Below are 576,716 nucleotides of genomic sequence, written 5' to 3' on the forward strand. Positions count from 1 at the left end.
TGAGCCCTGGGAAGAGGTGAACCACACAATTATGGACTCTGCAGCTGCTTGAGTCACAACCTAGGCGCTCGGGAGTAACTCACAGAAACGACTAAATGGGTGGATAGTGCACAAAACGCCTCTAGGAAACTCTCCATGAAAATGACTTCCATACCTCTCCCCAGCTCAGGAATCTCCAACAGTCTCTCTCTTCTGCAGAGTAAAGTGGACGTTCAATGGCCTGGGATGCAAGGCCCTTCTGAGAAGCAGTCTCCTCCAGCATGGTTTTCTCATGGGTGTGTTCGGGCCATCGGAACAGAACACTGAACACACTGAGTAGCTTACACAGCAAATTTACTTCCCACCGTTCTGGAGGCTGGAAGTCCAAGATCAAGGTGTCAGGAGGGCTGGTTTCTCCTGAGGCCTCTCTCCTTGGCTTGTAGATAGCTGTCTTCTCTCTGCATCTTCACATGGCCTTGGCTCTGTGTGAACGCCACCCCCCCACCCTGCCCACCCCCCACCTCCCCGTGTCTCTCTGTGCATTCCAATCTCCTTCTCATATAAAGACACCAGTCAGATTGGATCAGGACCTAAACTAACCGCTTCGTTTTAACTTAATAATCGCATTAAAACACTATGTCTAAATATACAATCACCTTCTAACATACTTGGGGTTAAGGCTTCAACAAATGAATCTGGGGAATGGGGGGGGGCACAATTCAATTCACTTGTAACTGTCAGGAATCTGGTTTTGGAATCTAACAAAACTGGGTCATGAAAATCACTATTCACGACTGTGCCATGGAGGACACTGTATCTGTCCGTACCTCAGTTTCCTCATCTGAGAAATGGTGGTAGTACGATCTTTCTTGTGAGGTGCTAAGAGTAAAATTCTCATGGATGTGGAGCACTTAGCTGGGCTGAGGACATAATAGACACTCAATTAATTATAGTCACTGTCACTATCCCTTCCTCACAATTTACCTGCCATTTCCCCCAGCTCCAATCCCTCCCTTCAGGTCCCCAACACAGGGGAGCCTTGCCTCCCCACACCTTTTTTGCATACAGACCCTATTGCCTCCTATTCAAAACCTAGTCTTACTTCAGGGCTCCCATCACATGCCTCTTCTGCCTGTAGCCAGATGTCAGCCCCCAGAGCCTCCTCTCCAAGCTGTGTCAGCTTTACCATCTCTCCTACACCATCATCCCAGCAATTAGCACCTATGAAGTAAAAGCCCAAGTTGTTAATTTGTCTGCTAACTTTTCCCCGCACATAGGCTGACCTTCCCAATTAAATTGATAGGCACTGTAGATCAAAACTGCCATTATACTTCTCTGTTTTTCTCATAGTACATATCAAAGTCTCAAACGTAGTAGGCTTTCATCAAACAAAAGAGTTTGTGAGAGCAAAAATCCTGATATAGGGTTAATATTCACTGATTGAATGGGTGTGCGTCTGTGTGTGTGTGTGTGTGTGTGTGTGTGTGTGTGTGTGTAGTACTAGCATAAAGAAATTGGGAGGAAAAAAAACACCAGACTCAGGCTATTGATAGTCTCTTGAGGAAAAGGGACCTAATACGGGATGATTTCACAAATGAGGTTAACGTTGTGTTTTGTTTTTTCAACTGTGTGGCATCTTCAAGGTTATCTATTATACTACTCTCATACTTTTTTCAACTCTTAAATATGGCAAGTTAATATTCATTAATTGACACATCTCTGTTGTTGATAGGTTGACTTATTAACATACGCAAATAATGTATAAGGAATCCTCCTGACATGAGAAAAAAGACTTCAAATATTTGTCTTAGAAGAGTTTTCGTTAGGACTTCAGAGTATAACTCATCAAACTCTTTTAATTAATATTTTATCTGGCAGGAAATATTTATGAGACATTACCAGTCTCATAAATGCAAATGGAATTTCTATAAATAGGAAAAAAAATAATTTCCTGTGTGTCACATTCAAAAAAGAAAACTTCTATTGTGATTCATCTCTCCCTCAGGTAAGAGAATCGAGGGAGCTGGACAGGGGCAGTGGCTCTGGACTCTAATTCAGTGATGACACCCCCAAATTCTCAGCGCTTTCAAGCATCCCCTCATCAACTTGCAGACACTGAAAGATGCCCCCAGAATCTGCCCATCCCCTTGAGCGGTCCTTGAGTTGTGTCTCTGTTCCTCAAATGTTGTCTGTGCTCTCTGGAAGACTTAGGTGTATGGAAAGGTTAAGGTTCACCCCAATTTGCAAAATCCAGTCAAGTTGAAAATGCCCATATTTCTCATTTTTCAGATCTGGGTTGAGAACCGGACCCAGGTTTTCTGTCTCCTGGTCCAAGTTCCCATTACTGTGAAATATTTACAAAATATTTCCCAGACCACTGTACATTTTGCTTCAAAGTCAGCCACCTCCCCAGTTTGGCAGAAGAAATCCCAGGGTTTTTATATGGAAACCCAAAGCAATGGCTGCCCCAGGACAAAGCACCTCATAGGCTCAGAAAATTCATATAATGGATGTCATTCAGACCACAGAGCTACACAGTGGAGGCTTCTCCCAAGAGCTTGGAAATTAAGGAATTAAGAACTTTCTTCTCAGAATGTTAAACCATTAGATCAACATGTAATGGATGAGCAGGGAGACAAGCTAAATCTCATAAGGGGACTTAGAGATTTCCTACTTAGTCAAGACTGATTGCAGCCACACTGAAGGACTTGACCCCTCTATGGAGGAAGAGGAGGGGGACCCTCTGTGCTCTAACCCTGGGTAGTGGGCTGTGTGCATGCTGTGCTGTGTGGCAACAGGAGCCCTGGGGTGGCCATCAGGAGACCAAGCTTCTGGGACACCGCCATGTTGCTGTGCTCACTGAAAGGCTAGGCTGGGGCACCCTAGTCCCAGGGACAACACTTTGTCTTCTTGTGATTTAGTAAACCAGTCTTCCTGCTGCTGACAATGTTCACTTGATAAGTATTCATCAAGCACTTGTGCTAGGTGCTGGGGACACAGCGGAGAACAAGAGAGTCACAGTCACTGTCTTGGCAGAGTCTATGGTATCACGCACATCGACCTCAAACATTGATGGGGTGGGCCTGCGGGGAGAGAGGAGGCCCTCAGGACCTAGAGCAAGGGTCCGCTGAGAAGCTTGCAGGCCCCTTCCCAGGCAGCAGGCTTTTCTCTGCAGGGGGAGCCCCATCTGCAGCTGCCTTTCCAGCAACTTCCACAAACTAAGGAATAAATGATGCAATCATCTCTCCTCCAGGCAGGGAGGGAAGCACCCAAAAGGGAAGGCAGATGCTCTACTCTACTCAGCCTAGGTAGGCACTGGGGCAGTGGCTCTCCTTCCCTGGGAGACTTCTTTGAGCAGTGGGGGGGGGGGGGGGCATTTCCTGCTCTTCCTACCCAGCCAAGGGTCACGTGCCCCTGGAGAGGACATTTAAGGAGTGAGTGGAGAGCCCTGGGAGCTTCAGACCAGGTCTGTCTCCGACCAGACCCCAGGGACCCCGAGACCCGGGGTGGGGGTGGGGGCAGGGCACGGCAGAGTGACTGAGCAGCCCGTCCAAATTTCTGCCTTCCAGTTTCTTCCTTCTTTCTATCTACTCCACCGCACCCACGAAACACGGGGGCGCTCACGCGGACACAGGTGCACGCTCACACGCGCACACGTACCCTGGCACACATCTCTGTCCTTGGCCTCTGCAAGGCCAAAAACACCCCCAGTACCACCAGCCCAGGCAGGTGTAGCACGGACCGGGCGCGAGGCGGGCGGAGGGCCTCCTGCCCCTCTCCTCAGGTCCTCTCTCCCCCCGCCCGCCGGGACCCTATTCATTCAGAACCTGCGGAGTCCGGGACCGCCCGCCTCCCCTCCCCCGCCCCGCCCCTGCCCCTCCCGCCTCTACCCTGGGCCCTTTAAGTGGGTTATTACACATTATTACAGGGAGAGTCCTTTGTACTGGGGCCGGAGGGGAAGACAGCCGGGAGAGAGAAGCGGGCGGAGGGGAGGAGGGGGAGAGCGAGGGAGAGAGAGGGAGAGCGAGGGAGAGTGAGAGCGTGAGCAGAGCCTCCCGCTGCCGGAGGAAGGGAGTGACTGAGGGGCTGGCTAGGGAAGGGACAGGATGCCTTAGGAGCCTCCCGCTGCAGGACCCCACGACAGGGAGGAGCTCCAGGCAGAGTCCGAGGCTGTGGTAATGGTTGGGGTGGGGGAGTCCCCTCAAGGGCCCTGAGCGCCCCCGCACTGCCTCTAAGGGAGCTCCAGAAGTTAGCATCAGTGGGACTCGGAAGCTCTGATCTCAACAAGTAAGTTGTCTTCTTTTCCTTCTTCCTTTTCTCTCCAGCTCACTGTTTTGGAAGGCAGGGTGTGCACTCCCAAAGTGCCCCTTGCTCCTGGCGGTTAGCTTTGCCAAGCACGGGTCACTTTGGGAGCCCATGGGGACAGCGAAGGGCTTAGGGCGGGTTAATTTTATTATTTATTTATTTATTTACTTACTTACTTACTTATTTATCTAATTTAAGACCACTGTAGCAGGTTTAAAGTCCAACCATCCAGCCGGGAAATCCGAGCTCCCCAGAGCCCACAGGTGTCCTGGGCACTGGGAGTTCAGCCTTCAGAGGGCTAAAAACATGCTGTGCTGGTACCAGAGCTGGGGTGCACCCCCCCCCCCAGGAGATCTTGAATGCCCCCTGCCTGCTCTGAGAGGCCAAGGCAGTAGGGAGTGGGAGGCACCTTTCCCCCAGGTAGCAGCTCTGCTTTCAGATGGGGGATGCAGAGGGCTGGGGAGCTCCCTCCGAGCCTCTGACCCTCAGCTTACTCTTGCTTTCTTTTAAGTCTGGCCAAATTGGAAACATGGCCTTTGCTATTTCTGCCCTCCTCGCTGCCTGGTCACTTCCTGCATGCCTCCCTATCTCTTTTTAAACATCTTTCCAACTGTTCAGAAAGGCCAGGAGTCCTGGCTGCAAAGGCAGGGACGGGGATAGGGAAGGCCATCGTTATTTCCCTTCTCCCAAACCCCTGTGTCTCCCTGGAGAACCATCTCCGCTTTCCATCAAACAGTGCTGTCCCTCCTTCTCCCAGGACTGGGGAGAAGCCTCATGGCAATGGGACCGGGGTCTGGCCCCCCAAATTTCCAGGGTCTGGCCTAAACATCAGGTCAGGTAAGGTGAGCCCAGCACTATTCCCAGAGCCCCTTTCCACCACCAGAAGATCAACAGGCACATGTCAGAATGTGCCAAGTGCTTTGCTCTCTCTTGATCCTTTTAATGAAACAGATTTTGCATCCTTTTCCTACAGCTGAGCAACAGCCCCTTGGTGAGGCTGTGTAACTTTTGGGAGGTACACAGCTTACAAGAGAAATTCTCACCTGGGTCTGACTCCAAAACTTACTTTCCCCCCCCCCTCGGGCTCTCTGGTCCCCAAAACACTTTTCCATGTGGGAGAGAAGCAGTGAAAAACAGCTAATATTTATGGAACCAAGAACTGAGCCAGACACGGTCGTATGAGTTCATCTGGACACCAGTCCTGTGGGGTGGAGGTCATTCACCGGCTTTACAGATGAGACCGCAGCTAGAGTTGAGAGCAGGAGCCGCGGCAGAGCGCCATCCTCTAAACCCTTGTCCTCTGACTTCAAAGCCAGACTTTTTTCCCTATTAAACACTAACCCTGAAAGGCACTGACCTTCCCAAATCTGTGTCTTTTCCTCCAAGCCGGGTGTAAATCCCATCAGCTGGCTGGATGAGATCCTGGGGCACCCTAGAATCTGGTGGAAGGACCAAGCAGGGTGGATGGCGTGGGAAGTAGAGGGAGAGGCCCTTGGTTGGGCTCTGACGCGAAAAGCTTGGTCGTACTGCCTGGGATTTTAAACTATTGATCTGCCTCGAGATGGCCTCACTCTGCTTTTTGGCAATAATACAAAGAAATGGTCATTTATTGAATGCTGACTGTGTGATCGTAGGCGTTCGGGGTGTGTGATGGGTTTGCTGCTTCTTCCATCCACTGCTTTCCCGCCTTCCTCCCAGCGTCCTCTTCATCTCATCCCACCCCCTATACTACCGTGGACCCAAACAATCTGAAACTAAGTTCAGAGAGGAGAGACTTACAGCCTAAGGATAGAAAAAGACAACCTTCTTTTACCCTGGAAGGAATGTGTTGGAGCGTTTATTAAGTGTTCATTACTAGTTGGGTTCCGTTTACTAATTATGAGGTTGATAATAAATTATTACAACAGCCTAAATGATCCAGACAGCACCAGGGCTGCCACCGAAAGGGGCAACGCCATGTAGGGAGCTCGTCTGCACATTCCAGGGAAAGACAGTGCTCCCTAGGTCCCTCCAGTCATGTTCCAGATAGCCTCTCTAGCTCGGTGACTGACAGGGGACCACTCACACAGACTTCTCCCGTCCTCTCCAAAAGCCACTGTCACCTTCTGGTCCATGTCACAGGCAGCATCCGCCTGAAGAAACTCCTCAAAGGAGCTCACCCACAGTACAGAGAGAATGAGTGAGCCCCAACTAGCAAGCCGTGCCCCTGGAAGAGAGGACAGGCAGACCTGTGAGCAGAGAGAAGGGGCCGGCCCCTCAAGCTGGCTGGGGCTGTCCCGAAACGGCTCTCTTCCCTGAGGATGAAGTCAAAGCTTACTGGGATTCCCCAGGGAGAAGTCTCTCATGGGTACCCCCGCCCTGAGTCTGCGGGCACATCGTGAGCAGAGCCAAGCTCTTCCACTGGGGGTCCAGCAGAAACATCAGTGTGGCTCTGTCACAGATGTTCTCTCTGCCCTACTGTCCCCGGCAAGCAAGATCCCCGTGGGGCTGTCTGTCAGTGCCTGCCTGAGGTTCTCAGCCAGGGACACGGAGACTCTCGCACTGCTGGAATCACCTGTGCGGAAGTTAACCCCACAGCAGGGAAGGGACAACTCAAGCACCGCCCCCCCCTCCCCACTTCCCACCTGCCCTGCGAAGGACCGTGCTCCCACTGCCTTCTGTGGGCCAAGCCACACATGGGTGTAGGCGACACTCACATTCTTGGAAATGATATCTACTTCTGCTTCTTGTTTTTAAATCAGTTTCACGGCCCTTGATTTGATCGCTTAGCATGTGGCAGGAGTACATAATTTTGGAAAACCTTGGAATGGGATCATTTGGGCAGAGTAATGCTTTTCCACTCAGGAGCGTGAGCGCCAAAGCTTACGTTTTCTGCGCAATTCTGCTCAAACTTTAAGGCTGGGGCGGCCGGCGGGGGTGTTGGGGATATACCATGGAGAGAAAGGAGGAGTTCACAAGGTGGTTCAAAGGAGCCATTTTCAGATTCAACTTTTCACTGCGTCTGAGCTACAGACTGGCCACGGGGAACTGGCAGCCTTTCCAAGAGAGGGTCCATCATGAGATGTGCTTTGTGGAGACAGTTGTCAGCCCATGGAGGAATTTTTCTGTTTTTCCTCAAGACGAGAAGCATGTGCAGTGTGGCATTTGAAAAAAAATATCTGAATGTATTTCTCTAGGAGACTTGAGGGTGGCTTTCTCTGGGATTATTTTAAACCCGATGGGACAGCAGGCCCTTCCTGAGACCCTGGCTGCCTGGCTGCCGAGGGCCGGAGTCATGGCCCCGGCCAGTGCCCCAGGCTTATCTAGTTCCTCCTACCTTGACATTCTGATAAGTGAGCTATTCTAGTCCGCAGAGCCCCGGATGGCAGCAGCCCTTGCCAACAACTGTGTTAAGTTAAATGTCAGAGCCAAACCTTTAACACATGACCCTGGAGCTCCTGGCTGGTGTGTAAATGCTAAGTTCCATTTTAATTCCAGCCCAGAGAGGACTGAGGGGCAAAGGTCAGGAATCCCCGGGACCAGTCTGTCAGGTGGCCACAGCACTTCCTCGTCAACCCATTTGGTGGCCAGCGGGGCTAGGGGCCAGAGGAGGGGGTCAAAAGGGAAATACATGAAGGGGGAAGGGGAGGAGAGATCATGACAAGCTTTCAGAATCTCCTTCCTCTCTCCTGTGAGTCGATTGGTGGAGGCCCACGTGTGCACCCATCGCAAATGTCCTCTTCTCACATTTTAGGCCCCTTACCTGAATGTCACGGAGGCCCTAATGCCATCGTCCTGCCTTCTCTCTTGCTGCTCATAAAGGAAAAGGAGTGTGGGGAACGACAGCAGAGAAATGCTATTGGGGGACCCTGTGTCCTGTGCGTTTTACTCTCAGAGTCTGTCCCTTCCAAGATGGCGGGTTTGAGGGCTTGATGTTCAAGAGTCTGGCCAGGAGGAGAGGCAAAGGAGCCACAGGGACGAAGGTATTGCCTCTGCTCCAGGAAGGCGGCCGTCCAGTGGGGATACCAGATCCTGCCGGTGCCTGGGTCCAAGAGACCCTGACAGACAAATGTTATGCCCAGCCAGCGACCCTGGGCTATCCCAGACAGCAAGGTATGCAGGCCTCACAGCCCTAGTCAGGGTGCCCGAGTCAATTCAGAAAGTGCCCTTCCTTGGACTCAAAATCACTCACATATTCCTTGAAAGATGGGAATGGAGCTCCTACTACAGACCAGACCATGTGTTCAAACCTGTGTTACGGGATTGGGTCCTTTACACACCTTGCCTGCCTGACCTTGGAGCTCTCTCCGGGGACTGACTGAGGAAAGCAGATGTGCCCACGGATAAGTTATAGAATCAGAGAGAAGAGCCATTGCAGAGAGGCAGAGGGGCCAAAGGGAGGCCGGGGAGAACCAGGGAAGGCTTCCCAAGGGGGTTCAAAAAAGCAGCGAGGCACCAAGAGAGAAGGGAGCCCACGGAGGGAGCCCCAGGAGGCCCTGAGACTGGCCTCTGCTTGCTCTGGTCCTTCCCTCCATCTGTGTGCATATACTGATTCTTTCCCTTAAACGTTCATGCAGTAAAACATTTCCATCACAGCAAGGATCTCTCGTGTTGCCCTGTTTTTAGAGCCAAATCTATTTCCCTCCTGCCCGACCTCTCCCTTAGCCCCCAGCAGCCATGAATCTGCCCTCCTTTTTTACAGTTTGTCAGCTCTAGAATGTGATATAAATAGAATCATAGGTATATAACCTTTGGGTTTTTCAATCAGTATAATTCTCTGGGGATTCATCCAAGGGTGTGTGTGTGTGTGTGTGTGTGTGTGTGTGTGTGTGATATTTCGGTGTGGTTGTTGAATTTGTTCAACCTTTACCCCTTGAAGGACATGCTTGTTGTATCCAGTTTGAGGTTTCTATGATTTAAACTGCTCTAAATACGTGTATAGGGGGTTTTCCATGAACTTAAGTTTCCATTTCTTTGGGATAAGTGTCCAGAAGTGCAATCGATGGTTCACACGGTAACTATGTTTAGTTCTTTAAGAAACTGAAACATTGTTTTACCTTCCTATCAGCAATGCAGGAGTGATTCTTTTTCACTACATCCTTGCCAATATGTGGTATTGTCACTATCTTTCATTGTGAAAGATAAGTATGCAATATATCTCATCCTGGTTTTGCATTTCTCTAATGGCTGATGATATTAACTCTCTCTCCACGTGCTCGTATGCTCTCCATTTGCTCTCCGTATGCTGTCATTGCCTAAATATCTTTTCATTTCTTACACCCATTTTCTAATTAGATTGTTTGTTTTGCTGTTGGATTTTAAGCATTCCTTAAAGATGTGAGGTACCAATCCTTGTCATATACGTGGTTTGCAAACATTGTCTCCTACTCCGAAGCTTGTCTTTCCATCTTAAGAGGGTCTTTTTTCAGCATACACTTTGAGTTTTGATGGGGTCCAATTTACAACTGTCCCCTTTTATGGATGAGGTTTTTGGTGTCAAGTCTAAGAATTCTTTGCCTGCCATAGATCTTGAAGATCTTGAAGGTTCCCTCACGTTTCCCCCTCATAAATGTTGTATAGCTGTATCATTTACATTTAAGTGCATGATTCATTTTGAGTTAATTTTTATATAAGGCTTGAGACTTAGTCAAATTCATTTTTTTGGTCTATGGATATTGAATTGCTTTGGTGCCATTTGTTAAAAAGACGATCTTTCTCCCATTGAATCCCTTTTGCACTTTTGTCAAAGACTCCTTGGGTGTATTTGTGAAGGTCTTTTTCTGGGTTCTGCTCCATTGGTCTATGTCTATCTCTCCTCCATTACCACATAGACTTAGCTATATAAGTTTTAAAATTTAGTAGACTGATTTCTTCTACTTCTTTCTTTTTCAAAATTGTTTCACCTATTCTAATTTCTTTCCTTTTCAATAGAAATTTTAGAACAATCTTCTCTATATATATAAAAAAAATTCTTGTGGGATTTTGATAGGAATCGCGTTAACCCTGAATATTCAGTTTGGGGAGAATTGGCATCTTCACTGTATTGAATCTTTCAGTCTACGAACATAGTATATTTCTTCACTTGTTTAGCTACTCTTTAATTTCTTGCATCGACATTTTGTCATTAACACCAATTCTTTCTGATCTGCCATGAACTAACTGTGTGACCTTGGACATAGCACTTAGTTTCTCAGACCTTCAGTTTACCATCTGTGAAATGGGTATAAGAACATCTACCTTGAGCAGGCGTGGAGAAGATTATTTAAGACAGCAAAGGAGAGGAGTCTGTAGTACACCCAATGTAGTACGCCCAGTGACATACTCCCTTTGATAGATCCCATTCTCTGTTCTTTCTTTTCTTCTTCCCGACACTCATTTCTGATGCCCCACGGACTTTCACTTTGTCTCCTTTCCAACCTTTGTTTCTTGACCTGCTTTCACTCTCAATTCTTTGACTTTATTTTTTTCTTACTCTCACTAGCTTTTCCTGTTAATTCATTCTCCCACAAGATTTGTCTCATTCCTCTTTATTGGAGCATTTGGGACATTTTCTTTTTTTTGTTCTTAGACTTGGAGAGTGACTCTAGAGCCAGTTCACCTGGGTTTTAATCCATGCAAACACCAGCTTTGGGACAGTGGGCTCACCCTCCCTTGTGCCTCAGTTTCTTCATCTGTAGAATGGGGGAAACAGTACCCATCTCATGCCTTTTCTGAAATGACTAAATGAGTTAATATAGGTTAAAGCATTTAGAATGCAATCTGGTGTAGGGTGAGCCCCCAATAGGTTTCAACTCCAATTATTGGCATTTTACCTGCTGTGCCTGTTTCCCTGGTCTTTTCTCTGCATTCACTCACCTTCTATCACCATCCCGTCTTTGTCATTTGTACATAAGTACATTCATAGTCACATTAGCCTGCTTTCTCGTTGCCATCTTCTCTGTACCTCTCCGACCTCCTAGGCTCTAATCATCATTGATAAATTGGCACCAGACCAGGAAATCTGTCCCTTGGGCTGTAGGCAGGAAACAAGTGGTTTTTCACTTTGATTTAATTATTAATCTCCTTTATTATTTAATGCAGAATACATACTCACAGTGCAGGGTTACAATGAAGAGAATGTATCATAACTATGCAGCTCGCTTTCAAAGAGATAGTGGGCTTGAAAAGGAAAAGTACTGGATAGACAGATACAAATGTGGGGAAAATGGAAAATGAATTAATTTTATTTTCATGCCCTTTTACTCACGATTTTTCATACATCATCCGCAAGGGGCTGGGTGGGTGAATTGGGACTGTGGCCAGTAAGCCATGGCTGAGTATTAGGAAGAACAGACATCAGGAGCCCTTGGGTGGCCCACAGCAGCCTGCCAAGGAGGGCCATGAAATATTCCATCTTACGCAAATGAGAGCCACACAGGTTGGGAACCTCAGTCACAAGCTTTCAGGCCTGCTCCATAGAGGTCCAGCTCAATCATTAGGCACCATATGAAATGTTAAGTTGCTGGAAATGTACTCACAACATGAGTAAGACTTACAAATCTGTATTCCATAACCTGAATTAGGCCTAATTTTGCCCTTTTAAATTTTTCTGGATATATTTGGTCTCCCTTAAATATATTCAAATAAATCTTTTAAGTACCATCAGAATGATTTTTTTGTCTCCAAAATGATCTTTTCTCCAAAGAACTGAACTCCACCAGCAAATGCCAGATCTGTTGGCTCCTGTTTTCAGACAAGAACTCGGTATTCCAAAAAAAAAAAAAGCTCTTGAGTGAAACACGATTTAATCCTTCTCTCTTTGCTTTTTATCTTTATTGTGAAGTGTCAGTATTTTTGTTTCTTTCATGACAAAGCAAGCATGGGATGAGTCCACAGCCCTTCTGATAGAGCATGTGTTTCTCTGCAGATACCATAAAATAATGCATGAGGTTTTATTACTTCCTTAGAATTGTGGTGCCAAACCCTCCATGGACACAGTCTGAGTGAGCAGCTAGTTACCTTCCCTTGTCTGGGCTGCCCAAGGCTCTGAACGCCCCAGACTCATCTTCTGGGGCCCCTGCTGACATTGACTGGTGCCCTTCAGGGCAGAGCCAGAAAAGTCAAGGTCACCCATTTGGCCCATTGTTGCATTTGTCTGTGTTTATACTACATAAATCTTCACATTCAGTATTATTACATCTACCGCGTCATCACCTTGGCAGTGAGTAAAGCAGCATTTATGTGTCCTGGGTAAGCCACAGCTCTCCCACTAGAAAGTGGGATTCATATTATAGGATTCTCATGAGCCCATCCAATTCTGAAAGAGCCCGAACAGGGATGCCAATTTCCATTACTCTTCCATCACAATTCCATATAATAATAACACTGCTTTGTTGCATACCTTCTAGCCTGGAATAAGACAGGTTAGGGAACCAGGTACCTCATGCCATTATTTTCCTGAAACAACGGGAACTATTTCCTTCACATTAGGATTCCCTTGGATATTTCCATTTCTTACATAGGAAGGACACCCAGGGTCAGGACTGCAGCAGCAGTGTGTAATTCAGGGCAAGCTAAGTGGGCAGGAAGGTCAGGATTATACTTCAGAACTAAGATCACACTGTCTGGTGCCCTGGACTTGGATGGATGTCAGGTGGGACAGTGGAAGAGTGCGGGCTCTGCGGGTCAGCACCAGGCAGCACAAAGCAGGATGGGCTGTTCTGGGGTCACGTGATTTCACCCCACCCCCACTCCACACACCCCCCACCCCGCCTTCCCTGACTCTCCACCTCCTTACCTGTGGGACAGACACGTTGATCTTACTCTATGATGTTGTTGAGATGATGGAGTTAACATAAACAAGGCGCCTCTTCTGATCACACGCACACACAGATTTCTCTTCCAGGGCTACTCGGCAAAGAAAAACAAGAAGTCAGCATAACGAGCTACAGCCAACAAACTGAACTCGTGCTTAGAACAATAGCAGAATGAGTAAAGGGCATCAGAAAAGCTGCACAGGTGGGCTAGATGTTCCCGAAAGGGCTTGCTCCTGAGAGGGTGTCTCTGACTCAAAACTGGGGACAGCTGAGGGACTCTGGGGAACAGTTCTGGTCCGTACCTCCACCCTGACTTGGCTTTAAATACCAATCGTATTTAAAGTACCAAATACCCACTCATGCGGAGGGGCCAGAATCAAGGGCGCCCCTCAGAGGGACCAAGACCACCCTGGGGTGGAGGCCGGGATGCCTGGGCTGGGGAGATGCATGCAACTGCGAGCGCTCCCCAGGAAGGGGCAGTGTGATCTGGGCCATGTAGGGGTCCCTCAGCAGCCTCCTCGTCCACCTGACACAGCAGCTCCCTTGCAGTGGCCTTCCCAGCTAAGCCTTCAGGGACATGGTGTGCCAGGACACCCGCGGTGATGAAGTGTCCTATCTGACAAAGTCCATTCTTCCAACAACCCTGTCCCTGGCTCCACGTTCCAATGAAAGCCCTTCACCCTGCTCCTGGCACTCGCACCACCACCTCACCCCTCCCCGCTGTCACATAGCCACGGGAGATCCTTGCATTCCAGACAGAGGGGTGCCAAATTTCACTTTGGCTGTAGCCGATCTCGCCAGAGTCCCCTTCACTGGGCATTCAGCTTGGAGCTGAGCTATGAGTATGCATCCCCAAGCCCTTGTGGGCCCCTGAGACTGAGGAACATGTTGGGCATAAGACCAGCACCCATGGTCTGACCCTACTCATGTCAGAGCCTCACTGTCCTGTTATCCCAAGATTTCCTAATCCCTGGGGGTCAGCAGTCATTACATCTGAGCCAGAAATGAGCTTGGGAGGTGACCGGACCCATGCTCCTGTTCTTATAGCCCTCTTCTGGGGAGAGAGCTCCTTCCACATTTTTTGATGCATTTAAAGTCAGAAATTTCTCCCCGCTGAGAACCACTTCCACCATGATGGAAAGGGAGGCCTGTGATGCTTGTCTGGATTCTACCGGTGACAGCATGCTTGCAAAGTGTGCGGCTGGAGAGGACAAGGCTGCTAGCAGAAGATGCACTGTAGGAAAGCAAGGGGGTCATGACAGCTGTCTGCCCAATGGAGGCGACTGCAGAGAACAAGGCTGTGGGCGAGGAGACAGGGCTTGTTAGGACCATGAGAACCAGACTGGTGGGCACCAGGAGAGAAGCCCACACAACCCTGTCTTTGCTACAGTATGAGTCCTGGGATGGCCTTCCGGCGTCCTTTGTGCTCGGGTTGACAGGTTGTGTTCATTGAAGACCGATTAGCGTGGAGAATTTTTGGGTGCTACCACAGCTCTTCACACCATGCTCAGCATAACTCCAAGTCCAGTGTCCAACTTGTCCATGTGAGGAAAAAGCCTATCTCTGACCCAGGAACCCTGAAGTATACATTGGCAGCCGACACACTGACTCGGACTCACAGACATATTTTCTTTGATAAACTCACTGGTTGAATTAATGGTCAGTGTTGAAAAAAAAAATTTCAGGTTTAAAAGTCTTTCCTTCTAGCTTTTCTGCAAAAAGAGAGAGGAAGGTCTTACCACAGCAGCTCCACATTCTTGCGTGGCAGCCCTGAGCTCTGGCCGGACAGTAACGACCTTGATCAGGAGGCGCGTGTGCTCGGCTCACCTCACCTCTGTCCCCATCACTCCCCGTTGTGTTCCCAAAAACCAGAGCAAGTTCTGGTTATAATTATGTGTTCATATAATTGCTTTACCCAGAATAAAGAGAATTTTATCTCTCAAAATCTTTTTCTCTATCACAAATCTGAAAATGAAGGTCTAAGAAGAGCTTATATTGGAATCAAAAAACAGGTAAAGGAGAATTGCTCTCAGCGGAATCCGCGGCTGCTGGGTACTTGTCTCTTCCTTGTAAGGGGCCATATTGTCCAAACACAAACATTTCTATTTTTCTTTTTTGTTCTTCCCTTTTTAAAAAGATTTAAACTTAATTAACATATAATGTATTATTAGTTTCAGAGGTAGAGATCAGTTCATGAGTCTTTTTTTTTTTTTAAGATTTTATTTATTTATTTGGCAGACAGAGATCACAAGTAGGCAGAGAGGCAGGCAGAGAGAGAGGCAGAAGCAGGGGGAGACCCACGGAGCAGAGAGTCTGATGCGGTGCTCGATCCCAGGACCTTGGGATCATGACCTGAGCCGAAGGCAGAGGCTTTAACCCACTGAGCCACCCAGGCGCCCTCAGTTCATGAGTCTTATATCATACCCAGAGTTCATTACATCATGTGCCTCCTTATGTCCATCACCCAGTTGCCACATCTATCCAGCCCCATCCAGCAACCCTCAATTTGTTATCTATAATTAAGTGTCTCCTATGGTTTTCTCCCTCTCTGATTTCGTCTTATTTTACTTTTCCCTCCCTTCCCCTATGCTCCTCTGTTTTGTTTCTTAAATTCCACATATGAGTAATATCAATTGCTGATTGACTTATTTCGCTTAGCATAATACCCTCCAGTTCCATCCACAACATTGCAAATGGCAGAATTTCTTTTTTATGGCTGTGTAATAGTCCATTGTATCTACACGTCACATCTTCTTTATTCATTCATCAACACAGACATTTCTGGGAGTGGAAGGGGCGTTCGGGGATTACACCTGAACAGGTCTTAGCCAGGACATATGGACATTCTCTCCTTGGAGTAATTCAGTGCCTCTGAGGGGCAAATGTTGCCATTATTAGAAAAATCAAGGACCCGCTGTAAGCCACAGCAGGAAGCACTCTGAAGGCAAGTACTCTGGAAGGTACAGCCCCTGCAGGAGGAAAAGGGAAAGGGCTCCAGGCAGCCTGGGCATGTCAGGCAACATGGCAGCAAATCATGAACTGAATCATGGTACTGATCAGGTGTGTGTCCCTCTGGCAGTTTCCTGGATCAGGCATTACAGGGCCTGACCCCCACTAAGGCTCAGATCCTCTGACAGCCCCAGGGACCAATAACCTCAGAGGCAGACTTATTTAAGCCTTCAGTGGGACATTGCATAAAAATAACCTAGCACAGAGATGGCACGTAACAGGTGTTTGGTACATGAGCTTCTCACGGCAAGAGGGTCCCCTCACTGCACTCAGCATGTACCTTCTCCACCAAGTCTTTCCTGACCCTACCTCACTCGCCCTGGTGAAGCCAAAGTAAGAACTTAGTCTTGGTCTTTCCATCACTCTCTACTGCACTGACCCTGCACACTGACTGTGTGTCCCCACAAGACCGGGACATCCCCACAGCAGAAAATACAGCCATGGTACACAATATCAGTTGTTATGAGAATCCCCTGGGCCGGGGTCTCCTGGTATGGGGCGTAGGCATCAGCATGGGGTCCAGCTCCCAGCTGATTGCAATGTGCATCCACAGTGGAGAAGCCCTGCTACTCAGAGGACCAGCAGCCTTGACACGGCTGGGAGCTCTTTGATAAAATGCAGACTCAGAGCACTCCCGACCAACCTAATCAGAATCTGCATTTTCACAAGATCTCTGTGACTAGAAAGCACAAGAGAGCCATCGAAGTGCTGCTATACCTCCTCCTGCCCCCAGGGCCCAGCAGAGTAGAACTTGCAGTGACTGGAGAAATGGGGGGGCGGGAGCGGAGGGGGGATCACGGCAGGTGTTCACTGATTGGAGGAAGGAAAGAAGGAGGGAAGGAAGTAAGGAATCTGTGGTGCGGTTTTCAATGGCCTTGCACACCTAATATACCATGTGCTATCATCCAGAGAGTTTCTGAACTTGGGTTCAAAAAATAAAACCACAAAACATCCAGGAATTAAAGACTAAGTTCCCACCCAAGTTGATAACAACAAATAGCAGCTGCAAAATGACTGGGCTTTAAAAGAAAATAGCCGATGGTTTTTTAAAGATTTATTACTCTTGAGTTCTTCAGCCATTAGACCTCAAAATGCACTAAGGTTGTTTTTGGGGGGGGGGGTGTTTTTGTTTGTCTTGTTTTTTAAAGGATGGTAATTTCAAAAGCCAGGAAATTAGGACTGACCCCCTGGCCAGAGCCAGCCCATTAGCGTGGTTTAGACACAGGTTCGGGAGGCTGGGGCCATCAGACGACCCTTCCTTGGCAAAACGGGGCTCGGACATGAGCTTCTGGGCCAGGAGCCTGTGTGGTCTTGCTCTCCCCTGGCCCCTCCGAGCCTCTCCAGCTGCTGGTTCCACCATCAGAAAGGGCAGCTGCGGCAGCCAGCAGGAAACTATAAGGCAGAGGTCAGAATTGCAGTTTCCAACATTTTGTCCTCCAGCAGGCTGCTGAGAAAAGGGGGGATGCTGGGGTTCCCCCACTGGTTGTGCTGGACTCCCGGGGAAACCCCAACCCCACGCCCCAGGCACCCCTACCCTGAGTCTAGGGACTCACAAATCCCTGCTGCACCGGGGCTCCCCTGTCATGGTCACTTCCCCTCCTCCTCTTCATTGGGCTCCCGCCTCCGGGCTCAGGGAAGCGGCTCATCCTGACCCAGGAGAGGAGCAGAGGATCTAGCCTCACCAGAATCTTAGCACCGGAACAGTCTCTGCCTCTGTGTAGGACCACAGGTGAGACAGTTCTTAGAAAGTTCTTCAGGCACAGCTGGGAACTCCTCTCCCAGCAGCAGTTCTGTCCATTGCAACCACTGCAGGTTCGAGAGAGCATCTCTGCAGCCCCTGTGTGACTGTGGGCAAGTTATCTAAGCTCTCCCCCAGTTTCCCTCTTCGTGGAATAAGACGGTGCCTCCCCGTGGAGTAAATGAGGCTGTGGAAGCAGGATGCTGACCCACAGTAGGAGCCCCTGAACTGCTTGAACCTCATTGCCCCACCCCCACAACTCCAGCCCTGGGTGGAAAGTGAACACTGGCTTCGGCCAGCACTGTGCATGCGCCTTCCTTCAGTCTTTGTGGTACCCTCCTTGGCTGGCACCGTCATGATCCCCATTTTGCAGGAAAAATAACTGAGGCTTTGAGCAATAACTTCTCTGGAAATTCCCTCATCTCAAGGTGAAATCAGAAGATGGGCGCTCATGTGAGAGTCAGCCTTCCAATTTACTACCTGGTTAGCCCCTTCTATTCTGTTAGACTTATATTTGTGCCTTGGCAAAGGACCACAGACTAAATGGTGTAGAACAACACCCAGTTTTCGGCTCAGGATTCTGAAATAAGAAGCCCAGGCATGAGATGACTGTGTTCTCTGCTCAGGGCCTAACAAGGCTAAACTCCGGGTGTCAGCAAGCTACACACTCCTGGGGTTGTGGCAGAATTTAGGTCTTGGAGATCAGAGGAGGAAGTCCCTGTTTCTTGGCTGGCTGTTAAGGTGGGGGGTGCTGCTGTCAGCTCCTAGAGGTCCCCAAGTTCCTTGCCACGTGTCCCTCTCCCTCTCCAGAGCTAGCGAAGAGCCTCTCCCTCTCATTTCATTCCTCTCATAAAGCCAATCTACTGCTTCAGGGGAAAACCCAGTCCCCTTCAGGGCTTATCTGATTAGGTCTGGCTCACCCCAGACAGTCTCCCTTTCTTCAAGCCAGCTGTGCCATGCCGTAGGAGCATCATGGGTGTGGTATCCTATCCCCAGTTCCGGGGGCAGGAATCATGAGAGCATCTTTGAGTTCTGCCATCCTGCATGTGCCTTTCCTGATACGTATTTCCTTGATAATACCTTTGGTACTTCCTGCTCATCTTGAAGGTCCTTGAGGGCACTGGGGTGACCACCTTAGAGTGTGTTCATAGTTTAACAACCAGTACAGCCATCTAGATTCCTATAGAACAGCATACAAATACCTAGTCTGAGATAGGAGTATATACTCCTCCATTACCCTTATCCCATACCCCAGCCTTATCCCATATCCCAGTCTCATCCTATATCCCAAAACTCTGGGAAGCAGATATTGACCCAGAAATATAAGACAGAAAGGAAGAAATCATTAAGGATGTCTGCCATCCTCATTTCAGCAGTAAGGAAATTGTGTCTGAAACAAGAGTCCCAGGGGTGCCTGGGTGGTTCTGTTGGTGAAGTGTCCAACTCTTTTTTTTTTTTTTTTTAAAGATTTTATTTATTTGAGAGAGAGAGAGAGAGATCATAAGTAGGCAGAGAAGCAGGCAGAGAGGAAACAGGCTCCCTGCAGAGCAGAGAGCCCGATGCGGGGCTCGATCCCAGGATCCCGGGATCACGACCTGAGCCGAAGGCAGAGGCTTTAACCTACTGAGCCACCCAGGCGCCCCGCGTCCAACTCTTGATTTCAGTTCAGATCATGATCTCTGGGGAGTGGGATCCAACCCCCACATCTGGCTCCATTCTGGGCATTGAGCATGAAGCCTGCTTCAGATTCTTTTTCCCTTTCCTTCTGCCCCTCCTCTCCCACACCCTTGCAGAGTCCCTTTCTCTCTCTCAATCTTTAAAAAAAAAAGACTCCCAGCCCAGTGCTCCCTTCAAGAAATCCTGCTGGACCTCCAAATGCAGTTTCTATCAAGATGCTGTGTCCACGGGCTCCTACTTTCTAGAAAAATCACCCCCATGACACAGGGCTTTCTTTACTGTGTGTGTGGTGGGGTGTTTGGGAAGTCTTGATATAGAGGTCCACGTAAAAGTTTGTCAGAGTCACTCATGCATCACCTAAAATACAACCTCCTTTGATTTTGCCTCTTTTGATTCTTTCTCCGTTTGTGTTTCTACATCAAAGAGTTTAAACCACTTTGCTGGACTTCAGGCTCCGTCTTCCCAAGAGTTTTAATCATTTCAGGGCCCAGCTTCCTATTAGCAGACGCAGGAGATGATCTGGCGGAACCGCCTCAGCCAGGCTTGATGAGCTTTAATGGGATTTGCTGCCATTGGTGCCTTTCCCAGGTCCAGCAGGGAGCACCTCTCACATTGGCTTGCCTCCTCCAGCCCAAAGCCCTTCCCCCTGCCTCTCTCTCCATAAGTGGTTCTGCTCAGAGCCCTGGGCTCAAAGGGGAGCGGTGCTAGCCTATAGGCTACACGAAGTCTGGGTCTGCATTCCTCTTATTTCCTGCTTAATCTCCAGCTCTTATCACAGAAGCTGGACGATCGCAATCCCTCAACTAATGCTGAATGGGCACGTGAATGGAATAGATCAGATCTGGAAAATCAGATTCAAAAGTTCATCTCCATTGCCCTTGGAAAATTATTTTTATATCATGGGCCCACAGCACCGGAGGCCAATATTTCTAGAGGGGGCATTTCATTTACTCTTAGGAAGAAATCTGGGGCAGAGAGGGTCTATACCTGTCAGCTTGCTGACCTTGCAAGTGGCCCACTGGTGTTTTAGGTACTTGACTTAGATGCTCTAGGTCTCTCTCTTCATCCTCAAAATAGGAGTTAATGGGATATTGAACTAAATTCCACTTCAAGGAGAGTTTATGAGTATATATTCACATTTATACTTATATCTATGTTTGCATTCATATAGTCTTTCCCTCGATCCTCATAATAGCCCCCAGAGCTGGGATGGCAGAAAATATCATCTGGGGTTTACAACAGAGTAAACTGAGGCAAAGAAAATGAACAGTGTTTTTGCTTGGGTCACAGAACACGTTCCTTGGAAGCTGAGCTAGAACCCATATCTCAGCCTGGGCTGAGCGAGGAAACACTTGTGCCAAGAATTCTAGCACACTTGGAGGATGGGTACCAATTTCAAATCTGAAGTGAAACCTTTCCCTGTCTACTGGACACAAAAAAAATTCTCAGATCTTGACTGAGGTGTCCTAGAAAACCTTTCTCTGTTTCTAGTACAGTGCAAGGCTTTCTCCTACGAGAACCTATGAAAGTATTTTTAAAAATAAAAAAGGAAACAGTGCAGAAAATCGGCAGGAAAGCTATTTTTCTGGAAGAGCTCAAGGCAGGAGAATGTGCTTTGCCAGTTGCCCTAACCAGTGACTCATTCTGGCCAGCACTTTGCCCGCCCTGCCCAACACCAGTGTTTCAGGGAGTCCACGGACAGCCCTCCCATTGGACCCCTAGATCCCCCAGGGATCCGAAGATCCCCCACGGCATTGGAAGTAGCAGTATTTCTCACCCTTTTTGGGCATCCCTGAGTCCTCAGTAAACAATGTCAGACCCAGGGGCAGAGCAAAATCATGTTTATGATTCTGCAAAGCAGCACCAAGCCTCCTGCTCCTTGTTTCATTTATCTTTGTAGCTGCCACGTGAGGGAGCGGGGAGCAGGTGGCCCCATGCAGAATGGGAAATTCTGAGACGTCTGAGACAAACAGCCCTTCGGATGACCCTTCAATACGGTATTTTAAAGGTTACCTTGAAATTGCCACAACCACCAAGGCAGCAAAGAGAAAGGTCTGCAGGGAACATCTGACTTTCCACGATGGGTGAGATCTTCCTCTTGGCTCATAGAACATTCAACCGGGTAGTTCTACCAGGTTCCCTGTTTCCCGGGAGTGGGGCTGCCTGTGAAATGAAGACAAGCCTGCTTGTGAAGATGAAGAGCTGAGTAAGAGCATCCCCTGAGGTGGATTCCTCCCGGATCAGAAGCTCATAGAACTTTCTGGAGTGAGCACCTCTTCAGTCTAAGCAGGAGCCACAGAACTTCGATGTCTGCAAGCCATCATATGGTGGGGACCTTGAGACCCCAGGCTGGAGCAGATAACCTAGATTCAAACCCTAACTCGGCCACGTAACTACTTGAGCTTTGTCTTTGCCTGAAGATTGGAGGGAGCGTGGCATTTCTGCTCTAATACCTTTGTTGTGAGCTCATATAAATGAGCTAATGCATATACATTTCTTAGCACAGGGCCTGCTTGTGAATGCTCAGAAATGCAAGCTGTGGAGCTTATAAGCTTATTAGCTGTGGAGATTCTCATGGTCTTTCCTGGCTGCATCAGAGTCTTAAAGTATTTTCAACGGAGTGTGCAGAATATCAGAAAAACAGCAGACTGTTCCAGATGTGTGGGTGTTTCTTTAAAGGGTGGCATAAACTCCAAAACATGGTACAGTCTGTTTTCAAAGTTATTTTTTATTGAGATATTTTGTTGAGATAACTGACGTGAAACGTTCTAGTAGTTTAAGGTGTATAACATAATGACTCTGATATATGTGTATTTTGCAAAATGATTGCCACAATTAATTTAGTTAACATTGGCACTGCATATAATTACAATTTTCTTCTTGTGATGAAGACTTTGAAGGTCTACTCTTGGTATTTTTCAGATAGACAGCATGGTACTGTTAACTCTAACTGCCATGCCGTACATCACATCCCCAGGACCTAGTTTACAACCAGAAGTTTGTACCTGGCGACCACCTTCCCCACCTTGCTTGCCTGGTATACCCTCTCCCTAGCAACGACCGATCTGTTCTCTGAGTTTGGCTTTCATTTGTTTGCGTTTGATTCTACATAGAAGTTTACAGCCCTTTTGAAAACCTTAGGAATGTTAATATCTTGTCCATTTCATTTTTTTAGAGGACAGGGAATTACTGTGTCAAGATTTTTAATGGTGGGTCTACACAGCGATCTGTCATATTAGTAAGGGCTCAGACAGCCACAGACTCCCCCCTCAGACAGAAGGAGTGACCACATGGTGAATCAGACACTCGCTGCCTTTTTCTTTCTGTCTGCTGCTAAGAACTGAGACATAAAGGAAGGAGACAGGGAGATATAAAGAGAAAAAAGCACAGGCTCTGGGCCCCGTGAGCAAGAATCCAGCTATCTGCTCTGCCATGTGAGTGTCTGATGGCCCAGGTTATGGCTTAACCACTTACCTCTTTCGGACTCTCATTTATTTTCTTATTTATTCATTCATTTATTCAACAAGTGCTTTTTGAGTATACAGATGTCCTGGGGTGCCCTCTGGGTATTTGGAATAATGTATGAGGGAACAAAACAGACACCACTGTGCCCCATGGAGCCTACATTCTGACAGAGGAGGAGAGACTCCTAGAAATAAAGATGATGCATAAGCCCTCAGTGTTTACCTACTGGAGATCAAGCTCCAGCTCCAGCCGGGTGCTGTGATAACAAGTGACAGTCTGTGTGTATTGCATGGACTAGAGCAGGCAATTAATAAATTGCTGTGGTTATCATCTTTTTGAATTGCTCCCAGATTTCTTAAATCCTTTCAATGCCATGTGTATTTTGCACCTGCATACTTATTCATTCAACTACTACTATTGAGCCGCTATTGTATGCTAGAATCTGTAGTAAGTGCCAGGGAAACAAGCAAATAATATTTTTTTTAAATGGTGCCTGCCCTTGAAGACTCTGCTGTCGGGTCCACTGTGCATTAGATGAGGGCCTTGTAGAGCACAGAGGCAGGTGTGATCTTGAAGTCTTGTGTTTCAGTGAATCCACACAGTCCCCATCACTGATGATGTCTTTTTTAACTCAACGCATCCCAGCTATGGCTGGCGATTCTAGGAATGCTATGAACCAGGACATGGAGATTGGAGTCACTCCCAGGGACCCGAAGAAGATTCCCAAACAGGCCCGCGATTACATCCCCATCGCCACCGACCGCACTCGCCTGCTAGCGGAAGGCAAGAAGCCCCGCCAGCGCTACATGGAAAAGAGTGGCAAGTGCAACGTTCACCATGGCAACGTCCAAGAAACCTACCGATACCTGAGCGACCTCTTCACCACCCTGGTGGACCTCAAATGGCGCTTCAACCTGCTGGTCTTCACCATGGTCTACACCGTTACTTGGCTGTTCTTTGGTTTCATTTGGTGGCTGATTGCTTACATCCGGGGTGATCTGGACCATGTTGGTGACCAAGAGTGGATTCCTTGTGTTGAAAACCTCAGTGGCTTTGTGTCTGCCTTCCTGTTCTCCATTGAGACTGAAACCACCATCGGGTATGGCTTTCGGGTGATCACAGAGAAGTGTCCAGAGGGAATCATACTTCTCTTGGTCCAGGCCATCCTCGGCTCCATCGTCAATGCCTTCATGGTGGGGTGCATGTTTGTCAAGATCAGTCAGCCAAAGAAGAGAGCAGAGACCCTCATGTTCTCCAACAACGCGGTTATCTCCATGCGGGACGAGAAGCTCTGTCTCATGTTCCGGGTGGGGGACCTTCGCAACTCCCACATTGTGGAGGCCTCGATCCGCGCCAAGCTCATCAAGTCCCGGCAGACCAAAGAAGGGGAGTTCATCCCCCTGAACCAGACGGACATCAACGTGGGCTTCGACACTGGGGATGACCGTCTCTTCCTGGTGTCTCCACTCATCATCTCCCATGAGATCAATGAGAAGAGCCCTTTCTGGGAGATGTCTCGGGCCCAGCTGGATCAGGAGGAATTTGAAGTTGTGGTCATTCTAGAAGGGATGGTGGAGGCAACAGGTAAGACACTTTATTCTCCTTGGCCACAGAACCCTCCCACATCCTGGGAGTTTAGGCCACTAGGTCTGGAAGATTCAAGTTGGTGCCTAAGAATCCTGGGATTTTCAACCAGCCCAATCTCTAACTGTGATCTGAGGGGTATCATTACTCAATTAACATAGAGTAATAACAAGAGTTAATGTATACTGAACCCTCTAGTTCCTGTGCATAGTTCTAAACTTTAAACATAGAGAGTCACACTTTAACCCACTGAGCCACCAAGGCGTCCCTAGAGAGTCACACTTAATGCCTTTCCACTCTCGGTGAGATGACGTTCCTTAGGTTACAGATAAAGAAACAGAGGCACAGACCAGCAAGTTATAGGTCTACTTTTGTCCAAGAACAAGTCGTAGAGCTAGGATACCAGTGAAGGAAGGGGGCCCCAACCTGGCCCTTGCTTTCAACAGGCTACTCTGTCACACCCCATCCTGGGGCATGTGTCTACCCAAAAAGAGGTCCATGATCAGATAGCTTTGAGAAAAACAGTGAACTAGGGTGCACAGGCTTCCTCACAGTAGAACTTGGTGGTGTCCAGCTCATCTGGCTGCCTCCACTCTGGAGAAGGCTGTCCCTGGGTTTCCCTGTGGAAGGCTGGCCAAAACCAGGACACCGGCATTCACATGTGCCCAAGCCAATGCCCTCTAAGTAGCCAGCCCCACACCTCCCTGCTCAGCTGCCAACTCTCATGGGCGATTGGTAGCCAGGAATTTCCACCATTCCTCAAGGCCAAGGTCTTGGTGCGGGGCCCCCGGAAGTTCGAGGACCCATTCCAGCAGAACCCTGAACCCTCCTTCTTATTCCTTCTCTTTCTTTTGCCCTCTCTCCTGGTCACCCAGTAGACTGAGCACTTGTAGACCTCGCTCAGGCTTGGAGTGATACCTATTTTTCTGGTTCCTGCAACGACACTGCAGGACCCCACCAACCCCATTTAACAGACACGGACGCTGCATCACCCAGCTTCGTGGAGACAGTGTTGGAGTCATGTCTTTCACTTATGAGTCTAGAGTGTTCTCTACCACACCACACTGCTCCCTGAAATTTCAGGGCCCAATCACAGAGATGACCAAATAAGCCTTCCTCGCTTTTCGGGATGGTAGTTGCTGCGTGGGAAACTCAGATGGGGCCTCCACAAACCTTCTCATTCGGCCGGAGCCTGAGGGACATGGCTGGGGGTACGAACAGGCTCTGGGGACTGGCACGGATGGGGGCTGCTTGGCCATCTGCTGGGAGCTGGAGCCTGGCCAGGCAGCATATGGTGGCAGCTGAGGGAGCCCCTGGGGCCAAGGACAGTCAGGAGGCAGGAAGCCTGTGGCAGAGCTGGGGGCTCGCAGGTCACGCTGCCCTTGGTCCTGGGCTCGGGATCAGAACACTGGCTGAGTGTCTGGGGGAAGAGCACCACTCTGAGGCCACAAAACAAGGGTCATGGCAGAGATGTGGTCACAAACAGGAGAATTGTGCCTTGCACGCCCCCCATGACTTCACTGCCACCTACCGTAGAGGGATCAGGTGGTGACCCAGCAGAACTGGGCCCTTTCCTAAGTATCCTTCAAGGTCAATGACCCACAAGTCACCTGCCCTGTCTCAATGACCTTCTCTCCTCCCATGAGTGCAGGGGGGCGCCCTGGGATAAGGAAAGGAGACCCCCCACCACATCTGTTATCTCCCTGACTCCTGTGGCTTGGTGGTGACGTTACAGAGCCGACCATGCACTGCTGATTCAGGCCGAGTTTGGGAAAACGCAGTTCTCCCACAGCCTGCTGGTGTATGTCTGGGCAAGTTGCTTAACTATCAGCAAATCTCCTGGGGTCGCTGGGGGAGTTAGAGGATTCGATGGAGAATCATACGTAAAGCACGGTGCCTGGAACCCCCAGGGGCTTCTTTCCTTCCCAAATGCATGCGAAGATGATTGCCAGGGACACAGGTGGGGTCTCTTGCTGTGGGGAGCCCACTGCCCCATCCCAAGGGGTGAACAGAACAGGAAGGCCTCCAGGACATATGGCCCATGGGTTCCCATGCAGGTCCCATTCCGGTGTCTTTCCTGAGGCCCCTGAGCCTGCAGATACCCGGTCTGGGTCTAGGCTGATCAGTGCCCTGCTTGGGGCCCCTACATCGCTGCTGGGCAGTGAAGAGGGAGCACTGCATGGGAAGGCCCAGCCCAGGCCACACCCTGGGAGCAGGGGCAGGTTGCAAGCCCATGGTGTGGGGGGCACCTTCGGGGTACCCAGCACCAGAGCACAAATGGGTGGGAAGCAGCCTTGCCCTTGGGTGTGGTGTGCACAAGGCCCCTGCCAGAGATTGCCCACCCTGGAAAGTGGGAGCCGGCCTCTCCTTCATTCCCGAGAGCACATGCCAGTACCTTCCTTGGCCAGACTATATATCAGCAAGCTGCTTTCCTGTGACCCCAAGCACAGAGGCTTCCTCATCCATAAACAAAGCTGCTCTCCTCCCTGGAGAGAAAGCAACACCTAAAAATAACATAGGCCAGTGACGGCTGGGGGGACAGGGAACGGAGGCATTGGAGCATGCTGAAATCAAGGAGCCAAGGTGTGTGTGTGTGTGTGTGTGTGTGTGTGTGTGAGAGAGAGAGAGAGAGCGCACGCGCGAGCGGCTTCTGCCCATACGCGTCTAACCAAAACAATCCCTGTGTGTCCTACAAGACTGTCAGCTTCTCTACATTCGCACCACCTGAATTTATCTTTGTTCAAACCCTTGAAGAGGCAGGAGCCTCTTCTGTGTCTCAATCTTCTAGTCCTTAATATTGTTCTCAGGAAACATGTCCCTGGCTCTAGCTATTCCAGAATTATCCACTCTGATCTCTAGGAAGCTACCCCAGAATCTTGCACGTTGGTTTCTAATTTTCTGCCTCTGACACACTCCAGAGCTCCTCCAGGGTGAGGACTAGCTTACCCAGCTTTCACCCTCCGCAGAGCTTAGCCCAAGTAGAGGTACAACAAAGGCTGGCTGGCTGGCTGGTGGATGGATGGACGGACGGACAGACGATGGACAGCTGGTGGTGGCTACTCATAATCTCCATGCCCTCTGTCCCCACAGGCATGACCTGCCAAGCACGGAGCTCCTACATGGATACCGAGGTGCTCTGGGGCCACCGATTTACGCCGGTCCTCACACTGGAAAAGGGTTTCTATGAGGTGGACTACAACACCTTCCACGACACGTATGAGACCAACACGCCCAGCTGCTGTGCCAAGGAGCTGGCGGAGATGAAGCGGGAAGGCCGGCTCCTCCAGTACCTCCCGAGCCCTCCCCTGCCGGGGGGCTGTGCTGAAACAGAGCTCGATACAGAGGCTGAGCAGGAGGGAGAGGATGAGCCTGAGGGTCTGAGTGGGTCCCGGGAGAACAGGGGCTCTGTGTGAGGATGGTACTTGCCCTAGGACCTCCCCTCCCTGGCTTCTGAGCACAGCCCCTGCTGCAGAGCCAGTGGAGGAGGGGGTGAAGGAGCTGAGTTTGGGCCGGGGGGGGGGGGGGTGTCACCAGGAGCCATAGACTCTGTGGGGAGGAACAGTATATGCCATCCTGGAATGTCTCAGCTCATGCCTCCCTGAACAGGTGGCCCCTGGCCTGGGCCCCTGAGACCGTGCTGCCTCTTCCCTCCCAGCTTCCATCAGCGTGGCTCAGGGCCAGGCCGAGATGGGGTTCCTCACAGGGTGGCCTCTGTCTCCACACACACGTCCCTCTGCCCATGGGCTGGGATCCCCTCCCTCCTTGGGTCTCACAGACTGATCTGCAGCTCTCCTTCCAGGGCTGATTCATGGAGAGGGCTGTCCCCCTCTGCCCCTCACTCCCACCACCCCGAGGATTACTGTGGGCTCCGCGGGGAGAAATTCTGCCTGCCCAGAAATGCCACCCCCTGGTCCCAGGATGAGCTCACAGACCTCACGGTCAAGGAAGGTCCACGCAAGTCAGGCAGGCAATGCCTCTCAGCTCCCACACCCACGTCCCTTTCCTGAGAGCCACAGAGGACAAGGCCCAGAAGGAATGATCTGTTCTCATCCATGAAGCTTGTGCATCTCCTATGCTGTGTCCCTCGTGTCACGTGTAGCCTACCAGAGAGCCGATCTCCTTTGAGTGACCCTCAGACAGTGGCTTGGGTCACAACACACCTCCGAGCACATGTGGCATTGTCGTTGGCTGCATCCTGGCCATGCCTGACTGCACGGGGGCCCACGGCTCCCAGCTGTCGGACAGCCCAGCAGCCCATTCCTTTCTGGTACTTTCGGCCCCAGAATCTCAAAGTACTCGTAGCCTTCACCATAGCCCTCTTCTACCGCCTCAGCCAGGGGTGTGGTCCAGGAACAAAGCTGGGGTTCCAAAGGCAAGATGAGCCGGCCAGAACTGAAACCAGGAGCAGGGAGAACAGAGGGGTGAGGAATTAAATGTTTGAAATAAGCATCTGCACCAGTCACTGCAGAGACATTCTGACTTCAGGCTCCATGCTCCTGTCTGGGGAGAGGCACAGCGAGGGGGGCCCGGGGTGACCTGGCCTCCAGACCCAGCTGAGAAACCCCTGGGCCTCCTGCCTGCCGGCTGGGCCAGGAGAACCCGGGTAAGGTCTCAGGAGAAGGAGGAAGGGAAGGAAACGGGTGAGGGCAATCCGTGGGAGAATTGGGAAGCCCGGGACCCTCGAGAGAAAAGAGAAAAGAGCAGAGGAGGACCTTGAGAAGGACAACTTGCAGATGGCTTTTCTTTTCCAGTCTGGAGGCCCAGGAAGTGGACAGGCGGACAGGCAGACTCATGCCAATGAGGCGTGTCTGTTATGTCTTACGGCAACAGGCTCCTGATTAGCCGACCTAGACCCGGACAGAGCTCTCAAATGTTTCCTGGCCACAGAATTATGGAGCCACAGAACTAGGATTTTCATAGCTCTCAGCTTGGCCTTTGGTAATGGAAGCATTCTCCTGCTTGCTACAAAGCGCCTTCCCTGGGAGTGAGAGCTGCACCGGAGGGAGACAGAAAGTTAAGGCCGAGAGAAGTGGACAGCTTTGGGATCTTGGGCCCACATTCCCTGAGGCTGGGTGTTCTAGGTCGTGCGGTGGGGAACTGCCCCTCATGGGGCTGCCATAGGCAGAGGAAGGGGATCCTTGTGCTTGGGCACCTGGCCGGGACCTCGAGAGGAGGCACAGGGACACAGGGAGGAAAGCGAAGCTGCTCCTGCCCAGAACCTGGGGCTGAATCCTGATTCCAGGCATTTTCCTTTGAGAAACAGGGCCAGAGGGAATGGAGAATGTACTGGAATCCTGCCCTCATGGAAAGGGGAAGCAGGCAGCCTCGAGCCCCAAAGCAGGGAACTGCACGCTATCAGGCATCTACGGAGGGAGGTCCATTATGAAGATGGGATGACTTGGGGGTGGGAGGAGCTACATCAGGGGTGGGAGGAGCTACAGCTGGGGTGGGAGGAGCTAGAGCTGAGGAGGGAGGAGCTAGAACCGGAACTCTGGGGGACTATTTCTTCGCACGCCACCCCTACTCCCAGCCAGACCTAAAACCGGCCTTAGTCAAAGTCCGTTAGTGCCTGCGGGTTAGAGCCTTCAGTCAGGCAGCTAAGCAGGGATGGGGACACCCCTGGTGAAGTACGCTTGCAGCTGACAGGAGCCTAGGGCCTGCTTCACACCTGCTTCTGAAACATCCCCCAGCTGGCCCAGTGAGCCACTCTCCAGTTCTCTAACTCCACGGCGGCCTCCATGAACCCACGCCCTATCGTGTCTCCGCCAGCTGCGGAAGCCGTAGAGGTTAGGGAAGCAGATGAGGTCTCCACTCCCTCCCTGAGAAGTCAGAGCCCCCATGACTAGGATTAATCATATTAGCTGCTTTCTGTCATGAAAATTCAAACACAGGAAGACTGCCCTTCATGTGCCAAGGAGATCCTTCTTCATATCGGGTTGATACCACGGAAGTTAGAAACATCCTTCAGGTAGTTTTCTGGAAGTTCTTGTGTAAACATGCACTTCCTATATGCCAAGTCTGGACCCGAGTTTCAGTGGGTCCCAGAGCTGCGTGTGGGTCATGGCCCTGAGCTACAGAGTGAGCTACAGAGTGAGCTGAGCCCACCTCTCACTTCTGATGAGTTACAGTACTGAGCTAAGCCAGTCTGTAAGGTGAGCCCACTGCTAAGTCCTACAGGCTTCAACATCTCCCAGATCCCAAAGAGAGATCTCACAACCCTGAGGGTGTTGGGAACTAACTGCCTGTCCTAGCGTCCAAGACCTCTCTCTCTGAAATCATCCCCCACAGGGAAGGAGACCCCGAGAACTCAGAAGAAGGTAGGTTGCCACTAATTCTCTTCTCCCCATGAGTGGGACACATGATAAGATTGACAGTGTCGCCCAGGACCCTGTTTCCAGGCCAGGTAGAGTGTGGTATTGCCCGTGACTCTCCCCTTTAGAGGCCATCCTTGTGTGACCAGAACCCATGTCCTGTCATTTCCTTCTGCTGCTATAAGATCCTGGCCTGAGTCATTGACCTTGCTGGAGGAGGAAAAAGCCCGTGTCTGTCTGGGGAGAAGCCCCACCCCCACTCTGCTCACCATCTGTAACAACTGGGCACCTTCTTTCACAGTCCTTAACCCTGGGGCCTCACTTTCCAGCCTGCCTCCTCCACGTGTTCCATATGAGAACAACAGCAACTGGAAATTTCTGTACTGAAATTGCCAAAAATGAAAATGCACATTACACAAAGCTGCCTGTGGTCTAAGATGCCCCGAACCTCTCTCTGCATGTGTGCCCTTTCCAGGGCACCTGCTGTGTGCCCAGCTGTGGGTTAGGCACACCATCTGGGTGATTGCCCTTAGTTCTCAAATGCTATAGAGAAGATCTTAGTGACCCCTTATTACCAATGAGATAAGCAAGGTGCAGAGAGCTTACTTAGTTTGTTTGCTCAAGACCACAGATGGTAATAGGCGGGACCTGCGGACCTGCGAGCCAAGCGCCTCCCAAGCAAATACAGAGAGGCCATTAGCGTGCCTAGCACCCACCTCCAGCTCATCTCCTGAGCTGGGGCAGGAGCAAGGAGAGCCCCGCCTCTTCAGATCACTAATTTCTCTGTTGTGCTCTGGACCTTCAGCTTCCATCCACCAGCAATGTTCTCCGGTGGCAGGATAATTGGAAAACACCTTTTTCTGATGCCTAGAGAATTAATGAGCTGTAAAAAGAGATTAAATGGGGAATTATTGCTTTCTAGAAGAAGTCACTTATTCTGCTTGGCTTGTTTTTTTTTGCTAACAACATCTCCTTAAACTGCTGTGTCAAATCTCTTTCTCCCTGTGTAGGATTTGTCAATCTTCTTATTAAAGAGAACTCCCTGGCACTGCTTAAAAGAAAAAAAAAAATCATCCAATAAAGTAGATTTGATCTTACAGAGCACTCTTTCCCATTTTAAATAGATGGCTACTGTTTTCTGGTTCAAAGTCACTGGCAAAGGACAAGCAAGCTTGTCCTTCTTGTTCTCATTCGTCTAAAAATGCAGCATCGGTATCTAGAGTAGCTTTTGGGGTAGAGTGTGGGCACAGGTGGGGAAGGGACTGGATTGAGGCGAGCCAGACCTGGGGTCAGCGTGGGTTCTCATATTAGATCATCCACTCCCTCTCCCCAAATCATTTTCACACATGCGCTAGTGTTAAATATTCAGAATCTCCATTGCCTCAGTAATGAATAACTTTTACAAGATCTTCTGTAAGGAGCCCCAAGACTGGCAGTCTGCATTCACGGCATTAATTGGCAAAACTTTAGCTCTTGCTGAACAATGGGGCCCGGGCAGAGGAAGCTGTGATATTTAACATTGGCGCAGGGCTTCAAGATTTTTCAAGCTAAGCCCAGAAGTTTCTGCTGAAAATGTCATTAGCCATAGAGGGTTTGCGACTGATCAGCTTCTCTTCCAGTTCAGTCAGTCCAGGGGGAATGGAACAGTTGAGATTTTCAACTGTTGAGGTTGACTGAAGCTTCCTCCCTCAACCATTCTGAAAGGGTAAAACAACTCGCCAGGGTTGTTCCCCATCTAATAATCCCCCATCTTTTTCATATAGGACAAGGAGCAATATTTTTACTTCTGGAGGGCCCAATGGCCCTGGCGTGCTTGGGAGCGTTTCCCACATCTGGTGGGGAGGCCAGCCCACGGCCCCCAGGTCTGTCTAGGGCCACTCAGGCTGCTGTAACAAAAATACTATGGGCTGGCTGACTTAAATAACACTCACACGTTCCTCACCATTCTGGAGCCAAAGAAGTCCAAGATTAAGGCTCTGGCAGATTAGGTGTCTGGTGAGGGCCCATTGGGTGTCTGGTGAGGGTTCACAGACGCCTAGTTCCCCTTCACCGGCCCACCTCCTGTTCGCATCACATTGGGGGTTAAGATTCCAACACGTGAATTTGGGGATCCACACAAGCATCCAGGCTACAGCAAGGCAGAAGCAGATTAGTCCCTGTGGCCTAGGCCAAAGGGGGTGCAGGGTCTCCAAATTAGCCCTGGGTCAAAGAGGGGAAGAGCCTTCCTGGTGTGGTGGTGGCAAATAGAAACCACACGCTGAGGTTAGGAAGCTCTGGGAACGGCTGGCTGTTTGCCTGTGCGAATGGCCTCTGGCTGGGGAACCACACTCCAGTACTGTTCAGTATCCGAAAGGAGAAGCGATGTCCAGTGCCAAGAAGTGGATCCCTCAAGGGGCGGTTTGTCAATCAAGCCTCGACACCAGTTTGGGGAAGGAGAATTAGACACACATCACTAGGAAAAGAGCAAAAACCTGAACATTACCCTCAGAAAACCCGCTCTGGCCCAGAAGGCCCAGTCTTTGCGCTGCAGAGGACCTACATGAGGCCTGTGGCCTGGCCATTCCGTTAGACTCTTCTAGATGCCAGCTGTAAGGCACGATGACTTCTTTATGGCAAATAAGTGTCCAGGGAGGAGTTTCGAAAACTGAAACGTTGCTTTTTCTCTAAGAGATTATTTACTTCTACTCAGAAGCTGATACTAAAATAACCTCAGCTTTCTCAGTGAAGGCAGAAATCCCAAATCACCGGGGAGGAATTAATGAGAATTTGGGTGCATTCGCATATGCTCTGGGCTTCCTTCTTTATAGAGTGGCAACAGTGTGGGTGGAAACATCTAGGGCTGAGCTGGGTGAGGCTGTTGGCAGTAGAAAGTAGGTGACAGGGACGTGCATTCAGGATCCCTCTGTGTGTACACACTGAATGTCATTGCCACGTTCCAGGTCGCCTCTGAAATGAACATGCTTGTGGGAGCCACTGCGGCCAGCCCTGCGGGATCCGAACGCCTGTGTGCTACCTGCTCTGTCTCCCAACCTGAAGAAGTGTTCAGCTATGGCCATTCAGGAATTCACCTCCCACCTCTTCCCCTTGCCAGGGGCTGCTGGGGCAGCTCCTGGAGGACAGACAGGAAGGAGGGGAAGGGTGTTGGTGGGACCCGACCGCTCCCTGATTGATAGAGGCGGGGGGGGGGGGGAGGGGGCGGTGTCCAATGCACTCCCAACCCTCCTTCCTCTTCAGTTCAAGCTCCAGACTAGAATTCTGCCCTGTGCACACACCTCATCTTCAGGGGCCCTCACTGTCTTTCCATAGGGAAGGAGAAAGTCCTGGAGAGGGGGGATCCATTCCGGTTTTATGTGTGTCCCAGCATCTCAACCCCAATGGCATGAGAACCTGCAACTTACTCCTAAACATAACTTCCCTCCAGGCTCTGAGGGAGTGTGGTTAGACATTTCAACAGCCAGCTCATGGCAGAACATGCCAGCTGACTCCACATGGTGTCCAGGGGCTCTCTCACTTTCCATTGCCTCAGTTTTCCTACACATTCCTTCATTCAACAGAAATTTATCGAGCACCTTCTACGTGCCAGACATAGGAGGCACAGGTACGGAGGGAGGAGTCAAGATGGCGGAGAAGTAGCAAGCTGAGACTGCTTCAGCTAGCCGGAGATCAGCTAGATAGCTTATCTAAAGATTGCAAACACCTGAAAATCCATCGGCAGATCGAAGAGAAGAAGAACAGCAATTCTGGAAACAGAAAATCAACCACTTTCTGAAAGGTAGGACCGGCGGAGAAGTGAATCCAAAGCGACGGGAAGATAGACCCCGGGGGGAGGGGCCGGCTCCCGGCAAGCGGCGGAGCAACCGCGCACAAAATCAGGACTTTTAAAAGTCTGTTCCGCTGAGGGACATCGCTCCAGAGGCTAAACTGGGGCGAAGCCCACGCGGGGTCAGCGTGGCCTCAGGTCCCACAGGGTCACAGAAGGATCGGGGGTGTCTGAGTGTCGCAGAGCTTGCGGGTATTGGAACGGGAAAGCCGGCTGCAGAGACAGAGCCGACAGTAAGCTCACAGCTCGGTGTTACCTTGAACCGGTCACAGGCTCGGTGAGCTCGGAGCGCGGCCGGAGGTCAGGCAGACGGGAGTAACTGGGCGCTGTTCTCTGAGGGCGCACTGAGGAGTGGGGCCCTGGGCTCTCGGCTCCTCCGGCCCGATACCAGGAGGCCGCCATTTGTATTCCCGTCCTCCGGAACTCTACGGAAAGCGCTCAGGGAAAGAAAGCTCCTGAAAGCAAACCCGATTACTCACCCCGGCCCCGCGTAAGGGCGGTGTAATTCCGCCTGGGGCAAAGACACTTGAGAATCACTACAACAGGCCCCTCCCCCAGAAGATCAACAAGAAATCCAGCCGAGACCAAGTTCACCTACCAAGGAGTGTGGTTTCAATACCAAGGAGAGCAGCAGAATTCCAGAGGAGGAGAAAGCCAAGCACGGAACTCACGGCTTTTTTCCTGTGATTTTTTTTTTAGTCTTGCAGTTAATTTAATTTTTTCTTTTTCATTTTTTTTTTTTTTCTTCTCGCCTTCGGGTAAAATTTTTTTTTTAACTGTTACCTTTTTCTTTTTTAACGATTTTTTACTAGTTTATCTAATATATATATTTTTCCTTTTTTACATTTTTCTTAGGTGTTTTCTTTTTTAAAAAAATTCTTTTCTTTTCTTTTCTTTTTTTTTTTCTTTTTCATTTTTCTTTTTTTTTTTCTTTCTTCCTTTTTGAACCTCTTTTTATCCCCTTTCTCCCCACTCACGATTTTGGATCTCTTCTAATTTGGTTAAAGCATATTTTCCTGGAGTTGTTGCCACCCTTTTAGTATTTTACTTGCCCCTTCATTTACTCTTATCTGGACAAAATGACAAGACATAAAAATTCAACACAAAAAAAAGAACAAGAGGCAGTACCGAAGGCTAGGGACCTAATCAATACAGACATCAGTAATATGTCAGATCTAGAGTTCAGAATGACAATTCTCAAGGTTCTAGCCGGGCTCGAAAAAGGCATGGAAGATATTAGAGAAACCCTCTCGAGAGATATAAAAGCCCTTCTGGAGAAATAAAAGAACTAAAATCTAACCAAGTTGAAATCAAAAAAGCTATTAATGAGGTGCAATCAAAAATGGAGGCTCTAACTGCTAGGATAAATGAGGCAGAAGAAAGAATTAGTGATATAGAAGACCAAATGACAGAGAATAAAGAAGCTGAGCAAAAGAGAGACAAACAGCTACTGGACCACGAGGGGAGAATTCGAGAGATAAGTGACACCATAAGATGAAACAACATTAGAATAATTGGAATTCCAGAAGAAGAAGAAAGAGAGAGGGGAGCAGAAGGTATACTGGAGAGAATTATTGGGGAGAATTTCCCCAATATGGCAAAGGGAATGAGCATCAAAATTCAGGAGGTTCAGAGAACGCCCCTCAAAATCAATAAGAATAGGCCCACACCCCGTCACCTAATAGTAAAATTTACAAGTCTCAGTGACAAAGAGAAAATCCTGAAAGCATCCCGGGAAAAGAGGTCTGTAACATACAATGGTAAAAATATTAGATTGGCAGCTGACTTATCCACAGAGACCTGGCAGGCCAGAAAGAGCTGGCATGATATTTTCAGAGCACTAAACGAGAAAAACATGCAGCCCAGAATACTATATCCAGCTAGGCTATCATTGAAAATAGAAGGAGAGATTAAAAGCTTCCAGGAGTCAATGTGATACAACACATCAATAAAAGAAAGAACAAGAACCATATGATACTCTCAATAGATGCTGAAAAAGCATTTGACAAAGTACAGCATCCCTTCCTGATCAAAACGCTTCAAAGTGTAGGGATAGAGGGCACATACCTCAATATCATCAAAGCCATCTATGAAAAACCCACCGCAAATATCATTCTCAATGGAGAAAAACTGAAAGCTTTTCCGCTAAGGTCAGGAACACGGCAGGGATGTCCATTATCACCACTGCTATTCAACATTGTACTAGAGGTCCTAGCCTCAGCAATCAGACAACAAAAGGAAATTAAAGGCATCCAAATCGGCAAAGAAGAAGTCAAATTATCACTCTTCGCAGATGATATGATACTCTATGTGGAAAACCCAAAAGACTCCACTCCCAAAACTGCTAGAACTTATACAGGAATTCAGTAAAGTGTCAGGATATAAAATCAATGCACAGAAATCAGTTGCATTTCTCTACACCAACAGCAAGACAGAAGAAAGAGAAATTAAGGAGTCAATCCCATTTACAATTGCATCCAAAACCATAAGATACCTAGGAATAAACCTAACCAAAGAGGCACAGAATCTATACTCAGAAAACTATAAAGTACTCATGAAAGAAATTGAGGAAGACACAAAAAAATGGAAAAATGTTCCATGCTCCTGGAGTGGAAGAATAAATATTGTGAAAATGTCTATGCTACCTAAAGCAATCTACACATTTAATGCAATTCCTATCAAAGTACCATCCATCTTTTTCAAAGAAATGGAACAAATAATGCTAAAATTTATATGGAACCAGAAAAGACCTCGAATAGCCAAAGGGATATTGAAAAAGAAAGCCAACGTTGGTGGCATCACAATTCTGGATTTCAAGCTCTATTACAAAGCTGTCATCATCAAGACAGCATGGTACTGGCACAAAAACAGACACATAGATCAATGGAACAGAATAGAGAGCCCAGAAATAGACCCTCAAATCTATGGTCAACTAATCTTCGACAAAGCAGGAAAGAATGTCCAATGGAAAAAAGACAGCCTCTTCAATAAATGGTGCTGGGAAAATTGGACAGCCACATGCAGAAAAATGAAATTGGACCATTTCCTTACACCACACACAAAAATAGACTCAAAATGGATGAAGGACCTCAATGTGCGAAAGGAATCCATCAAAATCCTTGAGGAGAACACGGGCAGCAACCTCTTCGACCTCTGCCGCAGCAACATCTTCCTAGGAACAACGCAAAAGGCAAGGGAAGCAAAGGAAAAAATGAACTATTGGGATTTCATCAAGATCAAAAGCTTTTGCACAGCAAAGGAAACAGTTAACAAAATCAAAAGACAACTGACAGAATGGGAGAAGATATTTGCAAATGACATATCAGATAAAGGACTAGTGTCCAGAATCTATAAAGAACTTAGCAAACTCAACACCCAAAGAATAAATAATCCAATCAAGAAATGGGCAGAGGACATGAACAGACATTTCTGCAAAGAAGACATCCAGATGGCCAACAGACACATGAAAAAGTGCTCCATATCCCTCGGCATCAGGGAAATACAAATCAAAACCACAATGAGATATCACCTCACACCAGTCAGAATGGCTAAAATCAACAAGTCAGGAAATGACAGATGCTGGCGAGGATGCGGAGAAAGGGGAACCCTCCTACACTGTTGGTGGGAATGCAAGCTGGTGCAACCTCTCTGGAAAACAGCATGGAGGTTCCTCAAAATGTTGAAAATAGAACTGCCCTATGACCCAGCAATTGCACTATTGGGTATTTACCCTAAAGATACAAATGTAGTGATCCAAAGGGGCACATGCACCCGAATGTTTATAGCAGCAATGTCTACAATAGCCAAACTATGGAAAGAACCTAGATGTCCATCAACAGATGAATGGATCAAGAAGATGTGGTATATATACACAATGGAATACTATGCAGCCATCAAAAGAAATGAAATCTTGCCATTTGCGACAACATGGATGGAACTAGAGCGTATCATGCTTAGTGAAATAAGTCAAGCAGAGAAAGACAACTATCATATGATCTCCCTGATATGAGGAAGTGGTGATGCAACATGGGGGCTTAAGTGGGTAGGAGAAGAATAAATGAAACAAGATGGGATAGGGAGGGAGACAAACCATAAGTGACTCTTAATCTCACAAAACAAACTGAGGGTTGCTGGGGGGAGGGGGTTAGGGAGAAGAGGGTGGGATTATGGACATTGGGGAGGGTATGTGCTTTGGTGAGTGCTGTGAAGTGTGTAAACCTGGTGATTCACAGACCTGTACCCCTGGGGATAAAAATATATGTTTATAAAAAATAAAAAATAAATAAATAAATAAAAAAGGAGGCACAGGTACTGCAGACTCGGCAGCAACCCAGCCGGACAGGTTGCTCTGCCCCCATGGACTCCGCTGTCCTGTGGGGAGCACAGAGAGAGACAGGAAAGGACACAAATGAGAGAATTAGTCTGGGCGGGCACACCTGAGGAAGGACGCTGGGAGCCTCCATTGAGGCTGGAGTTGAGACTTGTATGGGAGGGGGAATGAACTCATCAGGCAAAGTGGTGGGAGAGGGACAAGCAGGTGTGTGAGTCCCGAGGTGGCAGAAGCTCGGGACAAAGGCCAGGGTGGCTGCAGCGTGGGGTGGGGTGGTGGGGAGGGGAAGCAGAGCTCAGACCATGTCAGACTGGGAGACCTGGCTGTGCGTGTGGGCTTCCTTCCAAGTACAGTGGAAAGCAACAGGAAGGGTTTTGTCAGAGGGGCAGCCCGACGGGACACGGTTCTATTTCGAGATGGTACGGGCTCAGATGTGCGGTCCTGTCATTCCCCAGGGGGTCACAGTTTATCAGCCACCGTGGGATGCTTTCTGAGCTGCTCAGGCTGGCTGCACTCCAAAGCCACAGCTGACTCGACTCTATAAATATTTCCAAGTCGTAAACGCAGTACTACTCCGGAGCCGTTCTGAATAAATCCATTCCAGGTATCATGGCCCATCCCTTGGGCGTCGGACACTGATCCAATTGTGCGAGGATCCTTTAAGGGCCACACACCACACCCATGTCCACCTCCTGCCGTTTCCCCCGTGCCTGCCCAGCAGCGGTCACAGAGCCACCCACAGGGGCTGTCAAGCTGCCTTTCGGCTACTTAAGAATTTTTGCTGCTGTATAGCGCTGACCTTGACAGCTCATTCCACATTCATTTCAAGTACATAACAGGCTCTTTGCCTTGCAATGCTTCCCGGCAGCATGTGAAAGAGAAAACTGGTCTCTTCAAAGGTTTTAAAGTTTTCATTTTAAAAAGAAAATTTCATTCTGTAAGGCACTATCCATATGTGTGACACTGTGTATAACATCTTGAAAACTGGGATTGCTTTGTGTGGCACTCAAAGAAATCTAGCTCTCAGGGGTGCCTGGGTGGCTCGGTGGGTTAAGCCTCTGCCTTCGGCTCAGGTCATGATCTCAGGGTCCTGGGATCGAGTCCCACATCGGACTCTCTGCTCAGCTGGGAGGCTGCTTCCCCCTCTCTCTCTCTCTGCCTGCCTCTCTGCCTACTTGTGATCTCTGTCTGTCAAATAAATAAATAAAATCTCCAAAAACAAAAAAGAAAAAAAGAAAGAAAAGAAAAGAAATCAAGCTCTTAAGCCACTTTCCTCCATTTCCCCCTTCATAACCCCCCTTCCCAGGCTCGGTCATGGGATCGTGGGCCTCTGACTCTCTCCCTCCCTCCTACCTTCCACTGCTGGATGCTTCTTGTTGCTTTCTAAATGTCCCCTCTGTGGGCTCCTCCAAGGATATTAGCTCCCCCTAGCCAGGTTAAACCTACCATTTCCTTTCCCCTCCACATATGAAAACAAGGTTGTTTTAAAAACAAAACAAACAGAAACCTTTTCTGGTGGAAAGGTCCAGGAGAAGGGTTTTTACAGAGGAAATCGGTTGTCCTCAGAGGTCTTTCTAGGCCATCTTTCCAGGCCAGACTGAACTCACAACCGTTCACTCACTTATTCAGCACATTTCTATATGCACCTTCTGTACTCCGAGCATCCTGCCAGTTGGGGAAGCAGAACTGAGGAAAAAGTGGTCTCTGCCTGTGGAAGCCTGCAGCCACATTGGAGGAGAGTTTCAGATTGATGGATCTGACTTGCCTCACTGACCAACTGTCTTAATCTCTTTCATAGACACAGACAAATGCCCATGTTGTTGGTTACTAGAGGACCAGACAAAAATACATGGATATTTTCATGAAAAATTATTGAAAGAAAAGACTCAAAAGGCAGGTTTTGTCTGTAAATCAATGACCTGCTTCAGTTAATTAAGTGTCCAGCTCCTGACTTTGGCTGAGGTTGATCTCAGGGTTGGGAGATCGAGCCCCACGTCGGGCTCCAAGCCCTTCACAGATTCTGCTTGGGATTCTCTCTCTCTTTCTCTCCCTCTGCCCTTCCCCCTGCTCGTGTGCACACGATCTCTCGCTCTCTTTCTCTCAAATAAATAAATCTTTAAAAAATAAAAAAAGTAAAATAAAATCAATGATTTGCCATCCAATCAGTATTCACAATTTATGCACTTTAAATACGCCATTAAAACACAATGACAATTCCAGGCAAAACCTTCAGATCCTCTACTGTCAACTCATAATTCATGCTCCTCGGTTTAATCTATGGAGAACTGGTCGACCAGCAAAACCTTCCCCCGTGAACACTGAGCCATTTACCCTCTGTGATGTGTGGAATTCACAGCATGCAGAGAACAAGTCTGGGTATTGGGGAGATTTTTACTGAGTTTCTCCTGGCTAAAACATGGGTATGGGTTGCATCCCTTGTTCCAACTATGAACCCAGTTCCCAGGATGTTTTTCATGCTGTAAGTAAGAAAAAGCAAAATAAAACAAACAAAAAGGAATCACAGCCATTCACCATGAACCTGGGGAAAAGTTACCTGTCCTGATGCAGCTCCAGGGTCCTGCAGTTCCCCACAGCCCTCACTCGCCCGTATCACTGCACATGGCCAGAGGGAGGCAGCATTTCCCAGCTGGAAATTTAGTCTGCTGCAGGAAACCCTCCAGAAGCGGCAGTCTGGGCTTCCCATCCACCCATCTCTGAGCAACCCTCAGTGGGGCATCCTTGACAGAAGGTGAGAACATTGTGGACCCGGCACTGTGCTTGGGATGGCAGTCCAACAGTGGGCAAAAGAGACACATCTCTTATCTTGGAGGAGCTTACATTCCAGTGGGGAGACTAGCATTAATGGACTAAATTCACATATCCTGCAAACTTCAGCTTCGGCTAGTCCCATCCATGAGCGAGATATGGTGCAATGACAATTTTTAAAAGCATCTAACAGTGGAACTTACCAGACCTGGATAAGTGGCACTTGAGCTGAGGTCTGAAGCATGGGAAAAGCTTAATCACAAGGTGGAAGCGGGGGGAGTGAATAAAGCCCTCCCAGTGTGGGCACTGCTTTAAAAGTCAGATTGCTAGAGAAGGAGAATGATGTGGGGGAGGGCATAGAAGCAGGACAGAAGAGAAAGTGCTGGGGGCCAGGGCTGGAGGACAGCAGAGAACCAAGGCTGCTGAGGTGGTACAGATGTTCGATGTTAAGAGCAATGGAACACACCAAAAAGACTTGTATTTTTTAGAATACCTATCTGGTGAAGAATAGAGAATGGCTCAGAATGGGCCAGAGAATGCTTTAGGAGGCCAATTGGGTGAGAAATGTTGGTAACTTGGTCTAAGGAGGCAACAGTGGAGTTGAGGAGATGTAGATGGCTTTAGGAAAATGCAGGAGGAAATCATCAATAGAATGATGGGATTCTGGGGGTGTCCTTCAGGATGCCCGGGCCTCTGGCTGCAGAAGCAGATAAATGGTTGGGTCATCCCCAAAGCCTCGCTGCACTGGAGTGGAGGTGAGTTTGGGTGGTGACAGTGGAGAGAGCGAGGCTGGTATGGGTATGTTTGCAGACCAAATCTCTGCATTTGCCTGTTCAATTTGAGGTACATCTGAGGACACTCAAAAATCACCATTTGAATATATAAATCTGGAGTTCAGAGGCTGAGAACAGGAAGAGCTCTGAGTTTGAGAGTCATCAGCAGATAAGTGGGAAATGGAGCTGAGTCTGCAGATGAGATCGTCCTTGAAGAGAGAGCATGGAGAGAGAAGACTGATCCTGGAGGAACTCCTTCATTTAATAGGTGGGCTGGAGAGGAAGGTCTGCAAAAGAACTAGAGAAGGAATTCATGATGCCTCCCTGCCTTCCAGCACCCTGAGAGATGATAATTCAGACAGACCCTCCCAGAGACAAACACAACTCATGCTTCTAGAGCCTCTGAGGTACTGAGGAGATGCTGAACAATGAATTGGAGGAAGAGTCATGAGGTGAAAACAGCAACATCATGCAACATGAGAAAGCACTCAGTTAGCCACCCCGGGCAGAGTGCATCCTTCAAAGTCCCTCCTGCAGTGAGCTGCTCCCTCCCAGGCACCCCAGCCCCAGGATGGCTAGACAAGAGGACCTATCCTTGGACAAGAGGATTCTTGGGGATTCACTCTAATACCTTCTTCTCTTCCTTCTGAATATGGCCTACTTTCTTCCTGAATGCCACATGATCTAGATCGCTCTGAATTGCTCTCCTCATTAGTTCTTTTGGCTTTGTAGCTTTACAGTTTCTTTTGACTTCCATTGCCCATCTAAATGCCTTATTTCCACTTTTGAAGCATTCCTTTAAACTTGATGTCATCTTGCTGGTTTCTATTAGGATGTCTGACATGTAGCTAGCTTGAAAGAGTGAATTTCCATATTCTCTTTACAGATTTGCATTTTCAGATCAATTGGGGGAAAGACAGTTGACTCCTATGACATAGCTGGTGGGCAGAAAGGTATATGGAATGAAGCTACTGGCTTCTTATCAATATGAGATCCCAGGGAGGAAAACTTAAGGAATTACCCAGAGTTGGGAAAATTCATCAATAGTTAATAGAGTTGATTCTCGCATTACTGCCCCCCCCCCAATCACTTCATCCCAGTCTCATGTAATTGTGCCTACAACAGCATATTCTGGAAAACAATCCAGAAGCAGCTTCAGCTGCAATTCCAATGAACTGTTCCAGAGTTCCACTGCGTTTGTTTTGTTCACTTAAGGATGGTCTTCGTGTCTCATGACTTTCATTTCCAAAGTGTTCATCCAGCACGACTCCTCCATTCTCAAGAAGCTGTGCTTCAGGTGTCTGCAGCAAAATCCTTCAGCCAAGATTCACAAACTAGTCCAATATATGGTAATGTTTTCACTCACACGTTTACAACACCAATGCGCAAGACACACACACCCCTCTAGAATCCTCAGTGAGCATTAATTCATAATCTTGGTGTTCTCCTTCAAATACATCTTCCATCCCTTTCTCTCTCTCTTCTTCTGGGACACCTATAAAGAGACAAGGATTTTACCTGATGTCATGATATTCTTTTTTTCTTCCCTTTTTTCACCGACGTATAGTTAACAGCTGGTATTATGTAGTTTCAGGTACACACTAGAGTGATTCCACACTTCTATACATTACTCAGAGTTCATCATAAGTGTACTCTTTCTTAATCCCCTTCACCTATTTCAACACCACCACCCCCCACCCGCTCTCTGGAAACCACGTTTGTTCTCTGTATTTAAGAGTCCATTATTTTTTGTTTGTTTGTCTCTTTTTTTCTTGTTTTGTTCATTTGTTTTGTTTCTTAAATCCCACATATGAGTGAAATCATATGGTATTTGTTTTTCTCTGTCTGACTTATTTCACTTGGTGTAATACCCTCTAGGTCTATCCATGTTATCACAAATGGCAAGATTTCATTCTTTTTTATGGCCGAGTAATATTCCACCATCATAGATACATACCTATATGTGTCACATCTTGCACTCCCCTATGGATAGACACTTGGGCTTCCATATCTTGGTTATTGTAAATAATACTGCAATAAATACAGGGGTGCACGTCTCTTTTTGAGGTAGTGTTTTCTCTTTCTTCAGTGAATAAATACCCAGTGGTGGAATCATGGGATCCAACAGTAATTCCATTTTCATTTTTTGAGGAAACTCTATGCTGTTTTCTGCAGTGTCTATTTCCCAACTGACCTCTGAGTTGGTCATACTGACCACTGCATTTTACGTGGTACATATTTGAGACCAAATCCAGTCATGCTTCATGATCTCTTTGTGCAGGATAGCTGAGCAGCAGGCCCATCTTCGCCAGCATGGTGACTCCTGTGCACAGGAGAACAGATCAGAGGCAGGGAGTCGGGTGTCACATGTCAGAAGTCATCGAAAAGACAGGATTTCATCTTCTTGCCTGCTCAGCCACCACCACCTGTTGGGTTGAGGGACAGGGAACCTGCCCTAGCACACAGACAGGGAGGACTGCTCAGCTGGGCACAACATGAACCCAGGTCTGGCCCCAAAGGGGATGTGCTAGAGCCATGTGGCAGCCTGGCCCTGGGAATACAGTACTGTCTTCAAGGCAGGGGAGAGGGGGAAATGGTACATGGGGCTACTGCAGAACCACAGCCCAGATTCTTCTGAATTGACTGTGCCCACTGATGTGACCCTAGAAACTGGGAAAGACCACGTTGGGCTCACAATGCTCTGACATGGCCCCAGGGACAGATGGCCTTGGTTTGCCCATCTCAGGTTCACTGTGACAGTGACATCTCCTGCAGTTCTCATCAACCTTCCTAGTCAACCTGGCCTTTTCAGGCCATTAGTGTGCCTGAAAACTCAAGTAGACCCTAACTTCTGCCATTAACAAAAATCCAATCTCCTTCTGTTTGTTCATCATGCCCTCCAGTCAAGCCTTGGATCTGTAGCTTGCCCCCTGACCAAGTGCCAGTTGCTTAGTGTCCTTTGCAAAGGGAGATAATGATCTCCCAGCCTCTGGCTGCAGGTGTCTTCAGGCTCTGCCTTGGCCTTCAAAGTCCATTTATCTGTCACCCTCTGTAAGACTCTCCCATGTCTAACTATGTCTTAGCCTATTCTTCCTGGAAGACCCAACTGGCTCATAATTGACCCACCAATGGAAGCTGAGGATTTACCTACCAACTCTTTTCCTTCATCAGTTAAGTGTTGCCTTAGAGTTTTTAAATCCCCAAAATTTCAGGATTGGGCTGCCTTGAACAACGGGCTGAGCAAGGTCTCATTGCACTGAGAAAATGGCCTCAAATGCATGAGGTGAGAACTTGTCAGCACCAATGGGAACTATCCATGGCAGCTGTGGGAAAGCCAGAGGTAGACCAAAGGGGTGGGGTTAAGACCCAACCTCATCTTCTACGAAAAGCATCAAATTTGACCTTCTGAAACTTATAGGCTTCTATTCCTGGGAGCACATGGCAATCATGATGGCATATGGGGGCCCCACGGACATTATGAGATGGCTGCTTGGTGCATCCATTTTAGTGTGTGTGGATTTTGTGGGGAAACATAGTTTCTATTTTTTCCCAAATGGATATTATAGATTAGAATATAGACTTCACATGAATTTCTAAAGTGCACTGTGAAACTTTAGAAGAATATTGTGCCTAATGTGGGCTGTTCTGTGTAACGTCCTGGAACCCCTTCATCCAAGTGGAAAAGATTGACAGGTAGAGCTGTGGGTCATTGGAAGCCACCAAAGAGTTTTTAAGTATGAAAGTGCAGCAAACAGATTTGTGGTTTCGAGGGCAAAGCCAGCCAGCAGGAGAGAGGTCGGGGTGTTGTGGGGATTCCTGAGGTCCTAGTGGGCACAGCACCGCAGAGAAGCAGATGGACAGAAGCAGCCATTTGGGGAGTAGGGGAGGTATCTGAAAACGAATTCTATGATTAATGCTGAATTAGCATTTCGAGATCTGCTCGGAACAGAGTGCCCTGAGAGAACTTATAAGAAGGAAACAAGAACTAGGTAAAGGCTAAGAAAGTAAAGGTACTCAAACGTAGGGTGCAGCTTGTGAAAAACCCAGGAAGAGGGCAGGAGCCTGGGGTGTGGGAGCAAGTGACAGTGCCTGAGCACGAGGTGGGGGGTGGTGATAGAGAAGGCGATGTGGCTGGTGTGTGGTCGACCTCCCCAGAGCCAGCTCAGACGCCCTCCCGGCCGTGGGGAGGGTTTTGGTCTGCAGCAAAACGAGGTTACGGGCAGGTTTTAAATAGAGCAGCTGCCAAATGATGACATTTGCCATTTTCTAAAAGATCAATTTGGCTGTGGGGTGGAGAATCAGATAGAGGAAGGGCAGGAACGGATGTAGGGAAATTGGTTAGAAGTGAGTTATTAGTCCAGGGAAGAGATGTTGGTGGTTTGGACTAGGAGAATAGAAGTAAATCAGCAGAGATCTCTACCTATATCAGGGATCTCCAGATAAACAGAACCTATAAGATATATAGATATATGTGTGTGTAAATATATGCCTGTATATATTATATAAAATATGTTGGCCTATATATATATATATATATATATATATATATATATAATTATTTCATATTTTAAATTAAATCTATTAATATAATAACATATATTTATATATTACATATAATTATATTTAATTAAATATATATTTAAATGAATATATATTTATTTATTTTTATATATATATGTAAAGAAAGAGAGATTTATGACAGCAATTGGCTCAACCAGTTACAGAGACTGAAAAGTCCCACCCTGTGCCATCTGTGGACTAGAGGCCCAGGAAAGCCAGCGGTATAATTTAGTCTGAGCCCAAATGCTTACAAATAAGGGGAGCCAATCTGAAGGCAGGAGAAAACAAGATGAGATGTTCAGCTCAACAGTGAGGCAGGAAAAAAAAAAAAAAAAGAAAATTCCTGTTTCCTCTGCCTTTTTTCCCTTTCAGGCCAGCGATGGATTGGAGGAAGCCCTCCCCTGTTGGGGAAGGCAACCTGCTTTAAGTCCACTGATTCAAGCACTAATTCCAACTCCAGAAACAATGTTTCATCTGAGCACTCTGTGGCCAGTTAAGGTAACTTAATTCTTCAAACTAACACACAGAATTAACTGGAGATATTCAAAAGGTACAGTGAAGAGGACCCAGTAATAGGAATGAGAGGAGTGGACAGAGTAGGGTGAGAGAGAGAAAAGACTGACCCCTTTGTTTTGGGCTTGAGTAACTGGATGTTCAGGGAGCATCCTTCTGGGGACAAAGCTAGTGGAGAAGGATCAGGTTTGGAAAAAGAATGACATGCCCCTGGTACCATGTCCTAGTGAATGCATGTTGGGAAAGAAGCCTGGACGGGACAGTCAGAAAGGTAGGGAACAAACTAGTAGCACCTGCCTGGGGTCCCTGGGCACACAGGAGAGTGCCCTTCAAGGAGAAGCAAGTGGTGAATATTGCCGTATGCTGCCAAGAGCTAGACAGTGGTGAGGACTGACAAATGTCCCTGAGCAAGAGATGTCGCAGGGGACTGTGCGTGCAGAGGAAAAAGAGCCTCTAGGGACCGAGAGGCATGGGAGGTAGAAGTCAGAGGCTGACGGTATACACATCCTTCTGAAAGATCGGCTCTGAAGCCGACGGAAGAACCAGGGCAGTGGACGTCTGGAGAGAGATGGGCTGGGGGCTGAGTTTAGGGTTCTGACTGTGTGCTGTTGTTCGCAGGTGCTCGAAGCCGACCATGGTGAAATGCTCGTAGGAATGAGCTCCTAGAAAAGGGACAGTAGGGGATCATCTGCGAGAAAATGGGAGCACTGAGATGTGGACCATGAGGGCAACCCTTCAGTGGAGAACCCTCTTTGTGGGGCATCCCCGTCCCATTACTCCCTGTGGTCCCCACTGCCTTCCTTCTCCCCTCCCATTGCCTTTTTAAAGTCCTGTTTATTCTCCCCTGCCCAGGTGAAGTCAGCAACCCCTTTTTCCTCTTAACCAAACCAAGCTTCAGTGCTCCCCACCCCCTTGAATGCCTGCAGTCTCCATAGCACTCACTGCTCACACCACATAATGACCCATGTCCTCTAGACATGCAAACTAGCCTGTCAATCAAGGTGACACCTCCTTTCTTTTTCTCGTGCCTCCCTCACCCCCAGCTCTGGCCTGACATGAGAGAGAAATGGGTTTTCACTGCAAAGATAGTTCTACTGGGAGTCAGGATGAGGACAAAGACATTACAGCAGCCATATGCTCACAAGACTCCAGCCCTTGCGTGAACGCTCAGGGACAGACAGATGTCCCGCTAATGAAGTTCACGTTTCTCACGGGGATGGCAGGGCTGAGCTATGGACAATGAAGAAAAGGTGCAAAATGAGAGTGCAGGACGGTGGATGTGGATGAGCCCGGGGTATTGCTAGTGTCCCCCATTCCTGTACATGTCCTCTTCTCCTCATCAGATGCATCCAACAGAGAGGAAATAATCTCAGAAGCAATTAGAAGGTGCAAAGAACTGATGAGATGCAAATGCCATGGAGTGGGCGTGCCCACCCTGAGCTGGCATTAATCAGTTGTTCAGTAAAAATAGCAGGGAAGGAGCTTGGCAGGTGGGAGAGGGACTGCTAGCCCCAGGCAGCCCAGAGCCCTGGGGTGGGGGCAGCCCAGGCAATGGGGTTTGCAGGAATTTCACACCTTCAAATGACTTGTTTATCACATCTGTCTGCAGCATTCTAGGGGATGGTTAAGATCTTGAGCTCATTTTAAATGTTAATATATCTCAAGTGCTTAGAGGAGTGCCTGAAATATAGTAAGCCTAAGTCCTAAATATAATAAAACAACAGCAACCATAATTACTATTATCTTTGACAAGCAGGAGATAACCACAGATAAGGTTGGCTTTGGGTCACTGCATTGCCTGGTTGCCCAGAGCTATGTACTAATAAGTCATATAAACTCTGATTTTTGTTTCTTCATTGGAAAAATGAAGATATTGCTCTCTAACGTGCAGGGTTATTGGGGGGTAATAGAGGACACAATTGTAGAATTTAGTCCAGACCAGCAGGACTTTACAGCAGAGGGGCAGTGGTCTCCCCAAGGCAAGGACACAACAGCTTTATTCCAGACATCTTCTGGGCAAGTCACTGTGACAGCGAATTTTTGTGACAATTTAGTTAGGACAAGGTGTCCAGATAGTCTGCCAAACATTATTCTGGATGTTTCTGTGAGGGTATTTTGAATGAGATTAACATTTATGTCAGGAGACTGAGAAAAGCAGATTGCCCTCTGTAGCCTGGGTGGGCCTCACCCAATCAGTTGAAGGCCTGGCTAGATCAAAAGGTTGTCCTCCCCTGAGCATGAAAGAATTCTGCAGTAAATGGTCTTCAGACTTGAACTGCAACACTGGCTCCCCCATGGGTCTCCAGCCTGCTGTCTTACTCTGTAGGTTTGGGACGTGCCAGCCATATAATTTCACAATCTAATTACTTTTATATATGTAGTACATATCCTCTTGGTTCTGTTTCTCTGGAGAACTCTTAGCAATCCAAACACAAGACTCCTTCTGATTATCAGAATGATGCAAAATGAGTCAACATACCCACCCAACACTGAAAAGCCAGCTAAAACATCTGGCCTGATGGCTAAGGAGAAGGAAATGAGATGACCACATGTCTAGAATCAGCAGCTGCTTGTCTGCCTGATGGGGCTTCTATTCTGATCATCACTGAGCCCACACTGACGATCACACTGCCATACCTTTAAGCAATCTGACTCCAGGAGGGGAAGGTCTGGGGAGACAACTGGGAGGTCTAAGTCTCCAGAGAATGCGATTTTTCTAAAAGTACATCGAGTCCTCGTTATTTACCAGATATTGTGCTAGAGGCTGGAAATAATTACAACAACAATAATGAATTGAACTGAATCTAAAATACAACCTACTGTAACCCACACCATATGTTATCTACCAAGAAGATAGAAAAAAAAGTTATTCAGATTTCAGAGATGTCTCTTGGAATGAGTAAAACAGGATAATGATGGTAATAAGATTTCTAGAACTTACCCTGGGGAGGTACTATTCTGAGTACTTTTTGTGTATCCATCCACTTAATGCAGCAAGTCTATGAGATTAAGTCTGTTATCATTCCATTTTACAGATGAGGACACTGTGACTCGGACAGCTCCTAAGTGGCAGAGCTGTGATCTGAGCCAGAAACACGGCTCCAGAGTCTGTTTTCAACAGCTCTGTAAGAACTAATGTGAGGAGATGGCTCATTTCAACTCTGTCCCCTGTCCAAGGTCCTGTTGAGCACCCCACAGCCTATTGCAGAAAGTTCCATCGTTATCAATCAATCAGGCTGTAAGTGACCACTTGTCAATAGACCATTATCTTGTTTGAGAAGTTCAAATAAAATGCATCTAGTTCATGACTGCGTCATGAAGTCACTTCGTCAGGTGGCACATTTGGGGAGAGGCCAGAACTCAAAGAGCCCTATGTTGTTATCTGGATTTATTGAGAGGACATGGCATTACTTCATGTGCCCACAGTCCCCGCCCATGAATCCCTCAGGAAGCAATTATCACACACCAACCAGGCCCAGGCCAGTTGCTAAGGACCAAAGATCCAGACGGAATGAAAGAGAGCACCTAGTCCCCCACAGCCTCTGTGAGCACGGGGACACAAACTGAACCCCTAAAACCCTAGTGAGGTTTTAGGCAGAATATAAGCGAGGAGGCAGAATATAATAAAGTGGCCTGCGGGGTAATTTCTGAGATGGCTTATTGTTCTCTGCCAGCTTTTCTCCTAGGTGTTCGTGGCATCCTGGGGGCTGGCACCTCAGCAGAGAGATGACGCGGCCACTCCAGTTCCCATGGAAACTGAACTGGAACAGGAGGAACAAAAGGCTCTTCAAGGTCATCAGAGCAAAGGAGGGTGGAGAAAGAGATGGCAAATAATAGGGCTCTTCCTTTCTCATGGCCACAAGCCGTGGCCTCCATCAGCCTGACCAATCCAGCCCCTGGGCGAGTTCTGGGGAGAGGAACCCATGCCCTCCCCACTCCCAAGGAAGAGACAGCAGTGCACCTGTCTCCTCTGCCCACCACACCCAGCCCCAACCCTGCAGCTGGTGTCCCGGAGACGGAAGCTGCGTGTTGGGGGAATGAATGTGTATCCCCATGTACCCTCCCCCCGCCCCATCCTGGGAGCCACAAAGCTTCCCAGTGCGTCATCTCCATCATCCACTTTGGGAAAAGACCTCCTGGAGCCAAGGACTGCTGCTCTGAGCATCATCTGATCGACAGCCAAGTTGTGCCAGAGACTGGGCTCAGGGACAGATGCAGAGCCCTTCCGTCCCATGGCGGGCCCTCTCCTCAGTACTGCTCCCCCTCCAGGCATGGCTCTCTGCTGCAGAACTTCTCCCTTTAGCTCTTCCTCACTTCACACCCACGCATGAACTTCTTCCTTCCCAGAGCCTGGGCCACCCAAACCGGGAGGACCTGCCCCCGAGTCTCAGCAAGGCTGGGAGTCCAGGGGCAGACTTCAGGTCAGACCGACCTGCACAAGGACAGGGCCTCTCGTGGTAGCTGGCAGAGACAAGTTCACGCAGTCTCCTCCGGGGCAATTAGGACCCACACTGTGCTGGGCTTCTTGGCCAGCCCGCAGGGGGACCCGGGGCCCTGCTCCCTCTGAGGTCTCAGCCCAGGGCTCCGGGGGACCCCCAGCCCGAGCTCTGTCTTCTGCACCACACTGTCAGTAGCGCGAGCATCTCCGAGCTCACCGCCGGGGAGAGTCTCTCTGCAGAAAACAGGGGGGACTGGCTGTCCTCGTTTGTTATTAGGGCCCATGCTGAAGAGAACAAAGAAAAAAAAATTGGAAGCACCAGAATTCGGCGGATAATGATTATTTTTTACGCTGACATATATTTATCCCTGCATCACCAAAGGAGCTCTCTGTCCACCCCAAGTAAAGCCACGGGGCTGGGCGGTGATCACACAAAGACACAACTTAGAGACGTTTGCACAAACACAAACTGAAAGCCATTTGTAGGGGGCTGGGGCGCAGGACTGGGGTTGGTGAGGGGCACTAAGTGACCAGCCCTGTGCCTTTGGGGAAGACGACAAGCCCTCTGTTTCCACGGTTGTAGAGTGTGAGCAACCAAGATTCTCCAAGGATGCTTCTCGCTGTGAAGTCGGACGTTTCTCCAGGAAGGAATCGCATTATAACTACACTCCCTCAGTCATCAGGAAGGTATGCGATGTCTACCCAGAGACGCAGAGCCAGATGCCCCAGTGGAGGCCTGCTCCACCCCCCGCCCCCCTGGACATGCAGGCGAGCAGGGTGGAGCAGCAGAAATAGAGAAGCCATAGGTCAGGTTCACTGAGCCAGGTCTCACCGGGGCTGGGTATGCGCCCCCTCACACCACTCTCATAACGAACCACCCAGTACCCACCATGACTGTGCCCTCTCACACAAAGGGACAGTGAGTCACCGTGGGGGTCAAAGGGGGAACAATGATGTGGATGCCAACAGTCTGGCTTCAGGATCCAAACCCATAAGAGAGACTGGGCCCGAGAAGCCCCTGAGACTTCTGGAGAAGGCTCGCCCAGTGATTAGCCTTGGTCCCAGCTGGAAACAGAGGGGGGCCTGCCAACAGGGTAACTCGGGAATTTTAATGCCAGGCCTACTAGCCAAGGTGGGGCCCGTTGGAGGGGAAGCCACAGGGAGGGCGCTGTCTCTGGAACCAAAGATCCGAGGTGAGGGGAAGCTACTTGAACCCGGGCAGACAGCGGGATGGGGAAGTCCACCAGCCAGGCCCCCAGCAAGCAAATAGGAGGATCTCATTCGACTCCCACCTCTGCCCGCCGCAGCCTCCTTCCACTGACTAGACCTCATGGCTGCGGTGTGTGAGGTCATGTCCTGGGGTGCTGAGTGGAAGAAGGGGCCAGGAGATCTGGGACAAACAGAAGACATGACCTACCGCTAACACCCTTCCCCAGGGGGTCAGCACGGCCCCCTGTATAGGACACCCCCTTAGGGTCATCCATCAGGCAGTTTCCCCCAAAGCCCTCCTCCCAGGGGGAATCCAGGCCTGCAGCTGGCCCCCTGCACCAGCTCTGGGTGGAGGAGCAGGGGAGGGGCAGGGGGGGGTGCTCTCCTCCCGGGAACTTCAGGGAAGCCTGAGCCACGCTGAGAGGCGGCACAGGCAAAGTTAGGGGAGGCGCGGGGCAAGGAGGGGCTGTTGAAATCATTTCCCTTAAGAAAGGACTCCTAACGGTCCACTTGGACCTGACACCGTGGCTAAAAACACCCCTCGAAGTCAGCGGTCGCTGATCAGTAGGGCAGCGCCCGGCCCCAGCTCCTGTGCTGCACCAGGAGAAGGGCCATGATGTCTCCCATGACGGAGCTCTCAGACTCGGGGGCCGAGTTCCATCTCAGGTGAGAACCTCACCTCTGTCCTGGCCAGAGTGGGTAAAGATGAGGCACCGCGGCTGATGGCTCCCTCTGCCCAGGCCGCTGCCGCCGCTCGCCCATCCTCCTCGCGGTCCTTGCAAGCCAGGTCCAGGTCCAGGGCCTCCCAGTCCTCGGGTGCCCCGTCCTCCAGGCTCCTGAGGACCTTCCCCACTGTGGCGGCCTCCTGGTCGCCCTGTTCTCCCGCCCACAAGAGTCCCTGGTGGCCCGGGCTTCGTTTCAACTTTGGGGCCTCCGTCCTGACAACTTGTGCCTCAGTCCCCACAACCCCCAGAGGCCACTCAGGAGCGAGCAGGTCTCCACAGGCAGCTGAAAGAAGAGGCCATCAAAGGACCCCAGGGCTGGACAACAACAGCTTCCGGGGTAGAAACTGAAACTCACAGAATTATCTACCTAGGGTGCAAAAGAACATAGAGGTCATCACCTCCTACCCTCCCCGTTTCTGGTTAAATATGTCAATTCAGCCAATTTGCTGAACACTATGCTAAGTACTGGACATATATCATTTCTTTCTTTCTTTTTTTTTTTTTTTTTTTAAGATTTTATTTATTTGACACAGAGAGAGAGACAGAGAGAGAGAGGGAGCACAAACAGAGGAAGCCAGAGAGGGAGAAGCAGGCTTCCCACCGAGCAGGGAGCCGGTTGCAGGGCTCGATCCCAGGACCCTGGGATCATGACCTGAGCCAAAGCAGAGGCTTGACCTACTGAGCCACCCAGGCGCCCCTGAACATATATCATTTCTTAAAATCCTTCCCGCAGTATTTCGAAGTTCTTTCCTGGTGTTGTCAGGGAATAACCAAACTCAGAGGGAGCTCACCCAGAAAGTGAGAGACCTGGTGTTCAGTGGCAGGACTGAGCTCAAAGGTCATGTTCTTTCCATGAGGCTCCCTCCCCTCCCCCACTCCCACCCCTGGTTTGGAGGGAGGTACAGTCTCTACGCCCTCCATCTCTACCTTCTGACCGCTGAGAGCAAGAGTCTCCAGAGTTCATTTTGATTCGTCGGGCTCTCCTCCTGGGGTCTTGTCAGGTTTCGGCCAGCCCAGGGCATCTGGCCCGGGGACCCCCTACTGACAGGCTTCCCCCTGCATCAGGGACCCAGCGTGGAGGATTCATGTCCTGCCCTGAACCGTTCAGGTTCCCTACGGTTCCCTAAGAGGTCCTGCTACAACCCATCTTAATTCAAGAGGGACAATGAGTCAGCGACCCAGGTGGCCCTTTTGAACACGAGATGCATCAGCGCTGCGAAGAGACAGCTGCTGTTTTCAACGACTGGGCCACTCCTCCCTCGAGTGGGCTGCATGGGTGGTCGTTCCAATGTGTACTCCGCTCACGAATCATAACTTTTGTGTCAAAAGTTCTACTTCCTGTTTGAAAATCGCTCTAACCACTCAGAAGGCGGGGTCTGGGCTGTGCTGAGCTTGAGGCAAGTGGTCGATCCCTGGGGATTTGCAGGGCTGAGGTTTCCATTTGCGAATTTATCCGGGTATCCATCCCTCTCTGCTCCTGACCTGCCTAGAGGATCTTCAAACATCTGGAGGCTGCACATGACATGATACCCATGTGCCGTCCCTGGTCATTTGCCACAATGAACCTTGGAGCCTCCTGGAAGGGAACCCAGGCCTTACAGGGTGCAGGGGCTACATTCCGGTTGAGAACCTGAGCTGGCGTTGGAGGGAGAAGTGACCCTTCCCAAGCAAGCTGCTTGGGATCCAGGTCCCAGTTGCAGCCTTCAGCACCCATCTCCGGCAGAAGCAGCCTTGGACAGGATGTCAGGGGACACCAGCACCTGCTGGGGCAACAGAGGAAAGCCAGCAGCAAATAGGGTGAATTTCAAGGGTGGGGGTCACTGTAGGAAGGGGAGATGGAGGAGTGAGGTGACACAAGCAGCGGCTTCCTCCCACCCATTTTGGCCCAAGGAAGTGAAGTTCTCTGTTGAAATGGCACTTGCTCTGGGGAAGATGTAAAGCTCACTCTCCGCAGTTCTCTCTCCTCCTGAATGGCTCCTTGGGAAAGTTCAGGGTCTTCTCCCCCTTCCGATCCTTCATACAAACTATTTTTTCTGCCTCCTTCCTCCAACCAGTTTCCATGACAGAATAGAAAGTATTTCAAGGACGACCTCACTAACCATTTCCCAACCCGGGTGAATGCCCCTCTCAGGGCCACCATGCTTCTCAGTTCCCAAAGGTTCACTTACACTGGAGCCGAAGTAAGGGGATCCCCGTGGGTGCAGTTATCAATGGATAGTCCCTCGATGCACCTTACTTCTTGATAATGAGATTGGATTCTGTGAACATAGCTCCTTTGCCACCTGGCATGAGGTTAAGTTTGTGTGGAGGGCATGGAAGAGGCACTGCAGGAGAAAGGGCCTCTCTCCTTGGTCTGTGCTTTCGTTTCTTCTTCCCCATGGCTTCCAGGAGCCCATGAGCTGAATCCCCAAGAGCGCTCACCCTCCAGTATGTGTCATTGCCAATCCCAGCCTGGATTCCTGGCTGGCTCACACCCCAGGAGGGGCTGCTGGGTCTGGCCCTGGATTCCCTGTCCCCTGGCCTGGGCATTCTCGTGCCCCAGTGGGAAGCTGGATTTCCTTGCTCTCCAGCCAGAGTCTGCCACCTGTGCACCTGTCATGGCCCGTGGCAGCCCCGTCAAGCATCCTCCCCATCCAGGGGGCCCCCCTTGGAATAATTTACCTCAGCCTTAGAATGTTCTTTTTTTAAAAAAAATTAATTTATTTATTTGACACAGAGAGAGCGAGCACAAGCAGGTGGAATAGCAGGTAGAAGGAGAGGGAGAAGCAGACTCCCTCCCGAGCAGGGAGCCTGATGTGGGGCTCAATCCCAGCAGCCTGGGATCATAATCTGAGCTGAAGGCAGCTCAGTGTCCAGCCTTAAGATGTTCCTGAGAGGTTTGTTTGTTTGTTTTCCTCTCTGAGTGGTTAATCTCCTATAAATAGTTAATACTATTTTATATTAAATTTTCCCTGTAAAAATATGTGTAGTTTCTGCTTCTGATGGAACCCCAACTGATATTCCTTGAGTTGTTTTGCTCCACAAGTAGAGCTGAGAGGAGGAGAGGGACACCGATGTAATATGACGAGAAGCCGGTAACACAGAGGCCCTGCCCACCTCTTCCAGGCCTTCGGGATGCCCCCTTCCCTTCACCCACGTGCTTCCCACAGATCGCTAGCCATCTAGTGCCTGCGTCTCCACCAGACTGTGGGCACCCGTGTGTCTCACAGTGTGGGCCCTGGACCAGCAGCGGCGGCGGCGGCGGCCCCAGAGAGCAGGCTGGAAATGCTCCTTCTTGGGCCCCATCCCAGATCTATTAAATCAGCATTCCGAGTAGCCGCAAACCCTTCAGTGAGTCTTGTATATGCAAAGGTTTGAGAACCACTGAAGAAGGGTAATGTCACTTAACATCTCCAAGCTTCATCTGCAAATGGCCATAATTATGTCTTCCTCCCATAATCGTTGTGAGGATTTGATAAAACAGCACGAAGGAAGAGTACCATCATGGCGGATGGCAGTTGGTCTGTAGATATGGAAATATAGGTATAATATAAAGCCTCAGGACATCTCTGTTCCCTCTCTTCTGTCCTCTCCTTCCTAGAATTTGGGGGACCCATGGAGCTGGCCTCTTGCACACTGCCCTCCATGGGCTGGGGGTGTAGGTTTCACCAGAGACTTTCTAACTGTGCCAAGGCTGGGAGGTAGGTGACCAGGGCTCAGCCTCTCCAGAAGGGAGTTACAGGCTCTGGACCTGTTCCCGGAAATGCCTGTGGGCTCTTTGCCGAATGGCTGAGTTGAGGTCTGTTCTTGGGAAAATGGCAGTGCTGGAGACTGGCTCAGGCATGCTAGGCCCCCAGTCACGGTCAGAGCACCTGGGTGGGAGGAATGGCTGGCTGAGCAGAGACAAAGAGTGCTCTTCAGCAAGAGGTCTGAGCCCAGCCTGTAGCTGGTATAATGGAAATCTGGTTTCTCCAGAAACTTGATTTTAGCCTTCCTCACCTCTTCTTTCTTAGCTCAAGGGACAAGATGTGGCACAAAACCCCAAGCCTCACGAAGGTACATGAAGACCAGGAAAAGCAGACTTCCAAGCAGCCTCTGGAATTTGATTGAGCATGTGTACTTTGCCAATTGGATTTCCAAACGTTCCACGCTCTGCCCTACACTCTGGCCTTCCTCAGGAGCTGCCACTTGTCTCAGGCACTTGCTACAGACTCCATCTCTTCCCAACCACCAGGCCCAGCCAAGAGCTGCAACTCCCAACCTGGCTAAAACCACATCTGGAAAGAGGGCATGAGTAATGCTGAGAAGTGTTTTCTCTGAGAGCGGATGCCTTGTATGGGTCCTCAGTTTAGGTCAGTTACCAGTGAGAGAGTCCGGCTCCTACCTGGAAGGGAGCCATATCTGATGTTGGAGGAAGCATTATCCACTAACGACATTATCACAGGTAGAATATTAATTTTTATCCCTATTCCAGATTTCCAACTTTCAAATGTACAACCCTTCTTCCTACCTGCAAGTTCTTTGAAAGAATTTAGAGCTCTTTGTTCCCAGGGCTGAGTAATTTTTCCCTGGTTGCATTTTAATTTTGGAGAAAGGAAGCCTGATGTGATGAATGCTCACAGAATAGAAATTCTGGGGCTCTTAATTAAACCAGATAAGGCATCTCACCCTGGGAAACACTCTCATTGGCTTCTTAGAAACTCATTTGCATTCTCCAGGAGATGTAATTCATATTTCTTTATCTCATTCCTGAATCAAAAGTTACCATTTTGCAAAGAACAATCTTTGCCCAAATATATTTTCTTTCTAGTATTCCAAAGAGTCTCTAATGGCAAGGAGTGTGGAGCTCTGTCCTTGAGTGGCTCTGATTCCATCCTTCCTCCAGCAGCCAAGGAGCAACAGCATCTGCTCTCTTCCCAGGCTTCCAGCCCCTGCCCAATGATCTTCCTTCCAAGGCCCCTCCCTGAAAATAAGGGAAGAGAAATTAGCTGCCTTTTACGAGTGAGCAGTTACCGTGGCTTAAAGATTGCTAGCCATGCATGGTACTTCTCTTAATCTTTGTCCTCCCAGGCAATAAGTGCACTTTCGTAAGGCCTGTCTCCTTAGACAGACTCCACTGACCCTCGTTCTGTGCTCCCAGGTCTCCTGCCTGGATATAGACCAGCTACTGATCATCAGTTGGGCAAATGAACTCAGGCCCGGCTTCATAGAGGTGTCTTGTTTCCATCTCTTTATCCTCTGCTCAGCTATGTTTAACATTTTGGTTTTTACAAGGGAACCATGAAATCAAAAGAGTATTGAGCATAATCTGAGCTGTTAATAATATGGCATTTTTCTGACTTCTGTTCTAGTCTGGGGATAGACCTCTTTCCATGCGATCTTCAAAGGAAAATGAGTGAGTGGCAGGTCAGGATCCAGGCATTCCCAGGCTCCTGGTCCTTGGCCTGCATGCTGATTAAGACACGAATGGGGAAATAGATGTAGATGAGGTGGGAGAGGGAGTGCATGCAAGAAAATACTGAGTGTGCTTGCCAGACCCAGGGACTGACGTGTCCTACAGCGCGGTGCTTCTCAGAATGGGATCTAACCGCCCATATCGGGGGTTTGACGTGTTCATTAGATATTGCTTCTTGAGCCCTAGTCCCAGATCTACTGAATCAGATCCAGTAGATCCAAACCTGTGGTCCAGGACCCCACAGATTTTTAGATCCCCAGAGATCCAGTAGATCCAAATCTGTGGTCCAGGGCCCTACAGATTTGTAAGATGACTGGGTCATGCTTATGCACACTTTTCTATCAGTTGGAAAATACTGACACCATTGACTGAGAACCGAAGTAGAGATATGATGTAATCAGATTGGTCACTTGGGTTGCACCTTATGGAATGAATTTTAAAAACTGGAGACCAGGGGCACCTGGGTGGCTCAGTGGGTTAACGCCTCTGCCTTTGGCTCAGGTCATGATCTCAGGGTCCTGGGATCGAGCCCCGCATCAGGCTCTCTGCCCAGAGGGGAACCTACTTCCCCCTCTCTCTCTGCCTGCCTCTCTGCCTACTTGTGATCTCTCTCTCTGTCAAATAAGTAAATAAAATCTTTAAGAAAAAAAAAAAAAAAAAAAACCACTGCAGACCAGAGAAGTGCTTATTGCAATACTTCAGGTGGGAAATGATGAGGAACTGAGCTAAGCTACTAGCAGTGAGGCTGGAACAAGGGGAGGAGATCAACCCGAGAGTTTCTGGCTTGAGTTACTGAGTCAATAAAGGATAGTTAAAGAATTTTGAAGGCAGTGTAATTTGGGGAGGAAAATTTTTAGTTTCTTTAGACACATGGAGTTGAGGGGCTTGTGGGATACCCAAACGGGAGCTGTTCAGGAGGAAGTTGGATTGATGTCTGGAACTCAGGACAAAACCTGTGCAAAAGATACAAAGCAGGAGGGAAGGAAATCCTTGGCATGGAGGCGATTTCTAGGAAGAGTAGGAGAGGGAAGAACAAGCCCTAGGACAAAATCTTTAAGAATATTAACATTAAAGGGCTATGCAGAAACAAAATTGCCCAATGAATGGGGCTCATTATTAGCAAAAGTTTTTTTTTTTTTATTGTTTTAGGTCAATTTAAATTTTAACAAGACACAATGTTTTGGTGGGTGGTAACTGGTAAATACAGTGCAATTCATGTTCTATCCCAAGCTATTTAATAAATTGACTCAATAATCAAGATGATATTCATGCAATAGCCAAAGTCAAAAGTTCCAGTTAGAGGCAGGAGGAGAGAGGATCGAGTTGGGCAGGAGAGGAGAACAGCTATATTATCAGGTGACGAGGACAGGAGTGAACCCTTTTCACGGGGGCTCTGATCCCTGCACACTGAGAAAGTCAATATTCTTTCAGCAAAATCACCACTGGTAGGAAATGTCACTAGCCAATTCTTTCAGGTATGAGGATAAGAAAGTTCAGCAAGATATTTTGGAAGGGAAAGTTACACCATACATCTGAGTGGGGACTGGAAAGATATTTGTTTAAAGGTCTCTTGGCTGGAAACAAACAGATTTTCCCTTTTCCCCTCTTGATGTGGATGATGTTGCTAATAATTCACAAAGTATTTTCATTTTTATACTTCAATTCTCCCAAGTAAATGTTTAACCATGGTTACGCACGCCTTCAGAAAAAAGAAAAAAAAAAGAAGAAGAAGAAGAAGAATTTAATGGACTACTTTACCAAGCCCCAGAATATTCTAAGTGCAAAACTGATCTCAGCCCCTTTGTTCTGCACAAGCATGCTCCCACCCTTATTTCATGGAAGAGTAGGCAGAGGGATATGGAGGTCAAATGACACCATCAAGGTCACTGACCTAGTAAGAATTCATACCCAGACACCTATCTTTGCCTATACCCAGACCACATTATTTTATACTCCTTTTATATTTTATACTCCTTTTTAGTTCATAAGTCCTATTATTTTATACTCCTTTTTAATTCATAAGTCCTAGTGCTCATTAACAAATGAAGCCTTTTAGATTACCCAGGTAGTTTCAAATTTCTCAGAGGAAGCCAAAGGTTGTCAATGGCTCTGAACTGCCATGAGGGTTTATGATAAATCATCAGTGAAGCAGAATAACTCATCAATGCTTGTTCTAGATATTGGACTCCATAATATATGTACATTTCATTTTTAGGCCTTATGCATATTTATCACTTCAGATGGTTTTCACCTGTCTGATTTTAGCTAGATTATAAATTCTCTGAGGCTAAGGAGTGCATACTCCGAAGATTTGGAGCCCTAGCATAGGAAAACAGTGCAAGTCCAATGATGCATCTTTAATGAATGAGTCAGGTAATGAAGGGGGGAGCTCGGAAGAGCTTCTTTTAGTCACAAAAATACTTTCCAGTTATTTTCCAAATTGCCTGGGTTGTGAAATCTAAGTTGAAATATGTTTTAGGGCTTGGTATGTATTTGTCTTTTAGGAGAAGTTGAAATGTACTTTTTTAAGCTCAAGAGAAATGTATCTGTATAGACACAGTTCATTCTGATAGGACTTTATGGGATTTATAGCATTAAGAGTCTTTTATGATTATTACTATTAAACTAAAGAATGAAAATTCTTGCCCAGGCCAGTCTCAGAACCAAAGGGTTGTAACTGGAGGTTGACTGTGCTCCAACGTTAGCCTGAACTCCTCTTGTACCAGCATACTGAATCTCTCTCTCTCTCTCTCTCCATCAAAGGTATTCTCAAATACAACTCTTGCTACCGGACGATATCTGATACTATATGTGAAAGAATAAATGCTGGTGGTCAGAGTGTCTTTGCTGAAAAGAACTTCCTGCTCTTGTCATGGGAATCCATTAATTTAGGACAACCCTCCTGCTGAGAACAGATCTTAAAACTAGATAGAATCTTAAAAACTGCTCTCGAAGGCATCGTTAAATCTTGTTAGCGAGCTAATAAGATCACAAAGAATTAGTAAGGAAAGATCTAGATGCCCAGGTCCAGAGGCCCAGACCAGAGGTAAGCCCCGTAGCTGGGGCACTGCCCCTCAGCAAGTGTGTGTTGACTCTAGAGAATCCGGCTGAAAGGCCCAGTGGCGTATTTGTAGGGCCTGGTGTCCCAGGAAAGGAGCGCAGAGCTCCCCAGCATAGGGGTGAGCCAGTGTACAAGGATGGTCTGATGAACCCACTTCCTTTTGGGTTGGGGTTCACAAAACGGCTGCGCCCTAGGAGCAAATTGACAGCAGTAGATCACTCTCAAGGATACTGCAATTCAGCTCAAAGGTCTCTCAGTGTCTGAAACTGGCTTTGGTAACTCCAAGTGTTGGCCTTCCTACATGCACAATGGAGGGAAGTGAGCGTCCTTTCTGGAGCAAGGTGATATTATTCTAGTCCTCAAATTCTTTTAGCAAACCATTTCTCAAAACTAATGGTCAGCAGACAATGGGAAATAACAAACACACAAGAAGAAAAGGGAAACTAAGAGAAAAAGTAGACAATAGAAACAGACTTACAGGGATTATAGATACAAGTGTTACCAGACATGAACTTTAAAATATCTATGCACGTGTGTTTCAGATGATAAAAGCCACTGTGGAGAATTTTGGCAGAGGAGAACTATTTATTTTAAAAGAATATTCCAGAACTGAAAAACATAAAATTCTATTTTTAAAAAGAAGCTCAATGGATTTAATAATAGATTAAATTCATCTGAAAAGGTAATTACTGAATTTATGAACTGGTGGAAAGATGATGTCCAGAATCAAGCACGGAGAAACCAAACAATGGAAAGTAAGAGAGTAAGAAACAGAGACACTGTGGTGAGAGTCTAAAACACACATACACTTGGCATGTCAGGAGAGCCGACAGAAAACAAGGCAGAGACAATATTTAGAGATCTAACAACTGAGAATTTTACAATGCTGAAAAATATTAAGCCATAGATTTCAAAGGTTCTACACCCCTAAGCCAACTACATTAAAAATATATATGTCATACATATTTTGTATTTTTATATACATGTGTGTATATCTATCTATACACATCATCTTGCATGAGCACTCTCTCTAAAATAAATAAATAAAATCTTTAAAAAAATGGAGGTAAAATGAAAATATTTTCAAATAAATAAAAATGAAGAGAATTAATTAATAAGTTCATTAGTTTCAGATCATGAAAAGATATCATTGAGAAAGTGAAAAGACAAGCCACACGACATGGTTCTTGGCCCTAATCTAGCTGGGTTTGACCACTGTTGAGTATCCCAAGTCAGGGGGCTCCATCTCTACCCAAACTAGTATGAACAGTTAAGGAGACTGCAGATGTGTCCATTCTAAACTGTCCTTGCTCTTTCCTTCAGAGGTAGGGGAGACCTGAGGCAAATCTTGATGGGAAAATATTGGAAAAAGAAGTCAGATGTGTTCAGGATTCACTAGAAAGGCCCAAATTCCTGTTCAGTTGAATTTCCTTGGGGCTACTGAGAAGAGAGAAGAATTCTCCAGATGGACATAGCAGGCACCACGAATTGAGCTGAATTCCGGAGACTCCTTGTTCCTTCCACTACGGCGGGTCTCAGAAACATTTTCCTGGCTATTCTGACTGTCCCTGCTTCCTTAGCTGGAAAACTTTTGGATCTTTTATCCATTTTCTATGGCTGCTGTAACAAATTACCAAAAACCTGGTGACTTCAAAAACACCTATTTACTGTCTTGCAGTGTTCAAGTTAAGAACCTGCATGAGTCTCACCAGGCTGAAATCAAGCTGTCAACAGGGGTGTCTTCCTTTCTCGAGGCTTTAGGGGAGAATCCATTTTTTCACCTTTTCTGGCTTCTGGAGGCCTCCTGTATCCCTTGGCTCATGACGCCTCATGGCTCCATCATCAAAGCAGCAACGGTGAGTTGAGTCCTTCTCACATGGCATCACTCCAGCCTGGCTTCCACATCTCTTTCCCTGACTCTCTTCTGCCCATCTTCCACTCCGAGGATTCTTGTGATTATATTGAGAATCTACCTTGAGATCAGCTGATTTGCAACTTTTAATTCCCCTTTGCCATGTAACCTAACACTGTCACAAGTGCCAGGGGTTAGAGCCCAGCCATCTTTGGGGGCCATCATTCTGCCAATTGTGTTGCTGCCCTAGCCAGGTAGACTTGCCTCCTTGACACACCCTCCAGTCGGCGTGGGTGTGCACAGGCACATGCATACAACTCATTCAGATTTGAACTAGTAACCACCGATTGCCAGAGATATGAGGAAAGTTTCTAATATAAGGGACAAAACCAAAAATAAACAGATAAAGGAAAATTAAGGGGGAAAAGAAATGGAAAGGATAGAAGAAAATAATAAAAACTCATTTAATATTTTAGAGAGCTCGGTCCTGCCTGGATCCACTAATATGAACAAAAAGATATAAATGAGGAGAACACTCAACAAGAAAGAACTGTTGAGAATCAAAAATACAGAAGTATAAAAACTCTTTTGAAGGATTCATTTTTAAAATGAGTCGATGTCCCACAAAGTAAAATAAAAATGTCACAGATGGACAATAGAAGAGAAAAGATAAGAGAAATCAAAGGTCAGCTCAGAAGTTCCAACATCCGGGTGCCTGAGTGGCTCAGTGCGTTAAACCTCTGCCTTCAGCTCAGGTCATGGTCTCAGGGTCCTGGGATCAAGCCCCGCATCAGACTCTCTGCTCAGCAGGGAGTCTGCTCCCCCCTCCCCCGCACCCCACTTGCGGCCCCACCTGCCTCTCTGCCCACTTGTACTCTCTCTCTGTGAAATAAATAAATAAAATCTTTTTAAAAAGAGAGAGAGGGAGAAGTTCCAACATCCAAGTAATGAGTGTTGGGAAAATAACTGAGAAGAAAATTTAAAGGAAGTATTTTAGATCCCTAGAACCAAAGACCATATATTTCCTATTGGGTGAGCCTGGTGGTGGGTATTAAGGAGGGCACGTATTGCATGGAGCACTGGGTGTGGTGCATAAACAATAAATTCTGGAACAATGAAAAGAAATTTTAAAAATAAATAAAAATTTTTTTAAAAAAGAAAGGACCACTGAATGCCCAGCACAATTAGTTTACAAAGACCCCTACCAAAGGGAAAAGGAGATCATAAAAGTGTCCAAAGAGGAAAAGAGTTCACATATAAGGACCAATAAACAGAATGACATCTGACTTCTCAACAGCTAGATTTGCCACAGAAAAGAGAAAAAAAATTCAAAATATAAGGGGAATTGATTTTCAGTCTAGAATTCTATATTGATCCAAATCATCAAAAAGAGTAATGGTAGGAAGAAAGAATTTTTTTCAGAGATTCAAATTCACAAAAATTATTTCCCTTGCACCGTTTTCCATCACAAAGAGGAAATAAAATAAGACAAGAAGGTGCGATTCAGGAAATAAGGGATTCCCCGCAGGGAGAAGTCCAAGAGTAGCCCCACAGCAATCACAGCTGTGAAGCAGTTCCAGAGAACCACCATTCTAGATATATATTTTTAAATTAACATCTAATGCATTATTTGTTTTAGGGGTACAGGCCTGTGATTCATCAGTCTTACACAATTCACAGTGTTGACCATAGCACATACTCTCCCCAATGTCCATAACCCAGCCACCCCATTCCTCCCCACCAATGCCCCAGCAACCCTCGATTTGTTTCCTGAGATTAAGAGTCTCTTATGGTTTGTCTCCCTCCTAGCTCCCATCTTGTTTCATTTCACCATTCTATATTTGAGTGGGAAGAGGAAGGGTTTCAGGGGACACCCTTTCATCCCCACTCTCCAAAAAGAACAACACACAGAAACAGAGAGCATCTGATGTGTGGAACCATACTGAGAGGAAATTTATAGTTCCACAATAGGCACCGAGAATGAATTAGTAAGTACATACAAAATACTGGATACTGACTGAAGGGCTCTGTACTGTACCTAGAACTAAAAATGTAGATGGAGTGCAGATGCGTGTGTGTTGTTGGGGAAGTCACCAGACACAGCACCAGTCAAAGAAGCTCTCCCTCAGCCTCAGGGGAGGAAGTTAATACATGATGTTTAACATTGAAAAATCAAGAAGTAGCACATTGTTTTAGAAACTGGGTCGTAGGGGTACCTGGGTGGCTCAGTCAGTTAAGCGTCTGCCTTCGGTTCAGGTCATGATCCTGAGGTCCTGGGGTGGAGTCCTGCATTGGGCTCCCTGCTCAGCAGGGAGTCTGCTTCTCCCTCTTCCTCTGGCCCTGCTCTCTCCCTCTCGTGCACTCTCTGTCTCTAGTAAATAAAATATTTGGGGAAAAAAAAAAAACTGAATGGTAAATATCAGAAGAGACACCCAAACAAATTGAAAAGGTTGTCTTGAGAGGCAGTAGAAATTTGAAAGTGAATGGGAATTATGTTTCATTATAAAGACCTGTGACTATCTGATTTCTAAAACTAATCACGTGAATTAGTTCCATTACAACAAAGTTATTATAGTTGACAGCTATTATAATAAATGTTTATAAATGTACATTTATAAATCCTTTATAAATCCTTCAGCTCATGGCACCCAAGTGGCCTTCAGTTCAGGTTATGATCCCAGGGTCCTGGCATCGAGCCCCATGTTGGGCTCCCTGCTCAGCAGAGTCTGCTTCTCCCTGTCTCTTTCCCTCTGTGTGCTCTCTCTCTCTCTGCCTCTCAAATAAAAATAAATGAATAAATCTCTTTATTTTTAAAGATTTTATTTATTTATTTGACAGAGAGATCACAAGTAGGCAGAGCAGCAGGGGGTGGGTGAAGCAGGTTCCCTGCTGAGCAGAGAGCCCAATGCGGGGATAAATTCCAGGACCCTGAGATCATGACCTAAGCCGAAGGCAGAGGCTTAACCCACTGAGCCACCCAAGTACACCAATAAATAAATAAATCTTTTAAAAAAAATGGCGCCTGGGTGGCATTTAGCATCTGCCTTCAGCTCAGGTCATGATCCCAAGGTCCTGGCATCAAGCACTGCGTTGGGCTCCCTGCTCAGCAGGAGGCCTGCTTCTCCCTCTCCACTTCCCCTGCTTGTGTTCCCTCTCTCGCTGTGTCTTTGTATAAAATCTTAAAAAAAAAAAAAAAAAAAAAAGAAGAAGAAAGAAAGAAGGAATGAAAGAAAGAAAGAAAGAAAAGGAAGAAAGGAAGGGAGAAAGATAAAAAGAAAGAAAGAAAGAAAACCTTCAGCTCTAGAGAGGTTTTGGACTAATTCTCACATCCCGCTAGACACACACACCTCTCCTTCTCACTTCCGTGACACCACGCTCTGCTCCTGTATACCACTTCTTTGTCCCTCAACACTTCTGGAAGAGTCATGACTGCAAATACCAGCCCCTTGTTACAGATAAGGCAGCTGAGTCTTCAAGGGACGGAATAGCTTAGAAAAGTCACATGGCCGGTATCCTCAAATCTGGTACAGAGTCCGGTGGCCATAAATACATTAGGCGTGCAGTTATGAATAAAGAAGCAGTGGGTGCCTGTGGCTCAGGCGGTTGAGCCTCTGACTCTTTTTTTTTTTTTAAGATTTTATTTATTTATTTGACAGAGATCACAAGTAGGTAGAGAGACAGGCAGAGACGAGGGGGAAGCAGGCTCCCTGCTGAGCAGAAAGACCGATGTGGGGCTGGATCCCAGGACCCTGGGATCATGACCTGAGCTGAAGGCAGAGGCTTTAATCCACTGAGCCACCCAGGCGCCCCGAACCTCTGACTCTTGATCTCAGCTCAGATCATGATCTCGGGGTGGTGAGATTGATGGAGCCTGGTGTCCAGCTCCGCACCGAGCATGGAGCCTGCTTGAGACACTCTCTCTGTCCCTTCACCTTTGACCCCCACCCCCCGGAGGGCTCTCTCTCTCTCTCTCTCTAATAAGGATAATAATAAAGAAGCTGTGACCAAAACCAAAAATTCCTGACGTCTAGTCCAGATTACATTCCACTAGACAATGGTTCCTGTGTTCTGAAGAAATGTTCTGTGAATAAAATGTTTCTGTGATCCAACATTAATATTCTTCTCACAGAATTTAATGTACTATGGTGTTGTGTGGATCTAAGCAATTTTACAGCTAAAAAACCCCCCATAGGGGCGCCTGGGTGGCTCAGTTGGTTAAGCAACCACCGTCGGCTCCGGTCACGGTCCCGGGGTCCCGGGATCGAGTCCCGCATCGGGCTCCCAGCTCCATGGGGAGTCTGCTTCTCCCTCTGACCTTCCCGCCTCTCATGCTCTCTCTCACTGTCTCTCTCTCAAATAAAATAAATAAAAATCTTTAAAAAAAAATACCATAAATCTATTTGATCCATTTTTCTATAAACCTTGGGGTCACATGATCTTTGGGAGCTGGGGGCTCAGAGACTCCCGTTAACAATGAAGACCCTGAAACCATGCTTGGGTGACCCTGGCCTGGGGCCTGCTTAAGCCCAGACAAGGCAGGACTGACAGGGCCTAGAAGGGAAACCGGAGGAATGACACTGAATCTTCTGGAGAGTTCTTTGTAAAAATACAACTTCTCTGGCCATCAAAGAGGCACCTGATTTAGTGGCGTGTAGAAATCTGTATCTTAAAACAGCTCCACAGGGAGTTCCGGCGTGCATCCAGCTTTGGCAACAGAGAAGCCAGGCTCTACACAGTTTATGCCATTTCCTGAAAACAGGAAACCTTAAAATCATAAAATCATCCCTTGCAATTATGGAATCTCACAGTGAAAGCCAGCCCCTGTGAGAGATCTCCAGACATGACATTTTCATCCAAGTCCCGTGCGACGCCCTTCAAACCTTACCCTTCCTTTTTCAGGCTGATTCCAAGGAAGCAGCTCCTCCTGTCAGCTCCCAGCATTTGCTGCAGGCCACTGCCCTTTCAACTGCTCAGGTAAAAAAGTCAGGGCGGGGGAAGTTGAGGGAGGGGAGAGGGAGGAAAGGAAATACAGAAGAAAGCAGCAGCCTGTTGAATCAGGTCGGGAGGACGCTGCCTAGACACGGGAATCCTTGTGATTGAAAAGTGTGTCAACAGCACCATCTGGTGGCTGTTTTGATTTCTGGGCAGTTGGCCTGTGGAGGCCCAACAGCACAGGAAGAGACCCCTTGTGGTTACACAGGACAGTCTTCTCGTGGGGGGCTGAGCAGTAGGAAAGTAACGAAGTTCTCTGAAATTATTGTTTCCGTGATGTTTCTTAAACATCCTTCATTCGTCCGTCTGCTCCTTCAGCAAACCTACTGGAGTACAGACCGTGTGCAAAGTGCTGATGGAGCTTACCTACAAATCGGTGACGAGATAGACAATTGCTAGACAAACTAGTAATTACAAATAATTTTTGAGTGATAAGTGCTATTTAGAGTATTAAGAGGGTGACATGATCGAGCAGCTACCTCGAACTAGGACATTAAGGAAGGCCTCTCTGATGCAGGGAGATCTCAGGGAAGAGAAGTGACCTCCCTTTTGAAGAGCATTCCAGGCAGAGAGAAGAGTATATACAAGGAACCTGGGGCAGAAATTTTAAAAGAAGCCAGTGTCTAATTGTAATGAGAGAGAGAAATCAGGGCGAAGTCAGAAAGCCAGATCATATAGGCCAGAGGGAAGAGTTTGGATCAAAGTGCTGCTGGAAGTCTATGAGGGGGCAGATGCCACCCAGAGGGAGGGGAAGAAGAGCACTCCGGGTAGAGAGAGCAGGGTGCTCACTGGGCAGCAGAGCCGGCAGCTCCGAACGACCTCCAGGTGGCACTGGCCTCCAATCCTTGGGACTTCACAGATACCACACAGCCTCCAGGTTGGGGAGGACTTCAAAGGTTTGCTCAGATGACCCGCCTAATGTTTCCACCCCTCCTCCTACAACATCTTTGCTGGGTGATGATCCATTTCTGATTGCTTCCACCATGTAGGGTCAATGAGAACAAGTGTCAACTCCTTTCTTCTGGGAGGTGTGCAGACCTTGGGCTGACTCATACGCTGGCTGCCTCCCGGCACCCAGTCTCCCCTCTTTCTCTGTACTAGTGGGTTACAGTTTTGCTAAACATGTTGCTGAGGAGCTTGGGAAGAGCCAGGGCATGAGGTCCTAAGGACGTCTTTGAACAAACATCACGTTAGTGAAGATAGGGGGAAAAGGTGCCCATTTGTGTAAGGGGGAAACATCGCAGAGAGCCAAGATGACCTTGAAGTAGAACGGTAGAACGGTGATGCCGTCAGTACTCTATCCTGCAACAGTCACTTGTTATTCATGTAGCAAAGTATTTTCTGAGTCCAACATTGGGTGCTTTTGCCTAGCACCGAGGAAGCCCCTCCTCCGTGTCTTAGGTTTTGGTTTGTTTGTTTGTTTGTTTTTTTAAAGAAAAGGACCATAAAAATAAAAAAATCAAGATAGCCTTTGGCACCCTAATAATCATAAGCTCTGGTAGGAAGAGAACCATTTCCCACCATAATCAGTGTAAAAAAACTTGCCACGTGGCACGGAGAGGACCGCCAAGGGAAGGGGTAGCTTCTAGATCAGGAGGGTCCAGGCAACAGTGAAATCTAGAGCCTGTGGCCATTACTTTCGGAGAGTTCTTGAAGCTTCCAAGGCTCAAGACTTCCAATAACTTTATCCTGTATGGTTAGGAAACATCATGAAATGTTCTAGCAATTCCCTTCAAAACTCCTGTAGCTTGGAGAAGGCGACATTCAGAAACTAGCTCATTTATGTTTCCCCAGATTCTACTATCCCTTGGTACACAGGTTACTATAGAGGTTTGTGGAAAACTAGCCAAGGCTCAGTTTCCTCTTCTCTTCCAAATTTGCCATGACCTACATTCATAACATCTTCTTGGGCCCAAACCCTAAGATGCTTTGTAGGGCACATGAGAGTATGGGAAGAAAGCACTCCTGGACACTCAGAACATCTCCATTCTTCTCTTCCAGGCAACTCCCTTTCCCTACTTTCCAGTTTTCAAAGCCGACCTCCTTTGAAAAGATTTTCTGATTAGTTCTCATCCCAGTAGCTGAGATCATCTAAGCCTCCTTGCTTTCCTTTTGGGGCCGTCGAGCAACACTGCTAGTGCAAACGTGTTTGTAGCATATGGACATCAACCAGACAAGTGATGCTGGCTTCATTCTGCTGCTGAAGAAAGACAATCTGTTCTATACCAGTACCTGAACTGTTTCTGAGTACCTGCCCTCCACTGCCTTACTGTGGAAAATAGATCCATCAGTCCATCCGCTCAACAACCATCCATGCACATTGTGGCACTGTTTCAGCATTAGGACCCAATAGTGAACAAGACACAGTTCTTGTGCTCTTGGAGTTCACACTCTGGAGGAGGAATAGCTATCAGACAGGGAGCACGAGAAAGCAGAGTGAGTAGACGGAGAGAGTAACCGGGGTTGCTTTGCCTAGGGTGGTCAAGGGAAGCCTTTGCCAAGGAGGTGACATCTGGTCAAAGACATAGTGTGAGAGAGCAAATCACATGAAAATCTGGGACCTGGGCGTTGCTGGCGGAGGACTGTCATCTGAGATGGAAGCGGACTTGGTAGGTTTGTGGAAGGAGGAGAGGAGGTCGGTGAGGTCAGTGAGAGGGCAGAGGAAGGGTGATTGCATTTACCTCTCACAGGATTCACGGACCACGGTGGCTCCTTAGCGAGCCTTCCTCCATTTCTCTGGGACTGGAGCAAGACACGCCATCGCTTGGCTTATGGAAGCTTTTCTCTGATCTACGATCAGAAACCTGTGGGTGCAGGGCCAATGTCTTGCTACCATTTGGGAACCGCCAAAAGTGACACCTCACCAGGAGACCTGCCGACCCAACACTGCCCCTCGATTTCTTTTGTCCAAAGAACTGTTATTCCTTGACCCCGTCTCAGGGGCTTTTAAACGCAGCAGTATTTTCCCGAACTACGATGCAGTTGTCTGTAATTAACGGGACGGGAGAACCGAAGAGGAGAGCCTGGTGGTGCGGGCGACGCTGGTGCTGCTCACTGCTGCCCTGTTAGGCTCTGCTTCCAGACACATGGCAGACTGCCTCCAAGTGCCTCCTTCCCCGTGTTTGGGCAGGGCCTTGAAACGAGTTCTGGCTCATAAGCTCTGAGCAGGAACAACCTGAGTTAGTTCTGGGCCACATTTTAACCACTTTGTGCAAGACCCTGCTGTTCTCTCCTCGCCTGCCACAGCTTCCCAAGAATATGTATCAGACGATTTGGCTAAAGGATGGGGAAGCTGCCCTCATCCCAACGGGCTGTGGGGCCACACAGAGAACCGCCACCCAGAAGAGTCACCTGGACCTGAAGCCAAGTTTGCTTGAGCAGGAAATACACCTGTGTTGTGTTAAGGTACTGAGATTGTGGTGATGTTACTACAGCAGAGGGCCAGCCCAGCCTGATAGGAAGGAGTTGATTTCCTGCAAATCAGTAGCATGGTGTCTTCACCACTTGAGTAAGGGTGTTCACAATCTTTGAAGATCCACTTTGGGAAGGTAGCGTAGCATGCCAATAAAAATCACAGGCTCAGGGGTGCCTGGGGGCTCCGTTTGTTAAGCCTCTGACTCTTGATCTCAGCTTAGGTCATGATCTCAGGGTCGTGAGATTGAGCCCCACCTTGGGCTCATCAGGGAGTCTGCTTGAGATTCTCTCTCTCTCTGCCCACCCCCTCATCCTGGGCTCTCTCCCTAAAAAAGGCAAAGAAACAGAACAACTACAGAGATACGAACTCGGGCACATTGCTTTAATTTTCTGGGCCTCAGTTTCATTATCTGTAAAAGGGCAATAAAAATGATAGTGCTGGGGGGCCTGGGTGGCTCATTGGGTTAAGCCTCTGCCTTCAGCTCAGGTCATGATCCCGGAGTCCTGGGATCGAGCCCGGCATTGGGCTTGCTGCTCAGCAGGGAGCCTGCTTCCCCACCCCCCCCACCCCCATTTCTGCTTGCCTCTCTTCCTACTTGTGATCTGTCTGTCAAATACGTAAAAAAAAAAAAAAAATCTTTTTTTTTTTAAAGCAATAATGCTACTTCACATCATTGTTAGGAAGACTGAGCTATATTAATTTATGTAAAAATAGACTAGCCTGGTACCTAATATTGATCAATAAATTGTCAGATCTATTAGTTAGTATCCAATCACTGTCTTCTCTGGCTGGTCATTTTGTTTAACACATGTTGAATCAGGAAAAATGTCTATGTATTTAAGAACAAGGGGAAGGCCCTTTGTTATTTACCAAGTATTACCATTCAAAACTGGAGAGACAGTTAAAGCCACCTCTGTTTGGCAACTCTTGTAAAATGCTGCACCAGTTTCCCCCTACTGTTCTCATCAAAGCGGAGGGCTCATTCTGTTCCTGCCATGGTGCATAGTTCTGGGCTGGCGGATGCTCAGGGAGGTACAAGACAGTGAGGCTTGCAGAAAGTCACTGCCCTGGCAGAGAAGACGCAGCTCACGTGTCTTCCTAAGATCATTTCCTGAACCGCAGCTCTAAGAATTAATGGAATGACATGGAGAGAACGTAGCTCTAACACAGAAGGTAGGCATGATTCTGTAATCATCACTGTTATCTGCATAAAGGTTTCCCCTGAAAAACCGCAAAATATTTTCAAAAAATAAGGGCTTTCTTCATGCTCCAAACTTCACTGTGAAGTTTCATTTTAATCAACTTGTTATGTCTTGCGTATCAACTTACTGAGAATCTTCCTGAAAGAGATCTGCCAACTATGAGAAACCTTCCAGTTTTTGACTCAGTTGAGTTAGTTGTATCATTAAATAATAATAATAATTATTATTATTATTATTTTACTTGACAGAGACACAGTGAGAGAGGGAACACAAGCAGGGGGAGTAGGAGAGGGAGAAGCAGACTCTCCGTCAAGCAGGGAGCCTAATGCGGGGCTCAATCCTAGGACCCTGGGATCATGACCTTAGCCAAAGGCAGACACTTAACGACTGAGCCACCCAGACGCCCTGTATAAGTAAATTCTTAATGAAACAATTATATGCACATAATAGAGACCTCTTTCCTGTAGCTGGGGTAAGGTCTTGTCCCACTTCTGTTGGGTACCTGCTCTCCCCCTAAGCCCTCCTGAGACCTCTGTTGCATAATTAGCCCTCACAGAAACGGTAAGCTCTCTTCTCATTTCAGAGATAAGAAAGCCATGGCTTAGTAAGAGTTTCAGAAATAGTTTAGAAGGGTTTAGTAGCTCAGTGAGGGTTTTAGAATTAGTAAGTAGCAGTCAGGATTCAACTACCCAACTTCAAAGTCTGCTTTTATTAGAACATAAACTCACGTTGAGAGTGCCTGGGTTTGAATTTCAGCTCCAACACTCATGAGCTGTTTAACAGCAGGCAGAGTTCAACCTTGTGTCTTGGCTTCATCTATAAACCAACGGGCTAGGAGGAACAAAGGAGTCGATAGCTGTAAAATGCTTACAGCTGGGACAGGCACGAGAGTAGAGTAAGCATAGTGTTAACTGTCCTTAGCTGTTAAAAATAGCACTATATTGTTGTCCACAACTGATTAAAATATATAAGCTAATTATGTGCAGGTAATTTTTTTTAAAGGTTTTTGGTGAGAAAGGAGTGTGCATCACTTGGTTCTAAGAGTTGTTTCCATGAACACAGTGTTTGGAGCATTGACAGCATGCGCTAACTACATACACTTCCTAACCAGCCTAAATGTCCCCCACACAAAAGAACTACGTAAGCACATAATTGGAACCAGTGCTGCGGTAATCGGTTTTGATGTTACCTGTTTTAGAGAATGTTGAATTGCTTTCTATGTTGTCAGCTCAATTAGTCCTAATTTCTATGTGTCATTGTTATAAATAATTGAGTCTAGGCTCGATATTTAACCACTGGGGACAGGGAAATGAAAGATAAATTTGGGTTCTAGCGTACTAAGGTGATAGGGAACCAAGGTATGAATGAGGAAAAAGTGGTAAAGCTAAATGAAGTAGAAAATGGTTTCTCTTTTGGAAAAGGCTATTAAAGATGCTGTCTGGATCAGTACTGATCATCCCTCTGGACCAGAATCACATGTAATGGATGCTAAAACTGTGGATTCTGGAGTCCAAGCCAGACCTGATTAATTAGGCTATCTGGTGGTTGCCCAAGAAATCTAATGTTTCACTAACTTTCCGGTGTTTTTAACAACCACTTGTCCAGTTTAAAACATGAACAAGTGGCTAAGAAATCTCATGATGCTTTTCAAAATGTTTTTAGAAAATTAAAAGACACACACACACACACACTAACTGAATGACTCAGGGACAGTCAAAGCTGTCTGTGTGCCTAACACTCTTCTCTTCTTTCCCCCTGGTGTTCCCAGTGGATGCTAGAGGTCTCCTAGGGACTCGCACAGAGAAATACTTTGCAGTTATTAACAGAGAAAATGCTGGGATCTAATCATATATCTTTCTCACAGAATGTCACGTGCAGGGAGAACTCCCATACTCTTGGTTTCATTCTCCCTTCTAATACAGTAATATTGTACACATCTCAACTTATACAGTAATATCTCACTTCCTGAAACTTGGCTACTCAGGCACTTTGCTAAGAGAAATGATCAAGAGGTTCCAAGTAATGAAAAATAGGAGACACAAAGTCCTAATCTTTCTGGGCCCCAGTCCAAAGTTTCTTTTGCTCACTATTTTGACAAGCTTTTTTATTTTGAATGGTTAGAGGAAGAGGAAGGTTAGAGGTAGTTTGTAGACAACAGCAAGAAGTAAGAGCAGAAAGAAAAAGAAGATATAGAAAATTAAAAAAAAAAAAAAAAAAGCAAGACTAGGAGAGTGGTGTAGAGACCTTGGAACAGAAGCAAACACTCAACACTCCTTATATCTCAATATGTCCCCAAGGGTATCATTATACTACGGATATCTGTATGTATAAGTGATGAGTCTTTAGGTATAATGGCAGCAAAGTTTGTAGTTTAAAACATATTCTTGTCCAGTGTGTCATTTAAAGCCCTCATTTCCTTGTTGATCTTTTGCTTAGATGATCTGTCCATTTCAATGAGGAGGGTGTTAAAGTCCCCTACTATTATTGAATTATTTTTGATGCACTTCTTTGATGGTTATTAATTGGCTTATATAATTGGCTGCTCCCACATTAGGGGCATAAATGTTTACAATTGTTAGATCTTGTTGTACAGACCCTTTAAGTATGATACAGTGTCCTTTCCCATCTCTTCTTACAGTCTTCGGCTTAAAACCTAATTTGTCTGATATAAGGATTACCACCCCAACTTTCTTTTGATTCCATTAGCATGGTAAATTGTTTTCCACTGCCTCACTTTAAATCTGGAGTTGTCTTTGGGTCTAACAGGAGTTTCTTGCAGACAACACATGAATGGGTCTTGTTTTTTTTACCCAATCTGATACCCTATCATACAGCCCATTTACATTCAGGGTAACTATTGGAAGATACTAATTTAATGCCATTGCATTGCCTGTAAGGTGACTGTTACTATACATTGTCTCTGTTCTTGTCTGGTCTATGTTACTTTTAGGATCTCTCTTTGCTTAGAGGACCCCTTTCAACATTTCTTGTAGGGCTGGTTTGGTGGTCGCAAATTCTTTGTTTTTGTTTGTCCTGGAAGCTTTTTATCTCTCCTTCTATTTTCAGTGACAGCCTAGCTGGATAAGGTACTCTTGGCTGCAGATTCTTTTCACTTACTATGCTGATTATATCATGCCAGTCCTTTCTGGCCTGCCAGGTCTCTGTGGATAAGTTTGCTGCCAATCTAATGTTTCTACTGTTGTAGGTTACAAACCTCTTGGCCCATGTTGCTTTCAGGATTTTCTCTTTGTCTCTGAGATTTGTAAGTTTTACTATTAGATGTTAGGGTGTTGACCTATTTTTATTGATTTTGGGGGGCTCTCTGTACCTCCTGGATTTTGATGCCTATTTTCTTCCCCAAATTAGGGAAGTTCTCCAGTGTAACTTGTTCCAATATACCTTCTGCCCCCCTCTTTCTTCTTCCTCTGGGATCCCAATTATTCTAATATTGCTACATTTTATGGTATCACTTATCTTTTGAATTCTCCCCTCATGACCCAGTAGTTCTTTTTCTTAGCTTCTTTATTCTCCATCATTTGCTCTTCTGTATTATTAATTCTCTCTTCTGCCCTATTTGTCCTAGCAGTTAGAGACTCCATTTTTTATTTTACCTCATTAATAACCTTTTTGATTTCAACTTGGTTAGATTTTAGTTCTGTCACTTATCCAGAAAGGGATTCTCTAGTATCTTCTGTGCTTTTTTCAAGCCCAGCTAGTACCTTTATAATCGTCATTCTAAACTCTGGTTCCGACATCTTACTAAGGTCCACATTGATGAAGTCCCTGGCAGTCAGTATTGCCCTTGTTCTTTTTTCTGAGGTGAGTTTTTCCGTTTTGTCATTTTGTCCAGAGAAGAAGAGATGAATGAGAGAGCAAAATGCTAAAAGGGCAACAAAGACCCCAGAAAAATATACACTAAACAAATCAGAAGAGATCTGACTGAGACCCAGGGGAAAAGAAAAAAAATATATATATATAAGGAATATAATCAGATAGGTGAATAGATCAGAGCCACACACTAGATTTTGAGTGTATTTTTGGTCTATTAGAAGAACCTGTCTCCCAAAATTTTAGAGAAATATATATACACAAAAATAAGGGTAGATACAATGAAGGGATGGAATATGGCTGTAAAAAGTAAAAAGATTTTAAAGAAGGAATTGATAAGTTGGTTGAAAAAGGAAGAAGAAAAAAAAGGGAGAGAATGTGATCAGGCAGGTGAATAGAACAAAGTTATACACTAGATTTAGAGTATATTTTGGTCTGTTAGAAGAAAGGGAACACTCCTACACTGTTGGTAGGAATGCAAGCTGGTGCAGCCACTCTAGAAAACAGTATGGAGGTTTCTCAAAAAGCTGAAAATAGATCTAACCCAAGACCCAGCAATTGCACTACTGGGTATTTACCCCAAAGATACAAATGTAGTGATCCGAAGGGGCATGCGCACCTCAATGTTTATAGTAGCAACGTCCACAATAGCCAAACTATGGAAAGAGCCTCGATGTCCATCAGCAGATGAATGGATAAAGACGATATGGTATATATATATACAATGGAATACTATGGAGTCATCAAAAAAATGAAATCTTGCCATTTGCAACAACATGGATGGAACTAGAGCGAAATAAGTCAATCAGAGAAAGACAATTATCATATGATCTCACTGATACGAGGAATTTGAGAAACAAGACAGAGGATCATAGGGGAAGAGAGGAAAAAATGAAACAAGATGAAACCAGAGAGGGATACAAACCATAAGAGACTCTTAATCTCAGGAAACAGACTGAGGGTTGCTGAGGGGTGGAGGGTCAGAGGGATGGGGTGGCTGGGAAATGGACATTGGGGACGGTCTGTGCTATGGTGAGTGCTGTGAATTGTGTAAGACTGATGAATCACAGACCTGTGCCCCCGAAACAAATAATACATTATATGTTAGTAAAAAATTAAAAAAAAATATGCTGGCAATATTTTTATTAAAATACTTAAAATAAAAAATTAAGCCTCACAATCTTCAAGACATACAGTCTCAACTATTTGAGAAACATAACCAACTCGAATGTCTTAGTTTGGGTGTTTGTAGATGCCTGTGGTTTTGTTGCAATGGGGAATCAACAGTATTTTAAAATGTATGTGCCTTTTCCCATAGAATACCACATTTAAGTAAAATCTCAAATGCCATGAATGTATCTGCCACTGATTCTTCAAAGAAAAATACACATTTTTAAAAGTAAGTACCATACTTTCATCAGTATGAAGTAAATTTGGTGATGAAATTACTGGTAAAGAAGACCTGGTGGGAATGTCATACAGGTCTTTTCTTTAATCCCATCAGAATCACTTCCACGGGAACACATGTTCAAGTCTGGAACGTTCGCTGAGAGCAAAGTTTGCTCCTTTGCTTTTAGTCTGCAATGTGGTGTGCAGGTACGCAGAAAACACAGGCTCGCCAGGGTTGTCTGTACTAACCAGGCAACTTTTCCTGCTACAGGCAAAAAGGAAAGGCCCCCGTAATTCAGAACGCAGAATAATTTGTAATTTATGACTCCCAATAGAAAAACTAAGATTTCAGTAGCTGAATATCGAGGGGTCTTTTCCTCCTTCAAAAAACCGTGGCCAGGGGCACTTGTGTGGCTCAGTGGGTTAAAGCCTCTGCCTTTGGCTCAGGTCATGATCCCAGGGTCCTGGGATCGAGCCCCGCATCGGGCTCTCTGCTCAGTGGGGAACCTGCTTCTCTCTCTCTCTCTCTCTGCCTGCCTCTCTGCCTACTTGTGATCTCTGTCAAATAAATACTATTTTTTTTTTAAAAAGCGGCCAATGTGGACATACTTTTAAGAAGAACTTTTGCACAGCAATGTGCTCTAGACCCCTGGCCACGTGGCTAGATTATGTGCAGAACTTGTGTTGCCACAAACCAGCCTGCCACGGAGTGTAGGAGAGGACACTCTTTTCTGGTCTCTTCTCTGAAAAGTCAACAGAATGTCTGAGATGCTTCGAGGGAATCTTCAGAAATATGCTTGCTATTTAGAACTCCCCTGTGGAGAATCCTGAGCTCAGAAGCCAATCCAGTTTCCTGAAAACTGGCAGCTTGGGAGTCAGGACACAGCAGTCAGGTGTGAGTTCCTGTCTACAATTCCCAGCACGAAGCAACCTGTCTGACCTGGGGAAAACCTGGCCCAGCAGCACACTGTAGCAGATAGATAAAACAGGAGCCATTAAATCCCTTCCCTCAAATAATATATACCGTTCGGTATAATGATCTCTGTTACACACTTACCTTTTTTAATATCCCCGATTATCCCATTTTGTTATAGTCATATTATGGCAAAAAGGAAACACATACACAAAGAAGTCTGTTTTAACCTGAAATAATTTTGTTGATATTTGAATTGCTTTCAGTGGGACATTTGCTTTAAACCACAAGATATCTCCATCTGGATTATTGGAGTACAAAATCTCTTCTCTCCCCCCCTCCCCCAACCAAAACAAGAAACGAACAAAACCCAAGCCCACAACTCAGCTTCAAATAAGTTTTGAAGAAATGAGACTCTAAATATTTACATATGGGTCAGGAAATAAATCACAAAACTATTTACAAAAATACACAAGCTTATATGCATTAACAATTTACACCAGTTCACAAAAATATTAAAACATAAAAAAAAACACTATATAAATTAAAGTTAAGAGCTCAAAAGTATGATCTAAGACTTCCTAGGGTGCTTCTCTCATGCAGGTCATGGCTGGAAAATCAGGTTTTGCTACCTTAGAATCTAAACTGTAAAACAACCAGTTTTATTCTTTGAACACTAACAGTACTAATCAGGAAAGGAAAAAAGACCCTCTGTGCACACGGACATTAAAATATACCATTCCTGACGTTTCCGTAACACACAGTACTGAAAATCACATGCCTCTAACCATTTGGAAGTAAACTTTCTGACATACGTTTGCTTTCATTATTTCCTTACACACACTGCTCAGATGATACTTTGCCAACATAATGAAGGGTGACTGACGAACAGGGCTGGGAACAGATAAATGGACTTTGCAGGCTCCTAATTTTTAAACTCAAGGGGCAAATTTCCAATTTACATTGTATGCATCCATTGCTGCTTCAAATGTGGTTTCCTCCCGTTCTACATCTGCTCACACTGATGGATGGTCCCGCCTGTCGACAGAGTCAGTGCTAGACTTTTTCAACCTGACCCCGACTTTAAAAACAAAATGCTTTGCCATTATGAAAGTGTGCAGGCCCTATCCATGGGACCATCCTTAAAAGAAAACTGAATACAGTTAAGTCTCGGGTGAAATTAATAAGAAAATGGCACCTCGGGGGCTATTAGCAAAGTCTCTGGCCAGACATCTAGGGAATATTTGTTTCAATCAAACCAAACTGTGACATCAGAGTTTTGCAAAATAATGATGATGATAATAATAATAATAATAATAATAAAATAAAATTTGGAGACATGGTTATCAAAATACCAGTAGAATTAAATTATGGGTTTAATGCATTAGGCAGCTCCATTTCTTTGATCATAATTTGAATATTACTGTGAAGTCACACACAAGGTGAACAGTGCTGAGTTCACCTGGTTCAGTGACCTGCCATGCGATTTCTGGGGAAAGATACAGGCAAAGTCCCTCAAAAAACTGGATCCAAAGTTAAGGCCATTTCCACATACATTAAATGAAACAACTCTGGATTTTACCTAAAGTTGGTGTTTCACAATTATACCAGTAATTGGGGTCATTATTCTGTATTCCAAATATTCACCTGATATTTCTAAGCCCATAGGACATAAATAAAGCAATTGTTTTGAGGAATTCACCTCAGTATTCATGAAATAGACTTAGGTTCAGGAGTAAACAATGTGTGTGACCACAAATCCACAAATTTTAAAACTGGACAGGACTCTTCAGCGGCTTCCTTCTGGGCTCTCAGTTACTAACGCCATCTGTACCTCCTCGTCATACCGGCTCCTTCCTGTGCTCCATGCTGCTGGTGAGAACTTACGGGGTGTGTGTGATCTCAGAGGGGCCATGGGTTGCCTACCTGACACAAGATGGTTAAGGTTAAAACAGAAAAGAAAAAAAAGCGCTGCATATTCGCCAAGGATCCAACTCCTGTATGTAGCACCTGATGTGTTTCTGTGCTAAAAGGAAATATCCTATTAGGTTCCCTAACTGTGATTCTGCCGATTGGGTCTGCGTACTTGATGGAGAGACATGCCCACAGACCTTTCACAGGTCAGTGTGTCCAGACTGCTACCGTGATCTTTACTGAAGGAATTCCTCTCATCAACTCTGGGGAGACAAAACAAAACCTTATAGAGTATTTCCACATATAAATAAATGTGTTCTTAAAACTTTATTTTTTTCTAAATATAAACCCTTAATATGCAATCACATGATTTTCTTTTAAATTAAAAAAAAAAGAAAGAACTGGCATGAATCCTAATCTTTATACAACTTCACAGCAATAATAGCAGCATGAATTTAGCCTCTTAAAAAGATTTCTTCCTTTGCTCTAAAGAAAAGTTAATTCCAAGTTTTAAAAAGCCAGAGCAGCAATCATCCAGTAAATGGAATGATATTCTCCTAGTGTCTTCTACAAACTGAGCTTTTAAAACATGTGAATGTATAAAACTCAAGTATGATTGAGAGTTATGGAATGCAAGGACAATCTAAACTTGTTTGTTAATACAGGACGGCCTGGTCGGTCTGGTGTGGACATTGTTGGAGCAGGGGGAGGGGGTGGGAGATGGGAGTGGAGGCAGGCCAGACAGCTGTCCGACCAGAATGTGACTTTCAAAAGGAAGTCCAGGGTATTCCACACATGTAACATGCCCACGGGCTTGTAAGGACTAGACCTGAAATGCTGGTGTAAAAATGGCAATTACAGGAAGACTGTGAGCGCATGGCACACAGGTCCCTTAGGACGCACACGGTCACAGACCGGGATTCTGACTGCTGAGATGGGGCGGTGTGCGGAGTGAAACTGTTGCAGGGGCTTTCAGCTAACAAATAATTCATCGCCTCTTTAACAGTCCCCAAGAAACCTGTACTCTGGTTCAGAAACAAAAATCAACACGTAAATGTGTAATCATGATAAATTATATGTATTTATCCAGTCAAGTCATGCTGGGTTTTTTCCCCCACCCCAATTTGGGAAAAAGAAAAAAAAAAGTTGCTTTAGGAGAACAAATGACATGAAATGTTTTACCAGGATTACTATTTACCAAATATTATTGAGAAAAACAAAAACAAAAACTGAAGGCAGGCGACACGTTAGAAGCACTGACAGGGTTTTACAGTGCTAACGACGTTCACCGACTTCTGCCTAAGAAGTTTCTTTACTCCTGACTTTAGAATCCCTTCTGCAGCTGACGTCAGCCTGCCCACCCACTGCGAGGAACGACTCTGAGAAGTAAGAACGTAAAATAGGTGGTTCAGCCTGGATCTAAATGGCCTGACATTTTACAATGGGTCTTTATTAGATGCTTAAAGTCTTCATTCCTTTATTATTATTTTTCAAATTATAATGTGCTAATTGTCTGCCGGACTCATCTGAAGGATAAGGGAGAAGTTTTTCTCCACTGTAACTTAACGCACGAAACCCTTCAAAGTCAGGGAGAATAAAGGGACAAAAACCAAGTGGCGACCTGGGCAAGCTGCATGGCTACTGAGAAAGTTAGTAGAAATGCAACAAAAATGCAAAAGCCTACCAGGAACTAGACATAAACCGCTTTGCGCTGTGTAGCAAATATTAAGAAGGACAAGGTTAAATTCAAATTCAGTTAAAGGCAGTCCTCAGGCTCTGACACATTAGCCCCATACGGCAAGTAAGGTCTGTGACAACTTCTTCACTAGGTTTTCAACACAGTGCTTTACAATCATTCAGATCTCTTTTAATGACAAAAATCACAGCCTAGAGATGGAAGAGATGGTGATGAAGCAGGGAAGGGGAAAAAGATGGTGATTTTTCTTGGTTGTTGTTGTTGTTTTTAATGTGGTCGGGGAGTGGGGGGGGATTGTAGCTTTTTTTTTTTTTTTTTTTAAATCTTTTTGGTTACTGAAAAAAATAGAACAGTCCACTGTCCAGCAGAGGCTGCTTCAACTCTATTGCTCCAGGGCTCATTCTGCATGAATCTGTGTTTCAGGGTGCTGCAAAGACAACTCTGTGGGCAGGAAGGCCCCCTGGCCCAAAGCTGTAGCATATGTCCTGTTTTGCAGGTGGGGAAAGCCGGAGGGCACATAGGTTCCCACAGCTCCTCCTCCAAAGCCTCCTCGCTGGTGCTGGGGTGGGGAGTGGTAGCCCTCCAGGTTATCATACTGGGACACAACAGTCACACTGCTCTGGCGCTTGCCATGTGTTTGGTATTGGTACAGCACACCGGGGTCCCTCTCCACGTTCTGAGTATGATGGAGTTTCAGGCTATGACTCCTCTCCGGTTTCGGGGGTGGGACTACTGACGGGGGGAGGTGCTCCTCCTCCTTGTAGCAGTCTCTGGAGTGTTTCTCTGGGGCAGGAGGCTGCCTAGCCCGAGGCCTCTCGAGCTCTTTGGAGAGCCTCACCTCTTTGTGGTTCAGTCTGAGAGACTCCTGCTCCGATGTAATATATTTCCCTCCAGAGTTATGGTAGCTGACTGGCTCAGAAGTGTCTGGAATCCCTTTGGGCCCATAATCTAACTGGCCAGCTCCTTGTGGGTATGGCGGCCCATTTTTTGATTCACATAACTGCCTATGGCTTGCTTCCTGATGGGCCCTGTGCTCAGGGAGACTACAACCCATGTCGTGAAGCTTCCTGTTCCTGAGGCTACTTTGCTTCTGAGGGAGAGTGGGTTTCTCTGGCGGTCCATTGCCGTATCCTCCATGGTGGTGGGCTCTATCGAACTCTGGCTCTGGATGCTTTCTATAGAAGCGGTCCTCTCCCTCAGGACTGACGACCTTGGTTGGATGTCGCCCCTCCTTTCCCTCTGCCACCGAGAGAAGTCCAGTTTTCCCAGGATCTGATTTACTACGGAGGTGGATGACATAGATCCCACCCAAGTCATCTTGCATGGCTGGGGTCATGTTATCATACTGGGACATAACAGGCCCCTTCACCTTCTGCCGAGCACGGCTCTCTCTCCGGATGGATTGCATGCGGTATTTTTCCATGTCCTCAAGATCCCACGAGGTGTATGTGTGCTTTACATCAGCAGCTGGGGGCATGTTGACTACGCTGTGGTCATTACCAGAGAAATAGCCAGTCACGTTGGCCCGGGGACGTGGGAGCAAACCAGCGTAAGTGTGCAAGTGCTTTCCTTGCAACCTAGGATTGTAGAAGGCAAAATCGCGATTGGGTAGACGGTGGAGGGGCCTCAACTGTACCGTGCTGTAAGCATCCACGTCACACAGGGCTCCTTCTGGACTGTAATAGGAACTAGAAGAACTGGAGTAGGGGCTATACCGGTAGTGGACCCGACCATTCTCGAAGTAAGGCTGAAGCTGAGTGACATGATAATCTGAGCGGGCCTGCGAGGACTGATATGGCTTATACTGGTACAGGGGTCTTGGGCAGTAGGCTGGTTCGTCATCTGGGGGGACTTCTGTCCGTGAAATGGGAACAGAGCGAATCATGGAAGATGGAGGGGCATGGAGAGACTGTACCCTCCGGATGGTAGGGTACGGGGGAATATCTTCAGGGTAGCAACTACTCCTAATTGTGGGGCCTAAAGAAGATACATACTCCACTCGGCTGCATGGTTTGGAGTGGTGTCCAGATGCATTTCTTCCCGGGGCCACGTATGTGTTATAACGAGGTCCTATGGAGGCTGGTGGCTCTGATCTGGCACCGTACACTTGGTGTTGCTCCAATTTATTATGATGTGGAGGTACGCTCTGGGGACGGTACTGGCAGTTGGGATTCATACTGAAATGCACACAGTTTTCTGGCCCAAAGGGTTCAGGGGTGACATCAGGCCTGGCAAAGGTGGAGTAAGTTGTTTTCTGTGAAGCATGCTTAGGTTGTGGGATGGGAATTGGTAAAGGCAGACCGTCATCCATAGAAGCTGGGGACGCGGTGGCGAAGGGATGGTAACCGGAACTGCTGGGAGCATCTGCGCCACTGGAGTGGAGGGCAGCGGCGATCTTACTCTCCATCGTCCTGGTGGGAGGAACTGGCATGGGAAAGCCACAGGAGGAGTACACGGGGACAGAGTCGGCGCGCAGGTGCAATGGTGGGGCCCTGGCACCCTCCCGCACCTTTTCGGGAAGGCTCGGTTGGAGAGCAGGGGCAGAAACGGGACACTGAGCAGCTGCGCCGCCATCACCGACAAGGATGGGTGCAGGATCGTCCGTGACTCTGGGGTCAGGGGGTCTCTCTGGAGCTGGAATCACTTGAACCTATTGAAAGACAGTTATATCATGAGCTTGGAATCAATTACTATTCAATCTGTAACCCACAAGTTGAGGCTATCTGGATGGTAGCTTGAAACTCTCCAAGCCATGTGGTTGCGCTGGACATGACAGGAGGCTAATCTGCCCGCACGTCCAGGAAGCAGTCTGTGCTGCCACCTGGTACAAGAGCCATGGCTATCTTTGGGAAACTGTTCTAATTTGTGACAGGCTTTAAATGTGAGGTGAGGTTGCCTGTGGCAGCAACTTAGTGTCCAGATCAAAAGAGAGGTGTAAAGTATAGTCAAGCTTAAAGACATATACCTAGTCTACTGGTCTCAACACCAAGCACATTTTGTTAAACAAAGAGGGTTGATTCTAGCTGGAGAGATTTATGAAGTGACTCACAGCTGTACATAGTGACACTGGTCCGAGAGACATTCAGACCAATCGGTTACTGTCACTCCCCACCCTCTACTCCACCCTGGTCCACAGCAGCTGACGCCAAACATGACCCTCACAGCAAGGCTGCAAATGTGCTATCCCTGAGAAGCAGCTGCTAGAAATAGCATCCTCCACTCAAGTCTAGATAGCAAAGTCCTTTTAGTTCAAGATGACCACAAAGCACATGGGGCACTTTTTTAAAATCTGAGAAAGTTAGAAAGAAATTTTAGCTTTCTGCATCCAATATTCTCTCATCAAAACAGAAGCTTGATTATAAAACAACCTGCTGGCTTATGCTAAGGAAATAACAAAATGACCTAAAACACTGTCAGCTCTTACATTTCTAAAAAGTCTGCAAGGCAGAAAGCCTTCCAAATGTATTGAGAATAAAGCACATTCACCGTGCAGATGTGAATCACTGGCAGAGGGTGGGTTAAAAACGACTTGCCCAAAGTCACACTGCATTAGTGATGGAGTCGGGAGGGGGGTGCGGGGACCAACCCACAGCCCTGACACCTGAAGCCCAGTCTGACGTATTTGATCATGAGCTCCTTGTAGTTCTATGAAGAAACTACCCGGATGCTTTAGGAACAAAAGGCAGCAGGTATGCACTAGAATCACTGAATGACTGCTCCTTCCTCAGAGAAAAACTGGCATCAACGCAAAGGCAGGTCCAACCTCAGACAGGAAAGGTTTCATGGAAACTGCCACAGGACTTCAGATAAATGTCCTATCTGACTCAAAGGGAACAGCACACCCTGCTGAAAAGTGACATACCTTTGGAAAAAGTACATTTCATCTCCCCAACTCCCTCCCCTTCTTACCTTGTGGGAATTATTCAGTCCCACACTGGCGGCTGTTTGTACCTGCCCCACGACCGGCAGCTGCTCGCCTGATCTCTGGGAAGGAGGCGGTGGGAGGGGACGATTAGTCCTTGGAGGGCGCTGAAGGGTGGCAGTGGCGAAATCAGCTGCAGTGGCTTGTTCAGCCACATCCCAGCTGGCTTCCCTGGTGCTCATCTCGGCTGTTGCTGGAGCAGCGGTCATGTAAGCCATGGCGGCCGTGCTGGGATTCTCTTCAGGGGACCCAGAAGGAGGGTAGCTTTTGTCCCGAGGCAAATTAGAAGGTGTGGGCGATTTGTCTGCAAGTTCTGAAGGGTGATGATGGGGTTTATCCACACCTGCACCAAGATACGAAGGAGGCTGATCTCCACTGTAGAAATGAAGCTGACACTGGTCCTGTTCCATAAAAGAGACGGTTGGCATATTGGTCTTCCCAGACTGATCTTCAGGGAAACTCAGGGGATCATCCGACTTAGAGTCTGTTAAGGGAACTGAAGTGATTCTGGCCTTGTCTGGGTCCCCAGGTAAATAGGTTCGATGTGGATGATTCCCTGGGAAGTCGGCCTGGTGGAGCTGCTCCCCAGATTCCGTTGCACTGGCATAGGTAAGATTCCCAGTGGCGGCCAGATCTGGAATAGGCTGGTCACAGTTCCCAGATACATTGTTCTGGACGTGGAACTCCTCTGCTGGCCTATCAGTTTGGAAATAGGCTTTATCTAGAGTAACGCTAGAGTAGGAACTAGGCAGTTTCTCTTCTGCTGCAACCACTGCTATGTCTCCGTAATTTGTGTAAACAGCCTGGGAAGTCCCTGGTCTCCTCAGTGACTGGGTTGAGGCTTGCTGCGCAGACTCAGCTAACGCTAGCGCCAACAGGCGGGCAACGTTTTTCGGAGGCGGTGGTGGTGGGATAAGAGAGACTGAACTGACAGGAACGGAATCCTGAGGGGGGTCATGGGTAACTGCTCCTGGTGGGAAATTGGGAAAAAAAATGAGAGTGAAAAAGTAGCTTGAGTTATCCTATACGGAAAGCCAAACTCTCCCCATTTGATCACTAAAAAGTAGATGCCTTCCATTTTTCAAAACGGCAATCCATGATCTTCTGTCCCACATGCAAATGCTGGAGAAAACACATCTGGTTCAGAAGGAAAACTGAAACCAAGTGCTTAAAGATTGCAATTTCCTCTTGAATTGCTACAGAGATGGGGGGGGGAAAAGCAGGTCCCTCATCTGGCTCAGAAAAGACTGCTTAGAAAACAAGCTTCAAGTGCCTGCAGATTGTTATTAAAGATAGTTTTTACATCTGATGGTGTAGGCTGGCTGGTTAACTTGTAAGGCTATAATATCTTTTATTAGAAAATAAAATCAAGAGCTACGAAGTTGTGCAAAAGTTATCCAGGAATTCTGACTGTCCAAAGACAAAAGGGGACATTATGAAGGTCTGAAGCAGGGCCACTGGCCCTTTGGGGAATTTCTGTTTGATTGACTTTAACTTAGGGCTTTGAGCCATCAGCACCACCCAGAAAAACATTCTCTTTGATTAAAGGCTAGCTGTGGAGTAAATTTCTCTCTTAAAAGGCACAGATGGCACACAGGGCTGGAGATCCCTCTTAGCTTAAGGAAAGAATGGAGGAAAACAAATGGTACCTGTCTGAGTCTGTCCAGAAGGTACAGCCTTACTCTGACTGCTCGCGACGACCTGCTCCTCTTTCCCTGGCGACTCTACTTCTGCAGCAGCCCCCTGCTCTAGGGGCTGGACTTCACATTCACATGCTCCTTGGGCGTCTCTCTCACTGGTTTTCATCTTTACTACCTGGGTGGGGGATCTATTTATGGCCTCACTGTCTTCCACACTTTTGCTCCAGGTTGGAGAAGATGCACTTGGAGCTGCCGTATTTGACACGGTCCCGATGACTTCTGATACCCGGGCGGGAAGAGTCACTGAAATTGGCTCAGATATGTTTATAGAAGGTGATTTGCTTAATTTTCGTCCAATCTTTGGAGAAAAAGCGTAGACGACCTTTTCGGTGAATGAGGATGGCTTGGATGATTTCTCTTCCGTTGGGCTCAAGTCCAGGGTAAAGAATGGACTCAGTTTCTCCTGAAGAGGAGAGACGGCTTCAGAACTTGCAGTGCTTCCTGGTGTCTGAGACTGGCTACCGCCTGCTTCCGTATCCTTTTTGTTGGAGCTTATTTTCTCCTGGGAGTATCCTAATGAATCTAGAAAGGAAGCCCCGCTCTCCAGACATTCTGATTCGAGCTTAGGGGGGCTGCACTGAAATGACATTGGGTCGAAATCCAGGCTGGCCACGCCAATGTCCGGTGGGCTCAAGTCAACATCCTCAGCCGCATGAGGAGACATCAGAGCGGGAATGTGCAGCGGCCCTACCTCGTCCTCGCTCTCATTGTCATGGGGCAGGTTATCATAGGAATTACAGCGGTTCCCCAGCATTTCTCCGTTAAAAGAGGCACTCAGTGCATCACTGCTAGACCTGGGTCTTCTGGGTCGGAACAGCTTGGAATCACCTGGCAAAAACGGGTATCAGAGTATGAATGCCTAAGACACATAACACACAATACCATGAAAAGTCACCTACTTAGGACAGCAGGAGGGCACAACGATAGCGTAAGGAAATGTTACTTCTCATCTTCTTTCCAGAAACTGTCTCTTGGGGCAAACGGATGGGACTTCTGAGCCAAATGCTAAGTAACAAAGACATCTGATATCATCAGGGGGAGAATGCAGCCTTTGATGGTTTCAACAGAAAAAAAGACTCAGAACTCTTGGATTCTATTACTAGTCCAACACTGCGACTTTGGGCAAGATTTCTTTCTTTTTGTCTTATTTTATGACTAATCTCATGCATGATTTCTAGGATAGAACTAACCACTTTCAATAGTACTTTGGATATCCCACAGCAAAAGGGTTTTGTTTTTGTTTTTGGGGTGGGGAAAAATCCTCCCTACACTTCTGAAAAGTAAATATGTCAACTAAAAAATTCTCTACAATTCCATAAAACATTTACATATACTTGCTATAGGATTCTTTTCAGATACTTAGAACAATTTCTTTTTTTTTTCTCTAATAAGAATAGGCTTTAAGTCTCTCAGGCAGAACCTTCAATCACAATTTTATGATATTGCTATACATCTGCTGGCAACACAGGTCTTTGAGCTCAGCATTCTATTTCAACAGTTAGAATCACCATGGTGAAAATGTGCTCTACAGAGGCAGAAATTGCCTTAACACAAATACATTCACTAATGTGTTGACTACTTATACAATTAATCTCTACTAAAACGTTATTTTCTGCTTAATCCTGGCATCTATCCAGCCCACTTCATTGTATCTATGAACCAGTCTCTTAACTGTAGTAAAATGGAAAATCTCGGAAAACCCTTAAGATGTCAGACACCCAACTAAAGGGATGTGTGAGGATTTCTTGAAATAAGCAGAGCTGTCGGTCGTTGAGGATCTGGCAGTTAGAAGAGTTAATAAATGAAGATGAGAAAGTCGACCAGGATGATGACACCCCAGGGTACCTCAAAAGAAAAAATGATCCCAATATCAACAGATGAAGAAAAGGCCGTGGGAAATCAGTTTAGCTCTCGGGTTATTTTTGTAGAAAAGGCCCTTTTTACAATCCTGCTGTATAAGCCAACATAAAGTGAAGGATGTTGTATTTACTATTATGACAAGGTTTTGTCAAAAAAGCCAGATCTCCTTCCAATTGAAGTAATCCTTTGTTCATTCTAAAATTAGTACATAATTACAACTATACCCCAACTTTTGTTAATTAAGGGCTAAAAAAACCCTTATTTTCATAATTTTTAGTTTTGTCAAGTTGCAATCAAACCTTTTTATATCCTTTACTAAAATGTTGGTCCCCTTTTTAAGAGGATTCACGTCTAAGTTTTCTTCTCCTTGTACAGAGGATCCCATCTTCAGATAATGAGGGCTCCCTATAATCAATCTCGTCTATGAAATTTAATGTCAGGTTAAGTGATTTACAAGACAAAAGACTGATGTGAATATCAAAACTGTTTAATCTTATACTTTGTAAAATTTTGCTTTCATGAAATCTAAAAGAAATACTAACAGCATCATTTTCCACTGGGCTTTAATAAATGTAAGTGGTTACCTATTTTTAGGTACACTGATTAGCAATCATGTCAACAGTGAAGAGATTAGAGCCTGGTACCATAAGAAGACATCGATGGACAGTACGAAATAGATATGATTATTGTCTAGGAGTGGTAGTCTGTAGCCTATTTATATATGTATTTATCAAATATACTCAATTGTTGTGTTCTTTTATGAAATACGGAATAAAACAACTGATGTTTTTAGTCTTACCATCGACTGCATGGAGAGAAGTAAGGGATTCTTCACTTTTAGCTGAACGGAGTGTTCCTTCTGCCCTGCCACCTGAAGAATTAAACCAAACCGTGTGAGGTTTTATCCACTGCTACTGCTACATATGTAGAGAAAGGAACAGCGTTCTTCTCTACACATATTTAAATTTCCAAGGGTGATTATCTATACATATTCAATTTAAGCAGCATATTGAATAAGGCGCTGTATTGTTTTCACATGGTTTCCGGTGTGAAAAATCCCTTTTCTGAAGGATTATCAACTTGAGAATAGAGATGAATTTTAAAACATCTTCCTTTTTTATTTTCTAAAGACCAGCATGATGGCTTAGGATGGTATCACACTAGATTAACGGTGAGCCCTAAATCCACTCAGGGTGTCCTTTTCAGTAGAGAGGACCCAGAGAGATGGAGAAGCAGGCCAAGTAAAGATGGAAGCAGAAACTGGGGTGATGCCACCACAAGCCAAGGAATGCCAGGAGCCACCAGGAGCTGGAAGAGGCAAGGAAGGATTCTTTCCTGGACCCTTTGGAAGGAAAATGGCCTTGCTGACACCTTGATTTCAGACTTTTAGCCTACAGAACTGTGAGAAAATAAATTGGTTGTTTTAAGTTGTTTAAGCACCCAATTTGGAGCACTCTGTTCTGGAAGTCCTAGGAACCTAACACAGTGCCTTAATTACGTATGTCCAATCTTATTTGTTAGATATTCTCATTGGCCTCCCAGCACTACTCAACACTGGTGATGCTTTTCTCTTTAAGCTCCTCCTCCATTATTTCGGGGGACAGTGCTCATCTCTTTTGTTCTTTGCCTACCCTTTTAATCATTTCTTCTTACTTTCATGACTACTCTACCTTTTCTGGTCTTTCCAAAACCGCTTTTCTCCAGATCCAGTTTTTAACCTGCTCCTCTCACTCAACAGGCTCTCCCATAAACTATATCATTAGGGTTTGCTGACGACTTACAAATCTGTATTTCCCGTTATAGTAAACTCCTTTATTGAATTCCAGGCCCATACTACTGATCACCTCTTGGGCATGTCCAACCCACTATGTCCACAATAAACACATCACTTCTCTTCTCCTAACTGTCACTCCCTACATGAATAACGGCACTGCCACCTCCTTAATCATTTAATCAGAACCTGAAAATTATCTTTGCTCCTCTTTGTTTCTCATCCTTCACAATCATTTGGTCACACAACCTTGTAGATTCTACTTCCTAGTATCTCTCAAATCTATTTCCCACGTCTACTGCCACTGTGTACCCCAGACACTCACTGTTTCTTGGTTGTCCTCCTGTAACTATCTCTTGTCCACCTGTAACACCACCTGTAACTGGACAGTTACTGTCCAGTGTCCAGGATTATCTCTCCTCGTACATTCCCTGTACTGCTGCTGAAGTCCTCTCTCTATACCCTACACGGAACCATGTTACATATTAAAGCCACAGGATAACCCCCAAAGGAAGACAGGACAAAACCAAAACCAAAACTCTTTGGCAAGCACTGGAGGCCCCTGATGACCTCTCTCTGAACCATGATCTACCCAGCCACGTTCCCTGCTTCACACACTTAGCACACACTGTGCTCCCATTTCCTGAAATGCATTTCTCAGTTGGTGATCACGTGAATCCTTACTTATATTTCAAAACCCAAGTCACAGGGTAGATTTCTAACCACTAGCCTTCTTCCCCTTAGGAACTGACAAGTCCTACTGTAAAAGCCTCACACAAATACCTATTTCAATTGGTATGATTCTGCATGAAATTTATTTTCTTACGCAGTTTCCCAAGTAGGTCTCTGAAGGCAGCCTCTTCTATCTGAGAGGCTGCTATCTAAATATTTAGCACATGTTTAGTACATGATTGCAAACTGAATGATGAACTAAATGAATTAAACATTATATTTCTAACATTCAGGTACTATTGTCCTTCCTAGCTTCAGAAGCTGTTAATATAATAGTTTTTAAATTATTTTTTAAAAGTAGTATTTGCAACAACAGTAATAGATTTACTTGATCCAGTAAGATACTCTCACCAATGAGTTATCCCATAAAAAAGATCGATTCCTTGGTTATAAGAGTTAAAAACTTAAAAGGCATGTTAAAACATGGTTTTGTCACATTTCAAATATATAAAAATACAGATTAATAAAAATAAAACACCATAGCAGTCATTTTTTTATTAATAGCACACAACCATGTTATGAATTTCAATCACATCCACACTCTATATAATCTGCAATTTCCACAAGAAACCAGGCACTTCCACATATTCCCCGCATATTTATGTCTGCGTGTGGGGATGAAGAACTGGTAGAAGAAGACAACTAGTGGCCAGCACCATGGCTGTGGACACATTGTGCTGACGCACACCATCACGACATACTGGGCACCTGTGTGCAGCGTGACGACAGCCGGCCAAGAGGAGGGGTGTGGAGTGGCCACGCCAGCTGCTCTGACAGCGTGGCACAGAACGGCAGGGAGCACCAACCTTTCAGAGCCATGGCCTTCATCTCGGAAGGCTCACTCTCGTTCCGCTGCAGCTTCCGCTTAGAAACAGACGATGATTTCCCCAAGTTGAAAAAGGAACGCCAGCTGCCCACGGGAGATTTTTTCATTTTATTTTGAGGCCTCCTCCTAAGAGAGAGAAAGTAGTCTGTATTAAGATATCCAAGGGGCTGTCTTTATTTAGAGGAAATGAACAAATGATGGAAAGAACCCAACAGCCTAGAGAGGGCACAGCTGGAACAGTACCTGTGTATCACACAGCCACTTCATGTGTGCAAACATGTAGCACACATATCTCTTCTGTCATGTATGTAGCACACATCCACCGTGTCATGTACGTAGCACACATCCCCTTATGCCATGCATGTAGCACACAACCGCTGTGTCATGTATGTAGCACATGTCCACTGTGTCATGTATGTAGCATGCATATCGCTTTGTCATGTACATAGCATACATCCACTTGTGTCGTGTATATAGCACATACCTGCTGTGTCATGTATGTAGCATGCACAGCTGCTGCATATGTGCGTACATGTAGCATGTGTGTGTGTGTGTGTGTGTGTGTGTACAGCACAGTCTACACAGCACAGCTGAACTGTATAGCTAAAGCATGACAAGGTAATAAAATGTATAGATTTGAATATTAATAGCTAGTCACAAAGATAATTTTTATACAAATTTTTATATTTAGATCTAACCTTACAATCAGTGAAATAAGAATAAGAAATATTTAGAAGTAGGAATTATTAAAACTCCAAAATAAAAGAGTTAAAGAAAACAGTTTTGTGTGTGAGTGAACAGAATTAAACCAAAAAAGAAGAAAAGTATTACAAATAATAACTAACATAAATTGAATGCCAGGCACTGTGATGTCTTATGTAGTAGCTCATTTAAAATAAAAATAACTGACAAGCTAAGTACTATTATTCTTAGGTTATAGCCGAGGAAATTATGACACTAAGTCTAAGTAACTTCCTTAATGTTATAAAACTAGTAAATGATGGAGTCAGGGTTGGAGCCCAGTTATATACATATCCAAATACCTGCTCTCTTGACTGCTACACTATAAATTTTTGAAGAAATCATGGAAATGGTGGTAGGCATCAACTTTCTTGCCTTCCTTCAGCCAAGCTGCCCCAACACTGGCAGGAGCCAGTTCTGACACCATCTATCTACCTTGCTAGCACCATTTGCCCCATGCCAGGGTTCCCCTCAGACCAGCCCCACTCAGCCCACCTGTCCCTGCAAGCGCCCCTCCAAAGTGGTTCCTGCCACACTAGTAGGCAGCCTTGGTCAGGATGGAGCCCATTCAAGGCAACTCCTGCCCCAGGGAGGGAAGGTGGCAGCCCTGCCCAGCAGCACACCAGCACACCATGCAGTGAGGGCTGGCCCCACCCACCAGCAACCCTGCAGCAGCCAAAGCCAGGCCTCTCAGATGACTGCACTCAAGTCCAGCTATGCCCACCAGTGTGCCCAGAGTGGCCATGGCTGGTCACTGCAGGCAGCGGGACTGAGAGCCATACCCACCCACCAGCACACCCACAGCAGTCCAACCCAGTTATGACAGGAGAGCACACACAGCCCACACAGGGCACACCCCAGGAGCACCTGGTTCTGATAACCAGGAGGGACTGTACTACTGGGCCCCACAAAACCTTCCTCTAAAAAAGCCACCACTTTAAGACCAGGAGACATAGCTGACTACCTAATACACAGAAAGAAAAATGAAGAGATGGAGGAATATGTTCCAAATGAGGTAACAGAACAAAGCTTCATTAAACGAACTAAACAAAACAGAGATAGACAATTTGCCTGATAAGCAATTTGCATGTTCAAAGTAATGGTCAAAGACACTCACGGGACTTCAAAGGAGAACGGATGGACTCAGTGAGAGCTTCAACAAAGAGATAAAAAAATTTCAAAAGAATCAACAGAGCTGAAAAACAGTAACTGAAGTGAAAAATACACTAGAGGGAATCAACAGATCAGAATATGTGGAAGAATGGATAAGCAATCTGAAGGACAGGGGAGTAGAAAGCACCTAAGCCAAAAAGAAATAAAGAAAAAAAGAACGTTAAGAAATGATGGTTGGTAAAGGGCCCTCTGGGAAACATCGAGCATGCTAACATTTGCATTATGGGAGTCCCAAAAGGAAAAAAAGGGTAAGGGGCAGAAAACTTATTTGAAGAAATAATAGCTGAAAACTTCCCTAACCCAGGGAATAAAATAGATATTGAGGTGGTCCAGGAAGCATAAAAAGCCCCCCAAAAGATGAACCCAGGGTGGTCCACCCCAAGACAAATAATAATTAAAACATGAAAAATTAAAAATAGAGAATTTTAAAAGCAGCAAGAGAAAAACAAATAGTTACATACCAGGAAAACCCCAAAAGGCTATCACCTGTTTTTTAGCAGACACTTTGCAGGACATAAAGAAGTGAAATGATATATTCAAAGTGCTAAAAGGAAAAAAATCTATGGCCAAAAATATTCTACCTGGCAACGCTATCATTCAGAACCAAAGGAGAGATAAGGTTTCCCAGACAAACAAAAGTTCTAAGAATTCATCACTAAACTGGCCACACAAGAAATGATAAAGAGACTTTTTTGAGTAGAAAAGGCCATAACTAGAACAGAAATTATTAAAGGAAAAAATATCATGGGTAAAAGCAAACAAAGATAGTAGACCAATCATTTATAAAGCTAGGATGGGGTGTCTGGGTGGCTCAGTCAGTTAATCATTTACCTTTGGCTTAGGTCATGATCCCAGGATCCTGGGATGAAGTCCCCTATCAGGCTCCCTGCTCAGTGGAGAGTCTGTTTCTCCCTCCTGCTCTACCTCTCCCCTGCTTGTATGCTCTCCTTTCATGCTCTCAAATAAATAAATAAAATCTTAAAAAAAATAAAACTAGTATGAAGGTTAAAAGAAAAGAGTAAAATCAACTATATCTTAAAACTCACTAAAGGGACTCACAAATAAAAAGAAGTAAGATATGATGCCATATACATAAAACGGAGAGAACAGAGTAAAAACACTGTTTTTAGAATGTGTTTGAACTTAAGTGACCATCAACTCAAAATAAACTGCTATATACATAGAATATTATTTATGAACCTCAGTTATTACAATCCTGTAATAACTACACACACACAGAAGAGAAAAGAATCCAAGCATAACACTAAAGAGTCATTAAATCACAAGAAAAAAGAGCAAGAGAAGAACAAAGAAACAGAACTACAAAAATAACCAGGAAGCAGTAAATGGTAATAGTGCATACTTACCAATAACTGCTTTAAATGTAAATAGACTAAATGCTCCAATCAAAAGTCATAGGGTGATTGGATAAAACAACATGACCTACAAGACAGTCACTTCACATGTAAGACACACGCAGACTTAAAGTGAAAGAATGGAAAAAGATAGCCCATGCAAATGGAAGCCAAAAAAAAAAAAAAAAAGTTGGGGTAGCAACACCTACATCAGACAAAACAGACTTTAAAACAAAGACTGTAACAAGAGATAACAAGAGACAAGGCGGGTATTACATAATAAAAAAGAACCAATCCAACTACATGCTGTAACAACTATAAACAGCTATGCATCCAATAAAGGAGCACCTATAAGCAAATATTAACAAACACAAAGGGAGAAACTGACAGTAATATAACAGTAAGGGACTTTAACTCCATTTACATTAAAGAATATATCTTTGATCAAAAAAAATCAAGAAATACCTAATACCTATCCTTCTCAAACTATTCCAAAAAAATAAATAAGGAAGCAATGTTTCCAAATCTATTCTTCGAGGCCAGCATTATCTGGACGCTAAAACCAAACGAAGATACTATAAAACAAAGAAAACTACAGACCAATATTTCTGATGACCATGGAAGCAAAACCCTCAATAAAATATTAGCAAATTGAGTTCAACAACACATTAAAAGGATCATTTACCAAGATCAAGTGAGATTTATTTCAGGGACGGGAGGATGGTTCAATATTTACAAATCGATCAGCATGGTCCACCACATTAACAAAACGAAGAATAAAAGTCATAGGAACATCTCAACAGATGAGAAAAAGCACTTGACAAAATTCAATATCTGTTCACAATAAAAACTCTCAAGAAAGTGGGTTGAGAGGGAACATACCTCTTCATAATAAAGGCCATATACAGCAAACACACAGATAACATCACAGTCAATGGTAAAAGGGTGAAAGCTTGTCCTCTAAGATCAGAACAAGACAAGGATGCACTCTTGCCACCTTCTTTCAACATAGTACTGAAGTGCTAACTACAGCAATCAGACAAAAAAATAAAAAGAAAGAAAAAGAAAAGAAAAGAAAAAAGAAATAGTAGGCATCTGAATTGGCAAAGAAGAAGTAAAGCTGTCACTATTTGTAGATAACATGATACTATATATAGAAAATCCTAGATTCCACCAAAAAACTGGTAGAACTAAAGAATGAATATAGAGTTGCAGACACAAAATTAATATACAGAAATATTTTGCATTTTTTACTGTACTAACACAACTGGCAGAAAAACAAATTAAGAAAACAATCCCATTTACAACTGCATCAAAAAGAATAAAGTATCTAGGAATAAATTTACCAAGGACCTGAAACACCTGTATCCTGGAAACTGTAAGTCATTAGTGAAAGAAATTAAAGATGATACAAATAAAGGGAAAGGTACACCATGTTTATGATTGAAAGAATTAATACTGTTAAAATGTCCACACTACCTAGAGCAATCTACAGATTCAGTGCAATCCCTATCACAGTAGAACTAGAAAAAAAACCCTAAACTTTGTAAGGAACCAAAAAAGACCCTGAACAGCCACAGCAATCTTGAGAAAGAACAAAGATGGAGGTATGACACTCCCAGATGTCGAACCACGCTATAGATGAAACTGTATAGTACTGGCACCAAAAGAAACATGGTTTAATAGAACAAAAGACACCCCAGAAATAAACTTATGCTTCTATGGTCAATTCATCTATGACAAAGGTGGCAAAAACATGCAACAAGGAAAAGACAGTCTCTTGAACAAACGTGTTGGAGAAACTGGACAGCTACATGTAAAACACAGAAACTAGACCACTCTGTTATACCATGCACAAGATAAACTCAGAATAAAGACCTAAATGTAAGGACTGAAACCACAAAACTCCTAAAAGAAAATATATGAAGTAATTCTCAGACATAGGCCTTAGCAATGTTCTTCTGAATCTGTTTCCTCAGGCAAGGGCATGAAAAGCAAAAATAAGCAATTGTGCAAACAAAAACTTGCACAACAAAGCCATATATGAAACAAAATATAATCTACTGAATGGGATAAGATATTTGCAAAAGACATATCCAATAAAGGATTAATATCCAAAATATATAAAAACTCACACAATTCAACATCAAAAAGATGCTCTGATTGAAGCAGAGGACCTTAACAGACATTTTCCCAAAAAAGATATCCAGATGGCCAAAAGACACACGAAAAGACGCTCAGCATCAGTTATCATCATGGAAAAGCAAATTAAAACCACAATGAGATACCACCTCATAGCAGTCAGAATGGCTAAAATGAAAAAGAGAAGAAATAACAAGTGTTGGTAAGGCAGTGGAGAAAAGGAAACCCTCGTGTGCTGCTGGTGGGAATATAAATTGGTGCAGCCACTAGGGAAAATAGTGTGGAGGTTCCTCAAAAAATTAAAAAACAGAACTATGATATGATCCAATAGTTCCACTTCTTGGTATTTATCCAAACAAGGCAAAAACATTAATTTGAAAAGTATACGTTCACTGTAGCTTTATTTAAAATAGCCAAGCTACGGAAGCAACCTAAGTGTCCATCAAGAGAGGAATGCATAGGGGTGCCTGGGTGTCTCAGTGGGTTAAAGCCTCTGCCTTCGGCTCAGGTCATGATCCCACAGTCCTGGGATCGAGGCCTGCACTGGGCTCTCTGCTCAGCAGGGAGACTGCTTCCCCCTCTCTCTCTGCCTGCTTGTGATCTCAGTCAAGTAAATAAATAAAATCTTTAAAAAAAAAAAGAGAGAGATGAATGCATAAAGATGTGGTAGACACATACACACGGGAACAGTTTTCATTCATCTCTTGATGCTGGTTGGGAGATAGCACTATGAGAAGTATTGGTCTATTCTAAGCTTAATATGGAGCCAGTGTCAAATGAGTCATTATCCATTCTTTATTTCCTGAGTAAGTTATTCCAATCCATTTCTTTTTTCTTTGAATGAGAGAGAAAGAGAAAGTATGAGCAAGGGAGAGGTAGAGGGACAAGCAGACTCCCAGATGAGTGTGGAGCCTAACACAGGACTTGATCCCAGGACCCTGAGATTATGACCTGAATTGAAATCAGATGTTTAACCAAATGAGCCACCTAGATGCCCCCAGCTTATTTGTAAATAAATTTCTAGACAACATATGTCAGAGAGAAAAGCACATCCTATATGGTGGAAGTGTATTATTTTTCCCAACAATTTGCCCTTTATAATAAATTTCATCTTCTTTAAAAATGACATGCTGCAGGGCCCCTGGGTGGCTCAGTGGGTTAAGCCTCTGCTTTCAGCTCAGGTCATGATCCGGGGGTCCTGGGATTGAGCCCCGCATCGGGCTCTCCACTCAGCAAGGAGCCTGCTTCCTCCTCTCTCTCTGCCTACCTCTCTGCCTACTTGTGATCTCTGTCTGTCAAATAAATAAATAAAGTCTTTTTAAAAAATGACATGCTGCTATAATGCTTTTTTGAAAATCATTTGTATCATTCCCTATTAATTATCACCTATAATGAATGAGTTTTTCTGGGACTAGCCCAAAATCAATATAGTAATATTAGAACACAACCGTGTAAAAAAAAAAAAAAAAGAACAGAACACTGGACTATGAAAATCATATCACTGAAGAGGATTTAATGAATTTTACCTTTCAAGTGGGAACTCAATTATGGTATGAAACTTCCCCTGAAGTGCAGCAGGTCCTTCTCCGACTTCGATATATTTATTTTCAGTCACAATTGGAGAGTTGACCTGAGCTTGTGTTCGTGCCTGGGCTTCCTCCAATGTTAGCAGCTTGGTGGACGGAGAGGAAACCAGCAATGACTTGGGTCTTGAAAGAGAAGCTTTGGACAGAAAGAAAAGCGATGAAAAGAGTCAAAATTTTTGGCATAGGTAAAAAATGTGAGTGTGCGTACATCAATCTCCATCTGTCTACGTATCTCTGCTCTTTTATTTAAATGGCAAAAACAACAGGGGTTTATAATGGATGAGGAAAAGAAGGATACACACCAGGATGTTAACAATGACACATATATAAATATAAATTCCTTAGGTAATAACTATTTTCCTTTCTTAAAAGATACCAAGCAAGGGCCTGGTATCACTCAGATATCTCAGATTTGGAAAAAATTTTTTTCTTTCACTGTTCCATATTATATAACTTTATATGCATCAATAATAGGTGGCACGGGGTACTTTTTAATGTGTCATAACCTTAGATCATAATAAGGCTAATGCAGTATTCATTAGATACTGAACACCCACAAAGTAACTGTTACACCATGCATTTTGAGAAGTGGACATAAATTACCTGCTTTCTACCAAAGACAGATTTATTCAACTGAGATGAGAAATGCAGTTTTCCATGCCTTTGGAAGTTTATCCCTGTTCCTCATAAACAAAATCTGTGAGGGCCATACCTGCCCCGTCCTGAATGACGGCACTGATTTTCCCACTGAAGAGGACGTCTACATGATTCAGGATGAATTCAACCACTACAGACTGAATTCTCACTTCCATGAAAGCTGCTGTTCCACTGAAGCAGGCAGATTCTATCTGTTTTGATCTGTGGGAGAACCAACATAACCATCAGAGAATCCCAAAGACAGCAGCTTTAAAGGGCATTATTATTATTATTATTGTTAAATGTGTAAACCACAAACAGACCAGAGGAAGAAAGCATACTTTAATACTTTGGCTAAGCCCCACTTGCCTCTTTCAGGGAGATGCTCATAAAAACAGCAGATGAATTTTACTTTTAAAAACTGTCCTCAAGGAACACTGACAAATTAGACTTTGATTTAAGATGACTAGTTCTACTTAAGGTCGTAAGTCAAATGCAACTTACCTTAGCAGGTTTGGAGCCCAAACAATTGCTAGGTTTTTTGCATGCATATTTGTGATGGAACAATAATCAGCTAGAAGAGACAAGTGTCTCATCAGGAACTCCAGCGTTCTGGAAAATGCAATGTAACATATTAATGAAAATAAACAGTATGTAGCAGTATAGGGCATAAAAGCCCTACTAATTAATTTTTAAGATTTCAACAGAAAAATAGAAAAGGAAACCATACAAACTCCAACAGAATTTTTTGTTGCTTCTTAGGTCTGAATATGATTGCCACAGAAGTGTCAGGAGAATATTATGAATCCTATATTCTATACATAGTAATCACATCTCCAGAGTATAAGAAAAAAAAATCTAAGGTAGACACAGTAAGAAATTAACACTTCTGACAGGACTGGTTCCAAGAAAACGGCCTTAGTTTTTAAAAATCTTTAGAAATATTTGCTCCTGGCTGTCAGACATCTAGTTTCAAAATACCAGTGAAGTAAATCTTATAAAAACTAGTTCCTAAACAAATGATATCATGAAGTTATGTTATTCTACTTGTAGCAGCTACACTAATAGGAGAGGATTTAAACTTTTTTTTAATAAAAGGAAACAGTATTTCATAGGCCTAAAAGATTAAAAGAAAAATTGCAGTGGGCACCAAGGGGAGAGAAGAGTTGAGCAACTATATATACATATATACATATACACATGCATACATATTTACACATACACATACATATATACACATACACACATATTTATAGATACACATATATACATATACACATATACATACATATACACATATACACTTATATATGGGGGTGGATATTAAGTAACAGGGCAGAACATTTTTGGAAAGATGGCATGATCAGCTTAAACGCAAGTTAAATCAGATAAACACAAAGAGGTATTACCTAGCAGCTCCTGCTTCTCTCAAAATGTCCCCACCTACTTGTACAGGGATTGAAACTATTAAAGACAATGTATAGGGAACAGAAATTTGAGACAGTTATTTGCAACAGTTATGAAAGTTCAATTGCGGTCAGCATATGAGCCTCCAAGACCAAGATGAGTCCATGGTGAATCTGAGAAGAAAAAGCAGACAGCAGCTAGCAGCACTGCTCAAGAGGCTTTCTGCAGGAATCTCAGTCAATTCCCACAGCAGCCTGACCTGCCCAGTGCTACCACCTCCCAGACTATGGAGGAGAAAGGTGAGGCGTGCTCAGGTTCTGTCTCAAATCAAGGTCAGCTTGGCTTCCCAGTCTCTCATTCAGTATCCTCTACTGCAACTGCTCTGCAGTATAAACGGTACTTGTTGGTACCTCCTATACATATGCAGATACAAAAGACAGACAGACAGACAGAAATGAGGCTGGTCTGGAGACAATGTTAAGGTGGGAAGCTTGAGAAATGGGTTTAGGAAATGTAAAATTTTATTATTTTGAGTCGGGGGATAGATGAAGGAAGGGAAATATTTAAGTACTTCAGAAATATGTTTTAGAAGAAATGAGAATCAAAACAACCAAAGATAGCATTTTATTCACATTATCTGTTTGTAAAATGTTTTTTAAAAGCTCATGGGGAATTTTAGTCGGAGTCCCATGAAATGAGCATTTTAATAGTCAGCAGAGTACAAGCTGCAAAAATCTTCATAGAATACAATTTGGAAATTGCTGTATATTGGGGAAAAAATTTAGTACCTTTTGACTTCTAAGAATTGAATTTTCAGGTCTTCATTCAAAAAAAAAATCTAGATTTCCAAAAATATTCATGTAAATGGATGGTCTTCAGAGTAATGTTCAAAACGGAGAGAGGAAAATAACCCACCACAGAATACAAACTGGTGCAGCCACTGTGGATAAGAGTATGGACGTTCCTCAAAAAGTTAAAAATAGAGCTACCTACCTGACAGTCCAATAATGAAACTACTGGCTATTTGCCCCAAAATACAAAAGCACTAATTCAAAGGGATACCTGTACCCCTATGTTTATTACAGCATCATTTACCAGAGCCAAACTACGGAAGCAGCCCGAGTGTCCATCAGTGGATGAACAAAGAAGAGGTGGTGTACACATTCAATGGAATACTATTCATCTATAAAAAGAATGAAATCTTGCCATTTGCAACAATATGGATGGAGCTAAAGAGTAAAGTCTAGGTGAAATAAGTCAGAGAAAGACAAGTAATATATGATTTCGCTCATATGTGGGGTTTAAGAAACAAAACAAACAAGCAAATTAGGGAAAGGTTAAATAACATATAGCCCATTCACATAAGAGAACACTATTAAAAATCATGTTTTTTCAAGAATATCTGAGGAACTAGGAAATGTGAATATTAATATCTTAAAAGTTGGGATGGAAAGAGATATATTAAAGAAGATTAACACTCAAATTATGTAGAAGAAACTAGGATATAAAAACATAGAGCAGGAGATACATCAAAATGAATTTTATATAATACAGAGTAGGAGATACATTTATAGGATACAATATATATAAAACATGTGGGCATGTGCTGTAGGTAATATATATTAGGAATACGGAAGATAATATCAGCAAGCTATCAAGTGTATGATGCATAAGATATATAAAATGTATATGCAATATATATTATTGAACATTTACTATGTGCAAGGTTCTATTCTGAGAATATGGTAATGAACAAGAAAAAAATTCATGACCTCAAGGAGCTTGTGTTTTAGAGGGATTATACAGAAAGTAGGCAATACTATATATACCTACATAAATATATATAAAGAACATATAGTAGGATATACAATATATAATAAATAACAGGCAAAGGTGTATAATGTTCAAGATTAAATAGATAAGTAGTAAGGAAGCTACATACATAATTAGTAAAGGAAATATCTATATATTATTGAGAAATATCTATATTTATATAATAAGGGAGAATATATATGATGTAGGAAAAATATGAATGTAGTTAAAGAAGATAACTGTAATATAACAGAAAAGTTATATGTATCAATATATACTGAAGCTTTCTGAAAGCCAATGTTTATGCAAGGTTATTTTAATTCATAATGAAGTTAAATGCTATCAATACTGTATTTAGACATGATTAAAAAAATATTTTCTTGCTTCTATAGGAGATATATATGTATGTAAGTATATATACACACAGACATTTATACATTCACACTATAGATAAAACAAAAAAAGTAAAAGCATAGATATACATAACAATAGTAAAAGGGGTGATTAACTCATATGAAAAGCACTTACAGAACAGGCCTTGCTCTAAGAGCTATTCTTTTGATATTCATAATAATCCTAACAAAAAAGTACCAGTAGTCTCTATTTTAAAAACAATGAAACTGAGGCCAAGAGGCAAAGGGACTTGCCTAAGGTCACAAGGTCACATAGCTCATACAGATAATTTGGCTCCAAAGTTCCTACATTATAATACCTAACACACGGACACTATATATCAGGTAACATAAATGTACTACACAACAGGGGAAAAGAGATATAAGTAAAACATATGTTAGGAGATTTGTTTATATAAAATATAAAATATATAGGAGATGTATGTACTTTACCATATGAGAAACATATACATACAAGATATATACACATATATACTCTCTATTACATACACACACACACACACACATACACATGCACATGCATTTACACTCTCTCCATATATATCTCTTCTTACTGAAGTTCTCTTAATTCACTCACAATATTAACCAATAGTCTTGGTTCCCTCTGTAAAATGTCCTGATTGGTGTCTAAGGCACTATAAGTTGTTTTGCCTATAGGTTTCTCTCCTGAAACCATTTTGACTAAATATGATTTAAATTCTAAGCTTACCTAAAGCCAATTTTAAGTGTTAATCTGTGTATGCAAGATTATTTTAATTCACAATGAAGTTAAATGCTATTGCACTTATAAAATATGACTTTTAAAAAAAGAATTTTTATTTCTCGCTTCCATGAAATCTGTTGAATATTTTGCAGTCTTGATAAAGATGAGTCGCCAAATGAGGAAGGAACAAATTCTATGATAAGCAGAAAACAATTTAAAACAAAACCTACAATTACTAGTAATATTCTCATAGAGAGAACAGATCATATCCATGAGGTAAGAGAAGGATGCTATAAAGTAGGAGCATTCAGAAGAATAAGAATGGGTGTTCTTGGAAATCATTTTCTTTTAAATCAAGAAATGGCCTGGGGGCACCTGAGTGGCTAAGTGGGTTAAGCCTCTGCCTTTGGCTCAGGTCATGATCTCAGAGTCCTGGGATCAAGCCCCACATCAGGCTCTCTGCTCAGCAGGGAGCCTGCTTCCCCTCCTCTCTCTCTCTGCCTGCTTCTCTGTCTACTTGTGATTTCCCTGTCAAATAAATAAATAAAATGTACATGGACACTGACAAAGAGAAGGTAAGAAATGAAAGAACTGGTTCAAGAACTACAATAAATCTAGAAAGAGAATAGAGAAAAGGGTTGGGTTTAAGTTGCCATGAGAACTATTGAGGAAATAATAGCAAGAAAAATGTTTGGAAGTTCCCTGATGGAAAAGCCCCAACAAGTGCCCCCAGCAAAGAAAGAAAAAGAACCCACTCCAAAACAAGTCAATGTGAAAACTGAAAACTAGGTATGTTCTAAATGTAAAAGCATCCAGAAAGGATACAGACAAAACAAAATGTGTCATATTAAGAACTGGCAGACTAGAATCAGATATCACTGCAGCATATCTGCTTAGATGACAGTGGTGTGATACTACCAAAATCATGGGAAAAATTATTTACAGACTCAAATTCCATAGTTATCAATCAAATGCAAGAGTTGAATAAGAGCATTTCCCTATCAATGTCTCAAAACATTTACTTCCCTTATAGCTCTCCTCAGAAAGCTACTGAAGATGTCTACTACACAGCAGGGAGGACAGACAAGGGCACCCCAAAAAGAAGGATCCAACTCATGCAGGAGGCAATGAACAGAACTTTCAAAATGAGGGGGAAGAGTTGAAGGTGTTATAGTTTTTTTTTAAATATTTTATTTATTTATTTGACAGAGACCACAAGTAGGTAGAGAAGCAGGCAGAGAGAGGAAGAGGAGCAGGCTCCCCGCTGAGCAGAGAGCCGGATGTGGGGCTCCATCCCACGATCCTGGGATCATGACCTGAGCTGAAGGCAGAGGCTTTAACCCACTGAGCCACCCAGGCTCCCTGAAGGTGTTATAGTTCTAAAGAGCATTCATCCTGGACTAAGGGACTGAGTAGTGGGATAAAAGGCTCCAGGAGGGGTGTTTCCTTGGGACACACACACACACAAAAAAAGTTCTGGGAGAACATACATAGTCCTGTGAGAGAGTTTCAGGGATAAATTAGTGATGAACAGAAACTTAGTAAACCAAACATGGGCAAATGCTCCACAAACACACACAAAGCTAACCTGGAAAGCAAATAGAAGTCTAGTACATAAATAACAGTACATAAATAACAGTTAACAAAGTTATGACAACACAGTGAATACTGATTTAACTCCAAATGTTGACAAGACCAGACTATGAAGACAAGAGAAGGGGAAACGTGTGTCTGTGCAGTATTAGGGCGGGTGGTTAAAGAAATCTAAATTTCATTTACTTAAAAGGAAGGTAAAAATAACATCTAAAAATGAAAAATCAAGAAATAAAAACATAAGCATGTTATTCAGAAACAGCTAAGGAGACATCAGAAAGGGGAGCTGTGAGGCAGGAAACTGCTATTTTTCACTGGCAACAAAGCAGACCATTTGACTTTTTTAAAATTATGTACATATATGTTATATTGGTCTTTTTTTTTCTTAAGTTAGAGAAAAAAGACATATTTACATGGTACCTCCTATTAAAACCACCAAGTCAAGAAGTCTTGGCTTAATTCTAATAATGTCTTGCTATGCTTTGTATTAAAAACAAAATACTAAGGACCAGACTTATTCACACATTTTAACATAAAAAAAATCTTCTTACGAAGGTATTATTAGTATTCTTTTCACAGATACAGAGATTAGTGCTTGGAGAGGTCATGAAGGAAATGATGAAGTTGCAAATTCAAATTCAGATGTATCAAAGCTAATATTTGTTATATTGCAGTAGGTTTCTTTTTCTGGTAATTTAAAAAGTCCTTTTCCTCCTTAAAATATTGTTCAATCACTGTGTATTATTACATTTGTCTCCTCAAACCTTCTTTTTCAGGACTGAATACCTGAATACCTGAATTTCTTGAGCTTCCTTCACAAAAGCTCTTTTGTGTTGTATTTTTTTCACTCTTCAGTGGGTCCTTAAGAACTTCTTTAATTTCCTCACATTTCTCTTAAGACCTACATTAATGGCACAATGAGTCAATGCTAAGTTACCTTTTGGCTCTTGATCATCATGATTTACAGCTATAGTGTGGACTTAAAAAAAAAGAGATCTTTAATGTTGATTAAAACTTTAGGAGTATGTGGCTGGCTCAGTCAGAAGAGTGTATGACTCTTGATCTCAGGATTATGAGTTTGAGCCCCATGTTGGGTGTAGAGATTACTTAACTAAATTAAAAAAAAATTTAGTGTTGAATTAGTGCTGAGTTTAAAAAAAAAAAAAATATATATATATATATATATATATATATATATATATAGTCATTTTGAAAAAGAAAGCACCAAATTGTTTAATTTGTATATTACTAAAACATCTACTGCATTTAATTTTCTATCAGTAACTGAAATTTTAAAATTTTACCTTTGCCTTTTGCATATCATCATCTATGGTTTGTACTGTTTTCTTTCTCTCACTAAATGGCAGTCATCTTCAATTTTATTCTGGTCTTTTCAGATATGAGCAAAAATATTTCTGAGAGTCCAAACTAATATACAAATTAAACTAAGTCTTAAAAAGTAGCAACAACATGGGGTGCCTGGGTGGCTTAGTGGGTTAAAGTCTCTGCCTTTGGCTCAGGTCATGATATCAGGGTCCTGGGATTAAGCTCAGCGGGGAGCCTACTTCCCTCTCTCTCTCTGCCTGCCTCTGCCTACTTGTGATCTCTGTCAAATAAATAAATAAAATCTTAAAAAAAAAAAAAAAGGAGCAACAACAAAACCAATGAATAAGAACAAAACCTACAAAACACCCCCAAAACAGGTCTGTTATCATCTGAGAATCTCCTGAGGAAGAATTCTGAGACACCTATTAGAGGCTGTGGTTCTATGTAGTTTGGACATCTTTTGAAAAAGAAAAGAGGAATCCAGTAAACAGGAATTCAGTACTTTGTCTATATTTTGGACTCAAGCAATCACAAGTCAAATATTCACACATGTGATCACACACCCCAATATTTCTCAGTGACTCAAAAGACAAAGAAAACAACAAAACCAGGTTTAGTCAACTATCCATTTGTTCATTTATTATTTCATTAATTCAACATTTATTAAGTGCCTATCAGATGCCAAACACTGCTCCCTGGGATACAATGACAAATAAACATAATGTTTCAACAAATGGAAGTTTATATAGAACTCCACGGAAATTTAAATAGTTAAAAACCCAAAGGGAAAAAAAAACACTCTTCACATCAAATGACTTGTACTTTTGGGTGATACCTTAGAACAATGATTTACCTGTAGTGTGGAGGAGGGAGCTGCTGGATGACGTCATGAATTTTTATCAGTCTTTCTTCATCTGTTGCTGCTGAAACAGCATCCTGCAACAATCACAATGTGAAATAAACCAGTAGTCTTTGTTGGTAAAAATGAAAGTTCTTCACTTACAATTCAGTTCCACTCAACTCTTTGATGCTGAACAACAAGGAAACACAGAGTATCAAGAAAGTAAACTTTGTTTCCATACTATGTGGACATTGAAATCTATTGAAAGATAACTTTTTAAAAACTTTATGGTAACCAATGTCAACAGTGATAAGATTAGTGGATCAAAGTTAGAAACTAAAAGAAAGAAAATGTGAAAACATTGAAGACTATGGACTAGCTAGCAATAACTGCTTTTTTGTTTTCTTTAAAGGACATATTTTAGTCACAGAACTATTTCTTACTCATGTAAACAACGCTTATACACTTTGAATAAAATCATCAGAGCATTCGATTAAAAATGACTTTACTCACAGAAAATTTCTCATACAGCTGGTAGGTGAGCAGAGGGTTTGGAAGCTCTCGAAAATACAGCTTACAGAGGGAGCCCACAGAATGGATGTCCTGAACATACGGTTCTTTTGTCAGGTCGGGGACATGTTCAGAGTCAAATTCATGGCTAACAGATGAGAGACAAAACAAAATTATTTTATTGAAGAAAAAGCAAATATAGGGCTTAAAACAGAAACCAAAGTTAATGTTTCATTCAAGTGATTATATTTTACATAAACTCTATTTGGACTTCAGCAGTAACTGGATGTCTGGTCATAAGACACGTATTTTTCTAAGTACGAATTATGGGCACAGCTCTCAAATTAAAATGGACAACAATCTCTGAAATGCATACAGATGAGCAGCTCTTAACACAGATCTGAAAACTGAAAATACAATTCCTAATTTCTAACGGTTCGAATATACAAAATTCTAGCAATTCTGCAAACTAGGGCTGAATAGCAGCTGGTCCATGAGCAACTCTGTAAAGAAATCCCTCAGGTACAAGAAGTATAGTTCAGAAATACTTTACTGAAGAAAGGTAAAGGAGCCAGAAATAATATAAAGCAACTTCTAGCTAAAAGTTCTAGCAAAATTTACTAGCAACTTCTAGCAAAATTTACTAGCCAGCAAAATCTATAGTGTAAAGTGAGTGAAATGAAAGTTCTATTTGGAATACTAAGGCAGGTGAGGCTCATTCTCCAGGAGGTTAATTAACGTTCATCTATAGGCCTGGGTCTTCTTAACAACCTAGAGGATTAGTATATGTGGACAATGTGAATGAATATGAGATCTGCTGTATCTGAAACTTAAGGCTGACATTGTCTTTAGCACAAGAATCAACTTAAGTATTTTCCAAACCTGCATTCCTGAAAATAGAGATGACCTCTGTGGTCAATTAGAATACTAAAATCTGTGTGGAATAATGGCAATTACCATGCACCACAGTGAAAAATAAAGGATAATAACATATTGAGGATAGACTAGAACCTGGGAGACTAAGCAAAAATAAAATATCTATTGCTCATCTAAAGGAGACCACTATTTTTGTCTCTGAGAAAGGGAGAGGATGTAGCATACGTAAGACATACACACTTGAGCATACACTACAGCACTGGGGTCAAAGGAGATAAAAAGAAGTTTCACTGTAGAAATGCAAATAATTATGAGAATATTATGAAAAACTATATGCCAATAATTTGGACAACCTGGAAAAATGGATAAATTCCTAGAGGCATAAACTACCAAAACTGAAACAGGAAAAAACAGAAAACTTGACAGTCTGATAACTAGCAATGAAATTGATTCAGTAATCAAAAATCTCCCAACAAAGTCCATGACGAGATGGCTTCAAGGGTGAAATCTAAAAACATGTAAGGAAGAATTAATACTTATTCTTCTCAAACTATTCCAAAAAACAGAAAAGGAAAGAAAACTTCCAAACTCATTCTATGAGGCCAGCATTATTCTGATTCTAAAACCAGAGGAAAAAAATCCACTAAAATAGACAAGTATAGGCCAATATCCCTGATGAATACAGAAGTAAACAGTCTCAATAAAACATGAGTAAAATGAATCTGACAGGACATTAAAAGTCATTCACCCTGATCAAGTGAGATTTATTCATGGGTTACCAGGGTGGTTCAACAGAATGCTTCACTTGTTGATTTTAATTAAGAATTAAGGAATAACTTATTACAGGGTAAATTTTCATTTCTCATGGTCTTCATGGATTCAAACTTCAAAATTTAGTAAATCTTCAAATACTGCAATGAGGCAAAATACAAGTATTGAAGATGTTAAGGGGACATGGTTTTCAAATACAACAGATGAGAAACGGGATCCAGGAAAACATTTACAGAGAACACTATGGATATGATTTCCTACTTTACCTAAACTGTATTACTGAAAATTATGGTTATCAATGTGACTAATTTTTAAAAATCATTTCATTTTAATAAATTACAGTAGGAATGAAAAAGAAAATGCCAAATGAGGTTTTACCGTAGTCTCTGGATATTAGAGGCAACGCCAGAGAGACGATATATTCCATCCACAATGCCATATCTCTCGATGAATGCTGTGCAGCTCTGAAGAACCTGGGGCACTGAAGAGAATTTTTAAAGACATGGATTACACCAGGAGTATCCCATCTCAGCAAGTCACAAAAAAATTAGGATGTCTTAGTGTTCCCAAGCAAAACAAAATCTGCATATTAAAATTATAAGGGGCAGAGATTAACCTATTACAAAAAGTGATGAGGACATATTTACTTATCTTCACATCTAAACTAGACAACTGGTTCCTTAATATCAAGACGGGCTCTCTCCCATTACATTTAGATAAGTAAATGAATCTGTATGTTATTAGGATAATCTCTCGAAGGTCTTCAACAGTAGTCTTGCTTAGGTTATGTTACAGCACTAAGATGAACTGTTCTGTCCTAAACCATGCCAGACTTAAATATATATATATATATATCTTTTCAGCTGAATTTCATACATAGAAAATGGATATACAAAGTTAATGCTTATTCCAACACTATAATTGCCTAGAAGTGCTCCAATTTCTCACTTTGAAAAGTTTCTTCCATCTTTTCATAGCTACTGCTAATTTTAAATGTTATCCAATAAACCAAACACTGACATAAGGCAAAGGTCAAAGCAACTTCAAGTAGAAGGAATCTTTTGATTTCCTGCCTATCCTTATATTAAAACTGCTTTACATTAAATACTATGAGCTCATCAATAAGTAGAAAGAAAAGAAGGGTCCTCTCTCTGGTCACCTCACTGAGTACCTGACACAAATGGACAGCTGTTCCAGGCCTATAGTCTAGAAAAGACTGAGGTATAAAATTAAGAATTTTTTATAATCATTCAAAACTGTACAGTAGCTGAAATCTGAACTTTGTCTTATAATGCAGAATGATGAATTTACCAGATTTAATTACTATCTTCATTTGAGAGTGTTAGCTAAAATCCCTGGAAAGAAGCTTTGGAGAACATTATTTGGTCTACAGAAAACTACTACACAAGGGATAAAACATTCAGATTGGGAAATGAAGCAATTCAGATATTTTAGTAAGTTAATTTAACTAATGTATTTTAGTTATCACATATAATACCACTTTATTATTATAACAGACTTTTTCTTGGTTCTCCTGCCTTTTGCTGTTCTTCCGGCATTCTATCTTTTAAATTCTGTCAGATCCTACAATTTACATTTAAAATGTATACTCCCTAGCTTTGAAAAAGTTTTTAAATCAACTATATTACTGAGCATGTAATATGTGCCAAGCTAATTTTTTTACAATAGATGCTCCCATTTAATTCTCACAGAAATTCACAGGGAAAGAAAGCTCTATCATTATCCCCATCATATAGAGAGGAAACTGAATCTTAACGAAGTTTTACCTAAGGGCAAGAAGGAAACAATGGCAGAAATGAGATTCTAACTCAAGCAGTCCAAGGAGAAAGCTGATTTTTAACCATGGCAAAATACTGCCTAAAGTATAAGGTCTGTCACAGTTGCATTTACTTATTGTTACCATATTTCCATATTTCACAGCTCTAGGGCAACTGAAGTCTCATCTTTTGCCGTACAAACCAGTCGTTTTATAAGTCTGGTAGACTGGTCTTCTCTGGTAGACTCCTCTCCCTGGTCTCTCTTCCTACTATCACCTTCTTGTAAAAAACACCTGGCTGTTGTTGAAAACCTCAATGAACTGCACCTCTTAAGCAAGCCTTCTGTGAATATCTCCAAGGAGACGGAGCTGCACTACGTTCTAGGAGCCCAAAGAACTATGCTATTTTGAAATATTACTTGCTTGTTTATCCAACTATTACTCTTTATTTGTCATGCTTTTAAGGAGAAAAACCATGCTTCATCCATCTTTGTGTATTCAAAATCCAGGAGCATGTCTTGAAACAATGTACAAAATTAACAAATGAATTAATTTATAAGTGCCTTTGTGAACCCAACAAAGTTATAGGACCAAGTCAGCAGAGTAAATCTGAGTTTTCGTGAGAAACTGTACTCATTTTCAACTGTGTGCTTTCTACCTCTAAAGATGTCCAAGAGTTTTAGTAACAAGAAAGGCACTGAGTTTAGTTGGGGGAGATGAAGGGCAGGCAGAGTTGCCAAGTATGTTTTTTGGACTCATTTTGATATTATGAGCAATCTCTACATCAAACTGTTATGTAAAATATAAAATATCTTACATGAACTTGAGTCCTGCTTCTAATACTGTTCCATCAATGATAACCTCAGTGCCTTAGGTTTCTATCCTTACAAACTACAAGTAAAATAAAATGAATTGGAACCTGGAAAATTTCTATCACCTACTTCGAAGCAAATATATTTAGAGACTACTGGGGTAACTAACTTAATGACTCAAAGAAAGAAAGGCACACAGAGCTTTAATTTTTTTCTGAAAAGATACTTCTCATTCTGTATGCTCCAAATTAGCATGCTAACTCACCCTGCTACATAAAGCCCTTCAGAATACAGGGTTTTCTTTTTGTATTATCAGGCTCTCCTAGTATACATTACATAATCTTTACAAAAATAAGCTACCATCCATTAAAAAGTATAGATTATTCTCTTGGGGCTCTCACAAACATGTGAAATTAAATTCATACCTGCTTATAGTCTCCCAAACAGGTAGGCAAACTTAAAAAATGCAGGGAGTTGGAAGTCTTTCCCTGATAATATGGCTAAGGTTCTGCAAACATAATACTTCATTGAAAACACCTGAATTGTTTCTTTATAATTTATGTTCCCTGGGTAAAAAGACTGAATGTCCACTAATCACATAATGGGTCTTCATAAATAAAATTACCCAACTGAACAACGCTACTACTTAGAATTCTTAGAGAGACAAATAAGACAGTTATTTAAAATGGGTAGCAAAATGAAAGAGAAAAGCACAAACTTTCATTCTAAAGAAAAGAGTGTAGAATCTGACAAATAGTATCAGCAGATAAAAAGAAAAGATTTGGTTTCTCTTTTCACTAACATATAAGAAAGCAATATGGGAACCCAATACAATATTAGAAGATATCCTAGTTAGAAAGGCATCCTATTAACTATTGTTTCCTTCCAAACCATCTAACAAACCAGGCAAGTGAATAGTAAACAACGGCCCAGTCAAAACACAGCTTGAAACCTTCAAACTGGTTCTTCCGAAAGATGATAGGGCTTTAAGAATTATCCCCACACATCCTATAAGACGATCCACTTTTATATATTTATATCATCATGGCAACATAAGCACACGTCGAAGTTGAAACTGATGACCCTTAAGATTAGAATCATGGCTATGAGAAGTATGCTATTAAGTAGGACACAAACTGGTCTTTGTTTTTTCTTGACAGTTGCAGTTTCATTTCTGCCCTTTTCTCATCCATTCATCCACTCACTCACTCATTCATCAGTCATTTATTAATCCCTTCTATATGCCAGATATCATGCATGCATTCTGTGATACAGAGGATGAAAGAGTCGACTTCCAGTCAGGTTGGTGGCTTCTGGGCCAGGAGTACATTGGTACAGTATTATTAGCTGTTAGAATGTGCATTATGATTTTTGGTTAGGAAAATATGATTAGCTAAAGGATTAATTTCAGAGTTATTTGGGCCTTCCCCCCCTCACCCCCGTGTGCTCTGATTTCTGTATATTTACAGGCACCTGGGTAGCTCAGTCAGTTAAGAGTCTGCCTTCAGTTCAGGTCAGGATCCCAGGGGCCTGGGAAAGAGCCCAGTGTCAGGCTCCGTGCTCAGTGGGGAGTCTGCTTCCCCCCCCACCCCGCCCCCGCCTCTCCTCTTTCTTTGTGTTCTTCTCTAATAAATGAATAAAATCTTTAAAAAAAAAATTTCTGTACTTATAGTCGTTTTCTTAAAAAGCCACTTGCTCAAACACAGAAATATGTTCAGGCAACAGCGTTTCCTCACCTTGAGTTTTTAAATTTTTGTATTTTGAGCCAACTCTAAGGGTTTGTTTGTTTTTTTTTAGAGAACCAAGCTTTCTACAAAGTTCTCACTTTTTTACAATTTCATTTCAAATCTCATTTTAAGGAAATGTGATTTCAAATTGTGCAACAAATAAAACAAGTCCTATAAAAAAATAAATGATACCTGAAAACTCTTTGCTCCGCTAGAATAAAGGTATCATAGTTAGGGAATGCATCAATACTGTAGTTATTAAGTCTGTTATTTTTCATAAAGAAATGAGATACTGGCATCTGTCTTCTCCTATCATACTAACAATGGAAACACCCCCAAAACTTCTAAGTACAACTAAAACTTGCTGAGTTGATGTGTGAAAGCTAAAGAGCATGGCAGAACAAATGAGAAAACACTCCCTCATATTAATATCACATCCAAGCAAGGCTGAACAAAACTAGATACAAAAGAAATAAAAATGAAAAAGAGATACAAAAGAAAAAAGAAACTAAGATAACAAAAAACATTTAACTCTATAATTAAGGATGCCTAGGTAAATGACACATTATCTACAAAAAAGTACTATGTGACAAGATTTTTAAAAAAATCAGTTCTTTAGATAACTGTGATATAATCTTTAAACAACTCAATTATAAACATTATGGTTTGTGGTAGCTGAAATACTGTAAGATCATTCTGAGTAATCCTGGCATCAGAGATCACTTAAAGAATTTTTTTTTAAATGCCTTGTCAGGTTCCTACATGATTTCTTACAACACTTTGTGTGGAAGAAACAGGTCCGGCTTGTTACTTGCTCCGACAGGGTGGTGCTCAAAAGTTTATAAAGCGTTAACAGGATAATCCTCTATAAAGTTAATTATTCATTAGGAATACCATTCAAAGAATGAGTCACTTAGCAAAGCAGTACTCTGAAAGGAGCTTTCATCTTAGAAAAATCTGGTACAAAATCAATTTTATATAGAATATGGATACTATTTTAAAGTCCAAACTAAAACAGAATAAATATAAGAAAGAAGGATTATACACATTATATAATTATATCTAACTATCCATATTTATATCTCCTTTCTCTTCACAACTACGTATATACTATATAAATATAGCATTCTTGTGATTATTCTGTTTGCACTTAGACTTTAAAATATTATGTATTATATTTTAAATTTTTCCTTTCTTCCTATCCATTCATCCCCTCCATCCATTTAGCCAACCACTGAATTCTTGAATCAGAATTTAATTTATAGAGAAATTTAAATTTTTAGCAATAAAAATTGGGAGACTGGTCTTGGTATTTTATAGTCTCAAACTTTGACTTTTTTGCTGAAATAGAATTTAAACAATTTATAATAAAATATGAGAGGAAAACTGGCTGAGAAAGCTATCTGGACAGATACAAAAATAAGGAAGTCTAACCGTTCCTTTGCAGGAAAGTCTTACTCATCCTACAGACCACGAGCATCTCTGATGATAAAGTGCATTCTTAAACCTTCTTTATTCTGTTATCTCAGAACTCAAATGATAGGTGGAAAGTTCCATACCTTGCAGCTGAGCTTAAATGGAATAGATATTGCTTGTGTAATCTGCTTCAAAATGGATTCTAGAGAATTGATATGGAGAAATTGAAGCTTAAATTATGAGATTATAAATTTTATTTTTACCTTCAAAACCTGAATTCAGAAGGTGCTCCCCCAGGTCACAACCAAACACCCTCTCTTTCAAAATCCCCCGCTGCTTCAGCTTCTGTTTTGTTGGACGAGACTTCATGAATGTGCGTAAGAAAGTAATGAGCTTGCCGTGCTTTTTAGACACTAAAAAATAATAACAAAGAGGGAATACCTTAGTTGTGGCAAGAAGTTACATTTTTACCTACTGTGAAAAAACAACAGAGATCTCAACAGGCTGACTACGAAACAAACTATTACAAGAACACTTTATATTCTGCAGGAAAATTCTAGCAGAGGTTTAAGAACAGTTGCTCTATAAATAACATCAGAATTTTATGCCTTCTTCTCACCAACTTGAGATCCTACTTGATGAGACTGTCAGCAAATTTAAGTAATATCATCTGTGATCTATAAATCAAGATTGGTAAACCAGCCATCTTCCCAAGGCATACCCAAGGATGCTACAGGATTATGAATGGGACTTGAGTTTTACTCTACTATATTCCTTTGGAAATCTTTATAATAGGTAAGACCTAAAATGTGTAAATGTGGTTTACATTTTTAGTAAATTTCTAAAATATTTTACGTGGTGGTTAGAATTTTTAAAGTTTTTGTTAACCGGAAAAAAAACTGAAAAAAGAAACAAATCCCTCTTTCTTGTTTTATAAAGAGGATAATCCCATTAAGATATAGAACACACTTGTCAAACTAATAGCTATATAAAATACATATACAATATAAAAAAAATCAGATAGTCTATTAACATACTTCTATAACATATTAATATGTCACCTTAATTCCTCTTAGATATAGGCAAGAAATAAGTACATTTTTATGCAGTAAAATATACCCACTGACCCATATATTGAGAAAGACAACAGCCAAAAAATTGAAAACAATCAAATCCCTGGAAAAAATGACTTCTGAAAAGCGCAACCTAAAGGAAAAATTACTCTAAAAGTCAACATATAACAACTAGAGATTAGCTGTGAGAGAGAAGCCACAATGGCCTCAAAACTCCTACTCACTCTGCCAACAATTAGTGGGAGTCTTACTGAATCCTACCATGTAAAGATCCTTGAGTGACCCCCAAATCTTAAGTCCCCTGAACTCATGAAGCCTCTTGTAGGAACTCTGTGTATTGAAAGAACATGTGACCTGGGGAACTCCAAGATGGCCTTTGATGGGATTTATGGATCAGATCAGCCATTTGCCTTCTATATCTTTCCATTTTATGAGAAATAATATTTACAGATAGAAGCATCTTTTCTATGAACTGTATGAGGGTGATCAACCATTATGAGTTGCCCATTTTTCCTAGAACATGAGATTATCAGTGTTAAAACCAGGAAATCCTACGCAAACTGTAACAAGGTAGTCATCATAGACCCAACACAGATTAAATAAGGAATTTATTTTTCTACATTCATTATTTAAAATTTACTTAGAATTGTCAGAATAATTTTGATGCTGTATCTACTGACAAGCCCTGAAAATCTGGGTAAATTACAACCTCTTTTCTATCTAAGGTTCCTTGTTGTAAATGTAAACCATGCACTCTCCTGCTAGTGAGACATTTACAGCATACTTGGGTAACTTCAGAAGTATTTCACACATAATATTACTATATTAAAAGTCACTGGATTTGTAGGAGTATTGTACTCCCCTAGTTGATAGCAGATAATGTGTTAAGCATCTCTGTTAAAGAATGGCCATCAAACCATTTCTGTTCATTCTCAAACACTTTCTACATAAACTTTAAAATAATTTTGATAAGATTTATTAAAAAAGTATAAATGAGTTTGGTTTTTTTCAATAACTGAACTTTTTTATGTATCAACATTACAGTGATATAATTTGAAAGAATTTTAGTTTCTACAATATTCAATATTATCATCTGGAAACAGGGTGTGTCATCATTTTTCTAAACCTCTTACCTCTCAGTAAGTTTTCTATTTTTCCTTATGAAAAGATACATTCCACAAAAATGTCTGGTTAGGAATATTCCTAAGTAGTCTGCATTTGTTACTCCTCTTGTAGAATAGTACTTTTCTTCAACTATGGCTTTAACTGGTAATTATTGGTATACTGAAAAACAATTTCTTTATTTATAGTTCAAATCTGATCATTTACTAAACTCTCAACAATTTTAAAAGGATTTTTTATTGATCCTTTTGGATTTCATGGATATATAATTCCATCAAAGCAAATAATGGTAACTCTGTCCTTTTTTCTGATAGGAGTAAGTTTTTACTTCTGTTTCAGATTTTCATAATTGGCCAGAACTTCCAAGATACATGTTAATAGTAGGCATTCGTCCTTTGATGACAAATTTGATAAAAATCTGAGTTGAATTTGACAACCGCATATGATGTATATGAGAGAGCATTCTTTTGGTCTCCAATCTTCAAGAATGTCTCATAGGAAGAGGAATTGAACTTCAAGTATTATTCATTCAGCAACAAATATGAAAGTGCCTACTATTTCTTAGGAAATGTTCCAAGTCCTGAGATTACAGTGGGGAACAACTTAGGCAAGCTCTTTGCTGTCACATAGCTTACTGAAGGAAGAAAGACAATGAACAACTAAATAAAAATACCAACATAGCCAGCATTTATTTTATACTTAGGAAGTGCAACTTCCTACACATAGCAACTACACAAGTGTTTTTATTTACTGACCATTCCTTTCTCACAGAGCCCTGTAAGGAAACTACTATTATTATCCCCCTTTTCAGATGAGGAAACTAAGGCACAGGCACAGAGAGCTAAGTAATAGTCAAAGGCCATATAACTAGGATTCAAGATCAGGAGGTCTGGCTCAAAACCCAACTCTATGTGATATTGCCTAAATGAAGGCAACCAGGTAATTTCAGATTGCTTTTAACAGCTTGTAAGGAAACAGAGTGAAGGAATAATGGCAAGGGGAAAGAAACTATACTGGATGGGCTGGTCAGGGTAGGAAGGTAAGAAGAAGTCACATCGGATCTGTAAGGCACCGAGAACTGTGGGAGAGGAAGACAGTGGTATGAAATGAGGTTGAAGAGGTATGCAAAGGCCTTTGTATAGAGCCTGGATTGCCAGCAGTGAGAACACACTGAACAGTTTAAATATTTTAGAAAAGTTACTTTGAAAATAACCCAATTTGTGTTTTAGAAACTCAAATGTGCATTAACAGGGAACTGGATGAGTTAACTATGATTCTGGCTCCATTCAAGGACCCTGATAATCATGACCTGAGCTGAAAGCAGACGCTTAACTGACGGAGCCACCCAGCTGCCCTGTGTTTGGCTTTTTTTTTTTTTTAAAGGACGATCTCTACCTACTGATACAGAGTAATCCCCAGAACATATTAAGTCAAAAAGGAAGGTAGAGAACATTATACTTAGTAGAAGAATGGGGAATGCATATATCAAACACACATAAATTAACACAAACACATGTATGTGTGCACCTAAGAGTTTATTTTTGCAAAGAGAAACACTAGAAGGATAAAACAGAAATTAATAAAAATGGGTAAAGAAAATGGGTGAAGAAAGTAAAATTGCTCTGAATATATATACCTTTTTATATAGCTTCATTTTTAAATTATGTTAACATTCCTTTCACATGTTCAAAATAGAATTTAGAACATTAAAAAAGCAAATCCTAATTTTGAAAATAATCTGAAACAATGTATCTAAATACCAACTTGGTAACATTGTCAACAGAGAGCAACTACTTTAAATTACTTGGAAAGAGTAAATTGGCCATGCTTAGGGGAATATATTCTAAGACCAAAAAAAATTACAAAGTAATATTTAACTTCATTCAACTGTTTTACTATTGGTAATAATATTGGAAGAGTGATTCTGAAGTAATTTTATACATATTGTAGGACAAATGTATGAATGTTGTTAGGAACGAAGGTTTTCAGTGTGAGAGAAAGGTGATTCAATTAGAAAATCAAAGAAATCAAGGAAAAACCCCAGTAATGTTCTCTTGAATTGGAAATGTGAACATGAACTTCAAATTAAAATACATATTTCTTCTAAGCTCTTGTCAATGAAAAGGTTTAGAAACAATAACATTCCAGTTGCAATGAACACCTTTGATCTCAGGAGTGAGTTTGCTAAATATCATTCCTTAATGAAATAAAGCAAGACTCCTTGGAGAAATGGCTGTTTGCAAGTTGACAGCAAAAAGCACAAGGTGAGATGGGGAAATTCTGTTGTAACAGCAAGGGCAACACCCACACCCAGAAGAAGCCGTGCCAAGACGACAGGTGAAAAGATTCCCACTGGCCAGCTGTGGGACATAATGAAAATTCGAACATCATAACCAGTGATGACAACTTACTGTAAAACATCAAATAAATAAAAATTTATGTGTCCATAGTAACACTCCCCAAAAGAAAGGAAGAGAATGACAGTTTTTCAGTACAAACTGAGCTAGAACAGTTTTAAAAAGTTCATGAGTCGTTTGCCATACTGAACTGGGTACCCCGCTAGGAGAGAAAGGAATAGATTTCTTCACAGCAATTAGCAGTATCATATCTGGAATGAGTGGAATTAATTCTGTGCTAACCAGGAAATACACACATTCATAATTCAGTGATAACTGTATGGAAATAAATTATAATCATGATCTTCCAACCAAACTCTCATACACAATAAAATTACATTAGTCAGAGAGCAGCCTATGTAGAACTGCATTTTCCAGGACACAAGACAGCTCTGACTCCACTTTTGATATGCTAAGTTTGGCTCAAGAACAAGGAAACTTGGCCATCTTTTTCTGTTAGGGTCAAGACTGTTCATGCTAATTTTTCCTAAATACTGACATAAGACTCAATTAAGTAAGGGCGGGGACAAAATTAGAACCAATGGAGAGTGTCATCACCAACCCTGTGATCCCATTTGGCACCTGAGGCTCCTGGGAAATGTTGCCAACATATGTACAACCTGGCTTCTACTCTGTGTAGCTGGGTACCTTGCTTCTGCTACCTTTCAAAAAAAAACCCAAAACAACAACAAAAAACCCCATTAAAATAAAGTGGGAACTTTAAATCCAACTTGTAATGAGACTGGGATGGGTGTGTGTGTGATCTCTACCTACTAATCTATAATTCCAATCTGAGATACCAAAATAACCAATGTTGATAAATAATAACTGGACATACAGTCTTAAATGACTTCTAAGTCTTCAAAGTAAGATTAAACTATGTTCTACACAGTTATAGTGTTGTCATTATTGTTGTTCATCTAACTGTCCACTGTGGTAGAGACAGTTGTGGTAAAAGGCTCTGGCATCCCTAACTGAATAATGAGTTATCCATCTAGATGGATAAATTTCATTGTATTGGGAATTTAATAAAAATATTCAATTTAGTTATACTCAAATTTGAATATCTAACCATACTTCCAAATATAAATGTCTCTTTGTATTAATTTGTTCTTTATATTTCCTTCCCATTTCTTAGGTAGTAATATGGCCAGAAAAAGCTTACTGCGGACACGGACACTGTCCCCACCCACTGCTTTATAACAAACCAGAAAACTAAGTTAATGAATCTACCTTTTGAGGAAGAGAATTATGGAATACTGTCATTCACATCAGAAGACTTCTATTGAGGAAGGTAGAGTAGAGATTTGGCTTTAGACAGTTAAGTGCTTATAAACCCGTTTCAACAAAGGAAACTAGGACGCCACCATAAGGGTGTTAGGGTTAAGGTCCACCAAACATGCTGGATTACAGAAACGAAAATGGTGAACAGCATTTCAACAGATAAAACAGATCAAAGATCAAGAGTAAAACACAAACAATATTTACACAAAAGCAAATCATGCCAGTTTATATTCAAATTCCCTTTTCTGGAGTTGAAATGCAACATGGGCCACAATGCTAACTTCTTCCATGTTCCTCACACAGGATAGATTTTTACATCTGCGGTTTTTTTTTTTGTTTTGTTTTTTGTTTTTTTTTTTTTATCTTTACATTTTTATTTTTATTTATTTATTTTTTTTTGAAATTTTAATATAATTTTTTATTTTTTATAAACATATATTTTTATCCCCAGGGGTACACACACAGAAAAACCCAACTAGACCAGTCTTTCCAGTAGTTAAAAGCTTTAGCAGTATGACACACAACATAGTATCTCCAAGGTAGATCTTTATGATACCAATAACCAGCTTACAGGGTACACTAAAAGCATACAGTTCAGTAGGCCATAGTGAACCTTGACATGGAGATATGGGGCACCAGGTGTTGCTAATTACACAGCATAATTTTGCTCTAGCAAAACCAAAGATTCCTTACTTTCTCAGTATTTCACCGAAACCAGGCTTCTCTAAACTGGGTGGGTCTCAGAAATCTTCTAGACTGATTTGAATGCGGGGCTTACATTAATTTCTCAGGATATTAAATTACAAGATATTTGTGCCAGATAAGGATCGCAGCATTAGGTTTATTTGATCATAAGCACAGAGTTCTAAGATCAGTAATAAATTCATAAAGTCAAGCAGAGTAACGGTGGGATGTATAATACTTAAGGAGATTATTATTACTAAACCTAAGGTACAATAAAGTATGAAAATAATGTTTAGCGTGTCCAGTGGATTTTCACGATTGTGCACAATATCCTTTTTTGCTTGAAGTTTTTAAACACATATTCGATGCCATTTGGTGGAAATTTAACAGGGGAAGAGAACTGGAATTCTGACAGGTAACAGGACTACATGATATTTAAGGATCTTATAACCTCCCAAGCTTTGTCTCTGTTGCAAACTTTGAAACATTTTGTTAAACAAATATGAAAATATTTGAGTTTAAAAACAAAATTCCATAAACTTGCTTTTAGTTAAGGCTAAATAATATATCTAGTCATACCAATAAGCATGAAGAAAGGATTTTCCTCTAAGAAACATCAAAATGACTTTCTCACTTTGTTCTTATATACACGGACTAGTAAGTTCTAAAGTTCTGCTCTTCAAAGGAGTATCCTAAAAATGAATTTTAAGAAAAAAAATATAAAACTTTTTTTTTAAAATATTTTTTTTAAAAAGACTTTATTTATTTATTTGACACACACACACACACAGAGAGAGCACAGGCAGGGGGAGCAGCAGGCTGAGAGAGAAGCAGACTCCCCACTGAGCAGGTAGCCCGATGCAGGGCTCAATCCTAGAACCCTGGGAACATGACCTGAGCCAAAGGCAATGCTTAACTGACTGAGCCACCCAGGCTCCAGCAGAAAAAAACTGTTGGGGGGCGGGGGAAGTCTATTGTAGTACATGCTTAGTTTTAACCTCACTACTATTTAAAAGCCTACTGGCCTAAAACTTGCTTAGACTGTTTTCAGGCCAAACTGATGGGAAAACGTGACCAGAAAACTAGGCCTGGGTTAGGAGGTCCTGGGTAATCAAAAATTAAGGACTCTGAAAAACAATCTGAGGGTTTTGAAGGGGCGGGGGGTGGGAGGTCGGGGTACCAGGTGGTGGGTATTATAGAGGGCACGGATTGCATGGAGCACTGGGTGTGGTGCAAAAATAATGAATACTGTTATGCTGAAAATAAAAAATAAATTAAAATAATCAAAATATCAGAAGAAAAAAAAATAAAACAAGCAACTGTTAGTAGTAGTAGAGCCCTGTATAGGTATGCTTACTTTAAAAAATATTTTTGATTATATAGAAAAGTTTAAGAGAATTATATGACAATATCGATGTGCATATCATCTAGCTTTTCAGTCTTAACATTTAGCCATATATTTCCTCAGATTCATTTTTCCTTTTTTTAAATTAAAAAAAAAAAACTAAGCACTACAAATATAGAGCACGGTTATCTTCTCCAATCCCATACTCATATAGAGAGAACCTTTATCAGGAATTCAGTATTATTACCACATATACTTTTTTGTGTTTGTTTTTTAAAAAATTTTAGAGAGCTTCATTGAGGTACAGTTGACATACGATAAACTAAGTTTAAAATATATAATTCAATATGTCTTGACATGCACATATACCTTTGAAACCACCACCACAATCCAAATAATGAACAGACCCATCTTAGTATAGGTTTCTATAATTGCTTTCTATTTGTCTGTTTTTCTAGCTTGCCATTCAGGGGAGCACTATAAAATTGCCCTTTTTTATTACTATGTATTGGCTAATTGATGACATAAGTTTTTATACTTTACACATGTATGTAATCATAAAGAATATATCCTATCATTTAAATGTTTTTAAAATAGGCAGAAATGGAATCATACTATATTAAACCTTCTCCCAAATTATATATTTTCAAAATATGTAATTGTGATTCAGTATATGCATTTTAACTACATTACAGGATTCCCTCATAAGTATATACCACCACTCAGACTTCTCTTCTCCTACTGACTGTCATTGAGGGAGTTCCCAAGTTTTTGTTATTACCACCGATATTGCATTGAGCAACTCTTAAGTGTTTTCCCTGGACAGCACTCAAGTTCAGATGTGGGTTGTAGAGGATATTATTTTTCAACCATATTTCAACTTTGCTAAAATACTCTCTAAAATGATTTATCAAAATGTATACTCTCAAAGGATGAATTTTTGGGTTCCCAGTCTTCATTTCATTATCTGATACCAAACTGATTAGTATGAAATTTTCTCCCACTTTAATATGCGTTTCTATACTTGACAATCAGGTTAAGCAATATTTCATCCATTTATTGGCCATTCCCTTTTGCTCTTCAGTGAAATAAATGTTCATACCCTTTGCCCACTTTACTGTTTGATGTCGTCTTCTTCTTACTGATGAACAAGAATTCTTTATATAATCTAGAAATGAATCCTTTGTTAATTATTCACATTACAAATATCTTCTCCCAGTCTGTGACTTATCTTTTATTGCACAGATTTTAAAATGACTTTAAGTATGGTTTCCATAGCTTTCAAGTAAGGAAATGAGTAAGGTCAAAAACATGTCCTATTTCCTCTATTTCCCTTTTTTTTTTTTTTTGGAACTTCTGTATGATTAGAATGGGGTTGAGATATAATCATATTATTTTTTTCCCTTCTTCATAACCAGTAATTTCATCACCTTCTACTGAATATTCACTTTTGACCCCTAATCTTTAAGATTATTGATTCTTAAGTGAAAGATGTGTGGCGCCTGGGTGGCTCAATCGTTAAGTGTCTACCTTTGGCAAAGGTCACGATCCCCCAGAGTCCTGGGATCCAGCCCCACATTGCATAGGGCTCCCTGCTCAGCAGGAAGCCTGCTTCTCTCTCTCCCACTCCCCCTGCTTGTGTTTCCTCTCTTGCTGTGTCTCTCTCTGCCAAATGAACAAATAATTTTTTTTTAAAAGACAAAAAAAAAGAAAGATGTGTACAGTGTGTTAGGGGTCTGTTTCTGAGTTCTCTCAATTCTGTCAGTCTCTCTCCCTCCATTTGTACCTCAATTTCTTAAGTTCTTACACTTTCTAAGTCTTAATATCTAGAGCAAGAGGCCCCTCTACTTACTCTTTAAAATAGCCTTTATATCTTTGGCCTTTTACTTTTTTCATATGAATTTTAGAATCAGCCTGCCAAGTTAAAGAAGGAAAAAAAATGGGGGAGAATCTGATTAAAGCTGCATTGAATTATAGATTATTCTGGATGAAAACTGGCTTATAACATTGAACCTTCCTGTCCATAAACACAGTAAATCTCTTCACTTATTTAAGATTGATTTTTCACATCCTTCAGTAAATTTTTCTAATCTTTCCCCATAAAGGTCATATGAACTTTTGTTATAGCTATTCTCAGGAACTTTATGGTTTTTGCTGCTAATGCAAATGGTACTATTTTCTAAATTTTATTTTCTAATTGTCACTAGTATATAAAAATACAATTACCGTGCTGTGAAGGACCACTGATTCCTTCCAGTTGTTCCCCTGAGAAGTATGTAACTTTCAGTCCTTCATTTTCCTCATCTAGGAAAAAGTTAAAAATCTACCTAACAGAATTATGATGCTATGAGGATTAAGTAAGAGTAGATTTTTAACTTGTAGATAAAAAGATTTGTTCATTTGCTTCTTCCTTTCCAATCCTTTAACTTACTTAATATCACTGAATTTCCAATAAACAATTATCTTATTCTTGACTTATATAGATTGTTTCTTAAGTCTCACCATTATGAATAAAATTTTCTTGGGGTTTTTGGATGGAGAGCTTAACTATATTCAAGAAATTCCCTATGTTTAATTGCCAAGATAAATAAACAACTGTTAACCTTTATCACATAATTTCTTTGCATATCTTAAGAAGATCATTTAGTTTGTCTTGTTTAAGCTTTGAGTGTGGCAAACTAAATTTACACCCACTTTTAAAAGTCTTACTTTTAGGGACACCTGGGTGGCTCAGTCATTAAGCATCTGCCTTTGGTCCAGGTCCTGATCCCAGGGTCCTGGGATCAAGCCCCACATCAGGCTCCCTGCTCAGAAGGAAGCCTGGTTCTCTCTCACTCCCCCTCTTGTGTTCTCTCTCTCACTACCTCTCTGTCAAAAAAATAAATAACAAATCTTAAAAAAAAAAAAGGTCTTGGTTTTATACTTCTATGATAAGTTCCCTTTACTCCTACTACCCTTGTATCCTTTGCATGGATGTAAATGAGTGCAAGAGACTTGAGAAGGAAACAGTAGTTTAAAAAAATAACGTCTCAAGCCCAAGTTCCATCTTAAAAACTGTAATAAACAAGGGAGTACTGTAAACATATTAGAAGTGACTTTCAATAAAGGAACAGAAATAAAATAATTCTATACAGTATAAGTATAGACAAATAATTCCAAAATTACTGATGCCTTAAACAGCAGCAAAAAAATATGGCATAGATTGAAGATTTGCAGTCTAAAGACCTGAAGTGAACTGAAAATACTTAGTATTTTCACATTTATTAATAGGGATATTGACAAGAGATACAAAAATTAACTTATTTTTAGTACGCACTGTCATATGTCCTGAAAGGATCTTTGGGCAACTGAGAAACATAGCTTTGGAACCAGTGTAGTAAACACTCATGCCGGAGAAAATCTAATATAATTCTTATTTACTTTATAGCTCTGAGGATCAATTGAATTAGTCCAAACTAACCAACAAAGCTTTTATTTGAAATTAAATGAACTCAGAAATTAAGCTGTGATTCACTAGAATAATAATTCTACAAACCTTTTAAAGAAAAATTTCTAGATAGTTAAGATTCTAACGTGACTCAAATGTAAGTCACAAAATAAACTGAACCCAAATCACTTTTCTGAGTACTACAGAATGTCTGTAACTTTTCCTTTTGCATAATATAAAAGAATTTTAACATATATAAAGCTTTTAGGATGAAGGACATAAAGGAAGTTCTTTAAGTCAGTAAGTGAAAATACACAAAAATAACTCTAATGATGTTTCTTTGATCTTTCAAAAAACACCCTCCAAATCAGAGTAAAGGAGCTTCTTGTGCACCGAACTTAAGAGTAACTTTTTACTTGATGGAATAAGAATATGTCCAAGAAATTCCGTCCCTGACTCTTTTATCTCTCAAAATCTTCTGGTCTATTTTGTGTTAGATCTCTCTCAACCTGGCTCCACCCATGGCCCAAGGGCAAAACAAAAATTGAATCCTAACCCCCCAAAAATGAAGGAAAATTTAGAAATAGTAATATCCATGATATAGTAATATTATAAAAATAATTATAGTACAGCTAATATTTATTGAGTGTTTACTCTATCTAAACTCAGTCCGTGTTAGTATCAAACTCTAAATGATTTAAAACTCAAAATATAACCCAGTTATCTGATCACTAGAATTTTCTTCTTAAAAGTGATAAGAACAGGGGCATCTAGGTGGCTCAGTTGGTTAAGCATCTGCCTTCAGCTCAGGTCATGAGATCCCAGGGTCTTGGGTTCAAGCCCCGCATGGGCTCCCTGCTCAGCAGGTAGTCTACTTCTCCCTTTCCCTCTGTCCCCAGCTCATGAAATGAGCTGACATGAAATACTCTGACAAAATAAAATGTTAGAAAAGCAAAGAAAGCTCTCAAGTCTTGGAAAATGTCTTTGCTGTAGAAAAATTCATCAGTAGGAAAGAAAGGGCATCATTTAAAACTTCATCAAAGAGCTATATAAAAAAATAAATAAATCAAAGAGCTATATAAAAAAAAATAAATCAGGCTTTCTAATGATCTTGGAAAAGGGTGGTATAAAAATTTAAGATAGAAAGATCACTGTTAAATGTTACTGTTTTATGCATAGTATATTAGGTTTAGCACTTTTAAGTAAAAATAATTTTAGTTGAATCATTTTATTTCTTTTTCTCCATGAAAACTTAAAATAGTAGTAAGGAGTTCTTATATAACTAATTTATACAACATGCTTATATAACTATTTCCAGAACTTGATGCATAATTATACTATCTTTAATTGTTAAAGGCATTCAGAGTTGTTGATTACATTGTATGAGATACTATTATTTTTTTTATTTGCCAGCAAATCCTTGGTAAACAGTACAATGGCCATTTATAGTATTGTTTTTACTAGAAAATGCTATATAATTTATAAAGATTAATTTTTGAATTAGGTTTCCAGAATTTGCTGCAGTAATAGAAAAAAAAGGTAAATATGATCTACAGGTTCTGAACTTCCAAAAACTTATTTCTATCAGATTTATACTCAAAATGTAAAATCCTCACTGTCTCCCTCGGAATTACTTTTCATTTTTAAAGCAAGAGTACAGAAGTTTCATCCTTGAATTTCATGTCTCTTCGTCTTTGCCCACCACCAAAAGTAGATGTCCTAGAAAACCTTTAGATAAATTTGAGTATTAAATCTTAATATGCTGTTGAAATTGTTATGGAACAAGAAAGTTCAGAAACTCTTTTGATCAATGTATCGTAAATTATTTTGGAAGTTGAGAGAAAAAAGTGTTCTCTAACGGATGCATGTAACAGCTGTAAGGAACTGACCCACAGACCAGCTCAGGGATGAGGTTCGGGAATGTGGACGACTGTAACAGTTTTGCTATCTGTACATTCCAACCTCAAAGGGAGGAAACCAGGTATTTGAGAAATGTCATGCACAATGCTAAATTAAAAATAGCATTGACAGTAATGGCTCTTGATTGAAAAATTGGAAAGCTACTAACAGTTACATAAGTCAAGCATGCTTCCATTTACTTAGGAGAAGAGGCATTTCAAAAGGCACTGCTCTCTGGAATGCAGGTGGATGACACGAAGGCATCCAAAAGATAAATCTATAGTAAATTTTAGAGAAGAATCTTTCAGGCACAGAAGAGATAAGAACAATTCACTTGGAAAAAGAGAGGCAGAAATGGGCAACAAACAGCTTCTTCAGAATATTCAGCACAACTCTTAAGCAGAATGGCATGCTTGTGGTTAAAAAAATATTTGAGTATTCGAATAAAAATGTATCTCTTTTTCAGAGTGAAGAATGAAACCAAAGCAAGATCAGGCTGCTGCTCTTCCTAGAGGAGCACACAAACAGTTATAAATTAGAAAGGGCATGGTTATGTTAGATCTTTATAAATCACAGTTCCCTCGGGAAAATGGTCATCAGGTTAAGATAAGACGCTCTCATTATTTACATTACACATTTACTTTTCTAGGAGCTATAAATTTCAGTAATATCAAAAAAGGCTCAAATTTAGCTTATCTGATTACAGTATGATATAAATAAGCTATACATTCTTCTTGCTAAAATTTACAGGTTCTTATTTTAAAATTTAAATTACAAATTAAAATAAATGTGATTTGTTTTGTTCTCTGCACAAAAATGAAGCAAAAAAATTTTTTTTAACTTGGTGACTTTACCACCTCAGTTATTATATAAAAGACTCTGACTAATTGCATTTCTAAATACAGAACAGAAAGATTTGCAATTTAGCAGAGAAGAGTAGGAGGAAACATGGGGTGGATATAAATTTCTGATGCTAAAGGATTCTAACACAGGAATGGGATATAATATACAGATAACAGAAGTATCTCTAATAAGGATTTTTAAATAATCCAGGATCTTATTTTTCCAGGATGAACTAGTACTATTTGACAAGAAACTTAAAAATTATTTCAGGAAGACATCTATCCATAGATTCTTGCTTATAAAAATTGAAGTATAATAATTACATATTCTTAGGAATTCAGTAACATCAAAGATAAGAAGACTATCAAAAATACTACATGAAGTTTTAGAAATCTGAAAATTTAGAACCTTAACAGTATGAAAACTCTTTTCTTGAAATTATATTTTTTATTAGATTCAAAACAGATTAAATGTAGATTAAAGTATAATCAGATTCACTTTGATGTCATCTAATCCTCTATTAAGCCATAAAGTTTGGTGTGGAACACTGATACGATCATAGGTCATTTTTCATTTGTTTCTGTGGGTTAGGTTTTTTTTGTTTGTTTTGTTTTGTTTTTCCCAGGAGCCAGAGTGGAAAGGTTCTGTATTTGAAAGCGTGGAACTGATAATGAGGACATTTTATTTAGAGGCAATCTTAAAAGCCTGCACCACCAAAAAAAAAAAAAAAAAAAAAAAAAGGACCATTAGCAAGGAGAGTAAGACACAGATTTTGCAGTCGGACAGACCTGAGGTTTTGAACCCACTCTCTAATCACTTCCCAATTTGCAAGCTCTTGAGTATATGACCTGTTTAAGTCTCAATTCCAACAACTACACAATGAGAATGACAGTAATAATACCTATCAGTCAGGATTACTATAATGGTTACATAAAATTATATATGCCAAGCACTTACCTCAGTAAGTGTTAATAAGCAGGAGTTATTTTTACTACTATAGTTTCTCTTTACCTTTGGTCTAAAAATGTGTTGAGTCCTCCAAAGCACAGGGCTAGCCAGAACCTGAGTCAGCTTTCCAAGCCCGGCTTAATCAAGTCTGGTTGTAGCTCCTAAATTCAGAGCTGAGATCACTAAGGAAGGATGCACATGAACATGGGATCACATTCTAGTCCTTCCTATAATCATCTTAAATGTAAACTTAACCTAAGAAACTTCAGATTTCTGTTCCCTCCTGCCGAATACCACATAGTACTACCTGATACTTTAAAAAAACGAGTTACGGTCTCAAGCCATTATCACATGAGCAACAGGTGCTTTTAAAAACCTGACAATGAAAAAGAACTGTAAATTCTGAAATCTCCCACATTTATGGTTTTGAAAATTAAAATATTGGTGTCATTTATATGGTAGTGGAACATTCCCGAGAATCAGAAAAACGTTCGGCTGCTTAATAGGGCTGATCTGTGATTCAGAGAACATTCCAGTTTCCATGCTATCTTAATGAAAAGCATTTGTCACCAAGCTCTAAAGAAACACCATAAATACGGAATTCTACCCTAATGCTGAAAAAAAAATAATCTCTGCAACAGGAAAAAAGTTAATTTACATATTTTATGGACAGAAATGGTTATTAACGCCTATGAGGAAAAACAACACACAGTACTTGAAGTAAAAGGGCTGGAAGGTTATTTCCTTATGCTAATTTGAACAGCCTTTTAATGCAGTCTGTTAAATTCTTTTTAGTTAATCAATACTGCCCATTTTCCATTAGTCAATAACTGAAATATTATTAAACCACCAGGAAAAAGTTTTTTAATGTGCTGGTTGTTTATGATACAAAGGTATGTTCCTTTAATCATGAAGACTTTCGTACATTAACCTCAAGTCCAGAAAACATTAAGATATAAGATGATTTGAAATAGAAAAATGGGAATTTCCTGAAACTGGCCAGGGAAGTAAGACATATAACCCAATACCTATGTAGTACAATCTACTTCAACAATTAATCCTCTCTACAAACATGATAAATACTAAAGCTCAATTACTCATTTTCTGAATAATGAAGTGACTAACCACGCACATAAAAGCAATCAAGGAAACATGATCCCCCCAAAAATGTAAAAACAGACTCCGTGAAATATTCTGAATGTTGCTGGAGACAAGCGTTTGAATAACTGACAGATCCTTACCTCTTGCTGTGGCACAGGTTTTAGGATCAGTACTTAAAGTTACTCCCAGCGACTGTACTCAGCAGTGGATCCGACAGGACACAGGGCACAGGAGCTCTGCATTCCGTGTACAAGCATGCAGAAGAATCACAGCCCCCACAGCTCAGACCTGAGCCGCCTCAGGATAAGTCCGAGTTAGATCACCACAGCACTTTTAGGCTCCGGCTCTGTTTCCAGGCACCCCTTTCCTGCAGTTTTCTTTGCCACGTGGTGTCCCTACCCAAGGCGAGCTGGCTTGTGTGTGGGCAGGAGGCTCGCCTTCAGGAGCTTACTCCTTCCCTCGGCTCGAATGGCTTCTGCAGCACTGCAGGAAGGGCCCAGCCCCAACTCAGACTCACTGGCAGAACAGGCTGGGCCGGTCTCGCTCCACCCATCAACCTCACACAGGTGAGGAGTCCCGCTCACGAAACACCAGCAGGAAACTGGCCATTTATTGTCCTTGCAATCTTTTAGAAATTTACTTATTCTTTGGTGGTTTATATTTGTTACCTGGGTGGGAGACAGTGAGTGTATCCAATAAAAAAGAGGCACTTCAGGCCCAATGAAGAAAGAAAAGCGATCAAGCAGATGTATTGCCAGTAAAAGCTTGGATCACTAAACCAGCAGCAACCCAGGATTGTTAGTTACTCCACTAACATGGAGAAAAGAAAAAAAGGATCAGTTTACACTGCCTCTGTGTGAACAATTCTGAGACAACAACCTGTTAAGCATCTATTAGGAGAAGAAAATAAAGAAGTATTTTTCAGAATTGAAAATCTAGAATTAAATTTTCCTGCCTATGACTTCCTCCTTTGTAAGTTATCCGAGTGTTCCAATTGTAATGCTGCTTATGTAAGTATTCAAGGGAGTCAATATTCATCCTAAAAAACAGTATTGCACTGTGTTTACCTACTTAAAATGATTTGAAGAAATAAATTAATTGTAAGAGACCAACATATTTTCTGTTACAAATGACTTATTTTTTACGAATACCAATGTAAATCTACATTCAAATATTTGTTCTTGATAAAATAATGCTACTATGTGTTAGATATAATTCTAAGTATTTTACACAGTCTTTCCCTATAACCATATGGAGTTGATTCTAATACTGTTCCCATCTTGGAGATGAGGAAACCAAGGCAGAGAGAGGACTTAAGGGACTGACAAGGTCACAAGAGCAGGAACTGCCAGATTCAAGATACCCAGAGAGTATTTACCATGTACTATGCCGAAATCTTCTGCTATCGATCAAATTTAATCTCTCTTTCCTCTCTGAACATAGCTCTGAATACAAAATTGTTGATAAGTGGTAGGCCACAGTAAGAGAACCAATGAATTCATATAATTTTAAAATAGGCAAAACCACAGAAAGTTCCAGTATGTGGCAAGAACAAAACATGTTAATTTTTACCAGTGGAACAGCTGTGGATTTATGGATTTTGTTGAGTAAGAAATGACGCTCTTAAAGTTTTTTCAGAGTGGAGAAGCAAAGCCATCCTTTAAAAAAAAAAAAAATAGAAACTAAAAAGCAGCCTTCCTCCCACCCTTTCCTTGATTAGTACTGAAGACAACACGGAGGTGGAAGGGGGCAAGGGAAGAAGAACAGGAAAGAAAAGGGGAAGGAAGGAGAAAAAGAAGAGGGAGGGGGAGGTCCATGCTATAGAAAAGCCATCTGGGAATACTTCATACAACTCCTCTGTCCCTTGTGTTACCTAACATCTAAGCACAGTTAGCAATAAATTTGACAACAGTTTGCCAGAGTGAAGGAGAATTCCATAATTAATAACAGTAAATCTCACCTGAAACCTAAAAGGCTGCATTCTACGCTATATAAAAATACATGTTAGGAAAATGAGAGGATGCAAAAAGTGCTGAATGCAAAGCAAGGTCTGTAGTCTCCTTCACTGCAATGTGACAACGTCAATTTCTTGGTATGGAGAATGTGTTGTAGGTTATGTAAGATGTTAAAACTGGGAGAAGTTGGATTTTGAGTATATGCGATTTCTCTGTACTATTTTTGCAACTTCTTCTGAGATGATAAGTATTCAAAATACAAAGTCAAAACAAAATGGCTGACTGAAAGGATCACATTTTGTCCTCCAATGACTGCTTCTGGCCCAGGACAGGTCACTTGTTATTTTTCTCTCGTATTTAACAGAATGTGTAGAGGTTGTCCTGCCTTCACCCACCTGTGTGGGTGAAGGCAGCAACAGGGGAGCTCACTGGAAAGGCAATAGCTACATTCTACTCATACTATTCTAAGAATTAGCTGAATTATTCAAACATTTCACAGTATGTCTAAAAATTCTGCAGGTTTCATGGCCAGAAATATATCCAGAATCCAATCACCTCTCCCCACTTTCACAGCTACCGTGCTGCTCTGAGCCACCCCCCCTCCTGCCAGGCCTATTGCAACAGTTACCAGTCTCTCTTCTTGCGCCCATGTCTTCTCCTTTCCTTAACACACCAACCAAAATGATCCGCTAAACAAGGTCAGTCGAGTCAAATAAAAGCTCTGCACAAAACCTTCTAATGTCTTCCCATCTAATTTTAAATGAAAGCCAAAATCCGTCCAGTGGCACCCAGGTCCCAAAGAGAACCTGACCCCTCCCTTCACCTCCAAACCACATCTCACGTCACTCACTGTTCTAGTCAAACTTCTAGCAAATCCTGTGACAAACCAGGCAAATGTGCAGCTCAGCATCCTCAAGCAAAGCTCCCCCCAGGTAAGTGCATAGCTCCCTTCATTTCTTTCAGGCCTCTGCTCAAAAGCAACCTTCTAATGAGCCCTTCCCAAGAACTCTACCCTCCTTTGGAATTACAACCCCACATGAGCCACATCCCCACTCTTCCTAACCCCCGCACCTCCTTCCAGGCTTCATTTTTCTACAGCACTGACCTACCATACTGCATATTTTACTTGTTTACCTTCTTCTCTCTCATCACACTTGAATATAAATCCCAACATGACAATATTTCTGTCTATTGTGTTTGCTGTCTTAGCCCTAAGACTTAGTATGTACTCTGCAAATTCTGACCAATGAATGAGTGAATACTGGAAATGACCAAAAATGGAAAAGGTTTACTTACTTGGGGGTAAGGAGAAGACTCACTAGGGGCCCATTCCTAGCATTGGCTAAAGGGCATACAGGAGGGGCAGGAAACATTTGTGATTACTAGAGTGAAAACTGTTCAAGTCTGGGGCAACAGGATGGCTCAGTCGGTTAAGCATCTGCCTTTGGCTGAGGTCATGATCCCAGGGACCTGAGATGGAGCCCCAGTCAGGCTCCCTGTTCAGTGTGAGCCTGCTTCTCCCTATGCCTCTGCCCCTCCTCCTCCCCCAACACGGCCAGCTCATGCACTTGCATAAACACTTTCGTTCTTTCTCTCTTGATCTCAAATAAGCGAATAGGATCTTTTAAAAAAAAGAAAATATTCATGCTTATAATTATCAATCAATGGTTTTAGAACAAGCGTTTTATATACAGAGGATGTAAATCAGGATAAAATAATATATATGTCAACAAGCAGATAAGGAAAAAAGACACAAAAAATGAAATACCAAGTTTAAAATAAGTGAACTCATTACTATACACTATTTCCAAATAACTGACACAAACAATAGCTACTGCAGACTAAAATACTGTCCCTTGTTATTCAAAACATAGTCTTGGGACCAGGATCATGGAATTACCTGGGAGTTTATTAGAAATGCAGAGCCTCAGGTCTGGCCCTAGGCCCACTGAATCAGAATACACAGTTTTTAATACTATCTGTCAAGCAAAATGAGCACACAGTGGCCTGAAGAGCCTTCGTGAAGAACACAGTAAGTCATTTGAGGCAGGAGAAAGATCAATAGTCGAAGAGAAGGAGGGAGACCCCAAAGCATACTGCAAGGTAAGGAAAGGGGTTACTGACACTAAATATGAGTTAGATCACAAAGATAAGTTAGTTCTAGTATTTACAGAGCACCTCAAATTCTAGACTAAAGATTTTATACGTAATTCTGGAACAGAGGGAAATCACTGAAGTTTTCTGAACCCAGGGATTTCCAGATAAAAGCTGTATTCTAAAAATTCATCGTAGTAGTAAATATTGAGACAGTAATTAATTATACAAGCATTGTACGAACCTTCTGTGAGGGAGAGAAAGATGGATGAGACATACTTGTCCCTTGTGAGGAGACAGCAATTTCATGAGAAAGTGCCAGAGCTGCTATTCAGTCTGGCTAGGGGTAAACAGGAGATGGGGTGAGGGAGAGACGGGTCAGGGAAGCGCTCATGTAGGAAGTAGGTCACCGCCTGAATCTTGAAACAGAGAGGATTGCAAGTGGCCGAATTGGGGAGGAGAGCATTTTATGCTCTAGCATAGTTGGAGCACAGGGAAAGCTCTGAGCACACGTGTATTCAGAGCACACAGAAGCAGAGCCCGTTAGAGCACACGGGAAGAAAGACTGGAACAGGAGATGGCTGAAAGTGCTAGAACAGAATAGAGTCCAAAGTGCAGGCTTGAGGAAAGACTGCAGGATAGTTTTTGGATTAATTAGAGAGGCATTAGAAAGGATGATGGCGGAACTGAAATCATATTAAGCAGGGTCCTATAAGCACTTCTTGTCAGCCTCCATTTAATCCAGTTTTTGCCCTAATTTCTCTTCTGTTGGTAGAAGCCTTGTGGAAATCCAAATATGTTCTCATTCACTCCTATTATAATAAAAGCTAAACATAATAAATAAATATTTGTTTTGAGAGAGAGAATGTCAAACTGTATCTCTACTCAATATTCTAGAGTGGGACAAATTCTAGATTTTGAGTTACTGAACGGCAAACGAGCTAATCTTTGTCTTGGTGCAGGACCTGACACATAGTAACAGCTACATAAGTGTTGGCCACAGATTCAGCCAGATGTCAGAAGGCGTCAGTAAATCCTAGTTGTGAAACCTCAGGCAAGCTATCTGACCTCCCTGAGTCTCAGTGGCCCCACTTGTTAACACAGGTGTGGAAGGGGATTGAAATACTCTCCCTATTCCCAGTACCTCACAGGATTGTACCAACATTCGAATTCCAGTTCACATAGTGGAAATACAAGCATCCACAAGCTCTAAAGCACTTTACAGATACGTGCTGGTGTGAATCTTCTATTTGTCCTTGATACATGGTATGAAAATAGTATTCTCTGGCTTGCAGTGTATTTGAAAGCAAATTCCTCAGGGCCTTCTAGCATTTTGGTACTCCTTTGTATCTAATATCAAGACCTCCTAGGGTACCGATTTTAATATCTGATTCTTGAAGGATTAGCCTCCAGAATATAAGCATAAACTCACTGCACATAATGTAAGTAAAAATGTAACTTACTTTATTTGATATAAAGTGTCTGGTCAGTTCGTAATAAAATGACATGTTAAAGAAACATGGTTACAGAAGAGCAAAGTGCGAGAAACTCAAAGAAAGAAAACAGAAACAATTCAGGAACAAAAAAGAGAGAGAGAGAAAGAAAAGAAAAGGGAAAAACTATAATCAGGCAAAATTGGTAAAAAAAAAAAAAAAATTAGTAAAACAACAAAGGAAGTGAGTCACTAGAGGACCAGTTCCCTAAAAGAAGAAAACAAACAAAAAATTTTATTTTAAAACTATGCTACATATTTGGGTTAATTTGTTACCTTATAAACTACTTCTTAATATAAGGATATCAACAGTATTACATCTAATTACTAAGTCCTCCCCCTAAATGAAGGCCTCAGCTACTTCTATGTCTACTAACCAAAAAATTTAGCTGTCACTAAACAGTAAGACAAAAATTTATAATGCAAACTCTATTCAACGGGCCATTGACAGAGGCTCCCTTCCCGACCGTGGTCCCATGAAAACTACTGTAATTCATTTCTTTCAGTGATATACAATTACATGTTGGCATAAAGATTTTACCAACAAATAAATACTAATTTCATATCTAAGTAAACTAAATCTAGTTTGTGATTCTCTGGAGTTTAATAACATAACAGTGCTAAGCATATATCAATAAATAATACAGCTGACATTTATTAAATATCCAGGGGCTTTAAATGTCTTATCCCTAATCTTCAAAGGAATCTTGCCTCACTTTTTAGATAAGGGAATTAAAAGTCAGAGAAGCCAAATGATGTGCACTCACAGTAAAATGTGGCACAGAGATTAAAACAAAGTTGGAGCCTAGTCTCTTGTCCCTCCAGCTGTGCTGCTTTTCATGCATATACATAAATTAAATAAAATATCTAAGAAGTTAGAGCTATTGTCAGAAAATATCAGGGCGCATGGGTGGCTCAGTGGGTTAAGCCTCTGCCTTCAGCTCTGGTCATGATCTCAGGGTCCTGGGATCAAGCCCCGCATCAGGCTCTCTGCTCAGCTGGGAGCCTGCTTCCCCATCTCTCTTTGCCTGCTGCTCTGCCTACTTGTGATTTAAGTAAATAAAATCTTAAAAAAAAAGAAAAAGAAAATATCTATTTTATGGGGTGGTGCATTAAGAAGGACCCTTGGAAATTACTTATTTGGACAGGATGGAATTAAGAGGAGGTACGATCATTTTTTTCATATTTTATAAAGTAATACATGTTTACTGTAAAGGGGTTAAATAATACAGAAACAAAGAAAAAATGAAATGTCTCTTGCTATCTCCATTGGAATCCCATTCCCCTCTACAATTGGGCATGTATTCTTCCAGGTCCTCTTTTATGAATTTACAATGGGATCATACTATGCTGTCCTTTGCTTTTTCATTTAACAACAAAAATTTCCTATGCCTCTTCCTCTTTCTTTTTGATGGCTGCAGAGTATTTTACAGTATGGAAATAGCGAATCTATTTTGAAAATGTGATTTCCAACATCGGAATATTAAAGCCATACTGTAATGAATATTCATCTGGATGGAGGTATACTTAAAAAATGCAAAGTGACCAATTCAAAAATGACAAAGGACTTTACAAGGCATTTTTCTACAAATGGCCGATTAGCACATGAAAAGATCCTCAACATTACATTCTTGTATAATCACCACCAGGATCAACAGAACATTACTAGCACTCCAGAATCTTCTCTGTCCTACCCATCCCAATCATCTAACCCCCTTCCTTCTTTCCAAAGGTAACTGATATTCTGACTTCTAACACCACAGAACAGTCTTGAGCTCTATGATTTTGAATTCTCTCTATCTATGTGGAATTATACAGTGTATGTATGTATGTATAAAAAGCAGCCTTCAACATTTACTGGACTCAACATTCATTTTTGTGAAATTCATCCATATTGTTGAACTCATTTCATTTTCATTGGCGTAGAAGAATCCATTCAATGAATGTATCTTCATTTATCCATCCCATTATGGAATACCTCTGAGATTTTCAAGTTTTTTTGACAGTTAGGACTAAAGTTGCTATAAGCATTCTATATATATCTAAGAATGAAACTGCTGGGTCACAGGGTATGTGTCAAATTCAGTATATAATGCCAAACAATGACTGTCCCACATTGTACTCCCACTATTAATTAGCATGTGAGAATTCCCACTGATCTATATCCTTGCCAACCTTTGGTATTGTTCTTCTTATATTTTAACCATTCTGGTGGCTATGCATTAGTCAGTAAGATTTCAAATTGCATTTCCCTAAGACTAATGATGTTGACCTTTTTGTCATATGCTTACTAAAGTATCTGTTCAAGTTTTTACTCAATTCAATCAGTTTATTCGTCCTTTTCTTATGGACTCTTCACATACTTTAGTTATGTGACCTTTGTCAAATATCTTTCTCATTTTGTGACTTGCCTGCCTTCTTCATTACCTTAACAGCTTATTAGGATAAAGTTCTGAACTTTAATTAAGTTGAATCATTGAGCTTTTCAGTTATGATTACTGTTTATATCTGCCCCAAGATCATGAAAACAAGCCATGAAGATATTCTACTATATTATCTTCCAAAAGTTTTATTGTTTTACCCTTCACATACAAATCTGTAACTCTCCTCCTGGAAATGATTTTATATACAGGTTAAATTAAAAAAAATTATATATACATATATGTGTATATATATCTCAAGGTGACCTAGCACCATTTATGGAAATGACTATCCTTTCGATAATGCTCTGCAATGCCACCTTTGCATTCACAGGTCTGTTTCTGGACACTAAGTTCCACTCATCTATTTGTCTACTCTTGAATCAACACCATCATCTTAATAACTGAAGTTTTAACAATAAATCTTGGGGCACCTGGGTGGTGCAGGTTGGGCTCAGGTCGTGATCTTAGGGTAGTGGGATCAAGCTCAACAGAGAGGAATCTGCTTGGGATTTCTTTCTCCCTTTGCCCCCTCTCCCCATCCTGGTGCTCTCTCTCTCTCAAATAAATAAATACATCTTTTTAAAAACCAAATAAATCTTGGTATTTAAAATAGTAAGTTTCTCACTTTTTTTTTTTCGAAATTGTCATGGGTATTTGGGGCTCTGCATTTCCATATAAATTTTAGAATCAGTTTAGAATCAGTTATCAATTTCCACAAAACTCCTAACTCAAAACTTGGGGTATTTATCAGCAACTCTAACCTATTGGGCTCTGAACTAACTAACACTGTGACCTTCTCTACTCCATCAGTAGATACCCTAGGGAAATAATGTCTCCATAATACTGGGGTCGCTCTTCAGGATGTTCTTCTTCCTCTTAACCTTAGCTCAGTAAGTGTTTACTGCTTTATTAACTTTCCAATCCTTCAAAGAGATATTTTTATATTTCTGTTCAAATTTTCTGTTTTCAGAGGCTTTGCATCTCTAAATTCCCTATGAGCCGGCATTGGTGGTATAGTGGTGAGCATAGCTGCCTTCTAAATTCCCTATGCCCTTCATTTTAAGAAGTTCATACTTCAAAAATAAGCTTTGCTTTGCTTTTCTCTTACCCCCTCTCCCTACTTTCCTCTCTCTCCTTTCTCCACCTCCCCAACTCCTCTTTTTCTTTCTTTCTATATGAAAAGGTAGCTAATGTGAGAAAATGAGGAATTCCACCACAGAAATTATAAAAAAGACAAAATGTTGATCTAAGAAATAACATATGTAAGAATGAAAGGAGCTTATTAGATGGGCTTAAGAGAAGCCTACAGGAAGAGAAAAATCAGTGAATTCTAAGATAGGTCAAAACAAAGTATCCAAACTGAAAAGACGATGTGTGAGACAACATCAGAGTGTAACCAATGTGGAAAGGAAAAGAGAAAAAGCAACTATTGCACAAAAAAACACTGAAGAGATAATAGCTGGAAAAACTAAAAACTTGAAGAAAGAGATCAGTAAATAAATCCAACTGTTCCATCAACTCCGAACAGGATATACTGAAAGAAAACACATATGCTTTCCCTTCTTCCCTCTATCTCAATCGCATCGACCACCATCAAACCATAACCTGTAGTGACTGAACTAACTGCCAGTTTCTTATGGACAAGCTTCTATCTTTCTTCCTCTTTTCTTTCCTCTTCTTGTCTTCCTTTCTCCTTCTCTCCCTCTCCCCCCTCAACCCTACTCTACCACACCTCCTTCTTCTTAAGGCAGCATGAATCCTTGCTTTCTTGGTTGGGACATGGTGACTCATTGATTTTATTTTTACATACACAAATAATTGAACATATTGAGATCATTAAGAAGAGCTCCAAAGGGAAAATTTTTCCTATTGCCCTTGTTGTGTAATAATATAGGGAGCTTTAAATTTCAGACTCAAACTATAGCTGCATCTTTCAGATTTGGCATCTAACAGTAACAGATGGCAATGTTAAAAATAAATAGAACATTCAAGTTGTTTATACTGTAGGCAAAGACAGTTTTAAAGTGTGAAACAAGCCTGAGACTGAGAGAATTCATATCATCCTTTTCAAAATACATTAAGAATGCACATTTCCTTATGCCAACCCTGCAATGCTGCTCACAAAAGATAAAATATTAGCTTTTGAAGGTGTGCTGTCATTACATGTCATCACTAATTTAGAATTAACAGTGTCATTCAGGTTTATTAATAGAAACTTATCTTCCAGAACTATCAATAACTGATTAACTTTCTCAAGTTTTTGTTGGTTGTTTTTTTTAAGATTTTATTTATTTATTTGACACAGAGAGAGAGATCACAAGTAGGCAGAGAGGCAGGCAGAGAGAGAGGGGGAAGCGGGCTCTCTGGTAAGCAGAGAGCCGGATGCAGGACTCAATCCCAGGACCCTGAGATCATGACCTGAGCCGAAGGCAGAGGCCCAACCCACTGAGCCATCCAGGTGCCCAACTTTCTCAAGTTTTAAAAGCTTCTGGAGGGGCGCCTGGGTGGCTCAGTGGGTTAAAGCCTCTGCCTTCGGCTCAGGTCATGATCCCTGGGATCAAGCCCTGCACCGGGCTCTCTGCTCAGCGGGGAGCCTGCTTCTTCCTCCCTCTCTCTCTGCCTGCCTCTCTGCCTACTTGTGATCTCTATCTGTCAAATAAAAATAAATTTAAAAAAAAAGCTTCTGGAGGTTATCACTATTAGAAATGTCACTTTCTCATTCAAAATATGAGAAAGTATTTAATTGGCACAATTTAATACCAATATTAAGCTAATTTTTAAAAACTAAGTTTACAGTATACCTCCGAGGCAGAATTATCAAAGATGAGACTTAATACCTAACAGGTTAAGTTTACACAGCAGAAATATATAAAAATAATGCATGAGAAACCACAATACATTTTTGATGCTGAATTTAGTAACCTCAAAATAGTGACCACAAAAACCCATGATCACCTCAACAGATCGATTAGAAAGTATTAGACAAAGCCAACACCCTTTCATAATAAAATCATTCAACAAACTAAGACCTAAGATAAAGGGCATCTATGTAAATCCCACAGGATGTTTTCTCAAAGTCAGAAATAAGACAAAGATGGCCATTCTTAGAGGTCTTGCCAGGGAACTTGGGGAAGAACAAGAAACAAAAAGCATCCGAATTGCAAAGGAAAAAGTAAAAATACCTCTACTCATAGATAACTTGATCTTGAATATAGAACACACCAAGGAATCCAACTTAAAAAAAAAAACTATTAGAATATACATTTCAACAGATTTCAGGATATGTGACTAGTATACAAAATTAATTGTGTTTGTATTTACTTGCAATGAATAAGAAAATGAAATCAAGAAAATAATTCTGTTTACAATAGCATCAAAAAGAAAAAAGATAAATTTAACTAAAAAAAAGAAAATTTACACTCTGAAAACTACAAAACATTGAACAAAATTAAAGAAGGTCAGAAAAACATCCTATGTTCATGGATTGGAAGACTTAATAAATACTGATAAGAAGGTACCACTTCCCAAATTGATACAGAGATTCAATACAATCCCTATCAAAGTCCAGATGACTTCTTTGTAGAAACTGACAATCTGATTCTAAAATTCATATGGAATTGCAAAGGACCCTGAAAAGCCAAATCAATCCTGAGAAAGAATAAACTAAGAGCAAAATTTACCACAAAACAAATGTAATCAAAACAGGGTCGAACTGGCCTTGAGAATATACATATTGATCAGTAGAATAGAGCCAAAAGTACAAAAATAAACTTGTATGTTTAAGGCCAATTAATTTTCTACAAGGGAATTAAGACAATTCAATGGGGGAAAGAATAATCTTTTTTTCAACAAATAACTTAGATTCTTTGGACCTCACAACAGATACAAAAACTAACTCAAAATGAATCATAGACTGAAATCTAAGACCTAAAACTATAAACTTCTTCCAAGAAAATAGAGGAGTAAATCTTGACCTTGGTTAAGCAAAGTCTTCCTAAATAAGACATCAAAAGTATAAGTAATGAAAGAAACAATTAACTGAACTTCATCAAAATTAAAAACTTTTATGCTTCAACAGAGAGAATAAAGACAGGCAAAGACAACTCACAGAATGTGAGAAAATGTTTGCAAATCATGTTACCTGATAAAGGACTTGTATTTAGAATATATAAAGAACACTTACAACTCAATAATAAGATAACAATGCAATTAAAAAACGGGCAAAGAATCTGAATAGATATTTCTTCAAAAACACGCAAATGGCTAATAAACACATGAAAAGATACTCAACATTATTAGTCATCAGGAAAAGGCAAATCAAACTCATAAAGATATACCACTTCATTACCACTAAGATGGCAACAATCAAAAACACAATAACAAGGATATCAAGGATATCTGAAACTCTCCTATACTGCCAGGGGTATTGTATAATGGTGAGTTACTTTGTAAAGCAGTCTGTCAGTTCTTCAAAAGGTTAAGCACAGAGCTACCATGTGACCCAGCAGTTTCATTCCTAGATACATGCGTGAGAGATAAAAATATTTATCTACAAAAAAACTTGTATATCAGTGTTCATAAAGGCATTATTCATAGCCAAAAATGGAAATGACTAAAAAATGAGTTGATAAAGTATAGCAGACTCCTACAATGGAATATTATTTAGCCATGAAAAGAATTAAATTCTGATACATGGCTAAACCTTGAGAACACTATGCTAAGTCAAAGAAGCTAATAACAAAAGACCATGTATTGTACGATTCCACTTATATGAAGTGTCCAGAAAAGGGAAATCTATAGACACAGAAAGTAAACTAGTGGCTGCTTAGGCTGGGGAGCAGGGACAGGCTGGGACACTGTCTGCTAATGGGTATGGGATTTTTTTTTTTAAGTTAATAACGCCGTATTTTAGAAAAGAAGCCTATAGTCATTGAAACCGCTAGTGACCATTTACTGAGCAAGTACCCACTGAGAAAGTTTTTTAAAATAGTGTTTACCCAAAGAAGGGAGATTTAACAGAGGATAAAAATGTCTTGAAAAGAGACTAAGAATCCTGCCTCGAGTAGAACTGCAGAGAACAATTTTTCTCTACTAAACATTAAAGGTAGTCTGCCTAAAATTTTACAATTCCTAACTTTCTGTGAAGAAATAAGCTTCAAAAGGGGTTATTGCCCTTTACTTTACCCAAATACTATAAGCAAAGATAGTGTGATACATACTTTAGGAACAGAGGTGGGAAAATAATAAGATTTTTTCCTCCTAATTCTCACACATAGGTCCTAACACTAGAAAATACCTTATGGGAAACAGTCCAAATAAATTCCGAGGCCCAGAAATCTTTTCTTTTTCTTCTACTGGGGCAGAGTAGGGAGAAGGGTGAAGGGAGAAATAAATTTGATTACTTCCTCTTCTCTCCAAAGTCTTTCAGTCTGTGTTGTTTTCCTTTAAAAAATTTGTATCACACTAAAAACTTCCAGGCTAAGTATTCTATAGAATTTGCCTAGAATAAATCACCCCAATAAAAACAAAAACTTCCATTTTCTTGATTTCCACCCCCTGAGACACAGCTTTACTTATTCATAAAACAGTCCACATATTTACACAGCACTGTGAATACACTAAGTAATGAAAACGCTGTTTAAAACAGTTTAAAAAAATAAAATACCTTTGATATTCATAGTCATCGATAAAACATACATTCTCTTTAATTTATTAATTTTCATCTAATCATACCATCTCTGTGTATTCTTTAAACTTGTTATTTTTCTTCAATCACTGTGCTCATTAATAAGCTACATTCCTACTATAATACAAAACAAATAATGACAAAACCTAATGGACCAAGTAGTTCTTTGAAATTATCTAAAATGTCAAATGCACCTTTGTGAAATCATCAATAGAGAAATAATATATTAAAAATCAAAACCACATAAAATTAAGGATGCATATTGTATCAATAAATGGAAAGAACAGCAAAACAAGCTATGTATTTACCAAAACGAGAAAATCTGTTTCTTTTAACAGTTGATAAGATAACCACACTAATGAAAAAGTGTACTCACCTGGTTTTGGCACTGAGTTGGTCACTGACTGGGGAACTTTCTGATTAATTAACTCAACACAGTGTCCAGGGAAGAGTCCCACCTAAGGAAGAAAAGCAGCAAAGAGAATTCTAAACCAGAGCACAGAACAGTATGTGAACACTGCCAATTCCATTCCAGTAATGTACTCCACAGTCCCTCCCAAAGGATTCTGTTATTCCAAGACTCTAAATCACAGATGATACCAATTACACAAACAAATAATAAAACAATCTGTTGCTATGTGTATACAGAGCGGTGTATTATTAGTCCAAATATCCAAGTCTGCTTCTTCAGTTTTAGCTTTTAATTTCTCAAACTTTCTTTATACTAATTAAAATATTTAGTCTGATATCAAGCTATACAAGCAGTACTACAATTTCTACCTCTAAAAACTTGCTGAAATTTCAACCTAGTTGTATCGTTGTATCTATGGCCAACTTTTATATTTATTGTCTTCTATATAATATAAAGAAATAAGTCAACAATAAATCACATTCCAACTTTTTTGTGGGTGAATTTTCTCTTCATTCTCTCACAGGTTTCATGAAAAATGACAGGGCTAAAATAAACCGGTGAAACAATCACTCATTTAAAATCCTGATATTTACTCTTGCTAGTAGTGTATAAATATGTGGGAAAGCAAAAGAGAAGGAAACAATAATCTCGGTGGTAATGACGGACTCCGGCTCCGAAAACACACCACTCTGACCTGGTGGCAGAACCGCTCCTGACGTTAGGTATAGAATCCTAAGGAGTTGTATTAGGGAGATACTGAGCTCACCACAGACCACCCAAATTACACAGAGATACACTGCAGAGCCAATAGAATACAGAGATAAACAGCCTCGAAACAAAAGTAAAAAGGAGATCTCTGCCAATATTTATAGATGTTTCCTTAGATAGGAATATAATCAGGCTACCATGCAACAGATGTTAACGCTGAACATGAAAACTACATCACTTTTTACATCCCTCTGTTGACAGACTCGGGAAGAATGGAATGGTCTTCCAAAAGTTATGACTCATCATGAAGTTCTGAGCTGTATAACTTCCATCTGTGTGGGATTATTTTCACATATGTATTTGCTGCATTCTTATTCCAATTTCTGGATCGATATTCCATGGTAGTTCTTAAAATTATGAAGATGTAACCAGTTATCATGAGCTGAAAAGGGGCTACTAACATGTTATCAGGTCTGTTGAAAAGATATTTGAATTTGGGATTCTTAAAGTCCCTATATATTGCTTTCCAAAATGCAGCTTTAAGTGTTTGTTTTACTGGTGAAATTTCATACCATATTTTATTCAACATCCTATGTAGATAAAAGAGTAGAAATTCTTCTGAGATCAATTAGAAAGAACCAGGTAAGAATCACCTTGAGAAATCCTCCTCATTCTCTCTTACACAAATCAGTTATTGTGAGAGGGTGGATGGTGTCATGGCCAATGTGTAGCCTCAATGGTAAGAGTTAATGGTTCAGTTCTGGGTCAGTTCTAGGTCTGCTGCTTACAAGGTCAGGTTTGTGACTAAGCCTCTCTGTTTTCAGTTTCTTCATCTAAACACAGTAACAGTACCTAGTTCACAAGGGTTGTTGTAAGAATTAGATGGATCAGTATAAGCTAAACGCATATAGTAAGCATGCACTAAGTGTTAGTGTCCTATGCACTGGCTCCCCGAAGCCTAGCGGGCTCAGGCTTCACCATTAAATGGACAATACATAACACTTACTACCTTGTCCATGTGTGGACTTGAGTTACTTCCCTATCAAATATCATTTTTCCCATAAAATAAGAATTAATTTTGATTTATAAACATTTTCTAGAGAGAAATGACCAGGTTCTAAACTTGGCCTGCTCATTTACTAAGCTCTGTGATCTGGAGCAAATCAATTAACATCTGTCTCAGTTTCCTACTTTGTAAAAATGGGAATAATATTAACTACCACAATGATTTGGGTGAAAGCACTATTTTCTAAACTCGAATACCTTTCATCAAATAAAACTAGTTTTCCATCACTTCCTAGACTGAACAAACTTTAATGAACTTCTTTGGACAACTATATCATATATTAGTTACATTTGCACATTTTAAATATGTCTCAGTGCATTAGGTTTAGATATATGAATGAACATGACATTGTGTACTATGTAGCAGTCCATGGTAACTTCACTTAAGGCCTGTCTCCAATCCCTGCTCACCTGTCTTCCTTTAACATAAAGTATAATATCACTACTATAAAGTATAATATTACTATTAGCATAAAGTATAATATTACTATTAGATAAACTATTTATTCAGTGCCCAGGCTCCTTGCATCTGGATGTAGCCAGAGCACATGCACAGACAGCTCTACTGCTACTGTTCCAGCTCCCTCGTCCTGCTGTGATGCAGGTATTAGATCTGTAGGAACCATCAGTTGACCTTAAAAGAAAGATCAAGAGAATCTTAGAAATTTCTGTCTAGCATCTTTAAGTTGCTAACTCAACAGTGACCATCAGCCACTTTTTCTGTTCACTTTTCTGTTTCTCGAAACCAAAAGCACTCCTGTTAATAAGCCTTTTAGTTGGAAGAGTTGATTCTAAATTAGTGAATAAATTCTGTTTTTGTATTATAAAATTTCCATTACAAACAAAATGAGGCTGTGTTCTGTTGAAAATATACACAAGGATGAAAAAGAGAATATAACTAACTCTAAAAATACAGTTAATGAGCACTTACTTTTCTGACTCATGCTTAAGCTAATATTTCATGAAATATAAACAATCCTGATAAACACAAAATGTCAAATGTTAAAAGTGACAGGAACTCTGGCACTATGATCTATGAGCTATGTCATCCCATTTCATATATTCTTTCTGCCAGCAGTGACAATTTCTAAAGCTCTAATTTATACAGCTGAGAAGGGTGAGGGAAATTGGGTATATTGGCAGAAATCAAAATGAGATTCACCTATAGCAGTAAGATGGAAGAGAGAGAAAAGACCAACATCTAGAGCCCATAGGGAAGAAGAATGGGTAAAAACACATAGGAATAGAATAGAATAGAATAGAATAGGACAGAATAGAATAGAATAAAAATATAGTAAAAGAAGAAAAAATCTTAAAGATAAGGCTGCAAGAAGTCAGGGATGAGATTCCAGGAAGGAAAAAAGATTTTCGATTTGGTAGTTTCCCCCCAAATCTTTGAGATAAAGTGAGAAAAAGCAAGAAGTACTGTTACAGTTGACCATTCTACCCTTACCCATAGGTTCTGCCTTCTGTTTCAGTTACCCACGGTCAACCATGGTCTGGAAGCAGACGATCCTCCTTCCCACGCGTTGTCAGAAGGTCAATGGCAGCCTAACCTTACATCACAATACCTACCGAATTTGCCTCACTTCATCTCATCACATAGGCATTTTATCACCTCACATCATCACAAGAAGGATGAGTACAGTACACTAACATATTTTGAGAGAGAGATCCCATTCACATAACTTTTACTATATTTTTATAATTGTTCTATTTTATTATTATTTTTGTAACTCTCTTACTGTGCCTAATTTATGAACTTTATCATAGGTATGTATATATATAGAGGACAAACACAGTAGATATAATGTTCAGTACTATCCATAGTTTGGGGCATTCTCTGGGGGTCTTGGAAGGTACCCCCATGGATAAGAGAAGACTACTATGTATGCCACAGTGTGTTGGTAAATGTTGAACACCTGGTCCTTCAGGAGGAAAGGCCTTGATTTGTAGATTTGCCAGAGTCTGTGGTATAAATAAATGCTCCCCTACCATGGCTGATTTCAAGCCAGCAGCATGGCACAGCTGAATGCAGAGCTCAAAAGAAACACAGGGTGGCCTGTTATGTAGTATTTTATGCCTTAAAGAACACTAGACGGAAATTATTCAACAGCACAGATAACAGCAAAATATAGTAAAATCATTACAAATAAAGTGTTTACTACCTTTATTTTTAATACAATTCACTGACTTGTAAACTCACATGCTTTATTTCTTAATTGCAACTGTGTTTCCCAATTGTGCTACAGCATTCCAAAAAAATTCACAACTTGCTCTGGCTCACTCACCACTAATCCAAACCTATATACTCGGTCCGGGACCAATCCTAACTCTAACAGTCCTAGGAGTAGGTTTCAAGCAGCCTGACAAGTGTACAGCAACCTCACTGTGAGTGAAGAAGGACAGATCTAAATGTAAGACTCCAATCTGATTCTTTGAACCATCTTCTACCTTGAGGATCGGCTCAAACTGTAAAATAAGTCTGGATACAAAAGTGAGTGTACTGAAAAAATATTTTGGTACAACAGCAAGGAAATGTTAGATAAGGCACTACTGCAATAAGGTAAGGCTGGAACTTTGATAACGGCGGGAACTGAAAAAAGTCATTGTTTTTACCAATGGAGCCTAGTCCTAACTGTGGTTTCTCTGAGGAACTAATCAACATATAAAGGAAACTTCAATACAACAACAATGTGCTTATCACTGATTTTTTAAAATTCCTATTCTAGTGGTTGATTTATGTAATTAATAGCTAGTGAAACTCTGGAACTGTTAGCATAACAAAATATGTTTTTTATTAAGCGTAGTAAAGTAATGCTCTTAACTTCCAGAGACATGCCACAGATTTTTCATCAACTAGAACAACTACTATGAAACGGCCTCAGAGAGTTTCCAATTTTTCATTTTCAGACTACAACTTCCTCTCCTCCCAGGCCTCTAGTATTCATATATTCCATGACAAATGAAGGTCAAATTCGGAGGTACTGCATCCCCTTCCCTTCATATATTTCCCCATTAGGATACCTAGTCCCCTTCCAATCGCTTTTTTTTGCTACCTAGTGTGAACCCTGTGATTGATCATTTGTACTTTAAAAAATATCAGCACCCTTAATTTCCTCATAATACTAACTAACCTTCTGCCAAACCAATCTAACAGCCCTCTCCAAAATAAATCAACATACCACCCTATTTGCATGCCTCTGTATTGCTAAAGAAAAATCTCAGGATATTCAAACAAGACAAATTCATGCTTTCCCACCTTGAAATGTCAATTATCTTCTTCCCACTCCCCAAATATTCTTTGAGAACTCACTCCGTCTTAGGATCTCTGTCCAGTCCAGGCTACGTGCCCCTGCCAACACCATCCCAGTCCCAGTTAATCATACCATAAGTTCATTAGTCAATTAGTCCATATCTTAAGATTTTGGAACTAGGTCTGAATCTTTAATTACCTCCAAGTTGCTAGAACTAGAAAGTAGTTTTCAAAAAAAGGAGAAGGATGAGACAAAGGAGCAGCAGCTGCTGCTACTACACAGAAAGGAGTTAAAACTGTAAGCAAATTCCCTCAATTCCTGACTTCCCAGTTCCTGGTTCCATCCAATAATTTTTGCACTGGTTCTTTGAGATATTCCTAATTGTGTCTCCCCACCTTTATGTCCCAAGGAACACCACATTGCTTCTGGGTTTTTTGCCTTATTTACACTGTCTCTTAAACTTAAATGCCAGCTCCTTAATTTGTACTGTTAAAAACATTAGTCTTCCAGTAGGATGTTAAGGCTTGAAACTGAGAAACAAACTCAGGAGGGGTGCCTATATGGCTCAGTCGGTTAAGCACCTGCCTTTGGCTCAGCTTATGGTCTCAGGGTCCTGGGATTCAGCCCCATACAGCAGGGAATCTGCTTCTCCTTCTGCCTCTCTCCTTGCTAGTGTGTGCTCGCACTCTCTCGCTCACTTATTCTCTCCCAAATAAATAAAACCTTAAAAAAATAAAGTCAGGAATCAGGGTACAAATCTGGGAGATGAGCAAATAATATTGAATTTAAGGCTGAAAGAGTAAATAAGATAGTTTAAGAGAAAGAGCGCAGAATGAGAAGGCAGTTCGACCCCAAACTTTCAAGGATCTGCTAGAGGAGGATGTGCCGTAAAAAAGAAGACTGAAGAGACAGAGAAACACTAAGACTATCTTGTCACTTCTATTGAGGGAAGAAAATATCAAAAAAGAAAAAAAAAAAGAAAGAAAGAAAAAAAGAAGGAAGGAAGGAAGGAAGGAAGGAAGGAAGGAAGGAAGGAAAGAAAGAAAGAAAGAAAGAAAGAAAGAAAGAAAGAAAGAAAGAAAGAAAGAAAATAGTGATGAGATCTTAAGTAAGAGGAGTAATAAAATGTCTATTCTTGCATTAAGCCAAACAGAAACCACTAGTGAAGCAAGAGAAGAAACAGGGCACATACCTGTGATGAGTCAATGTAATAATGATGGCCCTAGAACCCAGTCTTGGTAAAAAAAGCAAGGTAATGTTTTTCGGAGTCCATAGTCTCTCATCTGAGGGGTTTGAAGTGGCGGGGGGGTGGGAGGTTGGGGTACCGGGTGGTGGGTATTATGGAGGACACGGATTGCATGGAGCACTGGGTGTGGTGAAAAAATAATGAATACTGGTTTTATGAAAATAAAGAAATTAATTTATTTAAAAAAAAAAGCAAGGTAATGGCAGAAATTAGAGGGGCCAATGGAATGATAATATTGAGCACAACTGCTAATTATACCGTAAGTAACTAACAAATGAGATTAATTTTCCCCATTAGCTCAATGACATATCAAATAAAATTACAGTTGGTTTAAAATTTTAATGACTCTACCTTACTTTTCCCCCTTAACAGGAATAAGATGAGAGTAGAGAAGGCATTGTAAGTGTAGAACAAGTAGATGAAAAGAGCAACCTGTGTAATGAGGGAAGGAGGGATGATGGTTAAATGTATCTGGAAACTGAGTTTATAAAAAAAGAGTAGCGGTAAGACGAGAAGTAAAACAGGGTCAGAAATCATGGATGTTCTCACACATCATGACAAAAAAGGTTGAAGTTTTTCTTCTTTATTAAATGAAAGTGACAAACTGTGAGCAGAAGAGGGGCAGAACAGGTATGTTTTAGTAAGAAAAATCTAATAGCAGTGTATACCTTTTAGGGTAGGAGGAAGGGGTGATGACAAGAAGCAGAAGCACATTTTAGGAATCTGCAAACTAGAAAAGAGATAATAATGTATAGTATCAAAATGGCATGAAGAATTAAGGAGCATATAGAAATGTAGGGGCACAGAGGTAAGAAGTGAAAGAAACTATCAACTGGTTTGAATACAAAAAAATTAAGTCAAAGATGTTTCTCCAGTTTTTTTCTTCCCAATATGACTGAGCTATAATTGACAATAAACTGCTACATATTTAATATATACATTTGGTAAGTTCTGACACCTGTAAAACTATAACTACAATCAAGATTCTGAATGTATTTGGAACACCTGGGTGGCTTAGTCAGTTAAGCATCTGTCTTCAGCTCAGGTCACCATCTCAGGGTCTGGGATCAAGCCCCACATCAGGCTCCCTACTCAGTGGGAAGCCTGCTTCTCCCTCTGCCTGTGGCTCCCCCTGCTTGTACTCTCTCTCTGTCCAATAAATAAATAAATAAAAATCTTTCAAAAATCTAAAAAAAAAATTTTTTCTGAATATATTCATCAACCCCCCAAAGTTTCCTTTTATCTCTTTGTAATCTCTCCCTCTCCCTGCCCAACCACTATCCCTGCTCACCAGGCAACCACTGATCTACTTTGCATCACTAAACATTACTTTGCATTTCCTACAATTTTATTTGAATGGAGTCAAAAAAGAATGTATTCTTTTTTTTTTTATGTAAACAACAGATATTTATTGTCATAGCTCTGGAGGCTAGAAGTTCCAAATCAAGGTCTGGCAAGCCCAATTTCTTTTTTTATTTTTTTATTAAATTTTTTATTTTTTATAAACATGTATTTTTATCCCCAGGGGTACAGGTCTGTGAATCAACACTCACCAAAGCACATGCCCTCCCCAATGTCCATAACCCCACCCCTTCTTCTCCCAACCCCCCTCCCCCAAGCAACCCTCAGTTTGTTTTGTAAGATTAAGAGTCACTTATGGTTTGTCTCCCTCCCAATCCCATCTTGTTTCATTGAGTCTTCTCCTACTCACTTAAGCCCCCATGTTGCATCACCACTTCCTCATATCAGGGAGATCATATGATAGTTGTCTTTCTCTGCTTGACTTATTTCGCTAAGCATGATTTGCTCTAGTTCCATCCATGTTGTCGCAAATGGCAAGATTTCATTTCTTTTGATGGCCGCATAGTATTCGATTGTGTATATATACCACATCTTCTTGATCCATTCATCTGTTGATGGACATCTAGGTTCTTTCCAGAGTTTGGCTATTGTGGACATTGCTGCTATAAACATTCGGGTGCACGTGCCCCTTTGGATCACTATGTTTGTATCTTTAGGGTAAATACCCAATAGTACAATTGCTGGGTCATAGGGTAGTTCTATTTTCAACATTTTGAGGAACCTCCATGCTGTTTTCCAGAGTAGCTGCACCAGCTTGCATTCCCACCAACAGTGTAGGAGGGTTCCCCTTTCTCCACATCCTCGCCAGCATCTGTCATTTCCTGACTTGTTGATTTTAGCCACTCTGAATACTGGTGTGAAGTGATATCTCATTGTGGTTTTGATTTGTATTTCCCTGATGTCGAGTGATATGGAGCACTTTTTCATGTGTCTGTTGGCCATCTGGATGTCTTCTTTGCAGAAATGTCTGTTCATGTCCTCTGCCCATTTCTTGATTGGATTATTTGTTCTTTGGGTGTTGAGTTTACTAAGTTCTTTATAGATTTTGGACACTAGTCCTTTATCTGATATGTCGTTTGCAAATATCTTCTCCCATTCTGTCAGTTGTCTTTTGATTTTGTTAACTGTTTCCTTTGCTGTGCAAAAGCTTTTGATCTTGATGAAATCCCAATAGTTCATTTTTTCCCTTGCTTCCCTTGCCTTTGGCGGTGTTCCTAGGAAGATGTTGCTGCAGTTGAGGTCGAAGAGGTTGCTGCCTGTGTTCTCCTCAAGGATTTTGATGGATTCCTTTCTCACATTGAGGTCCTTCATCCATTTTGAGTCTATTTTTGTGTGTGGTATAAGGAAATGGTCCAATTTCATTTTTCTGCATGTGGCTGTCCAATTTTCCCAACACCATTTATTGAAGAGGCTGTCTTTTTTCCATTGGACATTCTTTCCTGCTTTGTCAAAGATTAGGTGACCATAGAGTTGAGGGTCTATTTCTGGGCTCTCTATACTGTTCCATTGATCTATGTGTCTGTTTTTGTGCCAGTACCATGCTGTCTTGATGATGACGGCTTTGTAATAGAGCTTGAAGTCCGGAATTGTGATGCCACCAATTTTGGCTTTCTTTTTCAATATCCCTTTGGCTACTCGAGGTCTTTTCTGGTTCCATATAGATTTTAGAATTATTTGTTCCATTTCTTTGAAAAAGATGGATGGTACTTTGATAGGAATTGCATTAAATGTGTAGATTGCTTTAGGTAGCATAGACATTTTCACAATATTTATTCTTCCAATCCAGGAGCAAGGAACATTTTTCCATTTCTTTATGTCTTCCTCCATTTCTTTCATGAGTACTTTATAGTTTACTGAGTATAGATTCTGTGCCTCTTTGATTAGGTTTATTCCTAGGTATCTTATGGTTTGGGGTGCAATTGTAAATGGGATTGCCTCCTTAATTTCTCTTTCTTCTGTCTTGTTGTTGGTGTAGAGAAATGCAACTGATTTCTGTGTATTGATTTTATATCCTGACACTTTACTGAATTCCTGTACAAGTTCTAGCAGTTTTGGAGTGGAGTCTTTTGGGTTTTCTACATATAGTATCATATCATCTGCGAAGAGTGATAATTTGACTTCTTCTTTGCCGATTTGGATGCCTTTAATTTCCTTTTGTTGTCTGATTGCTGAGGCTAGGACTTCTAGTACTATGTTGAATAGCAGTGGTGATAATGGATATCCCTGCCGTGTTCCTGACCTTAGTGGAAAAGCTTTCAGTTTTTCTCCATTGAGAACGATATTTGCAGTGGGTTTTTCATAGATGGCTTTGATGATATTGAGGTATGTGCCCTCTATCCCTACACTTGGAAAAGTTTTGATCAGGAAGGGATGCTGTACTTTGTCAAATGCTTTTTCAGCATCTATTGAGAGTATCATATGGTTCTTGTTCTTTCTTTTATTGATGTGTTGTATCACATTGACTGATTTGCGAATGTTGAACCAACCTTGCAGCCCTGGAATAAATCCCACTTGGTCGTGGTGAATAGTCTTTTTAATGTACTGTTGAATCCTATTGGCTAGTATTTTGTTGAGTATTTTCGCATCTGTGTTCATCAAGGATATTGGTCTATAGATCTCTTTTTTGATGGGATCCTTGTCTGGTTTGGGGATCAAGGTGATGCTGGCCTCATAAAATGAGTTTGGAAGTTTCCCTTCCATTGCTATTTTTTGGAACAGTTTCAGGAGAATAGGAATTAGTTCTTCTTTACATGTTTGGTAGAATTCCCCCGGGAAGCCGTCTGGCCCTGGGCTTTTGTTTGTTTGGAGATTTTTAATGACTGTTTCAATCTCCTTACTGGTTATGGGTCTGTTCAGGCTTTCTACTTCTTCCTGGTTCAGTTGTGGTAGTTTATATGTTTCTAGGAATGCATCCCTTTCTTCCAGATTGTCAAATTTGTTGACATAGAGTTGCTCATAGTATGTTCTTATAATAGTTTGTATTTCTTTGGTGTTAGTTGTGATCTCTCCTCTTTCATTCATGATTTTATTTATTTGGGTCCTTTCTCTTTTCTTTTTGATAAGTCTGGCCAGGGGTTTATCAATTTTATTAATTCTTTCAAGGAACCAGCTCCTAGTTTCGTTGATTGCTCTATTACCTTTTTGGTTTCTATTTCATTGATTTCTGCTCTGATCTTTATGATTTCTCTTCTACTGCTGGGCTTAGGGTTTCTTTCTTGTTCTTTCTCCAGCTCCTTTAGGTGTAGGGTTAGGTTGTGTACCTGAGACCTTTCTTGTTTCTTGAGGAAGGCTTGTACCGCTATATATTTTCCCCTCAGGACTGCCTTTGTTGTGTCCCACAGATTTTGAACCGTTGTATTTTCATATCATTTGTTTCCATGATTTTTTTCAATTCTTCTTTAATTTCCCGGATGACCCATTCATTCTTTAGAAGGATGCTGTTTAGTCTCCATGTATTTGGGTTCTTTCCAAACTTCCTCTTGTGGTTGAGTTCTAACTTCAGAGCATTGTGGTCTGAAAATATGCAGGGATGATCCCAATCTTTTGATACCGGTTAAGTCCTGATTTAGGACCGAGGATGTGATCTATTCTGGAGAATGTTCCATGTGCACTAGAGAAGAATGTGTATTCTGTTGCTTTGGGATGAAATGTTCTGAATATATCTGTGATGTCCATCTGGTCCAGTGTGTCGTTTAAGGCCTTTATTTCCTTGCTGATCTTTTGCTTGGATGATCTGTCCATTTCAGTGAGGGGAGTGTTAAAGTCCCCTACTATTATTGTATTATTGTTGATGTGTTTCTTTGATTTTGTTATTAATTGGTTTATATAGTTGGCTGCTCCCACGTTGGGGGCATAGATATTTAAAATTGTTAGATCTTCTTGTTGGACAGAACCTTTGAGTATGATATAGTGTCCTTCCTCATCTCTTATTATAGTCTTTGGCTTAAAATCTAATTGATCTGATAGAAGGATTGCCACTCCTGCTTTCTTCTGATGTCCATTAGCATGGTAAATTCTTTTCCACCCCCTCACTTTAAATCCGGAAGTGTCTTCAGGCTTAAAATGAGTTTCTTGGAGGCAACATTCTTGGAGGCAACATATAGATGGGTTTTGTTTTTTTTATCCATTCTGATACCCTGTGTCTTTTGATTGGGGCATTTAGTACATTAACATTCAGGGTAACTCTTGAGAGATATGAATTTAGTGCCATTGTATTGCCTGTAAGGTGACTGTTATTGTATATGGTCTCTGTTCCTTACTGATCTACCATTTGTAGGCTCTCTCTTTGCTTAGAGGACCCCTTTCAATATTTCCTGTAGAGCTGGTTTGGTGTTTGCAAATTCTTTCAGTTTTTGTTTGTCCTGGAAGCTTTTAATCTCTCCTTCTATTTTCAATGATAGCCTAGCTGGATATAGTATTCTTGGCTGCATGTTTTTCTCATTTAGTGCTCTGAAAATATCATGCCAGCTCTTTCTGGCCTGCCAGGTCTCTGTGGATAAGTCAGCTGCCAATCTAATATTTTTATCATTGTATGTTACAGACTTTTTTTCCCGGGCTGCTTTCAGGATTTTCTCTTTGTCACTGAGACTTGTAAATTTTACTATTAGGTGACGGGGTGTGGGCTTATTCTTATTGATTTTGAGGGGCGTTCTCTGAACCTCCTGAATTTTGATGCTTGTTCCCTTTGCCATATTGGGGAAATTCTCCCCAATAATTCTCTCCAGTATACCTTCTGCTCCCCTCTCTCTTTCTTCTTCTTCTGGAATCCCAATTATTCTAATGTTGTTTCGTCTTACGGTGTCACTTATCTCTCGAATTCTCTCCTCGTGGTCCAGTAGCTGTTTGTCCCTCTTTTGCTCAGCTTCTTTATTCTCTATCATTTGGTCTTCTATATCACTAATTCTTTCTTCTGCCTCATTTATCCTAGCAGTGAGAGCCTCCTTTTTTTTATTGCACCTCATTATTAGCTTTTTTTATTTCAACTAGGCTAAATTTTAGTTCTTTTATTTCTCCAGAAAAGGCTTTTATATCTCCTGAGAGGGTTTCTCTAATATCTTCCATGCCTTTTTCGAGCCCGGCTAGAACCTTGAGAATTGTCATTCTAAACTCTATATCTGACATATTACCAACGTCTGTATTGATTAGGTCCCTAGCCTTCAGTACTGCCTCTTGTTCTTTTTTTTGTGGTGAATTTTTCCGCCTTGTCATTTTGTCCAGATAAGAGTATATGAAGGAGCAAGTAAAATACTAAAAGGGTGGCAAAGACCCCAGGAAAATATGCTTTAACCACATCAGAAGAGATCCCAAATCATTAGGGGGGAGAAAGGGGATAAAAAGAGGTTGAAAAAGAAAGAAAGAAGAAAATAAATAAATAAAAGAATTTTAAAAAAGAAAATGAATAAAGAAAAATATAAAAAGGAAAATATATATATATTAGATAAACTAATTAAAAAACGTTTAAAAAGAAAGGGTAAAAGTTAAAAAAAACTTTAGCAGAAGGAGAGAAAAAAATAAAAAAGAAAAAAATTAAATTAACTGCAAGACTAAAAAAATCACAGGGAAAAAAAAAAAAAAAGAAAATCACAGGGAGAAAGCCATGAATTCCGTGCTTTGCTTTCTCCTCCTCTGGAATTCTGCTGCTCTCCTTGGTATCGAAACCGCACTCCTTGGTAGGTGAACTTGGTCTTGACTGGATTTCTTATTGATCTTCTGGGGGAGGGGCCTGGTGTAGTGATTCTCAAGTGTCTTTGCCCCAGGCAGAATTGCACCGCCCTTTCCAGGGGCTGGGCTGAGTAATCCGCTCGGGTTTGCTTTCAGGAGCTTTTGTTCCCTGAGCACTTTCCGTAGAGTTCCGGAGGGTGGGAATACAAATGGCGGCCTCCTGGTCTCCAGCCCAGAGGAGCCCAGAGCCCAGGGCCCCACTCCTCAGTGCGCCCTCAGAGAACAGCGCCCAGTAACTCCCGTCTGCCTGACCTCCGGCTGCGCTCCGAGCTCACTGAGCCTGCGACCGGTTCAAGGTAACCCCGAGCTGTGATCTTACTGTCGGCTCTGTCTCTGTAGCCGGCTTTCCTGTTCCAATACCCGCAAGCTCTGTGACACTCAGACACCCCCGATCCTTCTCTGACCCTGCAGGACCTGAGGCCACACTGACACCGCGTGGGCTTCGCCCCGGTTTAGCCTCTGGATTGATGTCCCTCAGCGGAACAGACTTTTAAAAGTCCTGATTTTGTGTGCCGTTGCTCGGCCGCTTGCTGGGAGCCGGCCCCTCTCCCCGGGGTCTATCTTCCTGTCGCTCTGGATTCACTTCTCCACCGGTCCTACCTTTCAGAAAGTGGTTGTTTTTCTGTTTCCAGAATTGCTGTTCTTCTCTTTGATCTGCCTGTGGATTTGCAGGTGTTTGCAATCTTTAGATAAGCTATCTAGCTGATCTCCTGCTAGCTGATGTAGTCTCAGCTTGCTACTTCTCCGCCATCTTGACTCCTCCAAAAAAGAATGTATTCTTTTGTTGTGTTTTCTTCCACTCAGCGTAATTATTTTGAGGATCACTAGTGTTGCTCTATGTATCGGTAATTCATTCCTTTTTATCCGAGCATTATTCTTTTGTATAGACAGCACCATTTGTTTATCCATTAATCATTTATTTGTTGGTAAAATGTTTCCAGTTTGGGGCTATTATACATATGGCTGCTATGAACACTCATATATGAGTTTTCATTTGGACGTCGGCTTTCTTTTCCTCTTGGGTAATGACCTAGGAGTGCAATGCGTGGATCAGTGGCAGGTGTCTATTTAACTCCAGAAGCTGACAGACTGTTTTCCAAATTGTAGCATCTCACATTCTCACCAACCCTGTGTGTTTCAATCCCTCCATAGTGTCACCATTCTAATAAGTACATAGCGATATCTTATTTTGCATTTCTCTAATAAATGATACTGGGCATGTCTTTTCGTGTTTATTTTACATATATCCTTTTGGAGAAGTTTCAGTCTTTGCCTCCTTTTAAAATTGAGCTCTGTTACCTCATTGAATACCTTCTGAATACAAGTCCTTTCACAGATATAATCATTGCCAATATTTTTTTCCCAGTCTATAGCTTTATTTTTGTTGTCTTATGAGTGATGTTTTTCAAAGAGAAGTTTCTAAGATTGATGAAATTCAATTTATCTTATGAATTGTTTGTTTCATATTGTATTTAAGAAATCTCTGCCCAGCCCGAAGTCACAAAAATTTCCCCTATGTTTTCTTCAAGCAGCATTTAGTTTATATTTGGTATGTGATCCATTTTGGGTCTTTACAGATGATTTAAAAAACAAATCAAAGGTTTTTTGTTTTGTTTTATAATGGTTGTGTATGAACATCCATTTGTTCTGGTACCATTTGTAAAACAGACCATGTGCTCTTCACTGAATTGATTTGAATCTTTGTTGAAAATCATTCGTCCATGTATATGTATGGGTCTATTTCTGGCCTCTATTCTATTCTATTATTCTATTTGTCTGCCTTCCATTAATAACATACCCTCTTGATATAGTACCTTAACAGTAAGTCTTCAAATCAATTAATGCTAGCTCTCCAACTTAGTTCTTTTCCAAATTTATCTTGTCTATTCTAGTCTAGCTCCTTTGCATTTTCATTTGGATTAATTTGCTTATCAATTTCTATAAAAAAGTTTGCCAAGATTTTGACTGGGATCTCTGTGGAGAATAAAGACATCTTAACAATGTAAAGACTTCCAATCCACCCACAGGGTGTATCTCTCCTTTTTTTTTTCCTTTTTTTTTTTTTTGGATATTCTTTGACTTTTCTCAAAAATATTTTACAGTTTTCAGTACAGAGATCTTTCATATTTTTTTCAGATATATCACCAAGTGTTTCTTATTTTTGATGTTATTCTAAGTAGATTTTATTGTTTCTGCTGACTGATGTTAATCTTGCTAGTCCATGGACTACATTTAGAATAAAAGATTCTCATGGAGTTGCTCCCAATATTTACATTTCAAGGATATATGTATATACTTTAAATACATATTTGTATTTCTTCTATATTACATGTGAAAATGATTTTTCCTTTTCTGAAATTGTTTGTAGGTAGTTACATCATTTGTAAATGTCATGTTAGAAATCATACAGAAAGATTTTAGAAAATATCTATTATAACGAGGGTGTGAAGAGTTTGACAAGGTTAAGAACTACTGCTCTAAGCCATTTTGCCAATAATTTCCATGAAACTGAATGTTTAAATATCATTTGATAGGACATACTCTGATGTTATAAATTAGCAAAAGGATATCAAGAAACAAGTATCAATGGCAGTTGCTAATGCCAATTGCACTAAGAAGAAAAATAAAAACAGCAACAAGAAATACAAAAAATAATTTAAGAAAATTTTCATCTTTTTATGATCCAAGGGGCGAAAATAATACAGAATTGGAACTCAGCAAGCTTGTGTACTGTCCTGGCTATACCATTACGTACTGTCTTTCTGAATCAGAACAATTTATCTAAATCTTTCGTCTCTAGATTTCTGCAATTTTTAAATGACAGGTTAAGAAGAGATGATTTACTCTCATTTTTTCTACTGTAGAAATCTATTATGCATACAAGTCAACAAGTACAAGCCACTACTGGTTCATTAAATTACTACTATGATCTCTTCTTTGCCCAGAATACCTAGGAATTGATCTAAGCTCTGATATTAAACAGCAGAATAACAATGGGCTAGTTGTTTTACCCCCTACACTTAAGTTTTTCATCAGTACGAGATAATAGTCCCTTCTCTACAGAGCTGTAAGAATTAAAGGTCAATGCAAAGCACTTAGAACAGCACACTAAGGAAGCAATGAAGAAGTGTTACAACTGCTTTTATTTGTAGTATCACATACTCCCTTTCCTTAAAGTTATTTAACATTACAGATGAAGATTTACATGATCTCCCAAAACTTAACTAGAGAAGAAATATGGTGTCCCATATAACAGTAAGTAAGGAAAAAGGCACAGCTTTGGATCCCATAAATAAATATACTTTTTTTTTTTTAAATAAATGAGCAGGTAAACTTCATTCCTTCACTAAACTACTATAAGGGAAAGGCTTCCAAATATCTTCCCTTTGGATAAATAATACTTTTCTGAAAATAAGTTATTTATAATTAAATGAAACTCCTGAGGTAAGGACATTGTTATTGTTCAAGAACTGCTTCTCTCATATTTGTACACAAAGACACTAGCAGGACATTCTAAGGCAACTATGAAAAATTAAAAAGCTGATCCTTTACCATCTTGTGAAGAACTAAGAGAATGTGAGCTGTATAAAATTCAGTCAATCTCTAAGTGGTATTCTATCCATTAAGTGCATCCCAAATGTGTTTCAAGAAAGATTTCCTGGGTGGAAAAGAGAACATTTGTTAAACTGTGTTTAATTTATTCTTTTATCTGTGCACAGTATAAATAATGGAGACTTCTCCCTGGTTATCCCATTTTGTGTTTAATAATTATCTGAAGAACTTGATAAAATTCAGAATCCTGTCTCCAGTCCCCAAAATTCTGATTGGTAATACCCAGCTTTAAGATACTTCTCAAGTCATTCTGATCCTAGCAGCTCCCAGATAAAACTCTGAGAAACTGCCTACACAAACAAATAATCCTGAAAGATAATAACAATTATCTTTGTATATGTATTATGTCTCTTACCTAAGAAAAAGGGCTCCCCACATACTCTACCTCATATTTCCAACAAGGGTCTAGAGCCAGGCACAAAAGCTGGTGACATTTAGTTTAAAAAATGAGAAAAAAAAAATTGTGGTTTTTTTTTTTGTTGTTGTTTAGTTTTAGGGTTTTTATTTCTTGGGGTCTTGGGGGGGTTTTGCTTAAGTACATTCTATGGTAAAACAAAGGTAAAAGATTCAATATATACTTTAGGAAACAAACTAAAAACAGATTTCAGAATTTCAAATTACTATAGTTAATATAATTTCACACTTCCTACTCCCAGAAGTTTAAGAAAAGAAACAGAGTCACGGTAGAATTAAAACACATGGATGAACTAATCCTTCTGTTCCCACAGCTAAATTATGGTCTAAAACAATACACAGACTAAAACTTGGCAAAATGCTCATCTTTATCAACCACCAGATGTTTAGCAGAGCTTACCTACAGTACAAAGTAAGCACTGCTTCTAGAAGAGCTGTCTGAGGAATACATGGGCCAGAATGACATAGATAAAAATAAGGTACCACAACCACTGAGACATTATTTCTGGGCTTAGGTCCTGGGACTTGACATTTTAACAAGATTCCCTGGTGATTTTTAAGTGCACTAAAGATTGAAAATCAGTGCTAAAGGAAGGAATTACTTGTAACAGAAGAATGAAGACAGCAGTGTAACACCCTTAAATATATTAGTAAATGCTGTAAGTTGGACTTTATTTGCAAATTAAGACAATAATGTAATACCACTACCTACCTAATAAAATGGCTAAAATCCAAAAAAACCCCTGAGAACTATCAAATGTTGGTGAGAACGCTCAACAGTGTCATTGCTGGGAGGAATGCAAAACGGGTCAACCACTTTGAAAGACGGTTTGGTGGTTGCTTTACAAAGTTAAACACAGGCTTATCATAGGATGCAGCAACTGCACTCCCTGGTATTTACCCAAAGGAGCTGAAGACTTATATCTACACAAAAACCTGCACATGGATGTTTACAGCAGCTTTATTAGTAACTGCCAAAAACTGGAAACAGCCAAGATGTCCTGCAATAAATGGCACATCCACAACAATTAATATCAGTGACATAAAAGGACTTATCAAACCTTGGAAAGATATGGAAGAACCTTAAATGCATATGGCTAAGGAAAAGAAGCCAATTTAGAAAGGCTACACACTGAGGACTCCAACTCTATGATGTTTTGGAAAAGCCAAAATTATGGAGACAGTAAATGATTAGTAGTTGTCAGGGATTATGGGGAAAGAAGAATGAAAAGGTAGAGCGCAGGGCTTAGGGCAGTGAAACTACTCTGTATGAAGCTGGAATGGTTGATGCATGTCATTATGCCTTTATTAAAACCCAAAGAACTATACAACACAAAGAGTGAACCTTAATGTAAACAATGAGCTATAGCTAATAATAATGTATGAAATTTGGTTCATTTAATTATAATTTAAAAAACCCAAAACTATTTCAATCGTTATGGGGCAGGATGTGAAACTGGCATTCTGTATTACATATATCCATACATTCTGCATCCCGGTGACTTTGGCCAAGGATCTAAGAAGCATCAGATCCTTAGACAGCACTTCCAGAAAGAGGACTTATTCTGTGTTGTCTATAATCTCTGCAGATCAGCTGGTGGTCAACGAAGATCAGCATTTTATAAAGCAAGACGTTAATAACAAGAGAAGCTGTGTATATGTCTGTCCGGGTTGGAGGTGATTATATGAAACTCTGTATACTATCTGTTCAATTAGTCTATAAATTTATACTTTAAAAAGGTCTATTATTGTCTTAATTAAAAATAATTTTAAAAAACAAAAAACAGCCACTTTACAGCATCGGTTCACAGCAATACCAAGGGAAGGCTTCTGCACTGATGCCTGGACTTTGTCATACTTTGAGAGCTGGCCAGAAAGGAGACAACAAACACACATGACTGTAACAAAAGAAAAAGTGGAATCTATGTAATACATCATAAACACATCAAGTTGAGCAGACCTGCAAGTGGAGATGCACAGGGCCTGCACACGGACAATCACATTTCCAGCAGTGCTCAGAGCATGATACACACCAGAGCTGGCCTCCATCCTGGGAAGCAGTGGCCCACATCCTTGCTTCTCTTCATTTTCTCTCCTGAGAACTGTCAGCTCTAAATGTCTTGACTCCCAGAAAAAACCCACTGAAAGCTACCTCAAGGTCAAGCCCAGCCCCTACACTATTAGCACAGCCATCCTACCTTGGTGTGTCCTCCCCCATGGTCCACTGACAAAGCCCAGTTTACAAAGTCCATCTGTACGTCCAAAATCAATCAAGTTAGCTATGGGCAGTTACATGTCTAACCTGTGTGCCTCAGTCATCTGGACATCCTATCCTCAAAAGAAATACACAAGACTCTGCATTCCAAAATCACCTCCTCCAGGAACCTTCCTAGAACTCCCAGGAAATCTTGTTGGGTTCTGAACCTACCAAGTATCTAAGAGGCCCAGAGGGGAACACTGAGGTCTGTTTGCCTTCCTTGTTCCACCCTGGGGCACGGTGCTCAAAGCCGAGAGGGCCTTCTGCCATGAACAAAATAAGAGCCCAATACCAGCCTGTGAGAATGAAGTGGGCCCCTTCAAATGCTGCGCAGCCACTCCCTGGGGCTTCTTCTTCCAAAAGCCCTCAGCCTCTCAGCAATTATGGCCAATGCCTCTAAGCTGTGCCTGAGAACAGCTGGCTCAGGTAGGGCCCTGTTCCTTATCAAGTCTATGTGAGAGTTCCTGAATGGCCTTCAAACCAGCCCTAAAGGGCTGGTTGGCACCTATGATGAGCTGAATTGTATATATCCTCCCCCAAATTCATATGTTGAAGCTCTCACCCCCAGTATCTCAGAATGTGACTGTATATGGAGATGGGGCCTTTTAAGAGGCAATTAGGATTAAATAAAGTCATAAGGGTGTGCCTATGCTAATCTGACAGATGTCCTCATAAGAAGGGGTGATTAGGACACAGGGACAGAGACACTGGGGACGTGTGCACACAGAGGAAAGAGTATGAGGTCATGGCAAGAAGACAACCATCTGTAAGCTGGGAGGAGAAACTTCAGAAGAAACCAACTCTAACAACACCTCCATCTTGAACTTCCAGCCTCCAAAATGACTAAGAAAATAAATTCCTAGTTCTCAAGTCAACCAGGCTATAGTATTTTGCTACAGTGTCCACCAATCATCACCTAATAGACAAATGAAGGAAGAGACGAACTTCAGAAACAGTAATTCTTGAGAACACAAAAAAACTCACAGAAGTATATTTGTGATTATTATTTGCATTCTCAATTTGTACCACCCATCTATACCAGAATCTATGAAGTTCCAAGAATTCAGACACAATTTACATTAGAGAAATTTAAAAAAAAAAAAAATCTGAGTATTAGCCTTCTAAAAGGAGTCAATAAAAAACATTCTTATATGGGAGCCTCGATGACTCAGTCAGTCAAGAGTCTGACTCTTGATTTCCAGCTCAGGTCATGACCTCAGGGTTGTGAGACTGAGCCCCACATCAGGCTCCGTGCTTGGCATGGAGTCGGCTTGTCCCTCCCCCTCTGCTCCTCCCCCTGCTCCCACTCTTCTCTCTAAAATAAATAAATGAGTAAAATATTTTTATAAAAAGCTTCCTATAAAGAACAAGTTCTTCTAATATTTTGAGAATGTTAACTGGCTTTTAAAAATAAAAATTATAGGGATGCCTGGGTGGCTCAGTTGGTTAAGCGTCTGCCTTCAGCTCAGGTCATGATCTCAGGGTCCCACATCAGGCTCCCTGCTCAGCGGAGAGCCTGTTTCTCTCTCTTGCTCTGCCTGCTCCTCCTGCTGCTTGTGTTCTCTCTCTCTCTTTGACAAATAAAATTTTTTTTAAAAATTAAAATTATAAAGTAGCCTGTGAGGTAATATAACCACTATATACTACTAGAAACCTAAACAAGTGCTTTTCCAATGGTAGTGTTTATACACAGCTCTACTAAGGCCCCTCTGGTATGCTGCACAAGACCCAGGGGAGGTCAGTCAGACATGCTCCCCTGGGAATAAGGCTCAGAGCACCTGACTTGAACTAACCTCACCAGCGCAACTCCACTGTTGCCTTTTCTCACACTGAGGTTCTGTGTGAGATTCTGTTTGATTAACAATTCCACCGAGTTAAAAAATACGTATGTGAAAACCAGTGGACTAAGCCATTATTCCAGTTATTTCAAAATTTAAAATCAGGAATCTCATCTATAATTATCACATACATGGAATAAATTATAATTATCTTCCTCTCTCGATAAAATATCTGAGTAAGGAAGGACACATGCTCATCATTTAAAAATACATAACAAGGGTAGAGAACATTACAAAGAGCTTGAAGAGGAGTTTTTTCCCCAGATGCAATATACTAATTATTACATAAAAACATAACATATTGTGATAGCAATGCTTCTACCAGTAATTCTGTATGCTTTACAGTCCTCTGTTGGTTAATCTTTACAGCATTCCTTTGTTGCCTGAGAAGGAAAGATGTTCCTTTCCATACGGTAGAAAACCGAGAATAAAGTTAGTAATATAAGAGTAAATGCAGAAATCATGCTTTGTGCTTCTTAGGCAATGTGATCGAGCAGACCTGAATAAGTAAGGAGCAGTCCTTACTCCATCTCTTCCTGACTGTTTATTAGCACTCTCAAACTGCTTCCCCTCCATAAAAGGGGTTAATAGTTTTGTGGAGATTAAAGAAAACATTGTGTATAAAGTGCCCAGTAGTACTTTGCACATAACAGATGTTCAGTACATGCCTTCCCATTCACACCTTCCCTGCAATAACCCATGAGGCAGTCTTACAAATGGAATGGATGAGCGCTTAGGAACATCAAGGAAGAGTGCACTGTGTGTATTATTTCCTTAAAGTACTGGACTCCTCTTACAAATGACATTTTGACAGTGATGTTTAAAGACTGCTCCTAGTTTTTACGGGTGACACCCCCCCAATGCCCACAATCAACTCTTCTCAAATCCGTATTTTCCAGCATGATATAAACAGAAATGACAGCCCTTCCAGGACCAATTAGAATGAAAACAAATAGCAATGCTATATAAAATATCCTTTCATTATCAATTAAAAATAAATCCTGTGTAAGTTTAAACATCTATTTTTGTTTTTAATATAGTTTGGCAACAAGCTAATTTTTAACAATTGTTAATTTATATATTAATATTTAAAAAGAATAATCTGTTTAGGCAAGAAACTATTCCGTGTGACCCTAAATAAAAGAGTTAGGAAGATAAATCTACGCCTAGCACAGAGTCAGATCTCAATAAATTGTCTGTCACATGAAAAAAGGGAAAACCTACTACCAGTTTTACAATAATAGAAGGAAAATGCTGAGAATAACTAGAGAGATTTTAAATGGAACTTTCCAATTAAGAAGAAGCTCAAGTACAAAGAAAGCAAATAACTTGTCTATAATTATAAGAAAGATAGCAAAATCAAGAAAAAAACAGCCATCTTAAAGCCAAATTTATTTTTTTAATCATCTCTTAGACCCTAAAGTTTATGAATATGGAGAATTGACTACTTAATAGGAAAAAAGATGACCCTACTTTTCTATTTAGTTTTATATTTAATCAAATGCACCAATTATGCATAGCAATTAAGAAATGAGACAAATAAAAGACCCCAACTATACAAACAAGAGAATTTGTGGCATAATATGTATATGATTTTCCTGGTCTTCATCAACAAATTAAATTGCTATAGATGACTTATAATGGATAGATAAAATTAAATTTTATAAAAATTTAAATAAAATTAAATTTATAAAAAAAACAGAATTACTTAAACTTAAAAATCAACATTTTTTTTGAAAAATACGCATCAGGCCTAGTCTATGTACTTCACATATTTTAACCTCGAATATGAAATCTTTACCATAATCCTATGAAACAAAGAAGGGTCTTACAATCCCCACTTTACAAATGAGGAAACTGAGGCACAGAGAAGTAAAATTAACAAGCTCAAGGTAACACAGCATAACACCCAGGCAATCCGGCACCAAAGCCCACACTCTTAACACCATGCTATCCTGTTTTAAACTGTATGATTATTTTTAAATAAAATATATTTTATAAAAACCTAATACTAGTTTCCATTTAACATGCAAAGCTCAAGATATTTATATAATAGTTACTAGTATTTCTAGCTATATAGAATGAACATTTTATTTATGTAGCATTTTAGGAACACCTTTATAAGAAGACCACAAAATCCATAAAAAATTCACAGGTTACATACTAAAGACACAATGTTAAGGCATTTTCAGATGCTCTTCTATGGATGATTTTAACTGATAAAAGAAAACCTACATACCCTATGGATATTAGTGTTAGTCAATCTAAAGAGTCCATCATTAGCTCTCAAATTATTTAGGAATATATAAAAAAAGAAATGACACTGCTTTAGATGCCATTGTTGGTATGCAATTAACATATTATTTAAATATCAGTTAAAATACCTTTTTATAAAAAATGTTGATCAAACTGACTTAATTCTAGAGAACAGAAAAAATATGTGAATTATGATTCAAAACCAGTATTAAAAGCAAGGTGGAGTTATAGGCCTGATAATCTAAAAGTGGTCATCAGAACTGTAATTCTGTTCAAACTTTGGTTATATCACCATTTAAAAAAGAAGATTAAACAACCACAGAGTAAGCAGAAAAGGAAATCCAAGTCTAATATCATCTACATTTTTCTATCTCTGCTGACAAAGTCCATTGCCAGTACATGCTGTAAAGAGAAATATTACTGAAGAATAAGCAAAACCTGTTTTTTGAACTTCTTCACACCTAATTCTTTGCTGCCTACCTGAAATCCATGCTTGCCTCTCCACCACGTGCTTAACACTTTTGGGGGCATGTCAATAACAGAAACGATGTCTCCCACCTACAAGGAAGAATTTTAAGTGAAACCTTTTAGTCAAATTTTAAACCAATTGTTATGTCTAGAATTTAAAATCTGAACTAGAAGAAAAAATTAAAGTACAATCCTTATTCTCAGGATAATTATTTCTGGAAAAACATAATACCTTTTTCTGTAAAAAATTTAATAATCTTTACCATTTGTAAAGAAGAGTTCTAAAAAAAAGTTAAGAAGCACGAAGATGGGGATCCAAGCAACATATGTGCAGGAACTTCAGAAAGCCAAATTTAGACCATACGATTTTTGAATGCCAGGTGTCATACCACCATCACCACTTCTGCTAAAATATTGTTACTGTTACTAAAAGGGATCAGATCCACTTACAAGGGACAGTTTAAAGCATTCATATTTAGAACAACCATAGCTTTTATTAATAACATTTAGTGTACTGTTTTAAGCATTTGATATATTTTATTTAATCATATAACAAAGGCTTACAATGTCTACAATCACCTGGTTACCCACAGTAAGTATAAAGTTGGATGACAACTATACTTTTTTCAATAGATGGTACAATATAACATTTTCACTTAATAGCCTACTTTCTTCACTCTAAATGACAAACTAGTCAGTGTATACAAACTTTTGCAAAATCATAAATACAAAAATCATAATGATAGTTTCAAACAATATATTGAATGGGAGTTACACTCTTCAAACAAAATAAGTTACGATTTCTAGGTTAAAACATAGTAAAGTACTTCAGAACAGTATTACTATGGTATACATATTGCTTTAAGAATTTTTCTTTGTATATTAACAACTGATCTCTCAGGCCATGAAAGAGTTATCTTCACTTCATTCTTGCTAACAGACATGGCATCTTTCAAGACATGCATTCCTTTATGTATGGAACCTAAAACTTTGTATCGTTTTTTCTTAAACTGAGCAACTGTTAGCAGTTTTTTTGTCTCATCAGTCAATATTAAAGAAACTTAATTCTCCTCCTTTTGTATCTGATAGCAAGAAATGTTCTTTTCACTTTCCATCTGTTCTTTAACTCAATCTTTGAACAAACAATGAGAAGAAAGTATCATTGGTTATCATTTTTAGTACTAAAAACACAAAGACAAAAGACTGACTCTCAAGGTCATGGAGATAAACAGGATAACAACTATGACTGAGTGTAATAAGTGAAATGTCAGGGATAGGAGTGCTGGGCTGGCTCAGTCATGGAGCATGCAACTCTTGATCTCGAGGTTGTGGGTTCAAGCCCCATATTAGATGTAGCGATTACTTAAATATAAAATTAAAAAAAAAAAAAAAAAGTCAATCCAGGCTATTTGGGGATAGGTATTTGCACAGAGTAGGGAGAAGATCAAAGATGACTTCCTAAAAGAAATGGGAGATACAAGCTGAATTTTCAAGGATGAATATGGTCATTTAATAAAAATAGATGGCATTCCAGGCTGAAAGACAATGAAGTACAGGAAAAGGGCCTGAGTCTTTAGTCATTTACCTCTAAAGTCAATTCATCAGGGGCCCGAGCAGTGTACCTCTTGATAACATGGGCAGCACCAACAGCAGGAGTGTTAATGGATGATTCCTCATGAACTAGAAGATGATTTCCCTTATTATCAATCTATAACAAAGAAAATAAACTATGAGATGGTTAAAGACATGGGACTTGCAAAAGTTTCTTTGACTATTCATAAAAAGCATTCAATTTGATTTTGAGAAACCACACCTGAAGAATCTTTAAAAAACTACTATTATATATTGAGTACTTAGTGTATACTAGTCATTGTACTGTGCACAGAACATGATTTAATTTAATCCTCATAACTCTAAAAGATACTTAACACCATTATCATCATTTAAAGATGAAGGTGCTAAAGCTAAAAGAGGTTATATAAATCATGAGAAATTAAATAATTTGTCCAAGATCACACAGCCAAAAATGGAAGAGCCAGTATCTTAATGCAGGTTGGCTCTAAGTTCCACATTCTATTTTCCATCCTGTCTTCCAATTTCTACTGAGAGGACAGATTAATATAATTTTACATATGCAAATTAAGGAGAAATACCTAGCATATTTTCTGGATACTGTAATATGCAATACTTAATCTTAAATTGGACTCTTCAAAAGGTGAATTATCTCTTGCTCATAAATAATTGAAAAATATTTTCAATTACTAAGTCAATTAAATACACACACACACATATATACACACACACACACTATATATATATATATATATATATATATGTTAATACATTAAATACAATGTATTTAATACACACACACACATATATACACACACACACTATATATATATATATATATATATATATATATATATATATGTTAATACATTAAATACCAAAGTAAGAGGTGCCATTGCAATTTACAAGATATATTTAAATTAGTTTACTGGATTCTCAAAGAAAGATAGATCTGAGATAAAAAATCCTTAATGTATCACTTTATCTTTCCAAAAAATAAGAATAAACTCCCTTTCTTGGATTCCTGAAACTCAATAGCTATCAAAATTAAATTAATATTAAATTTCTGAAGTAGACAGTTTAAAAATAAATTTTGATATGAGGTGAATTAGATAATACCTCCATCCAAGTAAGGGCAGGTCCACAATTGATCTTGTTGCCGGCGATTGCTGAAAGGCGGGACAGGTAAGCCATAAGCATCTGAGTGACAGACTAAAGGGAAAGAAAAGATTCAGTGGTAACTCAAAGTCAAGATACAGCACTCTGTTAAAGTAACTGGTATAAATTGGTTTCTGGGGGCAAAAAATCTGCAGATTTTTAGGCATTTTAATAGTTATAGGGGATTCTTCACAGAGGCTCAAGAGTTCCATTAAGTGAAACCACAGGCACTTACACAGAAATCCCCTGTCTTGTAAAGAACTTGAACTGCTATCTCCTTGTCATCAGGGGTCATACTAGTTTATAGCTTCTAACCTTGTTGCTGTCTTTAATTTTATACTGAAAATATAAAAAAGATAATTATAGCAGACACAGACGTACTTGGCCTTTTCTGCCCAACCTCCTCCTGGCTACCTTGAAACTCTCCGGGACCTGCTGTAATCTTCCATGCATGCAGCTGTGACAGGACAGCCACATTCATGTGCAATTGCACACCATGGGTCCGTGGAATGGTCCAGGACCAATTAGCTGGCCTAACAAGAGTTATGGTAAGAATTAGGAATTATGATACAAAATTTCAACTCATTCTGGTGGCTGTCTTAAAAAGAGAGAATAAAAACCTGGGAACTTTTCTTGGTGGCCATGTCCTGAGACAGCCTGAGAAAGAAAAATGTGACAAGTAGGTGGAGATGGGAAACGGAGATGGACTTCCAAGGTTCCCTATGATACAAAAGAATCTGTGACTTTAAGATGTTCCTGAGACCCTGCTGCTGTGTCAGTTCTTACAAGACTGAGGAGATCTCTACTTTGTCCTACCTTCTTAACTGCCTTGGAATTAATTAGAAATTTGAAAGGGCTTCCCCTTGGGATGTGAAAAGTACCTGCACTCTTTTCAAGCATCCAACGCGCCTGCTGAGGAGTCTAATGTCAAAACAATTCTTATTTTTTTAAGAAAGCGTTTTGCTCTCCAAAATCTTTCTGGGTTTTCTGTTTTGGCATTTTGAAATTTCACTATAGTGTCTCTAAATGCATATCTTTCCAGTCATCATACTTAGCACTTACTGGGCCCATCTGATCTGAAACATGACTTTTTTTTTTAGTTTTAGGGAATTTCTTATATTAATTTTTAATTACTTCCATCTACTGTATCCTCATAGAACTCCTAAAAAAAGGAAGTAGGAACTTCAGGATCTATTCTCTGTGATTTCCATTATTCTCCCCCAACTTTTCATCCTTCTCTCTGTTCTGGAGCTATATTCTTAAAAAATTTGCTCTCCCAGCTCACTAATGCTCTCTTCATCTGTGTCCATGTTGCACACAGTCCAACTATTCAGGTTTGTGATGACTAAAATGAACTTAAATAAGCACATGTTCATTTCTAAGATCTCTGATTTTTTTATTTTTATACAACTCTGCTCTCATTCCACGGCTGATCACCTTACTTTCTCTCTGAGGACAGCCTTGTTTGCTCTTTTCAGTTATTTTATTTATTTAGCTTATACAATCAAGACTTCTAGTTTGTCTTCTTCAATCCTCTTATACATGTTTTTTCTACTGTATTTGCTCATCTCCATAAATCTTACCCCACCCACTCCCAAAGATTCCTCACAATTTTGATGGTTGTTCTTTTCTGATGTTTTAAAGAATCTCTTCTCATTTAAATTTTTAAAATTTTTTTTTCTCTTTTTACTAGAAGTATGGCAGGAGTGGAGGTAAGGGCACAGATAACGGCATGTCATCATAAACTACGCCTTTCTCTAATTATTAGTGAGGTCAACATTTTTCCGTATTTTTGCTTCCATATTTTTTGTTCCCTTTAAAGAATGGTCTGCTCATATAGGTAGTGTGTTTATATATTATGAATTTTTTTATAGAATTACACTCCAAACCTACTTTTTTTTTTTTTAAGATTTTATTTATTTGACATACAGAAATCACAAGCAAGCAGAGAGGCAGAGAGAGAGAGAGGAAGGGAAGCAGGCTCTCCGCTGAGCAGAGAGCCTGATGTGGGGCTTGATCCCAGGACCCTGAGATCATGACCTGAGCCGAAGGCAGAGGCTTTCATCCATTGAGCTACCCAGGCCTACTTTTATTCTAAACATTCTTTAGAGCATTACTAATTTTTTTATTATGAAATAATTAAATTATCCCAGGAATCATCCTGATTGTTCAATATAAGCCTTTATTTAGTATACACACAAAACTTTCTACTAATTTATATACAGTGATTACTGCTGCAAGTACTAAATGCTTACCTCTGGACTGTCCTTCAGGGCATCAGAACGGGGAAGCTCTGAGAGTTGGGAGAATCGTCGGTCATAAATACACAAATGGAGATGTTTATCAAGTACCCGAAAATCTTCATAACTTCTTTTAACAATCCAACTTTTGCCCTATGGTAAGAAAGAAAAGAAGCTTTTCTACAATGACTTTATATTCAGGATATTTTACATTTGCTGATGAAAAGCTCATCAACTTCATAGTAAATAGGTAAGTAGTTAAAGATTTATTTACTTATTTAAGAGAGAGAAAGAAACCACATGAGCAGGGGTCAGGAGGAGGAAGAGGGAGAGAATCCTCAAGCAGACTTCCTGCTGAGCATGGAGCCTAATGTGAATGCCAGGCTGGACCCCACAACCCACGACATCATGACCTGAGCCAAAACCAAGAGTCAGACACTCAACCAACTGAGCCACCCAGGTGCCCAGGTAAACAGGTAAACTCTGAAACACCCTAGTGAGTTATAGTACATTAAAATGTCAGTAAGGGAAAATAAGATAAAACTCTCCACTGACCATCTTTCTACTGCTGGCTGTAGAAAGTCCACTGGCTCTCTTTGGGAGTAATAACTGCTAGACGGTAAGACAGCATGTGACCTTAAACCCACAGAAAGAACCATAAAATAATTTTGGATGGGAGAATATTATCAAAAATTAAAGAAAAATAAAACGAAGTTATTGATAGTTATCACCAACATTTTCTAAGACTAAGACTAGAAAATCAAAACCACTGAAGTCCTAGTCAATATGCATTGGATATGGATGTATTATCTAGAACTCATTATACCTCCCAACAATCACAGGCTTTCTTCCTCTCCTTGCCCAATCTCGCAAGCTCATCAAAAATGAAAATCCAGGGGCACCTGGGTGGCTCAGTGGGTTAAAGCCTCTGCCTTCAGCTCAGGTCATGATCCCAGGGTCCTGGGATCAAGCCCCACGTCGGGATCTCTGCTCAGTGGGGAGCCTGCTTCCTCCTCTCTCTCTCTGCCTGCCTCTCTGCCTACTTGTGATCTCTGCCTGTCAGGTGAATGGATAAAATCTTTAAAAAAAGAAAAAAAAAATGAAAATCCACTCACAGAGCATATTTACTACATTCTACCTTCTAATTTTCTCTTGACTCTATTACTTTTTATAACCCAAGCTTTAGTAGGGATGAACATCTTCTCTTACTGCTAATACTCTCTACCTTTGATCTCCCCTGCTCCCTCCCCACCAGTACAAAACAAAAAGCTTATCAGGTAAACATTATCACAATTCCTTCAAAAACTCCCATGGTCAGCACTAATGAGCAGGTCCCAAGTGCACACCCATTTAGTTTTGCAACTGAACCTAATTTTATACAGAGGCATTCACCTCATAAAAAATCTGGAAGGAGTACAGGAAATACCCATCAATCAGAGCAACCATCTCAGAACTGAAGAAATGCAGTGTAGCTCTTCTCCATTTGCCCCAACCTAAAGGGGCAGAAACAGAAGGCATCACTTCCCAGGAGAGAGACATATTGAATTCAAACCACAGGTATGTTAAAACTAACATGATAAACTTGTATTGTCCTACTCTGGACTGTAATTCTATACTGCATGGGTGAAGAACAATACTAATTCCCTGTCTGAGAGGGTTTACTAGAATGAAATAAGAAAATACATGTGGCAGAGACTTTTAACAAACAGTGTCCTGGTCACTGTTCTCAGAAATACTAGTTCCATGAGGCTGAAATAGCTGAAATGGGATTCAGTTAATTCTGATGATCAGCCTGAAATGGGAGCCACAGGATAAAGGATAAAGGATAAAGTCCAAACATATCTGCACATATCACGGCTTTCATCCTCTGAGCTCTATCTAAATTTATATGCTGATCTCAGTCATCACTCCTCCATGTCCTTTCTTTGCTTGCAGTTATGCTCAATTACTTGCATTTATTCAGTTTGAGATGTTTGCTCCCTTTCTTGCCTCCCTGATCTTTACGTGTTGTTTCTTCTGCTATGAAAAGTCATTCTTTTACTCTTTGCTGAAGTAAGTTCCTCTGTTTTCTCAGTTCTACCACTGCCTTTGAACCCAAAGATTTCCTAAATACCACAGGGGGTTAAATACTTGTTCCTTTGGATGACAAAAAAGAAAAAAAGAAAGAAAGAAACAACAAAGGTAGAAAAAAAAATAAAAACAGGTTATAGTTGCAATTATTTTCTCTTTCATACACCTTTTTAAAATTATGGGATGCTTCAAATATCAGAAACGTACATCAAAAAATTTATCACATACTTAATCTATCACAGAGATTAAACAGATACTGACTTTTTTGTTTCATACTCTGGATATATTTTAGAAGAACCAATTATCATAGATACAAGGTCCCATTCTTTTGTGTTCCTCTTCTAAAGGTGAGAACAGGAGTACATGTGCATTTTATAATGCATAGATGCATTTTATACCTTTAGTATACAGCAAGTATTCAGTGCATTGTCCAAAACAAGTGACAAAATTTTATTTCCTTCTCTATGGATCTAATCACAAATTAAGTAATTCACTCAAAATTTCAGATAGGTTATGTGAGAGAGTATCAGTTAAAATACATGTCAAATAAGAATAATTCAATTATATTATCATCTGGACAAGAAGGTTTTACTGCCATGACCCACAGTATTTTAAATTTATCCACTCCATCTTCTGATTGGGTTTGGCCCAAAGTGTTTTTAAAAAAGTGCATATGACTACTTTAGGTACAGCACTACAAAGTCTAATTTGCCCGAGTAATTATCATAGCACGCTATTTACCTTATTTACATTACCTGCACAGATTCTGAAAATAAACAGATTTACCTCTTGACATAAAGAAAGAGCTAAGAAATTGATGTTAGGATCAGAATGTCCCCACTGTGAGTCCTGGCTGTTTAAGAATTTAATGAAGTAAATTAATGTAAAGTGATTAGTAGAGTACCAGGTAACAGAAATGGCTCAGTACATGGTGGTTATTTCTATTCTTTATTGACTTAGAGAACTTGTTCTGGGCCAAACATAGTAAAATTAGAAAACAGAGTTTCTAAACAATTCCCCACAGTATTCAGCAGAACAAATGACTGGTCACCAAAAGTGCAGAAACTCAAAGGAAACAACACCATTACTGATTACCTTTAAGTACATCAGGGTTTCAACTAGGGAAGTAATGTATCTTTAGAGGTCACAGGTTATTTTCCATACTGGCTGAATTACCAGTTCCAGCTATTAATTTTTTGCTTAAAAGAAGTAAGAAAGAAGTTGGTAGGGCTTTCTTACTTAAGACTTCTTCCTACAATACATTTAAAATGTATTTTTAAAAGAGGATTTTGTGCTTTACATTTGTTCTGCAAGGTCAGCTTTTTAGTTCCTCTGGCTCTGTCTTATCAAGCACCAATAAAAATAAGAAGCCCAATGAAAACAATTGTGATTCAGTCGTATTTCAGAAATGATCTTATTGTCAGTTTAAAAGTAAATCAGACTTCCAATTTCTTTTCCAGTATATAAAGAGCTTAGAGATGGCCCCTTTTGTCCTAACAAATAAAAATCTGAACAAGTAAAAAGCTGTCCTAACAAGTAACAAACTGAAAAATCAGTAACTCTTCATAGATCCATGAGAGAAATGAGGTGACAGGGCAAACTGCTCTTCCCAGAACTGGAGAGACATAGAAGTCCAGAAAAAAAGAAAGAGCTAAACTCAATTATCTACAGTTCTAGCTTTAAAAAAAAAAACCAGAAAATTAAACCGAAGCAAACAGACTAAATTAAAAAAATTACAGTAGAAATCAATAAACTTGAAAACAGGAAATCAACAGAGAAAATTAACAAAACCAAAAGCTGATTCTTTGGTAAGATTGATAAAATCAACAAACCCCTAGCGAGCTAAGTAAAAGAAAAAGAGAAAACACAAATTACTAATATCAGGAATGAAAGAGAGAACATCACAACAGATATGAACATTAAAAGGATAATAAACACTATAAATAACTTCTATGCTCATATATGTTAACCTAGATGAAACTAACCCAGATCCTCAAAAGACACAATCTGACAAAATTTACACAAAAAGAAATGGACAATCTGAATAAGGCCTATATCTAGTTAAAATACTGAATCAATAATTAATAAGCTTCCAAAAGAGAAAGCTCCAGGCCAAGATTCACAATGTTTGAATTATAACAAATATAACAAATATTTAAGAAATAAATACTTAAGAAAGAAATTATACTAATTCCCTAGACTCTCTTTCAGAAGATTGAAACAGAGGGAATACTTCCCAATTCATTCTATAAGGCTAGAATTAACAAGCTACCAAAACAAGACAAAGACATTACAAAAAAAGGAAAACTACAGAACACATCTCTCAAGAACACTGATGAAAAAAAATCAACATTATTAGCTAATTGAATCCAACAACATGGAAAATAATTATATACAAAAATCAAGTGGAATCTATCACAGGTATGCATGTAAAGCTGGTTCAAAATTCAAAATTAGTTAATGAAATTAATCTAATCAATAAGCTAAAGAAGTAAAAACACATGACCACATTGGCAAATGTACAAAAAGTGTTTGCAAACATCCAACACTCAATCAATGTAAAAATTCTCAGTAAACTAAGGTTAGTGGGATACTTCCTCAACTTGATAAAGACTGTCTATAAAATCTACAGTGGGTATCATATGTAATAGTGAGAAACCTGAAGCTTTCCAAATTAGATCAGGAACAAGGTAAGGATGTCCCCTCTCTCCACTGCTTTTCTACCCTCTACTGGAATTCCTAGCTAATGCATTAAGGCAAGAAAAGGAAATAGAAGATATACAAATGGACAAGGAAGAAATTAAACAGCCTTTGCACACAGAAGACATATCATTTGGGTATACACTACAAAATAATTATCTAAAATCCTTCTGGAACTACTAAGTGATTATACCAAAAAGCAGAATACAAAGTTAATATCCAGTCAACTGCTTTCCTAGGCGCCAAAATGAATAAGCTCAATTTGAAATTAAAAACACAATAGCATTTATATCAGCACCCTCCAAAAAAAGAAAAAGTTAAGTCTAAGTCTAAGTCTAAAAAACTATGTACAAGATCTATATGAAGAAAAGTATAAGTCTCTGGTAGAAGTAAACAAAGGACTAAAATATTTGAGAGCTATACCATGTTCAAGGATAAGAAATCTCAATATTGTCAAGATGTCTATTCTGCCCAACTTGATCAGGATTCACAGTGCTATGCCAATCAAAACCAAAGCAAGTTATTTTTGTTAATATCAACAAACTGTTTCTAAAGTTTGTATAAAGAGGCAAAAGACCAAAAATAGCTACCACAATATTGACAGAGAAGAACAAAGTTGGAAGAATGACACTAAGTGATTTCAAGACTTATCTGAAAACTACAATAACCAAAACAGTATGGTATGGGCAAAAAAAAATAAAAACACCAATGTAACAAAATAGAGAGCCCAGAAATACCTAAATATCATCAACCAAACTTAGACAAAAGAGAAAAGGCAATAAAATAGATAAAAAGCTTTTTCAAAAACTAGTGTTGAAAAAATCAACAGGGAAAAAATATAAATATAGCCTTATAGCTTTCACAAAATCACTCAAAATGGATCACAGACCTTAATGTAAAATGCAAACAATAAAACTCAGAAAGTAACATGGGAGAATACAGGGATGATCTTGGGTTTGGTGAGAGACTTTTTAGGAAACAACACTAGAGGCACAATCCATGAAAGAATTGATGAGCTGACTGTCGATGAAATAAAAATTTTCTGCTGTGTCAAGACACCATCAAGAAAATGAAAAAACAAGTAATAGACTTGAGTGAAAATCTTGACAAAAGATTTTTCTGGTAAAGGACTATTATCCCGAATATACAAAGAACTCTTAAAAATCAACAATAAGAAAACAACTGATTTAAAAATGGTCCAAAGACCTTAACAGAGACCTCACCAAAAAGATACATAAATGACCATTAAGTATATGAAAAGATGTTCCATATCACATGTTATCAGGGAAATGCAAACTAAGATGAGATACTACTGCACACCTATCAGAATGGCAAAAATCCAGAACTAGTAAAACCAAATGCTCACAAAGATGTGAAGCAACAGGATATTTATTTCATTGCTAGTAGGAATACAAAATGGTAAACCCACTTTGGAAGACAGTATGTCAGTTTCTTATGAAACTAAACATACCTTACCATAGGTTCCAGCAACTAGACTCCTTGGTTTATCAAGTAAGCTAAAAGTTATGTCCACACAAAAGCCTGCATGTGAATGTTTATAGCAACTTTATGCATGCTGAAATTTACAAGCAATCAAGATGTCCTTCAGCTGGTGGATGTAATGTGGTAGTGTATGTAAACTGTGGTAGATCCAAGCAATGGAATATTATCCAGCACTAAGAAGAAAAAAACCATGAGAAGACATGGAGGAAACTTGAATGCATATTACTAAGTGAAAGCCAAGCTGGAAAGGCTATATACTGTAATAATTCAAACTATACGACATTTTGAAAAAAGACAAAACTACAGAGACAATAAAAATATCTGTGGTTACCACTGGTTAGGGAGAAGTGAAAGATAAATACAGCACAGAGAATTTTTAGGGCAATGAAACTATTTTGTATGATACCATATGGTGGGTATATATTATTATAAATCTGTCCAAACCCACAGAATGTACAACACGATGACTAAACCCTTGGTGACAAAGATATGTAGTATCAATTGTAACAAAGATACCAGGTTGGGGGGAAAGATGTCCATAGTGAACAAGGTTGAGCATATGTGGGGATAAGAGGTATACAGGAACCTTGAACTTTTCACTAAAGTGTTCTGTGAACCTAAAACTATTCTAAAAAATATACTAATTTTTAAAAAGTAGTCATGTTTTCTTCTTTCTAAGAAGTTTACTCAAGGAAATAAATAACCACCAACCACAAAAATGCAAAAGAACCTAGAAAAGTAAGTGGTGGTATGGTGGGGGACTGGATGTCAAAATTCAGTCAAAATTATACAACAGTGAACTGATTTCTTTCGATTTTTTAAAAATGTTCTTATCCCAGTAAAATCTTTTCTTTTAAACAGATTATCATTCACAAAATTAAAACCTCAATATAGTTTGCAAATCATCTAAAACTTTTAAATTCACTGAGAAAATTCTAAATATAGTAAAATACCTCCCATTTTAGCAGATACGAAAGAACCTGAAATTTCATATGCAAAAATTTCAGATGCAGTTTAATCATCAAATTTCCAAATAAACTGAATAAAATACAATTGACCCTTGAACAACATGGGGCACTGACCTCGATGCACAGTCAAAAATCCACATATTGGGGCACCTGGGTGGCTCAGTGGATTAAGCCTCTGCCTTTGGCTCAGGTCATGATCTCAGGGTCCTGGGATCATATTGGGCTCTCTGCTCAGCAGGGAGTCTGCTTCCCTTCCTCTCTCTCTGCCTGCCTCTCTGCCTACTTGTGATCTGTCTGTCAAATAAACAAATAAAATCTTTTTTTTTAAAAAAAAATCTACATATTAAGTTTTGCTCCTCCAAAACATAACTTCTAATAGTCTACTCTGGAAGCCACGGAATAACAGAAAAAGCCAAAAAGCATATTTTATATGTTATATTATATACTATATTCTTTTTTTTTTTTTTACTGTATTCTTAAAGTAAGGTAGAAGAAAGAAGTGTTATTAAGAAAATCTTAAGGAAGAGAAGATACATTTACAGGAATACACTGTATTTATTAAAAAAAAAAAAATCTAGGGGTGCCTGGGTGGCTCAGTGGGTTAAAGCCTCTGCCTTCGGCTCAGGTCATGATCCCAGGGTCCTGGGATTGAGCCCTGCAATGGGCTCTCTGCTCAGCAGGGAGCCTGCTTCCCCCCTCTCTCTCTCTGCCTGCCTGTCTGCCTACTTGTGATCTCTGTCAAATAAATAAAATCTTTTTTAAAAAAAAAACTATGTGTAAGTGGAATCATGCTACTTAGACTGGTGTTGTTCAAGGATCAACTACAAATGATCAGAATATTTTAGAAATTTACTTCTTTTATAAATAAAACACAAACAATTAAAAAAAAAACTCATTATGTGTATCTGCCTAAATTTTTAAACTTCTAATTTACTGCTAACTTCTAACCTTAATAGTTATTACTATCAAGTAATTTTTGTTATCCAACCAGTAACAAGATATCAACAATTCTTGATAAGGCTAAAAAAGGATGAGAGAAAAAGAAATCACTAATGTACAGAGGAACAAATTTCTAAGACAAAAATGTGTTCTTCTTCCTCTCATTACTGAGGACCTACACAGTATGAGAACTGGAGTAAGCATTAGAAATGCCAGAGAACCATCAAACCTCTGATTTCTCAAAATTTATTTCTACTGAGAAAAGTAAGTGTTACTGAAGTAGCACTGAAATGGAATGTTACACACTAGTTTCAGGGGCACAACACAGTGCTTCAACAATTATAAGCATTACAAAATGCTTACCACAGTAAGTGTAGTTACCATCTGTCATCGTGCAATATTACTACACTCTATGATTTATGTATTTTGTAACTCCCTTTACCTATTTTGCCCATCTCACCAACCACCTCCCCTTTGTCAAACATCAGTTTGTTCTCTATAATTGAGTCTATTTCTGTTTTGTTTGTTTTGCTTTTTAGAATCCACATATAAGTGAAGCCATATGGTATCTGTCCTTCTCTGTCTGACTTATTTCACTCAGCATAATACCCTCTAGTTCCTTCCATGTTGCCACAAGTAGCAAGCGCTCCTTCTTTTTTACGGGTGGATAATATTCCACTGTGTATATATATGCCATAACTTCACCTGTTCATCTATTAATAGCTGCCTAGGGTTGATTCCATAGCTTGGCTATTGTAAATAATGCTGTAATAAAAATAGAAGGGCATGTATCTTTTTGAACAAATACTTTTTAAAGTAAATAAATACATAAGTAAAATAATTATAACTTCATTCTGTGAGGAGATTAAACAAGAACCTACCTCAGGGAAGGCAGTCAGGAAAAGCCCTTCTGAGGAGGTGGTATCTAAACTCTAACCTAAAAACTGAGAAGGCACCAGACACAGCCAGTGCAGTGTGAACGGAGTTACAAGATGAGCAATATTCAACATTTTATAGTAGGAAAGGACTTAGTCAAACTGAATGAAAGTCAGCGTGACCAGAACAAAGAAATGAGCAGACTGTCGTGACAGGATGCAGAAGAGGTAGGCAAGATCCAGATCAGGTGGGACTTCCACAGGACTTGGTTAGCAGTTTGGGTTCAGCTCTAAATACAGTGAAAATTTATTGAAGAGTGTTAACCATGAAGATAACATTTTCAATTTACATTTTACATCACTCCAGCAGTTTAAAGGGTTCTAAATGATTATAGGATACAAACACAAATACTAATCACAACATCCCAAAAAGATACAGCACCTTGGGCTAGTTTGGTAATAATATAAATGGAAAAAGACAAATTCTAGATATATTTGCTGTTCTTTCTGAGAAGAACAGTCCTCACCCATGTCCATGGAAGTCCCTTTATCATGGAAAAGTTAACTGAAAAAGAATAAATTCTCTCTTTAATGGTATGATGACGTTCAGTAAAAAAAAGAATGATCTGAAAAGAAAATGAACTGATTTAACCTCAGCAGGGCTTTATCCTAGATATAGGACTTTACATAAGTTACTTAACATCTATTAGCAACAGTTTGCTCACCTATAAAATGAAAACAGTAACACATTTCACAAAAGAGTTACAAGGTTGGGATGTTTAACAAAATCTATCTATATATTTTGTTCATACACAGATGTTCTACAAATGTGATTAGACAACCCCACCCCTCAATAACGGCATTTTCTAAGTAGACTAAATGGAGGAGATATTTAATACCAAGGAATGCATTTCTGATGGTGGAATTTCAAGCAGGAGATATTTTGAGGCAGGAAAGCATTCCCCTAAAGCCAACTGTTTACCCCACCTACCAGGACATAAAGGAGCTTTCAGAGTACAGTAAATATTTATGAAAAACTTGATCCTCAGAAAAAATAGACTATTATATAATGATGAATTCTCATTAAAATACAAAGGTAGTTAATACAATCCAAACACAATAAACCATTCATTTCAACCGGTCTAAAGCTTACAATGAAACAACAACAACAAAAATAGGACTTTATTAAGCAGCAATTTCTTACACTAACAAAACTGTACTTACAGAAAGCAAAGATCATAAAGGATTTTCCTTAGGACACATGTTAAAATAAATTCTGTAACAGCTAGGTTTAAATTTGCTATTTTAAAATCAACACTTAAAAGCTAATGTTTGCTTACTTGCTAAAGAATAAAACAATAGAACACTGAGTGGCAGGGAGACTCATTACCATTGACATTATACTTTTAATGATTTATTCTAAGTAATAGGGCTCAATTAGTGTGAGGGTTTCTCTCTTTTTGAACTTTTAAAAATTACTGAATATTCAACACTTGAGACAGTAAAAGTTTTTCTAGTATCTTCTTTGACATGAGACCAGATCTCCTAGAATTATTATTAATATTTATTAAATTCAAACTAAATACATTATGCTTTCTGAAAAGTAAGGAATAGGCAGAGAAAAAATCAGTATGATTTTTAGAAAAGATAAAGTATTACCATTCAGATCAATATCAAGACACAGGAGTGTTTTTTCATCCACACCGGCCAATCTGTTTATTCTACATAATACTCTTTTTCAGTTTGTGTACTTGAAAAAGAGAATTTAAAAAAAAATGGAAGGAACATTTAAAAAATAATATTCTTACACTGGTAAGACACTTTATTCTAGATCATGATTAGTATGAAAGGCAGGGCACTGGGAGCTTGGGCAAGGCATTAAAGATCTATTTTTCAAAGCATTTGAGTCACTTTTTTTTTTCCAAGATTTTATTTATTTGAGAGAGAGAGAGAGAAAAGGAGCACAAGCCGGGAGGGAGGCAAAGGGAGAGGGAGAAGGGGACTCCCTGCCGAACAGGGAACCCAATGTGGGACTTGATCCCAGGATGCTGGGATCACGACCTGAGCCAAAGGCAGATGCTTAACCAAATGAGTTACTTAGGCGCCCCCTGAGTCATTTTCAGAATGGTTAATATTCACCTGAGACACAGCAATGTGGTTAAATGAGACTGTATGACAGTTATCTGTTCCACTGCTTCAGGCCCATGCTATACCAGCTTATAATATTGTAACTATCACTCAGACTACATCATAGCCTGGGATCATAACCACTTGGCCTGGACTACCTCCCACAGGGATTCTTGAGGCTTCCACTTAAAGAGCCTCTAAAGACTTCCCCAACCTGAGAAAGAAAACAGACATCCAAGTCCAGGAAGTCAAGGAAGCCCCAAACAAGACAAACCCAGAGATAACCACACCAAGACATATTGAGAATTTAAATAGCAAAAATTAAAGATAAAGAGAGAATCTTCAAAGCAATAAGAGAAAAGCCAGTAGTGTGTATAGAGACTACCCATAAGACTATCAGCTGAGTTTTCAGCACCAAGCTTTCAGGCCAGAAAGAAGTGGCATGATATATTCAAACTGCTGAAAGGAAAAAACCTACAACTAAGAACTGTTTAAGTTTTCATACAGAATTGAAGGAGATATAAAGTTTCCCAGACAAGCAAAATTTTAAAAAGTTCACCACTAACCTGGCATTACAAGAAATGTTCAAAGTATTTCTTTAAGCATAAAGGAAAGGGCCATAACTAAAAGTCAGAAAATTTTGGAAGAAAAAATATCACTGGTAAAAGCTAACATATATAAAGATGGTGGATCGATCACTTATAAAGCTAGTACGAAGGTTAAAAGACAGATTTAGTAAAATGAACAATATCTACAGTAATTAGTAAAGGGATACACTAAGTAAAAAGATAGAAAATATGAAGTTAAATACATAAAACAAGATGTGGGGAGTAAAAATGTAGTACTTCTTAAATGTGTTTCAATCTAAGGGACCACCAGGTTAAAATGGACTTCTATATACAAAGAGTGTTACATACGAACTTCATGTTAAAGACAAAACAAAAAACTACAATAGATACACTAAAAATAAATAGAAAGGAATCCAAACATAACACTAAGAAGTCAAGTTACAAAGTAAGAGAATAAAAGAAATACAAAACAATTAGAAAACAATTAACAAAAAGGCAATGAATACAAAATTATCCACAATTGTTTTAAATGTAAATGGACTAAATGCTCCAGTGAAAAGACAATGGCTAACTAAATGGATAAAAATGTAAGACCCATCTATATGCTGCCTACAAGAGAGTCACTTCAGACATAAAGACACATACAGGCTGAAAATGAAAAGAAGAAAAATAATACCCCATGTAAATGTAGCAAAAAGAAAGCTGGTACAGCAATACTTGTATCAGACAAAATACTTTAAAACAAAGACTATGGCAAGAGACAAAGAGAAGTATTACATAATGGCTGAGATAAATCCAACAAGATAATGTAACAACTGTAAATAGCAGACCAAAAACAAGAAACTGACAGTAACACAATAACAGTAGGGAACTTTAATATCCCATTTACATTGATGGATACAGTGTCTAGACAGAAAATCAATAAGGAAACAATGACTTTAAACAACACATCAGACCAGATGGGCTTGACATACATATACACAGAAAACTATCAAAACAGCACAACACACATTCTTTTCAAGTGCACATGGAACATTTTTCGGAACATATCATGTTAGGCCATAAAACAAATTTAAAGTAAGTGTTAAAAGACTGAAATCATATCAAGCACCTTTTCCCATCATGATCGTATGGAATTAGAAATCAATTCCAAGGCAAAAATTAGAAAAAACACAATCATTTGGAGGCTAAATAACCAACTGATCAGTGAAGAAATCAAAGAAGCAGTGAAAAAAATACCTGGAGAAAAATTAAAATGGAAACACAACTGTTTAAAATTTAAGGGAATAGCAAAAGCAGTTTTAAGAGGGAAGTTTAGACCAATATAGATAGGCCTACCTCAAGAAACAAGAAAAATCTCAGGGCACGTGGGTAGCTCAGTTGATTAAGTGTCTGCCTTTGGCTCAGGTTGTGATTGAGCCCTGTGCTGGACTCTGTGCCCCAGGGAGTCTGTTTCTCCCTCTCCTCCCCACTTGTGTTCTCTCTTGCCATCTCTATCTCTGTCTCTCAAATAAGTAAAATCTTTATATAAACAAGAAAAATCTCAAACAATTCAAACTTACTCCTATAGAAATTGGAAAAAGAAAAAGAAATAAAACCAAAGTTAGAAGACAGAAAATAATAAAGATCAAGCAGAAAGAGGAAATAAAAACTAAAAATATGAGAAAAGATCAATGAAACTAGGAGTTGGTTCCTTGAGAAGATAAACAAAATTTGTAAACTTTTAGCCAGGGATGCCTGGCTGGCTCAGTTGGTGGAGCCTGTAACTCTTTATCTCAGCGTTTTAAGTTTGAGCCCCATACTGGGTATAAAGATTACTTAAAAGATAAAACAAAAAGAAAAACAAAACAAAACAAAAGCAGACTAATCAAGAAAAAAAGAGGCAGTCTCAGCTTGCTACTTCTCCACCATCTTGGCTCCTCTTCAAGAAAAAAAGAGGGAAGTCAAGTAAATAATCAGAAATGAAAAAAATTACAACTTACAATCCAGAAATACAAAAAATTATTAGACTACTACAATTAGTTAGACAAGTTAGACAAACTACAAAAAATGGATAAATTCCTACAAACATAAAATCTTCCAACACTTCATCAAGAAGAAACAGAATATTTAAACAGACCAATTACGAGTAATGAAATTCAATCAGTAATGGAAAAATTCCCAAGAAACGGAAGTCCATGGCCAGATGGCTTCACAGATGAATTTGAAAAAAAAAAACCATAAAGAAGACCGAATACCTAGCCTTCTCAGCCTGTTCCAAAAAATGGAAGAGGAAGGAATGTTTCCAAGTTCATTCTATGACTCTAGCATTACTGTGATACCAAAACTAGACAAAGACGCTGTAAAGAAAGAAAATTACAGACCAATATCCCTAAAGAATGTAAATGCAAAAATCCTCAACAAAATATTACACAACCAAATTCAACAGCACATTATAAGGATCATACGCCACAATCAAGTGGGATTTGACAGGGATACAAAGATGTTTCAATAGCCACAAATCAATCAATATGATATACTACATTAACAAAATAAATAAAAAACCATATGACCATTTCAATAGATGCAGGAAATGCATTTGATAAAATTTAACATCCATTCACGATAAAAACTCTCAAAAAAGTGGCAACAGAGGGAGCATACCTCAACATAATAAAGGTCATATATAACACTACTACAGATAACATCGTACTCAATGGTGAAAAGCTGAAGGCTGTTGCTTTAAGATCAGTGACGAATCACGAATGCAGTCTCAACCCTTTTATTCAACCAAGTACTGGAAGCCTTTGTCATAGCAATCAGAAAAGAAAAAGAAATAAGAGGAATTTTAATTGCTAAGGAAGAAGTCAAACTGTCATTATCTGCTGCTAACATGCTGCAAATATTTGTAACACTATACATAGGCAACCCTAAGGGCTCCACTGGAAGAAAAACTATTAGAAATAATGGATGAATTCAGTAAAGTTGCAGATATAACATTAATATAAGAAATCGGTTTCATTTCTATATACTAATAACAAACTAGCAGAAAGAGAAATTAAGAAAACAATCCCATTTGCAATTGCATCAAGAATAGTAAAATACCCATGCATAAATTTAATCAAGGAGGTGAAACAGCTCTACTCTGAAAACCAGAGGATATCAATAAAAGAAAGGAAAGAGGACATAAATAAATGTATAGATACACCATGCTCGTGCTTGGAAAATTTAATATTGTTTAAATGTCTATATTACCCAAAGAAATCTAGAGATTCAGTGCAATCCCTATCAAAATAGCAAGAGTATTTTTCATAGAACTAGAACGAAAATTCTAAAATCTGTATGCAACCACAAAACACCCAGCCAAATAACCTTGAAGAAAACCAAAGCTGGAGGTATCATGCATCTAGATTCTAAATGACACTTTCAAGCTATCGTAATCAGAACAGTATAGTACTGGCACGAAAAGAGACAGAACAGAGTAGAGAACCCAGAAATAAACCCATGTGTATATGGTCAATTAATCTATGACAAAGAGCCAAAAACACACATTGGGGAAAGACAGTTGATTTCATAAATGGAAGTATTCTAAAGAATACTGGACAGCTACATGCAAAAGAATGAATATGAACCACTTCCTTATACCATATACAAAAATACACTTAAAATAGATTCAAGACCTAAATGTAAGACCTGAAGCCATAAAACTTCTAAAAGAAAACACAGGCAATAATCACTCTGACATCAGTCTTAGCAATATTTTTTTGGATCTGTCTCCTCAGACAAGGGCAACAAAAACAAATATAAAAAATTGAGACTACAGCACATTAAAAAGCTTTTGCCCAGAGAATGAAACCATTAACAAAATGAAAAGACAACCTCCTAAACGGGAGAAGGTGTTTGTAAGTGATATGTCAGACAAGGGGTTAATATCCAAAACATATAGAGAATAGAGAATTCAAACAACCCAAGACATACACACAGAACAAAAATCTCATTTAAAAAACGGGTATGGGCACAGGACCTGAACAAACATTTTTCCAAAGAAGACATATAGATGGCCATGAGATGCATGAAAAAATGTTCAACATTGCTGATCACAGGGAAATGCAAATAAAAATCACATTAAGAGGTTACTCCCACCTGTCAGAATGGATAATATCAAAAAGACAAGAAATAATGGATAATACCAAAAAGACAAGAAAAGGAGTCCCCATGTACTGTTGGTGGGCATGTAAATTGGTGGAAACACTATTAAAAATAATATGGGGATTCCTCAAAAGTTTAAAAACAGAAATACCATATGATACAGCAATTCCTCAACGGGCTATTCACCCAAATAAGATGAAACACTAATTCAGAGAGCTATTGTATGCACCACTTCACTGAATCATCTTTACAATAAATGTGACATGAAAGTACTAAGTATCCACTGATGGATGAATGAATAAAGAAGTTATGGAATATAGGTGCATGGAGTATTACTCAGCCAGTAAAAAAGAATGGACTCTTGCCACTTATGACAACACAGATGGACTTAGAAGGTGTTATGCTAAGTGAAGTAAGTAAGACATAGAAAGACAAACACCTTATCATTTCATTTATATGTGGACTCTAAAAAACAAAACAAATAACAAACAAAACAGAAACAGACTCATAAATGCAAAGAACAAACTGATGGTTGCCAGAAGGGAGATATTTGGGGGATGCATGAAATAAGTGAGGGGGATTAAGAGGTACAATCTTCCAGTTATAAAATAAGTAAGTCACAGGGATATGAAGTACAACATAAAGAATAGTCAATAATAGAGTAATAATTATGTATGGTGAGAGATGGTGATCATTTTGTACTGTATGTAAATGTCAAACCACTCTGTTGGTATACCTATAACTCAATATAATATTGTATGTCAACTATACAGTAAATTAAGTAATTAACTAGTATTTACAGAGATTTTAGTAACATGGAAGAATGCTTTATAAATTAAAAATTGTGTAAGGTTATATATATACATATATATATGTGTGTGTGTATATATATATATATGCCTGTATTCAATTATAAAATACAACTATGTAAAACAAAGCAAAAACATGCAAAAATATAAACGGGCAATCTCAGGACAGTAGTTTCATGGCAACTTTCTTTTTTTTTCTCCACCTCCCATATTTTCCAAAATTTCTAGAAGTATTTTTATCCTAAAAACCCATAAACCCACACTTTTAAATCAGAAAAAAGATACATATATGTCTTCAAATATGTATATATGAATGGTACCTAGACTCTCTCCACTTATGTCATGCAAAGAAATTTGACTGTCACTCTCAATACATTTCTGTAATTCTTTATTAACATTTAGGATATGCTTACACATTTCAGAGTAGCTAATCAGTTATAAATCATATCAGAAAATGACAGAAGAATCGGGGGGAAAAAAAAAAAAAACACTAGACTGAGGTTCAAATCCTGGTCTTTCTCTTTAATTTTACGACCTTGGGGAAGTTATTAACATTCTTGAGTCTTAGATTCATCATCTATAAGATGAAAACTGGACTATTTACCTCACACAATTGTTGAAGGAATGAAATGTTGTACTGTGTGTCATAATATCTGTACACTAGACACATAATCGAAATGCCTACTGAATTTGGATCACTTCAGTATGAAAGACATGGTTTACATTTCTGAATTCACAATTTAACAAGAAATAAAAACCTAAAGGGCAGAGGCAAAAGCAAAATTAAAAGGTTCAAAAATAAGACCTAAAAGAATCAGCAGTACTTAACTTCAAAAAAAAAAAAACACAGTTGTTTAAATTGGCCATTTTCTAAGATTGAAGAACAAGAGAAGAGTAGGTTAAATAAAGAGAACTTCAAGGATACTTTAAAAATTAGAAATTAGTAAAAATATGCAATATATGAAAAAATATCAGCAGGTAATGGTGATCGTATCTTATCTGAAGACTAAGTAAGCTATCTCTTAAATCTGTTCTAGATTGTGAATTCCACTGAGATGCAGAAAAAACTGGCAATCAGATCTTTAGCAGTTCCTGCTAAGATTTCATATAAAGTTAGGAAAGTCACATCAGTAATTTGGGCCTCAATTTCCTCATTGGCAAAAAGAGAGGGCTTGATTATAAGTCTATATATTATTAGTTATTAAAAAAATATAGGATTCCAATTTAATATGATTTATGACCGACACATTTGGCAAGGAAACAGAAAATAAGCCATGGGGGTGCCTCAATGATCACTTATAGTACTGCAGAGAAGTGCAATGGCATTATTACATTGCAGTAAATTACTACTTTGATGTAATGAGTACTATACTGAGTAGTCTTAAATTTTTTAAGCAGATTGACAAGATACTTACAACCAGGAAACAGCCTAACTAGCTAGATCACTAATTCATGTAAGTATAATCAAGTGACAATTATACATTCTGACATATGGTTCCAAAATATCATGCTTACCTTTTGAAGGTCACCTAAAAAATAGCATAAATGTTTGTAATATTAGATTTTGCTTATGAGAATAAAACTATTTGCATTGTCAGTTCATATGGAAATTAATAGTGAGAAGAAAGATGCTAAAAGATGTTAGGTTATAGAGGGATTAATTAATTACATGTCAATAATGACATGTCAATCATGTACTGCAGATAAAGAAGATATCATTTATATTTATGTATGAGTAATGGTTCACCAAAATGTATGTGTTATTTTCACTTAAAAATTAAGTCACGATGGGGCACCTGTGGCTCAGTCAGTTAAGTGTCTGCCTTTGGTTGAGGTCATGATCCCAGGGTTCTGGGATCAAACCCCACACTGGGCTCCCAGCAGAGTAGGAAGCTTGCTTCTCCCTCACCCCCTATTTATGCTTTCTCTCTTCTCTGTGTAAAACAAAATTTTGAAAAAAAAATTAAGTCATGAAAAGAAGCATTTTATGAAATATGACACGACACTTAGTGATTCAGAGCTGCCTACTTCCTCAAAGGAACTGAGATGATACACAATAAAACATACATTAACAATATGAAACTTTGGCCATCTTATTTATAAAATATATAAATAAATATATATATATATAATTATATATAAATAAATAAAATATAAAACAAAATTTGTACACAAATTTATAAATAAGATGGCCAAAGTTTCATATTTGTATACAATTTCCAAATTGTATACAAATTTATAAATTTTCAATTTCCAATCTCATATTCTGACACCAATAAATAAAAGCACTTAATTCTGAAAAGTTTTCTTTAAAATCACTAACACTAGGAGCTGAGGTATTTCCCATATGAGATGACCATTAAACTTTTCAAGATTATGTAATTTTTAACTTCGGGTACAAGATTAACATTTGGGGGGGGCCCATAAATGCCCCTGACTCTTTCCCAAAGAGAACTAAAAACTTTGCACAAAAGAAAGCTTTTCTCAAAAAACAGTTACTTTACAATCACTAATCAAAACTACACGTAAGGCTTAATTATAGTGAAGTAAGAAAAAGGAACTAAACTACTTACGTGGTGGAGGAAATAGATGACTTCCTCCAAATCTCATTAAGAGAAGTCACGGTAATTATCCTCACAAATGTTCTAACACTAAGAGTCAAGAAACAGCATCTTCCTAAAACATGCACACATGTACACACACTATATCCACTACAGCAAAACTTCCTGCCTGGTAGGAAAGTGAGCATTTCAGGCAGAGACGTTTGCTCTTTTACTGTAAGAGGTGACCAGTAGGTGATTCATTTAATCTTATCATCAATAGAAGATGTATTTCCTTTACTCTTATAAAGAAGAGTTTTCATTTAAGTTTGTAAATTGAGTATCTGTAGGACTGATTCTATTAATTGTTTCAACCCTGAGCACATGCAGAATTGCCAATACGACTGGGAGAAAGAATAAAACGAAACATCTGTGTTGCCATAGTCACTGTTATTTGTCCACAAATGTCTAAAGCCTTAAAAGATTTCTAAAAATGCAGACAGAAGATATACAAGTTACAATACTAAACTGGGCATTCCATGTACTTTTGTAAGAAAACATTTGTCCCTTTTTTAAAGGATACCGTTTATTTTCTTAACCATGGTCATACACAGTCCAATTTCATTTCAATACCATACGAGTCTCTTTCTGTGAATTCTATGAGACACTGTAAAAAATGCATTCAAAGGAATCTACACATCCACAGAAATACCTGACAAGCGATGTGCACGAGGTAGACCAGCTCTTTAGATTCACAGCCGTTTTTCATTACTTCATTCTGTTCTTCTGAAAGTGAGAGCTATGTCAAAAGGGGGGGGGGGAGAGAAAGTCATGATTAATGAACACAAATAAACGAGGCATTCAGTAACACTTAAACCCTCACACCGACTCACTCTGAGATATGCCTTTCAATGGAACTCTGCTGCTTATGAAGATAAAACAAAGAATTCAGGATGTTTTCAAAAATATGTTTCTAAGTATTGGCTTCATACTTTAAAGTAGCACAACTGCATAACAGCAGTAAATAAAATATGTCCATTCAAGAGAAGGTCTTCACTCCCGAGTTTATTTAGCACATATGTGACAGGATGGCAGTGAGGGCACTGACAGGCAGCATGGGCAAAGTGGGTGAAAGACAGCTCGGACTCATGCCAGAGATTGGAAACTGGCTTCGCAGAGAACAGTCTGGGCCTGCAGACACGTGTTCCTTTAGACTTCTCATGCGTATCTGAACATCAGATTTTATTTTATTTTCACCTGAACCAGAAGCAAGAATTTAGAAACTGAGTCATTTCATATGAAAAATACAGATTTCTGGCTTCTACTAGAAAATCTGAAATATTAGACCCATATTCTCATCTGAGCAATAACCAGCTGGAACTGAAAAGTGACCAAACCCTTTAAATGAGGTATGTATTCTCCAAACACTTTGACCCCAGTGCCTAGGTTGAATGGTAACTGTCCATCATCATGCTGTTTGCTTTGTTATTTTTTCATGCACTACTCTCTTCTTGCATTTATATCAGACATCTGTCCCACCTAGGGATGTGAATTTGCCAACTCTGCTCTAGAGACAGAGCTCAGGCTCTAGAACCCTGAGTTCACAATTGTCACTAACTAGCTGTATAATACTGACATACCTACTCACTCTCCTTGGGAAAATGAGAATGATTAACAGTACCTATTCTCAAGTTTGTCAGTATCAAATGAGATAATGCACTTAAAGTGTTCACCAAGACGCCTACTACTCTTAAGTGCTTAATGTTACCATCATTATAGTTAGTATTATTAAAAAAAAAGATAAACACATATTTTCTATTTTGAGAGCAGAATGACAGAACTATTTTTAAAAACATTCTGGTATTAAGTAGAAGCTTACAAGATAATGATCATTCTCACACCAACCAAAATAAGCCAGATTAACTACAAAATTATACTTTTAAAAAAAGAATTAGATGAACTAAAAAGGGAAATGAACATTCATGAGACAGAAGAGACCCACGGACATGCTCAGGAGCCTGGTAAAGATGCAGAAGGAAAAAGAACCTGCATTAGACAGGGTAAGGAGAAACCAGCCAAATGCTCAAGACTGTGCATGGACTGAAGTAATGAACGAAAATTCCACAGAAACCTTGTAGCAAAGAGTTAATACCCACCAGACCCCAGGTTATAGGATCAATACAGCCTAGGCTGGGGGAAGAGCAGCAGGAGCCCAGAGAAGGAGGAACCTATGATGTGTGTGGTGTCTCCCCAGCACACTGCAGCTAACCACTGCAGACAGGGAGCAGGTCAAGAAGGCTCAGAGACTGCCTTCTGGGGCATTCAAGAGATTCAACAACTAAAGGCTGGCACAGAAAAGCCAGGAGAAACACCTGAAGGCAACCAGAGCTTCAGAGAGTAAGCAGCAACTCTACACCAAGGTTCACAGTAGGACAGACAGAAGCAAGCTCTGTGTTTGCACAGGAGATTGGGGAAAGGACTGGAGAACAAAGAGAACTAGCAACCAGGCACAAAGAGACAGAGAAAGAGCACATGCTCTCCCTCAGTTCAGAAAACTGGTGGCTCAGCAGTAAAGCACAATGAGATCTTTAGATATCTCACCAATTTTCAATTCCCCTCAATGGAGGTTAAAAAAAACAAACAAATCAAAAAAAGCCCCACAACTCCTGAATATCCAAACCACAAGGAAGAGTTTCAAATTTTAAAATGGCCGTAAATTCAGAAGAAATGAAGACTAGAAATAAAATCAACCTTCTTAAGAAGAACTAGGGCGAAGGAGAGAGTGAGGAAGAGAAGGAAAAACTTCCCCCAAAAGGCAAAGGTGGAGTGGACGTAACAGAAAGGGAGGATGGTCAGATGGTGTGGACAGTCAAACGGTCTCAATAAAATGGTTGGGGTGGGGGGCAACTCCAAACTCCATTCCCTTCACAGAAAAACCAGCAGTAACTCTCACAAGCAACTTTCTTAGTAATGTAGAATACAGTAGAAAGTTTACAATCAGCATGAGACAATGAATCAAGAAAAATGGTGACTTCTGACTTGCAGGAGAGCTCCGTGGTATTGTTACCCACACTTGCTCCTTCCCTTCCCATCTCAGCAACACTCCTGTCCACAGCAGCCCTAGCGCCCTCTGCTCCTTGAGTCTGGAAGGAGCAGAGACATCATTAATAAACTACTGTATTTGTCTGTTCTGATCTGCCTGGCATTTACATGAAGGGCTGACACAAAGAATACGTTTCTTTTTCACCTAAATTGGAATTCACCCTGGGGGATTTTAAAAAAACAGCATCGTTAAAATATTGTAAAGTGAACTAAAAGTCTTCAGTCACCTGAAGCAAAAGATTATAGCTAAGACATAATATAGATTGCTTAACGTCCAGGAGAAAGAGATGAGAAGAGAGGTTCCTTGGGAAATGAGAGCATTCAAAAGTATGTGTGTATGGTGGGGCATTTAGAAAGCCATGAATATGTTTAGAGTAGGACACACGCACAAAAGACATAAAGATTTCTTAAGCTTTCACCTCTACCCTCCAGGCTAAGACAGAGCTGTAAAAAGCCTGGTTAATTGTTGAATGAGTCTCTTAATACAAAGGAAATGTGCAAAGACTGGCTTATTATTTATTTTCTTTATTTTTTATTTTTAGTTCTGGGCATTCAAGGAATTCTCTAACAAAACACTATCTGAACACAAGTAAAAGAAGAGACATCTGTGAGCACATAGGACACAGAACACAGTCTTTTCAAAAACAGCCTGGAAAAGTCGCTAAAAACACAGACTGCAGCCCTCAAGATCAAAAACAGCATACCTGTGGTAAGAGATAGAATCTGATTTCCATAGTTACCACATTATAATATCCAAATGTCAAGTACGCAACAACAAAATTCACAAAATATACAAAGAAACAGGAACATATGGATAATTCACAAGAAAAAAAATAAGAAACCAACACAAGCAATATAAGGACCTAACAGATCTCAAATGTACTATATAAAACACACTCAAAGAGCTCAAAGAACTAAGGGAAACCTGAAAAACAATGTATAAATAAATGAAAATATCAATAAAAAAAAAGAAAAAAAGAGAACAAAAAACAAATTTGAGGAATGACTAAAAATTCTAACTAAAGGGATCAACAGCAGATTTGGGCAAGAAGAAGAAACAGCTTACTTAAAGATAGGGTAAGTCAAAATACAGATTTCCCCCACTATCCAAAGGTAGAGCGTTCCTTTGAAACCTTTTAAAAGCCAAAATGGTATGAAGCAAAGCGTATCCTCTACTTTCCAAAAGTCTGCATTATACCACCTTACTTTTATGAAAGACCTCTGTTAGTACCTGTTTTCATTAAGAGAAAGAAATCCCAAAAGGATTTTCACTTTTATCAAAATAGCCATTACTGTACTAACATTAGGTCTACATCAAAGCAAAGTAGTATAACACTAAGTTTCAGAAAGCAGGAGAAACCTGAATACTGTTCAAATAACAGAAAGAGAAAGGAATTTTAAAAAGTAAAATGTTGCTCAGGAACCAGCAGGACACATTCAAAAAGACCAAAACATACATTGTGAAAATCCCAGAAGGAAAGAGAGAAAGACATAAAGAGATTATATGAATAGTGATGTCAAGAAGACGGAAGAATCAGTGAACGCTAGACCACCTCTCCCCACCAAAACAGACATTAGCAACTATCAACACATAAGAATTTGTTTGTGAAAATCCTAGAACTTGGGAGGTGAGGCTAACACAAACACTTAAGAGCAAAAAACTGAGAAAAGTCATATTAGAAGGGAAAAAGGAGTAGTTTCGTAATGGCCATCACCCCTTTCCTAGGCCAGCACAGCAACACACTGAAAAGAATTCCCTAGGGCTATGGTTTTTCTTTAGGAAAAAAAAGAGCCCTAGAGAGATATCTAGCATCCCCAGTGCTGAGGGGTGAACTTCAGGAGGCCCATTTCTGTCTTGCCTCACAGGGAACACTGAAGGAATTGACAGGGGTAGACCACATGGGATCATTTTGTAACAAAGAAAGAGGATGGGGCACAAAGAAACTAGTCAACGAATATTGGTAGTGGACAGGACCCTGCTGGCAACCTTGCCTGATAAGAAAGCCCCACCTGCACCTCTACCCATCTTCAGAGCCAAAATGGTAGGCAGGTCAGCTCAGGGGACACAGTCATCAGTTTTGCCTGGTTGGGGTCTCCAATCAAGAGATCAGCCAACTAGAGAGGGCAGTCCGTGATCTTACCAGACTGCAGGGCCTGGCCTCCAGGCAGCAGCACTCAGATGCAAGACACAGCCTGTGACCCTGCCCACCCTAGGAAACCAGTCAGTGAACACTCTTGATGAGCCACAGCCAGAATCCCTGACCAGGGAGAAAATCCCACCAGTTACCATGCCCAAATACAGCAAAAGATGTGCATATCCTCCATCATCACAGAGACCAGCCTGTGTCCCTGCCCAAAAGCACAGATAGCCTTTAGCCTCCCTTAGTCATAGGGCCCAGCCTGCAGACCCACCAAAATATAAACCCCAGTTTGGCATGACCTGGCCATTCAGTACCAAGTGTGGCACAACTAACCAAGGATGATTAATGAACCCAGCCTGCACCTATGTGCAATCACAGCCCTGCAAGTGGTCCTACCTGATGACAGAGCCAAGCCAGCAAGCCACCTGACCTCAAAAGATGTGCGGGGGTTTCATCTATCAGAGACCCCAGCAGCAAACACTATGTACAGATGCAACCAGCTGGCCCTTTCAAACTCACCAGCCATGGTGACTGCTCAAAGTCTTTTCCTGTTAAATGAACCTATAAAAACTGGAAGCAGACACCACTTCCACCAATGTGCAGACACAGTGCAAGAACATAACGATCATGACAAATCAGGGAAACATGACATCACCTATGGAATAAATATTTAATAAGGGACCCCCAAAAAGAAAGATCTAGGAGGTAATAGACAAAAAATCCAGAATAATCATCTTTTTAAAATCAGAATAATCATCTTAAAGAAATTTAGTGAAGTACCAAAAAAAAAGAAAAGAGAGAGAGAGACAGAGACAGAGACAGACAACTAAACAAACTTAGAGAAGCATTACTTGAACAAAATGGGAAGTTTAAGACGTAGAAATGATTTTCTAAAAACCCAGAAAGCACAGAGCTAAAGAATATAATGACTGCACTGAAAAATTCAATAGAGAACAGCAACAACAGACTCAATCTCAAAGCAGAAGAAATAATCAATGAGCTTAAAGACATAGGTATTTTGAAATTAGTCAGAAAAGCAAAAAGAAAAAGAAATGGAAAAAGAATGAAGAAGGACTACAGAATTTACAGGATATATTAAGTGTAACAATACATGCACTACTGGAGTCCCAAGAGAAGGAGGAAAAGGGGAAAAAATTTATCTGATCTCTTCCCAATTTGAGAAGAGATATGGATATCCAGTTGTGTGAAGCTCAAACATCACCTAACGTATTGAACCCAAAGAGGATTTGACCGTGACACACTATAATCAGTCAAAAATCAAGCAAAAAGAATTTCAACAGCAGCAAGAGAAAAGAGACTTTCGTGTACAAAGGAATCCCCATAGCATTATAAGATTTTTCAGCATAAATTTTGCAGACCACGAGAGACTACGATGATATGTTCAAAGTACTGAAAGAAGAAAACGGACAAACAATTCTACTATACACGGTAAGCTGCCCATAAGAAATGAAGGAGAGATGCTTTCCCAGACAAATAACAGCAGAGGGAGATCACTGCTATAACTGCATTACAAGAAATTCTAAAGAGAGTTCTTCAAGCTGAAATGAAAAGATACTAGTAAACAAAGTAAAAACATAAACATATAAAATTTAAGAATAAAGCTAAATGCATAAATTCAAAATCTCTCTTACTGAAAGTGGTATGTAAATCACTTTTTTTAAAAAATTTTATTCATTTATTTGATAGACGAGGTCACAAGTAGGCAGAGAGGCAGACACAGAGAGAGAGGGGGGAGGAAGCAGGCTCCCTGCTGAGCAGAGAGCCCAATGAGGGGCTCGATCCCAGGACCCTGAAATCATGACTTGAGCTGAAGGCAGAGGCTTAACCCACTGAGCCACCCAGGCGTACCTGTAAATCACTTTAAACTCTAGTATAAAAGCTGAAAGACAACAATAAATGACTATAGCTACAATAGCCTTTAAATAGATACCAAATATAAAAAGATGTAAGTTGTAATAACAATAACCTAAAATGTGAACTGAAGAAAACCAGTTTTTCTATGCAATCCAACTTAGGTTCATATCAGCTCAAAGCGGGATATCATATAATATTTTATGTAAACTTCATAGTAATCACAAAGAAAAAGTAGAAGAAAGGAAACAAAGTATAAGGCCACAACTACTCAGTAAATCATCAACAAAGATAGCAAAAGTAAGAAGATAACAAAGGAAATATGGATCAAACTGAACAATTAACAAAATGTTCTGAACTATCAATAATTATTTTTTTGGATTGGTTGCTTTATTTAGAACAAAATCTGTAAGGTTAAAGTCAATGAGATCAATGCTATAAGCTTAATGAGCAAATTCTATACCCATGAGAAACAGTTCATAACCTTAAAAAGTGAACAGTTTTCTGTATGAAACGTTCTAAACAAATGTAGTCTCCTAAAACAAGCTTAACAGAAACTGCAATTATTTCAAAGACGATGTCAGAATATCGAAGCAGACGAAGCAGAGTATCACAGAACTACTTACAATCTAGTCAGAAATCAATTTCATAATAAAATAATTAGTAGAGATACAAATTTAAGATAAATCTTTAACCTTCCTATCTACTGTTCTCTATATGTTGTGGCTTGACAGTTAAATACACTTCATTACAAAAACAAAGTAAAAAGTACCCTTCATGCTTTAAATTAGCAAAACTCTTTGTCATTAATCTTTTCCCCTTAAAGTTTCTCATTTAGTACTACTATAATTTGCAAGTCAGTTTTTAATTTTAGGCTTTTTAAAAATTAAGGCTGAATGAGAGTAGTTAAGGTTTCTACTCTTCTATGTATGGACGAATGTCCAGTTAAAACCAGCCAGGGCAAATGATTCTCTTAGAGATATGCAAGACAGTCTCACCCCTCCTCCCTTCTAACTACTTCATTCCTCATCCTTATGTCCTATTCCCAGTTCACTAACCAAGGGATTAAATTCTCAAGTCTAACTGTTCATTTATTTCACTCACAAGATTATTTTAATTCCAGTATAGTTAACATACAGTGTTATATTAATTTCAGATGTACAATACAGTGATTCAACAATTCTATATATTACTCAGTGCTCATGAAGACAAGTGGACTCTTTTTTTCTTTTTTATTTATTTTCAGCATAACAGTATTCATTATTTTTGCACCACACCCAGTGCTCCATGCAATCCGTGCCCTCTATAATACCCACCACCTGGTACCCCAACCTCCCACCTCCCCCACCCCCGCCACTTCAAACCCCTCAGATTGTTTTTCAGAGTCCATAATCTCTCATGGTTCACCTCCCCTTCCAATATCCCCCAACTCCCTTCTCCTCTCTAACTCCCCATGTCCTCCATGCTATTTGTTATGCTCCACAAATAAGTGAAACCATATGATAATTGACTCTCTCTGCTTGACTTATTTCACTCAGCATCATCTCTTCCAGTCCCGTCCATGTTGCTACAAAAGTTGGATATTCATCCGTTCTGATGGAGGCATAATACTCCGTAGTGTATATGGACCACATCTTCCTTATCCATTCGTCCATTGAAGGGTATCTTGGTTCATTCCACAGTTTGGCAACCGTGGCCATTGCTGCTATAAACAAGATCCTAGCAAACAGGATCCAACAGCACATTAAAGAGATCGTCCACCATGACCAGGTGGGATTCATCCCTGGGCTACAAGGATATGTTCACCATTCGCAAATCAATCAATGGGATAGAACAAATTAATATGGGAAGAGAGAAGAACCACATGGTCCTCTCAATTGATGCAGAAAAAGCATTTGACAAAATCCAGCATCCGTTCCTAATTAAAATGCTTCAAAGTATAGGGATAGAGGGAACATTCCTGAACTTCATAAAATCTATCTATGAAAGACCACAGCAAATATCATCCTCAATGGGAAAAGCTTGCAGACTTCCGTTGAGATCAGGAACAAGACAAGGATGCCCACTCTCACCACTCTTGTTCAACATAGTATTAGAAGTCCTAGCAACAGCAATCAGACAACAAACAGAAATAAAAGGTATCCAAATTGGCAATGAAGAAGTCAAACTCTCTCTCTTTGCAGATGACATGATTCTTTATATGGAAAACCCAAAAGACAAGTGGACTCTTAATCCCTTTCACCTTTTCAACCAACCACCCACACCTCACTCCTTGCAACCATTAATTTGTTCTCTTGTTAAGAACTTGTTTTTGCTTTGTCTCTCTTTTCTTTCCCCACTCCTTGTTCTTTTGTCTGTTTCTTAAGTTCCAGGTATGAGTGAAATCATATGCTATTTGTCTATGACTGGCTTATTTCACTTAGCATTATTTTTTTATGGTGAAGGAAATTAGATTTAGGCTGCTGGACTCAGTTTAGACTATTCCAATTTTGTTGGCAATAACCAAAGCATCACAGAAGCCAGCCTTGCTCTCCACAAGGTGTTGATCTTGGCCACCTCAATGTCCTAGAGCTTCTTCAAAGCCTATTTGATCTGGTGCTTGTTGGTCTTGACATCTACAATGAACACAAATGTATTGTTGTCTTCTATTTTCTTCATGGCTGACTCAGTAGGCAGGGGGAACTTGATGACTGCAGAGTGATCAAGCTTGTTTCTCCTGTGGGCATTCTTTCGAGGATATTTGGGCTGCCTTTGGAGATGGAGTGTCTTGGGTCATTGGAATGTAGGCAATGTGTGGATCTTCTTTTGTATGACTGTGGACACCCTTCAGCACTGCTGTCTTGGCCATCAAAGCTTCTGTTTTGGCTTCAGCTTTGGGAGGGGCTTCCTTCTTGGCCTTTGGCACCATCTTCATTAAAGGGATTTCTTCACTTAGCATTATACTGTCTAGATAAATCCATGTTGTTGCCAATGGCAAGATTTCATCTTTTTTATGGCTGAATTATATTCCATTGTATACACCACACCTTCTTTATCCATTCATCTATAGATGGACATGGGTTGCTTCCATAATTTGGCCATTGTAAATAATGCTGCAATAAATATGGGGGTGAACATATCCCTTCAAATTAGTGTTTTCATATTCTTTGAATAAATACCCAGGACTGTGATTAGTGGATCATAGGTTAGATCTATTTTTAATTTTTTGAGGAACCTCCATACTGTCTTCCCCAATGCTGTACCAATTTGTATTCCCACCACCAGTACAGACAGGTTCTTTTTTCTCCACATCCTTGTCAACACTTATTTCTTCAGTTTTTTATGTTAGCCATTCTGACAGATGTGAAGTGATATTATGCTTTTGATTTGCATTTCCCTGCTGATGAGTGATGCTGAGCATATTTCCATATATCTGTTGGCCATCTGGATGTTGTCTTTGAAGAAATCTCTGTTCATGTCTTCTATTTTTAACTAGATTACTTGGGGCTTTTGGTGCTGAGTTCTGTTAGTTCTGTATATATTCTGAATACTAACACTTTATTGGATATGTCATTTGCAAATATTTTCTCCTATTCAGTAGACTGTCTTTTAGTATTGTTGGTTGTTTCCTTTGCTTTGCAAAATTTTGCTGTGCAAAATTTTTATATATTCCCAGTATCTTATTTTTTATTTTGTTTTCCTTGCCTCCAGATACATATCAAGAAAGATGTTGTTACAGCTGATGTCAGAGAAATTACTACTTGTGCTCTCTTCAAGGATTTTTATGGTTTCAGGTCTCACATTTAGGTCCTTAATTCATCTTACATTTGTGTTTCTGTATGATGAAAGGAAGTGGTCCAGTTTCATTCTTTTCCATGTAGCTGTCCAGTGTTCCCAAACCAATCTGTTGAAGGGACTTTTTTTCCCCCATTGCCTATTCTTGCCATCTTCACTGAAGAGTAGTTGACCACATAATTGTGGGTTTATTTCTGGACTTTCTATTCTGTTCCATTGATCTTTGTGTCTCTTTTTGTACCAGTACTATACTGTTTTGATTAGTAGAGCTTGAAGTGTGGAATTGTGATACTTTCAGTTTTTTCTAAGATTGCTTTGGTTATTCAGTGTCTTTGGCAGTTTCACACAAACTTTAAACTTGTTTGTGCTAGTTCTGTGAAAAATGTTGTTGGTATTTTGATAGGATTTGCATTAAATATTTATAATCTTTCTAGTACTATATACATTTTAAAGTATTTTTTCTTTCAATACATGAGCATGAAATGTCTTTCCATTCTTTGTTTTGTCATCAATTTCTTTCATCAATGTTTTATAGTCTTCCAGAGTATAGGTCTTTCACTTCCTTGGTTAAGTTTATTCCAAGGTATTTTGTTATCTTTGGTGCAACTGTAAATGGGATTGTTTTCTTATTTTCTCTTTCTGTTGCTTCATTATTACTGTGTAGAAATTCAACAGATTTCTGTACATTGATCTTGTATTCTGCAACTTTAATGAATTCATTGATTAGTTCTATTAGTATTTTCACTCTTTCATCTCAAAGAGTGAAAGTTTTACCTCTTCCTTACAAATTTCAATGCCTTTAATTTTTTGTTATCTGATTTATTGGTCACTATGGCTAGAACTTTCAGTACTATGTTGAATAAAAGTAGGGAAAGTGGACATCCCTGTCTTGTTCTTTAAAGGAAAAGCTCTGTTTTTCCCCCACTGAAGATGTTCACTGTGGCTTTTCACATATGACCTTCATTATGAGAGGTATGTTCCCTCTAAACCTACTCTGTTGAGGGCTTTTATCATGAATGGATGTTATACTATGTCAAATGCCTCTTCTGCATCTATTGAAATGATCATACGGTTTTTATCCCTTCTCTTATTGATGTATCACTTTGATTGACTTGCAAATATTGAACCACTCTTGCACCCCAGGAATAAATCCCGCTTAATTGTGGTGAGTAACTTCTTAATGTATTGTTGCATTCAGTTTGCTAATATTTTGGTGAGAATTTTCATATCTATATTCATCAGAGATATAAACTTGTAGTTTCCCTCTTTTTTGTGGTGTTAAAATTTTCTAGTTTTGGTATCAAGGTAATGCTGGCTTCATGGATATTTGGAAGATGTACTTCCTTTTCCACTTTTTGGGAAAGTTTGAGAAGAACAGGTATTCACTCTTCTTTAAATGTTTATACAATTCACCTGTAAAGCTGTCTGGGCCTGGACTTACGTTGTTGGGAAGGGTTTTTTGTTTGTTCGTTTGTTTTTTAATTACTGATTCAATTTCATTGCTGATAATTGGTCTGTTCAAATTTTCTTTTTCTTCCTGCTTCAATTCCTGCTTTGGTTTTGGTAGGTTATGTATTTCACTCATTTCTAGGAATTCACTCATTTCTAGGGTATCCAACTTGTTGGCATATCATTTTTCATAATATTCCCTTGTAATTATTTGCATCTCTGTAGTGTCAGTTGTTATTTCTCCACTAACATTTCTGATTTTGTTTACTTGAAGTCCTCTCTTATTTTTGGTGAGTCTGGTCAGAGGATTATTAACTTTGTTGATCTTTTCAAAGAACCACCTAATGGCTTCATTGATCTATTCTACTCTATTTTTTAGTTTCCTTATCATTTATTTCTGCTCAAATCTTTATTATTTCCTTCCTTTTGCTGTTTTGTTTGTTCTTTTTCTAGTTGATTAAGGTGAAATGTTAGGTTGTTCGTTTAAGATTTTTCTTGCTTCTTGAGATAGGCCTGTATGCTAAACACTTACCCCTCAGAACAGCTTTTGCTGAATCCCAAAGATTTTGAGCCATTGTATTTTCACTTTCATTTCTCTCCAGGTAATTTTGATTTCTTCTTTGATTTCTTGGTTGACCCACTCATTGTTTAGTAGTCTATTATTTAACCTCCATGTATCTGTGCTCTTTCCAGATTTTTTCCTGTGGTTGATTTCTAGTATCAATCATAGCACTGTAGTCAAAAAAACATGCACAATGTGACTGATCTTTCTGAATTTGTTGGAGACTTATTTTGTGGTCTAATATGTGATTTATTCTGGAGAATGTTCCGTGTCCACTTGAAAAGAACATGTATTCTCTGCTATTTTAGGATGGAATGTTCTGAATATATCTGTTAACTCCATCTGGTTCAGTGTGTCATTAAAAAAAAAACTGTTTTTTTGTTGGTTTTATGTTTAGAGAATCTGTCCACTGATGTAAATGGGATGTTAAAGATCCCCACTATTATCATATGGCTATCAATTAGCTTTTTTTACATTTGTATTAACTGTTTTATGTATTGGATGCTCCCATATTGGATACATAAATGTTTAAATTTGTTGTATCTTCTTGTCCCCTTCATTTTTGTATAGTTTCCTTCTTTGTCTCATTATTGTGTTTGTTTTAAAGTCCTCATTTTGCTTGATAAAAGTATTCCTATCTTGGCTTTTTTTTTTTCACATCCACTTGCATAATAAATGTTTCTCCACCCCCTAACTTCCAATCTGTATGTGTCGGGAGGTCTTAAATGAGTCTCTCATAGGCAGCATATAAATAGCACACATACGTGTGTATTTATTGCCATTTTGTTACTTGCTTTGTGATTGTCTTTGTAGTTCTCTGTTATTCTCTTGCTTCTCTCACAGTTTGTTGGTTCTCTTTAGTGATATACTTAGATTCCTTTCTCTTGACTTTTTCCATGTCTATTATTGATTTTTGGTTTTTTGTTACCATTAGGTTTGTATATAATATCTTCTGCATACAGCAGGCTATATTAAGTGGATGGGACACTTAAGTTTGAACTCATTCCTTACTCCTCTCCCCTCGCTCCATGATTTAGGTATGTGGTTGTCATACTTCACATCCTTTTATTCTGTGAATCCCTTGACTGATTTTTACATGTATACTTATTTTTACTGCTTTTGTGCTTCCTACTTTTCTTACTCTTACTTATGATCTTTTCCTTCCACTGAAAGCGTTCCCTTTTAACATTTCCTATAGGTCCAGGTTAGGGGTCACAAACTCCTGTAGCTTTTCTTTGTCCAGCAAACTCTTTCTTATTCTGAATGACAGCCTTGCTGGATAGCATATTCTTGGCTGCAGTTTTTTCCTTTCATCACTTTGAATATATCATACCACTCCCTTCTGGCCTGCAAAGTTGCTGCTGAAAAATCCCCTAGTAGCCTTATGGGGTTTCCTTTGTATGTATCAGTCTTCTTTTCTCTTGCTGCTTTTAAAATTCTCTCTTTATCACTACTTTTTGCTATTTTAATTACTAGGGTGTGGACCTCCATGGGGTGATTTTGTTGGGGGATCTCTGTACCTCCTGAATCTGGAGTTCTGTCTGCTTCCACAGATGCAAGAAATTTTCAGCTATTATGTCTTCAAATAAATTTTCTGCCCACTTTTCTCTTCTTCTTAGGTCCCTGTAATGCAAATGCTCTTTTGCTTGATAGAGTCACTGAGTTCCCTAAATCTATTTGCATTGTGCTTAATTTTTTTTTTCCTTTTACCTGTTCAGCTTGTTACTTTCCATTACTCTGTCCTCTAGGTTGCTGATTCATTTTCTCCTTCCTTTAGTCTGCTCTTTATTCCATCTAGTGTATTTTTATTTTTTAAGCATCTTTTTAAAAAAGATTTTATTTATTTATTGGACAGACAGAGATTACAAGTAGGCAGAGAGGCAGGCAGAGAGAGAAGAGGAAGCAGGCTCCCTGCTGAGCACAGAACCCAATGTGGGGCGAGATCACAGGACCCTGGGATCATGACCTGAGCCAAAGGCAGAGGCTTTAACCCAATGAGCCACCCAGGTGCCCCCCATCTAGTATATTTTTAATTTCACTTATTGTGTTCTTCATCTCTAATTGGTTCTTCTATATGTCCTTGTTAAAGGCTCACTGATGTCTTCCACTCTTTTCTCAAGTCCAGTGAGTACCACTATGACATTTATTTTAAATTCTCTATCAGGCACATTATTTATCTCCATTTTACTTAGATTTCTTATTGTGGTTTGACCTATTGTTTCATTTGGGACATATTCCTCTGTCTCTTGTGTCTAACTCTGTGTGTCTGTTCTGTGTTAGAAAAGTCAGCTATATCCCCTGCTCCTGAAAGTAATGGCCTCATGAAGAGAAGATCTTATCATGCCCTGCAGTGCAATGTTCCATGCTTACTGGAATCTGGCACTTCGAGGGTGTCTGCTATGTGTGTTGCATGTACCCCACTGTTGTGGCTGCTGGGCTGCTTTTTCCTTCAGTCCAGTCAGCTGCTGTGGCTCTCCTTTGCCTGTTGTCGGAAATGTCTGCTCTCTGTGGTGTCAGTGGACCAACCTGGGGCCTTCTTGGGCATGAGTTTCATCAGACCACGCATCTGCCAAGTAGCACCAAACTGTAGGGCACACTGTGTGTTGTCCCCTGAGATGTTTTTGTTGGTGGGTGGTCACTGCAATTGGACCAACTATCTGTCCCCAGCCTACTGCTGGGACTGAAGTCTGACTGGTGTGGGTGGTCTATTCCCCTCTCCCAAGGACAGGAGTCACTTTGATGTGGTGCTGGCCACTTTGGAGGCTGCCTGCACACTTTTCAGGCTTATGGCGCTGGTTTGAATGGGTTTTGGCCAATAGCATACTGGAGGGGACTAATCACACAGTGCCTGCAAGGTTTGTGCATCAGCAACAGGGGACATGAACCCCCTCACCCCCGGACCTGGTGGCCAGGCAAGGCATGCAGTTTTAACAAGATGCCAGCCAAACTGCTTGTAAAATGAGACTTGCTGCTAGTGCTGAACCAAGGCCAGCTGGGGTGGAGGGGATCGCACTTTGTGTGGGGCTCACAATTTTAACAACATATACCCATTCTTCTGCAGAAGGGGGCCCACCACCACTTCTGCCACCACCTAAACCAAGGCCTTGCATACAGGTCAAAGACACACTGCTGGCAAAGTATGTGGTGATCCTCTAGGGGAGAGAACCCACAGTGGTGGGACTGAGGCAAGCATGACGGGAAAGGGCAGATTCCCTGAGGGACTGAAGCTAGGTAGCAAATGCTTGCTGGTTCCCACAGGTGGCCACTGTGTGTATCTCAGGAATGGGAGAGTGAAGTGGCACCTACCAGCTGCCTTGTTCCTGGAGGAATCGCCCAGCAATCTCTGTCCCTCTATGACACACTCTAAGATTAGTAAATAACTCTCCCTCCCCTATGCCCCAGGCCTGTTTTTCAAACTGTTTCCATGCTGTATGTCTGTGGGCTTTTTGATTGTGCTATCTCTTCAAGGGCAGGGACTCAAGTCCTATTGCCCTTCAGCTCTCCCAGAGCTAAACCCACTAATTTTTTAAATTGCAGGCTTTAAGTCCCACTGGTTGTAAGAACTCACAAAGTTTTTGTTTTCAAAGCCAAATGTAAAGGGGATTTAGCTTCGCCGTGTGAACTCCCTGGTATGAGAGTCTGTATCTCTTCCTTTTCAGCACCCACAGATGCCTTTCTCCCACAGACAGCCCACACATCTATTTAGCTCCCACTGCATCTCTGCTCTTCCTATCTTCTTCACTGTAGCCTCTTCTCTGCCTTTAGTTGTGGCATTTGTTCTGCCAGTCTTCAGGTCATTTTCTGGGTTGTTGACAGTGATGTGTTATCTAGCTGTATCTCAGAGACTAGGTAAGCTTAGAGTCCTCCTACTCCACTATCTTCCCAGCCTCTAGCTGTAATTATTTTAAATGTAAAAGGCTTAAATTTCCCATTAAAGTAACAGAGTGGCTAAAGGAATAAAAAGCTAGATTCAACTACAAGGTGCCTAAAAGATGCTCATTTTAGCTTAAGGACTAAAAGTGAAAAGATATATACAATAAAGCTGAAGGAACAGGGGAAAAATATTCCTTGCAAATAGAAACCAAAAGACAAGAGAGATGACTATACTTCCATCAGACAAAATAAAGCTTAAGTCAAAAACTGTCACAACAGACAAAGGTCATTACATAAAGACAAAGGGATCAATTAATGAAGAAGATATAACAATTGTAAATATTTATGCACTCAACATTGGAGCACCAAAATACATTAGGCAAGTATCTACAAAAACAAAAGGAGAAATAAAGAGCAATACAACTGCAATGAGAGATGTTAATACCCACTCTTAACATGGAGAGAAAGAAAATCAATAATGAAACATTAGACTTAAACTATATTTTAAGAGAAAAGGATCTAACAGACACACACAAAACACTCCGACAGCAGATTACATGTTCTTCCTAAATGCACATGAAACATTCTCCAGGACAGATCAAAGGTTATGTCACAAAATATGTATCAGAAAATTTAAGAAGACTGTAATCATGCCAACTATCTTTTCCAAATGGTATGACACTAAAAATCAGTAACAGCAAGTAAACTGGAAAATTCATAAATATGTGTAAATTAAATAATATACTCCTGAACAACCAATAGGTCTGAAAACAAATCAAAAGCAAAATCAAAAAATATCTTGAAAAAAAAACCTGGAAGTAAAATATAACAAAACTTGTAAGATGCAACAAAAATAGCTTAGAGAAAAGTTTATAGTGACAAATGCCTATATTAAAGAAGAAGGATCTCCAATAAACAACCTATCTTTTCATTTAAAGGAACTAGGAAAAGAAAAAACTAAGACCAAAGGTAGCAGAAAGAAAGAAAGAAAATCAAAAAATAAATGAAATGGAAATAAATGAAATAGATCATAAATGAATGAAATAAAGAAAAACAACCACTAAGAGGTGTTTTTTTTTGAAAAGATAAACAAAATTGAAAAACCATTAGCTAGACAATGAAAAAAGAGAGAAACTCAAATATAATTATAAATTAAAGAGACATTATAAGTGATAGCACAGAAATACAAAGGCTCACAAGAGACTATACTACCAACAATAATATGTCAACAGACTGGATAACCTAGAAGATACGAATAAGTTCTTAGAAACCTATGCTTACCAAGACTGAACTGTGAGAAAATAAAAAATTTGAATATAACAAATATAACAAATTCCATAAAAATGAAGAAGAGGGAATACTCCCAAATTTATTTTATGAAAGTATCATTATACTGAAAACAAAACCAGATAAGGACATTACAAGAAAAGAAAGTTCTAAGCCAATACCCGTAATGAACATGCATGTAAAATTTCTTAATAAAATATTAGTAAACCAAATTCTACAGCACATTAAAAGGCCATGATCAAGAGGAATTTGATACAAGGACGGTTCAACATATAGAATCAATAATGGGATACACTATAATAATGGGATGAAACAAAAAACCATATGATCACCTCGACAGAGGCATAGAAAGTATTTGAAAAAAATTCAATATTCTTTCATCATAAAGATGTTCAACAAATTAAGTATAGAAGAAATGTATCTTTTTTTTTAAAAGATTTTATTTATTTATTTGACAGACAGAGATCACAAGTAGGCAGAGAGGCAGGCAGAGAGACAGGGAGTGAGCAGGCTCCCGGCTGAGCAGAGAGCCTGATGCGGGGCTCAATCCCAGAATCCTGAGATCATGACCCAAGCTGAAGGCAGAGGCTTAACCCACTGAGCCACCCAGGCACCCCTAAAAGAAATGTACCTTAACACAATGAAAGCCATATGTGAAAAACACAGAGCTAACATCATACTCAACAATGAAAAGCTGAAAGCCTTTCTCTAAGATCAGAAACTAGAAAAGAGAACACCTCTTGTCATTTTTATTCATTACAGTACTGGAAGTCCTAGCCAGAACAATAAAGCCAGAAAAAGAAATAAAAGGCACTGAACTCGGAAAGGAAAAAATAAAACATATCTCTTTGTAGATGACATGAACTTAAAGTAAAAATAAAACAACCAAAAAACCCTATAAATTCTATCAAAAAACATTAAAACTAATAAATGAATTCAGTAAGACTGCAGGACACTAAATCAACACACAAAATTTGGTTGCAATTCGATATATTAATAGTGAAATATCTGAAAAAAAGTTTAAAAATCCTGTTCACAGGGGTGACTAGGTGGCTCAGTGGGTTGAGCACCTGCCTTTGGCTCAGCTCATGATCCTGGAGTCCTGGGATTGAGCTCCCCATTGGGCTCCCTGCTTGGTGGGGATCCTGCTTCTCCATCTGCACCTCCTCCCCCAACTTGTGCACCCTGCTCTCTTCTCACTCTCCCTCAAATAAACAAATAAAATCTTAAAAAAAACAAAATCCTGCTTATAATAGCATCAAAAAAGAGTAAAATACTTAGGAATAAATTTAACAAAGGAGGTAAAAGATCTGTACAGTGAAAACAGTAGCACATTGTTGAAAGAAACTGAAGAAGATACAATCAACTGGTAAGAACTGATATTGTTAAAATGTCCATTCTACCCAAAGCAATTTACAGATTATAACAACCCCTATCAATATTCCAGTGGCATTTTTCACAAAAATAAAATAAAATTCCTGAAATTTACATGCAACCACAAAAGACCCAGAATAGCTGAAGTCATCTTGAGCAACAAGAGTAAAGCTGGAGGAATCACACTTCCTTCCAGACTTCAAACTGTGCTCCGAAGCTATAGTAATCAGACGGATATAGTATTGGCATAAAAACAGATACTGGAACTGAATCACCAAAGGACCAAAAGAAGTGAATCAAGAACCCTGAAATATAGTCAACTAATTGTCTTTTTTTTTCTTTTTAAGATTTTATTTATTTATTCGACAGACAGAGATCACAAGTAGGCAGAAAGGCAGGCAGGGGGGCGGGGAAGCAGGCTCCCTGCTGAACAGGGAGCCCAATGTGGGGCTCAATCCCAGGACCCTGAGATATTGATCTGACCGAAGGCAGAGGCTTTAACCTGCTGAGCCACTCAGGCACCCCTTAGTCAACTAATTTTCAACAAATGTGCAAAGAGTACACAATGGGAAAAGGATGGTCTCGTTGATAAATTACAGGAAAGCTGAAATATGCAAAGAATAAAACTGGATCCTTATCTTATACCTCATCTTATACCACACACAAAAATCAACTCAAAAAATAAAACACAGGATATGAATCCACTAACAATCATATTAAAAGAAAATAGAAGAAAAACTCCTTGATGCTGATTTTGGCAATAATTTTTTGGATTTGACACCAAAAGCTATAGGCAATAAATGCAAAAATAAACATCTGGGATTATGTCAGACTAAAAAAGTTTTTGCACACCAAAGGATATAATCAACAAAATGAAAAGCAATCTGCAATTTGCAAATGACACTACAGACAGAGGGCTGATATCCAAGATCTATAAACTCCTCAAACTCAACACTCACAAAACAGATAATCACATCAAAAAATTGGCAGAAGACATGAACAGACACTTCTCCAAAGAAGACCTACAAATGGCTAACAAACACATGAATAAATGTTCATCATCATTAGCCATCAGGGAGATTCAAATCAAAACCACATTGAGATACCACCTTACACCAGTTAGAATGGCCAAAATTAACAAGACAGTAAACAACAAGTGTTGGAGAGGATGTGGAGAAAGGGGAACCCTCTTACACTGTTGGTGGGAATGCAAGTTGGTGCAGCCACTTTAGAAAACAGTATGGAGATTCCTTAAGAAATTAAATATAGAGCTACCCTATGACCCTACAATTGCACTAGTGGGCATTTACCCCAAAGATACAAATGTGGTGAAAAGAAGGGCCATCTGTACCCCAATGTTCACAGCAGCAATGGCCACAGTCGCCAAACTGTGGAAAGAACCAAGATGCCCTTCAACAGACAAATGGATTAAGAAGATACGGTCTGTATATACAATGGAGTATTATGCCTCCATCAGAAAGGATGAATACCCAACTTTTCTATCAACATGGATGGGATAGAGGAGATTATACTGAGTGAAATAAGTCAAGCAGAGAGAGTCAATTATATGGTTTCACTTACTTGTGGAGCATAAGGAATAACACGGAAAACATGGGGAGATGGGGAGAAGGGAGCTGGGAGATATCGGAGTGGGCAACAAACCATGAGAGAATGTGGACTCTGAGAAACAAACAGGATTTTGAAAGGGAGGAGAATGGGGGATTGGGTGAGCCTGGTGGTGGGTATTAAGGAGGGCACGTATTGCATGGAGCACTGGGTCTGGTGCACAAAAAATGAATCTTGGAACACTGAAAAAAAATAAAATAAAATTACAAAAAAAATAAAATAAAATAATGGGTCTAAGAAACCCAATATAACATATAATATGATTTTTATATTTTGAAAATCCCCCTGTAAGCAAGAAAGGCTCTATGTCTAATAAACTAAAATGCCTTAAAAAAAGAAAAAAGAAAAGCAATCTGCAGAATGGGAGAAAATATTTGTAAACCACATATGTGATATGATGTTATTATCCAAAATATATAAAGAACTCATACAACTCAGTAACAATAAAAACAATAAAAATAACCTGATTAAAAAATAAGCAAAATCCTAAACAAACATTTTTCCCAAGGATATATACAAAGGCCAATGGGTATATGAAAAAATGATCAACATTTCTAATCATCTAAGAAATGAAAATCAAAACCAAAATGAGATAAGTCCACCACTGTTAGGATGGCTGTTATCAAAAAGTCAAAAGGTAAGAACTGGTAAGAATATGGAGAGAAGGACAGCCTTGTGAAATAGTTGTGGGCATGTAAATTGGTACAGTCCTTATGGCAAAAAGTATAAAAGTTCCTCAAAATATTAAAAATAGAACTACCATATGACTTAACAGTCCCACTCATGTATATCCAACGGAAATAAAATCTTGATCTCAAAAAGACACCTGCATTCCCATGTTCACTGCAGCACGATGAGCAGTAGCCAAGATACAAAAACCATGTATGTGTACATCTGCACTTGGATAATGAAAATGTGATATATGCACAGGTATACACACATGTGTACATATATACTACACAAACACAATGAAATATTATGCGGCCACAAACAGAAGGAAATCCTACACTGTGTGACAACACAGATGAAACTAGCAAACCTTATGCTACATGTAGAAAAGTCTGACACAGAAAGACATATACCTCATGATGTCACTTATATGCAGAGTCTTTTTGAAAACAAAAGCTGAATTCTGAGAAACAGTTGTGTTATGGTTACAAGAGGCTGAGGGACGGGGAAAGGGAAAGATACAGAGGAAAATGTATAAATTTTCAGTTGTAAAGTAAGTTCTAAAGAACTAATTCACAGCATGGTGACTACAGTTAATAATAATATATTATACACTTGAAATTTGCTGGCAATAGATTTCAAGGGTTCTCAATTCCAAAAAAAGAGTAATTATGTGAAATGATGGATATGTTAATTAGCTTGATTGTGGTAAACATTTCACAATGTATACATATATCAAAACATTAAATTATGTACCTTAAATGTATACAACTTATATTTGTCAATCATTATCTCAAAAAGCCTGAAAAAACATACAGATGCACCAAGCAAAGCAGCCCCCAAATTACATTAATGCTGATAGAATCAAAAGGAGAAACAGACAGCTCTACAATAATAATTAGATTTTAATACACTACTTTCAATAATGGATAAATTAGCTTCTCTTCATATGCTTATTGGCCATCTGAATAACTTCTTTGGGGAAATGTCCATTCAAATTCTTTGCCCACTTGTGAATTATCTCGTTTTATTGTTTTGGGGTGTAGTAGTTCTTTACTTCGGAAATTAATCCCATATAAGATACATGATTTGCAAGTACTTTCTCCCATTATTGGGTTATCTTTTCACTCTCTTGATAATATCCTTTAATGCACAAAAGTGTCTACTTTCAATGAAATCTATTGTTTTTTGCCTTTAACTTTTGGTGTCGTATCCAAAAAATCATTGCCAAATCCAGTGTCATAAAGATTTCCCTACATGTTCTAAGTTCTAAAGTTTTTGTTCTCAATTTATGTCTTAGTTACATTTTGAGTTTATAAGATCCAACTTCCTTCTTTTGCATACAGATATCCAGTTTTCCCAGCACCATTTGCTGAACACTGTCCCTTCTTCAAGTGGATAGACTTGGCAATCTTGTTGAACATCAATAGACCATACATGTGAAGGTTTATCTGGGGGCTCTCTATTCTATTTCATTGGTCTATATAACTATCTTTATGTCATACCACACTGTTTTGATTCCTTTAGATTTGTAGTAGGCTTTATAATTAGAAAGTGTGAGTTCTTCAACTCTGTTCTTCTTCAAGATTGTTCTGGGTATACGGAGTCCTTTGAGAATTCATATGAATTTTAAGATGGGTTCTTCTACTTTTATAAAAAAAAATGCCACTGGGATTTTGATAAGATTACAATGAAGATATAGATGACTTTGGGTATTATCATCACCTTAAAAATATTAAGCATTCCAATCCATGAACTCAGGATATCTTTACATTTACTAGGTTTTCTTTATATTCTTTCAGAAACATTTTGTAGCCTTCTGTCTACAAGTCTTTCACCTTTTTTGTTAAGTGTGTTCTTAAGTGATTTATTAATTTTGGTGCTATTGGAAATGGAATTATTTTTTTAATTTACTTTTTCAAATTATTCACTTTTAGTGTATAGAAATGCCATTAATATAGGAATGATGATTTTAAATTTAAATTTAAACTCTGTTTAATTCATTTATTATTTCTAAGAGTTTTCTTGTGGAATCTTTATGATTTTCCTACATATATCATGTCACTTGTGAACAGAGATAATTTTATTTCTTTCTCTCCAACTTGGATTCCTTTTATTTGTCTTGCCTAATTGCTCTGAATCACACTGAACAGAAGTGTTGAAAGCAGGCATGCTTTTATTGCTGATGTTAGGAGAAATGCTTTCAGTTTTTCCCCATGGATATAATGTTAGCTAGTGGGTTTTTCATATTTGGTCTTTATTCTTGTCAGAGTGTCCTTCTGTTCCTAGTTTGTTGAGTGTTTTTATCATGAAAGGATGCTAAATTTATCAAATGCTTTTTATGCATCAACTGAGATGATCACACGGGTGTTTTTTTCATTCATTCAGTTAATGTGCTATATTACATTGACTGATTTTTCATATGCTGTATTTCTGTCTGTGTTGATGAAAACTTCCAGAGATGGGTAGTGGTAATTTTACATAACAATGTAAATGCACTTCGTGCCAATGAATTGTATAAAATGGTTGAAATGACTAAAGAAAAAAACAAAAACAAAGGAAACTCACCATTGTCTATTTCATCTTCCCAAGGCAGAAGTCTCCCAGAAGTATTAAATTTAAAATGCAAAATTTTAAATGTATAAAATGGGGTATGCAGCCATATGATGAAACAGTATTCAATGATAAAAACAATGAAGTACTGATACATGCTATGTCTTAGATGAACTTTGAAAACATGCTAAGTGAAAAAAGACAGTTACAAAAAGATCACACATTGTATGATTCCATATATATAAAACTTCTGGAAGAGGCAAATCCATGGAGACAGAAAGCAGACTAGTGGTTACCAGGGCTGGGTGACCAAAGCAGAAAGGTCAGGGGTTGGTGTACAGGTTTAGAATGGAATGAGAAGGGGCGCCTGGGTGGCTCAGTGGGTTAAGCCGCTGCCTTCGGCTCAGGTCATGATCTCAGGGTCCTGGGATCGAGTCCCGCATCGGGCTCTCTGCTCAGCAGGGAGCCTGCTTCCTCCTCTCTCTCTCTCTGCCTGCCTCTCTGCCTACTTGTAATCTCTGTCAAATAAATAAATAAATCTTTAAAAAAAAAAAAAAAAAAAAAAAAAAGAATGGAATGAGAATGATTGATAATGAGTACAGGATTTCTTTTGTAACTGATAAGCATGTTCTAAAAGTAGACTTTGGCAATGTTTGCACACATTGTGAATATACTAACCAACAGTGAATTGTATACTTTAAGCAGATGAATTATACTGTGTATGAATTCTCTCTCAATAAGTGTTTTGAAAGTGGATTTTTTAAAGGTGAAAAAAATCAACAGAATTTCAGTAATCAATAGTATCTAATGTTAAAATGTAACTGAAAAAATGTTCAATTCATGTTAACAACAGAAACTGTATACCTAAAAATAAGCCCAACAAATGATGTGTAGAATTTCAAAGGAAATTATTAAACCATATTGAAAGATGTGAAAGATATAAATAAATTCAAACATTTAAAAACTCAGCATGATAAATACAGTAATTATCCTCAATTAACCTATACATTAAATGCAATTCTTATCAAAATTTCAAAAGTTTAAATTTTTTTCTTCCCAAGATAATTATGATGAAATCAGGAAATGTATCCTACTGGAAATCAAGCTTTGCTGTGAAGTTACCTTTCAGTACCTCTCTGGAGGTTCTTGCTTTACATTTCATGGAGGGAGAGCTTCTCTCTCCACTTCTGAATTTATGCTACAGTTGTAACTGTCCGAACCAATAAAATGTGGGAAAAGCTATGTCCTAGGGACTTCTAAGACTAGTCATTAAAAAGTCTAACAGTTTCTGCTTTCTTACACTTAGAGTCCTAAGCCTTCATGTCAAAGGACCATAGTACAGTGCCATAGAAAGAGTTCACAGAAAGGGTCCTGGTGGATGAAACGCCATGTGGCGAGAGAGCACGTGAAGGAGCGCAGAAGCGCGAGACATGCAGCTCCGCCACCATCGCTATAGGACTACAGCCGCCTGAGAACCCAAGCAAGATCGACACAGAGCTTCCCACCTGAATCAGGAATCATGAAACATAATAAAAGGGTTGGCATGTTAAGCCACTAAGTTCTTTATATATATATATATATATTTTTTTTTTAATATTTTATTTAGTTATTTGAAAGAGCGAGAAAGAGCACAAGCGAGTGGTGGGGGTGGTAGCAGAGGGAGAAGCAGTCTCCACCCTGAGCAGGGAGGCTGGTGCAGGGCTGGATCCTATGACCCTGGGATCATGACCTGAGCCGAAGGCAGATGCTTAGCCATCTGAGTCACCCAGGTGCCCCAAGCCACTACATTTTGAGGTGTTTTGCTATATAATAAGTAATAGTAATCTATTAATTAAGATAGTGTGGTACTAGCACAGGAATAGGCCGGAGACCAATAGGTCAGAGAAAGTAGTCAGATAATTAATGCGTACATTTGGACACTGATATATGACCATTTAGGCCTTAAAAAATCACTGAGGGGGGCGCCTGGGTGGCTCAGTGGGTTAAGCCGCTGCTTTCGGCTCAGGTCATGATCTCAGAGTCCTGGGATCGAGTCCCGAATCGGGCTCTCTGCTCAGCAGGGAGCCTGCTTCCCTCTCTCTCTCTCTCTGCCTGCCTCTCTGCCTACTTGTGATCTCTGTCTATCAAATAAATAAATAAAATCTTTAAAAAAAAATCACTAAGGAAAAGAATTATTATTTAAGCAATAGTCTAAGATAACTAGAAGGAGAAACTAGACCCCTGCCTTCTACTATATCCAATGAATAATTCCAGGTAAATAAAAAAGCTAAGTGTGAAAAGCAAAATCTTAAAATGTAAAATAATAAAAGTAAAAGCAAAAAATAATAATATTCATGGAGATAGAAGAAAAGAATGTCTTAGCTAAAACACAAAAAGAACAAAAGACTGATAAAACTGGCGACATCAAAAGTTTTTAAGTAATCACAAAAGGGATCCCATAAACCAAGAGAAAAGGAGTCACAAACTAGGATGAAAATATTTGCAACATGTATTTGACAGATTTTTAACTATAACACATAATGAAAAAGTGAGATACATACATACCTATCATCTCAACATCTTGAAAAGTATCTGAAACTGAAGTGATGATCCCTAAATATTTAATAAATGACTGAATAAACAACACTGTCCCCTGGAATATTGTATTCAAGAACCAAACTGAATACATACCTTTCCTTACAAATTCTCTTCTTCCTCCTGAATTCCTAAAGTAAATAAATAGCATAACCACATCCTTCCTCCTGAATTCCTAAAGTAAATAAATAGCATAACCACATCCATCTAATTGACCAACCAAATCATCTTAGATTCCTCTACTACTCTTCCTCTCCAAACATCCGCTTTTTATATTCCCATGGTGAAGATCTAACCTCAACATTTAATTCCCTAGAATCTCTCCTGTCCCCCAAAACTTGTCTTTCATACCTGTCCCTTTTTTTCCCCATTCTCCAATGCTACTTCGCTGGTTCTAGACCTCACAGGATCTAGACTACATGACTGCAGAATGGATAACTGCAGTAGTCTTCTAAATGGTTTCTCTCCATTCCCCACTACACATGGGACATGGTACTCTCTTCCCAAAATCCCACAGTGCCTTCTCAGTTCCTACTAAGAAAGTAATTTAGACGTGCCAGGGGGGCTCAGTCAGTTAAGCAACCAACACCTGATGTTGACTCAAGTCATGATCTTGAGCTTGGTATTCTCCCCCTCTTCCTTTGCCCCTCCCTTCCCATGCACATATGTGCCTGCGCTCTCTCGCTCGCTCTCTCTCTCTAAGAAAAAAAAGTAACTTAAATACAAAGTTCCTAAGCCAGAGATCAGCCTTGAAGGAAGGTAATATCTCCATATATCTTCTAAAACATATTTTTCCCCAATCATTCGACCCCATCCATCCCTCTCCCTTCCAGGTACCTTTATCTTATTTTTCCTTGCTAAATGCTCTGGATATCTAAAATCTATTCAATCTTCAGCAAAGTCTTTCTTGAATGCCATATGAAATAACCTCTCTTACCTTTGACTACCTATAAGAACTCTTACAACATGCATTACATTTTTCTTATCTTACTATGTTTATTGGTATAATGCTTATTTCCCCCGTGGGAAAAATCACTTATCTACTTCATCAGGGATATTCATGTAAGGATCAAGCACATATAAGGTATTCTGTAAAACCATTTGGAATTGTGGGTTTTAAGACATCCAATGCACAAGTCCCAACATCAGTGTGTTTATATAGAACCTGAACCATAAGTACCAAGTGTATACACTATGAAAGATTAGGCTACATTTGCCTGAAGAAACTTATGACACAAGTATCATGATTTAAATCATGTTTATTTCCTTCAACTTAATGATATCTCAATCCTTTGTTTATAAGAATGAAAAATAGAATTTCTAAGTCCCTTACTTTTAGATTCTTAACAAATCTATTTTTGAAGTTATTTTTCCTATACTGAATTCACTTTTCTATCACCATGGAAACCAATCTGCAATTAGTGTTGTTACAATATTTAAAAATACAACTCTATTCAGCAAGCATTCAAATGTTCAGAGAAGTCCTTTTTTTACATGGAGAGCAGAAATCAGTAATGTAAAGCACAGTAAAAATCACCGCACCCACATAAAAAATTATTCATCAAAGCCTAATCAACAGCTTGCAAATGGGGCAAAGACTTCTTCATCTTTTATAGACCTATTATGCTTGCAGTTTCACTGTGACATACTTATCCAGTTTATAAACATTTTCCTTCACCTCTGTAGCCTATAGTAGATGTGGAAAATAAAAAATCATTTCTGTTACACAATATTATCTGTTCTACTCACATGTATCATCAACATCCTAATAATCAACACTGAAAATTCTACTTTGAAACGACTGAGTGGAAGATGCCAAGTGGAAGAACAGCTGTATGTCAGAGTTATATCTTAGGTGGGTAGTAAGTGAAGTAAGTTCTAATTTCAGCATAAGGGAAGAAAATCAATAACAGACAAAATAGCTCTTCAAATTTCTTGGGAAAAAGCTAGAGACCTAAATGCATCTTAATAAACCTAACAATCTGTTTCTCCTTCCAGATTGGCATACAGCACTGTGTCCTCAGCTGATTAACAGATATAGTAACTTTATTTTTTTTACGAAGAATTTATTCAAATTCCAGTTCATTAACATACAGTGTAATATTAGTTTCAGGTGTACATATAGTGATTCAACACTTCCATACATCACCCAGTGCTTATCACAAGTGCCCTCCTTACTCCCCATCACCTTTTCTCACCCATCCCCCATCCAGCTCCTCTCTGGTAAACATCAGTTTGTTCTCTCTAGTTCAGAGTCTGTTTTGTGGTTTGCTTCTCTCTTTCCCTTTTCTCCCCCTTCGGCTCGTTTGTTTCATTTCTTAAATTGCACATTTGAGTGAAATCATATGGTGTTTGTCTTTCTCTGACTGACATATTTCACTCAGTATAATACTCTATAACTCCATCCATGTCCTTGCAAATGGCAAGATTTCATAACAGAGTATTACTCAGCCATCAAAAAGAATGAAATCTTGCCATATGCAAGATACACACACACACACACACACACACACACACACACCCCACATTTTCCCTGTTCATTCATCAGTTCTTAAATACCAGAATCACCTCAGCTCAACAAGATGCCCTCAACCTGACAGCAGTATCAATAACTCACTATGTGAACTTTTCATTTGAAACCATCCTCTTAAATGACAATGATTTCCTAGCATATGAAAAGGTATTAGTATGGAATGTGCCAAAAAGTAGGATTGAAAGTTTATCTGTTTTGATTTGAGGAAAAATAAATTCTTCAGTAGATGTAGCAACACTAAAATTATCACAGCTTTTGTTTCAAAAGGTTATGCACATATTATATGTACTTTTATATAAAACTGTTTTTTTAAAATAGAAATATCTACTAGTCTGGAAAAAACTACATAGTATTAACGAGATGAGGGAACTAACTTTTTCATTGGTTTAATTCATTTTTATTAATAACTGAAAGTCCCACTGATAGGTACCAAAACGTGTTGCTGGCACTTATTTCTATGAACCTTAACATTCACATTTAGATAAATTCTTTTTTTAAAGATTTTATTTATTTGAGGGAGCAAGCAAGCAACAGAGAGCATGAGCAGGGGCAGGGGCAGATGGAGAAGCAGGCTCCCCACTGAGCAGGGAACCTGATGTGGGGCTCGATCCCAGTACTCCGGGATCATGACCTGAACTGAAAGCAGACACTTGACCAACTGAGCCAGGCACCCATATTTAGATAAATTTTTAAACAGGAAGAAAACCTAGTCTGTTTCCAAAAAGACACAACATTTAGTCAGTCATCAACTGAACTGGTAATACCAAGTATTTAAAAGATACCAGGTATTTAAAATACTAAAACCTAAGGCACCTGGGTGGCTCAGTGGGTTGAGCTTCTGCCTTCAACTCAGATCATGATCTCAGGGTCCTGGGATCGGGCCCCACTTCAGGCTCTCTGTTCAGCAGGGAGCCCACTTCCTCCTCTCTCTTTGCCTGCCTCTCTGCCTACTTGTGATCTCTGTCTGCCAAATAAATAAATAAAATCTTTTAAAAAAATGCTAAAACTGAAAATGCAGAATCCATATATATCCTATCTTGCCCATTAAAAATTTGTTAACAAAAGATTTTCAATTTTTCTATTCAAAGGAGAAGGACACAATAATGTGTTTTCTCTGGTTTCTTTTACCATTATTTTAAACCTTAAACATTCTAAATACATAACAATTTCAATATCTTCAACCCACAGGTTTAATTCTATTTGAAACTGAAGCTAAATTTTTAAATTACAATTACAGAAAAATCATGTTATTTTAACTTACTTTCTTCATTTCACAATTTTTATGGTTATTCTCTATGTTAAAAGAAATATTATATCTAAATAAACTGATCATCAGATCACCAAGTATATCAGCAATACAGTCTCTCATGTTAAGGAGAAGTTCATCATAATATTCCTGTTAGTTATACAGCTTCTTATTTGCAAAGAATTTTTTCACCCACTGCCTCAACCCCATCAACACTACACTCAGGTCATGAGGTCATGTATTTTCTTTTCTTTTTTTTTTTTTGAGGTCATGTATTTTCTTATTTTACAGATTATGGTCTGTCTACACCAAAGTTCCTTCAAACATTTGTCTTTCTCTAAAGTTCTTTAAAATTTATTGAACAATCTGTTTTTGTTTTTAATTTTCACTTCATTTAATTCCCACAGTACTCCGTAATATACACTGAAGTGGTTATAGTTAGTCCTGTTTTACTTATGAGGAAGTTAGTTAAGGACACAGGTTATGCTGTGTGACTATGCATCATATTTTTTTTACTTTCTTACTTTCTTTACTTTCTTACTTTCAACTACATTGGGATATTTCAGATGACAAGATGACAAGAATTTTGTCATTTTTAATCCTTTCTTAGGACTTCTTTAATTAAAAATATGCAGAATATTTTCACATTTTTTCAATTTATTTATTCAACACTAGCTGCACCACTTACCTGTGATCTTGGGTAAGTTCTTAAACATTTTTTACTTCAATACCCTCATCTGAAACTATTGTGGAGAGTAAATAAGACGAGATGTAAATATTATTTAGAATAATGTCTGGTTCACAAAAAGCATTCAATAAATATTGGCCTGTATTTTTATTTTAATCCTCATTAACTCACTTAGAAATTAAAATTGAGGCATGGGAGCTTATTTTATACTTCAACTTGTCAACATTTTTACATTCAGGTCAAAATTCACGATCTCTTTCCACATTTCTCACTATCAAGACAAGAATGCATCTGATGATACAAGGCTGTACTGGCACTTCCAAGACCCCTGTACATAAGCTTTAGTAGAGAATGCTCAAGAAACAGGTATTCGATTCATTTTTCCAATGCTTTATTTCAGGTAACACCTGAGCTCCTGCATTCAGGATCATTTAACTTAATGCTTTATATAAAATCAGACAGGAAGAACCATTAAGTCACAGCTCCTGATGACCAAATGATAAAAGAAAATGTAAACCACACACATCCATTTTAGTATTCCACACGCTAGATGGCAGTACCACATAAAGCAAAGCAGGAAGTGAGAAATGCTTCAAACAGGGAAATCAGAATAAACTGAATATATCTTTGCATACTGCAAGAGATTTTTTTTTTTCCTTCTTAGTGAAAAATGTTTCAAGAAATGTGATAAATCTTTGTGTTTGGAGATGAGACAACAGGGAGAAGTGCTATTATGACAGTAAATTCACAGAATTTAAAACTGCATGGAGGAGGTAAGATGGCACAGTAGGGGGACCCTAAGCTTGTCTCCTCTCACGAATACAGCCAGATAGTTATCAAATCATTCTGAACACCCAAGAAATCAATTGGAGGTCTGAGAGAACAAAAAAACTGCAAGTCTACATGGAGAAAATCAACCACCTTCTGGAAGGTGGGAGGTACGGAGAGTTGCATTAGGGGAGATACAGCCGTATATAGAACAGCGGGAAAAGAGCCTGCTTTACAGAATCTACCACAAAGTATGATGAGCAGCGCAGAGCAAAATCTGAACTTCTAGAGGTCTGCTGAAGTGGGAGATGTGCCTAGCTTAAATGTGCTTAGGTGGCAAAGCAGGGCAGAAGCCCACGTGTGACAGCATGGTCTGAGAATCCCCTGGGTCACAAGAAGAACGAGTGGCACCAATGTGCTGCACTGTTCCCAAGCGTAGTAGCAAGAAAGGTGGCTGAGAACAGCAAGTCTTGGTGCCACAACTGGGAACGACTGTGGGATCCTGCCATCATTTTCCTGAGACAAGCTGGCCAACGGCAAAAACATGTGCAGGTCCACACGCAAGAGTCTCTAAAATTTGGAGTTTGGGAACTCAGTCACATGCCCCAGATGAAAAAACCTGGATAAAGTCAGTGTGAACAGAGTTCTGACAGAAACTGGGGACATAACAGTGACTGAATTACAGAGCTCATGGAAGAGCCGGGGGTGCAAACTTTCAGCACTGGCGCTGGAGAGCAGGGTGCCCCGATATTCATCCTTCCTGACAAGGCTGAGAACCTTCAAGAAGGAAAACAACATCACCGAGTGGAGGCCAGAATGGCTTACACCAAGCCCGGCCATGCCCTGCACTCTAGAGGCACATTCCTACTAGGGTTAAGTCCACCTAAGAATCACAACAGGCCCTTCTTCCAGAAGACCAGCACAAACAACTCACTGGCACCACCAAAGTTACTGATCACAGGGTGCTGCAAAGTTTTAGCTCTAGGGAAAACAGGATCAAGCTTCCTTTTTACTTTTAATCTTTATTTTATTTTTTTATTTTTATTATAAAATAATCAAATTATAAATACTTTATTATAAAAATTCATTATAAAAATATATAATTTATAAATTTAAAATTTTTATTATTTTTCATTTATTTTCTTATTTTTTAAATTAGTTTTAATTCTTATGTTATCAATTTATATATTTTATATATATGTGTGTGTGTATATATATATATATATACATACACTTTTTACATTTTTTTAACTTACTTTCATTTTATTTAATTTTATTTTGTTATTTTGAGATTGAGGTTCTTTTAACAAGCAGACCAAAATACCCCCAGGAGCTAGGTTTTTTTTATTGTTTGTTTTCATTGTTTTGAGGCTTTTGTTTGTGTGTTTGTTTCCTTCTCTCTTTCTTCTCTTCTTTTGTGGATAAAATGAAGAGATGGGGAAATTTACCCCAAAAGAAAGAACACGAAGTAGAACTCATGGCCAAGGATTTAATCAATACAGATATAAATAATATGTTTGAACTAGAATTTAAAACGACAATTATAAGGATACTAGCTGGGATTTTAAAACTCATAGAAGACACCGGAGAATCCCTTACTACAAAGATAAAGGAACTAAAATTTAGTCAGGCCGAAGTTAAAAATGCTATAACTGAGATACAGTTCCAAATAGAGGCCATAAAAATGAGGATGGAGGAAGCAGAGAAAGGAACGAATCAGTGATACAGAAGATAAAATTATGCAAAATTACGAAGCTGAAAAGAACAGGGAAAGAAAGGTAATGGACCAGGAGGGTAGACTTCGGGAAATCAGCAACTTATTAAAACTTAGTAACATTCGTATCATAGGGGTCCCAGAAGATGACAGAGAAAAGGGGGCAAAAGTTTTATTCTAACAAAATACAGATGAAAACTTCCCTAATTTGTGGAAGGACACAGATATCAAAATCTAACAAGCACAGAAATCTCCCATTAAATTGAACAAAAGTTGAACATCACCAGGGCATATCATAGTTAAATTCACAGAATGCACAAAGAAAGAATCCTAAAAACAGCAAGGCGGAGGTTGGGGAGGGGTGGAGGGGGAGTCCTTAACCTACAAGAGAACACAGATCAGGTTCTTAGGAAATCTGTCAGGAGAAACTTGGCAGGCCAGAAAGGAATGGCAGGAAATATTCAAAGTGCTGAATGGGAAAAATATGCAGCCAAGACTTCTTCATTGAGCAAGGCTGTCATTCAGAATAAGAGAGATAAAGAGTTTTCCAGATAAACAAAACCTAAAGGCATTCCCAATCAGTAAAGTGATCCCTGCTAAAAATTTTAAGGGGGGAACTCTTTAAGTGGAGGAAAAAAGACCAAAGCAACAAAGATTAGAAAGGAACAGAGAACATCATCAGAAACACCAACTCTACAAAAAACACAATGCACAATGCGCTAAATTCATATCTTTGAATAATCACTCTGAATATATATGGACTAAATGCTCCAATCAAAAGATATAGGGTATTAGAATGGATAAAAAAAATAATAAGATCCATCTATATGTTGCCTGCAAGAGACTCACTTTAGACCCAAGGACACCAGCAGACTACAAGTAAGGGGATGGAGAACCATCTATTACGCTAATGGGTGTGGAAAGAAAGCCAGAGTAGCTATACTTATATCAGACAAAGTAGATTTTAAAACAAAAACTGTAACGAGAGATGAAGAAGAACATTATATCATAATTAAGGTGTCTATCCATCAACAACTGTAAATATTTATGCCCCCACCTGGGGAGCACACAAATACATAAATCAATTAGGAATAAACATAAAGAAACTCCTTGATAATAAGACAATAATAGCATGGGAATTAAACACCCCATTTACAGCAAAGGACAGGTCATCCAAGCAGAAAATCAACAAGGAAGCAATGGCTTTGAATAACACACTGGACCAGATGGACTTAACAGATATATTCAGAACATTTCAAACTAAAGTAGCAAAATACATGTTCTTTGCAAATGCACATGATCATTCTCCAGAACAGATCACATACTGGGTCACAAATCCACCCTCATCAAGTATAAAAAGATCAAGATCACACCATGCGTGTTTTCAGACCACCACACTAGGAAACTTCATATCAACCACAAGAAAAAAATTTGGAAAGATCACAAATACTTGGAGGTTAAAGAACATCCTACTAAAGAATAAATGTATTAACCATGAAATTAAAGAAGAAATTTTAAAAAATACATGGAAGCAAATGAAAATGAGAACACTTTGTCCAAAACCTTTGGGATGCAGCAAAGGCAGTCTCAAGATGGAAGTATACTGCAATAAAGCCCTACCTCAAGGAACAAGAAAAGTCTCAAATATACAACTTAGCCTTATACCTAAAGGAGATACAAAAGAACAGCAAATAAAGCCTAAAGCCAGCAGAATAAAGGAAACAATAAAGATTAGAGCAGAATTAAAAGATATAGAAATAAAACAAAATAAAACAAACAAACAAAAAACACCCATGAATGGTTCTTCAAGAGAATTAGTGAAATTGATAAACCCCTAGCCAAACCTATAAAAAAGAAAAGAGAAAGGATCCAAATAGATAAAATCACAAATGAAAGAGGAGAGATCACAACCAATACCACATAAATACAAATTGTAAGAGAATACTATGAAAAATTATATACCAACAAACTAGGCAACCTGAAGAAATGGACTAATTCCTAAAAACCTACAAACAAGCAAAACTGAAACAGGAAGAAATAGAAAATTTGAACATACACATAGTCAGCAAAGAAATTGAATCAGTAATCAAAAATCTCCTGACAAACAAAAGCCTGAGCCAGATGGCTTCCCAGGGTAGTTCTACCAGACATTTAAAGAAGAAAACTGTGCCAAAAAAATAAAAATGGACGGAAAACTTCCAAACTCCTTCCATGAAGCCAACATTACCTTGATTCTAAAACCAAAGACCACACTAAAAAAAGGTACAGGCCAATACCCCTGATGACATGGATGCAAAAATTCTCAATAAAATACTATTAAATTGAATTCAACAGTACAGTAGAAGATTTATTCACCATGATCAGATGAAATTTAGTCTTGGACTATAGGGGTGGTTCAAGATTTCCAAATCAATCAATGTGATATACCACATTAATAAAAGACATAAGAACCATATGATCCTGCCAATAGATGCAGAAAAAGCATTTGACAAAGCACAGCATCCTTTCTAGATAAAAACTTCAACAAAGTAGAGATAGATACAACATACCTCAACATCATAAAGGTCATATACAAAACACCCACAGTTAATACCATCTTCAGTGTTGACAAACTGAGAGCATTTCTCCTACAGTCAGGAACAAGAAAGGATGTCCACCCTCACCAAACTATTTAACATAGTACTGGAAGTCTTAGCCTCAGCAATCAGACTAAGTAAATAAATAAATAAAGGCATCCAAATTGGCAAAGAAGAAGTCAAATTTTCACTATTTGCTGAAGACATGGTATTCTATGAGAAAACCCAAAATACTCCATCAAAAAATTGTTACAGCTAATACATGAAATCAGTAGTTGCAGGATATAAAATCAATGTGCAGAAATCTGTTGCATTTCTATACACCAATAATGAAAAAGCAGAAAAAGAAATCTAGGAACTGATCCCATTTGCAACTGTGAAAAAACAGTAAGATATCTAGGAATAAACCTAATTAAAAAGGTAAAAGATCTATACTCTGAAAACCACAGAACCCTTATGAAGGAAATTGAAAGGGACACAAAGAAATAGAGAAACATTCCATGTTTATGGGCTGGAAGAACAAACACTGTTAAAATGTCTAGATTATCTGAGCAATACATTTAATGCAACCCCTATCAAAATACCACCAGCACTTTTCACAGAGCTAGAACAAACAATCCTCAAATTTACATGGAACCACAAAAGACCCTGAATAGCCAAAACAATCTTGAAAAAGAAAAAGCTGGAGGCATCACGATTACAGATTTCAAGCTATATTGCAAAGCTGTGGTCATCAAGACAAAATGGTACTGGCACAAAAACAGACACACAGATCAATAGAACAGAACAGAGAACTCAGAAATGCACCCACAACTATATGTTCTATATAATCTTCGACAAAGCAGGAAAGAATATCCAATGAATAAAAGACAGCTGCTTCAACAAATGGTGCTGGGAAAACTGGAGAGCAACATGAAACTGGACCACTTTCTAACACCTTACACAAAAATAAATTCAAAATGGATGAAAGACCTCAATGTGAGACAGGAAACCATCAAAATACTAGAGAAGAACACAGGCAAAAACCCCTGTGACCTCTGTTGTAGAAGTTTCTTACTAGACATGTCACTGAAGCAAGGGAAACAAAACCAAAAATGAATTATTGGGACTTCGTCAAGATAAAAAGCTTTTGCAAAGTGAAGGAAACAACAAAACTAAAAGGCAGCCTACAGAATGGGAGAAGATATTTGCAAATGACATATCTGATAAAGGGTTAGTATCCAAAATCTATAAAGAACTTATCAAACTCAACACCCCCCCAAAATTATAAAAATCCATTTAAGAAATGGGCAGAAGACATGAATAGACACTTTTCCAAAAAAGACATCCTGATATCTAACAGACACATGAAAAGATGTTCAACATCACTCATCATCAGGGAAACAAATCAAAACCATGATGAGATACTACCTCAGGTCAGAATGGCTAAAATTAACAACACAAGATACAACAGTGTTGGCGAGGATGAGGGAAAAGGGGGCCCTCTTGAGCTACTGGTGGGAATGCAAACCACTGCAGCCACTCTGCGGAACAGTTTGGAGGTTCCTCGAAAAGTTAAAAATAGAACTACCCTACAATCCAGCAAGTGCACTACTTCGGGTATTTACCCAAAGGATACAAAAATACAGATTCAAATGCACCTGATGTTTACAGCAGTATTATCAACAATAGCCAAACTACGGAGAGAGCCCAAATATCCACTGACTAATGAATGGAATCAATTGTAACCACCAAAAAATGAAATCTTGCCATTTGCAAGAACGTGGATGGATCTAGAGTGTATTATGCTAAGTGAAATAAGTCAGAGAATGACAAATACCATATGCTCTCAAACATGGAATTTAACAAAGACAACAGATGAACATATGGGAAGGGGGGAAAGAAGAAAAGGAGAGAGGAAAAAAAGCCCTAAAAGACTCTTAAAGACAGAGAATAAACTGAAGGCTGATGGAGGGAAGTGGATGACAGATGGGTTAGATGGGTGATGGGTACTTAAATAGGGCACTTATGATGAGCACTGGGTGTTGTAAGTAGGTGAAGAATCACTGAATTCTACTCCTGAAACCAATATTGTACTGTATAGTAACTAAAATTTAAATAAATTAAAAAAATGAAAATAATCTTTATAACTAAGAAACAGAACTTAAAACTACATGTAGTTTTACATAAAACAAAAAGCTCTTTCTAAAAATTACTTATCTTTTTCCTTTTTTTTAGGGTTTCAATTACTCTAAACAAAACATAGTACAACACTTACATACCAAAACCTGCAGCCTTTGTTCAAAGCACTATTTAGTGGAAGAATTTCCAAACTTCAATGCATTTATTAAAAAAACAGTGGCTAAAAATGAGTATCAACAATACCTACAGAGTTTTATTTCTCTCAAGAAAAGCAAATATAAAATAATATTAATATCTGACAAAGCTGATTTATGATACTACTAGTTTTCCAACATCAAGCAAGTGCATACATATTGGTTATTCACAACTCTTCCAAAAAAAAAAAAAAAAAAAACTGAACTCTGAATTCAAGAAACAAACAACAACCAAAAAAAATGCAAAATAGTAAAACGTATGCTCGGGAATTCATAGTAAGAGAGGAAGGAAGAGTTGGAGGAAGAAAAGGACAAAGGGGGAATGTAGAAAGGAAGAGAGAAAGAAGGAGGCAAAGAAAGGAGAGACAAGAGAAGGGAGGGTTTCCTAATGAGACCAAACTTCAAGAATATCTTGTATCACTTACACCCAAGAATAATGTTTCTACTTCAGTAAATATTCTACCTGACTTTAAGTAACTGCACAGGATTTCCCTGTATGAATTATCCATAATTTACATAACCCATTCCAACTTCTAAACATTTGTATTACTTCTTTTCTTTTCTTTTTTTTTAAGTTTATTTATTCATTTAAGTAATCTCTATACCCAACAGGGAGCGTGAATTCACACCACCAAGATCAACAGCCATGAGCTCTCCAAGAGCCGCAACTGAGTCAGCAAAGCATCCCACATTTGTATTACTGCTAACTTTTTACTATAGATGATGTAATGAATACTTGGATAGTCTTTTGAGACTTGACCTTTATTCATGATACCCCAGTCTCCACGAAGAGAATTCCTATAATCCTTTAAAATATCAATCAACATCTCCTCTGCACAGCATTTTTCTGTTGCTTCAAAATAGTTAATTTCTCCATATTTATTGAATATATATATATATGTACAAATAAATGAGGACATGAAATTAACTCCAAGGTAACATAACTTGATTCTAATATGTATAATTATCCTTCTACAGTTTAGTCTTCCATTTAAGTTTAAACATCTCAAAAGAAGAAATAATGTTGTCCTACTTTTTTTTACTCTTTACGACATACAGTATTCTGTCACAACACTGCCAATACACAATAAATGTTTATTAAATGACTGACTCCCTAGCATATCTAACAAGAAACATCACAAAGATGTATCTTCCATTCAAGAGCATTAATGAGCCCCTGCTACTGAAAGACTGTGCTGAGTCCTACAGAAATAAAAAGTGAGACATATCCTCCAAAGAGTTTACAATTAGGAATACCAAAAAATAAATAAAAATAAATCAAGTGGAAACCATGATATAAAATATACAACTCGTAAAAGCTAGCAAATTTCAAAAATAAACTTAGAAACAACTGTCAGTATTTTAAACACATATACCCTTGATCCAACCTAAACATCTAATATGATTTAATGCATATACTCCCATCAATAAAACCTGGAATATACACCAATAAGGAACTGATTAAATTATGGTATAATAATAAAATGAAATACTACATAACTGAAAATAATGAGGTTAATCCAAATTACTAAAATAAAAAAATATATCCCAGATATACTTTCAAGTAAAAAAAAACTTTCAAGGCAATATTTATAGTAGCAATCCATCTATATTTTTAAGTTATAGATAGCTAGATAGATGGTTATAGTTGGAGCTGTATCTAGAGATATTGCTATATGTCTTAAAAAAAATTCTACCCAGACACACAATAGTTAACAAGAGAGAACATAAAGGGAATTTTAACTTGCATTTGTAAATGTCACCATCCATTTTATTTGCTGTTTCATAATAATATAAAGAATATATTCTTACCATATAAGAGCAATATTTAAATGCTGAAAAGAACCAAAATATTAAAAAAGCATTTTTAAAGCAAATTTTATTTTTCAGACATAAATTCATTTGTCCATTTATTCAAGAAATACTCATCAAATGATTTTTAATGTGTCGGGCACTACTCTAGATTGCTGAGGTGGGGAAAAAAACAGAATAAATAATAATAAGATAATTAGCATGCCAGACAGTGGAGAAAAATTAATTTGGGAGATAAGGAATGTTGGTGACCAGTAGCTGCAAGGAGAGAAAGTACTTTCTTCTCGAAGAAGATAACATTTCAGCAAGTATTCAAAGAGGGGAAGGTAGTAAGTTATGTGGATTTCCAGGGAGAAGAGCTTTCCAAAGAGAGAAAACAGAACTAAGTCCAAAGGTCCTGAGAAGGGAGCCTGTATACTGGAGCAAAAGCAACTGTGGGGGGCACCTGGGTGGCTCAGTGGGTTAAAGCCTCTGCCTTTGGCTCAGGTCATGATCTCAGGGTCCTGGGATCGAGCCCCGCATCGGGCTCTCTGCTCAGCAAGAAGCCTGCTTCCTCCTCTCTCTCTGCCTGCCTCTCTGACTACTTGTGATCTCTCTGTCTCTGTCAAGTAAATAAATAAAATCTTTAAAAAAAAAATAAAAGCAACTGTGGACAGGATACTATGTCTCAGGAAAAGAGAAGTAAAAGAAGAGATGAGGTCAAAGAGGTTACGGGCAAATCTGATAATTCCTTTTAGGAAATGTTAAGAAATTTAACTTCTATTATGGAGAAGATGAGAAGTAACTGGAGGGTTTTGAAAAAGTGACATGATCTGACTTATATTTAAAAGACTCATTCTTGCAGTTGTGCCAAATAAGGCTTTTGAAATAATCCCCCTATAAAGACCACAGCAGATAGAAGAGAAAGAGGTAAGTAGTCGGATTTCCTTTATTTTAAACTTATTTTAAATTTTCCTTAATTACTTTAAAGATGTCATTTTTTAAAGAATTTTAAATACAGAGCCAAGAGTTTTGCTGACAGACTGAATGTGAGGCATAACAAAAAGAGGTAAGTCCAAGATGACTCTAAAGGTTTTGTCCTGTCTTAGGAACTGGAAAGACAGGTTTTACTATTGACCAACATGGACAAGACAGCAAGAGGAGCAGGTCTGAGAGGAGACTGTTCTAGGCATGCCAGATCTGAGATGCTGATTAGTCATTCACATGAAGATGCTGAGCAGTAAGCTATGCAACACCAGAATTCAAAGAAGAGATTATGAAAGTTTCCTCTGTATATTATATGGTAATAAAATTACTGGCCCAAATGAACTCTTAATATTTAAAGTATTTCATAAGCAATTGTGTTTTACAGTCTAAACAAAAATAAAAATCATAATTGATATTAGATTAATAAAACTTATTGTCATTTTATAACTGAGAGTCTTAAACATGACTTTGTCTAGATTTAAAAACTTTAGTATTCTGTGACATCTTCTAGAACACAATGGCTTACTGCACTTACATATTTTCAGTATGTGAGCTAGAAACACAAGAAATCCATAAATCTAAGAGAAATTCCTAAGATCAGGGTGGAAAAAAAAAGTATGTAAACTACAGACTGTCCCACATTTGAGACATATTAAAAAACAACTGAGTCAACAGGCAGGGTGAATAACCTACAGGGATATAATAGAGCTGCCAAGCATAAAGCTGATGACCTATTCCAGACACATTTAACAAAGTTTTCATACTTATTTGTTCCTTAGAACATACTGTCAATCTTATATTTAAAAATAAGTAAGGATTCAAGGCACCTGAGTGACTCAGTCGGTTAAGCGTCTGACTTGATTTCCGCTCAGGTCATGTTCTTTGGGTTCTGAGATCAAGCCCCATGTCAGACCCCAAGCTCAGTATGGAGTCTGCTTGTCCCTCTCCCTCTGCTTTTCTCCCCGATCATGCTCTCTCTCTCCTTCTCTCAAATAAATAAATAATATCTTTAAAAAAAAAAAAAAAAAAGGTAAGGATTCCAGGAAAATGGTGGAATAGGAAAGCACCAGGAATCTCCCATCTAAACAAAAGCTCCCTAGATAGCAGATCTGGCAGAATCTGCCTGATGCAATTATATATTTGTATTTCTGGAGTGTACTGAAGGCCTGCAACTTCCAGGGAAAGGTCTGGTTAGTAAGTTATGCTAATTTCAGTCCATTTCAGCTCTTAGCACAGTAGCAGCTAACCATGCCCAATCCCTCAGCATTCAAGGCAACCATGCATGCACTGAAGGAGCAGAATCAATCAGATTGGGGTAGGCAAAAAGACCCTGTCCCACAAATATCAAAGAATCTGTGCTCTGATCCCTAATTGCTGGTTCTGATCTCAGAGCCGCAAATAAACAGGTAGATGACCAGTGTTGTTAAACCTCCCTATGCTGCTGCAAGAACCTAACAGCTGAAGTCACTTCCAAGAAATTTTAAAAGCCTATATACCTTTTTCCTCCTTCAATTTTCTGTTTCCCCTCCAAGGAAGCCAGACATTAGACTAGAACATTGAAGAGGAACTGCATATATGGGAAAAATTAGAAAGTGTCATATGATCAGGGAAGGCAAAGGATCACAGAATATCTGAGAAGACCTCCAGTTTTCACCTCAGGCTAATCCTTGGCACTGAGTAGGCCTAAAACAATAATGCAGAAGAAAGAAGGAAGAAGGAGGAGGAGGAGAAGAACAAGAAAAATAAAAAATAAAATCTGGGGAAGGGGGATAAGAACTCATTTTCAGAATTACCACATTATTACATTAAAATGTCCTGTTTGAATCAACAAAGCATACAAAGAAACAGTAAATTATGGCCAACTGAAAGGGCCAAAACAAAGCAACAGAAACTCTTCCTTAAAAAGTGATGGTGGATCTACTAATAAAAGACTTAAGACAATTGTCTTAAAGGTACCCCCAAAACTAAAGAAATATGTGGAGATTATCAAGAAAATGATGAAATGAACCAAATGGAAATATCAACAAAGAGATATACAATCTAAAAAGGCACTATGGGGGCACCTGGCTGGCTCATCCAGTGGAGCATGCAACTCTTGATCTTGGAGTTATAAGTTCAAGCCCCTCACTGGGTGTAGAAATTACATTAAAAAAGAATTAAAGGGGCATCTGGGTGGCCCAGTGGGTTGAGCCTGTGCCTTCCACTCAGGTCGTGATCCCAGGGTCCGGGATAGAGCCCCGCATCAGGCTCTCTGCTCAGTAAGGAGTCTGCTCTCTGCCTACTTGTGATCTCTGACTGTCAAATAAATAAGTAAAATCTTTAAAAAATAATTTAAAATGATTCTATGCCTTAAAGTATAAACACTATGATGAAAATTTTGTAAGAGGAAATTAAGGGCAAATATGAACAGACAGAAGAAAGAATCAGCCAACCTGAAGATAGGACAATGGAAATTATTGAGTCTGAGGAACAGAAAGAAAAGAGAGAAGACAAGTGAACAGAGTCTAAGGGACCTGTGTGACACCTAAGAGACCTATGGGGTTCTATCCCATATACATTATGAAGGTCTCAATGAAAATGAGGCAGAGATAATATATGAATATATAATGGCTGAAAACTTCCTAAATTTGATTAAAGACATGGATAGAAGCTGATGAACTCCAAGTAAAATGAACTTAAAGATACTCATATCAACACACATGAGAATCAAACTCTCTAAAGCCAAATAGAGGCATACCTCATTTTGTTGTGCTTCTTGGATACAGTGTTTTTTAAAAACTGAAGGTCTGTAGCAACCCTGCATCAAGTAAAGTCTGTTTTTGCCATTTCTCCAGCAGCATTAGCTCACTTTGTGTCTCTGTGTCAAATTTTGTTAATTCACTCAATGTTTTTAAATTTTTATTATTAAATTTTTTATTATTATTATATTTGTTATGGTGATCTGTGAACCATGATTAAGACCTGTTGAAAGCTCAGATGATGGTTAGCAATTTCTGCAATTTTTAATTAATTTAATTTTAATTTTAACTAAATTTTTAATTAATTTAATTAATAAATTCTGCAAATTTTAAAATTAAGAAACGTGTGTTTTTTAGACAATGCTATCATGAACTTAACAGACTACAGTATAATGTAAACATAACTTTCATATACACTAGGAAACAAAAATTCATCTGACTCACTTTATTGCAATAATCATTTTATTTTGGTGGCTTGAGACCAATTCTAAAACACCTATAAGGCATGCCTGCACAATGAGAGAATCTTAAAAGTAGCAAAAGAGAAGCAACTAGTCACACAGTTGACAAGTCACAAGGGCTCCTCAATAAGATTATCAAGTATCTTAGCAGAAACTCTGGAGACTAGAAAGCAGTGGGCCAATATATTCAAACTGCTAAAAGAATGCAAGTGTCAACCAAGAATATTACCTCCAGAAAAATTACCCTTCATAAGTGAGAGACAAATTAAGACATTCCCAGTTAAACAAAAGGTAAGGAAGATCACTGCCAATATACCGACTCTGCAAGGAATGCTAAAAGGACTCCTGCAAGTTGAAATGAAAGGACACTTGACAGTAACTCATCCTCAGTAAAGGTAAATATGTGGGCAATTATAAAAACCAGTATTATTGTAACAACCGTTTGTAACTCCAATTTTTTTTCTACATGACTTCAGAGATTAATATCTCCTTTAAATTGTGAGTATAAAAGCTAGTATTGCTAGCTTTTTCAGTTTATAACTACACATTTTGTTTTCAACATAATTTAAGAGGCTAAAACATTTAAAAAATTATTAGTTTATGTTTTTGGACACACAAACATACAGACATAATTTTAAGACAACTATAACTGAAAGGGATGGGGACCAAGCTATAAAGGAGCATAGTTTTTGTATGTCATTGCTATTAAACTAGTATAATTTTAAATTAGAGTATTATAACTTTAGGTTATTAAATGTAATCGCATTGTAACCACAGAGAAAACAGCTACAAAATATACCAAAAAGAAATGAGAATGGAATTTAAACATTTCACTAAAAATAAATCAACTAAAGGCAAAAGACAGTAATGCAGAAAATGAAAGACAAGAAATCTATAATACATAAAAGAAAAAAGATAAAAAAAATGACAGAAATATGTCTTTCCTTTTCAGCATTTACTTTAAATAGAATGGATTAAACTCTCCAACTAAAAGACAAAGATGGTAGCGGCACCTGAGTGGCGTAGTCAGTTAAGCACCTGACTCTTGGATTAGGCTCAGGTCATGAACTCAGGGTCATGAGATTTAGCCCTGAGTCAAGCTCTGTGCTCAGTGGGCAGTCTGCTTGAGATTCTCTCTCCTTCTCCCTCTGCCCCTCACATCTGGGTGCTCGCTCACTCTCTCAAATAAATAAATCAGGGGTGCCTGGGTGGCTCAGTAGGTTGTAAGTATCTGCAGTAAGTATCTGCCTTCAGCTCAGTTCATGACCCCAAGTTCCTGGGATTGAATCCAGCATTGGGCTCCCTACTCAGGGGGGAGTTTGCTTCTCTCTTTGCCCCTTCCCCCTACTCATGCTTGCTGTCTCTCTCTCTCTCTTTCACACACATGCAATCTCTCCCTCTCTCAAATAAAATTTTTAAAAAATGAAAAATAAAATAATCTTTAAGAAAAACAAGAAATAACAATGGTTAGCAAGAATATTAAAAAAAAGAAACTTGTACATTGTTGGTGGGAATGCAAATTGGTGCAGTCACTGTGAAAAACAGTACAAAGGCTTCTCAAAAAATTAAAAATAGAAATATCATATGATCCAGTAATTCTACTATTGGATATTTACCCAAAGAAAACAAAAATACTAATGAAAAAGATATATGTAACTCTATGTTTATTGCAAGATTATTTACAATTAGCCAAGATACGGAAGCAACCAATTATCCATCAATAGATGAATGAGTAAAGATGCATTAAATATATCCACATATACACATACATACATACATACATACAATGGAATATCAGTCGATAATAAAAAGAAGAGTGAGATTTTGCCATTTGCAACAAAATGGATGGACCTACAGGGTGTACATTAAGTGAAGTAAGTAGGACAGAGAAAGACAAATGCCATATCATTTCACTTATATGTGGAATCTAGAAAACAGAAAGAAAAGAAAAAACAAACGGACTCTAAAATATAGAAAACAAACTGATAGTGGCCAGAGGGGAGAAGGGAGGTGGGGGGGAATAGGTTAAATAGATAAAGGGGATTAAGAGGTACAAACTTTCAGTTATAAAATAAATAAGTCATGAAAATGAAAAGTACAGCATTGGGAATATAGTCAATATTATAATAATGTTGTTGGGTGACAGACGGTGACTGCAGTTACTGTGTAATGTATGGAACTGTTTGATCAACATGTTGTAAACCTGAAACTAATGACACTGTATGTTAATTGTACTTCAATTAAAAAATATAGAGATGACAGAATGAATTTAAAAAACATAATCTACCTATATGCCGTCTAGAAGACTATCTTTGGATCAAAAGATAAAAATAGGTTATACAGAGAAGTCCTAAAACTCAATAAAACAGAACAAAATAAAACAAATTCAAAAATGGGTAAAGGATTTGAACAGACATTTCTTCAAAGAAGATACACAAGTGGACAATGAACACATGAAAAAATGTTCAACATCACTAATCATGAAAGAAATAAAAATTTTAACTTACTTAACAGTATGGAAAAATGTTCAAAGATCGCAAATATATGGCCACCCAGAACTTCCTCTCTTTTAAGTATCCAATGGTGATATTCCCTGTATCTCTACTGCCCCATCATGCCAGGGACTATCCACTCTCCATCCTCTCTTTACTGTCGTGAGCAGAGTCAGTAGTATCTTTAAAGCTAATCAGATTGAAGAACCAGGAATCAGGGGGTGGAAGTTGGGGTGGGACCATTCAATATAACTCATAGTGACTCACTAGCAAAATTTGTGCTTCCTGTCCCCACAGCTATTTGCTCTACTACCCTAAATGTCTTAGTTCCAAAGGGAGGAACACTTCCACCAGAAGACAAAGTAACAACCCCACTGACCTGAAAGTAACTGCCACCCGGCCACTTTGGGTTCCTTATGCCTCTAAATCAACAGGCCAAGATGTGAGTTTTGGCATTAGATGGGATGACTGACCCTGACTACTGAAGGGAAATTGAGACTGCTACTGTACTACAGAGGTAAAGAAGAATATATCTGGAATACTGGAGCTCCCTTAGGACATCCCTTAACTACCACTGTCCAGCCACTGAACACAATGGGAAATTACCAGAACCCAATTCAGGCAGGGCTATTAATGGCCAGATCCAGAATTCAGGTATGGGTCATCCCACCAGGTAAAGAACAAAACCACTGAGATTCTTGCTCAGCACAAAGGGGATATAGAATGAGAAGCAGAAGAATGCAGCTGTAACTCCAGCTACAGCCACATGACCAGTTACACAAGCCAAGACTATAATGCCATGAATATAACCTTATTTTGCTCTGAATGTGTGCATGTGTGTGTGCGTGCGTGTAGCATAGCAAATATCTGTTTTCTTCTCTCTTATCACCTTACATAAGATTTGTATCACTGTACTTATGTATTTTTAACTTTATATTATAGTATTTAAGTTAAAGGATATCAAGAAGAGTAAATTACACAGGGACTTTGTATGCTCTTCTAGGAAAATGCTTAGAATGTTTTGGTTGTGAAAAATAGTTGATCATGATGTTAGGCAAAAGCAAGACCTTCTTATTTATTAGAGACTCAGAATGGCTTAAGGAATGCCAAGTTGAGGGCGCCTGGGTGGCTCAGTGGGTTAAGCCTCTGCCTTCAGCTCAGGTCATGATCTCAGGGTCCTGGGATCAAGCTCCGCATTGGGCTCTCTGCTCAGCAAGGAGCCTGCTTCCTTCTCTCTCTGCCGGTTTCTCTGCCTACTTGTGATCTGCCTGTCAAATAAATAAATAAAATCTTAAAAAAATAAAAGAGTAATGCCAAGTTGGCAGGATGGACTGTGATTATTAATTTTATACATTAACTTCAGGTTAGACATTACTCCAAATAATTCTGTGAAGTTATCTTTTAGATGAGATTAACATTTAAGTCAGAAGACTGAGTAAAGCGGATTGTCCTCTGCTAAAAGTTTTTAACAGAAAACAAAACAAAACTAAACTAACCTACCTTGAAGAGCACTCTCTACCAGCAGACTGCCCTTGGACTCAAACTACAACAACAACCCTTCCCTTTCTTTTCAGCCTATTCTGGAGATTTTGAACTTAACCATGCCTCCATCACATGAACCAATTCCTTAAAAAAAATCTCTCTCTCTCTCTCTACTCTCACACACACACACACACATACACACACACACACAGAGATTGGTTCTGTTTCACTGGAGAACTCTAATATAGCCATATTTTTAAATAGTAATAAAATAGACTCCTTTTTTTAAAAAGACTTTATTTATTTGACAGTGAGAGAGCACAAGCATGGGGAGTGGAGAGGGAGAAGCAGGCTCCCCACTGAGCAGGAAGCTCAATGTAGGGCTTAATCTCAGGACCCTGGGATCAAGACCTGAGCTGCAGGCAGATGCTTAACCAACTGAGCCACCGAGATGCCCCTAGACTCCTTTCAAAAAAGACTGGTGGGTACCTGAGAAAATACTGAAATAGTCGACCACCAATGATCCATATAAGTACAAAGGCGATGCATCAAAAGGAGAAGGCCATTAGCGCTCAGCTCCAGTGCTACTGTTAACATCCATTCTGACCAGTTATTATACTCGGGGTTTTTAGTATCACTCTTTTTCACACTATAAATATGAATTCCAAGTAACCTCAATGTTCAAGTCAAAGCTATGAAACTTAACAGGGAAAAAAAAAGACAATTTCATAAGTTCAGAGAAGGGGAGCAAATCATATGACAGCAAAACTACAAGCTAGGGGCACCAGGGTGGCTCAGTGGGTTAAACATCTGCCTTCGGCTCAGGTCATGATCCCAGGGATGGGGCCCCACATTGGATTCCTTGCTCAGCGGAAAGCCTGCTTCTCCCCTGCCTGCCACTCCCCCTGCTTGTGCTTACTCTCTCTCTCTCTCCCCATATCAAATAAATAAATAAAATCTTAAAAAAAATAATACTACAAGTTAGGTTTCTTCATACATAGAACCACACAAAATACATAAAATGAAGAACAAAATAAATGAAGCCTGTACAATGAGAGCAGCATAAAGTGAGTGTAGTAACATGCCACAATATGGGAGATACAAAAACAATAAAGGACTAGATGCAACATGAAAGAACATCTAAAATATGTAAAGCAGTCCCATGAATGAATAAGAAAAATACAAGCAAATCTATAAAACAAAATGAGCAAAAGACCTGATCTAGATTTAAAACAGAAATCTCAAATGTCCAACATTTGAAAAGATGTTCAACTGCATTAAAAATCAAGAGACTGCAAATTAAAATACAGTGAGAGAGACTTACATCTCCATCAGATGGGTAAAAATTAACAAGTATCAAACAACCAAAAGTTGGCAAGAATGAAGAACAGCAACTCTCATTTACTGTTTAGGGGAGTATAAATTTGTAAATCATTTAAAAAAATGGTTTGGCTTTAGTCAGTAAAGCTGGACATGTGGATCTGCTATCACCTTGAAATTCTACCACACCATGAGACACTCCTGTGTATATGCACCAGGCTACGTATATAATAGTGTTCCAAGAGGCCAAAACTGATGACCCAAATTTCCAACAAATAAACAAGAAAAGAATGGATAAATTACATGTGTCATATGTTCACTGTAGATTAACATATAGTAACAAACTGAACCAACTATAAGTGTAGACATCTATAGGGACCAGTTTCACGATGCTGAATGAAAGAAGAAAGAATACACACAGTAATGAAGCTTACCCAGGTTTGAGAGTTCAACCTACCCACAGTGCCCCTGGTGCTTATCATGTCCTACCTTTTTATCATAGATCTTATCTTCTTGGCCATCCTCTGTGTTCTTTAAGAATGCATCTTTGGTTTTGGTTGTGGTTGTGGCTCACTAATACAACCAAAGCACCTACAACAGTGCCTGGTATAATATAGTACTTAGTATATGTATAATATAGTACTCAGTAAGTATTTGCTGAATGGACTAGAATAATTCCAATTATTTAAATTTAAGAACAGGCAAACCAAACACCATGTAGAATAGGGATATAGATAGTAAAACTATAAAAAATTAGAATGAATACTATAAAAGTCATGGTATAAGTAATCTTTAGGGCAGAGAAGGCAAATGCAACAGAGGAAGGACACCCAGGAAATTTCTATCTCTTAGCCTGGGGTTTAAAATGTACACATGTATGTATAATAATATATATATGCATATATTTTATAAACATATATATATATATATATATATATATATATTTATACACATACTATACCTCACAATAAGAAAAAACATTGAGAAAACCTCCATTAGTACATCTCCCCCATGCTACACCACTTCACTCTGATTTAACCACCATTACTCTGGCCCAACCTAAGAGTCAGGTAACAACTAGAATGCTTCATGCTAGAAAACAATAGCAAAAGTTGTCTAGGAATCTCATAGAAATGCTGAGATTGATAGTGATCCTATTATACTATTTCCACTTGAATTAGGAGTCATCACACATCAAGTATTAGTCAACAGAAAAAAATAAAAGTTTTCACATCCACCAACAAGACATCAGTAGAAAAAATACTACTTCTAAGTGTTACCTCTCAGATACATAGATTTAAGAAAAGGAGATACAGAAAAGAACAGAGATATAGATATATCTTAATTCAGTATGTAGGAAATATTTCAAATATACCTGTATGCTGCCAAACTCAACGTTCTCATAATGGAAATGTGCACATTCAGCCATCTTCGGAAAGTGACCTTTAGTGAAGGGTAACCTGAAGTACATGAAATAACTAAGTGAGATGCAAGATACTGGAATAGTCAAAATTACTAAACCTAAGGAAAAACTAAAATGGGTTGGAGAGCTCATGCAAGCGAAACTATTTAATAAGCACATGCGCATGAGCACACATATATCCACACAAAGCTTTCCCGAAATACAGTGAATCAAATGAGAATTACATTTAGAGTGCAGGTCAAAACCAAAATGAATTAAAAGAATAAATAAAAATAAAAAGCATCACTACACTCTCCTATCCTTGTCTCAAGGCAAGGCCCATAGAAAATCTATGCTTTCAGGGAATGTTACGAAAACTGTGAAGAGCCAACTGCTAATCAGAAGGAGCATTCCCAACAAAATATAAAACCAGATTTTACCTGTGAATGTTGTCGCAGCCCATCAGTCCTGGATTAGTGGGTCTGGATGCAGAATGAATATTTTTATCTTTGTCTTTTCTCTATTTACAATGAAAACATAGCTGCCTAACGCTCTGCCAGGTGAAAAGATGGCTTTCTGGTTTTGTCTTTTAATACCAACTTAATGGGATGGTGGCGGCTGGGGTATTAAAGCTTCAGTTGGAAAATATGGAATGATTTGTCTGTTGGAAACTGAAATGGAACACCTTCAGATATTTTATATAGGAATCAACTACTAGCATCCATTTCAGGTTTTCTCAAAGGCAGAGCTGAGATATAGCAATCCCGTAACTCAAACAACAGGCTGATTTTTCTAAATGAGTGAGAGCATGTATTAAGGGCACCAAGACAGACACACTTGGATTGCTCCTGTTGAACAAACACACTCTAACAGCCAATGACATAAAGTTGTCACAAGAACAAAATTAAAGTATATTTTTAGACAAGCAGATAATCTTCAGATCTATTCCACTAATTGTTAAGTCATAATTTAGGCTTACAGTATAATTTAATGTATGGACAGTAAAAGCATATGTAGTAAGAAATCTAAAGAAAAGTTTTAAGAGAACTAAAAAACTGATTCCCATTTTAAAAATTCACTTAAAACCCACGGTACAATTCCACTTACTTTTTCACATGTTTAACCTTCATACTGGCTGTACTGCCACATGTCTTAAGACTAAGATCTCCAGGGATCTCTGGAACATCAGCTCCTCTCGCCTTAAAAAAATAAAAACAAAAGGTTTAGGACTATTCCCTTAGTATAAATAGGTTTTAAAAAGCAGATTATAATTTTAATGGTTCTGCTGCCTGTACCAACAGCAATACATACTAATATTCTCTTCTTAAAACTATAACTTACTTGAGTCTTGATTTACTAAGAATAAGGAAAAAATATTAATCTAATTCAAATACTTAACTGCATAAGAAAAAATTTTCTGTGAAATATGAATTATTATACTCTTATAATCAAGTTTCAAAATCAGTTGTTATATTATCTGCCTCAACAAAAACTAAAATCTCCCCCAGGGAACTGGAAAAAATAACCTTGGTTACGGTGATTAATAAAAGTTAAAATGGCAATATGAACATAATTAGAAGATCACAACATGCATTTCTCACACCAAAATACAGGTGACATCTGTTTCTAGCTTACTCTTTTGTCTGCCACAGTTTTCAGATATGATTTTTTAATTCTAGTGACAGCTTTCAGCTGCATGATTTTAAAAACAAACAGGATCAGAAAGGTCTTCATATTCTGCACAAAATAAACAGCAAATCCAATTATCTATCGTAAAAAAAATTTACAATATATTACCTATGGTTTGTAACAGAAAAACTGAGTTATTATAGCCAATGCCACAGAGTGCAATAGGGAGGAAAAAACAGGATGAGAAGTTAAAATGACTTAAGAGGAGATTTGCAAGGATGTATATATAATAGAATACTATTCAGCCATAAAAAAGAATGAAAGCCTTCCATTGGCAACAACATGGATGGATCTTGATGGGCATTATATTAAGTGAAATAAGTCAGAATGAGAAAGACAAATACAAACGATCTCACTTATATGTAAAATCTAAAAAACAAAACAAACTCAAAAAACAAAAACAAACAAACAAAAAAACCAAACTCATAAATACAGAGAACAGACTGGCCGTTTCGGGTGCAGGGGTAAGGGATAAACTCTAACTCTAGACTCTTAAAAAATATGCAGTGAAATTGATCATGTAAATGACAATTCAGGTTGATAATATCCTAGATGAATACTGTACAACTTAAAAATTATGATAAACAATATCTTTTTAACAACAAAATGAAAATATTTTCCAGTAGTCACTCATTCAACTGAAAAGACTTTATCACACAATATTTTGCAACAACTTAGATCATCTTAATTTGCTAAAATAGTATGTAACAATATTCTCTCGATTTTTACGAAATTTGTGTACCAAAATTTACCTGACATAAAGAAGTTTGCTGTGCTTAAATTCCCATTAAAATTTTTAATAAAGTGGGTTTTCATTATTTATTCTGTAAATTATTCATATATTCACTTAAAAAGGGTTATAGCACATAGACACACAGCAGAAGAAAAGACCAGTGAACTTAAGAAGTAGCAAGAAAACAATGCACAAAAAATTGTTTGCTTTTTAGTTTTTGTGTGTGAAAGAAAAAGACCATAAAAAAACGTCTCACGGACATATGCAACAACATAAAGCCATTAAACATACATGTAACTGGAAAAAAACCAAAACCGTACATGTCACTGAAGTCAAAAAAGGAGAGGAAAATGCCTTCTCTGGGGATGGTGATAGGGGGATCAAGAAGGAGAAGAGGAATAGAAAAAACATTTTAAAAAATGGATTAAAAATTTACAAATTTTATGATGATTATGAACACACTGATCCAGAAAATTTCATAAATAAAAAGTCTGATAAACACTTAGGAAATTACACAGGGCCTATTATAATCAGATGGCTAAAAAGCACTGATAAAAAGAAAATCTTAATAGCTGCCAAAGGGGAAAAAAAAGAATATACATTACATTCACAGGAATAAATAGAATAAAAGCAGAACATTCGGACTAAGCACTTTTAGTTGCTTTCTTAAATAAGTGTCAACAGAGAATTCTATATCCAACAAAATTTATTTCAAAAAAAGAATATGAAGTTTCCAGCCTCTTCCACTATTTATAATAAAAATTCTGGAGATAACAAAATGAGATAAAATATAAACATGCAATTACTTTAGAGCTCTAGAAAATTTAACGAGGCAGGTAGATTTGGAAGCACACTCGAAAGCTGAAGAGTGATTAATAAAGTGGCAGGGTGCCCCTCATTTTCCCCCACTCTGTTACCTCCTGGATTGACCCAAGGACAGGCTGAATCAGGAGGTAAGGACAGGTAGGGACAGGTTATAAAAACAGGTAATCCAACTTTCTGGCCAAAGGACTTGAAAACTGCCCCTTGAATGTGGGGGGAAAGAGTCAAGAGATTTTTTTTCCCTCATTGATCTCTTCCAGACTGGCCCAAGAACAGACCTGACACCATTTCAGCTGTAGCATGGGCACATAAGATCCTAAGTGAAAACCCATTCTTCTGAATAGAAAAACAATTTTTAAAGGACCCTGTTATATAAAGATGGTAGAGATAATTTCCTATTTTTTTTATTTTTTTTCCTCACTACTTAGACCTACCAGTAGCCCCCTTGGGAAAAAATATGTGCAATACTAGAGGCTAAAACTCGGAGAACGCCACCCTTCCAGTCCAAGAAACCAGGAAAAGCATCCTTTCAGAGCACTGCGTGTGAAATCCCTAAGAAAAATAAGATGTAGCAAAGGCTGTAAAACTGAACTGATGCCAAAACTACCACCTAAGGAAGTCCAGAAAGAAAGCTCAGTCTGAACCCAACTAGGCTGATGCCTGACAGGACCAAAAAAAAAAGTCAACATTCTCTAGAGGATGTTAGTGGAGCCAGTCTCACAAAACAACATTCAAAATGTCCCTGATGCAACCCAAAATTACTAGATACATCAAAACCAGTAAACTATGGGCAATTCCCAAGGGAAAAGACAATCAAGAAATGCCAACTGTGAAATGAAACAGATGCTGGAATTACCAAAGACTTTAAAACATAAAGAGAATAAACACACTGCATTAGATATTGAAACCAATGGAAAGACAAAAATTCCTCGAGGAAAACCGTAAACCACACTAAAAGATCAAATAAAAATTTCAAAACTGAAAAATGTAATATCTAAAATAAAAACCTCTGACTTGACTCAAGAGCAGAATGGAAATAAGAGAGAAAAAAGAAACTATGTCTGAGGAGCATATATTTAAAATGTTTTAAAAGACTGAAAAATATGAACAGACCCATAGATACCTACTGAGAAGAAACACTGTTACAGAAAAGAAAAAACCTATTTGAACTAATAACTCTCCTTCATGAAAATATAACAAATATGTTGAAGGATACATGTTTACAGATTCAAGATCAACAAAAATAAAACAAACAGACAAACAAAAAGAAAACCACAAAACAACACATAATCAAGCTGTTTACAAGCAATATAAAAGAAGTGTCCTGAGAGCTACCAGAGAAAAAAAGACCTATTACATATAAAGTAATAAGAATTGAAATGGCTGGATTTCTCATTAGAAACCCAGAAGACCAAAAGACAGTGGAACAACATTTATAAAATGCTGAAAGAACTCTCAATACAGAAAACTACATCAAATGAAAATATCCTTCAGAAAGGACATAAATATAAGGTCATAGTCAGATTTTTAAAAATTAAGAGAATCTGTTACCAGTGGAGGGGCTCTAAAAGAAATGCTAACAAAAACTCTTCATGTAGAAGGAAAAATGATATCAGAGTAAAACATGGGTCTTCTCATACAAAGGAAGAGCAATAGAAATAATAAATAATAATAAAATAATAATAAATATATAATATTTATATATTATATAATAATAATAATAAATGAGTAAGAGATTGTTAACCTCCTCTTAAGTTCTTTAAAATATACATGCCAGTTGAAAAGCAAAAATTGTAATACTGATCAATGAATGCAGATGTAATGCTTATAAAAACTGTAATATTAACGGAGAAAGATAAAGGGACCTACATGGAGGCAAGGTTTCTACATTCTGCTTGAAGTGTAAAACAATAATTACAAATAGACTATAAAAAGTTTGTTATATGAGGGGCGCCTGGGTGGCTCAGGCATTAAGCATCTGCCTTGGGATCAGGTCATGATCCCAGGGTCTTGGGATCGACGCCTGTATCGGGCTCTCTGCTCAGCGGGAAGTCTGCTTCCCCCTCTCTCTCTTTGCCTGCATTTCTGCCTACTTGTGATCTCTCTCTCTCAAATAAATAAATAAAATCTTTTTTAAAAAAGTTTAAAAAGGATACCAATAATAGATTAAAAAGAAAACACCATAATGAGGCAGATCCCAGGAATGCAAGACTGGTTTAATACCTGGAAAGAAGCCCAATGTTTTGGGTTTTAATTTATTTCAGGAATACTAAGCATGGTTTAATAACAGAAAATCTATTATTATAATTATTTCAAATAGTAGTAATGCAAAGCAACAGACCTCAAATAGGATATATCCTCCTAGAGATAAAAGGGAACAACATATTTTCACTAATACTTGCATTATTATTTGGAAACTATCAAAAGTAGAAGATGAAAGCGAATAAGTAATTGCTAATGTCATTAAAAACAAAGGTTTTTCAGCATAAGAGATACAAACATAAATCAAAGAAGTTATGTAGAAGCCCTTATCATTTCCCTTTTTTTGGTGGTGGGGGTTTTGACTAAGGCTGCTAGACAAATGCAGAAGGTACACTGAGGGGCGCCTGGGTGGCTCAGTGGGTTAAAGGCTCTGCCTTCAGCTCAGGTTATGCTCCCAGGGTCCTGGGATTGAGCCCCACATTGGGATCTCTGCCCAGCAGGAAGCCTGCTTCCCTCTCTCTCTCTGCCTGCCTCTCTGCCTACTTGTGATCTCTGTCTGTCAAATAAATAAATAAAATCTTAAAAAAAAAATAGGTACACTGAAACTTAACTATAGCCAGCAAATAGCCGAGTCTTCTGTGATATACCCGTGGATAGAATTTTAAAATGGTAATTCAATATTAATACAGTTAGACATTTGGAGCTGATTCAAAACTCAAAAAATGTTAAATGTCAATTATATGGCAAATCCCTATGCAAAAGGAAGGAGGCAGCAGATACAGGGCTCTTTTATTCCTAGATTTCTCAAAATTTTTATAAAAGATAAATGAAAGCATATATTTATCAAATATATAGACAGAAGAGAACTAGAAGGAATATGAACACTCTGAGTGACAAAAGTTGAAGAGATTTTAACACACTGCAAAGACAAACTAAAATCACTTTAGAGTTCATCAAAGACAAAAATTAAAGCCCCAAAATGATTTTCAAAACTCAATTTCATAAGTATGATGGGGGGGCGGTGCATGCTGTTTGACAAGAATTCATGTAACAAGATCTAAAGCCTGTACTTGACCACAAGCTAACTATAAGCCAAAGTATATCTTCACTGGCAACAAGCTAGGGCAGTTTGAAAAGATGTGGCATCCATAACAAGGACAGTCAGTATTTGTTTCTCCTTAATCTGAACCAGTTAAACCACATAAGGGAACAGTTCATCCATTTCAGGAAAACATTATTTGATCCTAAAAACATACAAAAATAGGAACTGGCAATGTTTTATCCTCTCTGTTTTACTGCTCCCTAACCCAGAAAAATATTCCACCATCCCTGCCACTGGTACAGATCTTCAAAGAATTTTTCAAATGCCTGTTATCCTGATCCCAAATCCAAGTAAAGCTCTCCCATGACTGTGTAACTGAAATGATTTAGTGTAACACACGGTGTCCCGATCTAGAAGCATAAAGCTAGCTATTTCTAAAGTCAGTCCCAACGCAATGCCCATCCCTTTTGTTAAATCCATGTGTGTGACTATCTTCTCCCAAAGTCTAGAAAATCCATCTTAACAGATACCAGCAGAATACCTACAGGTATTACAGATTTTTAACTTAGGAAAAAAAATAGGGTATGAAAAAGTGTTTAACATAAAATCAGAGGACTAAAAGAAATCTCATTCAGCCATTCTATTGAAGAGGAAACTGAAACCAATGAAGAAACAACATGCCACACTAAATTAGTCATAGCAAGTAAACTGAATTTTTATTACAAAACAAAAAACAAAAACATTTAATATAGGCAAATGGAAGAAAAAAACGTTCAAAGACAATTGATTTTTTAAATGAAAAATTATGAGAAACAACTTTTATTCTCTCAAAATATGAAAGACCAAAAATTTTTAAGACTGAAAAGATAGGGCACAAAAGATACTAAACATTGCTGTTTAGAAAACAAATTAATGAAACTCCTAATAAGTAATGTGGGATCTTTATATTCTTTAGATAAGTTAGTTCCTCATAAGACAATAGTAAAAAGAAAAGGCAAAATTCATCATAAAGATATTCATTGAAGTGAAAAATATAAAGCAAATTCGAGGTCCTAATAATTAACAAAACATCAAATAATACTTTCTATATTATAGGATATTATTTAGTCCTTAAATTTCTTTGTTAAGAGTTTTCATTTACACCAATTATAACACATGATACACATAAGTTTTGTCCCAGGCAATCATAAAAACATTTATAGTTTTATAAAGTATTACCGGTTTTAAATCTCCTGGAATATTTGTAATTTCCATCAGGTAAGGTATCCCAGGAGTTAACTATATCATGAAGCATATATAATAGAGAAAAACTATGCAACACTGTGGTAAGCAACAGTCTAAAGAAGGCACCCTACCCACCCCCCAAACTCCTGTCAAGATTCCTACCTCCTGGTCATTCAAACAAAAAGCTAGGGAATGATGGGAAGAGATTTTTTTGGACGTAATCCAAGTCCCGGGTCAGTTGATCTTAAAATAATTGTCTGAATGGGCCTAATCTAATCACAAAAACATCCCCCAGCAGCAGTCAACAAGGACACTAGGACCTCAGACCTAGAAACTAAAACTCTGCCCACAACCTAAATGAGGTAGGAAGCAGATTCTTCACTCTTGAGATGAGCGCCCAACCCAGCCAACACCTTGGCTTCTGCCTTTTAAGACCCTGAGCAGAAAACCCAGTTCAGCCTGCCCAAACTTGTGACCTACAGAACTGTACAACAAATTAATATTGTTTTAAGTCTCTACATTTGTGATGATTTCTCATGTAGCAATAAAAAAAATAGTAATAATGTGGTAATTTCTCACACAGCAATAAAAAATGAATACTAATAATGTATAATATTATTATATTATTATAATAATATTAATAATGAATACTAATACTAAAATACAAATACTAATAATACTAATAATCTCCCTCCGTCCCTCCCCTCAGCTGGCACACTATCTCTGTCTCAAATAGATAAATAAAATCTTTTAAAAAAATGAACAAAACTCTCCCTCACTTTTCCCAGGACTGTGATGCAAAGCCCCAGGAGCTTCTGCTTTCCAGCACTCCCAGTCTCCACTGAATACGCTGACTTCAGTACTCTCCCAAGACTCCTGCTGCCAAGCCCTGGGAAGAAAGTGGTTTCTGCAGGTAGAGTTGGTAGCCAGTGGGAGGTACACCAATCTGACTCATTATTAACAGCCTTCTCTCCTTTCTCCCTTGCAACCCATACTTCAGTGTGCACACCACAAACAGTTCCATACTCATTCTGCAGCTCTCAAGACCCTCATTTGGGGCACCTGGCTGGTTTAGTCCATTAAGCATCTGCCTTTGGCTCAGGCCATTGTCTCAAGGCTCTGTGCTCAGGTCATGATCTCAGAGTTGTGGGACTGAGCCCTGAGTCAGGCTCCCTGCTCAGAAGGGAATCTGTTTTTCCCTCTTCCTCTGCCCCTACTGCCCCCTGTCAACTTGTGCTCACACACGCTCTCTCTCAAATAAACAAAATCTTAAAAAAAAAAAAAAAGTCCCTCACTCATTTCTCCTACAAAGAGGAAAAAATTATTTTCCCTCTCCAGGCAATATTTTTTATTCCCCTTTCACAGGGACACCTGTCAGATCAGTCAGATCTCTCCCAGTGAACCAGCCAACCCTTTTACCTATGACACCTTTCATAATGCACAATGGGCAAGAGCCATTTTTCCCTTCACTGCAGCACCTTAATAATAAGGCAGAATGCATATATAAGAAAAAGATACAAAACTATATACTGTTTATAAGTATAAAATTACATTTCCAGACATGATGGGGGAAAGAGAATATATTAACAGAGCAATATTCTCTGAAAGTAACAATTTGGAGAAATTTGTAGAAGAAAATTGTGTTTATATGGGTGTTAAGTTAGAAACTCTTCTGCATTGTAAGATGACATGAAGGAAATACACCAAAACGATCCCACCAGTGTGGGAAATGGGATTATGGGTGAGTCGTTCTTTTTTTTCTCACTCTTCTGTATTTTCTATATAAGGATGTTTTGTTTCTATAAAGGAAGAGAGCTTTACTGAGAAAAAGAGAGAGGGGAAGAGAAAAAGCAAGCAAGCTAGCTATCTTCTTCCACCTCTGCACATTACCTTATAGCAACCATATGCAAATGCATCACGACTCATAATTAAATGAGATTAGATACTCAATATAATTCCAATAGGCAAAACTAGGTACTCATATTTACAGGCAATTTAAGAAAGAATAAGAGTAAAAACATAGTTATAATGAGATATACCCATGTTCTAGTAATAAAATGGATTTTTTTATCACTGAGCTAAGATCATGAGTTGATCATGAGTTAATGTGGTAGGAGCTAGAACTACGGTGGAGAAACATCTCAAAGCAGAAAAAGGAGAAATAACTGGTCTTCTCCCCTTTTCCTGACCTCCAATCTTCTACCAGTGCCTCCCACTGGCCAAGCCTACCCAGAAGCCTGCTGGTAAGAGAGCCTAGGAAATGCAGTTTGCAGGGATTCACCTCCTGCAATAGAGAACAACAGAGAAGGGCAGGAAATCTCAAACCCAGCTTCATGATATTAATTACTAAATGATGAAGCTATCATTGTATTCATATATAATTCTAGTAATGAAATATAAATTATTTTATATAAAATCTCATTTTCACAAGGCAGAAAAAATGTACACAAAGGTACATACACATACATGCACATTCCTAATAAGCTGAATAAGCAAGACTGTAATACTAAATCTATACTGGGCATAAAGGCAAACTATTCAAAATGAGTAGTTACTTAAGAGCAACAAAGGTAGATATGAAATTGTTACAGAAAATCAACAATAATATCACCAAATAAGCATTCACAAAGGACATCAAAATGCAAGCAGCACAGAATATACTATTATCAAAATGGCCCCAAAACATCCCTTTCTTCAAGGAACAAAAAAAATCCTAATACAACATATGTGAAGAGAAAGGAAGCCTAGATCAAAATCTTCTTTATGTACAAGGCTAGGAAAAAGCATGTAAAAATAACTCAGGGGGAAAAAATGGTAACTTTTTGCCACTCTTCACTTTCTTCCTTTGACAGACTCAAATATTCTTTATTCTATTTTTTTATTATTTGTATTGAGAATTTGAGGGAGAGCACAACAGCTTTAGATTAAGGTTATAAATGATGTTTTTCCATAATGATGATGAAAAATAACACTTCTGCTTAAATATAGTAGTAAAGGGAAAAATATTTGGCCTCTTAAATAGGAAAAAAAATCACAGGAGCTATCTTTATGTTGGTAGAACTGTATACATATACGGATAGTCACCGACTTGAGATGGTTTTACGTAATGACTTTTTGACTTTACAATGGTACAAAGGAATGCACATTCAATAAGCACTATACTCTTGAGTTTTGAGTTTTGACTTTTTCCTGCACTTGCGATATACACTACCATACTTTCCAGTGATGCTGGGCAGTAGCAGTGAGCCACAGCTCATAGCCAACAATGGGACCGTGTGGAAAAGCTATGATTCTGCACCCATACAACCATTCCGTATTTCACTTTCAGTAAAATGCCATACAATAAATCCACTGAGATATCCAACACTTTATTATAAAAAAGGCTTTGTGGTAAATAATTTTGCCCAAATATAGGCTAATGTAAGTATTCTGAGCATGTTTAAGATAGACTAGGCTAAGCTATAACATTTAGTAGGTTAGAAGTATCAAATGCATTTTCAACAAAAATGCATTTTCAACTTAAAGTATTTTCAACATACAATTGGCTTATCAGGACGTCACCCCATCATAAGCCAAGGATGATTTATACAGATACATATGCATTACCCTATACATAACTGAAAAATCAAGATTTGAATATGAAATCCATTCTGTCAAGAAAGGCAAATGGGGCTGCCAGTGTCCATACTCAACCATAGTTTCACCATAAGACACACATAGAACAAATCTCTGAAGTGAAACATGTTTATAGAAGCTATTGAATTTTAATTGATCTAAGTATTATTCCCTTTCTTACAAAGGAACAAAAGACAATAAGGGGGAAAGTAATAATAATTATCCCAATAATACAGAAAAGCTAAATCTGTTAAATCTATCATATATTATGTTGAACAATATCACTAAAATGATGTAGGAAAACCTAAAAACAGTATACTATTACCTTTATAAGGACTTTATTTGGGTAAATTACTGCTAGTCTTCAGTGCTGCTAGAAAATGATACTTGTATATTTCTATATTTGAATTTTGTTCACCAGATCTACTAATAAAAATTTCCATGTAATATTTAAATATATATTATAGCTCTTTCTGAAATAAGGCAGGGTATGAATAAATGAAGAGCAGAAGGGAAGAAAGAACCACAAATGTGGGAGACACTTCACTGGGAAACTTCTATTAAAGAAAAAAACAGTAAGATTCTAGATTATCCATGATACTTCAGTTGAGATCTGTTAAGAATCATTACTCTTCCAATTTTATGTTTTATGTACTTTCTTCCTGAGTGTTTCCTAAGTTAAAAAAATTTTTGAAAAGCTATCTAATAAATTGCTTCAGTAAAAGTAATATCCAGATCACTTAATGCCTTAAGTAGCATAATATTTGGAACGTACAATTGACCCTTAACACAGGATTAAAGGACACTGACCCCTTGCACACTTAAAAATGGAGTATAGCTTTTGACACCCCAAAAATTTAACTACTAATAGCCTACTACTGACCAGAAGCTTTAACGATAACATAAATTGTCAATTAACACACACTTTGCATGTTATATGTGTTATATACTGTATTTTTACAATAAAGGGAGCTAGGGGAAAATACATTATAAAGAAAATCACAGGGAAGAGAAGATATATTTACAGTACCATACTGTATTTACCCAAGAAAATGCACATATAAGTGGATCTGTGCAGTTCAAACCTGTGTTGTCAACAGTAGTTTTCAGTTGAATAATTAACAACAAAATACCCAGTTTGAGTCAGTTCAACAGTTCAAAAGATTTAGGCTTAATCTTATAAAACTGCCAATTTTGAGCTTGTTTAACCTATAAAACTAACAATTTCCTATGGCTCACCTAATATATATCTCAGAACTCTCAGCAGTATGTTAATTATCTTCAATAATTAATGCCACTTGATTCATGCCAGAGAATTCCCACAATCTTCAGCCAGAAAAGGATGCACCATGGAATGTGGTGGGCTTGGAGTTGCTTATTGAAGAGTTCTGAATATATCTGGCAGGAATTCAAAACCTGGGCTTTGCATATTAATCAATGGTTGCATTTGTGATTATTCAGAAAGCAAAACTAAACAAAACATTCAGTTTTTGAAGACTGGGACATGATAAACATTTTCAGTTTCTCTGAGTTATAAGTAAAATTCACCCAACAGTCAAAAATGCGTTGTTAAATATCATGCAGTAACAAGAGAGCTAGACATTCATTTAAAGAACATTTGCAAAGACTTCTTATTTCTTTTATTCAAACTGCAGGTTTTTTACAGCTCAATGGGTAAAAAGAACCAGTCTAAGTACCAAACAGAGTGGACAATTATTAATAAGGAGCAATAAACAAAATACACACCTCCTCCAAAATTTACCTCTTCCTCAAGATTATTCAGGAAGAAATAATCCAGCTGTTTTAATCAGTCCTCGTTCCTCTTTAGAAAGTAGGCAACAGACGGGGGAAATGGTCCAATACAAAGGGTACTTTTGAAAAGTCTAAGAAAAATGTACCAATGGTCTCACTTTTATCTTAAAAAGGGGAGAGAAGAGAAAAAAAAAGAGAGAGAGAATAGAAAAATAAAAGAAAAGGAAAAAGAAAAGAAAGAAGAAAATTCATATTAACATCTAACAAATGAGATAATAAAGCAGGAAAATTCAGTGGTTCTACTAGTCCAGAGAATGACAATTTCATTGATTCAAAAAAATATTTACTAAGAATTCGTTATACCAGACACAAGGGATGAAACAGTAAACAGAAGTGACAAAGTCCCTGTACTCAAATTCCATTATAATCTAATGGAAAAGAAAGATAATAATGACACAAATGACATTTACGATGGAGAAAATGAAAGCCAGTAAAAAAGGCAGAGAGGAAGGCAGGGCTTTCTTCTAAGAGGGTGAGTAAAGGCAGAACTTGACTGGAATATTTGAAGAGACCAGAAGGGAGGAGCCGGGCAAGCTTTGCAGATCACTTAAGGAAGGCACTTTCCAGGAGAAAAGAACACAAATGCAAAGGCCCTGAAGTGAGAGAATACTTGGCATATTTGAGAAAGAGTGAGGAGGCCACATGACTGGAGCAAAATGATTTACAACAAATCCAAGGACTCTGAACTTGAGTGACTGGAACGAAGTTAGTATTACTAACATAAACCGTCAAGTTAAAAGGAAGAAACTCATTTCTGGGAGGACGAAAGCTGAGATTTAGTGAACCTCTACAGGTCACAGTTTCTACAGGACCTTCCAGTGGGGAATGAATTTTTACAGAACTAGAGATGGGGACATGGAAGTCATCGATAGAGAGATGATGGCCCAATCTGCAGGAACAGTAAAGAAGTGGAAGAAACAAGCATAAAGAAACAAAATACAGACCCCAGGGGTATGCCTGCATTTAGCAGGTGGGAAGAAGAGAGGCAGAGGAAAAGAGCCAGCCAACCTTACAGGAACACTGTGGCTGTGATTACATGTGAGAGAGAGAGAAAGTATGTGGATATGGGAGAGCACACGTGTATGCACGTGAGCCAAGCACACGCATGTGTGTTTAGGGGAAACAGAAAGGGGAAGGCATGTGCAGAGGAACACACACATGTTAACAACATTCAGCATTAACTTGTTATCTTCCCTTGTAAAATTTTTGATATTTTGGAAATTCAACATTTGTAACTTGTTTTAATTTTCAGAACTCCAGTTGTTAGCATCTAAGAGCATTTTCACCAAGGTCCACTGTATTTATTTTATTAGTAACAACTTCTTTACTAGATACAATATGACATGCTTTAGTCATAAGCCTTGAACATGCTAATTTTAATGGGAAAAAAAAAAAAAAAAACCCTCAAGTGAGAAACTGTTCCAGAAACAAAACAAAACAAAACAAAAAACCCTTGAGAATTAACAGGATCCATTCTGAGAATACTGATATAATCAATACTAAAAATAAAATATACAATAAAACATTAAGGAGTATGATGTAAAGTGGTTAAAATATTCAGAACTGGTTAAAGATTCTTTCTTCAGGTTTTTTATCTTATCTGTTTAAGATCCTAACTTTTTTCACTAAATGATTTCACTGCTAATTAATTGCAAATAAATATTTCACTTAAAAATTAAGAGAAACTGTAGTTTTTTATTAGATTTTTTAATAATATTTATATTTTGTTATACATTTATGAAAAGTAATAAATAAACCATAAATCACAAAAGGATAGGGTGCTACTGAAGGGTTTATTGTTTAAATTTTAAAATGATTTAGAACAGATCGATTATCAGTAAGGAAAGTGAACCAGTAATCAAAAACCTCCCAACAAATAAAATTTCGTATCAGACAGCTTCACTACTGCATTCTAACAAACATTTAAGGACAAATTAATACCAACCCTTCTTCAATTATTCCAAAATATAAGACAGAACACTCTCATACTGATTATAAAAGGCCAGCATTATCTTGATATCAAAAGCAGACAAGGACACTACAAGAAAAGTAAATTACAGGGGCACCTGAATGGCTCAGTCAGTTAAGCATCGTTTCAGCTCAGGTCATGATCTCAGGGTCATGAGATCAGGCCCTGTTTCTCACTCAGTGTTAGTTCACTTGAGATTCTCTCTCACATTCTCCCTTTGCACCCCCCCCCAACACACACACTCTAATAAATACATACTTAAAAAGTTATTTATGGAACAACATCCCTGATGAACATAGAAGCAAAATCCTCAACAAAATATTAAGCAAACTGAATCCAACAGTACATTAGAAGGATCCCACACCATGGTCAAGTGTGATTCATACAGGGATCAAAGGATGGTTCAATATCCACAAATCAATCAATGTCCATACCACATTAACAAAATGAAGGATAAAAATCATATCAGTATCTCACTAAATACAGAAAAAGCATCTGACAAAATTCAACATCCATTTATGAGAAAAACTCTCAATCTAGATGAATATACAGGGAATGTACCTCAACATAAGGGCCCTATTTGACAAGCCCATAGCTAATATCATACTCAATGATGAAAAGCTAAAAGCTCTTCCTCTAAGATCAGGAACAAGACAAGGATGCCCACTTTCAACATGTTTATTCAGAAAAGTACTGGAAATCCTACACGGAGCAATTAAGCAAGAAAAAGAAATAAAAGGCCTACAAATCAGAAAGGAAGAAGTAAAACTGTAACTATTTCTATACGACATATTACATAAATAGCCCTAAAGACTCCAACAAAATATTGTCAGAACTGGGGCACCTCAGTGGGTGGCTCAGTCATTAAGCATCTACCTTCAGCTTGGGTCATGATCCCAGAGTCCTGGGATTGAGCCCCACATCAAGCCCCACATCAAGCCCCTCATCGAGCCTGGCATCAGGCTCCCTGCTCAGAGGGAAGGCCTGCTTCTCCCTCTCCCACTCCCTGCTTGTGTTTCCTCTCTCGCTGTCCCTCTCTTTCTCTCTGTGAAATAAAGTATAAAGTCTTTAAAAAAAAAAAAAAAAAACACTGTCAGAACTAATAAACAAATGCAGTAAAGCTTCAGAATACAAAATCATTAAAAGAGTTGTGTTTCTACACACTCACAGTGAGCCGGAGTACTGAGCATTTTTTCAGTGGGATGCTAGTACCTCTAGGGATTCATTAATCTGAAAGAGGGTGTGGGGCTTGTCTTTGCTGAGACTATTTTCCATCTCTGCAGAGAAGTTAACTTGCAGAAAACTAATAGTACAAATAATTCCTGTCCACAAAAATGCAAATTGTGTCTAGTGGAACTAAAGAGTTTTGTCAGCTTTTGCATCCATTTGCATCTATTTTAGCTTGATTAATCTCTAACAGTAAGGCACTCTGAATTCTCCTTTGAACGAAATCTCCTTTGAATCGAGTTGTGACACTTCATTGGTTCCTTCATTAGTTAATGAGTTAAATATCCTCGGCATGTGTTCATTTTATATCTGTATGAGAGTCATGATTATATCTTCGTAAACTTTATCCTTCAATAAAATGAATAAAAGATTATCTCTATCCTTTCTCAAAAACTCACAATATAGTAAAAGGAAATAGAAACATCCGTAATCAACTAGAATGAGATGACGTATTAAGACCTGGATATGGGGGCGCCTGGGTGGCTCAGTGGGTTAAGCCGCTGCCTTCGGCTCGGGTCGTGATCTCAGGGTCCTGGGATCGAGTCCCGCATGGGCTCTCTGCTTGGCAGGGAGCCTGCTTCCTCCTCTCTCTCTCTGCCTGCCTCTCCAACTACTTGTGGTTTCTCTCTGTCAAATAAATAAATAAAATCTTTAAAAAAAATAAAATAAAAAAGAAAAGACCTGGATATGAACAACATACTATAAGAAGTAAAATCAAAACATTTGGTTCTATTTTTATTTTTATTTTATTTTATTTTTCTATCTGAAAGGTTTCAGAAAGCCTTACATCTTAAGTTACAATTATATAAGGAAGGGGCCAAAACTTGGGCCAACCCAGCCCTATGTTTGTTTTTGTATAGTCCATAAGCTAACATTTTTAAATGTATGGGGGAACAAACAAACAAACAAAAAAAGAGGATGATTATCTAATGACATGTGAAAATTACAAAAAATTCAAATATGTGTCCATAAATAAAGTCTTATTGGAACATAGCCATGCTCATTTATGTATTATCTATGGCTACTTCCATGTTAGAGTGACAGAGCTGAGTAGCTATGAGAGAGACCTTACGAGCCACTCATCAATTCATACTGCGGCTCAGCACACCATACACCGTACTATGAAGCTAGAACACAGCAGCATTGCAAGTTCCCCATGTATCACCATACCATGTGCTTAAAATTACTAATTTGTACACAATATATCAAAAATAAGCCAAAAAGAGACAAGTGGACTACCAATGTCATGCTTTTAAGACATAGGAGAATGTGGGTTTCGTTATCAAATAAGATCGCAAAAAAACTGTTTATTATGTGCTGACACTACAGCCGTGCTGAAAGAAAGAATATAGATCAAACATCACCAACTATGCACTCACCACAATATTCTCAACTCACAGGAAAACAACAATCTGAAAAGTCAAAAAACTCTAAAACGGAGTAAGTGCGTAAAGCATCACACAAAATTAAAATTTCTTCACAAAAATAAAAACAAGGCTGCATCCAGAGTAAATTCTCAAGTAGATCACTTGTCAGCAGAGCAAGGAAAGCCACTGGCTAATGGTCAATCAATTAAATCATGTTTGACTGTAGCAAAGAAATCCAGAGAAAACAAACTGATTTAAGCCTAATAGTCTTTCAGTAAGTACAGGCTTGAATACGCTTGAGGGCATTGAGAGCAAAATTAAGAGTCAATATGAAAATGAGGCAAAATGATTTCAAGTGGTTTCCCTTAACTCTTGATGAGTCAACAAACGTAACCAATACTGTGAAGCTGCTAAGGAGTCAATGCAACTTTAAAGTGGCTGAAGAATTAGCCCCATGTGCAGTCTGCCTAGGACAACCACAGCTGACAATGTTCTGAAATAAATTCAACAAACATTCATTCAGTGCAAGTGGAATCTACTAAGATACTTCATGCCAATTTTGGTAAAAAATATGGGTGAAACAGAAAAAGTTCAGTTGGACCTGTTTTCGATCTCTGTTAACAAATGCTAAATGGTTTTTATAATTAAGTTTTCGCTGCATATTTGATGCTATTTCTCACTGAATCTAACCTAAAACTACAAAGCAAAACATAGCTTATGAGAAACACTGATCAATGTTAGAATCACAATCACGAGCTGTCATACATATTTTCCAACATACCAAACGCTAAAACAAGAAGAGAGATCTCCATTACCACAAAAATTTGCAGTGAACATATTTTCTGAACTCAAACTACAGTTCCAGCAAGGTTTTCCGGAAAATGTCCACACTGCAAAATCCATTTAACTTTGCAATGGAGCAGCTTCAACCTCATCTTTAATGGGATGTTTGTAATATTATGTTATATTAAAAAGTCAATATCAAGAGAAGAATCTAATAGAATTCTATAAATGCTTTCCAAGAGAAAAATATGCTCAATTAAAATCACATGCTCATGAACTGGTTGGGATACATATTTGGCAATTCCTGAGTGAAAAGGCATTTTCAAAAATCAAATATGTAAAAACTCATTACAGATCATCAGTGACATGAATATTTGCATTCAAATTTTGGTGGTAAGAAACATTAACTTTACTACAATTTAGTAAAATGTTATTCTTCACAAAAGGAATTTCACCATTCTTATTAACAGACCCAAACCACAAAAAGTTGTAACAGATTAAATGTGTATCTCAAACCATCATGTATAAAACTACACTGAATAGGATTTTTCTACCCAATCCCCAATAAAAAGTGCTTTTCCCAAAAAAAAAAAAAAAAAAAAAAAAAAAGTGCTTTTCCAGCATTTCAGTAAATGTAACTCCATTCTTCAGGTTGATTAAGCCAAAAAATGTAGTCAGCTTTAACATCTCTTTAGCTCACTCTCTAACATCCCACTAATCCACAAAAACAGTAGGTTTTATCTGCAGAACTCTCTCTAGAATCTAACCATTTTTCACCTTATCTACCATTCCAGTTCAAGCTACTGTTACTGTTCACCTATAATAATAACCTTCTAACTGGTCTTATTTCTTCTTTTGCCTCCCTTTTTAGCCTATTCACAGAAATCAGAGACTTCCTTTAAAATTTTAAGACAGATCATGTCACTTTTCAGCCAAAAATCCTTCAATGGTTTCCCATCTCACTCAGCAAAGAAACCAAAGTCTTTATAAAGTACCACAGGAAACTACATGATCTGCTCTCTATCCACCCAAACCACTCTCTGGCCTCATCTCCTTCTACTTTCCCCTGGCTTGTTCAATTTCAGCCACATGTCCTACTTGCGTTTCCTCCAGCTTACTTTTTATTCCTATGCGATAGCCTTTAACTTGTCCTTCCAATGCCTAAAATGATGCTTCCAGATAAGCACACTACTCACTCCCTCACATCCTTCTGCTCAAATTTTACCTTCTCCCAGAGGCCTTCCGTGGCCTCTTTTATAAAGCTACCAACCATCCTTTCCCACATTATCCTACCACTCTGTAACTCCACTACTCTGCATAAATTTCTACAATAGCACCTACCATCATTTGACATACTATATACTTAATTATTTCCGTCTCCTCTTAAACCATTAAAATATAAGCTGCATGAAGTCAGGAAGCTGGTGTGTTTTGCTCAGGGCTCTGCACACATTGCTTAGAAGAGATTATTTGCTCAATAGCTACTTTCTGAATAAAATAAGAAAGCAACACTAAAAAAGTTCGTAAGGATTCATCAGTTCCTTCTCCTTATAGAAGTAAACTATATACACATATATATGCATAAAACTGATTTACCATCGTGCTAAGTGTTTCTTCCCAATCAGGCCGCTCTCGAGGGTGAACATTTCTATGTAGTTCTGGGACAAAATCATCCTCCTCAGAATGTACCGAAGACTTCATCTTCCTAGAGATAAAAACACGAGAGACTATGGTAAAAAGTCCCAACGGTATGAAAACCTTCCAGTAATTATAATTCAAAAAATAGAAAATTATGTCAGATTTGAAGTTTAATTAACAGCTTTAGTGGTTAGTACTGATTCCCCATTTGTACTCTGGCCTTCAGGTATCTTTCCTAATGTACCTAATACCCACTTTTATTCCGAAAGATAAATGTAAAGTTAATAATTTTGTAATTCTCATGGTCTGTGGTAATTATTATGTAAGACTGATTTTATCTGTTTAACCCAGTAGGAACCTAGAAAAGATTTGCAACAGCCACCAATATTAATGGAACTGTGCTAAGCATTAGTAAAATTCCAGGATTAGTAAAATTCTAGGAATATAGCCTAAGAAATTCCAGGAATATACACTCTCAAGAACAACAATGAAGGCTAAACAAAACATATGAAACAACTTTTCTAAAGGCACAGGAAAGCAATCAATACAAGTAGGAGCTCTGGGGCTACATTCTCTGAGAGCTTACAAAGCAAATTCCACATTTAAATATTACTTTTGTATAAGAGATTTTCTAAATCAATAATGAAAATAAGGCCCAAGCATAATATTGTAGGCTTACTGGACTAAGCTGGCAGAGGTTGTAAGCTGCAGTTGCCAAAGCAGATGGGGCTTCAGTGTGACAAATGACCCCTAAAAAGACGTGTAGAGAAAGAACCCATAAATCTACATGGAAATTCCCCTGAAACCATTAATTAATACCAGAGCCTACAAGTATGCAGGACAAGATGCTGAGAAACCTATCCAAAAACAGCTGATAGGCAACTAAAGAGCCAATAGGACATTTCTGCAGCCCAGTCATGCTGTAGAGATGAAGGCTGGTAAGCAAGCACTGTCAAGATGGAGGAGCATTGAAAAAAGAAAAGAAACCCTGGGCTCCTGAGACTCCAGAAAAGCCATGCCTTAGGAGTAAGGACAAACTAGCAATATATGAACTCTAATAAATCCAAAAACCAAGACTTTATAGCATTAGAACTGCCAGTTAAAAAATAACAATAATAATAACTCTCTTCAGAGGAAAATAACATTCTACAGACCCTCTGCAAATATTTTACCCAATCTAGTATCCAATAAACATTACAAGGCATGCTTTAAAAAAATTAAAAATAAATTTTAATTAACATAAACAAATCAGCAAAAATTGGGGAAAAAGTCAAAACAGAGACTCACATTTGTTTCAGACTTTAAAATTATCAGAAAGGGACTTTAAAATGCTTATGATGGAGTTCTGCCTTCTGCTTATGATGTAGTGAAAGCTGTAAAAAGCACTGCATCCAGCCAAACAAGACAAAAGGAAAGATAACCTAAGAAATCATAACTTTCTTGGATATATCAGAAAACTGAGGCAACCAGCTAGTCTGAACACTAAAGACAGGACTCTCCATGATGAGCTGGTTCGCAAGCAATTATTGCTTAGAGCAAAGCAGGAAAGAAGACAGAAGCTAGTAAGAAGAAATCAGTTAAATTCTCACCAAGTTTTATCAAGTTTTAAATCAAAACTAAAAACATTTATGATTATTACATTCAATAACATTTTTTAAAACTAGATGAAAAGATTAAGAATTTTAAGAGACAATTGGAATCTGCAAAACAATCAAATGCCCATCCTGAAATTGAAAAATGCAGCATCTGAAATTAAGAAGTCACTGAATGGGTTTAACAGAACAACTGATATGGCTAAAGAGAGAATTAGTGAACTAGAAGACAGCTCAGTAGAAAATATCCACCCTGGCGCAGACAAATAAAAAAGAGAAATACACAAAACAACACAAAACATGAGACTTGACTAAGAAGGTCTCAAATATGTCTAAATTAGAAAATCAGAGACAAGGGAGATGATGAAAAAGAAAACAAGACAACAGCAATATTTGAAAAATAATGGCTAAAATGTTTTCAAAACTTTCAGAAGTCATCAAGTAGAGATTCAAAAAGTCCAATGTCCATTAAGCAGGATAAAAAAAAATTCAACATATCTTACAACTTATTAAAATACCCCAAATTTACTTAAAAAACAAAGTACTACTTGAAATTCTTAAAAGCAGCCAGAGAATAAAAGACAGGTTGACTTCAAAGACACAACAATAACAATGTAGGAGGACATTTCGATGGAAATGAAAAGACAATGGAGTAAACCTTCAGCATAGTAAGAGGAAAAAATAGTGCCAAACTAAAATCCTCTAACATCATTCATTAAGTCATCCATTAAAAAGGCAGGGAAAATGGGGTGCCTGGGTGGCTCAGTTGGTTAAGTGTCTAACTCTTTGTATCAGCTCAGGTCTTGATCTCAGAGTCAGGAGTTCAGGCTCCACATAGTGGGCATGGAGTACACTTAATTAAAAAAAAAAAAGTAGGGGAAATAAGTTCTTTTCAACAAAAGCTGAAAAAATTTATCATCAAGAAACCTACAATAAAAGAAATAGTAGAGTTCTTCTGACTGAAGGAAACTGAGCCTTCTGTCAGAAAACTACAGAAATTTATGAAAAGCACAAGGAAAAAGTGAGAAAGTATAAGTAAATAATGGTTTACAAACTGACACAGAAATAAAAACAGTGTCCTATAAGTTTTATAATAGACATAAAAAAAGCACAAAGGATAGGAGAGACATATGCAGTCAATTAATACAGAAATTCTCAATTGGGTAGGAAATGAAATAAGCACTATTTTAGAAATGAATATGGTTTGATCTTCACAGTAACTATTAGAATAATAGTAAATAAATGTATAACTAAAAACCTAAAAACAGAAAATCTTTCAGAATAAAGCATATCTGATTAACCCAGAAGAAAGCAGAGAAAGGAAGAATAAAGGTACAAAGAATGAATAAGACGAATTAAAAAATAAGTATGAAGGTGGCAGAATTCAATTCAAACACATTATTAATAATTATTAAAGTGACCAGACTAGTTAACAAGCATGTGGAGCAACTGGAACCTTCATTTATAGCTGGTAGGAATTGAAATTGTGCAGCCACTATAGAAAAAGTTTGGCAGTTTCTCAAAATACTAAATAGAAAATACCATATAATTCAGCAATTCCATTTCTAGATATTTAACAAAGAAAAATAAAAACATAGGTCCACCATGAATTTATACATGAATATTCATACCAGTATTCTTTATAATATACAAAAAGTAAAAACAACCAAAATGGTAATTACCTGCAGAATGGACAAACAAAATGTACCAATCTATATAATAAAATATTATTCAACCATAAAAACAAAAAGAATGAAATCCTGATTCATGCTACCATGAGAATGAATAGTTAAAACATGCTAAATGAAAGAAGTCAGACACAAAAGACCGTATGTTTTATTATTGCATATATATAAAATGTCCAAAAATAATAAAATTCACAGAAGACAAAAGTATACCTGGTGGCTGCCATGGGCTGGGAAGAGGAAGACATGGAAAATTATCACAGGCATACCTCATTTCATTTCTCTTCATTCTATGACACTTCACAGATACTGCATTTTTTTAAAAATTGAAGGTTTGTGGAAACCCTGTGTCAAGGTAAGGTATCAGCACCATTTTTCCAACAGCATTTGTTCACTTCATGTCTCTGTTACGTTTGAGTAATTCTAGTAGTTCAAACTTTTTCATGGATATTGTATTTGTTATGGTGATCTGTGATCTATTATCTCCGATTTTATCGCAATAATTGTTCTGGGATGCCACCAACTATGGCTACACAAGATGCCAAACCTAATAAATGCATTTTTCTGATCCCTCCACCAACTGGCCATTGTGTTCTGACTGCTCCACCAACCAGCCATTCCCCCCATCTCTCTCCCTCTCTTCATACCTCCCTATTCCAAGACAAAACAATATAGAAATTAGGCCAATTAATAACTCTAAGATAGCCTCTAAGTGTTCAAGTGAAAAGGAGAGTCAAATGTCTCTCACTTTATTTATTTTTTTGTTTGTTTGTTTGTTTGTTTGTTTGTTTTAGAAAAGGAGAGTGAGAGGGAAAGGCAGAGGGCAAGGGAGAGAGAGAATCTTATAGCAGGCTCCACACCCAGCACAGAACCCAATGCAGGGCTTGATCTCACGACCCTGAAATCATGAACTGAGCCAAAATCAAGAGTCAAATACTTAAGCGACTGAGCCACCCAAGCAGCCCCTCTTTTCCCCAAATGTCTCTCACTTTATATCAACAGCTAGAACTTATTAAGTTTTGTAGAGAAATTTTGTCAAAAGCCAGGATAAGCCAAAAGCTAGGTCTTGTATGCCAAACAGCCAAGTTATGAATGCAAAGGAAAAATTCTTGCATTTCCTACTCAAATGAACACATGGATGATTAAAAAAGCAAAACAGCCTTATCACTCATATGGAGAAAAATTTAGTGGTCTGGATAGAAGATCAAACCACCCACATTCCCTTAAAACCAAAGCCTAATCCAAAGCAAGGCCCCTAACTGTCTTCCATTCTGTGAAGGCTGAGAGAGAGGAGGAAGCTACAGAAGAGTCTGAAACTAGCAGAAGTTAATTCATGAAGTTTAAGGAAAAAAGCCAGCCATCTCCATAACAGTGCAAAATGAAGGAGCAAGTGCTAATGCAGAAGCTGTAGCAACTTACCCAGTAGATTTACCGAGGATAATTAGTGATAGTGGACACACTAAACAACAGATTTTCAATACAGACAAAACAGCCTTAAATTGGAAGAAGATGCCATCCAGAACTTTCATAGCTAGAGAGGACAGGTCAATGCTTGGCTTCAAAGCTTTAAAGGACAGACTGGCTCTCTTGTTAGGAGCTAATGCAGGTGGTGACTTTAAGTTGAAGCCAGTACTCATTTACCATTCTGAAAATGCTAAGACCCTTAAGAATTATACTAAATCTACTCTGCCTGTGCTCTGTAAATGTAATAAAAAAAAAAAAAAAAAAAAAGCCTGGGTGACAGCACATCTGTTTACAACATGGTTTACTGAATATTCTAAGCCCCATGTTGAGACATACTGTTCAGATTCCTTTCAAAACATTACTGCTCACTGACAATGCATCTAGTCATGCAAGAGGTATGATGGAGATGTACAATGAGATTATTGTTGTTTTCATTCCTGTCAATACAACATCCATTCTGCAGCCCTCAGATTAAGGAGTTATTTTCTTTTTTTTTTTTTTTTAGATGTTATTTATTTATTTGACAGACAGAGATCCAAGTAGGCAGAGAGGCAGGCAGAGAGAGAGGAGGAAGCAGGCTCCCCACTGAGCAAAGAACCCGATGCGGGGCTCGATCCCAGGACCCCGAGATCATGACCCAAGCTGAACGCAGAGGCATTAACCCACTGAGCCACTCAGGTGCCCCAAGGAGTTATTTTCAATTTTCAAGTCTTATTGTTTAAAAAATACATTTCATAAGGCTCTAGCTGCCATAGAAAGTTAATTACTTCATTATGGGCAAAAAAACCTGAAAATCTTCTGGAAAGGATTCAACATTCTAGATGCCATTAAGAACATTCATTTGATTCACTGGAAGAAGTCAAAATATCAACATAAACAGGAGACTGGAAAAAGTTTTTTCTAACCCTCATAAATGACTCTGAGGGACTGAAGACTTGAAGTAACTAACTACAGGTGTGATGGAAAGAAAAGAAAACTAGAATCAGAACTAAACCTAAAGATGGGACTGAACTGCTGCAATCTCGTGATAAAACTTGAACAGGTAAGGAGTTGCTTTTACAGAGGAGCAAAGAAAGTGCTTTCTTGGGTGCCTGGTGGCTCAATGGGTTAAGCCTCTGCCTTCGACTCAGGTCATGATCTCAGGGTCCTAGGATTGAGCCCCACATCTGGCTCTCTGCTCAGCAGGGAGCCTGCTTCCCCTTCTCTCTCTCTGCCTGCCTCTCTGCCTACTTGTGATCTCGCTTTGTCAAATAAATAAATAAATAAAATCTTAAAAAAAAAAAAGAAAGAAAGAAAGAAAGAAAGCGGTTTCTTGAGATAGGATCTACTCTTGATGAAAATTCTGTTAACATTGTTGAAATGACAACAGAAGACTTTGATTATCCCATAAACTTAGTTGACAAGGCAGCAGCAGGACTTGAGAGGACCAACTCCAGTCGTGAAAGAAGTTCTACTGTGGTTAAAATGCTATCAAACACCATCACATGCAACAGAGAAATCATTCATAAAAGGAAAACTGAATCGCTGAAGCCAAGTTCCATGTTGTCTTTTGTCAAAAAAGTTGCTACAGCCACCTCAACCTTTAGCAACTACCACCCTGATCAGCCGGCTGCCGCTGAGGCAAGACACTCCATCAGCAAAAAGATTACAACTTGCTTAAAGTTCAAATGATGAGTAGCATTATTTAGCAATAAAATATTTGTTAACTAAGGTATGTATGTTTTTTTAGAGATAATGCTATTACTCACCTAATAAACTACAATATAGTTTAAACATAAACTTTACATGCACTAGAAAACAAAGAAATTCATTTGATTCACTTTAGTGTGATACTCACTTTATTGTGGTGGTCTGGAACCAAACCCATAATGTCTCTGAGGTATGTCTGAACTAATAAGTAAGAGATTTCTTTCTGAAATATTCAATAATTAGATAATGATAATGGTTGTGCAACTTTGTGAATATACTAAAGCCACTTAACTGTATACTTTAAGAGAGTGAATCTTACAGATGCAAATTATATCTTAATAAAAAATTAAATGGACTAAAAATTCTAATTAAAATACTCAAAGGGGGACATTTCATGGTAAAAATGTTAAGAAGACAGGGCATCTGGGTGGCTCAGTCGGTTAAGCCTCTGCCTTCAGCTCAGGTCATGGTCCCAGGCTCCTGGGATCAAGCCCCATCAAGAAGGGGCTCCCTGCTCAGCAGTGAGTCTGCTTCTCCCTCTCCATCGAACCTTCCCTCCCCCTGCTTATGCTCGCTCTCTCTCTTAAATGAATAAATAAAAAATCTTTTTTTAAAAAGTGTTAAGCATGATATAATAAACAAAAGCAAAACCTGAAAGAACTAAAAAGAAAATAAATAAATCCACAATTACAGTTGCAGATTTTAACAGATATCTCTCAGTGACCAATAGAATAAGACAAAAAAAGTGTCCTAAGTATACAGATCTGAACAACCTACCTTTTCAACCTGAACTAGAACATTGAACCTAACAACTGCAGAATATAAGTCCTTTCCAACAGCATATTAAATATTTACCAAAAGACCATAATCTAGGCAATGAAGCAGGTCTCAAAAAATATAAGGAATTTAAATCATGAACGAAGTGTTTTGTGACCAGCACAGAACTGTACTAAAAATCAATTACTGGAGAATAACTAGAAATTCTCCCAAATGTATGGAAATTACAAAACACAATTCTGAGTAATTCATGAATTGAATACATGAAATCACAGTGAAAATGAGAACATATTTTTATCTGAATGGTAATAAAAATACAACAGATAAAAACGTGAAAGACACAACTAAAACAGCGAATTTCAGACCTCTAAGTGTACATTACTGAAAATAAGGCAAGTTGAAAGCAAATGTTCTAAGTCTCTATTGCAAAAAGCTAGAAAAAGAATAGCAAATTATTCCAAGAAAGTAGAAAGAAGAAAAAAAGTGTTTAAGTAAAAAATCAGTGAAATAGAAAGCCGACTCCTTTGAAAGATTAATAAAATAGATAACACCAAGAAGTTTCATCAAGGAAAAAACAGAACACAGAATATAAACAATGAAAGGAAAGTTACAACTAGAAAGCCTACAGACAAAAAGATTCTGAGGACAATTATATAAACAACTTTATTCCATATAGGTGTGAATTTCCATTGAAATGGGGAAATTTCCTTAAGAACACAACTTACCAAAACTGAAACAAGAAACCAAATAATTGTGAAAAGGCCTATAGCTATTAACAAAGCTGAATCTGTGAGAAAACTCCAGACCCAAATGTATTCATTGGTGAGTTCTTTCCAACATTCAAGGAATAAATTAGAGCGATATTATATTCCTCCAGAGTATAAAAACAAAAGGAAGATCCCTTTTCAACCTGTTCCATGAAGTTAGGATAGTCTTCATAACAAAATGGGACAAAGACATTAATAGAAAAGAAAACTGTAGGTCAGTATTATTAACATAGCTGCAGAACTTCTAAACAAAGTAGTAACAAATCAAACCCACTGGTTTACAAAAAGGATATATAATACCATTTCCAAGTAAGTTTTAGTCCAAAATGCAAACTGTTTTATCATTCTAAAATCAACTGCTATAACTGACCATATGATTAAAATAAAGGAATAAAAACATTGTCATTTTAATAGGTAAAATTTAATACCTATTCATAATTTTTCTAGATATAGATAGATACATGAACGTTATTAAAACACACACACAAATAACATCATAGTTAATGGTGAATACTGATGCTCTCCTTATGATAGGCATGGTTAATAAGGTCATAAACAAGAGAAGAATGTCTTCTATACAACATTACACTTGATGTCTTAGTTTTTTTTTTAAAGAGGGGAGTCTGGGTGGCTCAGTGGTTAAGTGGCTGCCTCCGGCTCAGGTCATGGTCCCAGGGTCCTGGGATCAAGCCCACATGGAGGCTCCCTGCTCAGCGGGAAGCCTGTTTCTCCTCTCCACTTCCCCTGCTTATGTTCCCTCTCTCCTGTGTCTCTCTCTGCCAAATAAATAAATAAAATCTTTTTTAAAAAAAAATAAAAATAAGTACAAGAGAAAGAAAAAGAAATAAAAGGTAAAAAAATTAGAAGGGAAGGCTCCTGGGTGGCTCAGTCAGTTAAGCATTGAACTCGATGTTGCCCAGGTCTCGATCTCACAGTCTTGAGTTTAAGCCCTGCTTTGGGCTCCATGCTGGGCATGAAGCCTAACTTAGGAAGGGGAGGGGAGGGGAGAAAGGGAAGGAAGGAAAGGGAAGTAAGAAAGAAAGAAAGAAGGGAAAAATAGAATTCTCATCATTTAAAGATGACACAATGTGTTCAGCAGTTAGAATAAGATAATTCAGCAAAATCGCAGCAAAGAAGGTCAAATGCAAAAATCAAATGATTTATACATACTGTTATTATACATTTAATGGGGGGGAAGCCAAATACAATAGATAAGTAATTTACACTATTCTCCACGTAAAACTACACAGAAGTGAAAAAGAATCATTGCTGCCATCTGCAAGAAATGGATGAATCCCATAAGTGTTGAGAAGCAGAAGCCAGACAAAAGTATATGTTAATCTTAATAAATAAGTGTATCAAATCATCATTTTGACCATCTTAAGCAATATTATATGACAATTATAGCTGGGGAGGAAAGAGTACATATTGTATAATTTTATTTACATGAAGTTCAAGAACAGGCAAAACAAATCCACTGTAACAAAAGTCAGAATAATGGTTACCTCTGGGACAGGTATTGACTGGGAGGGGCAAGGGTTTTGTGGCATACTAACATTAATTTATATCTTGTTTTGGGCTGTGTTTACAGGGATATATACATTTATATAAATTCTTCAAGCTATATACTCATGATTTATGCATTTTATTATATGTTATACCTTAATAAAAGTGTAAAATAAAAGTCTGTTGGTAAATATTACACATTTTAAAAAGATTAAAATTATGTTTATATTGTATGTATTTTGTGTCATAGAACACTTAATCAACTCCATACAAACTTAATATCTATTTATTTAATTGATCCTTTTGTTCCATGCTTTTTAAACTATGAGCAAATTTTACCCTTAACATGATTAATTATAGTTTCAAATCTAACAGAAAAGACAGAGTGTTAAGATTACCAACCATAAAACCCAAAGAATCCCATGCTTTATTTACAAATTTTCTGTAAAACATCAGATTTGAACCTGCATATTTTCAAGCAAAAGGAAAAAGGAGAAAAAAAAAATTTCCTCAAATTATGGGAACCAGCCTCACCATCCCACTCATTTAAAAATTATTTAAATCTCTGACACACACTTTATCTTTGTATGAATCTTGTTCACAGCTTGTGAAAAATTGTACTTGACAGTGTTAAATTCCACAGAGAAGTCCAAGTGACACATTGCCTGAGAAGCGTTTCCTAAGATACTGCTTACACTTGGGCATATCTTTTCTTGATCCCTGAAGTAAAACTCCAGGCACAATAGAATTTTATCTTTCTCCTTTTATTCCCTTAATCTTTGTTTGCATTCATTGCTGGTTCTTTGCTAAGTTTGGTTCTGGCTCTGTGACACTTCATGGCCAGGAAGTTGTTCCCCAATGGTACAGGAAATGATTATAAAGTCATTTTATGGTCTGAGCATGTGGTGGTATTTGACAAATAAGAGACAGGCATCTACACTCTGTCACAGACAAGAGAGAACTGAGTTCATGACTCAATTTATATCTGTCTGTTTGTGAAAGAATATGACTCAATTCCACCGCAGAGAAGAGCTCTTTCCGTGGGTATCAAGTTTGATATCCTATTTATTTTACCCATGGCTGAAGTGTAAAACTGAAGATGCAAGGTGTTAGTTATGTCTGCAACTAATAGTCATTAACTGTCATCATAAGGAGTAATATATCTTCCTACCTTCAGAGGATTTAATAAATTAGATTATATAGCTGCTTAAAATATAGCATATTTTATATTTATCCTGGTTGGTTTATATACACTATTAAATGCTTATATAAACCCAGTATTCCCAGAATTCCCAGAAAATAAAGAAACTGATCTTGTAACACCAATGGAGTCAGCTGTTTGCTGAAGCCAGTGGAATTGAGTTGTAGTCATTTCCAGCTGAAAATGGCAGATATACTATAATTCTTAATAGGTATTATAATTTTATCAGACAGAAGTCCTGCCCAATTCCTAGCCATTAAGCTCCTCGCCTTATATATTCTTCCAGATTCTTTATGAATATATCTACTCATATGTAATCTTTTCATGTCTTAAGAATATATCCATAACAAATCTGAAAGCAATGTGTAAATATGGTCTTTGTGCAAAAAATGGAAGAACAATTTTATTCCTCCATTACCAGCCCACTTTTTACTGAAAAGTATATTTACACACCAATATTTTCTAATATTTCCATAGTATTCTGATTTCCATAGGAGTATATAAAGAGCTTCTTTGCTGTCTTCACAATTGTATGATATCCCACTGTGTAGATATATTCCATAATTTAACCAGTACCCTACCAATAGATTCTTGAATTATTTCCAATTGTTTAGTATTACAAGCAATGCTACAGTAAGTTTATAAACATGTTGTTTCTACACATGTGCATGTATATCTGAAGGACAAATTCTCAGTGATGAAAAATATCCTTTTGACATATTAGCCCATGTTTCTATTGGGACAGTCTTTTCTTACCTATTTTTAGTTCTTTATATATTAAAGAGATTAGTTCCTCATCTGTAATATGAGTTCTTAGTATTTTTCCCAGGTTGTCATTTGTCCTTGCTTATTTTTTAGAATACACGTTTTATATTTCATGTAGTTAAATTTTGTAACTCTTTCCTTTATGGGTTTTGCGTCTTAAATCATAGTTCTAAAAGCCTTCCCTGGCCCCAAATTTTTTTTTTAATTTTCCCATGTGTTCTTTTAAAATTTTTATGATTTCATTTAATACACTTGTATCTTTGATAATTTTGGAATTTATCCTTGCTAAGAGGCAGAACTTCAATATTTTTTTCCTACTGATGTGTATGCAGTTTCCCGCAAAGGACTTACTGAAGAGCACACATAGTCCCTATTCATTTTTGAGAAGCCATCTTTATCATATCTAAGTCTTCCTATGTGTTTGAGTGTATTTTTCGGCTTTCCATTACATCCCATTATGCTTTCTTTTCAGGTACCAGCACCACAAGGTTTTAATTATGAAGACTCTATATTACAGTATCTGGTTGCATTAGCCCTTGCTTCTTTTCATCTTCCCAAAGTTTCTTGGTAAAGTTATTTAACCAAGATCAACCTATTGATCAGTTTGTCTAGGTTTGTTTTTTTTTTTAAAGATTTTATTTATTTATTTGACAGACAGATCACAGGTAGGCAGAGAGGCAGGTTTAGAGAGAGGAGGAAGCAGGCTCCCTGCTGAGCAGAGAGCCCGATGTGGGGCTCGATCCCAGGACCCTGAGATCATGACCTGAGCTGAAGGCAGAGGCTTTAACCCACTGAGCTACCCAGGCGCCTCAGTTTGTCTAGGTTTTTTAAAAGCATTCTTATTATACATGAATTTATAACAAACTGACATCTTGGGGTGCGTGGGTGGCTCAGTGGGTTAAAGCCTCTGTCTTCAGCTTGGACCACGGTCCCAGGGTCCTGGGACTGAGCCCCACATTGGGCTCTCTGCTCGGCAGGGAGCTTGCTTTCCCCCCTCTCTCTCTCTCTGCCTGCCTCTCTGCCTCCTTATGATCTCTCTGTGAAATAAATAAATAAATAAATTCTTTAAAAAAAAAAAAAAAGAAAAATAACATCTTGATGATACCGACTATTCCCAGCTATGAACAAGGTGTATCTTTTCATTTCTCCCAAACTTCTTTTATGTCCTTCAGTAATGCTTTATATTTTCTTCAAATACATCTTAGTTTCTCACTAAGTTTATTTCTGGGTATTTTATTTTTGTTCTTAAAATTGGCACCTTTTCACATCTTCTAACTAGTTACTATCTGATAACGCTATTTTTAGCGCTGTTCTGCAGGTAGGAAAATGCATTAACACATCTCAGTCACTCCAGATTTGGCAGACTGTTTTCTCCTGGAAGTTTCCACTTTATATCCTGCAGAAGACACTGAAACATGCCATTCACGTCTCTAGAGACCCACTAGACTGGATAACAGACACCAAGATTTGGCCTCACTGAATGCTCTCTTCAGAGGTTTCCTCTCAAAAGCCATGGAAAAAAGTACCAGGAGACTTCCAATTCAAGACTGCACATATGTTAAGAAACTAACCTCTACGTCTCTGAAAAGTCTCTGAGAGCTAAATAAAAAGAAATAAATCCTGAACAGAATGATATGGGTAGAATCAGCAGGCCAGAGATCTTGATAATCTTTTGGAAGACAAAAATCAAGTGGGCTCCTACTGACTGGTAAACCAGAGAAAAACAGGCTGAAGGAGGTTACACTCCCACTTCTCCCCACAACAAAAGAGGTATCTGCCCCCAAGGGATTAATAAAAACTGTAAAATTACTCTGTAAAGAAATTAAACCATCAATTAGGACGACTAGGGCTCCTAATGTGGGTGTCTGCACCCACAAGAAGCTCTACGCATCGTGAGACTACTAAAGAAAACAGCTGAAGGAGGCAAAGAAGGGCCGAAATCTAGCTTAGAAGTTAAAAGCATAAATTCTGTTCAGTCAGAACAAACAGCACATGTACACCGAATGAATAAAGTCACAGAGCTAAAGAACACAACAGCATAAATGTATTATTTACATATGCCAGTGTATATGCTGTATCTATACTTAAAAATTATTTCCCTACTCAGACTGAATTTGGAAGATTGAATATTTTTTTTTTAGTGGCCCAAAGAACAAGAAATACATCAAACCAAAAAATAAAAATGTAAAGAGAAATATACATTGAGTAAAGGACGGATTAAGCAGACTTTATATGCAAGAAATAGGTTCCACAAGAAGACAATTACTGAAAACAGAGGAGAGGCTACAATTAAATAAATAATAGGTAACAAAAAATCTGTCTCAACATGAAGGCCTGAATCTGAGGAATGAAAGTCACTGAGCTCTAAGCCGAAGAACTGATGATAAAACACATGTAGGGGCGCCTGGGTGGCTCAGTGGGTTAAGCCTCTGCCTTCGGCTCAGGTCATGATCTCAGAGTCCTGGGATCGAGTCCCGCATGGGGCTCTCTCTGTTCGGCAGGGAGCCTGCTTCCTCCTCTCTCTCTGCCTGCCTCTCTCCCTAATTGTGATCTTTCTCTCTGTCAAATAAATTAATAAAATCTTTGAGGCGCCTGGGTGGCTCAGTGGGTTAAAGCCTCTGCCTTCAGCTCAGGTCATGATCCCAGGGTCCTGGATCAAGCCCTGCATCCAGCTCTCTGCTCAGCGGGGAGCCTGCTTCCATTCCACTCTCTCTGCCTGCTTCTCTGCCTACTTGTGATCCCTGTCAAATAAATAAATAAAATCTTTTTAAAATTTTTTTTAATTCAATTATTTAGATTTTAAAAAAATAATTCACCCATTTTTTTTTAACACATGTAAACTGAGCACAAAAAGAAACTGTTAGAAGCATTCAGAGAGAAAGTATGAGTTACCTATGAAAGAAAAGATGGGTAAATGGCATGAGCATATGCAAGAAGTCAGAGTATGTGGCTCACAGAACTTATGTCAACAAAGTACTCAAGAAAACATCCACCAGGAAACAAATGAGCCAGAAGAGACACATGAAGATGGAAGATGATAAGAAGGAAATAACAGTAGGCACTAAGCAATGATACATTTAATTAGATCTGAATAAATGACAAAAAAAATTAAAACACCTTAGCAAAAAAACTAGGGTTTCTGGTAGCGTAAAATATTGGTAAATTTAAGAGTATCCAAAGGGACTGAAGGCAAGAAGATGGAAAAGTATTCTGCCAATCTTGTGTTAAAAGGTGGGGAGGTAGAGAAGAAAAGAGAACCATGGTAGGAAAAAGCAGCACACCTAAGTGGAAGAAATTTTTTGATTTTCAAACAATAAAGAAAATACAGATCGCAATATAAGCATGGAAAGGGAAGCTGATCATTAATGGTAAGTAAAAGTACATCAGATCTTCTAAAATTAAATATCTAGAAAGGTTTTGCTTGTTCTGATTTTAATCTTGCTAGGCTGTCACTTAATTTTTCTTTTTAAGGGAACTGACTATATTACATTTATAAACAGAGTTCTATACATTTCAGAGATTTTCATTTACTAAGTTTAAACATGCAAATGACTGCTTAAGGGAGTTTTAATGTTTAAGTTAAATATAAAGGTTAACGAAAAATTGGTTTTTAGGAGCTTAAATAAATAACCTGATGGCCAGAACTCTCATATAGTTGTATATAGTTTCTCTACTCTAGGGCCCTTCTTAAACATCAAAAAACTCATACAGATAAATACAAGAAAGGTTCACCTTGGATTCCATCCCAAAGAATTTAATTACTGAAATACCAAGAAAGCCTTGTACCAGCATGCCTCATAGTTAAGACAAGATTTATTTCACAGATTATAAAGACAGCCTAAAGGCTAAACTCCACTACCACATAAAATTTTCTGAGATTAAGTGATGTTCACATCAGACTTTGCAGATCACAAAATAAATTTATTATCCTTATGACATTGGTAAGAGTATGTTTGGTAAAAATTATATTTTATGTTGTAAGAATATATTAAGGGCTAATTTATAATCTAGATCATAAATCCAGTGTTACAGAATATCACTTTTTATATATACACATCTTTTTTCACATCATATACAACAGATTATTAAAATGCCTATGAAAAGCCATAGACCATAAAATAGACCTGGGTTGGGATACTGGTAATATATGTCTTTGGTTAATTGTTAATGCTACCTCTCCATCCTTCCAGGCTCATAAAAACTGACTGGGATGGTGGAGGGGCGCCTGGGTGGTTCAGTCGATTAAGCATTCAACTCTTGATCTCAGCTCAGGTCTTGATCTCAGGATCGTGAGTTCAAGCTCTGTGTTGGACTCCACATTGGGTATGAAGAGCATACTTAAAAAAAAAAAAAAAATTGCTGACTGGGGATCCCCAAATCAATAATTTCTGAAGACAACAAAAGAAAAGTCATGGTATTAAAAGCTGGGAATTGTGAAATAGCTTTGTGGGCTTCCAGAGAAATTTAGCCAATCAAAATAAATCATTCTAGATCTAAAAGAAAAGCAAGAACCTAGAAGAAATATAATATCATATTCCAAGCCATTGTTACCTATTTGGACTGCTGCAGTATGTTCTAACTCACAGTATCATTTCATATAAGGCAGAAAATTAATAAAGCAACCAACTAACCAATCAAGTACATGAACTACTATTAGTTTTATGATGCTATAAACCAATAGCGACATTAAAAGAATTTAAAATATGTTCACCAAATCATCTAGTTTAACTGAAGTTGGAAGTTCCCCACTTAAAATCACATTATTATGGAGATTCAAGCAAAGATCTGATTGGGGTATCTGGGTATCTACAGACTGATTCTAGAAGTACATAGTTCTGTGGGGCACCTGAGTGGCTCAGTTCACTGAGCAAGAGACTCTTAGCTTTGTCTCAGGTCATGATCGCCAGGTTGTGGAATGAAGCCCATGTGCTCATTGTAGACTCTGCTTGGAATTCTCCCTCTCTCCCTCTGCCCCTCCCTCTGCTCATGCTCTAAATTAATTAATTAATTAAAATAAAAGTACACAGTTCTAAAGATGTGGTTCAATTTTTCACTGTATCATCTGGGTTTTGAACTACATGTCACACTTGCCAGTCTATGTATGTGTCAATAATACTAGAAAAGATTCAAGCAGATTATATGATAAACATTTCTAACCTTAAATGCCAAAGAACCAGAACCTTTCATGACCATGAGTTAGTAATAATTGCTAGGTGTGCTGGAGGTCGAATCTCTGAAAGGTCACATTTACTGTATGCATTAGTTCACTTCTGTGTTCATCATATACACATCGCCATCTCAAAATCCCTTAATAAGAAGAAATTTCAGAACTAAGATGTCAGCTTAAAAGTCTCTTAAAAGTTATTACTTACCAGAGAATAACATTTAGCAGCTAAATATTTCACTAAAGTCGTTCACTTTCAAATTCAATTACACCTGGTTTCAAAATTTTGTTCTACCATATGCTTACAATGTTGGTCTATGTGTGACTTTCTAAGTGACAATTTCTTCATCTGGAAAATGGGAAAAATATTACCTACTCTATAGGACTGATAAGTGACATACTGTATATAACATATATTTGGCTTAATACACTGCATACAACAACTCCAAAGTTAAATTTTTCATTTTTAAAACTTTTTTCAAGATTTTATTTATTTATTCATGAGAGAGAGGCAGAGGGAGAAGCAGGATCCCCAAGGAGCAGGGAGCCCAATGAGGAACTTGAAACCAGAACCCTGGGATCATGACCTAAGCCAAAGACAGCCGCTTAACTGACTGAGCCACCCAGGTGCCCTTTTAAAATAATTAAAACATCTCTGCTTTTCTTTTTCTGCCTCATATTCCTCTTACTTACTTACAGAAGGGCTCTTTTCATGATCCTTAAGGACTATTCTATTCTAAGGACTACGACAATCTCTAAATGTTCTAATCAAAGAACTATTTTAACAGTGATAATGGTAGGTAGTAATTTCACTCTACAAATCAGAAATCAGAAAATGAGAGATTTGTGACTCAGTGGTAGACAAATTTGAACTATTGCTATGAAGGAAACTGGGCAATGTTCCACAATACTAGAATGTTAGAAAAAGTATCCTTTCTTCCAACTAAGTCTAAAAATAAACTCCATTCCAAAACCTACTGGACAAATATGAATGCCCCTCTGTGAGTGCTTCCTCCTAAAGCAGATGATAGCTGGAAACTCCACAAACCTACACCACAGGTATGGTCTGACTTTATCAGTCATGGTGTCTCAAATGACACAGTGCTATTTTTCTAAGAATCAATTTAAAACTAGATTAGAAACCACTGAGAGATAAAGAACAGTACACAATCCTTTGCCCTAGCGGGGTGTGCATGTGTAAATGAAATTAACTAGAATATAAAGAATGACAGTTTGATTTAACGTGTATTAGCACAGATTTTTAAAAGAAATACATGAAGACTTTTCTGTATATTTTCTTTATTACTAAATTGCTTTTACTAAAATAATTTTCATACATAACACTGAGTCTACTATTTGGTTCTCTGAAGGTTACAGCAACAACTCCTACCATCCAACCCTTCACCTTCAACACCCACACGCGCATTTTTTCTGTTAGGCATTTTAGCTGGAACGCTGCTGTGAATGTGGCAAAGCACTGTGCGGCTGCATTTCCTCAGGTCTTAACAGGTGAGAAACACTACATGACATGGGCCTTACCCAGATCTCTTCTTGCACTTTCAAATAATTTAAAATCAAACCTCAAAGATGTATTTGGTCTGGGAGAGCCTTGATGATATTCAGATATGAAAGATCACTATAAAAAGGACCAATGCCCTATGGTGTGTCATGGTTTCCTAAAACAGTGCAAGCAATAGAGTTCAGTTTCTCAGGATGAAAATGCTATCACAGAGTCTTGAGGAAAAGAAAGCTCAATCTTGCACAGATTTTTTTTTTTTTTTAATTTAAGTCAGAAGAAAATCCAGACATGCTCCTGCTGCCTAACAAGTAAATCAAGGATGGCAGTACCAAATCTATTGCAACAACAAAGTCTAGGTTGTCTCTTCCTTTGACTAATATCCCAAAATAACTTTTATAATTTTAACACCAAGTCAAACAGGTTTAATACCAACAAAATAAATACTTCATTTTTCCTAACTGTCCATGAGACACTGACCATATTATAAATAATATATGCAACATCAGCATATCTTGGGAGAGAAGCTTACTCAAATAAGAAAGGCCAAATAAAATTATGGGAAGAATGAGAAAGTTTATACAAAAAAAAAAAAAATTTTCATATGTTAATAGTACATTTTCAGACTTTGTACTAAACTTTTCTACAAATTTAAAACATTCTTATTCATTTTAGCCATGGAGTGGCAAATTTAATGTGGGTTACCAAGACTTCCTTATATTCAATCCTTTCTGCCATTTATCCTAGACTTTACTTCTTTATTTTATTTTTTTTAGATTTTACTTACTTATTTTGGAGAGAGAGGGTACAAGGGAGCACAAGCGGGGGGAGAAACAGAGGAAGAAAGAGAGAATCTCAAGTAGACTCCGCACTGAGCACTGAGCCTGCCTCAATCCCAGGACCCTGAGATCATGACCTAAACTGAAATTAAGAGACAGGAGCTCAACCGACTGAGCAACTCAGGCACTCTTACCCTAGACTTTAAAAACCAAATCTGTGGATAAAGATATTAACTTGAGAGAGACTCTTTTTGAACTTTAAACGTAAAGATAAGATCTGATGTAAATAATGGTATGTTCACCTACCCAAGTACTCACAGGTAAAATTATATAATAGATGTTTAATTGCTCATGTGGGTGTCAATGATAATATGTAGAACAAACTTCTTCAAGAGATGATTTAATAACTCTAAAAGAATGAATCTGCTAACCCTGTTTGAAAAAAAAAAAAAGTCCCCTAAAATTTGTAACAGAATTAATAAACCAATGGCACTATTTCCACAAGCAGGGTAAGACCTCTTTCTTCACTAGTACTATCACACTTTGAGATCTGCTTAATCAGGAGGCATTCCCTAAAAACTTCAGTTATGAAGTTACAAGTAGAAATTCAAAGCCAAGAAAGATTCCCAAGAGGGGAAGGAGAGTGAGATATAAGGTCAGAGATAAGAACAGGGATCAAAGCCATGAAATAATTAATTTGTACTTATAGTCCAAATGTTTCATACACATGAATAAGACAACAAAAGCATCCATGCATGTAGGGGCATATATACACAAACATTGAAAAAAAAAGCAAAGGAAAAAGGAAGAAAAACGTACTACATTCAAATTCAGATCAAATCTATTAGGTACAAATCAGACACAGGAAGGAGTGGTAGATAGTTCATTCATTATGAGTCTCTACTTGAAATTCCTGAAACGCTACTACAAAACCTGTCTAACACCTTCTCTTCCTGGTGTTCTAACAAGTCATTTAAAATGCATTTTATAAGCTCAGGGCATGTTGTGGAATGAAGAGTGCTATGTACAACTAGAAACCTGTTCTTTTCAGCTCCAAACCTTCCCCCCAGAGAAAAGACAATCTTACCAGAAAAGAGATTTAAAAATAGAGAAGATCGGAAAGGAGTGCCGTGGTAGAGGGAGTGGACAGAGAAACAAAGGTGAGAAGGGAGAGCTATGAATTCCATAATTACCTGAAGTTGTCTTCCCTCTCTCCCTCTTCACTGCCAGGCATCTCGGTTAAAACTTCAGAATCCAACCAAAAGACACTATCATCTCCTGAAATGCTACTCTCACTTTCAGTCTCCATCTTGTAGTCAAAAAATTTAAACCTCAAGGCATGGAATAAAGACCACCACCAACGTTCAAGGTGTTCAGCTCTGTTTATGTGTGGCTGATACACAGCAATATGTGATCATGCCGGGCCACAGTCTATTACGTGCTATTTTAATTACAGTTGGGGTAAAGACAGGAAATCACACATAGCACACTCACTGCCTCTGACTGCTCTGCACCTGGGACACCCAGGCCCCTCCCACTGCCTCAGGCTCTGTGACCTACATAATCAAACTCAGAACCCAAATCAAGGTGATTTTTCACTAATTATTGATTTAATAACAATTTTTCTCTACACAAGTCTCCAGTTACTAAGTTAAAAACACATTTTCAAAGTGCAGAATTTTCTTATTTTGCTATTTCAGAATTCAGAAAGGTAAACAGAAAACTGGAAAGACTAACGCTATATGTAAAAGTCTCCTGGGCCAACCACAATGAGAGGGAGGCACAGTTACAGACCTCACAGTTGAGGAGGATCACAATTCAGAGCGAGGAAAAGCACGCTGCAGGGACCTGCCCGACTTCATGCCTTCTAATACTACACCCATCTTTCCTTCCCCGCAGTAATAACTGCCAGAGACACCTTGCTCAGGTATCCAAAATGCGACCTAACAGCCGCCAGGCTTGTCTGTGACCTTTTAAAGATAGATAAGTACGTACATACATACATACATACATACGTATCCACTCTAAGGTTAAGGGCCTGGAAGATTACATTAAACAAAAGCATGCAACCTTTTTACACATCATTTAAACTGCAGACGCCCATGGTAGCCATAAAATGACCTGCTGGGAAATGAGGGAAAAGTATAGCATCTGTAACACGGGCAATGACACAGCTGTTCCTCAGGAAACAGCCACGTTGGTACCAACCCCTGACATGTCAGCTACTCATCTTTTCACCCAGCAATTTCCCTTCTAGGAAACCACTTTATTTTCACAGGTAGAAATAAGGAATGAACAGAAATATTCAGGGCAGTAAGATTTATAACAGCAAAAACCACCTAACTTGCTCATTTAACAGAAAACTGGATAATCGAATTATGGACTCTCCACAGAATGGAAGGCTGTACAGATGGGGGAACGAGAAACACAAGGCAGCCCTACTGGTCATGACAGGACACAAACCCTAAGGCACATTATTAAGGCAAAGAAGAAAGAGGTAAAGGTGTACCACAGGATATATGAAATGCTACCATTCCCATTTGCAAAGAGGAGGAAGGAGAAATACACAGGACTACGTGTGCAGAATATACACAGGACAGCACCCGTGACAGCTGCCATCTCCAAGGGCAAAACGTAGCGAGAAGATGACCGCAGATGACCACGAGGGAGACAGGTTTTCACTGTATCATGCACACACCACCCTCGCAAAATAATAACTAATTTTAACGTAGTCTTTTATATTCTCCTAGCAAAGAATCAGATTTTTAAGTGCTATTTTAAGTATTTAGGTCTTTTTTTCCTCCTAAACAAATCTAACCTCTTTAATGTGTTTCATGAATCCTATGTACCTTTCCTTTTAACTACTTTTTTTGCTCTTTCATTGCTGTCATTGATTGCCTCACCTCTTCAACTCCTTTCAAACATGAAAACGTGAACTGTAAGCAGAACTTTTACAGAGACTCCTGAGGATAGTCTGACCAACATAGCTCACTCAGGAAATCACCTTTTCTAGTCCTGGGGCCACTGCAGAACTGTCCTCCCCAGACACCTCTGCTGCAGTGACAGCCTTTGATCCCACCAATCTGACCAGTGCACCAAGACCTTCCACAGGTCTCACAGTTTTGACTCTATCAGTTCAAAACAGTTTTAACTTCAAAATCAACATGTTCTGTTCCCTTCTTCAGTGCTAACTAAGGCAGTGAACAGCAGGGAGCATGTCTTAAGGCACACAGTGGAGTCAATCACAGGGGCTACCAAAAACTGAGAAGACTCCATATTCCTGAAGACCACAACTGCTTTAACTCCTTTTTCCCCTGGTTGGTTTAAAACCTGACCAGGCTTCACTTCTCCAACAAACTTTTGTGGGGCACAAGTCTCTGATCTAAACAGAAGCCATCATGGAGAGTTTAGAATCAAATGAGTCTTCATCATCTACTGACCAAGAGGTAAGGAAGATATAGGATAGGGAAGTTCCTAAGTCTACCACAGCAAGAGGAAGAGGAATTTTCACAACAGTTTAAGAATTAGATGCATTTTTTTCAAGAGAAATATTTTTAAAGTGGCTTAATTTCCTAGTAGCAGTAGTAATAATAACAGCAAACATACACTGAGTACTTAATTGCCAAACATTGTGGGCCTTACAAAATTAATTATAATTTTTTATGTAATTCTCATACATAGGAGCTATTATAATCCTCATATTAAAGGTAAAGAAATTGAAGTTAGCATAATGATTTGTCCAGGGTTATTCACTTTGTAAAGTTTGTAATTAAAGTACTTTTTAAAAATCTACCTAAAATCTAACCACCATGTAAAATAATATTTCTGTGAGGAAAATATGTGGCTTTCAATATGATCTACATTTAGCTCACCAGACTGACCCGCTCTCATCTCGTAATTCTGTTGTATACTGACAACCTGCGTTCACTTCTACACAGCACCCTCCACACATCTGGGTGAACTACAAAGAAAGGGTGCACACAGGGATCACGAAACAAAGCAGCAGCAGAGCAGCAAGAGAACTGAGGTCCTGATACTCCCATTTCAGTGCTCCTTTTCCCACACTTTAAATTAGAATTCATTTTATCAATTCTGTTCAAAACATAGCAAAGGCTCAATAAATATCTCCTGAACTGGGCACCAACCTTTGGTCACAGAATGCGTCACAACTGTGACTCTAAATAGATACAGATACACCAGGGCACCTGGGTGGCTCATTGGGTTAAGCATCTGCCTTCAGTTCAGGTCATGATCTCAGGGTCCTGGGATTGGGCCCCACATCAGGCTCTTTGCTCAGCAGGAGCCTGCTTCTCCCTCTCCCTGCTGCTCCCCCTGCTTGTACTCTCCTCTGTCAAATAAATAAAATCTTAAAAAAAAAAAAAAGAATACCTTTAAATACAGATATACCAAACAGACTCTTCAGAAAATTATGTATTCTCAATGTGAGGAGCATATGTCTAGGTGTATATATATATATATATATATATATATATATATATATATATATATATAAAAGTATGATATTTAGCTCTTTTGAAGAGTTATTCTGAGTTAGATCTCTTTGAATATATATTTCTAAAGAGGCAAATCTGCCTCTTTAGAGTATTAGTATTAATTATATTAATACTATTAGTATTAATACTATATATTATATATTATATTAACACTATTAGTATTGATACTATTAATACATTAATACTATTAGTATTACTATATAAATAATTACATTAGAAAGAAAAGTTAAACACAATTCCTCCTCCAATATTTTCAATAACTAAAGATTTTCTTCCAACATAAAAAGCACCATATATAATATATAAATGTTACCCATCATTAATCATTATTATACTATGTATTTATTCTCAATTCCAGATTACTTGTACCTTTAAATTGTTTTTCTAACTGGGGTGCCTGGGTGACTCAGTCAGTTGAGCAGCCGACTCCTGATTTCAGCTCAGCTCGTTTTCAGGGTCATGGGATCAAGCCCGGAGTTGGGCTCCCTGCTCAGAGTGGAATCTGTCTGAGATCCTCTCTCTCCCTTTCCCACTGCCCCTCCCCCCATTTGTGCACACTCTCTAAATAAATCAAACTTTTTAAAAATTTTTTGAATTGTTTTTCTAACCAGCAGTAGATTGTTTGTAGGATTCTTACGTTGCAATGACTAACTTCAAGAGAATAACTATTTTCTTTTTTACTACAGAATACTCCTGGGTTCTGGATCATCACACACAGACATCTGCTTCAGTTTACCAATATATCTAAAGGGTAAACAATTATGCATACTTTATTTCATTAAAATTTATCTAAGTATAATAAATGTATTTGTTTCCTGATAAATTGTTTCATTAAAATATCTAAGATATACAATTAACTTAACATGATCCTCTATGTCACTTAAAACACCAAAAGAAAAAGTCTATTTGACTAGAAAATGGAATGTATCATGTTAGAGCAGATTTGCCTCTTTAGAAATATATATTCAAAGAGATCTAACTCAGAATAACTCTTCAAAAGAGCTAAATAAAATTTCAAAAAATTGGATATCTTAATAAGGTATCTCCCCTATTGCAACAATATATGCATTTTTAAAAATATGTTGTATTTCAGGGCACCTGGGTGGCTCAGTGGGTTAAGCCTATGCCTTCAGCCCAGGTCACGATCTCAGGGTCCTGAGATCAAGCCCCACATCAGGCTCTCTGCTCAGCTTCCCCCCTCTCTCTGCCTGTCTCTCTGCCTACTTGTGATCTCTCTCTGCCAAATAAATAAACAAAACCCTTTTAAAAAAAATTAAAAAATAAAGAATATGTTGGTATTTCAAAAAGCTGTGTCATGAAACTGGAAAACAAATTTCAATAGAAATAGAAATATTTTGAAATCAGATAGACATTGGCTCAAATCTCAACTATGTTTTAGAGAAAGTGTGGTTTGAGGTAAGTAGCTTAAATTGAGTCTCAGTTTGGTAATCTCTAAAAGAGGAATCAGAAATAATGCATAATGAAACTACCCTATTGCACAGTAAAGATCCTCTATAAATGACAGCCATCATCCTCATCATCACTGACACCTTGGAATGTTTTTATTGTTATAATTGTATAAAAACTGAGAAACAAGATATTTTATCTTTAATATTTGGCTTTCTTCAGTCATATCACTTTGTAATTTTTACCACTATTTTAAAAGAGTAGTAATCTAATATATAAAAGGAAACAAGTCTCAACTAAGAGATAATATTCTACTTATTTGAATCCCTTTCATGAATATAGATGAAAATAAAAAATTAGAACCAAAAGCTCATATACTCCCCTTAATACATTAACATAAGGATTACAATATACATATAAAATTAGATCATAAGACAGTTCACCATGACATTTCCAATCTCATTAATGAGTGATTTTTAGTGGAAATTTCTCAAAAATATGCACAAACTCACTCAAAATTTAACTAAAATCAACTATTGTTTTAAAATTATATATCCTTAGTCAACCAAGCAAAGATTAAAAGCATAATTTCTGGTATTCAAGTTTTAAAATGTGTTAATATTTATTATAATGTAGAATACTGCCTTCAACAATATATAATCTCAGGCTATGTTTTCACTGAATCAGTAACTACCATCAATTGTTACACATTCTAGAATCTTCATCCCATGCAAATACTGATTGAAGAAAAATACTGAAATTCAGTCTACTGAATCAGACTTCTTCAACACAATTTTTAACCATAGTGCTATAGTCTGTCTGGTATCAGTAACTGAAAAAAAAAAATCAGAAACACTATATAGATTAGATTCCATTATTATAAGAAAAATAGTGTGTGTGTGTATAAAAAACACATAGGAGATCATATAACAAAAACACTGAGTAATTTTTACTTTCTTCTTTAATTTACCTATAATGTTTTTAATTTCTAACATAAAAATGTGTTAGCAATTTAATTTTTTAGTTTTAAACAAATTAACTCGTAAGTTAAAAGATCCCTTCCATAGTTTTTCTCTTGCATAGCTGAATGCTTATTTCTGCCATCTCATATAAAATAGACATCAACAATAAATGCTTATTGAACAAATACATACAAGTGAACAACAGAAAAATATAAGTGCCAAGCTTAGGGAATATAAGTTCAAAAATAAATAAAGTCAGTATGCATAAATAAGGCAATCTTCTTGCATACACCAAGGCAAATCTAAAATGATGATGAATAGGAACAAGTAAAATAGCAAAGGAGAAAAGCAAAAACAATTATGTGGGCTGAACAAGGAAACTTAGAAGTTCTTTATGTATCGGAATCTCAGAATCAGATGTAAATCTGCAATAGGAATTAATTTAATAGGAATTAAAATAAATTTAATTCCTCCTCTACAGTGGGAATTTAATCCCTCCTCAAAGAAGAACCAAAATCTATGGAATTTGCACCTCATTAATAAAGAAACCTAATGCCTCTACTGTAAGGGCAAAGACAGCATCTGCTTACTGTCAAATTCATATACCACATCACCTTGTTTCACTGTTTCCCTTTCAAAAGTTCATAAAATCTAACCCAAGAATACTTTGTTCTAAAACTCAAGAGTTCAAGGTGCTCTTGCACAAGGGAAAAAGAACATGATATCTGCATTAACATACTCTTCCAAATGAAATTCGTCAGAGACTGAATAGAACAATTCCTACAACTACCAAGCCACGGGCACACAGAACAGGCAAGTTGTCTTAGCATGAGCATTCCATTAGTAGACTCTGTAAATAAACAAAACAAAAACACTTGCTTCATCACAATCCAGATATCTCGAGATAACCTCACTGGTCTGAGACACTACTTAAAATAGTGTTTCAATCTACAGATAAAATAAAACTATACTGTTGTTAACAAAGTTAAACTCTGAAATGTCATAATTCTTCTGGCAATGAATTTAAGGCCACTAACATACAACATCTATAAGTAATGATTAAATGAAAACAATGCTTAAAAAGTAGTAAGTAAAAGCATAGTGTCAAAAATTAAGAACTAATTATGCTACAACTGATCCGGTAAAAGGCTTTATAAAGACAACAAAGATTCTATATTCTATAATATAATGCTGAATTAAAGAAATTATTTTCTGAGCTAGAATTCTCACTGATAATGTCATAAGCAGTGAGGTACAGAGAATAAAAAGGCTTTACATTCCTTTTACAAGTTTAGGGCCTTAGAAAACTATAGTCTTGGCAAAAACTGAAATTTATGTACAGTACTTCTAGTAATTCCTGTAACCAGACTGCCTCCTAATGTTAATGATGTTGCAAAGAAAAATGTCAAATGTAAATTTAATGAGTGATAATCGGAGGAGAAAGCAAGTGATTCAAGTAAACTCTATCTTAGTAGAAGGTCTGGGAGAGAACAGGATGAAATCACTACGTGAAAAAAATTAAATTAGGGCTAAGCAAAAAGAAAAAAATCAAAAACAAAACAAACAAACAACAACAAAAAATAAACAGCTGTACTAAGTCTGCATGCCTGAAAAGCTCAGGGTAGGGTGCCTGGGTGGCTCAGTCAGTTAATGGCCCAACTCTTGATTTAGGCTCAGGTTGTGATCTTGGGGTTACGGGATCAAGCCCGCATCAAGACTCGTGATCAGTATGGATTCTGCTTGGGATTCTCTCTCTCCCTCTCTCTTTGACCCTCCCTCTGCTCTGTTATAAATCAATCAATCAATCAATCAAATCTTTTTTTAAAAAGTTCAGGGTATGGCATAACATAATTTAGTGGAGTCTCTCCCACAATATACTAGAAAAAATGTCAATAAATCAAATGCTTTTACCTAGTAGTATCCTTACCTGGATGGCTCACTCTAGTGCATGTTGATTTGCAACTCAACTAAATTTTGGCAGCCTGCTACCTATTTCATACCACTCACTCCCTTACTATTAGCTGACAAGGGTGGCAAGAGTCACAGTGGGAGCCAACAGCAAGCTCCTTCATGTCTTAGAGAACATCCAACTACTTATAAAATTCCAAGTATTTTTCTCAAAGCACAATCAGCCTGTCCTCAAATAACAAAAGTTAAACCCATACTAGTAAATGTGAATCATGCCCAATTATTCTGATGTATCTCCAAATAAGTGTACTTCTACTCCTGGTATCAATAATTCTTTAATTTTATTTTCTTAGCAAGGAGAATTAAGTTCTTATCTGCTCATTTAGCTTTATTTCAGCAAACAGGTATTTTTTCCTATTACCCACTGTTATAGAAATTTATTCTGGTAAATTTTATTAATTACAAAAATAATAATGTAAATCTTTTCATGAGTAAACTATAATAGAGAAGCAAAAAGTTAACGGAGATAGCTCTTTAAAAGATACACAGATTTACATTTAAGTTTGAATGACACATTAATTTGGAATTGAGTATCTGCCTATTTCTTCTTATTTGGCTAAAGCCAGACATTAATATTATCATCTGTGGTGCTTTTCATGTGGTATTTTCAAAAGATGTAGTAAATGCAAAGTATATTTTATAATCTCTGAAAAAGTACTTCAAAATAATAAAGTTATTTCTTAAGTGTCAATTCAGAATCTTCAAATTATATCACTACGTCCTTGTGGTAAATTAAGCATGTTTAAGAACTGAACTAACTTGTTATGTATTGATTAGTAATTTATTAAGATACTGTTTCACCATTTTAAGTAGTATTCAAGTTAAATATACAAAGCAACTTGAAAACAACAGTACTATTTCTGAGTATCGATGGTTTCCATTTAGGAAATAATGTTGGATTTTTTTCTTTTAATTTAATGAAGTTAAGATGACTCAAATTCCTCTGTGCCACTTATTACTTACGTAAATTCCAGCGATTTGCTCGAGATCTCTTAAGTTCAATTTCCTCATCTGATCAGAATAACCATGCCCAATTATACTGCAATTGAAGTGATCAGATGAAATCAGATATATAAACTATCTATGTACCACAACATTTGTAAATAGTGCTAAAAAAAAAAAAACCAGGAGGTATAATAGAAGAAAGACATTTCATGAATCCATGTTCTGGATCTACTAAAAAACGTTGAACTTCCTTAGGAGAATAAACATTTTCATGAGATAATGACTCTTTTAAATTACTAAAATATCATGATCTCACCTAAGGTAATTAACCAATAATGCCTTAATATCATAAATATGTAGTCAATGCGCCAGGCTTTCCATTTCTCATGGACTTTTTTTCTAACAGTTGGCTTGTTTGAATCACAAAGTCCACACACGGTGGTATTACAGTTAATAAGTCTCTTAAGTACCTTGTGATTTTAAGGTTCCCTCTCCTCCTTTATTCTTGTCATGCGATTGTTCAAGAAACCAAATCCTGTATATTCTCTAACATTCAGTCTGGTTCTACAGGCCCCTCTAGCTCTCATATTTCCTTTACAGGCAATAATTCTTTTTTTTAAAGATTTTATTTATTTATTTATTTGAGAGAGACAAAGAGAGCATTGGTGCATGGATGAGCACTAGCAGGAGGAGGGGCAGAGGGAAAGGGAGAGGCAGACTCCCTGCTGAGCAGAGAGCCTGACTTAGGGCTCAATCCCAGAACTGAGATCACAAACTGAGCCAAAGGCAGATGCTTAACCCACAGCCACCGAGGCGTCTCTACAGGCATTAATTCTTTTTTTTTTTTTTTTGAAGATTTCATTTATTTATTTGACAGAGATCACAAGTAGGCAGAGAGAGGCAGGCAAGAGGGGCGGGGGGGAGCAGGCGCCCTGCTGAGCAGAGAGCTCGATGTGGGACTCCATCCCAGGTGCCCCACAGGCATTAATTCTTAAAAGCTATATGGAATGAGGGGCACCTGGGTGGCTCAGCTGGTTAAGCCACTGCTTTCAGCTCAGGTCATGATCCCGGAGTTCCGGGATCGAATCCTGCATCGGGCTCCCAGTTCTGCGGGGAGTCTGCTTATCCCTCTGACCTTCTCCCCTCTCATGTTCTCTCTCACTCTCTTTCTCAAATAAATAAATAAAATCTTTTAAAAAAGAAAAAAGCTATATGGAATGCTTTAGTTTGATACTTTCTGCCTCAACAACCAGGCTTCTAAAATAAATACTAATCAAATGAACAACAACAACAAAAAAAAAATGGTAAAATATTATAAATACAAAAACAAAAGTACCCAAAGGGCCATAGAGAAGATATTCTTGCAATGACTTAAAAAGGTATGAGTGGGACAGCTGTATGAGGCAACGCACATTTAGAGGTTTCAAGTGTTGTTCTGACTTCTAACCTACATGGGCTCTTGCATCCTGTACTGCATCTAGGACATTAACTATATCCCCTACATGATCTACTAAATCCATCGGCAGTACCTGCACACATCTGGACAATCTATGACTAGTACTAAAACTCAACCCAGCATGTTTGCCACTACTCAGTCCCTATCATTTTAGAAGGGCAACATAAAAGCTGTACGAACTATGGAATATCTTTAACGGAAAGGACAGTTAACTATGAGGGCTCCTATCTGGGCAGGTATTAGAAACAACTGAGATCCTGGAATAAACTATCAACTAGATGAATAAAGCTAAAATAGAGAAATACACCAAAATCTAGTACACTAAACTTAATTTACAAACTCTTAAACATTTGAAAACAAAAGATTAGTAGGAATCAAGAGGCCAAAGATTCACCTATGTAATGGGCTGCATATCTTAGAAAACACCGATTCACATACAGGGGAATAAACATCTTCATGAGCTTGTGAATCCAATGTGTCAGTATCAAGTAACAGAGTTTGCCAAGAATTAGACCGTCTCCTCTCCATCCATCTGAGAAAACACTGTTACTATTTGGCCAGTGTATCAAAATCTACAAGCCAAAGAATAGTTAAAATAGGAAAAGATTCTACAACTATCAACTATATCCACACACTAACAAGGAGTTCTTAAGTGAACAAATGGAAGACAATTCATCATGCACTGGTTTTTCTGCCAGCATCAAAGCAGGCAAGGATCACCATCCACTCTGTCACTTTTCAAATATACAACAGATAAAAGCACAATAAAAATGCCACCTTAGACTATTTTTAAAGCATTCTGACATATTTCAAAGCAAATGACAAAAAGAAATTAAGCCAAGGGAAGAGTGGGAATCTTACATCAAAAACACAGATTTTACGGAACTAAACTTTTAAAAGAAAAAGCACTGAGAATTTAATTCATTATAACTTTCCCATAATTACATAGCAGTTCTAATATTAAAGAGCTTAATAATAAACACAGGTGTAACATATTACAGGAAATGAGTAGGCAACAAGAAAATATGGTCACGGCATTGTTTTACAAGGAAAAAACTAAGGATGCTCCTTCAAGTGTCTAAAACAGAAATTTCCAATCCTTTTTTTCTATCCCCAAACAGTTCAAAAAAATGCACACATTGGTTAATAAAACTGACTCATAACCTATTTAGAGATTTATTTTGATTAACAAAAATTTAAAAGCAAATTATCTCTGAGAGTATCAAGCTTGTTCAGTATTCAAACCTTAAGTTGAAAATTATTTTATTTAGAACTTAATTTCATTGAAATTGGCAACACAAAAGAAGTTAGTTTTAAGCAGGGATGGGGAGGAAGAGCTAGATGAAATGGAGTCTCTGGTTAGCTAAGGGCAAAATGCGAAGGTAAAAAAGAGTAGTAAGGCAAAAAGTAAACTTGTAACTCCTTATAAATTCACAGATGAGGTGCGCCTGGGTGGCTCAATCAATCAAGCATCTGCTTTCCATTCAGATCATGATCACAGGGTCCTGGGATCAAGCCCTATCAGGCTCCCTGCTCAGTGGGGAGTCTGCTTCTTTCTCTCCCTCTGCCACTCCCTCTGCTCATGCTCCTCCACTCCTTCTCAAATAAATAAATTTTTTTTTAAATTTCGCAGATGACATAAAACATTAACCAGGTTATCTGGGGACATCAGAAAATTATTCAAAACCTTCTGGAAATAACACCAAGGTGTCAGAATTCTCAACTGTGCAGACACTAGATGTGAATCAATATTGGGGGGGGTGGTAATTTTTAGGTTGATTGATATTCCTGTTAGGCTATAATCTCTGAAATCAGGAACATTTGTCTGAGTATTTGGTATAATGTCTATAACAGTAAAGGAGAATTTGGCCAATGGTTACTTAATGCTGAAAAAAATAAAGGACCAGAGAAATATCTGGGTCAGAGAATACACAGAACTTGAAACGATTAGCACTTACAAAAATGTGATAAATTCAACTACTTTCAAAGTTAGACAAAATCTTAAAGACTACCTCATCTGAAGTCAGAAAGTAAACTAAACTGTAGAAATTCGTGTTTCCAGGACACCCAGGTGGCTCGGTCAACTAAGCATCTGCCTTCAGCTCAGGTCATGATCCCAGGGTTCCAGGATTGAGTCCACACTGGGCTCAATGGGTTCAATGGGGAGTCTGCTTCCTCCTCTCCCTCTGCCTGCCACTACCCTGCTTGTGCACTCACTCACTCTCTCTCTAACAAATAAATAAAATCTTTAAAAAAAAAAAAAAGGAAGAAAGGAAATTCATGTTTCCTTTTCCTACCTTACAATTAATTGTATAATAAACTTTCAGGAAGTATCTCATTTTAATTCTGATACCCACAAAAACCTAGTGGTGTGATCAAGAAAACAACACTATCCCCTATATTCCATTTAAGGGAACTGAGGCTTGCCCAAGATCACATAATCTATAAGTGGTATTTATCTCTTAGGTTATTTGTGAAGGAACAGCTAAAATATCTCCTCCACCAAAAACTTTTCAAATTATTCCCCAGTCCAAAGCATTCTCCTGTCTGCTGTCCTACAATATTTTGAAAAACACTTTCAAAATACTTTTTAAAATAGAAGAGAAATAGGCATTAAAAGGATAAGTGATTTGCCCCCGGACACAAGGGTATAGCTGGGAGACCGACTCCAGATATGATCACTACACAGTTTCCCAAAATGATCATTAAATATGATCTCTTCTGCTAGAACACATTTCTGTAACACGGATCAGATCACATTCAGGTTATATGTAATATTTTTTCCCCACACATTAATGCTTTCAGTCAGATACATGCAGTGTAACAGGAAGTTCATGACCATATGGTGGACACGGTAAAATGCAGGGGCTCATTGGACTGTACATAACGCCCATTCACACCACTCTGATGCTGTTCTCAACTTGGTCCCACACTGTGTCTGGTAGGGCTTTTGCATGCTACTTACTCGTTTTTGCATACTTTGCCCTTGTCTCTGTAATTCAGCAGCTTCAATGCTTCATGACCCCTTGTCATCATGGTAACTATCACCTTTTTTTTTCTAAGATAAAATCCTGTATTTAATGTAATATTTCCTTACTAGCAATTTGACATTGTCTTTTTAACTGCACTGTTATTATTAGGATTGTTTTTTATTTTATTAGTGCTCTGGATACAGAGCTGTAGAGTTTCTGAGCAATTTGTACAACTCTATTTTTATCAGACCTTTTTAGTACATGATTTGTAAAAGCACAAGATTTTCCAGAAACACATACATTACAGTATAGCAAAAACTGTATAAAAATGTTTTAAAACCAATATCAGAGAATTACACAAACTATGGCTGACTCATAAACTTGACCAGACATCAGAATCAAAGGAGTAGCTAAAAAAAAAGTACAGATTCTCCCAAACCCACAGACACTGGATTTCCAGAGACCAGAACCTAGAATATGCATTTGAAATTCTTCAGTTGATTCTACTTATTTGACAGGCCAGTTGCTTAATGATCAGGTATTTACATAAGAAAGAAATAAGCACAGAAATTACACACTCCCAAAATGATATATAGGTTTTCTTTCTGAAATGACTGGTGATCCAAGCAAAAGAAACAGCATTCCTAAATGAAGAGTATTAAAATTGTATAAATAGCCATTGCTAACCCTATAACTTACAATTAATTCAAACTGATCAATTCAAATATGAAGTGCTGTACATCAGTTGTGATTACTAAGAGGCTGAATGAACAGTGCTAGCAATGTAGCCATCAACTACACCCTCTCACTGGTTGCCTCGTTAGCAAATAAGGCCCTCACAGTAGTAAAGAAAAGCAAAATCATGGGGTTTATAATACACACACATAGCAAGTTTTATTTTCTTGGCTCAGAGCTCCAGAAATCTGCAAGAAAGTCACCACCTTCTGACTTCTTTATTTTGAAATTCTTGGGTCTACTGGGGGAAATTATTCACAATAAAGCTGTACCAATAACATTTACACTGCTACTAACCATACCACTTAACTTACCTTAATTTATACCTATTTCTTCATTAACAGTTCTTATTTAAATGCTGCATGAATCTACCACAACTGGTACGTTATAGCTACTATAGTATATGCAACATACTCTAGATGTAAACACTCTAGATGATAATTAGAGCAAGGTACGCTTGTACAAAATGCTCTAGGAAAGTTCCTATCATGTTATATTCTTAAGTCTATGTTCTTATAGATCCATGATCCAGAATACTTATAAGGCAAAAAAGGGGGTCAGGTGGCCTAGGTGGCTAGGTCAGTTGAGCATCTGTCTTCAGCACAGCTCATGATCCCAGGGTCCTGGGACAGAGCCTGCCTGCATCAGGGTCCCGGCTCAGTGGGGAGCCTGCTTCTCCCTCTCCCCACTCACATGCTCACCTGCTCTCCATCACTGTCTCAAATAAATAAGTAAAACCTTTAAAAAAAAAAAAAAGGCAACAAAGGTTTAATTTCAGGGCTAAAAAAACTATCCATTTTACCTATAAAGAAACATTATTTGGACTACCAGACATGATTAATTTGGATCTCAAATTGTATTTTTATTTGGTCTTTCTCTAGTTGTCCCCCCAAATATATATAATGTCTTATTTTATTCTCCAAACCCTATCAAAGGCTTATATTTCATAACAGTACATTTCAAATAAAATAAAGAATCCATGAATTTTTATTTGTCTAAGCCTCAAATGTTTTAACTCACTTGATAGTTCTACTATTTGAAATTTAAATGATGTAAATTGAGATACAGGGTAATCAAGAGATGCCCCTCAGGCACTAACATGCTGTTATGCTCAACGAAATTCATATTTCACAGAAAATGAACAAAATCACTGCTTCAGTCAAACCAGAAAAATACCCCAGGAGGTATTTCATCTGACACAAAGGATGCGGTTTACTACCTATAGCAGCTCAATTTTAATCTTTCATTTGTCAGAACTACTTGCTAAAGGCAAATGACAGTATCTAATAATATACTGAAATTTCTTGCAGTTGGCAGATGCTGTAACAACAATGGAGAAAAGTAACTGATACAAGAGTCCAAGATGTCATCCCAGCACACTTACAACCCTAACTAAATAACACTTTGCAGGATATGTCAAAAATAACGCACTCTATCTCAGCTGCATTAAGTGAATGCTGCACTATTAAAACATAAATATTAGACTAAAATCTCCTGAAAATGTAACAGCTTCCCTTTTCTTCAATAAAATTTCTGTGTTGTAGGTAACATTTTGTACTAGTATAACATTTTCATAATGTTACATAAGCCATTTAAAAAAAAACACCTATTTCAATTAGATACAGAGCCCTGTAACAGCCAAAATATCAAAGATTACAAGACACTACAGGGATGATCAACTGAGGTGGTAAACGAGGACAGGAAGAGACGGGGAAGGACACCATAGACTCTAGTTTGGGGCTGGAGGGACGTGTGTACTAATGACTTTTTTAAATATATATTACAAAAATCTTGAAGATAAAAACAACCTACCTCTTGTTTATCTTATTTTGTCCATGCCTGTCCATGCCTGAAGCGATGTTTAAAAGAAGACTGCAGTAGTACTCGTCCCTAAAACCCATAACCCCAGTCTAACCATGAGGAAAAAGTCAGACAAACTCAAATCGAGGGACTTTTACAAAATAACCTACTAGTACTAATCAAAACTGTCGAGGTCACCAAAACCATGGGAAGTCTGAGAAACTGTCACAACCAAAAAGAGTCCATGGAAAAATGATAACTAACGGTAATCTGGTATCCTGGAACAGGAAAAAAAAATTACATAGAAACTAAAGATTCAAATAATGTATGGACCACAGGTAACAATTATGTATCAATATTAGTTCATTACATGTAACAAACATACCATTAAATGTAAGATGTTAACAAAAGGGGAACTGGATGTAGGTCCATGGGAACTCTGTACTGCGTGTAACCTTTTGGTAAATCTAAAACTACCCTTAAAAAGTCTTTTTTAAGAATTCTATTGCAGGGCGCCTGGGTGGCTCAGTGGGTTAAGCCACTGCCTTCAGCTCAGGTCATGATCTCAGGGTCCTGGGATCGAGTCCCGCATCGGGCTCTCTGCTCAGCAGGGAGCCTGCTTCCCTCTCTTTCTCTCTGCCTGCCTCTCTCCATCTACTTGTGATTTCTCTCTGTAAAATAAATAAATAAAATCTTTAAAAAAAAAAAAAGAATTCTATTGCAAATGGTAGAAAACATAAATCAAACTGGACTAAACAAAAGAAATTTACTGACTCATATAACTGAAATTACTTAAGGATGGCCTCACTTCAACCACAGATTCAGCAGGTTCAAATGTTATCAGGAAAAGCGTCTTCACGTGTTCACTTTGTCCTGCTGTCCAGACGGCGGCTATAATCTTAAGTTTCAGGGGCGTCTGGATGGCTCAGTCAGTTAAGCATCTGACTCCTGATTTCAGCTAACGCCATGATCTCAGGGTCCTGGGATCAGGCCCCGTGTGGTGTGGAGGCTCCCCACTCAGTGAGGATACTGCTCTACCCCCATCTCCCTCTTCGTATGCCCCTCCCCCAACCCACCTTCTCTCTAAAATAAATAAATCTTCATATTTATTATAAAATCTTAGGTTTCAGATATGGTTTTGCTATAACATTTGTTTTGAAAATACAAGTTTATTCCAAAGTGATTGATACATTAAGGAGCAACGTGAACATAGAATGAATTTTGCTTTTGTTCATGCGTGATTTTCATCTGCTGAAAAGAACGAAGTCAGGAGTTGGCAAACTTTTTCTATGAAGGACCAGATAATACTTTAAGCTTTGTGAACCGTATGTTCCTTGTCACAACTCTGCCTTTGTAGAAGGAAAGCAGCCACAGACAACAGTAAAAGGAAGTCTTTACTTACAATAAGCAGGGCCTTCCTCAGTTCGTCAACCAGGGTTGGGGTTAGGTGAATGCAGAGACTATACCCAGCAGAACAACCCGTTTAGGAATATAGAAAACGCACCTCACAGGAGAATAAGCCACACCTATCCACATGTAGTATATAACTTTTCAACCAATTACTGACCAGCCTCCTTCTACCACATCACAACACACAAGCCACAGTCCTTCTCATCACAGGGTGGCCACTGTCCTGCACTCTTTCCTCTTCTCATAGCCACCACAGATTCACTTTAATTGGGCCATGTTAGACTATTTACCTACTCCTGAACATTGGTTCAAACTGTGTTCAAAAGACTGTACTGTGCTTTCTGGTCAGGTCTGGAGTCATGGATCTTATCCTTGCAACAGGAAGGTAGAAACCCTCCTTAATTCCTAAGTAACTCAGACTGGGAAAAGGATTCCCCCCAAAAAAGAATCCTATTGTAAAAACATAATACTAAATTAAAAAAAAAACTTGAGAAAGGAAAGCAAGTATCTACTACAATCTCTCTGTACAACAGCTACAGAGTAAGTAGCACAGTCTAATATGCGATTAATTCATGCAAACTCAACAATACCTATTCAGCACTGGGTAGGATTTCAAATGGTTTAAAGAAAGCCATTTCTAATAAAACAGAGCTTCGAAAAAAATCTAACTCAATGTACGTCACCTGGTACTCAAATGAAAAAATAACAAATCTATTTCATTGCTGGAAAAAAGCTCTGATGATTTATGAAGATAGTATGCCTTTATTCTGTTCTTCATAGAAAATTTAAAGGGTTTTCAGGGAAACTTTTTTTAAGATTTTATTTATTGATTTGTCAGAGAGAGAGAGAGGACACAAGCAGGCAGAGGTAGAGAGAGAAGCAGGCTCTCTGCCAAGCAAAGAGCCCAATGCAGGACTCAGTCCCGGGACCCTGGGATCATAACCTGAGCCGAAAGCAGCGACTTAACCCGCTGAGCCACCCAGGCATCCCTTCAGGGATACTTTTAACTAAGCGTTACTTTCACCTTGTGCACGGACCTCAAAACTAACCCATGGATTAACCGCAGCTCAAGGATACTAAAGTAAACAAAGGTTTTCAGGGAATATATTTTCAGAGTTTATATACCCAATTGTAACTTTGCTTAAGTCCAATCATTTAGATAATAGTTCCTCTCTTTCTTTTTTCACATTGCTATGCCTTTGTGATACTTAGCCCCTCTGTTTTGAACAGCCTTTCACCTATTAGCTTGGTAAATAAGGAGTTATCTTTTTTTTTTTTTTTTTTTTTTTTTAGATTTTATTTTTATTTATTTGACAGAGAGAGATCACAAGTAGACGGAGAGGCAGGCAGAGAGAGAGACAGAGAGAGGGAAGCAGGCTTCCTGCCGAGCAGAGAGCCCGATGCGGGACTCGATCCCAGGACCCTGAGATCATGACCTGAGCAGAAGGCAGCGGCCTAACCCACTGAGCCACCCAGGCGCCCAATAAGGAGTTATCTTTTAAGACTCAACACAGGCAACACTTTCCTGGCTGAAGTCCTTCTTCCCGGTGATTATCATTATTTTATTCTGGTTAATGATGATGTGTCCAGTGTTTGCTCAGTAATCATGGTGCAGGCTTTTGGAAACACACCACACACACACACACACACAGAGACTTTATCAGGTTAAAGCAAACAGTCACATATTTCCTCTATCAAGAATGGATGTTGAATTTTAACAAATGATTTTTCAAAATGAGATTTTTTCATTTGCTTTATTTATATGGTGATTTATAAAAGGAATTATCTTTGCTTTCAAGGAGGGGGAGGAAATAACCACATCCTGATCGTGGTACATTATTCTTTAATGAACTTTGGATTCTACTAATATTTAAAGGATATTTAGGGGGCAGTAAAAAATAAAATAAAATAAAAAAATAAAAATAATTAAGGATCTTTACACTGGTATCTATTTGTGAGACTAATCAATCCTTTGTGCAATCTTTGCGAAGTTTTGCTAGCATCTTTTAAAATTTTTGAAATTGGTCCTTCTTTTTCTACGCTCTGCACCATTCTATTTAAATGGCACTGGTATTTCGCCTTTGATAAAGGCATGGTAGACTTCCTCTCCAATATATCATCCAGTCTCATGGATTGGGATGGCAAGGAGGGTTGCTGTTCTTTAACAAGTTTTTCTATTTCTTCTATAATTGCTCACTCTTCTAGAGTCAGTCTTCTAGGTATAATTACAACCTTCCTAGAAATATCATCCAATTCATTCAGTTTCTCGTATTTCTTTCATCACAGCAGAACAAATCTTACAGCTCTTTAAATTTTTTATGTGTCGGGGCGCCTAGGTAGTTCAGTCTTGATTTTGGTTTAGGACCTGATCTCGGAGTTGTGGGATAGGGCCCATGTCCAGCTTTGTGCTCGGTGTCTTCCTGTCTGCCCTCTCCCCTCTCTCAAAAATAAATAAATAAATAAATAAATTCTTTATGTGCCCATGCTCTGTTCCAAATGAAACTTAACAGATCATTGACCTAAAGTCAAGATGTTCACAGGGCTGGTCCCTTGAGAAGATGGGGAGAATCTCTTTCTTCGTACATAAGCTTCTAGAGGCCAGCTGTATTCCTCGGCTCACAGCCTTCCCACATTATCACTCTAACCTATTTCCATCATCACATCTACTAGTCACTCTGATTCTCTTGCTTCTTTCTTGTAAAGACCCCTGAGAATACCTTGGGCCCACCCAGATATCCAGAATAATCCCCCCATGTTAAGATTCTTACCTTAAACACATTTGCAAAGTCCTTTTTGCTGCAGGCAGTAATCTGTTACAGGTTCTAAAGATATATCCATGTCCTAGTCCCTAGAATTTGTGAGTTATTTTACTTGAAACAAGGATCTTTGCAGATTACGTTTAAGGATCTTGAAATAAGAAATAACCTGCATTATCTAGGTGGCCCCTAAACGCTATCACAAGTATCCTTTTAAGAGACAAAGAAAGATGAGACACACAGAAGAGGAAAAAGTGACCTGAAGGTAGAGACTGGAGTGAACCAGCCGTAAGTGTAGGATGCTAGCAGCCACTAGAAGCAAGAGAAAGTGAGGAACCAGTCCACCCCCAGAGCGTCTGGAGGGAGGGGGCTTCTGCCAACACCTTGATTTCTGACATCCTGTGTCTAAAACCATGAGAATAAATTTCTATTACACTACCAGGTTTGTGGTAATTTGTTGAAGCAGCCAGAGTAAACTAATACACCATGTAACACATTCACAGGACACATCTGAGAAGCCATTATTCATCTTTTATTAACTCCTTCCTCTGCTCCCTTTGGATATATGTGGTTTTTTTCTCTCCTTGAGTTAGAGGGTAATTCATTTACTCTAATTCTTTCCTGTTCATTAATATGGATATTTAAGATAAATAATCCTCCTATATATGCAGTTTTAGCTACACCCCAGTGGTTCTAATATAATTTGTTTTCATTGTCCTCTTCTATTTTTTTTTAATTTTTTATTTTTTTTTAATTTTTTATTTTTTATAAACATATAATATATTTTTATCCCCAGGGGTACAGGTCTGTGAATCACCAAGTTCTTTTACAGAAGCCATTCCCTGTACCTTTAATGTACTCTATCCTCCATCCCACTACACACACACATCTATTCTGACATATCCGGCACCTAGCAGGTTTGTTCACTGGGAAGTGCTAGTGAGATCAACATCTGTAGCATGGAGAATGAGTCTTAATTAAAAAGGGAGAGGTTGGGGCACCTGGGTGGCTCAGTCAGTTAAGCAAACCAACTCTTGGTTTTGGCTCAGGTTCTGATCTCAAAGTCCCAAGACTGAGCCCCATGTGAGGCTTCTCAGGGCAGAGTCTGCTTCAGATTCTCTCTCCCTTTCCCTTCCCAACCCCCTTACCCCTTCCCCTGATTGTGCACACATGCTCTCAAATAAATAAAATCATTTTAAAAAATTAAAAATAAAAAGGGAGAGTTAACTTTTATTGCAGACCCAGCGAAAGCCACAGCCAACCCCTGGAGAGCACTAATGTGGCTCTTCAGAGCAGAGAGGGGTGCAGAGACAGCTCTTTATACCCTGTATCAACCAGTGTCTTGGTCACACTGGTGAGAGGTACTGAATCTACAAACACACACCTATTAAATTTCAAACTCAGATTATGCTCCTGAGAATTTTAAAACTAGATTTTAAAAATTCTTTTCACCTTTTATCTGGGGCATTTCAAATAAAAATGATTTATTTTGAAAGCTGTACCTTTCCCACCAGAAATAAATATAAATCTCAAGTGTATGTATAAAAGACTACATATAAAAAATTGTTTCATCATACTTTATGCACAGTGTTTAGGTAGTTATTAATTATCAGATATAAAAAGGCTAAAGATTTACAAAAAAGCCTATCTTTTCCTTCTAGTCTTACCATTTTATTAAGTTTAGCGGGGGCGGGAGGCACCCTTTCAGAAACTTTTCTAGTATTCCCATCCTCCAAATCGTAAATGTTTAAACCTATTTTCCAGCTACATGTTTCTGAGGTCTGTTATATAATCTGAGCACAAAAGAGTAGAGAATTAAAGTCTCACATAACAGCAGAGATCATGTTCTTTGGCAACTTCTCAGACTCACCAGCCCAAACCTCTATTCTTCTGGTCCAGAAATGTAATATCTCCACTAATTTTCAAACCTCTCTAATATTTGGATAGATAGGTTCTATAACATTAACATATTATTTGTAAATTACTAAGACTTATCTCAAACTTTCTCAGGTCAGACCAGAACTTTATTTTTCTGCCACATAACTACTAGTATTAGGTCTTCCACGGGGGAAAAGGAAGATAGAGATATGCTCCTATTTCCAAATAAAAATACTTAATATCCAGAGGTTATTAATATTCACCTTAACTACTCATCCACACATACACAATGCTCATTCTGAATCCCACATAATTTAGTCTGCTGCAAACACACTGATACATAACCACTTTGTCCTAAAAAAACAAATCCTGGCAATCTCATTTCCAAACACATCTCTTCATCCTAAAGCACGTGGATAAACAGGGTAAAGGAATTAAACTCTGGACAGATGAGGTTTTTGGAGCTACAGCTCTTTCACAGATTGCTTAAGAAAACTAGAGCAGGCAGAGCAGATGATTTGATGGCAAATATGCTTTTCCTTTAACTGGAACATACTCTGAATAAATTATCTTTTTAAAAACTAGAGTACCATTAATTGGATAATGTGGCCTAAACCCCTTTAGCACATTTATTCACCATCTGGAGTGTCCAGGAAAGCACAAAGTGGACAAAACAAAGAAAAAAGATAAAAACGCTGATTTTTTTTTAAGATTGTATTTATTTATTTGACAGAGAGAGAGAGCACAAGTAGGGGGAGCAGCAGGCAGAGGGAAAAGCAGGGTTCCCGCTGAGCAGGGAGCCCAATGTGGGGCTCAATTCCAGGATGCTGGGATCATGACTGGAGTTGAAGGCAGACACTTAACTGAGACACCCAATGGCCTCTGAAGATGAATTTTAGGTCACAAGAAAGGTATGGGTTAGGAGTGTAAGAGAACTGTGAGTGAGACTATCAATTAAGATATAGGAATAAACTCTTAAATTAAGAGGGAAAGGAAAAAAGTTATGTTAGCCTTGGTGCAACAAGATGAAGAAAACAAAAGGTTACCTTTCTCTTCTAGAGAAAAACAGAAAGTGCCACTTTTATCAGGGGGTTACTAACTGAAAAATACACACAGCTTCCCAATAAGAAAGCCCAAATGTTACTCTTAGTACTTTTTGCTTAAGAGCAGAGTATCATATGCCCATTAAGTGGTTAAACTGGTGTTAGGGTAGAATTCTGGAGGGTCCCTTTCAAAAGCAGCACAGAAAGATAGGAGGAGGTATGAGAGAAAAGCTTCAGTGAAGTTATTCCCAGGTCCAAACAAGCCTCCTGCAGGTATTCAATTAAAATGAAATTGTGAACTGTGCTTAATAATTAACTCCTCCTAACATATTTTGTTTTTAATGCAAGTATTTTGTTTTTAATGCAAATTAAAGTATTTTGTTTTTTACCCAAGTATTTTGTTTTTAATGCAAATAGCACAAATGTTATCAAATGTCTCTAATAGCTGCACATTTTTAAGTAATCAATATATAGCTGACCCTTGAACAACACAGGTTTGAATTGCATGGGTCCACTTACATGTGGATTTTTTTTTTCAATAAATGCAGTACAATACTGTAAACATATTTTTTCTTCCTTATGATTTTCCTAATAAGATTTTCTAGCTCACTTTATTATAAAAACACTGTATATAAAACATAACATACGAAACATGTGTTTTGACTATGGATGCTATTGGTAAGGTCTCTGGTCAATAGTAGGCTAATAGTAGTTAAGGTTCTGTGGAATCAAAAGTTGTGTGGGATTTTTGACTGCACACGATTGATGCCCCTACCCCCCCCTCACGATGTTCAAGGGTTAACCTAGACCAAAAAACTTTCCAACACTGGAAAGGTTAGAGGAGAAGAGAATATATATTTAAAGAATATGTATTTTAACTTGCCAGAGTCAAGTTTTCACAACATGAGAGGCAAATTCCCCATTAGACATATATCCTCTGACCAGAATCCATTTTGTCTTAATGCAACAGATCGTGAACAACCTGCATCACAACCCTCTGCAATGCCTCGAAAAATGCTGGTTTCTAGGATCAATTCTACAACTATTCAATGAAATAAGACTCAAAAATATGCATTGTTAACTTCTAGGTGATTCCTTGACAGATTAAAGTCTGATCATTATTTCTGTATAGAATTTGTACTGTAATATATCAGGCCCAAGTTATATTTATTCAGGCCTACAACTATTTAACACATAAAACCGAACCAAGTAGTATAACAGTTCTCAAACCTAACCACATTTTAGAATTATCTAGAAGTTCTCAGTGCCTGAGACCCACCAACTAAATGAGATTCTCTAAGGATAGGGTGAAAGCACCAATATTTTTAAGAGCCTCTCACGTGATTCTGTTGTAAGGTCACGTTTAAAAACCACTGATTCAAATTACAACATACATTCTAACTTGTGGGGAAAGGGATAACACAAAATAACTGAAGACACTGATGTTTCAAACACATACTTTTCCCAAGCCCATACAAAAAAATTTTTATGTTACACTGTGTACCCAAAAAAAGTCCTATGTAAAACCTTTATTATTTTAAGGAGTCAGACACTTCTGGCTGAGAACAGTTTCAAAAAATGTTTAAGAGAAAATCATCATATATATTTTTAATTGAGAACATGATTTTTAATGTCAATATTATATCATAAACGTCCATGTATTAGTGAATAAGAACAAATTTAAAATACATTTTAACTTTATTCCTTCCTAAAACCCTACTAAAACTAAAATAAGTTTTGTGATTATCATTATTGTCTGTGTTTTTGTTCTTAAGATAAAACTCATTAGCAGCAGAGATGAGGGGAACAAACCCCAGCACCAAGCTGAGCCCCAGAAGCTAGGAGGCTGCCTGCACTCATCTGTGAATCTATTCATCCTTTAACAATCTAGTAGTGTAGTGCTTCTTCTGTGCAAAATTTACTGTGCAAACAAATCACCTCGGGATTTTGTTAAAATGTAGATTCTGGAAAATAAATAAATATTAAAATGCAGATTCTAATTCAATAGGGCTGGAGTAGGGAGATTCTGTATTTCTAATGAAAACCAATGGAATACTGATATATTCCCTTGATTAGCAAAGGTCTACTGCAATGGTGACTTGTCCTACAGAAATAATTCAAAATGGGTAAAACTAATTTTCATAATATATTTTAATGAATTTAATTTTCCAAACCATTACCAGTTCAACTAGTATTCAATATTTAAAAATCAATAATGATGTAATTTTTTTCTTCTATCTGTAATAATTTTAAGTGTGCTGATAGGCACACAATGTATAAAGAGTAATTTGAATGAAATAATAGCACAAAGGAAGAGGAGAAAAAGCAGCTATGCAGAAGCAAAGTTTTTGCTCACTGAAATTAAGTTGGTATTAACTCAAACTAGATTGTTATATATTAAAATACTGTTAATTATAATCCCCAAGGCAACCACTAACAAAATAACTCAAAAAAATACTGTAAAATAAGGGCACCCTGCTGGCTCAGTCAGAAGAGCATGTGACTTTTGATATTTGGGTCTTGAGTTTGAGCCCCACCTTGGGTGTAAAGGTTTCTTAAACATATAAAAAAAAAATTTTAAATACTGTAAAATAAAAAAAAACAAGTAAATTTAAATGATGCACTAGAAAATAGCTCACAGAAAAGAATGCCATAACAGAGAAAGAAAGGAAAAGACATTAGACATGGAAAATAAGCAGCAAAATGGCAGATGTAAAATCTTGGTAAATATGTTAAATGTACCTAGATTAAAAACTTCAACTAAACTTGCTATTGGCAGAATAGTTTCTCAAAAAAAAGGATCCAACTATATGCTTTGTACAAGATACGCACTTTAATTAGAAAGTGAAAGGATGGAAAAGAGTATTTCATGGAACTACAAAAACAGAGCTGGAGCAGCTATAGTAACAAATTAAGATTTTAAGGGAAAAAAATGGTTACTAGAGACGAAGAACATTTTATAAGGATAAAAGGGTCCATCTGTCACCAAGATGAAATAATCATAAACATACATGCATGCAAAATTCATGAAGCGAAACCTGACAGAACTGAGACAGGAAACAGGGAGTGCCGTGATTTCAACGAGGCATTGTGATAAAACACTTAGAAGATGAAGAAGGAACAGAAGGCCTGAACAACGTAAACGACCTGACCTAACAGACACCTATCTCTATGATAATTCACCAACCACTGGAATACACATTCTCCTCGAGTGCACATGAACATTCTCCAGGATAAACCATATGTTAGGCCATTAAATGTCTTGATTAATTAAACCCAATGGAATGAAACTAGAAATAAGTTAACAGAAAGAAATGTGAGAAACTCACACGTAAGTGAAAATTAACACAACCTAAATGACTTGTAGGTTAAAGAAGAATTCACAAGGGAAATTAGAAAATACATGGAGATAAGTGAGAAAGAAAATAAAATAACCAGAACCAAGGGGATGCAGCGAAAACAGAGATCAAAAGAAATGTACAGCCATCTATGCCTGTATTTTAAAAAGTAGAAAACTCCCAAATCAATAACCTAACCATCTACCTTAAAAAAGTAGTGGGGAAAAAAAAAAAAAAAACCAAACCAAGTAGACAGAAAGTCTATATACCAGAGCAGCGGGAAAAAAAAAAAAAAAAAAAAGATATAGAGAGCAGGAAAACAACAGAGAAAAACTAACAAAAGCAAAAGTTATCCTCTAAAAGGACCAACAATTTGATAAACCTTAAGTTACTGTTGGCCATAAACCATTAAGTAATACGTGTAATTTTATTTAGAAGTCACAACCACCCATGAAGGTATATCTGGCTATGCCTAAGCCACGCAAAAATAAAGTTGTTTAATTATTACATCACAAACCCTAAGACAAGAACAGGAAACAGAGAAGAGTCCAAACTCAAGCCATGTGTTCTTTATATAATGCTGCACTGCCTGAACCAGTTTTTAGATTTATGAAAATCTGAAATCTAAAGTATTTTTTTACAAAATACAATTGTCTTAATGTCTTACTTTTATCAAATGCAAGCATTTATTTTATAAGATTTTATCTATTTGGTGGAGAGAGGGAAAGTGTACACACATGTGCACACAAGTGGGGAGAGGGGCAGACAGAGAGGGGGAGAGAATCTCAAGCGGACTCCAAGCTGATGCAGTGTTTCATCACAGCTGATGCAGGGCTCAACTCCAAGACCCCTAGACTATCACCTGAGCTGAAACCAAGAGTCAGGTGCATAACTGGGCCACCCAGGCACCCCAAATAGAAGCTTCATTATAATGTTCTTTTGGCTCAAATTGGACATTACTGCAAAAACAGTCTTCATTAACTTACTAACTTCTCAGAGAAAGTACGTCCTGATAGAAGGCCTTAGAGAAATCAGTATAAGTGAAGAGATGTGTATTAATTAAGGCATCAGTCACATAAACGGGTCATATAAATGGGTATGGGGGGGATCGCTCTTACTTTAAACAATTTTTCTGAAATCATGTTTATCATAATTCGATTCACAAATCTTTTAAGAACACTTTGTTCCTAATTAATCCTTATACTACTGGCACAATTATCAAACATTCTGAATTACCAAAGAGCTAATTAATACTGTTTTTACACTGTGTTATGATAAAATCTGTCTCTACCACCTCCACCACCACCACCATAAAGCAACTTCAATGACACGTGCATTAACTGCCAATCAAGAGTTCATGGTCTGCAGAGATACAGCAGGGACATAAAACATAGTGTCAAGGAAAGGCTATCAGCAAGGTTCAGGGCCAAAAGAAAAAAAAACATGTATCTGAATCCCTTAAGATATAAAAAAGTCAATTTCTAAAAACTAAGCTATGGATTTTAATTTTTATGATCTTATCTAGACTACAGTCGGCATATTAAGAGATATGTTACATATAACATTAATGTGATATGATAAGAAGCAACAGGACACAAATATTGTTAAGCTGCTAAATTAAATATGCAGCCAGCTGCTACTAAGGAACCGGAACATCAGGTGGCACTCTTGTGAAAGAAATCATTACTGCAATACAAAGGCTGAGAACACAAACCTAAACTAAGGTTTAACATTACTGGTTACTGTATAAAATATATATTAAAAAAAAGTACTTAATATTTTTCTCAATCTGTATCTTTGAAGACATGCTTCAAATGTTACTGAAAAAAAATAATGCTTTTGGATCTGGATAGATATATGTCAGAGAGCTTTCCTCCTCACTCTCCCTCATCTTTCTCATTTGGGTTTACAATTAGAATGCAAAGTAAAACATACAATGAATAATGCAACTGTATTCCATAATGCATTTACTGGTTGTTCTATTTACTTTTTTTAAGTAATTTATTTTATTTACTACACAAATTTACTTTATGTTTTAACAAAACATCTTAGGGAAAAGCATTTTTGTTGGGCTATGGCAGGAAAGCAAACAATTGTTGAATTTAGGCATTTCTGTCCTCTCCAAGCTAAATTTGTGACATCAAATTAAACCAGAATATACTTTTAAAACAATATTTCTCAATATTTCACAAGTGTGTGCCTGAGAGTAAAACTTTCTGAAAAATAATATTAAAATATCTTTGAACTAAATGATTTCAATAGAAACTATCAAATATTACATATAAAATCAATTCAATGATTAGCTAATTTGTAAACTGTAAAAATCTATTAAATAAGAGCTTATAATTTAATACAGTATTCAAAACTACGAAACAATTTTTCACACTTATATAGCATACAAATGCTTTACGGCTCTTATGCAAATATTTACTCTCATGTGTTGATGTTCTTTTATGCTAGGAAATCCTTCCCTATTTTTGACAGCTACTAAAGATGTAGCTAACAATTATGGTTTCTAATTACTGAAGAAACCTTAGTAGAGAAGCACTTTTTTGTTAAATACACTAATAGGCAAGTAGTTCAAAGTAAATGCCAAATTCCTGACATGTCTTCACATGGCCAAATGAGTGTGATATACTACCAGCAAACCAAATATATGTATTATATATATATATATATATTATATATTTATAGTTATTTATTAAAAACTTAGAAAAGTCTTGGTTCTGACAGTGATGGAGTAGACTCTATTTCTCCAAGTTGTTTATCCCCCCAACAGGTTAAGAACTATCACCTGTGGATAAAATACAAGAAAAGTACTTGAAAAAACTGAAGAGGGACTACAGAAGTACATCTAATGAAGAGATGAACAGGATTGGCCCCATCTCTCCAACTAGATAATACTGAAGGATTATCCCATTTTCAGAAGCCCCTATTAGGTCAGCTCAAGTCTTTTTACAGATTGCATCACAGCCTAACTTCTCCCTCCACCCATTACTTCCTTCCCTTTCACAGGTGTCAATATCAATAATATCCTAATAAACTTCCTGCACATTAATCTCTGTCCCATAATTTGCTTCCCAAATGAACCCATCCTACAATAGTAACTGAAAGTCAGCAAAACTAGCAGAGATTCAACCATTTAAAAAACAACACTCAGAGGTGACAGCCACAAAGATGACCTTTTCCCCTGAGAGCACATCCCAATTCCCATGATACAGGAGTGCCTATAGTTCAAACAGAAAGCCATAGTCTTATTTGCTAGAGGTATTAAATGACAGAGTTTAGGTGTCACCACAGTGAGTGTAAATTGGAAGGTGGAAATTCTAGAAAAAAAGAGGGCTAAGGAGGAAACCTATACTCTAAAATAAACTCAATTCAAATTCTTGGCTGACTCTTTAACTCACATGTGCAAGAAAAACTAGAAGGCTGAAAGAGGCTGAGTAAGATTATCTCAGCTGCTGCCCACTACAGGAAAAACAGAATTTTTAATTGAGCCAAGCCAAGTTAACTACTGGCTTTACACTGCAGAGCTGAAGAATAAAGACAGTGTCCCAGGATTAAAGAAGTCCTTGGACTAGCCAAACCAGTCCATGCTAGTGTAGTGTCAAACCAAGGTTCTCAATATTCGGTGTGATCAGCCAGTCATTTAAATGTCTACTAGAAGCAAAATTAATATTCCGAAAAAGATAACAGAAGACAGGCATCTCTATGATGCTTCATACATAATGATTAGTATATAATAACAAAAGAAAAAAAATGACTAAGTCATAGTGAAGAGAAAAAGCGGTCAACAGAAAAAGTCATGCAATGACCCAGTTATTGGAATTAGCAGGTAGTTTAAATATAAACAGACCAAACACTCTAATTAAAATGCAGAGGCTGTTTGACTGGATAAAAAAGAAAGACCCAACTAAGTGTTGTTGACAAGCAATACACCTTAAAAATAAAGACGAAGTGTTGGAAAACGTCATCAAAAAGACATGACCACTGATCCGTGAGCTGGACTATGAGATGCTCCTCACTGCTCCCCTGTCCTTGCAATGGCATTCTGCTTGCCTTTCCCACTCCCTGAAGTAGCTCCAAGGACACAGCCTTGAGATAGTGATGTGTTGAGAATACCTGCCAGGTGGATGTTACTAAACCCAGTTAAGGCTTCTTTATAAACTTCTTTGTAAGCCAAAGGGCTGCAAACCAACATAAAGATAGGTTGAGAGTAAAAGCATAGAAAAAGATAAACAATAGAGCAAGACAGAGGAAAACTGGCATGACTATTATTACTAAGAAAAAAGTATTATCGGGCGCCTGGGTGGCTCAGTGGGTTGAGCCGCTGCCTTCGGCTCGGGTCATGATCTCAGGGTCCTGGGATCGAGTCCCACATCGGGCTCTCTGCTCAGCGGGGAGCCTGCTTCCTCCTCTCTCTGACTGCCTCTCTGCCTACTTGTGATCTCTCTCTGTCAAATAAATAAATAAAATCTTTAAAAAAAAAAAAAAAAAAAAAAAAAAAAAAAAAAAAAGAAAAAAGTATTATCAAAGGTACAATGGGGCATTTGCAAATAATAAAAAAGTCAATTCATCAGGAAAATACAATAATCATGGATGTATATGTTCCAAATAACATAACTTCAAAATACATGAAATAAATACCAATGGAAATAAATGGGAAAATGGACAACCATATAATAACTAGAAAATTTAACAACTCTCTTCCTCTCTAGAAAATCCTGGACAAAAAACATTAAGAATATGGGATTTTGAATATCATTACTACATCAACTTGATTTAATTGATGATCAGTAAAAAAAAAAAAACTAGAAAAGACTCAAACCATTTAGAAATTAAGCAACATATAAATATAGCAAATGAGTAAAAGAAAAAAATTTAAAAGAAATTAGAAAATATTTCATAATAAATGATATTAAAATACACTACATCAAAATTTGTAGGATGTAGTCAAAGTAGTATTTAGAGGGGAATTTAGAACTTTAAATGTTTAAATTAGAAAATAAAATGACTTAAAATCAATTATCTAAATGTTGACTCATAAGCTAGGACAAGTACAAGTGAAATAAATTCAAAGCAAGTAGAAATAAATAATAAAGATACATGAAATAGTAAAATAATTGGTAAATTTAAAAAAACCAAAAAGTTAATGAAAGTATAGAGCACCTCACTGAACTAAGATTATACTTCAATAAAAAGTTTCAAAAACAGGGACGCCTGGGCGCCTGGGTGGCTCAGTGGGTTAAGCCGCTGCCTTCAGCTCAGGTCATGATCTCAGGGTCCTGGGATCGAGTCCCACATCGGGCACTCTGCTCAGCAGGGAGCCTGCTTCCTCCTCTCTCTCTCTCTCTGCCTGCCTCTCTGCCTACTTGTGATCTCTCTCTGTCAAATAAATAAAAATAAAAAATCTTTAAAAAAAAAAAAAAAAGGGACGCCTGTGTGGTTCAACCAGCTGAACATCTGCATCGGGCTCTGTGTTCAGTGGGGAGTCTGCTTCTCCCTCTCCCTCTGCCTGCCACTCTCCCTGCTTGTGTTCACTCTCTGTCAAATAAATAAAATCTAAAAAAAAAAGTTTCCAAAACAAAGGAAATTGCTATGTAGTAAATGACATTTTTTCCTAATTTGACTTACAGATGTTCAGTAAATATATGATGTGTAGTGGGTCCAAAACTGTCTACTTCCCATCAAGAGGCACTTACATAGGCCCATTACAAAGAAGATATCCTAATGGATATAAAAGCATATAAAAAGGTGCTCAATTCTTATTAGTCATCAGAAAATGACAAGGAAAAACACAATGAGATACACCCATTAGGTGTTAAAACAGAAAAACTGACAATGCAAATGCTGGTAACATCACAGAACAGCAGTTCTAAAAGTACAGCCAAGGATACTCAAGAACCTTTCAGGAGTCTGCCAAAATAAAACAATTTTAATAACTTATTACCTCTTCACTGTGTTACCATGATGGTACATGGTACATGGTGGTACAGCCACAAACAAAAGCAGTGTAAACAACTAGTAGTAAGTCATTGTTTTCTTCACCAACAAGCACTCACAGTTTCAAAAACCAAAACCTACTTTCATTCGAAATTCTTAAAGGATAAAAATCATTTTTATTCAATCTTTAGACTTCAATATACAACAGATGATTATCCTGAAGAAATCACTTTAGTGAATAAGATACAAGACGAACTAGCCCCATTTTTAATTGAAAACAATTTTTATCTGAAAGAACAGGAGGCAAACTGCAGTATCCTCAAACTATGTTATCTGGCAGATATTTTCTCAAAAATGAAGTAAGCCTGTCACTTCAAGGAAAACAAATGTCAGTATTTGTGGCAAATGATAAAATTTGAACTTTCATGTAGTTAGAGTTCTGGAAAATCTGTATCTGATATTGTGAGCTTGACAGCTTTTCTGATGAGATCAATGACTATCTTAATAAATGGTCTCATGAGACCAAAATCAAGGTATCAGCCAGCTTGCTCCCACCTGTTGGCTCTGGAAAGATTTTTCTTCTGAGCTCATTCAGGTTGTTGGCCAAATTCAGTTCCTTGCTGTTGTAGGACTGAGGTTCCTGTTTCCTTACTAGCAGTCAGCCTAGGGCCACTCTCAGCTTCTAGAAGACACTCATAGTCTCCACAACATGCCTCCCCAGTATTATCTCTGAGCCTTCAAGGACACACCTAACCCTTCTCCTGCTTTGAATCTCTGACTTCCTCTTCTGCCACCAGCCTGAGAAAACTCTCTCTTAAAGAGCCTTTGTCACTGGATTGGGTCCATCCAGATAATCTCCATATCTTAAGGTCAACTGACTTGAGGCTTTGATTATATCTGCCAAAATCCCTTCATATGGGCAAGAAAGAGTCTCTTCATAAATAATGCTGGGAGAACTGGACAGTTATATGCAAAAGAATGAAACTGGACTGATTTAATACCATACATAAAAATACCATACATACCATACACAAAAATAAACTCAAAATGGATGAAACACCAAAATGAGAGACCTGATGCCATAAAACTCCTAAAAGATAAGACAGGCAGTAATCTCTTGGACATTGACTCTAGCGACCTATTTACGAGTATGTCTAGAGTAAAACAAAAGTTAATTTTGGGGACTACACAGAAAAAGAAACCACCCACAAAACAAAAAGGCAACCTATTGATTGAGAGAAGATACCTGCAAATGATATATCCAATAAGGAGTTAATATCCAAAATATATATATAGAACTTATACAACCTAACACCAAAAAAACCAACCATCCAACTTTAAAAATGAATAGACATTTTTGCAAAGACATAAGGCCAGAAGAAGGGCCAAAAGATAAAAGTGTCAGAACCAGGTGTATGGCCACAGAACATGAAGCATTAGTGCAAAGTGTAGAGGAAAGTGCTTGGGAGCAAGACCTAGAAACCAGCTTTCATATATACCCATTTCTTCACCACTGAAGCATGTTTTGGAAATTAAAAGCTTGTATCCCTAAAAATCCAAAATAACTTAAAAGCAAATCTTGTTGTTTTATCTATAAAACAGACGCTGACTCTATTTCTCTCCTCCCCACTGTGACCTTAGTTTAAGCCACAATCACCATCTTTCACTAGGACTAGCTTTTGATCCATCTCCCTATTTCCATTCCTGCCCATCCTGGTCTGGTAATCATCACCAAAATGGTAGCAAGAGTGATATATATATTTTTTTTAATCTAAACCCAATCACATCACTCACTGATTTAAATTTCTAATGTCTCTTCACTGCACAGTCACCGCTCCAGCCCGGCCCACCTCTCACTTCCCTCTTAGTCCACTGCTTGCCAACCACAGGGGCTTTTTTTTTCCTGCTACAGACCCTGCTGATCCCTTCCCCAGAACCTCTGCACTACTACCATTAGAGTCCCAGATTGTGACCCAGAGGCTTCTTAATCTAGGTCTCACCTTAAATGTCCCTCCTGAGGCCTTCCATGACCACACTAAAACAACCGTCACAATAATTTCCCATCACTCTTATCTCTAATAAATAGAAACTGGCTGAAGACCACCAACCACACAGCTCCCAATACTCCTGCTATTCTTTGCATAACATTGCAGTATTTCTGAAAGTACCTTGTTTTATTTACTTAACGAGAATGTAATTCCCATAAGAGCAGGAGTCCTGTCTGTATTCACAACAGAAAGAAGCAGGAACTTGTCTGTTGTAGTACAAGCACTCTGGTAAACACAGCAGCATTGTTTCCTGAAGTGGGACATTCGCATATGCTGTGATCTAACAGCTCATTTTCCTAAGAGAAACTCTTGCAATGTACAATAGAAACAAGTGTAAGAATATTCTCAGAAGCTCTGGTCACAGATAAACTGGGAAACAACCAAAATGTCCATAAACAGAAGACCAGATAAATAAATTCTGGTTAGTAGTAATAGAATGAAACATACATACAAGATGAATAAACTTTAGTGACAAGTAAAAATATACATTTTAGCACTGTAATATCAAGTGGAAGAAATCCCAAAGATTAGAGCACCATAATCTTTTTATAAAATTTAAATCACTGAGTTTTTAAATAAAATATTTTTAGAAATACATAGATAAACTGTATTAAAAGGAAAGCAGGAAAATAATGTACATAAGAACCACTGGTTAAAATGTTCACAAGTAGTTTTTTTTTCTTTTTTTAATTTAGAAAAACATAATGACGGTAAAGTGAAAAAGATAGTTCAGAATTTTAGGCTTGCGTACATCCCAGTTCAATGGAAACACAAACCCAGATCTCATGACATAAGATTCTCTCAGTAGATGCCAGCATGCTACCCAGGGCAGTTCAAGTTTTTTGAAAGCCCTTTCTGGAGAATGCTATCACCTCCCAACCTCACTGTCGACATTCTTCTTTACTTTTTTCTTATCTGTACATTATTTCTGCCTGGAAGTATGAAACAAATGACTTTCAACACTAACGTATTTATGGAATCAGAACAATAACACAACAACCTACAAGTATAACAACAGGCACTGATTTAAAAGAAACTGGGATACAGCCATTCAAGGAAATATCAGGAAGTCCTAAAAACAGAAAGATCAAGGAGACACTTTACATAATGATACAGAATTATGTATCATGTAAAAATATTTTTTCAAGTACAGAAAAATATATAATATTGCTATAATTTCTGTTTAAAGGAAAAAATATATGTGCACATAATAATTATACTCAAGATATCTAGGATATGCAAAGAGTGGATATTGTAAATTCTTCTATTTCTTCTGAATATCTGAATGTATCATTCAAAAAATAAATTCTTTATTTTTTAAATAAGACTATAATGCAAAACAAATACATTCTGAAGAGTACTGGTATTTTTCCAGAGAAACTACTCCAAGGTAGCTATTCTTATCATCCTAATTTTGTACACTCACACCCTGGATGATGAAAATATTGTCCACAGAAAAAGAGTGCACCATTCATTCAGTGGTTCTGATAGATCTTATAAGCTTCTTAGCTTTTTAAGAATTTTACATTAGAATTCATCAAGTGACTTAAAATGAACAACTCCTTTCACATTTTAAAATGCTATTATTCTCACCTATACATAAATTAGATTGGCTTATCCACTTGATAAAGATTTATATCTATTATTACCAAAATTGTACCAACAACCCATATCCATTCATGTCTATCTTCTGATTCACTAGTTAGAGAGTTCATATTTTTAACTGGAAAAATAATTGCCCTTATTGGGTTTTTGAGAAGAATTGTGGGGTTTTTTTCTCCATTAGGTAGTAAATAACAGAGTATTTATATCTTAAATGACCTATAATTTCCTTCATACACCAACCACATACTTCAAAAGTGAAATGTTGGCTGGGCTTCCTAGCATGGGGAATCCCAAACTATTAGTATTTTTTTAAGGGGGGGAGGGAACAGAGAGGGAGAGAAAGAACCTTAACCAGGCTCCACACCCAACAGGGAGCCTGATGTATGGCTCAATTTCACAACATGAAATCTAAAATCAAGAAAGCCTAAATCAAGGGGCGCCTGGGTGGCTCAGTGGTTTAAGCCGCTGCCTTCGGCTCGGGTCATGATCTCAGGATGCTGAGATCGAGTCCCGCATCGGGCTCTCTGCTCAGTGGGGAGCCTGCTTCCCTCTGTCTCTCTCTGTCTGCCTCTCCATCTACTTGTGATTTCTCTCTGTCAAATAAATAAATAAATAAAATCTTTAAAAAAAAAAATAAAAATAAAAATAAAAAAAATTAAATTAAATTAAATTAAAAAAGAAAGCCTAAATCAAGATTTGAACACTTATCAGACTAAACCACCCAGGTACGCCTCAAACTATTAAATTTCAACACCAGATAATTAAGCCGAAAACTGACCATCTTCACATTACTTTTCAACATGTAAGTCCCAAGGAATACAAAAAGTTAAAATGTCACATCTTCCTATGGGGTCAATTTTAAACACTGTTACATAAATTTCAATATATTACAGTATGTACATTGCAAAATGTCATGTGGATTTTAAGATAAGTATGAAATTTCAAAGACATTTAGAGCTACTTGATGCACATCTAACATTATGTATACCTCGGTAGAAAGTTGTGACTAGCCTACCATCAGTGGATTTTATTCTAGGTTAGCAAACATGTACATGTACACAAATAAGAAAAAAGGATTCTAGTTAGGAAGTCCCTATTCTTTTTTCTCCAGAAATTTGCATTTAATGCAAAAGCAGTTAAAAGAACAGATGAAGTAAAATGCCTAGTGTATTTCAAAATATTCCTTATTTTGGACTTCAGCTCTTGTTAGGTCCTTGGTGTTTGGACTACCACAAAATGGTGTAGACGTATGTACTACTTGACAGTACAGTATATGTAATATCCAGCAAATATTAATGCAAAACTGAAGAAATAAAATAATTTTTTGCTGTTCTGACAGATTAAGTTTTCCTTGCTTCCTACCTCAGAATTCCTTCAAAGACTATGCCTTTCATCCTTTCATTCTGGCACCTCTCTAATACTGCTGATGGCTTCTTCATTGCAGCACACTGATTTATACACAATGCTTAACTTGCATTGTAAACTAGGAATGCAAGGTGCCTACTCTTAATGCCTTAAAAACAGTTAACAGGGGCAGCTGGGTGGCTCAGAGGGTTAAGCCTCTGCCTTCGGCTCAGGACCATGATCTCAGGGTCCTGGGATCGAGCCCCATAGCGGGCTCTCTGCTCAGTGGGGAGCCTGCTTCCCTTCTCTCTGCCTGCCTCTCTGCCTAAGTGTGATCTCTCTCCCTCTGTCTGTCAAATAAATAAATAAAATATTTTTTAAAAAATAATAAAAAAAATAAAAACAGTTAACAGTGACCAACTACCTTCCTATCTGTATATACAGAAATCCAAGAAAAGAATGAAAAATCATTTTCACACAGATGAAACGCGCATTCTGCAAGGAGACTGCAGTTGTGACTATTTGTTTTAGTTGAGTTTTACCAAATGACTTCCTCTAAGCAAACACAGGCTGTTACCTGCTAGACTGCTTTCCCTGCTACTACTTTCCAGAAATCTGAACTATGGTAAAATACGACCTCCCAAATGGTATCTCGTGCCACAGCCTCCAGCAACATACCCCTGTACAGTACTCGAAAGAGCAAACTACCAAAAGGACCCAGTATTCACATTTACATTTCCACAAATCTTAATGGCAATTTGCAAAACTCCTAAAGGGCACATTCAAGCTTATTCCAAGACAACCTTCTTAACTGCTCCTTAAGTTCTAAAGGTCTATCCCATTTTCTCACCCACTGACTCTCCTTAACCATAAATTTCTATATTTCTCTACAAAGTTGGGGGGGGGGGGCATCAATCAAAAAAAGTCAAAGGAACTTTCTGAGAATTTTCTATAGGTAATGACCAGAACTGTGCTACTAAGTGCTATATAAAATAAGTGGTAAAGAACTGAGTAATTTTTTTTTAAAGATTTTATTTATTTATTTGACAGAGAGAGATCACAAGTAGACAGAGAGGCAGGCAGAGAGAGAGGAAGGGAAGCAGGCTCCCTGCTGAGCAGAGAGCCCTATGCGGGCCTCAATCCCAGGACCCTGAGACCATGACCTGAGCCGAAGGCAGCGGCTTAACCCACTGAGCCACCCAGGCGCCCAAGAACTGAGTAATTTTTATCAGTCATTATTATAGTGCTGTTTTTTATAAGGCCATTATGTACATCTTATTGCCTTCTTCATTCATATTCAGAGGACACAGGAGAAATAATGTTTTTCTTATTGTTGCCTATTGGTTCATTAAAATCTATATTTTATAGTATGAAGCCAGTTATTTGACCTGAGAGATGCAAGACTATGAAAGCATCCAAAGAGTATAGCTACACCACAAAATGTTAACCATAAATAGCTTGCAGAAGCATATAAAGATTATCTAATAAAGTTGATAACTGCAATCCTAGAAACTTTAATATGTAATTTTATTTTACTGAGCCATACTGTGCACTTGGCTTACACTGATATCAATGAGATGACTGAGCATATTCATAGTATAATTTTTAAATGCAATTACAAAGCTTCAGAAATACAGATCCTACGATTTTTTTTAAGATTTTTAATTCCAGTTAACACAGTGTTATATTAGTTTCATGTATACAATATAATAATTTAACACTTCATCACCCTGTGCTTATCACATAGATCTTAAAAAATTTTTAATCTTTAAAAGCAGAAGTCATGTCACTTTCTCATATTAATAATTTCTAATACTTATTTAAATAATTCATTAACTCAAAATGTTATCTGCTTTTTAAAATAAAATGCAAAACAAATGAAGTGGATTTTATAACAACTGGATAGATTTAAAACATGTCAGCTAATATTGTCAAATACCTTTGGAAAATTAGAAATAATATATCAGAGGCACCCAGGTGGCTCAGTCGGTTGAGCGGCTGCCTTCATCTCAGACCACGGTCCCCAAGTCCTGGGATCTAGCCCCAACCTGCTTGGCAGGGAGTCTATTTCTCCCTCTGCCTGCTGCTTCCTGTGCTTGTGTGCATTCTCCCTCTCTCATTCTATCTCAAGTAAATAAATAAAGATCCCTTAAAAAAACAAAAATTTGACTTTCTGATAACCAAAACACATCAAATGCTTAATCTAAATTATTTAATCCCTAATTTGTAAGTGCATTTCCCCCATGTATAGCTAACAATGGCGAGTCAACAAATCAAACTCTTCCCTACTAAGAAAGGAACTTTTTAAAAGATTTTTTAAAGATATTTTAAGATTTATTTATTTGACAGAGAGACGGCGAGAGAGGGAACATAAGTATGGGGAGTGGGAGAGGGAGAAGCAGACCCCCCATTGAGCAGGAAGCCTGATACGGGGCTTGATCCCAGGACCCTGGGATCATGACCTAAGCTGAAGGTAGACACTTAACGACTGAGCCACCTAGGCGCCCCAAGGAAGGAACATGTAATAGCTGATACAAGCAGAAATAATTGGAGACCATTAAGTTCGTGAAATATTTCTCTCCAGATTTAATTTTACGCTCCCTATTTTTTCATGTATGAACAAAACATTCTTGAAAATAGAGTTTAAAAGAAAATAGTTTACCACTTATGTGTATTCTTAGGCAATACAGTTTAAAGGTAAGAACTGTAATAAAGGTCACGCATTTTATAATGCTAAATAACTTTATGACATTAATAATGTAAACTAACTTTGAAATACCACTTAAATTCACGAAGTGCTATGAAAAGTAATTTTTTTAAATGATGTTAACAGAAGAAAGTTCTTCTCAGTATAATTTAAATGCCTCATTTAAAAAGTAGCAAAGAATAGGCAGTCATCCTTAACCCACCAGGGTTTATCTGGAACCCTAAGGAGAACTAATTCCATCATGTGTCACATTCCTGCCACCCTCTCTTGATCACTGCCCCCAAAGTGAATCCCACTCTTGTCAGTGCTCATCTTCATTAACCTATCCTCCGCTCTGCTGATCACCTCCTCATCTCTTTCCATCGATCCCTCAGGAAACTTGTTTTCCTGATGAATAACTTCCCCAAGGGGTTAACAGGTAAATTTCCAGGTGAGCATACAGCAATTTAGCACAACAGCTACCACTGCATGCTCCAGAGTCAGAATGCCCGGGATTCTATTTCTTATTCCAAACATCACTAGCTATGTGAACTTGGGAAAGAAAACCCTAATCAAACCAACTAGTTGTTATTCCACAACATGCCCCCAAAATTTCCTGCCTCAGTAAACTTCTACTGAAATGACCATTCCGTAATTGCGCTATCGATCCTTTAGCATGCCCATCTCAAGTCATTTCCTTTGCTACAAGTTGTCCTTATATCTTCAACAAATCCCCATAATACCTAACTTACCTAATTTAAGATAAAAATATATTACAGGATATTTTTATTGCCTATAGGTATACTTTTAGTTGATTATTCATAAGGACACAGTCTACACGATTTATCTCTGAATTTCTGGAGACACAACACAGGACCTTAAATAAGCATATATTTGTGAATCAAACAAGAGATAAATAATCTGCTTGGTTATATGAATTTCTTCTCTCCTTCTCCCAAGCCCTAAACGCTTGAACATGAAATCTGTATTTTATGTTTTTTAGTCATCATAATCATAAGAAACCACTGCAGTAAATCTTTCCTATCTTTAATAAAAACTGAAAAAACATCTTAGTCTGCAAAAGCAAATTTTATGTAAATTTTGAAGACTATACTTAAAAGCAACATTTCAGCAGAGGAAGTAAAAAGGAATGTCCCTGAAGAAATCTGGGAAACCAAAAGAGAACATCATGTGTAGCTCAAGTCAGTGGTTAAGAATACAGATTTAAGAGTTAGACATTCCCGGGCGCCTGGGTGGCTCAGTGGGTTAAGCCGCTGCCTTCGGCTCAGGTCATGATCTCAGGGTCCTGGGATCGAGGCCCGCATCGGGCTCTCTGCTCAGCAGGGAGCCTGCTTCCCTCTCTCTCTCTCTCTCTCTGCCTGCCTCTCCATCTACTTGTGATTTCTCTCTGTCAAATAAATAAATAAAATCTTTAAAAAAAAAAAAAATAAATAAAAAAAATAAAAAAAATAAAAAAAAAAGAGTTAGACATTCCCGAGTCTGAATTCTGGCTCCACTATTTACCACAACTGCAGCTTTAGACAAATTATTTAACTTCTCTAACTCTTTATTTCCTCACCCATAAAATGAAGATACTAGCAACCATGAGTTATGAGGAATACGTGAAATCATATATACAAAAAGCGTAAGTGGGTATCTGGTACATAGATTACACATTTGATGAACAACAGAAAAAAAAGTTTTATTTAATTAAAGGACACCAATGTACTGTAGCTTACACTTCATTAAAATTTCATTAGATTTTTCTTTTAGAAGAAAAATGAAATCTGCAGAACACGTTAAGATAGTCAATTTTGATACTATAAATTGGACAAATAAACTGGATATTCCACTGGATTTACCTCTTACAAAGGACCTTCAAAGGCATAGCACAGTAATTTTGGCTGAATTATTCAATAACAAAAAGCCCTGTAACAAACTAAATCCAAGGTACTGCCTTTCTAGAAAAAGATAAAATAAGAAAATATTCAATGATGTCTAAATGAATTTAGATAATGTCTAAATAGACTAAATCAAGTACTACCAGTAAAAGCATAATACTAAGAAATATAATAGTAAACAATGGGAAGAAAAAAGTCAAAAAAGTTGACAGCAGTTCCCTCTATACACCAGGAAATGGAGGCCAGATAGGGTTAAGTTAGATGAGACGAAGACAGGATCAGGAAACTGATGTTTTTCATTAAAAGTCCCATGGCATATGGATTTTTAAAATCATGTTCATGATTTGATTAATAAAAATAACTGTAAAGGAATTTTTATTGTTTAATTGTTTTACAGACAGGACCTGGGCTGGGTGAGCAAGCAAGTTACCTAGGGTTTAAAATTATAGGAGGCATCCCTCTCAGCATCAAGCACTTGCACATACCTGCCAGACTCTAAGAATGAGTACCTCCTCCTAGCCCTGTCCAGGACTCACATTTTAGGAATGCAAATGTCATAAACAATTGTTACCTATCTACAAATATATATGAAAAGAAATCTAGAATGATCTTCCTGAATGTTAATGATAGTTATATCTGGGTAGTAAAATTTTGGGGGGTAGTGAAATTTTGGATATACCCTCTGTACAACCAGACTTTTTTTATAATGGGCATATTATAACAGAACATATACCCACACATTCTCCCATGACAATTTAAGCTTCATCTGCCACATCTATGGGTATGATTTACAAATCTATATTATAATATTTCTAGCCACCCCTGGGTCTCTACTCCCCAAGTTCCAACTCCCTATTGCGAATTGCTTCCTAAAGAGCACCAACTCAATGCTTCACTGACAACTCAAAATGTTTCAAGTAACAAACATCATTTGTTCACATAGAGTAGCTTACCCTCTTTATCTCCCAACGTACATTACAAATAATAACTTCAGTGAGTCCACAAGTCATTCAGGTTAAAAGTCAGGATGCCTGGGTGGCTCAGCCTGTTGGATGCCCAGCTCTTGATTTCAGCTCAGGTAGTGATCTTGGGATCCTGTGGGTGGACCCACATTGGGCTCCGCACTTGAGGGGAGTCTGCTTAAAGATTCTCTCTCCTCCTCCCTCTCTGCCTGTCCCCCTGTATGCACTTGTACTCTCTCTCAAATAAATCTTTAAAAAAAATTTCTTTTTAATCTAAAAGTCATCTTTAACTTCTACCTCTCCCTTAACCCATACAGGAAATTACCAAGCCTGTTGTCCCACCTCTGTAATGCATTTGTCATCCAATCTACCTTTCATTCCTACAGACACATGCTAATTCGGTCTTCATATTCTATGCTCTGAAATACCAGCTAACAATCACAGTTCAAGTAAACAGGATACAGTTTACTATCTCCAAGACAAAGCATAAAATATGGCAGAGAATAAGTGAGCAACTTTCTGAAAGCATGGGAAAAGTCTTCCCATTTCCCTACTTCCCCCTCTCCTATATCCACCAAATCATTTTGTAGTTACTCAATCTTCCTAAAACATAGATCTTTATTTTTAATTTTTTTTTAATTTTTTTTTTAAATTTGACAGAGAGGGAGAGATCACAAGCAAGCAGAGAAGCAGGCAGAGAGGGAAGCAGGCTCCCCGCTGAGCAGAGAGCCCCATGTGGGGTTCAAACCCGAGCAGGGCAGAGGCTTAACCCAATGAGCCACCCAGGCGCCCCCTAAAACATAGATCTTATCACATCATAAAAGTCATCATTTGGGTGCCTGAGTGGCTCAGTTGGTTGACCTCAGTTGGTTGACCCTTCAGCTCGGGTCATGATCCCAGGGTGCTGAGATAGAGCCCCACATCAGGCTGCCCATGCTGAGCAGGAAGTCTGCTTCTCCCTCTCCCTCTGCCACTCCCCCTGCTTGAGTCTCTCTCTCACATAATTTTTTTTTAAAAAGCCATCATTTACCAATGTTATATAATTAAAATAAAAATTCCACTGCTTGGCATTGATTCCAACATGGGGACTCTTCTTCCTTCTTCAGCCTTATCTTCTTATAATTCTATTCCACTACATACATGCTCTATTTTCCAACCTCTGTGCCTTTGCTCATGTGCCCTAGGAAATAGCGTCTCTCCTAGGCCTACCTTTCAAAATCCTATTTATCCTTCAAAGCTCAGTTAAGATGTCACTTTTCTACCTCCACAAACCCAAAGTAATCTTTGATCTTTCCTATGTTAGTGGTCTCACGGTATTTTGTAACTTTCTTGCATCACTTAACTACATACTGATCTGTAATTATTTATAATATATTTATAAATATATATTACAGTCATCACAAAATGAATTTTACATTCCTTGAAATAAGAACCACAACTTTTATTTACTTATCTCCCATTATACCTAACAAAATGCCTTGCATATATCACATAAAAGTCTCTGAGAAATGAGAGACCTGTGCATCCACAACAATGAAACACAAACAAGAGCAGCAGCCAAATCTGAGTACTTTACATAGGCTGGCTACTACATATATATACATATAGTATATATATACTATATATACATATACACAATATATATACTATATGTATATATTATTTCATTTATTCCTCACAATACCATGAGTAAGTTACTATTTACTCTTAATTCTTAAGTAACTGTATTTTTAATAAGTTTATTTATTTAAGTAATCTCTACACCCAACATGGGGCTCAAGCTCACAACCCCAAGACCAAGAGCCACCAGCTGAGCCAGCCAGGCACCCCTTAAATAACTGTACTTCTTAAGGATTATGACCAGTATTTGGGGGTGGTTATTGCCACTGTCATAAGTCATGTTTTAAGAGACACTATGCCTGAATATTTATGGAGAGTTATTTCATAGTATTTACTAGATAAGTAAATCAAGCACTTACTCTACTCAAATATTCACTAAACCACGGACAACATTCCATTCATTCATTTATTCAACAAACCTTTATTGACAGCCCACCAGGGTCAGGTACTATACTAGTCCCTGGACATAAATCAATAAAACACAATCCCTGCTTTCAAAGGGATCACAGTTTTAAACATCCGAGTCAACTTAAGCTTTAGTGAGATGATTCATAGATGAGAAACGGACTTAAAGAGGGGTCACTGTGAAGTCAGTTCTAGTACTGACTCTAACCAACAGTGTTTAAATTTCTAGCAGAGAAACACCCAAATGTGGTAGAACTAAAAAAAGGGTCAAAGTTAAAGTAGAGCATCATCAAATACAGAGAATCCAAAAATAAAAGTCTTCAGTTAAAAGAAGTAATGGCTAGGACAAAACAATCTGTAAAAGCATAGATGGTACATGAAATCTAAAACCATCAAATCAGCAGGATCCTTTGATGATGACTAAGATAAACAGGAAAAAGGTGAAACTTCTACTTCCTACAGAATGAAATAAAGTTATGAAAACCAGTATCTCAAAATACAATAAACAGAGGTATAATAACATGAGCCCAAAAGTTATGGGGGAAAAACTGAGACAAAGCTATAAATCACTCACTGCTCAAAGAAATAGGGCAATACTCAACCTTTAAGGTACTATCAGAGATGAATGCCATGTTCTCCCATAGCAATAGAACTATTTTTAACTGTAAATCACTAGAGGCAATCAAATACTGAGATTAAACCTTTGGTCTGATCCATTCTAGCAATTTCTAATTCAACCCTCTGGCTCTGTGGACATTTCAAACTAATTTTTCAGGGTGATCAATCATAACACTGGAATGGATTTTTAAAGGGGCCTATCCTTCATCCAGCCCGTCTGTTTCTCAAACTCATCTCTACCATCACCATGCTACTAAAATGGGCCTTTTACAAAAAAAAAACATATAACATCAAAGTCTGGATCTGGAACTTGATCATAGCTGACTTCATTTTCAGTTCAAAGGCAGTCTTTCTCCCACTGAGTGCCCCCTTTGTCTTCTCACCCAGGTCTACCTTCTATCAAAAATACACTGTTATGCAAGAGCTGATTTTTACTCACCACTCCCCTACGGGCCCAGCAGTGCTTTTCATCTAGCAAATAGTGAATAAGCTATACAAAATAGATTTTAAAACAGCAATAAAATGCTTATTCCACAATTCTCAGAAGTGAGTAGAGTATTATCATACTCCCATGCAAATACTCCATGGCTAACGACCAAGATGTTTATAAATTAAAAATGTAAATCATCAGGGGCACTTGGGTAGCTCAGTCAGTGGAGCAGCTGAGTGGCTGACCAACTGCCTTCGGCTCGGGTCATGACCCAGGGTCTTGGGATCTGGCTGCTGCATGGGCTCCTCTCCTTCTGCCCCTCCCCGATTGTTCATGTGCATGCTCTCTCTTTCTCTCATAAATAAATAAAATATTTAAAATAAAATATTAATAATGAAAGGATCACCCCACCCTTCTTGGGGCCTAAGGCTTGGAGGATGCTTCTCCGCCTTCTGCTGCACACCACAGCAAGGTTCCAGTTTCAAAATGTAAGAAGATCCTGAACTTACCCCCATAAACACAGTGTGTCTACAGCTACATATGGAACAATTTCCTCCTAAAAAAAAAAAAAAAATCTGAAGTCTGATTGAGCGATGACTACACTTCAAGGAACTGAGAAGAAAACTACATCAAAGCAGCTAAGAGAGGATGAGAAACAATCTCACCTTCAGAGCTGCAATCTGCAGCCACGAAGAATGAAAAGGAACTCCGTATCAGACACCCCAACACTTTAGACCTGCACTTGACAAGCCACCAAAATATCTAATTTTGAAAACCAACAGGTCCCATATCCTGAGACTACAAGACAATAGTGATCTGAGAAATTATTCTCAAAGAACTCATAGGTATAGACTCACCCACCTCAGGGCCCAGCTCAGAGGCAGCTGTGTCTGGGTCTGTGTCCGATTATGCCGGTGTCCTGACTGAAGGTGAAGGAAGCTCACCTGCTTACATTAAAAAGCTCAGCCTGAGGAGCAGGCATTAAATTTAGCACACATCTAGGCGCCTGCTGGAACATTCTCTAGGATGAAAACCAGTGAGCCCCATCTCCACATTCACCCTTTGCCATGCTCCATAGCACTAGTATCTCCAAATGGAGCCTTTTCCTGCATCTGGTGCCCTGATTCCTGTGGCTGCTGCCCAGGAGATGCCTCTCAATCACCTGGCTGTAGATACCTGGGGGCTTGCATTCCTGGCCATGAGGGACTATAATTAGTATCACCCAAAAAGGAGCTCATACCCCTGTCTACCACTCCGATCTGTGCTCCTTTTTAGGAATCACTTCTACATTGCCTGGCTCTAGTGGGAAGTGGAGCTTACGCTCACAGGTCCCACAACACTATAACCAACAGCATACTTAAATGGCTACCACCCCAAGGGTACCGCAAGAGGCAACAAATCCAGGAGCTCTTTCTTTCTGAGGCCTATTAGCTATTCATCATGACTGTGGCCTAAGGGTTAAACATACATCTAGTGGTTTACAGTAATCCTTTCCAGAGACCTTGGAGGACAAACACTATTTTCATACTCACCCTCTACCAGGCTCCAGAGCTAAAATATCTCCTGGAGGGGGATTATATATATGCCTGGTGCCCAGTTTTTGCAACTGGATGCCCAAGGTACACCCCTTAATCACTTGGCTCTGGTGGCCCAATAGGCTTACATTCCTGCATCCCAAAGGACTGTGGCAATGGGGGGGGGGGGTGCAGGGGGACATAAAAGATATCCAAAATGGAAAGAAAGAAGTAAAACTGTCACTATTTGCAGATGGCATAATACTATAAGTGGAAAACCCTAAAGTCTCCACTAAAAAATTGTTAGAATAAATGAATTCAGTAAAATTGCAGGATACAAAATCAACATGCAAAAATCTGTTGCATTTCCTTACACTGAAAATGAACTATCAGAAAGAGAAATTAGGAAAACAATCCCATTTATAATTGTACCCAAAATAATTACCTAGGAATAAATTTCACCAAGGAGGTGAAAGACCTATATGTTGAAAACTACAACATTAGTGAAAGTACCAGAGGACAACACAACAAATAGATGGAAAGATCATTCATGTTAATGGATCAGAAGAATTAATATTTTAAAATATCCATACTACTCAAGGCAATATACAGATTCAATGTAATCCCAGCACTCTTCACAGAAATAGAACAAATAATCCTAAGGCTGCCTGGAACCACAGAAGACCCCAAATAGGCAAAGCAATCTTGAAAAAGAAGAACAAAACTGGAGGCATTATACTTCCTGATTTCTAACCACATCACAAAGCAATAGCAATTAAAACAGGACACATAGATCAAAGGAGCAGAAAAGACAGCCCAGATATAGCCATACACATATATGGCCAATTAATTTATAACAAAGGTACCAAGTCTATACAGTGGCAAAAGGACAGCCTCCTCAATAAATGGTGCTGGAAAAACTGAACAGCCATGTGCTAAAGTTAATGAAACTGAACCACTCACTTTCTTATACCATATACAAAAATTAGCTCAAAATGAATTAGAAATGTGAAATGTGAGATCTGAAAACACAAAACTCCTAGAAGCAAACCTAAGCAGTGAGCTCCCTGACACAAGTCGTGGTGATAATTTTTTTAATCTAACACCAAAAGCAAAAGCAGCAAAATCAAAAATAAACAAGTGGGACTAAGTCAAACTAAAAATTCACTTTTGCTCAGCAAAGGAAACAATCAACAAAATGAAAAGGCAACCTACTGAAGGGAAAAAATAACTGCAAATCACGTATCTCATAAAAGGTTAAAATCCAAAATAGACAAAGAACTAACACAACTCAACAGCAGAAAAACACAAACTATCCAATTAAAAAATGGTCAGAAGATCTGAATAGACATTTTTCCAAAGACATACTGATAGCCAACTGGTACATGAAAAGACGTTTAGTATCATTAATCATAAGGGAGATGCAAATCAAAACCACAATGAGATATCACCTCATACCTGTTAGAACTGCCACTATCAAAAAGACAAGTAATAGCGCACCTAGGTGGCTCAGTGGGTTAAGCCTCTGCCTTCCGTTCAGGTCATGGTCTCAGGGTCCTGGGATGGAGGCCCACATCGGGCTCTCTGCTCAGCAGGGATCCTGCTTCCCCCTCTCTCTCTGCCTGCCTCTCTGCCTATTTGTGATCTCTCTGTCAAATAAATACATAAAAACTTCTAAAAAAAAAAAGAAAAAATACAAGAAATAACAAGTGCCGGCAAGGATGTGGAGAAAAGGGAACCCTCAGCGCTGCTGGTGGGAATGTAAATTGGTGCAACCACTATAAAAATAGTATGGAGGGTCCTCTAAACATTAAAAATAGAACTACCATATGATACAGCAATTCTACTTCTAGGCAGTTATCCAAAGAAAATACAAACACTAACTCAAAAAGATATATATACCCCCATATTCACTGTAGCACTGTTTACAATGACCAAGATATGGAAATAGCAGACATGTCCATTAATGAATGAATGGATAAAGAAATTATGATATGCATACAATGTAGTAGTATTCAGCCATCACAAAGATGAAACCTTGCCATTTGTGACAACAAGGATGGACCTTGAGGGCATTATGCTAAGTGAAATAAGACAGAGAAAAGTAAATACCATATGGCCTCTCATACCCTAATAAAAATAAAAATAAATTTTTAAAAAACAAGCTCATAGATAGAACAGATCGGCTGCAAGAGGGGAAGGCTGTGAGGTAGAAAAAAATGGATGAATTATTTGGTATTTTTTAATCAAAATAATTAAATTAAATTTTTTTTAAATTTAAATATTGTGCAGACCTAGTTCAAGTCATCATTCAAAGCTGGGAATGAGGCAAGTTACCAACAGTCATAAGATTTTAAACGACTAATCAAATTCGTTCATAGGTTCGTCTTCACATGCACTCACACTTCCTGTCTGATGACTTCAAAATAATCTATGAGACTTTTTTTAAATGGATTTTTTTTTAAGATTTTATTTATTTATTTGACAGAGAGAGATCACAAGTAGGCAGAGAGGCAGGCAGAGAGAGAGGAGGAAGCAGGCTCCCCGCTGAGCAGAGAGCCTGATGCGGGACTTGATCCCAGGACCCTGAGACCATGACCCGAGCCGAAGGCAGCGGCTTAACCCACTGAGCCACCCAGGCGCCCCTCTATGAGACTTTTTTAAAAATTTTAAATAGACCTCACAAATAACATACAATAAAGGAAGAGGAAAAACATTTCTATTCTGACAGTATTTCTTCCAGAAGAAAAACATATCAAATTTTACTAATCTGTCTTCAAAAAAATCTATAAAAATCAATTTATTTCATCTTCCAGTTCTACATTAAGGGAAGAAAAATACTTTCTTTTACAATATACAAAAGGTATGATATAGCAACTTTCCATCTATCTTTTAAAGGTCATTTTTAACACATTACAACATTGTAAAATTTATAAGCACAGCCTTTGCATTCTAGTGAATATACTTTCAGGAACATAAAAACTTTTGCAAGAGCAAAACAGGAAGAAAATTACATTTTTAAAAGTATTTCCGGGACGCCTGGGTGGCTCAGTGGGTTAAGCCTCTGCCTTCGTCTCAGAGTCCTGGGATTGAGCCCCGCGTTGGGCTCTCTGCTCGAGGGGGAGCCTGCTTCCCCACAACCCCCCCTCCCACCCACCTGCCTCTCTGCTTGCTTGTGATCTGTCAAATAAATAAATAAAATCTTTAGGGAAAAAAAAAAGTATTTCCTAGGAATAACTGAGAAAATTCTCAAGTATTTGTAGGAAGGGAATACTCTTTAGTATTTGTAGGAAGGACTCTCTCCTCTACAGCTCCTAAAATTAAAAATTAAACTGAGTCAATGGAAATTTTCCTTTTAATCATTTATTCTACCTTCATTTTAAATTAACCATAAAAATGTTTAATAAAAGGCAAATGATGAAACCAAACATCTTCCTTCAAAATTATTTACACCCAATCTGATCAAGTCATAGGATACAACTGAAAGGCACTTTTGAAAGCTTATCTCTGTCAGTCTATCTAACCATCTAGGGAAAACCTACTTTCTTCCGGAGTCTGTATTAGCCTAACATTCCCTAATATCTGCCTCACAGAATTTTACACCAAGAATGACTTCCTGAGATGAAGTTCAAAGAGCTCTTTTATTTATATCTTCAATCTCATTATTTTGATTACAGTATTATTTGAAAATTTAACTTACCCCTAACCAAACTCTAATAAATCTAATCGAAAATCACTCTTGGGGTGCCTGGGTGTCTCAGTCATTAAGCATGTGCCTTCAGCTCAGGGCATGATGCCAGGGTCCTGGGATCAAGCCCCACATCAGGCTCTCTGCTCAGCAGGAAGCCTGCTTCTCCCTCTCCCACTCCCCCTACTTGTGTTCCCTCTCTTGCTGTGTCTCTCTCTGTCAAATAAATAAAATCTTAAACAAACAAACAAACAAAAAGAAGTTACAAAAATAAAAATAAAGGAAAAATTAAAAAAGAAAATCATTGTACTGGGTGCCTGGCTGGCTGAGTCAGTAGAGCATGCAACTCTTGATCTTAGGATCTTGAGTTCAAGCCCCTTTCTTTTGTTGTGTTGCTGTTGTTTGTACTCTGCACAGACTAAATCAAATGCTGCATATAAAGCTCACTGCACAGTAACTGGAATGTGAATCTTCCACATATCATTACCACTATGTTTCTCCACATACTTCTAAGATTTCCCTCTCCTCATTTTCATTGTGTCTCCCCAACTCCAAACTCCCACCCAAACAATAACACTGTTGACTTTGGCTGCAGTTAACTATAACCCCATGGTTTGTTCTGCTATATCCTTGCTTAGCCATACCCTCCTAAACGCAGTTTTACTGTGTATCTACTTTGTTCCAGGGGCTGTGCAACACACAGTATATGGGTAAAGCTGACCTAATCTTGGCCTCCAGGAGCTTGGAGTTCACTTCCTCTCTCACATGGTCATTCAGCAAAACAAAACAAAAGGACAACACAATACCAGTCAGGTAAGCTCTTAGAACAAATGATGTAGTGCAAAGATGACAGTAATATATTGAATTAAATAAGAAGATTAATATATGTCCGTAAAATAAGAGAAGCAGTAAAAAAAAAAAAAAAAAAAAAAAAACCACAACTATTCTAGAATTCATTAAGAACAGCACAAAATTCTAAGATCACTTGTAATGAGTCAAACTACTATATGGCAAGTTAAAAATACAAGGACATGGGACGCCTGGGTGGCTCAGTTGGTTAAACAGCTGCCTTCGGCTCAGGTCATGATCCCAGCGTCCTGGGATAGAGTCCCACATCGGGCTCCTTGCTCGGCAGGGAGCCTGCTTCTCCCTCTGCCTCTGCCTGCCATTCTGCCTGCCTGTGCTCACTCTCTCCCCCCTCTCTCTCTGATAAATAAATAAAATCTTAAAAAAAAAAAAAAATACAAGGACAAAATTGAGACCCCCCCCCAAAATAAAATCACTGACGACTCATCAACTACAAGCTAAAGAAAAGGACAGTATATTTCTAGCTTTTTAGGAAAAAGAAGTTGCATAAAAGAAAATATAAGTATACCAAAATTGAAATGAATTCAGAAGGATGGATTCTAAAGAATTTCACATATTTATGAAAAACACTGAACTGGCATTAATATTGAGTTTTTTTATTATTAAAAATACTCAAGGGCGCCTGGGTGGCTCAGTGGGTTAAGCCGCTGCCTTCGGCTCAGGTCATGATCTCAGGGTCCTGGGATCGAGTCCCGCATCGGGCTCTCTGCTCAGCAGGGAGCCTGCTTCCTCCTCTCTCTGCCTGCCTCTCTGCTTACTTGTAATTTCTCTCTGTCAAATAAATAAATAAAATCTTTAAAAAAAAAAAAAAAAAAAAAAAAAAAAATACTCAAGAAAAGAGGCACTCAAGGCCAGGTCATGACTGAGACCCCGCTGCTGACTCAGAGTCACACAAAGTGGTTTCCCAAGTACACTCACTTTCTACCACATGAAAATCTATCCCAAAATGTTTTACAATATGTGGCATTTTTGCAGGGCTGCAATTCAAGAGAAACACTGGAAGAAGAAATATAGCCATAAATGATATCAAATGTATTCGTTTAAGAAATGTGACTAAAAAAGGAAACAAATGGCATAACAAAAATACTTGATATCCACCAAACCTCTTAGCCCTTCAAAAAAAAAGGTTCCTTTTTATGAAAACATCTAGCAGCAATACTGGAGGCAGCCATGCTGGTGCCTCAGAAGTCCAGTGTGGATCTAAGATTAGACCCCTGCTTTGCCACTTCATTGGCAGCTGAATTTCAATTAGTCTTCCCCTCTCAAGCCTGTGATACCTCCTCTGCAAACCCGGAGCCATGAGGGGGCAGGGGGGAAATGTCTGCACTTTCATTGTACTTCTCATAAACATGCATAAGAAGAATGTAATTGTTAACTGCTTTAAGAATTTTATGTTGGTGTCTATTTTCCCTAATTATCTTATGCCATTGAAATACAACCTCTGAAATCAATGAGGATATCTCATTTTACATACTGAATTACTACTAGAAGACTTTAATGATCCTGAAATCCTGAAGACTTTTATTTCTTAATACTGATGGCCATGATGAATAAAAACATAGCTACAACACAGATTTAAAAGGCTAATCAGGGGACGCCTGGGTGGCTCAGTTGGTTGGACGACTGCCTTCGGCTCAGGTCATGATCCCGGAGTCCCGGGATCGAGTCCCGTATCGGGCTCCCAGCTGCATGGGGAGTCTGCTTCTCCCTCTAACCTTCTCATCGCTCATGCTCTCTCTCACTGTCTCTCTCTCTCAAATAAATAAATAAAATCTTAAAAAAAAAAAAAAAAACCGCTAATCAGGTGGAACCTGTGGGGAATTATATAAGCTGTACTGAGAAAACCATGTTATTGCTGACTAAGAACTGGTTCATACAGAAGATGGAGGCTTCATACCCAGCCTCCTCTTACCATCAGAAGTGAAATACCAAAACTTTATTTTGCTCTAATGAACATTTTCACTTTCTGTCCTATAGCAGAGTTACTTCTAAAGCCATCATGTCATAAGCTCTTCAACTATCCAATTCTTGGATACATTTGTGCTTCTGTCAATAGTTTAATGTATCTTTCGATACTTTTTGCAGAGTTTTAACTATTATGTCATAAAGAGAAAAACAAGAAGGAAATTAAACTGTGTAGGTGCCAAATGTATGCCAGACACTATAAAACTTAACCTATATAGCTTAATCTCTCATTTAACCTTTTAAAATAATAAATAAATAATAGAAAATAATAATCTTCAAAAATAATCCTGTGAAAAAAAATACACCGGCCCCCCTACCCCCATCCCTGCCAAGGTCACAAAACCGGTCAATGGCAGAGGCAGGATCTGAATCAAGGCAATTTTTACTCCTGCCTATGTGCTACTGTCTATGATTTCAGCTTTTTAAAAAATCTTAACTGCTTTTTCTGATTATAAAAATAATACTTATTCATTGCCAAAATTCTGATAAGTACAGAAAAATGCAAAAAAGGTTAAGAACTGTGTGAACTACCTTCCAGAGATACCCCTTGCTTATATCTTACAGAATTTTTTTTCTTTAAAGAATAGAATCTTAAGTTTCAGAGCTTTTTAAAATTTTTTAAATTACAAGTTAATATACAAATATACTCACTGTTAAAATTCAAGTACGAGTCAAAAATGTGCCTTTTCCTATCTCCAACTGCAGTCACTGCTATTAATAACTTGACTAACCAGAGTTTTTTCTATGCCTGCACATGCTTATATGTGGATATAAATATGACTTATTTAATGCATTTTTATAAATATCTTACTTTTTTCTGTATGTGTGTGCATTATTCTACAACTTGCTTTTCTGCATTTAATGTGCTTTGATGATCTATCCAGGTCTGTATATACATGTCTGATTTATGTTTTTAATTGCTATTATCTAACAGAGCTCAACGTTTTATCGAATTTTTCATAACTCTTACATTTGTATCATGGTTTTTCCTTGTTATTAAATAATCTTCAGAAATAAATTTTTTAAAGATTTTATTTATTTATTTGACAGACAGAGATCACAAGTAGGCAGAGAGGCAGGCAGAGAGACAGGTAGAAGCAGGCTCCCCACTAAGCAGAGAGCCCGATACAGCGCTCGATCCCAGGACCCTGGAATCATGACCTGAGCTGAAGGCAGAGGCTTTAACCCACTGAGCCACCCAGGCACCCAGAACTAAATTTTATAAATAGGTAACATTCCCTTATACGGATACATCATAATCACCTATTTTTTTGTTGGATATTATGATTTACCAAATCTTCACCATTAGATGTAATACTACACTGAGTATCTTTGGTTAAATTTTTTTTTTCTTTAAAGAGTTTATTTATTTACTTGAGAGAGAGAGAGAGAGCACAGAGGGAGAGTGAGAGGGAGAAGCAGACTCTCCACTGGGCAGGGAGCCCAATGTGGAACTCTATCCCAGGACCCCGGGATTATGACCTGAGCTGAAGGCAGATGCTTAATCCACTGAGCCACCAAGGCACTCTGGTTAAATCTTTTTGTACATGTTATATTACTTTTAAGATCATAAGAGTGGAATTACTAGGTCAAAAGTAACATTTCAAGGCTCAATACACAATCATTCCTAAAATGTCCCTCAGAAAAATCACACCATTTAACATACCCAGAGCAGTGTCTGAATTCCATTACACTATTTTTGCCTTTTACAGAGTCATTTATTCATGAAACAGATGTTAAGAAGTTATACTAACTGCTAAAATCTAACCTCAAATTTGGCACAGATCCAGAAAATACATTATTATTTAAACTAGCGAGTTGTGATTTCTTAGATATTGGTGATGACTCTATAGCAGTAGACAAGGAAGTAAGTTGACCCTATCTTGATGAGGCATCCACTGCTAAGTAACTCCAAAGCTGATGGTGATAAGATAATGAAGTTAGCGAAGACACCAATACTTTTATCTGGTTAACAAGCATCTCTCCCTTAATGAAATATGATGTGCTCCAATAGTCCTGACTGTCGAATACAATTCTGTTAAATGAGTCATTTTTCCACCAGCCTACATCAGAAAACCTTGGAACAGTTTCACTGAGAAGAAAATGTGCCTCTGAATGTAAAAACCACATGGTATAAAACAGTAAACTTTTAAAAAGTAAGTGGAATATATGAACACATGAAAATATATTCAGAAAAGCACAGATAATGACATCTAATTCGCTTAAGCTCAATGTTCAAATGCAACTACATTTTAAGATTATGTATTTGTTACATATTTAACAGAAATATTTCTAATAATCTTGAGACCCCTGAGTGTCTCAGTAGGTTGAACAACCACCAACTTTTGGTTTCAGCTCAGGTCATGATCTCAGGGTGGTGAGATCGAGCCCCACACTAACTAGGCTTTGCACTCAGCATGGAGTCTGCTTGACATACTCTCTCCCACTCTCCTCTGCCCCTCCCTCCATTAACATGTGCCCACACATGCCCACATGTGTGCTCTCCCACTCTGTCTCTGTCTCTCTCTCTAAAACAAATAAATCTTGAGGTGCCTGATTGGCTCAGTCGTTTAGCGTCTGCCTTCAGCCCAGGTCATGATCTGAAAAAAAGAAGCCAATTTATAGTTTAGAACCAGTGCTAAACTTGTATTAACTTTATATCCATGGTATACTTTTACCATCTTTAACACCTTTACTACCCCTTACACTACTCAGTCTGTTCGACCTTTAACAGTTTTACTCTAAGCCACGGCCATATCTAGTCTTTGAGAGGTAGCAATGGACAGCTAATCAGCAGATAGTACCTGTACTAATTGGTACTGTTTTCTAGATGCTATGTTAATACACTGCTTTCAATTAACAGTTTAACTGACAACTTCTGTCCTCAACAAGAGATTCTAAGTCATCAAAGATCCTTGCTGAACTGCATAAAATATTGATCACCATTACAAACTAGTTATTTCTATTAACAACAACAACAACAAACACACAATAGAGTAAGTGAAATACTCCAGGAAAGTGTTAATAGGAACCAGTCATTGGATACAAATGGCAGAACGGTCTTCCAAATTCAACTTTGTAAGAGAAACAAGATTCAAGCGTATTTGTATTTGGGGACACCTAGGTGGCTTAGTCGGTTAAGCATCTGACTCTTGATATCAGCTCATGTCTTCATCTCAGAGTCAAGAGTTCAAGCCCCACACTGGGCTCCATACTAGGCATGGAGCCTACATAAAAAAATAAAATAAAATAAAGGCATATTTATATTTGAATTAAAGCAATACACCACCATAAAGTAATATGACTGACTTTGCCAGCATGCCTGGAGGTAAGTGACTATACATTTAAAAGAACTGCAGTCTTTTTTTCACAAGCAGGCAGAGAGGCAGGCAGAGAGAGAGCAGGGGAAGCAGACTCCCTGCTGAGCAGTGAGCCTGATGTGGGGCTCGATCCAAGGACCCTGAGATCATGACCCAAGCCAAAGACAGAGGCCTAAACCACTGAGCCACCCAGGCGCCCCTGTAGTCTTCCTTGGAGGCTGTCTCCTTGATGTAACGATCCTGCCACAGTTTAAAACATTAAAGTCTTGGAAATGCTACTCCCTCCACACACCATGCTTTAGCCTCTCTCTAGCCAAACTCTAAATCCAACTAGAGAATATCAACTAGGGAAGCTCCCTGAATTTTCACACGAGCATCTCAGTAAAATTAATCTGGCTTCAAAATGGAGGAAAAATGAACTGGAATGGAAAAGGCTTAGGTAGAGAGAGTAGTAAGGAGGCTGCTGCAATAACTGAATATCTCTCAAAACTAGAGCAGTAGCTGTGAAGGAAAAAGGCAGACAAAAGGTGTAAAAGTAGAACTATCTAGATAAAATACACCCAAGTGTGCTCTGAGGAAGAATGGAAAGCCAGAGAGTATGTTAAGAAGGCAGAAGGAAGCTCCTGAAGTTAGCAGAGAGGGGAACAAAGAAAACAAAGGGATGGGACACCAAACCTACCAAATGCTTCTACTCCTAGCTGCCTAAGGAGTAATCACCTAAACTTTTCTGAAAAAGATCCATTCCTCTTCCTATTCACTACCTTGCTTTGCTTCTTAAACAGGAACTTCGTTACGTAAGTAAACAGATCGTATCCACTAATGAGGACATACTCTGTAATTTATGGATAGGCAGGTATATATTCTTTATGTATGTAGGGCTGTAATTAATGGATAAGTAGGTATATATTCTCATTGTTTTCCAATCCAAGCAAAAAGCCCATGAGATAAGGAAATGTGATATATAAGGACATACAGTGCGCATTCATTTTGGATGCACATTTCACTGAGTACTCAAAAACAAAGCCTTAAAATCTTCGGAAAGAGTATGTACTATATAGAGTGTGAAAGGCTAAATCCAGCCAGGTTACAAATTATTAACTAATTATATGTTAAGGAAAAACAGTCCACAACATATGAAAATCTGACACTAACATAGTGCTCTAGAAACTTGACACTTAACTGGAGTAGAAACCCTGAATCCTTGAACAGCAATTAAAAATTACTTACTCACAGAAACAAAGAGTAGCATTGTTGCCAGGGGCTGAAGAATGGGGGAAAGGGAGATGTTGGTCAAAGGGTACAGGTTTCTATTATAAGACTAGTAAGTTCCAATGATCTAATGTATAATACAGTGACTACAGTTAAAAATATTGTATTGTACAATTGGAAGTTTCTGAGAGTTCATCTTAAATATGTTCACCAAAATAAAAACTAATATTTGCAATTATGAGAGATGAAGGATGTATTAACCAACCTTATCTGGTAAACATTTTACAATATATATCCATTTCAAACAATCACCTTAGACACCTTAAACTTACACAATATTTCTTTTCAAAGATTTTATTTATTTATTTGACACAGAGAGAGAGAGCAAGAGCAGAACACAAGCAGGGGGAGTGGGAGAGGAAAAGCAGGTTCCCTCCAGGCAGGGAGCCCGATGCGGGGCTCAATCCCAGGACCCTGGGATCATGACCTGAGCCACAGGCAGATGCGTAACCATCTGAGCCACCCAGGCGCCCCAAACTTACACAATATTATGTCAATTCTGTCTTAATAAAGCTGGAGAAAAAGTTTATTGTTACCAGTGCGCAAATACAACAAGTTATAAGCCTAAGGCACACACCTCTAGTTGGAAAGTTGGATGGCAGGAATCACATCTGTTTTGCTCATCTTCATATTCCCAGCACTTATAAACTATATGATAATCAGTATGCACTCAATAATTACCTGTTCAATAAATGCTGCCACTGAGCTCTTAAGGAAAAATATGTGCCTGACCCACTCACACAGAACTTCTTCCCCACCATATGACTGTGTAAATGAGTTGCTTGCTCCCAAGTATCAAAGCAAATTTGGGTAGGTTAGTAATTCTAACTCAAACAGGATGTTATTACATAATTTTTAACTGTTCAACTCTAATTCTATCAAAATTAATTATAAAGAAAACTATATTATTTCTAATGAAAATAGGTGTGATCAGAGTTTTATATGCCTAACTCACGTTCAGTTCCAATTTCTGAATCAAACATGAACTCTTGTAACTTATTAATTTAAAGGAGAAAAGAAACTCACACAGCCCACATGCACATAGATCTCTGATCATCTGGCCCCTATTTTAAAAACTAGGGAAAAAAAGTTCCCGTATTGTAATGATCATGTATTTTCAATTTCCCAACATAACCTCAGTTTTAAGTAATGTATTCTGCATGATGACATGTATCATATCATATGGAAATTTGGAACACACAGTTACTGTATCCAGAATGCTCCCAATTTCTCTTCCTTCTTCCTGGTCTCCAATCCCCAAAGAAATAAGTAAAATTATCAATGATCAACTTTGAAGAAAAGTAATTACTATTTTACATTAGAACCTTATGATTTCCCCCAACCTGATCAACATGAAATGGAAGGGGAAAAAAAGGCAGGACACTGAGGAGAAATTTCTTCCAACTGACAATATCATATTACTAACAAAGATCATTGCCTTTAAATGTCATGCACAAATGATTCATTCTTCCAGATGGGTTCATCTTATTTTTATTTCACTATTCCTGTTTCATCTTTTTGAAGCAAACTAATTCTTAAGCATGGCATCTACAGAGCTGGTCATGATAAACAAAACAGCTGATTACTTACAAATGAGAAAATTAAGCATCAGTGCAATTAAATACACACATTTGAACTAAATATTTGATTACTGCACACTGCAGTGATTTATGGTAAAAGTGAGCACTGATTGTAAATGTGATGTATTATGTGTACACCAAGAAATTATTTTCTGTTTACTCAACAAATCTGAAAATCCATTAAGGGGTTAGAGGTCCTAACTGGGTTTCTTGATAGCTAAGTAGATGAAGCCCAGTATCTCAGTTGGTTGAAGGATGTACACAGTAGAAGTTAGAAGGCATACAAAATGAATATAAACTCCACCTATCCAGTTGATAGTCACCAATGTCAGCTAAGGCCATCTTAAAAGAAGAACAAAACTGGAGAACTTAACACAAAAGTTAACAAACCCTGCTATAAAATTATAGTAATTAAGACAGTATGATATTTGCAAAAGGGAAGAAAAACTAACTAAAGTCCAGAAAAAATCTACACATACTTGATTACCTGATTTCGACAAGGGTGACAATGTGGTATAGGAGGCAAAGATGATGCTTTTAATGGTACAGGGGGCAAAGATGATGTTTTTAATCAATACCACTGACTCAACTACATACCTACATGGAAGAAAAATGTACTGTGGACATTCCCCTCGATCCTACATAAAAATCAGGGCAGATCTAGTTACAAAAGGTGAAAAAATAAAGCTTTTATAGAAGAAAGTACAGATCATCATCTTTGTGATACTATAGTAGATGAAGATATTTTTTTACAATAGCCAAAAAGCAGTAACCATAAAGGAAAAGATGACAAATTGTATTATATTAAGACCTATACCTCAAAAGAGACTTAAAGAGTGTAAGAGTAACCCAGAGAACAGGATAAGATATTCACAATACAATATGACAAAGGATTAGTATCCAGAATTCAAATAAGGACTCCCACAAACAATAATAAAAAGACCTACAACTCAGCAGAAAAATAAGCAAAAGACTTAAACAGGTGCTTCACAAAATATACACCCACCACAATGACTAGGTTAAAAACAATTACAACACCCAGTGCGGGAGAAAATGCAAAGGAGCTAAACAATCATACACTGCTGATAGCCTATGATCCAACAATTCCATTCCAAGGTATATAACCAACAAAACACTTACATGTGTTGAACAAAAGATATGTTCTGGAATGTTCTAGAATGTTCTTAGCACTCATAATAGTCAAAACTAGAAACAACCCAAATGCTCAGCAACAGTATATGAGGTAAGTTGGTACACAGTCAGTCACAGAATGGAATGTTAAAAGCAGTAAGAATAATCTATAATTATACATAACAGTATGGATAAATCTCACAGAGAACACCGAACAAGACACCAGACACAATGATTCCGTATATACGAGATACAAATACAGGAAAAAACTAATCTATAATGTTAGAAGTCTGGAGGGTAATAATCCTCAAGAGGGGCACTTGGGTGGCTCGGTCGTTAGGTGTCTGCCTTCTTCTCAGGTCATGATTCCAGGGTCCTGAGATAGAGCCCCGCATCCGGCTCCCTGTTCAGCGGGAAGTCTGCTTTTCCCTTTCCCACTCCCCCGGCCTGTGCTCCCTCTCTTGCTGTGTCCCTCTCTGTCAAATAAATAAATAAAATCTTTTAAAAATAAAGAGTAACAAGGGAATTTCTTTGTTTCTTGATCAGATGCTCGTTACACAGATGTACGCTGTTTGTGAAAAGTCACGGAGCTTTACAGGTAGGATCTGTGTACTCTCCCTGTATGTATATCACACATAAGTTTTATAAAAGAGGGTGGGGAGGACAATCTCTACAATTAATCTTGATACACAGGGAGATCAGGTCATTAGATTCCACTGTTAACCAATCCAGAGGACCCTAATGTGCTGTATCTTTCTGAATTCCCTCCACTCAGAAGGAGGTCTAATAGTTTCAACACAGATTATGGACCCAGATGAAGTCAGGGACTTGAAATGAAAGAAAATAAAATGACAGTGGGAAATGCTAGACTAGTTTGAATACTTCCTTGCATCTCCTTCAAACCTCCAGCAGTAACCATTATCCATCATCCAGCTGATTATGCAGCTGGAGCAATCAAGTCTAGAAGACAGAAATAATCCCCCAAATCTTAGGATTTTCTGGATCTGAAATTACATAAACCTCTTGTTAAATTATTACCAAAGATTCCAAATCTCCTGAAGGTACATCATAATGGGCATATAAATTATTTTATCAGTTAGGAATAATGTTCTGATGTGTGTTAACAGGAAGTCCAAATTACAGTGGCTTAAAGAAGATAGGGGCTTACTCTCCTCCTGAAATGGAAGTTCTGAAAGAGGCACTTATGGACTGACTGGCAGCTGAAGAATATATGGGCTAAGATTGCTAGAAATCTCTCGGCTTTTTTTCTGAAAGTCTCTACAATACTGGATCAGCTCCAAGGCATCATGTATAATTTCCAGGCAAGAAGAAAAAGCAATGAACAAAAGGCCTTCCTAAAAACATCCAAACATTTCTGTCTACACCTCATTGACCAGCCTATGTCACATAGCTACTTCAGCTAAATGAGAGACAAATGCTTTAGCTAGGCCTACTTCTCCTTGTAACAAAACTTAACGTCCTATTACGTCCTGTTAGTCCTATTAGAAAGGGAAAAGGGAGAAACGGGTATTAGTGAGGCAATCAGAAATCTCCCACAGCTATGAGGAGTACATAATGTGCTTACCAACACTGAATACAGTGTATTTTTTTTTTATCTAGCAATTTACAAGATGTCCAAATGGTTCTGCTTTCATATTTCAATTTTAATCTTTTTTTAAAAAATTACCAAAAATTCCATTATATGGAATACAATGAATAAAATTCTCCAAGTACTATTCTAAAATAGTACTTGGATGTAGTTAATAATGAATCAAAAAAACAACAGACCATCTTAAATCCTGAAAAGAGTATTTATTTCCTGACAAATTTTTTTCAGAATAAACAATGAATTCTCAGTCTGTCCTTTTCTGATCTAAAGCATTATTCAGCACTCAAATTAACTTAGCTACCAGCATTTGCCATTTCATAAACTCAAGTAATGAGGCCCTTTTCTGCTGACATACAGTTAGCAGAAAACAAACTTTTCCTCTCAATATAGTACGTGTGAATACTGTTATATTTTGCAAGTATTTCTCATATTCCTCAGCCCTCCTTTCTCTGCATATATTATCAATTTAATGAAATGGTGGACTATTCAAAGAAATTCTTACTTTTGTCTAAAAGAGTAACTTCACACATTTCACTCAAGATTTTTAAAAAGGACTGTTCAATTCACTAAATGTTGCGTAACAATTCTACAGCATTTTGTCAAATACCATCCCTTTTTTGTGCTAAGTTTTACTTGTTCTCAAAAAACTATACAGTAAAGTCTAAATAAAGTTCAGGGATGCCTGGGTGACTCAGTCAGTTGATTATCTGCCTTTGGCTCAAGTCATGATTCCAGGGTTCCGGGATCAAGTCCCACATCAGGCTCCCTCTGCCTACCACTCCTCCTTGTGTGTGTGTATGCGCTCGCGCGCACTCTCTCTCTCTCTGACAAATAAATATATAAAAATTAAAAAGTAAAATAAAAAAATAAAGTCTAAACAAAGCTCAATACATATCACAGGAAAGAGTTCAATTAAAATAAACCAAAGCTAAAACTGAATAAAAAATATATATATTAGTTAACCTAAGGAAGTTCAATTTTTTTAAATCACCAAAACATTTAAGGATTGTCTGTTCTGTCAGATAAAGATCATCTAATGCCTGCAGTTGATTGTTCTGATTCCATTCTCTGGTTTCCTACAGATTAGAATCTGAAAGATGGCTCCTCTGTAGCTATGTACTTGCTATGTCCCTCTTTTCATCCCGATCCAGCTCCCAGCAAGGTCCCATTCTCTTCCAAACACCTTCCCAGACAGCCAAACTTTCCCTTCAAAGCTACAGTCCTCTCCATTCTGTATCTCTACCTCCACAGAGCAGCTGGTCTTCAGGACAACGAACACCTGGAGGCTCTAGTCATACTAGGCATTTTCGGCCAGTATACTGTTCTATTTCATAAGAGTAGCTGATAAATCAAGACACACATTAAGCTTCCTAAGTAATTTTTCATATGGAATATAACGAATAAAATTCTCCAAGTATCAATCAGTTAAGAATTTATTAAACTTCGGGGCGCCTGGGTGGCTCAGTGGGTTAAGCCTCTGCCTTCAGCTCAGGTCATGATCTCAGGGTCCTGGGATCAAGCCCCACATTGGGCTCTCTGCTCAGCAGGGGGCCTGCTCCCCCTCCCCCCGCCTCTCTGCCTACTTGTGATCTCTCTCTCTGTCAAATAAATAAATAAAATCTTTAAAAAAAGAATTCATTAAACTTCTCTGAACCTATTTTAATACATGAACACATTAGAAAAGTTACTTTAAAAATTACTTAAAAGCCTTTTTTCTGGGATGCCTTGGTGGCTCAGTCACTTAAGCGTCTGACTCTTGGTTTAGGTTTGGGTCACTACCTCAGAGTTGTGAGATCAAGCTCCATGTCACACTCGGTACTCGGTACATGGGATCTGCTTAGGATTCCCTCGCTTCTCTCCCTCTACCTCTCCCTGCTGCCGCCTCATTCTCTCTCTTGCTCTCTCTAAAACAAATAAATAATATCATTTTTAAAAGTCATTTTTCTTACAATAACTGCCACACTAATTTTTTACACATTACCCCTTCTCATTCACAAAGACAAAGCTGCTAATGAATTCAAGACTCAATCGCCATGGCTCCAGTTAAGTAATATTATCAGATCTCTGCAATGTATCCTAACCTAAAAACCAATTCACAGTGCTGACCACTGATCATAAAGAGATCAGATGGCAAGGAGGAATTACCTCAAAGTACATGTACTTATTTAACTGCGTATACTGATTTCAAATACAAACGTCCTGCTTTATTAATCACGGTTAAAAGAGATATGCAACCATATAAGCTAGAGACTGCTTTTCTCCAAAATGGTAACGGCAGTATTGTTTTCAAAAACAACAGCTTTGAAATGAAACCTTGTTATCTTAGCCCCAGTTTGAACACTGGCTAGTGCAACCAAGAGAAGTAAACTCAGAGCCTAAGGGACTCTTTATCTGCAAAAGAGATACTGTATTTATGGTATTCTTTTATTGAAAGATGTTACCAGCTTTTAACTACCTTGGGAGAAGAAAAAAAAAAGTACTGCAAATGACATTATTCCTACTTTCTCACACAAAAAAACATTTTTCCTGTGTATTTATTAATTCACTCATTCACTTGACAAACATTTATGGGTTTCACTGTCTGAATAATGCCCAACTTTTAAACAATGTAACAGAAAACTAAGGAATTAGTGTGACCCAGATACAAAAGGACTTTTCAACCAACAGAGCTGGAGGAGAGGTTTTAAAAAGATAACAACTCTAGAGGAAGGAACCCCCAAGCCTCTACCAAACTTGTCCATGCATAAAATGGCTGCAATTAATATTGCCATTTTTGTAAATGAAGATAACATTTTTACAGAGACTATCATTTTGAGATATGAGTACCTAATTGGATTTAGCTGTGTGGACCTAAGATTCTTCTGAGACTAATAAGAATTTCTGCCAATTAAGCGTTTAGTGTGGAAGGTTTCTTGTTTTGTTGTTTTGTTTTGTTTTGGGGGGGTTGGGGAGTTTGGGAGTGCCTTCTTGGTTTTGTTTTGGGGGTTTTTTGGCTTTTTTTTACACTTTTGTTTTTCTGGAGTAGGGTCATTCAACAATTCTGTAGAAAGCCAGGAGAAAGCATATCCTAAGTCTACTGGCAGCTTTTCCCATCCTCAAACAATTCCTTGTTCAGATGCACAGCCACAGAAGTTCAAAGGTCACTGGCGTCTTTGTACTCAGTTCCATGGTAGTTACAAACAAACTTTTGTCCCCATTCCTTCAATGACATGAACTGCAACAATGACACTGACTGAACTTTTACATCTGAGGCCTGCATAAGCATTACTTAACTGAAGGGCCACAGTATTTCATTTACACTTCAGCTGTAAATTATTAAATCTCTTTTGTGAAATAAAATAATTTATTTACCTGGACATAAATGAATGTTGAGTCTAGTAAAACACAAAGACCATCACTGGCAGTAATGGTCTTGTGATTTCTTGTCATAATTATCATACTTATGATTTTGTAAAGCTTTTCACTGACTTTATTTTTCAGGATTTCTCTCATCCTTGTCCTTCTATATTTTAAATCATACACGATAAAAAGGAAAGAAATATATTATGGGATTTTATACAGTTATAAATCTAAAAGTTCTTTCTTAAAATCTGACAATAGATGTGCTTAAATGAGAGCTCTCAAAGTTATAAAGTTTACTAAAATAGAAAAGAACCTAAAGGATAAATACAAATGCATTAATAATTTAAAATACAAGTAATTTTACCTTTATTTGTACATTTTAATAACTCTTAAGCATAAAAGTCATACATTTAATTGTTAAAACTGTCCACTTAGACCACCAATTTTTAAATAAATTCCTACTACTCACATGTGCTAATAGCAATCTCCAAAATCTATTCTAGCACAATAAAATACTGTTATTTTAGCTGAAAATCAAAAAATAATTTACACCCCCTGCCCCCGCCCCAGGGTGCCTGGGTGGCTCTGTCTATTAAGCATCTGCCTTTGACTCAGATCATCATCTCAGTATCCTGGGATTGATCTCCACGTTGGGCTCCCTGGGAGCCTGCTTTATTCCTCTCCTCCCTGCTTGCATTCTATCTCTGTTGCTGTCTCTCTCTCTCATATATATAATACATAATATAATATTTATAACACAATGTCTCTCTCTCATATATATTTATTTTTATGTTTATGTTTATAAATAAATATATATCTTTATATATAATATATTATATAAATTATTTATATTATAATTATGATATATAAATATATTTAATAATTATATAAATTAATATGATATATAAATATTTATTTGTTTATTTATAAAATCTTTAAAAATAATAATTACAATTACCCCCCAAAAAAAGTTATCCAATAAGTAATCACAAAAGGAATTGCATGAACATCTTTGAAAAAAATTTTTCTAGCAGCAGAGCTGAGAACTAACTACCCGGACACAAACTAAGGAAAGATGCTGAAAGGACTTGGCTGATACCAAGATAAGAGAACATCCTCCACACAGAAAACTTTCCATAATTGTTTCTAACTAAGGCAAATGCATTCAGAAGGTTGGTCATACTACTTTAAATTTACTGAGCCCCCACTACTGTACTAAACATGATTCTCCCCAGAGAAAACAGATCCAATCTCAGATTTTTTATTTTCATGAGCACAAAATACAAAGGAAGACAGCTGAAAGAGGAAAAAAGAATAAATCACGCAGCAAAGATTAGAGGAATACAGAAATATTGTTAAAATTTAGTACAAGGTAGCTCTGAAATGAGCTAAACAGAAGAAAAGGCTTTAAAGAAAAAGTCATTCCAGATTTTGTATAAAATTAACTCAGAAACATTTCTAAACTGCTAGCACCTTTATAGGCTTACTTAACCAAGAGTTTCTTTTTCTACTTCTAAAGTCCATAACCCTGAAACACTAAGAATATTATATTTTTCATATCATAATCTAGCTAAGTCTAATCTGAAAATTTTTCTGAAACTTTTCTCCTGCTTCAGAGCATGCCCCTCTAATAGAACAATACAAGCTACATGAATTTATTAGTTCCACATGCTAAAACCAGATCCTCTATTTAAGAAAAAGCCAGTAAAAAACAAACTCTCCTATTCTAAGCAAGCAGGGATGAGGAATTCACCAAATAGTTTTCAGGACATACACTTAAGCAAATAAATGTATGAAAAGTACTTCCTACCAGGAGCAAATTGTTGATAAAGCAATTTGTTCTAGTAATCAAAGTAATTTGGACTTTGAACATCTCACGAAATAATTTCTACAGTATTAATGGTGCAGCAAAAAAAAAAAAAAAAAAAAAAGGCAAACTAAATACAGTTGACTCCTGAACACCATAAGGGTTGTGGTGCTGACTCCCCCACAGTTGAAAATCTACATATGACCTTTGATTCCCCAAAAACCTAATTCTACTGTTGCCCAAAAGCCTTACCTATAACATAAATAGTTGATTAACACATACTGTGTATGCCATATGTATCACATACTGTATTCTTATACTAAAGTAAGCTAAAGAAAAGAAAGTATTATTAAGAAAACCAAAAGGGAGAAAAAATATATTCACAGTACTGTGGGTATTTTTAGCGGACAAAATCTGCATAGATGTGGGCCAGGCAGGCAGTAGCAACAGCAAGATGCTGTGAGGAGATGTTCTGCAGTCTGGAGGCCCTGGTCAGTGACAGACAACTGGTGTGTGTGCTGGCAGCAATGACATCCTGGAGGCAAGGAGACATGCCTGGAGGTATACCACCGGCCTGAGCCCAGCTGCAGCTCCAGCCACACTTGAGGGGCAGGGACAAGGGGGACATGTGCTCCCTGCACACTCCTTGCACACCCCTGCTCTCTGGTCACCTCCTTCCACTTCCGCCCACCCCCTGCCTGCCAGCCCGGGGTGCTCCACCCAGCTGCCCTGTTAGCACATGGGGAGATCTACAACCCTGCCCGGTGCGGGTCCTGGGAACTGCTAGGGCCTCGGAGAGCCTCTCAGTGTACTCAGGTCAGTCACCTTCAATTCCATCCTGTAGTGACGGGCGTGCAGAGCTGTAAATAAATGCCTGGTGGCTTTGGCTATCAACTCCTTAAAAAAATCCCATGTCTAACTGGACCTGTGCAGTTCAAACCTATGTTGCTCAAGGGTCAACTATATATTAGAATCATATTTATCATGAAATTAATATGCTACTAGGAAAAATATATGCAAATTCCTTTTACTATTATTGTTGGAAGAAAAAATATTCAGTCTGATGATTTTTATAACTAACTGTATCAGCATGATAAATGAAGATAGAGCTTTATATAAATGGAGAAATAATATCTGCCCCTCATACACAATTAGGAGAAAATAAGAAAATTGGGCAAGATGTTCATAAGCAATACTTATTTATGAAACAATAAATCAGGCATGCCAGACATAAACTATAATAGAATTAAAATATAACTCTTGAGTTTTGAATTTTTCAACTTCTAAAAAGTTAGTACTAAAACAATTCTAGCACTCATGTTATTTTTTTAAATTTCTGACAATATAAAGAACATAAAGAAAAACCCTGCTTTATTCCTTATATACTTCTAATATATAGATTAGTAAATATCTACTAAATTAATATTATTAGTTTAAGCCAACTTATAAATAAAGAGCTGTTAAAACTAGCTAATACTGTTTTAAAATTATTTCAAAATATGGCTTTATACACTTCAATAAGTTTTTAAAATGTTAGCTCAGAATGTATCCCAAGAGAAAATAGTTGAACACACATGTGAGAACCTACTTGTTTTCCCAAATGAGTCAACAATGAAGTCAATATTACTGTACAATAAAGAAACATACCAAGAAAGAAAATATAGGGAGCCTGGATGGCTGAGTCAGTTAAGTGTCTGCCTTGGGTTCAGGTCATGATCCCCTGGGATCAAGTCCCTTATCAGGCTCCCTGCTCAGCAGAGAGCCTGCTTCTCCCTCTGCCCCTCACCTGGCTTGTGCTCTCCCCCTCTCTCGCTTTCTCTCTCAAATAAATTAAGAAAGAAAGAAATAGAGGGAGGGAGGGAGGGAAAGAAAATATAAATATATTACATACTAAGTATACTTCTTTTTTCCAAAAAAAAAGAAATAGCATTTTCTTTTTTTTTTTTTTTAATTTTTTTTTTTTTAAAGATTTTATTTATTTATTTGACAGACGGAGATCACAAGTAGGCAGAGAGGCAGGCAGAGAGAGAGAGAGGAGGAAGCAGGCTCCCTGCTGAGCAGAGAGCCCGATGTGGGACTCGATCCCAGGACCCTGAGATCATGACCCGAGCCGAAGGCAGCGGCTTAACCCACTGAGCCACCCAGGCACCCAGAAATAGCATTTTCAAAAAATCTGATTCAAAAATGGGCAGAAGACCTGAAGAGACATTTTTCCAGAGAAGCCCTACAAACAGAAACAGGTACACAAAAACATGTTCAACATCACTCAGCATCAGGCGAATTCAAATCCAAACCACAATGAGATAGCAGCTCACATCTATTAGAATGGCTGTCACCGAACAGGGAACCCTTTGGCAACTGTTGGTGGGAACAATATTTGACACAGTCACTATGGCACACAGTACAATTATTTCTCAGAAAATTCAAATTAAAACTACCTTATGATCTAACAATCTCCACTTCTGGATACATACCCTAAGGAAATGAAACCGCTACCTCACATTCATGTTCACTGTAGCATTATTCACAGGAGCTGAAACATAGAAAGAACCTAAGTATTCATCCACAGATGAATGGATAACGAAAATGTGGTATATACATACATACATACATACACATACACAAACACAATACACACACACACACACACACACACACTGGAATACCAGACATAAAAAAGAAAGGAACTCCAGGGTGCCCAGGTGACACAGTTGGTTGAACATCCGACCCTTGATTTTGGCTCTAGTAGTGATCTTGGGGTCATGGGATTGAGCGCCCCCCCACCATCAGGCTCTGCACAGAATCTACCTGAAATTCTCTCTCACTCTCCCTCTGCCCCTCCCCTCTCACTTGCTCACATGCTCTCGCTCTCTTTCAAATAAGTCTTTAAAAAATCATAAAGGAAATCAAATAAATCCTTTAAGCTTTCTTCCTTTTTAAACACTCTTATACCATATCCTGAATAGGAGTCAATATCTCTTATTGTTGCTAAACCTAAAGTATCAGCCAGCTACACCAATTTTCAAGCATCCTGGGCTCTGCAAAATTACTTAATATCAATACACAGTAATTAGGTAATAATTACAGCTTTAAAAAATAGTCCATGTTATTATAAATATGGTAAATTTGTAGGAGACACTTCATTAGGAAAAATAACCTTTTATGTCAGAATGATTTGTTTCTTTTTTTTTTTTTAAAGATTTTATTTATTTATTTGATAGAGAGAGATCACAAGTAGACGGAGAGGCAGGCAGAGAGAGAGAGAGAGAGAGGGAAGCAGGCTCCCTGCTGAACAGAGAGCCCGACGCGGGACTCGATCCCAGGACCCCGAGATCATGACCTGAGCCGAAGGCAGCGGCTTAACCCACTGAGCCACCCAGGCGCCCCAGAATGATTTGTTTCTTGAACAACTTACTTTATCTAAGAATGCTTAAGCCCAAAAATACTATCTGCCAAAATTAACAAATGCTGCTGACATACTTATCGCAAAGAATAAAATTCTTACAACTAACTACAAAAATTCTGATACCTTTATCAATGTCAGTATCTTAAAATACATGATGTGAACTTAAGTTTAAACCACTGTAGGTCACACAGAAAAATGACTAAGTAGAAAAATGAAAAAAATCATTCTGGGCCAGGTTGTTAGGCTTTCAATTAGCCTCACATCTTAGCACTAAAGAAGTCAAGAGTTTCTCATATTTAACACTCTAATTCTGCATAAAGAAAAATGGTTCTCTGTAATCACAAGCTGAACCTCAAAGATATCTAAATAAGCTACTGGTTTTCACACTGACATCGGTGGGAAAGCATCAGGTGTTCTGCAAACATCTGATCTGAAGGTGTTCCTGTAGGTACATGATTACCTGTTTTTAAAACTATAACAGGCACAAATTTTTAAAACCATAACACACACATTTTCAACACACTACAAACCAGAAATGCATGAACTTGTGTTAACATTCATCAGCAAAAATGAGTAAATATACATTTATTTTACAGATGAGCATATATATTTAAAAAATACTAATCATCAGTAGAAACACTGGAGGTCACCTAAGATTTTGCTTGGGGAAAATAGGGGTTTTGTTGCTAAGAGTTTGAAAATTACCAATTTAGTACAAAGAGGTGGCAACCCATCAGAACTGGGGTGCAAAGTTCCTGACACTTAACATCCTGGAAAAAGACTACCACAAGAAAAGAACTCAGAACCCTAAAAAACTTCTTTCCTCTTACTGTACCAAATACAGATTATTTTGAGGTTAATTATTTTTTTTAAGTGTTAATACTCTAGTCACACCTCAATGTCAATCACCCCATCTACAAAATCAGTATAAGTACTGACATATATAGTCAAACGATCTTCAACAAGGGTACCAAGGCCATTCAGTTGGGAAAGGACTGTCTTTTCAACAATGGTATTGGGAAAACTGGATACCCATATACAAAAAAATGAAACTGGACCCATACCTTATGCTATCCAGAAAAATTAACTCAAATAGGATCAAAGGTCCAAACAAAAGCACTGATATTATAAAACACTTAGAAGAAAACATAAGGAAAAAAATTTCATGTCATTGACTCGTCAATGACTTCCTGGGTCGGACACCAACAGAACAGGCAACAAAAAACAAAATAGATAAGCTGGACTTCATCAAAATTAAAAACTGTTGTGCATCGGGATGCCTGGGTGGCTCAGTTGGTTGGACGACTGCCTTCGGCTCAGGTCATGATCCCGGAATCGCAGGATCGAATCCCACATCGGGCTCCCAGCTCCATGGGGAGTCTGCTTCTCCCTCTGACCTTCTCGCTCATGCTCTCTCTCACTCTCTCTCTCTCTCTCAAATAAATAAATAAATAAATAAATCTTTAAAAAAAAAAAAAAACTGTTGTGCATCAAAAGACTTTATTAACAAGAGTGAAAAGGTAACCCACAGAACAGTATAAAATATCTGAAATCATATATGTTAAGAGATTAATACCCAGAATACACAAAAAACTCCCAACAACTCAATAACAACAACAACAAAAAACCCCAATTAAAAAGTAGGCAAAGGACTTGAATAGATATTTCCCCAAAGATGATATTCAAATAGGCACAAGCACATAAAAAATGCTCAATATCACTATCATTAGGCATATGCAAATCAAAACTACCATCAGATATCGCTTTGCATCCAGTAGGATGGCTACAAGCATAGAGATTAAAAAATAAAATAATAGAAAATAACAAGGTTGATGAAGATATGGGAAAAATTGGAAAAAACTGGAACCTCTGTGCACTGCTGATGGGAATGCAAAATGGCAAAGCTGTTGTGGAAAACAGGATAGCTGTATGGCAGTTCCTCAAAAAATTAAAAACAATTACCATATGAACCAGCAATTCTACTTCTGGGTATATATCTAAAAGAACTGAAAGTAGTTATCTCAAGATATTTTCAATTCGTGCTCACAGCAGCACTATTCACAATAACCAAGAGGTGGAAGCAACCCAAGTATCCCTCAATGAATGAATGGATAAACAAAATCTGGTAGGTACATACAATGTAATATTATTCAGCCTTAAAAAGAAAGGAAATCTTGTCACATGGTACAACACAGATGAACCTTGAAGACATTATGCTAAGGGAAGTAAGTCAACCATGAAAAGAAAAACAGTGTACGATTCCATTTATATGAGACATCTAATGTAGTCAAATTCATAGAAACAGAAAGAATGGAGGTTACCAGGGGCTTTGGGGAGGGAGAAATGAGAAGTTGTTGTTTAATGGGTAGAGTGTTCATTTTGTAAGCTGTAAAAGCCCTGGAGATCTGTTTCACAACAATGCAAATATACTTAACACTACTGAACTATACACCTAAAAATGGTTAAGATGGCAAATATTGTTATGTAAATTTTACTACAATAAAAAAAATTAGTATGAGTAACTACTTCATGGGGCAACTGTGATGATTAAGCTGACAACAGATGCAAGGGGCTTAAGAATAGTTCCCGGCATTTCAATAATAATTAATGTTGGCAGTTGATAATTTTATTTTTTTTTTAAGATTTTATTTATTGATTTGACAGAGAGAGAAAGATCACAAGTAGGCAGAGCAGCAGGCAGTGAGAGAGGGGGAAGCAAGTTCCCTGCTGAATAGAGAGTCCGATGCGGGGCTCGATCCCAGGACCCTGAGATCATGACCTGAGCTGAAGGCAGAGGCTTAACCCACTGAGCCACCCAAGCATCCCAGCAGTTGATAATTTTAATAAGACAGATATTTAGCACTTTGTGAAGCCAAATCCTGAAGTGAGGATTATAAAGATTTCCTTGAAAAACAAGCCTGAGAATTTAGTAAGTATAGCAGGACTGTAATTCTTGTTGGTTAAGAGTGACACAACGAAACTTAAGTTTAAGGAGGGGAGTACAGCACTCTAGATCAAAGGATCACAAAATCTAAGTCTGGGAATGCTACAGTGAAGAAATTCAGAAGGGCTACCATGACATTTTGGTGATACCTTGAAATTCAAGAACAAAAGAAAAGAGAAAGAACTTATATTAGAATGCTAAGCAACCATCCCTTCAAATCTGTGCTTTAACCAACAAATACAATACCTCATAGAAATTACCTTGGCTAGCAAGTTGATATGCAAAAGCCAAGCTTAGTTGCTTATGTTTCATAAGCTTTTTTCCCCATCAAAAGTTCTAAGAAAAATATGCATTTAAACGTAAAAAGCTCAATCTTTGACATTCAAAAAGTCTGTAGGATTAGATCCCAGAAAAAAACACAGGACTGAAATGGATAAACATCATGCTCTCCTCTCACTGACCACCTGCTCCCAAGTAAGGAGGCAGACAAATTAAGAATATAGACTCTGGAGGCATAAGGACTATCACCATGACGGTCAGCTAAACATCAAAGCACCCACACATTCAAAGTAAAACCTTGACTACTTAAAACCCTTACAGCAGGGTTTTAATCTTAACCTCAGCACTATGGACACTTAGACCAGATAATTCCTAGGGGAAGTAGGGAACATGCATGGGTAACATTCTGGGGAGCACCTGGCTGGCTCGGTCATACATGCAACTCTTGACCTCAGGGTTGTAAGTTCAAGTCCCACTTTGGATGAAGAAATTAATTTAAAAATAAAATCTTTTTAAAAAAGAAGAATATAAATCTGGAAAACATCTCTTTCCCAGCCCAAATTAAAACTTTAGAAGTCATTTCACAATACTTAAAAGAGCACACTTAGGGGCGCCTGGGTGGCTCAGTGGGTTAAAGCCTCTGCCTTCGGCTCAGGTCATGATCCCAGGGTGCTGAGATCCAGCCCCACATCTGGCTCTCTGCTCAGCAGGGAGCCTGCTTCTTCCTCTCTCTGCCTGCCTCTCTATTTGTAATCTCTGTCAGCCAAATAAATAAATATAAATCCTTTTTTAAAAAAAGAAAAGATCACACCTAGATTTGAATTGTGAATCAATCCACCATTTAGTTGGGCAACCTGAGCAAATGACCACATTTTTCCAAGGTTTAAATAAAATAGTATTTGTAAAGATCAATACAGAATGGACACTAAATAAAAAGAGTAATGAATTTAGCTTTAAGGGCTAGAACTTTTTATAACTGCTTTCTGAAAAAAAAATTTCTAAAATACATTGTACATTCTCCTGCCTTGATGTAATCTAACCTTTTATAAACAACTCAGAGGTAACCATTCTGAACAAACATAACTGCTGATCTGTGAGCAATGCAGAAGTTAAGGGCAGAACCCCTGCACAGTCAGATATAATTTCTGATTCCCAAAAAACTTAACTGCTAATGGCCTACTATTTTGACCAGACACCTTACCAATAACATGGTCAATTAATATATATATGTACTACATGCTGTATTCTTCCAATAAAGCTAGAGAAAAAATATTAACAAAATAATTAGAAAAGTATATTTACAGTACATTACTGTATATGTTTTTAAAAATCTGCATATATGTGGACCTATGCAGTTCAAACCGAGGTCATTCAAGAGTTAAGTATGAATATGACAGTAATCTAGGGACAAGAGCTATCAAAATAAATAATAGAGAGAATCAAGTTTCAAAATGATGCACCAATTAAGCAGTAATAAAGAAAAAAAAAGAAAAACGTTTTAATAGGAATTAAATGTAAAACAGTCTTTAGATTAAAAAGTATCGACAAAGGCAGATGACATTATAGAAGTTGAGAAAGAAAAACTCTACCAAAATTGCCTTCATGCCCTAAATGAACCAGAAGTAATAGACTGTCCAAAAAAAATACATGAAAGCCAATTTGGGTTAGTAGAAAGAATATACCAAAATAAGAGTCAGAAGAACGGAGTTCTAGTTTCAACTGTCCTAGTTGACTGAGAATATGTAGCTACATTAAGCTACCTAACCTACATCTATATCCTCATTAATAAGAAGAGCACAAACCTACCTTGACATCTCCAACACTGTCAGGCAAACCAAATAATGTGATAAGAAATGCTATTAAGGTGTTATGCAAAACACTTTATACACAGTGATCGTACATCAATCTAGAGCAGGGTTTCCCAATCTTTTTCACTTACGACACATACAGAAAATGCTAATACTGGTACAGACACACTGAGGTAAATAAGCCAGGCTGTTGGCAGCCAGCAGTGATCAGCCCCGAAACTCTTACCACTCTGTCTCTGACCATCCTCTCTCAGGACTCAGGAAATCAGTATGTCTAGCCCATCTGTAACACATTCAGAGCATTGTCTGGCACAATGGCTAAGCAGCTCTAATTAAAACAACATGTGTAATGCGGAGCACTCTAAGAGGGAATGCAACACTTTCCACAATAACCAGCTGTGGCAAACAGAATGAAGACCAAAGTCTGACTGTGCTAGAACAGTACTTCTGTGGATATAGGCAACTGGAACACCCATCCTGGGCCTGGAGTCCTGGGGGGTCATGCACTGACCTCCCACTGGCCACACACTTGACCAGCTGTTTTCAGGGCCTAAAAGTATACACAACTGCAGCTTACTTACCCCAGCCCTCCTCTTACCAAGGACCCCAGAATCTTTTACTTACAGGATTGCTCAAGGCTCTTCTCTGAATTGATCCTCCCAAGGGTAGATGATTCTACCATCACTATTTACAGCCCTATGCCCAAGGGATAGTAAAAAAGTTGCTGTGCCGGGGCACCTGGCTGGCACAGTCAGGAAAGCATGCAACTCTTGATCTTGAGGTCATGAGTTTGAGCCCACATCAGATGTAGAGTTTACTAAAATAAATAAACTTAAAAAGCAAAAAAGTTGCTGTGTGAAAGGTACGTGAGGACACGTGTCCCTCTATGTACAAGGACAAAGTTCCTCATGCAAGGAACCTGGGGTGAGAAGGGGATGTCAGGTGGGAGGCTGGTTCTTTGCACTACACTATGTTCTTCTGGCATGAAACAAAGAATCTGAGAATTCCCGCTCTGGCTCTGATTTTAGGTCATTATGAAGTTTTATTTATAAAGGTAGGCAATCAGTAAGCTTGATTTGTGACTTATACATTTTCAGACATATGGCATATGGACTTTAATTTGAATTCCTGCCCTGAGTCCCAAAAATGTTAGGGATGGGCCAGGAAAAGGATCTAAATCCCTTGTCATATGAGGAAATTTTTAAAGAAAAAGAGTACATTTAGCATAAAAAGAGAAAAGGCTAGTGGGAAGATTTTAAAAACACCAGCCATTTTTCACATGATAGCTAAAAAGCTATCATGTGGAAAATACAGCAGATCTGTGTTGTATTGGAAGTGCAAGGGAGTACATTCTACACTTTAATATAATGAGTAATTTTTAAACAATAAGCACTCTTTTTAAAAAGAGTTGGGCAGTCATGTAACTGAGTTACAGTTTGCAACATCAGGTGTTGCAAATACAGAAGAGGGCAGACAATTATCTTCCAAAGATAATGAAAAGGAATTCTGATTTTGGAGAAAGCTAAGACCACGAATTCCCCAGAAGCTGACATAATTGCAGTATTCAATGATCTATGTACACATAGCTTTATGAACATGCAGAGTTAACTGGTGTGAAACACAAGGCAAAATGAAAGCTTAACCTGAGATAACCTTTCATTCTTAAAAGGTTCCTGCTGTCAGCTTACTCTTGTCATATGCCTCCTCACAAAAATGGAGGTCAATTCCTCTATTCTACAATATTAACTATAAAATAAAGGCTAAAGCAGACTTACTTCAGGGATTTTTTTCCCCTATCCTCCAGAAAATCATAACCTTCCCTATTGTTCCCAGTTGGATCCTCTGATTTATCATTATCACTGAAAACCTTGTCTCCGGTTCTCATGATGGACTCAGGCCCCTCTGTCATCAAAAAACATTTATTAAGTAAAAATGTTAGGGATACACTATGTATCTAGCCAAGAGGCCCTGCTTCTCAAATACCTTTTGGAGAAGGGGATTATAAATTAAATGGACTATTCTGGCAGGGGATATTGATAATAAAGGAGGCTGGGCCTGTGTGGAGGCAGGCAGTATAGGAGAAATCTCTGTACCTTCCACTCAGTTTTGCTATGAACCTAAAACTGCTCTGAAAAATAAAGTCCACTAATGATGTACAATAGGCATTCTGCACCACCTTTTTTCTTTGTTGGTGGGGCTGTCCTGTCCACTCTAGGATGTTCCACATCATCCTTGGCCTCTACCCACTAGATGCCAGTAAAACACTGCCCCCACCACCTCACCCTAAGTCTGACAATCACAAATGTCTCCAGACACTACCAAATGTCCCCTAAGGGCAAAATCCTCCCCAGTTGTGAACCACTTGTACAGGGTTTCATAAACTCCATGATGGAGGTTTTGTTTCCATGATAAAATTTTCAGCTTTAGTTTTAGTGTTAGGTGTATTAGAAAGTCAGTTAAGGAGGTGATATGATCAGATTTACACTTAACATTACTTCAGCCTCTTGTGTATGAGGTAGTGAGTAGGACAGAAACAAAAGAAGAGGCAGAGAAGCCTGCTGCCATTTTCCAGAGGAGAAAGGCTACTGCCTCGGTTTCTAACAGGGAAAAAAACTTAGATGTAGGCAGATCTAGTACTCTCAGGGTAGAGTTGCCAGGTCTTAACATGAGATGAGAAGAGAAAAAAATGGAGGATGACTCCATGGGCCTACACCACTAGGCAGATGGTGGTACCCCTTCTTGAGATACCAAAGACTTGGGAGAGGTGGTGAGAGGAGTAAATGAAAAAAATAATGCATAGTTCGGCCTGCTGTGTTCATGTTACATTCGAGGTACCTATTAGATATCCAAGTGGAAGAATGGAGTTAGAGGAACTTTGAGCTCAAGAGAAGAACAATCAGTACTAGAGATGGGAATTTGAGCCTCATCACCATATAAGCAGTAATTGAAACCATGAAAATGGGTAAAATCACCTGAGGAGAGCCCAGGGACACTCCAAATGTTCGGGAGGCAGTAGAGGACAGAGATAAGTTGGCATAAAGACATAAAGAATGGGTAGCAAGGAAGTCAGAGGAAGTTAACTGACCAATGTGAAATGTTGGTGAGAGGTCAGTAATATGTAGACACTGAACCAACTCATCACTGGCTTTGGCAACACACGTCACTGAAGCCTTGATTAAAAACAATTTCATATGAACAATTATATGGGAACAAACTAAACAAACAACTTAGAAGAAATGGGAAAATTCTTGGAAACATATAGCTTTCCAAGCCTGAATAAGAAAATCCGAACAGACCAATTAATAGTAAGGAGACTGAATCAAAAATCTCCTGACATGGGCGCCTGGGTGGCTCAGTGGGTTAAGCCGCTGCCTTCGGCTCAGGTCATGATCCCAGGATCCTGGGATTGAGCCCCGCATCGGGCTCTCTGCTCAGCCGGGAGCCTGCTTCCTTCTCTCTCTCTCTCTGCCTGCCTCTCTGCCTGCTTGTGATTTCTCTCTGTCAAATAAATAAATAAAATCTTTAAAAAAAAAAAAAAAATCTCCTGACAAAGAAAGGTCCAGGAGCAAAAGACTTCACTGGTGAATTTTACCAAATATTTAAAGAAGAATTAACACCAATCCTTTTCAAACTCTCCTAAAGAACTGAAGAGAAGGGAACACTCCTAAACTCATTTTACAAGGTCAGCACTATCCTGATACCAAAACCAGAAAAGGACACTAGTAGAAAACTACAGGCCAATATCCCTAGATGAATATAGATGCAAAAATTCTTAATATAATTCCAGCAAACTGAATTCAGAATCACATTAAAAGGATCATTCATGATGATGAAGTGAGATTTATCCCTGGGATGCAAAGATGGTTCAACATACACAAATCAATCAATGAGATAAATCATGTTTAAAAAAAAAATGAAAAAAAAAAAAAGAATATGACCATCTTATTAAACACAGAAAAAAAGTGACAAAATTCAACATCCATTCATGATTTAAAAAAAAAACCCTCTTAAGATATTAGGCACAGAAGGAGCATACCTCAACATAATAAAGGCTATATATGACAAGCCCACAGTTAACTCACACTCAATGGTGAAAGGATGAAAGCTTTTTCTCTAAGATCAGGAACAAGAGGTGTCCACTCTCACCACTCCTTTTCAACACATTACTACCAGAAGTACTAATTCGAGCAATCAGCCAAAAAAAAAAAAAAAAAAAGGAAAGAAAGAAAGAAAACAAGGTATCAGAGTTAGAAAAGAAGAAGTAAATTTGTCATTACCTGCAGATGATATGATTTTATATTTAGAAAACCTTAAAGACTTAGTCAAAAACTATGAGATCTAATCAATGAATTCAGTAAAGCAGCAGGGTACAAAATCATTATACAAAAATCAGTGTGTTTCTGTTCACTAACAAAATCTCTGACAGAAATAAAGAAATCAATTCCACTTACAATAACATCAAAAACAATAAAATATTTACACATAAATTTAATAAGAAGGTGAAAGATCTCTACATTGAAAACTTACAAGACATTGATGAAAGAAATTAAAGACACAAATAAAAAGGGGAAGTTAGCCCATGTCCATGGACTGGAAGAATTAAGGCTGTTAAAATATCAATACTTCCAAAAGCCATTTTTAGATTCAATTCAATCCTTATCAAGATTCCAAAGGCATGTTTTACAGTAGTAGACAAAACACTCCTGAAATCTATACAAAACCATAAAAGATCCCAAATAGCCAAAGAAATCCTACAAAAGAAGAATAAAAAAGGAGGCCTCGCAATTCCTGATTTCAAGCTATACTATAAAGCTATAGTCACCATGGTCATCTAAAGGACAAGCAACAAAATAAAAAATAAACAAGTGGGACTACAACAAAATAAAGCCTCTGCACAGCAAAAGAAGCCATCAAAGTGAAGACAATGTACAGAATGGAAAAATGTATTTACAAACCACATATCTAATAAGGAGATAAGATCCAAAACATACAAAGAGCTCCTACAACTCAACAGCAAATAAATAAATAAATAAATAACCAACCCAGTTAAAAAATGGGCCAAGTCCCTGAACAGACATTTCTCCAAAGACGATATACAAAAAGGCCAACAAATACATGAACAGATGTTCAAAATCAGTAGTCATTAGGGAATACAAATTAAAACCACACACACATGAGATCTCACCTCACACATGTTCAAACAGCCATCACCAAAAAGACAAGAGATAACAAATACTGGCATAGGTGTGGAGAAAAGACAATCCTTGTGCACTCTTGGGACTAATGGTACAGCCATTATGAAAACCAGTATGGAGGATCCTCAAAAAAATAAAAATAGTACTCCCATATGCTGCATCATATGATCCAGCAATTCCACTTCTGGGAACAGATCCAAAGGTAACAAAAACACTGACTGGAAAAGATATCTGTACCCCCACATTCACTGCAGCATGGAAACAACTATAAGTGTCCATCAGTAGATGAATGGATTAAAAAAGCTGTGATATATACACAATGCAGTATTATTCACCCATTAAACAACAAGAAGAAAATCTCCCAGTGGCAACAACATGGATGGACCTTGAAGGCATTATGCTAAGTGAAATAAGTCAGACAGAGAAAGACAAATACTCTATGATCTCACTTACATGCAAAAATCTTAGAAAAATTAGATTATATTTAAAAACCCCAAACTCACAGAAAAAGAGATTTTTGTTCACCAGAGGTGGGAATGGGGAGAAGGGGAAATTGGAGGAAGGTGGTCCAAAGGTATTAACTTCCAGTTATAAGATAAACAGGTACTAGGGATGTCATGTACAACCTGATGAAGTTAGCTAATACTGCTGTAGGATATACAGGAAAGGTGTTAAGACAGCAATTCCTAAGAATTCTCATTACAAGAAGAAGTTTTGTTATTTTCTTTTTATTATAACTGTAAGGGAAGATGAATGTTAGCTGAACCTCTTATGGCAATCATTTCACAGCATACATAAATCAAAACATCATGCTATATGTTTAAGCTTAAACTTATATAGTGATGTCAATTATTTCTCAATAAAACTGGGGGAAAAAACAATTTCAGTAGCATACTGGAACAAGAGCTCAAACGAATCAGGCTAAAGAAGAGAAGAATGATGAGGAAGAGGACATGGACATATAAACAACTGTTACTGCAAAAGGACCAAAGAAATTGGTCAACAGCTAAAGGAAATCATAAGGTTAAGGAAAGGTAGTGTAAGAGAAATTATTCATTCAGTTAATATATTAGTTGTTCAAACAAGATAGAATTTTATTCCTCTCACTTAACCATCTGAAGATAAATGACCAGTTAATTGCTAGCAGGTGACTAAGCTCCATAAGACCATCCAAGGATCCTTCTCCCACTAAAATGCTGCTCTCACCTGTAAGGTTGAATAATACGCACCAGCACTAACTATACCATCCTCAGCCCAAGGGGGAGAAAAGGAACAGAAAGCAACAGCTTCTTTTCTAAAGCCATGACCCAGATCACACACATTACTTCTGGTCACATCCATTTAGCCGAAATTTCATCACATGGTCACACGTAGCTGTAAGGGAAGGTCGCGAAAATGTAGTCTAGTTGGGTGGCCGTGTGCCCAGATAAACCCTGAGGGTCCTATTACTAAAAGGAAGGTGCAGAAAATGTCACTTGGTGAATGATTAACCATCACTGCTCCGAGTAATATAAGGCATGTCAGTGTACAAAAAAGAGGTGATCCAATAAGAGAATAACTTACAAGAGAAAATAATGCAGAAGTGAAGACCTTAAGAAAGCAAAAATGATTGAGTTCCAAGACACAAATTTACTGCCTCAGAAGCAGGGACACTTGTGTCTTGCCACTTCTCAAATGCTTGACTTTTCATGAGAAAGGTTGTCCTCTGAATGCATTTCCAGGAAATTTAAGTAACCCTTTCCCAGCTTCTAGTAAATCAAGCTATTACACAGAATGAGTGTAAAAATCTGGCCTGAACTAAGCAGTTCAAATGGGTTGTCTCCTGAGAGCTGATTCAGAGAGCTGCTGCTCTGTCAGAGAAAATATGAGGAAATTTCAGAGCTGAAGGGAGTCCACTAGGCTCATTTTACAAATGTTCAAGGCCACAAAGTATCCTTTCCCACAGTACATCACAAGTCCTCAAACTGCCACATCAAGGATCATCCCCCCTCTCCTTTTGCCAACTCTTTTATAATATTCTTTTTCATAATAGAGTTATCTTCCCAATGAAATGATACTTCCTGAGAGTAGAGACTCAATACCACCTTTTTAAATATCTATTCTCCACTGCATCTAGTATGGTGCAAAATACACAGTACGTACTCAATGGATACTTTTCAGTTCATTGATAAAAAAAGATCTGGTTTCCCTCATCTTACTGGAGCCAGCGTTGTTACTGAATCTGGGAAGGCCATTGGATATAAAACAATGGGGTTAGGACTGTGGGGTTCTCCATTCTACACACGAGGGAATTAAAACAATGAAGTCAAGATCAAGCCTTATCCAAGATTATTAAGACAGAACCCCAGATAATAGAGATTTTACTAATTAAAGATAGAGAAACAGCATACCTACTCTAGCATTCTTACCCAGAGTAGGGCACTTTTTTTTTTCTGATAGAGACAATGTAAACATACCATAACACTCATAATACATAAGTCCCACATGCTTTTGCTCTCAATGATTTCCATCTCCGCAACCTCCAATATTAATGTACATTATAATCCAAAGATAAAATAAGGTAGTAAATGGATATATGACTGTAAGCCAAATAGGCTCTCTCTGAAAACCAGAATTCTACTTCCACTCTGAGCATTCTCATTCATATGTTCGTTAGGAGAAATTAAACCAAACACCTCATTTCTCATTTCCTTTTAACCTGTCCTAAGATTGTTCTCCTTTCTCTACTAGAGAAGACCCCCTTGTCAAGGTATACTGTGAAACTATAAACATGCATTTTACCAAATCTCTACTTTTTACTTACTTGGGGGAATATTCACTCTCAAACTTCATCTCTCTAGATAATGTCTGGTTGGTTTCTTTGTTTTAACCTCAAGAGCAAATATTAATCTCCTCATGACACTGGGTCTTCTTTAGGTTTCTACTTTTTTTTTAGGTGCTACAATTAGAAGCCTGCACTTCAATTTTCCAGATACTGCTTCTCTATGGTTTTACCGGAGGGCCCTTCTGCTTCTACCCCCTGTTCTACCAAGGACAGTGCGGGAACATTAATGTTCTCCCTTATCTCCCTTGGATCATCCAACTGCACTTAAGCATCATCTGAGGCAGAAACTTCTCCATTTGCAGGAATGCAAGAGCTACAATGACCCCAATTCTGTTCTGTTTAACTCCGTTAGAACAATGACCTTTATTTGCTCACTCTTAATTTAGTATTCATGTTAAATAAACCAGCACTTGAAGATGAGAAGCACATCCAATTTCTCAGTTGTAAGATAATTTAAACCAAATACTTCAAAAAGCAGCTTAATATCAAAGCCTCTAGAAAGTATACTAGGTCCACCTTTAGGAAAAAATATTGTTTTATTATTTCAACTCTGAAGATGTTACAAAGATGCTAATGCAAATCATAAGGGAAATTCAGAGTGTCATATACATGCAAGGAAAGTTATCTAACACGCTGGCCTCATTAAAATAGGTTTTTCTCAGATATCTTTCTTAAGAAAAAAAAAGGGAGTAAAAAAAATACCAGTTCCAAATTAGAAATGGTATTTAAATTGTGTGCAAACATAGAACAGTAACAGGGAATGGTTAAGAACCAGGATCTCCAAAAAATAGAGCAGAATTTTCTTTTCAATCACTTTAACCATCTAAATAAGCAAGTGATTAATAAAAATATAGTATAATTTATGGGAAATTTCTCAAATTATTCCAATTATCAGTTGCTAACTAATAGTTTCAGTAAGGAGAAAATTCAGTAACAAGTAGAATACCACTCAAGAAAACAACTCTGTAATATAGGGGCAAAGGCGACCTACAATATTTTAGGCATATTTAATCATCAACATTATTATCATCATCTATGACTCACTGAGTGCTTACTATATGCTTATATTGTGTTAAGTATTGACAAGTATCATTTAATCATCACTACAAATTCTAAAACAGATTCTACCATTACTCTCAATTAAGAAGGTACCTCAGACACCAAGATGTTAATTAGTTTGTCCAAAGTTTGTAAATACCAGAGCTGGCAGACAAACCTAAGTCTCTGTGGCTCCAAAGCAGAAATGAGCACACTTACAGGGGTCCTAACCCCTGTAATGCTCTGATAGGAAATAAGGCTTGTGCTAGTAAAGCAAAAGATTTTAAGTCCTAAATCAGAGGTTGGCAAACTTTTTCTACAAAAGGCCAGATCATAAATATTTCAGGCTTGGCAGGCCACAATGTCTCTGTGGCAAGAACTCTTGCTGTTGTATAGCTGATTTAGCCACAGACAATACACAAACAAGCATGCATAATTGTGTTCCAGTCAAACTTCACTTATGGACACAGATATATGAATCTCATACAACTTATACATGCTATGAAATGTTCTTCTTTGATTTTTTTCCATTTAAAATTTTTAAATCACAGGTACTCAATAAATATTCGTTAAAAAAATAAATAAATAAAAACTTTTAAATCATTCTTAGTTCTATGGCGCCTGCATGGCTCAGTCAATTAAGCATCTGCCTTCAGCTCTGGTCATGATCCCGGGGTTCTGAAATCGAGTCCTACATCGGGTTCCATGCTCAGCGGGGAGTATGCCTCTCTCTCTACCCTTCCCCCCTGATCATGCTCTCTCACTCTCTCTCTCACTCTCTTTCTCTCAAATAAATAAATATTTTTTTTTTTAAATCATTCTTAGTTCATAGGCCACACAAAAAACAACCTATGGGGGGCACCTGGGTGGCTCAGTGGGTTAAAACCTCTGCCTTCAGCTCGGGTCATGATCCCAGAGTCCTGGGATCGAGCCCCATATCAGGCTCTCTGCTCTGCGGGGGGCCTGCCTCTGCCTACTTGTGATCTCTCTGTCAAATAAATAAATAAAATATTAAAAAAAAAAAAAAAGCTATGAGCTACATTTGGCCTACTGAGTGAATGCTGCCAACTTCTATACTAAATAATGCAGACAAATAAAAAAATACCTTTTTTCTAAACAGTTCTTTTCATAAATCCTAACTTGTATCCTCCTTTGACATTGTGGGTCTTTTTTTTTTTTTTTTTTTTAAGATTTACTTATTTATTTGTTTAGAGAGACAAGTGTGCTAGCAGGAGTTGGGGGGGGAGGGAGAAAGAGAAAGAATCCTCAAACAGACTCCCTGACGAGCCCAACAGAGGGCTCGATCCAGGACCCTGAGATCATGACCTGAGCCAAAATTAAAAGCCAGGCACCTAACCAACTGAGCCACCCAGGAGCCCCTCTTTTGGTATTTTGAAATGGTACTTTAAAGAAACTCACAAAGTCTCAATAAGTTTGACACCTATCCCAGAATAGCCAAAAATTCCGAAGAATCCAAAACTACAGGAGGGTCTGGATGGCTCAGTTGGTTGAGTGTCTGCCTTCGGCTCAGGTCATGATACCAGGGTCCTGGGATTAAACCCTACATGAACAGGCTCTCTGTTGGGGTAGGGAGCCTGCTTCTCCCTCTCCCTCTACCTGCCACTCCCCCTGCTTGTGTGTGTGCTCTCTCTCACTCACTCTCCATCAAATAAATAAAATCCTAAAAAAAAAAAAAAGAAGAAGAAGAAGGAAAAAATCCAAAGCCATGGGTACTACATATGGATTTCCTGAGGAAAAAAAATCACAAAATCTTCCAAGTAGGAAAAAAAAAAAAAATGGAAGAGGAAAAGATCTAACACATTCTCATCCCTATGTGCATTTTTAAAAATTGATGTTAAAATATTTTAAACAATTTTGTAATGCCATTAATACCTTACATATATAACAAATTTTATAAAGCATTTTCACGTTCTTTCTCTCATCTCATCCTTCACAACTCTGTTAAGAAAGACAATGCAAGCCTTCTCATCTTCATTTTGTACATAAGGAAAATAAGCTCAGAAATGTAAATAAATTGCCCAAAGAGGGAACCATGCCACACAGCTACTAAATGGCAAAACTGCAACCATGACCTGGTTTCAAATCCTCTTGTCTCTTAACTACTTCCATGGACATCAGATTACAAGAGTTGTAACAGGTTACATCCTACAAACTCTCAAGAACATTAGCCATTATCTATATACAACATTACACAATCTTTAAAATACAATATTTAGTTCATGTTTTCCATTTTTCTTCTGCTACCACAGTCTTCTGAAGAAAACAGGTGTTACTCCTTGGCATTTGTTAAATGCATTTACAGTCAACAGTGGACCTATATATACTGTGCAGACAATACACTGTGGCCCAGCTTGGAAAGGAAAAACCCAGCTGAATAAGACATCTAAAGAGAAAACAAGAGAAAGAGAATGGGAGGTGGAGACAAATGTATTGTCATTAAAGTCATCCAGCTGATGACTGGAAAATGATGTGGGGGTTGGGAAAAGAAAATAAAAGAAACAGAACTACTGGAATTTAAACCAACATCAAAGACTCTAATGACAGTTGAACCTGCCTGGCTGCTTCCTAGTCACTCCTAGAAAACAAAACAGTTATATAACCAAGGAAGGTTCTTCCAACTAACATCTCCTCTCTGGCCCACTTACACTTTATCGCCCACCTCAATGTGCACGACCATGCAGTAAACTGGGCCTCCACACCAGCTATGGCTGGACAAGTCTCTGTCCAAAGTGCTGCTTTATTCCATGAACTGCTATAAGGACTACAGTATGAAGATGACTGGTTTGAGCACAGTTCGAAACTCACACCATTCTAGAGACTTGTTCTATAAGGCATCGCCATATATCCAATTTTAGGAATGAAGTAGGCTCCAGATATTCCTGAAAATGGAAATCAGAACACCATAATCCCTCATCTTCACAAATAGCCCTATTTAAAAAGATTTATACCAATGAGTACTTGAAAAACTTTGATGTCATGTGGAAGCAGCAATTAAGCATCTATTTCCTTCACTCTCGAGTCCAAAAAGCAAATATCAAGATTCCGAGTTGGACTTCAAGTTAACCAATAAGAGAACATACATTAATGAATCATAACCATCAGTCCCCAAAAATATTACAGCTCTTATTACTGAATCAAGCTAGCACACTTTCTGGACTCTCATAACCACTGTACTCTAGTACCACATGCTTCTTCTTCCTCCAACAGAAATATGAATATAGACTATGTTTACAAAAGCAACCCGTGTATCAGAAGTTATTTCCATTCAGACTGACTTAAAAAGTCTAAATCTGTGCCAAATAAAACTCTGAAAGAATGGAAAATAAAAGAGATGCTGACAACAATTCGATGTGGCCCAGCTGCCAGTTATCCATGTAGCATCATGCAGTGCCCGAAGCACTTTAAAGCAGATTGCAATTCTGCACGCGAATCAAAATCATAATTATCCAAATTCTATTTCCTAAAAGATAACTATTAAACTGCATCCCAAGCATCCTGCTGTGAGTCCTCTCCCTCCACCTTCTTAAAGCTCCAGCAACAGAAGGTGAAGTTATCAAGGGTCCAGAAGTAGACTAAAGCTAAGAAATCAGGTTTGACTTTCTCTCCCTACAGTTTCTTGCGATCTGATTGCGAAAATCTTTAACATAAATATTTACAAAAGTCAACAAAATGAGAAAGGCACTATAGGGGGTGGCGGGTGAGTTCAGGGCTGGGGGGGGGGGGGGGCACCAAAGTCTCTGGTACCGTCCAATATGCAACGGCAACTTCAGCCAATTAGAAAGATGAGAGGGAAAACTCCAAGGGAGTCCTGCGAGCAGAGACGGTTCGCCCGGCCAGCTCCACGCTCACCAGGAGGCGGGCACCGCGAGGTCGCCTGTGGGCAGCGGAGGGTAACGCTCGAGCGGCGGCTCCTCTGGGAGCGCCGGTGTCCCCAGAGCCCCCACTCGGCCATTCCCTGGGAGTCACGGCTCTTGCCTGACTTGAGCCTCAGGCGCGAAGCACTGCAGCAGGCCAGAAATCCGTCCGAATCCCTGGTCAATCCAGGCCGTGGGGAAACTGGAGATGCGAGCGCGGGAGGCGGTCCGCCCGGAGCGCGGTCCACCCGGGGAGGCTGGAGAAATGAGTCCGGCGGGGATGGGGGTGGGGGTGGTACGGGGGAAACCCGAGATGGTCTTCCAAGAACATTCGATCCGGAACCTTTACTTTAATAAGAATTCTTCTAAAAAGGAAAGCAAGGCCCCCGCAGCCTTCCCTGCGGCGCCTGCCCACGTCACCGGAGCCCCCGGCCCTCCCGCGGCCCCCGCCTTACCGAGCCCCGCGGCCCCGCCGCGCCGCCGCGGCGTCGCTGCGACCCGCTCGCCGCTCCGTGTCTGCCCTCCGCGGGCGCCGGGCCCGACGCCCTCCTCCTCCTCCTCGCCGCCGCCGCCGCCGAGCACCGCCCGCGCCGCCGAGCCTAGCGCCTGGCCGCCGAGGGCAGCCGCGGGGGCTCGGCCGGGAGCCCCCCGCGCCAGCGCCTCATCCCGCCTCGCCGCCCCGTCAGGCTCGGGGGCGGGGACGCCGGGCTCCCGGCCGCGGCCTCAGAGTCCCCACCTCCGACACGACCGCGCTCGCCCTCCCCCGGCTCAGTCGGCCCCGGGGACGCGGTCCTGCGGTGCCCGAGACCCCCACCCCGACGCCTTCGGGCCGCCCCCGCCCCGCTCGCCGGCGCGCGCCCTGCCGGAGCCCGCCGCCGGCCCTGCCTCCGCCTCCTCCGCTCCGCCTCCTCCTGCACCCGCGACGCCCGCAGCGGGGAGAAGAGGCGCGCCGCCGCGGCTGCGGGCACGAGCACGCGCGAGGAGGGCGGGCGGAGCGCGCGCGCGGCCGAGGGCGGCGGGGGCGCGCCCAGGCCTCGCCTGCTGTTGTCCCGCGAGCGCACGTGCATTGCGGGGAGGGGGGTTTGAGGTGGGGGGCAGCGAAGGGAGCGTGGCTAGTCTTCCCCGGGGGCGCGAGGGCCGGCGGGGAGCAGGAAGGGGGCTGAGATGCTTGCTGCCCTGGGGATTCGGGCGTAGTCTGTTGCCTGGGCTCCTGCATTGTGCTGCGGTGCGAAAATAAAAAACCTGCCGCAGCAGCAGGAACACCAGGAAGAGACATCCTCCGAGACTACGGCAGTGGCTCCTCTCCACCCCCAACTGACCCCAGAATACTGTCACCGCGCGGGGGAGGAGAGGGGGCGTTGCCTCAAGTCAGGAAGATCCTCGACGCTCCAGCTCTGGCGCATTTGCTCTAAAACCAGCTCGCATCGGTTATTATGGGGAATCGGAGGCCCGAAAGTTCCTTCAGTTGGTCTCTTCAGAGTTATGGACCAGAAGATTGGAAGTGACATGTCAGGGGAGAGGAAGGACAAGCAAGGGTGAGAGAGTAGTAACCCCGGAGGTGCATGGCTAGACTGAAAAGCGGTTTTGGAGAAAGTGAAGGAGCTCGCAGGGAAGCCCCTGCCTGTGGACGGCCCTGCTCTTGGTTTCCGCCCCCTACACCCCAAATTCCTTTTGTTCAGCCTCCAGAGACTGAGTAGAACATGCACCTGCAATAACCATCTGTGTAACAGAATATATCTTGACATTCTACCGTTCTATTTTCGTTTTCTTTTATATATGTACCTTTCACTTCTGATTCATTTAGTATCTAAATGTTGGGGAGGGGGGCGGTAAGCCTACATAATTTAACTCTTAGTCTTCAGACCTACAGATGCCAGATACCGCATCGTCTAATGTCACTGCAGTGATATGGGTCCACTCAGCATTCAGTCATTTCAGTGAGTGTCATTGAATATAAAACGTGGCCTTGACCGCAATTAGCAGAATTCCAAGGGCATGTCCATGAAACAAGATTTCTACACATCCTGGGGAGAAATTAGGGAGTGAACAGGCTGAATAATCCCACTCTTGCCAGTTTCAGTGTAACCAAAGTTTTCCTTAGGGGCGCCTGGGTGGCTCAGTCAATTAAGTGTCTCACTTAGGCTTTGGTTTTGACCTTGGAGTCCTCGGATTGAGTCACAACCCCAGGTCTGCTTCCCAGATCAGTGGGAAGTCTGCTTGTCCTTCTCCCTCTCGCTCTGCCCCTCCCCCTGTTTGTGCTCGCACTCTCTCTCTCTTTCATTAAATAAGTAAATAAAATCTTTTTTAAAAAATAACCAAAGTTTCTTTCAAGGTCAAGATTCTGGGTATCTTCTGGCAGAGAACAAAAGGGATAGAATGAGAAGATTTATATGGGGGAAAACTGGGATGCAAACATTTTAAAAAGCCTACTTCAAATAAATTATATCCTAGTATCCTAGCCACCTGCTGGAAACAGGTACACTTAGGATCCTTAAAAGTCTTAATGGATACTTCCTAAGGTAGATACTTCCCTAAGGTAGATACTTTCCTACAGTAAATCATGAAAACAGGAGAGCTTAATTTCAACACAAACCCACAGTTTAAAAATTACTCTTTCTCCAAACTGCAACAGCTCCGGGGCTTTTCTTTTGGCCACAGGGAGCCACCTCTGGATAGAGGGACATGTATGCAAAGAGGGATTCAGTAACTTGTGTTGTTCCCTGTACTGGTGAGCATTAAACACAAAACTTCCTGTGATGTCAAGAGGAAGCCAGTACGGGACAATAAACCAAGTCAGCATGGGAAGCAAGTTTTGCCCAAGACTCTAGTCCCTTGCCTACCCTCAACTACAATAGTGACATCCTGCATTCTTTTTGAAGGCTTTCATGTCCCACAGTTTTGCCATCCCACCCCAAAATTGAGCTGCAGTGGCTGAATGTTAAGTGCTATGCTCAACCAGTGGAGAAGGTGAATAATACAGAAAGGAGCTAGGATTTATGTGTGCATTGGATGACACAGATACTTTATTTCAGAGTCTCAAAACATTTTGGTAACTTTCCCCCTGTTGCTATTATATCGAGTTCAGAGAAAGAACAAATGGATTCCATATGTGTATTCCAAATGTCAGAGATGTTTGAGCAAGCTTAAGGGTGCTGATGCCCCTTACTTTTTATTCTGAGTCAGCACTCCCTCTCCTTGGAAAGAAACATTCAAATATCCTATGAATAGCAGTTATTATTGCTAAACCTGCAGATAAACTGAAGGTTATGATTTCTGGGCCACTCTGCAGCCATCTGTGTTTCACATGTTTCATGTGTTTCACATGTTTGCAACCAATTACCTCTGTCCTAATAACACCTTTAGTGATTCAATACATGTATGCCCCCCAAATTGCAATATCACCTAGAATAGCAAAAGCTTGTCTTCGTGTAAAATATGTTAATATTTGTTATGTAATGTCAAGTAGCTGCATTTGTTATGGTTTGAGTGAATATTCCCGAGGTGAGGGGCAAGAGAGGGAAAAAGCAAGGCAAATCTGCCCTCCCTCTGAAGCTGTTGGAGCCCTCAGCCTGGCACTGTCATCTCCCAGGCAGAAGCATCTGGGCTCGCTCCTGGCATCTCTGATCTGTTGCCCTGCAGTCCCCTCCAGGCACTGAAGCAGCGTCATGGCGCAGATAAACAGAGCCAGCGAGGAAGGCAGCCACACAGACAACTGCAACACCTAACCTTGAGTTTAGAGTATAGACAGAGCCTGGGAATGGAGCAAAGCGGGTGGGGGGAAGCTTATTCATCTCCAGATAGAATGCTCAGCAGCTGCCTTGAGAAATACGAGTTGCTGAAAGTGGGCAAGGTTTAATATAGACTTCTCCCAAAGTGACATTTTGACATTACCTTGTTTGTTTGTTTGGTTTTTGTTTTTGGTCCAGCTCCATAAAGTGTCTCTGTAAAGCAAGACAACAAAATAGATATTTGAAAAGATGTGTTCTCTGTGTCTCTTTCTCCTAGCGCTTACAGATGCCCCTGGAGTAGCCTCTCTTAAACAGAGAGCCCTTTGCAACAAAAAGCTACTATTGAGCAACATCTTAGAAAGTAGTCCGCAGTCCTATTTGGAGAATGTGACACATCCCTGGGGGCATGCATTGAAATGATAAACGTTGCATCTCCTGTCCTCTCCTGGTCACATTTTGGTTCACATTAGCTTCTATCACAATCATTTAGGACTTCTGGTTGTTCCCCCACAAAGATTGTGTTTTTCAGTCTTTGAACCTTAACACCAGCTGCACCTCTACATGTCTGCTTTGAATCATTCAGCCTGCTGGTAGCTCCTTTGCTGTCTCTCCCATTGAGGCCTTCTCCTCTTCCAGGATTCTAAATGTTGGCTGCGCCCCGGGCTCTGACCTTGGGCTTTTCTAATCCCTTTCTATACTCCTTCCCAGGGCAGTCTCCTCCAGCCTTTGGCTTTAAATAGCCTCATACACTGATGTATATCTTTAACCCTGACCTCTCCCCAGCACTCCAGGCTCATATATCCAGCTGCCTACGTGTCCTCTCCACTTGGATAGCTCAAACTGAATGTATCCAACTCAGAGCTCTACATTTTCTACATTAAAAACAAAACTGGGGCACCTGACCAGCTCAGTTGATAGAGCAAGCCACTCTTGATCTCAGAATCATGAGTTTGAGCCCCATGTTGGACATAGAGCCTACAAAATCAAAAACAAAACAAAACAAAACCCTCAAAGTGGCTTCCTTCAAGTCTTTCCCCTCTCATGATAAAAACATCTCTTCTCTCAAACACGGCTTTCATTTCAGCAGCAAATCCAAGTTCCACCTTCAAAACATATACTGAATTCAGTCTCTTTACTCCCTGTTGAACACCCACATCTGCCCCCCCCATAAGCTCTCTCCTGGGTCACTAACCGGTCTCCTGTTTCCATTTTTTCTCCTCTATGGTCTAGTCTCAACTTAGCAACCAGAGTATTTCTTTTCACATATTTGGAGGATAATATCAGATTCCTTGCTGGAAAGTCTCCAGTGCTCTATTCTAATCACACTACAATCAAATGCAAAGCCCTTCCCTTGTCTTGCCCATCCACTTAGCACCCATGCACCTCTCTAGTCTTGTCTTTTTTTTTTTTTTTTAAGTGACCTCTACACTCAACGTTGGGCTCAAACTCACACCCCCAGACAAAGAGTCACATTCTCTACCAGCCAGGTGTCTCACCAGTCTTGCCTTCTTAACATTCACTTTGCCCCTAGGAGACCAGCCTCCAGCTGTCCTTTTTTTTTTCTTTTTTGAGATTTTATTTATTTATTTATTTGTCAGAGAGAGACTGAGCGCACGAGAGAGAGTGCACACAGGCAGGCAGAGTGGCAGGCAGAGGCAGAGAGAGAACCAGGTTCCCTGCAGAGCAAGGATCTCTATGCAGAACTCGATTCCAGGACCCTATGACCTGAGCTGAAGGCAGCGGCTCAACCAGCTCAACTAACTGAGCCACCCAGGCGTCCCCCTCCAGCTGTTCTTAAATCAGCAAGTGCCACTTCCCTTCTTTTAAAGTAACCTTTTCTTTTTTTTTCTTTTTAAGATTTTACTTATTTATTTGACAGAGAAAGACACAGGGAGAGAGGGAACATAGCCAAAGGGAGTAGGGGAAGGAGAATCAGGCTTTCCCACCTAGCAGGGAGCTCGATACAGGGCTCGATCCCAGGACCCTGGAATCATGACCTGAGCCGAAGGCAGAGGGTTAACCCACTGAGCCACCCAGGTGCCCCTTAAAGGAAACTTTTCAACTACTATCTCAATAAGTTTGCTTTCTCTATCCCCTTACTCTGCTTTTTTTTGGGGGGTGGGGGTAAAAAGATCACGTACATGATTATGTTTTGTAACTGTTTATTTGCTTCTCTTACCAAAATGAAAGCTCCATGAGGTCAAGTACTTTGTTTATTCAAGACTGTATCCACATCGCCAAACAAATGCAAAAATTCTGTACTGTCAGAGTACAGGATCTATGTGCTCACTGATTTTCTGGTTTAGTTATTGCTATGGATGTATCTTTACACTTTTTACAAATGGGAACAACTGCAGATTATGAAATTATATAATTTGTAATTTACTGCAAATCAAATAAAAACAAATTACATCGGAAATCTAAGAAAACATCAAGATTCGGCAGTGAGGGATACATAGCGAGTGAGGGATTTAGTGCCTATAAGGCAAAATCATATTCTAACATTGTAATTAGGTTTTGCTATTTTAAAGAAACAGAAAATTAAAGCCAAGTTATATGAAATGTCTTCTCATTCCGAACTAAAATAAACACCACCTTGGGAAGAAATGAGGTAAATGTTAGCAGACGCTACTTCTTGCTATCATTTTCCTATCTTGTCCACTCTGTAACTTTGAGCAAGTTGATGACATCTCCGTGTTTCCATCTGTGAAATGGGCCTGCTCACTTTTTTCTTTAGTTGGGTCGTAAAAGCAGAATAGTTTGATTATTCTGAAAATGCTTTGGGGAAAAAAGGACATTTGGAAATTGACAGTGACTAATAGGCCTCCCCAAGTTCTTTGTGTAATATTTTGAAAATGAGGCAGAAATCAGTCCAATTTTGAAATACAACTGAAGACTCAAAAAAAAAAAAAAAAACACTCAGCATTTCTAAAATGATCAGAAAAAAAGTGTTCCAAGGTATCAGAGCAACCCACTGCCTGAGCTCTACACTTGGCACTATCATGAGCCACCGAGATTCCATTTCATAGTCAGATGTGAGCTGAGATCAGGAAATGAAAGGAATCACAATGAAATGTAAGCTGTTGAATAAAGTATTCATTCTGCTTTTTAGCCAGCAAAATTACGTAGAGGCTCATGAAAGAATTAACAACGAGGCAGCTATACCATTTCTATATGCAGGATCCTTAAGGGGCAGCAAAATGTTTGGAAGGGAAATCGGGTCTGGAGAACTTTGAAGCTGTGTTTTCCCAGCAAACAGGCTGCTTTATTTAAAGCGTATGTTTAATTTAAGTGGCTTGGAGGAAGATAAATCTCCTCTTGGTGGCTGGGCCAGCAGTGAGGGTGATGAGATGCTGCTATTCCTCATGAGAACACACACACACACACACACACACACACACACACACTCTTCACTGTAAACACACTGAGCACTCTACCCCTCCTTCAGAGCTCTGGCTGAATCAGCACTCCACTCAGCTGCTGGGTGACGCTCCCAACCCCAGAGCCTTTTATTAGATCTAAAGAACTGAAACCAGTGTTGAGGAAGTGCATGGGAAAATGACTTGGGAAAGTGAGAGATCAAAGAGAGGTCATTCAACTTCAGGGCTGCTGCGTTCCCAGGGTGCTCCCTGCAACTCCCCTCCCACGACTTTGTCTTTTACCGTTTCCAGTTTCCAGAAATTAATGCATCTCAGAAGGTCTAAAACATCTGTGTTTTCCTGCTATGTTCAAAATACATGTTGGCTGAGAAGTTACCTATGATTCTGAAACTCAGACGCTACGTTTCCCGGGCAACTTGGGAAGAACTGTAGTAGATAATCCAAAGTGCCATTTTATTATTATTATTATTTTTAAATCCCTTGCACTTGGCCTTGGAAGTTATTTTGTGCTTAACTTTAAATAGGGACAATCCCTGGTTTTGGGAAGGTAGATGTTTTGGGGTCATAATACATCAGACAAAACAATAAAACTACCCTATCAAAATATTAGTCCCCTCTTCTCCACTCAATTTTTTCTCTTATGTATTTCATGATGAAAATAAACAACAGTGCTCCTCAGAGTGGTGTAAAAGGCCAATCCCAAGCAGAGCTGATAACAGACTTACTAGTTCACTCCTTTTCTGGGTCATGATCTAATTTAAAAAGTATTTCTCTTTAGTTCCTGATGGATTTTAACCAAAAAGCAACAGCAACCATTTTACTCATGACTACAGAATACTTTGTTAAAAAGGACTACAGTAGTGAGAGAAAAGGGTCAAGCAGCTGAGAAAATTATAGTTTAGGTAATTCAGCATTTTCCATGCTTTGTGGAATACCCTTCAACAGCAGACCTAAGGCTTTCTCCACAGGTATGAGGCAGTATTAACTTTCAGAGAAACTGAGGCACAGAGATTTGGATTCTGACTAACATCCAACCTACACTTTATTATCCTTTTTTTTTTTCAATGAAAGGCATCTCTTTTTCAATAAATGTATGTTGATAGCTAGGTTGTATGAAATTGGAAGCGATTATTCTTTAAGAATATATTATCTGGTAGGGGAGCATGGGGTGGCTCAGTGGGTTAAGCCTCTGCCTTCAGCTCTGCTTGGCAGGGAACCTGCTTCCCTCTCTCTCTCTCTGCCTGCCTCTCTGCCTACTTGTGATCTCTCTGTCAAATAAATAAATAAAACCTTTAAAAAAATTTTTTTAAAGAATGTATTATCTGTACATTGCTGGAGAAAGCGCATCTAAACAGAAAAGCAGCATTTCCCCCACATTCTTCCCCTCTGCAACTGGAGGATAGACCAGTGGTCCCTGCATTTGCATTTCCCTCCACTGCCTCCAGTATCCATACCTAGTGTCCAAATGGCCATGACCTTCCCCACATCAAAAAGACAACGTCAAAAACAAACCCACATTCCAGCGCTGTGTCCCAAGCTCAGCTCTCGTACATTGATTAGTCAAACTATTGGGATTTCACATTCCCAGTCCTTACCTGGTATTTTTTGACAGGCAGGAAGCCTCAATAAGAGAGCAAGTGTTCCATCCCAACCCATTCCACATGTCCCAGCCCTGCTTCCGGGCTAGTTCTCATACCCTACCCTTGCCCAAATCCTCTGGTACCGTTTTGTGGGAAGAGACCAACCTCCTCACCATCACCTTGATTCTACCATGTATCCTTTTATAGGAAAAACCAAGTCAACCCTCATATTTCTTCTCAACAGGTCGGGAAATTTGGGCCCTTCCTTTTACCAAGGGAGAAAGATCGCATTAAGGAGATGGCTAGTGGGGTGCCTGGATGGCTCAGTGGGTTAAAGCCTCTGCCTTCTGCTCAGGTTATAGTCTCAGGGTCCTGGGATCGAGCCCTGCATCAGGCTCTCTGCTCAGCAGGGAGCCTCTTCTCCCTCTTTTTCTCTCTGCCTGCCTCTCTGCCTACTTGGGATCTCTCTCTGTCAAATAAATAAATAAAATCTTAAAAAAAGGGGGGGGAGGGGATGACTAGCTCTCAGTCAGAGCATCCTTTTTAATTGAGTCCTCATCTGTATGGTACCAGGTTGGAGGTTGGACAAAGAAGAGTGAACCAGGAGTCTCCTTCATTTCTCCATTCTTAGAGTTTAAGAGAGATCAAATCAGCAAAGGCTAATCTAGGGGTAGATTCAAACAGTTGTGCAAACACTGGACAGATGCATAAATTAAATACAAAAGTAAATAAAGTATTTACATTCAGTAACAGTCTTGCGGCTGCTATTATTACTCTCTGCTGAAGCTCAGGAGGGAAGGAAGGTACATCAGGCTAAACAGATTGTATTTTTCTGTTGGGGACAGTGTCAGCAGGAAGGAGAGGAAAGGTCACATATGGCTAGAGGAACAAAGACAAACAGTTACGTAAACCATTATCTGCTGATGCGTGACCTCTAAACTTGGTCTTCAGGCTGAAGTGACTTTGTTTCTCAGAAAGTACTTTTGCATGCCAGACTGTTCTTTTAGGAAACTGTGTCAGTAATTAATTTTAAAGTGTCCGAGTGGCCAGTAACAGCAGGAGCCCAATGAGCTAACCTGAGAGACGAAATAAAACCTGTCCTTCCTCAAAGAATATCTTGCTATTCCACCTGTGTCCAGGGTGAAATGAAAGGAGCTACCATAGCCTTGTGCCACTGGAAACTCTGCGTGCTAGCCTGGCACCGTGGAAATTTCCTGTCTTCTCTATGGAGGAGCTCTGGGATGCAACACAGCTTTATTTAGCCTAGATCCCTATACCTGACACCTGGAACATGGGAGATGTGAATGATTGATGAATTCCCAAGCTGCTCACGAATCTCTCCTTACTTTAGGAAGCAAAAAGCAGCATGGCCCATGATGCTTCTTTTCAATAAAAAGTAGGTTTGGGAGGGTTTTTTTTTTTTTTTAATTCATGAACATTATGTGTAGTGTTCTATGTCTGAAAAAATAAAAATTTCAAAACAGATAAAATAATTCAAGTTTCTTTAAAACTCGGAAATGGCAGTAAAATGGAAAAATCCATAATCCTATAATTTAGAGATAATTACTGTTAATATTCTGGTATATGTTGCCTACATATCTTTCTAAAATATGTATTTTATATAAATATAGATTTATATATATATAAATACATAGCATATATTTCTAATATATATATTTTGTATTCTATATTTTATATTATATTCTAATATATAATTTTAACAGAAACAGCATCACATTGAAAATAATGTGTGCAATCTGGTTTTTCCCTTAATAAGGCTTTTCATTTTTCATGTCTACTTATCTTCATCGCTTTCATATGATCCATGTCCATGTCATCGTACTTTTAATAATTCTCCTCTTTTTGGACAGTTCTAGTGCTGGGAGTGTTTTTTGCTCTAATTAGTGATAGCTAGTGGGTCACCCTTGCTAAGCAAGCATGCATATCAGGGACTTGGGAGAATCAGAAGTCTTTCTTCACCTAGCAGCTGATACCTGGAATTCCATGCTCAGTGCATCAACCCTTTGGCTTAAGGGTTTTGTTTAGTAAAAAAGGGAGGACCCCCAGCAGGGTGTTCCTTAAACACTATCTGACACAGATTTTCCATTTTTCCTTGGAAAGTCCTGAAAGGGTCTCAAAGACGGGTTCTAGGATTAGGTCTTGACTGATCAAACCAGAAAAGTTCCAAAGTTCATGCATATTCTGGTAGAATGGTTATACTTTTATAATTGACCAAAATCCTGGAGCAGTTGGAAACACAGGCAATGCTGTCTGGTACTAATTACTGCCTAAATTTAGTTTATTAGAGGAAATACACACAGCCTTAGCTTATTCCCTCAATGCCTGATCCAGATACCCATTAATTTTATGATTGTTTGATTTTCCTATAAATATAAATCTGTCTTATAAACTATCTTGATTACTGCATAGTCACTGAAGTAATCTTACTAAGACCTCAATTTTTGTATCGCTTGCAAGCAGTGTAACTATGATCGGTGGTCTCTGGGATTTGGGTGTGCTTCCATCTAATCCCAAAGGGGTGATACAGGGTTTTTGTTATTCACACATCCAGGACTTTCTTAATCCCAATAAGTGTGTCTCTGAGGTGTGTCATCAAACTTCACTGGTTACTCTGTAAAAGACAGAGCCAAAGGAGAAGTGAAGTTCCTGTTTCTATGCAATGTGTGTGCATGCGCGTGTGTGAGAGAGGAAGTGAGACAGAGATCCATCTCTAGAGATAGAAGGTCAGCTATGCCAAGGGCTGCCAGGTATTTAAGACGTACTAATTGCTGCTGTTACTAAAGTTTTGTTTCCACTGAGACTCACAGAGCAACCTTGGGGAAATTACTAAAGGCTTCCACTCCTCTAATCCCACACCTAAACACCAAGGACAGTAATATTTTCCAGCTCCTTCCATAACCAAGGCATAAGAATGAATTAGTTTAGGGGTGCCTGGGTGGCTCAGTGGGTAAAGCGTCTGTCTTTGGTTCAGGTTATGATCTCAGGGTCCTGGGAGCGAGCCCCACTTGGGGCTCCCTGCTCAGTGGGGAACCTCCCTCTCCTTCTGCTGCTTCTCCCTGTGCTCTATCACTCTGTCTCTCAAATAAATAAATAAATAAAATCTTAAAAAAAAAAAAAAAAAAAAAAAGAATGGATTGCCTGGGTGGCTCGGTTGGTTAAGCATCTGCCTTTGGCTCAGGTCATGATCGCAGAGTCGTGAGATTGAGTCCCACATCAGGCTCCCTGCTCAGCAGGTAGCCTGCTTCTCCCTCTGCCTGCAGCTCCCCCTGCTTGTGTGCTTTCTTTCTCTCTCTCTCTTTCTCTCCGTCAAATAAGTAAATGAAAATCTTTAAAAAGATTTAAAAAAAAAAAAATGAATTCGTTTATAGTTGGTGTTTTGAGATTCGACGGGAACATTATGACTCCGCGTGCCTTTTATACTGCTTGTATTTTCACTCAACGGTTAAGGAAGGACAACAAGCCTGGAGATGTTTCTTTTCTGTACTGCTCTCCTGGGAAGAGTACCCAAGGGCTGAAGCTAACAAGTTCAAGAACTGAGTTGGAGGGAGAAGGAGAAAAGATGAGAGGAAGAGAGGGAGAGAAAGGAATCATAACCACCCACTCACACATATTTGGCATTTCAAGTTTTGAGCAGTTAATAACCAGCTCCTTGAGTTGGAAGCTGTCATGCTCAAAATGCTTTTTATTGTTCTCACACACCCTAGTGAGCACACCTTCCTTCCTGAAAAGGTTCAGCACAAACCCACTTTTCAGCTTTGAAAGGCAAAAGCGTGGAAGGGGGTTTATAAGGAAATACAAAAGCTTTCATAAAATGGAGGACAGACCAAAAGCTCTAACTGCAGGAGGCCAGTATTTTAAAGCAAATACTCTGATTGTTTTCTACTGCTCTGTGTGTGTCTATTCACAAAGAGTTCGGGCTTCCAGGTTGGTTTGTCTGGATTCCCTTCCTCTGACAGGGGAGGGAGAACCTAGTCACACCCCTGGGAGAGCCGCAGGAAGGAGAATGGAGGAGGGAGTCTTTTACAGAAAACTGTGAATAATGCCAAAATAAAGATAGCATGTGGATGAAAGACAGTCCAAGAGCCTGAAGAAGCTACCAAGTTGAGCAAAGCAACACATATGGAAGCCAGAGAACAGAGCCAGGTGTCTGAGAGGTAAGAAGACCAAGGCAGGAAGTAGTGGGGTCAAGAGCTATCCTGGGCAAACACATGGGACAAGGGTTTGCACCAGCTGGCTCTTTTTTGCTTAGTAAGGCAGCTGGTGTGGGAAGCCAGGCTACTGAAGGGCGAAGGGAGACGGTCCTGTAAGGTTAAGTTGATCTGCAGACACCCAGGGGGCTCTGAACTTTTACCATTTAGTGAGATGTTAGCCCAAGAATCAGTAACATATACTGAAGGCTTACTCTGCTCCCTGCTAAGCTGTGAACACTAATTAGAAATGTCGCACTTAATATTTGCAACAACAATATCAAGTAGATATAATTGTCCCAGCTTTGCCTCCCAGAGAACCGAGACAGAGGTTAAGTAATTTGGCTGAGATCACACAATAACCGACAGCGTTGGAGTTTGGAATCAGGTCTCTGGGTCTTCAGAGCCCCAGTTTGTCTCAAACTTGAGATCATTAAATATGCACATTCCTCCTCCCTCCCAGATATTCTGATTCAGTGCTTCCGAGGTGGGACCTGGAAGTCTGCATTTTAACATGCATCCCAAGTGTGGCTGCTACGGGGGTTTGCATCTCCCTGGAAGATAAACCACCCTATACACAAGCAAAGGCCAGAAAAGAGCATTAAGGATACAAGCGTGAAAATAAATTAGAGGGAAAAAACGTGGATGAGGATCTACCTGACAGTCCAGGATAGTCTTGGGAGCCTACTACTTTTTCTCCTCAAACACGTTTCCTCTCATTTGGAAATAGCCAAGCGTAGTCAGTCTGGTGACTAGAAGGGTGGAGCTTCCCCACTAGCTCAGGACCTTGTTCAAGCACAGTTTAGAGCTGCAGACAGCTCTCTCCTAAACATCGCTGCAACTGACTTCTACAAAGCACTCAGGAAAGGAACATGAGCCACGGTCATTTCTCTGAGAATCCCATTACATCAGTCCTAACCACAGTAAAAGGGGGGCGAGGAGGACTTGCCTTTCCAGCTATACCAAAGACAACTTTGAAACAAAGGGCCTACTTCTCGCAATGACCCACCAAACAGAGCACATTGATTAAAAAAAAAAAAAAAAAAAATCATTGCTAGGTTTCCCAACATTATTAGCATGCAGGAACTGGCATTTCTCTTACTTTGTTAAACCCTTGAATTCCTGGATCAAGCTTCCAGGGGAGAAATCCATCTTGTTCACCATATGTTTTCTCATCTCCCAGGGTCCCACCTCGAGAGGCTATAATTTTCTTTTTACCTAGATTTCCTTAAAAAGGTTGGGAGACAAGATTGGAGTGAAACCACAAGAGGCTATAACTAGTTTCCTCGCAATTTTCATTTTTCCAAATGAGAGCAAAGGGGCCATTGAAATATCTCATAATCTACATCAGCTGGAAATGTTCTGGAGGATTTGTTTATTTCTTCTTAAAATCTCCTAAGTCTTCTCTCCTCTGTCTTTGCTGCCCTTCCACTCCAGTGTGCCTATAAGCGCCTTTGTGGCCCCCACGGCAGGCCTCTGGCCAAGGCAAAAACGGATTCTTTTCATCTATTCAAGTGTGATCTGGGCCAGACAAGTCTGCTCCACAGGCAAGAGGCACAGAAAAGTATTCTGTATTCAGCTTTCAGCTCTGCAGACTCTATAGCAGGGGCCCAGCCCTTGGCAGAGCCAGAGCAGTGACTAGGGCCATCTGGCAGGAACGGGAGTGCTGTTTGTTTGGCCCTTCCCTTCACCTGAACAGAGCATCCTGGGAGCGAGAGGAGCAGAATGGTGCACCCTGTTCCAATCACTTCCTCTAAGTGTGCTTCCAACTTTAAAAGACCTTCTTTTACCTCCCAGACATGCCTTTCTTTTTGAGATGCCAGGTACATTTAGAGAACATTACAAGAGCCCTATATGGTGGAGATTAAGACAATAATAATTAGCTGGTCTGTTGGCGCTCTACAATATTAAAGAGAGCTCTCTACCTGTCTTTATTTTCTTTCAAGATTTTATTTTATTTTATTTTATTTTATTTTATTTTATTTTATTTTAGTAATCTCTACACCCAACGTGGGGCTCAAACCCAAGATCAAGAGTCACATGCTCCACTGACTGAGCCAGCCAGCCGCCCCACTCTACCTGTCTCCAATACACAGATGATGTGATGCTTGAGATATATTAAGAGGACATCTGGGTGAAAATAGAGTTGAGCTAGCTGAAAATACCTTTCCTTTTGTCAATTTACAAAAATAGGTTTTCTCTCTAGTGCCTTTTGAAAATTGCACCTCGGGCGCCTGGGTGGCTCAGTCGTTAAGTGTCTGCTTTTGGCTCAGGTCATGATCCCCAGGGTCCTGCCATAGAGCCCCGAGTCAGGTTCCCCTTTCAGCTGGGGAGGCCTGTTTCTCCCTCTGCCCCTGCTTGTGTTCCCTCTCTCTCTCTGTGTCTCTCTCTCGGTCAAATAAATAAGTAAAATTTTTTAAAAAAGAAAATTGCACATCAAAATAAGTATGATGATGTCACACAAAACAAAGATGCCCACTGTTCTATTACCCAGTGCTATTCTAAATGTGCTCTATGAGAATAAAGTAAGAATTACCAATATTGACAAAGGAATGGGAAATTTTTCACTATTTGATTATAATATTATTGAATATCTGCAAAAACCAAAAAAAAAAACCCCTTAGAAATAATGCAAAAATTCAGTAAGGTGGCAGGTTATAGAATAAATACACACACACACACACACAAACTTTTTGATATTCCAAAATATAACCCATTAGAAAATAAAAATGGCAACAATTCTCACTGACAGCAACAAAAATATAAGTTACCCAAGAATAAACTGAATAAAAACTGTACAGCATCTAAATGAAGGAAACCATAAAACATCTGGGAAGGTTTTAAAGATTTTATTTATTCATTTGAGAGAGAGATACAGAGATAAAGAATGAGCAGGGGAGAAGAGAAGGAGAGGGAGAAGCAGGTTCCCCACTGAGCCAGGAACCCAATGTGGGGCTCAATGTGAGGCTTAATCCCAGGACCCCAGAATCACGACCTGAGCATTTAATGACATTTAATGATCTGAGCCACCCAGGCGCCCCTATGGAAAGGTTACAAAAAGACTGTTTCCTGACTAGTAAGTCTCAGGATGCGAATTCTCCCCAAAAGGATCTTTAAACAAAAGAAGTTCCAATCAAAATCTCAACAAGATACTTCTTACAGGGATACCAGGGAAAAAAATTATTCTGTTAAAGGTTAATTTACAAAAAGATACAATCATAACTATCAAGCAACTATAAAATGAACAAAGATCATTATGAGGAAACCAGTAAGATGGTATGACTTTTTTAAAAGATTTTTTTTTTATTTGACAGAGGGAGAGAAACAGCGAGAGAGGGACTACAAGCAGGGGGAGTGGGAGAGGGAGAAGCAGGTTTCCTGCTGAACAGGGAGCCAGATGTGGAACTTGATCCCAGGATCCTGGGATCATGACCTGAGCCACAGGCAGATGCTTAACAACTGAGCCACCCAGGTGCCCCAACGTGTTATGATTGATACAGAGAGCATTTGAAAATCTCAGTGTATATAATCAATTAAATTAAAAAATGTTAATGCCAAGTTTGATTTTTTTTAATTTTTTATTTTTTATAAACATATATTTTTATCCCCAGGGGTACAGGTCTGTGAATCGCCAGGTTTACACACTTCACAGCACTCACCATAGCATATACCCTCCCCAATGTCCATAACCCCACCCTCCTTCTCCCAACCCCCCTCCCCCCAGCAACCCTCAGTTTGTTTTGTGAGATTAAGAGTCACTTATGGTTTGTCTCCCTCCCAATTCCATCTTGTTTCATTGATTCTTCTCCTACCCACTTAAGCCCCCATGTTGCATCACCACTTCCTCAAATCAGGGAGATCATATGATAGTTGTCTTTTTTAAAAGACTGAATTATTCCCAACAGGACATAGACCTTAGAGATGACCTGTTTCACAAGACAAAAATTATTTGTATCTCTACCAGACAAAAATCTACAACTTAGCAAGTAATTTCACCAAGTCTGAAAACTTTGTTCGCAGAAAAAAAAATGAACTAAGTTTATTTTCATACAAAGCGAAGAAGGTATGACATTAAAAAGGTGCGCTGCTCACCTTTGTCCTATTTTGAGGGTTAGGATGACTTTTATGAAAACTCTAAAGGTCATTGAAAGAATAAACTTGAAGGTAACTAAGTAATTTTTGAAAAATGAAATGAAAACAAGGCCTTACCTATTAAAATATGTCCTCTAATAAACCGGAGAGTGTCTTACCTTGGTGTGATTAGTGAGACTCTCATGTCTATTTTCACCACCTACCTGTCCCTTCAAAATTTGGGCAATGCATGCTTGTTTGTGCATAGCTCTCTCTCTCTCTCTCAGAACTGCCGCCATCCAGTAAGCAGAGTCTCCCCTCTGCCCACTACCCTAAACCCAGCCCTGCCATTCCAAAGCAGCCATCACTAAAATCCTAAACATGCCTATGCTCTGACTCACAGCCCAGCATTTTGTCCTTGCACACTATTGGCCAGAACCCCAAAGGTGGGGAGGAGGGACCGCCATTTCTTATCCTGACCATAGTGTCTGTACCACTCTGTCACACCCAGGGGAGACTGTTAATTTGGAGGGTATTTTTGCATTTTCAGTGAAGCCTTTTCTTAGATTTAGAAACCTGTAGCAAAGTCCTTTTCATTTTCTTGGGTTCTTGGGAGAATATTCATGCACATTATTGATCCAAAAGTTGCAGCATCTTCTTTTTTTATCTTTACTCTTTCTATTTTTTGAAAGATTTATCTATCTATCTATCTATCTATCTATCTATCTATCTATCTATTTCACAGAGAGAGAGAGAAAGAGCACAAGCAGGGGGAGCGGCAAGCAGAGAGAGAGGGAGAAGCTGGCTTCCCACTGGGCAGGGAGCTCCATGCGGGTCTCCATCTCAGCACTCTGGGATCATAACCTGAGCCCAGGGCAGACGCTTAACCAACTGAGCCACCAAGGAACCCCTATCCTTACTCTCTTAACAGCCTTTTGGTGTGCTGAAAGAACACGGAACTGAAAGAGTCAAGGAATCTGAGATGTCATCCAGAATAAGACCCTGGATGTATTTTCTCAATTGTGAAAATTAAAATGACTTGATTCCTCAACCTCCTTTCTGCTCTGGTTCTGTGACTGCCATTCCTCAGGCATACGCCCACCTAGAGTCTGACTGTTTCTGAGGGATAGATCCCCAAAGCCCTCTTTCTCCTGTAACTCCTGACCTGCTTTGAAGTTGACAGGGTCACTACTGGAGGTTAGGTCAGGGTGCAGAGTGGCGGGGGTGGGGGAAGGGTGGGTACCAGTCACTCACCTTCTCCTTAGGAGGCTTGCTAATAGAATAAAAACCAAAGGGTGGTCTGAATGATAGTCAAAGTCCCTTAGTAACAGCTACCCAAGAATTTACCTAATTCGTATTTAGACCAGGGTTGGTTTCTGACTGGCCTGAAAACCTAGTCTAACCCATGATGTTCTTACTAAATTAATCTCTTCTAAAAGATAATTCCCAAATCTCTATTTAGCAGTCTTTCCTCTTGGAATACTGCTTCAACATTCAGGAAGCTTAACATTCTTGGTAACAATGTGTAGTTGTACTACCCGGAGATACAAGTTTATTTCCCCTAATTATAACAAATCAGAGCCTTCCTTTTCGTCATTTGGTATCTTCTTCAGGAAAAAAAAAAAAAAGAGTCTATCTCTTCTTTGCCCATATCTCTGTGAGAAGTAAAAAGTTCAGTAATTCCAATGTTCTGCATACAAGTCTGAAACCAGTCAGAGGATTGCAATTTTCACTCTTCATTTAAGTATTTTGTGCAGGTAAATTGCATTTAAATTTAAAAAGAGAGAGAGAGAGAAATCATTATTTTGTGCAGGTAGACAGAGCTGGAGTTAAGTTTAGAACTCACCATCTAAGCAGCATGACTGCCATTGTGTGAAAAGAGACCAGAGAACAATTTAAAATTTATATGTATTGTGAGAGTTTGGATGGAAATATTAAATATTTGGCTTACTATCCCACAGTCCCTACCTGATTTAGAATATAAACTAATACCACCAGATTGACAAGAAGCAAATATCTCATCTGGAGATGTATGGGGATGTGCCAATAATAATATGATTCTTATTTGTAGCAAACAAAATATTTATCTTTTGGTGTCTTATTTGAATGCTGTTAACTGTCCCTAAAAACTTGTAACTTATTTCCAAATATTTCACTTAGGTGATTAAAGTTTAGGACTATGTTTGACTCTATGCATTTTAATTCATGTTTTGGGGTCCTCTTTATAATTTTGACTTTTTATAACTCCTAATTCCCTTCTAAATACTTTGCATCAAGACTCCAATTGTTTCACTTAAAAAAATAAAATAAAAACATGCCATACAATGGTTATTACGTTAAAATTTGCAACACTGAGAAGTCAAGAATTAGAGTGGGGATTACACTGAGCATGTAAGGCAGAGCTCCAACACAAAGGCTGGACTATACACTCCTTGCAGAATCAGACATGTCTGGGCTTGATTACTAGCCATGCTGGATGTCCGGAAGTCTATGTGGTGAAGGAATCAATGAGCTTGATTTAAAGAAAGAGACTAGAGGAATATCTGGGTGGCTCAGTAAGTTGAGTGTCAACTCTTGGTTTTGGCTCGGGTCATGATCTCAGGGTCATGATATTGAGCCCAGCAGGACTGGGGGGTAGTCTGCTTGAGATTTTCTCCCTCTCCCTCTGCCCCTCCCACAGCTTTCTTTCTCAAATAAATAAGGAAGGAGGAAGAAAGAAAGAGAGAGAGAGAGAGAGAGAGAGAAAGAAAGAAGGATAGAAAGAAAGAAGAAAGAAAAAGAAAGAAAAGAAAAGAGGCTAGAAACTCTAAAGAGGGAGCCAGCCTATTCTGACACCCCTGTATCACTTAGAGGTCTTTTAAGTGCCAATAACAAAATATACTCAAAAGTGAAGTAAACAGTAACCAGACGTCCAAAGACAGTTAGTGTACAGGATTGGTGGTGTGACTTGGAAATAAGTCAAGGACTCAAGGGCTTCCCCTCAATGTCTTTGCCATCTTCAGTATGTTGCTGATCAAAAGATGATTCAGCATTTCTAGGCGATATTTCTGCTGAAGAAGAAGGGACATTCGTTTCCACGTGTCCCTTTTCATTAGAGAAGCTTCCTAGGTGCCCCCCACCCCCGCAGATCTCTGTAGCCCAAAGTAGTCCACATACACATACCCTTGCTGCAAGAAAAACTGGGACAGCAAGTATGTGGCATTTTGAGCCTTTATCATTGGAGGAATTCTCCACTAGCAAGGGTGGAGACATCAACCTTTAAGCCCCTGGGTGATGATATCCCATATCACATACAGACAGTTGCTGAGATGGAAGAGATGCGGAATACACTTGCTTGATATGGGCGCTGGCCTGGGGAGCTGCTAGGCTCTCCTTACAGATAATCAGATTTTTTTCCTACTAGGTTGCCTTTGAAACCATGCAAGATTCTTAGAAAGAAGAGATCCGTCAAAGACAGACAAATGGCACTCAGGATTTGAGTGTGACTGCATGTAACAGGAAACACAAAAATAGTGTTTGAACAAGTTAGAGGTATTGTTGTTATTATTATTTTACATTAATAATGTAATTGTTATGCACCTAAAATATTAATGCACCTAGAGGAAGCTAGTCCAGGGTGTGTCTGGTAGCTCCGTGTTGTCATTGGAGACCCAGATTCCCTTTATCTTTTTATTCAGCGATTCTTCCAGTACGCTGTTCTCATCTTCATGATACCAAAATGGCACCTGCTTTGCCTCCACCCCCCAGGCATTATGACCACATTCTAGGCAGGAAGAAAAAGAAAGGACAGGGGGCAATGGTGAGTGCTAGCTAATTGATTTCTCTTGGAAGAATATTACCAAAAGTCTTAGACGGTAAGTTTGGCTTTCATTTTAATGGCAATAATTGTCACATGAAATTCTAGCTACCACAGAGACTGGGAAATGTAGTTTTATGGGTAGATCTACACTATCCTGAAAAATGCTAAAGTTCCAATTGTGAGAAAAAAGAGTCAATTTTGGTTATGAAACTAGTACATTTTGTTACAATGTGGAGTTTCTATATGAAAAGTAAGAATGGAAAATAATACTGTCTCAGTGGCATGAGAGGGTATGTCTCTCAATTCATTTAATTTGGGGAGAGAGAGAAAGAAGGAGCTCATTCTCTGCTTGGAAACCTGCTTGTTCAGGGAAGGAATAGGTGGTTGTTGGAAGATCAGTGGTGACAGCCCCCACTGGGAACAGATGCACCTGGGATCCACCTTGTATCCTAACCCCATGCACTCTGAGTCAGCAAGGATCTACGTAACTGGTGAGAGAGGGATTTTGCAAGACTACAGAGGTAATGCTTGATATATATTTCTTCTATTAGTGAAATATTTCTATAATCCAATAGGAGATTGACTTGAGGGGTAGGTATGACTGCCTGGGAAGATCTGGTTTTCCCACAAGTGCTGGGAGAGTGTAAGTCAAATGAAGGCTGTGGTCAGAAATTAGTGGCCTCCTGGAAGGATGGAGCTGATCGAACATTCCAGTTTTATGCATCTTATCTCTCTTTTGGGGAACAACATAGAACACAACAAAGGGCTAAACCAAATATAAGCAAGTCCCCCAAATGAGAGACATACAGTCAAAATGAAAAGAGACACACATAGGCCAGTGTGTGGTTAGACAGGGTTTTGTGGAGGACACAGATCTTCAATGGGACCTCACAAATGGGAAGAGTTTGGGTATTTAAAGCCAAGAACAGGGAGAACTTTCTGTTGAGGTCTGATGAAAACTCTGATAAAAAAAAGAAAGAGGCATTTCAGGGTGAAGGTTCACAGGGAAATTTTCCTCTAACAGGTTCCGGAACAATCTGAAAGGAATAGGAACATCAAAGACGGTAGAGGAATAGGAGAGGTCAAACATTAGGGGAGGGGCCTAAAGGGCCACAACTCACCCAACTCCTCCCTCTCTTTTTTTTTTCTTTGTTACTATTTCCAATTAATTGCCCAACCACACAAACACTTAAGAAAAGCCAAAAATCCATCCAAATAAAACCTTGGTGAATGATATAAAAAATGTGGTATGCACCGCTAGTGGGAGTACAGACAGGTACCAGTACTTGCAAAGCCATCTGGTGATATTTAGCGAAGGGAGGTTTACATATGGGCTATGACACATCAGTTCCACATATAGAGAGATGAGACATATAGTATATGTACATCTAGAACCGCTCAGTGTCCACAGCTAGGGGAGTGGGTAAGTAAAACGCTAAGAATGTAATACTATGGAATAACATGCTGCAGTTTGAAGCCCTGACCTAGATACACATTTAGTAACATGGATGGATATTAAAACAGAGTTTGGAGTTTAAAAAGTAAGGGAGAGAATGAGATGTAAGCCCAACACCACGTGTGTAAATTAAAGACACATACACACAGAATACGATATCATTTACAAGAATTCGAGGGGGGGGGGATGAAAGCAGAGACCGGGTGGGGGCAGGGAAGAAATTAATGCAGCAATTAAAAGAGAAGACTTTGAGGGTGCCTGGGTGGCTCAGTCGATTAAGTGTCCAACTTTTGATTTTGGCTCCGGTAATGACCTCAGGATCATGGGATTGAGCCCTACATCGGGATCCTTATGCACATGCACTCACTCTCTCTAAAATAAAATAAATTTAAAAATAAATAAAGAGGTCACATTTTGTGCTGCTGCTGATGGCATGTGCGATGACCTCACCTCTCTACACCTACAGTTCATGCCCAGCTCTCCTCCCCACAAAATAAAACCTGGAGAGAAAAGACATATTCTTAGACCTTCAAATATTTTAAAATGTGTGAATAGCACTAGAACATATAAGGCTCTCTTGTGGGTAAACTTGGAATAGTAAGAAGTATCTCATTGGATCGTCAAGAAAATTCAAGGAGATCCTTTATTAGATGCCCAAATGAGCCAGACCCAGATATCAAGTGGCTGGTCAGGCTCACTGGCTGGTGAGGAGACTCACTGGGAACTTTATACGAACCTCACAGGACTTGTGTTCAATTCCTGCCTCAGCAAGGCATTATGTCACAGACTTTCAGAGTTAAAGAGGCAAAACCACGTCAAGTACATTTCATCCCTAAACACAACGATATACATTCCGGCTCCCTGTTGACTTCAGCCCTACAGATAAAATAATACTGCCACTGATTGAAGCTTAGGGAAAGTCATCTCCACCAATATTCCCTACTGTGGTCAGATTTACCCCCAACTCAGTGCCGGCTTCTAACCATTACACCAGCGAAGGCAGTCCTGCCAAGTCAGTGATTAACAGGCAGCATGAGCTGGGTGGTGGAGGTGAATGTCGCCAACTCGCACTGTAGGGAGGAGAAGACTGGCCAAAGGATAATGACCTAAACTGGCATTTGGTCAGATGATGGGGATTTTGCTGGCTGTTGGTCAAAGGTCTGGCACTGTACCCTTAGGTCTTTGGGGAGCAATAGCATGCCGTAAGTGTAATCTGAAAGAGTAATTTAGCGTGATCTGTTGGGGGTAAGGTATTGTTTGGAGCCAAATTTACAACAAGTTGAGATCTGAGGACCTTTATAATAGTCCACTACAAGAAAATAAGCAGTTCAAAACATAATCCAAGGTCTCTTGAAACTGAAGTGAAATGTGACCAGAATATTCTTTGCTACAAAACTATTGTCCATGTGAGAGGAAAGAACTTTACCTTTCCACCCTTTGAAGGAACTTTTGAGATATCCTATCTATCCTGCTGTGGTACATTATTCATAAAATCTGTGAGTCATCCAATCCTTAGACTCAAAACGTGGGGCCTTGTAAAGGACCTGATAAGCGGAAAGAATGGTCACCTATCTACTACACATGAAGCCTGGCTGAAGTCCAGGGCTCCATCAGCTGGACCCTCAAGATCTCTTCCAGACCTAAATTAAAAGATTATTTAGAGATCTTCCAGTCCAATTTCTTCTCTTTATCTTTGTAGAAATTATGTCTCAGAAGATAGCATGCCCAGTGCAGAACAACTAGCTCAATTCTATTCAGCACAAAATTTATTGGATATCTACTACATTCCAAGCATCCCATTAAATGCTAGGATGGGGTGCATTAAATGCAGATGGGGTAAATAAGAAAGAATGGCATAGGGGCTGAGCACAGACTCCCTGGATCCCATTTTAGCTTCCCTATTGACTAGCTGTGTGACCTTGGGCAAGTCACTTACCCTCTCTGTGCTTCAGTTTCATCATCTGTAAAAGGAGATAACAATGAAAATACAACTCATAGGATTATTCTAAGACTTGGAAGGATCACTCTACTTAATGCACATTGGGTAGAACAGTGCTGGCAAACAGGGAGAACTCTATAAGTATTTGGTAATTAAAATATCAAGTTTCTGCTCTCAGAAGCTCTCTATCCTTTGTTCAGACAGGGAGCCCTGCACTATGGGGCAAGTGCAACACTTGCCAACCTAATCAAGCTTTTACGTGGTTCAAGGGCTCAGACTTGTCCAGTTTACCAGTGACTCTGCCCACCCTGTGCCTGGCACGTGCTGAATGAACAGATAAATTGACCACAAAACTAAAACCTCAAGGAAGAGGCACCCTGAGAAATAAATATTTGAATAGTATCTTTTAAATTGAGAAAGAAGAACAAAACTGAGCAAGAAGAGCGGAATTTCCTTACATAGAGAAGGGACAAAGGATTGTAGGCAGTTGAAGCCGCAAAAACCAAGGCACAGGAATGTGAAGTAGACTGGCTTTCTCATGCTATATATACAGCCTACTCTTCTCACTTTCTTTATCCGAGGAATTTGGGAGGGAGACCTAGGTGTGCCCTGGAATGTATAGCTCTCAGCTCCTGCTGCATTGTACATCGCCAGCCTGATGAGACCAGGTGCTAATTAAGATGCTCAAAGGGCTATCAGTTGCTCTTTCCTTGAGCACATGTTCATCCAGAAGGAGTTGGCTGATTTCAGAAATCCAACAGGATTAAAACACCGAATGTGTATTTACTTAGCCCATCTGTTCACGGTGAGAGTTTGATTACCCCATTGTTGATGTAATCAATATTTTCCTTGACTTGGATCCTCCTCTACCAGGGACTAAAATAGTTTTATAGTTACAGTCATTAAAGTACCCATGGTTGGATTATTTGCTTTAGAAGATTTTTGGTATTTACTAATCACCTGGTGCTTCTTATGGCGGAGATATCTGGTTGCATCCCAATATCTGATATCCATTTCCCCCTTCTTCATAGTAACAGCGCCCTCGATTTTTGTCTGGGTACGTGGACACTGAGGATAAACACTACATTTCCCAGCATCTCATGCATCGAAAGGTGGCCAGATGACTAAGCAGACATGATATGTTCAATTTCCAAAACCAGTGGCATTTTCTTTTCCTTCCTTCCTTCATATTCTCTCCTCTGGATGGAATGTGGATGTGATGGCTAGAGTTAAAGCAACCATTTGGACCTTGTGAGGTGACCTTGAGAATGGAGGAGGGGAGAAGGCTCAGTAGAGCTAGTAGAAGTCTGGATTTTTGATACTCTATGGAGTGCCATATGGGAGTGCCTACCTCCCGACTTTAGTACAAGAGTGAAATAATATACTTCTGCTCGTTTCAGCTACTGTTAATTAGAGTTTGTTGTGTTTTTCATTTCTTGCAGCCAAACCTAATCTTAATTTAAACAGCTTCCTTTCACTTTACATCCTGACATCTCCCTGGCTCCCTCTGAGACAGTTGTTACTACTCAGAGGATAAAAACCAAGATTTCCCAAACAAATAAGAATAAGAATAGCAATAATAATAATTAAGAGGATGAATACATTGCAAAAACTTTGCTTCTTCCTTCCCCATCCAAAAATATCACCTTGTGAATTACATGGCCACTTTAATTATTTTTGGATTGTCTCATTTGCATTTTATGAATGTAGATGATGAAGAGCCAGTCTGTGAGTGGGAGGGAAAGTAAAGGATAAAATATGTAGAAAAGGAACAGAAATGTTACTGAAGGGAGAGGAAGATAGTAGACTCTCCAACAAGAGATAAATTAGGTTAGAGCTATAAAGCAAAGCTGTGCAATGATTAAGGGCTATGTTCTAGAATAATCTTTATTGCTGTGGGAAAATATACAGAATATTTTGTCAAATTAAAAGTAGACTCCAGAACAATATGTAAAGATGCATTTATATATACTTAGGAAAAAAATATAAAATGTAGACCCCAAAATTTTAACAGTAGTTATTTCTAGCTAACAGGTTATAGATGAATTTTACTTTCTTTTTTTTAGTTTATTTGTGTTTTGTAATTTTCCATAATAAGCACACAAGGTTTGTATAAATTTTAAGCGATTTAAAAGGCAATTTTGGGGTGATGGTAGAAGCAGAAACAAAACCCCATACTTGGTTAGGGTTTCTATATTGCGTTAGTCAGTGTAATGTTAAGCAATGCTGTGATGACAGAGAAAATCCTAAAATCTCAATGATGTAACATACCGAAGGTGTATTTCTTTTTTTTTTTAATTAATTAATTAATTTATTTGACAGACAGAGATTACAAGTAGGCAGAGAGGCAGGCAGAGAGAGAGGAAGGGAAGCAGACTCCCTGCTGAGCAGAGAGCCCAATGCGGGGCTTGATCCCAGGACTCTGGGATCATGACCTGAGCTGAAGGCAGAAGCCTCAACCCACTGAGCCACCAGGCACCCCTGAAGGTGTATTTCTTATTCACATCAAATCCAGCGTGGGTCAATAGGGCCATATTTTTATCAGAGAGCTCAGAGATCCATTTCAATATGCTATCAAGATAAATGCAGGGGGATAGAGAGATGGAGGAGACACTCCCATTCATAGTGTACAGGTAAGAACTGCACACAGCCCTCTTCTAGCTGCAAGAGAGGCTGGGAAATGTGGGGACTCCCTGGGATATCCAATGAGCTACATTCACTTATGGTGAGCATGTTTCCTCATCCAAAAATCAAAATTTACAGTATGACAAGTAAACAACTGACTTTAAGACTGATTTTTAAACACACACACACACATACACCCCAGGATATGTGGTTGTGTGCTTGCATTGGTTTTTAGAAGAGTCCACAATGGATTTGGCTATGGTGGAGTTGGGGGGTTGGGCAAGGGTGTTGGGGAGGACACCAGGAAGAGAAGAGGCCAAGACTCAAGGAGTCCTGTTTTGGGGTGCCTGGGTGATTCAGTAGGTTGGGCGTCCTACTCTTGGTTTTGGCTCAGGTCATGATTTCAGGGTCATGGGATTGAGCCGCGAGTTGGGTTCCACACTCCTCAGAGAGTCTGCTTGAGAGTCTCTTCCTCTCCCTTTGCCCCTTCCCCACTTGAGCACGCACACTCTCCCTCTCTCTCTCTCTCTCTCCCTTACTCTCTCTCTCAAATAAATAAATCTTTAAAAAACTAAACTAACCTAAAGGAGTCCTGTTCTCTGCCAAGCTCTTTAAAGGCAAGTCTCAGCCATGGTTGGAAGGGACAAAAAACTGAGGGCTGGGACCTGACATGTCTGGCCAGGAGAAAGAATGTGGGTTTTGGAGGGACTATGAGGTGCACCACAGATCTCTCCCTGAGACAGTGGAAATACCAGGCAGACGGGTGAGCTGGCTAAAAACTAGGGAGGAAAGCCAGGTCCAAATAGGATGAAAAAGTTAGGGAGGCTGCCAGATTAGGGCAGTGCCGAAGGCAGAAATTAATGTCGGAATAGAAAGCCAAGAAGGAGTGGGGACGGAAGTGGGATTTGAGCAACGTGCTTCAAATGTGTGCTACCATTTGAGTCTTACTCTCAAGACATAGCAGGTTATGACATGTAGTCACTTGCATTTAAGTGGCCACAGATAAGACAGTCAACAGAATCGTCCTCGGCACTATCTTGGTCCATGCAAAGAGCCCACAGTCTAAATGAGGAACCAGTACTATGAGAAGTTAAGGCTGCACCAGGCACCATTCCAGTCAAAGACTGGGGCAGACTGTGTAGACACAGTGGGGCTTGACATCAGGGTCGATGCGGTCATTCTAGGTGATCTGAATGGCTGGGTCAGGCCCCAGCAAATAGTTCGACATAGTGCCAGGGTCCTACCGAGGGACAGGGCTTTCCAACAAGGGTCACCCCAGAAGAAGGTCTGGAATACACATGAGGAAAACAAGGAAACTGTAACCCAGTCACTGTAAGCAAGGATAAAAGAGGAAGGGAGATGGCTTCCCTGAGGGTAGATGGTCACCTGATGCCTCACCTCTGAGAAAGTAAATACCAGGTCTAGGAGCACAAGATCTACTGATGAGCCAGTTTCTTTCGTGCCTACATTGGCCTACATTGGCTTGAGAATGGGGTAGAGTGGACCTACGGATACAAGGCTTCAGTGCCCAAAGCAAAGCAGGTTTGGTGAGATGGGACCACAGCTCCTACCAGAACTGGTACATCAGCTCAGAAAGGCTTTCCAAGATAGACTTTAAATAGCTGCACGAATCATCCACCCACCCTTTCCTGCTGGGCATAGCTGTGTTCAGGAGGGTGGGTTAGTTGCCAACATGAAGAAGTAAGGTGGGAGAAAACACCTAGACTCGCCAAGTCATCCTCATTTACCAAGAACTGTTACTGGTTTATTGAGAACCATGGGTGAAAACCCAACCCCCCATGTTTGTCTCCTTGAAAGATATTTTATAAAACACAGAGAACACTTAAAAAAAAAGAAAAGATTTTACTTAGTTATTTGAGAGAGAGAGAGAGAGAATGTGTGCCCACAAGCAGGGAGAGGCAGAGGGGGAGGGAGAAAAAATCTGAAGCAGATTCTGACCAAGCATAGAGCCAGACATGGGGTTTGATCTCACAATGTTGAGATCATGACCTGAGCAGAAACCAAGAGTCAGAAGCTTGTACGGCTGAGCCACCCAGCCAACCCCAGACACAAAGAACGCTTTTAAGAAAAGTTTGCATTGGGACACCTGGGTGACTCAGTCTGTTAAGTGACTACCTTCCGCTTTGGTCCTGATCCCAGAGTCCTGGGATCCCTATTTGGAAGCTTCTTTGTGGATGTGGTGGAAGAGCCGGCAGGACAAGTCCGGCTGGGTCCATTCGCCTTTATCAGCTACTGCATTATCAGTGGTGCGGCATCCGTTAACACCTCCGTAGAAATTAATCTGCTGAAAGTCTGTGGAGAGTAAGAGCAGGTGGGAAAAGAAAGAGGAAGGAGTTGGAGAAAGGTCCTTCCCAATGACCAGGAGGAATATCCCAATGTACTCATGGTGGTTTTGCTTGCCTTGGCCTTTAAAGTTGTTCGCTTTCCCTCTCCTGACCTGCACGGGGTGGGGGTGGGGGGACAGGCTGCAGAAGCTTCCTTATCAAGGGTGTCATCTCATTATCATGGCCATTTGTTGATGCCTCAAATTACTCATTTGCTAAGGATGCCAGATCTGAAGAGGTATCCTAAAAATCAAGGCATGTCTGTTGGCATTTATTAAATGTCCCTGTCCTGAGAGGACTAGGCACTGGGGAAAATAGGACAATGTATATGGGAGAAGGGGATGCCTGGAGTTCACATTCTAGGATTCAGATGCAACTTAATTTTTTTTAATCTATTTATTTGAGAGAGAGAGAGACAGAGAAGACAAAAGAGCAGAGAGGGAGAAGCAGACTCCCCACTGAGCAGGGAGCCCAATGTGGGGCTCAATCTCAGGACCCTGAGAGATCATGACCTGAGCCAAGGCAGATGCTTAACCGACTGAGCCACCCAGGTGCCCCTCAGATTCAACTAATATTTACCAAGTTCCTGCTTTTTGCCAGGTACATACGATCTCATTTAATCTTACAAAACCCCTGCAATGTAAGCATTGTGACCCCAATATTTTTTAAATTACTTATTTATTTGTGAGAATGAGCAAGCATGTGAGTAGGGGGAGGGGCAGAGGAGGAGTGAGACAGAGAATCTCATGCAGACTTCCCGTTAAGCAGGGAGCTGGATCCCAGGACCCTGTGATAATGACCTGAGCTGACATCAAGAGTCGGTGCTTAACCGACTGAGCTACCCAGGCATCCATGATCCCAATTTTTATTCTCAGGGCATTCAAGTCCAAGCCCAGTGCTGTTTCTACTGTTAGGAGAGGGAAAGTAAATATAGTTAGTACACAGAAGCTCAAAGAACTGAAATACACAAACATATTCATGAGTCACTAACGCAGTTTGAGACGACCGTAATTACGTGTCACATACTTGGAAAGAGGGGTGGCAAAGATGAAAGCAGGGGGAAAGGAATTGACTGAAGGGTTAGGAGGACTGAAGCAAGGCAGGAGGGAGCTCCTCCGCTGTTCCCTGAAGAGGTGAGGGTGGGGCGGATGATGCAGAGGGAAAGGGGGCGGTGTGCTGCAGAGCTGGCCAGGGCAGGGACAGCCTGCGGTCCAAAACAACAGAGAGACTGAGTCAGTCAATGACATCCCTTTAATATGTGGTTAGGGGCGGGTGCTCCCAGCTTCCTGGAGGCAGGTAACCAAGGGCCACACAGCTGCAGTTAGAGTTCCATAGTACCCACATCAGCCTTCACCAGCCAGCAGGGATGCCGAAGTCTCGCAGACACGGGTGTGCTAATTCCAGCCCAGACTGGCAGACAGCAGGGGCTCTGTCTGGGGGAGGAAAGGCACTAGAGCCGGGGACGATACATTGGAAAGGAGGGAAATCAGCTCTGAGCTATTTTTAGTGCTGCGTCTCTGTGCAGAGCCGACTTAAGGCATGTGTGTGCCTGCGAATTGATCAGATGGAAACATATGCCTGCATAACGTCCTTTCCCACACCACCCTCCCCACCCCCCAGAAAGTCCTTTCTACAACCTGACCTGTGGTGGCACCGTTTCCTGCCCACTGTGATGTACCTGTGCTCTGCTGGTCAGCTTCCTAAGGCCCCTTGTCGAAGATACCCACGGCAAAATAGCAGACGCGGAAGAATCAGCAGCTTTTGACATCAGAAGAAAAGAAAGTTTCTGGATTTCCCAATTTTTAATGAGTGCCAAATATAAGCTCAGCTTGGAGTGGAGTGGAAATATAAGCATGATGGAATTCAGGACAACCTTAAATGAAGCCGCAATTTTCCCCCCAGAGCTGCAGTGGAAACTCTACACCCTCACAACACCTAAGAGCTTTCCCACCAATAAAACTTGTTTGCAGAGCATTATATCATCAGGCAAAACTCTGATTGGCTGAGTCCAACCTCAAGGAAAGTCCCAGTTCTGGCTGCAAAAACTTTTCTCCAAGCCTCTTTGGGCATTGGATGCCAGATTTAGTTTCCCCCTTTCCGTGCAATGCATGAGCACAAGAACAGGCATGTGGGTCCTTTACGAAAGCTGCTTCTGTGCGAACTTCTGGCAAAAACTCCAAAGTTGCTCTGCCTGTCTTCGTGCCCAGCCGCGGCACTGGCAGGGCCCTACCTTAGTAGATGGGAAACTGCAAAGACAAGGTTTACTCCTCCCGCCACTAGCTTCCAGATTAGACATGGCAGTGGTTATTTGGAGCACCAGCCAAGGAATGTCATCAGGAGGCTACTGTGAAATCAAATTAAAGGAGCCCAAGGAGCAAGAGAAATTCTTCAAGTTAGAAAAGTTTATTCATTGCTTGTATGTGGTGGCAGTGTATTAGGCGAGGTGGGTGGGCCATTGCCTTCAAGGAACACACAAGCATACATCCAGGGTGCCTTTCCCAGGAGGTACTGACATCCCTCGAAGAAATGTTAAGGAAGCAGCTGCAACACTAGGACAGCAGGACATGTCATCTGCGTTTCCTAACCTGTGACGAGGAATCATAAAGGGCTTTACCAATTAGTCTTTGGCTAGGAAATTCGTAAAAGGAAGTGTAGCCTCACTGCTTTGAACTCATCACACCCACATTGCTTCTCCCATGCTTTTCTTCAGCGCTATTTAGTTCCTATTCATCTATAACTGACTCTCAAGTCAAAGATGCAGCTCGGAGAAAGGTAGACAAGTTGTTCTCGAGGGGCACAGCCATGACTGTTGTTTTATTATTATTCCTTATTCTTCCGCATCACATGCCTGTCTTACTTTCTCTTTTCCCCTCCCTCCTTTCCTTTCCTTCCTCCCTTCCTTCTTTCCCTCCGTCCTTCCTTCCTTCCGTCCTTCCTTCCTTTCTCTCCATACAAATAGATCCCCTTAGTTTTCCTTTAGATAGAAAACCTTCTTTGTCCAGATGGATTCCCACTGAACTCTGACTTGTGACCCAGAAAGGATTTTGCTAGAGGAGATCCCGATTTACCATTCCTAAACTAAAATGTCCTGGGGGTGGCGATGGGTGGGACCAGTTTCCCAGGAGTCCAACCAGCCCCACTCTGATCCGGAAGGCACCTTTCCTACAGGTCTGTTTCTAGGTAACCGCAGCACCCTTGTCAGTGGGCCTTTAATCCAGGTGACAGCTCCCCCACACTCAGTGTCCAAAGGGAGAAGGAAGCCATATAGTCTCCCTGGAAGCAGGAGATGGATTACATCACTATGGGTAAAATGAAGGTAAAGTGTGGAGTTTAAGATGCTTAAACCTTTCTGTCTCCACGGTTTCGGTTGCAAAGGAGGGAAGATGGTAAAAGATGTGGGTTTCACATGACAGAGAGGAATAGCGCATGGAAGGTGTGTAACAATGGAAGAGCTCACAGGGACAGACTGAGCAGGGGTGCCGGTAGCCCTTCAGGGTATGAGAAGATCATGAGTGTAAAGCGGATCTATCCCTAAATATCTAGAGAGGCTGCTAGGTTTCTGTTTAGGTCCTGCTCATTTAAGCCCAACAATCTGCGATGACACCAGCCAGCTAGCCTTTGGTCAGAATGAACTGTCACCCAGACTTATTCCCAGCCTTCTTCCTGGACCATTTTCTACCTTCTGTCTTACTTCCTGTCTTGACCCGTGACAGCTCCCACAAGCTCCTGGCCTCTGTCTTCCTATCCTGTAATGAAACTCAGGTTCATTGCTATGACCTGCTCCTCCTGGACTGATCTCAGCTTGCCTCTGTCAGCTCAGCGACTGGCCCTTTAAATGTGATCAGCTCAGCAGGCCCAGGCTGGCACAGAAATGTCCGTGGCAGACAATAGCACTTATTCTAGGCAATTGTCCCAGACTGGCTACTCCCTGCTTACTCCCCACCTGCTGCTCTGTACTGTCTTTTTTCCCAACATCTGAATTCATCCTCCCCAAGCACTGGCCATGTGGCTCCCTCTCATAGTCCCGCCCAGAATAATCCAAGCTCCTGTGTTGGAGGAAGGGAACGTGGACTGCCAGGCAGGTGTGATTTACAGGTGCACTCTGGCTGTTCCAGGTGATACCGGCCCTGGGTTAGAGCAGTTGCAGGGCTCTGCCCCTGCACTAACCTGCTTAGCCAGGTTTGCCTGAGACCTTTCAGAATGGACAGAGGGCAAGGCTTCAAAGCAGCAGGGGCCGAACTCAGGGCTTCCCAGGGAACAAGACCTCTGAATCCCACCCTCCGAGTCCCTAGCTCCCCTTCCCTTCTCACCCTGTCCAGCCATCCCTCTTTCTGTCTCCCTTGTCTTACTGAGATGGCTTTGAGATCCCTTCTTTTCCCAGAGATGATTATGGTTTTTTTTTTTAAAGATTTTATTTATTTATTTGAGAGAGAGAGAGAGACAGAGAGAGGAATAGCATGGGGGTGGGGGTTGGAGGGAGAAACAGACTCCCTGCTGAGTGGGGCTCAATACCAGGACCCTGGAATCATGACTTGAGCTGAAGACAGACTCTTAATGACTAGCCACCCAGGTGTCCCAGAGATTATTTTGTTTTAACCACATGGACACAGAGACAAAGGAAGAGTACCGGCAGAGAGAGTCTGGGGATCAGTGTGTGGGGTGTGATGGGGCAGGAGCCAATGGAGGCAGCCATGGAATGGGATGTGAGAGTCAGTCATTAAACCTCCAGGACTCAGGTTACTGTTTTTTTTTTTTTTAAGACTTTATTTATTCATTTGAAAGAGAGAATGAGACAAGCAGGGGAAGAGGCAGAGGGAGAGGGAGAAGTAGACTCCACGCTCAGCAGGGAGCCTGATACAGGGCTGGATCCACACAGGGCTGGATCCCAGGACCCCAGGATCATGACCTGAGCCAAAGACAGATACTTAACCCTCTGAGCCACCCAGGCACCCTATCAGGGTACTTTTTGAGTGGAGAGAGAGGGTCTGACTTCAAGTTTTTCTTTAAGTCTGATGATTTCTGGCAGCACAGGAGCTTCCATCCTATAAGGTGGTGATGCTGGGGAAGGAAAGAACCTATGAAATTCTTGCTACGCTTTTATGACTTTTGAATCTGTCTTACATAGCATGGTTATCCCTCACCTCATCTAAGCTTCCTGGAGGTAAAGTGTGTGTCTTGGAGACCCAGAAGGTGGAGCGGTGCTGTGAGCTTGATTCTGACCTCTCACTGTCGGCGTGACTATAGGCAAGTCACTCAAGCCTCATGAACTGCAGGTTCTTCTTCTGTGGGACAAATACTAATAACTCCGTTTTATAGTGTTCCGAGGACTGTGTTTAAGATCTAGCAAGATCCTACCACATCAGAGACACTAATAAAAAGTAGTTTATGATGATCAGGCTTCAGTTTCTTCAGCTGTAAAATAGGCATAATAAAATACCCATCTCGCTGAGTTGCTCTAAAGATCAGCCGAGTTAATATTTATAAAGTTCTTAGAAAGGTGCCATGCACATGGTAAGCTCTGACCAAGGGTTATTAAGTAAAATTAATCATCTTGTTATTTTCCACAATACCTGGACGTTGCCTTTCCCAGGTAGGTGCTTCTGGTAACATTGCTGACATTTGTCTAAGGCACAACAGGGGTTGGGAAAGGGATGAGAGAGGAAACGCCCAAGGGCGGCGGTTGATGACAGTGGGTAGCATGCTTCTGTTTTCTTCTCCTCCTTATTTATTCTTTGATCGCTGATTCTGCAGTCTGAGCCCCTCTCTCCATCAGCCGCTTTTGTGTTCTCTCCATCTAGTTCCTTCCTCACTCAAGGAGACAGCAACTGATTCCCAAACGCCCTGCGTGTGCTAAGAAAGCGGGTGAGCAGGCCCCACAGCTCTGCCCACACCTTCCATCTCTCCCTCCTACCACCTTCTATCCGAATTTTCTTTCTTTTGTAGCCTCTAATTCAAAGACCCAGAAGTTTCACAGAGTGTGGGGTCTAATCCTAATTAAGCACACATCTACTAAATTTATGTGAGGAATTCAAATGCATACACCAGAGTATGAAGTGCAATAAGGAAATAAATTTACCAGAAACGATGTGAGAAAGTCCAGTTAGTCACTCTACTGACTATTTCTTCTCAATTCGTTGAGTGCCCGATTCATTTCTAAGAGAACGTTGATTGTATATTTACTCTGTATCAGGTTTCCCTCTAAACTCTTACATGTGTCCCCCATTCCCATTTAATCTTCAAATTACCTCTGCTGGGTAAATGTTATGATGTCTGTTTTACTGATGAGGAAGTTAAAGACTGGAGAAGATAATTAGTAACTCATCCCAGGTCCCATCCCTAGCGAGTGGCAGGGCCAGTCCTTAAGCTCTGAGATTCACGCTTGCTAACTGTGTTCACGGGCACCAGCAAGTTTCCATAGAAATTCACCTTGACTGTTTTCTTGGCTTTCTCAGATCGGCTCTTTAATAATCTGTAAGTTTAGGCGCCCCCTCCCCCCGCCGCTGGCTCAGTTGAGAGAGCATGCAACTCTGGATCTCAGGGTCATGAGTTCAAGCCCCACACTGGGTGCGGAGACTACCTAAAAACATAAAAATCTGTAAGGTTAGACCCTCTGCCAGACCAAGAATTCCCAGTTTAAATAACAAAATTATGAGGTATCTTTTCTGACATTTGCATTTTGGACTGGCAAGGAAAATGTGGGCATAACTTACTACTAAACAACGGGGTCTTTCACATTACCCTTCTTTTTTTTTTTTTTTTTTAAAGATTTTATTTATTTATTTGACAGAGAGAGATCACAAGTAGGCAGAGAGGCAGGCAGAGAGAGAGGAGGAAGCAGGCTCCCTGCTGAGCAGAGAGCCTGATGCGGGACTCGATCCCAGGACCCTGAGATCATGACCTGAGCCGAAGGCAGCGGCTCAACCCACTGAGCCACCCAGGCGCCCATCACATTACCCTTCTTTTTACATCCAGAAAGCATCTTTCCTGCCGTACACCCTCCACAGAGCCAGCCCCTTCCTCCTCTCATTCCACAACCTATTACTGACTTGAAGACAGTTTTAACAAAAGAACTGAAACAGGAAGGGTTTTTAAACAGGCTGTCCCTTTTTTAAATAATTAAAGAAGATGCTATCAGAGAAGATCGGGTTTTTATTAGTTCGTCTCGAGTTCGCTGTCACTTTGCTTTCATCCAAGGCAGGATTGAAGGTTGGGGTGAATGGACCTAGCAAAGTGTCCTAATTTGGACAGAGTGTTGGGGAACGCATTGTAGAGTCTGGCCATTCACCTCCCATCTTGATTCTCTGCCAGTGGAATGGAGGGTGGGCTTGAATGGTGGGTTTTACGGTTCTTTGGAAACAAATTTAGAGGAAATGAATGAACGAAGTAATGAATGAAATAATTGTTGAGCCGGGACAATAGCGGGTGTATTGTGGGCACTGAGGCTTTGAGAACACTAGGTCCAGGCCTCGGAGGGTGCAAGGCAATCAGACCAATGGAAAATCAGCATCAGGAAAACAATTTCTAAACGGGGGACTTGGGAACACAACTCCCATTCAAACAGTTTCCAAATCTCAGCCTCAGCAACATGTTCGGTGCAATGTCCCTCTCCGGGTGGAACCAGCAGGCCCGGAGTCCACCCCACCCAGTAGGGTGTCTCTCAGTAGCCTGCAGGACAATAAGGAGGAAATTGGTTTTCCGGGAAGCAATTTCTCTATCAGCAGAGTGGTTCTGCATTTGCATAGAGGAGAGGTTAGGCTGACAGTTGGAAGGATTCCATCTGCTACTTGGAGTCCTAATTTGGATGGCTGCAGTGTTAAAAGGATGCTATGAAATGCACTTTTTAATATGGGAAGGAGTGTTGATCTAGCCATCAGGGCCTCTGGGCCAAAGGCACTGGCTGGAAAGGGACTCACCCGGAGCCCTTGAGCTAATTCTTTTAGTCTCTCTTCTTTTCTCTTACTAAATATAAAATGAGGTCAAACAGTGCATGAAGGAGGGGTTAAGGGCAAATTGAAGATTTAATAATAAATATTTATAGGGCCTAGCTCATTACAGGGCTTATGTAGATCCTTATTAAATGCCTGACAGTTAAAGACTTGTTTCCTTGATTTACAGCAGCATTTAGGAAGCCGGAGGGGTTATTAGTTTATATCTTGTCATTTGAAAGTCCTGTTTCTGGGAGAAAAGAAAGGATGCCTAGAAAATAATGTGTACTTTCTACAGAATGTGACCCTCCTGAAGGAGAAGTATTTTTAATTCTCCAGATTTCCTTGGCCTGGGTGCCCCAGTCTGCAAGAGCCCAGGACCCAGAGCTTTCTCTGGCTTCAGTGTTACCCCTGGGCTGTTTGGGGGACCGTCCCACCCACTCTGGATGCAAGCAGGCACTGTGGGGTTAGGTCAGTCCACTTGAGGAAAAGCAGCCTGGAACAATGGCCCCTTTCTGTCCACCCCCACACACACCCTGTTGACTCAACCTTCAGAGTTGAGAAAACAGAAAACATTTCTGCCTACGACCTCCGGCAAGTCAGTCAGCCTCTCTGGCCTTCAGTTGCCTCAACCAGCGATGAAATGAGGGGGATTGGACTTGATCTCTAAGAACCGCAGCCATAAATCCCTTTTTCTGGGGCAGCACTGATTCGAATAATCTGTTTGCTGTCCCTGCAAATGCACTTGGGTTTCTCAGGCTAAATGTCCCAGTTTTGGGTTCTGAAAATATGGTCACTGTATTTATAAGATCCCTTCCAGCCCTGACATTCTATGCCACTAGGGTTCTAAGTAGGTAATAGCCTTAAGTGACTGTTCTAATTACTAGCGATATGACCTTGGGCAAGTCGGTTAACCTCTCTGGGACTCAGGCCCTTATCTGTAAAATTAGGATAATAAGTCTTATCTTACGAGCGGGGCGAGATAAGAGATCCATCTTGTTAAAGATTCAGGATTCAATGACTTGAGGCCTATCTGTTTGGACAAAGGCATAGATGGTCCCCAGGATGTTTAAAAGAGGTCTGCAGACTGTTCCCCAAATAGCTGAGCAGAGGCATCAATGGTGTCCCTCGAGGACAATATCCCTTTGCAACCTGGAGGGGTACCAGGAGCACTGTCCCAGCTGCTTGCTGTGGAGAAAGGAATTCTTAGGTGAGGGATTTATCAGTGGCCTCTCTAAGTAAAGCATCCTGTAAGATCCTTCTATGGGGAACAAATGAAAGCCTCTCAGGAATTCACTTGAAGGGTCTGGGAAAGTTCCAAGGATTGCTTCTCCTTCTCTCTGGTATTTCTGTTATCAAAGAAGATTCTGGAGAGAGTGAGACATCAGGGGAATTCAGGGACTGTCAGTCTAGGTCCAGTAACAAGCTGTGTGATACTGAACAAATCACAGAATTTCTCTGGGCTCACTTTCCATCTATTTGATTACGTGAGCTCCAAGATCTTTTGGAAGTCCAGGGACTCTCAAATTGTGAGTTGTGACATCTGTGGGGGGATTTTGGGGCAGACAGAACTCCTTTCCTCTTCAAATCATAAAATAGGCTACCATGTGTCCCATTGACCTTCCAGGCTGTCAGTGGAGTGGCTTTTTTTTTCTTTTTTTTTGAGATATGTATTTCGGTGTACCTTAATCCACGTCTCCCCATCCACTGAGTCTGATGTCTTGCCCTATGCCTGGCACACAATCCATGCCTCCTAATAACTCAAGCCTCCACTGAAAGGAAAAATAATCATAGGATGTTTTGTAAATATCCCTAGTTGTCTCTTCATTTGGCCAAAGCGAGGCTGTCAGTGTGTCGCTAACAGGGCTGAGGTTGAAGATCTGGGAGCCCGGCCGCCCAGCAGAAGACAGCTGGACAGACCCCCACACCAGGCAATGAGAGCTGGGAGTGGCACCCAATTTTCCAAACTGAACGCTGAGACTAACCCCTGGGTCTTCTTTCTCCCTTATTTCTCACCCCTCATTTATGGGCACCTGTTCTGGGTGGGCTCTCCCTCCCGGATTGTTCTCAAATCTGCCTGCTTGTCTGCCTTGATCCTGCTTCTGCCTTCGTTCTGGATGCCACAATGTCCCCCCACCCCCGCCAAGTGGCTGACCTGCCATGGGCTCCTCACAGGCTTTTTGCATCCAATCTGCCCCTTCTCAGTCCATTTTAAAACAAGAATGGGCTATTTTGAGCACAGAAAAAAGGTGAGAAAATAGTATAAAAATAGTATAAATGCACTCAGGAGAGGCAGGAGGGCTCCCTTTGAAGTATTAAGAGAGTGTCACTTTAGAAACAGAACGGTTTCAGGGGCACCTGGGTGGCTCAGTTGGTTGGGTGTCCAACTCTTCTGGTGGTGATCTCGGGATCATGGGATTGAGCCCTGAGTCAGAGTCAGACTCTGTGCTCAGCATGTGGAGTCTGCTTGGGATTCTCTCTCTTGCTCTTCTTCTGCCCCTCCCCGCCAAACAAACAAACAAACAAATAAACAATCTTTTAAAAAATGAAGAAAGAAACAGTGGCAGGGACCCCTGGCTGGCTCCATGGGTGGAGATGTGAATCTTGACCTTGGGGTTGTGAGTTTGAGCCCCATATTGGATAAATATAAAATCTTAAAGAAAATTAGCGATTTCTGCCTGAATCCTGGTCCTACCACTTTCTAGCTAGGTAGCATTGGGCAGGTTCCTTGCTCTCTCGGTACCTGAGTTTCTTCGTTTCTAAGATGGGGTGATGAGAACAATTCACTGACCTCACTGGTTGGGAAGGTTAAAATAATTTATTCATTTACATGCCCTGTGTGTTACCCTTATTCTCTGCCCTTCCCTGATTTTGTCAAATTTAACCCAGTATGTGTTGTGCTCTGTCTTTGGCGAGAGCTACCAACAGCCCAAGTCTAACGCTGCATGCACCTTCCTTAACTCCTCTAATGGCTCCCTATTGCCTCAGGACAAAGTCCACACTTTTTTTTTTTTTAAAGATTTAATTTATTTATTTGACAGAGAGAGAGAGAGAGAGAGAGAGAGAACAAGGAGGGGGAGGGGCAGATGAGAGGGAGAAGCAGGCTCCTGGCCAAGCAGGGACCCTGATGCAGAACTCGATCCCAGGACCCTGGGATCATGACCCAAGCCAAAGGCTGTTGCTTAACCAACTGAGCCACCCAGGTGCCCCAAAGTCCATACTTCTTTACTGGGCTTTCTAGAGCCCAGAGTTCTGACAGTGCTGTTGCTCTTGTGCAGTGGAAGAAGGAAGACAAGAGAGGGCATTCCAGGCTGGGAAACTCTGTGAGAAAGTAGAATTAGGGCAGGTGGAACACAGAGGCGTGCAGACTGGTAGTCACGAGCCTTGGTTCTGCAATCAGACATCGGAACTTCATCCTGTGGCTCTGCTGCCTATGTGCCACAAGACCACAGGCTAGTTACTGAACTTCTCTATATCTTGCTTGCCCCATTTCACAAATTGCAAAAGAATGTACCTGCTTCATGAGGTTCTGGAGAGGTACTAGAGGAGCTAATAATTTAAGTGCTTAGAGGAGTTCTGTACACGTATCTTGCCCTCAAAGAATGTTCATTCCTTTGAGTAAGAGTACACAGGTAAGACATTATTAGTGCAGATTTGGGGATCTCAAAGGCAAACAGAGGAGTTAGGCCAGGTTTGGTAAAGATAAGGCTGGGTAGTGTGTAGAATAGAATTCAGAACACAGAGCCTTGCTGCTCAGATTAGGGCACTGGGGTTATGAATAGAAGGAAAAAACAAATCTGAAACAGATCTCAAGACTGAATGGCAGACAAGATACGAGGGTAAGAGATATCTGCCAGGCAGCATTATCTAGGTCCAGAAGGTTCTCCGTGAGAAGTATCGGTTCATCTCAATTTGAGCAATGCCATCTAGTTCCCTGCTGGGAAAGTTACAGTGTCCGTCAGCAGATTAAAGCAGTCTAGAAATTCTACAGTAAGCAAACATTTGAAATGTTGATATATCTGGTATTTGTGAAATAAGCTGGTCACAAGACAGCCCTCAGCAGCAACACACATTAACATCTCGGGGAACGAGAACCAGTAGTGGGTAGGACCCCCTTTGGAAAACACTGCCCTGAGGTAACACGTAGGAACTGAGTAAACAACGCCCTAGGGAGAACACACACACGCCCAGAGCACAATGTTCCTATTTTCCTTTCCTGGTACTCTGGTGGTCTCAAGCCATGGGGTGCCCAGGAGGACAGTTTAAAATTAAATGCACATTTCCTTTTCCTTGCCTGGAGTGAATGTTGCCTCTCTCACCCTCCCTCCTACCCACTTCCTTCTCAGATAGAGTTTGCCTGCCGTAGAGAGCCATCTGGATAGTAATGTTACAATATTGACTATTTCAAGGGACCTCCTTTTGGCATTCGCTCTAGTTCGTGGTGTTTTACTTTAGTTTCTCTGTGTTAGAAAATCATCTGACTCCTTTAAGTGGTTTCTTTGGGGGAGTATCATTATTACAATTTTTCCTTTTCTCTGGAATCAAGGCTATTTTTCCCCCTCAAGGACTTTGTGGCATTTCCGGGAGGTTTATTAATTCTGCTGTGCTTGAAGTATGTAGCATCCTGTTTGCATTGTAAACAGTAAAATAAAATTCTGCCTCAGGATCACTCAGGAGCCTCAGGGTCACTTCTGCTGAAGGAATCCCATCTGTATTGGGTCAGAGACTTGACCCAAGAGACATGCTGGGACTGGAAAGAAAATGTGATGTTGACCTTTGTGGCTCTCGTCTGAGCTATGAATGCCGGTAAATGCCAGTAAGAGTCATATGGAGGGGGGCGGGGTAATGAGATTGTGTTGACCACTGAGTTTCATGAACTTGAAATGGGTAGCACAGGCTGGTCCCTTCTCTTGAAGTCTCCTCAGGTCTCTCTCATGCATCAAGAAAGGCCTCCAGAAGATTCTCCTGACACTTTGGCTGTTAACACAGACGGAGCCACCAGGAGCCACCTCAAACAGCAGATTCCCCTGGTCTCTGATTAGTTCTGGTGCTGTCAGAGTTTGGTCATTATCTTGGGACTTCAGACGTGCTTTGTTCCCTTCCTCTCCTTCTGCAACCGTCCTTACCAGACTGGAGTCAAGTTTCTCCTCAGTTGGCTGTTGAGAAGAACACAAAGGAGGAATCTGAGGATTGAACAGACAGACCAATGACAGTCCTTGGTTTGGAAACCGCCTGCTGTCCACAGCTTACCGTGTATAGGTGCCCTTACCACTTCCAAACTTCTCCCCTATGATTCCAATATTCTTGGCCCAGTTTTCTGGGCAAACCACACCCTTTAGGCTTGGGATGTAGGTAGTGTGCCCAGTTCCAGGTGAAAACTCTGTGAAGCTGATGGAAGGAAACCTCACTTATAGGGAGTCAGGAGGCCAGAAGCAGAATCCTCAAGGCCCTACCAACTTGTCAACCACAGACCCTGACAGAAGAACATAGCTTGCATTTTTTCAATAAGAAAACACTTAACCAAAAAAGAAAAAAAAAAAAAAGGAAGGAAAGAAGAAAGAGAGAAAAAAAGAAGAAGAAAAAGAAAACACTTAAACTTACTATCTCAGCAGGAGGAAGGAAGATTTTGTCCCATTGACCCAACCAATGAGAAACTGACATAGCTCAGACAGCAGGGACCATCACAATCCCAGACTCTCATTTCCTCCCAGTAGAGTTTCATACAAGGCATGTTCTCCTGGCTTCCTCCTTTTTCTTTATAAAATAATGTTCCTCTCCCGTGTTCTCCTGACTTGCCATTGATTTCGCCAGGCTTGCATTTTCCAGATTGCAATTCTTCTGCGGTTCCCAAATAATCCTACTTTCTCGGTAAAATAACTGACTGCTTTATTTTAAAGCTAGCAACTGCATCTATTCAGCCACTGAAATCTGAATCTTTTCCCAGCCTCTGAGTCTCCTGATTAGCTTCACCCAGTAGCCTCCAATCCTGAAACAAATTCCAAAATAGTTTTCCCGTCCCACTGGGATTGTAATTCTGTAGCCTGCTCTGTAATGACTGCCATGGTTTTCTGTCCTTAAGCTACCTCTTGGTCAGGTAAGAAGGCTTTATCCTAGGAGCCTGAGAAATAACTGGACAGACACTCTAAAGAGTTATTTATTTATTTATTTGAGAGTTGGGGGGAGGAGTAAAGGGAGAGAATCCCAAGCAGACTCTGCGTTGAGCACAGAGCTGGACCTGGGGTTCAATCCATGACCCCAAGATCACAACCCCAACCCAAACCAAGAGCTGTTTGCTCAACCAACCACACCATTCAGCTCCCCTGGGTATCTGACTCTTGACCTCAGCTTACGTTTTGATCTCAGGGTGATAAGTTCAAGTGCCCTGTTGCGCTGCTCACTGAGCATGGGGCTTATCTCAAAAAAAAAAAAAAAACAACAAAATGTTCAACGCATGGTCATTAATCACATTTCCCTCTTCAAGAATAATTCCTGGGCGCCTGGGTGGCTCAGTGGGTTAAGCCGCTGCCTTCGGCTCGGGTCATGATCTCGGGGTCCTGGGATCGAGTCCCGCATGGGGCTCTCTGCTCAGCGGGGAGCCTGCTTCTCTCTCTCTCTCTCTCTGCCTGCCTCTCTGTCTACTTGTGATCTCTCTGTCAAATAAATAAATGAATCTAAAAAAAAAAAAAAAAAAAAAAAAAAAAAAAAAAAAAAAGAATAATTCCTCAGTGGGACTAGTTCCTCTCTGCTTGCTTATCTTCACCAAAACCCAAGCTTCTGATCTCACAGACTAGTCCTTCCCACTAATACACACATCTGACTTTTTAGGAAGATTTCTGCCACATGAAGTTGAAATCTCCCTTTCTGTAATTCAAATACTCTTCCTACTTCACTCTGTGGGGTCAAAGCTACACATCAAATACTTTTTCCTGTATGATATTTGGTTTCTTAAGTCTCTTTTTTTCCACGATAAACATTTCTAATTCCCTGAATTTTCCCTTAGATGACAGTTTTTTTTTTTTTTTTTTAAGATTTTATTTATTTATTTGACAGAGAGAAATCACAAGTAGATGGAGAGGCAGGCAGAGAGAGAGAGGGAACAGGCTCCCTGCTGAGCAGAGAGCCCGATGCGGGACTCGATCCCAAGACCCTGAGATCATGACCTGAGCCGAAGGCAGCGGCTTAACCCACTGAGCCACCCAGGCGCCCCAGATGACAGTTTTCTTAATGCTCATTGCCCCGGTGACTCTCCTTAAATATTTCTTCATATTAACGAGTATATGTCAGAATACTCTGTCCTGAAACCACTCTTGTTTATTAATAATAACCCTTTGAAGGTGAACTCCAGAAATCACCCCCCAAGCTTTCACGGCAGTCTCCCTAAGACAGCCAAGCCCAGGACAATTTCCTCCTTTGCTACCTGCCTTCTTTTTCTCTTGATACGCCACAGAGCACTTGGATTTTTAGGAGGCCATCACAGCAGACTACAGATTGTCAAGAATGTAGCCGGGGGAAATGGAAGACAGAACAGCCTAGTTTTGATGAGTGGGATGGAGAAATATCTGGGGAATTGGAGGCTTGGGTGAAAGGCAAAGTCAAGCTGGGGGTTAGAGCAGATGGAGAAATGAGGAAAGGGAGGGGATCCTGAAGGGCCGAGGGACAGAAGGAGAGAGCAGGGGTGCCTGGAAAGGCACCTCAGTCACCAGGTTACTGAGAAGAAAGGCATGGAGTGTGACAGGGATGGGAGAGGGTGCTGAAGATAACCTTACTCTAGCTCACAATTCTTCAGTTGACTCATGATGCAGTTTTCACAGATTCTTTGGAAGGGCAGCTTCTGAACTAAATCTAAGACCGAAGTTATTGAGTGTCGCTGTCAAAGAGAAATTATTCCATTTAAATTTCATTTTAATACGCTTCTGTTCTATGAATTTTGCATCAAAATGTTTTACATTTGCACTTATACAAAATGTATGATTAAATTCAGAATAAAAAATGAGAAATTATGGAGCTACATGATAGATCTCTTATTCTAATGCCAGCCTATTAAACAAATTCAGTGGTTAAGCAAATTCAGTCTTCAATTTAATTAAAATAGACAAGAATTTTCACTAGTAAAAAGCTGAAGTATAAATAATCATTTCAAATCTATATTTCTTTTCTTAGTCCCTTGGTAGGATAATTTGCTGTGAGTTTGATCTTTTCATCAAGAGAAAGTAGCTAAGCTGTAATTCCCTACCTAACATTCTTTCCTCTCCTCTCCCTTGGAAATTTCTCTTTCTTCAGAAAACCCTCCCTGGGATGAATTAGCAGAATCGAGTTCTCAAACTAGATGTGTATCTTGGAGATCATGGAATTCAACTCTTATTTTGTTGCTGGTGAAAGAACAAGAGAGGTTCCTGATTTGCTTGCGGTCACACATCTAGTTGCTGGCCAACTGTGGCTGTTTCTTCGAGAATGTTCCACCATTTTCTGGACTTCCGGGGTTGAAGCTTCTGTAATTTTTTCCTTTCCTTTTGTCCAGAACTCAATCCTTTTCTCCAGAGTTCCAGCATTCCTTACCTAATTATAACAAATGCCCACACTTTGAATGAAGGGCCGCTCTGCCTTTTTCATGAGAAAAGTGAAGACTCCACAAAGCGCAAGCGTTATGGCCTACTTCTAACACATCATCTAAGTTAGGTGAGGGATATTGGTGTGGAGGACACTCAAGAGATAAAAGCCGGATGAGTAGAGGATAGTCTGGTTTGCTCCTGGCTCTGCTTTGTGCGTCTGCTTATTTGCTAGGTGCATGTGATGTCCATGCAGGGATAGGGGAGAGCTGAGAGAAGGTGAATGAGACCACTGTGTTTTTAATTTGACTGCTGCATGACCGATAAAGAATGTATATGGGGGCACCTGGATGACTCAGTGGGTTAAGCATCTGCCTTTAACTCAGGTCATGATCCCAGAGTCCTGGGATCGAGCACCAGTCAGGTTCCCTGCTCGGTGGGAAGACTGCTTCTCCTTCTCCCACTCCCCTTGCTTGTCAAATAAATAAATAAAACCTTAAAAAAAAAAAAAGAATGTAGTATGGTTCCATCTACCCACCAGTGTTCTTTGGAGAGGGGGCGTTTCGGAATATTTCCCTGCCTTCGAAGTTACCTCCTTGGCACATTCTGAAGTGAAACCAGGCTAGCTTCTGGGACAGAATGGAAGCACGCAGCCCAGAGTGAAAATTTCGAGTTCTCTGTTATTGAGGCCAGGTCCTGATTGGATATATTACATTGGCCTAGACATCCTAGAGCCTAGTGGCTGTCGGGGTCCCGCCACATGAATGAATACTGGAGAGCTAGGAGGAACGACTAAATCGACTTTTCTGGTTAGTATCTGCATCTGGTACTCTAAGAGTCTAAGGTCACTCACCTGCCCACAGGACATGTCTGGATGGATACCTTTGACTCATCTGGGACACAATCTTACAGGTGCATTTACAGAATCTTTTTTATTTCTTTTTAGAAAAAATTATATTTATCTAAGTAAGCTCTGTACCCACTGTGGGGCTTGAACTCATGACCCTGAAATCAAGAGTTGCACACTCTTCCAATGGAGCCAGCCAGGTACCCCCAGAATTTTGTTATTTAAGACAAATGGGAAAAGACTTGCCCAGTGGCTTTATATTTGACATTGATTTACTACAAATATGGGGTACAGCAATAGCCAGCTCCATTACCCATTTTCTGTCTCCTCTTTCACTGCCTGTCCTTTCCTCATGTCCCCTTCTTTCCTTCCATCTAAATCTGCTACTCTTTCTTTGATTCTGTTTGTCCTTTTCCTCTTTTTCTGCTGCTTTCTGTTTTAGGTGAGATACAGGGAGAAAAATTAGGAGCAAAATGAGAGTGATATAGGAAGCCATAGAGCGGAGGGCTAAGTACTCTGGCTCTGGTTCAAATCCTGGTTTTGACATTAATTGCCTATGGAATCCTAAGAAAACTATGTAAATTCTCTCAGTTTATGGTTTTCATTGGTCAAATGAAGACAAAAAAGGGGCCTGCCTCATTAGTTTTTGTGAAAACTAAAGAAGATATTGCATGTGAAGACCTTAATACAGTGGTTGGACATGAGTTAATGTCCAACTTACTAATAGTGAAAGAAACAGAGTATGTAGTATCAAAGCCATGTCTTAGTATTCTGTGTGTATAGATTAGAACATTCAATTCTTAACAAAACCACATGTTTCAAATGTGTGTTTTTAGGACTATAGGATAAGAACTTCCCTTTGTATGGGGTTCTTTTGGTGGAATGATTCCTGGGATAAGTGTCCCATTTATCTATCTGTTCCCCTCTTCTAGTTCCTGAAACTGAGTGGATGGAGGACCAAAGAGAACATGGGAGAAGGGGCATGTTAGTTACTGTAATTGTTAGAGGTCATCTGGACCAATCTCTTATCCTCTGTAGAGTCCCATAGGGAACCCCAGCCATAGATAGATGCACTTGGTAATTGGTTTGGGCTTGAGGACTACAGGCTGGTGAAGGGATGCCGTGGTGGATATAACGGTGAAGAGAGGAACAGGAAGGGGGAGACATTGCTAGAAGGGAAGGTGCCAGGGATTATATGCTTGAATAATGAGAGAATGGCTGAATGACAAATACATTTATTGTGGACCAGGTCTTGTGTTAGGTCACAAGAAACAAGGTGGATAAGAAAGGGTCATTGTCACCGAGAAGTTTGCCGTCTAGTAAGATACAGAAATGTAAACAAATACTAATTACAAAACAACGTAGTATAGAATCTACTGTGTAACGGTTGGCTAAACCTCTGCAGTAGGACTCTGTGGCTTTGCAGCCTTGTTCTGTCACTTTCTAAACTTGGACATGTTAACTGAACTCTTTGCGCCTCAGTTTCTTCATCTGTTCAATGGGACTAATAATAGTATCTTTTTCCCTCATAGCATAGGTGTGAAGATTGAATGAGCTGTTATACATAAAGCACATAGGCTTCTACCTGGCACAAAAATAAGTGTTATGTACATGTTGGCAACTACTTATTATTATTATTATTACAGAAAATTACACCATGTGCTACATGGCACAGAGGAAGGAGCAGATGACTCTCTCTGGGAAGGTCCAGACAAGGAGGGGACATTTGAGTTGAGCTTTTTTTTTTTTTTTTTTTTTTTTTTTAAGATTTTATTTATTTGAAAGAGAGACTGAGAGCAGGGGTGGGGGCAGCGAAAGAGGGAAAGAGGATCTCAATCACATTCCATGCTAAGCACAGAGCCCAGTGTGGACCTTGATCCCATGACCCTGAGACCATGACCTGAACTGAAACCAAGAGTTGGATGCCCAACTGACTGAGCCATCCAGGCTCCCCTGAGCTGAGCTTTGATATAGTTGTTTGCCCAGCAGAAATAGAATATGAATTGGGGCAGGGGAGTGTAATCCACACACGGAGAACATCACATGTATGGACAGGGACACTTAAAAGAGGATGGGATCAATGGAAAACTAACAGGAGACTGATTACTTGTGGGGCCCTTAAATACATTTTTCTTTTCTCTTAAATTTATAATAAAGGGGAAATTACCAACTAACTTGGAGAAAATATATTCTCATTGTGTTTTGTTCTGAGACATCCTGAAAGCACTGAGAACGTGTGCGTGTGTGGAAGGTGGCCACCATCAGTTAATGAAATCAGTTTTCTTACTCACATGAGTATATGGACACACCTGTGTGCATACACATGTTGATTTCCATGTACAGACCAATTGTCTTTTGTGGCTGGTTTGGAAATCATCCTGCTCCTGGTCTTGCAAAACGCAACCTTGTATTGGTTGTTATAGTGATCACAGACTTTTAGACCACAGAGATGACATAATCTCACAACCTCATTTTATGACCCATAAGCCTGAGGCTCAGAGAGTGACTTACTTAGTGTTACTACATCACCCAGTTAGTGGGAAAACCAAGATAAGAATTTGGGGAATGCCTGGGTGGCTCAGCTGGTTAACTGGCCGCCCTTAGCTCAGGTCATAATCCTAATGTTCTGGGATTGAGTACCACACTGGGCTCCTTGCTCAGTGGGGAGCCTGCTTCTCCCTCTGCCTGCCACTCCTGCTTGTGCTCACTTTCTCTCTGATTAAAAAAGGAAAGAAAAGAAAAGAAATTTGGGTGTGTAACAGGCTGAGTTGTGTGTCCCCCAAATTCACATATTTAAGTCCTAATCCCCAGTACCTCAGAATGTGACCACATTTGGCGACAGAGTCATTAAGGAGGTAATTAAATTAAAATGAGGTCACTGGGGGCCGGGGGTAGGGAGCTCATCCAATCTGACGGATGGGCTTAGAAGAAGGGAGATTGGACACAGACGGCTGTGGAGGGAAGATCACGTGAACATATATGGAAAAGATGGCCATCTATAGGTCAAGGTGAAAGATCTCAGAAGAAACCAACCTGTTGACATCTTGATCTTGGACTTTTCGTCTCCCGAATTGTGAGAAAATAACATTTGTGTTGTTGAAGTCACCTAGTCTGCGGCAGGTTGTTAAGGTAGCCCTAGCAGACTGCTACAGATGTCCTAACCGCAAGACCCATGTTCTTTTTTTTTTTTTTTTTTAAAGATTTTATTTATTTGACAGACAGAGATTACAAGTAGGCAGAGAGGCAGGCAGAGAGAGGAGGAAGCAGGCTCCCTGCTGAGCAGAGAGCCTGATATGGGGCTCAATCCCAGGACCCTGGGATCATGACCTGAGCTGAAGGCAGAGGCTTTAACCCACTGAGCCACCCAGGCGCCCCAAGACCCATGTTCTTGTACCTGCCTCCACAAGTTGGTCAGAGGAGGCACGGATGCCAAGCAGGAGTTTTCTGCAAGTTCTCAGCTGCTCATGGAAGGTTGGGGCTTGTGCCTGGCACAGGGAGAGGAGGCCTCTGACACCACGGCACTGCTCCAGCCCTCTGCCTCCTCTTGGAAGGAACACTGTCCCAGGCAGCGCCTACACAATTTACAACCTCACCCAAAGAATTGATTTCCACCCACAGTACTCAAAGGTCTTTCACTGTGAACTCAATGAAAAGTTGATACCAGTGGTATTTTTAAATTGATAATAATGATGATGGTGATAATAATTTAATTTGTATATGGTGACGTCCAATAAATAGTGCTGATTTATTCGCATGTCTTAACTATCTTGCTTACTGTGGGCAATGACGATTAATAATGTCCTCATTTTGTATTCTTTGCTGTTGATGAAAAAAATCCTCATTAGATGAGAAGAAAAATTATCAGCAATAATTCAAACAAACAGTGCCCCTGCTTTGGCATCAACCCAAGTCCGTTTAATTGGGGCCTCTTAGAAATGCTCCCTCTGACTCCCTGTTGACATACTGCCATCTGCTGGAATGGGGCCTGTGGTGTGGCTTTCACAGTCTGATGTTGCCTGTGTCTTGACATATGTTTTTCCCCATTTCCTGCTGTTTTTTTTGACAGCTGTCCAAATTCAGGGGTGAGAACTATGCAGGCCCAGGTCTTAACAAAATATTGCAGGAGGCAAAAATGTCTTTGATTTTCTCCTGTTTTGCCTTCTAATGATGTGAGCAGCCTGGGATTCCCTCTCTTCTGGATGAAAACTTGAATTCCATTCACCAAACTGACATCTCTCTTTCTCTCCCAAATCCCTTTTATTTGCATAGAAGTCACAGTTTAGAAATTGCTTCTTTTTTTTTTTTAAATATTGTATTTATTTATTTGAGAGAGAGAGAGAGCACATGAGAGTGGGATGAGGGGCAGAGGGAGAAGCAGACTCCCGACTGAGCAGGGAGCCCAACGCAGAACTCGATCCCAGGACTCCGGGATCATGGCCTGAGCTGAAGGCAGACACTTAAGCGACCAAGCCACCCAGGTGCTCTAGAAATTGCTTCTGAAACTATTCTCTCATTTGATTCTCAACTTTTTGAAGTGGGCTGGTGTAGAATATTAACCACAATCAACAAAAATGTATTGAATATTGGTTGTTCTCATGCCAGGGAACCAGGGGTACAAAGATGGAAAGACTAGGGCCAACTAAGTCCAATGGGTACAGAAGACCCAGGTTTGGAGTCTGCAATATTTTTAGGGACCCAGGAAAATGTTTTAATTTATTTATAATCAGAAATAAAAATTAACTTTTAGGTGGAAGAAAATATGTTATCAGGTAATATTAATATATCTATCTTTATGCCAATGCCAGTTTTAGATACAATTTTACTATTTTTAGAATATAATTTTTAGCATTTTTATGGAGGAAGAAGTCCAAGAGGGCAAAATTACCTCAGACCACTAAAATCATAATGCAGCCCTAGAAAAGACAGGAATAAAATTAGTCAGTTACACAAACACAAGTAATATGAATAGTTATGTAATAGTTAACTAATTTGAAATTAGTTAACTAATATGTAATTAGTTAACTAATTTTTAGTTAGTTTGTAACTAAATGAGATTGAAATGTGTTTGATTGAACACAATTAGAAAGCTAGAAATTAATTGTATGTGGGTTTAGGAAATGCCTAGGAGGGAACCAGAGCTATGACCAATGCTAAGGTTCACACGTGCTGAGAGTAGCTTGTGAACAGTTGCAAGGCAACTGTTATTATTCATTATTCATTATTCCAGGGACTTATATGCAGGGGACTTATAAGGATTTCTGGAAAAGAAGTCATCCTAAGGCAAAAGAAAACAACCACATGCCCTTGATCCCATAAGAGAGTCCCATTTACTCTCCTGAAGGGAAAAAATGATTGAAAGAATGCCTGTGACTTGGATTTCTTGCCTGCCCAGTTCTGTGGAGAGAATTAAAGTGACCAGTGTATTGGGGAGCACCTGTGAGACCCTGTTAGAATTCCCAGAAGCGCTTCTGACAGGGAGCCCTCCTGGTGGGTGTGAAGTGGTATCTCACTGTGATTTGAATTGCCATTTGCCTGATGACTAATGTTACCGAACGTCTTTTCATGTGCTTGTTTGTCATTTGTGTAACTTCCTCAGAGAAATGTCTGGTCAGATCCTTTCCCTATTTTTTTTTTTAATTTTTAATTTTTATTGCAGTTTTATTGAGGTGTAACTGACATATAAAATTGGAAGGTTTTAGTCCATTTATGAGAGAGAGAGAGAGAGAGAGTACATCGGTGCAAACAGTGGGAGGGCAAAGGGAAAGGGAGAGAATCTCAAGCAGACTCCATGCTGAACACAGAGCCTGATGCAGGGCTCGATCTCATGACCAGATACAAAAGCAAGAGTCAGACACTTAACCAACTGAGCCCCTCAGGCACCCCAAAGTTGGAAGATATTTAAAGTGTACATCATGGTTGTTTGATGCACCTATACATTGTGAAAAGAACCCCCCACCCTATTTAATTAACACATCCATACCTCAGATATGTATCCTTTTTTGCTGTGAGAATATTGAAGTTCAATTATACAATACAGTGTTAGCAATTAGAGTCACCATGTTTTACATTAGATTCTCACAACTTTTTCATCTTAGAGCTGAGGGTTTGTACCCTTTTGCCAATCTCTATTTTCTACCACTTCCTCCTCTTCAGCCCCTGGCAACCACATTCCTTCTATCTGTTTCCATGAGTTTGACTTTTTTTTTTTTTTTAAAGATTCCACATGTAATTAATACCATGCAGTATTTGCCTTTTCCTGCCTGGCTTATTTCACTTGCCAGAATGCCCTCAAGGTCCACCACTATTGTCACAAATGGCAGGTTTTCCCTCTTTCTCATGCCTGAATACTCCTTTGTACATAGATGCCACATCTCTATCCATATATCCCCTGGTGAACACTCAGATTATTTCCATATCTTGGCTATTGTGAATAATGCCTCAGCAAACAGGGGAGTGCACATATCTCCTTGATATCCTGCTTTCATTTCCTTTGTATATCAACCCAGAAGCAAGATTGCTGGACCATGGTAGGTTTTTACACATTTGTTGAGGAAACCGTACTGTTTTCTACAGTGGCTGACCAATTTACCTTCTGCCAATGGGATAGTCTTTTCTCACATCCTCAACAACACTTAGTTCTCATGTTTCTAATGATAGCCATACTAACAGGTGTGAGCTGATATCCGATTACAGTTTTGATTTGCATTCTCTGAATACTAGTGATGTAGACCACCTGATATATACCTGTTGGCCATCTGTAGATCTTCAGAAAAATTTCAATTTAGTTCCTCTGCCTATTTTTTTTTTTAAAGATTTTATGTATTTGTTTGACAGACAGAGGTCACAAGTAGGCAGAGAGGCAGGCAGAGAGAGAGAGAGAGAGGAGGAAGCAGGCTCCCCGCTGAGCAAGGAGCTAGATGTGGGGCTTGATCTCAGGACCCTGGGATAATGACCTGAGCCAAAAGCAAAGGCTTTAACCCACTGAGCCACCCAGGTGCCCTATCCTCTGCGTATTTTAAAACCAGATTGTTTGCTATTGATTTGTGTTTTTATATATTTTGCATATTAACTCCTTATCAGATAAGTGATTTGCATATATTTTCTACCATCCTGTGAGTTGCCTTGTAATTTTGTTGATGGTTTCCTTTGCTGTGCAGAAGGTTTTCTGTTTGATGTAGTCCTGTTTATTTATTTTTACTTTTCGTGTCAAATCCAAAAACCATTGCCAAGAGTTAGGTCAAGAAGGTTTTGACCTGTGATTTCTTCTAAGAATGTTATGGTTTCAGGTCTTACATTCAAGCTTTTAGTCCATTTTGAGTTGATTTTTGTGGATACCTGGTAGTAAGATACCAGGTCAGTTTCATTCTTTTGTAGAGGTGGCTGTCCAGTTTTCCCAACACCATCTGTTGAAGAGAATATCCTTTTCCCATTGTATGTTCTTGGTTCCTTCATCACAAAGTAACTGATCATATATGCATTGATTTATGTCTGGCCTCTCTGTTCTGTTCCATTGCTCTGTGTGTCTGTTTTTATGCCAATACCATGCTGTTTTGATTGTTATAGTTTTGTCATATACTTTGAAACCAGGGAGCATGATGCCTCCAGCTTTATTCCTCTTTCTTATGATTGTTTAACTATTTGGAGTCTTTGGTGGCTCTATATAATTTTAAGATTGTTCTACTTCTATGATAAATGCCATTAGAATTTTTTTTACATTTTATTTATTTATTTATTTGTCAGAGAGAGAGAGAGAGCACGCGTGCACAAGCTGGCAGAGTGGCAGGCAGAGGCGGAAAGAGAAGCAAGGCTCCCCTTGAGCAAGGTACTGAATGCGGGACTCCATCCCAGGACCCTGGGATCATGACCTGAGCCGAAGGCAGAGGCTTTAACCCACTGAGCCACCCAGGCGCCCCTGGTTTTGTTTTTTAATCCATTCAGCCACTCTATGTCTTTTGATTGGAGAATTTACTCTCTTTTTATTTAAAGTAGTTATTGATAGGTATGGACTTACTATTGTCATTTTGTTACTTGTTTTCTGGCAATTTGGGAATTCCTTTGTTCTTTTCTTCTTCTTTTGCTCTGTTGCTTGCTTTGTGAGTTGATGATTTTCCACAGAGGTATGCTTAGATTACTTTATCTTTTGCGTATCTATCAAGTGTTTAGGTTCCTGATTATGAGGCTTACATAAAATATCTTATATTTATAACAGCTTATTTTGAGCTAACAACTTTGACTACACACTAAAGCTCCACATTATTTTACTCTCTCCTCTGACATTTTATGGTTTTGATGTCACGATTTACATCTTTTTACCCTGCATTCACTAACAAGTTATTAGAGTTATAGTTATTTTTAATACTTTTGCCTTTTAACCTTCATACTTGATTTATAAATGATTTACCCAATGCATTACACTGATAGAGTATTCTGAATTTAACTCTATGTTTAACTAGACCAGCGAAATTTATACTTTCAGATATTTTCCTGTTACTAATTAGTGTCCTTTTATTTCAGTTTAGAGTCTCTTTAACATTTCTTGTAAAGCCAGTGCTGAATTCCTTCGGTGTTTCCTTGTCTAGAAAACTTTTCAGGGTGCCTGGATGGTTCTGTTGTTTGGGCCTCTGACTCTTGGTTTCAGCTTGGGTCATGATCTCAGGGTTTTGGGATCAAGCCCCTTGCCAGGCTCTGTTCTCTCAGTGGGGAGTCTGCTTTTCTCTCTCCCCAACCACTCTCCCTGCTCTTGCATACACAGGCACATGCTTGCTTTTTCCCTCTCTTTCTCTCAAATAAATAAATCTTTAAAAACAAAACAAAACTCTTCATTTCCCTTCCAATTCTGAAGGACAGTCTTCCAACCAGGTAGAGTTCTCGCTGGTATTTTTGCTCTTTCAGCACTTAGAATATATCACGATACTCCCTTCAGTCCTCCAAAATTTCTGATGAGGAAAATCTGCAGATAGATTCTCTGTGTTGGTTTCTGTACTTCAGCTACTACAGCCACTTCTCTCAATCTGATGAAATGGTTGGGAGTAGGAGATAAACTTTGTTTAGCTTGGCCTGGGGCCGAAGGGTTGTGCTCTTTGTTTTCTCTTAAACCTTTGTGATTGTCCTCTTCGTTCTCAGTCAGTGGCTTCCAGGAGTTGAGGGAGTGTCAAGACTTGTCAGCATCCCAAAGAGGAGGGTCTTGGTCAGCACCTAGAGGCAGGCTGAATGAAGCCAGACCTTTTAAGGCAACAGCTTTTAAAGTATGCAAATAGGCCTTTTTCAAGGAAAGACTAAGAGATGGGCATTTCTGGGAGTCCCCAGTTAACTGTTTCTTTAGGTTCATCTAGGTGGTTCAGTCATTAAGCTTCTGCCTTCAGGTCAGGTCATGATCCCAAGGTCCTGTACTCAAGCCCGACATCAGGCTCCCTGCTAGGTGGGGAGTCTGCTTGTCCCTCTCCCACTCTCCCTGCTTGTGTTCACTCTCTCTCTGTGTCTCCCTCTGTCAAATAAATAAATAAAATCTTAAAAAAAGAAAAAAAAAACGAACTGTTTCTGTATTGGCTAAGATCCTGTGGAACTCATAGACATAACACTGCTGACCACCAGTGCCGGGTGATAAAGGAGGGTGTACTCTGGGCAGGAGCCCAGAAGCTGGGGCACCAGCTGTGTGCACAGCCTCCTCCCAGGAGGCCCCAGCATCTGGGAGCAGAGCAGAGGGAGAATTCAGTGATGACATTTCCTGACCTCAATATCCCCCAGAGGGTCACAGTCAGCCTCTAGATGTATCCCACTCTCCACCCTGCTGACAATCACCAGTTTGTTCTCTGTAATTGTGAGTCTGTTTCTACTTGTTTGTTTTGTTTTTTAGATTCCACATATAAGTGTAATGATATGGTATTTGTCTTTCCTTGTCTGACTTATTTCACATAGCATAATACTTTCTAGATCCATCCATGTTGCCAATGGCAAGAGCTTGTTCTCTTGCATGGCTGAGTAATATCACATCATATAGATAAATCATATCTTTATTCATTCATATCTTAATTATTATTGTAAATAATGCTGCAATATATACAGAGGTTTTTTTTTTTTTTTTTTTTTTTTTTTTTTTTTTTTTTTAAGATTGATTGATTTTAGAGAGAGAAAGCAACTGGGGTGAAGGGTAGAGGGAGACAGAGAATCCTCAAGTGGGCTCCCCATTGAGTGTGGAGCCCAGGCTCCTGAGCTCATGACCCGAGCTGAAATCAAGAGCCAGAGTCTCAACCGACTGAGCCACCCAGGTGCCCCTTTCTTTTCAAATTAATGTTTTGTTTTCTTTGGGTAAATATCCAGTAGTGAAATTATGAGGTAATTCCATACTCATATGGTAATTTTATTTTTATTTTTTGGGGAACCTCCATACTGTTTTCCCCAGTGGTGGCGCCAGTATTCCAGACATTCTAGAGAGTTAATAAGGGAAATAATGGCACTGGGCTCTATCCACTGCATTCCAGCAGCTGTGGATTTGTTCTGTCACTGGTGATGTTACTTTGGTCAGTTAAGTGGAGAAATATCTCCATTGTAAAATTATGCTTTTCCCCTTTATAATTCATATTTATTTTGTGGTGAGATCTTCTGAAACTGTGTAAATATTTTATTACCTACCCAACTTTATTCCAGTAGTTTAAGAATATTAATATTTCTTGCCTGAATTATTATTCCAATGGTTCCTAAATAGTGATTTTCTTATTTCATCATTTCTTCTTTATTTACCACTTAGCATTTTACCATAAGGAAAAAATTTTATTTCTCTCTCTCCTGATGTATTTCTTTCTTTATTTTTCTCTCTCCTGATTTATTTCTTCATTTATACTTATTTCAGTGTTGACTCATGGACTCCTTCTTTTATTCAGTGGAATGTAATTTTTTATTATCATTATTTTGGTTCTTAATTTGCCCCAGCTATATCTAATGGAAGCCCCTTCATACGGGTTCCTTTGCACTTTTGACATGTCCCCATCATTCTTTCTTTTCTTTTTTTGAGATTTACTTTTATTTATTTCAGAGAGAGAGAGAGAGTGAGCTGGGGGAAGTAGCAGAGGGAGGTGGCAAGAGACAAGTGGACTCTGAGCTGAGTGCAGAGCTGGACACAGCACCTGATCTCATGAACCATGAGATTACAACCTGAGCCGAAACCAAGAAATGGGTGCTTAACCAACTGCACCCCCGAGGCGCACGCCTGCCCCTGACCCCATCATTCTTTTAACTCCCTAACTTTTGGCCACAATAAAATGTTCCAGACTCATCTTGTATTTTTTCTGCCCCAGCCCTAGAATTAGCCATTTCTCCTTTTAGTGAAGAATGGTATTTGGAAACCAAGGTCTAAGTATGCAAGGTATGCTCATTGCTATCAAGGATATTGCTGCTCCAAGGCAGATTCAGTGGACAGAGCTAGGAATTACATACACATCTACACACACACTCCTATGGACTGACCCGTGTTCCTCCCAAATTCATATGCTGGAGCTCTGCTCCTCAATAAGTCAGTAACTGAAGATGGAGCCTTCAGGAGGTAGTTGGGGTTAGATAAGTCGTGAGAGTGGGGCCCTCATGATGAGATTCATGGTTTTATAAGAAGAGGAGGAGAAAGAGGATCTCTTTCTTCACCAAGAAGACTTCCTTGCAAACCAGGAAGAGGGCTTTTGGCAGGCAGGAAATGAATTGGCCACCATTGATCTTGGACATCCCAGTTCCAGAACTATGAAAAATGAATGTGTTCTGATTGAGACTTAGTCTGTGGTATTTTGTTACAAGCTTGAACAGACTAGTAAACATGCACATATAAGCATCTATATTTAATTATTCTTTTTATCTGGAAGACTGTAAGTTCATAAAAACATCTCCAATTCCCTTCCAACAACCAACAGCTCCTTGTAGTTTTCCCTTCTCTTACAGTGAAAATGTATGATTCCCTTCTCTGACAGTGAAAAACCTGGTCCCTCCTGTCTTTAATATTTTTATGTATTTACTCAATCTCCTTATGTAACCAGTCTTTTGACCCCATCCATGGATCTCACTTGGCCACCTCTCCCTCTGTCTACAACCTCCTGACAGGCCACCTTTCTGCTCAATCTCCCTCTTTGCCTGGGTCTGACTAATGGCTCTTTGACTGAATTAATTCAGAAGCAAGAGAGCTTATATTATTTTAAAAAATGTCTCTTAACTTATTTTGAAATAGAAGTTCAGTTCTCTTTTGTGAATAAGATTTTGACATGTTTATGGCTCAGGAAAGAAGTTATTTTGCTCCTTATTTTTTCTTTTCTTATAAGAATTTCCATGGGATTTGACCTTGATGTTTTCTTATTGCTAGTTTTTTATGTGAAAGTAGTTTTCCTGAAATTTTAGACAGAAGCATAATTCAGAGTGGGGTTAAAAAAAATATAGTGGCTTGCTTTCTTAGATTTCCTTTCCCCCTACTTTATCTGGGCCTTTTCTTCCTTTCTCTTTATTTTATTTATTTATTTTTATTTATTTGATGGACGGAGATCATAAGTAGGCAGAGAAGCAGGCAGAGAAAGAGGTGGAAGCAGGCTCCCGGTTGAGCAAAGAGCCTGATGCAGGGCTCGATCCCAGGACCCTGGGATCATGACCTGAGCTGCAGGCAGAGGCTTTAAGCCACTGAGCCACCCATGCGCCCCTTCCTTTCTCTTTATTATCCTTGTCCTATAAAATTTTGATTTCACTCTTGGGACCTTCTCCTCAGTGTGGGTCCTATTCCAGAAGGGATTCTTAGAGGGTCAGTTTTGAGAGTTAATGGAGACAAGGAGTTCCAAACCTTTCTGTCTTTACCTTGGACTCCTAGGGCTTTCCTACCATTGGGTTAGGCAAAACTTCTCAGTTTCAGCTGCTGTTCTTAAGTGAGAGCATCACACTTTCCAGGGAATACCAGTTGCTATTTTGGGGTTCACCTGCTGTTGGCTTGTCAGATAACCCATTGCTTCCATCTGCATTCTCTCACACATGTAACAGTGCCCTGCTGCTCTTGTGCTATTGGTGGGTTGCCCTCACTGCTTGCATTTTACAGCTCATGGGGATACTTTGTCCTTTAGTTTTCCCTGTAAATATTATACATGGTTTTTTGGGTTTTCTGTTAGTTACTTTATTCTATTGGAAAGAGTAAAAATATTATGCCATACATTTTTTTTCACATTTCTGTATCCTTTTCAAATTTTCCTATTTAGTTTGTGCAAGAGCCAGATGAATAGTTGTAAAGATTATAGATGAGGGTCAACTTAATTAGGCGGTGATGCTAATCACGGCTGCATTTCTGAAGAGAGCATCTTTATGGGAACATATCAACATGGCCTTTGGCTCCTGGTGTGAGACTCTTGGCCATTTCCCTGCCTGCTACTCCTATCAGAGAAGATAATCAGAAAAAGCTTGCCTTCACATGGCAGGAATAATAGTATTAACTTGACTTTCTTATCTTAGAGCCATGTTCTGTCTCCTGCTCTCTAATATAATTTAGTCAGGGGCGCCTGGGTGGCTCAGTGGGTTAAAGCCTCTGACTTCGGCTCAGGTCATGATCCCAGGGTCCTGGGATCAAGCCCCGCATTGGGCTCTCTGCTCAGCAGGGAGCCTGCTTCCCTTCCTCTCTATCTGCCTGCCTCTCTGCCTACTTGTGATCTCTGTCTGTCAAATAAATAAATAAAATCTTTAAAATATATATATATATAATCAGAATGAGCTTGATCATTCTGTTATCCCACAGAATACCATGCTGGCTCTTGACATTGGTGTTGTTTTTCTGTTTGCATATGGAAGAAGGCATTAGAAAGCACTCTAGGGGGCACCTGGGTGGCTCAGTGGGTTAAGCCGCTGCCTTCGGCTCAGGTCATGATCTCAGGGTCATGGGATCGAGCCCCACTTCGGGCTCTCTGCTCAGCAGGGAGCCTGCTTCCTCCTCTCTCTCTCTGCCTGCCTCTCTGCCTACTTGTAATCTCTTTCTGTCAAATAAATAAATAAATCTTAAAAAAAAAAAAAAAAAAAGAAAGCACTCTAGGTCCCTTGATATGATGCCTATATGCTAGAGGGTGGGAGTTCCAACATGCTTGGTACATCAATGAAATTACTAGGGTCTTGTAGTCTGAAGCACATTGGGATATTTGCTTCTAAATGATACAAGTTGCTGTATCTTGCATTGCCCATCACAAAGGAAGGGCACAGTCTGTGGGCCTCTGGATTTCAGAGTATCCTATATGACATTTGGCTGGGCTGGTCTGACTCACGCATTGGGTAACCCATAAGGTTGCATATTTTGGGTGGGGCTTAGTACAAGAAGTCTTGGTGGAGGTCCAGGCTTTATTTCCAACTGCCCCACGAATTGCACTATAAAACCCAGCAGACCTAAAATTATTGTAAGTGTCTGTGGCAGACAGAGACTCTATGAAACTTTTGGCAAGCTCCAGTAGGAGATCCCAGGGCAGGGCCATACCCTCTTCTATGGACAACTATTCTTGATTTGCCTACTTGTTACTCTGCCCTAGCAGAGATAGAATATCTGACTCTGGGACACCAAGTAATTATGCCACCTGAATCACTCTCCTTGAACTGAATCTTAACTACTTGAATAAACGGTAACATTGGCCACAGAGCAGTATGTCATTGCAGGCCTGAAGATGTCTAGAAGGCATGAGAATTTTCATTGTGTATCACTGTCCAAAGTACCACCCCATAAATTAGTGGGTCAAAACAATGACTTATCATTTCTAATAACTCTATGGGTCAGGAATTCAGGAAGGACTTGGCTGGGCAGCTCATCTGCCCCCTGTTGTGTTCCATGTTGTGAGGTCACCAACTTGGTTGGGCTGGATAGTTCAAAAGGTTCTCATTCACATGCCCGGCTTTATGGGACTCCCCTCCATGGTGACTGTCTTGCCACATGGCTGGTTTGGGTTTCTGCACAGCACCGTGGTCTGTCAGGGTAGCTGGACTTCTTACGTGCCAGCTGACTCCCAAAAGAGAAGAGGGACTGCCAGTTCTCCTCAGTACCGGGCCCAGAAAGGTGTCGCTGCGGCTGCATTCTATTGGTCAAAGTCAGTCAGAAGGCCAAGTCACACTCATGGGAGAAAAGAAATAGACTCTACTTCCTGAGGAGAGAAACAGCATAGAATTGTAGCCATTCCAGCAAGTAAATTATATGAACAGGTGTCTCATATTCCCATGTTTTGTTTTATTTTGTTTTTTATCATCAGCTATTGCCACAGTTAGCTTAAACAAACAAAAAAACAAAACTATGAAGCTCAAATCCGCAATGGTTTCTTCTCTTGGATTGGCAGGTTGGCTGAGGGCTGACTGACTGGAGTTGAACCTGGTGAGGTTAATTTGGTTCGCCTTTACATGTCTCTCCTCAGCCTTCTGGGGACAGTGACCTAGCCAGGTATATTGTTTTCATGGTGATTTCAGAAGTGAAAGAGTTTAAGTAGGAATGGACAGGGTCTTGAGCCCAAATAGACACATCACCTCTGCTTCGTTCCATTGGCCCAATGAGTCACATAGCCAAGTGTGCTGACAAGGTGCTGAAAACTTGCACGACAAATGAATGGCTACAGGGAAGGGTGAAGAATTGGGGTAAATAATGCAATTTACAACAGCACTTGAAGAGTAGTGATCGAATGTGAGGTGGAAGATGTAGGTACAAACCAGTTCTTGTAGTTCTTAAGAAATTTGAATTTTATTCCATATAGAGGGTTTAAAAACATTTTTTAATATGCCTCAGTTTACCTTAAAATTTTTTTTGAGGATTAGATTCTTGTGTTTTATTTTACCCTTTCTAAATAACATTTTTTCCAATTATATAAACAATAATGTGTTACATATATAACCTGTAATATAGAATTTTATATAGTAATAAATATATTTACTGCAGAGAATCTGGAAAATTCAAACAAGCACAAAAATACAAAGAAGGTGGCTTTCCATACATAATGCTAACAGTGTCCTAATGAGATGCTAGGGTCTCCAGGTGACCCATACTGTCATTGTCTTGTCTCCAACATTGGTAGCTTACCATCATTAAAAAAAAAAATTTTTTTTTAAGTAATCTTTGTACCCAACATGAGGCTGGAACTTTTGACCCCAAGATCAAGAGTTGTATGCTCTACTGACTGAGCCAGCCAGCTCTCCCTCCCCCCATATAGACGGTTGTAAGCAGGGAAGAACTAGACCCTGAAGGCCTGATCATCTTTATCTCCTCCTTTCTCTTCACAGACACCACTTTTCACTTAACGCTCCATGAATGGAGTACTAGCAGTTCTGTTTCTCATTGACAGCCCAGGCTTGAGGTACAAACTCACTCATTCATCAATCTCTAAGTCAGAGTCTGCTTTCTCAGGGGAACTTTGCTCAGATCCCTCAGAAAGACTTAGGATTGCCTTCTCGCAGCGCACCTGGTAGAAACATCTTCATTACAGTCATTATCATGTAATTGTGAGTTTACACAGTGATAACAGCCACGACTGGTGGAGAACCTTCACTGTAATGACGTTTTATGTCTATAATTTCTAAACCTATGACAGCTCTGCTAATTAGTTGTCTTGTGAAACAAATCATCACAAACAGCGTTCATGTGTTAGCGGCTCCTGGTTTTGTGGGTCAGCTCATAGTTCCAGCGTATCAAGGATGGATAGACCTACTCAAGGCTAAAATGAAAGGTGGCAGCTGAACCCTTCTCTGGAAGCACTGGAGAAAGTTTTGCTTCCAAGCCCAATCTTGTCATTGCCAGAATTGACGGGTTTAGTTGGAGCTCCGTACTCCTGACAGGGGCTCCTCTCAGCCTACCAAGCCGGGCCCCATTCCTCGCCTCGTGGTCCTTTCGATCTTGAAGCCAGCCATGGTGCACTGAATCTTTTTTGTGCTTTAGATCTGTGTCTAATGTCTACGCTCCAATCTAAAGTCTCACGTGATTAAGCCAGACCCACCCATATCATCTCCTCCTCTGCAAAAATCCTTTTGCCATATACTCCCAGGAGTGATACACAGTGCCAGGCACTATACAGATCATGTATACCAGGCAGCAGGGAACTTGGGGACATCTCTGAAGTCTCTTACAACCACTAAGCATTATTTTACTTGTTTATGTCATCTCGTCAATATCCCTGAATTTATCTGAAATGAATCATTTGGTTTTTTCATTTTTCTTTAGGCTCTTTTTAGATTTCTCTAAATTGGGAATCTAGCACCACTGCCAAGAACTAAACTGTACTCCCTCCAGATTCATCTGTTGGAGCCCTAACACCCAATGTGTTCATATTTGAAGATTGGAAATTAGTTTTAGATGGAGTCATAAGGGTGGGGCCCTCGTGATGAATTAGTGTCCTTATAAGAGGCACCACCAGACAGCTTGCTTCCTCTATCTCTCCATGGGACACACATCAAGGAAGGACCATGTGAGGACATAGGGTGCAGGCATCGTCTGGAACCAAAGGCCAATGTTCTCACTTCCTGCACAGCCCCTGTTGGTACCCTGGTGTTGCACTTCTAGTCTCTATAACTTTGAGAAATAAATTCCTATTGTTTAAGTCACCCAGTCTACGGTATTGTGTTGTGATGGCAGCCTGAGCTGAGACAACATTACAGTGAGCATCAGTAAGGTCAACGTTGACAAAACTGAAGCTGACTTCCCTTTCTAGGACAGTGTGCTCATTCTGTATTTATCTAAATGAGCCAGTCATTAACTTTAAAGGGCATTTAAAAATATTTTTAAATATTGAGATAAAATACATAAAAGGACATAGTTCTTATGTCTATAGCTCCAGGACTTTTTTTTTTTTTTTTAAGATTTTATTTATTTATTTGACAGAGATCACAAGTAGGCAGAGAGGCAGGCAGAGAGAAAGGGGGAAGCATGCCCCCTGCTGAGCAGAAAGCCTGATGCGGGACTCAATCCTAGGACCCAGCATCATGACCTGACCCGAAGGTAGAGGTTCAGCCCACTAAGCGACCCAGGCACCCCTAGCTCCAGGATTTTTTTAAATAAAGATTTATTTATTTATTTATTTTTGAGAGAGAGAGAGAGAGCATGAGTGAGGAAGAGGCAGAGGGAGAGAGATTCTCAAGTGGACTCCCTACTGAGCATGGAGCCCAATGCAGGGCTCAATCCCACAACCCTGAGATCATGATCTGAACTGAAACCAAGGGTCAGACCATTAACTGACTGAGCCACCCAGGCACTCCTGATCGTATATTTTCAATTCTCTTGGGAATAGACTCTGTTTAAAACCCCATTTTGAGTTATTTATGGTATGTCCCTAGGATTGGAGCTATTGGGCCATGTGGGAACACTGTACTGAGCTTTGGGAGGCATTGTTTTCCACAGCAGCTGTACAGTTGTATACTCCAACTGACGATGGACAATCTGATTTCTCCACCTCCCTGCCAGCACTGGTTATTTTCTGTGTTCTTTGGTTATCGCCATCCTTGTAGATGTGAAGTGATAACTCAGGGTGGTTTTGACTTGCATTTGCCTAGCAACTGACCACATGAAACCTTTTCTCATGTGCTTATTAGCTGCTTGCATCTCTTCTTTGGAGAAATATCTATTCATGCCCCTTGCCTACTTTTTAATTGAGTCATTAGTGTTCTTCTTATTGTGGGAGTTCTTTTTCTTCTGGCTGTTAAATGGATCTCATTCTTTACTTCGACTTCCTTATTTTCCCACATCAAAATCATTCTTGAGTCTGAGATTCTATTTTCTGAAAACCACTTCAATTTCTCCTTTTTTCTCATCCCCTTTGCTTCTGAAGACCACTGGTTCTCATGTGGGTTAATCCAGTCACTCCTAAACTGGTTTTCCTGCCTCCAGGTGGATGTTCTAGCTCTGGTCTGTACTCTGCAAACGCTGTGGCTGGAACTTCCCGAAGCACAACTGAGGTTATGTCATCATCCTGCATCAACACCTATCATTGGTGCTTCAGCACCTATCATTGCTTCAGAATAAAAATGTAAACCAAAAACATATCTTAAGGGGTGCTTGGGTGGCTCAGTCTGCCCTCGGCTCAGGTCATGATCTTAGGGTTCTGGGTTGGAGCTCTGCATCGGGCTCCTTGCTCGGCGGGAAGCCTGCTCTCTCTGCTTGTGTTCCCTCTCTCGCTGTGTCTCTGTCAAATAGATAAATAAAATCTTTTTTAAAAATAGCTTAAGAGATTCTTTATGATCCGGCCCTTCTTTTCTCCTCTCAATTCCTCTTAACACTTTACCCTCTAAACCTACGCTTCAACCACACTTAGTACTGCAGATGCCAGGACAAGACACTTTCACTTGGCTCTAGGTCTTAGGTAATTTTTCTATCTGCCTAGAATGCTGTCCCCAGCTCCTATACCCCTTGCTAACTCCTGCTCTACCTTCAGGTCTCAGCTAGGATATCGCTTCCTCTCCAAATCCATCCCTGATCCCTCTCGACTCCAGGTACCTCTCTTTTGTGCTCCCATAGTTCCCAGTACCAACTCTTGAGTATCTGTCTGTTATGGACAGACATGGTGTATTACTCTGAGAACAGGCAGTGTGTATTTCTTTGAACAAAAACTGGGCCTGGGGCAAAGTAGATGCTTAATGAATATTCACAGGATAGATGATCTCTTTGTTCAATTTGCATACATTAGATATATAACAGAAGCACAAGGCACGGCCACCATTAAGACAATACAATGCAATGCAATGCAAAGAAGAACGTAGTATTAAATATATTGAAATATCACAATATCCTGTCCCCAAACTACGTCATCTCATTGGCTGAACAGTCGTTCAGAACGTAGCACCTCAGCCAACTTCTTAATCACTGCCCATGGAGTCCCCTTGCGGTTAGGCAGTCACGTGAATTGAAGTTTTGTTTTGAAAACTTTGTGGAGGGAGTGGGGAGTTGCTGCAGTTATGTACGAACTTGTTTTTTATACCTGGCAAGACGGATTTGCTCAGGATGATCCATTGCAAAAAGAGAGAGGCTAAGGAACTAGCCTCTTTGTTTGTTTTTGTTTTTATAAGAAAAATAACAAAGTCACTGGCAGCTTTGAATTTACAGTTTATAGAGTCAGGGCTTTCTCTCCATAGGAAATATTGAGTTCTCTCTGTTTCTCTTCTTTCATAGTCATCTCCTTATTAATATTTTATGTCTTACATTTTCCCTTGTCCAACCTTCACCTGTTTTTCAAAAGGGTTTATAACCCGAGTGAAAGGAGACCAGGTGTCATGTAGGAATTCAGAGTACTGTTGGTGCACCTGATCCATAATTAAAATGTAAAATTATATACATATTGCTGGATACATGAGAGATATACCAACATCCGCTAATTAGATCTCTGAGACTAATTTAGGAGAGCCAGCCTTTCCTTATCGTTGAGACCCCCAAACCTGCATGGGACTAGAGCTGCACTCTATCTTAATCGCTTGTATGGGGCTCAGTCCCGGATCTTGTAATTGTGTGCCACAGACTTTCTACTTGTATCATGTGCTCTTCTCATAGCCTCCCTTGTTAAATGCCTTTATTAAACAGAAGTAGAATTAAATTGTATAAACCATTTTAGGTGGAGAATTTAAATCTTTGAGAGTGAGAGTGTCAGGACTAAGATTAGAGTTTAGGATCAGCAAGGATAAACAGTGTCCCTTGATGTCCTTCACTATGTTAGGAAAGCATAGCAACTCTTGATACCTCCGCCACAGAATTGGGGTTAGGGAGTCCCCAGAGCGGAGAAGAGGAGAACCTGTTAGCTATCGCAGACTTATTTAAATGTCTGCTCTGAGCACCCACAGAACGATACATGCCGAAGCCCATGTGAGCCCCTCTGTGCGGAAGCAAGGTAGAGAGGACAGATAATGATGAGCCCGGACTCCCCATCACTAAAAGCGAGTCTTCCGTGTAGTTATTTTTTCTACCAGTAGAGGGAGACGGGATTCCACAGCACAGACGCTGCACTTCCTCTTCATCCGGTAGAGGGCAGTGTCGGCCACACCGACGCGACTGCTCCCTTAGAATCCTCTCCCGGTTCCACGCTCGGTGGAAAGCTGAACTTGCTTGGTGTCAAGCTCTGGACGCTGGACCTGACAGCTAGGAACTGAACAAACAGGTGAGAACTCAAAGAAACCCCGCTGACGGGCCACATTCTACATTATGGGCAACTCTTTTGCTTTGTTCTTGGAGCTTCTGTTAACTTTTAACAGGTGACTGGGACTGTATTTGGAGGACTGCTTTTGCCCCCCAAAGTTACCTGGCAAGTGATTGGTGAAGATTGGCATCAAACACCTGACTTTGATAAAATCAAATGAAAGTCACTCTTGTTAGTATTCAGTTTATCTCAGGTTTATCAAATGCTTCGGTGTTTTGTTTTTGTTTTTGTTTTGTTTTTGATTTTGTTTTTTTAAATGCAGAGGATAAGAAAAATACACATCGGTAAAACTGCAATCCCTATCCCCCCCCCCCTTTTTAAACATATTAAACTGGGATCAATGCGGAAGCAATGTCCAGTAGAAGGTGTGCTGCTAGGCCCAAAAGACCCGTGTCTTCTCAAACCCTAGGATCTGCAATGTTAACGCTGTGTGAGTGTCAAATAAACCACCTCCTTTCCGTTTCCTCATCTGTAAACTGGAAACAAGAAGTCCTTTTTCACTCACAGGACTGTGTAAGGCTCGCATGAAGGCACACACCTGGAAATTTTCTGTAAATGGAAGTGTTATACAAATGTAAAACATTACTGAAGTACAATTTCTTTCTTTGAACTTAATAGAATGTTTGGGGGGGGGGAATGATAAATGTTAATTGTAAAACAATTCAAACGACACTCAAAACTTCAGAAAGGAAAGTAAGTCCCTTGAAATTCCACCATCAAGAACTTATTGCGGTTAATACCTGAACAGGCCTTCAGGCATCTCTTATGCATACGTATGTAAAGAATTTTTCAAAAATTAAATCGAGGGCACCTGGGTGGCTCAGGCCTCTGAGAGGCCTGAGAGGCTCAGGTAGCCTCTGCCTTTAGCTCAGGTCATGATCCCAGGGTGCTGGGATCGAGCCCCGCATCGGGCTCTCTGCTCAGCGGGGACCCTGCTTCCTCCTCTCTCTCTCTCTCTACCTATTTGTGATCTCTGTCAAATAAATAAATAAAATCTTTAAAAAAAATTAAATCAAATTATACATTCTATTACTTAAATGCCTTTTCCCCACTTGCCATTGTATAGTGTAGCTAGCATTCGTTGATCTTTAACAACGTGTCAAGGATTGTCTAAGGCTTTTACGTGGAATCCTTACTTAATCTCACAGCAATGGCATTGAGTATGCATTTTTATTGTAAAAACAGTGAGCCGAGGTTCAGAGATGTGAAAGAGATATTTCCCATTCCTGAAATTTTATGGAATTTTACAGTTAACATATTTGCTTCTGCTTACAGCTTTTCCCACTTTTATTATTATCTCTTTAGCACCTGTTTGTTAGACAGTAGCAAAATTAAGAAGGCTGCTTGTTTAAAAATATCAGTTGTCACACCTACAGATCTCCGGGGAAAGAGACCCAGGAGCTGGGAATTTTTAAACAAGCTCTCCTACTAGGTTGTTATGTGTACAGTCATGTCTGAGAACCACAACCTTGGTTTAAATTCCTAGGTTGGGCTTACTGGATTGATTCTAAATTTGAGACACCATACCAAACTGCCTTCCAGAAATGTCATACCAGTTTACAGTCCTACAAACAGTGTTTGACTAATTTGGTCTCTTCTGTTTGGGTCTCTCTGTTTTCTACAGTATTACCTTGTAAATTACTTCTTAGGTGGTCATCAGGACAGTAACCTATTTGTAGGCTACTTTGTGTGTGTGTGTGTGTGCATGCACATGTAAGTATTCTAAAGTTGGAAGTCAAGGTCGAGCACTTTCTTTCAAGCACTCGCTAATCCTTTTGTGGTTCTTGGGACCCTATCTGCATATTCTGTTCCTGATACCCGGTCTGTGTCTCTCATCACTTCTGCACCCTCCCTTATGCCCTGCTCCTTGTCTGATCTCCAAGCCATCGACTTCAGGGCAATAAAATCTACTTTTCCAAAATTATGCTGGATACATGAAGGCATAAATTCTGCATAATTAGTCTTTACAGATGGAAAACAAATTCTGGTTCTATCTACAAGAAGTCAACTACAATCTATCCTCTACTCCTTGAATCTTCCTCCTTTATCGTGTTCTTAGTTCCAGAATCTTTCTGCCTTATTTTCCAAAAAGTCTTGACCCTACTAACCTCCAGCCTCCCCATGTCAAAACTAAAATCCTCCCCTTGGCCACATGAACATTATTCCTTAACTAGACCCCAGATTTTATAAAGCAAGATTTTGCTCAGATTGAAGTTCTAAATACAACTCTTTTTCTCGTTTTCAAAAATTATCTTCCTCCTACCTGGAGACTGGATTTCTTTTAATTTTTTGTCCTTGAAGTAAAGAGCTGCTTTCTCACCCAAAGAAGACAGATTGACTGACTTTCTTTCCACCCCCTCCTCCTCCTCCCTCTTCTTCTTACTAATTCATTGACAACCCTTAACAGTTAAGCTATAGACATTTAACAAGTTTATATGCAGACATCAGCCTAAGTGGTCATGTACTCTGGAATATTCAGTGGGAGGGTGAATCATCTCAGACAATATAAAGTTTACATTATTCAGTTATAACAATAATTATTTCTAATTGTCTATGGCTTTAAAGAAACGTCAAATAAGTGCACAGGAAAAAAGCCATATAAAATTGGACATGGGTAGATTAGTTGTACTTAATGTTGCCCGAAATGAATATGAAAATGTGTTCGTCCAAGTGCATTTATTCAAGCAGGAGCTTGCATCCTAATATGGATTTCTGAACCAAATCATTCCACAGAGCATTTCGGATCAGAGGATTTTTTTAGTCCCTGAGTGAGAACCTTAATATGAAAGGAAAATGGGTTAATACGAGCAGAAAGTTGGGCTGGGATCCAAAAACTGTCCTCTGAGTAGTTGTTTCTTCTTGGAGCTGTCTCTATGTGCCCCATAAAGATAATGATTTGAAATTCCAAATATCCACTGAAGATATCACATAAAAATCCGAAGAAATAAAAGAAGTGCATTATTTCTATTTTACAGAGGAACACTTTTGCAACAATGATTTAGATGAAAGCTATATGTACCTGTGTTTGGTAATTTAAATCATACGTCAGATTTCCTCAAAGTGAGGTCACATGCTCACAGGAACGTTAGTAAGGTCCAGGGAAAATAAATACTAGTCTATGATTTCTAGTTTTGCTACTTTTATTTTTCAACATTTCGCAAACATCAGTCCGGCTTAATTCTGGCACGGTCCCAACCTTGAGAACATAGAATTCAGAGGAGCCCAGAATTGTCTCAGAAACATGGCTACGTCATCTTCATACCCACAACATTTCGGACTGAAATTCTGGCAGAACACCTCCCAAACATTAACTTGATAAAAATCACAACCTCCTTCAGGAACTGTGGACTGCATTTTGGTTTCAGAAGAGAAAACCAAAACCTTCTGAGCTGTCTCCACTTACTGTCTTCCCTGAGAAAACAATCCATTGTTCTGCCTTTACAAAGGACGAACTTGACTAATTTTTTTCCCCTGGCTTGGCACAACCTTTTATTGAACTGATTGAAATGACCAGATGTTTTGGCAGCTTGTGTAGACATAATCTAAGAGATTCAGTAATTGACTTAAGTAAACGTATCGAGATGTGGATTGGCAATAGTATCAGGGATCCTCTGTTCTGTGATGATTTCAAATCCCTTTTAAAAATTCAGGCTGCCTGCGTAATTGAAAGCACAGAGACTGGTCCCCCCTCATTCATATACTTGAGTAATTTATAGCCTATTTAGACCTGAGCATCCCTGTAACTTTTGAAAGTAAGCAAGGAAGAGCATTAGAGATCTATAAAGATTGTCCTTGCGGCTGTCTGCTCATAGTGAAATGAAATACTTCTCTGCATAAAAGTCTCTGGATGAAAAAATTGAAGCAAAATTCAATTTGACTCAGATTATCTAAAACATGATATGTTTGCATTTTTCTTTGTTTCTGGATGTTTTAGATGAGAGTGTTTAATACCAGAACTTTCCACATTATCTTTTGATGCTCCATTTCGCTTGAGCACATTTGCTGTCTTGGAATCTCTACTGATAATAAAAATATTCACTACAAATAGCTCACAGAGCTTGATTTTCTCTTAAAAGCCAATCATTGTAAGGAATATTTCAAATTAGGGTTTATTTCTTAGAAAAAGAAACAGTCTAGGGGCGGCTGCGTTGCTCAGTTAAGCGTCAGATTCTTGATTTCCACTAGGGTCAGGATCGGGGTCCTGGGATCAAGCCTCCCACCCAGCTGGGTGCTCTGCAACACTCTGCTTACAGATTTCTCTCCCTTGCCCTCTGCCCTCCCCCACCTCAAATAAATAAATCAATCTTTAAAAAAAAAAAAATACTGTGCCTTAAGAAAGAAAGAAAGAAAGAAAGAAAGAAAGAGAAGGAAACTGTCTATATTCTGTTCCCTGCCCCAAAGCCTGCTGACCTCTGCTGAACCCCAGGACAGGACATGACAAATATGAATCTCTGGCTGGGTAACTCAGCTCCATTTTCCTTTTTCTCCTGAAATTAAGGCTTTCTCTTGAAATTATTTAGCCAAAAAAGTTGTTTTTTTTTTTTTTTTTTTTGAGATTTTATTTATTTATTTATCAGAAAGAGAGAGGGAGTGCGAGCACAAGCAGGGGGAGTAGCAGGCAAGAAGAGAGGCAGGCTGCTTACTGAGCAAGGACCCCGTTGTGGACTTGACCCCAGGACTCTGGGGTCATGACCAGATGTGAAGACACGTTTAACCAACTGAGCCACCCAGGTGTCCTGACCAACAAGGTTTTGAAATGTCTCTCCTCAACCTTGCCTGAAAAATTCCTCTTTTCTTTCCATCTCTTCATTCCTCTTAAAAAAAGAAAGTTTAGGGAGAAGGGGGGTGGTTATGGACATTGGGGAGGGTATGTGCCTTGGTGAGTGCTGTGAAGTGTGTAAACCTGGTGATTCACAGACCTGTACCCCTGGGGATAAAAATATATGTTTATAAAAAATTAAAAATTAAAAAAAAAAAAGAAAGAAAGTTTACAGACTCTGGGCCCAGGCAGGTGTGGGGGCAAATGCATGCCCTCCATGCTTAGACCAAAGTAGACGCTTAGCGCCTATGTCCTGGAGTTTCTACAGTCTCCCTTTCTTAAGAACCTGGAGCGCCAAGAACATTACCTTCTCTGACGGCCACGCGGCACCCCGTGTTCTTAGTAAATGCTGTTCTGTATTAGCTGATAATAACCACGTCAGCAGATTTCTCTCATGAACGTTGTTTTGGCTTCCTGTGTTCAGAAGGCCGACTGGCCCCGTGAGGCTTTCCCTGTGCTGGCGGACACAGGAAACTTCTTGTCCTGGGTAACAGGCGATGTGAGTGTCCAACTGGTAACAGCTTGTTCTCTGAAATCCTGCCTTGCTGGGTCGCTGACTGGCCCCGTGTGAGGGAAGATTACCAAGAATTCACGAGAAACCTTGCTGAGGCCCACTTGAGGCTAAACAGAGCATAAAAATACTTTATGAGATAATTTCAATGGGATGTCCCCCGTTGGGTGCACATCATAGTTGGGTTTCCCCCCCCCCCCTGGGTTTTGGGTTTCTTTTGTTTTGTTTTTTGGTGGCAGACAAAACAATAACAACGATAAATGAGCCCATCCCTTGTGAAGTGCCGGTTAGAATGATTGACTCCTGCAGATGCGCGGTGTCTGTGGTTCAAGGTACCAGATGGTAAACAGCACCTCGGGGACTCTTGGTGGCTGGGCCATTTCCCTGATAGTTAACGGCAGTCCCGAACTCCGACACCCTCTCTTTCCACTCTGTATTTCGTGGTTGATCCTGACTTTTGAACATTGAGTCAACACCAACTCCAAACACATGTGAAATAGCAAAGGCTCTGATGCTTTTGAAAATGCAGTTTTATTTTGTGATTTTTTTTTTTTTAAGATTTTATTTACAGGGTGCCTGGGTGACAGGCTATTAGGCGGCTGCCTTCAGCTAGGGTCATGATCCCAAGGTCCTGGGATGGAGCCCCACATCAGGCTCCCTGCTCAGTGGGGTGCCTGCTGCTCCCCCTCACTCCACCTGCCGCTCTGCCTATCTGTGCTCTCTCTCTCTCCATCAAATAAATAAATAAAAATCTTTTTAAAAATTTATTTCTTGTCAGAGAGAGTGAAGAGGAGGCAGAGGGAGAAGCAGACTCCCTGCTGAGCAAGGAGCCCCATGCAGGGATTGATCCCAGGGCCCTGGGCCCCATCCCAGGACCCTGGGATCATGACCTAAGCCAAAGGCAGATGCTTATCTGACTGAGCCACCCAGGTGCCCCTGGGAAGGTAGCCAGTGGCTTATTGCATTGGACTCAAGGTGAAGGTGAAGGGAAGACTGGCCTAGCGTAACTGAGTGCTGGGCACACGCTCTTTCATGAAACCCTCCAGCAAACCTGACAGTTGGCTGTATCATCCCCATGTTCCTGTTGGAGACCAGAGGTCAGGGAAGCTACTGGGTGATTGGGGGGGGGGGGCGGATGGCACTCAGATTTGCCAGCTCAGAAGTCCTTTCCTCGTACCCTAGGCAGCGAGGGCACCATTCCACTGAATACTGAGAAGTGCCTTTTCTCTCTGGTTGTAGCTTTCTCCTTAGTGAAGGGCTAAAAATTAATGTCCAAGCCAGGGATGCTCTCAACTTCCATGTTCATTTTCACCACAGTATGAGAAAGGTAGGAGAGATTACATTCTACTTTCCGGGCTGTGTCAGTCAGCTGGGATAACTGAGGCACATCAGCTATTGGCAGAAATAGGGCTGCTTGAGGCCAGGATAGCACCAGGAAAAAAAAAAAAAAGTGGGGGGGGAAGAGAAAGGATCAGCAAAAGAAATTATTTTAATCTGTATACCAAACTTCTAAGACTTTTGGAAACATTTGGTGGACCAATGGTATTTCCACTCTGCACGAAAATATTCTGTGCTATGTATTCTGTGCTATAGATACAGCTATTGTCTTAACTAACTTGATTTTTTTAAAATTTTTTTTTCAGTTTAAACTTTTCCTCCAGAAAGATGTTTTGAGAAAGGACAGAAGGACTTAGTCAGACCTTCCCAAACCCATTTGTCAAGTGGATTACATTTGTGCCTCTCTTAAAAAGATGCTTTACAATGTATGAGAGCAGTTTTGGTAAATTAATATCATCATTACAAATAAGCTAGCCTCCTTGTATACCTCCTTTAGCTTCTTGTTGTGCAAGGCAGCCGTGCTGGGCCCCACAGACAGCAGTTTTGGCCTGGCCCTGGGGCCCAGGGGAATATTAACTTACAAGGCTATCACTCTCTTGTTTTTACATGTCTGAAACTATTTCAAAAGTTAGCGACTGAAATACAAGTTATTAAATACACTTTACTAGAATATAAAAAGTTCTTTTGTCCCCCTTCTCCTCTTTGGAGAAAAGCTGGTTGTAAGACTCTGGGCATGTCTTTTCTGAATATCTTCATGGACACATAGCCCAAGATCATAAAAGGAATTAACTAGACATGAAGCTGAGTTCAGCTACAGTTAGAGTCTCCATGCAACTTAAAGCCTGACCTAGGATTTTTATTTTTTTTAATTTTTATTATTTTAATTTTTTAAAAGATTTTATTTATTTATTTAAGAGAGAGAGAGAACATGAGTGGAGTGAGGGGCAGAGAGAGAAGCAGACTCCCCGCTGAGCAGGGAGCCCAATGTGGGGCTCGATCCTGGGACTCTGGGATCATGACCGAGCCAAAGACAGATGCTAAACTAACTAGCCACCCAGGAAACCTTGCCCTAGGATTTTTTAAAAACCATTTTGTTTTAAGGACACCTGGGTACCTGGGTTGTTCAGTCAGTTAAGCTTCAGGATCAGTTAAGCTTTCAGCTCAGATAATGATCTCAGTGTTGTGAGATAGAGCGTCACAATGGGCTCCACAACCTGGGTCGGGCTCCACGTCTCAGGTGGGGCTCCATGCTCAGTGCAGTGTCTGCATCAGAGTCTGTCACTCCTTCTCTCTCTGCCCCTTCCCCCCAACCCTCGGAAATAAATAAATACATCTTTAAAAACAAACAAACAAACAAACAAACAAACCACTTTTATGAGTTTTAGTTGAGCGGAGATACCAGGTACGAGCTGAAGTAGGAAAGACCGATTTTTTGGTTTCTGATTGTCAGAGCCTCTTGGCAGAGATATCCTGTCCCCTTCTTTCTGCCTGGGCTCTATCCCCAGGAATCTGGTGCCAGATAGAACAGGAGGCTGATTTCCTGAAGCCTCTTGGAGGGTGTGAATTGTTAGCCCCTTCTGTGCCTGCCCAAGTGTGGCTCAGTGTAGATAGGCCCTTTCCTCTGTGTGTTCCCCTCCCTGGGCATGGGCAGACCCTGCCAGGATGGAGCCACTGGAGGCTGGGAAGTGTCTGTGGGTCTCCAGCAGCTGGAAAAGGTTTGAGTCTCTTTGGCAGATGTTTGCTGTTCCAGCCACTTCATTAATGTTGGAAACTAAACCCCTGACTATTCCTGACCAAAGCCCCCCTTTGTGATTGACAGCCAGGGTGTGCTTCCTCCCACAGAAGCCCTTCACAGTCTGAGGGAAGGAGAGAGGGAGTGAAAAGAGAGAGATGGGAGCAAAATGGGAATTGGGCTAGATGCCATTGCTAAAAACCCAAAAATATCGAGGAAAGAGAGTGGCAGAGACATGAGTGAGGAGAAAGACAAATTCAGTACAACAAATTAAGATTTGAAGTCCCATCATGGGCTTGGGTTTTTCACACACATTGTGTAATGATCCCAGCTTTCACACATTAATTTCTTTTTGAAAGATTTTATGTATTGATTGATTGATTTAAGAGGTGGGGGAGGAGCAGAGGGAGCTGGAGAGAGAGTCTCAGGTGGATGGGTTGCTGAGGATGGTGTCCCACCCAGGGCTTGATCTCACCCCTGAGATCATGATCTGAGCGGAAACCAAGAGCCCAAAGCTTAGTGGACTGTGCCACCCAGGTTTCCTTCATACATTCATTTATTTATGACACACTTATTGAAAACTACTCTGTGCCAGGTGCTATGCTGGAGAACACACCAGGAGTTCCTTGCCCAGGGCGTGAAATAAACACGTCCAGGTAGGAATCAACAGCCTTGGGGAGTGGGGAAAGATTCCTCAGCGGAGGTGACATATGAGATGGGTCCTGAACTAGCTTTTCAGGCAGTGAAGGAGGGAGGGACTGCGCTGTGGAGGGCATTCCCACAAGGGGAGCAGCTTGCGTAAAGGCATGGATTATGAAAGGCCCACCTTGTGAAGTAGGTAGGTATTACGACTTCCACTTATAAATGAAAATACTGAGGCTCAACTTTGATTATAAGCGGCAGAGAGCCGGAATCTCTCTCTCCCCCTACACCCGGGACGTGGGGTCTTGCCTCCGTGCAGAAAATCGAGAAGGTGGAAAATCCAAGGACTTGAATCGAAATTCTTAAGCTATTTGAAACACTGCAGATTTCAAATCAAAGAACAGTCTGAGGAAGAGTGTGAGCACATTCTGTGTCTGTGGGCAAGAGCCCGAGCCGGGAGCAGAGGCGAGGCCGATTCCCGCCCGGCATGGTGACCGGGGCTCTCGGCGCTGTCCCCGCCGCCTCCAGCTGCCGGCAGCCTCACGTGTGGCGGCGCCGCGACGCGAGGACCCGGGAGCGCGGCTGCAGATCCGCGTTTGGAGAGAGGGAAGGAAGAGAGGAAGAGGAGAAGGGGCAAGGGAGGGAAGAGAAGGGCAGAAAGAAAAAGAGAAACCGGGATGGAAGATGGGTGAAGAAAAGGGAGGGCGGAAGAGAAAAGAGAAGGGGGACGTCCCACAGGAGGGGGGGGGGGCAAGTGCAGGTAAGAGTGGGGGAAAGGGAGGAATGGGAGGAAGAGGGGGAAGGAGTCAAGGCAGTTAAAGGGACAGAGAGGGTGAGACGGGGCGGGGCGGGGTGGGGGGAGATGGAATAATTCTGGAAAGGGAAAAAAGGGGTTGCGGGGTGGCGCGGGGGAGGCCCGGAAGAGTAACTTGGAGTCAGCTAGTCCCGTAAGCGCCCGGCAGGACCGGACGAATAGTCCACACGGGTAACGCTCAGTCCCTCGCCAGGATTGCCAGGTGTAAGGAAAGGCTGTCGCTCAGTGTGTGCTGCGCCCCAAGCACACTTCGAGGTCCGCGCTGCCGGTGGGGTCGCCCCCACCAAACACCGTTTCTCGGCGCCTGTCAACAACTCTACGCTTGCCAGGGGTAAAATATAACCACCCGCCCCCATTGCCCTCGGAGTGAGCATCGCGCCCTTGGGACCGTCCCCAGCTCGTGGCGCCGCTGGTCCCCGCTGCGCCCGCGCCCTGGAAAACCCCTTGGGGAATAGCGCACAGACGGCGGGGTCTGCTGGTCACCAGAGCCCGGGGCGCTCTCGGGTTCATCGCGGCGACCTCGCCTCCTCACGGCGGGACGTCCTCCGCGGCCGGAACACCTAGCCGCAGTCTTTGCTGGCCTCCTAGCCGCCGGCGCGTGGAGGAGAATGAACGAAAAATAATTCTAAACTGAGAGGAGGGTAGGAGTAGGGAGCTTCGGCACACGTGAACACATCGAGAATGAAGAGCTTCAAATTCGCATTGCGATCCGTGTCTAATACGAGGCTCTAATTCGGCTGATCGCTATTTTCTCTAAGTGCCTACTTATTAGTCCTCCAGGTGTGTCCCTTCGGTCCGACTTGAACCACCCACCCAGGGGCGCGCGTCCGCTTTCTACAGCGGCGACTCGGGCTCCTGGGTGAGCAGCTCTGCAGCGAGCCCGCTACGACTCTGGGCCGCTTACAGGTTTCCCGCGAGATGTCACCAGCTCCAAACTCGGTTTCGGAGAAGGCCATGCGTCTATAATTCTGTCTCCCTCTTGTGCGTTTTCCTTCCGGCCGGACACACACCAGTTCGGAGACAAAATCGTGGAAAAGCGGTGCCACCGGGCGGTTGTGGCTGGCTGCCGGGCTGGGTGGCAGGACGCAGGCAGCGGGAGTCGTCCCGGGCGCCTAGACTGGTTGGGGGTCCCCCTCGCCCACCAATTCCAATCGAACACATAAGTTCGTACAGATACTGATTGGAACAGACTCGGGGTTAGGACCCCAGGGGGAGGGAGGAAGGCCACCCAATAATCGCGTGTCTTCGGGGGCTCCCCGAACCTTAAGCGCTGTGAGCGACCCGGGAACGAAAGCTGCGCTGCCCCGAGCATCGGGCGACCAGAATCCTCGAGTGGGGCTGACCGCCGGAGGGCCCGCGAGCAACCCGGATCGTGCTGCGTTGGTCCTTGCTGCGGCGAAAACAGTTCATAAACGTTAAAACAAGAAAGAACGCACGCTTTTGGAGGATTACCCTCCCATTTTTACTATTTGTTATTGGGATAACGGTCAGGCAAGTGTCATTTATGATTTAGGATTTCGTGGGGGCGGTCAAGTGTGCGGTTCAGCACGGGCTGAGAGCGTAGAACTGCAGAGGAGGCCGCGGATCCTTGGGAAACCGAGAAGAACGACCCACGGGTCCTTGGGGTGTCGGCTCTGTGGCCCGCAGCCTCGGGAGCCTCAGCAAGGACTCGACTTCTTTCTAGCAAGAGACCTAGACGCGCCTGCTCCCCCGGTTGCGGGTTGCGCGCACCCGACCCAGTCCAAGAGGTGCGCGGGGTCGGGTCGCAGAGGAGCTGCCCAGACCCGGCCCGCGGGCGGGGGCGGCGCGCGCTTCGCGCACCGCGCACTGCGCACCGCGCGCACACCCGAGCGCGCTCACCCTGCACACACACCTGGAGCGCGTCCCAGGAGGGGGGCGGGGAGGAGAGCCAAAGCGAGTGTCTTAAAATAGAGAGGCTGGCAGAGGAGCGCGAGACACCGCGAGGCGGGAGGAGGCGAGCGAGAGAGGCGGGCACGAGGCGTGCAGGTCCGCGGCCGACTTGCACGGGCGGGCTGGGCGGGGTGGGCGCCGACGCCCCTCGGCGCGGCTCGGCACCGGGCCCCGCAGGAAGCGCGCGCTGATTGACAGCTGCGCTGTCCCAAAAAGGCTCCGCGAAGATGCTGCTTCGCGGGTGGGTCTAGACGCGCGGCCGGCGCGCCCGGTGCCCGCTCCCCTCTGCGCACCTCCCGAGCCCGCAGTCTCCCCGGCGGCGGAGGAGCGGGGCCCAGGTTCCCGCCGGCGCGCCAGTTCCTGCGGCCCCGGCCGGCAGGCGCTCTCCCCGGCTCACCATGCACTGCCACGCGGAGCTGCGGCTGAGCTCTCCCGGCCAGCTCAAAGCAGCCAGGCGGCGCTACAAGACTTTCATGATCGACGAGATCCTTTCCAAGGAGACCTGCGATTACTTTGAGAAACTTTCCCTCTACTCCGTGTGCCCGTCGCTGGTCGTGCGACCCAAGCCCCTGCATTCCTGTACCGGTAAGACGCCCGGCCGGTGGTGAGGGCATTAGTCGGGTATAGTGGCTCTCCCGAGGGCGTCAGGCGCCTTCCCGCCTCTGTCCTCCCACCGGAGGGCGAGGGGATTCGGTGCCGGAGAGACTAGACTCGTCCGAGGCGGGCATCGCAGAGGCGTTGGCGACCTGGGACGGGCCAGGCAAGGTGTGGATCGCAGGGCTGGCCGTGGAGCGGAGGCGGCGGGCTCAGAGCAGCGGCCTCTCGTGCCGCGCCGGCGATCCTGCTCGAGGGAGAAAGCTTCCTCCTCCCCGGCGCCGCTGTGGTTTTCGGTCAGAAAGTTCAAACCCTTGACCCTGTTCAGCGCCTAAATCACTCTTTTCGGGAAGTGGTGGTGTTGCTGCTCGTCTTGAGTTCAGTTGTCCAGCCTCCTCTTGTCTCCACTGGGGATTTTACAAGTAAATCAGTGTCCTGAGGTTCTTAACCAAACCCTGAAATTGAACTTCACTTACAAGGCTCTCCCTCTGGGGCAGTAGTTCTGCCTGCAGTGCAAGCTGGGGAGATCACCCCCTTTTGGTTTTAAGGGACTGAAAAAAACAACAGTTATAACAATAAAAACATTCTTCACGTCTGGTTTCCTCTATCCACAAGAGCCTAACCAAGACCGCTAGGAAAGATAAAGAACATTTTATAAATACTTTGAAAAAGTCGTAGGTTTATGTGGAAAGTAAATCCAAAGGTATTTTGAAAACTTTGAGTGCATTAAGAGAAGATCCAAGTTTCAAAGTGCCCCGGCTTTATAAGGATTTAGGCTATGGAAAACCAAGTATAGAAAAAAGAGAGAGAGAGAGAGAGAAGTTCAAGCAATTTTTTAAATCAAAAATAGTAACTGTGCTTTCATCTAAAGGTAAAAATTTAGTATTTCCCAACTAAAAGAAACTTCGAGGTTATGTTTGTTGCATGGATGCCCTGAAAGAAAAAAAAAAAATTGTTACTTTCACTGAAAAAGTGAAGTGAAGAGCTAGCAGTGTTTTTAAAAGATTTTTTTTTTTTAAACATCCAGGCTAGAAGCTTCTAGTGCACATGCTTAGAATTCTGTATTTTCTTTTGATTTAATAGGTTGTCCGTGTAGGACCATCAATTAATAATGTATGTAAATACTTACAGCAAAGTTCTTTGAAAACCAAGTTGTTTCCACATGTATTTGGTTATGAAATGATTACAATATTAAGGTATGCCTATGTAAAATAAATTTTATCTGTAAGGTAGAATTGGGCCTGATAGCCCATAACAGGACTTGTAATATTAAATTTTAAGGACCAAGAAGTATATGAGAGAAGAAACAAATAAGAAACTTTGGAAATAAGGTAGATATCCTTGATGTTTATATTTTTACATTTATGTGTTTGCCATGCATATATATGCCCTTGAATGAGTAGTCTACCTATATATTAGATAGGGGAGGTAGGCTGAGTCTTGTGTTGAGCATAAATCATCACTTGTTATAATAAGTCAAACCTCCTTGAGGGGAAAAAGAAAAAAGATTTAATCACAAATTTCAGTACACCCTGCTACGAATTGCATTTCTGCAGGACCTAAGGAGGAAACAGAACAATTCTGAATATTTGAGGTTAGTTCAGGGCTGGCACAGTTTTTAATGACTTTGTCTTCTGCATTCACCCGAAGGCAGATTTTCCTGGCTTCCAGCAGTCACGGAATGGGATCATAGTAAAAACATGCTTAAAAAAAAAAAAGTAATAAATAGTCTCAGAAAACAGTGATCCAGTGATCAATAGGGGCTAATTTCCGTGTTTCATTGAGCCTTGTATGGAAATAAGTCAGAGGAAAATAAGATGATTCATAGGTAGTTCTGAGAATGTTAAGGGTGAATTGCACATGTATCACGAACTAAAAGTTTTGCTTGGTCTTGTGCTTTTAAGTTCATTGATGGTTTATGTGAAAGGGTGGTTGTTGCTAATGGTTTTCTTGCCCTGTCATTCCAGTGTTTACTTCCTTTAGATGGTTCTTACGAAAACGTTGTGATTTTGTGCTCATTGAAATTTAAAATACAGAAAGTGGGATTTGCCAGTGGAATTAAACCCATAAAAACTGGCTACAATAGTCCATACTTTCAGGTCATAAGCCTTTAGTGGGTTTACAATTACAGTTAAAGCCTTACATGTATTAGATCATGGGAATCCCATTAGTGACTTCTCAAGGGTTTTGCAAATACCATGCTTTCAAAGCATTTTTGTTGTTTTTAACAGTTAAGATCAAAATGTTCAAGATCAAAAATCTTAGATTGGATAAATTTAATCCTTTTTATTAATTAAAAATGGTATTAAGTTAGTGGCTTTCTACATTCAATACAACTATATATGTATGTATCTACAATACATATGAATATATGTGTGTGTATATATATGTGTGTGTGTATTTTTTTTTCTGGATAGAGATAAATATTTAGCACTTTTGGTAGAACCAATATGTAAAAAGTTCAAATCCAGTGAAAGGCATACAATGGAGTTGAAATTACTGAACTTGTCCCCATCCATTGATTTGCTGTCTTTGAGATTTAAATAACTACCAAAAGTGACTTTTGCCAGGTAAAATAATGAAATAAGATTAAAAAAAAATTATCACCCTGCACAATAAGCATATAAAATTGGGGTGAAAAAAAAGCTACAGCATTTAAGAAGCCTCTACATAATTAAGCAGTCTACATTGTTTGGATTTAGTAATCCAAATGCCAATTTATGGTACTGAAACTCCTCAGGCAGAAGAGCATGTATTCAAGTAAATTGAGAAATGGAAACATTTTTCATTAGGCAGATCATTACCTGACAGCAGTTTATTATTAGACACGCTAACCTTGATGGAATGCTCACCTCCAAAAAAAAAAAAAATTGTTGTTTGTTTAAACAGGCCCTTTCTTATTATAAATACAGTAATTTTAGGCTTGGAAGGCTGTCTCTAAATTTATTTAAGTTTACATGATGTTGTACATCACGAACTAGACAGTGAGAAAGGGGATCCTGTCCTTTGAAGACAAACTGAAGGAACATCTAAAATAAAATTTACAACACCATGCCCAAAGAGAGCCTCCTTTTGAAAGAAAAGTTTGTTGCTCGGACCCCTGATGAGGTGTGAAATATGTTTGGGATTTATTTAGTGTATAACACATTGGTTTTATTTTAAAATGTGGTAACAGACATCCCCATTTGGAATGGAAATATATTGCCATTTAGAAATCGGTTAACAATCTCTCAGAAACATTAGAACTTTGACAGTGAGTAAAAGCTAAAAATGAGGTGCCGTTTAGGCTGTCATAAATACTGCTGAACTCTTGAGTGCATAATTTCATTTTTCTGGTCGTGATTACTGTTTCTTGGTGGAAGAGTTGCTCAAAGAAATCTGGCTTCTTGGGGTGGAGTATGGGGCAGAGATGCCAGCGGGTCGTTTTTGAAAGCTCTGTCTTTCAGTTTGATATTTAGAGACAGGCGGAGGGTGGAAAGATGAATGGCCTGCTTCACGAAAACAAAGACATAACAATTTATCCTACGAGTTTTCTTGAGGATACTGAGAAGCCAGCCTGCTGTGCTAATTACTTACAATTCTATGATATTTAAACTTAGAACCTAGAATGACCCTAGACTTGCCCATGTGCGTTTTGCGGGGGGGTGGGGGGGCGGTGAATGTAGATATTTGGACGTTGTGCTGCCTGGGACCAGCACATGGCTTTTCATTAACCCACTGAAACCTACAGATGAATTTCTTTCTCCTTCCCTGCGGGAATGGTTCTGTTGAGTCTCCCAGTAACATTCACTGGCTGGCCTTGTAGAACCAACTGTGGAGGTACGGAGCTGGAAGGGGTCACAGAGATCACAGACCAATCTCCCGGAACACAGTATCCTTTTTTTGTGAAGCGCTAGGGTCACATCAGTGCTTAGACACCATTTTAGTCCACGTTCTCCACAGCCATCCTTGTTAGGGTACTCAGAAATCAGGAGGACTTTTCCAACCTGGTCACATACCCGGGATAAGTCTGGGCACTCGCACCCAAGAGACAGTTAACCAGCCAATTAAGAGGGGCACTTGGGGAAGGGTGTTTATCTGAAGAGGTGGCATTGAGAACATTTTATGCTTCGGTGGATCCAAGAGAAACAAGTTCTTTGGGGTGGTGTCTTTGGGTTCATTTTATCACAAAGATTGGGTGTCATCCCAGTGAAAAATGAAATGAGGTAGGGACACGTGTAATGACTACTTGGGAGTTGGGCGGCCAGCCATTGCTTCATGGGGTTAGCTCCCGGGACTCCCCAAATCTCAGTGTGGTCTTTCAGTCCTTTCAGTCCTAAAACCCTCAGGGTTTTATTCTCAGGGTTGGGGATTGGAATGTAATTCCATTGGAATGGAAAAAGGTAGATTGCGGTTTGGGAGGGTGACCATTATCAACAGGCATGTGTATTTCTGCCAGAGGCAGATGGGCATTTATTAGTGATTATTTGTAACTGCTCCTCCTGTTCCCATTCTCAGGGTAAACAAATCGAGGGACGCACAGGCTATAGGACTCATCCAGGGTCAGAGTGGACCTGGAACTGAGCTCTTTGGGCCTCCTCAGTTGTTGCCTCGCTTACTCCTTCAATTTTATAACGCCTTTGTGAAACAGAGAGGCTGAGGGTCTCCCCGGGAGTCCGTTTTAACTGGTGAATATAGCTTCTCAGTGGTTTCTTCTCTGGTTCTGATTTCCCTAATAACCAAGGGGAAAATGATTAGAAATTTAGTCCACAGGTTAAAATGCCTCTCCAAATGTCTACAGTCTCTAGTATCATTGAATTTCAGCAGTTTCATTCAACACATCTTCATTCTTGCTTGGTGATGGCACTGTTAACGAGTTCATTACATTCCCGTTTATTCTAAATCTTGACTCACAGTTGGGATACTTTACAGATTCCTCTAAACTATCCGTAGAACCACTGCCAAACCCTTCTTTGTCATTCTCTAGAACATACTGGGCAGTTTGGAATTGGGACCGGGGAGCATTGGGACAAATATTTTTGCTCACCAGAGAGCTTTTTCTGTTTGAACTCCCCCTAAGGGGTGCCATTGCCAGCCAACATGTCATATTAACCTCGTTAGATACAGCCAGAATGAAACGGTGTTTGTGGTACTTCTCTGCTGAAGCCAGTCTGCCGGTGTTCTTGTGGGTTGTGTGTCCAGATTGAAACCACATTTGGATATAAGCGTGGACTATACAAAGTTGTTGGTTGTAACCCAACTGAGGAATCGAAGTGAAAAGATTGTAGGTCGAATACGTTCTAGGGATCTATAGGGAAAGCAGTAATGATTACAAAAGGTTGTTTAAATTATAAGGAGAGATTAAACTGGGAAAAAATAAAAAACCCACAAAAGGAAGGGATAGAGGAAAAGAAAAAGAGCAGGTTTGCCTGAAACTTCTGTAACTGCTCAAGGGAGCCTTGCCCAAAGCCCAGTGTCCTTCTGTGGGACCGCATGGGCCAACCTAAGGGGGGTTCCGAAATGCTTGTCAGTGCCTGGATAGTCAGTGGTGAAGATTGATTTTACTTGGATACACAGGGAGCCCCTTGAAACGAGAGACCCAGGGCCTGGGCACTGCCCAGCATTCGGTGTTCACTGTGGAGGGCTGAATAAATAAATGTCAGGCCAGAAGCATTTTTAGGTGTCATTTGCACTTTATTTTTGAGGTCCCGCAGGAACAAAGTTGGAAAGCTTAGGTAGGCCACATGGTCTGAGGTTCATTGGTATGACACCCATGAACTTGTATGGGTGGGGACACTGCCAGAGGAACACTGCCCCGCTGGCCCCTCGTCCAGCTCCAGATCAAAGTGCACTCAGGTCCTGTGGCTGAACCCATGATGAACTCGTCACTGGAATGTGGGACTAGAGGGACATGGGGACTGGGATGAGATGTCCAGATTTCAGCCTCTTTCACCCTTCTTCCTTGGGGAAGGCCGTCACATGTGCTGTGTCGTGGGGTCATTTTTAGTGCGGCCCCAGAGCTGAACCCTAGTCTCACAGCTTCCTCACGGAGGGCTGCCCAGAGCCCCCGGCTGCTCATGGAGCCGTCCAGAGCCACGGCTGCAAGCAACCCGCTTCCCTTGGCAGCAACGGGAACAGAGAGGGGAAGAGGGGACTGCAGGGTATTAGGGGAAGCCTCCCCACATGTGACAAGACCCCGTGTGCCACCTCTCCAGTGCTTACCTCTGCATTAGGGGCCTGTGGGGTTGGAATGGCTATTTCTTCCTCCATAGCACAAATGACGGGGTGAGAACTGGCCTTATAATGCAATAATAATGTGGTTCAGATCAGAACCTTGGATAAACTTGGGGATATTCGCAAAGTAAGTGGTTCCAGGAAGAAGTTTATGTGTGTGTTTGTGTGTGTGTGTGTGTGTGTGTGTGTGTGTGTGTGTGTGTTTGTTTGTTTTTAACCAGAAAACCTCCCCAGCCCCTCAGGATTTAATGTATTTTCATTGTGGCTTAAGAACAGTTAGGAAAGAAAAAAAAGAGTCTTGTTAAAATGAATGCTCTAAATAAAAACACAGTTAATTTTCCATTACAGTGTCTAATTACTCATCATCACTAGGGCATTTTTATATGGCAATTTAACTTCTTGAAAGTGGAAACTTGGCACACGTTTAAGGAAGAAAGCAGTGCTGCTAGATAGGTATCAGAAGATGGTCTAATTATGTTTGGGCTGGAGTTGACTCTGACACATGATTGCCCTGGAGAAGATAGGGGGATAGAGGGCCTCTTTCTTTAGCTGCAAAGCAAAGTCTCTGGTTTCTTCAGCGCCCGTTGAAATTAAATACGGAGGGAGAGAATTCTGAACGTTAGATGATGTGCAAGTACATCTGAAAAGGGACTCTGCCAGTCACCAGTTGAAGCTGATGTCAGGACTACTTGATAGGCCTGGAAGACAGCGATCTACGCTCCCTGACTCCCACTGGCAGAGTTCAGAAAGATGAATATGGCCTTTCTCCAAGGAAAGGTCAAGATACAGCTGAGTAGAAGCCAATCTGGGAGGATCTCCGCACGAAACTAAATATGTTAAGAGTCCAAGCAGACAAGCTTACGTGGCTCCTTTTTATTGCATCCTTCTAGCTTACCAGCATGTCCCGAGGAACATATTCTTCTGGGTATGGGGGACACATAAGCATTCTCACAGTGTGAGTCATGTAGGATTACCTGCTGCCTTGGTGATGTCAGTATCATTATTTAAAAAAAAAACAACCAACTTATATGTGTGATAAGCAATGTGATTTTCTTTTTGCTTTTCTAATTCAAGGATTGCTTATGATGTGGGAAGATGGAATGGTGTAGGGCTTGGTGGAATCTTAGGAAGCCATAGCTTTATCTCCACCCCAGGAATGCCCAGCAGGTCCCTAATACTGATTCACCTGCCAACCTCCAGCACTCACTTCCCTCTTCTCAGAGTTCCTTATACTATGTAACTTAACCTTTGTTGAAATTCAGGATTATGGTCATTTCAAAGACAGGGTCTTGTATATTGAAGGAAGTGTAACGTGGAAGTTTAGTTTAAGCAATGGCTAGGAGAATCAACTTTGTACATTTCCCTCGTGGTAGTTTACAAACAACCAAGTCCTGATATTATGTCTTCTGTGGTGGGGGAGCCGCCTGGGCAAAGAAATTTGCTGAGATTCCTCCTCTTGAGTCCTATTTTATTTATCCCAAAGGCAGCTACAAACTTGGGAGAAATGCTAGAAATAGCCTGAAGGCCCTTCTTCACATTTGTAACCATACTAGAAAGGGTGGCTTTTTTCTTTTTGAGTGCCTATCATATAATAGGCATTGGGCTAAGAGCTTTAAGATCAGCTAGAGGTCATCCCTAGGAGGTAGGTATTATTACTGCCATAGATGGGAAGCTGAGAAATTAAGTAACTTTCTCAAAGTCACATGGATACATAAAGATCTCTTACAAAGCAGTAAAAAGGCAAGTAGAAAGATTTGCAGTTCTTAGAGATGAATATCTAGACAATAAAGATGAAAGCATGTTCTGCCTCCCTGGGAATCAGGAAAACACAAATTAAAATGAGGTACCATTTCACATAATCAGATAGAGAAAAATTGAAGAATCTGAAACTCTCAACTGATGACAGCGATGTGGCGTGATAGATATTCTCATACACTGATGGTGGGAATATTATTTTGGTACAATTCCTTTGGAGAGCCATGTGGTAACACCCAGAAAAGCTACAGCCCAGCAGCCCCACCTCTGGGTTGATGCCGTGAGAAAACTGTACACGTGTGCAAAGGGACACATGCTTAAGAATTTCTGGTCATTTCTGTGTTGCTTATGATAATGACAAATCAAAAACAAACCACTCTTCAGAAGGAAAAAGGATAAAAAATATGTCTATTCATGCAATGAATTTCTATGTTATGAAAATGAATGAGCCAGAACCATATTCTACATGTCTGAATGTGGGTGAGTTTTAGAAAGATAGTGTTGAGAATAAAACAAGTTGTAGATTGATACTATTTATATACTGCTTGAAAACAAGCAGACTAATAGTTATATTATTGAGGGAGCCAAGGGTATGGGATGAGGAGGGCTACCCACGGGTCTTTATTTTCCTGTGTAATTATTTATTAAGGGAAAGAAAAGGCCTAATGTAAATATGGCTAAGCATTCAGATTTAGCAAAGCCTGGTCATAGGTATACAGGTGTTCATTACATTACTCTTTGTACTTTTCTCTATGTTTGAAATTTTTCATAATGTAAACATTGAAAAGTGATAGTGTGGGAGACCTCACATATTCACAAAGCCCTTGATCTTGTGGAACGCTTGATGGTTTTCTTAATAGCTTTTCTGTCCTGACACAGAAGCTTTTAAATGCAGAACTTGTAGGCAGTCTCACAGTAGGGAAATAAGAACACTTTATAATTAGACACATGTGTACATGTCTCACTAAAACAACCACTGTAGCTGCTGTAATTGGCTTTTGGATCTCACTTTCCTCCCCTGGCTAGATGGAGATACTATTTATCACCAAGATAGCTGCCATTCCCCCAAGTGATACTTTTGCATATGAGTAAACCATCTCTGAGCCCGTCACTAGGACTAGGAAGAAATTGCTCCTTGAAGTGTTTGTTTATTTCAGGTACACATCAATAATCATGCGAGCAAGAGCCATTAGGTTGTTTTCCCTTCTTAATGTTGTTGATGTTTAAAATCACAATCAGTTGTCTTTTATTGCATCTTGCTTTTGTATCTATTTGCTGAGCTGGTATACAACCCTTGGCTTTTGACCTGTGGTCCATTGCTATGGACAATTTAACTTAAAAAAAAAATTGTCTAGGGATAGCTAGGAATACCAAAGAATCTAAAAATGTTAAAATGAAGATTATAAACAGGGACCAATGATGTTGGTGTTGGCATGTAAACTGGGTGAGTTCTCCTTATGTTTTGGAACCATGATTTGCTGTGGAAGCATTGACGTGTGGTAGCAGGGCTTGTTAGGAAGGGATGAGAACTGTTACCGTGGAAATCCCACAGAGAGCTGTGTGTTAGGGATAATAAATGGCCATCCTATGGTTTGGAGAAGGTAACGGAGACCTTGCTACTCTACAGTGACATCTGTTCAGTCTGTCTTAACAGCCGGGACATTTCTCTTTTCTCTGCAACGTAGTTCCAGTTTAGAAATAGTGCTCTAAGACAGTTTGGCCAAAAAGTAGCCTTTGGGAGCTTTATCCTTCTGTGTCCCTTCAGAGGGAAAAAAACTCTTCAGTGCAGGTGAAACAGTTCGTACAGTCCAGAGTTGGCCAATGTGTTCCTCTTCCTCGACCATCCCTTTCTGCCTAAATACAGTGGACCCCTGCACAACACGGGTTTGAACTGCACAGGTCCAATTATGCATGAATTTTCTTTAAAAATAAATTCCATACAGCATTTTTTTCTTCCTTACTATTTTCTTCGTAACATTTTCTTTCCTCCAGCTTACATGTTCGCAGAATGCAAAACACGGGTTAGCCGTCTATGTTGCCGGTAAGGCTTCCGGTCAGCAGTAGGCTGTTAGTAGGAACCTAAGTCAAATATATCCCTATCTGTCTCCCTGGGTGAAAACTTGCTAAACTTGCGGGGAGTCAGAAGCTCAACGGTGATTTTTTGAGTGCGCCCCAAACCCCTTATTGCCCAGGAGCCCACTGCACATATGGAGAAGCAGATCAATCCAAGCACTTTAGGGCCTGCGTCCCGCCCAGATCATCCGCAGCCGGTGTCACTGAGCTTTTACCAGTGCTCGGCAGTGGCACAGTCAGCAGGAATTAATGACCACATCTAAAGGACTGTGGCCAATTTGGACACGGCCGAGGGGACGGTGGATCTGTCAGATTTGTTGCCAGTGAGTGGACTTTCATGGTTTGCAGGAGCAAGTCTGCAATTCATCTGACCTGCGCGGACGCACGCTGTGGCTGGAGGAAATCAGACAGACGGCAGTTTTCGCTGCGTCTTGCTCAGTTAACCTTCTGGATCTTTTCCGTGGAATCTTATTCCTCATAAAAGGGACTGGCTGGGCTGGAGGCTGTCGATGGAGAACACATTACGAAGGAAAGTTCCAAAGAGCTGCCGTGGGACTCTCGGAGTAAGTAACTTGCAGAAGGACTTGTTCTCGCAGCCAATGGGCTCCTTAACTGGCAACAAATTGGAGAGAGCCACCTTGGATCTTCCGTTTGCAACTACTTGGGAAAAAACAGGCGAGGACTTAGAATAGCTGCAGTCGCTTTTTAGCAAGTTTTCACCCAGGGAGACAGATAGGGATATATTTGACTTAGGTTCCAGCCTGAGTCCTTTTCTTCTCATGACTGAGCATTTTATTGAAATAATTGGTCAGTCGCCCCAGAGGAGACTGTTTGGAGGGTGTTGTTAATTTTGTTATCCCTGCATATCATGGCAACTCATTATTGCTCTTAGCACGTTAGACAGCTGTGTAACTTGGAAGCACGTTTTCGAACCCTGGTGTTGAGCACAGCATAAAGGAACATTCTATGGGAGTACTGGTTTGGGTTTTGTTTTGTTTTTTTTTAAACTGGGACCTCGAGCCTTGGCAGTTGGAACAATTGCTGCGCCAACAGAGTGCGTTTCACTTTTTAAGTAGCTGCAAAATAGCAATAACAATAAGTGTAAATGGTAACCCTGTGGCAGATATAAGGTGTTTGCCTACATGAGGGTGTTTACATTAATGAAATCGTTGCTGTTGTAATAAGCACTGCTTTTCGGATGGGAAAAGGGAAACTCGGGAGATGAAGAAAGGGCAGCAAGGTCAAATGAGTAGGTGGCACCATTGAGATTGGAATTCAGGTCTGTTTCTTTCGTATAAAGCTCCATGCTATGTGTAATTATAGGGAAGTACGCAAGTTAGAAGTCAAGCCTGTTCCTTTCTATGGGGGCGGGTCGGATCCATACTGTATATAAAGCAAAGTCTGATGAACTTTGTGAAGGAATTTATTTTGCACCTGCTAACTCCTTTACACATATTTACAATCACTGTGTGCCAGTCAGCCTTTCCTTTTCCGTGATTATTTGAGTCTATAAATGCATCTAGACGAATTCTAAGAAGTGGTACTGTCTTTGGAGGAAGCGAGATTGTAGACCTATTGCCTTCTGGCGTTGTGATTCTTAACCCATTTCCTTGCTCCAGGTGTCCTGATCCTTGTGACATGCCTGAGGCTTCTTTGGTCACATGACTTCCATGAGCTGCAGTCCTCGGAAGAAAGCTTTTTTCTGGGGCTCAAGCGTGGAATTCCCATCCCTCCCTTCCTCCACCCATCATCCATTCATTCTTATGAACCACAGAATATGCTTAACAACTAGATGACCACCAGTTGCCCGGAGAGTGAAAGCTTGGAATATTTTTCATGAAATACTCACTATTAAGTTTAGTGGGGAAAAAAAATCTGACCTCTTATTTGGCATCACTTCATAGGTTAAGAGACTATTTTGTTTCATATTATATGTTGTGGGTCTTGGGGTGAGTTCTGGGAGTCTTTTTTTTTTTTTTTAAGATTTTGTTTATGTATTTGACAGACAGAGATCACAAGTAGGCATAGAGGTAGGCAGAGAGAGAGAGAGGGAAGCAGGCTCCCTGTTGAGCAGAGAGCCTGATGCAGGGCTCGATCCCAGGACCCTGAGATCATGACCTGAGCCAAAGGCAGAGGCTTTAACCCACTGAGCCACCCAGGCACCCCTGGGAGTCTCTGTTTTTAAAAAGAGTTTATAATGAAAGGTCAAGTTTGGGAACCACTGTAGTATAGATATCAGCTTGATGGTGAGATTGATGTCCTTTGTACCCCACAACTCGAATACAGGAAGCTGTTTAGTGGAATGATCCTAGTAGATGGATTTTGAGTCAGAGGGTACTGGGTTTGTGTGCATTTTATTGTTTGCCTGACCTTCAGCAAGTCATTTAACCTCCCTGACACTCAATTTCTTCATCTACAAAAGGAAAATAATATTAGCTGCCTAATAGTGTTAGTCATGTAGGTTAAATGAGATAATGCATACAAAGCTCTTAGCATAGTTCCCGGCTTGTAAATGCTCAGTAACTGATAGCTTCTGTTAAAAATAATAGTCTTATAATCATAACAGCATCTTGGTTGACTGAAGCACAGCCCTTTAGAGAAAAGTCACTATTCTTGATGAATTAAACTCAAGAAAAACAAAATATCTTTAAAAACAACCCCTTCACTCCCGGGCATTCTTGTGAGTTATGTCATAGCACCAATTGCCTCTTAAGGCTGCTTGCAACCCGGGTGGTCTGTGAGCCAAGGTCAAGTCTTCATGAATGGGAACGTTAGATACCCACCTTCCTGTTTCATAATATGAATTCAGAATTTTGTAAATTCCTAAACGGGTGGGACAAACAGGTCAATGTGACATCGTCACAAAATGTGCTTTGTTCCTTTATTTTTTTACAAGAGTTGCCTGGGAATAATTACCCATAGGAAATATTTCATCATACAGCTGTGTATCTCAAGAACTGTTCCAGAAAAGTGGCAGGATTTCCCAGCCAGTTTGCATTCTTTTCTTCTTTGAAGAGTACAGTTCAGGATAGTCCTTTCTTGTGCAAGAGAGCCCAAATATTCTCTTATTTCAGCGTACTGAGAGAAAAAAATTCAGTTGGGATCTTTTTTAATTGGCGATGTGGAAAAGGTAGCAGGTTGGGAAACAGTTGTTGTCGCAGTATATTATTGGGTCTGTGATTCACAGGGAGTTCAAAATAAAGGCCCTGGTTTACAGCTTTTAAATTGCTCCTGGGGCTAGTTTAAGATTGCATTTCAAGTGGTAATGCTGGCTGTTGTGTTGAAGGAGCTGCGTGGACTGGAGTTGGACATGGGTTTCTCCTGGAATTGTTTCTTGACTAGTCAGTGGTATCTTAGGAGGTCCAGTATCTGCTAATGAAATACTTTAATTGATTAATCCCCTCCATAGGGTGAGAAAAATTCTCTCGAGGATTTCTCCCTTTCAATGGTATGAGGGAAGCCCCGGTGAACAGGGCGGGACATCTGTCCCACCATTTACAGTGATGATTCCTACAGGCAGTGTCTAGTGACATCGTCCAGGCTCAGTGGTAGGGGGAGGGGCAGGTGAAAGCCAGTGGAGTAGGACCCACTGGTGTGTCATCATGGCTGCCATGGAGTGAGACTGAATTGTGTAGGGAGGACTCACCTTGTTCCCTAAGTTCCTCAAAACCATTGTTGAAATAGGACTCAATGGGAGATAAGGATTTGGGGCAGCCTGTTGAGAATATTCTGTTAAAGCTATGAATTCAGAGAAGTACTGTGCCTGCATTTGTAACCCAGTAGGAGGGGAGTAGGCAGAACTGGGTGAGAGGTGGGAGGTGGGGTGTGGGAGAGAACATTGGCAAACAAGGAAAGAAGAGTTAGGGGTCAGGAAACAGGTTATGCTACTGAAGCTTGGAGTGTGGGTCCTTCGACATCTGTGCAGTATGTGCTGTCCCCATCAGGAGAACAGATTCAAAAATGGGAATGGAATATTTCATTATGGAAATTGCCCGGTGAGTACCTGCTTATTACCAGAGGCGTTCCTGGTCCCGGAGGACAGTTGATGACCCCTGATTGGGCAGCAGCCTGCCCAGCCATGCATGTTGCCTCATTAGCATATACATTAATGATGCGTTGAAGAGTTTCATCATCCTGGGTCACAAAAGATCATTATAATACGATAATACAGTAACCGTATGCGTACAGTGCCAGGCAGGAAATCACATGTCCCCTGCTGTAAACAGGGCGAGTGGGAGCAGAGTTCGCAGTGCAAATCCTGTCAGAAAACCTGTCTTGGGCCCTTCACTGCTTCTGTTTCAGGGTACTAACACGCATTACTGTGTTTTTTTAAGACAGCGGGACCATAAGTGGGCCACATTTGGCCCACCACCTGTTTTTTCTACTGCTAGGAACTAACATTTGTTGGTGTTTACATTTGTAAATGGAAAAAAGAGAAATCAAAAGAAGAACATTTTGTGACCCATGAAAATTATGCGAAGTCCAGATATCGGTGACTATGAAGTTTGAGGAGGGCAAAGTCACACCTGCCAACATATTGTGTTTGATGGGCTTCATGGGGTGACAGCAAGAGAGGGGCAGTTTTGGCAGAGACGGTATGGCCCCCCAAATCTAAACTCTTTACTGCCTGGCCCTTTACAGGAAAGGTTTGCAGGCCCTTGGACTAGACTACTGGAGCAGGGTTCCACAGTTGGCTAATAAAGTTACTTCTGATCCACAACAGATGATGTCATCCTAGTTATTCTAGGCCACCAAACCCCTCCTTTGATTCACCACAGACCAAGGCTCTGTTGTCCTCCTGTGACATGTGAACGACCTTGGAAATGGGAGTTTAGTGGGAATTTTGCGGGGACTCTCTTAAATTGAGACAAGGCTCTGGGAGCTAAGGGTGAATTTCTAAACCTTTCTAGAAATAACACAAGATTTTTCTGCACCAAGAGAAGGGTTAGAAATATTGACAGTAAAGTGGTCAAGATTCTGCTGAATTCTGGGAAATTTTCTTTGCTGTCCCAACTCTCAATTCATTTTCCCAGAGGAAAGCTGAGAACGACAGCTTATAAGAGCTTGGGAGTCTCCAAATGACTGACATTTATCTTTTTGAGGTTGACATTGAGGGTGACATTTTACAGGCTTCTTATTTAACTTTAACTTATTGCCCATCCCTGGAAATAATAGCAATAATAATACAAGTTCTGCAGTTACATCACTACAGCCCTAGCCAGGAGGCTTTGCACGGCTGGGTAAAGCACTTGACTGCAATGCAGCTTGCATTCTGCTGCAGAAATGCACACCCATCTCTATGTGCCTTTGGAATTTTCAACCATTCAGGTTCGGGGCTCCCAGACCTTTCAAGAAGGACAAAGCATGATTCCCCTGGTGCTCAGTGCACTCTTATTTTGTTTTAGGTGCTTGGGGTTGGGATGAGACTTCCCCTGTCCCAGGCAGCCTTTGGACTGAGGAAGCCCATTGTGAAGTAGGAGGTGTGAAATGAAGCTGACTGGTGATAACTTCCTCCTCGTTGTGTTTATCCAACCACCAAGCAGAGAATCCCTCAGGTACTGGCCTTACCACTAAAATGGCCTTGGTGAAGGGTGTGTACCCAGAAGGTAGGTTAACTCAAGAAGAAGCAGTCACTGATGTTGGTGGGTAAAATCCGACCTCAAAGAGAAGCATGCATGGGACATGCTGCCTGTGATTTCTTTTTCTGAGTGGGGGTGAACTTGACAAAGGGACAATAATAACAATGAAAAAAAAAATAAATATAAATATAAAAATAAATGTAACAGCAAACATTTATTTAACACTTACTATGTGCCAGGCACTGCTCTCAATGCCTACATGAATTAATGAATTTAATTCCTGCCACAGTCATGTGAGAGACTAGTATTCCTTGCACTTAAAAATGAGGAAACAGGGACGCCTGGGTGGCTCAGTTGGTTAAGCAGCTGCCTTCGGCTCAGGTCATGATCCCATCGTCCTGGGATCGAGTCCCACATAGGGCTCCTTGCTCAGCAGGGAGCCTGCTTTTCCCTCTGCCTCTGCCTGCCATTCTGTCTGCCTGTGCTTGCTCTCTCCCCCCCTCTCTCTCTGATAAATAAATAAAATCTTTAAAAAAAAAAATTAAAAAAAAATGAGGAAACAGAGAAGTAAAGAGACAGACCTCTGCTTGGGTGGCATAGGGTGTCAGGAGAGAGGAAATCACAGTTTACGTGGTTAGAGATCAAGTACCGGAGGGGATAATCTCTGATTTCTACAGTGTTCACCACAGTGTGACAAACAGGGATTCTCAAAAAATATGGCTGGAGGAGGAGAAGAGAAATCACAACTTTGTCTGTTGCTTAATAGGGAGCTTAGACTCCTGAAGAATTTCTTTTCTTTTTATTTATTTATTTTTTAATTCTAAAGAATTTTTAAAGATTTTATTTTTAACTAATCGCTATACCCAGCATGGGGGCCGGAACTCACAACCCCGAGATCAAGAGTCACACATTTGGGGCACCTGGCCGGCGCAGTCAGAGGAGTGAGCGACTTTTGATCTCAGTGTTGCGAGTTTGCGCCCCACATTGGGTTAGAGTTTATTTAAATAAATAAAAAAATTTTAAAAAATGGAGTCGCATTCTCAACTGACTGAGCTAGCCAGATGCCCTGAATTTCATATTTTTAAAAGCGGTGCTGGGTGCAAAATAGATCATAAGCAATATTTTAAAAAAATGTTTCTGATTTTTTTTTTTATTATGACTCATTTGACTTTCCTTACCCAATCCTTTATTTCTAGGCTATACAACTGTCCCTAGAATGATTAGGATGTATTTTCCCCCAAAGAACAGTGAAGTTCTTCCATGGCTAAAGTCTAAGGGAACCTATTAGTGTCCATGTTTGCGAAGTAAGCTAAAGATGGACGTAGTTCCGTGTTTTACTCATTACACTTTACTGCTTTAGGTACTGTTCCAGGGTGGATATGATTTAACCCTATTTTATTTTATTGTTAATATCAGAAAAAAAATTAAATGTGAGTCGATGAAACTGAACACTTGTGTACCTGCCACTGAGTTGAAGGGAAGGACATTTCTCCTGGGGTTACCCTGTGCCCCTCCCTGACCCTGTCCCCTTCTTTTCCTCCGCTAGAGGCAACAAGTGTCTCAGTTCTCTGCCCTGCTCTTCTCTGTAGTTTTACCATATGTTTGAATCCCTAAATCAGAGATTGCTTAGCTTTCTTCATTTTTGAACTTCATAGAAATGCAAGCGTCCCATGTGTATATTTGATGTGCTTTACGTAGCATTACATTCCCAAGCTTCGTGTATGTTATATGTTGCTGCTGTTTGTTCAGTTTTTCATGACTGTGTGCTCCCCAATGTAGAGATATAATACAATGTATTTATCCATTCTGTCCATGGACTTTTAGGTTGTGTCCAGTCCTCATTAAAGATACTGTTGTCTTGCCCTTTTTTTTTTTTTTTTTTTTTTTTAAGATCTTGTTTTTAAGTAATCCCTATACCCAACATGGGGCTGGAACTCACAACACTGAGATCAAGGGTCACATGCTCTACCCACGAGCCAGCCAGGCACCCCGGGGATATTGTTGCTTTGAGCATTCTTGTTAAATGCCTTTTCTTTCTTTCTTTTTTTTTTTTTTTTTGAAAGATTTTATTTATTTATTTGACAGAGAGGGAAAGCAAGTAGGCAGAGAGGCAGGCAGAGAGAGGGGGGAAAGCAGGCTCCCCACTGAGCAGAGAGCCTGATGTGGGACTCGATCCCAGGATCCTGAGATCATGACCCCAGCTGAAGGCAGAGGCTTTAACCCACTGAGCCACCCAGGCGCCCTGTTAAATGCCTTTTCTTAAAACCAGTGATCAGGAGGACTCCCTTAAATAGTTTTCCGATGAAAAGGATAGTCTTACAGTTTAGTGAAAATGGTAATACTTATTTTTTGCACAGATAGGTGTAGTTTTTATTTGGGGATGCAGACTGCATATTAAATGGATTTATTTTTAATTGATTTTTTGATTAACTTTTTCCCAGAATTGAGAATGATTTGTAAGTATTATTTTCTAAACAAATTGAAGTATTTATTGTAAAAATCACTGAAAAATAAGTCACATTTTACCACAGAAGTTTTATATATATTTTAATCAAATAGGTGTTTAAAAATACTAAATAATTTTAACTAGAACGTGAAGTACTTTGTTCTGTAAGGGAGATACTAAATAAGCTTTTGTCATCCAGAGCAACAAACGGTAAACAGGACAATTACTTAGGTAAGATGGTCTTTGCCGCAACCCCTGTTTATTTGGAGACTAGAAAAGAAATGTTTAATTTGGGCATTTTTCAACTTAAAAAGATAGTCTTTAAGAACTTTCTGAAATTATCTGCAGAAAGATACAAAAGCACGGAGGTTTAAGACAGGAAAGAATTTATAGTCCACTGCACTGTTTTTTTGCTAGAAAGAGAACCAAATCCCAGACTAAGTTACTTAACCAAGATCACGGTGAGGTCTTACTATGCCTTTAAATATAGCTCCTCTAAAATAGCTCTAGGAACCTATAGTTCCACTTGTAAATTAGAAACCAGCAGCGTCTTGTCATAGTCCTATTTTTTTTTTTTTTGCTTCAGTGTATCTTAACTTACTCAGCATCATTTAAAAAACGGAATCATTAATGAAATCTATCATGACGGCCTAAGGTGTGATTTGTCGATTGCTTTTCCCCACCCAGTCGACTGTGTTGACCTAAGAGAGATTGTACTTGGTTCCCAGAGCCGGGCTTCTGTCCCTGACAGTATTTCCACGGTCTCGTGACTCGGCTGCCGCCACCCACGTTCGAGGAGAAGCACTAAGTTTGAAGAATCCCGTGGCTGCATCACCCAGCAGCAGTAGCACGGGGCACCTCGACCTCAGCTTGTCCGCAGGTTGTCCTGGGCTTTTCCCTTGGAAGGAAACAGAGACTTTGCAAGAGAGATCTTAATGAGGTCCTTTGGATTAGACTGGGTTAAGGGCCAGGGAGGTCCACGCATTTAAGGGTGGGTATGAGACTCTTCGTGTTCTTGGAATCTCCCTGGGCCCTCCTGTCATACCCTGCCAGCACCCGTCCAGCCCTCTCCCTCTGCCACCATCCTGAAATAGCCAGGGTTCAGCACGGAAGACATTCAGTGCTCCTCTAATTTTGATGGGCCGATGACTCTGCATTTACCAGGGGGATGGGCCAATGGGGGCCGTGGCGGGGATGGGTTGGGTTTTGACTTGGTTCCTCTGAATGACAGTCTCCAAAAGTTTACAGTCTGTTTTAAGAACGGCGTGGCAATGCAATGGGTCCTGGAGACAGAGCGTGTGCATGCAGTGGGTGACTGGGCAAGCTGCCCTGCTTTTTCTCAGCCTCTCCCTCCTGGGCTGGGAAATGGGTGTGTCATAGTGCTGGGTGCCCCTGGGTTTGCTGTAGAGACTGACTGAGCTAGATCTCCTGAATCTCATGGGACAAAGGAATTCACCTCTGAAATAAATTTGAAGTGTGTGTGTGTATGTATATACCTATATGTCATTAGGTTTCTGCATCAGAGAGTCGGGGAATACATCTGCAGAGCAAGGTCACCAAGATGGCTAGATGCATAGCCTGTCACACACCAGCTGCCCCCTTCCCTTGCACCCAGCTCCAGCAGTACCTGGCTTAGCCTGTATACTGTCCTGAAATTTCATATTTATTTGACTGTCTCCCCTGTGGGACTGTGAGCTTCTGTCGGGCAAGAAATATGCCTTATTCATCCTTGTGCCCCTGGCACCTAGCATATTTTAGGTGCTTAACAGGTCGAGAAAACAGTGTGGTTTTGTTTTGTTTTTAAAGATTTTATTTATTTATTTGACAGACAGAGATCACAGGTGGGCAGAGAGGCAGGCAGAGAGAGAAGAGGAAGCAGGGTCCCTGCTGAGCAGAGAGCCTGATATGGGGCTCGATCCCAGGACCCTGGGACAATGATCCGAGCCAAAGGCAGAGGCTTTAACCCACTGAGCCATCCAGGCGCCCCAACAGTGTGGATTTGAACCTCACTATAACTTACTGAACCCGCTGAGATTAGTCCGGTGTCTCCTTTCAGCACTCGTCTTACTCTAGGCAATATATTTTTCTCTTACTCACCTTCTCCCTGTTTTCCACTCAGGCGATCTTTCTCCTATCAAGGGACCATCTTGATCCCACACCTCCAGTTGTCAGATGTTGCTGCTCCTCCTCAGACCCCCCCCCCCCTTTTTTTTTTGGTCCAAGAATTTATAATATGCAGCTTGTCACACTTGGCTTATAGCCTTTATTATGTGGAATTGTCCACTTTTGTGTGCGAATCCTTAAATTAAGCCCTTATTATTTATATTAAAGTGTCTGCGGTTGTTCTGATTCTCTAAGTTCATACTGATTGTACTTCCCCAGGAGGGATGATGGTTCAGTTCAAGTTAATCTACAAGACTAAAGTGTAACCTCCTGGGGTGGGGGGGACAGGAGCTCAATGGCAGCTGTTAACCAGTGCATAGCAACTCCTCACAACGGCTTAAACATGAAAAGGGAATGGGAGTAATAGAATATGCTGGAATTTGATGAGGACACCGCATGCTAGAGAACACAGGATTGGAACTTGCAGTTGTAGACGATGACTACGTCTCATAAGACCAGAGTCCCTGAACCCTTAGCTCCACGACGCCCCAGAGGAAAGGCTGGTGGATTCATCAGCCAGTTCCAGTGTAGCTCGGGGAGCTTTACACTCTGTTGTCACACAACATCCTTTCCTTTCTTCCTTAGTTAAACCTCTGTAAAATAGAGACAGAGTTCTTGCCACCTTCATGTCCCATAAATTTGGTGATCAGAATAATTGCAAAACCTCTTAGGACTTTGAGGTGTGAAAAGCATGGAGAAATTGCAAGAATTAAGTCACCTGATATATAAAACTTGTATTAAACATCTTTGCATGAAAGAATCCATCCCCTGCTGGCAGTTACTGGAAGATGCCCTAAATCGGTCATAGCATCGTTTCAGAGTGTAACCCGTTTGGAAATAAAATTATTAATATCAATTATTTAAATTAGATCAAATTATTAAATAATTATTTAAATATGTAGAATTATTAATATTAATGAAATTAATAATAAAATTATTAATGAACTCACTACCCTATTTTTGTGCTCAGGAAATTGTATAGATGGCTATGATTTTTTCCAGATTTTATACAAATCAGATTCTAAACAAGCTTTTTTAAAAAAAGATTTTATTCATCAGACAGGGAGAGAGAGAGAGCACAAGCAACAGGGGTGGCAAGGTGAGGGAGAAACAGACTTCTTGCTGAGCTGGGAGCTTGACGTGGAGCTCGATCCTGGGACCCTGGGATCATGACCTGAGCTAAAGGCATATATGCTTTACTGACTGAGCCACCCAGGTGCCCCGGATTCTATACAAGCTTATCAAGAATTTACAATGTCTGCATTAGAAACTTCAGTGAGTTAACAATGAGATGTTACCTCACACCTGTCAGAATGGCTAAAATCAAAACCACAAAAAACAGCAAGTGTTGGCGAGGATGTGGAGAAAGAGGAACCCTCGTGCACCTTTGGTGGGAATGCCAACTACTGCAGCCCCTGTGGAAAACAGTTATGGAGGCTCATCAAAAAATTAAAAATAGAACTACCATGTGATCCAGTAATTCTATTACTGGGTATTTACCTAAAGAATATATAAAGAATTAATTCAGAGGGATACATACACCCCTATGTTTATTGTAGCATTCGTCACAACAGTTAAATTATGGAAGCAGCCCAGGTGTCCAGATAAAGAAGATGCGGAGTGCACCTGTGCACGTGTGTGTGTGTGTTTAAAATGGAATATGACTCAGCCATAAAAAGAATGAAATCTTGTCATTTGCAAAAACATGGATGGATCTAGAGGGTATGATGCCAAGTGAAATAAGTCTGCCAGAGAAGGACAAGTAATGCATGATTTCACTGGTAGTTGCCAAAGGACAGGTGGGTGTGGGGGATGGATGAAATAGGTGAAGGGAATTAAGAGTACATTTATTTCGAAGAGCACTGAGTAATGTATAAAATTGTTGAATCACTATATTGTACCCCTGAAACCAATATAACACTGTATATTCATTATATTAATTTTTAAAAACTTAGTGAATTCAATTTAACTCTTAAATGATGGAGTGATCCACACTGAACTTTCTGACTAAAACAAAGAAATGGCGGGGTGCCTAGGTGGCTCGGTCAGTTGAGCGGCTGACTCTTGATTTTGGTTCCAGTTGGGACCTTAGGGTCCTGGGACCAAACCCGTGTTCCACGCTCAGCAGGGAGCTTGCTGGAAGAGTCTGTCTCTCCCTCTCCCTTTCCCTTTGCCTCTCTCCCTGCTCACGTATGTGCCTTCTTGCTCTCTTTCTCTCTCAAGTAAATAAATAGATATTTTTTTTAAAAACAACCCTAGACAACAGCCCTTATTCTTTCAACTAGTGTTCATTAAGAAAAAACTCTCAAGCACTTATCTCCCACGTGTGATGACAGAGCATCAAAGTTTCTGCCCTCATTCTTGTGGGAGAGGTAGAGGAGGAAATACGAGGTCACTGGTACAATATCAAATGACAGATTCCGTGAGGGGGGAAGGTAGGTGTGCCAAGGGCCACCTAACCCAGACAAGAACTTGGGGCAACAGTGAGGGAAGGTCCAGGGAAGGCAGCCTCTAAGCTGAGGTCTCCAGGATGAATAGGCAGAGGCAGACATTGCTAAAATGAGTTCCTTTTCTTGAATATTATAGCAAATGGGATTGAACATTATTTTGATGGTTGATGATCTTGTGACCTTAGGGAAATTATTTTTATCACCAGTCTTTATGTATTGTTATAAGTGTAGCTGTGCAAAATATTAGTAGACTATTAATGGTAATACTGTCTGAAATGCCTCTTTGGAAGTCGTGTTTTTGAGAAAATAAGCCCACAGGGATGCTGGGGTAGCTCAGTTGGTTAAGCGTCTGCCTTCATTTGGATCAGGTCATGATCTCGGGTCCTGGGATCAAGCCCGACGTCGGGCTCCCAGCTCGGCAGAGGAGTCTGCTTCTCCCTCTGCCTCTGCCCCTCTCCCGGCTCATACTATCTCTCTGTCAAATAAATAAAAATGAAATCTTAAAAAATAAGCCCATATAAGGGCACCCGGGTGGCTTAGCTGGTTAAGTGACTGACTCTTAAGTGACAGGTCACCGTCTCAGGATCCTGGGATCAAGCCTGTGTGCTTAATGTAGAGTCTGCTATTCCCTCTCCCTCTGCTTCTACTCCCGCACTCTTACCCTGTCTCTCAAGTAAGTAAATAAGATCTTTAAAAATAAATAAATAAAAGTAAAAATAAGCCCACATAAACTCAACCTAAGACTTGTGTAGCAGAAGGACAATGCAAACCATTAGGGGTGAGTTGTGTGTTTTCGAATCATGAGTCCCTGTTGCCTCAAAAATCCCTCCTTTTCATCATTACTGTCTTAAGAGGTCAGGATAGCATCTGTGTCTCTTGACGAAATTAGGGCTTTGTTTTACCAGGAACGGAGGCTCATTTATTTACTGAGTTTATTTTTAATTTTGTAGTGAGCTCCTAGAGTGACTTACATTCCTAGAGTAAGTCATTTCACTTCTTTTGGACTTTTCTTCTGACCACAGATATCGTGCTCATTTGTGGCATACTTGGAGCTTCTTCAATATCAACTAGGAAACTTAGGAAAATGCACAATGTAATTACATGGTGTACACATTTCCCTGTTTCAAGCAGATGCTCAATAAATGTTTGCGGAAGTAAATTTAACTGAGAGTTTAATCATTCACAGTTCATTGCAAAGCATTAGAATCGTAGTTGCAACAAGTGAATGAAAAAAAAAAAAGAGTTATTATTGCTGTTCCCATTGGAATTTCCGAGCTTCACATATGAGTATTTTGATTCTGGTTCATTGATCATTTGGTTGACTGATTTATCAGAATCAGCATGGGAGCCCAGTAAATGTGTTCATTCACCTTGTTCAGAACACAGTGGGGCACTAGTGGCAAAAGCCATGTTTGAATCCAGTTCTAAATATATGGCTTATAAAACCCTGAGAGAGTGGGATGCCAGTGATGGGGTTTGGGAGAGAAGGGGCCTGGGTAGATCTGAGTTTCCTTGTTCTCAGAATGGTGGGGCTGTGTTGTTCCTTAGTGATGACCTGCTCAGAGAAAATCGTGCCAGACTACTTTACCTACTTAAGCTAACCATTTGAGGATTGCAGTTCAACTGTAGGGATATTTTCAGAAAGAGAAACAGCATGAGGACGTTTGTCAGTAGCCGCTCAAGGAACATCATGGCAGGCTCCCTGTATGATGATCCATGTACCGATATGATGGCCACTGGACCAGCTCCGGCCCGCCCACTAGGCAAGTCCATCAGTATTACTTGGTAACACACAGAGTGCCAGCATTGTCGTCTCTCCAGGGGTGCCCTGCTGGAGACAGCTTCCCATTTAGATTCCTGTTCTCATGGGAAGACTTTCGGATTGACTGAGGGGGCAAAGTGGGAGAACAAGAGAACAAATTCAGCCAGAAGTCGGTGGCCACTTCTCTTGAATCTAGAAAGACGGTCCTCTGATTAGAACCACAGACCCTTACGTGGCGGCTCACCAACTGAGCACCTCCATCTGGCACAGGAGCAATAGAGATTTAAGTCAGCTCAGAAAACATTCATTGAACGCCCACTCCTTTCCAAAGGTTGAGGGAGCAGCTACAAAGATGAATTATCCCCACAGAGCTCATTGAGTGGTAAAGGGATACAAACATATTATAAGTCAATTAAGTACTCTGTGGAGAGCTCTGGAAAAGGTAAGCGTGGCGGCACTGTGGGAGCACAAAAGAAGGGATTTAGCTCAGTCTGTGTAGGAGGCAGCAGGAAAAGAAAGGCTGGGGAAGGGTTTATGGATGAGAAAGCCCAAGCTGAAACTTAAAGGATGAATAGGAATAAGCCAGGGGAATGAGCCTCCTTGGGGTGAAGCCGGGGACATGCTGAGAAGAGGGAGAATAGGACCAAGGATGATGTGGCTTGAGACAGCATAGCACGTGTCTGGGACCTACAGGCGGGTCAGTTTGAAGGCTCTGAAGGTAGGGTCTTGTGCTAGTAGGGCTTTTATTCCGGAGGCCCTGGGGAATCACATCATGGTTCTAAGCAAGGGACTAACACTTGGGTCTGGCTTGGGGGGAGAGTCATTTTGGAGGATGGCTTTGACAGGCAGACGACTGAGGGCAGGAGAAGCAGTTAGGAAGCTCTTGTCATTATCCAGCCAGAGACCGTGAACTGGGGCAGTGGTGGGAATGGGCCGAGGAGGGAGCCCTGGGGAATCCCAGCATTTAATGAACAGCAGAGAATTGGAGCCTGAGCAAAACAGCCCCCCTCCCCTGTCAGAGAGATGAAAGAAAAATCAGATAAGAGGGTCCAGAAGAGAATTTTGAAAGGAGTAAGTGATCAGGGTGTTCAGTGCAGTTGAGGGGTCCGAAGAACTCAAGACTGAGAAGTGTCGAGAGCAGCATCAGACAGGGTATGGTCCCCGGGCCAGCGGCACCGGCAGTGTCTGGGAGCTGGCTGGAGATGCAGAGTCATGACCCACACTTGGTTGTCAATGACCTTGACGTATCATTTTCATTCAGATGGTTGGGACAGAACCACCATCGCGGTGAATTTGGATGTGACTGTATGACGAGAAGGAACTCGGCTAAAGTAGGGTAGGAAGAAATTGTCAGAGAAGGGGACATGTCAAGAAACCACATTTTTAGCATGGCAGAGACTCAAGTGCCTGCTGTTTGGCTTACAGGAAACTAGAAAGATTGCGGTTTATGATAAGGAAGGTGGGTGACATAAAAACAAATATGTCGAAGACATCCATACCCTTACCTAGAAGTGTCTGAACAAATGTAAGCCATTGTCGTGTGGGACGTAGTGGGGGTGATTGGTGCCCTGGAGTGGTGAGGCTTGGCTCTGTTTTTCCAGGTTTCCTTGAGAAGCATCACTGTGTATGAATCATAGCCTACAGCTTTTTAAGGAACAGACTTTGGTTTAAATTCTCCGTCTGTCCCCATCAGGTGTGTAATTGTGGGCAAATTATTTAGACACCCTGAGTATGTTTCCTCATCTTTAAAAAAAAAAAAGGCATAATGATACCCATAATGTAGGATTATTAGGGTGATTAAATGAGAAAGTATGTATGTAAACTCTCAGGTGTCACCTACTGGTATAGATCTGATCAGCTCTTGACAACTGAATGATTGAGTTCACTGCACTGATGTGAAAATCAGTGCATGACTAGGCAGGCTGCTTAAGACAGGAATGTTGCAATTTTCTTATCTGTGAAGAAGGGCGAATAATAACGCCTTCATTGTGTACAGGGTTGTACAAAGAGACAAACGAGCTATTTATGAAATGTTTTCATGATATGTTAACATTTCAGAAGTTAAAGGAAGCATTTCATTATGTTTGTAAATCCTGGGACTTCAGCGGTCCGATTAGCTGGTTGGCTGACTCCTCTTATGACGGGTTCCTAGTAGATCGTCTTGTGGAGAAATCAGTCAGTTAACAAATCAGGCAACAACTGCAAATTGAATGTCTCAAGTATGTGAGAGAACGTTCTGGACCCTGAGGGCGATCCAAAACAGACAGACAACAGCAGTAGAAACCAGGAGGAGCATGAGGTCTGTCTAAGGAGAAGACAGTCAAGGAGGGAAGTGGTTCAGGCCAAGGGAGGCGCTCCAACAGGACATCCAAAGAAGTTGCCTCAAGGAGGAAGAGGGCGGTAGGAAATCACTTCTTTTACGCGCATGTGTAGTATTTGGAGACGTTGGCACATAGCAAGGCAAGAGGTGGAATGCTGATGGTGTCCTTGCAATGAAATGTTGCAGTCCTTGGGTGGAACTGGCATGCCCGGCAGCTCCACAGCTTTCTAGAACTCTGAACACCACTGGTTTTCTCAGCCTCCTTAAGGGTTTTCCGTCAGCAGTTAGCTGTTTGGGATGGTCATCGCTGTCAGCCGTGTACTTGTAAATTCTTTCTTCCCTTCCATTACTCCATGCCTAGAAGTGGGTATAGCCCAGCTGTGTTGCAGATGTAATTTTTATCATGGAAACTGGGTGATCCTTGCACTCCTTCTTGGAAGGAGTCCTATTTAAAGGCAGAGTGAAGTCCAGATCTGTCTGTGGTTGTTCTTCCCGGTTCCTCCAGGAGGCTCCTGTTGGCATCTCCACCTTCAGCCTTCTGATAGCAACCTCCGTCCCTGCACGCCCTGCTGCCTTTGGCCCCGGTCCAGCGTGATTACACAAGGCATATCTACCACGCGTGACTGTCCACTTTATGTCAGCCGTATGACCCACTTGCACCTTTTGCTGCAGACTTGATAGCGGATTGCGGGTACCTAGACATGAAAGAAGTAACCGAAGTCCCCACCCCGTTTTCTGCAGAGCTAGTTCTTCATGGCTCCCACCCCAAGTTGATTTGGGATAAAATGGCAATTTGTGTTTTTCTGAAGGCACAGGAAGGTCAGTCCTGGTAAGGGCAGCCTCAGAACAGGGGTTGGGGTGTGGAACTATCCTAAATAATCATCTTATCCAAGTTTCTGAGAGAGATGGTATGTCTAGTGGCCATTCTGCCCTGAAAGTTCCCAGAAGGAGAAGCGTCAGAGGCCAGAGTCACGCACCCTGCCACCCAGCTAGCTGCATTGCAGTTCTGACGGGAATTGGCACATCCTGAAGTAAACCCCAGTCAGATTGGAGAGGGCTTCACGGGAGGCCACAGGCTGACATGGTGAACAATGCTCTATTCACAGGTTACAAGGGTAGGCCTGTCTCATGTGCCAATCAAAATGGTGCCGGGAAGAGATGTCACTCTGTCGTCTTGCTTCAGGTGATTAGAACTAATTAAGAGGGTGACACATTGTAGAGACGGGAAGAGAAAACACAGAGGGCATTGATTACACACACACACACACACCCGCCATTGGCCCAAGAGAGAAAGCAAGTGTCTTCCTGCTTCCCAAGTCCATGTACTAATGGCTGGATACCTTCCCATTGCTGGTTGACCTTTCTGGGCTCTTGTCCCTCCTTGGTTCATAGGACAACCACCATACTACCTACTCTGGTAGAGGAATGTTCAATAAATCTGGTGGGAAGTGCTTTTCTCTTTGGAGAGCCTGGCTGTTATTTCACGTTTCATTCCCAGGAAAGCACAAAGCCTGTCCCTTTGGTGGGAGCAGTGAAAGGAGGCTTCGAACAGGTGCCATTGTAAGCTTGCTGGCGGAGGAGCCATTCGGAGGGCAGCAGGCTTGTTTTGATCTCCGCTCAGATGGAAGGCTTTAGCGGAATACCCTCTCCGGCCGGGAAGGGGACTCTTTGATCTTCCTTCGCCTAATAGGCAGAACCCTCTGCTCTGTTTCCTCTAAGGACAAAAATAAACAGAGAAGCTGAGTTTGTGAACAGCTGCATAAACAATGCAATTTGGAAGTATGCAAAAAAAAATATGTGGGTTATATATACATTCATGCATATATCCTCTTGATCCGTGTTTTGCTTCCTTGTGACCATGGCATGATCTGAGAGAGATTTCCATCGGATGCAGTGAAATCCAGCCCCTTAATGCTCTGAGGGGTTGAAGGCCTCCGAGCATTTGGGCAGAAGCATTTCTTTCCTCTGGACCTGACAGTTCTGAGACATTCCAACCATAGTATCATAAAACTGAGGGAATTTTCTGTGCCACTCACCCTCCAGAGGGTAGGTAATTTGAGTGGACTGTCTCATGGAGGTGACCAATTTACCCTCATACAATAGAGTCTTCAAGTCTGATAAATTCATCTTTCTTCCTGTGCCCCTTCCTTCCAAGGAGGTCTTGCTTTTGACATCCATCTGTTATTTAATGGGATCACCATTCGCCTGGTCCCAGGCAGCAAGCTCAAGGATGAGTGTTCCTGATTTCTCCGTTACCCCCACCTCTGATCCGTCTCCAGAAAGTGTGGAGTTTTTCTTTTATGCCTCTCTCTTCACTGATACTCATAGTTCAGGCCATTATTACCTGGACTAATGTAACAGCTTCCTCACTGATAACATGTCCTTACATTTAAAGATAAATTAAAATCATTTTAGTAATCCATATGGTGGAAGGAAAAGCTGAGACATACCGTGTTGGCTCCCAGGAGAACATGGAAGAAACAGTGACTTTAATGGACAAGAGAGGTTCAAAGTACAGAAACTCTGTTTCACATCCGAGCGCAAGTCTTCTGGTTCTCTTCTGTGACTTTGTCTCCCTAACCTGTCTTGCATGTTTTTGTCTTTTTATCTTGGTCATGATGTTCCTGCTGCCTACAGTGCTTGTCTTTGTTCCTTCTGTTGATCAAAATCCCGTTACTCTGAGCGCAGCTCACTGCCATTCCCTTCCCCGAACATGGTGGGCAGAAGTTTTCACTCCCTCTTCCTAATTTCTATAGGCCTTCGATTTTTTATTCTATATGTAATGGAACGCCTTGCTTTATGAATATCTATGTGTCTTACTTATCTAGTGCTGTACTAGATTATGAATTCCTGGACAAATGGCTTCTTTTTTTTCCTTACATGGATTTGTTACTACAGAGCAAAGCGTAGCCCATTGCACAAGGTTAACTCCTAAATAAATTCTTTAAAACATAAATGCACCTTCTTAAATCATGATAACTACACATTCACCTAATATCTCTAGTGCCCTTTCTCTGTTTCCAGCTTTATTGAGGTATGATTGATAAATACCATTTTAAGATTTTTCAAGTACATATGATAATTTTGTATATGTATCCACTGTGAAAGGATTTTTCTCCACGGAGTTAATTAACATACCCATCACCTCACATACTTTTCTTTTCCTCTCTCTTCCCTCCCTCTTTTATTTTTTTCCTTTCCTTTTCTTTTCCTTTTCCCTTTCCCCTTCCTTCCTTCCTCTTTCTTTCTTTCTTTCTTTCTTTCTTTCTTTCTTCCTCTTTGTGTAAGAGAGCATTTTTAAGTTCTACTCCTGTAGCAAATTTTAATTATACAACATGGTGTTATCCATTAGATCTTCAGGACTTACTCATCTGATACCCTTTTACCAACCTGTCCTATTTCCCCCTATCTTCTAGCCCCTAGCAACCACTTTCTCACTCTGCCCCTATGAGTCAGACTTTCTTTTAGAACCCATGTATGAGACACCAGCCAGTATTTGTCTTTCTCTGCCTTTGTGGTGAGTATTTGAAGCAAGTGTTTAAGGAACTCCTCATTAATAAAACTCATAAAAGTGTCACTTAATTCCCACAATAATCCTATGGCATAATTATTACTTTTGTCCTCATTGCACAGTTTAGAAAAATGGAGCTCAGAGAGATGAATAATTCTGTCAGGACCCCCACAATTTTTCTGGACTCAAATTCAGGTCTGACGCCCCAAACTTGCATTTAAATTTCGGGGCCATGTTGTCCCTCAGATGTCCTGTGTCAAGACAGGGTATGTAATGCACAGTTGCTGGCCAGGAGCTGGCAGGCTGGTGGGGAGACGAAGGTGCAGGCTGCCAGAGGAGAGGCGCCTGTGGTCAGGCACTGTAGGGACGGGGTGGGAGGGACAATGGTCAGGGCATGTCACAAGAAGCAGTGGACTGTGTCTTTGAAGGGCCCTGTGAGGAGCATGGACATATGGGTTTTCTCTGTGCTGGACGAACCAGACTCAACAAGGCTTAAGGGTTTCTCTGTTCCTTAGGGTTTCCGTTCAGCTCAGCATGCATTTTCTGGTAAACAGTGAATTTACCTTCAAGTTTTTGGATTTTTATGGCTTCTGAAGTAATAGTTAAGCCTATAAAATGGATACAATTTAAAAAATAAATAAAGCGCATAAAATAGATGAAGAGAGAGACTATTGGAGAGACCACAGGAATTTGTTTTAGAGAGCAGGTAAATGGGCAAAAATAGGAGAAAGGGATTAAAAGGTACAGATCTGCAGTCATAAGATAAAGAAGACGTGGGGATACAATGTACAGCACAGGGAATACAGTTACTAATATGTAACAACTTTGTATGGTGACAAATGGTGGCTCAAGCCATATCACTTCACATACAAATGTTGAAGCCGTATGTCGTACACCGAAAACTTCAATAAAAAAATAAAATAAAACACATGTTTGTAAAACAAAGCAAAACCAAAACCTTTAAAAATCAGTTAAAAAAAAAAAAAAGCCACTGTGATTTTCTGTTGTTTTCAAAAATCCACGCTGGAGGAGAACCCAGGGAGCACTGAGTGGGTATCTGATGAGAAACGCTGACCGTGGCCTACCAAAAGGATGTTTGAAACAGACACACCTTTTTCATGTTCAAGTGTGGAGTCTTCGAGTCTTAGAGCCCGTTGGACAGGACCCGAGAGGCCACCTGGTTCTCCTCCCACGTGCCGGAGGGCACTTCCTCCTCAGAACCCCCAGGTTGTCCAAGCCTCTGCCTGCACGTCCGGTGGGGAAGAAGGCACCCGCTGCTGTGCTAGGCAGCCCATTCCTTTGTAGGTGTTCATGAAGTAAAACCCACCTACTCACAGTCTTCATTTCAGACTCTGGAGCCACGCAGTAGGAGTCTAATTGTCCGGGTGTGGGACCCTCAGATATCCAAAGGCTCTTCTAGTCCTGCTAAGTCATGTTGGACTAAACTCCTTCCACCTTCATTTAATATATGCAGTGGGTGTATATTACATGGAGCCCTTACTCTGTGTGTAATGCTCCTTGCTAGGGACACAAAGATGATAAGACACAGCTTTTCCCCCCTCTAGGAGCTCGTTGTCTGGTTCATCTAGAAATCCAGACATGGTATTGTTTCCATCACCTTATTGTGGAGAGCGAAGTTGCATTTAAAGGATGGTTTCAGCAATTGGACCCAATGCCCTTTGCACAGTCTGTGCTTTGTACTTCCACTAGTGAAGGCTTGGCTGGGCTCTTGGAACTATGATCAACTCGAATCCCACCTTTCACCCATCTGCACTCCACAAACAACTGTTAAGTCAGGTGCTTTCCAGCCTGTATTTCATTCATTCACTCATTCATTCAGTAAATTTTGAGTACCTTTTGGGGCTCTACTGGATACTGTTTCTCAGATGCAGTTCCGAACCACCGTGCAGTACTGGCACCAAGTTCAGTCTTGTAGGAAAGACACATAATTAAATGGAAATTCCCAGTATGGGCCAAGCGCTCCGATAGGAGTGTATGCAGGGTGCTAGGTGGTCACAAAGGAGGGCTGTCTAACCCTGTTGGAATGAAAGAATGTGGGGAGAGGGCCAGAGAAGGATCCTGGGAGGATCTGGTATCTCTGTCACCTCTTTGAAGACAAATAGAAGTTAAGGAGGTGGAGGAGAACCAGGCAGACAGAGTACACTTTGCAAGACCAAGGGGCATGAAAAGGCCCGAGGGTACTTGCAGGACTGGCTGAACAACGGGCTCCCTGATGAGGGCGGAAGCAGCGGGGGTGGGCAGGGCTTCGCACGGCTGGCCGAAGAGATTGGGTTCTATCCTGAAAGCCACTGAAGGATGGGTTCACTCCTGTTGAACTTAGTCCATACCAAGCACTAAAAATCTTGGTTATTTCATGCAACATATTACTTTTTTGTGACATGAGAGGATTTGATAAGCACACCTTGTCTGCTTCCAGACAAATTTTGGATAAAAGCACCGAAAAGGGATAATAAAAGAAGGACTGAGCACCTCAACCTGCCTTGGAAGGGAGCTGTGAACACTGAACGGGACGGGTCAGCAGACAGTCCACAGGCCTAGCAAAGTCCACATCAACCTGCCCAGCCTGGCCCTGCTGTGCTTCATCTACATCTTCTACACTGTTCCTGGAACACACTAAGCTCTTCTCTATTTCTGGTCCCTTGCATATGCTGTTCCACTACCTGGAACATTTTCTGCAGCTGGTTCTTAACCTTGAGATATCTTCTAAAAGATCTCCATCTCCTCAGTCCCCCAAGCCATACCCAGCCATGCTAAGTCACTCAACCTGTTTCTCTCTTTCATAGCACTTGTCATGAGTTAGGGTTATCTCTTTGTTTACTTGTGTATTGTATTATCATTTATGCCCACTCTCTCTCTAAACTGTAAGCTCTCCAAGGAGGGAGACCCTATCTATTTTGTCTACTGCGGAAGCTCAGGAAATATTTAGGCGCTCTTAAAAGAGAAGTTTCTATGGGAATACTACTTGAGTATGATTGACCTCGAACCCTAAGAGACGGGCAGTGACCTTTGCTGCCCTTAGCTAATTAAAGGGGAGTCTAATACACTACCCAGAATCCAAAGTAATGGCTGTATTAAACAAGCCTGCACTGTAACAGGATTCCTTCCAAGGACATTCTTGGACAGGCTTGAAATAGGTCTGTAATACAGCGGATTTCATGGTTTCTCTGGTTGTGCTCTGGTAACCCTCCACTGAAGCTGAGAGTCTATAAAGTAAGGCAGAAAGTGGATATTAATGAGAATATTAGGGACACAACAAAGTTATGCTCTGTCAGTAGCCCTTTAAATCTTCAGGGTACTGGGCTCAGACGGAAATTCCGTAACTGAATTTTAGGTTAACGGGCTGGGTGGAATCAGGAGAACAGTAGGAACTGGGATGAGGCTCATGTAGGGCAAAGAACACAGAAAATGGGTTGGTTAACTTGGAGGACAGGAAGACTGCGAGGCTTCCTTAGAGTCCAGCGGCCTGCTGATCAGTAAGTCAGTAACAATCTGTTGACTTATAGTTTGTATTTGGTTGCGAGTTACTCTTAACCCTGGCTGCACAGTAGAATCCCCAGGCCTGGCCAAAGACCAATTAGGTCAGAACACCTGGGGATGGGGACTGGGAATTACTACCTTTTTTTTTTTTTTTTTTTTTAAAGCTCCCAAGGTCATTTTAAGTTGCAGTTGAAATTGACACTGCTAGGAAAGAGTCTCTTCGGAAGATAATCAGGTATAAAATCAGGCTCCTGTCCTTCAGGTGCTTGATTGGAGCTTGAAATTTAATGCTGAAAACTTAAAGTGATAATGTAAGGTGTGCCAAAGAAGTAATGGATAAAATGGGCGGAGGTGAGTTTGGAATAGGGAGATTAGTTTTGTTTAGGGGATAGCGGGGGTCTAAGTGCCGGTTCTGCGCTGGGCCCTGAAGGAAGTTCTGCTGGAGACACACAGGAAACAAACACACAAGAAGCTTCTATTTTGGGTAGAGGAGCACAAAACCCCAACAAACCCGAAGAAAACCGGGGTTATTTGCTGCTATGTTATGCCTGGAAATTTAAGCACTCTAAGAATTCCAAGAGGCAGCCTCGGATGTATTTGGGAAAAGTTTCTATTGTTGCAGGTGAACTTTGGGCGTCACCTTCAAGAGTTGCAAAGAATTCATTTAATTTTATAATTTATAAAGCAGACGATGATGACATGCACCCCACGGAGCACCGTGCACGGATCAAGTTCTTGAAGAGTGCTTTGGAGCTGCGGGCCTTCGTTCTCTGTGCTGCAGGTGGGGAGGCCAGGGCTTCTGGAGGCCAAAGAAATGTGTCCAAGGTCACACAGGTTATTAAGTGGTGTTGGCTCCTGAGCTGAGCTTGCGACCACCATCTGTAGGACCAGCGTGAGCAGAGGAGGGAGGCCAGAGTGAGCAACGTGGATTTTTTGTGCATTGACTAAGTAGCCGGTTAGGTTGGGTAACTGTGTGATTATTGCCGAGGCAACTTGGAGACCAGTTCCATTCGTCACGGGTTTTGACTGCCATTTCGTGGAATTTACCTTTATCTTCTGCCCACTGGAGGCTCCTTGAAGGTTTTGGGGGGAAGGGGTGTAGTGATGAAAAGTTGTTTTCGGGAAAAGCTTCAAGCCTGAAGACAGGAACACCAATTAAAAAGATGTGTCAGTGTTCACTGCAGGAAGCCTAAGCAGAGTCAGTCAGTGGGATGGGAAAGGGTGGGAACGGTGTGGGGCACTTGGGAGAAGGATGGCCCGCCCTTCTGTCCAGAGATGGCGGGTATGTGGGATAGGACCAGAATTACGTCAGGGGTAATTTCGGGGTGGTGTTAGTTTGAATTTCCTTACATGAGTAAGGTAGAGAGATTTTGGAGTAAATAAAAAGTGTACTTTTTGGTGTGAATATTAAGAGAAAGGAAGGGGTGATTTTTTTCTGAAATTAAGCTCTGAGAGTGCTAGGATTGTGAGGATAGTATGACCTTTGACCCAGTTCAGTTCTGGCTGTTATTTAATTTAGGCCTTGTGACTAAGCTACTTTATCTGGCTTCTTGAAGAGGATCTGAGACAAAGGAATTTTAAGGAGTACCATCTTTGATTCTAATGGAGGGCTCTGGCAGTATTTCTCAGCTCACCCATCAACCTCCTTTCTCATTCCCCTGCTGTCTTCTCTTGAGTGTTAATTACAGCTACTAGGGACTGGTTGGTCTTTAATGACCAGAGACCTTTCTCCACTGAATGAGATCTCCAGCTCTGGGATAGGAAGCTTCTAGAGATCCTTCTCATAGGCCTCCATAATGCTCTCTTGATACCTGTATGCTCAAATCCTATGTTAGCTCTCCGTGGGAATGCCAGTACTAGGAAGACAGGAGTGAATTTGAGTCAGTTTGTAGCTCTCTTGTGATCTTTGTCATGCATTGGCTTAAGAAAGACCCAGGGCCTCAGCTGCACATATCCTAGGTATGTGAAAATACTACCTGAGCTAGGTGTGAGAAATTCAGATGCATCCTTACTAATGATTATTGTAAGGGCTAGAGAGTTTAGGCCAAAAATAATTAGGGTGAACAATAGAGCTGTCAGCAGAGCTCCCAAATAATGAGATAGCAATTAATGAATGGACTCATTGTTCTTCTTGGCTCCAGGGCATTAAGTATTTCATTTCAAGTCATAGTAAGTAGTACAATTCATTTATTCCTTTGTTTAAAATGGCCAGTTTAATGTTAATTGATTTTACTTTTATTTATGATTTAATATCCAATCTTAATTTAAAAATAAGACGATTCCCCTCACCTCAACCCCATTATAAACCTATGAGCAAGTGTGGCTTTGGTGATCTCAGTTCACTCCCTATGATAGGCCTCATAATTAGGCTCTTAATAAGTGTTTTGATGGTATTAATCATGACAATGGTGAGTTTTAAGTGTGCTGGTGTTGCCTATTACTGCAAGGCTCTGAGATGTTTTCCATGACATCATTATGTGGGGCTAGGCCGGCCAGTTTTCCTCATGGCCCTTTTCTTTCCCCTTTTAGGTCCAGAAGCATCAGGAGAAGACTTTCACCTCATTATTATTATTATTACCTATTATTTTATTTATTTATTTTTAAATTTTTTTAAACAAAGCCTGCAGGATATCGTGGGAAATGCTTTCACATAACTATCGCACACAGCAAGCTTTTCTTCCTACTTCAGTCCAGAGATTTTGGCTAAGCAACAGCAGTTGCCCTGCTGAACCCACTTATTACAATATGTATGTATTGTATGTAATATTAAATGCATCAGCCGTCACCTTCAGCACCTTTCCGTTTTGCTCAGAGACGACCACATGTTTACAAATCATTTCCCAGATCATGGAGCATTCGATCTTGGAACCTCTTTTTCCTTTTTTAAAGATTTTATTTCTTTATTAAGAGACAGAGAAAAAACAAGCGGTGGGAAGGGGCAGAGGGAGAGAGAAGCAGGCATCGGGAGTCCAAGGCGGGACTCGATCCCTGGACCCTGAGACCATGAGCTGAGCTGAAGGTAGACGCTTAACTGACTGAGCTACCCAGGCGCCCCAAAGTTTGGACAGCTAAGCTCTTGACTTTCTTTGACCTGGGACCTTTTGACTCTTTCTTAGGACTAAATCTCTCAAAGACTCATAAGCTGAGGAATGAGAGTATGCATTGCACAGGATGTGTTAAAACATTTATCAAGATTTGGTATAACAGACTCCCCTCTTCCTACCCCAACTTTCCCTTTTACCCTTCCTCCTGAAAAAAATAAAAGTAGTGTCCCTACATGTTTTCGAAGTGAACAGATGGCCTAACATAACGTCCCCCCGATGTCCCTGGATCTCCCATGATACTATTTCTTGAGACTTCTTTTTTGGGGGTCGGGTGTCACCTGGGCTTTTAGTTCCCTTTTCAGAATCTGTGTCCAGAAAGACCCATCCAGTTTCAGAGCTGTGGATTTCTTAAGACTCTCCTGCTCTTCGCTTTATCTGCCTCTCGTAAGATTGAATTAGACGGGCCGGCTCTTCTGTCTGTGGGCCTTCCCGTGGTCTGCAGGTGCATCCGGGGCCGGGGGCTGGTACAGAAGATGAGGTTGAATGTGCTTTTTATTTTTAAATCTCTGGTATAATTTGGTTGCTGCCTGAGGCTACTTTTGGAGACTTTTGGAGTGTCCTGAGAGTCTGTCTGTCCAATGGTTTTATTTGTATGTAGCACTCCTGCCTTCTGCCAGTCCTTCTCCGAGTGGTGGGGTCGTAATGTGGATATAGCTGGATCAGAGAGGAACACCCCGGTGTTCCTACTCTCTCTCTGCCCCATCCCCCAGGGCAGGGAAGGCACTGGCCCCAGAGTAGCTCTCATCTCATGCTGTCAGCTGTGTGATGGCAGAGGGAAGGCAGGGTCTGGCCCGAAAAGGCCTGAATGGGCAGCTGGACGGAAAGCCAGTGGAGTTGGGTCAGGGAAGACAGTCATGGCCCAATTCAAGGAGCATAAGCCAGCAGGGCACATTTGGGGGCCTGTGAGTTGCTCTTGTCAAAAATCCTCTTTTTTGTGCTGCATCTGAAGAGCGGAGAGGAATACACATCACAGGCGTGAGGGGGACCAGTGGCAGAACCAAGTCATATCTGCATTGGTGGTTATACTTGGTGTGGGAAGTGGGTTCTGTAGTGTTGACAACAAGAAGGGAGATATTCTAGGAAAGACTGTGCTAGCCCAGAAGTCCCTGTCATAAGATAAGTATAGCTCACGTTTGTATTACCCCTTTCAGCTGAGAATAGTACCTAGAAAGTGAAATATGCTGACCATGGCATTAACATTTCTGATTACATTTCAAAACCTTGTCCTAACATCCATCTTATTCAGTTGACCCAAGACATCCTAAAATTTAACATGTACTTATTTTTAAAAATCCATCCCTTTGACGTAAATCTTGGCACAATTCTACACCGCAGTTTATTGACCTTATTTTTTTTCTGTTGACAGAATGACCATTTTGAGCCTATAATCCTTTTAAAAAAAAAGATTTTATTTATTTATTTGGCAGACAGAGATCACAAGTAGGCAGAGAGGCAGGCAGAGAGAGAGAGAGGAGGAAGCAGGCTCCCTGCTGAGCAGAGAGCCCGATGCGGGGCTCAATCCCAGGACTCTGGGATCATGACCTGAGCTGAAGGCAGAGGCTTAACCCACTAAGCCACCCAGGTGCCCGAGCCTATAATCCTGAGCTCAGAATCTAATGAAGAAGGGGAGCATTTGTTTTTCCCCTTACTTTTCTCCAGCATTTGCTAACTTGTTATTAGCGGAGGGGAAATGTATTTGAGTAATTAAGGGAAACCCAAAGCAATGTTGATACATATCTCTGTGAATAATGGTTGCAAGTTCTATAAAAAATGCCTCTCTACCTCTCCCAGGGTCAATGGGGAAAAGGCTCATGGAAAATGAGAAAGTACCTGGGCATCTGGCTACAGATCTGAATTCTTTGCCCATGTGTATGGGTTGGCTCACTTCTTACGTCTTGGTAATAGGGCCATTATTTCTGTGTTAGATGGATTTCAGAATGTCATATGTTGTTTCAACCCAGACTGCTCCCCAGGAAACACGACTGTTTGTTCTCTTTTCTGGCCTGGGCTAAAACTGCGGTGCCATCTTTCTTCCAAGCAGAGCGTCTCCAAATAGGAACCCCTTTATCTTGCAGAAATCTGTGAACTTCACTGGTTCTTCTGTATGTGGGAATATACTTTTTTTGGTGTCTATATTTCTGTAGATTTAAATTTTATACATTGAAACATGTTGCTTCCTACTGGGAAAGAATTAATGTGATTTAAGAAGAATTCAAAATATCTCCTTGCCTGCTTTTTTCTTTTGGGAGTTGGGCACCGCATCGTGAAAGTTATGGAGGCCTTGAGATAAGGATGGACTCTGCTCAGGCAATATGAGCCAACACCAGTGCGTAACTCATAAGCAACCGCTGGAAGAAGCAGAAGGCTTTAGCTATGTATGCACGTACACTGATTACCTGGAAACACTAGAAATATCAGAAGGGAAGTTCCCTGGTAAATTGTATTTTAGAATTTTGGAAGGTAGTGTGGTATAATTAAAAGAGCATGGCCATGAATCAGACAGATATCTGTTCAGATTCCAGATATGTGCCCACATCACTGGTAGTTTTTGCTCAGACTTAGAGATAGGTACACACAGAATCTAGCCCAGGATCGTGCTCGATAAGCTTTCCCTCTTTTGTCCCCTCTGTCTGCCCATTGCTTTGGATATGGGTAGAATTTAAGAGGCATGAGACTAATGCAGTGTTTTGTCAAGGGAGCCTCTCTTCTTTTAGAGATTGACCCTTCCTACTGTCCTTAACACAGAGTGAATTATTATTATCATTTTTTTTTAAGTGAGCAAATCAATGCCAACGTTGTAGGCCATCAAGTTGTAATACATAAATCAGAGGTCTGCCCTTGCATTCCTCCACTCTTCCTAAATGTGTATTTGCCTGATTTAGGAGAAATTTCTAATCAGAAGTCTTTCAATGGTTTGTGACATATCAGATTGTTAGCTGTTCATCTCTAAAACACTTAAGCTAAGGAAACTTAAAAATGGGCCACAGGATTACAGCCACTGTGGAAAACAGTACAGAGGGTACCTCAAGAAATGAAAAATAGGACTGCCATAGAATCCAGCAGTCCCACTTCTGGGTTTACTTCCAGAGGAAATAAAATCATTTTTGCAAAGATATTTCTGCATTATTATGTTTATTGCACTATCATTCACACTAGCTGTGACATGGAAAAAACCCAAGTGTTCATTGGCAGATGAATGGATAAAGAAAATGTAGTATATACATATAATGGAGTATTATTCAGCCTGAAAAAAATCGTGCCATCTGTGACAACATAGATGAACCTGGAGGACATTATGTGGAGTGAAATAAGACATAGAGAAATACTAGATGGTCTCACTCATGTGTGCAGTCTAGAAACTTCTAGAAACAGAGAAGAAAAGAGTTACAGAGAGCTGGTGGTTGGAGAAATTGGGAAATTGTTGGTCAGAGAGTACAAACATCCATTTATGGGACAGATGTGTTCTGGAGACCTAAAGCACAGCAGGCGGTGACCATAGTTAATAATAATGTATCATATCCTTGAAATTTGCCAAGTGTGTTCTTGCCACACACAAAAAAGGCAATTATGTGAGCTGATAGCTATGTTAATTTAATTGATTGTGATAATCATTACACAATGTGTACCTATATCAAATCATCACGTTGTATACTTTATATGTATATATAATTTTTATTTCTCAATTATGCTTCAGTATAGCTGGGGGTGGGGGGGCGGTGTATGAAAGGAAATTGCAAAGGCCCAGAAACTTCCAAAGTGGTATTTACCATGGCCTCTCATTATTAAAATCACAGTGTTTGTAACACTGGGTTGCAGAATCAGTTAATGATTTAAAAAAAAAAAAAAAAAAACAACACAACACACCACGCTAAGGAAGAAATGTCTGAGGCCAGCCACTACTCAGCATTTTGGTCATTCCCACCTAGAAAGGCAATACGTGACATAAACAGAACCTTTGTGCTTCCCTTTAGGGGTTTGAGCTCTGGTCCTAGTTCAGACATCGACTTTCTGTGTCTGTCAAATACCATCTGCCTCATACATCAAAGGCCGGGCTAGAAAAAGTAATGTCTGTGTTGTGTTACTCACTGTGTCATTAGCTATAAATCACATAGCCTCAAAGTCTTAATTGTACATGGTTAGATTGAATGCAAAGATAGTCTTTGGCCTTGGGTAGTTATGATCTGGATCACTTGTGGAGATATCGGATGAGTACACAATTCATCACTTCCTTGTGAACAGAAACATAGTCATGCTGGAGAAGTTTACCTGCACGCAGTAGCACTCTTGTTCTCAGCACACTTGCTTCTTTCAGCTAATAATGTATTCGGTTGGTGTTCTGGCAAAGCATGGGAGGTATAGCATGGGCAATAGAAAGCTAAGGCAAAGACTGTACAGTCGGGTCGAGAAATGGAAGGGAGACACATTGGCTCTGAGTGTGATGATTGCTCATAAAATCATTGCATCTCGGTACCAAAAGGGACCTTAAAACCCTCTAACTTCCCCGTGTACAGATGAAGAAGTTTCCGACAAAGATCTCATCATGGACTAAAGGCGACCCCCATAAGCTTAATGTTGGCGCTGTTGAGGGGAGAGCTGCATCTTAACCGACAAGGTTTGGCTCCGCGCAGGGAAGGGGAAAGCCTTCTTGCTGTAGGGAGCAACTATCCTTGGTGCCCGTCGGCCAGTTGGGTAACCGTGGTCCCCATGATTCACATTCACTGTTTTGCAGAATCTTATTACCGTTATTCCTACTATGATGCTTCATTACTCTTGCCTTTTACAACCTACAAGAGCAATACATACTGATATTCCTGCTGTACAATTGTCTGACTGCTCTTTGCCTCCCACTTGACCTTACTGGCTTGCGTAGAAGAGAAAAGGAGAGGAACTGGTCCATTCCATCCAACAAGACCCTTCTGCCCAACATGGAGCTGCTCTTTCCTCCTCTCTTTCAAGGGGTGTGTCTCCCCAGAGTTTGAGCCCTTTCTGCCACGTGGTTCTGTGTTCCCTGAGCTCATTCGCTGTATAACCTTTAAGGAGGAACTTTTATCAGAAAACAAGGGGATTACGCAGAAACGATATGAGTGTGTGACATGGAGGCGGCTCTTAGAAAATGCCCGTATGTTGCCGATCGTTATGGCAAAGGGAAATCTTCCAATCCCTGCCTATACCTGGGGGGCCTTACCAGACCCTGGTTTGTTTGAGAGCAGTCCAGTCTAGCAACTTGCCTTCGTGTTCCAACAGAGAACTCTTCCCAATGGCCCCACTCAGCAGACCCAGCTTCCACCTTAGAAGCTCTTCAGGTGTTCTCTGATAAGGCCCAAGTGCCATTCCATCCTGGGTTTCTTGTTTTTCTTAAAAAAAAAAAATTTTTTTTTACAGTCCGTATTTGGCAACTTTGTAAACTTTTACCTGTTTCTTTTTATTCCCTATTACTCTCTGGTTAGAATCTCCACTAATCTCATCCTTCATGTCTCCATTTAAATGACGCTCTTGTGGGGGCATCCTGACCACCTATATTTGGTTAAATCCTCTTACTGAATGCTCTTTATAGCACCCTGAATTACTGCTTTCTTAAGTGTCTGCCATCTGGCCAGAACATAAGCTGGGCAAGGACCTGGTCTGTCTTGCGTACTGTTTTATCCCCAGTTCTTGGCACAGTGTCTACGCGAGGTATTCCATAATTTGTTAACTTAAATTGAATTTTATTCTCTTTTATCCCACTTTGTTTCTATTCTTTGCAACCAAAGGCAAGCTAGAGAGAATACATTTAAACCAGGATTAGAATGCACAGGGAGAAGGAGGAAATGAACTTGAATTTGGAAAATTACATTTTGGCATGAGATAGGTTCTAAGTTTGGCAAATGATTTTCCTTCTGGGTAATCAGGAGCTTGCCTATGGACCCACGGGGCCATTTGCAGAAAAGTAACCTCCTGTGGCTTTTTCTAGAAACTTTGCCCAGTGCCCTGGCATGAGGCATGAGGCCCATTTTCCCAGCTTGCCTGGTAGAGATACTATGAAGATCGGTCTGGACGTAGCAGAGAAGGGGGGGAAGTTTCAGAACTTAAGGCAGATGATTCCCGAGTGAGTAAACTTACTAGAAGTTTGTCATTCTCTGGCCATTTTCATTGAGCCCGTACTCGTTCCCCTTGTGCTGCTTCCTCCTTAGGCAAGTGTGTCTCGCCCGTTGTTGCTTTTTCCTTTTCCAGGCCCATCAACAAAGTCGTATGCCAGGACCCAGTCCTTGATCCTCTGTTGTTTGTAAGTATTTCTTTCTAGGAGATGGATCGGACTTTCAGCCCTTCAACTCTGGTTCTCGGGACAATCTCCATATCCATCTCCGAGTGTTTCTGGGCAGAACCATCTGTTCCTGTCCCCGCCTGTTAGGTATCATCACTTGGGTATCTAATTGTCACCACAAACAAATAAGCCTCTGTAAGCCTTGTCTTTTCTACCAGGACATTCTCACCTGGCAAGGGTGCCACATTTCCATCACGGACCACTCGAGTCTTTGAGTCTCCCTGTGCCTTGCCTGTGTCTGCACCTACCTCCTACCCCAGCCTCGTGGTTTTCCAGGTCCCATTGGTTTTTCCTTGACAGTGGCTCTGGCATCCATTCCCTCCTTTCTCCCCACAACCCAGCTCCTCTTTTTGCGCCAAGGCCCTGTACTCTCTAGAATCCAGCCATCTGTCCTGAATTCCAAGGGTTTTTCATGGTGCCCAGCATTGCCACATTCTTCTTTGTTTTCCTGTTTGTTTGGTTTTTTAAATTTTAATGTCTCATTTTCCCAATGAGTAATTAGCTTCTTGAGGGCAAAGATAGGAATGGTTTGTCTTCCTGTCTCTAGCAATTGGCATAGAGCTGTGTCGCTGTGGGTCAAGTTCACTGATGACAGTGACAGTGAATCAGAGGACTCCTCTTGGTCAGCTTTGTGTAGACTGCACCCGTGGAACACCAGGACCTTAACTAGAAGTGGCAAAGCACAAGATATGAAGCAGAGGGGGGATTAGGCTAGCCTAAGAGAGCTGTGTTGTGACTTCCAATGAATAGAGGCATCTCCAAAATATGGAACATGAGTTCCTTTTGAGCAATGGGGGGAAAAAAAATCAGTGCCTCCTTTGGTACTCTTCTTCATTGTTGGAATTTTTTTTTTCCTGCTCATTATCTCATGTGAACCTTCAGCAAGCTGTGGAGACGTATCGTATTGCCTTTTTATAGGAGAGAAAACAGAAACTTGGGAATCTGGTTTGACCTGAGGCCATAGATCCCAAAGGTGGCAGAAGCACATCTCCAGTCCTGATCTTCTGGTTCCAGGTAAAAATCAGCTCAAGTAAGGACACCGAGTTAAATGCCAGGAAGATGTACTTCTCGCTCTTGTCCTAAAGAAGTTTGCATTTTCGTGAGAAGTAGAGGAGTAAACAAATTAACTCCGAGGTCTGAATTAAGTTAAGGGTGAATAAGGACACAAACACAGTGGTGTGGGCGCATGAAGGTAGGAGTGATTAATTCAGTCTTTGTGCTGAGCAACAGCTGCTCTGGGAAGCTTTCCGTCAGTGAGTGGTTATGAGGTGTGGATGAAAGCAGGTGTGGGCGTCTGTAGAAAACAGAATGGCCGGGAGGAGAGAGACAGTTCCATCTCCAGTATGTTCCTTGGCAGCAGGAGCCGGGGAGTGGCAAAGGCGGAGGGTGGATGGTGACCACTTTTGGGTAGTTCAACGTTCCAGGCAGGAGGGGAAGGTCCTAAACCTTTCTGCCCCAACTGGCTTAATTGATTTCATCGAGCTCTTGGTGTAGCCTAGTATTCCTGTGGGCAGCTGCAGCTTTGACGACATTGCAGGCTGACTGTGAAAAGACTGAGCTAGTCTCTGTGCAAAGCTCAAGAATCTGGAAAGATGGCGCCATGCCGTCAGCCTACCAGCCTTGCTCCAATATCCTCTGCTTGTTTTTTGAACTTCCTATGATTTTCTAAATACTCCTCCCAAATGTGTTCTCCCTACCTCCTTTACTTTTCAACCTTTGTGAACCTTCTTAAGTTTTTATTTAGCTGATGCTTATTCCAGAGTCGACAGTATGACAATCTTGTGTGGATTTTCGAATAGGTTTATTCTGTGTGTTTTTAATTCATTTACACGTAACCCATCAAAATGCCCCCCCCCTTTTAGTGAAGTAGTTAATGGCTAAGGCATTTTTAGAAAAGATTTTATTTATTTATTTGACAGACAGAGATGACAAGTAGGCAGAGAGGCAGGCACAGAGAGAGGAGGAAGCAGGCTTCCCACTGAGCAGAGAGCCTGATGCAGGGCACAATCCCAGGACCCTGGGATCATGATCTGAGCTGAAGGCAGAGGCTTTAACCCACTGAGCCACCCAGGCGCCCCTGGCTAAGGCATTTTTGTCAGCTTTTGAGTTGGCCTCTTTAAACATTTTCTCTTTTCGTTAGTTGTGAGAAACCATTCTAGAAACTTGGCGTGTGCCAGAGTTAAAAGGCCCCTTGGAGCGTCTTTATGATTGCTTTCATTCCTCTTCCCCTTCTGTCTCATGCTTACAGATTATCCATCTAGACACACAGTGACCGAATCGTCATGTCTGCTGACCACTTACCCTCGGCTCACCTCCTCCCTCTTTCGGCATTAGACAGGGCAAATGAGTCCTAACCCCTGCATCTCCTTTCTCCACAGTTGTCAGAAATTGACTCTGGTCTGTCCCAGCTGCAGCCGTCTTTGCCTCCATCCTTCTTCCCCTTGGGAAGAGCTGAGCTTTGCGCCTCTTAAGTGTTTCTATGAAGTCTTTTTTTACAGGCCTGCAAAACCTGCACATGATTTCTAGAGTCGTGATAATTTTAGGGGATGTTCCATGTCCCACCAGGTCAGCCTTTCCACCAATTTCCTTTAGACCCCTTGCTGCTGTCAGTCTCACTACACAGCTGTAAGGCATTTGAAGACCCTCCCTCCCCCCACCATGTGGTGAGGAGAAACTGGTGGACTCTGATGGGATGGTCTTGCTTTGCCTCTGAAGGCTCAGAGGATGAGGAGACCCCTGTGCCTAGCTCCCGAGTACGTGCGGGTACATTCTGCTTTCTCTCTAAGAAAATGTTCCCTGCTTTCCTTTGGCTTACTCAGAGCATCAGGCAACTCCAGCGAAGGCAGGAAAGGAAAGGGAGGGAACAGCAACGAAAACCCGCTGGGCATTCCACAAATGGTAACGCACTGCGTCCTCACAGAAATCTTCAGGGGTGAACTCTTACTAACCCCGCTTCATGGGAGAGGAAATTGAAACGAGGAAAGTGTTGGGAACCTGTTCGAGATCACTCCACAAGTCAATGGTAGAGAGCCTCTTCTTTCCCCTACCCCACATTACCAGCCAAGTGGCAGGAATGTGAGCCTATGGGAATCGCTGGGCATGGGTGATTTTATGATTTTCCCCAGGAAACTCAGCTAAAACCACCCAGTTGTCCCGTGGAGTCTGCCAGGTTATCTGAGTACTTCTGCTCCATGTCTTTGTATGTGTTGCGTTCGACCCTTTGAAGCTCTCAGCAGATATATAGGTCACACATTCCTGGAACATAAATCAGTCAAGCAAGCAGCTTAGAGATTCTTATCCACTCAGACCTTTGGCCCTCGCCCGTGTCCACAGGAAATGTGGGTGTGGAGAGTCAATTTGGGGACTGGTATGTTGGAAGAATGGAAGAGAAGCCCACAGGAGATGCATAGGAACAGACACTGTTCTTTGGAGATTCTGCCCTGAAGTTCAAATCAAGCTGTAGTTGGAAGGGACAGGCTTCTGCCATGAAGGAGGATTTATACAGAGGAGATGTGCCTGGGCTGTGCCTCTCCTTGGCCCAGACACAGTCACACGCACGAGGTTACAGTTTCCAGAATCAGCACAGCTGGAAAATGTTCTGTTGAGCCTGCCGAATGTTCTGTATCATCCCATACACCCTGGGTTGTCCCAGGGCACACCGACTGCTGATGCGCTCAGATTTTCGAATCCCAAACCCGATTCTCAAAACAGCCAGTCAAGTGGCAGGGAACCACTCGTAGGTACACAATACACACAGTTAATGTGATATCCATCCTGCAGCAAAGCATTGGTGAGGGGGACTGCTTGAAGGAAAACAATGATTAGAAAACGCATTCATTGTGGTTATGTTTGCCCTCCATTTGTCAACTAAAAAATGTGTTTGTTTAAACAATGTCCTTGGTTTAGGGCAGTCATTCCTCGGTGGCAGATACCGTACTTGAATTTCACAAGTGTATGTAAATGATCTAGCTGAGCAAAGCAGCTGTCGTCAGTCAACATTTTCACATAGTGATGATTCTCAGGGAAAGGGAAAGACCTATTTAATACCCAGCACTATACACCGTCCACCTTCTCAGCTACTGCAGTGCCCCCTAACGAATGTGTTAATTTCAAGCTTTTTCCTACTATTTTTAAAACCTACATTGGGTTTTTAGCCAAAATATAAAAATGTGGCTGGACAGTCACATAGTACTTTGGGGGGAATATGAAATGGGAGTTGCCAGTGCTTCGAGACACTAAAGCTCGGGGCTGGTGTTGTTTTGTTGGGAATTGGGTCATATAATAAAACAAGAAAAGACAGCAAACAGCTGGCTAAAATGCATTTTATCTCACTTTTCTGCTCCCCTTGGGTTTGCCTTTTGGGAGACTCAGTTCTCCAAAGCACGCACATTTCAGACCCTGACTTCTGGTGCAGCCAAGCTCCTTCCTTCCAAGGACGCACAACTCAACACATTGCTCCACTGCGGTCCTATACTTACTAACAAGGGAGGTCCTCCTGAAAGCCCCAAACATGTATGCTCATCCCAGTGGCCCTGTGTGCACCTCCACCATCACGCGGTGCTCCCAGCCAGGGAGTAGAGTGCAGCTTTGTCCTTGAACTTGCCTCAGAGGTCAGGTCAGGATGCCTGCAACTATAGGTTTCTGTAAAGGATGGTGTCTTACATCACTGTCATTCCTTAGAAATTTGTGTTTTTCTTCTTTAGGTAAGCTCCACGCCCAACATGGGGCTTGAATTCATGACCCCGAGATCAAGAGTCATGTGCTCTACTGATTGAGCCCCTCAGGTGCCCTTGTTTGCTTTGTTTTTGATGAAGGTTTTTTGCTGGGTTTAAGCATCAGAACCAAATTGCGTAAATGTCCAAAAGCCATTTATCTGTTGTCTGAATGTAGTCAGCACACAATGTTATGTTAGTTTCAGGTGTACAACATTGTGATTTGACAAGGTTGCACATTATACTGTGTTCATCACAAGAAGAACCACCCTCTGTCCCCATACATAGCTATTACGATATCATTGACTCTCTTCCCTATGCTGTGCCTTTGATCCCATGACATATTCATTCCATAACTAGAAGCCTCTACCTCCCATTCTCCTGAACCCATTCTGTCCATTCCCCAATCTCCCACCCCTATGGCCACCCTTGGTTTGTTCTATTTCTAGGTCTGATTCTGCTTTTTATTAAAATTTTTTTATTATAAAAAAATAATATTTTTTTATTAATTTTCTTAACTCATGAATGTAGTCATGTGGGTTTTTTTTCCTTAGTCTGATTTATTTCACTTAACATAATCCTCTCTAGGCTTATCTGTATTGTCTCAAAAAGCATGATCTCATCCTTTTTAATGGCTGCATAATATTCCATTATGGATATGTTTTTATATAGCCCATATCTTCCTTATCCATTCATTTATTGATGGACACTTAGGTTGCTTCCATATATTGGCTGTTTTAAATAATGCTACAGTAAATATAGGGTGGTATGTATCTTTTTGAATTGGTATTTTGTACTTAATAGTGGAATTACTAGATCAAATGGTATTTCTATTTTTAATTTTTGGAGGAGCCTCCATACTACTTTTATAATGGCTGTGCCAATTTGCATTCCCATCAGTGGTGTATGAGTGTTCCTCCAAAAGCCATTTTTAAATAACAGCAATTGATTCCAACCTACCAGAGGGTAGGATCCTCAAAAGAACACTTTTCTGTGAATCGATCTATAAGGTTAGGTAATTTGAACCAAAACTTTAGTGGGATTGGTTTTTTCGAGACTAACAAGTTGGTGCTAAAATTCAGCTAGAAAAATAAAGTAATGACAATAGCCAAGAAAATTCTGTAAAAAAGAATAGAGAAGGGGACTTATTCTCCCAGATAACAAAACTCCCTTTAAAAACCACGATAATTAAAGTGGAGTGGTCAGCTTGTATATTAGTTCAGTAGGTTAGAAGAATCCAGTACCTATCCTAATTATTTTTAGGGCCCCATATGACCCAGTGTATATTCAGAATCATATTCAAAGACAATAAAAATCTGGCTACAGAAGCCTGGAGCATGACGTTCTTTAGATCTTCTGAAAGGGTATATTCATGGATTATACAAAGTATACACCCTAAATGGTTTTCAGAAATCTTCTCTAATAGCCATTCCTCTCCCCAAAGTTGCAGACTCACAGCAGTCTCTAGAAATGTACCCCTTTCTCTGATTTCCTAACCCTTGTCTCCCCGTCTCCCATCGTCCCCTCACACCCACCACCTTAATGTAGCAGTGGACGATCACCTCCCCAGAAGGCAGCCCTTGGGGGAAGGGTAGTGCTGCTTTTCTAGAGAGCAGGAGAGTCTCAGAACTCTGGTGACTAGAAGTCCCTAGCAGACTCCCAAGAATTCCCAGAATGAACAAAAATTCCCAGTCTCATTTCTTTGGGAACTTAGTGAATCTTAAAGGTAGCATTGAAGTCACTAGACTGGTCAGTAGATGGTGTTGACATTGTTGGCTACCCCTTTAGAGAAAAAAAGTGACGCATTTATACTTCCCCAAATGAACACTTGGGAACTACAGGTCTCAAGAGATTAGATTTGGAGCATCTGTATGTTTCTGCTAATACGTGGGGATAGTGACAGAAGTTAAGCTCTAAGGCCCAGGGTTGACAGTGGTGAGAGGAGACTTCAACTTTATATAGTTCCTAAATGTTTTAAATTTCTTTTATAACAGATTGTGTTACTTTTATAATTAAAATGAAAGAGCATTTTCATTTTCTTTGAGTAAATGCCCGGTAATGGAATTATTGGGTCATATATGGGAAGTTCTATTTTTAATTTTGGGGGGGACCCTCCATCCTGTTTTCCACAGTGGCTATATGGGTTGACACCTCCAGCAGTAGTGCACAAGGGTTCCCTTTTCCCACATCCTTGCCACCATTTGTTATTTCTTGTCTTTTTGATTCTAGCATTTCCCTGTTGAAAGAAGTTGTGACATATATATACACAGATGCAGACAGACAGACACACATGCAATGGAGTATTACTCAGCCTTAAAAGAGTGGGATTGGGGCGCCTGGGTGGCTCAGTGGGTTAAAACCTCTGCCTTCAGCTCAGGTCATGATCCCAGGGTTCTGGGATTGAGCCCCGCATTGGGCTCTCTGCTCAGCAGGGAACCTGCTTCCTCTTTCTCTCTGCCTGCTTCTCTGCCTACTTGTGATCTCTGTCAAATAAATAAATAAAAATCTTAAAAAAAAAAAAAAAAAGAGTGGGATCTTGCTATTCTAGACAGCATAAATGGACCTAGAAGGTATTACTCTAAGTGAAATAAGTCAGAATGAGAAAGACAAATACCATGTAGTTGCACTTATATGTTGAACCAAAAAAAAAAAAAAAAAAAAAAAAGGAAGAAAGAAAGAAAGACCTTAAAGCAAATGTGCAAACAAACAAATTGCAGAATCAGATCTATAAATACAGAGAACAAACCTTTGGTTGCCAGAGGGGAGAGTGTGGGAGGTACAGGCTTTTAGTTATGGAAGGAATAAGTCATGGGAATAAAAGGCACAGCATAGAGAATACAGTCCATGGAACTGTCATAGCATTGCACGGTGACAACACTACAAGCTAGCATAATGTGTTTTGAATCACCATGTTGTACGCCTGAAACTCATGTAACACTGTTTCAACTATGCTCAAATTTTTTTTAAAAAAATGTGTTTAAGCACCCCAAAACTTGGGGCACCTGGGTGGCTCAGTGAGTTAAGCCTCTGCCTTCGGCTCAGGTCATGATCTCAGGGTCCTGGGATTGAGCTCCCCATCCGGCTCTCTGCTCAGCAGGGACCCTGCTTCCCTTCCTCTCTCTGCCTGCCTCTCCGCCTACTTGTGATCTCTCTCTGTCAAATAAATAAATAAAATCTTTTTTTAAAAAAGCACCCCAAAACAAAATAGCAATCAAAGTACTTATTTACCTTTTGGGGGGTTTAAAATTTTTTTTATCTTATATTCAGTAAAAGTTCACTATTTTAGTATACAGTTACAAGTTCTGACAAATGCGTCAAATTGTCTAACCCAGAGCCACAGTCAAGATACAAACCAGCCTCATCACCGGATGGTAACTACACTTGTGGTGAGCATAGTGTAAGGTGAAAAGTAGCCCAATCACTCTGTTGTACACCTGATACTGATGTCACATTGTATGTTAACTGCACTTCAATAATAATGATATTCCTTGTCACCCCCAATTGTCTTATATTGCCTCCTTATAGTCAAAGTCTTCCTCTGCCCTTATTCTCTGGAAGCCACTGATTTCTAGGTGTCTTCTCCATCTCAAGTTTTGCCTTCTCCAGAATGTCTTGTAAATGGATTTCCATAGCTTTGGAGTCTTGGCTTCCTTCACTTAGTGTAATGCATTTGAAATTCGTCCTTGATGCTGTGTGTATCAACACTTTCTTCCCTTATTATTCCTGAATAGTATTCCATGATTCCATTGGATGGATGTACCACAGTTTGTCCCTCCATCCCAGTGGTGGGCTGTTGGACTGTTTCATTTCTGATAATGACTAATAATGCCACTATAAACATTTGGACCTGGGCTTTTATGTGAGGGGAGGGGCAAAAGGAGAGAGAGAGAGAATCCCAAGCAGACTTCACACTGAGTGTGGAGCCCCAACCGGGGCTTGATCCCAGGACCCTGAGATCATGACCTGAGCCCACATCAAGAGCCAGCCGCTTAACCAACTGAGTCACCCAGTTGCCCTTTGTCATAGTTTTAATATACATTTCCTTAATGGCTAATCATGCTAAGCAGCTTTCCATGTACTTATATACTGTCTGTGTATCCACTTTGGTGAAGTATCTGCTTAAAATCTTTGTTCAGGGAAGCCTGGGTGGCTCAGTCAGTTCAGCATCTGCCTTTGGCTCAGGTCATGATCCCAAGATCCTGGGAAAATATTTTCTCCAGTCTGTAGCTTATATTTCTGTTCTCTTGGTAGTATCTTCTGCCAAGTAAAAATTGTTATTTTTGATGGAGACCAGCATTTGACCTTTTTCCTTACTGTGATATTCTTTGGGTGATATAGCTAAGAACTCCCTGCCTAACCCAAAGTCACAAAGATTTTTCTCCTATGTTTTCTTCTAAAAGTTTTATAAGTTCGTATTTACTTGGATCTATGATCCATTTTTAGTTTTTAAATTAAGTTATGAGTTCTAGGTTACTTTTTTTTTTTTTTGCATATGGATATCGAGTCATTCCAGGACCGCTTGTTAAAGACCATAATTTCTCCATATTATACAGTTTTTATTTTAAAAGAAAGAATGTGATTCTGTCTAGCATGAGAACTCAAACATCATCTATCATGAAAGGAGAAAATTCCTTAGACCCACTGGCTCAGGGGTGGCTGAGAGAGAGTCCCCTTTGCTCAGAACACACAATATTTGTTTTACTAACAGTGTCATAAAACCAAACATAATTTATACTCCATTGCTGGGATTTCTAGGTTGTTGAGGGTTTTTGTTTGTTTGGCCGAGATTTTAGAAGAAATTTTAACCATTTATGAGCACGAAAATTCTTTTTTTGACAAATTGGATGTATACTAAAACTTAACAATGAGAACAAAACTGAAGTTTGTTTAGTCTAACTTTTCCTTTTTTGAATTAGAAAAATAATACATGCTTAACGTAAAATCTAAATACAGGTGACCTTTGAATAATATGAATTTCAACTGCATGGTCCACTTAGCTACAGATTTTTTTCAATAAATAGAGTACAATACTGCAAATGTATTTCCTTTTTCTTACAGTTTTCTTAATAACATTTCTTTTCTCTAGCTTACTTCACTGTAAGAATACAGTATACTGAAATACAATAACATAAAAAATATGTGTTCACTGTTTATTGGTAAGGCCCCTGATCACTGGAAAGCTACTAGCAGTTATGTTTTTGTAGAGTCAGAATTTATACATGGATTTTCAACTGCTGTGTCAGTGCCCTAACTCCCTATTGCTCAAAGGTCAGCTGTAAGACAGAAGAATCATCTAGAAATTGGGATACATGGCAGAGTGGTTTCCTATTGCTTTTTGGTTCCCTTTCCTTGGTCCTTTTGATGGGCTTCTCTCCGTTTTTATGACCTCAGATGTTGGCATACCCCAGGGCTCCATCTTTGGATCTCTTTATTGCTTTATTTTACTAGCTCTCTAGGTGATGTCGTTTAATCCTGTGGTTTTCCGCACCACATGTGCTCCCAAGAGTCAAGGCTGTGTCTCCAGCCTAAACTCTTCTCCAAACTCCAGACCAGTGTGGGTAGCTGCCTCTTCAGAACATCTACCATGTGTAACAGCAACTTGTCTGACACAGAAATCTTGGGGCCCCTGGGTGGCTCAGTTGGTCAAGCATCTGCCTTTGGCTCAGGTCACGATCCCAGGGTCCTGGAATCAAGTCTCATGTTGGGCTCCTTGCTCAGCGGGGAGCCTGCTTCTCCCTCTTCCTCTGCCCCTCCCTCTACTTGTGCTCTCTTGAACTCTCTCTCCAAATAAATAAGTAAAATCCTTAAAAAAAAATAAAACAGAAATCTTGGTCTCTTCTTTGCCCCATCTTTCCCTCCTTAGCAAATGGCACCGTCATTCCTGTATATGCCAAGGCCAGAAATCCAGACCTGAGATGGCAGCTCTCAGTAGCTTGGACATGACACTCAACATCCGTAGACTCTTCCACCCCTCACTGTAAAGCACACGCTGAGCGGACCCCCCTCTCATGATGCAGCTGCTCCCTGTCTGGCTCCCGCCACAGTGGTGCCTGGTCTAGAAGGTGGCCTTGCCTCCCAGCTTACTCCTCTGCTTCCACACTCACTGCTGCAGTCAGGCCCCCGCACAGCAGCCATGGGGCTCTTCAGGACAGAAAGCACATCATGTCCTTCTCCAGCTCAGATCTCGCTAATGCTTTTATCACATTCTGAAGAAAATCTTTGCCCTGGCCTTCAAGACCATATGTGATCTGGCTACAGCCTATTTCTCCAAATTTTTATTTCTTGGAACCTTTATTTCCCCCTCCCCCCGCCCCCACATGGTTCACTCTGCCTTTTTGCTACTCTTTGAACACAAGCCCATTCCCACTTTAGGGCTTTGCTTGAGCTGGTTCTCTGCCCCCAGGGTGCCCTTCCCAATGTTCTCCTCTGCCCTGAGTCACCCATTTGCCAGAACTGTTATCTGTTCCTTGCCTTGCCTTGCCTTGCCTCCCCTCTCGGAAATACCTGCCCCCTCCTTCCCTCCCTCATCTTCACAGTCTGCTGTGTTTTTCTTCAGAGAATGTATCACTACCTGGCATCATATATTTGTTTGTTTGCTGTCTACCTTCCCGACTGAAATGTAAGCTTCCTGAAGGTGGGACTTGATGTGGGTCACAGCTCTATCCCCAACTTCTAGAACAGAGTACAGCCCATAGTAGATGCTCAGTAAACATTTATGGCAGGATTAAATACAGGATTAGAGTCATACATGTACAGTACTTTTCGCCCTGCTTCACTCCCACGCCTTCTCTGGAGCTAATCACTGTTAATAGCTTGGTGACTAACTTCCTGGGTTTAAAAACAATGCATTTATGAATGCAGACACACATCCAGGCTTTTTTTTTTTTTTAATGAAATGCAAACTGTTCCATACCTTTATTTTCGCTCAGTAATTTACTTTAGAATTTTTTTCCATTTTAGTTTATTTTTTCATGTAATCTATGTATTTATATAGGTCTTTTTAGTGCTTACATTGTAGTTCATACTATAGATATATAATTTATTTAATCATTTTCCTGTTGATATGTGGGTTATTTTCCCTGTTTCCTTATTATAATCAAGGCTGCAGTGAATATGCTTGTCCCTAAATCTTTGTGCATATGGGAAAATTGGTCTCAAATTATAGAACCGCCTGGATCAGTACTTGAGAGGTATTGCTTAGTTTGTCTTTCTAAAACACTATACTGGTTTACAATTTCGCCAACAATATATGAGGGCCCATTTCCCCATATCCTGGCCAACACCAGGTATTACCCCACATCCCAAATATTTTTTAATGTTGGGGGAAAAAAGTTTTACTCCAGCGGGGAGTAGAAAGAGAAAGCCTAAACTCTGGTGATTGAAAATCTTACAGGCTGGTAGATAACCAGCCACTTCCTACATTGGTAAGCTCCTAAGCTTCTGGATTCTAAGTTAGCCTGTTTCATAAAGATAGTTCCTTTTAAAAAGAAATGTCAGAATTAAAGGAATAAAATGATTCAAGATGAGAACTATGTTGTACCTGTAAAGAAACTTTCAGATACTGTTTTCACGAGAAGACATATTTCATAATGTGTCCTGGGAGATCCAAAACCACAGGCCCAGGGATCCTCATTTTCTTGCTGTAACTCATTCCTGGATGATTTTTTCCCCCCTGAGAAAGAATCCACAACACACAATGTTGGCATTGGCTGGAGAGTTAATGGAAGACATAGACATTGGTGATTTACTATTTAACAAGTCTGTGGTTTGTATTGGGCCTTAAGAGAAAGACCCAAAGAACAAGAAAAGTTATCTATTTTAATAACTATGACTGGGGCCCAAAACAGAAGCACAGGCATGACTACGAAGACAGATGCCAACCCAGGGGAGGGAAGTACAGCCCAAGTAGCACCGGGTATTTCTGTGACTTGGGTTGGTTTTAATCCAGAGCTAGTGGGATCGTTGGTTAGCTCCCAGCTTGCCTTTGCCCTGTTAGTGAGCTGCCTGGCTGGGATGAGTCCCAAATGGCAACCCCTGAGTCTTCTCTATCTTTTATCAGGTGTCAAGATGGGCTTGGGATGAGAGGCACTTTTATGGCATCATATTAGGGCTTGAAGAATTCCTTAAAATTACTTGCTTTTACTCGCTATTTGGATGGCAAGACTGAGGCCCAGTAAGATAAAATGACTTAGCATGTTTTAAGCACAATCCTATCGAATAATGAAAAAGAAGAGCTCTTGTACTTGAACTTTAAAGACATAACAGATTCTTGGTGGAATGGTACTTCTGCCTAGAAATTCCTAAGGCAGGAGTGGCACATAACTGGCCTCCATGCCACCATACACCCCCGCAAATGCCCACAGCAGATGTTGGCTGCTCAACCCCAGCTCTCTTTCCTCAACCAAGCCCTCACCCAACCCGACAGTTCTCCTTCACACAGTGCTGGAGGCAGCAGGTCAGAATGGATCTAAGTTTTCATGTGAGTTAAAGTCTGTTTCTGTTTGTACCTCCCCTCTGGTGATTGGTGTATCCCTGTGATTCCTGAGACCTCTGGACCTCTGGACAGTAAGCCAGAAGAACGTGGTTTGACTGCTGGATTTTCTTGCTCCTGGCTCTGTGATCTTGGGCAAGTCACTTAGCCTTTCACTCAGTCTTGTCTCTGAAATGAAAAAGTTGAATTAAATCACCTTTAAGCTTCCTTCCAGCTCTGAAAAATGTCATGATTCAATGTCTAGAGACCTCTCAGGAGGAATTCATTCATAATTTCGACTATGTATTTTTATAAACACCCAGGGGGTTTTCAGGCAGTTTGTATATTACAAAGCTATTCTGTATCCTTCCTTACATGTTTATATCTTTTTCTGATAACTTTTTGAGCTTTTTTATTTCATCTGCTCAGACCATTGACCCATATCTTTGAAACCAGAATTTAGGGGTTTCAAGGAGAGGAGGCGGGGACATGCCCGCTCAAAACCAGACGAATTGCAGGAGTCTCCTCTTAGCCGCGAGGAACTTGAATGTTCTCACACCCCAGACTGAGCAACGCTCACCTGCCTCCCCCCAAGCGGTTCTAGGTCCTCTTCCCTTTCTTCCATTCTACCTCCTTATGATCAGGAGGCCCCACCCGTCAGACGAAAGTGGGCGAGTGGTCCTCTGAGGGGCCCTGGCTCTCTTCCACTCCGGCTCCTTTCATGACCTGGCGCCCTGTTTGTCTTCCAGGCCCCGCTTCCCTTCGGGCATACCCTCTCCTCTCCGTGATCACCCGGCAGCCCGCGGTCATCTCCCACCTGGTCCCCGCCCCCCCGGGAGCTGCCCAGGCCTTGTCCTGCCACCCGGTCTCCGAGGCCTCGTCCAACGAGGCCCCAGGGGGTGAGGCTCTTGGCAGTAGCGAGTCGGAGACGGAGCAGCCCACGCCGAGGCAGAAGAAGCCCCGCCGGAGCCGTACCATCTTCACCGAGCTGCAGCTCATGGGCCTGGAGAAGAAGTTCCAGAAGCAGAAGTACTTGTCCACCCCGGACAGGTGAGAACCCGGGGAAGGGACTTCCACAGGGAAGGCCTTCGGGAAGGGGTGACACCTTTTGCTCTCAGGCCGGGATGGAGAGCCACAGGGACTCATTTAGAGAGAGGGGCAAGGACCGTTTTAGAGAGAGGTTCTACACGATGGCAGGAGTCTCACCCTTGGTGCATGTCACAGCCTGTTCGACAGCACCCAGCCCACTGGTGCTCATCTTCCTTAAGCCCCAGCTGTATCCCCATATTTAACTTAACTACTCCAGTGTGAGAATCAAAGTCAAGTTTAGTGAATAGGTTGCCCAGGCTCTGAGCTAGCAAACAGGTTTGGTTTTTAAAGCCACTTACATGTAGGCTTAGCCGCAGTGACGGGTTAGCTGTGGGATGGGGACCCGGGACCTTCTCGGGCTTCTGCAATTCCCCAGCTTACTCAGGCTGCAGGCCTGGCCCTTGACTGCGAAGGCCTGGATGGATTTGGTTCAGGAGCTGCTAGATGTTGGAGTAGATTTAATGGATATTAAGTCAGAACCACTTGGCTAAGAGAGGAGCAGGACCCAGATGTGGGCTCTTTCTTTAAACCCTTTTGAAATCCAGGTGAGGGGACTGTGACCCCTGATTTACTCAAAGACCTTCATATCTCACCTCCTTTCTTTAATTTTAGTATCTTAACTGCAGAATATGCAAGAATGTATGTCTTAACTTATTCTTTCAAACTCACTCTGGGGCTTTGGAGAGGGCTGAGCTAATATGTGATCCTGTTTACTAGGAGGATTTTCCAGGTCCTTTTTCTGTTCTTTTTGCTCACTTCCTTGTCTGTATTAGGTTTGATCCCAGTCCTATTGAAGAGAAAGGGAAGGAAACTTTCATGCATCTCTTAAGCTAGTTAGCTGTTTGACGCAAATTTAAGTGAAAAAGGGGTGTACAAATCCCTCACTAAAGAGCATCTGGCTACTGATTTCACTTAATCAAGCCCTTATCAGCTGGGTGCTGGGCGTCTGCTGGGGGCCGGGCATGGTGTCCAAGCCTGTGCATCCAGAAAGTAGGAGCAAAGAGTTATGCTGTGCAGGAGATGCTAGGGGAGGGCAGGACAGCAAGTACCCACAACCCAAGGCACGGGTCCTGGTGCCGGTATGTTACCAAGGGCTGGAGGAGCCCAGAGACATTGTTGAGTATGTGTGAGATGGGGTTCAGGAAGGCATCTCAGAGGAGGCAACATTTCAGAAGAGCTTTGACTCTTATGTCCCAGAGGGAATGGCCCACAGGGGCACTGAGGTACAGCTCACTGGGCACGCTGAGGGAACTGCAGGTTCCCAACAGTGCAAATGGGAGTGCAGCAGGGGAGGAGGCCGGAGGTGGAAGGCTCATGTGTCTGGCCAAAGAATGCTGACTTCATTTTCATTGGCAGCCTCTAAGAGTGGGGAGGGATGTGGCTAGATTTACCTTTTAGACTCCTCGCCCTGGTGGCACCCTCGGTGTCTGATCTGAGATGGAAGCGATGGAGCAGGGGAGTGGGAGGAAACCCAGGGATAGTCCCTGAAGACCTGAATTAAGGTGGTGACAGTGGACACCGAGGAAAGGGAATAGATTGAAGAACAGTTTTGAAGGTGGCATGGACAGGCTTGACACCGGCGTGAGGAAGGGAAGAGAGAGCTGGGAAGCCTGTGCCTCCTGGTTTGGGTCACTGCATAGACAGGGATACCACAACCGAAGTTGCAAGGCAGCGGACAAAGAGGGTTTGGTGGGGGAAAGTGGGAGTCCTGTTGGGACGTGAGCCTCTGAAGGAGGCTTTGGCCAGACAGTGGAGACGCGGCTGTGAATCGGGGAGTGACAGAAGGGATGCCCAGTTATCAGCAGGTGTTTTGGTGGCCCCAGAAGGTAAAGGAGGGCCTCGGGGAGCTGGGCATCCAGTGGAGGTGGGCACCATTGTTTATGACTTGTATGGTAGTAACACCCAAAGGGCTTCAACAAGCATGGGTAAAATGTTAGGCTTATTTTCTGGAAGTCAGAGAACGTTTTAACAGAACTGTTCGTTCCTCATCAAGCTCCTGGGACTTCCTGATACCTGCCCAGGCACCTCTCAGGTGACCTACGCAGGACTGATTCACTTGCCTGGGGAGAAGGACACCATCTGGCTGGCATGGGAGCTGCCGCCTTCACCCGCCCTCTCCCGTGTTCCTCACCTCCCTACGTGACCAGGGCCATGAGCACTCCCTCCTCCCACAGCTTTCTCCCTCTTCCCTTTTGTTTGTTTCTCCAGTTTCCTAGGTGACCCCATTTAAGCGAATACGCAGGGAAGTGAGAATTTGTAACGGTGGCAGGTAATGAGAGAAAGCCGATGACAGTGAAGCGCCTTTCTGTAGCCAGAGTGAGTCAGGGGTGCATTTTTCCCAAGTGAGCTAACACCACTTGCTAATGCAGAGCCGTGAACTGAGCCTGCCATTGACTCATGCACCTGATGGCCTCAGGTGAACTGGGCTGCCAGGCGCGGTGGGAGCCTGGGAGACCAGAAGCCTGTGGGACAGCCCCCTGGAGTTTTGGTTCCTAATGAACGGCTGCTTGGGAAGCAATGCTTCATTAATGGGGAGGGCTGAGTGCTCTCAGCACGGGGAATTTACTAGCTTCAGTCTGTTAATCACTTTCAGTAAAACTATTAGCTTCCAGTCACCTTTCCCTGGGACAACTGGAGATATGTGAATTGCCAATGTGAGACAGGTTCTGAGGTTCTGGGGGAAGGAAGACTTTTTATTATTGGAGATTGCAGTCGTGCCCTCTGGTCAGAGCAGGGGAGCTGGGCAGCTGCAGTGCAGCAAGTGGCACCTGGAACCTTCATTGCCAATACCTGCTGGTCTTGCTCACGGTCAGACGTTGGGGAAAGAAAGTGTGGCCGAGAACACATTCTTGGGCATCCCCATGGCTCAGGCTTGTGGGTGGGAAGGTTTGTGTAACAGGAGGAACCTCAGAGCCACAGACTGTAATCTTCAGAAACCTTGGACTTTGAAAGTGGTGACCATCGCTCCCTATAGCAAGGGTGCTTGGCCCAGGCTGTCACTCTAGAGGTTACAGGGAGACTGCTCATGTTGGCTCAAGGAGGGGTCCTTCCTGTTGGTGCTCAGGTAGTAGACCTGGGTTTTTTTTCAACATTGGTCCATAGTTGTAGTCTTGAGGATTGAGTTTGGAAGCCTGGCTCTCTTTCGCATTTGATATACTCCAGTTGGGTTGTTTGCATTTTCTCTTCAAAAGCTTTGAGCAGGAGCTTCCCTTGGACAAATCGAACTTGTGTAAAAATATGGTGGGTGGAGGAGAGCCCCATACAGGAGGAGGCAGACAAGCCAGACGTAAGTAGGTTCACATCCTAGCTGCACCTCTCACTCTAGGATCATCGCCCGGGGCTAGCAAAATTTTTCTTGTATGGGACCAGAAAGAAAGTCATTTCAGTCTCTGTCACAGCGGCTCGCCTCCAAGCCTGGACCAGGAAAGCAGCCATGGACGTAGGCAGACAAATGAGTGTCCATATGCCAATAAAAACTTGATTTACAAAAACAGGCAGCAGACAGGATTTGACCGTGGTTACCGAGAGATTCTAATCTTTCCAAATTTCAGATCTCTCATCCGTAAAATGGGAATAATTATACCTACTTCATAGCATTGTAGAAAGGAATAAATAAGACAGCATGGGTTGTTGGGGTCTGAGCTAGAGGCTGGGATCCCACCGCAGTTCCCTGGAAAGGGTTGCTGGATCTTTGGAAATAGCTCCGAACTTCACACTTCCCAGGAATGGCTTTGACCTTCAGGGCTTCAGAGAAGGCTACAGAGAAATGCAGAACCACGGTTATCGATCGAATGGGAAGCAGGGGGGGTTACAGATTGAATGTTTCTTCTGGAACCGAAATTTTAACAGTTCAGGGCAGTTACGATGAATGAATCTGTCTATCAGAAAGTATTTTTGAGCCCTTGGTCTGGACTGAGAACCTGATAGGCACATCTGTGGACAGAAAAGAGGCCCTTGCTGTTAAATCGGGGAGGCAGAAAGTACTTGTGGGAAACAGGGAACCCTTGACAACGTGGAGCCCCCCAGGTGATAGCTGACTGGTGGGAAGGTCCAGAGGGGAAAAGCTGTGGGAGGTGTCGTGGGGGTGGGAAGGCCCCCCTGCAGGAGGAGGGCTTGTGCTGCATCTGGGTTGATGAGGATTTTGACAAGAATGACGGGTCTTTACTTTTCCTTTCCAGTTTGGATTTGGGGACAGCGTCCTCATTTTATATGGGATCCACATAAAGACTCTGTCAGGTCAGAAAGAGAACTTTATAATCAAGGCTGAGAAATCCTTTTCGGGTCCAGAGCAGACAGTGGATGTTTCCAGAATGATGGCCCCAGGTGCCCTTGGGTTGTAGGCATCCATTTCTCAGGTTCCCAGAGTTTCATCCATGAGATACTTGGAAGGAAAGTAAAGCTCTTTGGGGAAGAACTGCTTCAATGGGGGACGTCCGCACTCTGATATCGGTGCCTGGAGCTAGTCTGCGGGACCCCATCCCTTCTGCCCCTTTCCTCCTTCCTCATCCTTCCTTTGCATCTCGTGCCTTCCAGGTTGGACTTGGCCCAGTCTCTGGGACTCACTCAACTGCAGGTGAAGACTTGGTATCAGAACCGCAGAATGAAGTGGAAGAAAATGGTAAGGAAGAGAGGGAGTCTCACCGCGTGCCCACCATGATGGGGAAAATTCTTACCACAGGGCTGGGAAGAAGACAGGAGGGACCACTGATGGCTTGGGTGTTGGAGAGTGGAAGGCCTTTTATGATGCTGGCTGGGAGGGAGGCCATTGGCATGGTCAGATAAGCCATTCCTCCTGACCTGGATTTCCTGACCAGAAGGATATTCTTTTCCACAGTTTCCTTAGAAACAAAAGAAAGCTCACAAGCTTCTCAGTTGCTAGTTTTCACCCCACCTGCTGGCCTTTTCTAAGAACTTCCTTCCCCCTCCCACCAGGAGCTAAGATTAGAAGTCAGGACTCTTTGTTTATGATGACATATAGGGCACATTTGTTCCTGGGCTACATGGGCTAGAATGTAGGCATTGTCAGGCTTTAGTGGGGATCAGAGGAACCTGGATTGCAGGTACAAATGCAGAAGTCGAGGCTCTCCCCGCGTCCTGAGTGCAGAGGTCTGTGACAGGGCTGGGGATTCATGTGATCGCAAGCTCCCAGGTTCCCCTGGTGGTTTCCCTAAGGTTGTTTTATTACCTTGCTAATGGAGCAGTCCATCTTTGGTTTCTAAATGGACCTATTAGCATAAACGCCCCTTGCTAAAAAACAAACAAACAAAAACACCAAATAGACATCTCCATATTTTGAAGGATTCAGCTTCATCATAGTTCACTTTTTCTTAAAAAAGAGCAACTATGAAAAATCTGTTAAATCTGGATTTTCCAAAGTGGTTGCATGTTTCATTGCCAGTTCTGTAAACCACAAGGGAAAAGGTCAAAGCCCAGAGATAAGAGGTGAGCTGGGACGAGAGGGTGGGAAGCAGCCTGTTTTCGGGAGAAACCAGGTACAACCATGGCCTGTGACCTGGGCCTTCCTCACACCCTCACTGAAATTTTCTGGCCCTTTCTCCTCTGGTGCAAACCAGGTAGTCCAGACCTGCTTGGACGACACTCTAATTTACTAACCCATCTGGCCACAAGCCATCTTTCCTGGTGTTCAAGAGCTAGAATATGATGGGTTTTTTTACAGTTACTAAAACTGAGGTCCTTCTGTGGCCCCTAGTTTTCAGGAAAACAGGTGAGTCAATAGATATTTTTAATAGCTACTAGATACAGAGACATTTTCTCAATTTTGTGCTTTTGTCCAATAATTTTTTTCTCAAAACATTAGTCCTTGCTGTCATCTGAGAAAAAGAAATACATTGTAAATTAATTCTTAACAGGAAAAAAAGCCAGCCAGGTGGCATTTATTATATACCTGGAAGGGAATTCCTGGGCAAATCTCATCATTTCCTCTGGGGGGACCTGAGCCTGCCAGGGAAGGATGTTCAGGGGGAGGCGGCACGGCTCCCGGAGAGCTTGCAAAGAGAGGCCAAGATGTCAGTACAAACACACATATCCTGAATGACTCCACTCGTGTGTCTTCACATCTCTTGTGAACCGTGCCTTATCCTAGGCACGATAGGAAGTAATGAAATAAGATGTAAGCCTGCCTTCATGGCATTTGTGACCCCATTGGAGAGTCAAGGTCCAGAAAGCAGCCAGGGAGCATGTGATGGTGAATTACAATTCTTGTAGGTATATGAAGCAGAAGTGTTCAGGGGTTGGGTATTTGAGAAGGGTGTAAGGAAAAGTTGAAGGATAAATGGGATTTGGTGAAATATGCCGTTCCAAAACCTCCAGAATGCTACGGTACATGAAGATGATGGCTGAGGGGCAGCTGGGTGGCTCAATGGGTCAAGCGTTTGCCTTCTGCTAAGGTTGTGATCTTGGGGTCCTGGGGTTGAGCCCCGCATGGGGCTCTTTTCACAGCGGGGAGCCTGCTTCTCTTCTGCCTGCCTCTCTGCCTGCTTGTGTGCGCACTTGCACGTGTATACTCTTGCTCTCTCTCCCCCTCTCTCTGACAAATAAATAAATAAAATCTAGTGGGGGAAAAAAAAAGAAAGAAAGAAGAAAATAATATGGTAACCTCCCGGGGAACTGATCTCGGAAAGAACCAGATCTGGGAGTTAGAAACTCTGGGCCGAGTTCCCATGCCTGTCCCTCCCCGGCTGATTTCGGGCAAGTCCGCCACCCACCTCCTTCCTTGTCAATCATCATCATCGAAATCAATGTCTCCCGAGTGGCAGAGGCATTGTTGAAATCAGTTATCAGCGATCTCTTCATGAGTCAGACAGTTAAGGAATTGACAGCCCTGCCAGCTCCGCCCGCTGCCCATGGGACGAGCGTGTGCCTTTGCCTCTGACGTCACCTGTTGTTCACCAGCTACTGGGCTGCCGGCACAAGTGCGAGCTGGTTAGTGAGGGTCAGCACCGTCACCAAAAGCAAAATGGAAGTCACTCAGCAGATTTAACCTCAGAGAGCATTCCACGGGCCAGCCGAATCCAGGTCCCTTCAGGAGAGGCGGGAGTGCCAAGCGCTGTGTCTGCTCTAGCAGTTAAATGTTGAGCGTAGGAATGGAGCACCGGGGCAACGGAGATGCCAAGATAAGTCACGAACATGTCCATTCCAAAATAAAATGAGAAAAGAGTACCCCGTCAGGTGGGTGGCGACCGACCTGTGAAACTAGTAATTATTCAGAGGGATCGGGACCACAGTGGACTTTACTGGGTTTGGAATCAGGATAGAGAAAGGGAAGAGGTGTCTAAAATGGTTTCAGCAGACAAATAGAAGAGGGCCAGGCAAAGGTGGGGAGGGTGTCACGGTCACAAGGAAGGAGCCAGAACACCGGGGCCTCTTTGAACGGCTTCAGAAAGGCCAGAACTACAAATGGGAGGGTGGCAGTTCCATTGCGGGTCTGAGTTCTGACTCCCCCTCAACAGCGAAGCATTGTTGGGATCCAGATTGCCTCATATGTTTTCCTGGTAGAACTCTTTCAAGGCTATCTCTTCAAGTACTGGGAGGAAAAGAAAAAGCTAATTGGGTAATAAAGATGTCTCAAGGCTAGTCACCTAATTGGAACTGGAAAAAGATTAGCACTTGGTTCTCAAGAGTTACTCACAGGGCGGCCAAGGAGAGCGCTGCCAGAGGCCAGATAGCATCTCAGACTAGTTCCTACCGGTCAGCGTTGGTAACTTCTAGCGGGTTGGGTAAATTTCATCTTGCACACGAGATGGGACGCTCACCCTCTATTCCATTTCTGTTTGGCTTGAGTTCCAGGAGGACCCAGAGTTTTGCAACGGGCCGAAAGTGCCTTATCATTCAGGGATCTCTCTCAGCTCTAAAACCCAGTTCAGTGAGAGGATCCGAATAGACACCAGCCTCCTGCCCTGATCACAGGATTGGGTGGGCCACAGAGCAGGCGCTGTCCTCATCTTGGGGCACTGCAGATCTCCAGATAGTCAACAATTCCATGAAATGGCTACTCTCTATGTAATCTTGAGCAGGTTACTTAACCTCTGGGGTCCTGTCTTCCCATTAATAAAATGCCTCATACATAAATACCTTATAGGGCTGTGGTGCTAAATGAGCAGTGCTTCCTGCATAGAACGCAGCTGAGAAGTATTAACCACCATCCTCCTCTTCCTCCTCTTCCTTTTATTATTATTATTATTATTATTATTTACTTAGCCATGTAATTTACATCTTCAGAGAATCCAGTTTGGGAGGCCAGAGAACATATAAGCAGAAACTGAATTCTACAGGTTTCTGGGGCCCCAAAACTGTCTTCTGGATGAGAACCATCCTGGCTGTCCTTTCTTGTCGGGCCTGCTCTGGCTCAGTGCTCTAGCATGTGGAGCATGGCGTCTTCCGGCAGGGAAAGGCTGTCGAGCAGGGTGCAAGAAAAAGATTTGTGCTAGGGAATCCCAACTTCTCAGCTTCATGGAAATAGTCATCAGTTGATCCGACTCTCCCTGCTCCAGAGAGCTGCAGATGAAGACAGAAAAAGGTGCAGAAAGCACCCCTGGGAAAGGCGCCCGTGACCCAGGGTCTGCCGGGAGACTGGGGAACTGCAGAGCGGTGTTAGAATCAGAAATCACAGAGGCACATTTGACACATCCCTCGCTCAGTATGCACAATGAGATATTGGTAAGAGCGTTAGAGTCAAGTGGGCAGGGCTGTGTGTTCAAATCCCAGCCCTGCCCTTGGCTTGCTCTTGGCCCAAGGCAGATTACCTGTGCCTGCTCAGTTTCCTGTCTGAGTAATGGGGGAGGTAGAGGGCCCCTCCCTGCGCTCACGGTCCGTGCTCTGCCATCTAACTGCATGTCTCCCACCCAAGTGCCTTGGAAAGGAAACAGGCCTGTCCTGACATCTTCAGCCACAGCATATTTGAATATCTCGTTGAAGGGTTTTGAGGGGTGAGGGGAGCTGCGGCTAGCAGCAAACACTACTAATGGAAGTAGATGGTGTCTAGCCGTTTCTCAAAGGGGCATGTGGCCTCAGGTGTGGTGTGTTGTCTGGACTCCCCCGACCAAGGGGACTAAACTGGCTTTAGGAATAATTGGGCAGAAGGGACCCCGGGGAGGAGGGCCACGGGGTGCATGAGAACGCACGGCTCCTGGCATGGGACGGTTATGAGATAATTGCTTGTCTCAGGTGTTCTGGGAGGCAAGGGGCCAGAGGTCGAGTGCGGGAAGCAGCCAAGAGGGTAGTTATCTCCTAATTATTGCTTGCGCTGGAATGTTTTATCCCATTTAGAAAATGGCTTGATTGTTTTGATTTTTTTTTTTTTTTCCCTCTGTGCAGTAGGAAAACAGCCAGGTGGGGTCTATCCAAGCTGTGTGGGTGGTGTTCTCTAATTGCTGGGCTGGACTTTCTTTTGCCAATTAGGTGGCTTCCTTAGACCTGCCCTTTTATAACTTGATTACTATATGGGGCAACTTAATTTTGTATAACCTCTTTCATACCAAGTGGAGCTGCTTTCAACACATAAATTCCATCTTGGCACATCTGGGCACTTTCAACAGCCTGCACTCAGACTGAAATAAAAATCAGATGCTGACTTATGTGAAAAGGAATATAGGGACGCCTTCTCCCCAGAGGTGCATTCTGTCAGCATCTCTACCCTGTTAGAGGTCCCCTTCCTATTTGTGTGTTTGCTGTTCGCGTGGAAAGTGCAGTGGCTGAGCAGATCCCCAGCTAAAAAGAGGTGTTCATTGAGAGCCTCTGGGTTTCCTCACACCTTATACAAAAAACAACTCAAAGTGAACTATAGACCTAAAGGTAAAAACTAAAACTGTAAAACTCTTAGAAGAAAATTTAAGTGTAGTGCTCGCTTCTGCCACACATAATAAAATTGGAACGATACAGAGATTAGCATGGCCCCTGCGTAAGGATGACACGCTAATTCGTGAAGCGCTCCATATTTTTTTATGGAACCAGAAAAGACCTCGAATAGCCAGAGGAGTGTTGCAAAAAGAAAATTTAAGAGTAAATATTCACTGCCTTGGATTTGGCAAAATCGCCTGAGCACACCAAAGCCCAAGCAATGAAAGAGAAAATAAATCAGACTTCATCAGAACTAAAAGCCTGTATGCTGTGAAGGACATCGCCAAGAGAGGGAAGAGACAACACACAGAACGGGAGAGCGTCTTTGCAAATCTTGTATCTGATGATGGACTTGTATCCTGAATGTGTATAAAAAACCCTTATACCTCGGGGTGCATGGGTGGCTCAGTGGGTTAAAGCCTCTGCCTTTGCCTCTGTTCATGGTCCCAGAGTCCTAGGATCAAGCCCCGAGTCAGGCTCTCTGCTCAGCAAGGGCCCTGCTTCCTTTCTCTCTGCCTGCCTCTCCACATGCTTGTGATCTCTGTCTGTCAAATAAATAAATAAAATCTTAAAAAAAAAAAAAAAAGAACCCTTACACCTCAATAATGATAAGGTGACCAAATTTCACTTGGGTGAAGGATTTGAATAGACCTCTGTCTCAAGAAAACATATGGCTGGCCCATAAGCACAGGAAAAGATGCTCCTCTTCATCAGTCCTCAGGGAAATGTAACTCACAAGCATGGGGTACCACGGCCTTCCCTCTGGCGTGGCTGGTATCAGAAAGACATACCATCACGTACTGGTGAGGATATGGAGAATTGGATCCCTCATAGACTGCTGATTGGAACATGGTGCAATCGCTTTGGCAAATAGTCCGGAAGGTACAAAAAACAAAAAACAAAAAAACAGACTTACCATATAACGCAGCAATCCCAATTGTACGGATACACCCAAAAGAAGTGAACAGATGTTTCTGTACCCTCTTCACAGCAGCACTGTTCACAACAGCCAAAAGGTAGTAGCAACCTCCGCGTCTCTCCAGGGATGAATGGGTAAATGGAATATGATTTGTTCCCACAATGGCTATTAGTTGGCCATAAAAAGGAATTGAAGTATTGATCTAGGCTACAGCATGGATGACCCTTGAAAGCATCTCATGCTGAGTGAAAAGACGCCAGTGGCAAAGGATGACATATTGTGTAACTCAATTCATATGAAATAGCAAGAACAGGCAAATCTGTAGAGACAAAAGGCAGATGAGTGGTTGCCTAGGGTTGGCAGGGGGGCAAGGCCTGGGACAAAATACAGGTGACTGTTAATGGGTATGGGGTTTCTTTTGTGGGGTGCTAAGAATGTTTTAAAATTGGATTCTGGGGTGCCTGGGTGGCTCAGTGGGTTAAGCCTCTGCCTTCGGCTCAGGTCATGATCTTAGGGTCTTGGGATCGAGTTCCGCATCAGGCTCTCTGCTCAGCAGGGAGCCTGCTTCCTCTTTTCTCTCTGCCTGCCTCTCTGCCTACTTGTGATCTCTCTGTCAAATAAATAAATAAAATCTTTAAAAAATAATAAAATAAAATTGGATTCTGGTGATAGTTGTACAATTCTGACTGTACAAAAGATCACTTAGTTGTCACTAGGAAGTGTATGGTATGTGAATTTTATCTCAATAAAGCTGTTTAAAACAAGAATTTCTGGCTTATTGAGTTACTGCCTTCATTCCTACAGTTCAGCACCCAGAGGTCCTGTGCTTCTCTTGAAAGAAAGAGGTATAATTGATTGATAAGTATTTACTAACTGTGTAAAATTAGTTGAAAGTGATTTGTCTGGAGCACGAAGCAAGGGAAAGTTGCAGGATTTACCTTCAAGGAACCTCTGTTCAAGTACAGAAGATAAGATTAAGTGGGTTATGTAAGTAGCACAATACATTTCACTCCTAATTATCCGTGCTAATCCAGGTCCTCCTGAAGCGCGTGGCACTAGCTGCCCAGGAAAGCTACAAGGACACCAAGTCAGAGCTCAGGGACCGTCTGTGATATTCTTAAGTAACATACACGTCTTTTTAAAGTTCTGCCTTTGTAAGTTACGGTATTCTCGACATCACACATTGGGACAATAAATGTGCAAGTCCATTGCGATCAGCCAAGGCTATTTGGCGCGCTGTTACATTTCTTGCTCTGTATCTTTCTTCCCCTGCAGTTGTTGAACGTCTGCTCCCTGGAGCGACAGAGTGGGAGGAGCAGGCAAGTAAATGTGCAGGGACAGTGGTTTGTGAAAAGTGCTCTAACGGAGGAAGGGGAAGAGCTCACCTTGCCCCTGGTGGAGGGCCTCTGGCGTGGACCTGGGAGGTCAGGGAAGGCTCCCCACAGGAGCACCCTGCAAGCTGAGTTCCTCAGGGGAGGAGAGTGGGGAGTTGGGTTCTGCAGAGCAGGAAGAGTTCTTGCTCTCTTGTGTACGTTGTATCTGTTGGTCACCCTAGTCATCCCCCTGTGAGAGGAGGTGGTATCATCTCGGTTTCGTAGACTAGGAAGCTGAGGCTCAGTCTTTCAGGAACTCTCCCAAAGACGCAGCTGTAAGAATTCAACTGCCCGTAGTGATTCAACTTTCGAAACTGGCTGGAACTTACTATTATTCTCTATTCCATCTTTGAGCCATTCAGTTGTATATCTCTTGTAACATTTTTTCTTACAGAAATACTTACACATGATCATTGTACCAAAAAAATAGAGACTACTAAAAAAAAGAGAGAGAGAGAGAGAAAGAAAGAAAGAAAGAAAGAAAAAAAATTCTTCAGAGAGAGAGAGAGAGAGAGAAAGAAAGAAAGAAAGAAAGATGAAAAATTCTTCATGATCCTGACACTGAAAACAGGTCATCCGTCCTCCAGATTGGGTTATGCTGGTTTATAACCTGTTTTCCACAAAAGTACGTTAATGATATTTCCCATGTCATTAAACATTCTACACAAATGATTGTAATGTTTATCAAGTATTCTCTCTCTGGGATATGCTATAATTATCTACTCAATCATATAACTAAACTTTAAAGTATCCCCCCCCCCCCAATTTTTGCTGTTACAACCAACTTTTTGATGAACTTTTCTACAGATCAGTCTTCATCTCAGTCTTTGATGACTTACTTAGAAGTGAAATTTCTTGTCCGAGTATACACATCTTAAGACTTAATTTGAATTCTCAGTTTCCCTTTTGAGAAGGTTGTACCAATGACACTTCCACACTGGAGTATTTATTTTCCTGCTTGCTATAAATATTGGCTTTTTACCTTGTCAGCTTGATAGGTACTGCTTTAATATTTTAATTGTTATTTCTTTCCTTATTGTTGAAGTTGGATTATTTAATGTGTTTGTGATCATTTTATTTAAAGCCAAAATATGAGATACTCACTGAAAGTACATTGAACATTTAAAGAATGAACATATCTTGGGGGCGCCTGGGTGGCTCAGTCAGTTAAGTGTGTTCCTTTGGTCATGATCTTGGGGTCCTGGGGTCAAGCCCCATGTCGGGCTCACTGATCAGTGGGGAGTCCCTCTGCTAACCACCCACTCCTCCTAGCACGTGTTCTCTCTCTCTTTCTCTCTTTCACATAAGTAAATAAAATCCTTTTTAAAAGGGGTGCCTAGGTGGCTCAGTTGGTTAAGCGACTGCCTTCAGCTCAGGTCATGATCCCAGGGTCCTGGGATCGAGTCTTGCATCAGGCTCCCTGCTCAATTGGGGAGCCTGCTTCCCCTTTTCCCTCTGCCTACTTGTGTTCTTTCTCCCTCTGTCAAATAAATAAATAAAATCTTTTTTAAAAAATCCTTTTTAAAATGTCACTCTAAAATAATAATAATGACAATAATAAAAAGAATGAAGATGTCTTTATACTCTACAGGTGATGGGTTGAAAATACCTTTTGCCAGGCCATCGCTGCTGGGAAGGAACCCTATAGACCCTCTTGAGTGGGAAAGTGGAGGGAGGGAGTTATTTATTAGATTTAATGACTGTTTTTTTCTCCCACGAAGGTTCTTAAAGGTGGACAGGAAGCACCTACAAAACCCAAAGGTCGTCCCAAGAAGAACTCCATCCCCACATCAGAAGAGATTGAAGCTGAAGAGAAAATGCACAGCCAGGCCCAGAGCCAGGAGCGCCTTGCACCCTCCCAGGGACAGGAGGAGCTCTGTGACCCCCAGGAATCGGAAGCATGCGACGTCTCCGTAGAGGTGGCAGAGCCCCCCGGCCAGCCCCAGGAGTTGCCAATAGCCTCTTCGGAACCCCCACCATCAAGCTAAAATAAAAACTCAATTGGGGGAAGGGGAAGATGGGGAGGAATGGAAAGAGGGAAGTCAGGGAGAATAGAGAGAGATACGCTCCCCAAAGCCTGGTAAACTCGGCGAGAAGAGATCCATGTCTCCCAGCCCCCACGGGTCTCAGTGGTTTTCATCACAAGCATTTGATGAAGACCTGCTTGCCTTAGGCCTTTCTCTTCCTGAAAGGCTGTTTTAGCCACCGGATGCCCTTGATGAAGGGAGACAGTGCCTTGGAACTGCCTGCCCCTGCTGGGGCGAGGGCTGCGGGGCTGGGTACCAGAACCCACCCCCGGGGTCTGGCACGGCGGGGGGCTGCCCCGGCTCTCTCCCTCCAGCCCCTGCACAGCCCGTCATCAAAGCAGAGAGATCATGGTGGAGCCCGGGCCGCAAGCCTGGCCTCCTTCCTAACTCAGCACTTATTTCTGTCGTTTTAAAAGAGAATTTAATGTTTTTGGTTGTTTTTTGGGGGTGGGGGCGGGGGGTGGGGCCGGGCTGGTGAGGGTGGGCAAAAAAGGGTGGGGGAAGCAAGTTCTGAGTTATTAGAGTTGTTTCTGAATAAAGTTCGTTTGAAGACCCGTGTGCCTTTGTACCCATTCTCAGTCAGGTGACCCAAGAGCGGAGAAGCCCTGGTTTTCTCGCTTTATTGAGTTGCCCTCCCCGAAGCTGCCAAGCAGATTCTGTTAAGATAACTTCTATTTTTTAATTAAAAATAAATCTTTCAAAAGGATTGGGTATTTTGTGTCTTCTGGGGAGTATATTTAGCCCTGTCTGGATACGGCTTGTGGAAAGACCCGGAGAGATAGCCCAGCTCCGCAGGCTTTCATTTTGCCCACTATAAAATAGAAGATGGGTCTCTGCCCATCACCCCTCCCACCGCCTTCTGCCAGAGCCGCTCTGCCGTCAGCCACTTTCCACCGTGGGCTTCCAGCTTTAAAAACGGCTTCACTTTCTTGAAGAGCACATAATAAATGTACGAGCTTCCAAAGTCAAACAAAAAGAAGTCTTGCTTCTCTGCGCCCCCAACTCCCGTACCCCCTCCCCCCCCCCATCCTGCACAGGTAACCATTTTTATGGGTTTCTTGTTTATCTTTATTAAGTATCCATTTGGGTGATGGGCTCGGCAGCTTTTAGCAAAAGAAGATTTGAGAGCTTCTTGGCTAGAGGTGCTCTGCGATTTTAAATTTAAAACGATGTCCCACTTTCAGGAAGACCAGGAAAGAGGGAGGCCCTGGACTCACTGAAGGTGGAAAACTCTGACCCTTTCTTATCTGATTGTTGTGCGGAGTGGGGGAGGGGGGCGGGGGGGGTGGTGCTGAGCCCATAGATGGCCTGAGGGGCAGAGCGCCAAGCTCACCGACTAGCAATTCTTTTTTTTTTTTTTTTTTTTAAGATTTTTATCTATTTATTTGACAGAGAGATCACAAGCAGTCAGAGAGAGAGAGAGAGAGAGGAGGAAGCAGGCTCCCCGCCAAGCAGAGAGCCCGATGCAGGACTCGATCCCAGAACCCTGGGATCATGACCCGAGCCGAAGGCAAAGACTTAACCCACTGAGCCACCCAGGAGCCCCCCAACTAGCAATTCTTGATCACGTGGTAACTCTGCCCAGTTGTGGGCTCAGGAAACATCTACCCGCTTTCGTAATGGCTGCAACTAGGGAGCAGAACCTGCTGCTGTAAAACAACTCATGTCATTTTTTGGAAAGTCACATGGGGATGACCTGCTTGTTTTCAACCATCAGGCCACCAGTATCCCCCCGTTAACACCGCCAATCAGAGTGACTGCGATTTCGACTTGGCTAGGCAGCGCCTCCTTTCCCTTTGCTCTCGAGATCAGCAAAAAGAAAGCCAGTCATTTGCCTGCCTCTTGTGAACAAAGGAGCTGAGGATTTGGCCTCTGAGAACCAGTTTGTGCAGACCACACCCAGCTGCAGGTGAGGTTTCTGGAGGTTTCTGGGGCTGTGTACGTGGGACGCTGCCTTCTGCACCTCGAGCCCATTCCCCCCCCAGGACAGGTTTACGATCTGCCTGCCAAGGGGGGGGGGGACCCAGTGAGCTGGCGTGTACCCCTGGCCACAGGAAGCAGATGGGTCTGTGTTAATCGGGGCTCAGTTCTAAGGAACTGCTCTGTCCTGTCCAGCCCCAACCTGGAAAGACTTTGCATTAGGATGCTGTTTTCCTGTAGTGGTTTTCGGTCTCTTGTCGTGGGCTCTCACAACGTCCCCTTCTGAGGGGTCTGACACTGACCGTTGTCACACACAATTAATCCTGAGCTAGACTTCCGGGCACTGTTTCTGACTTGTGACCCTGTCCGTGGCCTGTCATCTATGGTGTTTCCAGGGATTGGAGGTATTTCAGTGCCTGGTCTCAGACCTCCCCTGATCTTTCCTGCCATTCTGGAAGCCCTGAGCTCAAGGTCAACTCCGCTTGGGAGCCCTGGGCTTGTCCTGGGGCCTCAGCTCTGTGTAGCCTTGCTCTGGAACTGCAAGACGGGTCAGGGCTGGGCTGCGGGCGTGTGAGTGGGCATCGATTCCACACCAAGCCCTGCTCATCCTTAACCTTCCCCTTTCCCTCCAGTCCTCCCATTTGCCCTCTACTTCCCGAGACATGTGACGGCACCCAGAAGCCCAGCTCCACAGGGTGTCTCTGAGCTGTGACTAGTAGGTGGCATTTAGCGCAGTCTGGAGCGGACCCATTCAGGGACCCCTGACCCCAGGGTTTCCCCTGCACCAAGCCCAGTCTGCTCGCTTTCTCAGCTGCTTTCTAGGAGGCCTCTCTCTGGGCCTTCACCCACCTTTGTGGGCCTCACTAAACAAAAGTATTCCCTCCTTTGTCTGACATCCAGGATAGTGACCCCGTGAGGGTTCAGGGTCTTACTGTCGGGTCTGGTCACTTGATGCTTTCTGATGTTTTCCAGAGGAAGGGAGCAAGCCAAAGCCAACTGCCCACACAGGAAGCCGATGCTGCCCCGTCAGGCTCTGAAATGGGCTATTTCTTCCAGTTTTATAGGAAGCCTCTTAACCAGGGAGAGATTAATTAGGCTCTCCCCAGGTCAGGAGCCATGCTGAGAACTGAGCCCCGGGCAGGTTTCCTGTGGGGACCTTCAAGGTGAGTGCTAGCCTGCTGTCCCTCCCGAGGCTGCAGGGGGATGGGGACATAGGGGGCTTTCAGCAACGGTCTGCCCCGAGAGCATGAGTGCTTTGTCCTAGGCCGGGATTAGGAGGGGATGGGGGCTTTCCAGGCTACAGTAGGTGAGGCCACCAGGAGCCACCACCTGTGCTCCCACCCCTTGAATCGTCTATCTACCATCTATCTATCTATTTTAAGATTTTATTTATTTATTTGACAGAGAGAGCACAAGTAGGGGGAGCGGCAGAGAGAGGGAGAAGTAAGCTCCCCGCAGAGCAGAGAGCCCAATGCGGGGCTCTATCCCAGGACCCCAGGGTCATGACCTGAGCTGCAGGCAGCCACTTAACCAACTGAGCCCCCCTGGCGCCCATCCCTGCCCCCAAGACAAACACAGCCCCCTCAGGTCGCCCCCTGCACCTTCTATGTTCACAAGGATTCCTGGAACAAGTTCTAGACCCTCAGTAAGTATCCAAGTGTCTAACAACGGGTCTGTGTTCTCAGTCACTGTACCCAGATTTGCTTCTCCAAAGTCTGTGAGGGCTGGTTGAGACCCAACGCTCAGCCCAAGCTTGACTCAAAACAATAACCAAATGGGTCTCCTGCTGGGAGCCTAGAGTCTTCAAACCAGTCTGAACAGATCCATCAGACACCAACCCTCACTAGGCTGCTTTCAGGTTTTTCTCAGAGATGAGTCAGTTCTAAAGCTGCCTTAGAGAAGGGGTTGTGGGGACCTCTGTGAGCCCCTCTTCCCTTCCCCAGGGACTTTGAGTTCCCTGTCCTCCCCGCGACCTTTCAACTTGACACCACCCGCCCCACACCCTGGGCTGGGCTGGGCTGGAGCTCTGCTGCTGAAGAAGAAACGCTTTCCTCAGTAGGCTGTGCTTTGTCACCCTGGTCACATGATGTCCACTCAACAGAAAAGGAGCCGGGACTCCGCAGAACCAGATTAAAGCGAGTCCCAAGGGGTGCTTCCCCATCTCTCCCCAGCCTGGGTCAGCCACTAGGTCACTGCCTGATCCTCCGGCCATTTTCTGTAGCTGCCACCTCAGTCTTGCCCTGGACTGCGTCTGAAGGTCTGAGAGATCTTTGAAGGGCAGGAAGTATTGGGTTAGAGGGTTGAAATGAGTCTTGTAGGGAAAAAAAAAAAAAAAGCAAACTTGTTTCTCAGGATTTCTGTGCACTGAGTTGCTTATGTTTGCCTAAAGCTCTGAGGAGCTGCTGTGGCTCCTTATGTGGACAGGCATCGCCTCAGCCCCTTCACTATTCTCTTCTCCACTGTCTTGCCTTGCATCACGCTTTCCATGAGAGATCCTCTCTTCCAAGCACGCTCCGAAGGGCTGACCCCCAGCCTGCGCTGTGCCACAGAGACAACGTCCTTTCTCCTACCTGCCTTGGCTCCCCTCTCATTTACCCTTCTCAGCCACGTCTTCCTGTTCCTTATTCACCTCACCTCCTCTCCAGTCTAACCTGTTAATTCCTCTCCACCTCTTCCTCTTAATGCACCTTTTGTCATTAGCACCGTGGGCCTGCCATCTTTCCAAAGAGGAGATGGATTAGTTTTGTTTCCCTATTAAATAGAGCCTAAATTCCTTGAGGCTGTTTTTCAGTTCACGGGTTCTGACGTCCTTTTCCGGTGCTCAGAGTTCCAAGGCCCATGGGTGGGTAATGAGAGGACCTGGATGCTTCTGGTCTCCTGCTGACATCTTTCTTGGAGGCCCAGAGGTTCTGAGTTCTCAGCAGTATGGTGGGTACAGCCCACTGTCATGAAGTCTTGAGGCCCCAAATCATGAAGCAACTCTCCTGGGCATTGGCCATTGTCAGAGCCACACTCATTGGCTACAGGGCTTGGGGCTGCCAGCACTTTTCAGAGACAAGAGGGAAGGCAGAGCAAAGGATCTTGGTTGTCTGTGGAAACATTCCCATCACCCAAGGGAAGCAATGCTGGGCCCATTTCCCCAGGGCCAAAGAAGGCAAAGGAGGATGAGGAGCCCAGACTTGAAGACCCTCATGGCCAAGGACCAATCTTTCCCCACTCCACCCCCTCCATTTTGCTAATTCCTTTTGGAAAAACTGCTGACAGGGCTCTGAAAAAGATGCCCTCAGACGATTTCTCCTCAAGGAGATCACAGGCAGCGCTGCCAGGGGCAGGCTGGGAGGAAGACGATGCCTCCTGAGACATCTGTCTAAAACGAAAATTAACATCCTGTCTATACCCGAATCATGGTCGGTAGCTTGAGGTGGGTTGGTGAATTTGTTTGGCCTGATTCACAAGGTGATATAAAAGGGCTGGAGGGAGGTGAACTCATCCTTAAGGACGGCTGGGAGGCTACGGCCCGAAGGTCACAGTGGACCCCAGGGCTCAGCTTTGAGGAATGCGGCCAAGTCTAAAACCTTGGGGTGGGCAGGAGCCAGAAATGTCCTTTCCACCCACAGAGGGGAAACGGAGAGAGGGCCCCCAACTAGCCCTCAGGAAGCCGAGCGCTCCAGGCTTCTACCCCCAGAAGCAGCATTAGCCACTGTTCAAACCCTTGTGCCTAGCACTGTGCTAGCATGGGGATGGGGAAGGCTAGGGGGAGGAGGGGTGAACGCAATACGGCCCCGCCCTCCGATGGCATCTCGTCCGAGAAACTGCTACATGAGTGAGTTTGGAGGAGCCGCACGGATTCCAGCTAGGTCTGTGAGGTATTTACGCCTGCCCTTCCCTGCGAGATGGTTCTTTCAGAGCCAGGAAGGTGATTTATGGACAATACGTCCCTGTGCTTGTCATTCACCAGGCTAGTCCCACTAGGGAAGGGTTAATGCTTTAAGCAGGCCCCTTGTTCGCCTGGAAGAACAATTAACACTGGAACAACAGGTGTTTGCTAGTTTCACCTGAATATATATGCCTCTAATCCCAGAGATTGTCACCCATATCCTGGGTGGGTTGGGGCAGGCAGAAAGATGCTGATCGTACCATCTGTGACCTGGGCGTGGATGCCTGAAGGAGGGAGGTTTGACTCCAGCCCACGTTTGGTTCCATGCATTCTGCGCTCGCCCACCGATGGGCAGCAGCCGCAGTGGCCTTGCCTGTGTCCTCTCCCACCCCACGCCCAAGCCCTGTCCACCCGCCGTGCTCTGGAGAGGCCTCCACCTGGGGCTGTCTGTGTGTCGTCAGCCTCTCGGATCTCCAGGTCGACGGTGGCCAGGCGGGGACCGGGCGGACATGGCCTGCTGAGGGGGGCGGGTGGTAAATCACTGTGACAGGCTTCTTTCATACCTGACCTCCTTTCTTCCCCAAAGCCGCTTCCCTTCTGTTTATTTTTGTTACAGATTTATTAGACACGCAGTTAAGTGCCCATTTAGCTCTGCAAACTGTCATCGCGCCTGCTTTATGAATAAGATCATTCACTGACAAAACCCTTTAAACATTTTTTAAAAAGCAGGTGGGGAGGCATGGGGGAGAGGAGGAGGAAATAGTGCCCCAGGTCAGCCGGGAGGCCAAAAACAACCGAAACCTAAACCACGGCCTCTCCTGCAGCTCAAGAACGCACCCGGGCCCTCCAAGTTGCCTTTACTTCACCCTGCCCGTCAAGACGTGTGTCATCTCTCCCGCAGGACTTTGGGGTCTAGAGTTCATTCCTTTGTCTCAGCTGCCTGAGAGGACACAGCTTGGGGCAGGGCTGAGAGGCAGCAGTGCACCTGCTCAAAATGGTTGCCAAGAACTAGCAGGCATGTCAGGCTGAATCCCTGCTGTTCTGGGATCCATAGATAACGTCCTTGATCTGAGGGCCTTCCTGGTTCTGCCAGGGCTTCCCTTCCTCAGGTGGCATTTCTTCCTAAGCACCTCACCACACACACACACACACACACACACACACACACACACACACACACAGCTCTGCTGGAAGCTGCCAGACTCTGGGGTGCTGTCTTCACGCACCCTGACCGTGCACGGTCACAAGAGCTCGTCACATCATCACACTGCCTCATCTCAGCAGCCCTGTGAAGGAGGCGCCGTCACCAGCCCCACTTCAGAAGCTGAGACAACGTGTGATGACATAAGTCACCACACAAAAGTTGCCCAACACAGCTAGGGGGCCTGCTCCTCGCAGAACTGGGCTAGTCTTACTTCTCCCCAGGCTAGGTGGACGGAGGCAGATCTCAGGGCAGAGCAGGGAGGTAGGTAGACCTCTTTGTCCCTCAGCTTCCCCTGCAGGGGGCTCTGCCCCCCATTCTCATGCTGTTGTAGCCCGGGGCATCTTTCACAGCACGACCTCCCGTTTGGCCTGCAGACCCTAGTCCTCTGTCTGCCTCTCCCTCTACTCACTCGAGTCAGCAAGCAGTCCAGGCCCCTCCCAACTTTTCTATTGTGGATCCAGGGGCTTGGGAATAGTCCTTGTATGGTGTTGTCCTTTGCAGTGACTTTGGAAGGGAATGCTGGCCCCAGGAAGGAACATACTCTGAGGACAGCATCCTCACTTCGAACGGCAAGCACTGCTAGAGGATGTTGCCTTCCATCCCAGAAGGGGAGCGGCCTCCACAGAAGCTTGAGGATGCTGGGTAGAAGCGTCTGAGAATGCCGCGTCCTCTGTTCTAGCTCGGATCGCAGATGCTGTTCTTTCCCAGGAGCTCTCGCAGAGACCTCTGAGGTCAAAGCCAGCCTTGGCGCCCTGGCTCTGGACCCACCTCATCCCGCTTCTGCCCCTCAGAGACCCTAGAGCCAGTCTTCCTTTTCCTGTTCCTTGCCATCGCCCTCTCCTTCTTCTTCTTGGCTTCCCTTTCAGCCAGTTTTTGTTTTGGTTTTGTTTTGTTTTTTAGTTGAAGTTTGTGCATTATGCAAAGAAATTCCATATGAGAAAGTCACTCTGAATCACAGCATAGTTACCCAGATACAATGTACAATCAAAGCAGATGTTCAACATGCAAATATGAAGCAAGAAGCGGGGTTCATTCACACATACCAAAGCGGGAGATATGTTGGAGCTGGTTGTTTTGTGGTGCTTTCTAAGGATGGCAAACATTGGCTTTTATTAAATAATCAAGGCCATTGTGCCTATTTGGACCCCGGAACACATGTGGGGGCATGACAATCAATTCAATGAGTGTTTATTCCTGGGCCGGGGGGGGGGGGGTGGGGGAAGGCACACAGGCAGCTGTACGAGACTTACTTTCCAGAATCAGACTGGTTTTAGACTGATTTTTTTAGTCAGGTTCTAACTATTTCAAACACTGGCTGATACAGAATGTGCTCCCGAAGCAGCTAGTTTTAATTCCTAACAGTGGAGAAAAAAGTATTTATGGAAATAATGTAAGAGAATTTTTGTGAGTTTAGCTCACCTGAGTCTCCAGTGTTCAATTCACCTTATAGTTTCACATCTTACAACATTTATAAATACATGCTCAAAATGGATCTTTTCCATTTTTACATATTATTTTACATATGCTGAAGGAAGGTTCTAGTTTAAAGTTATTTGGGGTCATCATGTAGCTATAAGAATCTGATTCTTTTTTGGTGAATGGGACTATAGGAAGGGAAATGCCCAGTTCTTTGCCTTTTTAGGGTATAAACAGGAGTCTGAGCTTAAGAGCTGGTGGGTCCCTAAGTCTCTCTCTCTCTCTTTTTTTTTTTTGTCTATATGTTCCCCCTTTTCTTTTTTCCTCACCGCCAATTTATTGTCTAATTGGACATATTGTTTCCATGAATTTTAAAGATATTGTCATCAGTATGAACTCATGAAGTATAGTATCTTTACTTTCTATTTTTTTTTAAGTGTTTTCTAGTTCTACCTTTGGAAAAGACCAGAAACAACGGTTAGCCCAGTGGCAGTGGAAATGTCTGTCAACTAGATGATAATCTCAAAATCTTATTTTCCACTAAAAGGAACAGGGACTCCTTGGAAACGACTCATTCCAGGTCAAGGGCAGAAACAGCATTAGGTTGGTTTGAAATGTCTTGTTCTAGAAGGCAGTGAAGCTATCAAACATAGCTGGGTCATGTCAAAAGGATAGAGGGGCCATAGGGGATAACTTGAACAAGCTTTCCCGGACTATAAGAGGGGCCAATGCGAATGTCAGTAAGAATAATAATTGCAATGGATTGAAGTATATCAAATATGTATAAATTCATGTGTCCAGAATTTAAAAAATAAAATGAATTCATTACCTTTGAAGGGATTCTAGAAAACCCATTTATGATTTTGAAAACTGGTGAATAAGAGGGAAAGCATCAAGCATTTACCCTACATGAACTATGCCCCCAGGTAGTGAAATAATTGAGGGAAGTTTCTCTTTAGAAAAAACAGTAAGTGAGCAAGGAATGACTGATTTTGAATGTCACTATTCAGAACCTCATGGAATGAATGAATCTGGGTGAAGATCACTGATGCATGCTAGTATTACAGAAAGAGCCACAAGCAGACATTTTCTGTATCCTGACTAAAGTACACACCACTACCTATGAGGGAATCTTGCAAAGGAAAAAACAAGTTGGATCTGAACCTGATTGAGCTCCTACCTGAAGATACCAATTTTATAGGAAAAAAAAAAATGGACGGGGAAATGTTAAACGATGTTCCAGTGAAACATTCAATCAGCAAAATCCAGATGATTTTCCCAATAATGCATTCAAGTGGGCTTTCTTAATGTCCCTCACCCGGTCACCCTCAATGTCCTATCTCAACAGTCACACTGTGAACCCTGTCACCACCCCACACTTACCTACCTGGAAAATGACTAACTGAAACGTTTTACTCTCTGCTTCCTGATCATGACTTTCAATGTTTCCCATTCCTAGTTCAGCCTTTTCCCCTACAACTATTCTCAAATGCTGACTTCCATTCTTCTTTCTTACAGATGTATTTATGTATTATTTTAGAGAGAGAGAGAGCATGATTGGGAGGGCCTGGGGGAGAAAGAATCTGAAACAGCTCCTTGCTGAACACAGAGCCAGATGCAGGGATCAATCTCATGACCCTGAACTCATGACCTGAGCTGAAATCATGACACAGGCACTCCAGCAAGGTGTCCCCCTTTCTTCTTTTTACAAGACACACTGTGTTGCATCTGCAATGATGCTTCCAACTTCCCAATAAAAAAAGCAGCCAGTAGATGGGACTCCCTCAACACCCTGCTACCTGAGCCATAAACCTATACTTCCGTCCCCAGTCTCTCTTTCCTGCCTCTTGCTACTGAAGAAGTGTCCCTACATTTATGCACAATTATATCTCTGACCTGTGTATTGGATGCCCACCTCCAACTTTTGGTACTTTATCACATCGGTTATACCTTCTCATTTCTCAACTCTTCAATCTCTGTATCTATCACGTAAGTATTATTTTTAAATAATTTTATTGAGGCACAATTGACATGCAATACACTTCACATAAAGTGTGTCATTTGACAAGTTTGACGTTTGAATATACATGTAAAACCATTATCACAATCAAAATAGTAACCATGTCCACCACCAAGAAGATTGCCACATGCCCCTTGCTAATCTGCTCCTACCCCTCGTCCCCAGGCAAACACTGACATGCCTTCTGTCGCTGAAGATTATTAAGTGTCTTCTGAAGATTTAGATAGATGGTATCATCTCGTATCAACTCATACTGATGGTATCAATTCACATGCTTTTGCCTGGTATTCATTCAGCATACTTGTTTTTTGTTTTTTTGTTTTTAAGATTTTATTTATTTATTTGTCAGAGAGAGAGAGAGAAAGAGAGCAGGCAGAGAGAGAAGCAGGCTCTTTGCTGAGCAAGCAGCCCAATGTGGGACTCCATGCCAGGACTCTGGGATCATGACCTGAGCCAAAGGCAGATGCTTAACTGACTGAGCCACACAGGTGCCCCTCATTTTAGATTTTTGTCTTTAAGTTTATGATCCATTTTAGGTCATTTTTTGTGAAAAATGTGAAGAATGGATCAAAGTTCTTTGTCATTACTTTAATCTTTCTTTCTCTCACTTTACATATGGACAGCCAATATTTTCATAGCTATATTGAGAAAATTATAAGTGAGGTAGATTTCTGCTTTATATTTTTTTCTCAAAAAAATTTGTCTATACATATCTAGACTCATTCACGTAAGTCTGAACTCACTATTCTGTTTCACTGATCTATTTTCTATCTTTAAACCAATACCAGACTATATTAACTACAGGGGCTTTATAATAATTCTGGAAATCAGCTAGCATCCACCCTCCAAGTTTTTTCTTCCTTAGAAAAATTCATTTTGCTGTTTTAGGTTCCTTGCATTTCCATATGACTGTTAGAATCACCTTGTTAATTTCTACAGAAAAGCCTGCTGAAATTTTGATTGGAAATGCATTTAACTTGGGTAGAATCACCAATTTCACAATATTTAATCTCCCCACCCATGACTAAGGCATACCTGTGCATTTGTTTAGGTCTTCTTTTATTTCTTTCAGCAAGGTTTTGTCATTTTGGTTGTGCAAGTCTGTCCTATTGTTATCGAATTTTATCCCTAAGTATTTTATAATCTGATATTTTTGTAAATAGTCAGCTTTCTGCTAAACACTCAAGGGAACAATCTTCAGCTTTCCAAGATTCTCCCTGTGGGCTGTGTTCTCCTTTTTTAGTACTCTGGCCTGCCAACTCTAGCTCTCTTGGTATCCCCAAACCCTTGGCTTTGCCTGTTTAAAGGGAGATCGGGGTCTACCAGATGTTGCCTGAATTTCCCATCCATGAATCACAGCCTGGTAACTCTCTCAAGGAAGTAAACTGAGGCAGTCTTATGGCTTGCTTCATTGTTTCCCCTTCTCTCAGGGCAAGCTCTGTCCTTCTTTCTTTCTTTTTTTTTTTTTAATATTTTATTTATTTATTTGACAGAGAGAAATCATAAGTAGATGGAGAGGCAGGCAGAGAGAGAGGGAAGCAGGCTCTCTGCTGAGCAGAGAGCCCGATGCGGGACTCGATCCCAGGACTCTGAGATCATGACCTGAGCTGAAGGCAGCGGCTTAACCCACTGAGCCATCCAGGCGCCCCTCTGTCCTTATTTCTTATAATTTGTTTTGTATACTTTAACTGGTGGCTGTTGTTTCAGGCAGAGGGTCGATCTGGTCCCTGTGACTCCATCCTGGGCAGAAACAGAAATCTATCTCATACATATTGAAATATCAACTCTCCCATTTTAAAAAACAACCAGCATTTAAAAATATATCTTAATCTTCAGGTACTGACCTTTTTCTGCCTCCAGCCACATTTTTCTGGAAGAATTGTCTATATTCCATGTCTTTGTTCCATTGACTCCAATCTAGCTTCTGCTCTCCCCTCACTGAAGGTTTTTGTTTTGTTTTGTTTTTAAGTTGATTTAAGCAATCTCTACGCCCAACTCAGGACTCAAACTCTCAACCCTGAGATCTGGAGCAATACACTCTTCCCACTGAGCCAAGCAAGTGTCCTGAAGCACTTTTAAAATTAAGAGCTAAGATTTTTATGTCTCTAAAGCTGGTGGACAATTCTCAGACTTCGTCTAATTTGGTCTTTCCTCTTGTTTGACCAATCCCTCATTCTTGGATCCTCTCAGTCTGGATTTGATGATACCAGGCTCTTTCACTGTCTGTCTTTTGATATCTCTTCTGTAGGATTATTCTCATCTATTAAGGCCAGTAAATCCTTGCATCTCTCTAGTTTCTACACAGAGCCCCTATTTTCTCCATAATCTATATTACCTCCCTTGTCTTTAAAGAAGACTTTGGCAATTTCCATTTGGACCTTAAACTTTTTAGATGGGTTCTTCTTTCCAGCAGTTCTCTTGGCTCTGGTGGATGACCCTTCAGAAAAAGCATCCCTTGATGGAAACGGAAACTACCCCCTCAAGCAATAAGGACAGACCTGAGCCAGCAAGACACAATACCCTGTGTGACTGACTCCCAAGACAATGATTGACTTGATCTTTCCTGCCCACCTGTGCGTACCCACCCACCTTTGCCCCACATTTTCCTTATGGAAACTGGGAAGTATTTGGGGGCACTTTGGAGAGAGTCTTTGAAATACTAATCAGCTGTCTTTCCCCGTGTAGCACTCACCAAAATAAATCCCTTTCTTGTTTCACCACTGCTCATTTCTCTGCCTGTGGATTTTGTCAGCAGGGAGTGGCGGAACCTGCTGTGTCTGGGACCCCGGAACCAGGTGTTCTGGCTCGCCTGCACTTGGCTACAATCCATCTCATAACAATCTACAACTTCAAATATAATTTAGTTGCCTACTCAACATCTACACTTAGCTGCTAAAAAAAATGCATCGTAAACTCAACGTATGAAAATTGAACTCATGATATCCTCCCAAACTTGGTCTTCCTTCCTTCTTGAAAATCAAAGGCAGCAAAAGTATATTATGCTGTGTCCCTTTGAACGGCATCATCACCCATCTGGTTAGACAGGTCAGAAACCCAGAAAGTATTCTTCATCCTTTCTACCCCGTCATGCTCTGTATTTCATATATTGCCTCTATCCTAGCACTTTGTGGTAAACTACCATTTCCTATTAGATAATTATTCTGACCCATTACTGAGGTTAATTTTGCTATCTCTCCCGGGGGTGTTTGAGTCGATGGGGTTTAAAAATAACATAACAACAAAGTAATAAGAGATTTTGAGGGAAAGAAAGAAACCGTATTTATATAATTTTTATTATAGCATTATTGTTATAATTACTATTTTTCTTATTTATTGTGGTTTAATCTCTTACAGTGCCTAATTTACAAATTGAATTTTACCATAGGTAGGTATGAATGTCTGAGAAAAAACACTATATATATATATATATATATATATATATATATATATATATATGATTTGGCTCCATCTGGGATTTCAGGAATCCACTGGAGGTCTTGAAATACATCCCCCACAGAAAAGGGGGGGATACTTTACAGAACACAAATTTTGCATATAAGCAAAGGAGATGAGTGGAAGGCAAATAATTCCTTTTACTCAAGTGACAAAGAAATTGTGACGTCACTCCCTATACCGCCTTGGTACCTCATTCACGCCTGTAAAAGTTCTGAGACCCAAGGATAGTTTTGAGTTGGAACAGTGAAGGATTTTTTAGTATGGTTTTGTGGCTTCTTTGGTAATATAATATCCTTAAAAGTTCACAGGGTTTCCATTCTGTGTGCTTCTAGTCAGCGCCCTGTGCCAGTAACTATACTAAATTTCTTCCCTGAGCATAATTCTCAACCTTGATTAGTTACTTTGCTTCCTCGCCAACTTTATTTGTTCCTTTGAAGCTAGCTGTGTTCATTGGCTTAGGTGAAGAGGCCACAACACTTAATCTCATCTTTACTAAAGGTCAATTTCTTTTCTTAGCGTATCTCTTTCTTGGAGTATTTGTTGAAGGCAGCCCATAGTAACCGACACACGCTAACGCTTGGGTTCTTTCCAGCCATCACCGCTGGAGCTGTACACTTGGTACCCATGGGGCTGCCTTCTGAGTTAGCACAGGCAAATTAGTACCAAAGAGTTTGCCATTATATAAACCTTTCCCAGCCCTCATTACCAGTTCTCTTGTCATCACGCTGCTAAGCCAATGTCATATCATCATGGGATGTGGGGGGGGGGTATTTTTTTATTTTTTAAGATTTTATCTATTCATTTGACAGAGAAAGAGAGAGAGAGAGGGAACACAAGAAGAGGTAGTAAAAGTGGGAGAAGCAGGCTCCCCGCTGAGCAGGGAAGGCCGAATGGGGACTCGATCCGAGGACCCCAGGATCATGACCTGAGCCAAAGGCAGACGTCCAATGACTGAGCCACCTAGGAGCCCTTTTGTGGGTTTTGAAATGGCTCTATTTCAACGTACAAAGGTTGTGAAAGTCGAGGTATGCTAATTGCTTTATAAGATAGTCCCCAGTTTCTATCACATAGCACAAGAAAATTCACTTGTTCCTGCCTCGATCCAATGAGTATATTCCCAGCCCCGTGCTTCTCCCGCATGGCGTTCTTCCAAACTGAGCATCAGAGACCTCACTCTAGGGGCTCAACCATCTCTCTCTCTCTTTTGATCTTTCCCATGGTTTTATTGTCTTATTTGAGTCGATTAAAAAAAATTTTTTTATCATAGTAAGTGTACTCTTTAACCCCTATCATCTATTTCACCCATCCCCCCATCTACCTCCACTCTGATAGCCATCAGTTTGTTCTCTAAGGTAACAGTCTGTTTCTTGGTTTGTCTTTCTGCCTTTGCTCCTTTGTTGTTGTTGTTGTCGTTTGAAGATTTATTTATTTATTTAATTATTTGACAGAGAGAGAGAGAGCATAAGCATGGGGAGCAGCAAAGGGAGAAGGAGAAGCTTGCTTTCTGCTGAACAAGGAACCAGATGCAGGGCTCGATCCCAGGACCCTGGGATCATGACCTCAGCTGAAGACAGACACCTAACTGACTGAGCCACCCAGGTGCCCCCATTTGCTTCTTTGTTTTGTTTCTTAAATTTCACATGAGTGAGATCATATGATGTTTGTCTTTCTCTGACTAACTCATTTCATTTAACATTATACTCTCTGGCTCCATGCATGTCATTGCAAATGGCAAGATTTCATTCTCTTTGATGGCCGAGTAATATTCCTTCACATATATACACACCGTATCTTCTTTATTCTTTCGTCTGTCGACAGACACTTGGGCAGCTTCTCTAGCTTGGCTATTGTAAATAATGTTGCAATAAACAGATGCAACTGTGCCTGTATCCTTTTGAATTAGTGTTTTTATGTATTTTGGGGTAAATACCCAGTAGTGTGATTACTGCATCACAAGGCATTCTATCTTTAACTTCTTGAGAAATCTTCACACTGTTTTCCGGAGTGGCTGCTCCAGTTTCCATTGTCTCGAACAGCACAGGAGGGCTCCTTCCCCTCTCCCCCCATCCTCATCAACACCTGTGGTTTCTTGTATTGTTGATTTTAACCATTCTGACAGGTATGAGCTGACATCTCCTTGTAGGTTTGATTTGCATTTCCCTGGTGATGAATGATGTTGAGCACCTTTCCCTGTGTCTGTTGGTCCTCTGGATGTTTTCTTTGGAGAACTGTCTGCTCCTATCCCTTGGGGCCCTCCCTCTCTTAATGCGTCTCTGAATCCTCTGCCTCCAGCTGGTGGGTGAGTGGCAGGCAACACAGTAGAGGTTTCAGTGGCCCAGGCCAGAGGTGGGATATGTGCTTCCGCCAAGAGTAGCTGGAACTCAGTCACATGCCACATCTCACTCAAGGAAACCCACGAGATACAGTCTTGCTGTGTTCCTAGGAAGAAGAGGAAATTGGTTTGCTGAGCCTTTAGCCAGAATCTGCCAAATCAAGAACAATTTTCATAATTATTACAAATATCTAAAAATGAGAGCACATTGTCACTAAAAGTTCTCGGGGCAAATAACCATCTCTCCAGTAGAGGAGAGGCAATTATATGTTTAGAGCAAGTTGGACCAGATGATCTTAGAGGTGTCTACCAGCTTCATGATCAGAGAGGAAGACTCAAAGTCAACTAATAGCAACAACAAAAAAGAAGATAAATTAATATCTTCAAAATATCTTCAAGAATCACAGTTTCATTTGCCCTTCTATTCTGAAGGCCAATTAGCTGTTTACATAAGGTTCTTAATGTGATTAGAGGTGATAACAAATGTCTAGTGATCCTGGCTAGACCTGTGAATTTCAGACATTCTTGAGGAAATGTGAGTGCCCTTTGGTTTATTTTTATCTATAATCAGGTCAAAATATTTACTTAACAATTGCCTCTGGGAATGGAAATATAAACAAAAGCACAGTGAATACATTACTAATTACCAGCCTCTGTTGAACCCTTAGCCATGATGTTAACAACACGCCATGAGTGGGAGCTGCCTTAATATAGCAGTCTTTGACCCATAGTGACAAAATGTCAGGGGTCTCATAAAAACATGATCATTCACCACTCCAAGAATTCAGGGGGGCTGTTTTCTTTACAGGAAGTCCTTATTGTTACAGTTCTTAAAGCTGAATTCTCTTTTAGCTAACTACCTTTGTCATATGACCACTCAGCCATTACAAGCACAAGAAAATACTGCAAATGTAGGAAGTTCCTAAAAGGAATGGAAGGAGTTACTACCATTTTTATAGTGTTTTACACTATATATATATATATATATATATATATATATATATATATATATTTAATATCTATTTATGTTATAAAACACATTCATTTTTGTCTGTCATCAAATGGATATTGATTGAGTTTTTAGTTGCATTAAGAATGCATAAGGCACTGGAACTTAACATGAGTAAGATAAAGTTCTTTTCTCCAGGAACTCTTAGACTGGCAGAAGGATATAAGCATGGAGGAAGATGTGTTGGAAATCTCTATAAAGCACAATAGGGCATAAAACACGAAGTGATTGTTTCCAACTATGGGATCAGGAGGCTGAGAAGACAGAAGTTTCACAGAAAACATAATAGTTGAGACGCATCACTCCTCTTACTTAATGACAACATCCCAGGCAGGCAGATGTTATTTCCACCATTCAGATGAAGACACTGAGGCTTGGGGTAGTTACATGACTTGTCTTCCAAGCAGAGTTGGGAGTTGAATCCAAGCTCCCTACCCTTTCTGCTCCATTACACTTCTACAATCCATACACAGGTTGCTAAATTATAGAGACCTAGCAGAGTTGTAGAGCCCGATTTTAAAGCTCAGCTGATAACAGTGATATTTGCCTCTATTTTCCTCTTCATTGGGTTAAGTTCTTTTTTGGGACAGGGCTACTGAAGTCTTGTCTTGAGGAAACAAAGTTCTTTTCAGATGGTAATTCTCACGCAGTCTGCCCCCTCACCATCGCAACCCACCTCTCCCCTCCCTTGGGTTCCCATTCATGGGACTTTGGCTGCATTCTACCCTCCCTCCCCCCTAAGACCTCTCCGAAGGTCCTGGCCCCAGGGAGTCAGCTCCCCCTCCCACCTTCTCTAGTACTGATTTAGATGGACTGGAATCGTTCTTCAGTTGATGATTCTTATTCTGTGCCCCCCACACCTCCCAGGTTGTAGGCCCCTCAGGCAGGGACCATCCTCCAGTGTCCCCAACCCTCCAGTACCTGGGACTAGGGCCGAGCCCATGCTCAGGTCCCACCAACTAATGCTTCTGAGCTGATGGTTTTATTCAGGAGACAAAAAACAATGGGCTTTTCTCCTGATGTTTTGTAATATCCTTATTGAACAAAATACAAAGTTGGCAGCCTACCTTGAGTCCTTCGATTGCATTTGTGCATGTGTGTGCACATGCATGTGTAAATCTTGTTCTGTGAAATCCAAAAGTTTAGGATCCATGGTCCTAGTAGGTGGTTCCTAAATGTGGGGGATGTAAAAATCATTTGGAGAAATAAAAAATAGAACCCTGGGCTTTGTCCCAGAAGTAAGGAAATAGAAAACGAGGACCTTGGGGAATCCATGTTTTTAAAAAAAAAAGACATGCAGATGATTCTCATAGTGGGTGGCATTCAAATCATGCTTCACACAATTGAGACAGTTTGAGCAGATGATGGTGGAGGGAGAGGGGTAGAAAACAGCCTTCAGAACAAGAAAAGCATGAGCAAAGGTGAAGACGTGGAGAAGCAAGTGAGATGTTGTTTGGGCTGATAAACTATAACTTAATATGAAAGACTTCCCGAATAGGAAGTGGCTTTGGGCTATTTTCAGCAGATCATATGGTACAACTTCCAGGATGGGGAAGGCTGTAAATTTCTTTGGCAGAATGATTAAGAAGGGCTTGTGGGAGCAGGGGGCACCCCCGGAGGCTTCTGAGAAGACTTCCGGGAGCTCAGAGTGGGTGGAGGAAGGGACCTGTTGGACCGAGAGGAGCCAGTGAGGAGGCTGCTCACAGGCTCCTCACAGGGCTGAGGTCCTGAGGAGCTGCACGGAGGTGAACAGCCATGGTTCTGACATCAGCCCCATAGTTTGTGGTCTGGCTATGAGTCAGAGGCTCCCTGCTCTTTTTTGTCATGTGTCCTTTACAGAGCTGTCTGAGCCCCCATATCTGTGCTGAGTTTCATGCCCCCCGAAGCAGGGTATGTTCCTCTTCTTTTTCTGCAGAGTCCAAGAGAGCAGCTGGAAATCAGGTTTTTGATGAATGTGTCTACTTAATGGTGATCTTCCCACACAGCCGTCTGGCTTGAAAAGATCCCTCTGAACCCAGAGATCTCTTTCTCTGGATCCAATTATTGTCCCAAATGAATGCTGATAGAGAAATAAGTCTAAAGAGCAGCCTACCAATAATCCTGAGAGAGATCAGATTTAAAGAGGCAGCAATCCTTTAATCCCAGGTGATACTGCCTCCGAGGGAAAGCTTGGAGTCCGCATCACCATACAGAAGAGCCCTGGCCGCCGTCCCCCAGCCACCTGATCCCCAGAAGAGACAGGGAACATTAGCTGTTCCAAAAGTGGGCATGATGGGCTGGCTACTGGGGGTCAGGTGGGGCTGAACACTTAATTTTAGCTACAGCCTGCCTATGTGTCTTCTGGGAGCCATTGGTGTGACCAAGATGCAGAGAACCCTAATCCCATCTTGGCACAGAGGCAACCTGACGTTCGCCAAGGCTCTTCTACCCAGAAATCCTGCTTTATAAATAGAGGAACCCATGTGCAAGATTGCAGCAAGGGTCACTGAAGTATATTGCATGGTGATAGAGGGATGGGATTTCCAGGAGTTAGACTGCTTGTCTTAAACAAGACTGCACTGTGGGCTGATTTGGCTGCTTTCTGTATCACCCACGCTTCCATTTTAGTGGAAGAAAGTAGTTCATGGATACACAATCTAGATTGAGGCTTTGACTGATCCCTAAATCTCAGAGATCTTTGGGAAACTAAAATTGCATATCTGTGTATATTAACTCATAATTGTTCACTATGGGCACCAATGATTATAAATTACAATATTATAAAAAGGACATTAATTACTTGTGGCCATCCTGCAGCTCTCAATTCTGTCTTGTGTTTTGGTAAGTTACCATATTATGAAGCCCTTCTTCCCAAGGTAGAAGCCAGAAAATTCACAACTACCGACCTCACCCAACTATGGTGCAGTCATACGATCTAGGTTCTGGAAATCAGACACACCCTCTTGAGGCTTGGATTCAGAAGTCAGAAATATGAGGAGAGAGCCACACATGAGTTTTCAATCCTCAAGCAGGTGTAGTAGCAGAAGTCTCCAGATCTTTGGGTGTGGTGGACTTTCTGGTTGTGAACTGTTGTGAGACTAACTGCTGTGAGACTACATGGATGGACATTGTTTTGACTGCTTACCTTCAGAGTCTCAGTCTCGTGGCCTCCAGGAGATTTTATGAGTTATCTAACAGTCTTAAAAAATTTTTTTTTAGCTTAAAGTGTCAGAATAAAGAATAAAGACCCTGCCAGATGCACTGATCGGTAGTTGGAATGGTTACCAGGGATAAATGCTCAAGGAAATGGGAACCTAATGGTTGGTTGTCTGAAGTGGTTGGATTTGATGGCAAGGCAATGATTGTTTAGCTGGTGTTTGAGGATTCAGGTAGCCCCTCAGGGACAGTGAGGAAACAATTACATAAATTACCATACAACCTATGACATACCTACAACCCAAGGCTTTGGTGGCCTTCAGGTTGGAGGGCCTGAGGAATGCAAGTACTATGGGCTGAGCTTGGTGCTTTTAACTTTGCTGAAAGTTAAAGAAAGAAATTTTTAAAGAAAGAAAATGTTAAGTCAAAAGTTAAAATTTGTAGCACATGAGACTATCTTGTAATCAAGTAGCTTCTATGCTATCTCTTAAAGTCACAGGGCTGAAGTAACTGAAAATAAAATTCACAGTGGAACACCAATGTCTAAAATAGGTTTAATTCATTGCTTTAAGAAGATTCTTACGTGGAAGTCAGAACACTGACTGGGGAAGAGTAAGGCAAGAAGAGTTGGTATGGGGAAGTTTGAATCATCACATTTCCCAAAGTCTCAGGAGAAGAGGACTTTCTCTCTTTCTCATTCAGTCTATTGTTTCTGCATGATGTTATAATAGAGGTAATATTTTGTCTTCACGGGCTATGCTAACCACCTCGCACTTCCTTCAGATCTAGAACTAAAGTCAAATACTTGGATATGCCAGGGAGGCAATTACAAAGTCAATCTGTGGAAGTGACACAAATAGTAATAAGATTTTCCTAATTTCTATGGTTAAAAACTGGAAAATACCAATGTTTGGAGCAGCAATGTCCACATTAGCCAAATTATGGAAAGAGCTTAGATGTCCATCAACAGAAGAATGGATAACACACACACATATATACACAATGGAATACTATGCAGCCGTCAAAAGAAACGAAATCTTGCCATTTGCAATGACATGGATTGAACTAGAGGGTGTTATGTTAAGCAAAATAAGTCAATCAGAGAAAGATAATTATCATATGATCTCACTGATATGAGGAATTTGAGAAACAAGACAGAAGATCATAGGGGAAGGGAAGGAAAAATGAAACAAGAGGAAACCAGAGAGGGAGACAAACCATAAGAGACTCTTAATCTTGGGAAACAAACTGACAGTTGCCGGAGGGGAAGAGGCTGGGAGGGATGGGGTGTCTGGGTGATGGACATTGGGGAGGGTGTGTGCTATGGTGAGTGCTGTGAATTGTGTAAGACTGATGATTCACAGACCTGTACCCCTGAAACAATACATTATATATTAATTTAAAAAAAATAAGTGTTGGTTAAGAAATACAAAAGTGTTTCCTCAAGAAAAAAAAAACCTGGGCAATATATATATGGAAATAGATGATAAGAGGCTGGGTGAGATAAGAGTAGAAATGTAAACTTAGATAAGGATAAGCTGGTCAATATGGTTTCACTTAGTGGAGATTTTGAATTGAATGTGTTAGTTCAAATGGTTGAGAGTAACTTTAGGGGTTTCTCATTTAATTGGTTAAAATTTAGTCAGCAAAGATTTATGCCAAATAAAACTCGAGATATTTGACATTACTGGGAAAATGTAGGGAGGAAAAATTCTCAAGATTACAGAAAGAATCTTGGAGTGGATTTATCATATGTGACCCACTCACTAGCCCTTAACTATGTCCTTGAAAGAACCCAGAAGGCACTCCATTCTCTAAGGCCCTGAGATACAACATTAGTGAAGAGAACACCAATGGATCAGTGTTTATTGTCATTGCTATCTTCTGCAGGCTGTGGATACATACAGAAGATATTTCTATTGAAATCATCACTTTGATTGAATGAAAATTATGGAGTAGTATAGGAGCAGAGGTAGCAGACTTTACCCAAAAAGAGGCAAGGCAAGGTTGGTGTATATATGAGTGAAGGTTCAATGGTCTGTAACAAGAACTTTGGCTGGCTCCTGGCCAAGATGAAAGAGCCAGAACCAGATTTGCCCTCCCACCTAAAATATCAAAAAATGAGAAGAAAATATAAGAAACAATGGTTTAGGGGCACCTGGGTGGTTCAGTGGGTTAAAGCCTCTGCCTTCAGCTCAGGTCATGATCCTGGAGTCCTGGGATCGAGCCCCGCATCAGGCTCTCCACTCAGTGGGGAGCCTGCTTCCTCCTTTCTCTCTGCCTGCCTCTCTGCCTACTTGTGATTAGTCTGTCAAATAAATAAAAATAAAATCTTAAAAAAAAGAAGCAATGGTTTAAAAATTAAAAATCAGGTAATAAAGGCAAATTATCCCTGAGAAATAAGAAACAAATCAAGGAATTTTTATGATGATACTAATATACATTCTGGAGACAGTTTCTGGGGAACTCTCTTTGATGCAGGGAGGGAGACCCAGGCAGAATTTGTAATGTCCTTGAATCAAGGAGACAAAGCTGGGAGTGTAGGAAGTACAAAATGGTTAGAGTTTGCAGAGCAAAGAGGAAACAATTGCATGGAGAGAGAGTACTGCAGGACTGTAGAAGATCCCCCCTGGAGGGTAAATAAGAGTAAAGATTAACGAATGCCCATGAGGAAACTACCCTAGGCCAAGGAAAGAACCACATTAAAGATTTAGAATGAAGAAGGGTTGGAGTTTACACAGGGCTGAGAATAGTTCCTGTTCTTACCTGTTGGAGCGCAAACCTTCGTAATTCATAATGCATCTGATGGAATCTACAGAAGGTTTTTGCTTGAGTAATGGGGAAGTGTTAGTCCTAAATGCTGCTTTGACACCAACAAAGTAAACATAAACATAAGACTAGAGAGGATCAGACTGTTTCCAAGCAATTTAACTGGATTGCAAAACAAAGCTACAGAATACTTATAGAAGTATAAAATATTCAGCAGTAAACATAGTAAAATATACAATGTCTAGCATCCAATCAAAATTTATAGACATACAGATAAGCAGAAAAATATAGCCTATAATGAGGAAAGGTGAGTTAATTGAATGAAACTGACTCAGAACTGACACAGATGATGGAATTTTAAAATAAGCGTTTTTTTTCTTTAAGATTTTATTTATTTATTTGAGAGAGAGAGAGAGAGAGAGAGAGAGCACAAGCACGGGAAGGGGCCAAGGGAGAGAATGGGAATGTCAAGCAGACTCTGTGCTAGGCCTGGAGCCTGATATGGGACTCAATCTCTCAACCCTGAGATCATGACCTGAACTGACATCAAGACTCAGCTGCTTAACCGATTGAGCCACCCCTAGAAAACAAAGTTATTAAAACAATCGTTATAACAGTTATAATGTCTGAGATGAAAAATTTGCTGGACAGATTAACAGCAGATTAGGTATTACAGAAGAAAAGATTAGTAAACATTTAGAATAGAAACTATCTAAAATGAAACAGTTAGAGGAAAAAGATTAAACAAGTCCACAGCACCTCAGTGAGGTGTAGGAAAATGTCAAGCAGCACAATATACATGTAATTAGAGCCCCAGAAGGAAAGAAAGGGTGGGTGGCAGAAAAAAATATTTGAGGAAATAGTGGCTGGATATTTTCCAAATTTGATGAAATCCTTAAGTTCGCAGATCCAGCAAGTTCAATAAATTTATTTTTGAGAGAGAGAGAGAGGTGGGGGAGGGGCAGAGGGAGAGGGGGAGAGAGAATCCAAAGCAGGCCCCACACTCAACACAAGGCTCAGTTTCACAACCCTGAGATCATGACCTGAGCCAAAATCAAGAGTTGGACACCCAACTGACTGAGCCAGCCAGGTGCTCCAAGTTCAATAAATCTTAAACACAAGATACATGAAGAAAACTACACCAAGGCATATCATAGTTAATCACTTACTTAAAATGTGATAAAGAGAAAATCATGTACAGAAGAACAAAATAACAATGACTGTAAATTTCTTGTCATAAACAATGCAAGCCAAAGACAGTGAAGTAACATTATTAAAATACTGAAAGGAAAAAAAAATCATTCTAGAATTCTGTAACCAACAATTGTCCAAAAATGAAAGTGAAATAGAGTTTTTCGGACACCTAAAAGCTGAAAGAATTTATCGCACTTTATCAGTCTAAGATAGAGACCTATTTTACAATAAATGTTAAAAGAGGTCCTCCAAGCAGAAGGAAAATGAAGCCTGTTGGAAATGAGGATCTATACAATAGAGTGAAATGATAACTACATGGATCAAGAACAAATATTTCTGTCTATTATTTAACCTTCTAAAAAGAAAATTGACAGTGCCAATAAAATTAATCACAATTATTATGGAGTTTATTGTATGTGTATAAATAAAAATATGGATATCAGATGAAAATTTTGAATCTACACAAATGATTAAAGAGGACGATAAATGGTAACTAAGTGGATAAATATATGACTTTTTTCATTTTTTAAAAAAAACCTTTTTTAAAAGTAACTAAGTGGGGCACCTGGGTGGCTCAGTAGGTTAAGCGTCCAACTCTTGATTTCTGCTCAGGTCATCATCTCAGGGTCATAAGATTCAGCCCTTTGTGGGGCTCTGCACTCAGTGTGGAGTCTGCTTGAGATTCTCTCATTCCCTTTGCCTCTGCCTCTCCCCGCTTCTCACACTCTCTCTCCCTCTCAAAATAAACAAATAAAGTCTTTAAAAAAATTTTTTTTAATAAATAAAAATAACTGACTAAGCAAAAATAATAACAATTAATTGTGGAATTTATAACATATGGAAAAGGAAAAATGTATGACAACAATAGTACAAGGGCCAAGAGGAAAGAAATAGAAGTATATCATCATAAGGCTCCTATACTTTATGTGAAGTAGTATAATATTATTTAAAGATAGACTGTGATACTCTCTCTGTCAAATAAATAAATAAAATCTTTAAAAAAAAAATAAAGATAGACTGTGATAACTTAAAGATATGTGCTATAAACCTGAAAGCAACCTCTAAGATTGTTAATAGTTACAGATGTATATATACATATATATTACATAGATATCTATATCTATCTATGTATGTGTATACATTAAAAGATTTTATATATCAATATCTGTCTATATAGAGAGAGAGAAAGAGAGAGATTGGTAGAGAGAGAAAGCAGCTATGTTGCTAGGCACATAAACATGTAGGATTCTCATGTCTTCTGATGAATTGATCGCTTTGTCATTATGAGATGACTCTCAATCTAAAATTGTCATCAAAAGAGGAAAAATAAACCAGAGTACAGGTGGAACAAATAGAAAGTAAATAGTAAGATGAAAGACTCAATTAAATGTAAATGATCACAGCATTCCAATTAGAAAGCAGAGATTCTAAGACTGGTTAAAATACCAAGATCCAACTATATGCTGCCTCAAGAAACCCACTTAAAATACAAAGAAACACCTAAGTTAAAAGTAAAAGTGGAGATAGAAAATCAGTAAAGGTATACAACACTCCTTTACCAAGATAAAGCATATTCTAGGCTATTAAACAAATCTCAATAAATTTTAAAGGATTCAAATCAAATTTGTTCTCTCTCTACAGTGGAATTAAATTAGATATCAATAGCAAAAACATACTAGGAGGATTTCCAAATATTTAGAAACTAACCACAACTAAATAACCCATAGGCTAAAAAAACAAAGTACAAGGGAATTCAGAAAGTATTTTGAACTGAATAAAAACACAATGTATCAAATTTAGTGGGTGCAGCTAAGGCAGTGTGTAAAGGAAACTTCATCTAACATATATATTAGGAAAGTCTCAATGAGAAGTCACAAAAAGCACTCTGCCAGAAAGAGATTAAGGATAGCAATTTAGTGTTTACAAAAATCCTTAGAAGGGTTGAGGGATTGACATTTACAGCAATACTCCCAGTCAGTTGAGCTCCTACATTTTCAAGAATCAGGAAGATAGAGAATCAAAAGTCACCACTATAAGTGTAGCTCTAGAAATATACCATACCCACCATCCATAGACTAATAAGCCACCATCATGTAATAGCTAACTCCAGAATGAAATGATGCCCACTAGGTCCATACTAGCAAAACAAAATGCTCCCCTGTCCCACCTCTTAAAACCCATAAATTTAAGGACTGAATACTGGGAATCTAGCCAATGCTGACAAAGAAAAACTCAACTATGTAATTATGCTAGGAGAACCAATAGAAGCAGCAAAAGCATGGTTTCTTCCTCAATTAGACCTTCCAAATTTTATGCAAAAAACATCATTTGGTGGAACCTAAATTCCATCCAGAGTCCAGCTGTAAAGGTGTCCAAGAAATGTAGCTTTCAGTTTTCCAGCCTTTGTTGTACAAGAATAAGGGTGAAAGGAATAACCATCATAATAACCATCATAATTTTTTTTTCATGGCAATGAATAAAGTTTAATCGTCTAGTGGTTCTGAAACTTTCAAACATGAACTTTTTAAAAAAATTTTTTTTATTTTAATTTTTTATTTTTTATAAACATATATTTTTATCCCCAGGGGTACAGGTCTGTAAATCACCAGGTGTACACACTTTACAGCACTCACCAAAGCACATACCCTCCCCAATGTCCATAATCCCACCCCCTTCTCCCAAACCCCCTACGCCCAGCAACCCTCAATTTGTTTTGTGAGATTAAGAGTCACTTATGGTTTGTCTCCCTCCCAATCCCATCTTGTTTCATTGATTCTTCTCCTACCCACTTAAGCCCCCATGTTGCATCACCACTTCCTCATATCAGGGAAATCATATGATAGTTGTCTTTCTCTGCTTGACTTATTTCGCTAAGCATGATACGCTCTAGTTCCATCCATGTTGTCGCAAATGGCAAGATTTCATTTCTTTTGATGGCTGCATAGTATTCCACTGTGTATATATACCACATCTTCTTGATCCATTCATCTGTTGATGGACATCTAGGTTCTTTCCATAGTTTGGCTATTGTGGACATTGCTGCTATAAATATTCGGGTGCACGTGCCCCTTTGGATCACTGCGCTTTTATCTTTAGGGTAAATCCCAATAGTGCAATTGCTGGGTCATAGGGCAGTTCTATTTTCAACATTTTGAGGAACCTCCATGCTGTTTTCCAGAGTGGCTGCACCAGCTTGCATTCCCACCAACAGTGTAGGAGGGTTGGTTCCCCTTTCTCTGCATCCTCGCCAGCATCTGTCATTTCCTGACTTGTTGATTTTAGCCATTCTGACTGGTGTGAGGTGATATCTCATTGTGGTTTTGATTTGTATTTCCCTGATGCCGAGTGATATGGAGCACTTTTTCATGTGTCTGTTGGCCATCTGGATGTCTTCTTTGCAGAAATGTCTGTTCATGTCTTCTGCCCATTTCTAGATTGGATTATTTGTTCTTTGGGTGTTGAGTTTGCTAAGTTCTTTATAGATTCTGGACACTAGTCCTTTATCTGATATGGCGTTTGCAAATATCTACTCCCATTCTGTCAGTTGTCTTTTGATTTTGTTAACTGTTTCCTTTGCTGTGCAAAAGCTTTTGATCTCGATGAAATCCCAATAGTTCATTTTTGCCCTTGCTTCCCTTGCCTTTGGCATTGTTCCTAGGAAGATGTTGCTGCGGCTGAGGTCAAAGAGGTTGCTGCCTGTGTTCTCCTCAAGGATTTTGATGGATTCCTTCTGCACATTGAGGTCCTTCATCCATTTTGAGTCTATTTTTGTGTGTGGTGTAAGGAAATGGTCCAATTTCATTTTTCTGCACGTGGCTGTCCAATTTTCCCAGAACCATTTATTAAAGAGGCTGTCTTTTTTCCATTGGACATTCTTTCCTGCTTTGTCGAAGATTAGTTGACCATAGAGTTGAGGGTCTATTTCTGGGCTCTCTATTCTGTTCCATTGATCTATGTGTCTGTTTTTGTGCCAGTACCATGCTGTCTTGATGATGACAGCTTTGTAATAGAGCTTGAAGTCCGGAATTGTGATGCCACCAATTTTGGCTTTCTTTTTCAATATCCCTTTGGCTATTCGAGGTCTTTTCTGGTTCCATATAAATTTTAGAATTATTTGTTCCATTTCTTTGAAAAATATGGATGGTACTTTGATAGGAATTGCATTAAATGTGTAGATTGCTTTAGGTAGCATAGACATTTTCACAATATTTATTCTTCCAATCTAGGAGCATGGAACATTTTTCCATTTCTCTGTGTCTTCCTCAATTTCTTTCATGAGTACTTTATAGTTTTCTGAGTATAGATTCTTAGCCTCTTTGGTTAGGTTTATTCCTAGGTATCTTATGGTATTGGGTGCAATTGTAAATGGGATTGACTCCTTAATTTCTCTTTCTTCTGTCTTGTTGTTGGTGTAGAGAAATGCAACTGATTTCTGTGCATTGATTTTATATCCTGACACTTTACTGAATTACTGTATAAGTTCTAGAAGTTTTGGAGTGGAGTCTTTTGGGTTTTCCACATATAGTATCATATCATCTGCAAAGAGTGATAATTTGACTTCTTCTTTGCTGATTTGGATGCCTTTAATTTCCTTTTGTTGTCTGATTGCTGAGGCTAGGACCTCTAGTACTATGTTGAATAGCAGTGGTGATAATGGACATCCCTGCCGTGTTCCTGACCTTAGCGGAAAAGCTTTCAGTTTTTCTCCATTGAGAATGATATTTGCGGTTGGTTTTTCATAGATGGCTTTGATGTTATTGAGGTATGTGCCCTCTATCCCTACAGTTTGAAGAGTTTTGATCAGGAAGGGATGCTGTACTTTGTCAAATGCTTTTTCAGCATCTATTGAGAGTATCATATGGTTCTTGTTCTTTCTTTTATTGATGTGTTGTATGACATTGACTGATTTGTGGATGTTGAACCAACCTTGCAGCCCTGGAATAAATCCCACTTGGTCGTGGTGAATAATACTTTTAATGTACTGTTGAATCCTATTGGCTAGTATTTTGTTGAGTATTTTTGCATCTGTGTTCATCAAGGATATTGGTCTATAGCTCTCTTTATTGATGGGATCCTTGTCTGGTTTTGGGATCAAGGTGATGCTGGCCTCATAAAATGAGTTTGGAAGTTTTCCTTCCATTTCTATTTTTTGGAACAGTTTCAGGAGAATAGGAATTAGTTCTTCTTTAAATGTTTGGTAGAATTCCCCCGGGAAGACGTCTGGTCCTGGGCTTTTGTTTGTTTGGAGATTTTTAATGACTGTTTCAATCTCCTTACTGGTTATGGGTCTGTTCAGGCTTTCTATTTCTTCCTGGTTCAGTTGTGGTAGTTTATATGTCTCTAGGAATGCATCCATTTCTTCCAGATTGTCAAATTTATTGGCATAGAGTTGCTCATAGTATCTTCTTATAATAGTTTGTATTTCTTTGGTGTTAGTTGTGATCTCTCCTCTTTCATTCATGATTTTATTTATTTCGGTCCTTTCTCTTTTCTTTTTGATAAGTCGGGCCAGGGGTTTATCAATTTTATTAATTCTTTCAAAGAACCAGCTCCTAGTTTCGTTGATTTGTTCTATTTTTTTTTGGTTTCTATTTCATTGATTTCTGCTCTGATCTTTATGATTTCTCTTCTCCTGCTGGGCTTAGGGTTTCTTTCTTGTTCTTTCTCCAGCTCTTTTAGGTGTAGGGTTAGGTTGTGTACCTGAGACCTTTCTTGTTTCTTGAGAAAGGCTTGTACTGCTATATATTTTCCTCTCAGGACTGCCTTTGTTGTGTCCCACAGATTTTGAACCGTTGTGTTTTCATTATCATTTGTTTCCATGATTTTTTTCAATTCTTCTTTAATTTCCTGGTTGACCCATTCATTCTTTAGAAGGATGCTGTTTAGTCTCCATGTATTTGGGTTCTTTTCAAACTTCCTTTTGTGGTTGAGTTCTAGCTTCAGAGGATTGTGGTTTGAAAATATTCAGGGAATGATCCCAATCTTTTGATACCGATTGAGTCCTGATTTAGGACCGAGGATGTGATCTATTCTGGAGAATGTTCCATGTGCACTAGAAAAGAATGTGTATTCTGTTGCTTTGGGATGAAATGTTCTGAATATATCTGTGATGTCCTTCTGGTCCAGTGTGTCGTTTAAAGCCTTTATTTCCTTGCTGATCTTTTGCTTGGATGATCTGTCCATTTCAGTGAGGGGAGTGTTAAAGTCCCCTACTATTATTGTATTATTGTTGATGTGTTTCTTTGATTTTGTTATTAATTGGTTTATATAGTTGGCTGCTCCCACGTTGGGGGCATAGATATTTAAAATTGTTAAATCTTCTTGTTGGACACACCCTTTGAGTATGATATAGTGTCCTTCCTCATCTCTTATTATAGTCTTTGGCTTAAAATCTAATTGATCTGATATAAGGATTGCCACTCCTGCTTTCTTCTGATGTCCATTAGCATGGTAAATTCTTTTCCACCCCCTCACTTTAAATCTGGAGGTGTCTTCGGGCTTAAAATGAGTTTCTTGGAGGCAACATATAGATGGGTTTTGTTTTTTTATCCATTCTGATACCCTGTGTCTTTTGACAGGGGCATTTTGCCCATTAACATTCAGGGTAACTATTGAGAGATATGAATTTTGTGCCATTGTATTGCCTGTAAGGTGACTGTTACTGTATATGGTCTCTGTTCCTTTCTGATCTACCACTTGTAGGCTCTCTCTTTGCTTAGAGGACCCCTTTCAAGATTTCCTGTAGAGCTGGTTTGGTGTTTGCAAATTCTTTCAGTTTTTTTTTTGTCCTGGAAGCTTTTAATCTCTTCTTCTATTTTCAATGAGAGCCTAGCTGGATATAGTATTCTTGGCTGCATGTTTTTCTCATTTAGTGCTCTGAAAATATCATGCCAGTTCTTTCTGGCCTGCCAGGTCTCTGTGGATAAGTCAGCTGCCAAACTAATATTTTTACCATTGTATGTAACAGACTTCTTTTCCCGGGCTGCTTTCAGGATTTTCTCTTTGTCACTGAGACTTGTAAATTTTACTATTAGGTAACGGGGTGTGGGCCTATTCTTATTGATTTTGAGGGGCGTTCTCTGAACTTCCTGGATTTTGATGCTTGTTCCCTTTGCCATATTGGGGAAATTCTACCCAATAATTCTCTCCAGTATACCTTCTGCTCCTCTCTCTCTTTCTACTTCTTCTGGAATCCCAATTATTCTAATGTTGTTTCGTCTTATGGTGTCACTTATCTCTCGAATTCTCCCCTCGTGGTCCAGTAGCTGTTTGTCCCTCTTTTGCTCAGCTTCTTTATTCTCTGTCATTTGGTCTTCTATATCACTAATTCTTTCTTCTGCCTCATTTATCCTAGCAGTGAGAGCCTCCATTTTTTATTGCACCTCATTAATAGCTTTTTTTATTTCGACTTGGTTAGGTTTTAGTTCTTTTATTTTTCCAGAAAGGGCTTTTATATCTCTCGAGAGGGTTTCTCTAATATCTTCCATGCCTTTTTAGAGCCCGGCTAGAACCTTGAGAATTGTCATTCTGAACTCTAGATCTGACATATTACCAATGTCTGTATTGATTAGGTCCCTAGCCTTCGGTACTGCCTCTTGTTCTTTTTTTTGTGTTGAATTTTTCCGTCTTGTCACTTTGTCCAGATAAGAGTATATGAAGGAGCAAGTAAAATACTAAAAGGGTGGCAACAACCCCAGGAAAATATGCTTTAACCAAATTAGAAGAGATCCCAAATCATGAGGGGGTAAAAGGGTATAAAAAGAGGTTCAAAAAGGAAGAAAGAAAAAAAAAGAAAAGAAAGGAATTTTTTAAAAAAGGAAACAAAACAAATAAGAAAAATATAAAAAGAAAAAAATATATATATTATATAAACTAGTTTAAAAATGTTAAAAAAAAGATTAAGGTAAAAGTTAAAAATAAAATTTTACCAGAAGGCGAGAAAAAAAAACAAAAAATGAAAAAGTAAAAAATTAAATTAACTGCAAGACTAAAAAAAATCATAGGGAAAAAGCCATGAGTTTTGTGCTTTGCTTTCTCCTCCTCTGGAATTCTGCTGCTCTCCTTGGTATTGCAACCGCACTCCTTGGTAGGTGATCTTGGTCTCGGCTGGATTTCTTGTTCATCTTCTGGGGGAGGGGCCTGTTGTAGTGATTCTCAAGTGTCTTTGCCCCAGGCGGAATTGCACCGCCCTTATCAGGGGCCAGGGTGAGTAAACCGCTCGGGTTTGCTTTCAGGAGCTTTTGTTCCCTGAGCGCTTTCCGTAGAGTTCCGGAGGACGGGAATACAAATGGCGGCCTCCTGGTCTCCGGCCCAGAGGAGCCGAGAGCCCGGGGCCCCACTCCCCAGTGCGCCCTCAGAGAACAGCGCCCAGTTACTCCCGTCTGCCTGACCTCCGGCCGCGCTCCGAGCTCACCGAGCCTGCGACCGGTTCAAAGTAACACCGAGCTGTGAGCTCACTGTCAGCTCTGTCTCTGTAGCTGGCTTTCCTGTTCCAATACCCGCAAGCTCTGCGATACTCAGACACCCCTATCCTTCTGTGACCCTGCGGGACCTGAGGCCACGCTGACCCCGCGTGGGCTTCGCCCCGGTTTAGCCTCTGGAGCGATGTCCCTCAGCAGAACAGACTTTTAAAAGTTATGATTTTGTGCGCCGTTGCTCCGCCGTTTGCCAAGAGCCGGCCCCTCCCCCCGGGGTCTATCTTCCCGTCGCTTTGGATTCACTTCTCCGCTGGTCCTACCTTTCAGAAAGTGGTTGTTTTTCTGTTTCCAGAATTGCTGTTCTTCTTCTCTTCGATCTGCCGATGGATTTGCAGGTGTTTGCAATCTTTAGATAAGCTATCTAGCTGATCTCCGGCTAGCTGAAGTAGTCTCAGCCTGCTACTTCTCCGACATCTTGACTCCTCCCCTCAACCATCATAATTTTTTTAAAAGATTTTATTTATTTATTTGACAGACAGAGATCACAAGTAGGCAGAGAGGCAGACAGAAAGAGAGATGGGGGAAGCAGACTCACTGCTGAGCAGAGAGCCTGATGTGGGGCTCGATCCCAGAACCTGGGGATCATGACCTGAGCCGAAGGCAGAGGCTTTAACCCACTGAGCCACCCAGGTGCCCCATAACCACCATAACTTAGCAGGCTTAACATGGTAACTAGAACGATCATTAGCATTACTAATTGCTCGTACATTCTCAAGGACTGAAATGGTCCATTCATTAGTGTTTTATTTCAACTCTAAAAGAGATTTTAAAAAATTCCTAGGTCTGATAAACAGAGGTGTATCTCTAGCAACTACAATAGAGGGTCTGGGTGCTCACCAAATTCCCAGTTCTCACAGTTGGAAACACAGGAAATTCTACAGTCCTAGGGAAATTACAAAGATTTGTTTAACTTTAAAGACTTAAAAGATGCAGATACAGTGATTCCTATCATGTCCTCCATTTAACTCATCTGTTTGGTATGTGTAGAGAAGATTATCTTGGCAGCCAGCATTTTTGAACAACCTGCTAATGTTTTGCTAATTTCCTATTAATTAATTAATTAATTAATTAATTGTAGGCTCCAGGCCCAATGTGGGGCTTGAACTTATGACCATGAGATCAAGAGTTGCATGCTCTTCCCACTAAGCCAGCTAGGCATACCCTAATTTCCTATATTTTAAGACCTCTTTTTCTAGAAAGAAGCCAACTAAAGTGCAAAAATGCAATCCAGATTTTGTCAATCAGATAGATTCTGCTGGAATTCCACAATAGGCCATGTGAGGAGATGTCTATATGTGTGGGAGCATGCTGGGGAAGAAGGCTGAGACTTCACGGGTGACACTAAATTTCTGGCATCTGGTTCCGGGCATTACAGGTGCCCAGCAGCATCTGTGGAGATCTTTTTGCTAGAGAAGCTCTTAAGTGTGATTGCTGCCCAGCCCCAGATTCTGCCTCTCTGGCTCCCCTGGAAAATAGGTGAGCTCATAATATCCCTTAACAATTCTGCACATTCTTTTTTTTTTTTAATGAACTAGCCAGGCTGGTCCCTGTTGTTTGCAAACACAGACCTGACTGATGCAACAAAGCTTCTGGTATGCATTTAAATCAGGCCTTCCATGGAGGGGTGTAGCATCTGTGTCTTTCCCAGTAAGAAAAAAAGAGAGAGAGATTCTGATTATAAGAAAACAAAAACACAGTAGAGGTTAGGCAAGAAGGAACTTTCAGGATATGTTCTGAGTTCTATAGACACTTCACACCATTTTTTAGGCCGTCTATACGAACTGGCCTTATAGTGGGAAAATTCACTGGGTCTCTGAAAGATCCTCCACCATTAAAGGGAAATCCTGGATATAATTCCTTAGGCAGATGTATGTGCCTTACAAACATTTCCTCCTGGCCTGTGGCTTAATTATTCATTTTCTTCATGGTTTCTTTTGTTGAGGGAAGTGTTTAATTTTGGTGAAATCTAATTTATCAATTATTTCTTTTATGAATCTGAATCCTGAATCTTGCTGAAGAAATCTCCACCTACCTTTTGGTCATAGAGATAGCCTCTGAAGTTTTCTTCCGGTAGTTTTATAGTTTCTATGTTTAAATCTCTAATTATTTTTATGTTTAGATCTCTAATTTATTTTGAATTAATTGCTGTGTAGGAAATGCAGTCAGAGTTCATTGTTTTTTGTATGAAGTTGTTCCAGCATCCTCGTAGAAAAGATTGTGTTTTCCCATTGGCTTGACTTTATGTCTTTTTGGAAAATCAGATTGCTGTATAAATGTGGGTCTCTGTATCATTTTATTGACCATTGATTTATTCTCATGCCAGTAGCACTAGTCTTGATCATTACAACTTATAATATGTTCTGAAGTTAGATATTTTGTCTTTTAAATTTGTTCCTCTTTAAGATTTGATTTTTAAAATGAACATCTAGGAAAAACAAATTTCAAACTGTATCATTATATTAATTTTAACATATACATAAATCTATGTAACCATTACCACACTCAGAATACAGAACACTGACACCTTTTCCCTGCTCTTAAACCCTGATAACCACTAACCTAGTCTTTGTCATTATAGCTTTGTCTTTTAGAAAATGTCATCTAAATGGAATCAGATAGTATGTGTAAACATTTGAGACAGGCTCCTTTCATCCAGTAAGATGTCTCTGAAATTCAAACAAGGTGTTGTATGTATCAATAACATTTCTTTTATTTGTTGGGTAATATTCCATTTTATGAACACATTGCAGTTTGTTTATCCACTCGCTCATTAAAGAACATTTGGATTATTTCCATTTCAGGGCAATTATAAATATAGCTGCTAGAAAATAAAGATTCTGGTGTGAACACTTTTTTGTTTCTCCATGGTCATTGTTTTATAGGATTCTTTTGGATGTTCTAGGTCTATTGCATTATCACATTAGTTTTAGTAGCAGCTGCTCAGTGTATACAAAGGCCCTGCATCAATTGTGTTTGCATTAAATCTGCAGATCAACCTAGAGAGAATTGCTGTTTCAACAGTGCTGCATCCACCAGCCTGCAAATATAGTATATCTCTCCATTTGTATAGGTCTTTCAAAATTTCTCTCAGCAGTGTTATGTACTTTTCATTAATAGGTTTGGAATGCTCTTTGTTAAATTTATGCCTAACTATTTCATATTTTTTTTACATTACTATAAATGGTATTTAAAAAATTCATTGTCCAGTTTTTGCTTGTAACATAAAAACACAATGGCTCTTTATATTTTTCTTGTATCCCACAAATTGAGGAAATTCACTTTTTCTACTAAGGTTTCTTTTTTTTTGCTAGATTTGTTAGAATTTTCTGTATAAATAATTATAATAATAATATAATTATATATAACATATAATTATACAATATAATTATATTATATTATTATCATTTGCAAATAGATACTATCTTATTTCTTATTTTCTAATCTTTGCCTGTTTTTTTTCTCATCTTATTACATTGTGTAGGATTTCCAATACAGTGTTGAATAGAAGTGATACAAGTAGGCATTCTTCTCTTGTTTAACCTTAAGGGCAAAGTGTTTAATATTTTGCCATTAAGTGTGATATTAGTAATGGGTCAATATCAACAAAAGGAACAGGCAATTCACTAAATGAAAGAAAATACTTGCAAATCATGTATCTGATAAGGGGTTAATATCTAAAATATATAAGGAACTCAAACAACTTTTAGCAAGCAAATGATCTGTTAAAAGATGGACAGAGGATCTGAATAGATGTTTTTCCAAAGGAAGACATACAGATGGCTAACAGCTACACAAAATGGTGCTCAGCATCCCTAATCATCAGGGAAATGCAAATCAAAACCACAATGAGATATTACCTCACACCTCTTAGAATGGCTGTAATCAAAAAGACATGATCTAACAAGTGTTAATGTGGAACAAAGGGAACACTTGTGCATTGTTGGTGGAAATGTAAATCGGTGCAACCACTACGGAAAACAGTATAACAGTTCCTGAAAACATTAAAAATAGAACTACCAGGGAAGGGGATGGGGTAAGTGGGGGATGGGCATTAAGGAGGTCATGTGATGTGATGCAAAAATAGAACTACCATAAGATTCAGGGGACGCCTGTGTGGCTCAGTGGGTTAAGCCGCTGCCTTCGGCTCAGGTCATGATCCCAGAGTCCTGGGATCGAGTCCCGCATGGGCTCCTTGCTCAGCAGGGAGCCTGCTTCTCTCTCCACCTCTGCCTGCCTCTCTGCCTGCTTGTGTGCTCTCTGTCTCTCTCCTTCTCTCTGACAAATAAATAAATAAAATATTTTTTAAAAAAATGATTCAGCAATCCCATTTCTGGGTATATATCTAAAAGAAACTAAAATCGGATATCAAAGAGATAGTTGCACTCCCATGTTTATTGCAGCATTATTTGCATTTTACATTAGCTAAGAATCGACCGATCAATGAATGGATAAAGAAGAAAGACACAACAGAATATTATTCAGGAATAAGAAAGAAGGAAATCTTGCCATTTGTGACAACATGGATGGAAAGTCAGGGCATTTTGCTAAGTGAAATAAGCCAGAGAAAGACAAATACTGCCTGTTATCACTTCAATGTGGAATTTCAAAGAGTTGACGTCGTAGCAACAGAGTAGGAAAGTGGTTTCCAGGGGCTGAGAGGTGGTGGAGTGGGGATAGGTTAGTAAAAGGGAGGGTACAATCTTCCACTTAGAAGGTGAATAAAGTCTGAAGATCTAATGTAAAATATGTTGACTGAAGTTAATAACAGTGCATTTTAATTACAATTTGCGGAGAAAGTAGGACATAAATGTTAAATGCTCTCACAAAAAAAATAAAAAGAAAAAACATCAAATAAGTGAGGGGATGGATGTGGGAGGGAGGAAATTTTTCACAATGTATATGTATAGCCTATCATCATGATGTATGTTTGAAATTCTTATAATTTTGTCAATTACACCTCAATAAAGCTGCAAAAAAAAAAAAATGGAGTGTCGTTGTAATGGGAAAATGGCAGTAGTGACACCATAGTTTGAATATCTTCTGATCTTCCTCCCAAAGTAGACAAAACTGTAGAACACAAATGAAAAACCCAGGGACAACACTTAACTGCAGAACCAAGTATTGCGTCATTCAGCAAACCACAGGAATACAGGCAGGTAAGGATAAACCACCTATAGCTGTACGTCAAAAATACTGAAATTAGTGAATTGCATTTAGCACTTGATAGATCACTTTAAAAAAATACATTCACTTTTGGTATTTTAGTCACTTTAGTTGATGAGGAACTGAAGCTTGGAGAAGGTAACTCATAAATGATAGTCACAAGAATTTCTGCCAGGCACTTCACATATATTATCTCATGTATCTCACATATATATTTAATCTGTAAAATATTCCCAGGAAAAAAGTTCTTATCCTTATTTTGCAGATGAGAAAGTTGAAGCCAATAGAGTTTATAACTTTCTAAATATTTCACATAGCTACGAAACAGAACTGGGATGTGAACATGGGATTCCCCAATTCGAAGCCCCAACCATTTCTAAGAATTCTGGTTCTTGGGGAAAGAGGAAGCTGGAGTTTCTTCATAACGCTATATAAGCTGGGCTTTGAGATTTCAGTAAGATTTAATCAACTAGAGAGTATATGGATAGTTAGCTGGGAGAGGAGTTCAAGTGAAAAACAGAGTCAACGAAAGATCAAGAAACAACAACACCTGGCTTATTTAGGAAATTGGAAAGAGAACCGAGTGGCTGGATTCTGGGGTGCAGAGGAGGTGGTATTGGCGGTAGTATTGGTGGCATTGCCAATCATTAGATTTGGCAGGTCCTTGAAAAACGTATTCTTTGTTCTGTGAACAATGGCCAATTGTTGTCGGATTAGAAGCTTCCACACTCTGGAAGCTGTGTGGGTGGTATACTGGAAGAAAGAGAGACTGATAACCAGGAAGAATTTGGTAATCAATAGTTCAAACAGAAGATAATGGTGGTTCAGCTGCTCTAACGGGACATCTTTGCTTGGCCACAGTGGACTTGGATGCTTCTGAGAAATGACATTAGACCTGTCCTCCCTACCCCAGGTTCTTGACTGAATATACCAATGTGCGTAGGACTCTCTCCCCCTTAACAAAAATCATCCAGAGGTTTGGGGAAAGAAGAGGAAACCTTGAGGAGAATGGTTGAATGGCCTGATAGCTGCCTGTTAGACTAGTTTGGAGACCCTGGGGAGAAAAGTAGTAGAGCTAAAAGAAAAAGGAGCCAATTTCACAGTGATCTCTGTGGACCCCCAGATCAAAGCAGTGACCAAATTACAGCACAGGGGGCAGGGAGACTTCTCCCTTTTTGGTGCAGAACCCAGCCCAGGTCAAACATGGGCATCCTATGGAAAGTGTTGGTGACAGAATTGGTGGAGGTGCACGTGTGTGTGTGTGTGTGTGTGTGTGTGTGTATTGATCAGAAGACCGCATATGTTACGAGCATCCATGATAAACCTGAAGAATCCCAGACACCCAGGGAAACTTTGAGAAGGGCTGGATTCTTCTTGCGGCAGATAGGCGTTCAGATCTGAGAAGAGCGGTGGGTTTGTGTATGTCTTCCCGCTTGCATTCACAGACTTGTGAAACCTTGGCACCTTGGGGCAGGTCACTGCAGCAGCAGTAGGAAGGAATGGAAAGCGGGGAAGGAAATTATGAATGTGGGACCCACGAGGCTTTGTGACTAATCAAATGTTCCTATTATACCACAAAGCTGAAGATCTCAAAGCTCTGTCTACACTGCACACACGTGAAGTGTGTCCCATGATTAGTGGTCATGTCTGTCAGCGTCCCAGGCTTTTAGGCATCTTGAGTTGTCACTTGTTGTCCCTTTTTAAAAGCCCTGAGTTGGCCTCATTTCCAGAATCAAACCTCCTTGCTGGCTCCTGTTATAATCTACTAATCCCGCATCTGTCCACCCATCTTCCCTAATGAGACGTACTCGGGAATCAATCTGATTATAAATCTTTTCTTCTGAAGCCAACAGAGGTAGTCTAACTAAAATCACCTGGTCAGAAAAAAATTAGAAAGAAGGGAGCAATTAGAATTCCAGTAGATCTGAATTTGGAGGAGTTTCTGGATTTTGTTAATTTGTTTGTCTGTTTTTGAAAAAGAACTGAGGAGAGAGAACAGGGTGAGCGTTTAACTTTTTCGTGCCTCCTGCATGGCAGAGTAACCCGGTCAGAGATCTGTCCTGCTTAGCCCGGTCTGGAAAGTAAAAGGAGGAGGGAGCAGAGTGTCATGCTTCCAGCATAATATGCCTGGTGTTCCTTCATTCTGGCTGGATTCAAGCCCAGTTAGATGAGCTGGGGCCCGCCAGGCACCAAGTCACCAGCCCTCAGCCAACCTTTCCCCAGCATGTTTGATGATTTGGCCTTGACAGGATGTCTCTGTGGCGTCTAAGTTCGGAGCAGCTGATAAGCCTCCCTCAGTAGATCCCTAAGGCACCAAGAAAGATAATCCCAACACCTAGCACTAGGTTTTTCCTACTAGAAAAAACACAATTGTTCACTAAACCTTGCTTCTGTTGTTGGCTCTAGGGTTAAAAGTGAAATGGTCTCTGCCATTGAGAAGCTTACAGGTGAACTGGGAGTCAGACATGGGTATGAGGCAGATAGACACATAAAATCAAAGAATTTTGATTTTTCAAAATTCTGGAAGGAATTGAAATAGCTGGGAGGGAACCTGAAGGTCCTCAGTCTAATCTCTCATTAAAGGAAAGGAAAGGATACTAAGTTCCAAAGAGCTTAAGTGACTTGCTCAAGGTCAAAGACCCAAATGAGACAGAATTCAGTTTTAACCCGGGGCTGGTCAGAACAGAATTCTTTCATTACACCACCTACCACTTATTGAAGAAGCACTACATGCTAAGTACTTTCTAATTATCCTACTGCATTTAATCCTCATGACAGTTTACTTATGTAGATATATTATAAATCCCATTTTAAAGAGAAATAAATAAAGTTGAGAGAGAGAGAAGTAAATTTTTCCAAGTCCATCCAACGAATGAATACCACCAGCATTGAGGTCCACTTGTGCCATCTGGTTTCAAGTTCATTCTCTGAAATGCTCCTCTGTGCAGTCTCTCCAACATTAGCCTCTTTCTTTACTCCTGTCGGTGAAAATGCATCAAAGATGGAGAATATAATACAAGTTATGAAAGCTTCCCATCCTACTCCCTTTCTTGGGGCCAGTGGTTTTGCACCCTAACCCGAACGTCACCATGTCAGGAGTCCTTGAGAGGGCTTGCTTGGAAAAGAGGTGTGCTATGGCCTAGAGGAGAGTTAAATACTCTTTAACTGCTCAGGATTCCAGAAAGACAGAGTTCACTGTATTGAAGCGACTTCAGGTCATGAGTGGACACTGAGCATCGCAAGAGAGTGGTATATGTCCTACAAGAGGATTCAGCCTTTCCCCACTGGGCACCTGAAACTATGTAATTGATTCTAGAGTATTGAATGGGCCAGAGAACTTAGTGAGGTAGAAAGAGCACAGACTTTTGATTGAGTCTTGGCTTTCAATTTGCCTCTGACCCAAGCATTTACCTTTTTGTGTGTGTTCAGTGGTCTTTGAAATGCCTCAGGAAGAGGCATTACTTGCAGACCAGCCCGAGAGGATGCCCAACGAAGAGACACTTGGAGCAAGAATGGGAATAATTAGGAGGGCTTCCTTTAGTAGGTGAGATTATAAACAACTTTGAAAGTCCTAGACCACTCTCACCCTGGAAAACACACAGATGCCAAGGTGACCCCAGAGGCAACCAGCAAATCCCCATCCTTCCGGCACCCCTCACAGAAGCCTTCACCTCACCTGGGCTCAGCCTCCTTGGCTCCCACTTCAGGCCTTTGGGGAAAGGTTGACATTAACTAACAAAGGGATTCTTTGAAGAGCCTGGGAGCCCAGAAGGAAAAGCACAAACTGGACTCCCCATCTGTCTGCTCGGCTGTTGTGTAAGAGCTGGAAGGGGAAGAGGAGTGGCTGGGGCAGGGTGGCTCACAGTGGCCACAGTTAGTGCTCCTGCTGCCAAAGAAGCAATTCTGATGACGGGCTGGGCCTCTCCCACAGGTTTTCCCTGGGACTAGACAAAAGAGGAATAGAGAGCAGAAAAAGGGTGGAGGCCTCAAATAAAAATTAATTAACACTATCTATTTTTCTTTCTTTTTTTAAAGGTAATCTCTTAATCCTAAAACCTGGGATTCATGTGTGCCCTTTCGTCTATAACCAAAAATGGAAGGGTCAGGAGGAATCCATCATGTTCAAGGTTTCACGTGTTAGATTTCCTTTTCTCAATGGCTCTTTGTGTGGCAGTCTCCTGTCAGGTGAAATAGACCTTTGACACTCTGAGTAAGATGAGGCAACCATCAGGTGCCTGGGTGGCTCAGTGGGTTGAGCCTCTGCCTTTGGCTCAGGTCATGGTCTCAGGGTCCTGAGATTGAGCCCCACATCGGGCTCTCTGCTCAGTGGGGAGCCTGCTTCTCTCTCTCTCTCCCTGCCTCTCTGCCTACTTGTGATCTCTGTCTGTCAAATAAATAAATAAAATCTTAAAAAAAAAAAAAGAAGAAGAAGAAGAAGAAGATGAGGCAACCATGGCCAAAGTGAGCCATCACCAGGAAGGCTTTGACATGGAGAAACTGGGAACAGCAAGGAAGTTGGCATCCCAGAATTTGAGTTACCAAGGGAAAAGGGAGGACTGCAGTCATCTCTCAACTGCCATCCAAATCACTCTTTACCCCATAGGTAGATCTTTCTCCATATCCCATCATGCCCCATCTTTTCTCTGTTTCCATCAAGTCACCATTTTAAGGACTAAGAAATGAGAAGTCTTGAAGTTAGAAGGTCCTTTCTGAGCTCTATTTGTCTAGACTCCTATGCAATGAAGATAGGAAAGGCTTTGCTCTGCTGGTCTTCGTTGTCTGGAAGTGGGAAGAGAGAGGAAGAACAGAGGTGGCTGGATGGGAAGTGGGAAGAGCAATTTAAAGCCCATTGGAAAATGGGAAGATACTCCCATTATTCTTTATGTAAGCAAATGGCACCACCATTCAATTGTTCAAGCCAGGCACTTGGGAGAGTGTCACTAATTCCTTTCGCTTGTGGACTAAACCTCCACAGCCAATGATCTAGGCCCCTATCCTCTCTTACCTGCGTTATTGGAATGTTCTTCATTTATCTCTTCTAGTACATTGTTGTTCTTTACTCTCACTTGCAAAGCACAGCCAGAATTTTCTTTGTACTACACAACCGGATCATGTTTCTGTTCGGCTTCAGTGGCTTCCTACTGCTTTCAGAATAATCTCCAAACTCCCTAGTTACAGTATTCAAGGCTATTCTTGGTCATCAGTCCCCTGCCTCTCCTGTCATATATCTGCAGTGTTCAGAGCCTACTCTGAACTAGTACGATATGCTCCAACTTGCCTCCTGACCTTCGTACATTCTGCCTGGATCACATTTCTCCTCACTCTGGCTAACTCTTCTCTGTTCTTCAGGTCTCCCGAAGAATTGATTGTCCTGTCTTATGGGCCGCTTTCCTGACCCATCCTATACTGAATTTCTTCAATGGACTCCCATGACCTTTTATTTGCTTCTATTACGACAATCCTCTTGGCCCATTACCAGTCTGTTCTTTAAATTAAGCTGTAAGATTTTTAAAGAGGCTTGTAGAAATAGGGTGGAAAGGCCACCTCTATGGTTTTAATTTGCATGAGCTCACCTGTAATGGCCATATTAAAAAGAAAGAGGAAGAATGAGGGAGGGAGTAAGATGTTATTTCAAAAGTACTCAAGCAATCCTGAGTGATTTCCACACAGCACCAAACAGCACACGTGGGCCCCCACATAGTAAATCTTAGTGAGACGAATGTGAATGTCAGCTCAGAGATTTTGTTTGTTTGTGTTTGCTTCCTTTTGGATCACATGGCCGCTGAACCTAATCCACACAATTCTTCTAGTGCCTTCCAACACTGTAAGAGGCACTGGTGACTTTGGAGTTAGGGAGATACTGGATTTCAATCTCTAACACAGTTTTTGCCTATGGTTTTTAAAAGGGCGATCTATGCTATATTTGATTTTTGCTTTTTGTATGCTTTCTAAAAATTTTTTTATTTATTTTTAAAATTTCTTTTCACTGTTCCAAAATTCATGGTTTATGCACCATACCCAGTGCCCCATGCAGATGTGCCCTCCACAATACCCACCGCCAGGCTCACCCAACCCCTCCAAAACCCTCAGTTAGTTCTTCAGAGTCCACAGTCTTTCATGGTTGGTCTCTCCCTCCAGTTTCCCCTAACGCCCTTCTCCTCTCCATGTCCCCATATCCTCCATGTTAGTCCTTTTGTATGCTTTTAGAACAACAACCTTGTGAAATATAATTCTGCTCTATCAGCTAAGCTCGTTCCCTTTCTCCTGGCAACTACATCCTTGCCCCATTTATATGGCTTTTTTAGGAGTTATGTTTTCCTCTGAACTAGGGCAACAAATATCTTTTCCAGGATTAGTATGTTTGACATCCAGATAATTAAAGCCTTCTTCTCTCTTGGTAGTGAAGTGATAAGATGAAAAACTAAAGGGCCATATTTTCAGGACATGGAAAAAAGCTAATCTGCTGGAATAGATGAGATGAATAGAGAGGTAACCTAAAATGGCAAAGGCTGATTCAGCAGGTGTGTGCTCCTTATCACTGGAGGGTCGTAAGCAAGGGCTGGGTGGTGGTAGTGGTGGTGGAGATGGGGAGACTCTTAATTGGGCATGTTTCCTTGGTGCTGATCATAGGCATATGAGAAAGGATGGAAATCCCTGGTAAGCTTTAAGCCTGAGTCTGTGTGATTCTGAGGGGTATGAGACTAGGTGGAGGCCAGTAAATGTGAAGAATGAGAGCTGCCTTGGGAGGGAGAAAAAGGTGAAAAGCGAAAACAGTGAGGGAAGATGTGAGATAACTGAATTAGTTGGGACAGGAAATGAAGTGGAGTGAATTAAGATAGAAATATTGAGCTTAATAGCTAACCTAGGCTGGACAATTAGGAAATGGAGGCAACTGTGACTCAGAGAGTTTAATGACTCCAAAGGTATACAGCTGCTAAAGCAGCAGAACCCAGATTTGAACTGTGATCTCTGTGACTTTAAGGTCCACGCTTACCAGCCATCTCATCTAATCCTTCTTATGACAGAGAGAGACAATGAGACTGAGAGGTGAAGTGACTTGCCTTAAGACACCAAGATATTCTAGTAAAACCAACACTAGGACCACGGAACCTCAGTTATATTCCCTTTCTAGGCTATTCATTGCTATTGTAATCCGAGAGGATATGGGGAGTTATTGAATCCTTGCAAGGCTCTGGAAGAAACTCTTCCCTCCCTTGTGCCACTGTCATCTCCTTGGTAAACAAGAGAGGATAGTGACAAGGTGTCACAGGGAGTGAGACACTTGGAAAATACAAATCCTTCTATTAGGAGATTCCAAACAATTCTTTACTTGTCGATTTAGGAAGGTAGGGCAGGATTAATTTGAGCTCAAAGGATCAGGGTAAAAATAAAGTATAATTATTATTGTAATAATGATAATCATTTATTAATCTGTATATTCTATACAGATACTACTCCACCTTCAAGTAGCTTACGTGTTATAATAGGGGATAAGCCAGTGATGAAGGTATGGATTGAAAGGAGGAAGCAACTGGCACAGGGACGGACAGAAGTTAGACAAGCAAGCTGCAGAAAGAAAGCATCCTGCTTTTGTAGTGATGGAAGGTTGAAGATAGTCTGACAGGCAAGCAATTTTATAGTAGGTTATAAACTATTCATATGATGGAAGATTTTTCAGTGGGGCCCCAATTTTTAATTTTCCTTATTAAGAACAAAATATAAGAATGTTAAGTGAACTGCCTAGGATCATATAGCTTGTCAGTGGCAGAACTTGGATAGAACTTTCATCTTTTGGGACTTAGTTCTGTGCTAGTCCAATAAGAGCCCAGGTGGATGTTGGAGAATGCAACAGACTGAAGAGAAATACCTGAAGAAAATATGTTGAGATATAGGTCAAAGGGGCTAGCCCAGTAGGATCAGATGCCCATCTCTGTCTTCCATCCACACCCTCCCCACAATACATTTCAAAAAATATAATTGCACCCAGGTGTGCAGGTGTGAGGAAGAGACTTCACACCCCCATATCTGGGGCTGTTTTAAATCAAACTGGCTTACGAGAATGGTAGGGAAATTGTAGGTTCACAATAAGATAATGTGGTCCCATTGAAGATTTTTAATTTTTTCAGAAGCAAGAATCCATGTAAATGAGGAAGAAAGTAAAGGACACCATGAACAAATGCCTTCTAGTAATTGTACACCTATTATGTGCTAATTCCATACCATTTCTCACTTAAATCCCACAACTCCTTCCATTCCACATACCTTTATTTGTGACCTATGATGTATCAAGCACTGGTGTGGGGCCCTGGAGGTTTACTGTTAAGCAAATTACATATTATCTTTGCCCTTATGGAGCTTAGATTGAAATACTTACACTAGTTCAAGAAAGAAGACCTTTGGCACTTCCACAAAGGTGGTTACTTAAAACTGAGATACTGGGATGCCTGGGTGGCTCAGTTGGTTAAGTGGCTGCCTTCGGCTAAGGTCATGATCCCAGTTTCCTGGGATCGAGTCCCACATCGGGCTCTTTGCTCGGCAGGGAGCCTGCTTCTCTCTCTGTCTCTGCCTACCACTTTGTCTGCCTGTGCTCTCATGCTCTCTCTCTCTCACACACAAATAAATAAATTTTTTAAAAAACTGAGATATTCACGTAATCTAGGACACTCACAGTATTAGTCAAAGAATAGACTTAAAACAAACAAACAAGCAAAACAACTGATAAAGGGATATGAGGATATTTATTTGTCTTAGTCTGGATTCTGGTGGAGGGAAGTAGGAGCCCATGAAATTTTATAATTACATAAATTCAAAGAATTTGGGGTTTAAACATCTATGACCTTAGGCAGGAAGCAACATAAAAGGTGGTCTTATGTTGATATCTTAGGCAAGAAAAAAACAGAAATTCCCTGGAGGGACAGAAAGCCTTCCTTTCACATCTACATAAATATAGATGTAATCCAGGCTTCTACAAATTTCCACAAATAAAATCACAAATAAATGACTTATCAAGATGTGTTCATAATTTAACATTATCAAACACAGAAAGAAGCAAGTCATCAGGAGTATAACAAACAAAACAAAACAAAATCAGACCTTAAAAAATTAGATCCCTGAGAACTTCAGTAACAGAATGAGATGAAAAGGCCCATAAGATAAATATATTTAAAATTATTAAACATACAAAATTAGGATTGACAAAAATAGGACCAAAAATGCTTTAAAAAATGAGGAAATTATAAAAAATAACAAAATTAAAATTTTAGAAGAAAAAAAAATACACTCAGATTAAAGTGAATTAAGTAGATTAGAGACTGCTGAAGAAAAAATTAATAAACTGAAAGATGAGGTCAAAAAAATTAAAGAAACTGAAGCTCAGAAAGAGAAAAAATGGAAAATTGGAAAAGAGATAAACAGACACAGAGAATAGACTGAGAACACAAAGTTACATCTACTATGGGTTTTAAAATGACAGAATTGAGAAAATAGGGAAAAGAAAATTTTCAAAGACAATTTCCTAGAATCATTAAAGAAATGAACCCTCAGATATAGGGAACATACTGAATATTTAACATGATGAAGAAGACCCACACCCAGACACAATTAACTAAACTAAGAATCTTTTTAAGATGAAGAAAAATATTTTTAACCAGAAAGACATAGAGAAATGTTTTTAAACATAGAGAATGCTAAGACACCTTCAGAGAAATGGGAGGTAGACTAACAGCTGATTTACAACACTAACCATTGGCAATAGAATACTATCTTCAAAGTGATAAGAGATTAACATCAAAAACCTAGAATCCTATACCCAGTTAAAGTATCATGCAATAATGGCAGCAAAATTAAAATATTTTTGGATAAATGAAAATTAAGAATTTATCATGAACAGAAACTCACTGGAAGAA

General features: G+C 40.5%; 3 protein-coding genes and 1 non-coding gene across 9 annotated transcripts; 3 read left to right on the forward strand and 1 right to left on the reverse strand.

Moving 5' to 3' along the window:
• Positions 1 to 3,922: 3,922 nt before the first annotated feature.
• Positions 3,923 to 29,893, forward strand: KCNJ5 (potassium inwardly rectifying channel subfamily J member 5). 3 transcript variants are annotated; one of them, XM_059184814.1, is made up of 4 exons: positions 3,923 to 4,266; positions 5,042 to 5,121; positions 23,593 to 24,531; positions 27,622 to 29,893. In XM_059184814.1, exons 3-4 carry the CDS (start codon positions 23,595 to 23,597, stop codon positions 27,942 to 27,944), a joined length of 1,260 nt encoding a protein of 419 aa, XP_059040797.1. In that variant the 5' UTR covers positions 3,923 to 4,266; positions 5,042 to 5,121; positions 23,593 to 23,594; the 3' UTR covers positions 27,945 to 29,893. The 3 variants fall into 3 exon arrangements, with proteins under 3 accessions (XP_059040797.1, XP_059040788.1, XP_059040807.1); XM_059184805.1 differs by lacking the exon at positions 5,042 to 5,121; XM_059184824.1 differs by lacking the exons at positions 3,923 to 4,266; positions 5,042 to 5,121 and adding an exon at positions 21,394 to 22,184.
• A 48,995-nt stretch (positions 29,894 to 78,888) lies between these two features.
• On the reverse strand, positions 78,889 to 378,140 carry ARHGAP32 (Rho GTPase activating protein 32). 4 transcript variants are annotated; one of them, XM_059184839.1, is made up of 24 exons: positions 377,746 to 378,140; positions 268,858 to 268,928; positions 268,137 to 268,245; positions 249,163 to 249,254; positions 248,496 to 248,537; positions 248,029 to 248,113; positions 197,399 to 197,485; positions 177,474 to 177,611; positions 175,180 to 175,272; positions 174,074 to 174,196; positions 172,501 to 172,578; positions 148,249 to 148,330; positions 118,364 to 118,513; positions 112,747 to 112,849; positions 110,725 to 110,869; positions 110,224 to 110,306; positions 102,621 to 102,728; positions 102,193 to 102,338; positions 101,421 to 101,616; positions 94,464 to 94,609; positions 91,954 to 92,025; positions 89,244 to 90,122; positions 87,582 to 88,564; positions 78,889 to 86,322 (listed from the first exon to the last, which is right to left on the reverse strand). In XM_059184839.1, the coding sequence occupies exons 3-24, from the start codon at positions 268,239 to 268,241 to the stop codon at positions 84,070 to 84,072; spliced, it is 6,189 nt and encodes a 2,062-aa protein (XP_059040822.1). In that variant the 5' UTR covers positions 268,242 to 268,245; positions 268,858 to 268,928; positions 377,746 to 378,140; the 3' UTR covers positions 78,889 to 84,069. The 4 variants fall into 4 exon arrangements, with proteins under 4 accessions (XP_059040822.1, XP_059040814.1, XP_059040833.1 ...); XM_059184831.1 differs by lacking the exon at positions 268,858 to 268,928; XM_059184850.1 differs by lacking the exons at positions 248,496 to 248,537; positions 268,858 to 268,928 and having other exon boundaries at positions 377,746 to 378,139.
• Positions 378,141 to 456,591: 78,451 nt separating this feature from the next.
• On the forward strand, positions 456,592 to 529,291 carry BARX2 (BARX homeobox 2). The gene is made up of 4 exons (XM_059184875.1): positions 456,592 to 457,210; positions 514,326 to 514,626; positions 519,199 to 519,283; positions 528,534 to 529,291. Exons 1-4 carry the CDS (start codon positions 457,024 to 457,026, stop codon positions 528,798 to 528,800), a joined length of 840 nt encoding a protein of 279 aa, XP_059040858.1. The 5' UTR covers positions 456,592 to 457,023; the 3' UTR covers positions 528,801 to 529,291.
• On the forward strand, positions 524,521 to 524,622 carry LOC131822868 (U6 spliceosomal RNA). Its single transcript, XR_009350352.1, has one exon. It is a non-coding gene; the product is annotated as a U6 spliceosomal RNA (small nuclear RNA).
• Positions 529,292 to 576,716: the final 47,425 nt, after the last annotated feature.

This window comes from Mustela lutreola, chromosome 1 (assembly GCF_030435805.1).
Source record: "Mustela lutreola isolate mMusLut2 chromosome 1, mMusLut2.pri, whole genome shotgun sequence".
Taxonomy (NCBI): domain Eukaryota; kingdom Metazoa; phylum Chordata; class Mammalia; order Carnivora; family Mustelidae; genus Mustela; species Mustela lutreola.

Coding starts and splice junctions, on each gene's coding strand:
- KCNJ5 (XM_059184814.1), top strand. CDS start 23,595: ATGGCTGGCGATTCTAGGAATGCTATGAACCAGGACATGGAGATTGGA. Junction 24,532..27,621: donor AGGGATGGTGGAGGCAACAG/GTAAGACACTTT, acceptor CTGTCCCCACAG/GCATGACCTGCCAAGCACGG.
- ARHGAP32 (XM_059184831.1), bottom strand. CDS start 268,241: ATGAAGTCTTCGGTACATTCTGAGGAGGATGATTTTGTCCCAGAACTA. Junction 175,273..177,473: donor CCCTGAAGGACAGTCCAGAG/GTAAGCATTTAG, acceptor CTTTCCCTTTAG/TCTGTCACTCAGATGCTTAT. Junction 172,579..174,073: donor CTGATGAATTGACTTTAGAG/GTAAATGACTAA, acceptor TCTTCCTTGTAG/GTGGGAGACATCGTTTCTGT.
- BARX2 (XM_059184875.1), top strand. CDS start 457,024: ATGCACTGCCACGCGGAGCTGCGGCTGAGCTCTCCCGGCCAGCTCAAA. Junction 457,211..514,325: donor GCCCCTGCATTCCTGTACCG/GTAAGACGCCCG, acceptor TTTGTCTTCCAG/GCCCCGCTTCCCTTCGGGCA. Junction 519,284..528,533: donor GAATGAAGTGGAAGAAAATG/GTAAGGAAGAGA, acceptor TCTCCCACGAAG/GTTCTTAAAGGTGGACAGGA.